Source organism: Hesperophylax consimilis, chromosome 19 (assembly GCF_061612785.1).
Source record: "Hesperophylax consimilis isolate HC1 chromosome 19, BYU_Hcon_1.0, whole genome shotgun sequence".
Taxonomy (NCBI): domain Eukaryota; kingdom Metazoa; phylum Arthropoda; class Insecta; order Trichoptera; family Limnephilidae; genus Hesperophylax; species Hesperophylax consimilis.
Window position 1 is genome coordinate 26,630,786 of NC_142854.1, and position 498,333 is coordinate 27,129,118.

General features: G+C 35.6%; 3 protein-coding genes, 2 long non-coding RNA genes and 1 other non-coding gene across 8 annotated transcripts; 4 read left to right on the forward strand and 2 right to left on the reverse strand.

Annotated features, from left to right (window-relative positions):
• Window positions 1-25,532: 25,532 nt before the first annotated feature.
• LOC149415048 (uncharacterized) lies at window positions 25,533-26,834 on the forward strand. The gene is made up of 3 exons (XR_016303925.1): window positions 25,533-25,593; window positions 25,682-25,790; window positions 26,310-26,834. It is a non-coding gene; the product is annotated as an uncharacterized LOC149415048 (long non-coding RNA).
• A 90,540-nt stretch (window positions 26,835-117,374) lies between these two features.
• LOC149415049 (U4 spliceosomal RNA) lies at window positions 117,375-117,512 on the forward strand. The gene has a single exon (XR_016303963.1). It is a non-coding gene; the product is annotated as a U4 spliceosomal RNA (small nuclear RNA).
• Window positions 117,513-165,010: 47,498 nt separating this feature from the next.
• LOC149415050 (uncharacterized) lies at window positions 165,011-197,298 on the reverse strand. The gene is made up of 6 exons (XM_089642930.1): window positions 197,096-197,298; window positions 195,219-196,854; window positions 179,767-180,001; window positions 174,745-175,010; window positions 169,899-170,082; window positions 165,011-168,728 (listed from the first exon to the last, which is right to left on the reverse strand). The coding sequence occupies exons 1-6, from the start codon at window positions 197,159-197,161 to the stop codon at window positions 167,327-167,329; spliced, it is 3,789 nt and encodes a 1,262-aa protein (XP_089499056.1). The 5' UTR covers window positions 197,162-197,298; the 3' UTR covers window positions 165,011-167,326.
• Window positions 197,299-199,472: 2,174 nt separating this feature from the next.
• Cip4 (formin-binding protein 1-like Cip4) lies at window positions 199,473-487,204 on the forward strand. Of its 3 annotated transcripts, XM_089643468.1 has the most exons (16): window positions 199,473-199,643; window positions 438,733-438,848; window positions 439,981-440,031; window positions 447,655-447,799; window positions 448,158-448,319; window positions 450,631-450,777; window positions 456,275-456,412; window positions 457,307-457,561; window positions 460,592-460,618; window positions 462,174-462,272; window positions 467,762-467,855; window positions 472,271-472,406; window positions 476,114-476,218; window positions 478,414-478,664; window positions 480,793-480,952; window positions 481,636-487,204. In XM_089643468.1, exons 1-15 carry the CDS (start codon window positions 199,620-199,622, stop codon window positions 480,945-480,947), a joined length of 1,905 nt encoding a protein of 634 aa, XP_089499594.1. In that variant the 5' UTR covers window positions 199,473-199,619; the 3' UTR covers window positions 480,948-480,952; window positions 481,636-487,204. The 3 variants fall into 3 exon arrangements, with proteins under 3 accessions (XP_089499594.1, XP_089499595.1, XP_089499596.1); XM_089643469.1 differs by lacking the exon at window positions 460,592-460,618; XM_089643470.1 differs by lacking the exon at window positions 460,592-460,618 and having other exon boundaries at window positions 462,198-462,272.
• On the forward strand, window positions 337,929-340,571 carry LOC149415052 (uncharacterized). The gene is made up of 7 exons (XM_089643346.1): window positions 337,929-338,027; window positions 338,251-338,458; window positions 338,542-338,724; window positions 338,842-339,022; window positions 339,190-339,348; window positions 339,545-339,609; window positions 340,165-340,571. The coding sequence occupies exons 1-7, from the start codon at window positions 338,023-338,025 to the stop codon at window positions 340,423-340,425; spliced, it is 1,062 nt and encodes a 353-aa protein (XP_089499472.1). The 5' UTR covers window positions 337,929-338,022; the 3' UTR covers window positions 340,426-340,571.
• Window positions 343,124-344,185, reverse strand: LOC149415053 (uncharacterized). Its single transcript, XR_016303918.1, has 3 exons — window positions 343,909-344,185; window positions 343,449-343,678; window positions 343,124-343,258 (listed from the first exon to the last, which is right to left on the reverse strand). It is a non-coding gene; the product is annotated as an uncharacterized LOC149415053 (long non-coding RNA).
• Window positions 487,205-498,333: the final 11,129 nt, after the last annotated feature.

Below are 498,333 nucleotides of genomic sequence, written 5' to 3' on the forward strand. Positions count from 1 at the left end.
GGGCACCCCTGCTTAGTCACGAAACGTAGTAAATGCATTAAAGTTTCATTTTTATTTAATCAAGTTAAAAATTTCCATTATTAAATGATTAGTTTGCTGCTATTTTCTTTTTTTAGCTTGGATTTGACGCATGGTTTGCGAAAGGTCTATTTCAATATAAATACGCGTGACCCGATTGACCCTTTTTTTTGATTTTATGGATTCTTTCGTAATCCTCTAACTAGCTAGGGCTTATAACAATACCCTTCATGTTTCTAACTAACTAGTACTGCGGCTCATTTGGCCTTATTACTATCACCATCTGATGGTTGTATTTAATTAACTGATTTTATGTTACATTAATAAGTTTTATGAGGAAAAATTCTTAACTGGATAAAAAACCTCATAAAAATGACAAGAAAAAGAAAAACAAGTTCTGAACTTTTTACTCTGCTTTGCCATTATGATTTACTGAATTTAAGTATTTCATTTTTGGGCTGCGTCCTTTTCGCTTCGGTGGTCCTGCATATCTACCTTTGGGAGAGAAATCCTGTGGGAGAAAAGACATTTTGTTATATTAAAAAGGATACTATTTCTTCGCCGTCGCTGTCATTTTTTCTCATGGAGCTTTACGGTGAGGTGTCCTTGAGAAGCTCCATTAGGATGATCAGTTTTTCTGCTTTGGATCAGCAGGAGGCCAGTTGTTCGCGTACCCTGATGAGGCCGTGCAGTAAAGTAATTATGTCCTCGTCATCAGAGGAATTTCCGGCGTTTGGCGCTTGGCGTTGTTCCGGTGCGGCTCTTCGTGGTTCCTGCGTTTCCGGAGCCTGTTGAGGGTGGTTGCTTCGGCCCGCTACGGCTGCCCAGGACCAGCCGTCTACTCAGGCCGCGGGTCTCTGTGCCCGGGGCTCTGCCTCTTTGCGCCTCTGGGCGTTGGATTGCTCCTGTCTGCGCTGGAGAGCAGCTACGTATGCCACCCTGTTGGGGCATTTACCGTAGTTTGCGGGATGGGCTCTGCCGCAATTGCAGCAGACTGCCGGCTCTTCTCTGTTGGTTTTCAGGGACTCTGGTGTGGCGTGACGTCCTTCGCATTTGACGCAGCGGGCTACCTGGGCGCAATTTCTGGACTCATGTCCGAAATTTTGGCATCTGTGGCACTGTGTGCCGTGTTGGAGGTGGTTGCTCCGGTATTTCCTCATAGTAATCCTGCAATGGCACAGGTAGACCACTGCGGCTCTCAGGTGGCCCATGTTTGTTTCCTGGCCAAAGTGGGCCAGGTAAAGCGGGTATTCTGTTCCCGGGGTGGTCATCACGATCACAGTCCTTGCCGGGAAGCCTTTGTTCTCAAGGTCTTCCATTATGCCACCTGGTGACAACTTCGGGAGTCCCCTGATGACGGTCTTCTTTAGTTTTTCCGCTTCTGTGGTGAAGGTGTGGAAAGGCTTCTCCTTTCCACACAGGGCTGTTGTAAGTTTTTTGTGGGCTTCTACTGAGCTCACCACAACGCTGATTTTTCCTCCTTTAGTATACCGGAAGTTGAAGTGGGCACTTCCAACGTGCCTCTGCACTTCTTCCGTGATGACGCCGTGCGTCATTGACCCTACGGTCATGATTATGGGTGGGACTCGTGAACTCTTCCTGAGAGTGGTTGTGGCCGCCTGTTCTCGGCTGGTGGACGCCACTGGTCCTGGTGGCGTCGGGCGTTTCTTCATTGTGGCGACGAGATTTCTTGAAGCGGTTCGCTTACCTTATGTAAGGGTTCGTATTTATTTTCATGAACCACACGAAAAACGGGCTTTGGAGGGGAATGGGGGCGCTTTGAAGCCGTAGCCCTCGTCCATTCAGCTTCCATTGGTGATGAGGCTCTTGGTGATGAGGCTCATGGTGATCCGGCGCTGGTGCCTGGCTGCGGTCCATACACGAATTCTGGCTGATGCGTCACTGCATTTAGTCTGTAGCCAGTGGCTCCCTCCGGGAATTCCATAGGCAGGATCTTGCTGCGCTTGAAAGTTGAAGTACCTCTTGGTGTGCGGTAAAGCATTTTGAATTATTGATTCTGTAAAAGAACGAGAAAAATAATTATTTTTGAGTATTTTTGCAAGATTGACTTGAGAAAGGCAATTGGGGCGACGTGAGTATTTTTGCGAAGATTGCCTTGAAATGGGCAGTTAGGGCGCGTGCGCATGCTCCATCCCGCCGCACAGTGGGCTGAAAATCGCCTTTCATAGACATAGAGACTTGAATTTTCAAGGGTATTTTTTTTGGCTAGAAATGGATTCTGCTGATCATTACTATGCTATAAAATTTCGTACGAAGCAGTTGCGTGTACAAATGAAGGAGTTTTCATTTTTTTAAAGTAAAATTTGTATGGCACTGACATTAAAAATGAGGCTATCTCTGGAATCATAAGGTTGGCCATTCTATCCTTACACACAGATATACAACTATTTTTTTTTTTTTTTTTTATATACTTCGTATTGTGGCGAAACTTGCGATATTTTTTTTTTAAATCCTCAAAGTTGAAAAAAACACTTTTGAATGTTGATGATTCATTTTAAATTTTATAGCATAGTAATGATCGGCAGAATCCATTTCTAGCCAAAAAAAATACCCTTGAAAATTCAAGTCTCTATGTCTATGAAAGGCGATTTTCAGCACACCGTGCGGCGGGATTTCTCCGGCAGGCTGTAAGGTGTTGGGGGCTGGCTGTGTGAACACAAGCCAGACGGAAGCAGTTTTGTGGCTATATTACAAGCCACGAAAAATCCTCAAACTGCGCAAAATCCACAAACTACGCAATCTCCTTCTGTCTATCAATCTATCTTGTTTTTTATCAGAACATATTGCGTGCTGACACATAGATCTATTTTTCAACAAAGCGTTGCCGCCGACTTCGTCCGAAGTCGTGAATCCATTTACGGTTAGGTCATGGATAAGGAACATATTGAAGAGTGATACATTTTTTTATAAAAAGATATGTAATTTGACATTTTCAGGGCCAAAAGTATTAACCGTAAAATGTCATATTCTTTATTTATTTTCACGTGAAACAGCACAAGGGTTCCAATTGATCCCTACCGTCTCCAGCTAGAGAGACTATAGTTTACATTGTAATTTTTATAAATAATATTGTTATTATTTTTACAGAAATTTGGCTTTTTTAACGACAACCTATAGAGATAAAGACGTAGTAATAACAAAATGATTATTACCAATCCTTGCACATAAAATTGCAACCATTTTATGTACCCATTTTAACTACGTCTACGTTTTTTCACTACGTCGTGTAATCTTTTCTTAAAGAAAGACAAACATTCCCGGGTTACGAATAACCTGACAATATTTGAAAATCTCCTACTACCACCACAGTAAGCAGTAAGTTGTGATGGAGGACTTAGCCAGCCAGTAATATTTTGAATCGAGCCGCTATCAATAACACGCCTTACGTAGATGGCGATAAGTAGTTTCTTTCTAGAAGTAGTTGAGTTGGCAACACTGAAACCACTCTCGCTATGCTATATATGCAAATTAGGTTCGCAGAGCTGACCGCTAAAAATGGAATATAAAATTGGAATATTCCGTACGTCGCGCGTCGGCCGGGTGACGTCATCAGGTGGCTATGCATAAATAAACCTCTCTCGCTATATGTAAATAGGTCACGGCCGGCAGGTGATCATGGTCCCACATGGTCCCGCCATGTGGTAGCACTGTCATGCATCGGGTCAATGGTCGCGCGTGTTTATATTCCTTTCGCAAACAATGCGTCAAATCCAAGCTAAAAAATAAAACTAAATTGCAGCAAACAATCATTTAATAATTAAAATTTTGAACTTGATTATAAAAATGAAATTTTAATTCATTTACTTTTCGTGACTAAGCAGGGGTGCCCGGGTTCATGGGGTGAGATTTGTCTCAAGTCATTTTATAAGAGAAATTTTGAACATTGATTGAATCAAATTTTATTTTAATGTATCTTTTTCCATCTCTCATCATGGCTAAAGTCATTTCAAGCACCGATTCCAACCAACAATGTTTTAGTATATGTTCTAAATACTAAATAATAAATACTAAATCAACATTTTACTCAATGGAACTTAATTGGTCTAGAACATATGAATGTTTATTGTTATAATTTTTTACTGTACGACTGTTTGCTTCCTAAATAAAAAGAAATAAAAAATGAAATAAAATGTTCGTCAATCAACAGGAGCCATTATGTCTGTACATCAGAGCACTCATCAGAGAATTATTACAATTATGTGTACCGCCACCCCGGGAACTATTTATTAGATAACCAATACCCCTACCATAGGTCACCGTACTTTTTTATATTAATTTCACTCAATCTTTTTATAAAGTCTATCACCCAGAAAAATAATTGAAATTAAAATAATTGATTCTTGAGTTTTATTTGGGGCCGGAAATCGAAGTCTAACCTCTTAGTTTGTGGCGCGATATATTCTCTTAGCTCTCATTGGTTAATAGGATCAGGCGATGATTAATGTGCATTGTGCATATATTATCTAACACTACTAGAACATTTGTTTACGCACCTCTTCAGAGTTCTCAACACTCCTGTTGAAGCAAATTAATTATGATACGTTATCTGCTAGCAATCCGAAGGTGTCGGCCATGAATTCAGAGGTTGAGGGTTCAAATTACGGCGTGCGCAAGTAAATTTTATTTGATAAGTTTGTATAATTTCACAATATTTATTAGTTTAAAATAATACGCCGGCAATGCAATGCTGGTTACACGTCACTTAGTTACATCTACATTACATCACAGTGTTTTTTTCTTGATTGAACGAATGAATTGGAAGTGGAAATTAACCCATTTACTGACATCCGATCGAGATGTAAATCGACAAATAACATTTTTTGGTTGATGTTTTTCACACTTTCCAAATCCTCACAGTTGCAGTAAGAATCAATATTATCGGAATCACAATTAAGCTAGTGTATGGTGTGATAGGTTGGGTTAGGTTAGGTTAGGTTAGGTTAGGTGTGGTGGGTTGTCCTTTTATGGTTGTGCTGAATTTTATATATTTAGTTTTTGTTTTTTTAAGCTTGCGCATGTTTGTGCTCGCAAAACTCGAAAAGTAGTCGACCGGAATCGCTGAAATTTTCAAAGTTTGTTCTTATTAGTGCCAGGAGTGTTTAGATAATAGTTTGAATGGTATAAGAAGTCGGGGACGCTCGAAGAATAATTAACACAATATCTGTACACCGGAATGAGACACGGAGTGGAATTAAGGTCGATGTAATGTAGTATTTTAACAGTAACATTGTGGTATACAGCAGTGAATGATGGAAGAAGTCGGAAACGCCTGAGAAAGACATAAACAATAGTAAATAAATAGTGTAAAGGAGTAAAATTAATATATAATCTAAATTCATAAACGTAAGTATACAAGGTTATGTTATTGCACCATCGCGTACCCAAGACACAGAATCGCGTACACAGAACTTTATAATGAACTTTTAAATTTGATGAATTGTTAAAATTCTCTGAAACTTGCTGTCACTAGTTCATGGAATAGTTTATGTAGTTTTTATGTTCGACCAATTTGGGTAGGGGACATGGGTACCGCCGCCCCAGGAACCATTTATTGGATAATCAACACCCTGCCATAGGTCACCCCGAGTAGATAACTAGGTTTGGTGACTTAGCAGGGGTGCCCGGGTTCATGGGGTGAGGATTGTATAGGTCTTGCTGGCGGATGTGTAAAAAAACCCTCATAACAATCAACATCAATCTATAAATGGATAATAATTTACAAGAATTGGGAGGATTGAGGTGGGATTGGGTGCGAATTTGATTAATCTGAAAGTATGTTGCCTGTTATATGCTGATGATGCGGTGCTGATTGCTAATAGTATAGATGATCTACAGTCTCTCGTGTCTAGGATGAACGAAGTATGCATGAAGAATGAGTTAATGATGAATATAAGTAAGTCTAAAGTAATGGTGTTTGAAAGAGAGAGTACGTAAACAATTTGTAATATAGTTATGAATGAGGAATACTTGGAGCAGGTGGATGAGTTTGTGTATTTAAGAAGTATGTTCTAGAGAGATGGGAAGGCTGACGGAGATATTGAAAGAAGGGTAAATGCAGGTAACTCCGATAATGGAGGACTGAACGCAGTTGGCGCTAACAAAAAAAATGTTCAAAGAAGAGAAGCTTTCAGTCCACAATGGAGTGCTGGTACTTACCCTGATGCATGGCAGTGAGGCATGGAACAGGCAGACGAATGAGTTCCCTGAGGCGTATGTGTGGTAAAACCATGTGTGATCGTGTGAGAAATGTTGAGATCCGCAAATAGTGTAAGGCTGATGTAAACGTAATGAGTAACATCAAGAAAGGGACGCTTAGATGGTTTGGGCATGTAGAGCGAATGAGCGAAGAAAGGAGTGTAAGGAGAATATACAATTCAAATGCGAATGGTAGCAGAAGTCGGGGACGCCCGAGGAAGACATGACACGACCAAGTGAATCAGATACTTGAGTCGGGTCATGTCAAGAGTCAGAATAATAGAAGAGTATGTATGAGACGATGCATGAATGTGAATGAGGCAAGAAGTGTGTGGTGTGACCGAGATGTTTGGCGGTCCGTCCTCTCAAGTGCAACAATTTCGTCATATTCGCTCGAGATAAATAACAACTAGAAACACACACACAGGAACACCCATGTACACTGTTTTTAATGGTGTAAGAGTAAAAACAACCCATTCCTAAGCCTGGCGCCCAGCGCGGGGAGCGGGGAGTACCGACGGACGGATTTCAGGCCAGTTTTCAATAGTAAACAGTTATTTTACTTGTTGATAATTTAATGTTTTGGTTTCGAGCATCATTAGTTCTCCGACTGTAAAGATAAGATAGAGTTTTTTTTATATTAGTATTTTTGTGACCTAAATACTTTTTAATACATTTTTTAACATCCAATAAAGCTGAAACTCGGCAGATAGATTCGTTGTCGATGAATTGGCGGCAATCACATTTACACACGCGGACATATTTGCTTTTAACAGAAATTGAATGACATTACGGCAGTTAATATAAGAAATAAGTGTTAATTGGGATTTGGCTCGGTTGTCAGTGCGTTTGACTTCAGTCCTTAGAGAGGACGATTCAATCCATAGTCAAACAAAAATTAATCATTTTTAAATACACCTATTAGTAAAAAAATAGATGAGTATTATATATAGTAAAAGAACTTTTTTTTTACGGGTTGATTTTTTTATCTCAAAATACTTGTGAATTGATAGGTTTATTCCTTATTTTGCTAATTAATGATTTATTTCTTGTAGATAAAATGCTTTACATTTGCATTTATGGTCTAATAATGAGTTTTTATAGGACAATCATGAAACATAAGTAGTAAACACAAAAACAAATAACCAAATGTAAGCAAGCTCAGTAAAATCGATAACTTGCATTTTATGATAGGGGACTATTTTATACGACATATAAAGAAATTGAAACAGATTTTACTCAAATCGAAAAAATTGTTATTTTGGTTCTATGTGATTCTCTACATTAACTGGTTTCCCGCTTATACTACGAATTTTCCCGACACCGTGTACACGGTTAATTTAAAAGTGAATGTAAATTTATAAGTTATATTGTAATAAAGTTTATGTATGTATATATATATTTTAAACGCCCAAAGGTCTTTTACAGGCAGTACATCTTTTTATGAAAAGTTACCATAAATATAGAATACCTAAAATATTTATAACAAAATATAAGTAACGATATGAGACTATATTTTATATTCCTTTATAAATAATACTAATAATAATATTCACTAAGTGTGTAAGTTACTAATGATTTAAATTAAAAAAATATGTTTACTTGATACAGTGGCGTAACTGTAGGGTGGCAGGTCTGGCAAAATGCCACTTCGCGGCGGCCAGACTCAGAAGTCAGATATAACCTAACATTTTTAACAAAATTTAGTAAATTATAAATTTTATATAAGTACATAAAATCAACTAAAGGCCATATAGGTTATGGGTTATTCACAAATCGGGCATCTAAAGAAATACAAAATGTTTGGATGGAAGGTTATGACGGCTGGAAACATATTGTAGACGCCATAGAAAGACTCGAGACATCTAACATTCATCTGGATTCTTGTTTAACGTATCAACAATGGCGGCTTCATGGAACACTAGATGAAGAGCAAGAATTCATGATCAGTACTCTTTAGACCCCTTTATGTTACTCTGACACTTTCAACGTGTCATTTAGCCTTTTGTGGCCACAGAGTTCCCGAGGAAACTTTTTGAGTGTTGTTTTAGCAAAACACGATCCGATTTTACAAGAGTTGTTAAGTTGAGTTGTTAATCAAAGGACCAGATAAAATACTTAAGTTCAAAAATACATAATGAGCTCATTTCTGTTCTGGTTCTAAAAATAGAAAATGCACACATAAATGAAATAAATGCCACACCCTTTTACTCTTTCATATTCGATACAACTCAAGATATTTCAAAAACAGATCAAATGTGTTTACTTTACCGTTATTGTATGATCGAGAAAGACGAAGTCGAGGACGCCCGAGGAAGACATGGCACGACCAAGTGAGTCGGGCCATGTCAAGAGTCAGAACAATAGAAGAGTATGTATGAGACGATGTATGAATGTGAATGAGGCAAGGAGTGTGTGCCAAGACCGATTTTTTGGCGGTCCATCCTCTCAGCCTACCCCTGCGGGGAAACGGCGTGATGGTTAGTTAGTTAGTTAGAGAAAGACGAAAATGGAATCCCAAAGGCGCTTGCCATTAACCCTCCCCTCTAAGGCTGCCTTTACACTTGTAAGTTTTTTTCTGTATGTTGCTCACGTAAGCGACTTACGACAAATTTACCAATGTAAACGGCACCATAAGTCACGTACCGTAATTTATACCAAGTTACAGAAGTTTTTTTTACGTAAGTTTTTGACAGGTCTAATCAAAACAGATTGATAAGTTGAGACGCTTACCGTAAGTTTTGACGTCACTGTCGGGATGGTAAAACAGAAATCTGCAACCGATTCAGTCTTTCTGGGACTTGTTTACTTGTCGCCATGAACATCTTTATGAAATAAACACTGCAATAATCTATGGAGACTAACATTATTGTAAATGTGTGATATGATACCCAACCTTTTTCTTCTGCGGGCCACATTCATAATATGTTTGTAAAGCTACGCGGGCCGCAACATTATACTGGTCTGTGTTGCCAACGGATCTTGGCCTAATATAGCCCAATTTCAGTTGCAGTAATTCTAATGAACTCACTTAAATTCTGCCCACATATTCCCCACAAATATTCTTCGTGAGCTTGATTCCCCCTTATTATTCTAAATCCTTGGGGGGGGGGGGGTTTCGATACTAGTATGACAAAAAATATCATGAAACCCACCACCCCCGTTTTTTTGGCAACATTGTGAATGTGACGCATTTAACTTTGAAGCTGTCAAAAAATGTATGTGTTTCCACGAGCAAAATTATTTGCGCGCATATTTGTCTAGATCTAGCGTGTGTAGTAGCAACACTCTTATACCAGATATGATGTTGACATGACAACGACTATCCTCTTCGGGTTTCGATTTCTGTTCGTCAAAGTCGCAATTAATCTCAAATTAACGTGATATAGAATTCCAGATTTTGTAAACCATGTTCCTGATATTAAATGTATTGAGGGCCGCACAAAATAGCTTGGCAGGTTGAGTATGACTGCTGTAGATCTCATCTATACTATTAGCAATCAGCACCGCATCATCAGCATACAACAGGCAACATACGATTACTCATATTCGCGCCCAATCCCACCTCAATCCTCCCAATTCTTGTAAATCCATTTATAGATTACGCAGAAAAGTTCCTGATTTCAAACAAAGCTGTTTTTATCAATGTTTTAAATTGTATCACCGCGGTAAATAAAAACCTGAAAGATGGGTTTATTTTTGGCTAAGAGTTTCATGAGATAAATGACGACATTTCGACTGGAAGCGGCATAACATACTTTATAAAAAAGTTCGGCTGTCTAATATTTGTAACTGTTCTTATAAATTAAAAAAGATCATTAAACATGTATATAAAATTTAAAAACACAAAATCGAGTTCTACAAATTGATAACAATCAACAATTGAATGACTTTTCAAATACCTAAAATAACTAGACGTTACAAAAAACAAAAACAACATTTGGACGAAAAATGTATATAGAGGTAATAGTTTATATTCTCAAGGTTATGTAAGCTGGATATTATTTAAGGCGATGCCAAACATAGTAATGCAAAATCGTGTGTTTTTGGTTTGAAAATTTGGTCGCCTAGAAATGTTTCAGATGCTTTAATTAAATACATCGAGTAGAATACATCTTGGCCTTTGAAATAATCTAGTATTTTTTAGATAAGTCTTTTTATAAGCCCAGAAAAAAATAATGTATAAGGCATATAAAAACTGCTTTAAAGTTCAAAATCTCCTACTTACGAACCCATTTTCGGTTATGATTTTATTGTATAATGTGGAAAATTAAGTTATTTATAAAATGATCGAATTTTTTTTAAATATTTATGCCTGAACTTTTTTCTTGCATAAATCAAAACAGGTGGATGGTGTTAAGCGGGAATTTAAACCTTATCGCCATCTACGTAAGGTGTGTTCTATTGATAACGGCTCAATTTGAAATATTACACGACGTAGTGCATCGCCTTAAACAGAATAAATAAAAATTTCAATAGAAAAATAAAAATAACCATGAAAATAGCAGCACAATAATAAAACAATGTAGGTATATTTTATATTTCAATGTGCTTGTAGCTGTATATATTATATAGCTACGTAATCCGAGTGTACGTACACTTATAATATAATATACAAACTGTAGGACAGGAAGTAGGATACACTTTCGACCTAAAACACAATTCACATAATAAAACTAGAAAATTGGGAAAAACTATTACAAACGGAATGTCCCTCAGAACTATACTATACTTTGAAAAATATATTTGATAATATTTATACGTCCTCGAAGAAAGAAATATCATTTGAAAATAATATTAGGCACAGCAATCCATGGGTTACTGAAGAAATTAAGAACATGATTAAAAAAAGAGATTATCTTTACCGAAAATGTAAGAATAGCCCAAATAACCCAATATTTCGTTTAGAATATACTCGATATAGAAACAAAACAAACAAACATATTAATATTACTAAAAACTCATTCCACAAAATAGTAATAAATAGCTTAAACGGAAACCCGAGGAAAACTCTGGGACCAAATAAACAACCGAATAGGAAAACCTAAACAAAATCTAGATAAAATAATCCTTCAACATATGGGAAATCAAGGAGACACAACATTTTTATGCATTAAATTTGCTACAACATTCGTAAATGAAATAAAAGACATAAGACACAATTGTACTACAAAATTCTTAGATCGTAACATGTATACAACTCCTGCTATTATGTAAATGAGATTTAGACCTGTAACAGAAAAAGATGTAAAAAAATAATTAATGATATGGATGTTAAAAAGTCAGAAGGCAACGACCAAATAAGAATTAAAGACCTGAAGTTAATTGCTGATAATATAATTCCAGTCCTTACTAAATTAATTAACCTCTATGTAAGTAAAAGCATAATGCCTGACGAACTTAAAACATCCATCATCAGACCTATTTATAAATCAGGAAATCACAAAGATTTCACAAACATCGACCAATTGCGATTCTCTCGTGTATTGATAAAATTATTGAAAGAGTTATCTTTAACCAAATACATTTTTTTATAGAAAAAAAAAACAGAATCATAAATCCCATACAGTACGGATTTCAAAAATAAAAAAGTACTACACAATTACTTTCTAATTTCACTGACCATATAAATTGTCATTTAAATGAAAAATATTACGTTGGTCTAATTTTTATAGACTTTAAAAAGGCCTTTGACACATTGGACCATCAAACATTACTAAAGGCAATGGAAGAATGTGGTATTAGAGGTCCTTTAAATAAAATGTTTAAAAATTATCTGTTAAATAGAAAAATTAAAGTTGAAATTGAAATTTTCAGTGACCTCGGAGTAGCAACAGGGTCGATATCGGGACCTACGTGTTATATAATGCAAGTAAACAGTTTACCTTACGTAATAAAACTTTGTAAATGTTACATGTTTGCAGATGATACTTGCATCATATGTGCTGACAGAAATCTACAGAAAATTGAGGAATTTTTACAAACAGACCTAAATAACATAATTAAATGGTCCACGACAATGGAATTATTATTAACGCAAAAAAAAAACCAAATATATGCTTATACACTCTCCATATGCAAGTTGTCAGGATAAAGAACCTGTGCAGTATACAGACAGGGGAACTATGTATATACCACCCGGTTGGGCGGCGTTGTGAGGCGGAATAAAGTAGGGGCTGTAGGAAGGGATTTGTTAATGCGGGCCTTGAAGAGGCTCGGATTATAGGAGGGAGAAAAAACAGATGCCGGTAGCTCGTTCCACATACGAGCCGACTTACACAAAAACGAGTCGTAAAAACGGCCCATTCTCATGAAGCCAACGTCAACCGTGAACGGGTGTTCAGTTCGTGTCCGTCGAGTTTCGCGCACGTGCACCGGTGCATCAGGAATCAATGCTGCTAGCTCCTTGGAGCAGGCTCCATTGAAATACCTGTAGAACAGACACAGCATGCCTACATTGCGTCTATGCATTAGAGAAGGCAATCAGTCTGTTAACAACGGATTGTCAATCAGACGGATCGCTCTCCTTTGCACAAATTCAAGCAGGTTTATTAAGTATTTTAGGGCACCAGCCCAAAGGTGGCTGATTCGGTAAAGTTACGTCCGGCAACGCGCAAGCAGTTTCGTCGCACTCACAATGTTTGCGGGGGGTTTTTTAATCAATCTACGTCGTAAAGCGGGCAATTTTTATCATGTTCGCGCGCAAAATTCCGTTTCATGTAAAATAGCTATAACTTCTGAACTATTGATCAAATTTAAATAAAATTTTCAGTATTTTACCTTATTTGAAATTTTTTATTATGATCTGGTCACAAATTTTTATATTTTTGAAGAAACAATTACGATATATAAGTTTAAATTTTAAAAAAATTGAAAAAACTGCACTTTTGTCGTATTGTCTATTTAGTCATTTTATGCACATTCAACAAAGTATATATATTTTTTTTTAAATACACACCACTAAACACTAATATTGTTTGAAAGTATGAAATCGTTGGAAACAATTCCCTTCATGTAAAGGTACATCATAGAATTTACACATGTACCGGGTTTCGCTAAGTATTTTGTGTACCGCGCACACACGACATCGCTTTCGCAGATTCTTATTTTTACCAGGGCCTTCAATCTTTTCCAATATATGTTTTGAGTCACCGAACCTCGGTAGTGTGCAGTCGTGTTTACCAGTGCTCTGTGTTTGACGGCTTACTTTGACGGCGGCGCGGCGTACAGATAAGATTTATTTATTGTTACCTTTTCGTATTCATTATTTTTGTTTGTGTTATTGGTTTGCGACGAAGTTGCGTGTATTATTTCTATCATTTATTATTTCTAAAATAATTATTATTGTTTAATTTTTTTTAAATTTGTTGAAATGGAGGAAGATGAAAATCGACCTCCGGACCCTGAGCCCATTTCTAATATTGTAGACGACTACGATACTGATGATACCCAGACTTCTGTAACCCTTCCTTCACGAAAACGACGTCCTCCGCTTTGCCTTGATGTACCTCCTAAAATTAAATCTCTTTCACAATCAAACGAAGCCCCAATCTCTCATGGAAGTTATAATGATACAATTCCTCCAGAAGCAAAAGCCATTGAGCTTATGTATTCTATTTCATCTTCAGCTCCATTTATTGTCAATGTCCAAAGGACTGAACAGGGGAAAATAATTCATCCCCTGGATTTTGGTAAATTTATTTTTAGCTCAAAACTCAATATTCTCGGTATTATAAATGGATAAATAAAACCGGAAGGTCGATACAAACTATCCATAGAATTTAAATCAGCCACATTAGCTAATGATTTTGTTAAAAAAATAGGTTCTCTTTCAAATAATAAATTTAAATCTTTCATACCTACATTCAATTTAACCAGAATGGGCAGAGTAAGAGGTATCCCAACCGATCTATCAGAAACAGAAATAGTAGATGCTCTTAATGACTCTCAATTAACTCCAAAAGTTTTAAAAGCACGTCGTTTGAATTTCAAGGATACTTCCACCGGCACCACTATATGGAAACCTTCACAATCCGTTGTTATTACTTTCGAAGGTCAAACATTACCATCCCGTGTATTTATTTATTATAACGCTCTTCCCGTTGAAATATACAGATTCCCGACTATCCAATGTTTCAACTGTTGCCGTTTTGGCCATTCAAAACCTATTTGTCGTTCCCCTCCTCGTTGTTTCCATTGCGGAGAGGATCATCCCTTTGAACAGTGTCAAAATACAACGAATAACCCTATTTGTATTAATTGTAAGGGCAACCATACTGCTGTTAGTGTGGCCTGTCCAGAGTTATCTAGACAGAGAAATATCAAACAGTCAATGGCTGCAGACAATATTTCTTACTTTCAGGCCTCTAAATTATTCGCTCCTACAAAAAAATCTTTTGCAGAGATAACGTCTAACGCTTCTCTCTTTCATTTTTCTCCCCCTAAATCCCCTCTATCATCTTCCCACAAAGAAACAATTTTCAAACCGATAAAATCTAATCCAAAATTTATTCCTTCTTTCGATAAAAAACTACATAATGAACTTTTACTTAACCCGAATGGGAATAATAAATCCCAGGCTCCCAATGGGACTGCCTTAAAAAACTGTTCCACTTCCGATATCTTCCCTAAAGTCACGATTGAAAATTCTTCTTTTATTCAAACTTTAATTACCCTATTAATTACGATCCTTTCAAATAACAATAAAGTACCGTCCAACGCTGCCGATTATATGAAATCTTTACTCTCTAGCCTTCCCGATGTATCCGCAACTGAGCAAAATACTTCAATGGAATAGTAGAAGTCTATTCGCCAGCAAAATTGATCTTGTACAGTTACTTGATGAACATAATATTTCAGTTGCTGCCATCTCCGAAACGTGGTTAAAACCCTCATACCAATTTAATATTCCTGGATATCATTGTCTAAGACATGAAAGACTGGATGGCAAAGGTGGCACTGCTCTTATTATACATAATTCTATCCCTTTTAAACAAATTATTTTCCACACTCTCTCCAATAATTTTCAGATAGTAGCTGCTGTTATATCTGATATTACATTTGTAATGATCTGCCCTTTCTACTTCAAACTTTTCCTTCTCTTCTTTCTACGATAATTTTCCTTAAGTCCCGTAGGTAACTTTTCCATAAGGCTTTGGTTATATATATATCCGGGGTAGGAAGGTCCTCCCTGCCGTCTTTTCTTTATTACACACCCCTTCAAGTGTGTACATCCTAGTTTGTCTACGTGACGTACGACCTTGAACGTACTCATTTCACGTGACGGTTCAGTATAAAAAGGCTTCACCGAACGTTGTGTTGGGTTTTTGTTTCTCGGTTTAGAAACCTAGTTATTTATGTATGTGTGGTATCCCTTGGTTCTTTTGAGATAGAGTGAGTTGAATCCATTACCGCTGTGTTTTAAAACCATTTTATAAACCTTATCTTCTAAGTCGCCTGCTCCCCCCCCCACTAGCTACTCGATTCTACCTATCGTAGGGTAATGTGAATATAATAAAGTGTTAGATTTTATATATGTGATATACATACGATAAGTTTATGGTGTTAGTTGTCGGCGCCATCCATGTATATATTTTGGGAGGGGAAGGAGAGGAAAGGAAATGAATTTTTTTCAAGCTAAGATTGACTCCTCCTCTTACCAAACAAAACTGATGGATGATAATTTGAGCAAGGCGATCGATATCTGCGTGTCTGGATATCACAACCGGCCGGGTCTCCCCTTGTTCCAAATCGGCAACCTTCACGCCAGAATAAAGAAAACCAGGTCTCATCACCAATTTCAGAATTGCCCCAATCTCAAACACCTCCAGGAAAATCTACTTTACTGAGTGTAGAAGGGGAAAACCATGACATCCCTTGTCACGAATCTAGTCGCGAAAATGTGACACGCAAGGTCCTAAGTTACGTGCCACCTCCAGAAAACGTTGTAACTCCCACGCCGTCGGGGATTTACATCCCTTTCTAGGTCAATACATAGATAACACACGACGATCTTGTCGACATTTAGCCCGCTTTTTAACGATAGGTTGTGTGCCTACCCATTCAGCCAATTATCATGTGAGATATATGTAAGGTCTATTCGAAATGCCAAATTTAGGATGAGGACTGTCTGTATTTTAATATTCGGTTCTAGTAATTATTTTATGAGGTTACTAGCATCCTCGTGTATTAGGTATGGGTAACTCCTACTGAATACCTATCCTCTCAGGTAGGTATAAACGGATAATTGGTTTGATTTTTGCATTTAATTTAAAGAGGCTGCCTACCTCTCGAAAGGTACCTGTTGAGAAAAGTTGTTCGGTTGGTAGTTTTATTTCGGAGATTACCATCTCCCTCTTTCGACTTTAGATTTGTTTTTGTGCATCCCAATTCGTAACTTAGAAAGTCAAACAATAGATGAAAAGTATTAAATTAGAAAGTCAAATAACAGAAGAAAAGTTTTCATTTTGTTCCGTCTGGTTGCATCCGATCGCTTTCAATTTGGGACGGCATACGCTAGCAAAACTTCCCCCTTTGACTGACTGTACCTGCGTCTTGTCCTATATATGAAAAGGTCGTTGACTCGTCTCTCGCTCACAGCTGATTGACGGTTCGCCTAGCACATCCCTGTTAATGATAACATTATTTGGGCGGCAGGTGTCGTAAACTTAGTTCCTGTACCTCGGTTGTATCCGTCTTTTAAAAAGGTCCTCTGAAATTTAATAAATAATATAAAAAACTCACCCAGTTAGGCACCTCTCATTCTCAGCGTGAAGCTTACCTGGTTACACTATATAGCTAAATCACTTTAATTTTCGACCTCCTCCCTACGCTTATAAAAGGGTAATTAAATATTCCTGTAAATAAAATTGTACCTCCCTAATCTGTTAGGATTCGAACCCACAGTTAATAATCTATTTGATTCTCTGGTTTTCGGTCTCCGTGGATAGAATGCCATCTCGCCAAATCAATAACTTAGCCCGATTAAACACTTCCTGCCTTTAAGTACATTCACTCTGTTTTAAAAACGCAATCAATATTTTTATTATTTTCATGTTTTTAAGACAAGCAATCTAGTTCGAACTGTATACGAAATCACGTTTAAATCAACACAACTTTATAACACAATCGCGATTGCACAACACCTGGCGCCCCTGAGGTGGGTTTTTACAAAACGGCGCTCTACAAATTATCCAATTATTATTATTGTCATTATTATTAATTGTTTTCCCACTGAGTCGAACTACTTTCACTTCACACAAACACCGGATCAATAATCTTTCACTTTAATTCAATATTCCACAATATTCTCTAATACCATTTGAATTCAATAATTAACTGTAATTTCAAACAACACTTCTGATTTGTATCCATTCCTCAGGGCTGTCAATGCACCCAAGTTCAAAACTCGACTGTCCCTCCGGTCTCTCCTTTCCCGTGGGAATCTGTTTACTCCAGGCCTGTCTGTCAATAAATCTTCCGTCGTTGTCTAAACAAAAAATTTTTTTGAGCAAGTTCGTTTATTATTTATCGTTTATTTTTGTGGATATTCAAAACATCACAGCCTCCCTTTAGTTCTAAGCCCAGCGGGTAATCTCGCTTCCACGTGTTAGTCGATGGGATTAGAAATAACTATAGGTAATTTACGTTTCTCGAATACCTCTGTATTTATTTTTTATTTTTATTTTAAATTTTTTTTTTAATTCTTCCAAAATGTTGAGCGCCCCTGTTCTTCGTTTCTAACCTAGCATCTGTTTATTTTTTGGTTCCCGTGATTATCGGCTCGTTCTACTTGGTGAGTTTTTTTTTTCGCCCTCGGCTGTTTCAAGTGGTTCTATGTCTCTATAGGTAGAAATTCAATATGTCATGTCACACTTGTTTATTTTCGAATTTTAAACTCCGAGTTTTGTTTATTACATAACAGTACTTGACTTAACTTTGTGTTTTTTCATCTCAATGCGTTATTTGTATTATGTTCGAGTGTTATTTATTTTCATGTTGATTTATTTTGTCCTCGGCGGTGATCCGATGGTTTTTTGTCCGTCTGTGTTATTTATGACTTAAACATTCTCTGCCTTTTAGATCTGGAATAAACAATAATTGTTTACAGTTATTCTAATTCTTGTGTTATAATTAATCCGATTTCGATGTTTGTTTATCCTTTGGCTTCGTTGTTTATGAACATTTTAGATGTTTTTTGTCGTCACAATGAATTCAATGTTTTCCGGGTCTGTCTGTTTATTCTATTTTGCCTTTGAAGTACGATGTCTCTGTTATCATTTTTGACGATAGGTACCATTTCTTTTGCTGTTAGTGTGAATTAATAAGGTTTATGAAATCCATTTTTTCCTCAACAACAGTAATGAACTCAAGCCAGCTTTTAAATCTATCTCTCCTGGTTTGCGGCATCAGATGTAATGATCTGCCCTTTCTACTTCAAACTTTTCCTTCTCTTCTTTCTACGATAATTTTCCTTAAGTCCCGTAGGTAACTTTTCCATAAGGCTTTGGTTATATATATATCCGGGGTAGGAAGGTCCTCCCTGCCGTCTTTTCTTTATTACACACCCCTTCAAGTGTGTACATCCTAGTTTGTCTACGTGACGTACGACCTTGAACGTACTCATTTCACGTGACGGTTCAGTATAAAAAGGCTTCACCGAACGTTGTGTTGGGTTTTTGTTTCTCGGTTTAGAAACCTAGTTATTTATGTATGTGTGGTATCCCTTGGTTCTTTTGAGATAGAGTGAGTTGAATCCATTACCGCTGTGTTTTAAAACCATTTTATAAACCTTATCTTCTAAGTCGCCTGCTCCCCCCCCACTAGCTACTCGATTCTACCTATCGTAGGGTAATGTGAATATAATAAAGTGTTAGATTTTATATATGTGATATACATACGATAAGTTTATGGTGTTAGTTGTCGGCGCCATCCATGTATATATTTTAGGAGGGGAAGGAGAGGAAAGGAAATGAATTTTTTTCAAGCTAAGATTGACTCCTCCTCTTACCAAACAAAACTGATGGATGATAATTTGAGCAAGGCGATCGATATCTGCGTGTCTGGATATCACAACCGGCCGGGTCTCCCCTTGTTCCAAATCGGCAACCTTCACGCCAGAATAAAGAAAACCAGGTCTCATCACCAATTTCAGAATTGCCCCAATCTCAAACACCTCCAGGAAAATCTACTTTACTGAGTGTAGAAGGGGAAAACCATGACATCCCTTGTCACGAATCTAGTCGCGAAAATGTGACACGCAAGGTCCTAAGTTACGTGCCACCTCCAGAAAATGTTGTAACTCCCACGCCGTCGGGGATTTACATCCCTTTCTAGGTCAATACATAGATAACACACGACGATCTTGTCGACATTTAGCCCGCTTTTTAACGATAGGTTGTGTGCCTACCCATTCAGCCAATTATCATGTGAGATATATGTAAGGTCTACTCGAAATGCCAAATTTAGGATGAGGACTGTCTGTATTTTAATATTCGGTTCTAGTAATTATTTTATGAGGTTACTAGCATCCTCGTGTATTAGGTATGGGTAACTCCTACTGAATACCTATCCTCTCAGGTAGGTATAAACGGATAATTGGTTTGATTTTTGCATTTAATTTAAAGAGGCTGCCTACCTCTCGAAAGGTACCTGTTGAGAAAAGTTGTTCGGTTGGTAGTTTTATTTCGGAGATTACCATCTCCCTCTTTCGACTTTAGATTTGTTTTTGTGCATCCCAATTCGTAACTTAGAAAGTCAAACAATAGATGAAAAGTATTAAATTAGAAAGTCAAATAACAGAAGAAAAGTTTTCATTTTGTTCCGTCTGGTTGCATCCGATCGCTTTCGATTTGGGACGGCATACGCTAGCAAAACTTCCCCCTTTGACTGACTGTACCTGCGTCTTGTCCTATATATGAAAAGGTCGTTGACTCGTCTCTCGCTCACAGCTGATTGACGGTTCGCCTAGCACATCCCTGTTAATGATAACATTATTTGGGCGGCAGGTGTCGTAAACTTAGTTCCTGTACCTCGGTTGTATCCGTCTTTTAAAAAGGTCCTCTGAAATTTAATAAATAATATAAAAAACTCACCCAGTTAGGCACCTCTCATTCTCAGCGTGAAGCTTACCTGGTTACACTATATAGCTAAATCACTTTAATTTTCGACCTCCTCCCTACGCTTATAAAAGGGTAATTAAATATTCATGTAAATAAAATTGTACCTCCCTAATCTGTTAGGATTCGAACCCACAGTTAATAATCTATTTGATTCTCTGGTTTTCGGTCTCCGTGGATAGAATGCCATCTCGCCAAATCAATAACTTAGCCCGATTAAACACTTCCTGCCTTTAAGTACATTCACTCTGTTTTAAAAACGCAATCAATATTTTTATTATTTTCATGTTTTTAAGACAAGCAATCTAGTTCGAACTGTATACGAAATCACGTTTAAATCAACACAACTTTATAACACAATCGCGATTGCACAACACCTGGCGCCCCTGAGGTGGGTTTTTACAAAACGGCGCTCTACAAATTATCCAATTATTATTATTGTCATTATTATTAATTGTTTTCCCACTGAGTCGAACCACTTTCACTTCACACAAACACCGGATCAATAATCTTTCACTTTAATTCAATATTCCACAATATTCTCTAATACCATTTGAATTCAATAATTAACTGTAATTTCAAACAACACTTCTGATTTGTATCCATTCCTCGGGGCTGTCAATGCACCCAAGTTCAAAACTCGACTGTCCCTCCGGTCTCTCCTTTCCCGTGGGAATCTGTTTACTCCAGGCCTGTCTGTCAATAAATCTTCCGTCGTTGTCTAAACAAAAAAATTTTTTTGAGCACGTTCGTTTATTATTTATCGTTTATTTTTGTGGATATTCAAAACATCACACATTACTATCAATATATATCCCTCCCTCTACAATTTTTGTTGAAAACGAATGGTCAACATTTATATCCCAGATTCGTCCCCCATATATGATACTTGGGGACTTCAATGCTCATTCTCCTTCTTGGGGCAGTGAGTTAACAAACCGTTCTGGCCATAATCTATTAGATTTTATGGATACCTATAATTTATGTATACTAAATGATGGATCTCCAACTCGTTTCACTGCACCTCAACATCGGAAAAGTGCAGTCGATTTATCTCTTTGCTCATCTTCGGTGATTCCCATATGTTCTTGGAACATTCTTAAAGATCCCCTTTCCAGTGACCATTTTCCTATAATAATTACCTTCCACCATCTATCTTCCACGCATTCCTTTTCGATAAACAATAGTTTTAAATTTAAAACGAAAGACGCGAATTGGAGAAATTTTTCTTCAGAATTAGACTCCATTGTTCAAGAATCCAAGTCTTCCCTTGTTAACACTAGTTTACAATGTGAATTATTTCCTAACATGATAATAAAAGCTGCAGAAAAAACACTTAAAAAACGTAATATTAACATTAAGATAAAACATTCCACCCCATGGTGGGATGAAGAATGCACTAGTGTCGTTAAATCCAGAAGAGAAGCAATTTCCATTTTCCGTAAATGTATGTCTTTCGAAAATTAGCTTTCTGTGAAACGCGCCCAGGCAGAAGCGAAACGCGTTTTGAAAAACAAAAAGCGGTCTGGATGGCGAAAATTCTGTGAACGCTTGTCTCCTGAATCTCCCCAGTCATCCGTATGGTCCAATTTAAAAAAATTCGGTTCGTCATATACTCCGCAGCGTTCTAAACATATTCCAGAAGAAATTATTATAGGTTTTGCTGATAAGATATCTCCTCCGTCAGTTGCCAGATGTGAGGAAATGCCTTCCTTTATTTCTTATCCATCTCACTCTAGCTGGCTGGACTCTCCTTTCTGAATAAGTGAATTAAATCGAGTAATCAATTCCCTTCCAGACTCTTCTCCTGGCCCTGATGGAATCTTATATAGTTTCATTAAAGCATTCTCAGACATGTCGGTTGAATATTTTTTATCCCTAATTAATTACATGTTCGAAACGGGATTTATTCCGGAAGTCTGGAAAGTTCAAAAAATCCTTCCGATTTTAAAACCTGGCAAAAATCCATCTGAAATCTCATCCTATCGTCCTATTGCTCTTTCGTCATGTTTAATGAAAGTAGCAGAACACTTGATAAAGAACAGATTGGAATGGTTTGTTGAAAATCACAGAATTATCTCTCCTAATCAATATGGCTTCCGGAAAAAGAAATCAACCATAGATAATTTAAGTGTGTTAACAACAGACATCCGTATATCTCAGTCCCTTAATTCTTGCACTCTGGCCACATTTCTTGATCTTTCGTCAGCTTACGACGATGTATTAATTAACATTTTGAAAGAAAAATTAATTAAAATAAAAATTCCCTTAAAACTAGTTCAATTTATTATTAATTTACTAACAGACAGATCCATTATTATCCACTTTTCTTCAAAAACTATAAATCGCAAACTATGGAAGGGGTTACCTCAGGGGTCCGTAATCAGTCCATTATTATTTAATATATATATAAGTGATTTAGACAATGTAATTCCTTCATCTATCAAGCGACTTTATTTTGCTGATGATTTCCTTATATATTTATCACACAAAAATCTATCGCGCGCTGCGAAGGAATTGAATTTGGTTTTACATAATATTAAAGTTTGGTTGTTGACAAATGGGATGAATTTAGCTACGTCTAAAACCAAAGTAGTGGCTTTTACGCGCAAAAGAAAAATACCCCCCTTTTCTGTCTGCTTTGATAATGTCCCTCTTCAAATCGTTAAGCAAATTAAATTTCTTGGACTACTTTTGGATCATAAACTTTCCTGGCTCCCGCATATTCAGAACGTTTCGGCTAAGTGTGAAAAGGGGCTAAATATTATGCGAGCTGTTTCCAGAGTGTGGTGGGGATCTCATCCTACTACTCTTAAATTAATGTATGGTGCTCTAGTGCGAAGCCATTTGGATTATGGAACATTTCTTTTTGATCCTCTTCCTAAATATTTGGACAAAAAACTTGAAAGAATTCAGTCCAAAGCGCTCAGAATAATTATTGGAGCGATGAAATCTTCTCCAATTAATTCTCTCCAGGTAGAATGTGTTGATCCCCCCTTAATTTTAAGGAGACAATTCCTAGCTGATAAATATATTTTTAAATCTTTTTCTATATCGCGTCACCCTTTAGAACAAAGCCTTGATTATTTGTTCAATTACTTAAATAACGAAAAAAGATCGACAGATAAAAATCGACTTCATCTCCTTCTAAAAAGTTTTCTTTCATTCAAATCTCTGTCTTCTTCCCTCCAAAATCTACAAAAAGATCCTATCCTTCCTATTTTCACCATCCCATTTGACTCTATCAATTATATCCCCAACGTTATAACTTCAGACTTCCGATATTTTAACCTCATCTAATCAAAATGTTGAGGAAAAATTTAAAAACATTACATCTTCTAAGTTTCCAGAATTTTCTCTCATTTACACAGATGGTTCTAAGTCTGATAACAAAGATTGTGGAGCTGCGGTACACATTCCCGAATTCGATTTAGATTTGTCTTATAAATTGCCTAAAGAAATTTCCATATTTACTGCAGAATGCTTCGCAATTGAACAAGCTTTGAGCCAAATCCAGCTTTTCAATATTCGACGAGCCTTACTGTGCACTGACTCACTAAGCGCAGTGTTGAAAATTTCCTCAAATATCCATAAACCAGAAGACTATATTATTTATAATATCAGAAACACCCTTAAATCTTTAAATGAATTAAATTTCGAGACAATATTGGTTTGGGTCCCTGGCCATTTGGGAATTGAGGGTAACGAGAAAGCCGATTCTCTAGCTAAACTTGGAACAATTTCTGGCTCTAATCCTTTAGATTTTAGAATTCCTATCTCTGACGTCATCCCAATTCTTAAATCCAACATGATCCGCTCCTGGGAAGAAAATTGGACCAATACGAAAACCCGAACTGGTGCTTTTTATGCTGGAATACAAAATCATATTCCAAGTAAACCTTGGTTCCACGGCAAGAAAAAATCCAAAAGATTTATATCCTGTATCTCGAGAATGAGAATTGGTCATTGCTCCATTGCATCCCATTTGTTTAAAATCCGGGTCCTAGATAGTCCACTCTGCCAGTGCGGCATGGAAAATGAGACTCTTGATCACGTTTTCTTTAATTGTAAAAATCATTAATCCTTCAAAGGCATTTATCGTTTACTTATAAAAATCACCCACCAATCTCCCCTTAGTATTCCTTATTTACTTTCTCTCAACAATTCTCACATTTTCTCAGTTCTATACAAGTTCATAGACTTGAATGACTTCAATATTTGAGATTTCCTATTCCCGTATAGATTTCCCATAAAATTATAACCATCTCCCTTAACTTTAACGGCACATAGCACTCTCTTTAGGGTGAATTGCCTAATACAAAAAAAAAAAAATATATATATATATATATATGTTTTCGCATATCCATCGATAGTCTTCCTGGAGGATCAGATTTTGAAGATTTTTTTCGGATACCAGATGTTGATGGTGTTGGTTCCGGGTCTTGACTATTATCTGACGAAATCTGATCAGCTACCCAGTGCTCTGCGATTTCCTTAAAAAATTGTTTATATTTTATTTTCCTTTCTTTTACGGAGTTGTACACAACAAATGAGTTGAATAATGCACAATTTATTATATACATCGCTAGCCTTTTTGTCCATTTAGTGGTTTTTCGTAAAATAGAATAATACGAAAGATATTGGTCTGCTAGGTCAATGCCTTTCATATATTTATTGTAATCGATTATCATTACCATAGTCCATTTTATAGGGTATTTTTTATGAAAAAATATCCCTTTATTATGTAACAAATAAATTTTCGAGCACAGCACACAAATACTTTGTACGAAATTTTTAAAGCGGAATGTAGACAGAAAAGAAAATAGAGAACGTCTTGAACGAAACAATATCGCTTTAACAATGAAGAAATATAAAGATTTAAAAAAAAAACGAAATATTTATCTTACAGTTATTTTATTTAAAGTGCATGTTTTATGACCACAGTCGGCCGGTCACCCGACTCACGGGCTTTTTCACCAAACCCTTATAAAGTTTATCATAACTATATGTCACATAAAATTATGCATACGATAAAGTTGCTCATAAACCTAGGTGCGTTTCACCACAGAAAACAAGGTCCCACGCAGCTATTAGACGAATCTCTCTGGCAACAGCGCTTTAATAATGTCTAATGCAACGCCTGTCTTTAAAATGCGATTGTTTCTATGGAATTGCAAACGTCAAAACGGTAAACAGACGTGGTTTATTTATGCAGACGGCATTTCTGCCCAATTCATTCTTGGTAAGTACAATAGTTTTTGGTATTGTTAATTATTATGCGATCTTACTAGAGATTTGAGTCGAATTAAAAGATTTGTCTTATTTTTCAGGATGAATAAACGAGATCGAAGCATTAATTTTACGAAAGACGAGTGACAGTGTAAACAAACTACTTGAATATAGCGACGCGGTGATGTCCTTAGGAGATAACGGCATCAGGTATTATAATATTACAAATGAGGATGTTCAAAGTCACACAATGTCACGCACTGATTCTTTTGAATTATTGTTCTTCCTGTTAATCCCTAAAGCCTTGCAACGTGCATCTCGAACTGTCAGAATTCAGATTCCATATAAATTCGCTATTTTTTAATATATTTCAAAATAAAATACTGTTCTTGAATGTGGATTAAAGACTCTCAGTTTTGTGCAGTACAAATCGACTTATGCACTTAAAAATATAAAATTTTTGAACTCAAACATTGATACACTTACAAATGGTTTTTTCATCATGAAAACTGTAATTACTACTTTACACGAAACAAAAAATCTATTTAATTAGACAAAGATGTTATAAAAGTTATTGTCCCTTAACTTTTTTTAATTTAATATGAAAATTTGCAAACTTCGACAAATATTTATCAAACGCTAAATGTTTTTTCATAGAATTATTTGAATTCTTTCGGGAGCGTTTATAGTAAATTACTAAAAACGCACTATTGTCTCTTATACTTCCAGATAACCCGAATGCCATTGCAGAAGAGGTACTCATGGAGGTGTTCTTCATAGAAGAAGATAAAGACGAAGCATTCCTCGATAACCGTCCACTTCCAGGGCTATTTTTGGATACGCAGTCTCCGATCCAGAAGCCCCCGCCTCAGACCTTATGCCGTGGGATAGTTGGACCATCCCCCTGCTTCGCACGCCTCGATGATCAAGCAGCCGCAGCCGGTGTCTGCTGTGAGGTGGCCACTGCCTCAAATAAGCCGCCGTCTCGTTAAACAGAATTCCCCAGACTCCAGAGGGTCCTGATACTTGAACACAATTGAGGAAATAGGAGGAAGATGATAAGAGGCAATTGAAACTGAAAAGCACAATTAAAAATTGCAATAATAAATTAATGTTTTTTTAATTCCATTCCCTTTTAACAAATATATATTTTTAATACATAATTATTTACAAATATAGAACTTAAATTATAATAGATTATTAAACAATAAACATTATTCAATGATCTCGTGACTGGATCCAAGCTACCTCTCCTGGAAGCAGTTGTATCTAATAATTAAATTGGCATAGCAGATTACTTGCGTGTTCATGCAGAACACACCATTTCTGTTGAGGCGTACTTCAGCATTTTTTCACCTGAAATAAGAGAAAGTAATTTCAGTAATCAACATTATTATTTCAGTGCAATGGCAATGCCATCAGGCGACAACACTGTGCTTGTCACTAGCCCGATGAGTCTTGTGAATGAAGTTGGCTAGCGCTTTCATCATTTTAATAGTCTTCATTGATTCTAATGACTATTTATCACTATAGTATGTACTACTGTAGTATGTTATTGAAGTAGCAAAGATTCTTACTTGGTGACATTGCGATTTGCAACATGTTTGCAGGATAGCCTTTATGAACTGATCCAAATTATAAATAAACCTCTTTTGGGAGCCATGTCCTAAGGGAAGTGAACGTACACTGGACGGAGGTGTACAATAGCCTCCTAGCACTTCTTTTTGGTGCAGCATTAATCCTGAAAACAATTATATTATGGTGTATCTATGTACAATGCTTGTAGCAGGATATAATAATATATTATGTGGGCACACAAAATAACATTACACACAGTAACTAACGTCACTGGGTACATACACTGTTATTATTTGAGTACAGCTATTTCGTTATGTATTTGTATTAAAATAACATACCTGGTGGTGGTTCTCCGAGACATTTTGTCGATGATTCGGTTATGGATTACATAACAGCATGTTTCATCAGTCGAAAGCGCGAAATGAAATCTACATCATTCAAGACTTCCAAATTTTTTTCATAAGCTTATATTGTCACTTACTGTTCACTCTTGGTATTCGCATTATTGACGCCCGCGACCCGTCATATGCTTCTGCATCTTCAATTCTGGCAAAATCCTCAATTAAATCCACATTAAAGTAAAATAATGTAAACTTCACAGCTGTCAAAAGTATCAAGTGTCAAGTCAAAACGTACTGAAAGGCAATAGGTAGAAAACTCGGCTAATATATCCGACATATAACCACTATTAGCTGCTTCAAGTACCCTATAGTGAAGAGGGACTTTATCTTACATATAGGCGTTTTTGAGCGTTGGTGAAATCGAAATAATACTTTATCCTATGCATAGTGCTTCTGACAGTTTATGAGCAGGATGGTGAAATACCCCGTCAATTCCACGAATTGCCAGGTACCTAGTACACGTGTCACGAGAGCTGACGCATTTAACGACGCATAATTTTTACTTCACAGAGTAACCAACATCATACGTTACTCGTAATATATTGTTACTCTAAGTGTACCTACAACGCATTTTGGCGTCTCCCGCGCTTTACCAATAGTGTACAAATACGAAAAACGCTTTGGGCCAGCTTTCCGCGTAAAGAATTTAGATTTGGGCGACACCCACAAAATAAACAATATTTAGTGTTAAAAGAATCCGACAGAGGTGTCTGAATTCGTATTAGGAATAATTTTGGGGATTATTTAATATTTTAAATAACGAAATTAAATTACCGACATCTATTGCAATTTTAGAAAAACAGAACCATTTTTAGTTAGCACCGAGCAAATTACAACGAAGTCGAAATGAAGATGGTTCTCAAAATATGGGTTTTATTACGGATTTAATTAATTTTTTTTTTTTTTTAATTTTACAAAAAACATTTACGAAAGTTATTTGTATAGGTATACAAATTACTTTACTTTACTAAAATACTATTATCACTTTTATAAAAGTAATTTATAACTTTTATAAAATCAATAAATATATTTTTACATCAATAAGGTTTTTCTTATATGGTTATCTTTATAGGGTGTCCGGGGGTAAAGTGCTCAAACTTCAGGAGGTTATTCCAAATGCTAGAAGAAGTAAAAAAGAAATGGAAATTATTCGAATTTCCAAATTTTTTCCTCAAAAATGTATTTTCCGTAGAAGAAATTGTTTTTTTTTTCTATACAAAAAATTAAACTTTTTTACTCGAAAACTATCTTAAAACGTTGGAATTCCAAAAAAAGTTCTCTTTCTTTTTTACTTGTACTATCAATTAGAATCACCTCCCGAAGTTTGTGCACTTTACCCCCGACATCTTGTATAATATGCGCAATATAATATTTATACACGTGTAATATCTACTTTTGTACATTTATATAAATTATATACACGTTTACATTTTTATGCGCATCAAATTTATTATATTATAAAGATAGATAGAAGGATCCTTAGTGCTTCCTGAGGACTTACAAATCAGAAGACTTTTTTGTAATTATTTATTTATTCATTTAAACAATTCAATAATTATAAAGAGTAATAAAACATGTAAGCAACATAAAATTACATTAAAAAATGTGAAAGGGGCTCTATTTATTTACATTTTTATGAAATTACTACTTTTAATAGTTTAAGCTTTCAGTGAACTTTCAATTTTATTTTTAACTTCTCTAAATATTATTTGTTTAAATTGTCAAATATAATTTAATCACAAACACAAGATTCACTCAAAATGAAAGATTGGTGGTTCCGAAATGTTCCCATAAATACGGTGAAAGAACCCTAAACATGCTTCGAGCGAAATGCGGATCTGGAAACCTTATCGTCAATCTGAGCAAAACATACCATGAACGTCAATATAGCAACAGCCTTTGTTCTGCTGCAGTTTCATTAAATGCCGAGAGATCCGTTTACAGTCTCCAAAAAGCAACACTGGGGCACAACCCTAGAAGCAAAGCTAAATGATTGGAATACAGAAAGATAAAAACACACCATTGTCAAAAACATCTTGGCCGTAAATTATTAAATAAAATTAGATTTATTCGGGAAGGCAAGCATTACGGTGATCGATGTTAAAAATCTAACATAGCCATAGAATAACTCCAGTATCTTTAAGAAACCTTTCTCTTAAAGCTCAGAAAAAAACTTTCCATGACAGTTAGATATACCACTCTACAACAAGACCGCGTACGGTAAAACTGTAAAAAAAAATAAAGTAATAAATAACAAAATAAATATTTCACAACACAATAATTTCATCGAAAATCTTAAATCCGTTTCACCTTTCTACATTTTCTATATTCTCCTTAAGAGTATAATCCTTAGATAATGCCTTTTCAGATTATTCGTGGAAGCTAGAAAAAAATAAAATCATTGATTATAACTGCACTTCAAGTGACCTTTTAAATAACAGTAAAGGGCTCAAATGATTTTATCATTACGTCCGTGCCTTTGCATCTTTACAAGACTTGGGCAAAACATTCTGTAGCGGAGTATAGATTTCACATCTGAAACATAATTAAAGAGTTTATTGAAAATAGAACACCAAGGTACGGTTAGTCAAAAAACGTACAATAAAGTTAATTCTGGGAAGAAATTGTACAGTTGACATTCAGGACAGGTTCACTCCCTCCTCCTCAAAAAAGACCCTCTATACAGCATTCTCAAAGATGACACAGGCTCTGAGAGAAATTTTTTTCTTCAGGGCCTCCTTCCGACATAAAAAAATAACATCACTGAACTAAATTAAATTCCCCACAGTTTCAGAACTTTCAATAGCTTCTTTCGCTCGCATGTTTATTATTTTTCTGGATTCCACGTTCGAGTATTGTTATTTGAAACAGATGGCCCATATATTATTATTACATATTATATTATATTTCGGACATCGTTGCAGTGTGAATCATTAGAGCAGATGTAAAGTGACGTGTGTATTTGTGTACGTAGAAAGTTAATTCACAAATAGGTAAATCACGATCGTGTAGGTATTCCTCAACAAGAAAACTAAATTAATAAAAATTTACCCCGTAATTTCTAATGCATTGGAATTAGTTTTATTTCCCAAAGTACCTATTCTGAAAAAATAAATTAATAAATTTTTACTACACAATACATAAATAAAAATATGAATTATTAATTTTTATAGTAAATTATCGTTTATAATAAATATAAGCTTATAAATCAAATATTGTATTATTTTCTTCTCACCTATTAGATAGGATATAATTTTATGAGATATCATTTTTTCTTTGAAATACGGGATGTCTTTTGTGTATTTCCCATCTTTGAAAAAACAATAATTATTAACTGATAAACTTTACACGCTTAAAAATTATCTTTATAGATTCAAATATTTGCACGTAATCGCATCTCTGTAGATCATAAAACGTTGAACGACACGTCTGCCCCCAAAGCCCTCGAGTCGGCGAATGAAGTATTCAAAGAAAGATAGGTTAATCTTCAAGTCAGAGCGAGCGGGCAGTAATAAATATGATTTAAAAGCAATAGGCGTAAGCGACAGTTGTGAAAATGTTTGATAAATCACGGCGTATTTCAAAAATAGCAAAAATCACTTTTGGGGTCTATTGAGTAGCATTAAAAGAAGCATTGTGATTTTTTTCATACATATAACTTGTAAAATAACAGAAATAAACGTGTTAATAATATTTTTCGGAGCATACTTTGCGATTTATTTCTATCGAGGGAATTTCAAATAATTACCGTTTCGGCTTTTGGAACAAATAGATACTATCTTAAAGAATAACATATATTTTTTTAAGAGCTTAAAAACTTCAAACTTTTAAGGAAAATATGTCGGAAATTGGATGAAATTCGAATAGTGGGCCCTTAAGCGTCTCCCACTCTCTACCAACAGTACGCAAAATACGCTTTTAAGCGTCTCCCGCAAACAATGTGTTAAATAACTAACTATTATATTAAATATGTCTAACAAACAATTGATCGCGATTCTCAACGATTACTACGTGCAAATAACATCTATGAAAACTAAAAATATCGATCAAACACGAATAATTCGTCAGTTATCCGACGAAGTTACTTCTCAAAATAATACGATTTCGCGGCTCCTTGCGAGTATTGAAGTATTTCGGAGTACCGACATTACCGACGCTAGTAATTAGGTAATCACGACGCGATCTAAAACAAAAAAGAACGCAAGTGAGAATCGTGATGCTGTCTTGCTTCAACCCGAAGTAAGTAGCGGTCAGCCTGTTCCATCCAACGGTAGTGCAGTTTCGGCCCCCGTTCCCCCCGGCCCCGTGCCTGCCCCCGAGCCGGCTAGGGCTCCCGCCGGCGCGGCGCCGGAGCAAACAGCGACAACGCTACGGGCGAAGAGCGAGCCCCGCACACCCGCCCGCCCCTGTCCTACAGTTCAGCACTGAAGAATAAAAACAAAGTTCTCGTCACGGGAACCAACGACACGAGCGCTATTAAGGTAATACCGAAACAGAGATTCTTGATAGTTTCGCGACTAGATCCTGGTACAACTAAGGAGGAAGTGATTGCCCACATCAAAACGAATGCGGATTTAAACTGCAATGCCGAAAAATTCATGGCTTTCTCGAAAGAATACTCCACTTTTAAAATCGGAGTTAACGAGCCGAACATAGATTCACTACTAAAAGAAGAACTATGGCCCCGAGGAGTGGTTGTCCGTCATTTTAGATATTATAACAAACGCATTTCAGGTCAAGAAAACACGAAAAAGCCGACCGAATCAAAATGACTGCTACTATACCAGAACGTGCGAGGACTCAGGTCAAAGATGAATCAATTTTTGGAAAATGTTCTTAACCAAGAACATAAATTCATCGTGATTACGGAGTCTTGGCTAAACGATTCGATATTTAACGCGCAAATTTTTGACAGCAGATACACAGTTTTCCGAAAAGACAGAAGCACTCAACAAACACGAGGTGGTGGACTACTGCTCGCTTTACTAAACGAAGAAAACATGCGAGCCGAACGACTTTCCCATCTGGAAACGGGAGATGAAAATTTATGGGTCAAAGTCACGATTCAAGCCTTATGTTTATTTATTTGTTCTGTTTATATCCCACCCAGTTCAAAAACGCATATTTACACGAATTTTTTAGAAACTTTAATTAGTAACTTAACTTACCTTGTTGATAAAAAAATTTTAGTGATTGGTGATTTTAATATCAATTCTTCACAAAATCCACGTGCAGTGAACAAGGAACTTTTATACGTTATGGAACTTGTTTCAATTGAAGCAGTTTAATACAGTACTTAACTCATGTAATCGTACTTTGGATCTAGTATTAAGTAACTTTAGTATGTTTACAAAAAAATCCGATTTCTGTCTTGTTCAAGAAGATAATTATCACCCGACACTTGTGTCAGAAATTAGTCTTGATCATGACAGACCGTTGAAAAGTCGTTGTTTACATTCAGAAAATAACTTTCGTGGTTGGAATTTTCGCAAAGGAGACTTTGAGAAGCTTAATAGTTAATTAACTCCCTTCCAGCTAACTTGGATATTTTCCATATGTCCTACAACGACTTTAAGCGCGAAATATTGTATTTGTTTGAACTGTATACTTATGTATAATTTTTTTTTCCATATTTGTTTACCGCTTTTGCATATGTTTTAACTGTATACTTGTGTATAAAATTTTCTTCCATAATTTGTTTACCGCTTTTGCAATGTATTGGTTTTTGTACTGTTTTTGCAAATAAATAAATAATTCAATAGTTGGGCGGACTTGAGACTTGTACAGGGTCAGCAGCTGGTCACTGTTGAAGAATCTCCTAGCCCTGTACAAGACGCCCAACTTCTTGGAGGCCTGATTTACTCGGGCTTCTATAGATCCCCGATACTTGAGCCGGTCTGATATAGTAACTCCAAGCATTTCAATGGAGTCTTTATTGGGGAGAGTGCTCCCATCAAATCGCACCAGACAGTCATTGATCTCCCTCTTTGCCGAAATCAGACACGATTGGGTTTTTGAGACGTTGAAACTGACCAAGTTGGCCTTACCCCAGGCACGAACCATCTCGAGGTGGTGATTATTTTTTTGCTTCAAAACTTCCCGAGCTATTCGGACATCATAGGTGGAAGGGGGCCTGTCAAAAAGATAACCCTCGTGAACGGAGCTGTCATCAGCGTAGCAGTGAATTGGTGCACATTCAACGAGATCGTTGATGTGCAATAAAAACAGCGTCGGAGACAGCACAGATCCCTGTGGCACCCCCGCATTGATTTGATGCGGTGAGGAAGAAGAGCCGTCAACCACGGTTTGAATTGTTCTTCCCCTCAGAAAGTCCGCAATCCAACTATTCAGGGTTGGGTGGATCCCATACGATGGTAACTTCCCGATAAGCGCCCGGTGCCAGACTCTGTCAAAGGCTTTGGAGATATCCAACCCAACGGATTGAGTTTCACCAAAACGCTCCATGAACCGCCCCGAAATATACGTCACATATCCGAGTAGATCGCCACACGGTCGGTTTCGACGAAATCCATATTGCCGATCGCTTAGGATATTGTTATTCTCGAGATAAGTGAGCAATTTGTTGCTAACCACCCTTTCTAATACCTTCGAGAGTATGGAAGTGATGGCTATGGGGCGGTAGTTAGAAGGGTCGGAGCGGTCCCCCTTTTTTGGGATTGGGTGGACGATTGCCTTTTTCCAAAGATCTGGCACCTTTTCACCTTTGAGAGAGAGCCTAAATAATTTCGCGAGCACTGGAGTCATTTCTGCAGAACACCTCTTGAGGACCAAGGCAGGTATTCCGTCCGGCCCACTGGCTTTGTCGACTTTCAGCTCGTTCAAGACTCGGAGAACCTCTCTGTTCCGGATCTTCGGTTCCTCCATTTGAAAACCGCAGTGCGGAATGGAAGGGGGAGTCTCTCCGTTATCTTGAAGAGTTGAGTTTTCCGCGAAAATTTTGCCTAATAATTCAGCTTTCTCGCGGGCCGAGTTAGCCAGCCGACCATCAGGCTTGGTCAGAGGTGGGAAAGTGGTTCTGCAGAAATTTCTTCCGATCGAGCTAGCGAGTGACCAGAAAGCACGGCTACCAGTGGGGCATATAAACTGCATATAAAAAGTCATTCATACGATGGTTTACACACAAAAAACCAATCTCTGCCATGTAAATGCCCAAACATAGAAAAAGTGTAACAATATAATGTACGAACAGATAAAATGTAAATAATCAATTTTCGGAAAATTAATAAATAAAATTACTGAATGAATATTTGAATTATTTTTCCTCAATTAACTGAAAGCTTAGGACGGATTGTTTCGGAAAATTTGAACAATTCATCAAATCTCAACATTCATTTTCAAGTGCTGTGAAAGATTTTTCAAGTTCTGTTTTTATTTCAGTTCTTTCAAGCTACTAGCCTATAATGATATAATAACAGAACTTGAATAGGACTTTCACAGAACCCGAAAACGAACGTTGAAGTTTGATGAATTGTTCAAATTCTCCGAAACAACCCATCCTTATTCTCTGTTTATCTATTTTATGCTTTGCTTTGATTGTTTTTCCTTTTGGTAATACATTAAGTAACTATTATTTTTTATAGGTTTTCCTCTTTGGTTTAAGGCGATGCCATACGCAGTAATGTAAAATCATGTGTTTTTGGTTTGAAAATTTGGTCGCCTAGAAATGTTTAAGATGCTTTAATTAAATACTGCGAGTAAAATACATCTTGGCCTTTGAAATAATCAAGTATTTTTAAGATAAGTTTTTTTTTTTTTTTGTAATTATTTTTTATTTTTAATAATTGTTTACATGGTACATAATTCATTTTACATCTTGGGTTTTTTTACTACTCTTCCATTGAAAACATTTGCTTGTGTATGGAAGGGGAGTGTACATAAATGTTGTTGTTAGTTAGTACTTAAATAATTCATTGTACATAAATGTATGTTTGCTTTTATAAGCCCAGAAAAAAATAATGTATAAGGCCTATGAAAACTGCTTTAAAGTTCAAAATCTCTTACTTACGAACCCATTTTCGGTTATGACTTTATTGTATAATGTGGCAAATTGAGTTATTTATTAAATGATCGAAAAAAAATATTTATACCTGAACATCCACAAAATAAAATAAAAGTCACTATTCGGCCATGTTTTTTTGTTGCATAAATCAAAACAGGCTGATGGTGTTAAGCGGGAATTTAAACCTTATCGCCATCTACGTAAGGGTTGTTATTGATAGCGGCTCAATTTAAAATATTCCACGACGTAGTGCATCGCCTTAAATTCTTTTGAGTTCCAAGAAGTACCTCTTTTGCAATGTTTTATTTTGTTCTATTATTTTACCATCCTCAAAGTGTACTTCTTAGCAGTGGCGGCTCGTGACTTTTGGGTGTACTTGAGTGCTAATATTAAATAAAATGGCATTATTGTAGCCTCAATAATGCCATTTTTGTAATATAAGTATTCTGATACATACAATAGTCACAAGCCGCCACTGGTTCTTAGTATGTTTTGGAATATATATGACAAACCGTCATTCCCAAAAATACGTAAAAGTGTTGTTGTTACTAGTTATTGTATAAGTGTTTACTTGTCCACCCGTTAGGTCCACCCAAACGCCAAACTGACCGGCCAAGTGAAATAACCGTAATGTTATTATTTTCCCAACTCAATAGAATTTACCTGCATATTATCCAACCCGCCCCCGGGCCAGGTATTCGTTTCAATTCAGTTGCCCTGAAAGCATTAAACCTAATTATGATTCGCAACAATTTTCTGCGCGGAAGTTGCCGGGTATTATAGCATCTATACCAGGTGATCACTTCTGAGAATGCGTCTCCACCACTGAAGAGACACAAAGATAGAATTGTATTGTGGACGTGTCGGTGTGCCCAATGTGTGGTCAATTTTATCTTACTTAAGGAGGAATAAATCCAATGTAGAAATCGTTCGCACAGTGGCACACAAAACATACACACCACTCGCATAAGTTTCATTGGTTCAGTCGCTTTTATAGTCCGTGCAGTTTGGTCGTAGATCGGCGACATCAAGCTTCCATACCATATATAACTTTGTATCTATCGATACAAGTAACAAGCTTCTTACTTCCGTGCTGTAGTTATGGGTGTGCCTTTGTGCCCATACCCGAAGTATAGTCAATTTTATCTTAATTGTGGAGTAAATTTTATTTGATTCATTTGTGTTATTTTACAATTTACTCGTTTAAAATAATATATAGTATATTTACGGCACGTTCCAGAATGGAAGATACTCTCAGTATCGCCCTTTTGTAAAACCACCGTTCAGAGTTGAAACGTTTCTTGAAATGGCTTTGGTCACCATGTTTGGTGACCAGCACAGAATAGCCAGGTACCCCACCTTCCTCTCCTCCATCTCCTTCCCCTACACCTCCTTCCCCTACACTTCCTTCCCCTACACCTCCTTCCCCTACATCCCCACAACGTACCTCAATTGGGGATGCCGTAGTCTCATAGCATTTGGGACATTTGTGCGGTTCCACATTAAAAAATCAAACTTTTATAGAAATATCGAAATTGCTTCTCGAACCAGTAATCAATTTCATTAGCTTGTCTTGGGCATAGAAGTCGAAAGGTCTTATTATAAATTAACTCAGTTTAGTTTCAAATCAGTACTGATCGCACTTCTATCAATTTTTAATTCAGTGTTCTCCACTCTGGCCGCGTTTATTTTAGTTTTCCGTTTGGTTCTGGGAACTTCATTCAAATAATGATACAAAATAAGTTGTATTCATTCCCATAATAACGGGACTGAGTTTTACCCGAACGACTTATGTATTGTGTATGGTTATTATATCATTATATTATTTCTGTTACCAACTTATTGAATTATTTTTACTTGTATAATGTTTTTAATTTGTCGTCAAGAACGTTATCTAACAATTCTAATGCATTATTTTTTATTGATTAATGATTTTAATTTGTAGTCAAGAACGTTATCTAACAATTCTAATGCATTATTTATTATTGATTAATGATTTTAATTTGTAGTCAAGAACGTTATCTAACAATTTTAATGCATTATTTTTTTTTGCCAAGAAACACCATAATTTGTTTCAACTAACTGCCTGAGGACTGGACTAATAATACACATAAAGAATACTAAACGCACTATTCGGCGTCTTATGTTTTTTTAAATTAAAAACTTTTAGTTTCCATAGCTATAAATATAGACTTAATATTTATGTTCAAAATTGTAAATGGTAGTATAGACAGTCCTGATTTAATTAACCTCATTGAATTTCATATACCCACGAGAGCTACTCGTTCTAAAATTTTGTTTAAATGCAACAATATCAGGACTGAGTACCTATTCCAAACACTCGCTTGTACCTAGGTTGCACGAAGTTAGTAATAGATACGCAGATGTGGCAGTTATATTTAACTGCACGCAAGGTAGGTACAAGAGGGCTATGCTATCAAATCTTTTCAATCAATATTAATTTAATCTAATTCTACCTTATTTGCACTATAGAAACTTATGTACTTGTATCTCTTGTTTACTTACTTACCTACTTACTCTCTAATGTCATTTCACAATCAAATGCCACATATATTTGTAATTCTTTTTTTTTAAATATTCTACGTTTTTAACCGTGACATGTTATCATTGTTTATGGTATATTTATACCGTTGATATTAAATAAATAGCTCATGATCTAAAGTAGCGTTGACCTAGATTTTGTCTGACAGGCAAAGCTTTGCAAATTTCACTACACCAGAGCTCACCGTTCAAGAGTTTTTGTTGATTCAGGATACGATTTTCTACTTTATAGTTCCATGCATAACAGCATTATTCAACGAATTTGGTTTGTTTAGTGATATAGTACAATATTTTTGATTTGTCACCAATAACATTATAACTGACAGTAACACATATTATTAATAATATTTGTATTGTTTTCCAAAACAGCCTCTGTCGTGCATTAATAATTTATTTATAACACGTTATAACGACTTTATGAATTCTTAAAAAAATTGCAAAGAATTTTTCCTTTGCGCCATTGTTACCAATTACTATCGTTCCTATTGTTTTCTTCGCTTAATTTTCGTTGCTTGTCATACTACTTCACCTACTTACTATAAAAAAAGGCACTTGATTTATATCACCTTATTTATTTATTTATCACGATCTCAATAAAACGGTTATTCGCCAAAATATTATTGTTTATCCCTACATCCCAAGTTACAAGTAAAGATCACTCTTTATTTGTAGATCTCGTTTTCATCTACTAGTCCCAGATAGAGGTCGTACTAGACGTCATCGTTATAGTATCTTCTGTAATTTTCGTTTTGATATAAGACGTGCGAGAAGGAAGAGGAAGATCGTTGATGACGCACGTACGAGCCCTCGTTGGGACTCGTTTAAAGTTAGTATTGCAATGAGTTTAAATCAAATGGAACATTATTCTTCTTTTACGGGCATTTAATTCAAATAAAATATGCGAAGATCGGTAGGTACCTACCTTACTTGTGTGTGTGGTCCTGTTTATTTTCTTTAGTATATATGTATATTATGACTATACAAAGTATGCGTATCCTACCTATTTGCTCATCTCCCAAAATGCTGATGGGTCGCGAATACCGGTGAAAAAAAAGAGTCGCGTCCAGTGCAATTATTTTTAAATTACCCCGGTGGGTTGAATGCACGAGGTTGGACTGCATTTCGCCCGATTTTTGAAGTGAAACTTCTTTAGGCGCGTAATGGATTTTCGGGGACGGAGTAAAACCGAGTCAGGATCGACACGAAAATGCGGGTACCCCCACCACCGCTCACCGTTCACTGTCCCTCTCTCACCATATGCGCTTGTTGAGGTGGGGGAGCCGCTCACGAACGTTCTCTCTCTTCTCTTCTTTCCTCTCTCTCAGACACCAGCGAACTGCGCCACGCCAAGCATCAGCTGCTTGGTTAGTATACTGCGTCGTGAGTGTAATACGAGTGAAATACGTAATTGATTGTGGTTCATACGGTTTGGTACAGAATTTCAGTGTTAAAAATGAGTAGTGACGAGATAGAGGTGATGAACACATCAGTGGCACAAGAGGAAATATCCTATCAAATCCATGCTTCGTCGTTGAATTATTTAACCTCTAATTTTCAAACTAACCTAAGAGAGAAAATAGAGATGATGAAATGAAAATAGAGAGAGAGGAATACTAGAAGTTTCACTTCTGTCTTGCGTAGGCTTGACACACCCACTTTTTTTTGCCCCGGCACGTACAATGTACATAAACGCATTCCGCCGATAGGTCTGTTGTTGCATCTCTGTCTTTATCAATGGCAAGATATGTGGCAGAAAGAGAGGTTACAATGTAGCTCTCATTAGCAACAACTGTAGCACCAATTGAAGTGAACCTGTACACTCATTGGTGACCGGATAATTCAACACAGTGACAATTGAACACACCTTTGAAAATAAAGTCATAAAAAGTGATGAAATATAAACTAGGTCTGTTGTTGCATCTCTGTCTTTATCAAAAGCACGATATATGGCAGAAAGAGAGGTTACAATGTAGCTCTCATTGGCAACAACTGTAGCACCATTGGAGCGAACCTGAACACTTATTTGTGACCGGATAATTCAACACAGTGACAATTGAACACACCTTTGAAAATAAAGTCATGAAAAGTGATGAAATAAAAACTAGATAAGTTACATAGGTTAGGTTTACAGGTTAGTTTCTTTTCATCGCTTTTAATGACTTTACATCACTTTTTAAAGGTTTACTAAATTGTCATTGTGTTAAGTTATCATGGAACCTATATACTGTTTATGTATGTAATTGTATTTTTTTCGTGGGCTGATTTATGGACTTATATTTTCGATAGTAGGATTATAATTTAGCATCTCTTATACAATAAGTCAGCAACCGCCACTGGTGTTAACTTGAATTCGTGCTCCAGTTTTATGTTGCGTGCGCAAGACTCCCTTGTTGTGCTTGCGTGCAGGAACCAGAATCTACAACCGACACTGTTTGAACGTCTTGATCAACTTTTTAATAACAAGTTGCTTGAAAATATAATTGTAGTGACGCTCTTTCCTCTCATCACGTTCATTTAACCCTTTCTACACTCTTGTCTCCAAGTCCTAGTCGATATACACAAAAGAAAAAATAATTTGTTTTGCCGACGACACCGTTATTTTATTTAATGAATGTGATTGGGTAACCAATTACAAAGAAGCTGAACATGGGCTTATACTTCTGCAAAAATGGCTTAAACAAAACTCACTTACACTAAATGTCAACAAAACGAAATACTTAACATTTTCTACAACGGCCAGAGGACAACCAGCTGAGGATTATGCTCTCAAAATACATGATTGTCAAGGAAAAAACTTAACGCAATCATGTCACTGCCCCATCATGACACACTCCAGAAACTTAAAATAAAAACGTACGCAATATACGAAATAAAAATGATCTATATAAAGTCTACTATGCTCTTTGCCAATCACGCTTAGAATATGGGATTATTGGATGGGGATCTGCCTCAAACCTTCACATGAAGCAGCTCGTTAAAACCCAACAAGTAATAATAAAAATAATCCTGAAAGTACCCAAAAGGACTCCATCAAAAGAAATTTAAAAAAAAATTAACGTGATCAGCATTATGAAACTGTACTCAATTTTAAAGAAAAATATGAGTACCTTGCTCAACAACACACCTTCACTAAAAGGACGAAATCCTCAAATCTACTAAACATTCCAAAATTAAATACATCTTTCGGCCAGAAAAACCACTATTTCCATGCTATAAAATTATATAATGCCCTTCCTATTGAAATTAAAAACACAATGGATATTGAAAAATTTTAAAAAGACATTAAGGCTAACTAAACATGAAGATGAGGAAATCATTAAATTTATGAAGTAACCCCAACGCAACCTACAGACAACAAACATAAATACTTTTTGCTTGATTTATTTTATATTTTGTGGGAACCAACAAATTAGAAGATGAGGAAATCATGATCAACACACATACAACAACCTACAGAATACCTAGTGAGGAGGACTGAGAACAAACTACATCACTTTATATCTTTATTTTACTTAATATTGTATCTTTTTTACTTTACTTTATATTGCCGTTAAATAAAAAAATAAAAAATCCGTTTTGACTATTTTTAGATAGTTAAATGCACATTATATTGCTAAAAAAATAAATAAAATCCGTTTTGACTATTTTTAGATAGTTAAAAGCACATTATATTGCTCTAGAGCTCATAATTTTAATTCCAGACAGAAAATGCTGGGCAAATTTAATAACGCCTGAGCTCACCATTGGATTTATCACTGCTTAGGGCAAACAGGATTTCTGTTTTCTTTTACAATATAGTAAAACAGTCAACTCTTGGTATGGTTTACTTGGTGATAGGTGTTATTTTTTTATCGAGCGTTCTTGCTTTCTGGCATCTCTAATAAAACATTATTTAAATTTATTAGTTGCCCTGATGACTGCCAACCTCCGATAGTAGAGGGAATTAGATGAATATGAAGTTTTAAACATTTAAACCATATTAGGGATTTAACCGGTCTTATTCTCAAATAATAATAATTCAGAGTCCCCAACGCTCAGTTAATCAATATTTTCCGTTTATCATAGCTTTAATCTTTATCATAGCTTTATCATCGGTTTAATTGTTGGCAGATGAATCATCTAAATGCGTTTAAGATTGACGATTGATTTTATTCATTCATTTCATTCATTTAACATATATATCCAGCTAACCATAAAACACACTAATATAATGGAACTTCCTTCTTCTTCTGGCGTTAGTAAGATTAGATTGTTAATATTAATTTTAGTTGTAAGTTGCTAAATATGTAAATACTCGTATATATGTCGTTAAGATAGTAGTTATAGGCCTTAGTCGTAAGTCACTAGATATAAGTCTTAGAGATAAGTCAGTAGTTCTAGTATTAACTATTTAAGAAATATATTTGTACAGCGCCCTTGAGGTGATTTCTCACGAAAACGGCGCTATATAAATTAGCCAAATATTATTATTATTATTAATATACATACCTTCGTCTTACAATAGATGTCAATTTTAACTGGTCAAATCACATTGAAAATGTATGTAATAGATTAAGATCCATATTAGGGAAATTTTACCAAATAAAAAAACTTTGTTAATAAAAATATATTATACTGTGTATATGTATAATGCATTAGCGGAATCAATTATAGGATACGGAGTAAATAGTTACGGATTAACGTATAAAACGTACTTAAATAAAATAGATCAATTACAAATCCGTTTCCTAAAATTGATATCAGGCAAAAAAAATACAATTATGTGAAGGCGATTATAAAAAAATGTTCTCTTTGTGTAATGTGCTCTCTATACATAGTAGGGTAGATTACCAACTAACGATAGATGAATTCTGGAACACAGAATACAAAAAACCTGTAAACCATAACTACCCTACTAGGCATAGAGAAGCACAAATATTTATTATTAAAATATCGCAAAATGTATACGGAGATAGAACAAAAATACATAAAATTCCGGAATTATTTAACGCAATACCTGAAGACATTAAAAATGAGACATCTTATTCAAAAATCAAAACGAAAATTAGATCGTTCTACCTCCGTCAAACGTGAAAATAAATAATATTGAGGATCAAAATATCAAGTTTAGATTAAATATATTATGAAAAGAAACGGCCGCTGTTCCCAATCCTAATAATCAAATTCTAAGCGAATCACCACTGCACTACGTAATTCCAACACACAATAATTGCTTAAGCAAGCCGCTCAGTCTAAGCCAGCCGGACAGCTGGATTAACCATTTAAGCAATATGTAAGGAAAAAACTAGTTACAAAAAGTGTCGACAGAGTGAAAAAATACCGCGAATGATCAAATGTCACTCTGACAATCGACAGTCGCGCTCCTTTCAGTTTTTTGTGTTGCATTTATCATTATCGTTTTAAAATGGATAGAGAAGTTTTAGACATTTTAGATATACTAGATATTGCGGAATGGGCCGAAGTAATCGATGAAAACATCGGGTTATACAGGCGGCGACAGGGTGTGGATGTCAATTACATCGAACTATTAAATGACAAAGAATTTTTTGACCGTTTCCGTATGACGAAAACGTGTTTTTTGTATATTTTGAACCTAATTGAGGAGAATTTAACTTATGCAAGCGAAAGGTAAGTTTTTATTTACGCAAGTGTCATTTTTGCGATCAATGTGCGAACTATTTTGCCCTTACCTCATGTCAGATCTGAAAACCTTTCTATTCTATCAATTTAATGTTATTATACCTTATTTCTTTTTAGAAACTCTCCAATTTTACCGTGCAATCAGTTGCTGATAGCATTACGCTTCTATGCGACGGGAAGTTTCCACATCACAAATGGAGACTTCTTCAAAATAAGTCCATCTGCCACCAGCAAGATAGTAAAAAAAGTGTCTTATGCCTTGGCAAGCTTGAGACCACTTTACATTAAATTGCCAGTAGGACAGGAGGTCGAAATTGTCAAGAGGGAGTTTTACGAAGTTGCAGGATTCCCTAATGTGATAGGTGCGATTGATTGCACTCACATCAAAATCCAATCCGTTGGTAAGTGCCAAACCAAATAAACCAATACATGTGTTGGTTGTGCCTGCATTGTTTTCTGTACAGTAACAAATAAGTATAAGTATGTATTGTGTTAACCATCTACTTTCTAAAACAGGCGGGTCAGAAGCTGAAACTTTCCGAAATCGGAAGGGATACTTTTCGTTAAATGTCCAAACAATATCAGACGCGAAGATGGGGATAAGAGACATAGTAGCCAAGTGGCCAGGAGCAACGCATGACTCGCTCATCTTCCAAGGTTGCCGCGCCAAAGCGGTCTTTGAGACCGGCCAATACCCAAATGGAGTACTCGTAGGAGACAGCGGATATCCATTAAAGGTATTAAATACACAACTTTAATGTTTTAATCAAATAAGATATTTGTATAACGTCAGTAAATTGTTCCGTTCCTTCTCACCTTTTTAAAATTCACGTCCTCGACCATCCAGATTGTAAATTCTGTGCTTTAGACGTGGGAACTTTAGATCACATATTTTTTGGTTGTCGCTCTCTAAATAAATATACTCTGTTCTACCAAGCGTAATCTAAAATTCCCCCCCCCCCCATTCAACATCTCATCTATTCTAAAGTCTGAACTCGAATCCAATCTTCCATACGATTCTGAATTATGCACATTTAAATAAAATTAATATATTCATATTCACCTTTCCTTTCTCTGTAATTTTAAATGATAGCCTATAACAATCCTTGAAAGGTGAAGCCAGAAATATAAAAAAAAAATTATTAAAAATATGTACTGGGTTCAGTGTTTATATAGTTTTAATGACTTTTAAACATAACATAACTTGAAAAATCAGCAAGGAACGTACGTTATAATCTCTTTTCATAATTTAACTATTGCAAAAAGTTATTTGGCAATGTGGTATGTAAGAAAAATTTAATTAATTACTTTTAAACAAGAGACATTTGCATAACATAACTTTTAAAATATTGTGTTCAGTGTTTACATAGTATGTAATGACTTTCAAACAAGATCTTCCTAAATACATAACTTGAAAAATCAGCAAGGAACGTACGTTATAATCTCTTTTCATAATTTAACTATTGCAAAAAGTTATTTCGCAATGTGGTATGTAAGAAAAATTTAATTAATGACTTTTAAACAAGAGACATTTGCATAACATAACTTTTAAAATATTGTGTTCAGTGTTTACATAGTATGTAATGATTTTCAAACAAGATCTTCCTAAAAACTTGAAAAATCAGTAAGGAATGTACGTAATCTCCGCGTTCACAGATGGCGCTAATTTAATTATTATTACAAAAATGTTATTGGGTAATGTTAAATGTAAGAATAAGTTTAAAAACATACAAAGTTATATAAAATTATTAAATGAAGAATGCACATTTCAACGCGCATCGTTCGCAGATGCTCCAGTTGCTCGATTTTAAGGACATTCTGAAAAAGAAAACAGTATAATATTATTACAAAAATATTAATGTTTTATTTCAGACATATCTCATGACACCATACAGGAATCCTGAAACACCTGTCCAACAAAACTATAATGAAAGACACATTAAAACCAGAAACGTTGTGGAAAGACAATACGGATTATTGAAAAGGAGGTTTCCTGTCTTATCGAACGGCCTGCGACTAAACCTCAACACCACAATGGCAGTGATAGTCGCATGTGGAGTTCTGCATAACATATGCATCAATCGTGGGGAGGAACATCCACAAGATTGGATCAATGGCGTTGACGATGTTCCAAACAATGTCGCAGAATTGAACAATGCGGGGAACGTTGCAAATTTAAAAAGAGACGTGATTGCAAATAATATGTACAATGTATGAGCACTACTCGTAGTTGGTATGTTTTTGAACCTGCGATCCAAAATGTGTGTTACTTGCAATTTCTTGTTTTTTCTATTTATGAAAATAAATAAGTATTTCTTTAGAGTAGATAATAAGTTTGATGAATATTTAAATAAAAATAATAAGTAAACAAAACAATTACCACTTCTTAATTTCTTTAGGGTGATCTCTTTGGTGTCCCTCTCCAACCTTACAACGGCAAGTTGCTCTTTTAATATATCATGGCGAATTGCCCATTCCGCTGCCTTCGCGAGTCTCTCCTCTTGTATCATCTCCAAAACAAGTTTTTCTTGGGCGGCTTTGGTAGAAATTATTTCTGTTGTCATTTCTGACTGGACCTTTGCCTTCGCCCCCATGTCTTGCATGTCCTTAATCCTCGTTCCTTCCGCTTCAAGCTTGGCGGCTGCTATTTTATGCAAATCAGCGAGAAGAGAGTCCTTCGATGATTTCTTCAAACACAGCCGCCTCTTGAACGCCTTCCTAGGAACTGAAGGGGGGACGGTTAGTGAGGACGTAACTGGAGTGGGGGGAATTTCAGATGGCAGTGGGGAGACAGCTGGTGCCGACATCACAGGATGAATGGCCTGACTCTGAACGGTTAATGGAGGGACAGTTTGAACCGACATCTCGGGAAATGTGAAAATCGGATTTTCTTCCTAAACAAAAGATAAGAAGAATATCAACAAAATTCAAATATAACTGACATATTTATTTATAAAGAAACAAACAGTACATTGATCACATTGGTGAGAAAATTTACAGATATTAATAATATTTCATGGTTGGTACCTATGATATGTTTCTCTGTAGTGTCTTATTTATGGTATGTATATTTATTAATTATTGGGTGATGTGCGTAATGGGTAGGTGTGTGTGTTGTATGTGTGAGTATGTTTGTAGATGTGAGAAGTGGTGATGTGGGAAGTGATGATGTATGCACATTGAACTGTTTATATTATTGACATTATGCTCTTTTTAAATTTGGGCAGTGAATCGGAGAAAATGTCGATGTTAGAGTTTAGGCAAATATTATTTAACGTTTTGTAATTCAGCGTGTGGAATAGTTCTGTGTGGCGCGTATGTCTTAAGGGTATATCAAAATGAATTAGGGAAAGAAGTTAAGTACAGTCGATGTTATTATTTAAAATTCTGTGTATATGTTTCCTTTTGTTGAAAAGTTTGAAATGTACATTCAAAGTTATTGTTGAATTTGATGGTAAGATATTTTTTTTTTTTTTTTTTAAATATAGTATTATATATATTATCCAGTCAGTAAAAATTAAATAAAATTACCAATATCCAGTCCTCAGTCTCTACTGATTCCAGTTGATGCTGTCCTACGAGTACCGCGTTAGAGTTGGCTGCGTTGGTAGTTGGCTCGCTCACATCATTTGAATCAAACCTTTCAAAATACAATAGAAGGACTTGAGAGTAAAATCATATAATATTTAGCAAGCAAGAAGTAACATACACAATCCAACTACAATGTACAATGCATGATAAGCTTTCAGATTCCACTACGTAATACTACAAAACTAACTAACTAGTAACTAACCATCAGGCCGTTTCTCCGCAGGGGTAGGTACAGTGGACACTGGACAGACCGCCAAACAACTCGCTCACACCACACACTCTTTGCCTCATTCATACATACTCTTCTATTATTCTGACTCTTGACATAGCCCGTCTCAAGTAACTGATACACTTGATCGTGCCATGTCTTCCTCGGACGTCCCCGACTTCTTCTACTATTCACATTTGCATCAAATATTCTTCTTACACTACTTTCTTCATTCTTCACTCGACATGCCCAAACCATCTTTATACTACAAGTTGGGATTTATTCCTGTGCAGAAATTCTGGTACTAACCACCACATCTGATTATTACTGAGGCAGTTCATTTATGTATAATACTATATAAGTAATTTTTAATATTCTTATGTAACGGCCAATAAAAGAGGCTTAAAAAGAAAAAAAAATTAAACTTACTGGTTTTCCAGGCCGGAAGAACTTATGCCAATTGCTGCTTCGACCTTTAATAATACAGGGTCCTCAACATCTTGGCTGGGCCCTCCCCCAGTACCAAATATGTGGCAACGGATGCTGGCCCTCTGTGTTCTGGCTTCCCTTTTTAAATTGTCCCAAGCCTTTTTGAGAGCAACGAGCGATCTGCAATGATTTAAAAGATTAGAAGAAATAATTTGGCCTCATTCCCTTCAAGCATCGTCTCATACACAGCTTGGTTATTCTGACTTTTGACATGGCCCGTCTCAAGTATCTGGTTCACTTGATCGTGCCATGTCTTCTTCGGGCATCCCCGACTTCTACCATTCACATTCGCGTCATAATATATGTCTCATTCGCTCTAATACGAAACAGAATTGAGCTAGGAAAACCCGAGATACGAAACAGAATTGAGGGACAAAATGAAGCTTGTTAATTTCATCTGAATTTGAAGAAGACACAATATTATATAAGCGCCCTTGAGGTGATTTCTCACGAAAATGGCGCTATATAAATTAGCCAAATATTATTAAGATAAATCACATACCGTTGAGATGAGCTCCCGCTGTTAAACTGGACTAAAACGTTGTTCCAAGCGGCATCCTTTACTCTCGTATTCAACAAATAACTCGGACCGCCCGTTGATTTCGATAAAAGTGCCGGCGACGATGTAATGAGCTCTACCAGCCTCATCTTATCATTTTGTGTGAAGTTCTTCGCACGCTTTGCTTTGATCTCCATTTTAAGATTTGTTTGTGTTTGTTTTGCTGTCGCACGGAAAAAAAAAACTTACGTCGATCTGCCAAATCAAATGGGAAGTCCCGATTGTGGCATCACGTTCAAAGTGTCACTTTATTTTTAATATATTATATACGTTAGTTTAAAAAATATGATATACCAGTTTAAGGATAACGGTATTTAAAAGAAGTAATGTGTATTAATAAGAGCTACAATAATTAACTCTTTAATATTAATTAAACAAAGAAAGTTTTTAATTTGATGTCATTTTATTGTCTATGCTAATGTTCGGTAGTGTGTGGGGCTACTCAAGATTTTCAAAGATAAAATGATTGGGAACAACGCAAATCGAACGTTCCCTGCAAAATGCTTAAAAATCGCTTGGCTGAGCAAAAACAAAGATTTGAACTTAGATAACGATTAAAAAGTTGGGAACAGCGGCCGTAAGAGATTTCTTACAATTAAACTAATTGATCAGTTTTGTAGGATTTAAGTAAGACCGAATATTGTATAAATAAAATAAAAAATAAAACTGAATAAACACATTAAAAAAAATATAATAATTTCAACGAATTCATAATGATAGACTTACGGCCGCTGTTCCCAACTTTTTAATCGTTATCTAAGTTCAAATCTTTGTTTTTGCTCAGCCAAGCGATTTTTAAGCATTTTGCAGGGAACGTTCGATTTGCGTTGTTCCCAATCATTTTATCTTTGAAAATCTTGAGTAGCCCCACACACTACCGAACATTAGCATAGACAATAAAATGACATCAAATTAAAAACTTTCTTTGTTTAATTAATATTAAAGAGTTAATTATTGTAGCTCTTATTAATACACATTACTTCTTTTAAATACCGTTATCCTTAAACTGGTATATCATATTTTTTAAACTAACGTATATAATATATTAAAAATAAAGTGACACTTTGAACGTGATGCCACAATCGGGACTTCCCATTTGATTTGGCAGATCGACGTAAGTTTTTTTTTTCCGTGCGACAGCAAAACAAACACAAACAAATCTTAAAATGGAGATCAAAGCAAAGCGTGCGAAGAACTTCACACAAAATGATAAGATGAGGCTGGTAGAGCTCATTACATCGTCGCCGGCACTTTTATCGAAATCAACGGGCGGTCCGAGTTATTTGTTGAATACGAGAGTAAAGGATGCCGCTTGGAACAACGTTTTAGTCCAGTTTAACAGCGGGAGCTCATCTCAACGGTATGTGATTTATCTTAATAATATTTGGCTAATTTATATAGCGCCATTTTCGTGAGAAATCACCTCAAGGGCGCTTATATAATATTGTGTCTTCTTCAAATTCAGATGAAATTAACAAGCTTCATTTTGTCCCTCAATTCTGTTTCGTATCTCGGGTTTTCCTAGCTCAATTCTGTTTCGTATTAGAGCGAATGAGACATATATTATGACGCGAATGTGAATGGTAGAAGTCGGGGATGCCCGAAGAAGACATGGCACGATCAAGTGAACCAGATACTTGAGACGGGCCATGTCAAAAGTCAGAATAACCAAGCTGTGTATGAGACGATGCTTGAAGGGAATGAGGCCAAATTATTTCTTCTAATCTTTTAAATCATTGCAGATCGCTCGTTGCTCTCAAAAAGGCTTGGGACAATTTAAAAAGGGAAGCCAGAACACAGAGGGCCAGCATCCGTTGCCACATATTTGGTACTGGGGGAGGGCCCAGCCAAGATGTTGAGGACCCTGTATTATTAAAGGTCGAAGCAGCAATTGGCATAAGTTCTTCCGGCCTGGAAAACCAGTAAGTTTAATTTTTTTTTCTTTTTAAGCCTCTTTTATTGGCCGTTACATAAGAATATTAAAAATTACTTATATAGTATTATACATAAATGAACTGCCTCAGTAATAATCAGATGTGGTGGTTAGTACCAGAATTTCTGCACAGGAATAAATCCCAACTTGTAGTATAAAGATGGTTTGGGCATGTCGAGTGAAGAATGAAGAAAGTAGTGTAAGAAGAATATTTGATGCAAATGTGAATAGTAGAAGAAGTCGGGGACGTCCGAGGAAGACATGGCACGATCAAGTGTATCAGTTACTTGAGACGGGCTATGTCAAGAGTCAGAATAATAGAAGAGTATGTATGAATGAGGCAAAGAGTGTGTGGTGTGAGCGAGTTGTTTGGCGGTCTGTCCAGTGTCCACTGTACCTACCCCTGCGGAGAAACGGCCTGATGGTTAGTTACTAGTTAGTTAGTTTTGTAGTATTACGTAGTGGAATCTGAAAGCTTATCATGCATTGTACATTGTAGTTGGATTGTGTATGTTACTTCTTGCTTGCTAAATATTATATGATTTTACTCTCAAGTCCTTCTATTGTATTTTGAAAGGTTTGATTCAAATGATGTGAGCGAGCCAACTACCAACGCAGCCAACTCTAACGCGGTACTCGTAGGACAGCATCAACTGGAATCAGTAGAGACTGAGGACTGGATATTGGTAATTTTATTTAATTTTTACTGACTGGATAATATATATAATACTATATTTAAAAAAAAAAAAAAAAAATATCTTACCATCAAATTCAACAATAACTTTGAATGTACATTTCAAACTTTTCAACAAAAGGAAACATATACACAGAATTTTAAATAATAACATCGACTGTACTTAACTTCTTTCCCTAATTCATTTTGATATACCCTTAAGACATACGCGCCACACAGAACTATTCCACACGCTGAATTACAAAACGTTAAATAATATTTGCCTAAACTCTAACATCGACATTTTCTCCGATTCACTGCCCAAATTTAAAAAGAGCATAATGTCAATAATATAAACAGTTCAATGTGCATACATCATCACTTCCCACATCACCACTTCTCACATCTACAAACATACTCACACATACAACACACACACCTACCCATTACGCACATCACCCAATAATTAATAAATATACATACCATAAATAAGACACTACAGAGAAACATATCATAGGTACCAACCATGAAATATTATTAATATCTGTAAATTTTCTCACCAATGTGATCAATGTACTGTTTGTTTCTTTATAAATAAATATGTCAGTTATATTTGAATTTTGTTGATATTCTTCTTATCTTTTGTTTAGGAAGAAAATCCGATTTTCACATTTCCCGAGATGTCGGTTCAAACTGTCCCTCCATTAACCGTTCAGAGTCAGGCCATTCATCCTGTGATGTCGGCACCAGCTGTCTCCCCACTGCCATCTGAAATTCCCCCCACTCCAGTTACGTCCTCACTAACCGTCCCCCCTTCAGTTCCTAGGAAGGCGTTCAAGAGGCGGCTGTGTTTGAAGAAATCATCGAAGGACTCTCTTCTCGCTGATTTGCATAAAATAGCAGCCGCCAAGCTTGAAGCGGAAGGAACGAGGATTAAGGACATGCAAGACATGGGGGCGAAGGCAAAGGTCCAGTCAGAAATGACAACAGAAATAATTTCTACCAAAGCCGCCCAAGAAAAACTTGTTTTGGAGATGATACAAGAGGAGAGACTCGCGAAGGCAGCGGAATGGGCAATTCGCCATGATATATTAAAAGAGCAACTTGCCGTTGTAAGGTTGGAGAGGGACACCAAAGAGATCACCCTAAAGAAATTAAGAAGTGGTAATTGTTTTGTTTACTTATTATTTTTATTTAAATATTCATCAAACTTATTATCTACTCTAAAGAAATACTTATTTATTTTCATAAATAGAAAAAACAAGAAATTGCAAGTAACACACATTTTGGATCGCAGGTTCAAAAACATACCAACTACGAGTAGTGCTCATACATTGTACATATTATTTGCAATCACGTCTCTTTTTAAATTTGCAACGTTCCCCGCATTGTTCAATTCTGCGACATTGTTTGGAACATCGTCAACGCCATTGATCCAATCTTGTGGATGTTCCTCCCCACGATTGATGCATATGTTATGCAGAACTCCACATGCGACTATCACTGCCATTGTGGTGTTGAGGTTTAGTCGCAGGCCGTTCGATAAGACAGGAAACCTCCTTTTCAATAATCCGTATTGTCTTTCCACAACGTTTCTGGTTTTAATGTGTCTTTCATTATAGTTTTGTTGGACAGGTGTTTCAGGATTCCTGTATGGTGTCATGAGATATGTCTGAAATAAAACATTAATATTTTTGTAATAATATTATACTGTTTTCTTTTTCAGAATGTCCTTAAAATCGAGCAACTGGAGCATCTGCGAACGATGCGCGTTGAAATGTGCATTCTTCATTTAATAATTTTATATAACTTTGTATGTTTTTAAACTTATTCTTACATTTAACATTACCCAATAACATTTTTGTAATAATAATTAAATTAGCGCCATCTGTGAACGCGGAGATTACGTACATTCCTTACTGATTTTTCAAGTTTTTAGGAAGATCTTGTTTGAAAATCATTACATACTATGTAAACACTGAACACAATATTTTAAAAGTTATGTTATGCAAATGTCTCTTGTTTAAAAGTCATTAATTAAATTTTTCTTACATACCACATTGCGAAATAACTTTTTGCAATAGTTAAATTATGAAAAGAGATTATAACGTACGTTCCTTGCTGATTTTTCAAGTTATGTATTTAGGAAGATCTTGTTTGAAAGTCATTACATACTATGTAAACACTGAACACAATATTTTAAAAGTTATGTTATGCAAATGTCTCTTGTTTAAAAGTAATTAATTAAATTTTTCTTACATACCACATTGCCAAATAACTTTTTGCAATAGTTAAATTATGAAAAGAGATTATAACGTACGTTCCTTGCTGATTTTTCAAGTTATGTTATGTTTAAAAGTCATTAAAACTATATAAACACTGAACCCAGTACATATTTTTAATAATTTTTTTTTTATATTTCTGGCTTCACCTTTCAAGGATTGTTATAGGCTATCATTTAAAATTACAGAGAAAGGAAAGGTGAATATGAATATATTAATTTTATTTAAATGTGCATAATTCAGAATCGTATGGAAGATTGGATTCGAGTTCAGACTTTAGAATAGATGAGATGTTGAATGGGGGGGGGGGGAATTTTAGATTACGCTTGGTAGAACAGAGTATATTTATTTAGAGAGCGACAACCAAAAAATATGTGATCTAAAGTTCCCACGTCTAAAGCACAGAATTTACAATCTGGATGGTCGAGGACGTGAATTTTAAAAAGGTGAGAAGGAACGGAACAATTTACTGACGTTATACAAATATCTTATTTGATTAAAACATTAAAGTTGTGTATTTAATACCTTTAATGGATATCCGCTGTCTCCTACGAGTACTCCATTTGGGTATTGGCCGGTCTCAAAGACCGCTTTGGCGCGGCAACCTTGGAAGATGAGCGAGTCATGCGTTGCTCCTGGCCACTTGGCTACTATGTCTCTTATCCCCATCTTCGCGTCTGATATTGTTTGGACATTTAACGAAAAGTATCCCTTCCGATTTCGGAAAGTTTCAGCTTCTGACCCGCCTGTTTTAGAAAGTAGATGGTTAACACAATACATACTTATACTTATTTGTTACTGTACAGAAAACAATGCAGGCACAACCAACACATGTATTGGTTTATTTGGTTTGGCACTTACCAACGGATTGGATTTTGATGTGAGTGCAATCAATCGCACCTATCACATTAGGGAATCCTGCAACTTCGTAAAACTCCCTCTTGACAATTTCGACCTCCTGTCCTACTGGCAATTTAATGTAAAGTGGTCTCAAGCTTGCCAAGGCATAAGACACTTTTTTTACTATCTTGCTGGTGGCAGATGGACTTATTTTGAAGAAGTCTCCATTTGTGATGTGGAAACTTCCCGTCGCATAGAAGCGTAATGCTATCAGCAACTGATTGCACGGTAAAATTGGAGAGTTTCTAAAAAGAAATAAGGTATAATAACATTAAATTGATAGAATAGAAAGGTTTTCAGATCTGACATGAGGTAAGGGCAAAATAGTTCGCACATTGATCGCAAAAATGACACTTGCGTAAATAAAAACTTACCTTTCGCTTGCATAAGTTAAATTCTCCTCAATTAGGTTCAAAATATACAAAAAACACGTTTTCGTCATACGGAAACGGTCAAAAAATTCTTTGTCATTTAATAGTTCGATGTAATTGACATCCACACCCTGTCGCCGCCTGTATAACCCGATGTTTTCATCGATTACTTCGGCCCATTCCGCAATATCTAGTATATCTAAAATGTCTAAAACTTCTCTATCCATTTTAAAACGATAATGATAAATGCAACACAAAAAACTGAAAGGAGCGCGACTGTCGATTGTCAGAGTGACATTTGATCATTCGCGGTATTTTTTCACTCTGTCGACACTTTTTGTAACTAGTTTTTTCCTTACATATTGCTTAAATGGTTAATCCAGCTGTCCGGCTGGCTTAGACTGAGCGGCTTGCTTAAGCAATTATTGTGTGTTGGAATTACGTAGTGCAGTGGTGATTCGCTTAGAATTTGATTATTAGGATTGGGAACAGCGGCCGTTTTACAGTCCCATCTTAAGGCGAAGCTAATCTTTATAACGAATTGGTGAACATTATGAATACCAAAAAATATGCTTTAGATAAATTGGAGGTGTTCCTATCGTTTCGCTTGAGTAGAATACAAATACAATAATAAATTACTCAATACAAAATACAAATGAAAACGCGTGTATGAACGCGTAAAGAAAAGAAAACAGTTTTAAAAATACCGTTTTATAGCTAAGATTATCTGTGACAGTTTCACTTGATTAACTTTTTTGCTTTCTTATAAAATTATTTACAAAATAATTAAAAACCAGTTTTGTGCTTGAAATCGAACGTTTCCAGACTCCGTTTGTCAAGCGATTTTAATGCCTATTACCTACAATATAAGTAATACAAAGAATATACACTTTTTTGGTTTGTAGCTTCCTCTTAAATACGTCCCCCTTTCACCGTTCCATCCCCCCCGCCAATCCCATAATCCAATCGAATTAAGTAATATATTATGTTCAACCATTGTGTTGTAATATTATGTTAGTATATATTTTGCCATGAGGAAGGAAATGTTGTTCCGAAACCGGTCGGTTATATTAAAAAAATAATATGTAGTGGTTCTAAAGTTCATTTATTTATGATGTTATAGCTACTTCCAAAAGATTTTTAATAAATTAGAAATACTTATTTTTCTCCGTGCACCATCAACATGTCGGGCTGGAACGGGAGATGTCAATTGAGTAAGACCCTTTGACCTCTCCAGCCGGACTCTCTAGACCCATCGCCTTGCGCCGCAGTGGAGGGGATGGATTCATACGTCCGTCACTCCTGGACATACTAACCACAGAATCCGACCCCAGAACTTCACTTTCCTCAAAAATATCCTCCACACAGCATCCAAAAAGAAGATGAAACTACTGCGTAGATATTGGATTCACACAGCGAAGAGAGATCATAATTTCCCCAAAGCAAACAGAGCCATGCTATAGAAGGACCTTTTTCATTGGTTTCTTTTGTGTCATTGGTCAACAAAATCAAATCTACCATCTAGAAGACCCAAAATCTGTCAACTTAACCTTTAAGTTATTATCCTTTTTCCAACCTAGATTTCATTTCTTCATTTAAGAGTTCTGACAGGAATATATTCTTACGAGTTCTTAAAAACCATGAAAACCATGTGTTTTCAGTACTGAATTAATGCAAATCTTAGAAGGGAAAATTAAACCACTTCCCAACATCCGATCGAGCTGCAACTTGGCAGATAGACTCATTGTCGATGACAATGCATTCTATAAACTTTTGGTGGCAATCACGTACACACACGTGGACATATACGCACTTGGATGACATTACAGCAGACAATATACGAAATAAATGTCGGTCCTAACCAATTAGGATTTGACTCATTTGTTATCTGGTTCCTAGGAGGAATCAAAAAAGTAAGAAGAAAAAAATACTTTTAAAAGACATTTTGAAATATGCATTTTTTTATATTATATAAAAAATGATTTTGATTCATGTCAATAAAAATATAAACCTTATTTTTTTTTAATTTCGCCTGATTGTGTTTTTTTATGCAATCTAGTTTTCAGTGGCTGGAAATTCTGTTGTTTTTATTTCGGAATTAATACTCAAATACAACAAGAAAATGCTTAACTACAGCATCTGTAAGAATCTATTTTTACGTATGACAATGCATTCTTATCTTATTCAAAATAAAATATTGAGATATATAAATAAACGTGACTCGCAGTCCCAATCAGCTGGACGATTTAGCTGACTAAATTCGTGCCAAAACCACGATTGACCGAAATTGCGTACAAGTCGAGTGAACATAACATTATAAAAACAATAAATTGAATAAGTCGAAGCAGATATAGCTCTGAGACATGCTGATAACTATAGAGTGGGGCAGTTTGTCTAATTAGATTTGTTGTTCTGCTTGCTGAAATAAATTCTGTTCATATTTAGCGATTGATGCTTTAAATATGTCAACAACAATCTTAATTCGGGAGGCGGGTACGGGTGCCGCGCCCCGGGAACCATTTATTGAATAACCAAAACCTCTGCCATAGGTAACCCCAAGCGGATCGCCACGTTTGGTTCATGGGGGGAGGTTTCAGATGGGGAGAGACCTTATGACTTCTACAGCAGGTCTGTCAGAACATCGCCTTGCACAGCAGTAGGAGGGATAGATTCATACATCCGTCACTCCTGGACACACAGCATCCCCAAAGATGACATAGACCCTGAGAGTGATTATGTATCTCATGGCCTTCTGTGCAGAGCTATATACAATCCAAATAGAAATAAAATTAATAATATTTATGGTGATTTGTTTTTGGGATATTAAGCAAAACACATTATTACACATCTGCCCTGATGATGGACACTGTAATGATCTTCCCTTTCTAACTTTCCCTTCTCTTCTTTTTACGATAAATTTTCTTTAAGTCCCATAGGTAACTTTTCCATAAGGCTTTGGTTATGTATATATCATATGACATTATACTAGTCCAAGAAACGTGGCTACTGCCAACCGAGATTGAATTTTTGTCCAATATTCACCCGCATTTCAATAGCTTGGGCACCTCTGCCGTCAATATAGCTAACGGTCCCCTACTAGGTAGACCGTACGGCGGAGTTGGGATAATTTACAAGCAAAATTTAAGGGTTACCACAATCCCGATGGACAATTGTCGTATGGCCGGAATCGAGGTGAGTCTGAATACTGAAAACTTAACCATCTTCACGATCTATATGCCGACTTGCTTAACTGACAACTTTGAGGAGTTTACCAACTGCCTGGCCTCCTTACAAACGCTCATTGACGACAAAGATTATATCAATTCAATTATTATCGGAGACTTCAACGCTAATCCTGACTCACTCTTTGGAATAGAGCTAAAATCTTTTTGTCAAGAATTCGAATACATTTGTGCCGACACACAAATTTTACCTGAGAATTCTTACACATACGTCAGTGACGCGCATAGTACTACCAGGTGGTTAGACCACTGTCTAGTTACGAAAAATATTTATAAACAAATTATCGAGATGAAAATACATTACGATGTTGATTGGACTGACCACCGACCCCTCGAACTAACTTTTAATACGAATGGAATAGTAACATCGGAAGTATTTTCATCTATATTAAGGGATCCAGCATTATGGAATCCGAAAAATGTACGTGATATTGGAATTTATAACTCATGTTCGCAAACTTATCTAGCTAAAATCAAGCCAAAAAATACATTTCGTGAGGACGTTGGCAACCCTGAACGTGCCAAAATAAAACACCTCTACGGATGTATAGTACAAGCATTACGATACAGTGCCACTCATATATTTAGAAATACTACTACACCAAAATATAAGCAAATTTGCGGATGGAATGAATTTGTTGCAGACAAATACGAAAAATCAAGACAAGCGATGCTCACCTGGATTGATAATGGGAGACCGCACATTGGTCCCATCGCGGAGGATAGAAGGACAAAGCGTGCCGCCTTCAAAACAGCTCTAAAACAATGCCAAAAGAATTCGACACAACTCCAGATGGATAAAATAGCAGCGGACTTAGATAATCGGGACTTCAAATCATTTTGGAATAAGTCTAATAAAATGTTGAACATGCGTTCCAAAGTCTCGTGTAACATAAACGGAGAAACAAATCCTGAAGTAATTGCCAATATTTTCAAAAAACATTTCGCGACTACCACGCCGACCATCTCCTCAAACGTAACGCATTTGAACGCCTATGATGACATTGACCCTATAGTTACTGCAAACATGGTGAAAACCGCCATCAAAAACATGAAATCCGGAACATCAGCAGGACATGACGGCTTAAGTACCGAACACGTCAAACATGCAGGGGTAGCGATTCTAAAACTACTGGCAACATTGTTCACCGATATTATAAAGAGTGGTTATCTACCCAAAGACATGACAAAGACAATCATAATACCGATAGTAAAATCTAAGCTGACAGACATAACTTTACAGGAAAATTACAGACCGATATCCATCGCCACCGTCACCGCCAGCATATTTGAACGAGTTCTCTTAGATCAAGTCAGACCCCAATTGAAAACGAAAGATAATCGGATGGGTTTCAAAACTGAATGCTCCACAGACTCAGCCATATTCTGCGTAAAACGGACGCTGGAATACTACAGGAAGAGAAAAACAACAACTTACGCATGCTTTCTGGACCTTAGTAAGGCCTTCGACAGAGTCTACCATCCATTATTATGGACCAAACTAAAAGAAAGAGGCCTACCATGGAAAGTAGTACGAATTCTCGACACATGGCACCGTCAACAAGAAAACATAGTTAAATGGAAAGATGGTTTCTCAGAACCCTTTTTCTTAAAGAGTGGGGTCAGACAAGGAGGTTGTTTGTCCCCAGTACTGTTCAACATATATATGGATGAATTAACTCACAGGTTAAATAACGCTGGGGTAGGCTGCCATATTGGAGGAGAATGTATCAACAACGTGAGCTACGCAGACGATATGGTGCTGATGGCACCGTCAATAAGGGGACTGAGAATTCTCTTGAAGATCTGCGAAGAATATGCCCTCGAAACTAACATGTTATATAACACGAAAAAACAGCACTGCTGGTCGTCAAATACAGAGAAGGACCAAAAAATATTCCCCCAGCATTTTTAAATGGAGAAACTCTCATAATAGTAGAAACAACGAAATATTTAGGGCATATCATCACCAACAACTTAACGGATGACGACGACATCGACAGGCAGAGGCGAGCACTGAGCATAAAAAGTAACATGCTTAGTAGAAGATTTAGACTCTGCAGCCCGAAGGTGAAAAGGACGCTATTCTTAGCTTTCTGCACTACCTTGTATACGTGCGAGCTGTGGGCCAATTTCAAAAAGCGTACCATGGAAAGGCTTCGGATTCAATATAATAATGCTTACCGCATAATGTTCGGACTTCCAAGGTACTGCAGTGCCTCCTCGATGTTCATGGAGGGGAGAGTTCCAGCCTTTGCAGCCCTAATGAGAACCAGGATAGCAGGAATGAGAGGAAGGATCAACAACTCCAGAAACGTCCTCATCATCGAAACCCGCCAGACCTCAGGACCGAGCATCGAAAAACATTGGAGAAAAATATTGGCCCCCATAATTATCGCTCCGATATACCAATAAGCTTCCTATGATATCACTCTTCACTCTATATATTTCCTTTCACTTTTTCTAATGTTTTTTTTTTTTTATCATACTTACATTTCATATTTTATTTTATTTGTACCTACTTATCTCTGTATATAACATTGTAGTTATATTTTATGGAATGTGTGGGATTGCACTCACCTCCCCACATTCTGGAATAAACAATTATTATTATTATATCTGGGGTAGGAATATCCTCCCTGCCGTCTTTTCAAGTCTTTGCTCCTCTCTTTATTACACACCCCTTCAAGTGTGTACATCCTAGTTTGTCTACGTGACGTACGACCTTGAACGTACTCATCTCACGTGACGGTTCAGTATAAAAAGGCTTCACCGAACGTTGTGTTGGTTTTTTTGTTTCTCGGTATAGAAACCTAGTTAACTATGTATGAGTGGTATCCCTCGGTTCTTTTGAGATAGAGTGAGTTGAATCCATTACCGCTGTGTTTTAAAGCTATTTCATAAACCCTATTTTCTAAGTCGCCTGCTCCCCAGCTAGCTACGTGATTCTATCTATCGTAGGGTAATGTGAATATAACAAGGTGTTAGATTTTATATGTGTGGTAAACATACGATGAATTTATGGTGTTAGTTGTCGGCACCATCCATGTATATATTTTGGGAGGGGAAGGAGAGGAAGGGAAATGAATTTTTTCAAGCTAAGATTGGCTCCTCCTCTTTACCAAACAAAACCGATGGATGATAATTTGAACAAAGCGATCGATATCTGCGTGTCTGGATATCACAACCGGACGGGTCTCCCCTTGTTCCAAATCGGCAACCGTCACGCCAGAATAAAGAAAACCAGGTCTCCTTACCAATTTCAGAATTGCCCCAACCTCATGCACCTCCAGGAAAATCTACTTTACTGAGTGTAGAAGGGGAAAACCATGACATCCCTTGTCACGAATCTAGTCGCGAAAATGTGACACGTAAGGTCCTAAGTTACGTGCCACCTCTAGAAAACGCTGTAAATCCCTCGTCGTCGGGGATTTACATCCCTTTCTAGGTCAATAACATAGATAACACACGACGATCTTGTCGACATTTAGCCCGCTTCTATCGATAGGTTATGTGCCTACCCATTCAGCCAATTATCATGTGAAATATATGCAAGGTTTACTCGAAATGCCAAATTTAGGATAAGGACTGTCTGTATTTTAATATTTGGTTCCAGTAATTATTTTATGAGGATACTAGCATCCTCGTGTATTAGGTATGGGTAACTTCTATTGAATACCTATCCTCTCAGGTAGGTATAAACGGACAATTGGTTTGATTTTTTGCATTTAATTTAAAGAGGCTGCCTACCTCTCGAAAGGTACCTGTTGAGAAAAGTTGTTCGGTTGGTAGTTTTGGTCGACTGACTGTACACCGCGCCTCAGCGTACATATGAAAAGGTCATTGGCCCGTCTCCCTTCTTCAGCTGATTGACAGTTCGCCTAGTACATTCCTTTTAATGATAACATTATTTGGGCGGCAGGTGTCGTAAACTTAGTTCCTGTACCTCGGTTGTATCCGTCTTAAGGGTCCTCTGGAATTTAATAAATAATATTAAAAAAACTCACCCAGTTAGTCATCTCTCATTCTCAGCGTGAAGCTTACCTGGTTACACTATATAGCTAAATCGGTTTAATTTTCGATCTCCTCCCTATCGGCTTCTTTCCTCATTTTAGCGAAATCCTTGCAATTTGTTCAATTTTGGTCCCCTCCCTACGCCTTAAAAAGGGTAATTAAATAATTCTGTAAATAAAATTGTACCTCCCTAATCACTGTCAGGATTCGAACCCGAGCTTATGATTTGTTTGATTCTCTGGTTTTCGGTCTCCGTGGATAGGATGCCATCTCGCCAAATCAATTCCTCTCTAGCCCGATTAAAAACTTCCTACCTTTAAGGCGAATATAAACGCCAAACATATTTGGGTTTCTACCCCTTCCAACAGAATATAAAATGTGCACATTTTTTGGTCTTATTTGAACGAGACAAGTAATTGCAGTAGCTGCGTACTATTTACCTGCAATACGTAGGAAGCACCCGACCAGGCCTCCTCGTTTGCCAATGCTTCCGTATTCCTACTTATACCTTTTTAACCGGTGGACGATTACTATCAATCTTATTTTGACAACAGCGGCAGAGCTATGACTGCCGGATGGACTCAAACTGTGGGGATATTAGTGATTAATATAATAATTACGTTTAATAATAACTGTATATTTTTTTATTGATTTTATTTGTATGCATTATTAATACATATAAACTATTTGTTAATAATACGTTACATTGAAATGTCACTTACATATATTATTTTTAAAAAAATTAAATACTTTTATCAAATTTATGTTGCTAATATATTTTTTAAATTCAATTTAAAAATAATTTTTGAAGAACAATCAAATTACCAAACAAATATCCAGTATTAGAAATTATCAAGGAACAATTCTTAAGTTCTTTTTTCTAAAAATAGTGCATGAGTATATAATTCTACATGCATGTTAATTGTAGCAACTATTAAATATTTAATGTAATATCAACTTGTGATAGTACTCCCTCTCTAATCACGATAATTTCTCAACTAGGGAGGTATTATTACCACTAATTAGAACATATTAGCTATACATGTATTTAAAAAAATGTACTTATACCTGCTTTTATTATAATGTAAAAAAATTGGAAAAAAAAATACTTATATTGTGAATTTATGTAGCATATTCATAAACCTAAAATTTCTCAAATGATATAACATTTTCAATATCAATAGAGTTGAAATCAGTAACTATTGTTGATGACACATCGTCTGTAATTATGCCATTTTGTAACTCCATTGATGATGATTGCGTTATAGGCGTAACTTCTACAACATCACACGGATCTGGTATTTTTTCTGAATATGTTAATTTACGCGTTGTTGTAGGTTGAGAGAGTGTTTTTTTTAGTTTGTCATTGATTGCATCGACCATCAAAGGAGGATTCCCAATTGGCATATTCCTGTTATTTCTTGGATCAATAATCACAAAATATCACACAAAACTCCCTCACCGTTTGAGAACTAATAATACTCGTAACCAAAATAATGCTGACAAGAAAAAACCGTCGAAAAAACTGTCACAGACAGACTTCCGTTCCGTGCCACGTTCCGCGGACTTCTGTACAGATCCTAGAATGTTTGCGTCTTATATCACCACGAATAGAGGCGACAATTGCTTGACCAGCGGAGTCTGGATATATTTGACGTAAGCGCCAAAGTGAGTTTTATTTATTTGTTGAATATTTTTATATGAATGAAAAAAAGTTAGTCAATAATAATTATAAAAAATAATCTTAGCCATAAAACGGTATTTTTTTAAAGGTGTTTCTTATATGAGTTCTTAGTTACCTCAAGAACAAACAAAATTATTAGTGGTTTACGTTTATATTTTTTGTAACGCAACCAATAATTTTATTTTAATTCCGATCAATAATAAAGAAAGAAAAAGCTTCAATTTATGCAGAATATATTTTTTGGTATTCATAATGTATACCGATTCGTAGCAAAGATTAATCTAAATAGTGATTTAGCATTTACCTTCCTCTTAAATACGTTCACTCTGTTTTAAAACGCAATCATTATTATTATTATTTTCATGTTTTTAAGACAAGTAATTTAGTTTGAACTACATATTTACGAAATCACGTTTAATTTAACACATTTTATATTATAATCGCGATCGCCCAACTCTTAGCGCCCCTGGGGTGATTTTTCACAAAACGGCGCTCTACAAATTATCCAATTATTCCTATTCTCACTGAGTACAACCCCTTCCACTTCACACAAACACCGGTTCAATAATATTTCACTTTAATTCAATATTCCAGAATACTTTTAACACCATCTGAATTCACTAATTAACTGTAATCTCACGCATCACTTCTGATTTGTATTAATTTCTCGGAGCTGTCAACGTGCCCAAGTTCAAAAACCGACTGTCTGTAATCTCTTCTTTTTCTCCCTTCCCGTGGGAACATGTTTACTCCAAGGCCCGCCTGTCAATAAATCTCATGTTCTTATTCCAAACAAAAGAATTTTTTTGGAGCACGTTCGTTTCGTTTTATCGTTTGTTTATTTATGTGAGTATCCAAAACATCACAACACTGCAATGCTGTCCGAAACGTTGGCTAAAGAAGGAGGTAGCACAACACGGCATAATACCCCAAAAACAAATCACTATAATACTTTTGGCCGTGAAAATCTCTAATCATACAAAATTAATAATACTCCCCATTTGAGATTCAAATATTTATTTATTATTATTATTCAACTATGTGCTTAATATTAAATACAAATTAAACTCGATACAAACTTGAACTTAAAAAAATAACAATTCTCTAAGTTTTTAACATTAATTTATAATTTCACAAGAAATCAGAATAAATAATTACACATGTTTTTATACGTTTAAAAACTCAGTGTAAACTCCTCAACAGATAATAATTTTATTTTATGTTTTTAATTTTAGTTATAAGTTTTTATGGGTTTTCATGTCCGGTTAACGTTCAATCGACAACGGCTGAAACTTCAATGAAAATTCATATTGTCAAGGGCTACCTTTTGGTCCCAGTTTCTTTTGGAGTCTGCGCATTACCATATGCAGGTAAAATGATAACTCCTCTGAAAACTGTTTTTGAAATGTGATGAAATACGAAAAAAAACATATTTTAAATGCAAATATAAATTTAAATGGCTCACTTTACATTTTTGGTAACAAAACTTATTGATAACTCAAAAATACACTTATTTTATTTGAAAAATGTATTACAAACGTTATCGTCAGGTCACTTGCTTGTCGTACCAAAAAAAAATTATAATTCATAATTTTTTTACAAATTACAAATTTTTGGTGTCATAAAAGTAGACATTTTATTTATTCTATGGTTAACTTCTAGATTTCAATATAAAGCGTGGTATTTTCTGTGGTCAGCTTCTAGATTTCAATATAAAGCGTGGTATTTTCTGTGGTCAGCTTCTAGATTTCAATATAAAGCGTGGTATTTTCTGTGGTTAACTTCTAAATTTCAATTTAAACCGTGGTATTTTCTGTGGTTAACTTCTAGATTTCAATATAAAGCGTGGTATTTTCTGTGGTCAACTTCTAGATTTCAATATAAAGCGTGGTATTTTCTGTGGTTAACTTCTAGATTTCAATATAGCGTGGTATTTTCTGTGGTTAACTTCTAGATTTCAATATAAAGCGTGGTATTTTCTGTGGTTAACTTCTAGATTTCAATATAGCGTGGTATTTTCTGTGGTTAACTTCTAGATTTCAATATAAAGCGTGGTATTTTATGTGGTTAAATTCTAGATTTCAATATAAAGCGTGGTATTTTCTGTGGTTAACTTCTAGATTTCAATATAAAGCGTGGTATTTTCTGTGGTCAACTTCTAGATTTCAATATAAAGCGTGGTATTTTCTGTGGTCAATTTCTAGATTTCAATATAAAGCGTGGTATTTTCTGTGGTTAACTTCTAGATTTCAATATAGCGTGGTATTTTCTGTGGTTAACTTCTAGATTTCAATATAAAGCGTGGTATTTTCTGTGGTTAACTTCTAGATTTCAATATAAAGCGTGGTATTTTCTGTGGTTAACTTCTAGATTTCAATATAAAGCGTGGTATTTTCTGTGGTCAACTTCTAGATTTCAATATAAAGCGTGGTATTTTCTGTGGTTAACTTCTAGATTTCAATATAGCGTGGTATTTTCTGTGGTTAACTTCTAGATTTCAATATAAAGCGTGGTATTGTCTGTGGTTAACTTCTAGATTTCAATATAAAGCGTGATATTTTCTGTGGTTAACTTCTAGATTTCAATATAAAGCGTGGTATTTTCTCTTTCTAACACCATTTAGATTATATTTCTTACCAAAAAGAGGGGAGTAAGGGAGACACAACGATTTCCGTGTGACAATATGGGTTGTTCCAAAAATGGATTTCATGGAATTTCGGAATGCTTGCGTTGTATCTAAAATGAGCTACATATTTGTTATTTTTGAAGTTATCGTAAAAATAAATACCATATTAGAAACTACATAAAATTATTCTTGAGATTTTTGTATCTCTAAATAGTATCAGCACATATCAGCAAATAGTATCAGCATACAACAAATCGGCAAAGGAATGCAAGAGAATCATTAATAGGTCAAAATTCGAACACGACCTGCAGATCAGCAAAAAGCTGGCTGCCTGCCCGCATGGCAGCAGAGCATTCTGGTCCCTTGCGGGCTCAATTGGTCGGAATTTTTGCAAACCCAGTTTGCCACCTCTTACCAGACCTGACGGCTCACTAGCAAACACCGCCACCGAAAAGGCTAACTTATTAGGGAAAATGTTTGCGGAAAACTCGACCCTCGATGACGGAGGTGCTGTTCCGCCGTCGGTTCCTCACTGCGGCTTCTATATGAAAAAGCTGAGGATCCGGCATCGGGATGTACTCCACGTTATACGGGGGCTCGATGTTTACAAAGCTAGTGGACCTGATGGAATACCTGCCCTGGTATTGCAGAGGTGTGCTGCGGAAATAGTTCCAGTTTTGACAAAGCTCTTCAAAATGTCCCTGAAGTGTGGCACTGTGCCCTCTGGTTGGAAAAAAGCGGTCATTCACCCTATTCCCAAGAAAGGTGACCGCTCCAACCCGGCCAACTACCGCCCCATAGCGATCATATCCAGTTCTGTCCAAAGTGATGGAACGTGTGATCAACGACAAACTGCTCACATACCTCGAGAAAAACAAAATTATCAACGACCGTCAATACGGATTCCGGCGGAACCGCTCGTGCGGTGATCTTCTCGCGTATGTGTCGCATGTTTGGGGGCGGTGCCTGGAACGTCACGGTGAGACCCAAACGGTCGCACTAGACATATCCAAGGCCTTTGACCGGGTCTGGCACCGAGGACTTGTCAACAAATTGCCTTCTTACGGACTTCCCGCATCCCTGTGTACGTGGATTGCTGACTTTTTAAGGGATAGGTCGATTCAGGCAGTTGCTGACGGTTTCACCTCATCCTCACACTCTATAAATGCTGGCGTCCCACAGGGATCGGTTCTGTCTCCGACTTGTTTTTGTTGCACATCAATGACCTTTTGACATGTGCACCGATTCATTGTTACGCGGATGACAGTACAGTTCATGATAGCTTTTTGTTTGACAAGCCCCCAAATGGCACACAAACTCCAACGGCTCGGAGGGCTTTGAAGCAGAGAATGGACGGTTATCGCGAGAGTATTTCCTCCTGGGGTAAAAATAATCTCGTCGAATTTAATGTTTCAAAGACCCAATCCTGTCTGATTACGTCTAAAAGGGATCCAAATGATAATCTAGTCTCCTTCAACGGAAGCAATCTTCCGAACAGGCCTTCCATTGATATGCTTGGTGTAACTATAAGTGACCAGCTCAGGTACGGGGGCTCCATCGAAGCCGGAGTAAAGTTGGCCTCTCAGAAGCTGGGCGTACTGTACAGGGCCAGCAGATACTTTAATAGTACACAACTGCTGACCCTGTACAAATCGCAAGTGCGCCCTACTGTCGAATTTGGCAGCCATCTCTGGTCTGGAGCCCCTAAATACCTGAAAAAACCCTTGACTCTGTGCAAAAACGGGCGGTCCGTTTGATAGATTCCCCAATCTTAACAAACGGACTGCAATCTTTAGAGCACAGGCGTCAGGTAGGTATGCTGTCCTTGTTCTATCGGTATTACAATGGAAGATGCTCTGAGGAACTAGCGTCATTGATCCCTTCGGCACCGGTGCGTAGTCGGGATACACGTCAAACGCGCGCCCAACATTTGTACACGGTTGACATTTGTCACATGAGAACGGGTCGCTTCTACGATTCGTTCTTAAGTTCAACAGCTCGGCTGTGGAACGAGCTGCCGGCCTCTGTGTTTCCTCCCTCCTACAACATGGGACTCTTCAAGACCCATGTTCACTCCTTCCTCTCCATAAAAGGACCCTCCACACAGCATCCCCAAAGATGACATAGGCCCTGAGGGAAATTATTTTCTTCAGGGCCTCCTGTATAATACGATAATTGTTTATCATTTCTGAGCACAAACTGTCTCCTGTTTTATATTTGGTTTTAGTTTTAATGTTCTTGTTCTGTCTTGTCCTGCTATTATTGTTATTCTGTTCGAAATTCATTTCTGAGCACAAACTGTTTTATATTATGTTTTAGTTTTAATATTCTTGTTTTGTCCTGTCCTGTTTTTAAGTTTGTTATAGTTAAGAACTTGAAGTGAAATGACACTAATTGCGCTATATAAATGCCATGCTTTTTATTTTATTTATTTGGGAAAATCAACATATTATTTACATATATAAGAATAAACTAAATAATAAAGATAAAATCCAATAACAGATTTTCACTTAAAATTATAATAATAATAAAAAATATTTAAAAATATTTTTAAAAAACTAAGGGTTCTGTGCCCGTGGCCTGAGAGATTTACAAAAAATACAATATTGTAAATAATAAATAAAAAATAATAGAAGATGTAAGAACACAAATAAATAAAAATTTAAAGTTAACTGATATACTAATAACCAGCTAAATTTTAAAAATTTAAAGTTAACTGATATACTAATAACTAATAATTTCAAAAATTTAATGTTAACTGATATACTAATAACCAGCTAAAATTCAAAACATAATGTATTGTAAAATTTCAACACAGCAGCAATCAATAAAAGCACTACACAATAGCAATAATAACAATATAATAAATGTATACCTACAACTAAATTGAACACATGAGTATAAATTGGAAGGTAAGTAACTGGAAAGGATTCAAAGTAACAACATGATAACTTCCAGTAGAATATTTAAAATTATTTACTGTTAGTTATTAGTTATTACATATCTTTTAAGGTTCTTAAATTACATGTGAATATGTCCATATCATTAAAATTCTTATTAAATATACTACAGGCTCTGAATATAAACGCATTTTGTCTTATATTAGTAGAACATTTATGGAGATGAAAAAGTGATTTTTCTCTAGTTCTAATGCTCGGGACTCTCAAATTAATTTCAGATAGAAGGGGAGAACAATCAATAAAGCCATTGATAATTTAATGGAGACATATTATATCTGCGGAGTCTCTTCTAGTTTTTAATGGCTTGAGTCCATAAATGTCCATCGAGCTGTATACGTCAAGGTTTGAATTTAATTTGAAATTTAAATGATTTTATCATTATTATTATTCACGCTCAGCATGACAGTATATTTGCTTGCATTTGTGCATTGTGTAACAGGTAATAAAGATGGTTGCTGGTTCACAGACCGCGTGTGCAGCTAACGTCAAAATCAGCTGTGGCAGAAATTGGTCGAGGTCAGACTCACTCACACTCGGAAACCAACAAATACAATCATATTATGAAACCTGTTACCAGTGTTGCCAACTTGGCGGATTTTCCGCCATATCTGGCGGATTGAGTGCAATCGAAGCGGAAGAATTTTGTTTCTAGCGGAATTCGAAATTCTGGCGGAATCGAATAGAGGCCGGAATTATTAATTACTGAAAAAATTATGAGTCCTTCGTTTCATTACTTTATCGCACTGGCAATTTCTTCAAGCAAACAATAGCGGCAATTGCACGTCCACTTCGGAGCGATGGTACCGCGTTCTGATGCAGACCGCAGCGCAGAAAAGTAAAGTTCGAAAGTAAAGTAACGGCTTACAGCGCAGACCAATGTGAGACTTTTTTGCGTGGCGGCCGGGAGCGGAGCTTCGTAACGTTGCTTGGAAGTTTACGTATAATGATCGCTATTTATTTATACGTAAATATAAACTTTTGGGGATTTCCTTTTCACAGGGACCTCGGGGAATTATTTCGTTATTGAGAATGATGTACTCTGTTGGCTCGTTTAGCTCTATACTAGAGGTGGGTCCTGTGAGTACTTTTCGTTCGAAATCGACTGAGGGTGGGGGGTTGAACGAGAAGAATTTCTGTGAAACGTAATTCCTCACAGTTCAGAGAGTTAATAAATTATTTGAATCGGAAACTGCAGACCCGTGCAAATTATTTGGTGACCCAAAAAATCTATTAAGTTTCTTAGTGCCAAAGGAAACATTGAACAGTTGACGATCAATATTGAAAGTAATCGATCCCAGACCACATTTGGGATACCAATTTGAATCCAAGGTGACATCGTTAAGGGAAAATAATATTGTGTCTGTAGCAGAGGAACAAACTTTACGTAAACGATGATGTGATTTTACAGTTAAATCAATAAAAAGAACTACGCAGAGACTTCCTGATAACTTTGAAATTTTGGAAAAAAATAATGTTTTCAGCGAAAGGAACACATTGAAAGTAAACAAAGAGTCTATGACGCCTTTACTGGTACTATTTAAATATCCATCTGATGAAATTTCTTTCATCGAAGACCAGTGGAAAATGATACATTTCACGAAATGGACAAAAATAAATAGCACAATCGAATTCTGGACTGAAGTCAAATCTTATGAACATGCTGCCAATGTTAATCACTTTAAGAAGTTATGTGATTTCGTACTTACAATGTTAGTATTACCACAGTCAAATGTAGATGTGAAAAGAATTTTTAGTATGATGAACATTGTAAAAAATAAATCTAGTAACAAAATGAAAACTGATATGGTCAATGCAATTTTGAATGTTCGATTGAATCAAACATGCGATACATATTAATTACCACATAGGTATTAAAAATGATAGGGACTGGGAAAATGTATAACAAGAAACGTGACCTAGATCAACCATCTACGTCTTCATTACAATTTGATGACCAACATGCGGATCTTATAAAAATGATAGGGACTGGGAAAATGTATAACAAGAAACGTGACCTAGATCAACCATCTACGTCTTCATTACAATTTGATGACCAACATGCGGATCTTATAAAAATTTATTAATTAGTGAAACTGTTTTAGATCATCAATAAAAACTGTGCAATGTTCGTGATTTTAGTGCTTAAATTCAGCGGAATATCTGGCGGAATCTAAGTAAGTTTTGACGGAATTTGGCTGATTTTTTTGTAGATTCTAGCGGAAATGTGGATTCCAAGTTGACAACACTGCCTGGGCTTCGGCTTCGCCGCCTGAGATCTGAGATGCTCATTCTGGCCGGCCACGGCGTGATTGGTTTATTTATGTGCCAGCGCCAGTTGCCGGTTCGGTCAGGGTCAGTGGGGTCAGTGAATTCCAGTCGATTCCAGTGAGTGGTTCATTTATGATCCCAGTGTCAGTGTAATTTGCAGATAAGTCTTGCAAGTTGTCTTCCGTCATGGCGAATAATAATTTAGTGACTGTTGTGGTTGTGTTTTGGTTTTTTCTGTACTTTTCTGGCTTTGAGGCAGCTCCCTCTTTAGAAAAAATATATAATCCAACAAAACGTTACATTCCCACCGAAAGCCTAGTTAGAAAGGCCACTGACAATCACATCTACGATCCGAATATGATTGTTACGTTTGATTGTAATGGTAGCTGCCCATGCATAAACCACGCTGAACAGTGCTATACTAGTAAATATAGGAATGACACTATGTATGTGACATCGAAAGACGCTGTAAACAAAGCTAATGGCGCAAGAACCAAGCACGAAATTGAAAATATTTCCTCTACGGAATGCGTTTGTCGTCATCCAAATAACAAACCAGTGGCCGAGGAGGACACTGCACATTTGACAGTGCACGAGAGTTCTAATGACAAATATGCAACGACAAATATCGATCAGACGGCACCGATCATCAGGATCGGATCAGGATCTGATCAGGATCGGATGCCAACACGATCGCCATCAGGATCGGATGGCACCGATATTAAAAGAGTATCATTAGAGTCAAGCTTCACTTATTGGCTTAGTTGGGCTTTAATTATTGTAATATGTGTATTATTGGTAATATGTGTATTATATGTGCGTTCTAAATGCTGCTTGACCGCACAGTGCCCATGAAGAGTCGTGGATACAGCGAAAATACAGGGCGCCAGCCTTCAGACACTCGAAGCTTCACCTGACACTGGCTAGACACCAGCCACTCTACTCCTAATGGCCCTGACTACTTCTCTCCGGATCTCCACCTTGAACTTCTCTGTGACTTCACTTCCCCCTGGACTCCCGCCTCTGGATACCCCGACTGTAAAATAAAATGTTAAATTTTTGGTAAAACAATATTTAATTTTTTTCCATATGAAGCAGACACTTTGTGATGTGACATTTGTGATGAATAAAATATGATTTATAAAGTGAGTGTGCGTCCAAAGCAAATAAAGTGTTTACGACGTGGGTTATAAGGAAAGAAGTGAGAAGTGCGTTGCAGAGCGACAGGTCCTACGAGCTCAGACGATGCTCGTTCTATTAGCCTTAACTTAAGGCGAAGCTTAATGCCAAATCACTATTTTGATTAATCTTTATAACGAATTGGTGTACGTTATGAATACCAAAAAATATGCTTTAGATAAATTGAAGGTTTTCCTATCGTTTCGCTTTAGTAGAATACAAATAAATAAATAAATTACTTAATAAAAAATATAAATGTAAACTACTTTAAAACATTTTGTGTTCATAATGTACACCGATTCGTTATAAAGATGAATCACAATAATGATTTGGCATTAAGCTTCGTCTTAACCTAATTTTTATATTTTTTTATTGAATAAATAGTTAATACATATCAACAAACAAGTCCTGCTAAGCCAATTGAATTGGCTTATCAACAGGTGCTTAAAGTTTAGTTACATATACATTTTTGTAAGTTATAATTTACATCTTATATCTACAGAATCAACAATTTTTTCATATAATTTTTCATACATAATAAAGTAAATATTTTTTTCCGATAGCCAATTTTTCACCATATATTTAACCTTATTCATAGACTTACATTGCTTTATAGTGTCAGGTAATAAATTAAATATCTTCAGTATGTTGTATTCAAACGTTCTCTGTCCGTATTTATTATAATTTCGGAACTATTAACCCGTCATTGCGCGTGAATCTAGTACTGTATTTATGTTCTAATTTTTCTTTATGCTGCGGGGTAAATATATACTGAATTATGATTTTTTTGCCATAGTATAGCCTTAACAGGTAAAAATTTGGCACTCTGAAACAGCAACGGTGTATTATGTCTCTGTTTAAAAATATTAGGGACGACTAGTCATTTTACAATTGCGTTTTGTACAACTTGGACTTGTTTCAGATTGGTTATACTAGTATTTCCCCATATGGTTAATCCATATCTTATAATAGATTCTGCCATTGACATATACATTATTTTAAGTGTTTCAATTGATAGGAAAAAAATTAATGTGTACATTCTGCCAGCAATTGATCTGAGTCTTTTGCAGGTTTTTTTAATATGTTTGTCCCATTTGAAAAAGCAATCTACTGTAACACCAAGATAGACATATTCCGTAACTAATTCTAAGCTTTGACATTTACAATTAGTCGGGATATTTTTATGTTGTTGTGAATTTTACAAATGTACTGGACTTACATCTGATGCAACATGTTGTTGAGACCAATACGTATTATTCTTTACAGAATTGAACCATTGTCATTTGTTCGTAAGAAAACATGGTTATTTGATAATATTATCTATACAAACACATTCTTCCGAACATATGACAGTTGCCTTTTATAATATTAATTATCTTCTAATCTCATAGATAAAAATTTAGATTTATGTGCTCACATTCATACTATTGCTATATGTACCTTTACAAAAGTTTTAAATATTCTGACTGTCCTAAAACAGGTAAACTCCTAGTTGGACAGCCAAAGATCACTGTATTATGTAATAAGTCATATTTTAAAAAAAATTAATATACCTATAAATAAATGTACCTTTTTTCCATAACACGGATATAAATAATTTTATAATATAGAGACATTAATCGTCGTTTCCTTTTGTTCAAAGATTGAAGTAATACTTCTGATCATACTTTATACATTGATATCATGTTCCTATATTATAAGACAAATTTATAGTTTATTTAAATATGTAATAAATAATACTTAGAATAATCTACTTTAAAATAACACAAACATTGACATCTCATGCTCCAAACACTGTTTGTAGATGCATTATTAAAAAATATATACAACTGGAAATAGATTCCTACTTTTTATTTTATAATTAGCTTATGCTTAATTTCATAATATGCACCGACAACATTATCGTCGATGCATTCCCATATAAAAAGGTTTAGATAAGTTAAATAATAAACACTTCTGTCAAATGTTGTAATACCATTTATTGTTTTTAAACATTAAGTATTAAATGCACTCTGTTTGCAACTTTTGGTTTTGAATATAGATAAAACACTCTTCACGTTTATGCATACTGAAGCACATCTTGTTAAATTCAAAAATAATTTACAGTACGAAAGCATATCATTCAACATTCAACAGATAATTTCTCGGATGAAACATTCCTTGAGTAGTTACAATAATTTTAGAATCAATACAACGCTTCTGTAAACATGTCATAATTTAATGCTATTTTGTACAATTTTTTTTTCATAGACGATGGATGGAAACATTTCAGTTCATTGAAGTAATAACGAACACTTGTAAACGGAATTGTGTACATCTGTGTAACTATATATTATGCCATAACCTTATGTGTATCTAGCTATACAAATGTATATTTACAAATGTTTGTAGCACAGAGCCATGTTCACGTTTAATAATAATAACTGTATTGTAAATGTTGAACAAACTATGAACAACACGTACATGCCTCTGTACTATAATACACCTAATAATGTACCAATAATATACTTTAATACATCTAATAATGTACTATATAGAACTAGATTCTATTACTAAATACGTTAGTTTTAGAAAACTTAGTTGAAAGTGAATCAAATATTCCACTATCAGTGACTTTTCACCACAACTATCATTGTCGATGCAGTAAATGCTCCAATGATAAGTTATTACTTTAAGTACCTATAAAGGCTACATTTTTAAAAAACATACAATTTTTCGATGCAGTAAATGCTCCAATAATAAAACATACAATTTGTCGATGCAGTAAATGCTCCAATAATAAAACATGCAATTTGTCGATGCAGTAAATGCTCCAATGATAAAACATACAGTTTGTAGATGCAGTACATGCTCTGAACATGTAATTATACCATTCACATTTTTTTAAAGGATTTATTATTTAAATAGCATAATTTTTTATTTATAAATAAAACACTCTTGTACTTTTAAATAATGTTATTATTAGTTATGTAAGAATTTGTTCATTCCAATGCGTTCACAAACATATAAATATATTATTCATAAAAATAACCTTACCATATACGGTATATCTTTCTGAACGCATAGGTTTATGATATTTTACGATATTTTACTAACGTCATGCAATTTATGTAACATTTTTTAGAACCCCTATTTTTTTTTCTTTTCTATATCGTTCACACTGGGGGGAAGGTATGTGGAGTCAAGAACTGGCAAATAACTTCAAATAATATTTTTTATATGGAAACATATTTTTGGGGATCGCCACCCGAAAACAGAGCTCTCGCCATTTTCGGTCAACGGCGGCCATTCCTGTTTCTCGAGTCCGACTTGGCAGTTGACAGTTCTTGGCTCCTAAAAAATCCTTCTGATAAAATTTCGTGTTATAGTGTAACGTATTTTTAATAAACATTAAATATCCATTATAGCCCCCATAGATGCAATTAAAATTATGAGAAATAATATTAGGATTAAATTGAAATCTGACATTAGATGATCTTATATGCATAACTTTGGTTTTTTTTAGCATTTATTAATAGTCCTGCATCATGTGACCATTTACAAAGTTGATTAAAGTCAATTTGCATGAGTTCAATTGCAATTTTTAGATCTTTATGTGATATGACCAATGCCGGTATCATCTGCGAATACAAAATGTTTAACAAAAGAGAAAAGTTTTTTCATTATTTTAGCATCAAACAAATAACCGACATACTTAAATTTAAATCATCACTAAAAACATTTCTTTTAAACAAATGTCACTACACCTTAAATGAATACCTTACATAAATTAAATACCTCTGTTGTTTAATTTTTAATTTACATACATTTTTTAACATGTAATTGTTGGGTTATGTAATATAATGTGTATTTGTTATTTTTTTAATGATAAACTAATGTTTAAAAGATAAGGTTTTACACATAGCATAAAGTAATTATAAGCAATAATTAGTCGCAATAATCAGTATGTAATAAACAGTCATTAGTTATATAATAAGCAATAATTGTTAATTGAGGTACTAGTACATATTGAATTACTTGGCGGGTTGGAAATAAGTCGATATAGCTCAGTGGTTTCAGAGTAACTGACCGGACATCAGAAATCACGGGTTCAATTCCCGTCGGCGGCATTTATTTTTAGTCAGGAGATATTTCCAATTTGTATTGATATTTCAGGCGACTAATTATTGATTATAATTATTTGTTATCCATTAAATATTAGTTTTTATCACAAGATAACCATGCTTGTGCATGTGATAATAATATTACTGTGATATTATGTAATAATCATCCATTCTCGAAGTATTTCGAATGAATTAATAATGCAGATTCATGTATCAAAATCTGCTGGATTGATATTCTTTCACATTCTTTCTTAAAATAATCCACATGAAAAATGTTCCACGACTTAAAATCTTGCGTTTTTTAGAACTCCAAAACACCTTTCCACAGTTCCATAGTGTGCATCGGTGTATCTTTTTTATTTTTCAATTACTGAATTGGGAATAGGCGTCAATAATAATATAGGTACAATAATATAATGTATTTAACTATATTACCACCTAGGATTCTTGCTGCAGAGTCTCCATCTTCTATATTCATGTCACCTATTCCTGTTCTTCATTTTACTTAACTTAACTTCACATTATTTTTGTAATATTTTTATTTTTCATATCAACATTTTTGTTTTTTATAATATTGTGTGTACTTAATGTAAAAATTGAGAAAAATAAAGGCATTGAAAAAAAATATATGTATATCTTATTGTGGAAATATAGAGTTTCGATGAAATCAATCCATCAGGAACTGAGGTATGGTAAGAACCTGAGGGATGGTTTTTTTCTATCCGATTAGTGGGTTGTCTATCGCAACTTATATGGCTAAAATACTAACTTTTTTTTAAATTTAATTATAAAAAAAAAAAAAAAAAATATCTGTAGTTTTATCCTTTTTTGTATATTTGGTTGCTATGTAGTTTTTTATTTGAGTCATGAATGTAATAGAGAATGGGAATGGATAGGTGGGGACTTGAACGCCCGAGACATGCTATGCTCGGGTTTGAATGCATAGGAAGTTTCGCATAGAAGGATTTGGCTAATTCTACCATGTGGGTTTTCAATGGGGGGATTTTCGTGCCTGAATTAATTATGCTATTTCAGACAAACCAAGGGCTTTTGGTGTATCTTCTAAAGGCAAGACCAAACCGCCGCGATCATTTAGCGTCCGCGGTGGCGTGCACGGTGAGCGTCCTGTGTGCGTGCAGGCCTGCGATTCTGGAGTTAAACGATCAATCGTTTTCGTATGCGCCGTCTTCGAGTGAAAAACTACTAGTCGTCGCGACTAACTTTTTCGAATGTTTCAATTTTACGTATTCTTGAGCACCGAACGGTCGAAGTTGGTAGAATAGATGATTATATTGGCACCCCTGTGAATATTGTCTATGTTCCTGATGTTTTTGGGATTTCTATGGTGTGTCAAACAGACAACAGTTATTCGTTATTCAAAACAGAAATGGCTGCGGGACATATTACAAATTGCCAAAAGCAACTCTTAATTGAGCTTGTAAGCTCCGATAAAGACTTAGTAAGTGGGAAATTTTCACCCACTTTTACATTTGCGGAATCCGCGCGGTAAAACAAAAATTGACAGCTAGACTAGATTTTGACAGCCAATTCCATAGAAACGCCAACAACCTACCACTCGCTGCCCTGTTTCTACTGGTTATACCCAGTAGTTGTCGTGTGGAATGACTTTTGACGTTTGGCGTCGAAGTATGTACCTTCGACCAATTTCGGGAATAGCAACGACGACCAACGTACGTACTTTCGACGGCGATTACGAGCGCCCTCGATTCAGGAATAGAGCCCCAGAACCGTTCACACCAAACTAGCGATCAGCTGGCGTCCGTGGCACTCGACGTTCGTGTCGGACGTCGGTTGTGTGGTAGGTATAGCTCGGAGCGGGAACCATAAATAATCATAATCATGTTTGGAGACGAATCTGAAGAGGAATTATTACTTCTAGCGGCTATTGCAGATGATGAAGATAGTAATGCACGGTATGATTGTGTCAGAATATTATATTTATTTATACTTAATATATGGGCAATTTTCAAATATTTTGTACAATATTTCGAATTATCTATTTTATAAAAATATCAACATATTAAGGGTATTTTTTACAGAAAACAATTCCTTGCATATTCTATGTTATTAAAATTACCAAGGGACCATACATTTTACGGTATTTTAAGAGAAATCTCAGTTTCTATGTGAGACGGCAGAAAATATTTGTCCAACGAGTGACCGACAGGAATAATCACTATGGACGTAGGTATGTCCTACTAGTTACTTTTAAGTAAATTTACACTGAGGGGGTTTTTCACCATCCTCCCAATAGCTTATCTACCCTAATAACGAATATTTTCGATTTACGATTTACGGTTTATTTATTTATTAAGTTGGAGTTTATAATTCGGTAATCGAACCTATGTATAGTGGCTATATATTGGATAAGTTGGCCGATTTTTTTAACCACTGAAAGTATTTTATTTTTATTTTAATAATATTCGTTATTAGAAATTTGAAACTGTGTCTGCACAATTTCAAATTTCATGCAAATCTTCCATGTTTTGTACAAATTTATTATGATAGGTATTTTAATTTATAAGAGGGTGTTGGTGGGTCAAGCCTTTGTTTTTTGTCTATAATGATGACTGCTTGACCCCGTGGTTTTATTTATTAGTCAATTTTGTAGATAAGATTACTGATTTTTATACAAGAGCAGATAAGATTTACAGTTTTACACAAGTTTTTAGAGATGATTTTGTTGCATAAATTCGAATATGCGCAGAGGTGAGTTTGTAAAGAAACTGCCTCTGCGTAAATTCAGATTTATGCAAATTAATTTAAGTCGGTGGAGGTACGTCCGGTACAGGTAAGATAAATAATTTCGACGGGTTGGTAGGATAAAATGAAACCCATAATGCAATTTTGTTAGAATTTATGTATATTTGAATAAACTATTTTTTAATGAATTTTAATTACAAGAGTTTCTTTCGATTTCAATATTTTAAATATCAGATTAATGGGGACAAAATTCTTAAGAATGGTTTACGCTTACATAAAACAAATTAATCGAACACATATATAATAATTACAACTTCTTTTGTACAAAATATAAACATAGGATAACAGAGGAATAAATACATTTATATGAAATATTTAATCTTTTATTTTATATCGATATTAATTAGATGAACCATTTAGTCTAGCAATTATAAAGATTTGATTAACAACATAAAAAATATATACCCTTCTTTATATTAACAAATTTGAAGACGGAATTCACTATTTTGATCTGGGGAAAATTCTTTTTCCATACATCTCGATATTAGTACTTTATTTTTTAGCACATTTTTATATCTAAATATAGAATGTTATTCATTTTTACAGTGATCATTATTTAGATAAAGAATGACAGTATTTTATTAAAAAAAAACTCGATTAAGAAAATAATTTCATCGGATATTACTGATGCAAGGTTCGGGACAAGTGAAATATGTCAAAGACAAATATTTTGAAAATTGCCCATATATATATTTTTTTTTTTAAAGAAAGACAAACATTCCTGGGTTACGAATAACCCAACAATGTTTGAAAATCTCCTACTACCACCACAGAAAGCCGAAAATGTTGCTTGTGTTGTGATGGAGGACTTAGCCAGCCGAGGAATCGAACACGCGACGCTCGGGTGAGACCCAAGCGCTATGCCCACTCAACCACTGACCGGTCTTTTATATTACAAAGGTATAGTGTTTTGTCCTCCACGCTAGGAGTTCGCCTGTTTTTAGTTAAAACATGTTTACGTCTGCTGTCTAATAATGAAAAGGGTAAAATGATTTATTTTTCAGGAAAAAGAATAGGATTTGGATCCATAACATAAATAAAACTAGAGAAACAGAGGGTGAATTCCATACCTTGAATCCGCAATTACTTCTAGATGAAGAGCATTTCTACACATATTATAGAATGACTATACAAAGTTTCAATGAACTTCTTGATATGATAAGGGATGGTATTAAGAAAGAGTACACCAATTATCGTTGCCCTATATCACCAGAAGAAAGACTTGCTATAACTTTGAGGTTAGTATGGGAACATATTTATTGATTTATTGATTATTTAATTGTGCACAGATTATTAAAAAAAACACTCATTTTCAATAATTAATTAGGGCTGAAGTGACTAAAATAAGTTGCAGTATTTTCATTTGAAACATCAGATAAAGGATTTGGAGACCGTTCACGGTGGTGTTCCATCTCTTGATCTGCCATCAACTCTGCCAATTTAAATTTTACCATCGTTTGTCTCGCAGGAGAAAATTTTTTGATGGTTTTTGCATACCCTAGGCAAATTAGATCTATATCATCGTATTTGTTAGCTGAGCGGTTGTTAAGGTAACTTATTACTCTATCTGTATGCGACTCACGATTCTCTGAATTACTTTGCCTGATCAATCTGTTGGGCCTGACAGTCGAACGAACAGAACCCCGATCAGTAAGCTGTGTATGTCCGTATGGTACTGAAGTTTCAGTCTCAAATGCATGTTCAATAGGCAAAACATCTAGGTTGTTGGATTCTTGAAGAGCGGTAGAATCTATTTGGTCAGATGGCTGGTCGAGGAATACGGCTTCAGAAGAATGGACTGATTCTTGTGGAGCGAGAAGTTCAACGTACCTGGCCTCGGAAGATGGTCCAAATAGTTCCTGTGGTGTAATCAAATCTTCGGAGTTATTTTGATGTGATACATTAGAATCAGTTGGGGTTAGTTGAAAATATGGCTTAAAAATAGTCATATATTATGCTTTGCCCACGGCCAAGCTCTGTATCTGTCTAGGCCCTAGGGTCTTAGCTTTTTGTCCTGTATGTTTTTTTTCTGACCTTAAATGTTTAGTGTAGCAGTCTTTGAGATTCTTCCACCTACTCTTAAGTGAAAACCTATTATTGGTTAAATAATTAACACTTAATACACCATACTTTGTAATTATTATAACTGTTGGTTTTCCAAATAAAATAAAATAAAATAAAATTATCGCCTAAAACAAAAAATATATATATTTTATATTATTGTAGAAAGCAATCACTTTGTGTTTAATGCAGTATTAATTTGTACCATGATGATGCTTAAGTAAAGCGAAACCGGTCGGTTCTTAAATTAATAAATATCGTGGTTTTAAAACAAAAAATTATTTTATTTTATATTATATATATTTTAACTTGGTACAGGTATCTAGCTACAGGAGATACTTATAAAACAATTGGGCACAGCTACAGAGTAGGATATTCTACCGTTACTGCAATCATAAAAGAAGTTTGCAAAGAGATATGGGTAAAACTTCGACCCATATATATGCCTGAACCAACAAAAGAATGCTGGGAAGCATCTGTGGAAAATTTAAATTCTCAATGGGATTTTCCAAATTGCATGGGTGCTATTGATGGAAAACACGTAACGATAAAATGCCCGAAAAATAGTGGATCAGATTACTTTTGTTATTTGAAAAAGTTTTCAATCGTTTTGTTAGCCATTGTGGATGCAAATTATAAATTTATTGCTATAGATGTTGGAGCATATGGTAAAAATAGTGACGGTCGTATTTTTTAGGAATCTGCTATCGGACGACGCTTAGAAGAAGGGACTATAAATGTTCCAGAAAATAGGCCACTGCCGCGAGGTCTCATAAGTTTTTGAGGTCGAATAGCAGAAATGTGCATTACGATAATTTATTTATTTATTTATTTTATTTATTTATTTATTTATTAGATACAAATAATTACATACATATTAAGGAAGCTTTGGCTGTCCAACTAGGAAATTTTCCCGTTTTAGGACAGCCAAATTGCCTGGTTTAGTTAACATTTGTACACGCTGCTGTTATGAATTATATTTCCATACTTTACATTAATAGTTACGCTAGTAATATAGTCTATATACATATATATTTATCAAAGTAATCAAAATAAAAACTTTTTCAGACAGATTTGTACACCCGAATATTAGTTTTTTTTATGAAAACACCTGATAAATTTTATCAAGGTACATGTAATAATATGCAATTAAGGAACACTGTATCAGGGTACATGATAACATATTGGATTAATTCAATTTATAGTTACAATATAAGAAAAATATTAGGTGGGTTTCTTAATTTGATCGCTGTTACTGTGCTGTGTATTAATTTACATAATCAAGGTACATATAATATAATATACATAATCAAGAAACATATAAACAAGGTACATGAAAACATATTGTATAAACATTATCAATCACAAAAATTATCATTCGCATTGTATAAATCAGATGCATGGTAGGAATTTTTTATTTAACTGCCAATAACAATGAATAAATGTGAGTACAGAACATTTTCGTTTATCTGTTGGTCATCATAAGTTCGCTTTCGACTCTTCCTAAGTCTAGAAGCCAATAATAAACTAATTTACGCAGAATGCTTATGCTTTTCGATTTCCATAAATCGGGTAAGAGGTTGAATAATTTTGGACCAAGGTAATAGAATTGTCTTTGGGCAAAGGATGTCATAGTAGTAGGTGGAACAACTGGATTCCTCCTTGAATGTCTAGTGTCGTGATAATGATCAATGGAAGGGTAGTGGTGACGTTGTTTTTGAGTGTGTAATATAATTTTTTTTATGTATAGTTGCCTGACATCAAGAACTCTTATCTCTTTGAATAATACATCACTGGGGTACCTAAATGGTTTTTTTAGGATGACCCTTAGCAGTGATTTCTGTGCTTTTGCTAAGGGATCCAGTATTGTTTTGGTACATCCGCCCCATCCCAAAGATGCATATTCAAGTAATGAGTTACACAGAGCATAATATAAACATTTAAGATCTTTTATGCAGAGAATATTTCTAATGCCCAGGAAAAGATGAGTAAGTTTTCTGACTTTTGTGGAAATTGAGTCTATATGTAGGTCCCATCTCAGAAATTTGTCTATCATAATTCCTAGATATTTTATACTATCTACGCATTCTAGGGTGTTACAATTACAAGTAGTTAGGTTATTGCAGTGGTGTATAATAATGTTTTGTGTTTCTTTCGGTTGTCCCGCTTGAGTTGCACTGAAGCGGATGAATTTTGTTTTCTCCGTGTTGAGTGTGAGTAGATTATTATCAATCCATTGTTTAACACTGTTTATACCAGCTTCTGCTTTACTGTGAACTTCATTCCAGTTTTTACCTTCAAATAACAAGACCGTATCGTCTGCAAAGGTAATAATGTGGTCAGCAAGGGAACTGTTACATAGCTCATTAATATATATATTAAACAAAATTGGCCCTAGAGTACTTCCCTGAGGTACACCAAATTTAATATTTGCTGAATCGCTTAGAGTATCATTAATGTTCACTCTTTGGCTTCTGTTTTCTAAATAACTAACCATCCACTTTAATAGTTGACCCTGTATTCCAACGCACTGTAGTTTTTTCAACAGAATTTTATGTGATATAGTGTCGAACGCTTTGGCTAGATCCAGGAATAGTGCAGTACATTTAATTCCTCCATCGATATTATTAGAGATGATTTTTGTCAGGTTAGCGATAGCGTTTTCTGTGCTTAAACCTGGTCGGAAGCCGTATTGTCTATTAGAAAGAATGTTATTATCTTCCAGATATGTGCTAAGGCGATTTTTTACAATTTTTTCAATAATTTTCGAGACCGAATTTAGCAAAGAAACTGGCCGGTAATTATGTACATGCGATTTGTCACCATTTTTGTGAAGCAATATAACTACTGAATGTTTTAAATGATTGGGGAATATTCCTGATTTAAGGCTTAGATTCGAAATGAACGCGATCGGTATTGCGATTGAGGATTTAATAAGTTTTAACAGATTTGATGAGACTTTATCAGGACCACAAGCATTTGATGACTTAAGATCGTCAATTATTTTCATGACTTCGTTTGTCGTTGTTTGTACATTGTCTATTTTATGACCGAAATTAGAGGTAGTAAACTTAGCGAGATCAATTTCAGTAGTATTAAGTTTATCAAGAATTTTTTTCGCAAGAGTGACTCCCACTGAAGTGAAATAATTATTGGCAAAATTTGCCATAATTTTTGGGTCTGAACAGTTTATATTATTAATGTACAACGATTTAATTTCAGAAGATTTATTAATTTTTGTTTTAGATATATTACGAAAAGTTTCCCACAGACGTTTTGGCGTACAGTTATTTTCGTAAATAATTTTTTTATAATAATTTTCTTTGGTCGATTTAATTAAATGTTTACATAAATTCCTATACTTTTTATAATGAGCTTGTACTAAAATATTTTCAGGACATCTTTTCGCCTTTTCGTGTAATTGATTCCTTCTGTGAATAGATTTGACAAGGCCAGGGGAGATCCAAGGTGTGAGTTTTACTTGATTATTTGTTATGTGTATGTGACTAGTGTGTTTAGATATATATGAATGTAAGTTTGTGATAAATTCATTCATTGCTGAGTCAGTATCAATTTGGTCTAGAACGTTTTGCCAGTTTTCTGATCGCAAGTCTTCGACTAAGTTATTGTAATTTGTTCGAGGGACATATTTAATTTTAGCATCAGTGGGAGGTTTGTTTTTAAGACAGAGAGCTGTGGTGTAGTGGTCTGAAATTGTAGTGTGAAAAACAAATGAGTTGATTAGGTTAACATTTTTAACATTGATATGGTCTAGGCAAGATTTACTCATGCCCTGTTCTCGAGTAGGGCTATTAATTGTCTGAATGAATCCATTTTCAGTAAGCAGGCATAAATAATCGTTATATTGACGATGGTATTCGGGAATAGTATTAATATTGAGATCGCCTATGATGATTTGACGTTCTATTTTTTTGAACTATTGATGATTGCTTGAAGTGAGCTCAAAAAAGTGTCGATGTTTTGGAAAGCGGGTGATCTGTAGATTGCAAAGATACATAAGTTGTTGTTCAAAACAATTTTCAGACAGTTTGCTTGTGATAATAAAATTTCATCTACTTGTGCTTGTATTCCGTCTCTGATGTAAACAACGATTCCACTTGATTTATTTAAACTTATGTTAGTGTGATATTCAGAGTAATTTTGTATAATTTTGGAGGTGTATTCTTTATTTATCCAACATTCCGACAAAATTATAACATCAAATGAGTAATTAAATTGATCAAGAAATAATAAAAAATCATCGATTTTTGAAATGCTTCTGATATTCTGATGAATGATTTTTAGGCTATATGAGCCCCAATTGTATTTGTTTAGATTATTTATATCATGAATAACATTTGTGTTATAATTTATATCGGAATCATTATAATTATCATATGGTAAACGAAACATATTTAGTATATTTTAAATAAGTGTAGTATTGCGTAACATAGTTATTATATTTTAGATTAACGTGGTGCTGTGATAAACTTTCGCATAATATAAGTTTTAATACAATATCTAATTTAGTTTTATTCACACCTAAAATAACTATGAAGCTGGTGATAATACAAGTTCCTAGCAGGTAGTGGAAAGCAATAGACTTGATGAAGCGGGAACAACGACTAAATATAATAGTAAACAAGCGAGACGAAATATACCTCGAGAGCGAAATTGGTACAATTTTATCACAGTGTTGACAATTTTGATTCATCGTAAATGAGAATAGCATTTGATCCCGCCTCTTTTCTAATATATATGTTCCCTCCTTTAACCCACGCGAATCGAAACATACGTTCCTTGGCATATTGGCGTGTCTTAAACCAGAGCTGCTTTGATCGAAAGGTCAGTTGTTCGGAAACGTAGATAGGCGAGCGAGGACCGGCAATTCCAATGTTCAATGTGTTAAGTTTGTCTTCGGTATTTTGTTGATTTTTATTGTAATTTTTCACATCCGCTAGCAGCTGATCTCTAGCTAGATTCGTCTTTAGTTTGATAACTATTTCTCTCTGATGATTCTGTTTATTATTTTTTTTAGCTGACCGATAGATAGAGTCGATATCTTTAGTTTGAATCGAGGATTTTGTAGTCTGGCAGATGTTGAACATTACGTCTTGTAAATTCTCCCCGTTGATTTCAGGAATGCCTCTTATTTCGGCATTATTTGCTTTGAGGGCACGCTCTTGAAATTCTAGACCATTCTCCAGGACCGTAATTCTGGCTTCCAAAACGGCGTTCTTCTTCGTGAGCTCATCATTCCGTTGCTCCATGTTACGAAATCTGGCAAGAAAGTCCTCATACTGCGCACTTATGAATTGGATATTTTCTAGAATTTTATTATTTTGGTCCAAAATATCATTTTGTTTTTTTTCCAAATTAGTCGTTTTATAAATGACTAACTCTTGCAGTTCTTCTAGATTAGTTGATGGTTGGTAGGTGGGCGTTGAAGCTTTGTTGGTCACTTTTTTTGATGGTTCCAATGTTGCGGTATCACTGGTGGTCTCCGTTAAAATAGTAGCACTTGAGGCGGCTGAGCGAGTATCCTTTTTGCACTGCTTGCACTTCTGTTGGGCACGCCTTTCTTGAGTAAATCGACGGTATGTATTCTCATTTATGCCTCCACAGGCTAAATGATAGGTGCCTTTACACGTCGCACACACAAATATTGAATCGTCTGAAAGGACGGCTTCTGGACATACTCTGCAGTGCATCTTGAATAGTATATTTACTTCCCGCCTTATAACGACACTACGATGATAATCGAATTAGGTATATTGGTTGAACTTTATAAATTATAAAATAAAAATAAAATCGCTTTTATTTTATTATTCTGGATTTGGTAAGATTCGATCCTAGGATCATCAAATGTCTGCACCAAATTCAGGTGACGCCTTAGACCACTGAACCAACCAAGGCTTGCGGCAAAGCGTGGTTTTAACGGCTTATAATATAACCGAGCACCTGTAAATTAAATAATTTACTGTTCTTTTCAATATTATGAGTTCACTTTTGTAATTTTATTATTTTTAAACACTATCACGGGACCAATAATTATGAACACTTTGATAATTAATTATATATCACCAACAGATTGAATTTCAAATTAAACTGGCAGATAATATGACAAATTCACTGTAAAATGACGCTGATCTGTCACCTCACTTCAATATTTGTTTTTTTTTAATCACTTATTTGAAGAATATTTCTTTGTTAATTAGATGTGACACTATAATCATCTGTGGTAAACACGGATAAAACTTATACTTTGTTTTATAAGCGTTTTAAACTTTATATTTTAATTGTTTTGTTCGGAGCGATTGATTTGCGTGTACGTTAGTTAGTAGGTAGATTTTTTTCTCACTAAAAAACTAAAATTTACTACCACCGTTGGATGAGAGCGCAAACGGTTTTCTCAATATGGAAAACAATAATCGTAGAAGTACAAACTATGCATTCAGTGTACGTGAACACTTTGTTAATTAAAAACTGTAAATTAAATCTAATATATGTCCTATAAAAATAAATATATTTTTTCTAAAACTTACCACTTAATCCTAATAATTCTCCTATTTCTTTCCAAACTTGATACTTCTTTCTATTATTTTTATATTCTGGATGTGAAGTGTCATAAAGTAAACGATGCTTGCTAATTTCGTTGATCATTCTCTCTGTATTTGTATCCGACATGATGAGAAATAGCACAAAGTCAGAGATAATAACGTTGCGTGCAGCGTGCAGATCCTGCAAGCAGCAACTGATACTGCACAGGACGCCGCGGCCAATCTGAGAACGCTTCGATGTGAACACGTTGCTACAAGTTCATACACAACATCTGATCGCCCGCCACCGTGCACGCCATCGCGGACGCAAAATGATCGCAGCGGTTTGGTCTTGCCTTAAGTGTTTTTTTTATTTTTATTTTATGGATTCTTTCGTAATCCTCTAACTAGCTAGGGCTTATAACAATACCCTTTCATGTTTCTAGCTGACTAGTACTGAGGCTCATTTGGCCTTATTACTATCACCATCTGATGGTTTTATTTACTTGACTGGTTTTATGTTACATTAATGAGTTTTATGAGGAAAAATTCTTAACTGGATAAAAAACCTCATACAAATGACAAGGAAAAGAAAAACAATAAGTTCTGAACTTTTTACTCTGTTTTACCTTTGTGATTTACTGAATGTAAATATTTCATTTTTTTATAATTTGGCTGCGTCCTTTTCGCTTCGGTGGTCCTGCATATCTACCTGCAGGGAGAAAAGCATTTGGGAGAAAAATAGTTTATGACATTAAAAGCAGTAGCGGCGTTAGGGTAGGGCGCGGTTGGGCGACCGCCCAGGGCGCCGGATTTAAAGGGGCGCCACAGGCGCCCGGCGCGCCCCTTTATATCCCTCGTTCTTTGAACGAGGCCTACTAACTACTTAACTACTTACTCGTAAATTCCCTAAATATAAGAAAAAAAGTGGGTGTGTCAAGCCTACGCAAGACAGAAGTGAAACTTCTAGTATTCCTCTCTCTCTATTTTCATTTCATCATCTCTATTTTCTCTCTTAGGTTAGTTTGAAAATTAGAGGTTAAATAATTCAACGACGAAGCATGGATTTGCTTTTTCTAATATTTTCTTATAGATGAATGACGTTCGATTAATGTATAGTTCCAAAAATTTTCAATTTATTCACAAGTATACAATATTACATAAATAACAATATTACAATTAAAAATTACAAAGAAATTACAATGACAATTTACCAATCATGTGCCATTTTCATTGTCAATTTCATGAATATCATTTCCTAATGTCGTGATAATTGGGTTATGGTAACTAAAGTGCGAGATATATACATGAGCACTTAAATCCTTAATGAATCGTGCAAAAACTGCATCGATTGTTGTCCCGTGTCGGGAGAGAACGTTCGTGAGCGGCTCCCCCACCTCAACAAGCGCATATGGTGAGAGAGGGACAGTGAACGGTGAGCGGTGGTGGGGGTACCCGCATTTTCGTGTCGATCCTGACTCGGTTTTACTCCGTCCCAGAAAATTCATTACGCGCCTAAAGAAGTTTCACTTCAAAATAAGATATTGAATGAAAAAGGCGTTAAAAACAAAAAAATAATGTGCGATGGCCGAGAATCGAACTCGGATCAACTGCTTGGAAGGCAACTATGCTGACCATTACACCACCAACGCCAGTTGTCGGGATGAGCTAAGAAGCATTTATATGTTACTTCAAAACTTTGAAAATTATTACATATTATCAAAATAAATAAATTAATTAAATAAATGTAATACAATTATCATAATATACGGATTAGATAATAATTTTAATCCAACACAATAACGCAAAGCGCGCTCTAGCGGAGTAATGTTTTATCACAGTGAGATAAGTGTTTTTATTATTTTGCAATATTATTTTCTTTTAAAAAATGTTCTGACCTACTAAAAAATAAGATATTGAATGAAAAAGGCGTTAAAAACAAAAAAATAATGTGCGATGGCCGAGAATCGAACTCGGATCAACTGCTTGGAAGGCAACTATGCTGACCATTACACCACCAACGCCAGTTGTCGGGATGAGCTAAGAAGCATTTATATGTTACTTCAAAACTTTGACTAGATCAAATGAACTTTAATCGGTGGTGGGGGTACCCGCATTTTCGTTTCGATCGTGACTCGGTTTTACTCCGTCCCCGAAAATTCATTACGCGCCTAAAGAAGTTTCACTTCAAAAATTAATGTGTACATTCTGCCAGCAATTGATCTGAGTCTTTTGCAGGTTTTTTTAATATGTTTGTCCCATTTGAAAAAGCAATCTACTGTAACACCAAGATAGACATATTCCGTAACTAATTCTAAGCTTTGACATTTACAATTAGTCGGGATATTTTTATGTTGTTGTGAATTTTACAAATGTACTGGACTTACATCTGATGCAACATGTTGTTGAGACCAATACGTATTATTCTTTACAGAATTGAACCATTGTCATTTGTTCGTAAGAAAACATGGTTATTTGATAATATTATCTATACAAACACATTCTTCCGAACATATGACAGTTGCCTTTTATAATATTAATTATCTTCTAATCTCATAGATAAAAATTTAGATTTATGTGCTCACATTCATACTATTGCTATATGTACCTTTACAAAAGTTTTAAATATTCTGACTGTCCTAAAACAGGTAAACTCCTAGTTGGACAGCCAAAGATCACTGTATTATGTAATAAGTCATATTTTTAAAAAAATTAATATACCTATAAATAAATGTACCTTTTTTCCATAACACGGATATAAATAATTTTATAATATAGAGACATTAATCGTCGTTTCCTTTTGTTCAAAGATTGAAGTAATACTTCTGATCATACTTTATACATTGATATCATGTTCCTATATTATAAGACAAATTTATAGTTTATTTAAATATGTAATAAATAATACTTAGAATAATCTACTTTAAAATAACACAAACATTGACATCTCATGCTCCAAACACTGTTTGTAGATGCATTATTAAAAAATATATACAACTGGAAATAGATTCCTACTTTTTATTTTATAATTAGCTTATGCTTAATTTCATAATATGCACCGACAACATTATCGTCGATGCATTCCCATATAAAAAGGTTTAGATAAGTTAAATAATAAACACTTCTGTCAAATGTTGTAATACCATTTATTGTTTTTAAACATTAAGTATTAAATGCACTCTGTTTGCAACTTTTGGTTTTGAATATAGATAAAACACTCTTCACGTTTATGCATACTGAAGCACATCTTGTTAAATTCAAAAATAATTTACAGTACGAAAGCATATCATTCAACATTCAACAGATAATTTCTCGGATGAAACATTCCTTGAGTAGTTACAATAATTTTAGAATCAATACAACGCTTCTGTAAACATGTCATAATTTAATGCTATTTTGTACAATTTTTTTTTCATAGACGATGGATGGACACATTTCAGTTCATTGAAGTAATAACGAACACTTGTAAACGGAATTGTGTACATCTGTGTAACTATATATTATGCCATAACCTTATGTGTATCTAGCTATACAAATGTATATTTACAAATGTTTGTAGCACAGAGCCATGTTCACGTTTAATAATAATAACTGTATTGTAAATGTTGAACAAACTATGAACAACACGTACATGCCTCTGTACTATAATACACCTAATAATGTACCAATAATATACTTTAATACATCTAATAATGTACTATATAGAACTAGATTCTATTACTAAATACGTTAGTTTTAGAAAACTTAGTTGAAAGTGAATCAAATATTCCACTATCAGTGACTTTTCACCACAACTATCATTGTCGATGCAGTAAATGCTCCAATGATAAGTTATTACTTTAAGTACCTATAAAGGCTACATTTTTAAAAAACATACAATTTTTCGATGCAGTAAATGCTCCAATAATAAAACATACAATTTGTCGATGCAGTAAATGCTCCAATAATAAAACATGCAATTTGTCGATGCAGTAAATGCTCCAATGATAAAACATACAGTTTGTAGATGCAGTACATGCTCTGAACATGTAATTATACCATTCACATTTTTTTAAAGGATTTATTATTTAAATAGCATAATTTTTTATTTATAAATAAAACACTCTTGTACTTTTAAATAATGTTATTATTAGTTATGTAAGAATTTGTTCATTCCAATGCGTTCACAAACATATAAATATATTATTCATAAAAATAACCTTACCATATACGGTATATCTTTCTGAACGCATAGGTTTATGATATTTTACGATATTTTACTAACGTCATGCAATTTATGTAACATTTTTTAGAACCCCTATTTTTTTTTCTTTTCTATATCGTTCACACTGGGGGGAAGGTATGTGGAGTCAAGAACTGGCAAATAACTTCAAATAATATTTTTTATATGGAAACATATTTTTGGGGATCGCCACCCGAAAACAGAGCTCTCGCCATTTTCGGTCAACGGCGGCCATTCCTGTTTCTCGAGTCCGACTTGGCAGTTGACAGTTCTTGGCTCCTAAAAAATCCTTCTGATAAAATTTCGTGTTATAGTGTAACGTATTTTTAATAAACATTAAATATCCATTATAGCCCCCATAGATGCAATTAAAATTATGAGAAATAATATTAGGATTAAATTTAAATCTGACATTAGATGATCTTATATGCATAAGTTTGGTTTTTTTTAGCATTTATTAATAGTCCTGCATCATGTGACCATTTACAAAGTTGATTAAAGTCAATTTGCATGAGTTCAATTGCAATTTTTAGATCTTTATGTGATATGACCAATGCCGGTATCATCTGCGAATACAAAATGTTTAACAAAAGAGAAAAGTTTTTTCATTATTTTAGCATCAAACAAATAACCGACATACTTAAATTTAAATCATCACTAAAAACATTTCTTTTAAACAAATGTCACTACACCTTAAATGAATACCTTACATAAATTAAATACCTCTGTTGTTTAATTTTTAATTTACATACATTTTTTAACATGTAATTGTTGGGTTATGTAATATAATGTGTATTTGTTATTTTTTTAATGATAAACTAATGTTTAAAAGATAAGGTTTTACACATAGCATAAAGTAATTATAAGCAATAATTAGTCGCAATAATCAGTATGTAATAAACAGTCATTAGTTATATAATAAGCAATAATTGTTAATTGAGGTACTAGTACATATTGAATTACTTGGCGGGTTGGAAATAAGTCGATATAGCTCAGTGGTTTCAGAGTAACTGACCGGACATCAGAAATCACGGGTTCAATTCCCGTCGGCGGCATTTATTTTTAGTCAGGAGATATTTCCAATTTGTATTGATATTTCAGGCGACTAATTATTGATTATAATTATTTGTTATCCATTAAATATTAGTTTTTATCACAAGATAACCATGCTTGTGCATCTGATAATAATATTACTGTGATATTATGTAATAATCATCCATTCTCGAAGTATTTCGAATGAATTAATAATGCAGATTCATGTATCAAAATCTGCTGGATTGATATTCTTTCACATTCTTTCTTAAAATAATCCACATGAAAAATGTTCCACGACTTAAAATCTTGCGTTTTTTAGAACTCCAAAACACCTTTCCACAGTTCCATAGTGTGCATCGGTGTATCTTTTTTATTTTTCAATTACTGAATTGGGAATAGGCGTCAATAATAATATAGGTACAATAATATAATGTATTTAACTATATTACCACCTAGGATTCTTGCTGCAGAGTCTCCATCTTCTATATTCATGTCACCTATTCCTGTTCTTCATTTTACTTAACTTAACTTCACATTATTTTTGTAATATTTTTATTTTTCATATCAACATTTTTGTTTTTTATAATATTGTGTGTACTTAATGTAAAAATTAAGAAAAATAAAGGCATTGAAAAAAAATATATGTATATCTTATTGTGGAAATATAGAGTTTCGATGAAATCAATCCCTCAGGAACTGAGGTATGGTAAGAACGTGAGGGATGGTTTTTTTCTATCCGATTAGTGGGTTGTCTATCGCAACTTATATGGCTAAAATACTAACTTTTTTTTAAATTTAATTATAAAAAAAAAAAATATATATATCTGTAGTTTTATCCTTTTTTGTATATTTGGTTGCTATGTAGTTTTTTATTTGAGTCATGAATGTAATAGAGAATGGGAATGGATAGGTGGGGACTTGAACGCCCGAGACATGCCATGCTCGGGTTTGAATGCATAGGAAGTTTCGCATAGAAGGATTTGGCTAATTCTACCATGTGGGTTTTCAATGGGGGGATTTTCGTGCCTGAATTAATTATGCTATTTCAGACAAACCAAGGGCTTTTGGTGTATCTTCTAAAGGCAAGACCAAACCGCCGCGATCATTTAGCGTCCGCGGTGGCGTGCACGGTGAGCGTCCTGTGTGCGTGCAGAACCGTTCACACCAAACTAGCGATCAGCTAGCGATCAGCTGGCGTCCGTGGCACTCGACGTTCGTGTCGGACGTCGGTTGTGTGGTAGGTATAGCTCGGAGCGGGAACCATAAATAATCATAATCATGTTTGGAGACGAATCTGAAGAGGAATTATTACTTCTAGCGGCTATTGCAGATGATGAAGATAGTAATGCACGGTATGATTGTGTCAGAATATTATATTTATTTATACTTAATATATGGGCAATTTTCAAATATTTTGTACAATATTTCGAATTATCTATTTTATAAAAATATCAACATATTAAGGGTATTTTTTACAGAAAACAATTCCTTGCATATTCTATGTTATTAAAATTACCAAGGGACCATACATTTTACGGTATTTTAAGAGAAATCTCAGTTTCTATGTGAGACGGCAGAAAATATTTGTCCAACGAGTGACCGACAGGAATAATCACTATGGACGTAGGTATGTCCTACTAGTTACTTTTAAGTAAATTTACACTGAGGGGGTTTTTCACCATCCTCCCAATAGCTTATCTACCCTAATAACGAATATTTTCGATTTACGATTTACGGTTTATTTATTTATTAAGTTGGAGTTTATAATTCGGTAATCGAACCTATGTATAGTGGCTATATATTGGATAAGTTGGCCGATTTTTTTAACCACTGAAAGTATTTTATTTTTATTTTAATAATATTCGTTATTAGGGTAGATAAGCTATTGGGAAGATGGTGATAAAGCCCCTGAAAAGTGTAAATTTACTTAAAAGACGGTTTGGTAATGTACAGGACGGCACTGTAGTCGCCGTCCGCACAGACGATATAGCGGGAGTGGCCGGCTGGCCGCTTCGACGCCTTGGAAGGAAAATCGGGAAGAAGGAGGGAGAATGTTGAAAAAAGGGAAAAATGGGGAAAAATATAGGGAAAGGAAAAAGTGGGGGGAAATGTGGGAAAAATGGGGAAAATATGAGGAAAGGGAAAATGGGGTAAAATGTGGGGGGAAATATAGGGAAAGGGAGAAATGGAGAAAATGTGGGAGATTATGGGAGAAAGGTATAAGGCAGGGGGAGGAAGGTAGGGGGAACCTGCGCCCTGACAAGGGACGCTTCGACTATTGTGAAATGTTTTCTTCTTGGTGAGCACCAGGGATCCGGGAGAAAGAAGAAGGCCAGGTTGAAGTGAAGATCCCAAGGCAGAAGAGGCTTGAAGGGGCAGTCAGGGCGGTCCAGAAGAGATGTTGATGGTTCGATGGTTGCTGGCTCTCTGCCGAATTGCGCAAGTTTTCTGCCTTTTAAAGGACCAACGGGCCCTGCGCTCCCTTTGTTAGCGAGAAATTCCGGGAATTATTTTTGGTATCCCGGAATTTTCACAGGGTAGAACGCCGTTGTTGCGCAACTCGGAAGGGGACGAATTTGACTGGGTCCCTGACTGTTTCTTTAATCCGCCTGCCCAAAGTTATAAAATGCCCGAAAAATAGTGGATCAGATTACTTTTGTTATTTGAAAAAGTTTTCAATCGTTTTGTTAGCCATTGTGGATGCAAATTATAAATTTATTGCTATAGATGTTGGAGCATATGGTAAAAATAGTGACGGTCGTATTTTTTAGGAATCTGCTATCGGACGACGCTTAGAAGAAGGAACTATAAATGTTCCAGAAAATAGGCCACTGCCGCGAGGTCATACACGTATACCATGTGTACTTATTGGAGATGAAGCTTTTGGATTAAGCTCAAGTCTGATGCGTCCATTTCCATACAGGCAATCAAGAGATAACCCGAGATTATCTAATTACAATTATGTAAAGCAAGGCGTGTGGTGGAAAATGCTTTCGGCATATTGGCTCAAAAATGGCGATTTTTTTTTAGACCCTCGGAGGCAAAACCATCTACTATTACTTCGATAGTAAAAGCTTCATGTGTGTTTTGAGGTCGAATAGCAGAAATGTGCATTACGATAATTTACTACCACCGTTGGATGAGAGCGTAAACGGTTTTCTCAATATGGAAAACAATAATCGTAGAAGTACAAACTATGCATTCAGTGTACGTGAACACTTTGTTAATTACTTTAATTCGTAAAAAAATTGTTTTTTTTTTCTGTATTTGTATAATAAAACTGTAAATTAAATCTAATATATGTCCTATAAAAATAAATATATTTTTTCTAAAACTTACCACTTAATCCTAATAATTCTCCTATTTCTTTCCAAACTTGATACTTCTTTCTATTATTTTTATATTCTGGATGTGAAGTGTCATAAAGTAAACGATGCTTGCTAATTTCGTTGATCATTCTCTCTGTATTTGTATCCGACATGATGAGAAATAGCACAAAGTCAGAGATAATAACGTTGCGTGCAGCGTGCAGATCCTGCAAGCAGCAACTGATACTGCACAGGACGCCGCGGCCAATCTGAGAACGCTTCGATGTGAACACGTTGCTACAAGTTCATACACAACATCTGATCGCCCGCCACCGTGCACGCCATCGCGGACGCAAAATGATCGCAGCGGTTTGGTCTTGCCTTAAGTGTTTTTTTTATTTTTATTTTATGGATTCTTTCGTAATCCTCTAACTAGCTAGGGCTTATAACAATACCCTTTCATGTTTCTAGCTGACTAGTACTGAGGCTCATTTGGCCTTATTACTATCACCATCTGATGGTTTTATTTACTTGACTGGTTTTATGTTACATTAATGAGTTTTATGAGGAAAAATTCTTAACTGGATAAAAAACCTCATACAAATGACAAGGAAAAGAAAAACAATAAGTTCTGAACTTTTTACTCTGTTTTACCTTTGTGATTTACTGAATGTAAATATTTCATTTTTTTATAATTTGGCTGCGTCCTTTTCGCTTCGGTGGTCCTGCATATCTACCTGCAGGGAGAAAAGCATTTGGGAGAAAAATAGTTTATGACATTAAAAGCAGTAGCGGCGTTAGGGTAGGGCGCGGTTGGGCGACCGCCCAGGGCGCCGGATTTAAAGGGGCGCCACAGGCGCCCGGCGCGCCCCTTTATATCCCTCGTTCTTTGAACGAGGCCTACTAACTACTTAACTACTTACTCGTAAATTCCCTAAATATAAGAAAAAAAGTGGGTGTGTCAAGCCTACGCAAGACAGAAGTGAAACTTCTAGTATTCCTCTCTCTCTATTTTCATTTCATCATCTCTATTTTCTCTCTTAGGTTAGTTTGAAAATTAGAGGTTAAATAATTCAACGACGAAGCATGGATTTGCTTTTTCTAATATTTTCTTATAGATGAATGACGTTCGATTAATGTATAGTTCCAAAAATTTTCAATTTATTCACAAGTATACAATATTACATAAATAACAATATTACCATTAAAAATTACAAAGAAATTACAATGACAATTTACCAATCATGTGCCATTTTCATTGTCAATTTCATGAATATCATTTCCTAATGTCGTGATAATTGGGTTATGGTAACTAAAGTGCGAGATATATACATGAGCACTTAAATCCTTAATGAATCGTGCAAAAACTGCATCGATTGTTGTCCCGTGTCGGGAGAGAACGTTCGTGAGCGGCTCCCCCACCTCAACAAGCGCATATGGTGAGAGAGGGACAGTGAACGGTGAGCGGTGGTGGGGGTACCCGCATTTTCGTGTCGATCCTGACTCGGTTTTACTCCGTCCCAGAAAATTCATTACGCGCCTAAAGAAGTTTCACTTCAAAATAAGATATTGAATGAAAAAGGCGTTAAAAACAAAAAAATAATGTGCGATGGCCGAGAATCGAACTCGGATCAACTGCTTGGAAGGCAACTATGCTGACCATTACACCACCAACGCCAGTTGTCGGGATGAGCTAAGAAGCATTTATATGTTACTTCAAAACTTTGAAAATTATTACATATTATCAAAATAAATAAATTAATTAAATAAATGTAATACAATTATCATAATATACGGATTAGATAATAATTTTAATCCAACACAATAACGCAAAGCGCGCTCTAGCGGAGTAATGTTTTATCACAGTGAGATAAGTGTTTTTATTATTTTGCAATATTATTTTCTTTTAAAAAATGTTCTGACCTACTAAAAAATAAGATATTGAATGAAAAAGGCGTTAAAAACAAAAAAATAATGTGCGATGGCCGAGAATCGAACTCGGATCAACTGCTTGGAAGGCAACTATGCTGACCATTACACCACCAACGCCAGTTGTCGGGATGAGCTAAGAAGCATTTATATGTTACTTCAAAACTTTGACTAGATCAAATGAACTTTAATCGGTGGTGGGGGTACCCGCATTTTCGTTTCGATCGTGACTCGGTTTTACTCCGTCCCCGAAAATTCATTACGCGCCTAAAGAAGTTTCACTTCAAAAATTGTTATGGTTGCAACGCTAGAATCTAGAATGGAACATTCGATTGCACCGCATGCAGTTCATTTTACCGGGAATCCCCAACCAATTGGCAACCATAAAGAAAAACAATAAAAAACATTATCCATCTCTTTTTGATATTTCATTTTTATTCAAAAAGAGCTGGCGGCGTTGGCGCTTCAAAATAATACAATATCAATGGAAATTAGCCTTCCTTATTGTTATATTTTATTTGGAACATTATAATTAGTTAAAATGAATAAAAGTTTTACCTTCATGTTAAATAATGATCCTAGCCAAAAGGCTAAGACCCTTCTATAACCAATAGTCGGAAAGCCGAGCTTATACTAAGCTTTTGAAAACGTCCGCACGCGAACTGCAAACTTAAGTAGCGCCATCTAGGAACAGCGATATGTGTTATAATTTTTCATACGATTTTGAAACACGATTTTTTTTTCCGTTCAATACTGCGAAACTAAACCATTTTTAACGTTTCTACGATTAAATAGTCAAATTATAAATAATAAAGGTTGCAATGAATGTGTGAATTCCGATATTGTTATATTGTATAGCGGTAAGTACACACACACTTAACAGCAACTGTACCGTGCGCCGTTGCAGGCCACCGTGCAGAAAAGTCTCACAATGAACTGAGCTGTAAACCGTTACCTTACTTTCGAACTTTACTTTTCTGCGCGGCGGCCTAGTGAACGAACGATCAACACGGCTCAGTCGACCCTTTGAACGATGCGCGAACCGCGGGTCACTCGGTTCACGGGTCAAAGTGTCAAAGGATTCCCGGCACACCCGCTCACTCGTTTGCAGTGTTCGCACAGGTCCGTGAACGACTCACTTCTAGTTTCTAGTTGGCGTTATTATTGACGAAGCGGAAATAAATTCAGCTCATTCTCATTCTTTGCATAAGTGGACGCACTTAAAACAGTTATTCCAATTATTCTTAAATCAAACAAACGCAGTAATCAGACGTTCCACGCTACGTTGCGATGCGTTGCGTTGATATTATAGCTGACTGTACTCCAGACATTAGTCATGTAGAACAACTTTCACTGACAATACGATTTGTTGATTTATCATCAGATGACGATAAAGTATCAGTAAAAGAGCATTTCATAGAATTTATACCTGTAAATGAGTCGACTGGTGAAAAACTGACTGAAGTTATTGTTGGTGTTTTAAATAAACACGGACTGGAATTGAACGACTGTAGGAGTCAGGGTTATGACAACGGAGCGAATATGAAAGGGAAAAATATTGGGGTTCAAAGGAGGATTCTGGACATAAATCCCTTAGCTGTTTATGTACCTTGTGGTTGTCATAGCTACAATCTCGTACTATGCGATGCCGCTAAGTCATCCGTAAAATCAGTCACTTTTTTTGGGGTACTTCAGAGGTTGTTCACATTGTTTTCAGCTTCTGTTCATCGATGGAAAATTCTAACCGATCATTTGGGATTATATACTATAAAAAAACTCAGTGACACACGTTGGGAAGCAAGAATAAACAGTGTTAAAGCAGTCCGTTATCAAATTATTGCCATCCATGACGCTTTAATTACTTTGGCTATTGAAACTCAGAAAACTGATGTTCAAGTCTCTCATGAGGCTACTACTCTAGCCAAACAGTTAAAAGATTTCAGCTTCATAGTTTCGTTGGTTGTTTGGTATGACATACTTTTTCAAATTAATGTCGTTAGTAAATCTCTACAATCAACAGATATGGATATCAGTAAATGTACAGAAATGTTGAAAAAATGCTGCACTTTCTTGGAAGAATATAGAAATACTGGCTTTAAAAGCGCCATTTTAACTGCAAAGGGATTGGTTGAAGAACTAGAAATTGAACCTGTGCTTAGAGCCACAACAAGAATTCGATTTGTTAAGCGTCAAGCTGGTAAAACTGCCCACGACGAGCCTATAACTTCTCCAGAAAAAAAATTTGAGGTTGAATTTTTCAACTCTCTCTTGGACACTACATTAATTACAGTTAATGAAAGATTTGAACAGTTAAATGAGTACTCGGAATCTTGGTCTTTTTTGTACAATATAAAACAGATTCCGGAAAAACCCGACCTTGTCAAACTCTGTGGTAATCTCCAATTGAAATTAACTGTAGACTCTAAATCTGATATAGATGGTTGTATGTTGTGTGATGAACTCGTAAGCCTGAAATCTTTTTTGCCTAATCAGAATGTGGTTACCCCTGCTTATGTTTTAAATTTTATCAAAGATCGCAACCTACAAGAACTGTATCCAAATGTGTGGATAGTATTGCGTATATTATTGACTATACCTGTAACGGTTGCTAGTGGGGAGAGGAGTTTTTCTAAGCTTAAGCTGATTAAAACCTATCTGCGATCGACAATATCACAATCTAGATTGACAAACTTGGCAACTTTGTCAATCGAAAATGAAATTGCTGAAAATATCGATTTTGATAACCTTATAAAAGAGTTCGCCGATAGAAAGGCTAGAAAAATGAAGTTTTTTTGAATAAATAGTTTTTTTTAATAAACGGTTATTCCATTATACCCATTGCCTTTTTTCGTATGGAATTGAATTGCAGTTAGGGGGCGCCGTAAAAATCTCGCCCAGGGCGCTGATAGTACTAAAACCGGCCCTGATTAAAAGGATACATTATTAATAATCTTCTTTATCTTCTTCTTCGCTGTTGCGTTCGCTGTCATCATTCTCATGGAATTTAATGATGAGGTGTTTGTTTGGGCATCCTATGTTTGTAGTTGAAAGCGAGATCCGTTGGCGAGTTGTTATTACCCAGCCCGGATTTAGAGTTAGTTGTAAAATCGTGATGCGAGTTGGTATGCGTGCTCCTGTAGTGTGGGTATATCTTCTCGTTCGTGTAGATTTGTGTATCGTGGTGTGTTATGGGCGATCTTTATGCATTTGTTTGTGCAATATTTATGCAAGTATTTTTATATGTTGTGTGGAGCTATGTTACTCCATACCGGTAAAGCGTACGTAAGCGCTGGGTGAATTAGGCTGAGGTACAGATGTATTTTCTTTCTCTTTGCTAGCGACCTCTTTCTGTTGAATATTGGGCTTATCGATCCTATTGCTTGCTGAGTCTTTGCTTTCGCTATGTCGATGTGAGCTTTCCAACTTAGTCGCGAGTCCATCGTGAGTCCCAGGAACTTAACTTCGGATTTCCAATCTAGTTGTTTTCCACCCATGAGAATTTTTGCTTGTGGAGTTTTTGTACGTATGGTAAGTTGGGTGTGTGGAGTGCATTCCATTTTGTTTGTGCTCATTTATCATATGGCGGGTTTGTTAGTTAGATTTATCTGTAATCTGTACAGAAGCTACTGCGTGTGTTAACTATGACGAGTGGGCAGCTGCTTTTTCATGAAATACTGTCTTCTTAAGGCGGGTCTCTAGCGAAAATATTACACAAACACGAAACATTTGGGCAGAACAATAATGTTTTTTTTCCGTGGCTGATGGAAAACAAAAAACGTATGGAGTAATTCATTTATGGAGAAAATTTCATTCAATTGAGAAAAATGACGGTTCCATATATATTTTAATTAAATTCTTCTTCCTTTCAGAGAGGTTGATAAAGCTCAGTAGGAAATAGTCATGTTGAGAGAAAACCGTTCAGAATTGAAACGTTGCTGGAAAGGATTTAGCTAGATGACCAGATCTGAATATGTGGGTACCTGCCATAATATTTTTCATCCCCATCTCCTTCCTACCGTCTTGCCCCACAACAGGTGAGGGTGGCAGTCTCACTGCCCCGGACAGTTGGGACTCTTGGGCAGTATTCACTTTTAATTTTTTTTTAGTTTATTTTTATTTATTATTATTACATTTATTACATACAAGATATACAAATATAAAAGGAAGCTTTGACTGTCCAACTAGGAAGTTTCCCGTTTTAGGACAGTCATAATAGCTATATAATTTTGAAATTTCTAAGAAATATGAAATACAAACATAAATATATATATATAATGTTTTGTTAGTCCTCCGCACCAGGAGATAGATCCTGAGGCGAAACAGGTTTAGGACAGAATTTACAGCGACTTGGTTTAAGTTCGTGGTTTGGGTGGGTTTTTTTCAGTAACTTCTATGACCATGTTTATTTATTGTTTTCAAGTTTAATTTATCCATTATATAATGTTATATCTTTTATTTACTCAATAATATTGTTATTCAATTTATAAAAACAGTTTAATTATAAACAAGTTCTGCTGTGTAATTATTATTACGTGTGACAGCTGTTTCGCCCTCTGAGGGGCATTATCAAACTGTGGCATTACCACTTACAGACGATGTATTTATCTAGATAGCAATAAAAACATTTTTTATTGCTTTTATTTTTAATTATCTACTGATTTCCCTTACCAATTTCTGAGTAAAATGGTTACAATTGTTAATGGTTATTACTTATTAATCTTTTAAAAGTTATAACCATTAACAATTTTAACAAATTTCTAAGTAAAATGGTTACAATTTTTGATGGTTATTACTCTTTTAAAAGTATCCCTAATTTAATGTCTCGTTTTAGTTTGACTAAAAAAAAAAGATTAAAAAAAATTGACGACGATTTTTTAAAACACTGGTTAGCTCTTTATCGGATAATTCCTTAAGGCGAAAAAAGACGCCAAAAATATCAGTTATGGGCGTGAACGCGCTTTAAGTGGGCGGAGCCATATACCGAACCATTTCGTATTAAGAGGAAACCCGGGCGCTGAGAAATTTAAACAATAGGTATTTTAAAAATCACTTGCTATTTCACTCTGCTCAGCGAGCGCGCTATCGATGTGTAGGTACCCACCCAACTAAGAGTGTGTGTGTGCATGTTACGCTCGCCTATTATTATAACTCCCGCCCGCATCTCCCGTCTTCCGTCCTTCGTCATGTGTCATGTATCTTTCCGTCTTATTTCTCCGTTTTTGTCTCGGCGCGCCGATTATACGCCGCGGCGTATAATCTCGGCGAAATGGATTTTGATAGGATTTTCACTATCATTTAAAGATTTTCTTCCGAAAGGTTTACACACGTAATTTATAAATATGTATTATATTTATAAAAAGTAGAGGAAATTCATTGTGTAATCAAGTGATTTAAAATATTTTTTCGGTCGCTTAAATTGCTAACGCTGGCTAAACCTTGTGAGATACATCAAAATAATGTACTACTAATTAATTGTATTGCTCTTACTTACTTGACCGGTCAGTGGCTGAGTGGGCATCGCGTTTGGGTCCCACCCGGGCGTCCCATGTTCGATTCCTCGGCTGGCTAAGTTCTCCATCACAACACAAGCAATACCTTCCGCTTAGTGTGGTGGTAGTAGGAGTTTTTCAAATGTTAGGTTATTCGTAACCAGGGAATGTTTGTGTTTCTTTTAAAAATTAAAAAAAATATTACAACCCATATAGGAACACCTACTAAAATATGTAGGTGCGTACATTTGAACTGCCTCCGTGGTTGAAGGGTAAGGCTCTTGGCTATGAATCCGCAGTTCACGGCGAGCGCAAGTAAATTTTATTAAATTAATTTGTGTCTTTTTGCTAAATTAATTAATTAAAAATAATATAAAATACTTGTGTGGACAGATAGTTATCTTTTTTGTTTATCAAAACTTAACTAAACCATTCAAGTTGTTTGAGACAGGGAAAAGTATTAAAATAAAATATTTATTTTTTATTTTAGTAAAATTCCTGAAATCAACAGGTTTTAATTCCCTTGCGATGTTTATTTGGCCAAAATGACCAATTTTTACCACATAAACATCGCAAGTGACCAATTTTCGATATAATATTGCAATTTTTTGTTCACTATTTTGTTTTACGAATCTTATTATTGTGTTTTGTTAATAGAGCCAACGCCAATGCCATTCGTTGAAATTTTGAAAATGACATGAAAGCCATAACACCCTTGCCAATCACCACACTGCAAATCGGATGGTGTGGAGGAAACCTCCATATTTTTCCACTCTACCTCCAGACATGTCGGGGTTCTGAAAATCGGTACATGAGTAAAAATGAACTAGTATTTAAATATCCATGTAACTCGAAAATAATAGAAAATGTCATGACTAAACGGCGCAACTTTTCCTAGTGTGTTTTGTTATAACAGATCACCACGCAAATGGCATCTTTTTAAAAATATATATTTGAAAAAAAAATCTTTATTCATTGTAAGTTGAGGATTTTGTGACTTTCATGCTAGGTACATGTCCGTGTTACGACCAAATTCTGTATCGGGTTGCTACAGGGTTTTGTTATAATACTCGTCCAAATAAGTCGCGTCTCAACTTGAGCGCGCACATACAATAGTCAGGTGGCTTCTTGCTGCTAACTCATCTCAGTCGCGTCGCGACTTGAGCGTGCGTTTAGACTGGTCTCCCGATCCGGCCTGCCACGCAACTGGCGGACCGATGCATATATCGCCAAGATCCGGACAATCCTCACCCCCATGAACCCGGGCACCCCTGCTCAAGTCACCAAACGTAGCGAATCACTTGGGGTGACCTATGACAGAGGTTATCCAATAAATGGTTCCCGGGGCGGCGGTATCCATAACCACCTCCCAAATTTAAAATTATTATAGTACTTGACCTATACAAATTGAATTTGGTCCAATTTTAGTAATATCGACAAGTATAGTATACTCGAAATAAGTCACTAAACCAAAAAAAAACTAATAAAATATATCAATAACTCGGGAAAAGACAACACTAGTGCACCGACACAATTCGAAATACTACGCTACATCACTTTGCTGTATATTTATTTGTCGAAATAGAAGTTAAATAACAATATATATTATAGGTTATTGAAGAATTATAATATTATGCTAGTTACCCAAAAGTTATTTTTTTTTAAATTATCCATTTGAGTGTTTTGTATCCATATTGGCAATACGGAACGAAATCACCTCGGAGTCGGTCAGGCCGTAACGGATGTTTTTTTTACAGATATTATTTTAAGTAAACATATGAAATTTTTTTATTTTATGTAACACCTCACAAGAGTGTCCCTGCCTGTGCAGTGTACAGACAGGGGAACTATGTCAACACCCGGTTGGGCGGCGTTGTGAGGCGGAATAAGGTAGGGGCTGTAGGAAGGGATTTGTTAATGCGGGCCTTGAAGAGGTTCGGATTATAAAACCGGATTATAGGAGGGAGGAAAAACAGATGCCAGTAGCTCGTTCCACATACGAGCCGACTTACACAAAAACGAGTCGTAAAAACGGCCCGTTCTCATGAAGCCAACGTCAACCGTGAACGGGTGTTCAGTTCGTATCCGTGTTGTTTGTGACTTGTACAGGGTCAGCAGCTGGTCACTGTTGAAGAATCTCCTAGCCCTTTACAAGACGCCCAACTTCTTGGAGGCCTGATTTACTCGGGCTTCTATGGATCCCCGATACTTGAGCCGGTCTGATATAGTAACTCCAAGCATTTCAATGGAGTCTTTATTGGGGAGAGTGCTCCCATCAAATTGCACCATACATTGATATGCTTGGTGTAACTATAAGTGACCAGCTCAGGTACGGGGGCTCCATCGAAGCCAGAGTAAAGTTGGCCTCTCAGAAGCTGGGCGTACTGTACAGGGCCCGCAGATACTTTAATAGTACACAACTGCTCACCCTGTACAAATCGCAAGTGCGCTCTACTGTCGAATTTGGCAGCCATATCTGGTCTGGAGCCCCAAAATACCTGAAAAAAACCCTTGACTCTGTGCAGAAACGGGCGGTCCGTTTGATAGATTCCCCAATCTTAACAAGCGGACTGCAATCTTTAGAGCACAGGCGTCAGGTAGGTATGCTGTCCTTGTTCTATCGGTATTACAATGGAAGATGCTCTGAGGAACTAGCGTCATTGATCCCTTCGGCACCGGTGCGTAGTCGGGATACACGCCAAACGCGCGCCCAACATTTGTACACAGTTGACACTTGTCACATGAGAACGGGTCGCTTCTACGATTCGTTCTTAAGTTCAACAGCTCGGCTGTGGAACGAACTGCCGGCCTCTGTGTTTCCTCCCTCCTACAACATGGGACTCTTCAAGACCCATGTTCACTCCTTCCACTACACAAAAAGACCCTCCACACAGCATCCCTAAAGATGACATAGGCCCTGAGGGAAATTATTTTCTTCAGGGCCTCCTGTGTGGAGTAAATATAAAAAAAAAATATAAAAAAAAAGACAGTCATTGATCTTCCTCTTTGCCGAAATCAGACACGCTTGGGTTTTTGAGACGTTGAAACTGACCAAGTTGGCCTTACCCCAGGCACGAACCATCTCGAGGTGGTGGTCAATTAAAGTAAGAATATCGGAATACTTCACCAAACAAACACAAAAGTGACCAAACGGAAAAAATAATAAAAAAACACAACACTAGAATATCGATTTATGACTACGTGACATCACTTCGCAAAAATACATACGTATTTATCTAAACCCTATCCCCCCGACCATTACTTCCCGAATACTGAGCGAAAGGGACACATGCAGCTCGGGCTACAAATACCTAAATGAAATCTTCCAAATCGAGGTTTTGTATTCCCCATTTTTCTCCTCCAAAAGTTAACCGATTTTCAATTTTTACCTACTACATAAGAAGAAACTATTCTATGTCGGACCTTTTTGCTTTTTTTCAAAATATATTGTCTAGTTTGTAGACTGAACGTCTTTTGACTGCGTTAAATCAGGCAATTTTATTGATTTTTGGAAGGTCATAACTTCTATAAGAAGCAATTTATCAAAAAAAAACAAAACGTACCGACACGCAAGTCGCCGATATCTATTTTATGTTAAAAAAATATTTGCTCTAGGGTTAAAATCCAGAAAGAAAAATGGGGACTACGTTTGTATGGAAAAATCAACGCCCGGTTATGTCTTAAGTTTCATTTGCGCGCCGCGCCGGACCAAATATTGTAGTGTTTGGCAATTCATGGTATCTACGTACAGTGAAAAAAATTGTAAGGGATCCCAAAAAAATTATAAATCACAAATACTTTATGGTTAATAAATATATATTTATTTGGTAGACACTTTTGATATAAGCTATGAAAGGTAAAAAAAAATCGCTTTTTTTTAATTATTAATGATTTTTTTTACTATTTTTTGCTAAAGCAATCCCGATGAGTTACAATACTCACTGTAGGACGGGAGGAACTTACAATACATAGGTGGGAGTTAATAGGTACAAAATTACATTGGTATTTTGATATCAAAATTACAAGTTTCACATACGAAAGAATACAAAAATATAATAATTTTACTAATAAAACTTTTACACAAAAAATCTTTTTTTGTGAAAATGCTCATATCACAAAATGTTATGTTTATTTTGGTTCCCCGTCTGGTGTAGATTCTCCAGTTTCCCGCTTGTACTACGTGTTTCCGGACGCCGTGTATAGGTACCTATAATATATACATAAATGGAAACAAGGAAGATAGGCCTTGAACCGTTGAATAGTCGATGAATAGTTTGTGTGTCTTGTCGCCAACATCGTTCACCTATACATTAATTCATACATACATACCAAACGTATAACCAGTGCAGCATGGACTAAGCTCGACGACAGTCGACACGCTTCCATGCCATATCTCCATTGCTTCTATTATAAACGGGTAAAATCATAAAAGTACATATAAAAAAGATAAAATATACATCAACGAAAACAAGGAAGCTAGAAGAAGATAGGTTGGCACGCTTCCGTGCCATATCTCAATGGTTTGTAATATCTGTGTGTAAAACCATGTAGGTGTAATGTAAATAATAATATTGCCGTAAGCTAGTAGGGATTGGCAGAGAGCGTAGTATACAGTTTTAAGAATTGAGGTGATAAGGATATTTCTTAGATTTCGAAAAGCACAAGAGATGCGGATGCGTGGGGTTAGACTGGCCAAGTGCCAAGTGCTTCCGTATAATAATAATAATATTTGGCTAATTTATATAGCGCCGTTTTCGTGAGAAATCACCTCAAGGGCGCTGATATATATAACAGCATAATAATAATAATAATATATGTATATGAGTGAAAGTTCAGTCAAGCGACGAACCGTGTATATAATTGATAAAAATAGCTCATCTTATGTACGTGGGCTTGGTTGTGAGTAGTTTATTTTCGCTAAGGTTATTATTAGCCGTCAGCCGACAGCTGACTAACGACGCGACGTGAGCACAGCTGATCCTTACCGAATACATTGTGTATAGTATTTGTTTGGAATTTTAGTGCATTTTCATTTTTTTATCAATGTCCACTTAAATACCAGTATTTTTTCAAAGTTCGTTTTCATAGTTAAATTAATTTTCCATGTTAGAATTATTTAAACCCGCCAAAAACCACAATCCGAGCGGTAAAAGGTAGATGGGTGGGTGACATCTGTTCACGGCAAACTAACTTTGACAAGTTATTATTTTTTAAAAACAATTTCAATAATCAAAAACAAAGAGAAATACTCTCGAAAAACGGGCGCAGTGCTAATAAAAAATCTATCTAAAAATGTATAACGTCACATTGTGTCGCAATGCGAAGAGGGCTCTGTGACTTTATTTTATAAAATGTAATTAGCTATCTGAATATAAAAAAAAATTATTAAAATAAAACTTTTTCAGTATGAATTATTTAATTAAGGCAAAATGTCATCGTAAATTACCATTGGTAATGTTTTTATAAATATAAATGACTTAGCTAGTGCTAAGATAACTTGTACCAGCTTGACACTTAAAACTATATTTTTTCATTCTGAAGGGATTTTTTAGCATCTATTCTTGGTCAGGTTTCTTCAAAAACTACGAAAATTCTTGGCAATTCATATTGTAATTAATCATCACAATTAACTCTGCCTTCACCATGTCCACTGACATCTGTCCCTTCGCTGCCACCGCCCGGCCTGACCCGGAGATATCGATGTTAAACCCGTGGCCCGGACATGCACCGTGCAAACCCGGAGAGGTGGCAGCCCTACATAGAAAGCGTGCATTCACGGCCTCTTAGAGCCGAATAAGTAGGAGAATTCTTGGCAATTCATATTGTAATTAATCATCACAATTAACTCTGCCTTCACCATGTCCACTGACATCTGTCCCTTCGCTGCCACCGCCCGGCCTGACCCGGAGATATCGATGTTAAACCCGTGGCCCGGACATGCACCGTGCAAACCCGGAGAGGTGGCAGCCCTACATAGAAAGCGTGCATTCACGGCCTCTTAGAGCCGAATAAGTAGGAGAATTCTTGGCAATTCATATTGTAATTAATCATCACAATTAACTCTGCCTTCACCATGTCCACTGACATCTGTCCCTTCGCTGCCACCGCCCGGCCTGACCCGGAGATATCGATGTTAAACCCGTGGCCCGGACATGCACCGTGCAAACCCGGAGAGGTGGCAGCCCTACATAGAAAGCGTGCATTCACGGCCTCTTAGAGCCGAATAAGTAGGAGAATTCTTAGATGTTCATTATATAGTCTTTAACAAAATAAATTGTTCATAAAAACATATCTCGACAGAAAAATGTATATATGATAGCTTAACGTGGCTACATTATCGATGTTTTGACGATTAATAACTTAGATTGTCGTTTGAATCTGACAATTCATGATTCTCCATACAACGATTGAGATCGCTAGTAAGGATATATCAAAACCAAAAGTTAGTAGTTAAAGTCATAAGATTTGTAGAGAGGTACTTAAATACTTTCTCACTTCATTTTAAACCATATATTTAGTGTAACATATTGTTTTATTTCAAATGACAAATTACACAATTGTTTCGTAGGAAGCAGTTAAAGGCCCGAACAAACCGCCGCGATCAAAGCGCGTCCGCGATCCCGTGCACGGTGGCGGGCGATCAGATGTTGTGTATGAACTTGTAGCAACGTGTTCACATCGAAGCGTTCTCTGATTGGCCGCGGCATCCTGTGCAGTATCAGTTGCTGCTTGCAGGATCTGCACGCTGCACGCAACGTTATTATCTCTGACTTTGTGCTATTTCTCATCATGTCGGATACAAATACAGAGAGAATGATCAACGAAATTAGCAAGCATCGTTTACTTTATGACACTTCACATCCAGAATATAAAAATAATAGAAAGAAGTATCAAGTTTGGAAAGAAATAGGAGAATTATTGGGATTAAGTGGTAAGTTTTAGAAAAAATATAGAAGTAATAATTCTTCTTCAGATTCGTCTCCAAACATGATTATGATTATTTAAATGGTTCCCGCTCCGAGCTATACCTACCACACAACCGACACGAACGTACGAGTGCCACGGACGCCAGCTGATCGCTAGTTGATCGCTAGTTTGGTGTGAACGGTTCTACACGCGCACAGGACGCTCACCGTGCACGCCATCGCGGACGCTAAATGATCGCGGCGGTTTGGTCTTGCCTTTACTTTGCGATCAGTTGCGGCCAGCTAATATGTGCTCCCGAGCGCCGAACAGATTTCCGACATGGCTAATCACAATACGAAACTCGGTTCGGTTATAATAGCTCTTACAAAAGTTACCTACTTAAACTTTTCCTTATCTGTGGTGTGTATTTACTACACATTGCTTCTAATAACTTTAATAACTCTATAAATATAATCAATTCTTGGTTCAGATTTTAGGTATTCCTCCGTTACACATTTATGCTCTGAATTAAAAAAAAAAATTTTACATAGTTTACAAATTCAATTAAAAATCAGAGATTTTTGTTAACACATTGTAGTCGGGCGCTTCAAACAATAGACTCTAGCCTATAGCGGGTGTTTTTCGCGATTAGCGCATAAATATATCGCTTTCCCAAAATTGACACAATTTCTAAACCAAATAATATTTTCAATTGACATTTTCAAAGAAATCATATTATATGACATTTGATCATCAGAAATAAACTATAATTGCTTTGATTACATCATAATTTTACCACATTTCAAAGCTGAAAATAAAAACCTGATATTAATTCAGTAAATAGCATTCAATATTCAATATTTGAAAAATCCAAGTAAAAGATAACATGTTTATTCATATCATATTATAGTTATATAATAAATAATATAACACATTTGCCATTCCCGCAATTTCACAATCGCTGGATGTGTGAAATCTTATCGCGTAAATTGAACAGTGTCGCCTAAGGTCGAAGGCGCACACTCAATAACTCATATGTTTAATTGCTTCTTGTCAAAAAAGAGTCTTTTGCGGTTGTCTCGCCTAATTGAAGAGCCCATTCCACTTATGAATCATAGTATTTCACGGTAATAACAAACCCGAATAATGCCGCTTCCCGACACAATGTGTTAATAATCGGAAACACATACACCAATACAATCAACCGTGTGTGTGATACTGCTACGCGAAGAGCGTGCGAGGAAATGACGCTATTGATGGTCGCCAGTCCAATGTCCATACGCCAGCCTGCGCCAGCCCGTACGAGGCCCGCGTGGTTGTCAGTGTCAGTGTCAGTAGATCTTAGCCCTCTGTCAAGCGCAGACATGTCTTATTATTTTTCCGTCATGATTTGTACTACAATAATGAGTTTGTTTGTGATGGGCTTTGAGGCAGCTCCGTTAGAAAAAATGTGTGATCCAATAAAACGTTACATTGATACCGGAAGCCTCGTTGAAAACGCTACTACTTATCAAGTATTTGATCCAGTGAACACTGCTGTGTTTCATTGTAAAGATAGCTGCGCATGCCAAAACCACGGAGAAAAATCATTTCCACTGAAGATTGTCACTAATACTACATATGTGACATCTAGAGACGCTGTACACAAAACTGATAGCACAATTACCCTGCATAAAATAACCACTCGTGACCATGCTGATTGCGTCTGCCGACAGGTACGAGATAAACCAGTGCCCGAGGAAGTCACAGCACATTTAACTGTACTCGAGAGTACGACATATATGACAAATATCGATCTATCATCGACATCGGAGTACATCGATATGCCAAGAGGATCATCGGAGCCAACTGTTTTGGTTCATGTTTGTGATTTAAAATGTGTATTATTATTGGTAATGTGTATATGTGTATTATTGGTAATATGTATAGTATTGGCAATATATTCATGTGTATTAGCTCGAAGAGTTAGAAGTGTCAATACAGGGTTAGGGTCGACTAGAAGAGCACAAGGAGTAGAGCAGTTCTCCCTTAAATACATAGTAGCGGACGTCACAGCCACCACCGATACTGCGCGCCAGCCTTCACCTGACACTCTCTAAACACCAGCCGCTCTACTCCTGATCGCCCTGACTACTTCTCTCCGGATCTCCACCTTCTTCTCTGTGACTTCACTTCCCCCTGGACTCCCGCCTCTTCCCGCCACAAATACTGGAAACCCCGACCAATTTTTTATTTATTTCAAGTGCTTCATAATTGTGGAGGCGTAGACCTATCATGTTTATATGTAATACATCTATACCTGAAGGCTTATCAAATGAGTGATCTTTATCTATTAAATGTGTTGCAAATTCCGAAAAACCTATGTTGTTTAAGCATCTCAAGTGCTCAACTACGCGCGTTTGAACATTTCTTGCAGTTTTACCAATGTAAAATGCATCGCAATCATTACATTTAAGTTTATAGATGCCAGAATGGCTTAAATTATTTTCTTTTGGTTTAAAGTTTTTTCAAAATATTCAGTACACAGTAGAAATAGGTACTAATTATAGTTTAAATTTTCTAGACCTATCCCTTTCCATTATTCATAATAAACTCAATTTTTCAATTATTTCTCGTGTTTGAGTTGAGGAGTGGCGTTATTATTTGTATTTATTTATTTATTTCACGCCTATTGAGGCTTTTACATACATATATATAAAAAATATTTACGAAATTATACACGAAAATAGTGCAGGAAACGAATATTTAAAACAATAATTGCAGAAAAATAAATATAAAGTCAAAATATCACTGAACTTGATCTACAAATCATGCAGGCACAAAACATAAAAAATCCAAAATATGTTTTCTGTTTCATTTGACAAAATTATTATGTGTTAGTCAAATCAAATTAAATACCTTTATTAAAATATTCCACTACTTATGAAAAAAACGTCAATAGGGTATGCTTATATATTCAAATTGATGTACTAAATATGTCAACAATAATATATAAAACAAGCTGATTAGTATAATAAGGAAAGTTAATTACAAACTTAACCAAATAAAAATAACTTAAATAATATAATATACATAATCTATTATTTTTATTCGTATCCCACCTTATTTTTATTTGCATCTTTATTTTTACAAGATTCAATCTACCTAATATTATATATTCAGAATTGGTTATTTATGAAGGGAAGGAACTATTTTAAAGAATGCCTGACATCATGATATGAATTTAAATTACTCTTTGCAAATAACACCGAATCCTTAAAATTTCACAACTTTACTCCACTTCAAACACGTAGATTAATATCTGATCAAATATTTTTATACAAAATTCTGAATAACGGCCTGGACTCTCCTGAACTCGTAAATTATTTAAGAATTCACATACCTACAAGGCCAACCAGACAAAACCATTTTTTTCATTTACCCGCGTGCAGAACCAACCTTAGAAAAAATTCTCCAATCCCCCGTATATGCGCGCAATATAACACGCAATTTAACAATATCGATATTCTTAATAATACTCTTGTGAAATACCGAAACGAAGTCAAGCGCACGACCACAAATATTAATTAAATTAATGCACAGTTATAGAAAAGGTACAACATGAGCGTCTCCTGTCCCCATCCCATCTTCCTCTGCCTCTTGCCCTTTCCTATTCCTTCTTCCTTCTAATAATAAATAGATGGTCTCAAAGTCCTTCTTTATATGATTTTTATTTTTTTTGTTAATTTCATTTTCAGTTAATGGTTATAACCAATTACAATCTTGTATTATATCACATTAACCAACATTAGCATAAGAAACTATTTTGGCTTACCTCATATGTAACGTCTTGTATAACTAATCCTGTAAAAAATTTCTGTTTGTTTCTTACAATAAATAAATAAATAAATCATTAAATTAAGTTCATTTGCTTTATTATTCTTTTCTTTTCATTTAAATTCTGTTTAAATTTATTTTTAAAATTATTAATTAATTTATCTTTATTTTCAGTTAAAGTATTACCTATTTCATAAATACATATTTCACAAAATAATATATTAACAAATGAATCATGTATTGCATTTATATAATTATTCACAAATTTCGACTACCATAATACGGACATGTGTCTAGTGTGGTAGTCGAAAAGCATTTACAAAACTGTGTTCAAATATATTCTTATGAATAAAGAAATAGTTATTAAACTTAGAAAACATAAGAATTAAAAAATGTACTAACAAATAATAGAAGGTTGTAAATTGTTCAAATCAAAATATTGCATGAAATGTACTTAGTAAAAATGCAACAACAATAAACGCATATTGGGAAGCTCATAAAATAACAAGAGGATATTAAAAAAATATATATAAAGCGTTTTTTTTAAATATTATATTTTTTTAATTAATTATCATTACATTCATAATACGATTCAATCAATAAAATTATAGATGGGTTCATATAATTAATTATGTGAAAAATGTATCCAATGAAATTAAAACTTGTGATTACTGTTGGGTTTATCTAAAAGTTGTTTGATTTGTGATATGAAAGTTTTATAATTTTTTTCAGTTTTTATTTTTACCGGAAAGGCATCAAACAATTTAATACCTTGATAAGTATAATCGGTTACTTATTTTTGTAGAAATTGTTGAATTGAAATGGACTTTATGAATTTGTAACCGTGCATTCATAATGATTGGATTATTTGTATAGCGCCAAGAATTATGTTATTTGTTTTTGAACAAAATAACAAACCCAAAAACAAATAACATCAAAGTTTAATAGTTTTATAATTAGAATTATGTAAGTGTTTATTTTCTTTTCCAATCCATTTCTTTAACAAGTAGTGTGTGTTTTTTATTGTCTTAATTTGTTTGTTACCTTAATATTAAATAAAGATGTTTTGTGACGAAAAAAAAAGTTTTAATTTATAATTATATGTATAATCACTGGAGCGACCACGCGAAATAAATAATTTTGCCACGATTGCTCGAGATATCCAGACGATCATTTTTTTTAAATTTTTCGCCAATATTAAAAAAAGCATAACTTAGAATTTTTACATCAAGTCATAAAAACTTGTTATGGTGCTATATAGCCAATGAGTTAACCTGTATTTTACCGTTTGTTTCATTTTTGTAGGATTTATAGAAAAAATATTAAAAAATCGTAAAGTTTATAATCGCGCGAATCCAGCGTGTTTGTTATTTTTAAACTGCCGGGACAGCTATTTTTTCGAGTCAACATTGAATATTTAAAATTTTTGTATGTTTTCTGTGGTTTACTTGATAATTAAAGATACATATCTATGGAAAAAAAGACTTTTTTATTTATTATTCTTTATTTTGGCTCTCACCCATTTGGGTTTATCTTGGCCATACACAATTAATATACGGTAACATAAATAAACCAAACATAATATATAATAAACATAACGTAACATACTTAGCATAAACGGTACAGAGCTGGTAACAGTAGGTTATCACAAAATTATAAAAATAGGAACCTGTGTACAATATAAGTGGGCGCTTTTCGTTATTTAACCAAAGATTTTACTAAAATTAGTAGCGTTTTTTTTAAACAGAACCATAAAAGTGGCAATCTTATAAACAAACACAGCATAATGAGAGTAAACAAATGTGATTATAAAACATTAAGATAAGCATAACACAAAAATACCATGAACATAACATAAACATATCATAACATACACATAACATATCACAAACATAAACATAACACAAGTAAAACATAACTTAACAAAAACAATACAGAGCTGGTAATACCCTCGTAAAAAATCCCTCTAGAAACATTTAAGATTTTAGTAATACGTACATCAGAAATAATTAAAATGTGAGAGTCGGGGCAATTCCTGCTATCAGGGTATTGTGACACCTTAAACCAAGATTTGATGTACCTAATATAGTTATTTTTAATTTAATTTGTTTGATACTGGGTGGGGGTTTGTTACATAACTTTACAGCTAAAAATCCAGAGCTTCTTCGTCCGAAGGTGGTATCACATGTTTGTTGTTTATTAGATGATGAACCAGAATATATTTATGGGTATTAACAGAAAATATTTGTCATAAAAAATAAAATATTTAAATGTCCATAAGAAACTCGTAAATGTATGCGACGGTTATTATTAAAATTGACACATAAGGAGAAGCTTAATAATAATAAATAATAATAATAATTGTTTATTCCAGAATGTGGGGAGGTGAGTGCAATCCCACACATTCCACTTACGATATCGCCACTTTGCGCAGTGGCGATATCGTAACCAATGAGGTTTATCCGAGGTGCGATTATTGCTAGTTGAAAACTTTGTTTATTCCAGAATGTGGGGAGGTGAGTGCAATCCCACACATTCCATAAAATATAACTACAATGTTATATACAGAGATAAGTAGGTACAAATAAAATAAAATATGAAATGTAAGTATGATAAAACATAAGAAAAAGTAAAAGGAAATATATAGAGTGGAGAGTGATAACATAAAACATTTACATTTCTTGGAAGCTTATTGGTATATCGGAGCGATAATTATGGGGGCCAGTATTTTTCTCCAATGTTTTTCGATGCTCAATCCTGAGGTCTGGCGGTTTTCGATGATGAGGACGTTTCTGGAGTTGTTGATCCTTCCTCTCGTTCCTGCTACCCTGGTTCTCATTAGGGCTGCAATGCCGGGAACTCTCCCCTCCATGAACATCGAGGAGGTACTGCAGTACCTTGGAAGTCCGAACATTATGCGGTAAGCATTATTATATTGAATCCGAAGCCTTTCCATGGTACGCTTTTTGAAATTGGCCCACAGCTCGCAAGTATACAAGGTAGTGCAGAAAGCTAAGAATAGCGTCCTTTTCACCTTCGGGCTGCAGAGTCTAAATCTTCTACTAAGCATGTTACTTTTTATGCTCAGTGCTCGCCTCTGCCTGTCGATGTCGTCGTCATCCGTTAAGTTGTTGGTGATGATACGCCCTAAATATTTCGTTGTTTCTACTATTATGAGAGTTTCTCCATTTAAAAATGCTGGGGGAATATTTTTTGGTCCTTCTCTGTATTTGACGACCAGCAGTGCTGTTTTTTCGTGTTATATAACATGTTAGTTTCGAGGGCATATTCTTCGCAGATCTTCAAGAGAATTCTCAGTCCCCTTATTGATGGTGCCATCAGCACCATATTATCGTCTGCGTAGCTCACGTTGTTGATGCATTCTCCTCCAATATGGCAGCCTACCCCAGCGTTATTTAACCTGTGAGTTAATTCATCCATATATATGTTGAACAGTACTGGGGACAAACAACCTCCTTGTCTGACCCCACTCTTTAAGAAAAAGGGTTCTGAGAAACCATCTTTCCATTTAACTATGTTTTCTTGTTGACGGTGCCATGTGTCGAGAATTCGTACTACTTTCCATGGTAGGCCTCTTTCTTTTAGTTTGGTCCATAATAATGGATGGTAGACTCTGTCGAAGGCCTTACTAAGGTCCAGAAAGCATGCGTAAGTTGTTGTTTTTCTCTTCCTGTAGTATTCCAGCGTCCGTTTTACGCAGAATATGGCTGAGTCTGTGGAGCATTCAGTTTTGAAACCCATCCGATTATCTTTCGTTTTCAATTGGGGTCCGACTTGATCTAAGAGAACTCGTTCAAATATGCTGGCGGTGACGGTGGCGATGGATATCGGTCTGTAATTTTCCTGTAAAGTTATGTCTGTCAGCTTAGATTTTACTATCGGTATTATGATTGTCTTTGTCATGTCTTTGGGTAGATAACCACTCTTTATAATATCGGTGAACAATGTTGCCAGTAGTTTTAGAATCGCTACCCCTGCATGTTTGACGTGTTCGGTACTTAAGCCGTCATGTCCTGCTGATGTTCCGGATTTCATGTTTTTGATGGCGGTTTTCACCATGTTTGCAGTAACTATAGGGTCAATGTCATCATAGGCGTTCAAATGCGTTACGTTTGAGGAGATGGTCGGCGTGGTAGTCGCGAAATGTTTTTTGAAAATATTGGCAATTACTTCAGGATTTGTTTCTCCGTTTATGTTACACGAGACTTTGGAACGCATGTTCAACATTTTATTAGACTTATTCCAAAATGATTTGAAGTCCCGATTATCTAAGTCCGCTGCTATTTTATCCATCTGGAGTTGTGTCGAATTCTTTTGGCATTGTTTTAGAGCTGTTTTGAAGGCGGCACGCTTTGTCCTTCTATCCTCCGCGATGGGACCAATGTGCGGTCTCCCATTATCAATCCAGGTGAGCATCGCTTGTCTTGATTTTTCGTATTTGTCTGCAACAAATTCATTCCATCCGCAAATTTGCTTATATTTTGGTGTAGTAGTATTTCTAAATATATGAGTGGCACTGTATCGTAATGCTTGTACTATACATCCGTAGAGGTGTTTTATTTTGGCACGTTCAGGGTTGCCACCGTCCTCACGAAATGTATTTTTTGGCTTGATTTTAGCTAGATAAGTTTGCGAACATGAGTTATAAATTCCAATATCACGTACATTTTTCGGATTCCATAATGCTGGATCCCTTAAAATAGATGAAAATACTTCCGATGCATAGACATATGAATATTAGTAGACCTGCCCTAAGTGATTAAAAGCGTATTATCCCCACTCCCCATACCGGTTCCATTGGAGCCGGCTGGGCTCGCGTATGGCCTCAAGTGAAATTTGAAAACGTGACGTCATCATTCTTGTGCGAACTATGGTCGAGGCATCATCGGTTCATTTTACGAAATAACACGGCAAAATGTTGACTTGTGATATGAAAACTTGTAAAAATAGATGTGAAAAAGAGAATAAACCCAATTGTCGTATTACATTCCATAAGTAAGCATTATTTTACTTTATTTTAAGCTTATTCACACCGTATTATATGGATCAGTTTTAGAAACATATACTATCACATCACAATGTAGCGATTCTCAAGTGTGCTCATCGTTGTTTACTGGGGTAAGTAAATTATGAAACATTTGTAAAAGTGTCTAAACTAAATACTCTGAAACTAACTACGACTCTGCAAACAGAAGAAATTTACTTTGCCGAATTTGGACTTCGCAAATTAGTTCATAACGTGGCGAGTAATTTGCGCTCCCATGTAAAAATGTCTATTCATCCAAAAGCAGATTTTACTTTTAAGAACTAAATGGTGATATTATAATGCGAGATGCCTATTTACTGTCAGATTGATTTATTGACGAATCACAGTCAGCTTAACCCCCTTCGTTCTTCAACAGTTGATTTTACCCCTCGCCATTATCTTCTCGTCTATTAATTTCTATGTCTGTGTTCCGATGTTACTATCCCATTCGTATTTAAAGTTAGTTCGAGGGGTCGGTGGTCAGTCCAATCAACATCGTAATGTATTTTCATCTCGATAATTTGTTTATAAATATTTTTCGTAACTAGACAGTGGTCTAACCACCTGGTAGTACTATGCGCGTCACTGACGTATGTGTAAGAATTCTCAGGTAAAATTTGTGTGTCGGCACAAATGTATTCGAATTCTTGACAAAAAGATTTTAGCTCTATTCCAAAGAGTGAGTCAGGATTAGCGTTGAAGTCTCCGATAATAATTGAATTGATATAATCTTTGTCGTCAATGAGCGTTTGTAAGGAGGCCAGGCAGTTGGTAAACTCCTCAAAGTTGTCAGTTAAGCAAGTCGGCATATAGATCGTGAAGATGGTTAAGTTTTCAGTATTCAGACTCACCTCGATTCCGGCCATACGACAATTGTCCATCGGGATTGTGGTAACCCTTAAATTTTGCTTGTAAATTATCCCAACTCCGCCGTACGGTCTACCTAGTATGGGACCGTTAGCTATATTGACGGCAGAGGTGCCCAAGCTATTGAAATGCGGGTGAATATTGGACAAAAATTCAATCTCGGTTGGCAGTAGCCACGTTTCTTGGACTAGTATAATGTCATATGATATATACATAACCAAAGCCTTATGGAAAAGTTACCTATGGGACTTAAAGAAAATTTATCGTAAAAAGAAGAGAAGGGAAAGTTAGAAAGGGAAGATCATTACAGTGTCCATCATCAGGGCAGATGTGTAATAATGTGTTTTGCTTAATATCCCAAAAACAAATCACCATAAATATTATTAATTTTATTTCTATTTGGATTGTATATAGCTCTGCACAGAAGGCCATGAGATACATAATCACTCTCAGGGTCTATGTCATCTTTGGGGATGCTGTGTGTCCAGGAGTGACGGATGTATGAATCTATCCCTCCTACTGCTGTGCAAGGCGATGTTCTGACAGACCTGCTGTAGAAGTCATAAGGTCTCTCCCCATCTGAAACCTCACCCCATGAACCCGGGCACCCCTGCTAGATCACCAAACGTGGCGATCCGCTTGGGGTTACCTATGGCAGAGGTTTTGGTTATTCAATAAATGGTTCCCGGGGCGCGGCACCCGTACCCGCCTCCCGAATTAAGATTGTTGTTGACATATTTAAAGCATCAATCACTAAATATGAACAGAATTTATTTCAGCAAGCAGAACAACAAATCTAATTAGACAAACTGCCCCACTCTATAGTTATCAGCATGTCTCAGAGCTATATCTGCTTCGACTTATTCAATTTATTGTTTTTATAATGTTATGTTCACTCGACTTGTACGCAATTTCGGTCAATCGTGGTTTTGGCACGAATTTAGTCAGCTAAATCGTCCAGCTGATTGGGACTGCGAGTCACGTTTATTTATATATCTCAATATTTTATTTTGAATAAGATAAGAATGCATTGTCATACGTAAAAATAGATTGTTACAGATGCTGTAGTTAAGCATTTTCTTGTTGTATTTGAGTATTAATTCCGAAATAAAAACAACAGAATTTCCAGCCACTGAAAACTAGATTGCATAAAAAAACACAATCAGGCGAAATGAAAAAAAAATAAGGTTTATATTATTATTGACATGAATCAAAATCATTTTTTATATAATATAAAAAAATGCATATTTCAAAATGTCTTTTAAAAGTATTTTTTTCTTCTTACTTTTTTGATTCCTCCTAGGAACCAGATAACAAATGAGTCAAATCCACAGACATAGGAATTAATAGACGAGAAGATAAAGGCGAGGGGTAAAATCAACTGTTGAAGAACGAAGGGAGTGAAGATGACTGTGATTCGTCAATAAATCAATCTGACAGTAAATAGGCATCTCGCATTATAATATCACCATTTACTTCTTAAAAGTAAAATCTGCTTTGAATGAATAGACATTTTTACATGGGAGCGCAAATTACTCGCCACGTTATGAACAAATTTGCGAAGTCCAAATTCGGCAAAGTAAGGCAGCTTCTATATTCAGAGTCATAGTTAGTTCAGAGTATTTAGTTAAGACACTTTTATAAATGTTCATAATTTACTTCCCAGCAACCAACCAGCTTTGTGTTTCGCGTCCAGACGTTTCTCGATGTGATAGTAACAACTGATTCATATTATACGATGTGAATATGCTTAAAATAAAATAAAATAATGCTTATATATGGAATTTAATACGACAATTGGGTTTATTCTCTTTTTTCGCATCTATTTTTACCAGTTTTCATAGTACAAGTAAACATTTTGCCGTGTTATTTCGTAAAATGAACCGATGATGCCTGGACCATAGTTCGCACAAGAATGATGACGTCACGTTTTCAAATATCACTTGAGGCCGTACGCGAGCCCAGCCGGCTCAATGGAACCGGTATGGGGAGTGGGGATAATACGCTTTTAATCACTTAGGGCAGGTCTACTAATATTCATATGTCTATGGTCAAATCCTAATTGGTTAGGACCGACATTTATTTCGTATATTGTCTGCTGTAATGTCATCCAAGTGCGTATATGTCCATGTGTGTGTACGTGATTGCCACCAAAAGTTTATAGAATGCATTGTCATCGACAATGAGTCTATCTGCCAAGTTGCAGCTCGATCGGATGTTGGGAAGTGGTTTAATTTTCACTTCTAAGATTTGCATTAATTCAGTACTGAAAACACATGGTTTTCATGGTTTTTAAGAACTCGTAAGAATATAATTCCTGTCAGAACTCTTAAATGAAGAAGTGAAACCTAGGTTGGAAAAAGGATAATAACTTAAAGGTTAAGTTGCCAGATTTTGGGTCTTCTAGATGGTAGATTGTAGATTTGATTTTGTTGACCAATGACACAAAATAAACCAATGAAAAAGGTCCTTCTATCTATAGCATGGCTCTGTTTGCTTTGGGGAAATAGTGATCTCTCTTCGCTGTGTGAATCCAATATCTACGCAGTAGTTTCATCTTCTTTTTGGATGCTGTGTGGAGGATATTTTTGAGGAAAGTGAAGTTCTGGGGTCGGATTCTGTGGTTAGTATGTCCAGGAGTGACGGACGTATGAATCCATCCCCTCCACTGCGGCGCAAGGCGATGGGTCTAGAGAGTCCGGCTGGAGAGGTCAAAGGGTCTTACTCAATTGACATCTCCCGTTCCAGCCCGACATGTTGATGGTGCACGGAGAAAAATAAGTATTTCTAATTTATTAAAAATCTTTTGGAAGTAGCTATAACATCATAAATAAATGAACTTTAGAACCACTACATATTATTTTTTTTAATATAACCGACCGGTTTCGGAACAACATTTCCTTCCTCATGGCAAAATATATACTAACATAACATTACAACACAATGGTTGAACATAATATATTACTTAATTCGATTGGATTATGGGATTGGCGGGGGGGGATGGAACGTGAAAGGGGGACGTATTTAAGAGGAAGCTACAAACCAAAAAAGTGTATATTCTTTGTATAACTTATATTGTAGGTAATAGGCATTCAAATCGCTTGACAAACGGAGTCTAGAAACGTTCGATTTCAAGCACAAAACTGGTTTTTATTTATTTTGTAAATAATTTTATAAGAAAGCAAAAAAGTTAATCAAGTGAAACTGTCACAGATAATCTTAGCTATGAAACGGTATTTTTAAAACTGTTTTCTTTTCTTTACGCGTTTATACACGCGTTTTCATTTGTATTTTGTATTGAGTAATTTATTATTTTATTTGTATTCTACTCAAGCGAAACGATAGGAACACCTCCAATTTATCTAAAGCATATTTTTTGGTATTCATAATGTTCACCGATTCGTTATAAAGATTAGCTTCGCCTTAAGATGGGACTGTAAGTCTATCATTATGAATTCGTTGAAATTATTATTTTTTTTTATGTGTTTATTCAGTTTTTTATTTATTTATACAATATTTGGTCTTACTTAAATCCTACAAAACTGATCAATCAGTTTAATTGTAAGAAATCTCTTACTTCGTATTTATTAGCTTATAATAATATATTTAATCTCAACTTGATATCTTGATCCTCAATATTATTTATTTTCATGTTTCACGGAGGTAGAACGATCTAATTTTCGTTTTGATTTTTGAATAAGATCTCTCATTTTTAATATCTTCAAGTAATGCGTTAAATAATTCCGGAATTTGATGTATTTTTGTTCTATCTCCGTATACATTTTGCGATATTTTAATAATAAATATTTGTGCTTCTCTATGCCTAGTAGGGTAGTTATGGTTTACAGGTTTTTTGTATTCTGTGTTCCAGAATTCATCTATCGTTAGTTGGTAATCTACCCTACTATGTATAGAGAGCACATTACACAAAGAGAACATTTTTTTATAATCGTCTTCACATAATTTTATTTTTTTTTGCCTGATATCAATTTTAGGAAACGGATTTGTAATTGATCTATTTTATTTAAGTACGTTTTATACGTTAATCCGTAACTATTTACTCCGTATCGTATAATTGATTCCGCTAATGCATTATACATATACACAGAATAATATATTTTTATTAACAAATTTTTTTTATTTGGTAAAATTTCCCTAATATGGATCTTAATCTATTACACACATTTTCAATGTGATTTGACCAGTTAAAATTGACATCTTTTGTAAGACCAAGGTATGTATATTGTTACACTTTTTCTATGTTTGGGCATTTACATGGCAGAGATTGGTTTTTTGTGTGTAAACAATCGTATGAATGACTTTTTATATGCAGTTTATATGCCCCACTGGTAGCCGTGCTTTCTGGTCACTCGCTAGCTCGATCGGAAGATTTTTCTGCAGAACCACTTTCCCACCTCTGACCAAGCCTGATGGTCGGCTGGCTAATTCGACCCGCGAGAAAGCTGAATTATTAGGCAAAATTTTCGCAGAAAACTCAACTCTTCAAGATAACGGAGAGACTCCCCCTTCCATTCCGCACTGCGGTTTTCAAATGGAGGAACCGAAGATCCGGAACAGAGAGGTTCTCCGAGTCTTGAATGAGCTGAAAGTCGAAAAAGCCAGTGGGCCGGACGGAATACCTGCCTTTGTCCTCAAGAGGTGTTCTGCAGAAATGACTCCAGTGCTCGCGAAATTATTTAGGCTCTCTCTCAAAGGTGGAAAGGTGCCAGATCTTTGGAAAAAGGCAATCGTCCACCCAATCCCAAAAAAGGGGGACCGCTCCGACCCTTCTACCTACCGCCCCATAGCCATCACTTCCATACTCTCGAAGGTATTAGAAAGGGTGGTTAGCAACAAATTGCTCACATATCTCGAGAATAAAAATATCCTAAGCGATCGGCAATATGGATTTCGTCGAAACCGACCGTGTGGCGATCTACTCGGATATGTGACGCATATTTCGGGGCGGTTCATGGAGCGTTTTGGTGAAACTCAATCCGTTGGGTTGGATATCTCCAAAGCCTTTGACAGAGTCTGGCACCGGGCGCTTATCGGGAAGTTACCATCGTATGGGATCCACCCAACCCTGCATAGTTGGATTGCGGACTTTCTGAGGGGAAGAACAATTCAAACCGTGGTTGACGGCTCTTCTTCCTCACCGCACCAAATCAATGCGGGGGTGCCACAAGGATCTGTGCTGTCTCCGACGCTGTTTTTATTGCACATCAACGATCTCGTTAAATGTGCACCAATTCACTGCTACGCTGATGACAGCTCCGTTCACGAGGGTTATCTTTTTGACAGGCCCCCTTCCACCTATGATGTCCGAATAGCTCGGGAAGTTTTGAAGCAAAAAATTAACCACCACCTCGAGATGGTTCGTGCCTGGGGTAAGGCCAACTTGGTCAGTTTCAAAGTCTCAAAAACCCAAGCGTGTCTGATTTCGGCAAAGAGGGAGATCAATGACTGTCTGGTGCGATTTGATGGGAGCACTCTCCCCAATAAAGACTCCATTGAAATGCTTGGAGTTACTATATCAGACCGGCTCAAGTATCGGGGATCTATAGAAGCCCGAGTAAATCAGGCCTCCAAGAAGTTGGGCGTCTTGTACAGGGCTAGGAGATTCTTCAACAGTGACCAGCTGCTGACCCTGTACAAGTCTCAAGTCCGCCCAAATATTGAATTATTTATTTATTTGCAAAAACAGTACAAAAACCAATACATTGCAAAAGCGGTAAACAAATTATGGAAGAAAATTTTATACATAAATATACAGTTAAAACATATGCAAAAGCGGTAAACAAATATGGAAAAAAAATTATACATAAGTATACAGTTAAAACAAATACAATATTTCGCGCTTAAAGTCGTTGTAGGACATATGGAAAATATCCAAGTTAGCTGGAAGGGAGTTAATTAACCTAGTGAGTCTTCCCAGGGGCATCACCATTGGTAAGTTAGTTCTGGACCTGGGAAGAATTAAAAGCCTGTGTTGGCGGCCTCTCGTGAAATTATCCGGGACATAAAGTCCTATTTTTGACAGAATGTCTGGAATTGATAGTAAACCATTCAGAAGCTTGTAAGCCATCAACAATAATGCGACGTCCCGTCTGGGGAACTAAGGCTGCAGATACTCAGCATTCCCGAGATAAATGCTGTTGGAAACATCCATGGGTAAATACCAAACTCTCTCATATAGAGGTATCGTAAATTTTTTTTTTGTATTTTCTCGACCATTAGTACGTAGACAGTGTCCTCTGGCCCCCATACCTGAGATCCACTCTCGAGAATGCTACGCACTAAGCTAAAGTAAAGCAGCCTAATGACTGGAAGGTTTGTCAGTTCCTTTGAATTGTGTATGACAAAACCTAACATTCTTGTAGCTGATTTACAGATCTTTTCAATGTGAGCATGAAATGTTAAGCGAGCGTCATACACAATTCCTAAGTCCTTATAAGTCACCGTATGCTTCAGTGATGTATCTTTAATTTTGTAATTAAAATATACGATCTTTTGTGACCTCGTAGAACACATAACTGAGCATTTTTGGAAGTTGAAACCGAGTTTGCTGTCAATACTCCAGTCAATAATTGCATTTATATCTTCCTGGAGCTTTTTACAGTCTTCTAATGATCTTATTCTTACGAACAGTTTAATATCATCTGTAAAAAGTAAAAAACGGACGAATTTGATTTTTCCCCGAATATTATTTATAAAAATTAGAAACAATAAGCGTCCTAAATTGGAACCCTGCGGCACACCAGAGTTTGTAGGATACGCGTTAGAGTTAAAACCACCATAGGAAACGAATTGTTCCCTTTCTTTTAAATAGTTAGCAAAGAGTTTTATTAAGTTTTCGGAAAAACGAATTTCTTCAAGCCCTACTTAAAAGCACTAAGTGATCAACCTTATCGAAAGCTTTCGCAAAGTCATGGTATGACGTGTCAACTTGCTCATTATTATCGAGCGCTCTCGCCACGTAATCATTAGGTATATGCCATCAAGTTTGTAGTGGTTGATCGGCCACGTCGAAATCCGTGTTGTTGTTCGATCAAGAATGATTCAACCTTGGCATATACATATTTATGAATAATTATTTCGAATAACTTGGCAGGTGCGGAAAGAATCGCTATAGGACGGTAATTGGTTGACTGACACTTGTCACCATCTTTATGTAGTGGGGTAACTTTTGACAGCTTCCACAGTTTAGGAAAAATTCCGTTTTTAATCGTAAGATTAAATATATGTAGAAGTGGATTAGACAGTGGTTCAGAACAACCCTTAATGACGAAGGGTGGAATGAAATCAGGGCCAAATGATGATTTTGATTTCAATTTTATTATTGCTAAACTGAAATCCATGTTACTAACGTTTTCTATAGATATGTTTTGGGCTTTTGTCAATCCAATCTGTCCTGGTACGTAAGAATCAAAATCAGCTTTTTCTGGATTATAGACAGATTGGAAATATTTTGCGAAAGCTTCCGGTACGTCAGTTCCTTTGTAAGTACAATCATTCAGAATAATATGATTTAAGAGGCCTCTGTCATTTTTCTTGTCAGAAACATATTTCCAAAATGACTTTGGATCGTGTTTAACATTATTCTCTACCTCCACAATATATTTTTTGTGTGCTATTGAAATGCTACGTTTAATTGTTGTACGATAGGATTTGAATAACTCGTGTTCACTATCCAAACCTGATGGTTTCCACCGTCGATGGTATACTTCTTCTTTATGTCCCCAATAATCTCACGCGAAAACCATCTAGGATAGTTTTCATTTCGAGGCGCTTTTTTTCTTAGAAAACATTTGTCAAAATACGCGTATAGGGTATCGTAGAAGTACTTAACTGCTTCGTCAACATCAGAGATCTCCAAGATAGCCAGCCAATTGTGGTCACGCAATTGGCTGTACAGCTTCTCAAAGTCTCCTTTGCGGAAATTCCAACCACGAAAGTTATTTTCTGAATGTAAACAACGACTTTTCAACGGTCTGTCATGATCAAGACTAATTTCCGACACAAGTGTCGGGTGATAATTATCTTCTTGAACAAGACAGAAATCGGATTTTTTGTAAACATACTATAGTTACTTAATACTAGATCCAAAGTACGATTACATGAGTTAAGTACTATATTAAACTGCTTCAATTGAAAAAAGTTCCATAACATATAAAAGTTCCGTGTTCACTGCACGTGGATTTTGTGAAGAATTGATATTAAAATCACCAATCACTAAAATTTTTTATCAACAAGGTAAGTTAAGTTACTAATTAAAGTTTCGAAAAAATTCGTGTAAATATGCGTTTTTGAACTGGGTGGGATATAAACAGAACAAATAAATAAACATAAGCCTTGAATCGTGACTTTGACCCATAAATTTTCATCTCCCGTTTCCAGATGGGAAAGTCGTTCGGCTCGCATGTTTTCTTCGTTTAGTAAAGCGAGCAGTAGTCCACCACCTCGTGTTTGTTGAGTGCTTCTGTCTTTTCGGAAAACTGTGTATCTGCTGTCAAAAATTTGCGCGTTAAATATCGAATCGTTTAGCCAAGACTCCGTAATCACGATGAATTTATGTTCTTGGTTAAGAACATTTTCTAAAAATTGATTCATCTTTGACCTGAGTCCTCGCACGTTCTGGTATAGTAGCAGTCATTTTGATTCGGTCGGCTTTTTCGCGTTTTCTTGACCTGAAATGCGTTTGTTATAATATCTAAAATGACGGACAACCACTCCTCGGGGCCATAGTTCTTCTTTTAGTAGTGAATCTATGTTCTGCTCGTTAACTCCGATTTTAAAAGTGGAGTATTCTTTCGAGAAAGCCATGCATTTTTCGGCATTGCAGTTTAAATCCGCATTCGTTTTGATGTGGGCAATCACTTCCTCCTTAGTTGTGCCAGGATCTAGTCGCGAAACTATCAAGAATCTCTGTTTCGGTATTACCTTAATAGCGCTCGTGTCGTTGGTTCCCGTGACGAGAACTTTGTTTTTATTCTTCAGTGCTGAACTGTTGGACAGGGGCGGGCGGGTGTGCGGGGCTCGCTCTTCGCCCGTAGCGTTGTCGCTGTTTGCTCCGGGGCGCCGGCGGGAGCCCTAGCCGGCTCGGGGGCAGGCACGGGGCCGGGGGGAACGGGGGCCGTCTTACTTCGGGTTGAAGCAAGACAACATCACGATTCTCACTTGCGTTCTTTTTTGTTTTAGATCGCGTCATGATTACCTTATCACTAGCGTCGGTAATGTCGGTACTCCGAAATACTTCAATACTCGCAAGTAGCCGCGAAATCGTATTATTTTGAGAAGTAACTTCGTCGGATAACTGACGAATTATTCGTGTTTGATCGATATTTTTAGTTTTCATAGATGTTATTTGCACGTAGCAATCGTTGAGAATCGCGATCAATTGTTTGTTAGACATATTTAATATAATAGTTAGTTATTTAAGTGAGTGCGACGAAACTGCGTGCGCGTTGTCGGACGTAACTTTACCGAATCAGCCACCTTTGGGCTGGTGCCCTAAAATACTTAATAAACCTGCTTGAATTTGTGCAAAGGAGAGCGATCCGTCTGATTGACAATCCGTTGTTAACAGACTGATTGCCTTCTCTACTGCATAGACGCAATGTAGGCATGCTGTGTCTGTTCTACAGGTATTTCAATGGAGCCTGGTCCAAGGAGCTATCAGCATTGATTCCTGATGCACCGGTGCACGTGCGCGAAACTCGACGGACACGAACTGAACACTCGTTCACGGTTGACGTTGGCTTCATGAGAACGGGCCGTTTTTACGACTCGTTTTTGTGTAAGTCGGCTCGTATGTGGAACGAGCTACCGGCATCTGTTTTTCCTCCCTCCTATAATCCGAGCCTCTTCAAGGCCCGCATTAACAAATCCCTTCCTACAGCCCCTACCTTATTCCGCCTCACAACGCCGCCCAACCGAGTGGTATATACATAGTTCCCCTGTCTGTATACTGCACAGGCAGGGACGCTCTTGTGAGGTGTCACATAAAAAAAAAAGTTCTTTATCCTGACAACTTGCATATGGAGAGTGTATAAGCATATATTTTGTTTTTTTTGCGTTAATAATAATTCCATTGTCGTGGACCATTTAATTATGTTATTTAGGTCTGTTTGTAAAAATTCCTCAATTTTCTGTAGATTTCTGTCAGCACATATGATGCAAGTATCATCTGCAAACATGTAACATTTACAACGTTTTATTACGTAAGGTAAACTGTTTACTTGCATTATATAACACGTAGGTCCCGATATCGACGCTGTTGCTACTCCAGTGTCACTGAAAATTTCAATTTCTACTTTAATTTTTCTATTTAACAGATAATTTTTAAACATTTTATTTAAAGGACCTCTAATACCACATTCTTCCATTGCCTTTAATGTTTGATGGTCCAATGTTCAAAGGCCTTTTTAAAGTCTATAAAAATTAGACCAACGTAATATTTTTCATTTAAATGACAATTTATATGGTCAGTGAAATTAGAAAGTAATTGTGTAGTACTTTTTTATTTTTGAAATCCGTACTGTATGGGATTTATGATTCTGTTTTTTTCTATAAAAAAATGTATTTGGTTAAAGATAACTCTTTCAATAATTTTATCAATACACGAGGGAATCGCAATTGGTCGATGTTTGTGAAATCTTTGTGATTTCCTTATTTATAAATAGGTCTGATGATGGATGTTTTAAGTTCGTCAGGCATGATGCTTTTACTTACATAAAGGATAATTAATTTAGTAAGGACTGGAATTATATTATCAGCAATTAACTTCAGGTCTTTAATTCTTATTTGGTCGTTGCCTTCTGACTTTTTAACATCCATATCATTAATTATTTTTTTTACACCTTTTTCTGTTACAGGTCTAAATCTCATTGACATAATAGCAGGAGTTGTATACATGTTACGATCTAAGAATTTTGTAGTACAATTGTGTCTTATGTCGTTTATTTCATTTACGAATGTTGTAGCAAATTTAATGCATAAAAATGTTGTGTCTCCTTGATTTCCCATATGTTGAAGGATTATTTTATCTAGATTTTGTTTAGGTTTTCCTATTAGGTTGTTTATTTCGTCCCAGAGTTTTCCTCGGGTTTCCGTTTAAGCTATTTATTACATTTTTGTGGAATGCGTTTTTAGTAATATTAATATGTTTGTTTGTTTTGTTTCTATATCGAGTATATTCTAAACGAAATATTGGGTTATTTAGGCTATTCTTACATTTTCGGTAAAGATAATCTCTTTTTTTAATCATTTTCTTAAAATTCTTCAGTAACCCATGGATTGCTGTGCCTAATATTATTTTCAAATGATATTTCTTTCTTCGAGGACGTATAAATATTATCAAATATATTTTTCAAAGTATAGTACAGTTCTGAGGGACATTCCGTTTGTAATAGTTTTTCCCAATTTTCTAGTTTTATTATGTGAATTGTGTTTTAGGTCGAAAGTGTATCCTACTCACTATCCTACAGTTTGTATATTTTTAAGTGTACGTACACTCGGATTACGTAGCTATATAATATATACAGCTACAAGCACATTGAAATATGTATAAGATATAATACATTGTTTTATTATTGTGCTGCTATTTTCATGGTTATTTTTATTTTTCTATTGAAATTTTTATTTATTCTGTTTAAGGCGATGCACTAAGTCGTGTAATATTTCAAATTGAGCCGTTATCAATAACACACCTTACGTAGATGGCGATAAGCCATCCACCTGTTTTGATTTATGCAAGAAAAAAGTTCAGGCATAAATATTTTTAAAAAATTTCGATCATTTTATAAATAACCTATTTTCCACATTATACAATAAAATCATAACCGAAAATGGGTTCGTAAGTGGGAGATTTTGAACTTTAAAGCAGTTTTTATATGCCTTATACATTATTTTTTTCTGGGCTTATAAAAAGACTTATCTGAAAAATACTAGATTATTTCAAATGCCAAGATGTATTCTAATCGATGTATTTAATTAAAGCATCTGAAACATTTCTAGGCGACCAAATTTTCAAACCAAAAACACATGATTTTGCATTACCATGTTTGGCATCGCCTTAAATAATATCCAGCTTACATACCTTGAGAATATAAATTATTACCTCTGTATACATTTTTCGTCCAAATGTTGTTTTTGTTTGTTGTAACGTCTAGTTATTTTGGGTCTTTGAAAAGTCATTCAATTGTTGATTGTTATCAATTTGTAGAACTCGATTTTGTGTTTTTAAATTTTATATACATATTTAATGATCTTTTTTTAATTTATAAGAACAGTTACAAATATTAGACAGTCGAACTTTTTTATAAAGTATGTTATGCCGCTTCCAGTCGAAATGTCGTCATTTATCTCATGAAACTCTTAGCCAAAAATAAACCCATCTTTCAGGTATATATTTACCGCGGTGATACAATTTAAAACATTGATAAAAACAGCTTTGTTTGAAATCCGGAACTTTTCTGCGTAATCTATAAATGGATTTACAAGAATTGGGAGGATTGAGGTGGGATTGGGCGCGAATATGAGTAATCGTATGTTGCCTGTTGTATGCTGATGATGCGGTGCTGATTGCTAATAGTATAGATGAGATCTACAGCAGTCATACTCAACCTGCCAAGCTATTTTGTGCGGCCCTCAATACATTTAATATCAGGAACATGGTTTACAAAATCTGGCATTCTATATCACGTTAATTTGAGATTAATTGTGACTTTGACGTACAGACATTGAAACCCGAAGAGGATAGTCGTTGTCATGTCAACATCATATCTGGTATAAGAGTGTTGCTACTACACACGCTAGATCTAGACAAATATGCGCGCAAATAATTTTGCTCGTGGAAACACATACATTTTTGACAGCTTCAAATTAAATGCGTCACATTCACAATGTTGCCAAAAAAACGGGGGTGGTGGGTTTCATGATATTTTTTGTCATACTAGTATCAAACCCCCCCCCCCCCAAGGATTTAGAATAATAAGGGGGAATCAAGCTCACGAAGAATATTTGTGGGGAATATGTGGGCAGAATTTAAGTGAGTTCATTAGAATTACTGCAACTGAAATTCGGCTACATTATGCCAAGATCCGTTGGCAACACAGACCAGTATAGTGTTGCGGCCCGCGTAGCTTTACAAACATATTATGAATGTGTCCCGCAGAAGAAAAAGGTTGGGTATCATATCACACATTTACACAGGCATTTTTTAAACATGACATTGTGTTAATGAGAAATAATGTTAGTCTCCATAGATTATTGCAGTGTTTATTTCATAAAGATGTTCATGGCGACAAGTAAACAAGTCCCATAAAGACCGAATCGGTTGCAGATTTCTGTTTTACCATCCCGACAGTGACGTCAAAACTTACGGTAAGCGTCTCAACTTATCAATCTGTTTTGATTAGACCTGTCAAAAACTTACGTAAAAAAAACTTCTGTAACTTGGTATAAATTACGGTACGTGACTTATGGTGCCGTTTACATTGGTAAATGTGTCGTAAGTCGCTTACGTGAGCAACATACAGAAAAAAACTTACAAGTGTAAAGGCAGCCTTAGAGGGAGGGTTAATGGCAAGCGCCTTTGGGATTCCATTTTCGTCTTTCTCTAACTAACTAACTAACCATCACGCCGTTTCCCCGCAGGGGTAGGCTGAGAGGATGGACCGCCAAAAAATCGGTCTTGGCACACACTCCTTGCCTCATTCACATTCATACATCGTCTCATACATACTCTTCTATTGTTCTGACTCTTGACATGGCCCGACTCACTTGGTCGTGCCATGTCTTCCTCGGGCGTCCCCGACTTCGTCTTTCTCGATCATACAATAACGGTAAAGTAAACACATTTGATCTGTTTTTGAAATATCTTGAGTTGTATCGAATATGAAAGAGTAAAAGGGTGCGGCATTTATTTCGTTTATGTGTGCATTTTCTATTTTTAGAACTAGAACAGAAATGAGCTCATTATGTATTTTTGAACTTAAGTATTTTATCTGGTCCTTTGATTTACTTAACAACTCTTGTAAAATCGGATCGTGTTTTGCTAAAACAACACTCAAAAAGTTTCCTCGGGAACTCTGTGGCCACAAAAGGCTAAATTACACGTTGAAAGTGTCAGAGTAACATAAAGGGGTCTAGAGAGTACTGATCATGAATTCTTGCTCTTCATCTAGTGTTCCATGAAGCCGCCATTGTTGATACGTTAAACAAGAATCCAGATGAATTTTAGATGTCTCGAGTCTTTCTATGGCGTCTACAATATGTTTCCAGTCGTCATAACCTTCCATCCAAACATTTTGTAGTTCTTTAGATGCCCGATTTGCGAATAACCCATAACCTATATGCCCTTTAGTTGATTTTATGTACTTATATAAAATTTATAATTTACTAAATTTTGTTAAAAATGTTAGGTTACTTCTGACTTCTGAGTCTGGTCGTCTATATATATAGTCTATATACATACATAAACTTTATTACAATATAACTTATAAATTTACATTCACTTTTAAATTAACCGTGTACACGGTGTCCGGAAAATTCGTAGTATAAGCGGGAAACCAGTTAATGTAGAGAATCACAGAGAACCAAAATAACAAGTTTTTCGATTTGAGTAAAATCTGTTTGAATTTCTTTATATGTCGTATAAAATAGTCCCCTATCATAAAATGCAAGTTATCGATTTTACTGAGCTTGCTTACATTTGGTTATTTGTTTTTGTGTTTACTACTTATGTTTCATGATTGTCCTATAAAAACTCATTATTAGACCATAAATGCAAATGTAAAGCATTTTATCTACAAGAAATAAATAATTAATTAGCAAAATAAAGAATAAACCTAACGATTCACAAGTATTTTAAAATACAAAAATCAACCCGTAAAAAAAAAGTTCTTTTACCATATATAATACTCATCTATTTTTTTACTAATAGGTGTATTTAAAAATGATTAATTTTTGTTTGACTATGGATTGAATCGTCCTCTCTAAGGACTGAAGTCAAACGCGCTGACAACCGAGCCAAATCCCAATTTGGTAGGATCAACCGCAATGTCATTCAATTTCTGTTAAAAGCAAATATGTCCGCGTGTGTAAATGTGATTGCCGCCAATTCATCGACAACGAATCTATCTGCCGAGTTTCAGCTTTATTGGATGTTAAAAAATGTATTAAAAAGTATTTAGGTCACAAAAATACTAATATAAAAAAAACTCTATCTTATCTTTTCAGTCGGAGAACTAATGATGCTCGAAACCAAAACATTAAATTATCAACAAGGAAAATAACTGTTTACTATTGAAAACTGGCCTGAAATCCGTCCGTCGGTACTCCCCGCTCCCCGCGCTGGGCGCCAGGCTTAGGAATGGGTTGTTTTTACTCTTACACCATTAAAAACAGTGTACATGGGTGTTCCTGTGTGTGTGTTTCTAGTTGTTATTTATCTCGAGCGAATATGACGAAATTGTTGCACTTGAGAGGACGGACCGCCAAACATCTCGGTCACACCACACACTTCTTGCCTCATTCACATTCATGCATCGTCTCATACATACTCTTCTATTATTCTGACTCTTGACATGACCCGACTCAAGTATCTGATTCACTTGGTCGTGTCATGTCTTCCTCGGGCGTCCCCGACTTCTGCTACCATTCGCATTTGCATCGTATATTCTCCTTACACTCCTTTCTTCGCTCATTCGCTCTACATGCCCAAACCATCTAAGCGTCCCTTTCTTGGTGTTACTCATTACTTTTACATCAGCCTTGCACTCTTTGCGGATCTCAACATTTCTCACACGATCACACATGGTTTTACCACACATTCGCTTCAGGGAACTCATTCGTCTGCCTGTTCCATGCCTCACTGCCATGCATCAGGGTAGGTACCAGCACTCCATTGTGGACTGCTAGCTTTGCTTCTTTGGACAATTTTTAGTTAGCGCCAACTGCGTTCAGTCCTCCATGAATGGAGTTACCTGCATTTCCCCTTGTTTCAATATCTCTGTCAGCCTTCCCATCTCTCTAGAACATATCGTCGGCTTGGCGGCAAATTCCACTTTTTTCATAAAATGACTTAAGTATGAGGTCTTATGTAAAAAAGTCGTCCTCTTTCGACTGGCATACTCCATTAAGTCGTATATTTAATCGTTTTCGATTTAATTATGTTTTTAAATTCACACTAAGTCATAAATCCGATATTATTGGCAAGCAAAACACATTAAATCAGACATTATACACTAGACGAAGAGCTCCATCTAACAAAACCGACGACGTTAGATTTTTAAAAGTGAAGCAACATATCGAAAGCTTTCCTTCAGTAGAGAGCCACTATACACGGAAATTCACAAAGAGGCAATATTTAGATTCCAAAGTAACCATTGCAAAAATGCATGCGCTGTATGAAGGGAAGTGTACAGAAGACGGTGATGACAATCCTGTTAGTCTTATAACTTACCGAAGAATATTCTGCCAGAATTATAACTTGTCCTTCTTCAAACCAAAGAAAGATCAATGCGTCACCTGTCAGTATACAACAAGGCCGGTGCCCCAGAAAAGGAAACCCTTGAAGATAACTATCAACAACACCAAAACCGAAAATCTGCATCCATGAAAGCCAAAGACGAAGATAAGAAAAGAACTATTGAGGATTCTACTTTCATGTCTATAACATGTGACTTGCAAAGTGTTTTGCAATTACCTTGCTCCCAAGTGAGCTTACTTTATTATTTGCGGAAGTTAAATTTGTATAATTTTACAATCTATGAAGCGGCACCTCCAAATAATGGTCTCTGTTACCTTTGGACAGAAAATAACGGGGAAAAGGGTAGTTGTGAAATTGGAACGTGCATGGCCCTTTATTTAAAACAACTCCAATATCGGTATGACTATTCCAGTGACTACAAGAGGATTTCCGTTGCCTCCCTTTCACGACCAATCAGAAATAAAATAACACGTGCACAGATCGAAGAGCAAAGCAATGTTATTATACCAAAGCTTTATACAAAGCCCATTCCAATATCAGTCGCAAAAAAGAATGACCTGTTAAAACTATGTATGACCAATATTATTCCACCAGCCTTACATAACTGGTATGAAAATATACCATGTTTAAGTAGCATCAAAAATGTAGCTCCCGAGCCCAGCTTTTCTGATTCCGATCCTGAAGATGAGTAGAGTGTACCGTACCTACATGTCTTCACGTATACGCATCCCTTAAAAGAATTTTTTATTATTATAAAATATTATTAATGTGTCTTTCAGTAAACACCAATAATGATTGGTAATTATTATTATTTTTATTTGTAATAAATGTTAAAATTTGTATTGCATTCTTGGTTTTCATATTTATTTCTACTAAATATTACAAACATTGCTTATTTTTACATTGATTAATGTTTTTATAATCTTTTTTTATTTCATCTAAACACACCCATTGTTTATTTCTGATATTCGTCATAATATCTATTATGTGATTATTATTATCATTAATATTTCTTTTGTAGCTTTGAATATCTGAATTTCAGTAGGTACCAACAATAATTTGTAATTATTATTATGTTAATAAAAAAACTACCTAAAAAAACTTTTGTCTTATTTAGAAATTATTATAAGAAATAATAATTGGTATTTAATAATTAAATATTATAATTAAAATAATCTTAAAGCTATTTTGTAGCATTACAGTCAACAATTTGACAATAATCTTAACAAGCAAAGCACACTAAGTCATTATTGACCGGTAAAAACCACTAAGTCCGGCTCATTTTTTTGTAAATCTTTAATTAAAGGTTGCTGTTATTGCTTTCAACTAATATTGTGTATTGATAAGGTACTTAAGGGTTCAATCTAAATTATAAAATATTAAAAATATGTATTTTAGACATATTCATCCACTTATAGCCTTTCCAAAATCGCTAAATATTAAAATGCAATTATCTCAGGATTGTGTTTTAGTGACTTAGTGGCCTTTGCCAGTAGGCCGACGAAAATATGTACTTCCTAAATACACAAACTCATCCACCTGTTCCAAGTATTCCTCATTCACAACTATATTGTACACTGTTTCCGTACTCTCTCTTTCAAACACCATGACTTTAGACGGCAAGTAATGCTTATTTGAACACTTTACACAATGATAATTAATAATTTAATAGGGTACGTACTCGTACGTTATTGATTGTTATAAAATGTGAATTGTGTTTTAGGTCGAAAGTGGATCCCACTAACTGTCCTACAGTTTGTATATTATATTATAAGTGTACGTACACTCGGATTACGTAGCTATATAATATATACAGCTACAAGCACATTGAAATATAAAATATAATACATTGTTTTATTATTGTGCTGCTATTTTCATGGTTATTTTTATTTTTCTATTGAAATTTTTATTTATTCAGTCTAAATAATATCCAGCTTACATAACCTTGAGAATATAAATTATTACCTCTATATACATTGTTCGTCCAAATGTTGTTTTTGTTTGTTGTAACGTCTAGTTATTTTGGGTATTTGAAAAGTCATTCAATTGTTGATTGTTATCAATTTGTAGAACTCGATTTTGTGTTTTTAGATTTTATATACATATTTAATGATATTTTTTTAATTTATTAGAACAGTTACAAATATTACAGCCGAACTTTTTATTTATTTATTTCACATATACGGCACAACATGTGCCATTCACATACTAATTTACAGAGAATAGTACAGCAACATAAGGAATGCAACAATATTAATGTAAGTATAATGGTATAATCAGTAGATTGTGGTGATATTTGTCTATTGGGAGTATAGATTCAATAGATGCGGATACTTTAACAAATAAAGAATTGTAAGTATGGTTAAAAGTATGAAAAAAGAGATATAAATATAATATAAGTAGCAATCTAAGTATAGTCATATGTCAAAGTAAGAAATTCTATGTAATAATATACAAAAAAGTAGTATAAGGAAGAATGAAGTGCTTATAAAATGTCTAAAAGGCATTGAGTTTGTAAAAAATAAAATAAAAGATATTAGAAAGGTATATACTATTAGAAAATGAAAGGAATAAAATATATGCTATTATAATATGAAAAGTAAAGGAAAGTAATAAATTACGTAAATCTACCGGGAGAATCGCGTGTATAATAATAATGTGCGACACTGCTTGACAGTTCGATAAAGTTTTACGTATAAACAGCGGCGTAGCTACCTAGGGGCTACGCGGGGCAGTGCCCCGGGGCCCTCAAGCTCAGGGGGCCCTCGAATCTTTACCAGAAATCTCGATCGAACTGAACTTTTGGAAATTTCTCCAATTTTCAAAATAAATATGACAGGTTGCAACTTGCAACCCCACTTTAATTATGACAACTCAGTTGAGAGAAATTCAAAAGTTATGCCTAGGGAATTCCCCTAAATTCTTTCTGTAGGTTGGCAGTGTTGTCAATTTGACGGATAGTGATATGTGCGTCATTCCCCAACGACACTTGTAGCGTATTAAAATATGGATAAAAAGAAGAAACCCAGTGGTGCATTTAAACGCAAACAACGCCAAGAAAGAGAAGATAGTAAACAAAAATTGCCCAAAATTGACAAGATTTTTAGTCAGCGTTCTGCAAGTACATCTGTCCAAAATATTTCTATTGGTAGTGACTCAAATAATGTAGTAACTGCAGTGTTGGTTGAGAAGCCTACTGAAGAAGATTCGACAATTATTGCAGTTGGAGATACCTCCGCCGCCGATCATGTGAACGTGGATGATGTTTGCATGATACACATAAGAGCGGTGGGTTTGGAGGAACCACAGACCTCAAATCTTCTTATGACTTGGGAAACTTCACGAACAAAATATTAAGTGATAACGAAAAACGTCAAATTCTTGATGTGGGGCCTTTACAGCCTTCGGGACCTTTTCCAACAGACATCAACCAGAACAATAGGTGTTTTTCAAAATCGTACTACTTTTCGTGTTCTAAATATGGGCCAGTTAATCGTTTTTGGTTGTGTTATTCCAAAATACTAGACGCTGCCTATTGTCAACCCTGCTGCTTATTTGCTTCACAAAGGAATAATGTTTGGTGTACGGGAATTCGAGATTGGAAGCATTTATCAGAAAGAATTAAACAACACAGTTGTTCGAGTGGTCATTCGGAAGCATGTGCTGTGTATGAATTTTGGAAAAAAAACGATACTAATACTATCGACAAGGAACTTGAAAATTAAATTCGCAAAGAAGCATCATTTGTTCTTCAAAGGTTATGTGATATCATACTTACCCTAGCAAAGAGTTCTTTGGCTTTGAGAGGACATCAAGAAGACTTAAGTCCGGAAGGATACCATCTGTCTGTATCTGTCCTTTGTAGAGCTTGTCGCCCGATATGATCACATTTTGCGGCAAGTTTTGGATATGCCCAAAGGTAATAATAATTATTTCTAAGTTTTTTATCGTTTTATTTTGTTTATTAACTGTTTAACTTAACTTGACTTTTTTGAAATTGTGTTTTTTTTATGTTTTTAGGATCTACAAGATATCTGAGTGCAACAATTCAAAATGAAATGATTGAGAGCTTGGGGACCAAACTCGAAACCCATCTACTAGAACAAATTAGAGCGTCACCGTTTTTTGCCATCATAATGGATACGACTAAATAGAGGGTCAATACGATATCTGCAATAAAACTTCGTTATTTTGATATTTTCAAAGCATTATCAGAAATAGTTCTAAAGAGTCCTAATAAAGATGAGCGTAGTGAAGCAGAGAGTATTAAAACAAAAATGCTAAATTTCGAGTTCGTGTTGCTTTGCGAATTCATGCACAGTGTATTGAACGACATCAATTATGCATCCAAAACTTTACAAAAATGCGACATCAATTTGGGCGAGGCGAGTAAAGTTTTAGCAGAGACCAAAGCAAAGTTGCAAATTTATAGAAATGATTTCGAATTATTCAAGTGCAAAGCCTGTGAAACTGCAAGAAAATATGGTATTGATACACATTTTCAAGAAAAAAGGCAAAGAAAAGTTAAAAAAACATTTTGACGAATTAGCTGCTGATCACCGATTTCCAAACCGAGAAAAATATTTAAAATTGAGATTTTCAATAATGTACTAGACACAGTAATATCTCAATTAGATACACGTTTTATTGGTATGAGTGCAGTCTGTCATATATTCGATTTTCTAACACCAACATTTTTATTACATCTTGATGAAGCAACTTTATTACAAAAGTGTGACGAATTCCAAAGAAAATATTCAGATATAATAAGCCCTAGTTTTTCACTTCAATTTATTAATATTTACCATCTAGTAAGTTTTTAGATTCTCACGGCCAAAAGCATTTTTGTTGTTTGTTTTTGGGGTGTTATGCCGTGTTGCGCTAACTCCTTCTTTAGCCGACGTTTCGGACAGCGTTGCAGTGTCCATCATCAGGGCAGATCCGGTAGATCCGAAGATGTGTTACCATCTAGTTTTACCTCAACTAACTCAAGCATGGACTGTTCACCAATTATGTAAGGAAATAATAAGCAAATATGGAGTGCTAGAATGCGACCTAACGGAAGTATTTACAGCAATGTTTTTATTCTTTATAATTCCTGTTACTTCTGCAGCAGCTGAAAGGTCATTTAGCAAATTAAAAATAATAAAAAATAATTTAAGAAATAAGATGGGCCAAACACATTTATCGCTAATAGCAATTGAAAACAAACCCACATCAAGCCTGGATTTAAACGAAGTCATTGATACTTTTGCGAAAACTAAAGCTAGGAAAAAATTGTAAATATAATTGTTATTTAGTCAGTTGGTAGGCCCGACCTTTATATAATAAACCCTTGAATCTTCTCTATTTCGTTTTATTAGCCAAATCTACACCGAGTATTAATTGTAATTTATGTTGTTACTGTTTAATATTTTTATTACCTGCCCTGCAGTCTGCAGTGTACAAAAAAGAGCTTAAGTAGCTCAGCATTTTTAAAGTGTTTGTATATTTCATATTTGTATTTGATAAAACCTAATCAGTTTACATAGCAGTGAGGCCCAATTTTTTAATTTGACCCGGGGCCCTTGGTTACCTAGCTACGCCACTGCGTATAAAGTATGTTATGCCTTCTAACATCTTTGGTTATGTCGCTTCCAGTCGAAATGTCGTCATTTATCTCATGAAACTCTTAGCTAAAAATAAACCGTTTACACATCGTTCAGGTATTTATTTACCGCGGTGAAACAATTTAAAACATTGATAAAAACAGCTTTGTTTGAAATCTTTCTGCGTAATGTCACCATGGTTATTCAATCTATAAATGGATAATAATTATTTACAAGAATTGGGAGGATTGACGTGGGATTGTGCGCGAATTTGAGTAATCTGAAAGTATGTTGCCTGTTGTATGCTGATGATGCGGTGCTGATTGCTTATAGTATAGATGATCTACAGTCTCTCGTGTCTAGGATGAACGAAGTATGAAGATTGAGTTAATGATGAATGTAAGTAAGTGTAAAGTAATGGTGTTTGAAAGAGAGAGTACGAAAACAGTGAGCAATATAATTGTGAATGAGGAATACTTGGAGCAGGTGGATGAGTTTGTGTATTTAGGAAGTATGTTCTAGAGAGATGGGAAGGCTGACAGAGATATTGAAAGAAGGCAAATGCTGGTAACTCCATTAATGGAGGACTGAACGCAGTTGGCGCTAACAAAAAATTGTCCAAAGAAGCGAATTTAGCAGTCCACAATGGAGTGGTAATACCTACCCTGATGTATGGAGTGGGGCATGGAACTGGCAAAGAAAGGATGAAAGTAGATTGAATGCTGTTGAAATGAAATCCCTGAGGCTTATGTGTGGTAAAATCATGTATGATCGAGTGAGGAATGGGGAGATCCGCAAGGAGTGCAAGGCTGATGTAAGCGTAATGAGTAAGATCAAGAAAGGGACGCCTAGATGGTTTGGGTATGTAGAGCGAATGAGCGAAGAAAGGAGTGTAAGGAGGATATATGATGCAAATTCGTATGGTAGCAGAAGTCGGGGACGCCCGAGGAAGACATGGCACGACCAAGTGAATCAGATACTCGAGTCGGGCCATGTCAAGGGTCAGAATCAGAATAATAGAAGAGTATGTATGAGACGATGTATGAATGTGAATGAGGCAATAAGTGTCTGTCAAGACCTAGTTGTTTGGCTGGCCGTCCTCTTTGCCTACCCCTGCGGGAAACGACGAGATGGTTAGTTAGTTAGTTAAAAATAGCTGTATTTTTTGAGTTTACAGTAATACCGCAGAGAGGAATTTCCCCAGCCATTGTAAAAAAGGACTACTTATTCGTAAGCAAATTTAATTTTCGAAGATTAAAATACAAATTGAACAGGGTAACGAAATCACAATGGTGGTGAAGTCAACCACTCTTTAATATTACACATTTTAAATGATAACAATGACAAAATGTAGTTATCTAATTCAAAAGACTACTAGAATTGGTAAGAGATTACATTTTTTGATTTAGCTCTACACAGGAGGCCCTGAGGAAAATAATACCGTCTTTTGGGATGGTGTTTTGAGGGTTTTTTTTACTAGACCTGGACAGACAGACCTGGACAATCCTCACCCCATGAACCCGGGCACCCCTGCTAAGTCACCAAACCTAGTTATCTACTCGGGGTGACCTATGGCTGGGTGTTGATTATCCAATAAATGGTTCCCGGAGCGGCGGTACAAATGTCCCCTACCCAACTTGTTCGAACATAAAAACTACATAAACTATTCCATGAACCTAGTGACAGCAAGTTTCAGAGAATTTTAACAATTCATCAAATTTAAAAGTTCATTATCAAGTTCTGTGTACGCGATTCTGTGTCTTGGGTACGCGATGATGCAATAACATTACCTTGTATACTTACGTTTATGAATTTAGATTATATATTAATTTTACTCCGTTACACTATTTATTTACTATTGTTTATGTCTTTCTCAGGCGTTTCCGACTTCTTCCATCATTCACTGCTGTATACCACAATGTTACTGTTAAAATACTACATTACATCTACTTTAATTCGACTCTGTATCTCATTCCAGTGCAGAAATAATGCGTTAAGTCTTCCTTGGGCGTCCCCGACTTCTTATACCATTCAAACTATTATCTAAACACTCCTGGCACTAATAAGAACAAACTTTGAAATTTTCAGCGATTCCGGTCGACTACTTTTCGAGTTTTGCGAGCACAAACATGCGCAAGCTTAAAAAAACAAAAACTAAATATATAAAATTCAGCTCAACCATAAAAGGACAACCCATCACACCTAACCTAACCTCACCTAACCTAACCCAACCTATCACACCATACAGAAGCTTAATTGTAATTCCGATAATATTGATTCTTACTGCAACTGTGAGGATTTGGAATGTGTGAAAAACATCAACCAAAAAATGTTATTTGTCGATTTACATCTCGATCGGATGTCAGTAAGTGGGTTAATTTCCACTTCCAATTCATTCGTTCAATCAAGAAAACAACACTGTGATGTAATGTAGATGTAACTAAGTGACGTGTAACCAGCATTGCATTGCCGACGTATTATTTTAAACTAATAAATATTGTGAAATTATACAAACTTATCAAATAAAATTTACTAGCGCACGCCGTAATTTGAACCCTCAACCTCCGAATTCATAGCCGACACCTTCGGATTGCTAGCAGATAACGTATCATAATTAATTTGCTTCAACAGGAGTGTTGAGAACTCTGAAGAGGTGCGTATGTAAAACGGACTCCTCGCATAATAATATGAGGTAGTATACTAATGTTCTAGTACTTTCATCATCGCCTGATCCTATTAACCAATGAGAGCTAAGATAATATATCGCGCCACAAACTAAGAGGTTAGACTTCGATTTCCGGCCCCAAATAAAACTCAAGAATCAATTTTTTTTTTTCAATTATTTTTCTGGGTTTTATAATAAGATTGAGTGAAATTAATATAAAAAAAGTACGGTGACCTATGGTAGGGGTATTGGTTATCTAATAAATAGTTCCCGGGGCGGCGGTACACATAATTGTAATAATTCTCTGATGAGGGCTCTGATATACAGACATTATGGCTCCTGTTGATTGACGAACATTTTATTTCATTTTTTATTTCTTTTTATTTAGGAAGCAAACAGTCGTACAGTAAAAAATTATAACAATAAACATTCATAATATGTTCTAGACCAATTAAGTTCCATGGAGTTAAATGTTGATTTAGTATTTATTATTTAGTATTTAGAACATATACTAAAACATCGTTGGTTGGAATCGGTGCTTGAAATGACTTTAGCCATGATGAGAGATGGTAAAAGATACATTAAAATAAAATTTGATTCAATCAATGTTCAAAATTTCTCTTATAAAATGACTTGAGACAAATCTCACCCCATGAACTCGGGCACCCCTGCTTAGTCACGAAACGTAGTAAATGCATTAAAGTTTCATTTTTATTTAATCATGTTCAAAATTTCCATTATTAAATGATTCGTTTGCTGCAATTTAGTTTTATTTTTTAGCTTGGATTTGATGCATGGCCATTGACCCGGTGGTTCCAAGCACGCCGACTGCAGTGCTACCGCGTGGCTGGACTCTGATTACGTGCCGGCCTTGACTGAATAAGAACGGTCAGCTCTGCGAGTGCGAACCTAATTTGTATATAGCGAGAGTGGTTTATGTGTGCAATGTGCATATAGCCACCAGATGACATCACCCGGACAGACGCGCGACGTCCGCGGAGTCGACGTAAAGTGAATATTCCATTTCTTAAGTAACATGTTTTATGAGAAGTGTGCAAAGTTAGAAAACATATTTTATTTTAAATTAATATAAAAAGTGCATGATATTTGATCAGAATTAGCAACCGAACGTTCAGAATTTTCCTTGAAAATTATTTCATTACGAATATCCTAAAAATATTTTGAAAATCTTCTACCACCAAGATAAAAAAATGTTTCTTGTGTCGTAATGGAGCCAGCTGAAGAATTAAACTCAAGCAATGCCGACTTAGCCATTGACCGGTAAAATAACGAATGTTTTTTATCGTTTTATTTTCTAGAGAGACAAATTACCGCGTTACGAATAACATGACAGCTTTGATGCTTCCGATTTTTTTGTCCGGGTTAAATCTTCCCCATAGGAAAAACTAAACCCTTCCACTCACTTTTCCACAAATGATCATCTAGTCAACCTAATCAACTAATCAATCTAATCAACACTATGCAAGTGCATTTTATAAGCAAAATAAATACAAAACAATACAAGAACAACACGTCAACTCACCAGAGATCAAATGGGAAAATAATTCAGCGACTCCAGATATTTTCATATCAGAGGGTTCGGCTCGGTAGAACTTCTAACAGGGCCTATAAATCCTACTGATCCCTCAACATAAATATTTAAAAAATCTTTCGTTATCCTACATGTACTCAAAATGACCGACTTTTGCATCTTTATATATAAATTTTTTGATAGATCTAATACGCCTAAATTTTGAATGAGAGTGCTAGGTATAATACCAGTAGCCGAAATAACGAATGGTAATATTTTTATAGTCTGAGAATGCCAAATTCTTTTTATTTCATTTCCTAAATCTGTGTATTTTCTTATTTTTTCATTGACAGATTTTTTAATATTACAGGAATTTACTATTATTATTATTATTTTTTTATTTATTTATTTAAGGAAAAAACACAGATACAGACAGTAATTAAAAGGTAATTTTGTAAAACAATAACTTGAAAATTCGCCTGCATCCTAACTATTTCTCACACATTGACTGGTAGATAACAATTTTAAATATTTTTTTACATGTAAATAAGGAAAAAGTATAAAAGAAAATTATTTTGTATATAGATAATGCTCAGTGTCAAATAAAAGTGCACAAATATTTTTGAAGTGAAACTTCTTTAGGCGCGTAATGGATTTTCGGGGACGGAGTAAAACCGAGTCAGGATCGACACGAAAATGCGGGTACCCCCACCACCGCTCACCGTTCACTGTCCCTCTCTCACCATATGCGCTTGTTGAGGTGGGGGAGCCGCTCACGAACGTTCTCTCTCTTCTCTTCTTTCCTCTCTCTCAGACACCAGCGAACTGCGCCACGCCAAGCATCAGCTGCTTGGTTAGTATACTGCGTCGTGAGTGTAATACGAGTGAAATACGTAATTGATTGTGGTTCATACGGTTTGGTACAGAATTTCAGTGTTAAAAATGAGTAGTGACGAGATAGAGGTGATGAACACATCATTGTCATTGTAATTTCTTTGTAATTTTTAATTGTAATATTGTTATTTATGTAATATTGTATACTTGTGAATAAATTGAAAATTTTTGGAACTATACATTAATCGAACGTCATTCATCTATAAGAAAATATTAGAAAAAGCAAATCCATGCTTCGTCGTTGAATTATTTAACCTCTAATTTTCAAACTAACCTAAGAGAGAAAATAGAGATGATGAAATGAAAATAGAGAGAGAGGAATACTAGAAGTTTCACTTCTGTCTTGCGTAGGCTTGACACACCCACTTTTTTTTTATTCAAGTTTAGAGATAAATCATAAAAAGTACTTAAAGAGTATGGTGAATGAAGTAGGTACACATTTTCTTTTTTTTTTATAGGAAAACAGACTTCAATTTCCTAACAAAAGTACTATATGTATTAAAATAGAAAATAAAACATTTTTTAACTTATTTCCACTTTTTTATTTTACCACTACCGGTTTCATCCTATTATGGACATCTTCAGGCTGGCAATTGAAATTCTTTTGTTACAGAATTTATACAAAATTAGGTACACAATGTCAAGGTAGGTACATATTATTGGGTTATTAAATTACAATGGTTCTTTAAGGTTAATATGTCATAAATAAGAAATAATAATATAACAATGGTCACTATAGCAGAATAATCGATAATTTAGTAAATAAAATAATGAATTTTCCTGCATACCACGCAGGACAATCCGGAAGAGAAGAATCAAACCGTACAAAAGAACACCTCCTTAGTTTAGCAAATCATAAAGTTGGGGGGGGATTATGATCTATTGAACATAATTTTGCATCTACCAGAAAACGAAAATTATTTCTATCAAGATAGAGATGTCAAAACTCTTAACGTTTGTAACAAAGGATCAGAAGATTACATAATTAAATTACATAACTGTTATTTAAGGTAAATAAGTCATGAATAACAAGATGTTCAATAATCATCAATACATACATCGCAAATTACTTAGAATAAAATTTTACCTCAGAGTCTAAGGTAACATTATTAAAATTAATTACAATGGATATATTAATGGTGACTGAGCACCATGTTCCAACTGTTTATTCATGACATATTTACGATCAATTTTCTTCGTTAGGCGATTAATTTCTAGTAATTCTAATTTGTCTAATTTCTGTCCCTTTTCACAAACGTGAAGAACCTTGACATCTCTATCCTTGTCAAAAGTATGTTGGTTCTCTAGCAAATGCAAGGCTAAGTTAAAAAATGTTTTATTTTCTATTTTAATAATATATAATTCCACCAAGTATAACAGTATAATAAATAAAGTCATAATATATGTATCTAAAAATATGTCGGAATCCTTCAGGTTTTGGTTTTAATTATACAATTCGCACATTCTTCTGATTGGATCCCTGACACCAGCATTTGTGCGCATTCGGCTAATATGGAATAAGTCGTCAAATGGGATGTGCAAGGTGCTTTTATGAGTGGAAGGGGGTGCATGGACCAGATCTTCTCATTGCGTATGCTCACTGAGAAGTTTCTGGCAAAAAACAAGAAACTTTTCTGTGCCTTTGTAGATCTACAAAAAGCATATGACCGAGTCGACAGGAAAAAGCTATGGAAGGTGTTGTCCAAGTATGGAGTGAATGCGAATCTGACTCAGGCAATTGCGTCTCTGCATGAGGGAAGCGTTGCATGTGTTAGGGTGAACGGCGGTTTTACGGGGTGGTTTGATATCACAAAAGGGGTTAAACAAGGCTGCGTAATGTCACCGTGGTTATTCAATCTATTCATGGATAATTGTATGCAAGAATTGAAAGAGGTGGGATTGGGCGTGAATTTGAGTAATTTGAAAGTATGTTGCCTGTTGTATGCTGATGATGCGGTGCTGATTGCTAATAGTATAGATGATCTACAGTCTCTCGTGTCTAGGATGAACCAAGTATGCATGAAGAATGAGTTAATGATGAATGTAAGTACGTCTAAAGTAATGGTATTTGAAAGAGAGAGTACGAAAACAGTGTGCAATATAGTTGTGAATGAGGAATACTTGGAGCAGGTGGATGAGTTTGTGTATTTAGGAAGTATGTTCTAAAGAGATGGGAAGGCTGACAGAGATATTGAAAGAAGGGTAAATGCTGGTATTTCCGTTAATGGAGGACTGAACGCAGTTGACGCTAACAAAAAATTGTCCAAAGAAGCGAAGTTAGCAGTCCACAACGGAGTGCTGGTACCTACCTTGATGTATGGAAGTGAGACATGGAACTGGCAAAGAAAGGATGAAATTAGATTAAATGCTGTTGAAATGAGATCCCTGAGGCGTATGTGTGGTAAAAAAAAGTTTGATCGTGTGAGGAATGTGGAGATCCGCAAAGAGTGCAAGGCTGATGTAAGCGTAGTGAGTGAGATTAAGAAAGAGACGCTTAGATGGTTTGGGCATATAGAGCGAATGAGCGAAGATAGGAGTGTAAGAAGAATATATGATGCAAATGCGAATAGTAGCAGAAGTCGGGGACGCCCGAGGAAGACATGGCATGATCGAATGAATCAGATACTTGAGTCGGGCCATGTCAAGAGTCAGAATAATAGAAGAGTATGTATGAGACGATGTATGAATGTGAATGAGACAAGAAGTGTGTGCCAAGACCGAGTTGTTTGGCGGTCCGTCCTCTCTGCCTACCCCTGCGGGGAAACGGCGTGATGGTTAGTTAGTTAGTAAGCCTCGTCGTTCTGGGTGGTATTTTAAAGTTTATTAGATTGAGTAAGCCAGGACAGTCGATAAAGTTGTTACAGATTTTGTACAAGGTCATTAGGTCAAGGTAAGTTCGCCGGTTAGTAAGAGTGGAGACGTTATATTTCGAGAGCATATTTGTGTATCCCCGTTTAGGTGCGCTCATTTTGTTGTTGAGGTAACGCAGAAATTTCTTCTGGATACTTTCAATATTTTCTTTATAGATATAGTAAAGTGGAGTCCATATGGAGGTGCAGTATTCAAGTTGAGAACGGACCAGTGTATAGTATTTGAACAGTATTTGGTGAAAAAATTTTAGGTTCGTGTAGTCTTTCATTAGTAAATTACAAAATTTTATATCTGAAGATACATAATTATTAATTTTATCAGAAGATACTGTTTCATTATATAAAATCAGTCTAGCCATTTTTAATTTAATTTAATTTAGTATAGTTAGATCCTACTCTACGTAAAAAAATAATTGTCGGTTCAACCAAAACATTTTATTTGCTCATTCTTCAGTAGATGATCGTGCGCAATGGGCGACGAAGAAATGAAGCTCTTGTTGCCATGTGGTACTTATTAAAAAGAAGGAATAAAGTAAAAAGAAAATTTTGGGCACACCCAATCATAGCTGAAAGATTATCTGTAGGAACTTTCCAAGTGTTAATTGGTGAGTTGAGAAGTGATAAACTAAAGTTCTTTAATTATTTTAGAATGTCTATGGGTTATAGGGCAGAATGGTGATTTGCTGGAAAACGGCTCTCTAAAACGTCTTAATACTACCTTTCGTATGTCATTCTCAGACTTCATATTCTTTGTTACCAATTAATGGACTATTATTTTTCAGTCTGCCTATTTTTTTTGTAGTTGTTGTAGGCATTCGACCATAAAAAATAAAAACATTGATACACCATACAACCCACTTTTAAAACTTGGATGTATGATTATCGCGTTAATAACGGCTTTACACTATATTTTTAATTTAAAATATGTATATAATACACACATCTGTAGAAGTACGGCCTTTTATTATCGTTATGCTATCTGTGGATATTAACAATTAAATAAATACTTCATCTTGCACCAAATTTTCAACGCATTTCACAGTTTTTTACTTATTCCGGGATGGAAGCCCCCGGTGATGGCGGTGAAACTATAGGCTAGACTTGTGAATAAAAAATATAAAATTAAGAAATTTACCAAATAAATCCACCTTCGATTTTCTCGAAAACGAAAGCTCAAATAAAAAAAGTCATAACCCAAAATTGACAATAAATGAAAGGTTATTCACAAGTTATCCCTTTATTGAACAACTTTTTTTAAAACGATACGCCCTTAATGGTTTTATTTATGTATTCTATATTCATTTTGATGAACAGAAAAAAAACTTTTTTTTGCTTAGCTTTTTTGAAATTTTCGATTTTCCAGCGGGTTTTTTTCTGACCATTTAAAAAAATTATATAAAATTATTGTTTTCATTACAAAACGACAGGTTGGTAAGGAAAAATGTACTTTTATTTATTTGCGTTACAGGGGAATAACTGCTTTGATAATTTTATAGAGAAACTGACCAGGACGCGATTTTCGTAAATTTACTCAACATGTGAGAACTTTGGGCGGTTGGTTCGATTCAAGACCTCTGTGCGTTACCTCAGAATGATTACAACCCAAGGGCTTATAACTTGTAAACATAAAGAAATATAAACCTTAATGTTGCAGGTCTCAAAACTATCCGTTTTTAGCTTATGACCTATAAAGGGTTTTACCGTTTATACCACGAGTTTCCGAACACCGTGGAAAACAAACTATATGTATCGGAAATGTTCCTCAACACTAATGACAACAGCAAGTGAATGATGAAACATTTATAAAAAATGTCAAATTAAATGCTTTACCAAAATAGTAGGTTCTGCAAATAAGTCATACTTTTTTACTAAGTTGTTTGTTTTACTTAATATTTCACATTCATATTATACGTTCATTGCTTTGCGACAAACGCACATGTGACGTTATATTTTAACAAGTTCATTAATGTACAACTACCGCCCTCTAGTGACAAAAAAATGAAGACATTTTGACAGTTTGCGAAATTTCGCTATCATATAACAAGCGCTGTATCAAAATACAAAATTGAGAGAGAATTCTTCGACCAGTGGTATTAAATTTTCGGGATTTCTTTCCCTATCCATTATTATTGTTTTAATTGATTTACTTAACAAAATAACCGAATACAAGCACGCAGCGTGCCTGCTTCCTTGCTACTGGGAGCGGGCGGGGAGGGGTCGGGTGTGGCGGGGGCTCTGCCGGAACGACTAGGCGACAAGTGTGAACAGCTCCATACAAAAATTAGCGAGACAAAAAGGAACAACGGACAACGAAAAAAAAACGAAAACGGACGCGCTGCGCTGGCGATCCATCCGACAAAAAATGCCGGATCCATTTTCAAATCGTGTCGGACAAGTTTAGTGTGAACAGCTCCATACATCCACTACAGCCGCTAGGGCATCCGATTTAAAACGGAAGTGGGAACGGGCCCTGAGAGGTTAACTTGTCTGTATTGTAGGTTAACTTGTCACTCACTCAACAACAGTAAACTAAACCACTCACGAATTATTTCTGTCCACAAAATATTTAACTTGTAATTTGGAAATTTCTAAATATACTCGGGTTACGGCTTCGCGCACAAATTGTTGTCTTGTTTGTAATAAAACTGATGATTACAAATCACAATGTTTAATCTTCCTTCCGAAAATTGAGTTAATTTCCACTTCAATGATTATTTTGGGAGGAAAACTCATAGCGCACTGGGTGCAGCAAAACAGACATTGAAAAATGTATGGAAATTAAAATAAATATGAATCCGGACGAGCAATATTCTATCACTTTTATTCTTCTAGACACAAATAGACCTATGTACCCATTCGTGTCACGTGAAAAATTTATTCGAATGAAACGAAGAAATGAAAAGTTGTTTGAAATAGTGACCATAGACTGATCTTTAATCGTTGCGGACGCAAACAACATTTTTCCTTGTAGGTAATGTTATGTATTCTGAGCAGAAATTGGTACTTAAGTCTTTAGGCGATCAACAGCGGTGTAAATCTACAGAGCCGCCGCACGCTCAAATTCCAAGAATTAAATATTATAATTTGGGGATTTAACGATATTGCGAATTTCTGAACATGTTGGCATCGTCCCTAATCTCTTTGAAGACAGACCAGGTGGCGGTAAAATACCAATTGCGAAGACATCCGCAATGGTGACAAAAAATATTGTTAGTATATATTACCCGCTTTTTAAAACTATAATGTACAGCATTTAGTAAATTTTGTTTATTATTTTACGTGTAACTATCAGAACGCGCCAGTTTTTCTTTCACCGTATCTACTTTAAATTGGAGCATCCACCAACAGTGCCAGCACGATGGCTCCAGGCGGTTGGGGGGTATTGTAATCGACGGGTTCCATGATAACTCAACACAGTGACAGGTTCGTAACATTATTGTACATTTTATAAATTCTGTTTAGTTTCGCCAAAAATGTGTATATTCTTGGTATGCCTAAATTTGTTTTGTTTTTATTGTTTCGTTACAATAAAAGCATGTTAAAAACGAGATGGCAGTACGGAAAATGGAAATTACTTCTCTTCTGGTTCGCGGTATGAAGTTGAAAACCCAAATCACATACTTTACACGCAGATTTTTTCTAAATTCGATACACTATCAGCTGAGCCAGACGCATCTGTCATAATTCTTTTTTCAAATCACTTGGGGTGACCTATGGCAGATATATTAAATAAGTCATTATTACTTTCCTTCATTCGGAAATATACGCCAGATGTGTTAAAACCGCATTTCGAATAAATTAAAAAATCTTTCGTTAGATGGATTTCAATATTGATATCTTTCGCACTATCGCGTTTTAACCCTTGAGACATTGTTGATTTGCACGGATCGAAGCTTCTCGAACCTAATAAAATTAAATAAAAATTTTGGAATGATAAAAAAATTAAAAACAGGGGCTGCTCCAAACAACTCTTTAAGATGATCGACAACTATCTTACAATCTGACAACTATATCAACCTCGTCAACACCAAATATAAATAAAAGTGATTGGTTAGTGAAAGTTATGAAAAATTGTAGAAAAACGTAGATAAACCCTATTTTTGTTCTCACACGATCATACATCTTTTTACCACATAAAATAAAAGTTAACACACTATTCCTGTGCCATTGTGTTCCAGTGTAAAAGTTGTGAATCTGTTCATTTATTTGTGTCCTCAACAATAAAATAAAAGCCCGAAGTTTTAATAACAAATAATAATAACTTTACTTAAATTCAATATAATATTATTGTTACACCAAAGGCAGGTAACCTGCATTTCCGCACGCCTTGTGACCGTAGTAGGTACTGATACCTACTCACTACTACCTGTAAGTGAACTTGATTCCAGACAGTAATCAGGGGAGTTCAACCTACTATTAATTTTTAATTTTTATTAACCTAAATCCGAACTTATCGTGGATGCGCAGACATACATATCCCTTGCACAAGATGCCATCAATGCACTAACAAATATTGTGATGGATCCCAATAACAAATTTACCAAGGAGCATATTGCCAAAATAATGCCCAAAACTAATAATATCCAAGGGTCCATAGGCCAAATGGCTGCAAGAATGGCTACCCTAGAAGGCGAATTATCTGTGTACAAAAATATTCCTCCTGCTGTTACCACTACTAATTTGCAAACAAATAACATCTGCGATAGTATTGCTGAGATGAATGATCAAAATTTAAGGGAAAAAAATATTATAATATGTAACTTCCCCGAAAGCAAAGCAATAACCCAGACTGATATTATGAAAGACGACACTACCAGCATAAAAAAAAATCATTTTCGACCTGGACAACTCTACCAATTCTCTTGACCTGAAAGTTTACAGAATCGGGAAAAGGGATACTAATAAACCGAGGGGTGTAAAAGTCGAGTTCCCTGAGTCTAAATGGCCGAAAATCCTACTTGGCAAAAAACACTCGCTGAAGAATAACATCCGCATGTACCCTGATCAATCAGTTGCTCAAAGGAACTATCTAAATAATTTACGAATCGAACTAAAAAATAGGCAATCATCGGGTGAGCAAGACATTACAATCAAGTACATTGATAATCACCCAACAATTATAAAATTATATCCAAAAAACTGACCCACAAACTAATAATATATTATCAAAATGTAAGAGGACTGAGAACGAAACTTCAAGAACTAAAATGTACATTACCAACAATGAATTACGAAATTTATGCTCTTACTGAAACATGGCTAAATGCTGGCATAAACGATCAAGGACTGGAGTTTTTAGATCATTTCATTTACAGAAACGACAGATGTCAAAGTTCCAGCAATAAAACAAGAGGTGGCGGCGTACTATTGTCAGTATCAACCAAACTGAATTCGAAGAAACTGAAATGCCTTCACAAACATCTTCAACAAGTGTTTATAATGATTTCCTTAAAAAATGAAAAACTTATAATCGGTGGCACATATATACCACCATCCTCCGGCCTGCAAACATATAAGGAACACCACCTTGAAGTTGAAACTATGCGAAGAAAATTTCCTGATGCTACATTTATTCTGATGGGTGACTACAACCTCCCAAATATTGTATGGGACATTGAGAACATCGCGTCCTCGAGTCCAGACAACATCAATCATAGCTCCCATGAAATTATAGAAATGTCGAACTTTTTAAATCTGCATCAGAAAAATCATGTGTACAACATCAATTCTCGTCTTCTCGATCTTGTCTTTACAAATTCTTCTACTGTTAATGTGTATGCCTCTGATGAAATGATTCTTCCATTCGATAAATACCACCCCCCTCTAATAATCAATTACCTCAATACTTATGTTAAGGTAATTGACCCCACGATTGTCAAGCGAAATTTTGAAAAAGCAGATTACCCAAAGATTATAGAATTTTTATTTACTTATAATTGGGCTTATGATCTCACTTGTAAAAGCTCAAGTTTAAATGAGGCCTTAGAATACTTTTACAATGTAATTTATCAAACAATCGATAGATTTGTACCCCTACAAAAATATTACACTTCTAAATTCCCTAAATGGTTCGATTCTGAACTAATTAATCTAACGTACGATAAAAAAATTGCCCACAAACGTTATAAAATAAATAGAACGCTAGATAATTATATCGCATTCTCCATTCTGCGTAAAGATTGTACTAGGAAATCGAAAGTATGTTACAAGAAATACACCAACAATGTTGAAAATTCTATTTTAACAAATATTAATAAATTTTGGAATTACGCTAACTCCTTTCGGAAAAATAACTCTAACTTTCCCGGTACAATGTTTTATGGGAAAAAAGTGGGTCATGACAAAAACGATATTGTAAATTTATTTGCAGATTTCTCCAAGAGTGTATATGTTGAAGACAATGACAACATATTATCTGATAAACCCCAATTTACCGAAAGCTCACTCAACTTGCATAACATGATGTTGTGACTTTTATCAAACAGCTGGTTACCAGGTCGAATTCGGGGCCAGATATGATTCCCTCAATATTACTTAAAAACTGTATTCATGTTCTAGCTCTTCCTATTACTATAATTTTCAATTTATCCTTATCTACAGGTTGTTTTCCTGAAATTTGAAAAAGTAGCTTTATAACACCTATTTTTAAAAAAGGAGATAAATGTCAAATTGAAAATTATAGACCCATATGTATTATGTCATCACTACCTAAACTTTTAGAAAAGATTATATTAAGTAAAATCATGCATCAAATTAAACCAATTATATCAACATTTCAACATGGTTTTATGCCAGACAGATCTACGTCATCTAACTTATTGCTTTACGAAAATTTTATTTCTAATGCACTGTCTAAGGGTCTTCAAGTTGATACAATTTATACTGACTTTAGCAAAGCCTTTGATACTGTTTCTCATCGCATTTTAATTGAAAAATTAGAACACTTGGGAATAAGCGGCAACTTTCTCGAATGGCTTAGAAGTTACTTATCATACAGAAAATTATCTGTAAAAATTACCTCCACAATTCTTACATTTTTTTTGCCTTAAGTGGGGTCCCCCAAGGTTCCCACCTAGGACCAATTCTTTTCCTACTATTTATTAATGACATTTCACTAATATTCGATAATATTCACTTTCTTCTATTCGCCGACGTTCTAAAGATTTTTAAATCGATCGGTAATTCTTCTGATTGGTTTAACTCTACAAATGAACTTAAATAAACTTTATGAATGGTGCATCGTAAACAAATTACATCTTAATATCAACAAATGCCAAACGATCAGTTTCCATAGATCTAAAACCCCTTTATTATTCGACTACTCAATTAACAATTCCAATCTAAAAAGAGTCTTTGAATTCAATGACCTTGGAGTTATCTTTGACTCCAAATTACGCTTCTTGAATCACATTAATAGCATTACCAGTAAGGGATTACAAATGCTTGGATTTATTCTCAGAATCGCTAAAGACTTTAATAACATAAAAACTATAAAATTACTATACACGTCTCTGGTTAGAAGTCAGGTTGAATACAATGCAACCATTTGGTGTCCTCATTTCAACTCTCATTGTTTACAAATTGAAAAAATTCAAAATAATTTTTTACGTTTTATTAATTTCAAAATTGGTATTCCTATTATTGAAATCAATTATGTCAATTTACGCAGTAAACTTAACTTGTCAAAATTATCTGAAAGGCGAAAAATATTTGATCTTCTTTTATTATATAAAATTGTTCATTCAAGGTTAGACTGCCCTGACACTATAAACTTGCTATCTTTACATATACATACCTCCAAAATATACTAGACGGAATATTTTATTCTACAACAATAACTTTGCTACGAATTCTGTGTTAGAAAGAATACATAGGTTGGGCAATGAACTAAGTGATGTCGCTGACATATTTAATTTAAACTTCAATACATTTAAAGCCAAATTAGTCCACCACTTTTTAAATGTAAATAATGTATGAGAAATCATTATATTTTATTTCGATTTTCTATTGTTTGTTTTATACTGTTGCTAAAAATGAAATTTGTAATTTTGATGTACTTAAAAAGCCCAATAGGGCGTCAATAAATAAATAAATATTAATTTTCTCCTATTCCGCTTCACTCTTAATACGCAATATTTCGCTTTCAAATAAATGGATTTAGCTTTATTAATTCAAAACATGATTTATTATGTCGGGGGAGACCGAAATATACGCACTTTTAATTTTAATTTCGTTTAGTCACTTACGCGATGTGTCAATTAGTATGCGGCGCCGCCGAAAGCGACTATGTTCATATCAAGAGTTGGATTATATTCATAATAATATCGTAATTCATACCTACACAATATTTCATAGACACTGCTGCCAACCAAAAAAAATTTAGTATTGCCATATAAAATAAATAATATTATCGTGTATAATTAATCCAAATTAATTATGTAAGTCAATGTATTATTTATAACAAACAATCAACATATAATTAAATAAAATCACCCGTATAACAAACAAATAGAATAAAATGTGATTAAACGTATTCCGTTTAGGTAGTTTAGGTTAGGTTAGGTTAGAACATGGAAAATAGGTATTAGAATTAAATCACAAACCAATCTATACAAACCTAGCGTAGCCCACATGATATGTCCCTAGGTATATACATGACTTGAATTCACAGAAAGACCAAAGCGAACACGTGCTCCAGCATTTGTCTCTGTGATTTTACACGCAGATGGAGGCGGCAGTTCAGATTTTATTAGACCTAAATATTTTGTCAATAGTTCACCGGTCCCTCAATAAAAAAATAGAAAGCTAACTTGGAAATACACCCATTAGTCGGCAGATTTATCTCTAGACCCTCATTAAGTAATAATTCTGAAATGGGAACGTTAAGCCAGCGACTCGGCAATAAAACAAACCTTCGCCCAAGGCTTGGCTATATTGTAATTGTTTGAAAGCTTTGTACAAATGTCATTTTAGCATCTTTTAAAATAATAATAACGACTACGGTGAGAATGTCGATGCCAGCGCCACGGACTCAACCAACGTACCGAAGTGGTGTAAAGCGGAACCACTTTAGTTCCAGCACCCCACGACAAGGCGCGCGACGGTCGCTGGATTGCGCAGCTGAAGACAGTCCCGAGTCAAACAGTACACAGTACCCAGTCAGAGAGTGATCATCTCGGCCGCCCCTTGGGGCGGTCACCAAGGAAGCTGCCCTCTCAGCAGTTCTCATCTCGCCTCAACAGCTGAAGACAGATTCCGCAACCAACAGTTGATTTTTTTTTGGCACCCGACAGTCATCATCTCGCCTCCCCTTGGGGCGGCCGCCGAGGCGCCTCCGCCCAGAAGGCTGCCCTCTCGGCGGTCACGATCTCGCCTAGTTCTCGACAGTTCACATTTCCGCACTCGACAGCCATCATCTTGGGAGTCATCATCCTGCTCTCCCCCTTGGAGCGGCGCCGAGGCAGCTGCCGACCAGGGAACTGCCCTAGCAGAAGTTACCGTCTCGCCTCCGCCGAGAAACTTCCTGCTCTCCCCCTTTGGAGCGGCACCGAGGCTCTTCCGACCAGGGAGCTGCCCTAGCAGAAGTTACCGTCTCGCCTCCGCCGAGAAACTTTCTGCTCTCCCCCTTTGGAGCGGCACCGAGGCTCTTCCGACCAGGGAGCTGCCCTAGCAGAAGTTACCGTCTCGCCTCCGCCGAGAAACTTCCTGCTCTCCCCCTTTGGAGCGGCGCTGAGGATATACCTACGAGGAAGCTGCCCTCTCAGGAATCGCTGCCTGCCGACTCCGCCCTTCGGATCCAACCCAAGTTGCCGCTTGTGTGATGTCGGTGATAAGTGCGAACGTAGAGATCCGCGGTTCACGATAAGAACTATAATTTACGCCTAGATTAAGACTAACCCTTCTTTATACATTTTTTTAAAATAAATTTTAAGAGTGTTTTGTAACTAAGTAACTTCTTTTTTTTTTATTCGTTCCTCCTTTTCTTTTACATGAATAATATTAATTATTAACTTCCCTGAAGTAGAGTTGTAACACACATACTATTTGAAAACTGGGATGTAACTCTAAAGGGGACGCGAGCAGGCGTTATTAAAGGGGCATTTTTTTGCTATAGAAAATCACAGTTAGATTAGGTTAGGTTATATATATTAATTTAATATTTTCAAGATTTTATTTTCTTTAACTGAATTAGTTCGTAGGTAGGTACTGTACCTAACCCGCGCACTGGCTAGGTAAATAACTAGTTGTGGTATTTCCGGCAAATGTCACATTATTTTGTTTCTTTGAAATCTCGTGTGACATATCGCGTAAGTGACTTAATAAACGAAATTAAAATTAAAAGTGCGTATATTTCCGTCTCCCCCGACATAATAAATCATGTTTTGAATTAATAAAGCTAAATCTATTTATTTGAAAGTGAAATATTGCGTATTAAGAGTGAGGCGGAATTCGTAACCTTTACCGAGAGAAGAGAGCGCGAGAAACCAAGGTGGCCACCCTCAGGATATTTCCCAACTTCCCTTTCTGTGAGTTGATGCGATGTGCCTGCAGTTGGTTTTTTTTGACGCTTGTTACAAGGCAGGTGTCCTGACGCAGGTTTAATAAGGAAAAGCAGTCCATTTTTCCAAGTTTTAATTTTTCAATGTCCGCTAAAACGCAGAACCTTGTAACGCCACAAGAAGCTTACTTTTGTCTCAACAGGGTCAATTCAATACTAAACTGAGACGGACTCATAATGTACACATGTAGTTGTTCTATTTCCTTTTGTATTACGGTGAGATATATGATTTAAGCACTGTTAGAAAGAGACACACCATACCTCGTATTTGCATCTAAAAACATTCCATACACTTCCAAATAATTATAATATATTCCAACAATTCATCGAACATCAAATGTTTGCCGATGTTTGTGAACTTTGTTATAATTATTTTTATATGAAAAAAAAAAATTTAAGTGAAAATAACATAGACATATGAATATTAGTAGACCTGCCCTAAGTGATTAAAAGCGTATTATCCCCAATCCCCATACCGGTTCCATTGGAGCCGGCTGTGCTCGCGTATGGCCTCAAGTGAAATTTGAAAACGTGACGTCATCATTCTTGTGCGAACTATGGTCGAGGCATCATCGGTTCATTTTACGAAATAACACGGCAAAATGTTGACTTGTACTAAGAAAACTTGTAAAAATAGATGTGAAAAAGAGAATAAACCCAATTGTCGTATTACATTCCATATATAAGCATTATTTTACTTTATTTTAATCATATTCACATCGTATAATATGAATCAGTTGTTACTATCACATCGAGAAACGTCTGGATGCGAAACACAAAGCTGGTTGGTTGCTGGGAAGTAAATTATGAACATTTATAAAAGTGTCTTAACTAAATACTTAAACGAAATATTCGACTCTGAAAATAGAACCGAATTTTTTTGCCGAATTTGGACTTCGCAAATTTGTTCATAACGTGGCGAGTAATTTGCGCTCCCATGTAAAAATGTCTATTCATTCAAAAGCAGATTTTACTTTTAAGAAGTAAATGGTGATATTATAATGCGAGATGCCTATTTACTGTCAGATTGATTTATTGACGAATCACAGTCAGCCTTACTCCCTTCGTTCTTCAACAGTTGATTTTACCCCTCGCCATTATCTTCTCGTCTATTAATTCCTATGTCTGTGGAAAATAACCTTTATAATAAGTCTGGGTAATTAAATGTGTGTTTTTTTTTCATTCAAAGTGGAATTTCTAAAGTTTACAAGGAAAAACAAAAGGTAAAAGACAAAACAATTTCACCTTTTTTGAAATCAGAATTTTAATATTCGTAATTAGATTTGTCCGTTTGTAATATTAAAATCTGAAAGAGTCTTTCATCTGGTTTCAAAACCAGTAATTCATTTTGGTTTACATTCAAAGCCAGTATTTCATTTTGGTGTACATTCAAAACCAGTAATTCATTTTGGTTTACATTCAAAAACAGCGTATCTATTAGATCGACAAATTTCAGAAAAAAAACATCAAATTTTTCGTACGATACCAGAATTTAAAAGCTGCTAAGACCTGCGGTATGACTGTGCCAACCAAACAGAGATAGTATTTATATTATGTTTATTTATAAATTCTACATTCAATTATATGTAAAAAAAACTTATATATTCAGAATTGGCATTTGTTAACCGATATGAATACATATTTGTTTTATTAGAACAAGTTTTCTTTAACTTTGTTATGCTCATCAATGTAATATATGTACAGGGTTTTCCAATAAGAGGTGTTATTTTGATATTCAAAGAAACTTTTCCCGTAAAAGATCAATGGTTTCGTTGCTTGTGTGGCACATAGCGCCGTCTTGTTGAAAGTAAACGTTGTCCAGATCAATACCATCCAATTCCGGCTATAAAAAATCATTAATCATCTCTCGATAGCAATTCATTCACCGTAACTGTTGCTCCAGCCTCATTTTCGAAAAAGTAAGCTCCAATGACTCCCCCGGACCATAAACCGCACCAAACAGTCACACGTTGAGGATAGTGAGGCATTTCAACAGTAACTCTTGGGTTTTCCGAGCCCCAGATGCTACAATTTTGCTTGTTGACGAAGCCACCGAGGTGGAAATGGGCCTCATCACTCAAGATGATATGCATTTGATTCACTCAAGTGAATTTTAATAATTTCAATGCGTTGTTGAAGCGTGTATCGTTCCATTTTATTAATGGCGTAGTTTCTACTTGTCAAATGTTAAAAAATGACAGCTTCAAAAGTAACATACCGAAATAGCGGGCTATTCAAAATAATACCTCTTATTGGAAAACCCTGTATTATTTAAGAAGAAGATAATACTAACAAATCTAAACGGAACATAGAAAATAAAAAGAAAACGGACACAGCTAGAAATCAAACCCAGATTTCTTGTCTTGCCCGGACAACGTCTCAACCACTCAACCAAGTTAAAGAAAAGTTCAATATGTATCCCATATAAATAAAAATCATGTTTATCTAAGACACTCTCTAGGTTACAAACCAATTTCATTGGAATTTCCGATCATTCAAACGTAGCTGCCAAAAATATAGGAAAAAATTAGTTGCAAGATAATATTGTTAATTCTGAATTTTAAATATGAGATCGACAAATATGACGTTTAACCGTTTGAGTGCCAAAAAATTCATACATTTGCTTGTGAAATGCCACCAAAAAAACATTATTTTTTATGAAACTATATATTTTTTTAAAACCCCATAAACTCTTTGAATTTTCAAGGATTTCGATAAACCAAAATATGATATTGGTTTAGAATCACGCGGAGGAGGATCCCGAAGTCCAGGCGTTTCGAAAAAATGAGAATTTTCAGTAGAAAAATTGGTTCCGGGAGGTACATTTGAAAATGAGTAATTTCCGGTGTTACTCTCCATTTCTTGGTCACGATCCGAAGAATTACTGGAAATTCGCATCCTGCGGTTGGGAAACACATGTATGACATCACTCTCATCAGAGCTACTCTTACTCCAACTTGAATTAGAGGAGTGGAAATCGTCGCTCCCGCTGTCAGACATTTCAGAGGACGCCCTCGACGTTATATTTTTTCAATTAACTAAAATAAAAAAAATAATAAATGAATCTGAAATTTAAACGGTTTACTACGATCTTACAACTATTAAGATAATATTAGAATAATATTTACCAACGCCGCAGCACCACACCCGACGTACGCGCAAATCAGAACACGACTGACGCAATCGACGGAAATCGACGATCGGCAATCTTCGTTAAAACACGAATCGACGAAAGTCGACGATTGGCAATCAAACGGTTAATAACTAGGTCCCAATAGTCAAGCGGTTAAGACGCTGTCCCGTTAAGAGAAGATATCTTGGGTTCGATTCCTAGTTGTGACTGTTACCTTTTTATTTTTTCTGTCTTGCTCTGTTTCATGTTTTGTTTAGATTTATTAATAGTATCTCCTTCAATGACATAATATTTTTCTCTGGAGTTCCTTATTGTACCTTCAAATATTTATTGTGGGGAAATGATAACGATGCAAGAAGAAAAATTATTTTTGTATGATTAAATTATTTTAATACAAAAGAAGTGTTTACAATATTTTATCTACAAAATAAAAGTTTTTTTTCACAAGTAGGTACATAACGCGTGATGACAAATTTCATACAAAAAATATGACAATACATATAAATGAGCCCTTTTGTGAAAAAACAGCGTTATCAAAATGATGCCGTTTTTGGACAAATCCATTGAAACTCTATGGTCATACCAAAAATCGTTTTAAAATTTCAACCAAAGATGGCAGTAGAAGGCCTAGAGTGATGGATGGTAGCGCACGGTTTGTGCGTGCGCGTGCGCACGGAATATTTGTCATTATTTGTGCAGTGAAGCCGAACAACGCTGATTGGCAGAAAAATGTATTGCAGTTTTATTCTATCACTTATGAGAATAATTCTGATAAACTCTGCAGAAAATTGAGACGGAATAAACCGATTTTATCGAAACACAACGGTAACGGTCCGTTTGATAGATTCCCATCTCCTAACAAATGGATTGGATCACAGGCGTCAGGTAGGTATGCTGTCCTTGTTCTACCGGTATTACAATAGAAGATGCTCTGAGGAATTGATAATTGATCCCTTTAGCACTGGCGCACAGTCAGGAAACACGCCAAACGCGCGCCCAACGTGAGAATGGGTCGTTATGGACTGTGGAAAAGGCTAATGGTTACTCCTTTCTCTCCTCAAAGCATCCCCAAAGATGACATAGGCCCTGAGGGAAATTATTTACCTCAGGGCCTCCGGTGTTGAGTTAATATAAAAACTAAAATTGAAAAATGGCATTATTTCTTATTTCTTTTACGTTTATCATACTCAAAACTTGTGAATAAATTGATAAAAATTCATAAAATATGATGACTGCTAATTGAAACACCTTATTACATAGAAATTAATTTGACTTTCAGTGTATATACATATAATGTTCACCACAAGTAAAGTAGAATAACAGCTGATATCTCAGAACACATAACGCTGTTTTTACGCATAAGGGCTCAACTGTGCGTAAGCCACCTGTTAGCGTTGTACAATTATTCCGCTAGATGAAGGTTAACAGAATATACACGCATAAGACATACCATGGATTTTATATAAAATAAGAGAGTAAAATAAATAGATATATGAATACATGGCTACCCAAAATGCAGGTATTTAATATCTCTATAAATAAAAGGATTGTTAAAAAGAAACAAAGTCAAGCCAAGTGGTCCAGAAGATCCACATCAGATCCAGACTTGAATATCCCTGACTTGTCTTCTTTGTGTAATCCAATCCTTTGTCCTCAATGACATTACAAACTTATAGAAACGTTGTAGATATCTCAAAAATGAAGTAAAGCGAAAGATATGATGTCATAGGTCACCCCGAGTGGTTTGGTGAGCAGGGGTGCCCAGGGTTTGTGGAGTGAGGTTTGTCTAGGTCTCTGCGGCGGATACGTGGTGTGCCGGATCGACAGAGATCTCCAGCCGGACTCTTGACCCATCGCCTTGGATGGATTCGAACGTCCGCCACTCCTAGACACATTGACCCAACTATTGCTATAAAAAGTCCCAAAATGCCTTCGTATGTGATGAGAAAGTGTCTCCACGAGACGGTAAACACAAGGAAAAGCCAAGGAATAAAATTTCATTGACCCGCAAATTACTTATTACTATAAATAATATAATTCCAGTGAAACTCAGTTAAGAAGTTCCCGCTTAAGATGTTTCACTTGTAGGAATATTTGTTTTTCATTCCCTTGAAATTCCATACAAAAAACGGCAAAAACACACACGAAATTTTCCCAAATAAGATGTTTTAGCTAAAATTGCTTCCGCCTAAAAAGTTTTAAAAGTTCGTCGGTGAATCCATCACAAACGAAAACTAGTGGCGATATATACCTGAAAATGTCTGTCATAGTGCATCCCACTTAAGGCGATGCACTACGTCGTGTAACATTTGAATCGAGCCGCCAACAATAACACTGCTTATGTAAATGACGATAAGGTTTAAATTCCCGCGCAACACCATCCGCCTGTTTTTGATTTATGCAAGAAAAAAACATGGCCAAACGGTGGCTTTTATTTTATTTTGCGGATTTTACGGCACAAATATTTAAATGTTTTACGATCATTTTATAAAAAACTTAATCTGTCACATTATACAATTATTTAATTACTCGTTACTTGTAACATTTTGTGTTAATTTTGAGAGACATTTAACGTGTCTATAAGTTTGTTATGTCATTGCTTGTCCTCTGTCAAAATTCATTTGCAAAAAACATCATAATTTCTAACACTACAACACGCAAACAATGTTGCAATAATCTTTCAAGGTAATAAATAATTTAGGTACATAAGTCATTACAAAAGTAGATTATGCCGCCCCTGTAATTTCATGTTCAAAAATGTCAATTTCCCCTTCATAGATACCCTGGTCATCTTCACTACCCTTCACTTGGCTATTCTTGGTAGTTTCTTCCTCACACAAAGTGTCATCAGCTTCCTGGTCTTGGACTGCGTTACTCTGCTGACCGTTTGGGATTATATCAGAGTCAGACCAGGATTCATTGACGACTCCTTTGGTAACGGCTGCGACTTCTTCACCATTAGCTACTGTTTTATAAACATCATCAGTGCCTTCAGAGTCTTTTTCATCGTAAAACAAAGCCAGCGATTCACTATCTGTTTCTAAATCGCTGTCTGCGTCATTTTGACTAACGGCATGTACTTCATCACCGATGTCAGAATATTCCGAACACCTCACTTGTAGAAGATTGTTAATATCGTTGGACTGAACTAGGGTGTTGTTTCCATCGTCTTCATCGTCAATGGTTTCAGCATCTTTCGAGGATTTGGTAACATCCGGATCGTTGTGATTTTGTAATGATTGAACATGGCCTATTTTGATTTGGTTGGGTTCATTGCTTAAGCTGCAACTGTCGTTACATTCATTTTCAATCACTTGTAAACTATCTTTGGTACACAAATCACCTTGGCAATCATCAGTCTTTTCATTGTCTACGAGGTTTTGAACTTCATCCATGGCGTTATCATCAACATGATTTGAAAGGTCTTCTCTTGCAGGCTTGCTCGTAGCATCAGACACATCATTACTGTCTTCAACCTCCATTACGACATCATTAGAGTCGGTAGCAGCGATGCTTTTAAATCTATCATCTTCCAAGGAGTCTTTATTGCTGGCAAATCTACTACACGAAGAGCTGCCATCTTCAATGAGATTGATCCCGGACATAGCGGAGGTCGGTCTGATGGACTCGAGTCTTTTGAAATCCCTGTCGCTCTCGGAACGCTTTCTCTTCTTCTCCGGCTCGTGTTCACTTTTCAAGCTGTTTTGAGAATCGGATGAACTCAATTCAATGAAGGACATACTACTGCTATCGTTTGAGTCTTCTCTGAACTTTCTTTTTCTGGGTTGTTCTTCTTTGCTAAGCTGTTTTTCTAATTGTAAATCTCCGACTATGTTAGTATTCCCTTCACTCTCATTCTTGGCTTCTTTGTCAGGTTCTTTCATATCCTTATCTCCACTTTTAGCGATAGTGTCTTTATTTTCATCTTGTGAACTCAAACTCCCCTCCTCGCCCTCGCCCTTGGCATCTTTGGGTGAGGTGGTACTGCTGGCTTCTACTTCATCACCCTTCGTGTCACACGTTTCCTCTTCTTCTTCTGAATCTCCGGAAGAACCTTCAGATTTGTCAGCATCATTGTCGGGAACATCTTCAGCCACCAGCTTGAGGTTGTATTGCTTTTCGGCGAATCTAGAAAAGAAACACAATTTATTAGCAACACGTAAATCAGTCTTTCGCAACGGGTTGTGTGTGGTGTCCTTAATGTTAAATGGAATATACTTTAAAATATACACGTTCAAAGATGGCGTTAATTTAATTATTTTGGGAAAAAAAAAATTTTTGCAATGCTAAAATATTGAGATCAATTGTTTTTTTGCGTCTTTACATATGGAATATGAATGTGAATAAATTGTTTTTTTTCCATATAAAAAACTCATTTATTTATTTTTCACATTCACATTTATTTTTATTTAGGAAACAAACAGTCGTACATTTAAGCATAAACAGTAATTATTCATATGTTCTATTCTATCAGTAAAGTTCCATTAAGTTTAGTTATTGATTTAGTATTTGTACCTACACAATATATTTATAAATGACAAAAAAAACAAACATTATAAGGAATTACAAAATGTTATAAAACAAGTAAAAACAGTTAGTAGTAATACAGTTTTCTCATGATTGTAATACATATTCACACGATGGTAGGGTTATTTCACAAGTTATCAGTTTAGTGAAAATGTGTACATCTCTAGAGGAATTGTGAGTTTTACAGATACGTCCTATTAAAGAGTTTGATCTGGTGTTGTGTTCAGGGCAACGAAATGCAATTTTTTCTAACAGATATGATGAATCAACAAGATTGTTCACGACTTTGTATAAGAATAGGGCATCAGAAAATGATGCGTTCATGTAAAGCGGTGGGTAAAAACCGATGATCACTAAAGCGATATGATAGGTGTTTAATAAATTTGTATTGGATATTTTTAATAGAATCAATGTATGTTTGATATTGAGAATTCCAAATGACTGAGGCGAAGTCGAGTTACAAATACAAATAGAACATTGTATGGTTGATTCCATCCAATGTTAGGATCGATCTAATAGATATTGAAAAAAAGTTAAGGCTGAGGTCAAATGAGTGGAATTTTATTGAGCTCCACAATTACAGGCAGAGGAAGGGTGATATTAGGCTGAATGCTGTAGAAATGAGATCACTGATAAGGATATGTAGCAAAACCGTGTATGATCATGTGAGAAATGATCAAGTAAACTAAATACTTGGTTCGGGCCATGTCAAGAGTCAGAATAACAGAAGTATATATGTAAATAGGTATTGAGGGGGTCCGATTGACTCACTTGTTAAGCACCTCCATCTCCCTGTGCTTGGACAGTTCCCGGTTCTTGGCCAGCTTGGCTGCCAGCTCCGGGTCATGCTCAGCGGGGTCCGAGTGCATCCCGAGACGCCAGCTCAGGTCCTCGTACTCCTGGGCGCGGCGCCGCTGCTGCAGTAAGGTGCCAATCTCCAGGAACGCCTCGCGCGCTGGAATTATAAATGTTACGTAAACAAAAGATCTTATACTATAGTATTAGGATTTATTAAGAATACAATATTAAAAAATCGTAAACTTTATAAACGCGTGAATTCAGTTTCTTTGAAATTGCCGTACATGGTTCATTCTGGTCAACATTGAATATTTTCTACTTCTGTATATTGTGTATGACGTACTTGATAATCAAAGATACAAGCTCCTAAGAAGCTATATAAGAAGACTTCATTTTTAATCGTTAACAGCTGTTAGAAAGTTTTGAATGAAAAAATATGTTATAGAATTTGGGTTGGTGAAATGTCAAAATCTAAAGAACTAAATTACGATATTTAATACACTTACTATATTAGAGAAATTCGTTCACTGTATACTATTATCGAGAGGAATAATCTCGATCCGTCCTTTATTTAGTTTAATAAATCGTTTTACATAGACAACGTACTTCACATTTAAAACACATGACGTGGGGATTTCACCGCTTTGCTAAGAAAAAAAGCTACTATTTTTTTAATCACGTGAATACGATACATAGACAGGTAATTCAATTGCAAATACACTGGTATATAAATATTTAGTAACAATTGTATTAAACAAACACAAACAACATTTTAATAGTCCCGCATTGGAAAACAAACATCTGTTTTGACATCATGATTCTAGATTGTTCTAGAATATCCCATTAAGTATTCACGCTTTGGAATTGAGACATCTATCGATAAAACAGGAAAGTATTACACCAGCTTTCGGGTAGTGAGAACTGTTTACGGCGGGAATGTTTGAAATAATTCAAATAAATGTTTGTCAAAAGGGAAAGAAATATGGCATTTTTTGACAAGCGATCATTCAAGACGTTTTGCAAAACTTGGCATAATATGACAAAATCACTCGAGTGGTTATGCTATGTGAGCTGATGTTTTTAAACTGTACTAATTAACTACACTTTAGCAGTGCATATTTTAACAAGTTCACAGCAGAACAGGTTTTTGTTTCTTCTTCATTTCCTTCATTAACTTTGTACTAATGTAATATTCTTTTCTCTTGTTAACTTTTATAATCTTATATTTTTTCTTTTCTTTCTCCTTTCTATATTGTACTATGACTGAATGGCAATTGTGCTGTTAATTCCAAATAAATAAATAAAATTCTGACAGACACACCCATATAAATGTAGAGGTTGGATTGAGAAGAGGTAACCAGGAGAATTACGGGGAGAACAGAGCGGTTTACTGAAAATGCTAGATATATCTACAACAGGACAAATGACTAGAATCATTGTTACTACAATGTCATCGTGTCGATGTAGGTACTGTATACAATAGTGCCTGTGTGCGTGGCACTGCAGTATCCTCCTTGAAAATCTAGACCAGTCATACTCAACCTGCGGCCCGCCAAGCTATTTTGTGCGGCCCTCAATACATTTAATATCAGGAACATGATTTACAAAATCTGGCATTCTATATCACGTTAATTTGAGATTAATTGCGACTTTGACGTACAGACATTGAAACCGAAGAGGATAGTCGTTGTCGTGTCAACATCAGATCTGGTATAAGAGTGTTGCTACTGCACACGCTAGATCTGTCTCCAAAAAACAAAGATTTGACTGACAAATATGCGAGCAAATAATTTTGCTCGTAGCAACACATAAATTTTTGGGTAACCGGATAAATCATCACAAAGATAATTCATCACATCTTTAAAAAGTTATATAAAGTCATGGAAAGTGATGAAACAAAAACTTTATTAACTAGGTTATGTAGGTTAGGTTAAAAAAAATAATTTTTTTCATCGTTTCTAATGACTTCATATCACTTTTTAAAAAGGGTGTTGAATTGTCACTGTGTTGAGTTATCATGGAACCAAATTTTTGACAGCTCCAAAGTTAAATGCGTCACAGCACAGTGTTGTGGCTTTATTTCAAGTAAACATTACGCGGAACACGGGTACGATAGATTTTTATGCTGTCTTATAAAATATTGTTTTGTTATAATTTAAGCTATACTTATAAGTGATATGTGCTATTATTATTCTGTTTTGGTTATATTTTTATAAATCTCAAATGGTTTTCCAAAAAAACGGGGGTGGTGGGTTTTATGATATTTTTTGTCATACCAGTATAGTGTTGCGGCCCGCGTAGCTTTACAAACATATGAATGTGGCCCGCAGAAGAAAAAGGTTGAGTATCATTTATCTAGACAGTTTACACGTAGTTCCTGTGAGCACTTAGGCCATAGTCCCATTGTGCTATCTCTCATTTTACCTCATTCCTTTAACAACAACCCAGTCCCTTTAATAAAGTTCACCAGGGTTGTTATTGGGTATGTGGCTATGTCTTCTAGTTCTACTGTATGTCTCCGCAGGTATCTGAGCCTAGTTCCCACCAGGGCAGGACATTGGCACCAAAGGTGAATTGGAATCTCTTCATCCTCTTCACATTTCCTGCATCTGTTGGTGTTTTCCACTCCCAATATCTGCATGTGTCTCCTGAGATGGCAGTGTCCCGTTAGTAGTCTTACCAGTTCCCTCAGCGAGTTTCTGTCCATATCGAGTAGTTTCTTGGTTCGTCTAGGGTCTGGTCCTTTTATGAGTACTTTGGATTGTCTCATTCCAGGTGCCCTCTCCCATTCTTTGCGGTGCTGGGATTTGACCCACCTATCAATATGTAATTTTGTGTGGCAAGCTGCTACTCCTACGGCCGCCTCGGATCCTACAAGTGGTGCTTTCGCCCCTTTCCTTGCTAGTTCGTCAGCCCGCTCGTTGCCCTCAATACCTTTATGTCCTGGTACCCAGATTAGGGTTATTTTATTGATGGTAGCGAGTTCTGTAAGAACAGTCTCATCAATATCAAGGATAATGCTGTGCTGTTTTTACTTATAATTGCTTATTATTTTTTTAAATGATAAACTAATGTTTATAAGACAAGGTTTTTATGCATAGCACAAAGTATAACAAATTATTATAAGCATTAATTACTCGTAAAAATAAATGCCGCTGACGGGAATTGAACCCGCACCTTCTGATACGCAGTCAGGTAGCTCAGGGGTCCAGAGCACCTGATCGGACATCAGAAGGTGCGGGTTCAATTCCCGCTGGCGGCATTTATTTTTACTCGGGAGATCTTTTCAATTTGTCAAGGATATTTCAGGCGAGTAATTAATGCTTATAATAATACTTTACCAAAACATGCAAACACCTCAGCACATGTTCTCTTAATGAGGTGTATTCTTTGTATAACTAATACTTATTATGTAAACGGTAAGTAAGAAAGAGAACAGAAATGAATAAATATTATTTTTAGGGATTTTCTGATTTAAAGTGCTTCTAAGTTATCAGCCTTGCATTCTTTGCAAATCTCAACATTTCTCACACTTACGCCTTAGGGATCTTATTCCTACAGCATTCAGTCTACTTTCATCCTTTCTCTACCAGTTCCATGTCTCATGAGGATAGGTACCAGTACTCCATTGTGGACTGCTTCTGTTAGCGCCATCCGTGTTCAGTCCTACATTAATGTAGTTTCCTTAATTTTCTTAGCTACCATTAGCTCCACACAGGAGGCCATGGCCTCGTGGCCTACATCATCTTTGGGGATGCTGAGGGAAGCTCTCGGAAGGAAGGGTATGAGAGGTGGGTAGGGATCAGGGGGACAGTGTGTCCAGGAGTGATAGTGCCAGTGCAAGGCGATGGGTCGTTATAGTCCTGCTGGATAGGTCACAAGGACTCCATCATCAAGGAACTAGCGTCATTGATCCCTTTGTCACCGGTTCATAGTCGGCAGACATGCCAAATGCATATGTGCAAGGTTGACATTTGTCACAATGGGTCGCTTCTACGACTCAATCGTTCTCGAGTTCAATAGCTCAGCTGTAGGACACGCTTGCCTCTGTGTTTCCTCCCTCCTACAGCATGGATCTTTTCAGGACTCATGTTCACTCCTTCCTTTCCTCACAGCATCCCCAAAGGAAATATTTTCCTCAGGGCCTCCTGCGTGGAGTTAATTTAAAAATATATATACAGGGTGTATCGGCACGTACCCGACAAACTTTAACCAGCTATTCCTTAGCATATTTGGAGTAAAAATCTTATGTGCACTTTGCTGTCCGGTAACGTTTTTTTTTTAATAAAAAATTTACTATTCACATTTTCACCACATGTCACCACTGTTTTATCCTTTGTCAAAGTTTGAAAACCCATCTGGCAAATATTTTATTCGAATTCCGTTGAATAATGCACGTGTGTACCTATATTGGCGCACTTTTACAATCACAACGAAATGGCACGGCACCATTCGTCTCATTTTTAACTATTATTATTTAGTGTGTGCGAAAGAGCGAAGACGCTTTTTGACATACTTGCTTATAACAGCTGTTGAACACGAAACGCAATGCCAATGACAGTGATGTAGTGTGGAAATTTTAAATTTTTTTGTTTTTAATTGAAAAAAAAATGCTACCGGACAGCAAAGTGTCCATAACATTTTTTACTCCAAATGTGCTAAGGAATAGCTGGTTAAAGTTTGTCGGGTTAGTGCCGATACACCCTGTATATATATTGCATACTGTTTTTGTGTTTGTCTCTCTCTTTCGAACACCATGACATGGCCTTAGTGCTTACAGGAACTTTGTAAACTGTCTCCGTATCAATAAAATAAATACCTTCACTTTGGAGCATGTCGGGCCGCATGTCCAGCCCCTGCTCTTTAGCGCAGTGCTCCACGCAGTTGAACACGTCCAAGTAGTCGGGGAACCAGTGTGGCTTAGCGGCGGCGGCTGCCTTGACGGCTGCGCTGAGTCGCGGCAGGCGGCCCCCGCACAGCGACAGGCGGGACAGGCCGCGCACGCTGGCCGCCTGGCGGGCCTCGTTACGCTCCCCGGTCAGCACGCAAAGCTTGTTGTAGATGCGCACGAGTCGTAACTTGTATCTGGAATAAGATTATACATTTTTTCAGATGTGTCTCATACATACTCTTCTATTATTCTGACTCTTGATATAACCCGACTCAAGTATCTGATTCATTTGACCATGCCATGTCTTCCTCGGGCGTCTCCAACTTCTTTTTACATTCACATTTGCGACATATATTCTCCTTACACTCCTTTCTTCATTCATTTGCTCTAAATGACCAAACCATCTGAGCGTCTCTTTCTTAATCTTACTCATTATGCTTACATCCTTGCCTTGCCTAGCCTTGCATTCTTTACGGATCTCCATATTTCTCACATGATCATGAATGGTTTTACCACACATACGCCTCAGGGATTTCATTTCTACAGCATTCAGTCTACTTTCATACTTCCTCTGCCAGTTCCATGCCTCACTATCATACATCAGGGTAGGTACCAGCACTCCATTGTGGACTGCTATATCAGTCTCCCTGTCTCTTGTTAAGGCGATGCCATACGTAGTAATGCAAAATCATGTGTTTTTGGTTTGAAAATTTGGTCGCCTAGAAATGTTTCAGATGCTTTAATTAAATACTGTGAGTAGAATACATCCTGGCCTTTGAAATAATCGAGTATTTTTTAGATAAGTCTTTTTATAAGCCCAGAAAAAAATAATGTAAAGGCCTATGAAAACTGCTTTAAAGTTCAAAATCTCCTGCTTACGAACCCATTTTCGGTTATGATTTTATTGTATAATGTGGCAAATTAAGTTATTTATAAGATGATTGAAAAAAAAAATATTTATGCCTGAACATCCACAAAATAAAATAAAAGGCACTTTTTGGCCATATTTTTTTCATGCATAAATCAAAACAGGCGGATGGTGTTAAGCGGGAATTGAAACCTTATCGCCATCTACGTAATGGTTGTTATTGATAGCGGCTCAATTTAAAATATTACACGACGTAGTGCATCGCTTTAACACAAATTCACAAACTCATTCACCTGCTCCAAGTATTCATATTTGACAGATTGATTTGATAATACTTGTAAAAGGTACCGATACAAAAAGTAAATAAAAATCATTATTAGGAGATTGTTAGTAATTTTCCACTATTAATTATTGTATTACTTATTTACTGTATTTTTTTATCACAAAAAATACATAAATATTATCTGTCAAAGCTACTGCGGTGAAGATAAGAAAATAACTAAAGCCTGATTCAAAAAACATATAAATTAAAAACAGACAGAATTTATATAAGATTGCTTTTGCTTTGTTCAATAATCCGATTATCCAAAACTTGATAGTAATCTAATAAACAATCCAATTTCAAGAATAAAAATCTAGCTGAACATATTCAGATAACATTAAATAAATACAGACTTCATAACACGGGCAATTGGGCAAAATCGTTGGTAAATAAATAGAGACTTCATAACACGGGCAATTGGGCAAAATCATTGGTAAATAAATACAGACTTCATAACACGGGCAATTGGGCAAAATCATTGGTAAATAAATACAGACTTCATAACACGGGCAATTGGGCAAAATCGTTGGTAAATAAATACAGACTTCATAACACGGGCAATTGGGCAAAATCGTTGGTAAATAAATACAGACTTCATAACACGGGCAATTGGGCAAAATCGTTGGTAAATAAATACAGACTTCATAACACGGGCAATTGGGCAAAATCGTTGGTAAATAAATACAGACTTCATAACACGGGCAATTGGGCAAAATCGTTGGTAAATAAATACAGACTTCATAACACGGGCAATTGGGCAAAATCGTTGGTAAATAAATACAGACTTCATAACACGGGCAATTGGGCAAAATCGTTGGTAAATAAATACAGACTTCATAACACGGGCAATTGGGCAAAATCGTTGGTAAATAAATACAGACTTCATAACACGGGCAATTGGGCAAAATCGTTGGTAAATAAATACAGACTTCATAACACGGGCAATTGGGCAAAATCGTTGGTAAATAAATACAGACTTCATAACACGGGCAATTGGGCAAATTCCGCTTCAAAAATTTGCAATCATTCACGAAAACAAAAGTGAAATTCAAATAGAATTATTTAAAAAGGTAAATAAATTATTATTAAATTACAAATCATGTATTGATTTCACTTGGCCCAAATCAGTTAGCGATAAGATTTATTACACGTTCTACACATCTTTTCGATAAAACATCCTTGCAAATGAAAGACCAAGATAAAAAGATAAGGAAGACTTGTATCTCCTTTTTTGCATACATACGTTATTATAATTGGGATCTTTACAAAGAGATTATAATGTACACAATCTATCAAGTCGAACTTGGTTGTAACGATCACGGCAATAGCGAGTTAACGACAAAAATGCGCAATTACAAAACAATATTTTAGTTCAGGATTATCTTCATATAATTGTTGGCTGTTAGAACGAGGTCGATTCACTGATATACCGTGCAAATAATTATGTCAACACAATTCTGAATACTTGAATGGGTCGTTGGGTCAGGAAAAAAAAACGAATAATTAGGAATTATTCTCGAAGTAGTAACAAACAAAGGGGCAGCATAGCGCGGCGGTTAGCTACCCAGCGCACAACGGTGCCTGGCGAGAATTTCCTATCCCGTTAGAGACGGATTCATTTTTTTATGGCAATACCCTTGTAAGATTGTCGGGAATGTGGAACATTGCTATCCATCAGGCATTATGTAAAATTGAGAAAATCTGCGAAAGTCATACCAAATTTGTTCCTTTTTTACGTCTTCTTTTGTATAACAAATTGTACCGAGATTTATTGGTGTAAAATTTCTGAAAGGTGTGTAAACATATAACTCATGTGTTGCACAATATTAAATAAGGGAATCTGAAATTAAAGAATAGTGTGGATGCTAAGAACAAAATTTATTGAGGTTATTTATCAAAGTACTTTATCATCTATTAAATTACATTATTATCAAGGTAAATAGCAAGAGACTCTACATTTATTATTAAAATCAGGGCATGTTCAGATCGTTAAACTAAATCTGACTAGTGATGCGAATTTACAATTCTAATATGCTAATCTGTGGATACTAAAAATTAAAGGATAAGTTTCACATCTCAAATATTAAACTTGGTTTGATTACATAGGGCGCCAGGTCTTCCCAATCATCTTGTGAAGAACAAATTTATAAATTAAAGTAAATCATGTTGTGAAATCTAAATTAGCATGATGACAATCGCTCACGTGTTTAATGGCGCAAACCTCTCTGGAATCCGTTCCGTGACGCACGTCTTGACCGTTGTCCAATCTCCCTAGAACTCTCTCATGTCTATGATTATGTACTCGGCCGTCGCTGTGTTCACAATTGCACGCTTCTTATGTTAATCAGTTCTTGCAAGCGCTTGACAACGGGGCGAGTAGTTTCAAATCGTTACAAAATCATTGTCAATTTTATTTTAAAAACCAATAAATATGTTTATGAAGGTACCTAGTTACGAGTACCTACATCTCTGCACGGGGTAAATTTATGACAGTGATGCACAACTTTTTCAGCAGAGTGGCCTGTTTTTCAAACAGCCCGCGACCTACAAGTGGATTCGTTTTTGTTTTCGTTGACAGCGAAATTCAAGATTTAGTTCCATATAGAACATGCAACATAAATTAACCAAAATTGTAAAAAAATGTTCTCAGCCAGGTTTTTCAAGAATTACCCCAAACATTTGATTTTTCTCTATAGCCAAGTGGGCTGTATGAAATTGACCTGCAAGCCGCAAGAATCGGGACGCCGCGGTAAATACGCACAAGCTAGTAATAACAAGACAATTTAGTGATATTTTTCTTGGAAGCCTTGAACCAGGTGATGATAGTTATAATGCGTTGATTGTTTTGAGGAGGAAATTAAGAAGCATGAAAGCGAAATCTTAAAAAAAATCATTGATTATAAATTTGGTTAATAAAAGCGTATTTTCTAATTTATTTAAATATCTTGATAGTAGAGTAGGTAGGTAATTAAGACTTTAAAAAAAACCTACTAGAGATATAACGAGTAATAGCGACAAGGACAATTTAGTCGGTCCACTCGTGCTCGTTATAACCAAGTTTGACAATATACAATATATGTCGGTAAAGGTAGGTAGAGAACAATAATGTTGATGTAAATATCAGAGTAGTTGAGATGCGGATCTGCACTCGACGCCATGCCAGGCTTAGTGATGTTGTGGACGACTAGTCGTGAAGATCGTGGATCTTCCAATATTCCGCCAGGCCAGTGGAGATGAATGGTGGCAAAATGTAGTTGTAGCAATGAGGTGGGTGCTCGACATCGTGCAGGCCGAGGCTTGGCGATGTCGTTGACTGAATGAGAGTGAATTTGAAGAGTTCATACTCATAGTAGATTGAGGCCGGAGACGCAAATCGAACTCGGACGGCCTCGGATTGTAGCTCAGTTGGTGCGGCCGAGAGTGAATGAGTAATAGCACTAGACCGACTGACTAGCACAGCTTGTGGCGTTTATATAGGAGCCGTGCCTTGCAGAACGATCCCAACGGTTCTGGAAGCTGTGGAAAGGCTGGTGTGTTCTTGCCGCCAATCTTGAAAAATCCAGGCTGCGCTGTGGCAGTTCATACTAAAAATAGCATGTCGCTTCATATATATACATAGGTTGTCCGGGGGGTAAAGTCCATAAAGTTGACTGGTCGGTGGCTGAGTTGACATCGCGTTTGAGTCGCGGATACCCTATAAAAAGACGAGTTACTAAAAAGTACTAAAATTATTTAAAAAAATCTTTATATATATATTTACCTGTCACCCAGCATATAGGCAGAATTTTCTTCTTCATTATCTTCGATTTCCCTCTCATCGAGCTTCTTGATGGCTTTGCTCAGTTTCCTCATAGCCCTCTCCAGCTTGTGTATGCGCTGGTTCAGTACGCTGTCTTCTTCCTCATCCTGAGACTCACCACCTTCGGATTCTGTACTCCTAGTGCCCGCATCTTGCAGATCCCGCACCCTCGAGTTCTTAATGCCGGGAGACTTGTCTGAAACATCAAATTGTACTCACTGAAAACGTATCATTATTATTTTATTTAAAAGAAAGACAAACACTACCGAGTTAGGAATAAGACCCTTCGTCCACAGGGACACACAAATATCTGATACTTATGTCGCAAACAACTTGTTGGGCACAATCCGTACATGTCTCTACTGAAATCAAGAGACTCGCGTCGCCACTAACCATTGTTGAATTCTCGAAACGTCAAACTAGAATGCTTTCATAACCTCACTCACAATCAAATAGTTGTCGGAGCTGCCATTTTTATATCTCGTCATTCTTTGTTAACTGTGTTTTGTTCCTAGCATTTATATAAAGCACATGCATTTTTTCAAAATGCCTGACACAAGTGATGCCATGTTTAAAGTTTTGAAGACAGAGTATCAATGTCCTCGCCCGTCTGTTCGCGGGAGACTGGCGTCAAGAGTTTACAAAATGTCGACAACTTGTGACTGTGTACCAACTTCCGCGCACATATAAACGGTAGTCGCCAAGATACTCGAGTATCGGATACTTGAGGACGTTTACGTGACAATATTTGATTTCCTCGCACTTCCGTTGATATAACAGGAAAACGTTGATTGCGCAATGATGGACCACTGACGGCATCCGTGATCGAGGGGTAATGTGGGGATAAGGAGTCGTCTTTCCAATGCTGCTGAAACGAGATGATGCGCATACCAAGTGATGCGTTAGGTAGTAGCGAGTGATAACGTGTGACAGGCAGACAGCAAAATGACATCCACATTTTTACTTTAATTAAGCCCAGGAATCGCTGGTTAAAGTCTGTAGGGTACGACCTGATACGCCCTGTATACTAGGGCAGAGTGAATGAGGCCAAAAAAAAAATCTTTGAATGTTGTCAACCCAGTATGACTAAATATTACTATGGATGTATATTTAAACAGCTATCATAATATTACTATGAAATATAACAAAAATTACACCACAAAGTAATTTTACAACTATTGAAGAATAAATAAAAATTTACATATGTATTTGTAATAGGCATTTACTTTGTAAATGCCTTTGTGGCTCATCATAATTTACAATAAAAATATATAAATTTGTTTTAGACATGTGGACATTTTAATTACACTCTACCGGTTTCGGAAGCACCCTTCCTTCGTCAGGAGAATATTAAAACTGTTTTAAAAAACCATTTCTCTAAACTACTTATGGTAGATTATATGCAAGTATTATTATCTTAATGACAGTACAGGTTAGGATTGTTGTAAACGGATGTGGTGCCATCTCTTATTTTCAAGAAGAACTGCGGATTTTTATTTTATAAACATGTAAACAAATTATTGTCTGGCACGGCGGTACAATATACAAAAACATAATTTTACAAAATCAAGTTATTACAAAAATAGAATCAGCTAGCGCACAGCGAAATTTTGCATCAGCGATCAAGAAGTTAAGATCTTCAGGTGGCAGAGGACCTGAATTGATTTTTGAAAAATTAAAATAAATTTTATTTTCCATTTAAACTTTATTATCTACATTATAAAAAATACAAAGAATAAGGAAGTTGAGTCCATTTCTTTTTTTTTTTTTTATCAATGTTCGCATTCAAACTTAAATAATTTTTTTTTTTTTTTTTAATTTTGTTTTACGAATATGTATCTTTAGAAATCCATTTCATATAATAATAACAACAAATACCTACATATATTTGACAATAGATGGGAGCTATTTTTTTCTGTCTCTATCTCTATTATTAGTTTCTCCGGGAATGCAGCTGGTTTTCAGCAGTGCCTTATTATATGGTAAACAAAAGATGAAATATTTGAAAGCCATCACCACATTATAATATATATTTATTTATTTACACATATTATAATGAGTAGAGAATAATAAGGAAGTTGAGTGAAAAATATTTATATAAAAGGTATATAAAAATATACCTGGTAAATGTCGGATGGGTAGAATTCGCAATGATTATTATACTGTAAAAATGTATTATATTTATCGTAACGTACAAATGAACACAATTAATAATTTGATACACTTACTTGGAAGCTTTAACTCAACGACCGGCTGTGATTTGGCCCAAATAAACGTTTGGCCTATACACCTCTCTCATCTAAACCGACCATCTCTCATGTAATAGAAAGAGATGCACCATGGGTGATCCGTTGTACGTACAAGTCACGACACATGTGATGTCAGAATTCTTTCGACCAATCGTGGAGCGTATTCAGTTTATTGCTATTGAATGCTTTTTCAAGAACGTTTAACTAATTCTAAGAATAATAATATAGAAATATATTTATATATTTAGAATCGATATTTTTTGATCTACATGAACATATTTTTTATAAGTAAAAATATTTTTCACTCAACTTCCTTATTACAAAAATCTAGCAAGATTTTTTTAATCATCTTAGCCTTCAGTCATATCATCCCCTGCGATATGGATCTATGAAGAGAAAAACTGTGATTTTGTATATCATAGATAAATGTATCTATCACATGCTATACTTACTTCCTCAAACAGCCAAAGTAATTTCAGTAACCAGTTTCATCTCTCTCTCAACAGCATGTGTGTAACAGAGGAATTTAACAATTTTGATATTTATATTTTCACTTAATTTTGTCACCGTATTTTGCTGTGAATAGCGGCTTGAATAATTTTTCTATTATCTAGTCAATCAAATAATCATAACAGTCGTTGGCTTCCAGGGTTAATTTCAGAGTCAGAAACATTTTTACTTTCCCCTTTGTATTTTATCGCGCTTTAAGAATTCTTCATAGGGTTAAACGTAACGTTCGTTCTAATCTACTTGTTAATGTAATTATTTTATTAAAATACACTTTTGCTTCAAAATATTAAAATGAATTGTTTGTTTGCACAAATACGAGGCATATCCAGAAAGTAAGTGTACTGAGGCTCTCACGACCGAATGAATTTTATTTTCGATATGTTGGCTACACTTACGTGTAGCCTGACTCTTCCCCTCCGCTACGAGACCTGTTCAAGGTCAGTAAGTTGAGAAGTGTCAACGCGACAACACGTTTCATGAAAAATGTCAATCCAATCTCCCGCCAAATGCGAAATACGCGGCGTCATCCGTTATCTCGTTTGGAAGGAAAAACCTCCGTTTGAGGTTTATAATGAGGTTAAAACTGCATATGGTGATAAAGCTATGAATTGTACGAGTGTGTACAAGTGGTATCACGAGTTTAAAAACGGTTCTCACCTCTTCACCCTCCACCAAAAAGTTCAAAACCACAATTTCAGCCAAGAAAATCGTGGCATCCGTGTTTTGGGACTGTCAAGGCATAATTTTGATTGAATATCTGCCTCAAGTGGAGACCATCAACTCTGCAAGATACTGTGAGACCCTAAAAAAATTGCGGAAGGCGATTCATAACAAGAGGAGAGGCATGCTGACAAAGGGAGTCAGCCTGCTGCACGACAATGCCAGACCACACACGGCCAACGCCACGAAGGAACTGCTTGCTTCGTTTAAATGAGATATCCTGAACCACTCCGCGCATTCCCTTAACCTAGCACCTTCAGATTATTATCTCTTTACCTCCCTGAAGCTGTACATGGGTGGAAAAAGGTTTTCAACCGACGAGGAGGTAAAGGAGGAGGTGGAGAAGTGGACGAAGGGGTTGGCGGGAAACTTCTTCGAGGAAGGCATCAAAAATTGATACCCCGCTTCACCACCTGCATTGAGAGGAATGGCGACTATGTCTAAAAATAGCTTACATATGTACTACGGTAATCATGTAATTTTTTTGTTTCAATATAAAGATTTGTAACCTACAAAAATTCAGTACACTTACTTTCTGGATACGCCTCGTACATAACGACGGTCCTGAACAAAAATTAGTAGTTTTGCATTAGAACTGTTTAACCTCTCCAGCGTTTGAGGGTCATATATGACCGGGCGTCCATATTTTACAAAAGTATTTTTATATTTTTTTCTATAATGCGAAAACACTTTTTTTTTTCGACGTTAGAGAGAGAAATAATAATTCTTTCCAGTTTTCTTAATGCTGGAATCCATTAATAAAATCGTAAAATTAGCCTAAATTAATAATTCATATTTCGCACCGCTATCGTAATAATCGATTTAACTTTTTTTTTATGAACGAGAAAAAAGTGAAGGTACAGTTTTCTTACAAATTCTCCAAACAAAACACAGCGAATGTGTTTTCGAAATTACGAGTTCTCGCAATTTTTTTATGATTGGAGTAAAAAAATTAAGTAAAAATGTGGTTAGTGTTTTTGAAAACATTTTTCACATTTGATATTAAAATTTTATTATTTAGAAATAGATATGTTTATTTTAAATGCATAAATCAGAAAGATAAGTTTATGTAGTTTCTAAAACAGTATTTGTTTTTACGGAAAATTAAAAAATAAGATTTATATAGCGCATTTTTTTTTATTTTTTTTTTTATAGTGAATACCTCACAAGAGTCCCAACTGCTCCCGTCTGGAGCCAGTGAGACTATGGCATCCCCAATTGGGGGATGTTGTGAGGCTGAAGGTAAGTGGGGAAGGGAAAGAGGAAGTTGGGGAAGTACCTGGCTATTCAGATCTAGTCACTAAACACGGCTAAAGCCATTTGGAGCAACGTTTCAATTCTGAATGGTGGTCTTACACCAGGGCGATACTGGTAGTATCTTCCACTCTGGAACGTGCCGCAAATATACTATATATTATTTTAATTAATTAATTGTGAAATAACACAAATTAATCAAATAAAATTTATTTGCGCACGCCGGGTTCGAATCCGCGACCTTCGGAATGGCAGTCCAATGCGTTACCACTGGACTATGCCGGCCGTCATATGTACTGGCACAAACAAACCTTTTGCGCCGGTCTCATTTCAATGGCAGAAAAGACGGAACTATTCAATGTTTTTATATGAATAATATATACCAATCTCTTTGTAAAGGTCCCAACTATACGTACATAATTATCGAATTGTAATGCAAGTCTTCTTTTTATATTTATCTTCGTGCCTTTTGTTTACAACGGTATTTCAACAAAACGATAATATATTATTTAGATAACATATTTTGTTCACACTCAACTCCTAAGTAACAAGCGAGCGTGAGATGTCAGACGTATTTAAAGAAAGCAGGTACGGGCAAAAACCGATAGGCGGACTGTAATAAACATATTACAAGGTTAACTTGTTGCATTTCAAATAATATTCGATTTTCGTTTAGTGATTTTATAGCTTGGGTATGCTGAGTTACCACATAGAAATTTTTATTAACCTCTCATACAAAGACTTTTATTTACTATGTGTTCCTTTGCGAACTGTCAAAACGTGATAATTTTTGTGTTATTTACGAGTTTTACTAAAAGCTTCATAACTCACGTTTTGGGAAACGTAGCCTCATTCTAAAAAATGTTTTGGAAAGATTATGAAATTCACTATCGCATTGTGTTGTAATACGTAAATATTTGCGTTTTTAAATATACATTTTATGAAAACGTCAAAAATATCTAAAAATCGCTTACCATTATTTCAAAGCTGTGAAAAATGTACTTTTTTCTGAGTATCATAAAGAAATAACACTTTATATATTGAAGAAATATAATTAGAAACTATTAGTCACCTCAAAATATTAACCGTCCAAACTAAAATATTTTTAATAAATTATTTAGAAACGCAATAAATTATAAACGAACAAGATGACAGATCCAATCGCCTTAGATAATGCACCTCTACTTTCCATAGATATTCTTGAATACAGACGCGTAGCGTTATTCATTATCGATACTCTGTTTTTTAAATCATGGCAATCCGTATACTAGTGATAGAAATAAATCGATTTTTGTAAAATCTCGCGCGTTTACGTGAAAAGACGTTCTAATGTCTTGACCGCTATTATCATATTTACGTCTTTTGACGTTCTAATGTTCTGAGTGGTTAAAATATTTTAATTATTTTCGAAGATAAAGTGATTTAAAACAAAGTAAAGAAATTCGTGCGGGACCTTTATTTTCGCCCAGAGAAGGCGCAGCGCAAAAAATACACGCCAGAAATGTGTAAACATCGAATGCGTAGATTACATACAACATATGACGCGTTTACCCTTAATGCTAATTCTATAAGATGTTGTTTCATCCCTCGATGGTTAATATCATAATTTTGGAAAGTCCAAGGAAAGAGTATTTTCATGTTTTGGACAAATTTTTACATGAACGTCTCGTTTTTATGCTGAACCATATTGGCGCGTACACTTATGTACGTAACTTAAGCACGCTCAATCATACTTTACGAAGGGAACATTATTGCCACAATTTGTATGTATTCTATTTGCACAGGTTAGCCAACGAGATTGTACCAGCTTTCCTGGTTGCTTACTAGCCAAATCGATTTCAGAGGTATTTTTGATCAGTGTTTAGAAATTTCGCATCAATCTTCGGTAACACTGTTTCAATCTTCTCAAATCTGACCGCAGGTAAGTTTTCACAGTGCAGTAACATCTTAACTGACTCCTGGCAATGTTTGGGAACTTCACGTCCTGCAGTCCAAAGTATTGAAAAGATGAAAAGCCAGTAGCAAGATTTTTCTAATCGATGCGTCATCTGCTTTGTTTGTAGTTTTGACGTGGAGGATGCGGAGTTATCAGATGAAAGTGCAGTATGAAAATCTGTATCATGTTTGCTGTCTGACAAGCTTATGCTATCATTTGACGTCTCTGCAGTCCATATATAGATACTAATCTTGTGAGAGGCTTACAGGTAGAAGAAAAATATTTTTCTCGATCAGTCTAAGCCTAATAGCTGAGCTAATACACATTTTGCAGATACCCCTAGTTCGTGCAAGAATTCCAGCTCCTTGGGTATTTTATTAAACATTTACACAGAGAGATGTCAGAGGTTTATTGTTGCATCTTCATAAAACTCAGTTTTCCATTTAGTTTTTGTACTGGTTTGTCTATTTACAATTTGTTGTTGAGATCTAGCAGGAATTGCGATATTTAGAGCCCAGGCGTCACGTAGATATGCTGTCCTTGTTCTACCATTATTATAATGGAAGATGCTCCAAGGAACTAGTGCATAACTAGTTAGGAACTAGTTTGGCACCGGTGCATAGTCGGGAAACACGCCAAAAGCGCGCCTTACATATGTACACGGTTGACGTTTGTCACATGAGTTCTTGAGTTCAACGGCGCACCTGTGGAACGATTTGCTGGCTTCTGTATTTCCTCCCTCCTACAACATGGGTATCTTCCAAGAACCATGATCACTACTTCCTTTCCTCAAAAAGACCCTCAACACACCATCCTCAAAGATGAAATAGGCCATAGGAAAATAATTTCCCTTAGGGTGTGTAGTTGGTGTAAACAAAAAAAAAATAGACGCATTTTTTTATTTATTAACAGAGTGGTAACAAATAATACATCTAGATAGTAGTAAGTAAGAACATCAGTAGGTGTACAGCAGACAGAGGGTTAATATTTAAAAAATTGCATAATTATAACAAAGTATATATACAGACCGTCCAATGACGGTGTACAACAGTATTTTTTTTCAAATGATCTGCAAATGGGTAAGTATATAGTATATGTTCGAAGCTGTTAATTAAAACCTGCCTAATTGAGAATAACTCGTGTTTAAGGAGGGAGTGTCGTCTTGAGTTTTTAACATTAAATAACTTTAGGAATACTACCTTACATTATAAACTTAAACTAAAATTGCGAATAATAAATTGCTTAAACTGCGACGAAATTCACGCTGCGCCAACACAACCGACGAATTGTATCGCAAAAAAATGGAAACAGTTATTCCGCGTTCTTGCGGAGTAAACCGATTCATGTCTTGTCGATTTATATTCTGCGTTTGTTTACTTCACAAATGTCAAAACCGAATTGACATTTGGCACCATTTGCAAAAGTTATAGCGTTTTCCAATAGGGTGATTACTTTTGCCCCACCTTGTATAAGCGAGTATGTTTGTCGTTATTTTGAATTTGATTTTGGTGAACAATACCAGCGCAAATGAGTTGGCAGTATACTTTCAAGGTGACAATTAACTTGACTTGGATTTGATGACAACATAGAAAAACCTAGCTAAATGTTTCTAGTTATAATATTATCATGTTGAGATAGAGAATGAAATACATTAATTTGGTATTGCGTGAATAATATTATACAAGCGTTAACACTTTCAGAGTTTAACAAATGATTATAAGCAATTGAAAATATCTCCCGAGTAAAAATAAATGCCGCCGCCGGGAATTGAACCCGTACCTTCTGATGTCTGGTCAGGTGCTCTGGACCACTGAGCTACGTCGGCTTATTTCCAACACGTCAAATAATTCTATATGTACTAGTACTTCAATCAACAATTACTGCTTATTATATTTTTTTCACCTGTAAAATAAAATAAAGTTGGTTGTTTACAGGTGAAAAAAAATATACATATTTATAATATTGGATTTGCATTTTCCACTCTTACTCTGCTCATTGTATTATTGGATTTGCATCCTCCACCTCTGCTGTATCCAATATTTATTTTCTCTTTAGATATTAGAAATTTCCTAAGTTGTCCACTTATTTCAATTATTTAGTAACTAAGGTTATTTGTGCTTTTGGTTTAAACATTTTCACTGATTTTTTTGGATTTTCGCCCATGATTTTTTTTTAATTCTATCATTTTGGGTTTGTTATTTGATTATATTATTTCTTCTTCCGATAAGTCGATTGGTACATAGTCGAGTTCCTGATAAATATTTTTAGGATTTTTTTCTCTAATTCTTTTGCGGTTATATTATTATGTTTGAAGACTGTATTTTTTTATTTCTTCTGAGAGTTTTTTGCATGATTTTTTTTAAGGGCAGGAGATGATTAATTTTTTATTAATGCCCGTTAATTAATGCAACGGCAATTGTGATGTTTTAATTTTTTTAACAAACATATCTTGAATGTCTTCGTATGTTGTGTTTGTTTGTTCGCTTGTAATTATTAACGAGTATTTGGCTTTAGGTATATGTATTGCTGAGGTAGCTTTATTATATATTGTATTAGATGATTCCTTCTTTTCCTCTAAAAAAACTCTCAATTTTTTTCCGTATATATTTCTCTATTTGATATGAGTTTCTTTTGTAGTTCAATTATTGTTTCTTGTAGTAGTAGTTTTTCCTTGCACCATATCTGATATATCGACGGCCGGCGTGGTCTAGTGGTATACGCTTTTGACTACAGATCCGAAGGTCGCGGGTTCGAACCCGGCGTGCGCAAATAAATTTTATTTGATTAATTTGTGTTATTTCACAATTAATTAATTAAAAATAATATATAGTATATTTGCGGCACGTTCCAGAGTGGAAGATACTCTCAGTATCGCCCTGGTGTAAGACCACCATTCAGAATTGAAACGTTGCTTGAAATGGCTTTAGCCGTGTTTGGTGACCAGATCTGAATAGCCAGGTACTTCCCCACCTTCCTCTTCCCCATCTCCCTCCCCTCCCCAATACCCTCAGCCTCACAACATACCCCAATTGGGGATGCCATAGTCTCACTGGCTCCAGACGGGAGCAGTTGGGACTCTTGTGCGGTAATACTGTAAAAAAAAAAAAAAAAAAATATCTCTTCGACATATAACCTGTGATATAATTATACGTTGCTTCGCCACTTTGATAGATAAACATTTTTTAATTTCCGTTTTTATTGAATCAATTAATCCTTACATGTTTCGGTCCATAAAGTGTTATTATTTTTGCAGGCTGCCTGGAAAGTGAACGTCAATCAGCCTGCTATGTTTGCAACAACAATATATTTAACTGTATTTAGTGGTTACTATGTTTATCGCAATTTCTTGGCGTGTGAGCAACACGGCGACAGAAACGAGACTGACACTGACAAATTTCATAGACACCTTTCACAATAGGACCTTGTCCATTGAATAGCAACAGCAAGCAGAGGCGGTTCTTTAGTACGTGCATTTCTGTATTGCACTGCTCGTGTTCAGTATTCACTTAACAACTAACAGCGAACTCCGTGCCCCAGTCATCGATGTACAAAAGTACGCTCCAGTTGTATTTCCGCCAGGTCAATATTTGAGCTATCTCCTAGTACAAGACTACCGCGCAAGAGCAAGTTCTTTACATACCCCGTTATGTAAAGAACCATGTTTTACCATACTAATGAAACAACATCGGGCGATATCGAGACAGCCGGACCGTGTATAGCAGGGTACTCATCTAGCCGTGTAACGTAACTGATACTGTATCAAGTAAGTACGTAGGCGCGAGCCTACTGCGAGCCGCTCGCGGGTGGAGCGCAGTGTGATCGCAGCGAGCCGCCGACGGCGGATTCACTGCGATCACACTGCGAGCACTAAAGGCGGATCCGGGAGCTCGTAGCTGGATACGCGGTTACCGTGGACGAGCCGTACCCACTTGCAGATTGATACAGTATCAGTTACGTTACACGGTGCTACACTCTTGGTGAGTACCCTGCTTAACAAATCACGTGTTAGAGCAGTGCAAATATATAAATCATTCCGTGCATTGTCGAAGTGCTTTGATGGAGAGTGAATTTTGCATCACTTTGATTTAATCCAATGCATCTGGAATGCATTCGTTTAGAAATACTAATGTTCACACATTGGAACTCGTGCGCGGTGAATTCAATCGGTTTCCCTATATTTTCAACGATAAATTGCGTGTCCTTTACTCTGAAGAAGATTTTGCGAACGCTGACATAGCAGTATTATTTAATCAATTATTTTACAAATATAACTTAGTAGATAGAATGAATCTACCTAAATTACACACTAGGTACATTTTAAAAGTGAAATGCACTGCTGGCAATTTTAGTCACGGGCCGCTTGTAAATCCACAAATAATGCTTTATTATATCAGAGTAAGTTGGTAACAGATAACACATTGTCTTTTCATTTTTCTGGGCCACCAAAAACAATGCACGAAGAATCCTTTCTTGTCACAATCAAGTTCCCGCGGTTATTTATTTATTTATTTATTTATTTATTGTAAGAAACAAACAGCATTTTTTTACAGGATTAGTTATACAAGAGGTTACATATGAGGTAAGCCAAAATAGTTTCTTATGCTAATGTTGGTTAATGTGATATAATACAAGATTGTAATTTGTTATAACCATTAACTGAAAATGAAAATGAAATTAACAAAAAAAAAAATAAAAATAAAAATCATTTAAATATATTAGAAGGAAGAAGGAATAGGAAAGGGCAAGAGGCAGAGGAAGATGGGATGGGGACAGGAGACGCTCATGTTGTACCTTTTCTATAACTGTACATTAATTTAATTAATATTTGTGGTCGTGCGCTTGACTTCGTTTCGGTATTTCACAAGAGTATTATTAAGAATATCGATATTATTAAATTGCGTGTTATATTGCGCGCATATACGGGGGATTGGAGAATTTTTTCTAAGGTTGGTTCTGCACGCGGGCAAATGAAAAAAATGGTTTTGTCTGGTTGGCCTTGTAGGTATGTGAATTCTTAAATAATTTACGAGTTCAGGAGAGTCCAGGCCGTTATTCAGAATTTTGTATAAAAATATTTGATCAGATATTAATCTACGTGTTTGAAGTGGAGTAAAGTTGTGAAATTTTAAGGATTCGGTGTTATTTGCAAAGAGTAATTTAAATTTATAATTTATGTGTTTAAAAAATTTATTTTGCACACTTTCGATTCTGTCAATATGGCATTGGTAGAACGGTGCCCAAATTAGTGTGCAGTATTCTAAGTGGGGGCGGATATACGTGGTGTAAAGGGAATACATGGTTTTAATATTGCGAAAAGGTTTAGATATACGAATTATAAATCCCAACATTTTATTGGCTTTGTTGATTACTTCGTTAATGTGTTTGATAAAATTTAGTTTTACATCCAGTACTACCCCAAGGTCACGGATTGATTCTATTTCATTGATATGTGTATCATGAAAGTTATAATTAAAATAAATTTTATTTTTGTTGCGCGTAAAAGATAATTTGTTGCACTTAGAAATGTTTATGATTAATTTGTTTAATTTACAGTATGCGAAAAGACGATTTAGGTCTTCTTGAAGTTTTATGCAGTCATTGATAGATTTGATTACTAAGTATATTTTTTTGTCATCTGCATATGCAAGGTAGTTAGCATGTAAAAAACATTTATAAATATCAAATATATATACATTAAACAGTAATGGTCCCAGATGGGAACCCTGCGGTACGCCAGAGGGCACAGTTAAGAAACTAGACTTAGTTCCCTCAACTGATACGCACTGTAGTCTTTTCTGCAGATATGAAGTTAGCCATCTAAGTAAGTCGCCATGGATTCCTAATTGGTGTAATTTTTTAATGAGGATAGAGTGGTTAACTTTATCGAAAGCTTTCGAGTAATCTGTGTAGATAACATCTACTTGGTTTCCATTATCCATATTGCTTGTTAAGTATTCAGTAAAGTTGACTAAGTTTGTTATTACTGACCTTTTTTGTAAAAAACCATGTTGTTGATTTTGTATGCTGCGGACAATAGTTATATAAATTTGATCGTACACAATACGCTCAAAGAGTTTACTAAATACTGTGAGTATTGAGATTGGGCGATAGTTTGCAATGTTACTTTTTGAACCAGTTTTATGGATGGGGATTATAATGGCTTCTTTGAATTTTGTAGGAAATATTCCTTTTTTTAAAGACATGTTAAATAAGTTAGTTAAAGGAAATGCAAGATTTTTGGCACATTTTGAGATAAAAAATGGCGAGATACCATCACTACCCGCACCCTTTGTAACATCCAATTCATTCAAGTATTTATTGACCAATGAGTTGCTTATTTGTACGTCCCCGATCGGGTTATTATTATTAACGCAGGTAGAATTATCTATATTACTGGGATCATCCGTGCCCTCATCGCTTACGTAAGTAGATTGGAAGTGTTTACAGAACAGTTGGCACACTTGATGAGCACCGGTGCCTGACTCGTCTTTTAGGTTCATGATTTGTGGTATGCCATTTGTCCTATTTTTGTTCTTAGCGTAATTCCAGAGACTTTTATTGTTAGTTGGAATACTAGACTCAACTGAATTTATATATTGGGTGTAACAATGTTTCTGTAAGTGTTTTTGTTGTATTCGTTTGATAGAGAACTCTATGTAATCAACTGGATTATTATTTGATTTCCATTTTTTGTGTAGTCTTTGTTTCTCATTTATGATTTTGATTAGGGGAGGTGAGTACCAGTTGGGAAATTTTTTCTTTTTGATGAAACGTTTGGGGACAAACTGGTTAATGGTGTTATTTAAAATGTCATAAAAAGTATAAATTGCTTCGTCAACGTCAGCATTATCGTGAGTAAAAGACCAGTCTGTTTTAGACAGGTGTTGGTTTATTAAATCATAATCAGCTTTATCATACCGACAAATTTCTTTTGGTGGAGCATTGATAGTTGGAAGTGTGTCTAATTGTAGTATGATTTTGAGCGATGGATGGTGTAAATCCTCTTTGACAAGAGGGTTGTATGCTTGAGATACAAGGCATTCCTCATTACAGATAACTAAATCTAGTATACGTTTATTGGCATTTTTGATGGAATTGTATTGGTTCAGTTCAGAGTAATGGATTGTGTCAGTAAGTAAGGAAGTAATTGAATTTAAATTTTCAGGTGTTAAGTGTGAATTATTATCTTGTGGTTTCCATGTTATGGTGGGCATATTAAAGTCTCCAATTACGAAAATAATATCATCTGGGTTTTGATCTTTGACGTTAGCAAGCAAACAAAGGAATGAACTGAGAGCATTTTCATATCCATGTCCCTGTGGTAAGTATAGACAAGAAACATGAATGGTACGTTTTGAAGTATAGTTAGACGGGGGAATAGTTACCCAAATGCATTCAGCATTACAGACCAAGTCTTCGCGAGGGTATGCGTTAAGATTGTTATGAGTTATGATCATGACTCCACCGCCTCGACGAGAATCTGATTGGGTATTAATGCTATTAATTGTAATGTTATTTGTCCTATCCCGTCTAAAAATACTGTAAAATTCAGTTGGTGCCAGTTCCGGATCTAAAATAGAATCAATAAGCCAAGACTCAGATATACCGAAAATGAAGCAATCGTCATTCAAAAGAATATTATTGTGAAAAATCTCAGTTTTAGTACGTAGTCCTCTACAGTTTTGGTATATAATATTTAACATTTTAATTTAGTTGAGTAATAGTTGGGTACAATTTGGTTATAATATATGAGTATAACTGAAGAGTAGTGTATTATGAATGACATGTACGATATTAAATTGATAGAATAATGTACAAAAGTGAGCATCAAGTACAGGAGGAGGAGTTATATAAGATATGGGTTTTTGTGACTGATTGACTGCATCTGTGGAATCACAAGATAGTGTCAAAGGAAAGGTGGGAGAGCGGAGGAGTTAGATGGGTGAATATAAAATGTATTTGCGATTGAAAACTCGGCAAACAGAGGTGCTTAACTACTTGCAATATCAGAAAATACCAATATTTTAATTTAAAACCACAGCATCAGGTTAGATGACTCGAAATGGAAAATAATGCATATTAATATTTATGTCAATAAAATTAAAACCGATTGTTCACTTGGCGCCCATTTTTATAGATGTGAAAGTTATAAGTCCTCAGGCCTCAGGCAGATTCTATCAGAGGGTCGGAGAATTGCCCCTTTGCAATAAAATTCAAATAAATGGAATATCCGTGAATGTATCGGAAAAACTGAAAACTTTATTTGAAAGGAGATAAAATACCCTTTCAAATTTTATTATTAGGAATAAACATATATTATTTGAAATATTCAAATTTTGAATGCAAACATAAAAAAATAATTAAAATTTCACACAAGCAAAATTAATAATGAAAAATATATAAAAACACACTTATTTTATTAGATTTATGGTAATGCCACCTCACGTTACTGTAGTTTCATATAAAAATAGTCAATAAGTCTCATATAAGTTTTTTTCAAATTGCGGTCGTAACCTGTGATTTCATAAAGGTGCACATTTGAATGATTCAGTGGTCAACCAATATAAAGGGTGGTGTTTTCTCTTTCTAACACCGTTTAGATCTATTTCTCACCACAACAGTAAAGTAGAGAACACCATATATATTTTGTATGCTTTTCAATGTACATACTAAGAAGGTGGGTACACTACTGTATACCGAAGGATTAAGGAATTAAATTGTAAAAAAATAAAATGTAAACTTACGGTCGTCTTGCAAATTCTTCTTGTTTTTCACTCTCCTCACTTTGAGTTCATCGACCACGTCTTTGATGTAAAGAAACAGGCAATCGGGATTGTCCGATATCTCTTCGACTTTCCCCTGAACGAATTTGCAGAAGCTCTTGGACTCGGTGAAGCTCGGCTGGACAGATAAGTAATAAGCCTTTACCTTCTTATCGATGATCTTCTTCATATCGTCAGAACTGTCCAATTTAAAACACAAATCGATAAGCCTCTGATACGTTTCGTTTATCTGGCGTTCAGTTTCTACTACGGGTGTCGGGGCAATCCTTTTTATCGGAGACTTTTTAATGAATTCCTCGACTTCTAAAACGTCTTCCAAACGGATGTTTACTTTGATGTCTACTTCTTTAACAATGGGAGTGGGTTTTTCTTCTACGATCATGCTGCTTAAAGCCGTGTCGGGGATAAAAACAATGATATCTTTTTTCGGCGAAGGAATTGGGAAATCGACGTCTTTACCATTGAATGTTTTCGTTTCCTCTGTAATTTCTTCTTTTATCACCGTAATTTTTTCCGTTACCGTTGCAACTTCTTCAAGAACTTTTTCCTTGACGGGTGAATCTAATATTTCAATGAAACTTTCCAGATTTTTCTTTATTTTCTCATTGTGTATTTCTTTGGAGCTAGTTTTAGATTCTTTTGATTCATATTTTCTGGGGGTGTAGAATGAAAGATTTGCCTTTAGAGGGTCAGATTCAACAGCCAATTCCACCTCTTCAGTCACATCCAAACTTTTAGGCTCCTCTTGAAGGGTTAAAGTTTCTTGATCATTAGAATCATCTTCCAATTCATTATCAATTGTCTCTCCATTTGTGAGCGTTAACTCATAAGTTTTTTCTTCATTTTCTTTAACGGATTCTTTGGGTGGAACTTCAATGACGAATGAAGAATTTTCTTTGGTGTCATCTCCGGCTAACTCTTCCGTTCCTGCGGAGTCGAACTCTATAGGAATCTGAGCACCGACAAGGGCGGTATTCCCACCAAGGTCTTCTTCATCATCATCTAATTCGACGGTCTCCATGACTTTAGGAGGCTGTGGTTTCTTTTTCACCAGCGGGTTTTTAACAATAACATTTTGCATCAATGGCTTTTGTGTCGGCATCTTGTTAGTGGATGTACGCGTTACTGTTATTCCAGCAGGCAGGGTATTAATGACATTTTGAGCGGCGGGTTTCTGTAAGCTTCTAGCATTGAGAATGAATGGGAGATTTGTCTTATTCATAGGGTTGATGTTTCCTTGTGGACGTATGGGGACATTGGCCCTTTTGGTTATTTGGTTAACAGCCCGTATCGGTTGGAGGAGCGAGCCCATTGGATTTTTCACAGAAATATTGCACGGGAATGTGTTGGGATTTTGTGCGGGGCGGATTTTTACCGGGGCATGACCTCCTCGTATTCCAGAGACAATGTTTCTAACCTTCTTTCTTAATTCATCACTGAATGGGTTTGACAATGTTTGAATATTTGGGGTAGAGGTAGCTTTAGCAATGTGGATAGGTATACTGAGTGGAGTTCCCTTTGAAGGCATTTTCTGGGATACTAATTTTTGGGGTACTTGTTGTGGACCACTCAATGTTTTTTTGGCTGGTATTTTCAACTGAAAATTAAATAAAAAATACTTAAATGCATATCAAACGTACGTTATGTTATATTCTATATGTTAGAGTGGAAAAATACAAGAATAAACTTGCAAGCCTATGGAAAAGATACAATATACATTATAAAAGAAAATGCATTACTTAATATAACAGTCGTTTAAACACAAAACGTTCTCTGTAGCTTTTACTATAGTAATATTTCAAGAGCTCACTAATCATAATCATCATTTGCAAAGATACCTTCGGTTTTTTTTGCACTGGCGGGCTTTCTTCATCCGATGAATCCAGCGTAATAACGTCGGACATTTTAAAGCCACGTTCAATTAATTCCAACAGCAAAACAATAATAGACACTAACAAATTCGCCGCAGGCAAATTAACGGAATATATTCTAGCGAAAACGAAAAATTAAATTATTGACAGGAGACAATTGCAAAGTTTACAAAGCAATCTGAATACAGAAACGCACCATAGAGGCCAATTTCTAGAAAACAAAAGCCAATAGACATGGACGACGTTCCGTTCCTGCTACTTTGAACCGGTGACTGCTGTCGCTGGATCGCCCGATAGTTTTTAAGGAGGAACCAGTTATTTTTGGAACTGGTTTACCAAAAAACATACAACTTTTTTTTAGTTTTGTGAACGCCGTAAACCTCTTTTTCTGCTATCGGGAACTGGTTCCAAAAGTAACTGGATAAAGAGCCGGTTTCATTTCGGTCTCCGGTACCTGGAACAGCAGTTACAACCCTTTTCAAATATCGCATCTCTAAAAGCCACGCAGTGGGCTAGGCACGCACGACAATAATAACTTCGCAGGCGGCCAGAAGATGAACCAGTTTGTTTCAGTGAGATATCGATCAAGTGAGTGGTTTATTTTTTATGATATGAACTAAAGAAGTCATGTTTGCTATCGACTGTCAAATATTTTCTGTTCGATTTTTGAAAATGAAAAAACCTGTCAAAAGTGATGCACGGTACATTAGTTTCAAGATTTTAACTTTCATAGTCATAAACACCTACTGCCTATAAAACGTTACGATAAAATTCCAGAACATTTAATATGATAGAAATATTAGGAATCATACCGTCTATGTGATTTTAACACCCAATAATTTTTAAATTTGAATGCCATTTTTAAAGATAATTTTTTCTTATAATTTGAGGGACGTTGAGACTTGAATACTAATAATGTGTTCAATTTTAAGTTTTACCAGTTCATGCATGATGTTCTGAAATTGGCCAATGATTTATTTCAGTGTTTTCTTCAATAAATTGTGTTCAAGAGTAACATTGATGTAACTCTATGGACATTAAGTCAACAAGTTTTTTTCCTCCTTCATGTAATCCGGGCCGCTTCAAGATCCACATTTAAATTTACGGCCTCTACCTTAACCCGCCTCATGACGCTGCCAAACAGGTTTATGATATATTTCCCCGTCATTACACTGTGCAGACAGGGACACACTCGTGAGGTTTAACACTAAAAATACAACAAGTCTGACCTATCTTTGCAGAAAATAGAGTAAGTACATATTGGTTTTTGGGTAATTATTTACCTAACCGCCTCACTTTTAGGAAGAGATTATAGGAATTACAGTAAAAGTGTGGCGGTTAGGTAAATATTTACCCTTTTTCAATATTCTTACCAAGGTGTGCAGTGGCCAAAAAAAGGTTTTTTTCTTCTTAATTATATCTACTTAACTATTACTTTTAAAACATATATATCCCTAGATGCCATTTTTGCTAAATACACAGTTCCCAATTTATTAGAACGATCACTAAATGAATATTTTGCTTTGATGGAAAATAGATCATTATGGTAAATCGCAATATCGTGGTGAAATTTCACACAACTGCGCTATAGAAATACAATTTTATTAAATGAGTTATTGAACGTTACGTTCCCGTTTTTTAGATGGTGGCGGTGAATTGTTCAAGCTTTTTTTAATGTGAAATCGCAGAGTTTATTCGGATCTTTCTTCTTTGCATTTTTTCTCTCGATAGTATGATACCTACCCGCCTGAAAAAAGTTTGTAGAGAATTCTTATTAAGGTAGTGACGTTTCTTTTGAAAAAATGTAGAAATCCTTATTTGAAATATATTTTTTATAAAAATAATCAACAAAGACGGGTTCTTTCAGAGAATTTTTGTTTTTTAACTTAATTAATTTTTTAATTAAGTTAAAAAAGTTAATTCTTTAACCACTTTATTTGTTTAAAAACAACCAATTTAATTAGTTAAAACTGAGCGTTGATTGTTGAAATGGTGCCACGAAATAAGTTTATTATGTTCGAAGTGATATTTTTGCGTAAAATGTACGTATATAAGTACTTCCAAATCTTATGATTTCATAGGAAATTTTGGTTTTGATTTATTAATAAGATAAAGATAGAAACACACTTGTTGGACGCGAGGTCTGCTGATTTAATAATGTTTAAAATAACAACAAGTTCCGTGAACTTTTATACTAGTTTTTAATAGATATAATATTCAGAACACAATATTTAAAATGTCGATGAGTAAGTACTATGCTTTTATTTGAGTAAGGAACATTTCGGAGTGTGTAAACACCAAAAATTGCGACAAGTTCACGAACTTCACATCGATTAGTCAGTCAATCGGCCATGTTTGTCGGAGCGAGTGGTGTTTGATGCGTTATCGTTGTTAACTACGAAAAATAAATAAATGCAGTTTCTGTGCGATTAAATGTGTGTGCCATTGTGATTTGTGATTAGTGCTGAAGTAAAGTGATAAACCTCTCAAAATGAGTTGGGGAACCGAGCTATGGGTGAGTGAAATCAATTTATTGTTTTTTTTTCCTAGTCATATCTGCAATCGGGTCGGTTAGAATGTTGCTCGGCATTACGGTCGCTACGCCTTTTTGACTCCTTTTATGTGTGCGCACAATCTGAAGGAAACCTGTGCTGTACGAACCCTCAGGCTGTATAACTGGTATGAAATAACTGCGTTGGAATGCACGGAATACGTGTCGTCTGCATATAGTTCTAATACTTACTTCCTTTTATTATTATTATTAGCTAAATCGCTATTATTTGTTTTCTGTTGAATGGGAAATAAAACTAGGTAAATACGTACAAAAATATTACGTCCCACGCTATTATTTATCCAATATTCTTACAACTAACTGTCATAATGATATTGTTTACGACGCTTTGTTGCCATTCTTCATAATATTAGAATGCAAATATAATTATTATATTGGCCTGCCGAAGAGTTCCACCGTTGTATTTTTTATAAGAAATGTGAAAATATTAGTGGTATATAGTTTTTAGTACAGGTTGATCTGCTTGAGACATTTATCTTTGCAGTCAGTGACATCGATAAGTTGGCAGCTTTCAAATTATTAATATAAGTGTGTCATGCTTTGCCAAGATGTTTTTTTTGACAATTTGGCGGTTACACTTCCTGTGTGTGTCACCCTTATATTGGTGTAAAAAATGCACCCTTAAATTTTACGATAAGTATGTTCTTGTAATGATGACAGGTGCACTTTTGTCAATTTGTAATATTATGATATCCCTGAGGCGTACTTGTGTTGAAACCATGTTACAAATAATGTAAGGATCTGGAAAGAATCTACGTCTGATTAAAGCGCAATGAATAACATTAAGAGAGGGACGCTTGGATGATTTGGACATTGAGCGAATGAACGAAGAGAGGAATTTTTGGAGAATATCGACACAAAAGAAGTCGGGACGCTAGAAAAATACATGGCACGATCATGGAAGTCAAATACTTGAATCGGGTCATGTCGAGAGCCAGAATAATAGAATAGGGTAAATATACAGAAAAGTGGAACCCTGTTAGTTAGGCACATTTTATTTTAAAAACACTTTGTATTAGTTAGATAACAATGAGGGAAACAAGTATTTCAATAATTGAAAATGGAAAATAATACATTTTACGAAAAAAAACTAACCTCAAAACGTTCTCATCAACAACAATGGCCGCCAAGTGAAAAATCTATTTTAATTTAAACGAAATAACTATAATTTATTATCTTCCATTTCCGGAAACTGAAATACTTCTCAATAGTATTATTAAATTAAATAAAACAAAATATTTGTTTTTTTTTCAAAAGTGCGAAAACCGTGTTCTGTATATTTATCCTCTTCTAATGTGACTCTTGTGACTTGAAACGTGTCAAATATTTGATTCACTCGATCGTGCCATGTCATTTTCTGGCGTCCCCGACTTCTGCCTTTAATTTTTGTGTTATTAAATAATTATTCTCCTTGGCGAATCTTTTCTAGATCACTATTTTGATAAATCTTTACAACGAATTGGTGTACATTATGAATACCAAAAAATATGCTTTAGATAAATTGAAGGTTTTCCTATCGTTTCGCTTGAGTAGAATACAAATAAAATAATAAATTACTCAATAAAAAATATAAATGTAAACTACTAAGAACAATATTTTTTCAATAGAAATGTATGAACGCGTAAAGTAAACAACTTTTAAAAAATACAGTATTATAGCTAAGATTATTTGTGACAGTTTCACTTGATTATCTTTTTTGCTTTCTTATAAAATTATTTACAAAATAAATAAAAACCAGTTTTGTGCTTGAAATAGAACGTTTCTAGACTCCGTTTGTCAAGTGATTTTAATGCCTATTACCAAGAATATACACATTTTTGGCTTGTAGCTTCATTCCTTTCTTATTTGTAACATGGTTTTAACGCAAGTACGCCTCAGGGATCTCATATTATAAATGAACCTAGAAGAGTATCGAATGAACTAAAAAAATTTTGCTAAGACAGAGTTGTGTTATAGTCCATACTCTCAGCATACCCCTGCGGTAACGGCTCGATAGTTAGTTGTTTTATTATATTGATACATGATTCAAACTTTATATATTTCCGGTCTAATAAATTCTCGTGCCGACCGAATTTTGTACAAAGTTCATTCGATAAGTTAACTAATGGTTTGTTTTTTTTTTTATTATTATTTGTGTAGTAACAACTGTGTCGTAAAAACTTGCTGTCTTAACAGCGGACTTATAAACCTCACTGTAAATAACATGAAACGGGTACAAAAAGCAAGAGTTAACGGTTCCAACTGTTCTCTACCAATTGATCCGTTGCCCACACAGATCTATCTTACAGACAGACAGAAATTAGTATGTTTAATGATTAGGACTTACCTCAAACCTTCCAAGAAATGTGTAACAGTCACAACTACCTTAGAAAGTGTCTGCATGTAATATTATTTTTCTATTGTGTATAGTTAACTGGGTACCTACTTACGTGACTATGGTTCAGTATTTCAAAAAAATTTAGTACAGGTATTAGTCAAGATTTTTACCAGAGAACAACTTGATGAACGTAAATATAGCCATCTCTCATAGCGAGCAGAGCAATTGAAATTCCGGAGCCATAATATTGCTTTGTAGTTTTGTTGTACCTATCACTTGAAAACACATAACATGACGTCATTTTACTGCAAGTAAATTTTGCAGAGAACAATAATTCCACCCACCGACAAGGAACACAAGACAAAATGTAACATTCTTCTGCAATACATACACAACCATCAGACACACTTATCAACCAATAGGATGCATGATCTAGGCAACAAGTTCTGGGGTACTATTTATATATTGACTTAATTTAACGTTTTGTTGTTGTTGAGTTAACGCTTTGTTGAATCGTACAAATTATATGTATAGCGTTGGTAATGTAGTTTTAGTGATTTGTCTTATATGTAGTATTATTTTATGTTACTGTTACATGATTTACTAACATTGTTTCATGGTTTAGATTCTTTGTGTATAATTTTCGATAGCTCACTAGGTATATTATGTTCTTAAAATTCACGTAAAGGGCCAGGTTGGATGTAAAACTTAATAATAGGTAATATTGTTAACGTAATGGTACGTATACATTTGAACAATTACAATTTGAAACTTTCCAATCTTATTTTAAAACTTGCGTCATCGTAAGTTTTGTTGTGATAATTTGAAACCAGTAGAACTATGACATCCACGATTGGGAAATGATATCTGAGAAGTACTCAGCTATCAGTTCTGGTCACTCAACATAGCTAAAATCATATCAAGCAATGTTTTCTTTCTAAATGATCTTTTGCATACATTCCCCTTGTGGGTGTTAAGTCTCCGCATTCCGAATTTCTACAGATTTACGACATATTTCTCTTGAACACTTTAATGTTTAAATTTATAAAATGTACATGTTGTTTTTGAAGGTAATATCTGTACATTTGTAGAGCTGAAATGGTAATTATATAAAATTCCCTCGAAAGAAAAAAATCGCAAAGTAGGTATGCTACAAAAATTATTAAGGCGATGCCATATGTAGTAATGTAAAATCATGTGTTTTTGGTTTGAAAATTTGGTCGCCTAGAAATGTTTCAGATGCTTTAATTAAATACTGCGAGTAGAATACATCTTGGCCTTTGAAATAATCGAGTATTTTTTAGATAAGTCTTTTTATAAACCCAGAAAAAAAATAATGTATAAGACCCATGAAAACTGCTTTAAAGATCAAAATCTCCTACTTACGAACCCATTTTCGGTTATGATTTTATTGTATAATGTGGCAAATTAAGTTATTTATAAAATGATCGAAAAAAATTTAAATATTTATGCCTGAACATTAACAAAATAAAATAAAAGGCACTTTTTGGCCATGTTTTTTTCTTGCATAAATCAAAACAGGCGGATGGTGTTAAGCGGGAATTTAAACCTCATTGCCATCGACGTAAGGGTTGTTATTGATTGCGACTCAATTTAAAATATTACACGACGTAATGCATCGCCTTAAAAACATCTTTTATTTTGTTATTTGACATGTTATAGGTATTTAAAAAAAATCACAGTGTATCTTTAAATGCAACTCTAGCTTTTGTCAAAAGATTTTTTGCTCTATTTTAAACTAGTCGTGTTTTATTAAATACTTCAATTTTCGTTTAATTATTGACGTTTTTAATAATAGCGCACACACGCATCTTCTTTTTGAACGCTTACTACGGAGCCTTAAATATGCCCGGACCTGACCGGTGAGATAATAATGTCGTTTTACGTATTAAAAGTATTTTATGAGCTGGGTGGTAAAAATTTAAATTTTATGTAATTATTAAAACGTGCATTTAAAATTCCAATGAATAAATTATTTATGTCTTACCAGAAATAAGCATAGAAAAACTTCAATAATAATTCCTACCTAACGCTGAATAATGTAATTGTTTTTTTGGTAGAGAATTTAGTTTTCTGAGCAGGTGTCCCAAGGGTAGGTCGAAGGGGACTCAGGTACCATTAAAGGGATAATCTCGTATATACCTAGGTTTATTGTGAAACCGGCCGGTTGTTGGAAACCTAGTTAAAGCAATTTAAAAATAAATAATAAAAAGTAGGGATGATGTTATTCAATGCCGGCTTGTAATTTAGGTGGTAGTCGCTGTCTTGAATCATCTTTCCCGATCAATGGTCGAGCATATTTCTTCCAAGATTCAAACGAATAGAACATAGAAAACTAGCCGATTCGAACGCATTCGAATTTTTTGAATTTTTCTTTAGTAAATAATCCTTACCTTTATTTCTCACCGCTAGATGCTGCCCCCCGTAAAAATTTAATTGAAACGGCAAAATTTATTAAAAAAAATTGTTGAAGATTAATAAAACTGTAATTAAGGTTTTACTGTGATGTTGGAATGGCGGAATAATAGTCGAAAGTCTGTAATTAAAACAGTATATCATCTCGGAAGACAGCTGGTAATGAAGAGAGACCGAACATACATTATATACATACTTAGAGTTGTTGTTTCGATTTAATGGAGTCTCTCTCATACAAGCCTTCATTCGCACGTTAATTACAAAACTTATGTAATTCAAGCGCAGTGAACCCGTGAAAAATCATGGTATATTATAATTATAGGATTTGTGAAACTTTATAATTTGCAAACGTTTATCTGAAAAATAAATGTTTGCCTCAGAATCATTGACAATTTTAGAGACCATCAAAAATTAACCTTTCGAATGAACACCGTTAGTAACCTTGAAAAAATTGTACAACTTTTAATAATTTAAACATAAGAAATACACATTATGCACTTTTAAGTAATTATTTTGGTACCTACTCTATCGCTCGTCTGACTTGTTCGCACGATCAGTTCCAATTTTGAAGTTCAATTTGAAATTTTGAGTTCATTGAACCAGATTTCAATGCAGAATCTCAACCGAAATGTATACTTTCAATAATATGTTTACCGGGAATAAATAATTCGGTGTCTTGACTTTTGTACAGTTCCATCACTATTCAAAGGCTCTGCAGCTCACGATGGGCTGAAAATAGTTGCATTCTAGACAGAAAAAGCTGTACAAATTTCATGACGCATTTAATTCGAGATTTACAAATTCTAACAATGTTTAGTTATCATAGAAAGCACAGCGTCTATTCTCAGTAGGGATCAATTGAATTCTTTGAAGTTAATTCTTATAAACACGAACCTTCAACAATAATAGTTTATTGAACACGAGTAAATAAATAAATAATAGTTTTTAATGTCTGCATTGAGTTCTGATTACACACAGATCAATAGATAGAGTTCCTATTGAAATACAGGTTCGCCTTTTAACCGGAATTTTTAATGTAGTGTCTAATCTAGTTTGTTAAACCTTTCAAATCAAATGTTGTTTTAATGCAACATTCGATAGCTCTGTAAGAATGTAATGCAACCTGCCGTTTCTTTCTAAAATAACATACAGGGTTTTCCAATAAGAGGTGTCATTTTGATATTCAATCGTAAAAGATCAATGTTTTCGTTGCTTGTGTGGCACGTAGCGCCGTTTTGTTGAAAGTAAACGTTGTCCAGATCAATACCATCCAATTCCGGCCATAAAAAATCATTAATCATCTCTCGATAGCAATTCATTCACCGTAACTGTTGCTCCGACTCCAAATGACTCCACCGGACCATAAACCGCACCAAACAGTCACACGTTGAGGATAGAGAGGATTTTCAACAATAACTCTTCGCCATTAATAAAAATGGAACGATATTAGTAAAAATGGAACGATACACGCTTCAACAACGCATTGAAATTATTAAAATTCACTTGAGTGAATCAAATGCAAATCATCTTGAGTGGTGAGTCCCATTTCCACCTCGGTAGCTTCGTCAACAAGCAAAATTGTCGCATCTGGGGCTCGGAAAACCCAAGAGTTATTGTTGAAAAGCCTCTCTATCCTCAACGTTTGACTGTTTGGTGCGGTTTATGGTCCGGCGGAGTCATTGGACTTTATTTTTTTCGAAAATGAGGCTGGAGCAAAGTTACGGTGAATGGATTGCGCTATCGAGAGATGATTCACGATTTTTTATAGCCGGAATTGGATGGTATTGATCTGGACAACGTTTACTTTCAACAAGATGGCGCTACGTGCCACACAAGCAACGAAACCACTGATCTTTTACGATTGAATATCAAAATAACACCTCTTATTGGAAAACCCTGTACAAGTTGTTATTAAAATAGTTTCAGCCGGCCTACGGCGGGTGATTTCCATTTCACACTGGCATTACAAGGGTTAATTAACCCTAGATAACTAAACTGTTTTCATTGTTTCATTGTATCTACATTTTCGTCGAGTGGACTACGCAATAAAACTTGTTACATGGCACAAAAGTAAGGTTTATAATGAACAAATTAAGTACAAATTAATATCAGTCTACACAGTGACCACACATGTCAACATTATGTGGACCACAAATAGCCTTTCTACATCTGGTGCAACGGTGTTTGTTCATCTTCCGGGCCTTGGATGGACACAGGTAGCAAATTTTACGCACGTTTGACGTAGATGGAACCGGAGCTTCTATTGTAGAAGTTTCGCCAACATTAACAATAAATATAAGAATATATGTACCTAAAAAATAAATAAAAATTGTTATAACTAAAGTTTCGTCCAGCGGACGAGGAGATGGTCATAGGGCATGTCCTAGTATGCGTGTGGCCGCAATCGCGTCACATGCTGCACTGTTTACTCAAATTAGGAAGGTAATGAAAGAGTCAAGGTCGGGGAGCGGGGGGAAGTAGGTGATTTCGAATTTCGCCGAGTAGCGCGTCGTCGCCGCGACGAGCGATTAGTTATCTAGGGTTAAGGATTCAATACGTAGAATTTATTTTATTATCTTTTATATTCGTGATAAGTATTTCAGTGAAAGTCGGCTCTGGCATTTGAATAAGTCGACCATGAAAAAGAAAACAAGTAATCATATGTTAAGGTTGTCTTGTAATAGCATCGCGTAGAATGTATAATTTGATGAATTAAGCAGGTCGACGAAACAAACGATGGAAAGTGTTATATTTTACGGACCTGTATACCATAGACCATAATAAGAATTTTGGCCAGCATCTTACCCTTCGATGGTTTGGAAATGCATTCAAAGAACGAACATCATGAATACGTCATGTATTACCAATAAAAGGGCTTCGTGACTGTTCAAAAAAATGTTACCGGACAGCAAAGTGGCCATAACATTTTTTACTCCAAATGTGCTAAGGAATATCTGGTTAAAGTTTGTCGGGTACGTGCTGATACACCCTGTATAACTATTTACAATAGCTCAGTTTGTTGAGCAGCGCCCCGACAAGGCGATGGTCCTGGGTTCAAGTCCTGGATGCGACCGTATTCTGTTTCAAATTTTCGTTTAAAAATCGCTTCCATTCTCTTCAATAAATAAATGGTTAGTTAGAGTTTCGTGCCCATTATTCATTAACATGTATCCGACCAACCTGCCAATTTAACTTTAAGGTCGTCACTCTTACAGTGTCAATAGTCAACACCCCACCAAGACGTAATTTGGACACATAGATAAGTAGATGTAAATTATGTCCGGCATGCATTTATTATTGTATGTAGCAAGCTTGTCACTGATCTACTTTCTCTGCTGATCTGATCCAAGAATATGTATTATGTTCTGCTCAACCCACTTGTAAACGCATTCATACTATTGGCACGGTCGTAATATAGTCAGTAGTGTACCTAGTACTACAGTGGGGCCGCATTTTGAATGTTTTGGGGGGCAATAACTTCGGTGTTGTGTCTCTGTGTAACTCCAGTTCTGAACTGGGAACTGGGACTACCTTCAGTCTCACAACACACCCAATTGGGGATGCCATAGTCTCACTAGCTCCAGACGGTTGGAAACAGATGGCAACTCTAATAGAGACGATAAAAATGAATATTTAACGATTTGTAAAACTTTTAAAAATCATATTGCATTTCTAACAAACCAGTTTTAAATGTAGCACGGTTGGATTAACGACAATTTTCATTTGAAACGTTGAAGATTGGAGGGGTTACTGACTGTAACCCATTCGACCCTGTTATCTTCCGCTTGTTGGCGGAGACAGTACAGAATGTACACCAGGCTTAATGGGTTATTTATGTCATCATCATTACAATACTCAGGCGGACAGCTAAGAACTGGCAACAATAATAATTGTGGCGAAGCCAATTGATGTCCCACACAAAAGTAATTAGTCTAAACAATAAAAGGAAAAGAGTAGGGCAAACTAGACTATGATTGCCCGCTCTCACTTTGATTGTCCTTTTCTCACTAACTTATGTAAATATTACAATGAAATCTTTAAAATCTAATCTATTAGTTCAACATGAAACGACAAACTCTCATATCAGCAGATATATAGAAAGAGTCAATTTTTTTTCAATTTTGAAGACATCTTTATAATCTATATAAATAAATATGTAAAATTTCATTTCAATAATAGTGGCATATATGAATTAAAATGTGACCACGCCGATTGAAACGCTACTTATATCGAACAGACGTTAAGGCACAGACATAGGAATTAATAGACGAGAAGATAATGGCGAGGGGTAAAATCAACTGTTGAAGAAGGGTGAAGAAGGGGGTGAAGGGGGTGAAGCTGACTGTGATTCGTCAATAAATCAATCTGACAGTAAATAGGCATCTCGCATTATAATATCACCATTTACTTCTTAAAAGTAAAATCTGCTTTTGAATGAATAGACATTTTTACATGGGAGCGCAAATTACTCGCCACGTTATGAACAAATTTGCGAAGTCCAAATTCGGCAAAAAAATTCTGTTCCATTTTCAGAGTCGAATATTTCGTTTAAGTATTTAGTTAAGACACTTTTATAAATGTTCATAATTTACTTCCCAGCAACCAACCAGCTTTGTGTTTCGCGTCCAGACGTTTCTCGATGTGATAGTATATGTTTCTACAACTGATCTATATTATACGATGTGAATATGCTTAAAATAAAGTAAAATAATGGTTATATATGGAATGTAATACGACAATTGGGTTTATTCTCTTTTTCACATCTATTTTTACAAGTTTTCATAGCACAAGTCAACATTTTGCCGTGTTATTTCGTAAAATGAACCGATGATGCCTCGACCATAGTTCGCACAAGAATGATGACGTCACGTTTTCAAATTTCACTTGAGGCCATACGCGAGCACAGCCGGCTCCAATGGAACCGGTATGGGGAGTGGGGATAATACGCTTTTAATCACTTAGGGCAGGTCTACTAATATTCATATGTCTATGCGTTAAGGGCTTTCTCAACTAGATTCAAAGAACATATAAGATGTTATAATAATAAAAGCACTTTTCAAAATTCGCAGAGCAATCTCTTAGTGAATAATCACATCCCGCTTGACAACAATGAACTTTACATATAGAAAGAAAGGGCCTTAGAGTAAATTTACTTGAACAATTAGAAATCAATAAAAGAACCAATGACCCTAATTATTACATTACTTAATAAAGTAAGAAAATTATTTATTCCCCGCTTCTAAGTATGTTCACGAAACCTAAACAATATAACACATTAAATAAATTAATAGCTGCTACATCATTATTAAACGTTAATGTGGGGAAAACAGACTTCAAAATATCGTCACCTTAAAGCAATAGTGGGATATCTTCTAAAAATACACTTTTGAGATAAGTATGCAGTTCGATGTAAAATTTTGAGCTCTACATGATGCATTACTGGGATATTTTGTAAAAAAAAAATTGCCAGTGTTACAAGTAAAATCTCAGTATTGAAATGTTCGGTCACTCAGAGCAACACTGAGATATTGATGTTGTCCCACTGTTGCTTTCAAAAGGTCGTTTAAAATACTGAAATAAATTTATTGTCTCACTGTAGCTCTATGGTTTTCAACAAGTTGGGTGATCTTGGAAGAGAAACATAAATAAACTGAAGGTGAATACTGGTCAGGAGTATGTAGCAAAGTCAGGAAAAATACGCAGAGCAAAACAAATTAAGCCTGTACTGTGTACTAATTGTAAATACAAATGTTCTGAATCTGTTTTGGAAGTTGATCGATTAAAATATTTCAATATTTATGATTCCATGAATGCTAGCTAATAGTGGTTATTATTTTGAGAGAGATGGACATAACATACGTATGTGTAAGATTTTTTTATGGCAACCTTAGATATAAGCAATAATACCATAAGCACTGCATTAAAAAAGAAAACAGACAGCTTCCTGCAAAAGGATGATTTAGTTGATGGTGTTATGAATCACATCAACAGCTTTAGTAGAGTGGAATCGCACTATTATCGTGCAGGATCATCTCGGATCTCCAAATATCCAAAAGATGTACAATTTGTACAAATAGAAGTGTGTCTCGGTAGGTCTATCTCTATGTTACACACTCTACATACAATTCAATACCAAATTCAATATATATTTTTTTTAACCAAAAAAGAAGCTTTGTGGATTTTGTGTATAATACAACTATAGTACTGCAAATGAGATATTAGAAAAAATAATAATATTCTGAACACATTCAGAATGTAAAGCTATCTCGACAAGAAAAAGATAAAAACATTACCAAGACCACTGATGATACTGTAGTTGCCATTTATGACTTTCAAGCTGTTATGCCGTTGCCAAATGGCAATATATCTATTTTTTTATAAGAGCAAGTTAAACGTTATAACTTCTGTATTTACAATACCAAACACGACAGGGCCATTGTTACATGCGGCATGAGGGTGTAGCTAAAAGATGCGCAATTGAATTATCTACCTGCGTGTACACATTTTTAAAAGACCTTTGCCAAGGGAAACGGGAAGTGATCTTTTATTCTGATAACTGTGTGGCACAGAATAAAAACAATTTTATTTATTTTCTATGTACATGCATGCACTATGAACACTTGATTTTCAAATCATTACCCATATATACCTAATTGTTGGGCACTCAGAGAACAAAGGAGACTCCATTAATTATTGCATCGACAGAGAAAAGGTCAGGATTTTAAATCAAGGCCTAATATTTATTCCAACGGAGTTAGCGATGATCATAAAGTGTTCCAAGAAGAATGAACCTCGTTATAAGTTAACAGAAATGGAAACAACGGACTTCATTGACTGGAAGAAGGTATGTGAGAATACTGGAAAAATTTTCTCAATAAACATGGACAAAAATAAATGTATTTGGAATAAAGTAAAGATTTTACAGATCACTAAAGACGAATCGTTAGTTATCAAATACAAAAGCACCTACACCGAGGATCCATTTAATCAGAGCATTAACGTGAGAGAGCGACTAAAGAATGTTCGGAATGAGAATAGTATAATTCTAGGACCAGCTTATACAGTTCCACCGAATAAAAATCGTGATTTCTTATTTGTTTGCCAAAGTGGTGTTATACCAAAAAAACCTCATAATTTGTTTTGAATTAATTAATACTGCTAATACAGACTGCGATGTACAAGAAAAAAATAACGATGAAGGTTCATTGTAGGTTTCCAGGGAATCAACACATATTTGTTTTATTTTTTTGTTCTTAAAGTTTTCTGTAAAAAAAATTACATACCTTTATTCTAAAGGTTTTCTGTTATTTTTGATACATACCTACTTTTTATTCTTGGTTTTCTGTTAATTTTGTTACATACTTTTATCCTTAAGGTTTTTCTGTTATTTTTGTTACATACATTATATAACGCTTCTCATAAATAAATTTATAAGCACAAATATATATTTTTTTCATTTTTATTCCACCTTACTATCGTCAATTGTCGTATTGACAAACCATAGGAGTAGGTGGGTGTGTACTGTTGAAAATGTATTTATGATTATAAACATCATGGAAAAACATGCAGAAATAAGAATTATTAATTATTTTAAGCAATTATTAATTATTTAAAGCAATTACTAGCCTGAAACAGTCGTACACATTGAAAAAATCTCCCGAGGAACAATTATTAATTCATTTATCCATCTAAACTTGTAATATTATTACTATGCTACACTGAGATAATTTGAGATGATTACCAAACACTCCACGCAACAGTGAGATATTTCCAGATTTACGTATACTTTGTCAAAATTAGTATGAAAAAATAAATTATTTTTCTATTATTACAATTTTGTGTTGATGTTAAATAATTTACCTCTCTTATACTATATCATTAATCTGCAAGATTAGTTAATTTGATGCTGCTAGAGCTCACGAAAACCTAAAAGTCCTATTATCTCAGAACAGCATTTTTCAAGATATCCCACTATTGCTTTAAGGTGACGATATGAAGAACATGAAATGAAATATATGAATATGAAATCTATCCCCAATCTAATCCCCACAGGATATGAAATCTATTGTCACAATTATTTTATCAGTAAATCGGTTTAACCAGTAATAAATCATTTTAAATTGGGAGGGGGTAAAATAGAATCATATAAATAAGTCGTCTAAACGTGGATAAAACCACAGTTTGAAAATGGCCTTGAAAGCCGAAACAGCTGTAACAATAACAAAAACCAAAAAATACTTGCAGAACTTACTAATTATATTATTAAATTTGATTTTAATTAAATTTAAAAAAATGTAAATATTCGTTTGTTAACTGAATATTTATTTCATATAGAATTTAAAAGATTACAGTTTATGAGTAAACTTTAGATCCAGCTATCTATCTATATAAATAAAAATGTAAATGTTCGTTTGTTCAACATCTTAAATCTCCAAAAGTTCATAACCGATATCGCTGAAAATTTCAAAGTTTATTCTTATTAGTGCCTGGAGTGTTTAGAGAGTGATTTTAATGGTAGAAGAATTCGGAGACGCCCGAGGAAGAGAGGCATTTGTTGCGATATATTTTATATTCTCATACAAATAAAAATAAAGACAATATTAATAGTTACCATAATTCATTTTCCATGTAATTTAATTGTATGCTTTACATTACCTACTTCACAAGGTGTTAACTGTTCCGAGGTAGGTGACAGGTATGTATACTAAAATCTATTTCCATGCCATGTTATTGCCAGATTTAGGAAATGTTAAATTTAGATAAATATTGATATGAAAAGAAGGAGGGAAACTGTACATATTTAGACATGGTTTAATAAGACGACGATTAGATTAATGTGAAGAGAAATAATAAAAATATGAAGTGAAAATGAAATGCAGTACTATAAGCAATGAAAATAACAAGTTCTATTTCTTAAGGTCTCCAATTATTGATAATAACACAAAAGAAATAAGTGTGTACCATCTTATGGTTGTTTTATTCAAATGGATGAAGCCCCAGTTTTAAACAGAGTTTTTCAAAATCTAACGTAAACAGTGACCTTCCTCTTGTTTTAAAGGTCAAATGTGTAAAATCGCACCAATCTCGGAATAAAACTGTAGATTTGTAAACTAATCAAATCCACGCCGTGTCCCAGCTTCTGCCACGGGGCCTCCATTCACATCTCCTTTATATAAATAGATAGATGTCTAGAAGATTAGAGGTCTATATAGAGTTTCAGTATGCAAAATTTTATCCGTCGATATTAATAATTTTTTTTATCTAATCACTGAAGTAGGCAATTACTATCATAATTGTGATTATTACTATGAACAAATGGGCAATAACTGTACATTGAGCTGTATTTTTTTGTTCAATTACTTAATCCTTCAGAACATTTATCACATTTGTTCAGTTTGCAATGTTTTCTTGTGTATTTGAAATGCACTATATAATCTTATTTTTTAATTTTCCGTAAAAAAAATACCGTTTTAGAAACTAGATATAACTAGGAATTATCTTTCCGATGTATGCATTTTAAATAATAAAATTTTAATATAAACGTGAAAAATATAGTAAAATACTGAACATTTGAAAAAAAACCTAACTGTCCACTGTTGTTGCTAACCACATTTTTACTTAATTTTTACTCCAGCATAGAAAAATTGAAAGAACTCCATATTTCGAAAACAAATTCGTTTCGCTTGGGGAATTTGTAAGAAAACTGCAACTTCACTTTTATCTCGTTCATATAAAAAATAAATAAGAAATAATTTTTAAGTCAAACCGATTGTTACGATAGCAGCGCAAAATATAAATGATTAATTTTAGCTAATTTTAGGATTTTTTTTAATGGATTTAAGCAAACTGGAAAGAATTATTATTTCTCTTTCTAACTTCAAAAAAATATCTATTTACATATGATAGAAAAAAAAAGATAAAAATACTTTTATAAAGTATGGACGCCCGGTCATATATGCTGGAGGGGTTATGGTGATATAATCGATAGACGGTTTTGATAGGTAATTTATTAAATATTATGCAACTGTTTATTGTTTAGTAATGTGGTGGGTAGCAAACCTATACCTATTCAAAGTTAAAATTTTCTTAACCCTTTCATCCCCAGTGTTAATTCAAATTAACACGAACTTTTTGATTTTTTTTTTACCGTAACGGTAGCGATTTAGAAAAGCCATGTTTTTTTTTCTTGTAGCTTGTAATCTTTTCTATGCCGTCTATTTTTTCCGCTCTGTTGAAATCCTTATTCCCGCCACAACAACGATAAATATTTTGACATCTGCTGATGTGAGTTTCATCGAATTTCTGCCATTATTGATTACTTCATTCAAGGTGAGATATCAATATTTTCTACTCGAATTACAAATATTTTAACGCATAAAGATGTGTTCTATAATAATAACATCAGTTCAATTCACTGTTCACAGTCATTTGCCAGAATATTGTAAATGAATTTCAATGTTCATTCAAATTAACACTGATAGTGACGGAAATGTTTTCGACTAGTATGGCGAATTTTCAAAGATTATTATCCTAGATTATTTATTTATTTCTAAATGAATTTTAGTTAAAATGTTATTTGTTTTATTTATACCTTAGAGATCACTACATTGTAAATGTGCATTTTTGACATGAAACAGTTATTTGTGTTATGTTTATTTTAGCTTACTATTTGAAAAATACCCTCTGACGTCCAATGTTAAGCCAAATTAACATAGAATAATTTCTAAAAAAAAAATTAAATACCAAAAAATTTCAAATAATTTTCTGAGGTATTATCAAGCAATACATATTTAATGGTAACCGGATAAATCATCACAATGATAATTCATCACATCTTTAAAAAGTTATATGAAGTCATGGAAAGTAATGAAACAAAAACTTTATTAAGGTTAAACGCAACGCTCGTTGTATTCTACGTGTTCACAGATGGCGTTAATTAATTAATTTTGTTTAAATACGCTTTTGCAAGGTATTGCTTTACAATATTAAGACAAATCATTTGTTTGCGCCCGTATATACGCAATATGAATATGAATCAATAGTTTTGTCCGTTTAAAGACTTAATTCTTTCGAGAAAGGCACACAAATACAATATTTTACCGATGATTCAATCCAATATTGTATTTGTATGCCTTTCTCGATAGAATTGAGTTTTTATATGGACATAACTATTTATTCATATTCATATTGCGTATATGAGGGCGCAAACAAATAATTTGTCTTAATTGTAAAGCAATACCTTGCAAAAGCGTATTGAAACAAAATTAATTAATTAACGCCATCTGTGAACACGTAGAATACAACGAGCGTTGCGTTTAACCTTAACTGGGTTCTGTAGGTTACGTTAAAAAAAATATTTCATCGTTTCTAATGACTTTATATCACATTATAAAAGTGTGTTAATTGTCACTGTGTTGAGTTATCATGGAACCGTATTTTATATATGTGAAAACAATAATGCGGGTGTGAAAGGGTTAAGTGGGCAATCATTACCTATTTTACCCTACTACGTTTGTTCTATTATTAGGTCGGTTTTATACTAACGGTTGTAAAGGGTTAAGTTTGTTCATTTCATATTATTTGTGCCATTTCGTAGTATTAGATTTTTAAGTGGTGTCTGACCAAACACCTGGTCGGAAGAACAGCTAATTATTGTTGACTTGAAATGCACACGTAAATGAATTTTTATTTTTAGCAATTGCTTCAACGCTTTATTTTTAAATTTCTTGTTGGTAGGGAAGCGGTGCTGACACTGCGCGAGTATGAGAAAGGAAGAATAGTATGTATGAGTGTGTGCCAAGACCGTGTTGTTTAGCAGTCCGTCCTCTCTGCCTACCCCTGCGGGAATACGGAGTGATGGTCAATTAGTTGTGTATGTCACCCTGCTCTGCTTTGAGTGGCTTTGAAATTTAATTTGATTAATTTGGGCTATTTCACAATTTATTCATTTATCATAGTACCAGCTGTACCCCGCCACGCGTTGCTGCGGCTCAGTATGTTTGTGCAGATAGAAAAACAAAAGCGTTTTTGTTTTTACGTCCAACAGATGGCGCTGATTTTTTTTTCTTCAAAAAAGTATCCTTGTCGAACTGAATACGCTGTTTTTCAAAAAACATGTTTTTACCTGTCACAGGTGACATCTTTATGGTATATGTATATTAAAACACTCGAGTATTTAAATGCAACTTTGTGTCAAAATATCAAAACAATCGGTGGGGAAGTTTCGGAGATTTTAGATTTTGAACAAACGAACATTAACATTTTTATTTATAGATAGATAGATTGTATGTATATTTGCTGTACGTTCCATAGTGGTAAGTACTTTCAGTATCGCCCTGGTCGAAGACAAACGTCGGGAATCAAAACGTTGCTTGAAATGGTTTTGGCCGTGTTTAGTTACCATATCTGAATAGCCAGTAAATTCCTCGTCTTATTCCCCTCACCATCACCTTTTAAGCCTCGCAACATTCCCCAATAATTGGGGATGCCATATTTTCATTTCTTATGCCCGATTAACATATTATAAGAAATCTTAACAGTAATTTAATTGCTTTATCTGATTACGGTATGCATGAGACTTGACAGACACTAGTTGTAGGAGGGAGGAAACACAGAGGCCGGCAAATCGTTCGACAGCTGAGCTGTTGAACTCAAGAACGAGTCGTAGAAGCGACCCGTTCTCATGTGACAAATGTCAACCGTGTAGATAATATTTAGGGCACACAATACATTATTTACCGATAATGTACCGGTTCCGAAGGGATCAATGACGCTAGTTCCCAGGAGCATCTTCCACTGTAATACCGATTGAACATGGATATCTCACCTACCTGACGCCTGTGCTTTAAAGATACCAATCAGTTTGTTACGATCTATCAAACGTAACGTCCGTTTCTGCAGTAACTTAACACATCTGCCCTGACGATGGACACTGGAACGCTGTCCGAAACGTTGGCTAAAGAAGGAGGAAGCGCAACACGGCATAATAAACCAAAAATTAAGAGGAAGCTGCAAGCCAAAAATGTGTATATTCTTGGTATACCTTATATTGTAGGTAATAGGCATTAAACTCGCTTGACAAATGGAGTCTAGAAACGTTCGATTTCAAGCAAAAAACTAGTTTTTATTTATTTTGAAAATAATTTTATAAGAAAGCAAAAAAGTTAATCAATTGAAACTGTCACAGATAATCTTAGATATAATACTGTATCTTTTAAAAGTTGTTTCCTTTACGCGTTCACACATTTCTATTGAAATAATGTTTTTTTAGTAGTTTACATTTATATTTTTTATTGAGTAATTTATTTTTTAATTTGTATTCTACTTAAGCGAAACGATAGGAAAACCTTCAATTTATCTAAAGCATATTTTTTGGTATTTATAATGCACACAAATTCGTTATAAAGATTAATCAAAATAGTGATTTAGCATTAAGCTTCGCCATAATCACGACAGTATCTCTAGTTATTTGTGTGGAATTCTAATTTTAAAAAGTCCACGCACCACAATTATAACTTCAGAACCAAACTAGTCAGATTTGGAATAATAATAAATTTGCTCGGCCCCTCTCTCATTAGAAGCAGAATTTCTCTTGTCTTATTATTTGTAGTCAGGGGATTCCTATTGGACGGGAGCCAGACCAACTGACCCTGCACGGTCAACAACACAACACAACACGACACTGGGGAATACGCAGAGATAATAAGTATATCGGAGTGGTAGATACCATCTCTCAGTATCGCCCTAGTGAAATACCACCATTCAGAATTGAAACGTTACTTTTAAAGAAAGACAAACAGACAAAAATCTACTACTACCAGCACAGTAAGCAGTACGTTGTGATAGAGGACTTAGCTAGCCAAGGAATTGAACACACTACGCCTGGGTGAGACCCAAACGCGATGTCAACTCAGCCACCGATCGGTAACATACATTTGGAAGGCGAGTTTGTGTACACGGACAAATCGTACTGTTATTAAATATTAGTCGATTTAATAGGAATCTCTTTAAATCAGGATTGCACGCCTTTAACGAATGAATTGATAGGTTTCCTAATAAACTTAAACACGAATACTATTGCGATGTCTAAATACGTGTTCATAAAAAATATAATATTTTTCCATTTTTCTCGGTGTTCTGCCGCCCTGAGAACCTTTTTTATATTTCAACCCGTTAACGCTACGTTTGTTGACTTAACGTGGGTGCCTGGGTTCATGGGGTGAGGTTTCTCCAGATCTTGGCGGCGAACAACTGAGTGCGGGCCTGATCTGGAGAGGCCGGTTGACGGAGACCCTTCGACCTCTCCAACTGGATTCTCTCGACCTATCGCTTTGCATCGCAGTGGCAAGGATGGATTCATACGTCAGTCACTCCTGGACACACTGACCCCCAGATATCTACTCACCCCTCAAACGTTATCCTTCCCAGAACCTCAACTCCTTATTTACGTCTTTGAAGGAAGTTATTTTCTTCAGGTCCTCCTGTGGGGAGTTTATGTTTTAAAAAGCGTGCGTCGTTCAATATGTGTACCATTTTACGAAATAACGAATTGAAAAGACAACTCGTTCTGATGTTGTCGACAAAAACTACTATTTATTTCGCTGTTATAATAATAATAATAGTAAGTGTTTTTTTTTTAACATATAGAAATAATGATATCCTCAGTGGGATATCCCGTGCTGAAGATTTCATTTACATATTATGTATAATTTAATTATAAGAAAATTAATATTACAACAATGTTACATATGAATTTAATTATGAATATATATCATGTAGTATAATTTTTTTTTTTTAATAATTTTAAAATAACTAAGATAGTGTTTTTTGGTATAGTTCAGTTGATTCTGTTTTAATCTGTGTTTGATATCAGTATGTTTTCTATTTCAGATCTCCCTATATTAAGTATCCAGCTTTTTATTTGAGATTTAAAAGTTAAAATGTTGAGGTTTTTGAGTGAGAGTGGTATTTTACTGTAGAGTTTAATACTATGATATATGAATCTTTTTTGCCCAAAAGTTGTATTAGTAGTTATTTGTTGGATAAGTTTTTGACCATGAGATCTAGTGTTTCTATTGTACGTGTTTGTTGTTATTTCTTGGATTTTGTACTTATGAATGTAAATGAGTATAGTTTTAGAATATAGTTGTTTAATTGACATGATGTTAAGATTGGTGAAGATTTCGTCAGTGCTAGTTCTTACAGGAACTGTCAGTATAATTTTCATTATGGCTTTTTGAGTTTTAATTAGTGGATTTCAATCCTCTTAAGGTTCTCACGGACGCGCAGGGGATCAATGCTGCCAATTCCTACAGAGATTATCTTGTCTTAGAGTAAAATTCGCTTTGGAAATGGCTTCAAGAAGCTAAGTCCCTGCTATTATTTTTTTTTTAATAAAGCTGATTAATTTAAACATTATTAATGTATTGGTACCAGAAATTCACTCCTGTGTATTTTCGTCTTTTACACGTAGAAAATGATCCTGTTAAAAAGGGATAGCATGCTAATTTCCTGATAAAATATTTGTCACTCAGAATATATCGAGAACACGTGTTCTTTTCCTGATAAATATGACGGAATGCGTCGATATCAGTATATCAATATTTGTATGGTCCGCCGTTCTCACAAAACGTTCGCTTTTAACTGATACATTGTTACGAACTCTATCAATTCATTCGTTAAAGGCCTGCAGTCCCGTTTTTAATAGTTTTTTGACCAGATTTTTAACAAATAACAAGTAAATTATTCAGGTCGAATTATTCGTTTTCTTAACAATGTATCAGTGACCGGTCGGTGGCTGAGTTGACATCGAGTTTGGGTCCCACCCTGGCGTAGTGTGTTCAATTCCTTGGCTGGCTAAGTCCTCCATCACAACACAAGATGAGATTTTCGTAACCCGGTAATGTTTGTTTTTCTTTAAAAAAAAATAACGAATTATTTACGAGGACGGCGGAACAAGTGTTCATACAAATATTAATAAATAACCTTTATAAAAATCTCAAACGAACACTATTATAAAAGTGCATTAATGTGAGGGTTTTTATTAGTTTCTTCTAATGTTAATTAAGTCAATTCTATTTTTATTTTAAAAACATTACAAAATTGTTAATTTAAATGGACAATTAACTAACTAACCATCACGCTGTTTCCCCGCAGGGGTAGGCAGAAAGGACGGACCGCCAAACAACTCGGTCACACCACACACTCCATGCCTCATTCACATTCATACATCGTCTCATACATACTCCTCTATTATTCTGACTCTTGACATGGCGCGACTCAAGTATCTGATTCACTTGGTCGTGCCATGTCTTCCTCGGGCGTCCCCGACTTCTGATACCATTCACATTTGCATCGTATATTCTCCTTACACTCCTTTCTTCACTCATTCGTTCCACATGCCCAAACCATCTAAGCATCCTTTCTTGATGTTACTCATTACGCTTACATCAAGTTTGCACTCTTTGCGGATCTCCACATTCCTCACACGATCATACATGATTTTATCACATATACGCCTCAGGGATCTCATTTCAACAGCACTCAATCTACTTTCATTCTTTCTTTGCCAGTTCCATGCCTCACTTCCATACATCAGGGTAGGTACCAGCACTCCATTGTGGACTGCTAACTTCGCTTCTTTAGACAATTTTTCGTTAGCGCCAACTGCGCTCAGTCCTCCATTAATTGAGTTACCTGCATTTACCCTTCTTTCAATATCTCTGTCAGCCTTCCCATCTCTCTAGAACATACTTCCTAAATACACAAACTCATCCACCTGCTCCAAGTATTCCTCATTCCCAACTATATTGCACACTTTTTTCGTACTCTCTCTTTCAAACACCATTACTTTAGATATAAAAAGTGGGTATCAACGCCAAACTCGCTCATGTAAAGAAATATTATACATTTCTTCTGAACTCTCTCCAACATGCATGAACACTTGACCTGGTGTGTACCTCAAATTACCGGCCCATTTTCAAGTCTACTCCTTACTAAGTAATTGATTATAGTTATGGGAACCCTGCTATCATCACCACAAGTACTGACAGGGATACAAAAAAGAATCTGACACTACAGTTTGTTTTTCTAATAAACAAAGTCAGCCGACTTCGTGACGGCAACTACTTCCTATCATCGCAAGCGATTGCTGGAAGATTGCCAGAAACTGGATTGCAAATCATTGCGTAGCCAGAGAAAAAGTCGCTCACGACAAACTGTCTGTCTTGCGCAAGACTTTTACGCACTCCAATAATTTACTCTTACGTTTGTCGGCTTGACCCAATGAGCTAACGGTGACATGTTTTGTTTGTTGCCACATCGGATCATTTTGGCAACAAACACCTATTAACGAACTGAGCCCTCATCAGATTAGTGGAAACACTCACCAGGCGTTTTATTTACTGAGTCCATTCGTATTATTAATGTTGTCTGAATTATTTTATTTTATTTGAAGCGGAGACAGTTTCCGCGAGCTGTCTTTCATATCATTCCTTCAACAGTAACCCGGTCCCCTTCAAAAAGTTCATCAGGGTTGTCATTGTATTCTTGGCTGTCTCCTGGTTCCACAATGTGTCTTCCCAGCATTTGAGCCTTGTTCCCATCAGTGCGGGTGAATCATCCCATGGGTGGGTGAATTGAAGTCTCTTCATCCTCTTCACATTTCCTGCATCTAATGGTGTTTTCCACCCCCAACAGCTGCATGTATATCACCTCAGGGGTGCGCTATACAGTTGATGCAGGTATTACAAAAAATATAAATATTACAAAAAGAAAGTGAAGTTAAGTTAACTAAAATGAAGTACAGGAACAGGTGACACGAAGATAGAAGATAGAGACTCTGCAGCAAGAATCCTAGGTGGTGAAGAAACTGGACCAGCTGCTGCTGCAGCGATAGAGTCCACCGCGTCGCCAGCACGAGGTTCGTCATCCGTCCAGGTATGTGTCTGCTGCTAATAAAGCGCTGACACAATATCCTCACATAGATACCAAACCTTGGCAGCACAGCTGTGACGTTAGTAGTCCTACCAGTTCCCTCAATGAGTTTTCTGTCTGGATTAATAATTTATTTTATTTTATTTGGTTTTACGCCCAGCCGGGCTTTTACATGCATTTAGAATATAAATTATACAACAAAAAATAAAGCTGAAAAATATAAACTAATATTAGTAAAACATGTAATAGTAACATAAATTATTATAGAAACTAGAACAACACTACATATAAGACAAATCACTAAAACTACATTACCGACGCTACTCTAATTTGTAGGATTCAACAAAGTGCTGGTATAATAGATAAAGCTTAATTCTATAAATGGAATCAATACTACCCCCATACTTGTTGCCCAGTGAGTGTGTCTGATACTCGGTTGTGTATGTATTGCAAATGAATGTTACATTTTATCTTGTATTCCTATTCGGCACATGAATTTAATAGTGGCAACGATGGCAGGACTGTAAATTAAGTTGGTAATGACTCTGTGTAACACAACCAGGTCTGACATAATTCTCCTGATAGACAGTGTTATTAGATGCAATTGATTAATCAAACGGACATAATTAATTGAAATTCTGAGCTTAAAATTTACGTACCTAAGAAATAATCATCACTTCATGCTAAAGATTGCCCTAATGGTAGCCAATCTCAGATGGGAGAGGGAAGATGTGTATTTAGAAATGAAAATAAAGAGGTTGGTTTTTTATGTTATGTTTAAAATTTTAAACTTCCGATTTTATGTCCGGGTTAAATCTTCCCCATAGGAAAAACTAAACCCTTCCACACACTTTTCCACAAATGATCAACTAGTCAATCAACATTATGCAAGTGCATTATGTAAGTAAAATAAATACAAAACAATACAAGAACAACACGTCAACTCACCAGAGATCAAATGGGAAAATAATTCACCGACTCCAGATATTTTCATATCAGAGGGTTCGGCTCGGTAGAACTCCTAACAGGGACTATAAATCCTACTGATCCCTCAACATAAATTTTTAAAAAATCTTTCGTTATCATACATGTATTCAAAATGACCGACTTTTGCATCTTTATATATAAATTTTTTGATAGATCTAATACGCCTAAATTTTTAATGAGAGAGCTAGGTATAATGCCAGTAGCCGAAATAACGAATGGTAATATTTTTATAGTCTGAGAATGCCAAATTCTTTTTATTTCATTTCCTAAATCTTTGTATTTTCTTATTTTTAACAGATTTTTTAATATTACAGGAATTTGGAATAGCGACATCAATGATATAAGTTTTTTTAAAATTTTGTCATGTAAAACTACATCGGGTCTATTATGACTAATCGTTCGGTCTGTTAGTATAGTTTTATCATAATATATTTAATTATTTTTATTGTTATTATAGCGATCATTTAAACATTGTACATAGAAAATATGATAGTGAATATATGTAAAGTATATTGTATTTCTTAGTCCTCCTCACAAGGGTGACCTTAGTTGAGGCGGAATAAATTTATTCTTTCTGTTTATTAGTTTTCCATGTCGTTTACTAATTTTCAATAATTTCTACGTATTTCAGTCAATATCTTTGTTTTAACATGGCATCAAAGGAAGATAACGCCCGTATAAATACTTGACAAGAATTATTTAATTCGACCTGACTAAGACGATGTTGTTTTCACTTTTCGATCAATGAAAAATTATACGCCTTATATAAATGCACGCCTTTTTACACTGCCAGATATGCCCGGCATCTAAGTGCGGATAATACCAACCAACTATACAACGGTTCATACTGCATACACAACCAAGACTTAACTAGGTACATAGATGTAAGCTGTACACAATATTGAATTCGATAAACCGTATAATTTGTACTGTGTAACGTTTTTTTCTCCGGTACTCGGTCAAAACCCGGTCAAACTAGTCTTAAAAATGCCAATTGGAGTCGAATGATACAGTTTTGTTATTATGCCACGGTTCTCGGCAACCAATTGCCAATAATTACTGTTTAGAAGTGCTGTTGAAATCGTAGAAAATTCCATGTTATTTATTTTGTAACGCCGCTTTTTTCTCGCCACACTCGTGACCGACTTGATGGCGTATTATTACAACAAATTGCATTCGTAATAGAAACACCGGCCCTGAACACTTGAACTATTGTTTAGTGTACGGATATCAACAAGAAAAAATTATCCCTCCGTTGACATTTATCTTCCTATTTATTGTTATTTTTAATTAGTTTCAATGGCAATGTATGTAATACTTGATGTAGGCATAAAGTATAAATTCAATTTTTTTCGATAATAACGATAAGGCTCCTGTATTATAATTTATTCGAAAATAGCGATAAGACTCTTGTATAATTTATTCGATATTGACGATAAGACTTTTGTATAATTTATTCGATAATAACGATAAGACTCCTGTATAATTTATTCGATAATAACGATATAGTCCAAGCGATGACCGTAAAAATCCCATCCCATAGGCCACATGAACCAAATTAGTACTGGGCTTTAACCCCAAATAAGATCCTATGGGATGGGATTTTTACGGTCATCGCTTGGACTAATAAGAGTCCTGTATAATTTATTCGATAATAACGATAAGACTCCTTTATAATTTATTCGATAATAACGATAAGACTTCTGTATAATTTATGTCTGCGTCAGTGCGATCTACCGTTATATTAGGTTATCTGAAAACAGTAATACCTATTATTTTTTATTACCTTTATAAGAGTAAAAAACAAATAAATGTTGCTCATTATGTCTAACCGATTACTAAGATTTCTAGGTTTGTACATTTTAGGCTAGATTCCCACATAAACTTTTCGCTCTCACACTTTCTTATGCATTTTAAAATCTCTCTAAAACGGCCATCAATGCTTTACTTCACCTTCAAATAAATCAAAAAATATAGTTAATGAAATACAAAACATATAATTAATATTTACGTAATGTTTCCCACGTTAGCGGATGCAGAAATTCGGAGATAAATAAATTATATCGGAAGATGATAATGTTAATCGCTTTATTTTGTCTTTACACGTCTTATTTAATTTTGATTTCGTTTTCGTGAATAAATGCAAATCTTTAAAGTAGAACTCGTCAGATGGACTCGATGTCGATGCATTCTAACAACGTTTGGTGGCATTCACGCACACACACACGCGGACTTCTATGAAGTACACGCATTTCTATGAAATTCGATGTCATTACAGAAGTTAATATACACAATAAATGTCGGTCTTCTCAATAAAAAGTTCAATCATCCGGAAAACCATTTTTTTGTATATTTTTAAAAGACATATTTACGGGTTGATTTTATTACAATAACTCCACACAGGAGGCCCCAAATAAAATAATTTCCCTCCTGGCCTATTTCATCTTTGTGAGTGCTGTGTAGGGGGTGTTTTTGAAGAAAGAAAATAGTGAACCTAGGTCTTGAAGACACCGATGTTGTTGAGATTAGCAATTCATTCCACAGCTGAGCTGTTGAACAAAAGACCCGTGCTCATATGAAAAATGTCAACTCCGGTGCCGAAGAGGTCAATGACGCTAGCTCTTCAGAACATCTTCCATTGTAATACCGATAGAACAAGGGCAGCATGACGCCTGTGCTCTAAAGATTGCAATCAGTTTGTTAAGATAGGGGAATACAAACGAACCGCCCGTTTTGCAGTCATTGATATTTTCATATTATTTTGATCATATTATTACTCTTATTATTTTGGGGTGAATTTCAATATTCCAGACCAGAGGTGGCTATCTTTCCCGCAAAAGTCGGAACGTCTGGCAACGCTGGTCACAATCATCATCTACCTAATCGTGATTGTTGAAATCCGCATGAGACGTCAGTTGTCTATGATTGTCAAGTAGGTACAGCAGCACCTCGTTCATCTAAGCCTCTGCATAACGGCTTAACCTAAATACTGGCCTTTTTAACTTACGGCGCTGCTAGCCAACACACACTGTACGGTTATTTATTTATTTATTAATTTTCGGGATATCGACAGTTTACATTTATTTCAGTTTGTTCATAAGTATTATGTAGCCAAAATAAAACCAATTATGGATTTCCTCCTTGTGACTTTACCTCTACTGAGACAGCATAATAGGACAGCAAGGAATATGAATTCAAAAATGTATGCAAAACAAAAGATTATATAAAACAAAACATTTATAGCCATGGAGAGAGGTTGTAGATATAAATCAAATCATAATAGAAATATAAATATAAACAATAGAGACATAAAATTATTCACAAACCATCAGAAAAATATATTTTTATCAACCTCTTGTATTTGGTAAGTTCGCAACTGAAAATATCCACCTTGGATAATACACTAGTGTAATTATTGCATAGTCTGTTCAGGCAAGTATTCTGCTTAGAGTTCGTTTTGCATTGATCCATTATTTATAAAATACTAGTATTTTTTTAATCTCGACAACAGCTCCACCTATCGAGTCCAAAACTATCCTGAATTTCAGGCTGGAACCAATCAGCTTGAAATATATTATAATATTTCATTGAATCGGTATAATAAATGTCTTGGCTACCTACTTACCTACAGTGGTAGTGATGTGACAAACTTAACAATAGTGATGTGACAGTATATATTATGTTCTTTAATTTATCTCCGCGATCATCGAGTTATTGAACTGAATAAACTTTGTATATATACCATCTGAAGTATCGGGCGTTAAGGAGAGTTTTTAGAAATCAGATGTAGACAGTAATAATTTTCCTCTTATTTTGAACGTTGTGTGTGAAAAATTTCATCAAGGACTATCAAAATTCTGCTTTAAGGTGTGAGTAGTTTTTTTTTTAAATCTCGTGTAGACAGTGGACCTTCCTCACGTTTTGGAGTTCAAATGTGCAAATTCCATCAATCTCTGATTAATACTGTAGATTTGTATAAAAAACAAAGACACGCCGCCCGCCACTCTTCTTTCTATACAGGGTGTATCGGCACGTACCCGACAAACTTTAACCAGCTATTCCTTAGCACATTTGGAGTAAAAAATGTTATGGGCACTTTGCTGTCCGGTAACATTTTTTTTTAATAAAAAATTTACTATTCATATTTTCACCACATGTCACCACTGTTTTATCCTTTGTCAAAGTTTGAAAACCCACCTGGCAATATTTTATTCGAGTTTCGTTGAATAATATACGTACATACCTACATTTGCGCGCTTTTACGATCACAACGAAATGGCATGGCACCATTCGTCTCATTTTTAGCTATTATTATTTAGTGTGTATGAAAGAGCGAACACGCCTTTTGACACACTTGCTAATAACAGCTGTTGAACACGAGAAACAATAACAGTGACGGAGTGTGGATTTTTTTATCATTTTTTGTTTTTAATTGAAAAAAAATGTTACCGGACAGCAAAGTGCCCGTAACATTTTTTACTCCAAATGTGCTAAGGAAAAGCTGGTTAATGTTTGTCGGGTATGTGCCGATACACCCTGTATATTGGAAAGATTACAAGTCGGGAGAAGTCCGTGACGGTGGACGACATGGTCGAATCAAATGAATCAGATACTCGAGTCGGCCCATCTCAAGAGTCAGAATAATAGAAGATTATGTATGAATGTGAATGAGAAAACAAAGACAAGACAAAGTTTTTTTGGCGGTCCGTCCTCTCTGCCTACCCTTGTAGCGGTAGGAACCGTCCGCTTACATAGTATGACTTCTAGACACGCGTTGGCATTGGATTACAGCTGTCACTCGGAGGATTCAAAAATTGAGCTGCGCGTTGAGTTCCAGAGAAGTCGTCAGTTGGTTTTCGAGGCCGGTGGGGAACACACCTGAGGGCGAGCTGCTTGATTGTCGGGAGATTATTCACGCACGTGAGACATTTTAATAATCCTTATGAAATAGACACATAATTTATAGATATCACCATGTTTATAAATTTGTTTAGAATAGTTTCTAGACTGGCGCTCATTGGTGATGTCTTATTTTAAGATGTTAGTTAATATAATTTTACAAGTAAATGTCGTGGCCAAGTTCATATTACGTCTCTGCTTTCAAGTAGCCAACCACCCCTGTTTTCTAAATGTGAGTCCTTGCTCTTGTATTTAAAGTTTTAAATTAAATATACAACATATTATTATATATCAGTTGATATTCCGAGTATTCATTTCAATTCCCATGATTGCTGCAAGCTATGGTGGATCACATTACCAGAATACGGTAAGATTAACATATGCGGTTACAATCTACGTTACACCCTAGCCGAAAAACGGCGTGATGGGTAGTTAGTTAGTTACTTAGGATCACAATGTATTTGCGAGCATTAATTCTCCATTAACCGAGGCGTTACTGTAACTCGTATCAAGTGCGGCCGGTATTATTCTGGAAGTTAAAATAATGACGACCATAATAAGTAACAGTCTGTCGGCCAATTCAACAACTAACCTATATCTACTTGTTTGCCATTTAGGCATGCGTTCACAGTCACTTGGCAAGTAGAAGTATGAAGTGGATGATAATCTCAGTATCGTTCTGGTGTAAGACCACCATTCAGAATTGAAACGTTGCGTGAAATGGCTTAAGCCGTGTTTGGTGGCCAGATCTGTACAGCCTGGTACTTGCCGTCTCATTCCCCTACTCGATACCTGATGCCATTGTACAGGGTGGCGCAGATGGATCGATGAACGCGCTCTGTTCCCTGGCCGTTTGATTTCCCGTAATGGAGATCTCCATTGGCCCCCTCGCTCACCGGACCTCACGGTATGTGACTTCTTCTTATGGGGCTATTTAAAAGCAAGGGTGTACATGAACAAACCCCGGACCATTCAGGAGTTGAAGGCAGCAATTCACAACGAAATCACATTAATTCCTGGTGATGTGCTTGAGCGGGCAATGCGGAACGTTAAGGACCGACTCCAAGAATGCGTCGCTCGAGAAGGAGGGCATTTGATGGATGTAATTTTTAAAAACTAACTTTACTATTTTTTTGTTAATAAACTTCCATTGTAACTACACGTTTTGCACTTTATTTCAATCCAATACCTTTAAAATTGACAGTTTGACAAGTATTTTAAAACCACCCGATCCATCTGCGCCACCCTGTATGACTGGTTCCGGACTGTTGGGTGCAGTTTGGACCCTTGTGCGATGTTCCCTTTTAAAAAAAGGTGGTTAGTAGTCGCTAGACAAGTAGATATGATTCTATCGACTTGGAAGTGGTTGTAATTATTTTATGAAAAAACACTTTTTACAAGTTATGCTTTAAACTATCAAGACGCATTATTTGTTTGCGCCCGTACATACGCAATATGTAATATTTAAATATACGAGGCGTATCCAGAAAGTAAGTGTACTGAATTTTTGAAGTTTACAAATCTTTTTATTAAAACAAAAAAAATACATGATTACCGTAGTACATATGTAAGCTATTTTTAGACATAGTCGCCATTCCTCTCAATGCAGGTGGTGAAGCGGGGTATCAATTTTTGATGCCTTCCTCGAAGAAGTTTCCCGCCAACCCCTTCGTCCACTTCTCCACCTCCTCCTTTACCTCCTCGTCGGTTGAAAACCTTTTTCCACCCATGTACAGCTTCAGGGAGGTAAAGAAATTAATTAGTTTTTGTGTTTGTCGATGCGTTGATATATTCCTCAAATATTATCTGGTTGGCGGGAAAGCATGTTGCGTGTATATTTGAGAGTCGAAACGCGAGCCGAAAAAGAACGAAGTAACCGCAAGCGGCGTTTCGCGCCATTCGCTTTTGCTTCGTTCCTTTCCCATACTTCGAGGCTCGGCTAGCGTTTCGCCTCGCAAATGTATTCGCTCCATTATAACGTACACAAACAAAACATTATTGAAATCAGTTAAAATGGTGTTGAATTTTTATTAAAATATAAAAAGTACACCGTAATTCTTTTAGTTATGAAATTTCGGAAAAATCTACGGTAAAAAGTCGGTTTGTTTATTCACTTTACTAACTATCACGCCGTTCCCCCGCAGGCGTAGGCAGAGAGGATGCCCAAAAACTCTGTCTTGACACACACTCCTTGCGTCATTCACATTCATACATATTCCGACTCTTGACATAATCCGAGTCAAGTATCTGATTCACTTGATTGTGCCATGTCTGCCTCGGGCGTCCTCTACTTCTTCTACCATTCATATTTGCATAATATCTATATATTTATTTTATGTCATATATTCTTCTCACACTCCTTTCTTTGTTGATTTGCTCTACATGCCCAAACCATCTGCGCGTCCCTTTCTTAATCTTACTCATTACGCTTACATCAGACTTGCATTTTTTACGGATCTTTAGGGATCTCTCACTATAGACATTCAATAAGATCATCGATATAATGATTTTACAAAAAAACGTTTTAGGTTTGGACCCATTGGTGAGCCCTGAGGTAAGCCGGCATCCGATCTGCAACGCGACACCTCCCAACGGTCGTCTGTACTGACACAGGCTCGTTGACCGTTGCCGTAATAACTGTCGTGTCGCTATCGGGTTGCGAGATTGTCATTACACCTACCCACCCACCTTCTACTGCATTCTGCATTTCTGGTACCGTCACGCGAAATAATTCACTTTCATGAATGCATTCCTGATAAAACAAATAACAGGTTAGCTACTCTTTTTACTTAGCTGGAGTTGTTAACTTATTTTAAACACCGAAATACGTTTTTTGTTCCGGGACAATACCCACTCGAGCGATTTGTGTCTACTAGCTGACGTGTACCCAGCGTTGTTCGAGGTTGTGAATGATTTGGAGTAAGGTTTTGAGGTTTTGAATTCTAGGATAAGCATCGACTTTTCTCTCTACTTTCTGTTTATATAATCTGGATGTATTATGCTTCCAGTAATTCTTGGTACGGTTCACAAATGCATACGTACCCTTATATGTATAAAATTACGGGGAAAAAATGAGACAAAATTGAAAATATCTCCCGAGTAAAAATAAATGCCGCCGACGGGAATTGAACCCGCACCTTCTGATGTCCGGTCAGGTGCTCTGAGGCCACTGAGCTACGTCGACTTATTTCCAACACATATTTACTAGTACTTCAATCAACAATTACTGCTTATTACATTTTTTCACCTGTAAACTACCAACTTTAATTTTGTAGGAAAAGGCTTTGTTAGTGCTAAATTTCCCACTAGATGGCGTCGAGACATGTTATATCTACACTTGTTGGTGAAATATTTTGACTTGTCAAATATATTTTTATTTATTTATTATCCTTTGTGCTATGCATAAAAAACTTTGTTTTATAAACATTTATTTATCATTAAAAAAAATCATAATTTGATAATAGTTTGCATAGTCGTTAGTAATAATATGGAGCATTGTAGAAATATGTTATATTTGTACATCGTTCTTGATGTGAATTTTCTCAAAAACGGCTCTTTAAAAATTATCAAAATATTATTAACATCCTCCTCCCAGTGCGGAGTTGATTATTGATTAGTTGTAAATTAAACATAATCATTGTTCATTAATTAGAAGCACTAAATTCCGCTGTAGTCTAAAATGACCTCCTCCTACAAGAGCAAGAAGTGATTTCTCAATGACTCACAATTTGGCAACTCCCGACTTCTGACATAACAGAGCTAAGCGTACTTTCTATCAGATTCCAAAATAATCCACAAACGAGCACTCTAAAGTTATTCGGTTCTATTTTATGTCGTTTTTAAAGTTTTTCTTGATTTGTAATCATTAACCCTTTGTACTCCAAATAATTAAATTTAATAATATGAGGAAAAATTACGATATTCTTAGAAAATTAGAATAAAATGTTTTTTGATCAGGCTGTAAATAAATGATGTAGTTATGTTAAATATATTCATTATCATATAATATTGTTAATAAAGATAAATTGCATATCCTAATCTTAATAATTTTTTAACGTTTGATATTTTAGAAAGCAGTCGCCCAAATGCATACGTGGCTTGTTAGGAAACGTGTCACAGTACTCACTGGTTTCCCGTCTGCCACCTTTTACTGTCATTTTCGTGCAGACCACACAGTCCCACTTGGGACCTTTTCTTAAAATATGAAGTTTTCCATTGAGCCTGGTTCCATATTGCCCAGTAAAAATATTCAAATAAAATGAATGCCTAGTTATTGTTATGTATGTTAAACAGAACAAAAAGCACAACCAATCGTAAGTGGGTACTGTATACAAATGATTAGAATCATAATATGTATACCTGTAAAAGGATCATTTTATTTTTTAAACAATAAAATGTATACCCATTGTTTATGTCGCCGCTGCGGCGCCATCGGAGTTGTTAGAATGTTTCCTATGTCGCCGTGGCGGCGACAACGGAGTACAAGGAGTTAAACGTTTCTATTCGCTTTATATCTGGGAGATGCGCACCCGGGAATGTTTTCCGACCTGATATACATTCCCCAGTGTCTGCAATTTAAAAAAAATAATTATTATGAAAGTTATTCTGAATTATGATCTACTTTTTGATGAAAATGTATTTTATTTCAAAAAATATAAAATTGTAAATATTAAATAAAATGAAAATAACATAGTATATAAGAACACTAATAAATGACAATATATATTAAAATTTAAATGATTGACAATTTTTTTTGATGGCTTTAATGCGCTTTACATAAATATTGCATGATGCACTTATTGGCTGGCCGCAAATATCAACATTTTGACGGCTGTATCTTCGGTATTTTCCAAAAGTTCTGCATGCACTCATTAATATATTGTTGTTTTTTTTTTACAAATATTTCTAGCTTTCACTGTTCAAGGGTGTTCTAGGCCGTCGTTTCAAATCATTTATTTATTGAACACCCGTATGGCTTTTGCAGACGCAACAGACTGAATGCTGTAGAAATGAGATCCCTGAGGCGTATGTGTGGCAAAACAATCAATCAATCAACAAATTAGCATTAAACATAAATAAATGCCAGTTCATTCATTTTTCAAAAATAAGTAATCCTATTTTTTTTCAATATTCATTAAATGATGAAAATTTTATTTGTGTTTATAAAATTATTGATCTAGACATTATGTTCGACAGTAAACTCACCTTTGTATGTCATATTAATAATATTATCAACAAGGCCCTAAAGACTCTTGGCTTTGTTTTGAGAGCTGCAAAAGATTTCAATAATTTAGGTACATTTATTATGTTATATAAAACCCTTGTCAGATGCCAACTTGAGTATAACTCTACGTTATGGTCTCCATTTTTCAATATTCATTCAGATAACATTGAAAACATTCAACGGAAGTTTCTAAGGTTTATAAATTATAAATAGCATATTCCTACACAAAACATAAATTACAATTACCTCTTGGATAAAATGTCTCTATTGAAACTTTCATAAAGAAGAATAAGCACAGATTTAATACTGTTACAAAGAATACTACATTTTAAAATTGATTGTCCCGAATTACTTCAATGTATCAATATCCATGTTCCCAAAAAATCATGCCGACATTTCTTACCTTTTTACTTCAATAACACCAGGACACTAGCTTACCAAAATTCTCCGATTCCGAGACTTCACAATCTCAGAAACAAATATTCTGATCTGGGTGATATATTTAATTTGAAAACTAATCAGTATAAATGTTGTATATTCTATCACTTTTATTCTTCTAGACACAAATAGACCTATGTACCCATATAACTTCTCCGCTTCTACTATTTTGTTTTGTTGAATCTTTTAAATTCAATTATATGCGTGAGGATTCATTTTTGCCATTATGTTTACATTCTTCTTTATTGTATTAATTTTTAAGTGTTTACTCCGATACAAAATGCTCGTATTTTTTTTTAAAGAAAAGCCCACTAGGGCGTGTAATAAATAAATAAAACCGTGTATGATCGCGTGAGAATTGTGGAGATCCGCAAAGAGTGCAAGCGTAATGAGTATAAGTCAAGAAAGGGACGCCTAGAGCGAATGAGCGAACACAGGAGTGCAATGAGAATATACGTTAGTTAATTGATACAGTTAAAATAACACAGAAAATTAATACCTAAGTACATAAAATAAATATCACTTGATCATTAGTCACAATATATCGATCAACTACATTTTGCACATCGATAGTCTTAACTCTGCTTTGTCTGTAATGGTTTACATTTTACCAAATGAAACTGTTCTGTTTAAAGTCATAAAATGTATTAAGGCGATGCACTACGTCGTGTAATATTTTAAATTGAGCCGCTATCAATAACAACCCTTACGTAGATGGCGATAATGTTTAAATTCTTGCTTAACACCATCCGCCTGTTTTGATTTATGCAAGAAAAAAAACATGGCCAAAAAGTGCCTTTTATTTTATTTTGTGGATGTTCAGGCATAAATTTTATAAAAACTTAATTTGCCACATTATACAATAAAATCATAACCGAAAATGGGTTCGTAAGTAGGAGATTTTGAAGTTTAAAGCAGTTTTCATAGGCCTTTACATTATTTTTTTCTGGGCTTATAAAATAATTTATCTAAAAAATACTCGATTATATCAAAGGCCAAGATGTATTCTACTTGCAGTATTTAATTAGAGCATCTGAAACATTTCTAGGCGACCAAATTTTCAAACCAAAAACACATGATTTTGCATCACTACGTATGGCATCGCCTTAAAGCGAACTTATATTGGAATATTGTTGAGCTAAATATATCTACAACATCGGAGTATAATGTTTCCCAAATGTTGGATTCGTCTCACAGTCGCGTAATACTGCGAAGTTGTAGAAGAATTGCTACAATAGGTACTGTCTTGTAACTGCCCTGTCAGGAACATGGAACGAAATTAAATGTAGGAACTCAGGGGTATTCAATAACGAATTAATCATTTTAAATTTTAAATAATTCTTCGTTCGGATAATTGTAATAAATTTATTGAATAATGAAGGTAGCCGTAATCTAGGCATTCTCTAGGAATATCTATTATAAAATTTACATATCTTAATAATTTATTTTGGATTCTTGCCATGGTGGGTGAATGAACTTCATAATTTGAATATCAAACTCTAAATTTTGGAGAGAGAGAAAGTTAATTTATGTATTCATTTTGTTTAAATAGTCTAATTAAAAATTCCTTCAATAATCCCGATGTCGGGAATATTCCCCAAAAATAAATTCCCCGCCCACTACGCATTCGTCATATTTATTTATCTATTTATTTAAACGCCATGGTACACAGGAGAATATTAGTAATAAATTACAGAACAAGTAATGTGTATATAACAGAGAATATTTTATTTCAACAGAATATTAATATGTATAAAAAAATTAACTTGTTAACATGTTTAATCTAGCAAAATATTATAATAGAGTAATTAGTAGTGAGTTTATTTTTACCTTCAAAATTAATTCTACTTGGCATAGCTGGGCAAGTATCGCAATTTGGCTTTAATAATTCAGGACTGTCAGCGATTTTATGATACTTTTGGATAAGAAATAATATTTTTTAATATAATATTATATATATTATGATAGCTAACACTATAAGATATCTGGAGTAAATACGGATTTTACGGATTGGGACGATTTTTAAATTTATTGAAACTAATTCTTGTAGAAGTTATCAATTATTTAAAAGAGTTGATTATTCAATTTTAAAGCTGTTGTTTGGTTTGTGTCTGTGCGTTTGATCTCGAGCAAATTCCACTGTGGATTATCGCAGTCCGCCATGCGCCGTGCGCCGGTGTAAGTGCGGTGCAGATTGCCGTTCACCCGAGCCGGTGAGATTTCCCTTGCATAACTCGAAGCATGTGAAATGTAATTCACGATTTGGTAAAAATGCGGCGTAAATTGCTCCGGCACAGAGGTGCGCAACTTTTTTAAAATGTAAAAAAAAAATTGATTGAAGAAGATACGTAAAATATCTAATATCTACCACTCATAACAAGAAACATAAATATGGTAACCAGACAACTCAAAGTGGCAATCCAGCACACTTTTTAAAAGTAATGTAAGTCATGGAAAGTGATGAAAAAGTTGTTCGGTTAGGTTTACAGGCCAGGTTTTTTACCATCACTTTTAATGACTTTATACCACTTTTCAAAGGGGTTTCCGGAAACTTTTTATCGTTACTCGTTATCTATCATATCATAATAGAACAAAATAAAATATATTTTTTAATTTAAATTATAATATCCTGCGTTTTTTCACGGGTCTGTGCTAGAATATATTATACACGGTGTCCGGAAACTCGTAGTACAAGCGGGAAACTGGAGAATCTACACCACATGGGGAACCCAAATAAACATAAAGTTTTTTGATTTGAGCATTTTCACAAAAAAAAAAAACCAAAAAAATATATTTTTCGGCTATTTTAGGGTTAAAGTTTTTTCTGGTGTTTAGGGTTGAACAACAGATGTTTTAACCCTGCAAAGCAGAAATATTTTATGATTACACCGGATTAAATGAAGGGTTATTTCAAAATAATGCTTCAAATCCGAGTTTCTTCATTTGTTTTACTTTCAAATGGTTTTAATTAGTTGGGTACTTTTATCTTCAGTAATAATTTATAAGAATTTGATTAAAAAAAAAAAAAAAAAAATCAACTTCTAACTCGATTTACTCGATAACGAAAGCTCAAATCAAAAAAAAATATACTACAAAATATACTACAAAATCGACTCCAAATGTGATGTAGATTCACCAGTTTCCCGCTTGTACTACGAGTTTCCGGACAACCTGTATAATGATATCGATTTCGCCGGTCGCTAATTTTCTTGATTTTTGAAGTTGTTTTTATTATTTATTGAGTTAGTTTATACAACATTTGAATATAAACTTAATATAAAGAAGCTAATATTTCATTTTGTAACTTTAAATATTTTTACAATAAACATAACGTTTCTTTTTAAATGCATTCATTCTTCAGACTTTCAGGCATACATCTTTAGTCCTTTGTACATTAGGCAGTTCTGTGATTTTGATTTTTTCATATGTGGCAATCTAATTCCACTTACATATCTGGTTTCGTAATTATGAACATCTCTATTAAAATTTCATCCTTAAAATATTTTGGCGTTTGGTTGTTCATGACTTTATGCACGAAAATTAACACATTAAATAACAGTCTCTTTTTATTGGAATCCAATTTAGCTGCTCTCTCATTTGATTAATGCTTGCGTAATTACCTTTTCCCAGTAAACATCTCATAGATCTATTCAATATAACATCTATTTTGTTCAAATTTCCTTCATTGGCTAAATATAACACAGTAGAGCAATAATCTAAATGTGGAGCAACTATAGTTTTATAAATGAGCTCTGAAGTGTAAGTGCAACGTGTAGCGTGTCTGATTTCGGCAGAACAATCAGAGGGAGATCAATGAGTGACTGTCTGGTGCAATGTTTTGAATGCACTCTCCCCAATAAAGTCTCCATTGAAATGCTTGGAGTAAGTATATCAGATGGCTCAATTGTCGGGGCTCTATAGAAGCACAAGTAAATCTGGCTTCCAAGAAACTGGACGTCTTGTATAGGACTAGCAGATTCTTTAATAGTGACCAGCTGCTAACCCACAAAATGTCAGCCCAACAATTGAATTTTGCAGTCACTTCTGGGCAGGAGCCCCACAATACTTGATAAACCTACTTGATTCTGTGCAAAGGAGTGCGGTCCGTTTGATTGACAATCCATTGTTAACAGACCGCCATCTCTAATGCTCAGACACAAAGTGGGCATGCTGGGTATGTTGTGCAGGTATTTTAATGGAGCCTGGTCTAAGGAGCTAGCAGTATTAATCCCCGGTGCATGTGCGTGAAACTCTATGTACACGAGCGGAACGCCCGTTCACAGTTGATATTGGCTTCATGAAAACAGGCCGACTCGATTCTGTATAAGATGGCTCGTGTGTTGAACGAGTTACTGGCATCTAGTTTTCTTCCTTGCGGACCTCTTAAAGATCCTACAACCCTACCCAAGTCGCAATAATACACAATCGGGGGCCGCTTTTCTATATGAAGGTATCAAAAAAGTCAACTTTCTTAGAAGATTAAGAAATAAACTAAATGGGAACTCTACAGAGCTCATTTATAACTATGATTGCTCCACATTTAGATTATTGCTCTACTATGTTATATTTGGCCAATGAAGGAAATTTGAACGAACTAGATGTTATACAGAATAGAGCTATGAGATGTTTACTGGGAAAATGCAAATACGCAAGCATTAATCAAATGATAGAGCAGCTAAATTTGATTCCAATAAAAAAGAGACTGTTATTTAATGTGTTAATTTTTGTGCATAAAGTCATGAACAACCAAATGCCAAAATATTTTAAGGATGAAATTGTTTTTAATGGAGATGTTCATAATTACGAAACCGGAAATGTAAATAGAATTAGATTGCCACATATGAAGAAATCAAAATCACATAACTGCCTAATGTACAAAGGACTAATGATGAAATGCCCGAAAGTCTGAAGAATGAATGTATTTAAAAAAAAATGTTATGTTTATTGTAAAAATATTTAAAGTTACAAAATTAAATATTATCTTGTTTATATTAGTTTACATTCAAATTTTGTATAAACTAACTCAATAAACAGTAAAAAAATATTTGTAAAACTTAGTTACAAGAGCGCCCCTGCCTGTACAGTGTGAAGGCAGGGGCGCTCTTGTGAGGTGTCACATAAAAATAGAAAGGAAATGGCTCGCGTGCCGTGGGTTTCGCGCTCCACCCTAACCGCGTACCTCTGGAATGATTGCGTTGACTTTACATAATATAATATATTTACCGGTAGACAAGGCGAAGTGTGTGAAATGGTTAAGAGTTGCGGCTCACTACGGTAATTGGGGGAATAATTGTAATCAAGTATCTAGCAATAAATGGATTTAAATAAATCTCTTTTGACACAATAATATACATTCTTTATTTAACCCTTGGTTGTTGTAAGTTGTGGGTTAATACATCTTATGGACGTTTTACACGATGCTTATTTTTATCTGGTTTCCATACGGATTCGAGATGTAAAAAGGACGTGTTCTATTTGATTTTATGATAACTCAACCCAATGACAATTCAACACATATTTAAAAAGTGATTTAAAGTCATTAAAAGCGATGAAAAAAACTAACCTATATAACCTAGTTTTTGTTTCATCACTTTTCATGACTTTATATCAATTTTTGAAGGTGGTATCCTGTGGGAGTTATCCGGTTACTGTTCTACTTTGATACTGATTTTCGTATAGATTAAGATGGCGGACATTTTTTGACATCTAGCCATCTTAGTTGGAAGTGGTTCTAACTGACATATGTTTCAAAAATGACCTTTAAATGCAGAATATTTTAAAAACATTGGCTGAAGTACCCGGAGTTTTGTGAGCTCTTGAGAGTTTTTCGAAATCAGACTTACAGTAAACAGTAACTTTCCCCTTGTTTGGAAAATCAAGTTTGCAAAATTTCATCGTAGATTGTATACAATCAAATCCACTTTTCATTAAATAAATAGACCAATAACAACACGCATGTATTACTAACAAAGCAAATTGACGCAACTATATGCACCTCCCTTTAACACATGTTCCTGCATTCCTCCACCCAATTACCTGTGCCTGTCTGACAGTGAGTACCTACATTCAGTGACATTGCAACATATTATTTATACATTACCAATGCATTTAAAATCGAGTCTATTGCGGAAGCTCTAACACGATATTAGATCCATTAATTAAAGCTCAAAAATTGATAATGCGGACTATTTACAAAGTACACTATATTCACCCCACGAAGGACTTATTTAACGACTTCAAAGTACTCAACATAAAATCCTTATACGTCAAAAACATATCCTCCTACTATAAATTCAAACATACGAAAAAAAATATTTTTGAATCGACCCATAATACAAGATATTCCAACAAATCGAATTATACTATTCCCCCAATAAAAACCTCAATAGCACAAAGACAATTTAACTTTCTTGCTCCAAAAATATTCAATAATTTAACGTTAGAAATAAAATCAATAGCCAAATACGACAGTTTCAGGAAAGCGCTCGGGGATTTTTTGATGTGTGATTGTTATAGTGTTAGTAGCCTATTCCAAGTACTCAGATAGAGGTGTATATATTGTTTATATGCGTGAGGATGCGTCATATGGGTGTATGTATACATGTGCTGTTATATGTATATAGGTATGTCTGCTGCTATATACACATGTGTGCTTGCATGCACACATATTAAAAATTATATATATAATTATGTACATTTTTACAATCTAATGCTAATTTACTTCTTTCTCCTTTCTAATTTCTATCTTCTACTTTTTATTACAATTTTTCCAAAATTTTAGCTTCATCTATAGTTACTAATTTCATATGTTTACACTAGATTTCATATTTCATACAAATTAATTACACTCAATTGGTCACCATGAAACAGGCAGCCGCCTAGTATGGTGATTCATTATATCTACTTTATATAAATTTCATAATAATGTAACATGTATTAAATAAATAAATAAATAAAAAAAGCTTATACAGTGATGACCAAGCAGAGAAACCCTCACGTCCATAAAACCAAGGGTAAGTCAGAATCCTTTCCAATTGTAGCCAAAACTACCCCAATAAAACCACAAGGTGATTGGCGTACAATATTGCGATTCCACTCTAGTTCTACGGGGGAGTTTTTACATTGTTTTTTGGGCTAATAATTAACACTTCAATTCTTTCTATAATGCATCACCAATTACCGTTACCACAATTTAAATACTTAAGACCTTTCGATGCGGTTAATGATATGCAAATTATATTCATTTTATAGTGCATTACTCACGTACTCGCGATAATTAGCAAGCTTATGTTTTGTTTTTCTTTTAATAACAGGTTTATCAACGCCGGGGCTATCTATCTACCGGACTAACTACTTTCAATTCCGCTTTCGTTCATTAGACTTTGGCACTTGGGCAGGTAAATACTAAACACGTCACTAGTCATAAAAACGCATTCTCTAATCCTGAAAATGTAAACAACAAAAGTAATATTGGTTACCTCCGCGATTAGAAAATACAGGGTGCGCCAGAGAAACTTACTTATTTGAAAAAATTCCCGACCGTTGAGTTGGGCAGGTAGAGGGACGGGAGGGGGCGCATCTGGAGGGGGACTTCCCCAAGTTTGTTTCCCATTCTCGTCAGTTGCCATTATGCTGTGGTCTAGAGAGCAGCGGGGCTTCGCCGTCGAGAGCTTCTTTTGTAACGGTCGAATGCAGCTCGTTACAGGAGCATGATCGAGGAATTTTTTATTCCAAGCCTCGAAGAAATGAACGTTAGAGACGTGTGGTTTCAGCAGGATGGAGCCACAGCACACACAGCACGAAACTCAATGAATTTGCTGCGACAACATTTCCCCAACCGCTTCATCTCTCTCCAAGGCGATCTCCCATGGCCGGCGCGCTCTCCGGATTTGACTCCATGTGATTTTTTTTATGGGGTTATTTGAAATCCTTTGTTTATGTCGATCGACCACGGACCATAGATCACCTGAAGAACAACATTCGCGATGCTATTGCCAATATTCCGATTGATATGCTGAGAAGAGTGGACGAGAACTTCAAAAAACGACTTAACCAGTGTATGCGCGATGAGGGTCGCCATTTAAAAGATGTAATTTTTAAGACAGTATGAAAAAAAACTTGGTACACTGCATTTTCAAATAAAAAAAGAATTACAACAATAACTACAGTGCTTTTGTTTTTATTGAACTTTCAAATAAGTAAGTTTCTCTGGCGCACCCTGTAGAAACGAGGGAGATGAGCCATGCCATAAACTGCTATTATCCTCGGGATTATTTGTTCGGTTTTGTGAACAAACAGATATTACCCGTATAGTCAATTTGTTTGCTTTTGGGAACAGCTCATATGGTCTCATGGAAATCGTTGTATCTCCCCTACCTTCATAGTTAGATATATGAAATAAATGGTGTTTGAAAGAAGAAAAACACACCAAGGTTTGTATTTGAATATCGCAGTTAATCCCAGAATAGTTCAAATGTACTACACCTCTTTGAAACCAAAGGTTTTGATCGCAATTTGAGAAAAGTTTATGAAACTTTGTGTATTTTTTGTAAATTATTTTTATTTAATATTTTTTTTTTATTCAGTGAATTTTATGAATTACAATTTTTGTGTACTTAATAACTCCCACACTAGGCTAATGCCCGTGTTGTGGTAGTCATAATGCTATAAATTACAATAAAACCATATGAAACAATAAATAAATGAGGTGACAGTAAATGATTATCATACATTTGTCCAACAAAATGTGTATTTTTCTATACAATTGTAATGTAAACATTTTTTGTAAATTAATTTTATATAAAACGACAAAAAAAATATAGGTGACAGTAATGTTTATATTACATTTGTCTAACAAAATGTGTATTTTTATAGACAAATGTAATATAAAAATTTTTGTAAATTATTTTTATATGAAACGACAATAAATAATTAGGTGACAGTAATGTTTATATTACATTTTTGTGTAACAAAAAGTGTATTTTTTGCTATCGGTAAGATTAATTCACTGTTTAGACGAAAAAACGTACGATGAGTCATTCAAAAAACTTATTTATATTTGATTTCAAAATTGTAATACTTTAAATTATATTTTTTACTTTAGCGTATTTCATCACCTTCCAGTTATTAGTTTTCGGATACTTTCAGAAATATCCCATATTTGGATTTTATTTAGATGCGGAAACACACAAATTATCCGACTTTTCTTAAAGCCTCTACCAGCCTCGCCAAATGCCGATCCGGTAGGACCGACATTTATTTCGTATATTAACTGCTTTAATGTCATCTAATTTCAGCGAAATACGTATATGTCCACATGTGGATGCGTGATTGCTACTTGTTGATAGAGTGCATTGTCAACAACGAGTCATTCTGCCGAGTTTCAGCTCAATTAAATTAATTTCGCAGTTTAGCGGGTATAAATAATAAATAAAAAAAAATAAAAAATTCATGAGTGCTTAAAAAAAAAAAAAAATCTGATGTCGGGAAGTGACTTAATTTCGAAATCCGAGATTCTATTTCATTCAAAAAACAACATCAAAATTCAAATCGATGTATTTAAAAAATATATCATAAATATAACATGAATATATCAGGGTTATCCATGAAAAAATATAATAGTTTTCTGTGATACATATTGGATTTATTGTTGTTTTTTGATCTTGTAATTATAGCGCAACTCTACATCATTAATTTATTTGACAAATTAAACTCTTGAGTCATTTCAGCGATGTTGTTTTCAGTCCCCTTTATACAGCGGGTAAAATAGGTTTTCCAAGTTCCCTCCGAGTACACTCCAAGCGCGCTTTTCCAAGAGAGCGCTGAACGCACTTGAAAAGGGTTGGACTCGGGACTTGAGAGAAGGAGGTTCTCGTAACAAAATAAAGCTGGCCTTATACGAAACTTATTTCCATACCGGTCCCAATATGGAAAACATATCGGAACCCGTATAAATAATCATTGTGAAAATATCTGTTAAAAAAAGTACCCAAATACGCGCAAAGTTCCCAATACCGAATAGAAACAATTTTTCCTTCCTCCCACCATCCCAACACTATAGACTAGTGTAACACTTTTGTCTTGTATATTCACAAAAAAAAAAGTTACATCAGTGAAAACCTCTAATTCGTTTAATAATTTTACATATTCACTACACATTGTAACTAACAAACTAACCACCACGCCGTTTCCCCGCAGGTGTAAGCAGAGAGGACAGACCGCCAAACAACTCGGTCTTGGCACACGCTCCTTGCCTCATTCACATTCATACATCGTCTCATACATACTCTTCTATTATTCTGACTCTTGACATGGCCCCACTCGAGTATCCGATTCACTTGATCGTGCCATGTCTTCCTCGGGCGTCCCCGACTTCTGCAACCATTCGCATTTGCATCATATATCCTCCTTACACTACTACACATTGTAATAATACACTTTGACGATCACTAATAAAAAATGTATAACCTTTTGAACAATGTTTTAAAATACGTATATACAGTAGTAAACACGTAATACTTCCATACAATACAGTTACCTAAAACAATGACAGATGTCAAATCACCTTTAGGTGATTTTTCACGAAAACGGCGCCATATAAATTAGCCAAATATTTCAGAAATTTGGTAGACGGTTTTGGGTACAGCCGCCCCGGAAAACATTTATTGAATAACCAACACCTGTGCCATAGGTCTACCCCGAGACGTTTGGTGACTTGCGGTTGGGTTCATTGCTTGAGGTGTGTTCAGGTCTGCCAATAAGCTGCGTGGCGGGGTAGATCGGGAGAGGCTCGTTGAGGAAAACCCTTCGACCTCTCCAGCTGATCTCTTTCGACCCCACTGCAGTGGGATGGATTCACACGTCCGTCACTCCTGTACACATTGATCCCCAGATTCCTACCCACCCGTCATAACTTTTTCCTTCCCAAACATCCTCTCATTCCTTTCCTTAAAAATACTCTTTAAAGAATGATTATACAGGGTTTTCCAATAAGAGGTGTTATATTTGAATAGTCCGCTATTTCGGTAGATGTTACTTTTGAAGCTGTCATTTTTACAAGTAGAAACTACGCCATTAATAAAAATGGAACGATACACGCTTCAACAACGCATTGAAATTATTAAAATTCACTTGAGTGAATCAAATGAAAATCATCTTGAGGGATGAGGCCCATTTCCACCTCGGTGGCTTCGTCAACAAGCAAAATTGTCGCATCTGGGGCTCGGAAAACCCAATAGTTATTGCTAAAAAGCCTCTCTATCCTCAACGTGTGACTGTTGCGGTTTATGGTCCGGCGGAGTCATTGGACCTTATTTTTTCGAAAATGAGGCTGGAGCAACAGTAATGGTGAATGGATTGCGCTATCGAGAGATGATTAATGATTTTTTTGGCCGGAATTGGATGGTATTGATCTGGACAACGTTTACTTTCAACAAGACGGCGCACACACAAGCAACGAAACCATTGATCTTTTACGATTGAATATCAAAATAACACCTCTTATTGTAAAACCCTGTTTGGAGTCAATGTAAAAAAATAAACTGTTCTCCTTATAACTAGAGGAATATCGGTATCAAAATAAAGCAAGGTCTATTTTTCATACCGAAATCTCATGGAAAGACGGTCTGTATAGAAAAAAATTTGTATTCTAAAGCTCTCGTATGTCTCTAGCCTTGTGCGGGACTTAATACGAAGAAGTACGTAATATATTATATTATACAGCCGTGTATTTGAAGCCCCTGCCATTTTTAATGAAGCGTTATTCTCCAGCACGTTGCTTGTTATCGTTTGACACCTCCTTTCTCCTTGACTCACTTGAAAACCCCTGAACTTCCCTTAATTATATTTTACAAATGGCATATAAAACCTTACTGGTATACCCTGTTCTAAGGTCACATTTGATTAAAAAAATACTAGGTGACATTTACCCGGCGTGGCTGGGGGTTATTCTAAGAGCTAGACATACACCATGTCAGATTTTTCTGTAGACCTTTTTAAGAAATACAATTCCCTAGTACATTATTTTGATATATTATCTCATACAGTTTAGCCAGCATTAGCAAAGTAAACTCCCGAAAATATATTTTATGACTTGATTGCAAAACATCTGTTTTCTATAACTATAATGCACGTTTTATACATTTGGCTTATATCATAATTCCTTGTGGAAGCTCTGTTTCGATACAATCCTTATTTACTTACTGCGCATGTACTTATTTACTTCTAAAATAACTTTTGGTTATATATCATTATGTTACTTATTATTATTATTATCTACTTAATTATCGTATTAATATTTACTTTAATTATTGTCCAGCTAAATTATTTACTTACTTACTTTTTATTATAATATTATCTACTTACCTATCGGTTATTATTTACCTATTTTTATTTAGTTATTTTTATTTTTTCTTATAATCTATTATTCATACTATCCATGTTGTAATTGTTAGTATGGTTACCCTATGCTTGTGCCTGATAAGCCAGCACAGGTACCTTGTACTTTAGTTAACAGAAGAATATTATTGTTGCCAACTTACTTACTAATGCTTCTTTTGTTGACATTTTGTTTTTATTTTTTCATACATTTGTTACTAAAATTTTGTTTTATTTTTGTCTACCGGTCTCGAAACGTCCGTGTCATAAACTTTTCTTTTTTGGTTTAAATTTAATTTAATGTTGTTATTATTTTAAATTTACATATATGTATTTTTTTAAATGATATTATTGTAAAGCTGCACATCTTGATACAGGAATGCCCTAGTGAGATGGGCAGAGCATGCTTTTTATGTAAAAACTGTTTTTTGAATGAAATAAATAAATAAATAAATAAAAATACAAATAAACCTTCCGAAAAAAATTCTCTAAACCATATGAAAACCTTATCAAAATCCGTTACGTATTTTAGAAGAACTAAGCTCACAGACAGATGCGGATGGCGACATTGTTTTGTACTATTTAGAGAAGAACAAAAATTATGCACGCAATGACGTACGTCATAGTAAATATAAGTCACTGGTGAAGTCCGAAAGTCTGAAATCAGGTGTAGACAGTGATCTTCTTCCGGTTTTGAATGTCAAGTGTGTAAAATTTCATCAATCTCGGCATATAACTGTAGATTTGTATTATAATCAAATCCACGCCTCCCGCTACAGTCGTTCGAAGGCCCCCGGCGTTCTCCGGACTTTTTACAGAGATTTTAGAAATAAAATGTAGACAGTGACCTTCCTCTCGTTTTCAAGGTCATGTGTGCAAAATTGGATCAATCTCGGAATATAACTGTAGATTTGTATAAAACACAAATCCACGCCGCCCGTCCGCTACATGCATTCTACTTTATATTTAGAGATTGACATATAAGGCAGATGTAATACAGGGTTTTCCAATAAGAGGTGTTATTTTGATATTCAATCGTAAAAGATCAATGGTTTCGTTGCTTGTGTGGCACGTAGCGCCGTCTTGTTGAAAGTAAACGTTGACCAGATCAATACCATCCAATTTCGGCCATAAAAAATCATTAATCATCTCTCGATAGCGCAATCCATTCACCGTAACTGTTGCTCTAGCCTCATTTTCGAAAAAGTTAGTTCCAATGACTCCGCCGGACCATAAACTGCACCAAACAGTCACACGTTAAGGATAGAGAGGCTTTTCAACAATAACTCTTGGGTTTTCCGAGCCCGGGTGCGACAATTTTGCTTGTTGAAGAAGCCACCGAGGTGGAAATGGGCCTCATCACTCAAGATGATTTGCAATTTTAATAATTTCAATGCGTTGTTGAAGCGTGTATCGTTCCATTTTTATTAATGGCGTAGTTTCTACTTGTCAAATGTCAAAAAATGACAGCTTCAAAATTAACATCTACCGAAATAGCGGGCTGTTCAAAATAACACCTCTTATTGGAAAACCCTGTAGAAAAGTTTTTAGTTTTCATGACGTAAATTTACATGAGAATGACTGGCACACAAAAATGAATAGGTTTCCATGAATCGTTTCATATGGAATTTATTTCAAGTCTTTACGTTATCATCCTGTTCTATTTGTGGTCTGCGATGCATTGGAAATCCACAGAAATAGTCAGCCGTTGCGGTCGACATTCTTTGTAATAATAATACAAGAACCTTTATTGTATGTCCGATTCTCACCTTAAACTCTGCTTTTAAGTGGGACGTGGGTATTCTTTCTCCCACCCATTGATATTTTATATTATTATTCACAATCAACTAGATCCGGTTATGGAAAATCCTCTAATAAAATATCAATTGGTTTTGGAAAGTGCGTCACACACCTTTACAGTTGTCTTCGTTGATCTGATGGTATTTCAGTATGGGGAGTAGCAGCAGACACTCACCTCAAATCCCTTAAAATTAATCATAAATCAATAATTCGAATTATGTTTAGAAAGCCTTATCAACATCCGACAGAACCGCTAATGATTTAAAATAACTTATTAGACATAAATAAACTGTTCATAAAGAAGATCATCTACAAAAACTGCATAAAAAAATTACCACATCACATAACTCACTCGCAGAACACGAGAGCAATTACACACAAACAATTACAAGTACCGTATATCAAATCAAATTTCGCTAAAAGACATGAATCTTACCTGACTCCTCACATATTCAACATGTTCCTAACCCAAACTAAAACTTACGTCTTGCCAAATAATTTGAATTGGGTGTTCAAAAGATTTGTAAACTGGTAGATGGTAAAACAAAGAACAGATATTAGAAATATTCTAAACATCTAATGCATTTTACAAACCATACTGCACACAAATTCTAACAAAATTACAAAATTTTACAATTAATTATACTACGAAATACTCATTTCATATTTTTATACATAATTTTTCAACACATATAGTACTACACTTGGTAGATGGTAAAACAAAGAACAGATATTAGAAATATTCTAAACATCTAATGCATTTTACAAACCATACTGCACACAAATTCTAACAAAATTACAAAATTTTACAATTAATTATAATACGAAATACTCATTTCATATTTTTATACATAATTTTTCAACACATATAGTACTACACTTATTTTTCTATTTTTATATCACTCATTTTTTTACTACTATTTTTCTTATTATTTTTATTTTACTATTTTTTACTAAACGTTTGGTTTATATATAAATTGTTAATTACCAGCCTCAGAACAGACTTTGTCTAGTGAGGAGGGTAATGAAAAAAAAATCTGTACAGAACCAACCTTAAATAAACGCCCGGGTTGCCGGCACTGAAACTGAACTGATCCTAAACATACGATGGTATGTAACTAGCTTTTCCCCGAGAGAATCATTTCTTCGGAATAGAATAATTTTTATTGGATATCTTCAAAAGTAGTAACGGGATACTTTTTAAATACATCTATTTAAATTTAATTTTTGTTTTCTCTAATGAATGAATGCAAATCTTGGAATTATAAATTAACCCACTTCCCGACTTTCGATCGAGTTGAAACTCGGCAGATTCCCTCGTTGTCCATGACAATGCATTCTATCAACTTTTGGTGGTAATCACATACACGCACGCGGACATATATGCAATTCTCTGAAATCGGACGATATTACGGCAGTTAATGTACGAAATATATGTCGGTCCTACCCGATCGGCATTTGGCGGCGTTGGTAGACTTATCGACTCTAGTTCCTGGGAAGGATGGTTCAATCCGCAGTCAAACCATTTTTTTGTAAAGTTTTAAAATAGATATATTATAGTAAAAAACGGGTTGTTTTTTTTTTAAATGCAGATCGATTCCCGAATAGTTTTTCTAGAATTATTAAATTATAGAGTATGTAAAAAATAACGCACAAAAACTCTCGTTGGAAGGATGTGCATTATCCACCTCTTGATGCGGGAGGGTTGAGATTGTAATAATAATAATAATAATATCTTTATTTAGGAAAGTTTACACATTACAACTATACATACATATTATGGTGTACATTGATTTGAAACTTTTATATTTAAGGTTATAAAATTAACAAAAATGAAGAACTATTAATACAAACATAATATTGTGAAGGTAAAAAGAAAATAAAAGTACAGTTGAGGTTTCTCAAATACCGCCTCACTAGGCTAGCCTGTGTTGAGGCAGAATTTTTCGTGTTAGTTCCTAATACCTTTGAAGATACTTATACTTGTAAAGATGTATTTGCTCAATAATGTGGTGACTTCAATAACTGCGAATTTGGGTGAATGCACCGGTGAAGGCCCTATTCATATTTGATCCAAATTTTTACATTATCTTTGAAATTTTTTGTGAATCACATTGTTTTATGTTTATGTTTTTTTCATTTTTTTACATTTTTTATATTTATATTGTGTGTTTGAGTCTTTATTTATAAGCTCAGTTTGATTGGTCGAAGCGGTCGCGCGAAGCTCAAGCTCCCCCGTCCATCAATATACCCCTAAAATTCATTCAATGGAAGATAGTAAAACTCCACTAGTTTTCTTTGTAGTCATTCACATGCATCGACAGTGCAGTGTTGAAGGGCTGTTAAAAAAAAGGGATTTATTTTATCTTATTCGGTACATCATCATGCATCATGTCCTGAAGACGACATCGGCAGCGATACATTGATGAAGGCGATTTTTTTTGTTGTTTTAGGACGCATTTTGGCAAATCTCGACAATTTCCTCCAAAATTCAATCCTCGAGTTCTTCCGAGATTTGACGTCGATGTTTAAAAACATTTCCCTTCAGGTTCACACACAGGAAGATGTCGCAAATTGAAGCAGGAAGACCCACTGGGTGGCTGCGAAACAGCAGCAATTTTCAAGAAACGTGCGGACGGCGAAGCCCCGGTGTTCGGACCAAACCATGATAATGACTGAAAACGGCACGACCCTCCCTATAAATGAGACCCCTCCCAGGTTTCTTCCCCCGCCGCACGGGATGTACCGGCCCTTGCTGAAAGAAGCTCCCGATGGGTCGTTACGTGACAAGTGTGCGTATTTTGCCATACAAATTACAAAGGGGAGGTAAACAAGGCATGACGCCCCTCGATGAAAGTATCGGAATCTTGCCTATTTATAATATTATTATTCTCCTTCAAGCTCTGTTTGATAACATTTAGTCTGTTTGTTTGTCCTGAAATGAGACTTTATTTGGGTATCCCATATTTAGTATTGATAAACAGTTGTAGTTTCAATATCGCTCAACAGATGTCGGTAGAGTGTGCGGATTTAAGTTATTATGATTTAGTTTATGCAGTTTTAAATACTTCCTTAGGTGGCAGTAGTAACGCCACATGACAGAGACAACATGTCGGATATACCCAAATGGTTACGAGTACAGCCGATGCTAGCCGATCTCCAGGCTGGCAGCTCAGTACGAGTTTCTTCCTTCAAAAGAATAACTCTTCTATGGAACAGACGTAGGATAATAAATTTAATATACTCGTTGTCTTAGACGAACCAGTATTTATTGTAATCGATCATCGAGTGAATTCCTATTTAAAAAAAGATTAAACAGTACACTACACTAAATATTCATTATGCAGTATCTTGTGATTAAAAGAATTCACTGACACTGATAGTAGATTTATTTATGATAATAGTAATTTTATGAATTATGTCAGACCTGGTTGTGTTACACTGAGTCACTAACTTAAAACAGCCCTGCCATTAAATTAAATCCCACTATTAAATTCCATCTACCGACTAGGAACACAAGACAAAATTTAACATTCTTCTGTAATACATACACAACCAACTATCAGACACACTCACTAACCAATAGTATGCATGATCTCGGCAACACGTTTGAGCGTACTATGGTATATTTAATGACACCATTTATTGATTCCTACAAATTATAGTAGCGTTGATAATGTAGTTTTAGTGATTTGTCTTATATGTAGTATTGTTCTAGTTTATATATATTTTTATGTTACTTTTATGTTTTTACTAATATTTTTTCATGTTTAGTTTTATTTTTCAAAATTATTTTTCATCATATTTTTTTTGCATATAAATTAATCTATTTAAATAAAAATATAAATGTTCTTTTGTTCAAAATCTTAAATCTCCGATAGTTCTTCACAGATTGCTTTGAAATTTTGACAGAAAGTTGCATTCGACTACGCCTGTGTTTTTATATACCTATATTATGTATATGTCACCTGTGAGAGGTAAAAACATGCTTTTTTTTACTTCGTAATCTGTTGAACAAACTTTTTTTTTTTTAAACAACTCCATCTATAGGACTTAAAAGCAACAGGCGCTACACACAGACCAAGCCACAGCTGGTCGAAAAAAAGTATATGTTTTTTAAATGTATAAGTATTTAGTATGGATTTTCGTGCAGTTTATGATGGTGAGCATATCTAATCTGTCATTGTTTTACGTATCTACATTATGTGGAAATGTGCCATGTTTATTGCATTTGATATTCAAAATATTGATAAAAGATAATAACCGGTTTTTATTGCTGATTGTGGACGTGCAATATTACTGCTCGGTATTGTGAATTTCACGTATATTTTTGGTGATTTATTGACCGCAAAGGCAAATAACAGATATGCTTTCACGTGATGTTTGATTATGTTCAAGGTGTTGCAATTTATTTAATTTTGGAGGAGGGTATGGGTACCGCCGCCTGGGGCACCATTTATTGGATGATTAACACCTCTGCTATAGGTCCGCAGGAGTGCCCGGGTTCGTGGGGTGAGCTTTGTCCATGCCTTGGTGGTGAATGCGTCTCTTCACCAACTGCAGAGGTCGGACCCTCTGTGAACTTTCATACATCACTCCTGGACTCACTAACCCCTAGATTCTTACCCACCCCTCATACATTTTTCTTCCCTCTCCGTCCTTCACCTAAAAGACCCTCCTCACAGCATCCCCGAAGATGACATAGGTCCTGAGGGAAATTATTTTCCTCAGTGCCTCCTGTGTGGAGTTAACGTAAAAAAAGCGAAGCTTTTGTTTTTTATTCGTACATGTCAAAACTTTGTTTTTAAGGCGATGCCATACGTAGTAATGCAAAATCATGTGTTTTTGGTTTGAAAATTTGGTCGCCTAGAAATGTTTCAGATGCTTTAATTAAATACTGTGAGTAGAATATATCTTGGCCTTTAAAATAATCGAGTATTTTTTAGATAAGTCTTTTTATAAGCCCAGAAAAAAATAATGTAAAGGCCTATGAAAACTGCTTTAATGTTCAAAATCTCATACTTAAGAACCCATTTTCGGTTATGATTTTATTGTATGTGGCAAAATCGAAAAAAGATTAAATATTTATGCCTGAACATCCACAAAATAAAAATAAAAGGCACTTTTTGGCCATGTTTTTTTCTTGCATAAATCAAAACAGGCGGATGGTGTTAAGCGGTAATTTAAACCTTATCGCCATCTACGTAAGGGTTGTTATTGATAGCGGCTCAATTTAAAATATTACACGACGTAGTGCACCGCCTTAAACTCCCACGCTAAAATACCCGGCTGAAATTTTGACTTCAATGCGAACAGCGCTTCACTTAGTAGTATGCTTGTTACTAATGGCGTTTTAATTATTTCCTTTAGAACTCGAATATCTTTCGATCCCACAAGCGTGCTTTAATGGCGTGTATTTGTGACCTTTCTTATAATATTTTTTATAAAACCTTTGATCTTCCACGTGTTAGATCAACTTCCCATCAGTCCAGACCCAAACACAATATCATCCAAGCAAAAATAACCAACGCAAACAGTAGCCGACGTTTCAACCTAAACCGCCTCAACCATGGCCAGGACAATCCTTGGATGGTAACAAGTACGGTCCTATATATTTATTTATTCATATATACGCCTAAAAAGGCTTTTACATAGAAGTGATACATGATGCAGTGTACATAGGAGAATATGTATTATACAGGAGATATTGACAGTAAATAGATGTAATCCATTTTAAAGAAGGTACAAAATACACACTTGTTAAATTGTGATTACAAGTATAATGAGAAAATATTTAAAAATATGAAGCAATATTAGTAAAACGTAAGAGTAACATAAAGTAAAAAAGAAAATACAACAACACTACATATAAGACAAATCATTTCAACTAATTTACCAACGCTACTCTAATTTGTAGGATTCAACAAAGTGTTGGTGTAGATCAGGGGTGCTCAAACTTGAACTGCTGGCGATCTACCTCAATATTATTAGATTCCTATCGATCGACTCTGAGAGGCTGCCAGTATGTGTGATGCAGGATTGTCGTCCATTTAGGTAGGGTGTATCGTGGCGCAGGTATAAGTGCATATATATATATATAGGGACGTTGCATAATTGCATGGCCACGAATCCACATAGAATTTGGAGTAACGACAGAAATTAGTTCGCAATATGCATTTTTTTTAGTCAAGGTAGGTGGAGGTCTGCACTAAAAAGTCCATGAAAAAACTTATATTTATTCAAAATCGCAAGTTTATTGGTTCTTACAAAAAACAAACGAGTTCTAGTTTCTAAACTTAACTAAATAATGACTTTGGATGTTGAAGCGTGGCACTGCATGTCCTCAGCATACTTTTCATACGATGGTACGTAATTACCGAGTGCTAATCGCAAGCACGATGACATATGTTCGTCAGTTAGTGGATTGCGATATTTTGAATTCTACAAACTACAAATAAATAATAAAAAAAGAAGACATGAAAAATGGGAAATTTTTCTCGAGATCGACTCAAAAAGCACTCGCGATCGACCGGTCGATCGCGATCGACCGTTTGAGCACCCCTGGTGTAGATTATGCTTAATTCTATATATGGAGTCAATAAATAAATCAATAGCACCCCCATACTTGTTGCCCAGATCGTGCATCCTATTGGTCAGTGAGTGTGTCTGATAGTTGGTCGAGTATGTATTACAGAAGAATGTTATATTTTGTCTTGTATTCCTAGTCGGCACATGTAGTTTAATAGTGGCAAGGATGGCAGGACTATCAATTAAGTTGTCAATGACTCTGTGTAACACAACCAGGTCTGAAATAATTCTCCTGTCAGACAGTGTTATTAGATGCAATTGATTCATCAAACTGACATAATTAATGTAATCAATAGGAATTCAATATTATTTGCCTGTACGAAATATAAATAAATAATATTAACTTATGTTTATTCTAGCATCGCGTTAATTAATCAAATGCTTTGTACATATAGTTTTGTATTGGTGATCGACGAACCGGTGGATTCAATCTGTTAGACATACATTGATAATAAGATAGATCATTGTAGAAATGTATTTTTTTTGTACAGCGCTCCTGAGATAATTTTTTACAAAAACGGCGCATCATCAACATATTATTTGTGCTAATTATCCATCAAACCTTCTATTAATACTGGGTGTACTAAAAAACAACTGACAATGGTCGTATTATTAGAATATAACCGCCACTTAGCGCCACAACCCTTGGGCCACGATATATGTTTAAATATTTTATAACGACAAAAGATTAGGTAGATTCACCAGTTTTACGCTTGTAACTCTAGTTTGCGTACACCGTGTACACTACTTCATTAAAATGTTTTAGGAGGAGCTTACACAGGGAGTATCAGCACGTATCCGAAGGATTTTAACCAACGATTCTTGAGCATATAATTTAGATGTCATTTTGCTGTCCGTTTGATTATATTTTTTTCAATTAAAAACAAATAAAAATTAATTAAATTATGTGTCGATGACTGAGTTGTTGGATACAGCCCAGCGGTTCACGTGATACGCACTCCATCTCGTTCCAGCAGCACGGTAACAGGAAAAAGAGAGAGAGAGAGAGAGAGAGTGCGTGTCACGCTATCCCGTCGCGCGTGTAGCAGCGTGATAGAAACATATTTTTTTATTTGTTTTTAAATTGAAAAAAAATCATCGGATAAAACACCGTTTAGTTCTGCTATTCAATATTTTATAGGCATGAAAAAATCTCAGATTATTGCTCTATTTCAAACGAGTCGTTTTTTATTAAATATTTTCACCATATTCGCTTAATTATTATCGTTTTTTTATGTAAGCGCGTTCTCTCTAACATTCATAATAACACATCTCCCTTTCAAACTATCTTCGAACGCTTACTACGGGGCCTTAACCCTTTCACACCCGCATTATTGTTTCCACATATATAAAATATGTAATGCTTGATAATACCTCAGAAAATTTTTGGTATTTAATTTTTTTTTTTTTTGAAATTTTTCTATGTTAATTTAGATTAACATTGGGCGTCAGAGGGTATTTTTTAAATAGTAACCTAAAATAAACATAACACAAAAGTAATACAAATAACTGTTTCATGTCAAAAATGCATATTTACAATGTAATGATAATCTCTAAGGTACAAAAAATAACATTTTAAATAAAATTCATTGAGAAATAAAGAAATAATCTAGGATAATAAATCTTTAAAAATTCTCCATACTAGTAGAAAACATGTCCGTCACTACCAGTGTTAATTTGAATGAACATTGAAATTCATTTACAATATTCTGGCAAATGATTGGAACAGTGAATTGAACTGATGTTATTATTATAGAACACATCTTAATGCGTTAAAATATTTGTTATTCGAGTATAAAATATTGATATCTCACGTTGAATTAAGTAATCAATGAGGGCAGAAATTCGATGAAACTCACATCAGCAGATGTCAAAATATTTATCGTTGTTGTGGCGGGAATAAGGATTTCAACCGAGTGGAAAAAATAAACGGCACAGAAAAGACTACAAGCTATAAGAAAACGAAAACATGTCTTTTCTAAATCGCTACCGTTACGGTAAAAAAATTCACAAAGTTCATGTTAATTTGAATTAACATTGGGGCTGAAAGGGTTAAGCGGGAATCTCAATCTTATTGCCATCTGCTTAAGGAGTGCGTCATTTCGCTCGATTCGAATGCCTTAACTATGAAAAATCCAACTCAGACTCTACCTAAAGACAAAAAAGTTATGCCTCAAAAACGAATCCAAATGTGGTGTAGATTCAAACAGTTTCCCGCTTGCATCACACTACGTATATCTTACGTAAATAGCATTACGACTTGATTCAGTGTCCTGGCCTGTTTTGAGGCGGTTTTGGTTCAACAGACCCAAACCATTCAGATGTCGAAATTATTCTAAACTCTTTGATTTCTCTATCAAGTTTACCTTCGATCAAGTTTATCTATCGTTCGCGGTTTGAGTTGATCTTGTTCTACTTGTTGGCTACTGGGAAACCACTTAGCGGGTTCTACTAGCTATTAGTGGTAGACGGTCTCCGCGGTCGAGTGGTAAGGCTCCCGACTCAACCTGGTTCAACCTGGGAGCAAGTAAATTTTATTTAAATAATTTTTTTTATTGCACAATTTCATATTCATTCAAAATAATACAGGGTGTATCGGCACGTACCCGACAAACTTTTACCAGCTATTCCTTAGCACATTTGGAGTAAAAAATGTTATCGGCACTTTGCTGTCCGGTAACATTTTTTTTTTAATAAAAAATTTACTATTCATATTTTCACCACATGTCACCAATGTTTTATCCTTTGTCAAAGTTTGAAAACCCATCTGGCAATATTTTGTTCGAGTTTCGTTGAATAATGTACGTACGTACCTACGTTGGCGCGCTTTTACAATCACAACGAAATGGCACGGCACCATTCGTCTCATTTTTAGCTATTATTGTTTAGTGTGTACGAAAGAGCGAGGACACTTTTTGACACACTTGCTAATAACAGCTGTTGAACACAGGAAACAATGCAAATGACAGTGACGGAGTGTGGATTTTTTTTATTTATTTTTTGTTTTAAATGGAAAAAAAATGTTACCGGACAGCAAAGCGCCCATAACATTTTTTACTCCAAATGTGCTGAGGAATAGCTGGTTAAAGTTTTTTGGGTACTTGCCGATACACCCTGTATATATTATATTTGCGGCACGTTCCCGAGTTAACGATACTTTCAGTATTGCCCTGGTGAAAGGTCTAATTTAAGCGTTGCTTGAAATGGCGTTAGCCTTGTTTGTTGAACAGATCTGAATATCCAGGTACACCTTCCTTTTCCCCTCTCCTTCTGTCTCACAACATGCCCCAATAATTGAGGATGCCTTGGTCTCACTGGCTGCAAACGGTGAGAGTAGTTGGGACTCTTGCGCGTTACTCACATACAACCTTTATTTGCCGCGTAGTAAGGTCCTTTTTAAAGAGCTTAGCTTAGAGCAAGGCTGCCCAACCTTTTTAGCAGTTGGGCGAAATTGACGATTTTGAATCACTGGCGGGCCACTGAATACCTGACGGTTCCTATTTCCATGGGGGGGGGGGGTTGTTAGAGAATTTCTATAAAACATAATTCCCCACAAAAAAAATCAAAATGAGTGCTCCCCACAAAATATTTGAAATCCATGGGGGGGGGGGGGGGGGGGGGGTTGTTACGGAACTTCGCTGAGAAAAAATTCCGAACATCATATGTGATACCCCACAGCAATTTTTCGAATTCCATGGGGGGGGGGGGGGGTGGCTACAGGATTCCCTTTCGACGCAAAAAATATTATGTCGAAAACCGGTGTATTTTTGTTTCAAGAGTAAGTTCAACAGGTTAGATTTTTTCGTCGCTGATTCTCGTTCTGAGTAGCCTAAATAGCGATAAATCGCCGTCGTTGGCAACACTGGTGACCGCGCGCAAGCTGCATTGTTTGTTTTACCGCGGGCCCGCGACACTTTTTCAAATTGGCGGATTGGCGGGTTTTTTGAAAATGTTTCACGCGGGCCACTTATAATTCGTTCGCGGGCCACATTGTGGCCCGCGGGCCTGGGGTTGGGCAGCCTTGCCTTAGAGTAATAATATGTATTACTCTAAGGTTTTTACTTGGGTTAATTTTTTTTTTTTAAATATTTTTGTTTTGTTGGCTTGTGGTAGGTCAACATTTCTATTATTAGTAGGTTTTTTTTGTAAATCTTGTCGCGTGTTTTAGTAAAATGCTGTCTTTATATGACAGTACCAACATGCATAACTCGATCTGTGTGTATCTATGATCGTCAGATGTTTCAGTTTTTTCCTTATCTTTCCTTATCGTGGACTACCCGCAGCCTTTTCGAATCCATTTAAGGATATCTCAACAGCCGGCGTTACCTTCCTAGTCGAAAGCATCGAGCCAGATTCACAGAAATACTGATAATAATTCCCCTTTAAGCGTTTGTAATGCTCACGAGCAAACGGGAGACTGTTTGCAGTGTTCCCACCTTCCTTTGAATTTGTACTTTAATTTGCGGTCCAGTGGTTTTACCTGCCGTGTTCTTAGAGAGGCGCCTCCTCGCCAGTCGGCTAAACCGGATGCTGTCTGCATATTTATACATGTACAAGTGTATACATATATTTATATATGGCAAATTCGATACGAGAAACCGGTTTGTGGCCAGATAGCGCGCCGATCACCAAACCGCCCGCGCCGCTGGGAACAACAAAAGTATTGATTTATTTATTGATTGGTTCTAAAAACGTCTTCACGAAATGACACTCGATACTTGTAAGCAAATAATTGATTCATTTAATTATCAAAAATACTAATTTTATTTGTTTGTCTGTCTGTAACACTGCTTCAATGGACTCTAGAACTCTGATTTGAATTTAAGTATCATAAAACATTATTTTTAATAATTATAATAACGTTATTCTATGCTTGAAATGTGTATTTCTTTTGTTTGATTGGTCTATGCCACTCGCTTCAGAACTGTTTTCTTCAATGCGAGCAATTTTCCGAAGAATTCTTTCATGATTTCAAATTCCCGATGCTCGGAACACGACTGTCAAATTTCCAGTTGTCTGAACGTTTCACAGAATTAGAGCAATTCAACAATTTTTATTTTCAAGTTCTGTAAAGGATCTATTCAAGTTCTGTTATTATATCATTATCAACCAGTATATCCACGAATTAAGTAGGCGACACATTGCTCTATACGCATCATGGTTTGTCCTATTTCAGCGTATGCCAGGGCTTCCCAAACTTTTTTCAACTGTGACGCCCTTGGGAAGTTGCCATATTTTTGCGACGCCCCCCCCCCCAGTGACTAAAAAATCTAAGCCCCCCGCCGCTCATTTGTACCAAGCGTAGTATTTTGAAGCCCCCTCTGAACGGGTCACGTAGTATGGGTACGTTACCTAATAACAATTTGTCAGAAAAACTCCAAATAGTATCTAAATTTTTTATTAGAAAATAAAGAACACAACATAAAAACAAAAATGGAAGCAAACAAAAAAGATAAAAAGGCAATTTTTTTCTTTGGTATTAATGAGAAGGATGTTCTTTCTTTTCTGAGCATAGTTTCTCAAAACGAGGTTGAAGTTTCGAAATCGCCACTCTCGTCTCTGCCTCTAATTTTATTTTTGATCTGTACTTATTCTTAATTACTGCAACTGCAGAGAAACCTGTCTCACACAAGTATGATGTCGCAAACGGTAATAAAACCCTTAACGCTGCAGTGCTGATGGAACGATATTCTCGCTATAAAGATTGCCTCACGACGCCCCTGGGATGATCCCGCGGCGCCCCGGGGCGTCGCGACTCACAGTTAGGGAAGCCCTGGCGTATGCAACATAGCGTGGTCTGTCACAGGCTTTATGCTTATGTGTTTATTGTATTACGTTTAGTTTGTTTATTTTTTGTTTTTTCTTGTTTGCTCTACTTAAACCCCCCTTTTTCTATATTTGTAACGTTTTGTTTGTGAAATTTATAATTTTTAAATAAAAATACCAATGTAAAATTGTACCTATTAACTCCCTCCTATGTGTTGTAAGTTCCTCCCGTCCTAAAATGAGTTTTTTAACTAATTAGGATTGCTCTAGCAAGAAATAAAATTTTAAAAATATATATATATACACATATATTTAATTTTTTATTTGACTTTATTTGGGAAACAAACACTACGGTACATATTTACTGGGTTGCATAAATTTCCGATTTTTTTATTTTTCATTCGATTAAGTAATAATTGTTTTGGTCAAGCTACTTTTGTCCAAGGGTCATTGTGCTTTTAGGTGCAGATTTTTTTTCACTTGACCCTCTAACCGAAATTTCGTACACGCCCATTATCTATCTATGTGAATAAAAATTTAAATGTTTGTTTGTTCAAAATCTTAAATCTCCGAGAGTTTTTCACCGATTGCTTTGAAATTTTGACACAACTTTGCATTCGAATACGCGTGTGTTTTTATATACCTATTTTGTATAGATGACACTTGTAACATGCTTTTTATGAAAAACAGCAACTGCTGGACTTAAAAGCGACACGCGCTATTGTTTCTCTATCTGCACAGACAGACAGTCAAAGCAACGCGTGGCGGGGTACAGCTAGTGTCAAATAAATTAATGAACACTTTCAGCTTCACAAACTCTAATACAGTTATAATATCACGTGATTATTCGTGGTTCTGCGCTAGGAATATAAACATTAACATATTTAACTATAAAATAAATAAACGTGCTACTTAAGTCTTTTGAGAGATGAGACACGTGTATGAGAGAGACGGTTTGGAAGCGAGATAACTGTAAGTATATGAGTATGCGTGTTTGTCCAGAATCTCTTCATTATCGCCTGTCATTCGAGATAATGTACATATTGTGTTATTTACAATCTATTGAGTATTAAGGAGGAAACACATTATTAAAACGCGACGCGACGCCACGTCTCGACACCCGATATGCACCGTGCACATTACCAACACGCGACGCCACGACATACTAGCAATTTCTGAATACAGTTAGCTAACAGCAGTGGAAGTGAATGGTTTTTTACTATGGATTTAATAAATAACGAGTCAGATGAAGACTTTGAAGAAGATTTGATGCAACTTATGGGTACATATATGATACTTAAACGACTCAAGAAAAAGAGAATAACTAGGCGTTACTGGGTTCATGAAATAAATCAAAAGAGAATTATGTGTGGTGAATATCATACTCTGTATCCAGACTCACGATTACTTATTAAGATAGTGAAAGATTTCATATGTATTTTCGGGTTACTAAAACACAATTTGAAGAAATACACGAATTTATTCAAAGTGACACACACAAGAAAGACACGACATTTCTTCCCATGCATTATTTATCACAGTATGATCCCTGTATATAGCTAAACTCATGTCATATAGAACAGGATATCGTTTTACCAACTCAATTAATTGTTCGTCGGTCATTTCGCTAAATAAATGCAAAAATAATATTAAATTGGCATAAATTCCGTATATGCTCTGTGACAGTTCTCGAACGACTGACGCGTAGCGTCGGGTGTTGTCTAGAAACATACTGCGCAGGCCGCGTCGGGTGGCGTGTTTACCCCCACCATGGGCAACACACCGACCTGGCACGTCTGGATCGGGTGGCGTGTGCGCGCATGGGGTCGCGTCGGATGTTCATAGTGTGATTCTGGTCTATAGAAAACAATACATTTGATTCGACTCAACACGCATCGCGTTTCATCGGGTCGCGTCGGGTTTTAATAGTGTGTTTCCACCTTTATTCCGGCATCCCAATATCACAGTAAAACCATCGTAAAAAAGGCAAAGACATTTACTATAAGTTTGTTATTTTTATGTCGCAGTAGTCATTTAATAATCGCACATTATTTAGCATACACGTTAACTCAACTATATGCATCTCCCTTTAACGAATGTTACTGCATTCCACCACCCAATTACCTGTCTCTGTCTGTCAGTGTGGAGCACCTACATTTAGTGACATTGCAACCATTTATTTATACATTACCAGTCTATGCAGTAAACATGTTCAGTGCGTTTAATTCAAGGCTATTCGGAAGCTTTTTTTATTTTTTACATTTACTCCACACAGGAGGCCCTGAAGAAAATAATTTCCCTCAGGGCCAGTGTCATCTTTGGGGATGCTGTGTGGAGGGTATTTTTGTGGAGAGGAAGGAGTGAACATGGGTCTTGAAGAGTCCCATGTTGTAGGAGGGAGGAAACACAGAGGCCGGCAGTTCGTTCCAAAGCTGAGCAGTTGAACTTAAGAACGAATCGTAGAAGCGACCCGTTCTCATGTGACAAATGTCAACCGTGTACAAATGTTGGGCGCGCGTTTGGCGTGTATCCCGACTACGCACCGGTGCCGAAGGGATCAATGACGCTAGTTCCTCTGAGCATCTTCCATTGTAATACCGATAGAACAAGGACAGCATACCTACCTGACGCCTGTGTTCTAAAGATTGCAGTCCGTTTGTTAAGATTGGGGAATCTATCAAACGGACCGCCCGTTTTTGCACAGAGTCAAGGGATTTTTTCAGGTATTTAGGGGCTCCGGTGATATATCCGGTGGCTTCAGTGATAACCAGCAGTGTCCCTCAATGCCATAATACGAGTCAGAATCCGTTTCCAATTCTAACTGTTAACCACAGCCACCCCAATAGTCGTGTCAAATATAATATACAGTCCACAATTAAACCACACTGATTCGCATACAATATTCGCGACTTTATTGTTTGGTCCTTCGAGCCAATTTTTTTTCTGTATGTATTTACCTTTTTTTTGTTTTTGTTTCAGGTAAGCATCACATTCACTTTATGTCCGCTAAACAAGTTTTATCAGCAAACCCTCTGGGGTAAGTGTATTTTATTTTGTTGTTGATGCAAATGTGAATGGTAGCAGAAGTCGGGGACGCCCGAGGAAGGCAAGTGAATCAGATACCTGAGTCGGGCCATGTCAAGAGTCAGAATAATAGAAGAGTATGTATGAGACGATTTATGAATGTGAATAAGGTAAGAAGTATATGCCAAGACCGAGTTGTTTGGCGGTCCGTCCTCCCTGCCTACCCCTGCGGGGAAACGGCGTGATGGTTAGTTAGTTAGTTTAGATTTCTAAGTGCTCCAACAGCCTGGAGCCAGTGATACTGTGGCATGTTGCGAGGCTGAAGGTAGTGGGGGGGGAGGAAATGGAGAAAAGGAAGGTGGGAAAGTACCTTGCTAGTCAGATTTGGTCACCAGACACAGCTAAAGCCGTTTCAAGTAAAGTTTCAACCCACAGAGAAAAATGAGTATTTCTAATTTATTAAAAATCTTCAATTTTTTTGGTAGTACGGTTAAAGACGGGATTGTAGGCCTCAACGAATGAATTAACGGGTTCCCTGATCACGATGAACACGTTTTCATAAACATACGTATATTCTCGCATTTCGTCCTGATATATAGCCAAATACACGTGTTCCGATATCTAATATTCGTAATTTACTAAAAGTTTATCAAGAAAACTGTTAATTCACTCGTTAAAGGCCCGCAATCCCGCATTTAACCGGATTTACAATAATCTTAAGAGAGAAAACAAAACAAGATATTTTATAAAACGTACCCGCCGGCGCTGGGATTTGAACCTACGACCTTCGGATCGCTAGTCATGAGCCTTACCTCTGGACCACGGAGCCCGTCAATAATACAAATAATTTATGCCGTCACTTTCTAGACAAATTCAATCTGGGTGTGTCCTATACTTGCAAAACCAGTTGATTGATTGACTCGGCATACAAATATCTGTTTGTCATATTCGTTAATGCCTTTATAATTATTAATACTATTGTACCTGCTGCTACAGTGTTTAAATGCCAACTGTGTATAATGACGAACTGACAATGATCTCGGAAGACCTTTGTCCCATTTTCTTAAATACGAGATTGACGGCTCTGCAAGTGAAAAGTATTTAAATTTCCCACAGCTGTTAGATCTTCAGCTGTACATTGGTACAAATTTAATGGGTATCTTTAATGATTATCATGAGAATGTCCGAATTTTAACTATGACTTAACGGATTTCTGAGGTTGTCATTGGAATTTAAACAATGACAGTTGGCCCTTTAGGAGAATTAGCCAATACTTAACCCTTTCATTTTTTAAACAGTGAGGTAAAATAAACATAGCAAAAAAGTAATACAAATAACTGTTTCATGTCAAAAATGCACATTTAAAATGTGGTACAAACAAATAACATTTTAACTAAAATTCATTCAGAAATAAAAAAAATAATCTAGGATATTAAATCTTTACAAATTCGCCACACTAGTCGAAAACATGTCCGTCACTACCAGTGTTAATTTGAATGAACATTGAAATTCATTTACAATATTCTGGCAAATGACTATGAACAGTGAATTGAACTGATGTTATTATTATAGAACACATCTTAAATGCGTTAAAATATTTGTAATTTGAGTAGAAAATATTGATATCTCACCTTGAATGAAGTAATCAATGACGGCAGAAATTCGTTGAAACTCACAATCAGCAGATGTCAAAATATTTATCGTTTTTGTGGCGGGAATAAGGATTTCAACAAAGCGGAAAAAATAGACGCCACAGAAATGATTACAAGATCTATATCTTCTACTTCTGCATATTGGTTGGTTAAGGTGTTGAATTGTGTATGCGCGGCATAAGGGAGTTTATAAACTAATTGGTATTGACATTCTTGTTGCAGTGAAAGATAGTTTTAATTCGTGTGACTATATTAGGAACATGCAATGAAATCAGTTGCAATAAATGCAGGACTGTCCATAAGGGAATGAATGATTTTATAAAGAAAAATTACATCGTTTACCAAACTTTTGTGCAAAGCTAGAAGGTGTATTAGAATTTAACCTCTAGAGTTGCTGTAGATGGTCATTCTTTCGTCTCGTCCAATTGTACGTAAAATGCCAAATTTTAACAGTATAGACTTCGCTTATTCATCGAGCTATGAGGAATGTCGATGATATTAATTGATAAAGTATGATATATTCAATCTAAAACAATCTGTTAAGAATACGAGGGAACAGTTCCAATGTGAGAACTGAGAGTTAGTTCATCGTAATTTCATAAATAATGCACTTACTAAAATAAATACTATTTACAATTACGCTCCTGTTCCTCGCATGCAGTACAATGCTGACTGTGGGAGAGTTTATCGAAAATCAATCCGTAAATTAAACCAGCGTAGAAATAACAGCGGTCGTTGACATTTTGAAACTTCGGTTTTTCAGAAGAAACACGTCCTTCAATTAAAATCATGAACAAAACGTGTAATATTGGTCACCATCTATGCTGACTACATATAAACGGATTATGTGCTAAACTCGTCATAACAACCATTGGAGGATATAGAGCAAATGATATACCGGCCCTTATCTACATACATAATAACTATTCCTGCGCTGCACCTCTGTTTTAGAGAGTTCTAATCTAATGGGCCATGTAAGACTGTTTCTTATCATAAGATAAGTAATTCCTATGTCAATCTGTGCGGACGGATCGATAACCTGATCAACATGGCCTATAATCGTTCAACTTTCCCTTGCATTCTTGTCGAATGTTGTGGATGTGGACCGAAGACGCCCAGACTGAGATGCCCCGAGCTGGATCGCCGGATCCGCCCAAATAACTTGCCAATGGTAGGTAATCTGAAATTGTTGAATCAGCCGTTGGCGCTAGTGAGCTGGCGGTCATGCTAGCTGTCAATCATTGTTTATTTAAACAATTTGTTCCATCAGATAATGTGATGTCTCTGGAATCTGTTTTAATCGAAAACACAGTCTAATATGAGCAAAGCCATATTTTAATAGTAATATAAATAAAGTAAATAAGCACGATTACACCACATAGTAAATTGATGACAAAATTTAGTAAACTCACCTTTCTCGCCTTCATTCCCTAAAAAAGACCTACTACATTGCATCCCCAAGGATAATATGGGCTCTGAGAGGAATTATTTTCCCCCGGGCCTCCTGTGTTAAATATCTAGTGATATTTCAATTACTCCTCCTTTATCCAATGTATCCGACATTCGATGGTCAATTACGAGAGATGGGAAGGCTGACAAGAGATATTTAAAGAAGGGTAAATGCAGGTAACTCTATTCTTAGAAAACTGAACACGGTTGGCGCTAACAAAATGTGTAAAAGAAGCTGTAAACTGTCCAAAGAAGCGAAGCTAGCAGTCCACAATGGAGTGCTGGTACATACCCTGTTGTACGCCAGGGAGGCATTGAACTGGCAGAGAAAAAATGAAAGTAGACTCAGATGGTTTGGGCATGAGGAACGAAGATAGGAGTGTAAGGATAATATATGACGCAAATGTGAATCGTAGAAGAAGTGGGGACGCCTGAGGAAAACATGGCATGAACAAGTGAATTCGATACTTGATCGTGCCATCTTAAAAGTCAGAATAATATAAGATTATGTATGTGCAAATATAGGGTTGTTTGACGGTCCGTCCTCTCTGGCTACTCCTGCGCAAACAGCGTGATGGTTAGTTAGTTCAGACCATAGACATATGAATATTAGTAGACCTGCCCTAAGTGATTAAAAGCGTATTATCCCCACTCCCCATACCGGTTCCATTGGAGCCGGCTGGGCTCGCGTATGGCCTCAAGTGAAATTTGAAAACGTGACATCATCATTCTTGTGCGAACTATGGTCGAGGCATCATCGGTTCATTTTACGAAATAACACGGCAAAATGTTGACTTGTACTATGAAAACTTGTAAAAATAGATGTGAAAAAGAGAATAAACCCAATTGTCGTATTACATTCCATATATAAGCATTATTTTACTTTATTTTAAGCATATTCACATCGTATAATATGAATCAGTTGTTACTATCACATCGAGAAACGTCTGGACGCGAAACACAAAGCTGATTGGTTGCTGGGAAGTAAATTATGAACATTTATAAAAGTGTCTTAACTAAATACTTAAACGAAATATTCGACTCTGAAAATAGAACCGAATTTTTTTGCCGAATTTGGACTTCGCAAATTTGTTCATAACGTGGCGAGTAATTTGCGCTCCCATGTAAAAATGTCAATTCATTCAAAAGCAGATTTTACTTTTAAGAAGTAAATGGTGATATTATAATGCGAGATGCCTATTTACTGTCAGATTGATTTATTGACGAATCACAGTCAGCTTCACTCCCTTCGTTCTTCAACAGTTGATTTTACCCCTCGCCATTATCTTCTCGTCTATTAATTCCTATGTCTGTGGTTCAGACAGTCTTGCAGTCTCACATCTGCCCTGATGATGGACACTGCTAAGCTATCTGAAATGTTTTCTAAAGGAGGCGTAAGCTCACCATTTAGATATCAAATGACTTGATAATAATAACGATTATAATTTCAACTTGTGTTGAGCAATATTGAGCCATCATTACCGGATTGCATCGAGATTCTGTGATACGATTTGATGAGAATTATTAATAATTTGTCTGCCAGCGCGTGAGTCGATGATATCTCAGTTGTTATGGAAGTTGTATTGACCGAGCTTCAAATCACCAACTGCACTGTACGAAACCGGTTTCTATTAGCACTTTCTCAGATATTCTCAAACACGTCACCAGAAACGTGTTTCGTGAACAGTCCGTCTGCATGCCTCTGAATCACTGACGAACAAATTGATATGAATAATTGTCAATGATGCGGGAGGATTCTGTAGATTTGATTTGGTACACTAGATCAGCGGTATACAATAAGAACAAAATTTAGCCCATTAGCGGAGGACTTCACTTAAAATGGCTACGATACTTCATTTTGTTTTTACATTTCACGTTATTTTGTTTTACCTTTATGTAAATAGCACTTTATTTCAGAAAGCTGATAAATAACACAACAGCCTTACTTAAAAAACGCGGTGTATGACTCATGGCGTTTGTTTGGTTAAAACGGTTTTAAAGCAGGCTCAATGCCGGCTTTACCAAACCAACGTTGAACGGTCGTGTAAGAATCTAATTAGTAAGACAGTTACAGTTTCAACCCGTTGCAAACGATAATTCGATTCTGTGACTTACACAAAACAGTGACTACGCCCAACGTAATATTATAAAATACCCCCACAGAATATGAAATCTATTACAATTATTTTATCAGTAAATCGGTTTAACCGGTAATAAATCATTTTAAATTGGGAGGTGGTAAAATAGAATCATATAAATAAGTCGTCTAAACGTGGTTAAACCGCGGTTTGAAAATGGCCTTGAAAGCCGAAACAGCTGTAACAATAACAAAAAAATACTTGCAGAACTTAATAATTATAATATTAAATTTGATTTCAATTAAAATAATAATGTACGTACATTCTAGCATCAGGTTCATTGGTCAAATGCATCGTACATATAGTTTTGTATTAGTGATCGACGAGCCGTTGGATGAAATCTGTTATGCCATGTATACGTGCGCCAGCCGAACTGCCAAGCTGAACCTCAACTTATGGGAAAGGAACGAAGTAACCGCAAATGGCGCGAAACGCCGCTTACAGTTGCTTCGTTCCTTTCTCGTAATTCGTTGCTCAGCCCGCGTTTCGGTTCTCAAATATATACGTACCATTAGCCATAAGTTGATGGTGGTTTGACTAGTCTGTAGTCACAGCGGGGCTCCCAAGGTTTGTTATCTATGTGAGGATACTGTGTCAGCACTTAATTAGCAGCAGACACATACCTGGACGGATGACGAACCTCGTGTTGGCACTGTTGGTGGACGCGGTGCACTCTTTCGCTGCAGCAGCTGGTCCAGTTTCCTCACCACCTAGGATTCTTGCCGCAGAGTCTCCATCCTCTATCTTCGTCGAATGTCACAGCGGTGCTGCCAAGGTCTGGTATCTATGAGAGGATATTGTGTCAGCGCTTTATTAGCAGCAGACACATACCAGGGGCTCTATTCCTGAATCGAGGGCGCTCGTAATCGCCGTCGAAAGTACGTACGTTGGTCGTCGTTGCTATTCCCGAAATTGGTCGAAGGTACATACTTTGACGCCAAACGTCAAAAGTCATTCCACACAACAACTACTGGGTATAACCAGTAGAAACAGGGCAGCGAGTGGTAGGTTGTTGGCGTTTCTATGGAATTGGCTGTCAAAATCTAGTCCAGCTGTCAATTTTTGTTTTACCACGCGGATTCCGCAAATGTAAAAGTGGGTGAAAATTTCCCACTTACTAAGTCTTTATCGGAGCTTACAAGCTCAATTAAAGAGTTGCTTTTGGCAATTTGTAATATGTCCCGCAGCCATTTCTGTTTTGAATAACGAATAACTGTTGTCTGTTTGACAGTCACACCATAGAAATCCCAAAAACATCAGGAACATAGACAATATTCACAGGGGTGCCAATATAATCATCTTTTCTACCAACTTCGACCGTTCGACGCTCAAGAATACGTAAAATTGAAACATTCGAAAAAGTTAGTCGCGACGACTAGTAGTTTTTCACTCGAAGACGGCGCATACGAAAACGATTGATCGTTTAACTCCAGAATCGCAGGCCCGGACGGATGACGAACCTCGTGCTGGCACTGTTGGTGGACGCGGTGGACTCTCTCGCTGAAACAGCTGGTCCAGTTTCCTCACCACCTAGGATTCTTGCTGCAGATTCTCCATCTTCGTGTCACCTGTTTCTGTACTTCATTTTATTTAACTTAATTTCTATTTATTTTTGTAATATTTATATTTTTTTGTAATACCTGCATCAACTGTAAAGCTCCCCTGAGGTGATATCTCACAAAAGCGGCGCTATACAAATCATCCAATAAATTGGTAATAAGATTTAAGTTGTGTTGCGCCCTTGAGGTGATTTTTCACAAAAAATGGCACTATACAAATCATTAAAATATTATCATTATTAAAACATAAAAGCTTTGAAACGTTTACTTTAGAAATTGGAAGTGATTCTGTTCCTATGATAATTCGGATGCGGTTTTGCCTACTACTATTGTATACCACAATATTACTGTTAAAAACTACATTACATAGACTTTAATTCAACTCTGTATCTCTTTCCGGTGCAGAGATATTGCGTTAAGTATTCCTCAGGCTTCCTCGACTTATTCTACCATTCAAACCACTCTCTTAACCCTCCTCGCACTAATAAGAACAAACTTTGTAATTTTCAGCTATATCGGTCGAATATTTTTCGAGTTTTGCAAGCACAAACATAATGTTTACAACAGTCGCTTACGCATGGTAATTATAATCGGTTAACATTAGAGCGCTCCCTCTAAAATTCGTATTTACATAAACATCTTCTTTTCAAACCATCTTCAGTCATCTTCTTCTTTTGAACGCTTACTACGGAGCCTTAATTCCCCCAGCACTTGAAGTTGAATTACTGACAGTTTCGACAGTGTGACATACATACGAGTACATACACTTTCAGTTTTTGCCCCACTGCCTTTGAGTCTTTGACAGCAGTTGTTACTTGTGTTGAATATTTTATTTGGCTATTCGATTTTAGCAAGTTTTCAGGTCGCCACGATTAGAAGTCACAATATATTTTTCGGCTTATAGTAAGGCGATCCGCCTCGACTGTAACCTTCGGAATCGGATGAAAACTCGCAGATGGCTAGATAAAGTTGAATTTCCCCGTGGTCGAGGGATAAGGCTCTCGACTAGCAGTTCGAAGGTCGCGGGTTCAAAACCTAGCGTGCGCAACTTAATTTTATTTGATGAATTTTCGTTATTTCACAATTTATTAATTTAAAATAAATCTCAGTATAGCCATGATGTAAGACCACCATTCAGTATTGAAACGTTGATCTTTGACCAGATCTGAATAGCCAGATTCTCCCCCGCCTTCCTCTTCCTATCTCCTTCCGCTCCCCACTACCTTCAGCCCCAAAACATACCCTAATTGGGGATGCCATAGTATCCACTGGTATCAGACAGTTGCGAGCGGTTGGGACTTTATGTATCGGTGTTTTCATATTCTAAAGAACTTGATTTGCATTTATACAATAAAACTCTATCAGGAAAGGGGTTCGTAAGTAGAAGATTTTGCACTTAATTACATTTTTATAGGCCTCATTTGCTTTTTTTCTACGCTTATTGGTGCTTATCCGTTTTATGAAGAACATGACTAAATCAATAAATATTACGATCGGTATCAGCACTCCATAGCACTAAATATTATTTGCACATACACTGCGTACAGGTGCTGCTGCGTGTTCCGAAGCGTTAAGGGTTACGTCCTTGGTTTTAGCGTAGCGCTGTTTAGGGAACAATGGCACGGCCAGACCAGCGGGACAGATCAGCGCACAGTGGGAGAAATATCGATTCTAACAGATACTAAGTCAGAATACATTAAATTGTTAATTTGAATGCGATTTTATTAGATTGTTTTGTAATTCATTATTAAACTTTGTTTGCGTTATGTTACTTTGTTAATGTGTCCACTTTTCACTTAATTACGGATAAAATTTTGCAAAACTTTTTTCGTTTTTGGCTACTAATGGCATTAAACTGACATGGTTCCTTTAAAAAAAATCATAAAAAGTTAAATAGCACAAACGAGAAGTTCGTTTATCTTATATGTATATTTTTTTTTTCAAAAGAAAGACAAACATTCCCGGGTTACGAATAACCTGACAATATTTGAAAATCTCCTATTACCACCACAGTAAGCCGAAAATGTTGCTTGTGTTGTGATGGAGGACTTAGCCTGCCTAGGAATTGAACATACTACTCGACTCCCCTGAATTAACTTCTTTGATAAACTACCATGTTCCCTGTAGACCCACTAGACTCGAAGTCACTTTATTATTGCAACAATACTGGAACTAACGCAGAACAAAATTCAATAATCCATCGCTTGCACAGATTAGGCAATGAATATTCCAACATCGATCACGCTGATTGTCTATTATCATATAAAAGATGCATAAAACAAAAATTGTCGAGTAATACCATACCATCATAATGATTATGTACTTCAGATTAAAAACTACTAGTACTCGATAGGTAGAAGCTGATATCAGTGCATTATATATCATAGTCATCATAGGTACTATGTAAAACTTTATCGGACTGTCAAGCGGTGTCGCACATTATTATTATACACGCGATTCTCCCGGTAGATTTACGTAATTTATTACTTTTGTTTCCTTTTCATATTATAATAGTATATATTTTATTCCTTTCATTTTCTAATAGTATATACCTTTCTAATATCTGTATTTTATTTTTTACAAACTCTTAATGCCTTTTAGACATTTTATAAGCACTTCATTCTTCCTTATACTACTTTATTGTATATTATTACATATAATTTCTTACTTTGACTTATTACTATACTACAGATTGCTACTTATATTATATTTATATCTCTTTGTTTTTTCATACTTTTAACCTTACTTACTATTTACTGATTATACCATTATACTTACATTTATATTGTTGCATTCCTTATGTTGCTGTACTATTCTCTGTTAAATTAGTATGTGAATGGCACATGTTGTGCCGTATATCTGAAATAAATAAATACTACGCCTGGGTGGGACCCAAACGCGATGTCAACTCGGCCACCGACCGGTGAAAAATACATGATTTTGCATTACTTCGTAGTATCGCCTTGGTAATCGCAGATCTAATAGAGTGAGTTTTACAAAAATACCAAGAGCTTTCAAAGACCCGAAGATGAGAAACTGGGATTCAGAATTCAAAAATATATTTATCGCACAAAAATACAGAGTACAAAGGGTTTAGCTTATAGGTTGCATCCTATTTCTTCCAGCTAACCCAACAAATACACATTATATTACATAACCCAACAATCACATGAACATGTAAATAATATGTATGTAAATAATAAATAAAAAAATGAGGTATTTAATTTATGTAAAGTATTCATTTAAGGTGTAGTGACATTTGTTTAGTGCTGCCTTGTTGAATGCTGCCTGCTAATTAAATAATAATAATTAGTATTCTTAGAATTAGTTTTTCACCCACAGTGCGGCGGGGAGACCTATATATACCTGTACCACCCATAAGTAGACCTGTATGTGTTCTCTTCTCCAGCCGCCATGCCTGGAGGGTGCACTGACCTTTATTATTTGTTCCTTCGTCCGATTCGCGTTTTGGCACCGCAATAATAATGTCTTAAACAATCAAACCACGTAAGGTTCGAGGAATTTTTGACGGTTGAAAACATTTTGTGAGGATTTTTTTTTTTTTTTTTTTTTTTATTGAAAATTTTTTTGATAAATATATATACAGGTACATACATAATAACAAAAAATAAAAGAGAGTAACAAAAAAATCCCACAAAGGCGAGGCCTGTGCGTGGGCATTATTATTTGTATGTGGATATTTAAAACAGTGGTTTAAATAAAAATAAAATATTGTACATGGTGATTGATTTTACCGTAATTTCAGTTACTTTTTACTAAAATTCCAAAAATATTTAAGTGCTCAATGAATATTAATTGGTACAACAAGTATTAATTGATACAACAAACACATAGCAGACTTTATTATATATCTACTCTTAAAGCTAATTAGTTGTAAGTATAATTAATGGCTTTGTTAATAACTTATAAGAAAAAAATATCTATTTTGGCTGTTTTGAGCCAAGTTTTGATATATTTTTTATATGAATGAAGATTTTGACGAGTGGTCTCTTTAAGGGTTGAACATACTGAATTATAGATTTTTGGAGCAATAAAACTAATGTGTCTCTGGGCCTGTCTAGTTTTACAGTGGGGTACAACATACTCACAGGCGCCACATCTTCGACTGGAACGATTAGAGTTTTTAATAAAATTGTTTGGGTGCTTGTAGATAAATTTAAGACATTGAAAACTATAGGTTTGTCTAAGGTCCAAAATATCGGTTTCCCTAAACAATTGTTTGGAGGGATAAGATTTACTTTTCTGGTACATAATCTTAATTATTAATTTTTGGGATTCCTTCGGTGTTCAGTGCTTTCGCTTTTTTCGTTTACTGTGCACACATGCAAACGCATTTTGTGATATTGATTTACAGCTGTCTTAAGAATAAACACTCTTTTTTACTGTATAAAACACCTCTAAGATTGTTATGAACTCCCATTACCAAGCTTCTGTCCCGTGCATGAGCCGGTACTGACCACACAATATTCCCAACTGCTTTTAAGGCGATACTTAATGCTAAATCACTACTTTGATCAATCTTTATAACGAATTGGCGTACATTATGAATACCAAAAAATATGCATAAGATAAATTGAAGGTTTTTCTAACGTTTCGCTTAAGTAGAATACAAATAAAAAAATAAATTACTCAGTAAAAAATATAAATGTAAACTACAAAAAAAAATTTTTTTTCGATAGAAATGTATGAACGCGTAAAGGAAACAACTTTAAAAAAATACAGTATTATAGCTAAGATTATCTGTGACAGTTTCACTTGATTAACTTGTTTGCCTTCTTATAAAATTATTTACAAAATAAATAACAACCAGTTTTGTGCTTGAAATCGTACGTTTCTAGACTCCGTTTGTCAAGCGATTTTAATACCTATTACCTACAATATAAGGTATACCAAGAATATACACTTTTTTGGCTTGTAGCTTCCTCTTGACCGCCTGTAGCCGGTGAGACGATCTATGATATCCCCAATAGGGGTATTTTGTGAGGCTGAAGTTAATGGGGGGGGGGAAGAAGATTGGTGTTCAGTATCGTCCGGGTGAATGGGTAAGACCACCAGTATTGAAATTTCGCTTGAAATGGCTTTAGCCATGGTTGGTTACCATATCTGAATAGCCAGATTTCTCTTCCCCCCCTCACTACCTTCAGCCTTGCAACACACCGGGATGCCATTGTCTCAATCGCTTCAGACGGTTTTTGATTGAAAATATAGAGATACAATAAAATGGTCGTTAATATCAATAGGGACGGTTGGGCTAAGCTTAATGTCCGAAAGTTCTTGGAAGACCCAAAACTCATCGAGCACGCATACTTAGGCAATTGAAATTTACAAAAATAACCTCTAATTTTAGTACAAAAACGACGCGCGAGGATAAGCTTAATATTTCTTGGTATCCGGTACTTGACGGCTAGATCAAAACTTAACGCCGAAAACCACATTAATTTCTCTAATTATTATACTAAAGTACCGCTCCTAAGATTGATAACGGTATCTCTTCTACATACATAAACACACATCTTACCTGTGACACTGTAACGCTCTCTGAAAAAATGGCTAAAGGTGGAGAAAGCGATACACGTCATAGTAACTCAAAAAATAATCACGATAATGGAGTGGTTGTGGTTGGCTGTATAGTAATGCTGGGAATACGGACATCATAACATATATTTATAGTTGGAAGTTTTTCATCTTGGAAAACACTTCGCAGAATTTTAGCGAAGCGAACAAAAAACCTTCGCAGACGTGAAGCTTTTTTTTGGTGTTTTTCCGTTATTAATATTTGAGTGTTTCTTATTCTGAACCTAAAAAGTAACACGAAGTTTTTTTACTATTTTTTTTATATTATTACTCCACACAGGCAATTTATCCTGTGTCGTTTTGGGGATGCTGTGGGGAGCCACCATACCAAGGCATCTTGCCCTTTTAATTATGTATCATTGATGTTTTGTGTTTAATAGGACCGTCCTGACTCAGGAGAGGCGTGCTACAAGTGCGACCACACAAGGAATTTAAGGCGACACAGAACGGGGGTTTGGTGGAGGCTCACATTTTAAATAATTCCGACGAATTCGTGACAGTGATATATATTTTTTAAACCGATACCCACGGATGTACGTTATTTATATTTAAGATTAATCAAAACGGTTCCTTACCATTCAAATATTTTACTAGCGGTAAGCACCAGATTTTATTTTTCTAGACGATGAATTAGTAATACGTTTATCAGAACTAATTAAAATAAACCCTGCGGAAAGATTAATTTTCTATGCCTGGTAGAGCAAATTCGACCGTAGGCACGTCCAATATGCCGGGCCGCGCGCCGAATGTATTTGTAGACGTCTTCTTCACTTATGTCGTTATGATTCCCACGTTATTTTCTGGCATTATGTCGCCTTATGATATTAATAGGTCACAATTGATTTCGTTTGCCCTTTTGACTGCTAAACAAATATTATTAGTTGGTAATCAACTTCCTCGAACGCGGTTTATGGACAATAGGTTGGACTAATCTATATTTTGATATAATCGCCTTTTAAACATCATTGTTGACATTGACTCTTGTAATATATTTTTCCTCGTGATAACAAATGACCACTAAATATAAACCTAGTAATGTATGTGACGGACCACGCTATACTCTCATGGCTTGGCCTATCGTTTCCCCAATGGGAATGTATAGCGAGCGATATGCTGAACTAGACATAGCGCAAGTGTGTCAGCCCCGTAGTACATTAATCACTCGCCCAAGTCTCTATCAATATAGAAAGAAGAAAGAAAAGAAAAAATATAAATAAAAATACAAGACAAAGGAAAAAAGAATAAACTTAGTAAAATAATTGAAGAAGAAACAATAACAAAAATCCTGTTACACAGTGATAAAAAATATTCTTTTAAAGTCTTTGAATTTTTGGATATGATGTTATAGAGTGTGTAGGCAATATAGTTATAAGAGTTTTTTTCCCAATTTTTGTAGAGGATTGCGGATTTTATTGTTACTCCGAGTATAAAATATGCACTGCTAAAATTATTACAGGTTTATAATTCAATGGACGCATATTAAAACATCAGCTAACGTAGCATAAATGTCCATGTCTAATAATGTGTTATTTCTTTGTTTCAGGTAAGCATCTACAACTATAGTACTTATCAACGGATCATTATAGAGTGGTAGATACTCTCAGTATCGCCCTGAATAAGACCACCATTAAGAATCGAAACTTTGTCTAAATGGCGTGTTTGGTGACCAGTTCTGAATAGTCAGGTATTTACCAACCTTCCTCTTTTTCATATATTTCCTTTCCCGTAGCATGCTAGATCGGGAGAGGCTGGTTTGGGGAGACCCTTGACCTCTCCAACTGATATCTCGACCCATCGCCTTGCGCCGTAGTTGGAGAGATATATTTATATGTCCACACTCCTGGAAACACTGAGCCCTAGATTCCTTCCAATCCTCATACCTTTATTTATTTTTTATTGGATAATAATTTTTCTGGTACATACATTGGTATAATTTTACAATAAAAAAAAAAAAAAAAAAAAAAAAAAAAAAAAAAAAAAACAAGGAAACACTTTTTCTATATAAACAGTTAAAAAGTAAAGAATAATAAATTTAGCAGATTAACCAAAAAAATCCCTCATAGGCATCGCCAGTTCGTGGGTATATTTGTGTTTATTAACAGTTAAAATTTTACTCACATACATTCATTATCTGTGTAGAAGATTAGAAAATAAAATTGAAAAAAAAATCGGTGTTCACTGAATTACAATTCAAAAGACATGATTGAAAAATATAAAAAATAAAATTAAAAATGTTAAGTTACATCAGGTCAGATGTAACTTAACCTTTTTACCTTCCCAGAACTTCTTCTCCTTACTTTCCTTTAAAAAGACCCTCCACCCTGCATCCCAAAAGATGACATAGCCCCAGTGGCCCTGAAGGAAATTATTTTCCTCAGGGCCTCGCCGTTTGGGGTAAATGTGAATGTAAATGTGACCGGTCGGTGGTCGAGTTGACATCGCGTTTATGTCCCACCCAGGCGTAGTGTGTTCAATTCCTCGGCTGGCTAAGTCCTCCATCACAACACAAGCAACATTTTCCGCTTACTGTGGTGGTAGTAGGAGATTTTCAAATATTGTCAGGTTATTCGTAACCCGGGAATGTTTGTCTTTCTTTAAAAAAAAAAAGGAAAAGAAATCTAAATAGTTAGATACTTTCCCACCTTCCTCTTCCCTCTCCACTATCACTATTGTGGATGCCATGGTCTCACTGGCTCCAGCTCCAGCAGTTGGGAGTAGTCGGGACTCGTGTGCTGTATTCACATAACAAATAAATAAAGTATTATAATATTCCGTATATTTTTACGGGTCTGCGCTAGTAATGATATAATTTTCTCTGTAAATCAACAACATCCATTTTTTCAATTGTTTCTGGCTCACACCCTTCAATAGTGTTCTTGACCATCATTTCTAATTATGGAAAATTAGAGTTGAATCCAGAACCCTTCAATAGTGTTCTTGACCATCATTTCTAATTATGGAAAATTAGAGTGGAAACCAGAACCCTTCAATAGTGTTCTTGACCATCATTTCTAATTATGGACAATTAGAGTTGAATCCAGAACCCTTCAATAGTGTTCTTGACCATCATTTCTAATTATGGAAAATTAGAGTTGAATCCAGACTTACAAGAGGCGAGATGTTGTATGGAGCAGAGGCGATTTTAGATAAGGCTTGATAGAAGAGACGATATTTGTTTAGAGAGGAACAACAACAAAAATATGTTTGAAGAAAATAGAAAATATGTTGCCGAAGATACCACTTCTAGACCACAGAGTTGTAATTAACAGATTTTTTTAACTGTACGTAAAGATACGGAAGTCAATACACGCAATACATGTCTTGTCATTATAGTGAATTGAAATGTGCTCGTTTTACGAAAAGCAACATAAGGCACACGTAATCAATAATATTTTTATGATTAACGCAATCTTGACCTCATTCTGGAAATACAACTTTACCGAGAAGTTGATTGATGTAATGCCTTGGAATTTTTGATTCTGGCAATTAACTCAATGTGGGCCACTTTAAAATTAAATGTCTGACCATCTATACACGTAGAAAAATGACTATTGCTAATTTATTATGATTATCTTCAAATAATTGGTAATTACGTTTGCAAACTGGATTGCAGGCATTATGATGAATTAACAGGTTTCCTGATAAATTTTTAGTAAATTACAATTTTATAACACCATGATGTCGGAATACGTGTTCATGAAAATCCTAATATTTTTGCATTACAACGATAATTCTTTGTATCGTCATCGGCAAATCGATAAAACATTCTGACATTGATGTTTTATTAACAAGTCCTGTTAAACCACAAAACTCGGAATAACAATAAAATCCGTATTCCTCTACAAAAATTGGGAAAAAGACTCTTAACTATATTGCCTACACACTCTATAACATCATATCAAAAAAAATCAAAGTACGATTTTAAAAGAATATTTTTTAAACTCGAAAATACGTAATTCTTGTCGTTTTATATTTTGTCTTGTTTCTTTCTCTCTCCTTTCCTATCCCCTGCATTTGTAATCGAGCATAATCTATTTTTACCAATGTATTAGTGGGTTTAACTTCTTGTAAATTTCTACCTTAGCTTTGTGCTTATGTGTATATCTCTATATGTTTCCTTTTTTGTTCTACTTAACTTCCCTTTTTCTATTTTTTTACTGTTTCGTATGTGAAACTTATAAGTTTGATATCAAAATACCAATGTAAAATTGTACCTATTAACTCCCACCTATGTATTGTAAGTTCCTCTCAACCCCCAATGAGTTTTGTAACTCATCGGGATTGTTCTAGCAAGAAACAAAATTAATAAAAAAATAAAGTAAAAAATTAATAAATAATTAAAAAAATATATTTTATTAATTATAATAATTAAGACTTTTGAATAAACTTTTTTAAGGATTTTTTTCTTAGATTGTCGTTAATTACCCCCCCTAAAATTTTGCGGTATGGTCGTGGAACACTGTATAGTAGAACTCAACAGAGATCCGCCATAATCATAAGCCATCTCAAGATTATGACGCACATAAGCCATCGCAACACAAGGACGTGAATTGAATCAGATTACCAAAAAGGACCAAGCCGATACCTAAAACAGTTTATTCCGCAACAGGGATGAAATATTATAAAGCGCTGCGGAAACTATAAAGTCTTTACCAATTGGTAGATTAAATATGGATTGTAGAAGCCGCATTAAGCAAGAGAAAATGTATTAGTAATTATGTAAGTTATAATAAATTATTCATTTGTATATTTAAATGTACAAATAATGTCCTTCCATTTTAATTTAGTTTACTTTTCCAAAACAAATTCGGGTGTTCCGCAAGACTCAGTGTTGAGACCTTCACTATTTTATTTTGCATATGAATTTGAATGATATTGAAGCAGTCTATTGACATTCTGTTTATACATTTAACAGTAAATAACAAAAATATTTCATGACGAAAATTCATACTGGTTTACCTCTTATTTTTACCAAAATTAATTACCTACAATGAACAAAAAAATACTAAATTTCGTAAAAAAATGATTTTTAAGCACTTAAGTTTTTTAAAGCAGTTTTTATTGGATATTATGTTTTATTTCTGACCTTGAAAGGCACTGCCAAAGAGAAATACAGCCTCAACATCTATTCAGTATCATTTTAGTCTTATTGTAACAGCTGTTTTCCGTACAGGTCGTGCAGAAATATGAGTCATCGGGCCATGGTAATTAGAGAGGAATTTCGCCTGCCAGACGGAATGTTACACGCTGCTAAAATTAGTTGATCATTTTAACGAGCCCATGTTAAAAAGAGCAACAGAGATGTTTTCGACTAGCGCGCTAAACAAATAGAAAAAAAATTACATTCTTAGAATAATTTGTTGGAGATTGTTTATGATTAGTCTAAAGTAAAGGTATTCCGAGCTCTGATGTAATTTTCTTGAAAACCTGTTAACAGATCTTTATATTCATTTTATCTCATATTTCGTGTGAATTGTCGACGGAATTGCTGTCATGTTTACGTGTATTGTAAGGAGTAACGATCTGCTTGGTCGAGGGGTAATTTCCTCGACTACGAATTAGGAGTTCGCGGTTTCCAATCCCGGCGTGCGCAAGTGTATTAAATTGTGTTGTTTCACGTTTACCAACGCCAACGGTACTACGGTCCAGTTCAATACGCGTCGATTGGTCACGTTAGCGATAGTAATAATGATATTTGAATGATTTATATAGTGCCGTTTTTGTGCAAAATCACCACAAGGCGCTGTGATATCTAATAATTGACCGTATATTCAAATGAACTTTTGAATTGTACATTTTTCTTTATTCCTTCATTCTATATTTGTAACCTTGCAGATATATTAAAAAATATATGACGTAATGATTTCGATCGAATTAGAATTAATTACTGTACAATATTTCTCTCCATCTCCCACACCGTTACCTGAGCATGAGTCACTGCTTTAAACGATGATGAGCAGTAGTGTTAGTTGAAAAATAATAATATGTATTGATTAAAAAAATATATATTAAATCAATTTTAATAATGTGAATCAGTGTGCCTCACGGTTGAATTAGGCATCCACCTCTAGTCTGGAGCCCCAAAATCACTGAAAAAAAAACCTCGACTTCCTCGGCCAATTTTATAGATTCTCCTATCTTAACCTTCCAGCGGGCGCGTTGAAAAATTTCCCTTGAGCGGGCGTTTGTCGTAAATTTTACGTCATCGAGTTTTCTCCATGTAAGTGGTGTTTTCTTTATACAAATGTTAGGGAATTTCTTTAAGGTTATAAAAAATTATAATAGGCGGTACTTTAAAAAAAAAATTTGACTTTCTTAAAAAAAAAACGAAGCAACACTCTAAACGTGTTAGTATTTCAAAACAAAATATTTTATCGACTTATTCAGACAATAATATCGACAATAATATCGACTTATTATTTGATGCTGAGGAATGTAAGAAAAAAGTAAGAGTTGGAGTGAAAGAACGAAAGAAACGCCTGGAAGAGGAAGAAGGAATGAAAATGACAAACCATTTCCAAGAAAACATTAAGTTGTTTTGGAAGGAAGTCAAAAGGTCCCGGTGTGGCCCTGAAACCGGAAGCATGAAAGTAATAAAATCGAAAGATGGAAAAATGTTGACGAATGAGGAAAAAATAAAAGAGAGATGGATGAAGTATTTCGAGGAAGTCTTTGAAAGCGAAGTGAGTGACAGTGATTCTAGCGGCGAATCAGATATGAACGATGATGGACTGAATGTTACCGAAATTAGCATGGATGAGATAGAAAGATCAATTAAGTGTATGAAGAATGGTAAGGCTGTCGGTTTCGACAATATTGCTGCTGAATATTTTAAAGGAGGTAGCCGTATAATTCTCACATGGTTGTGCAATCTTTTTAACCAATGTTTAAAGGAAGGTTACACGCCTTTAGATTGGAGAAGAGCAGTGATCATGCCATTATACAAAGGTAAAGGGTCACGTATGGAATGTGGGAATCATAGGGCTATTAGCCTGCTAAGTTCAGTTGGCAAGCTGTATGGTAGAATTTTGATTGAAAGGGTAAGAAAGGAAACAAAGGATAAAATATGGGATGTGCAAGGTGCTTTTATGAGTGGAAGGGGGTGCATGGACCAGATCTTCTCATTGCGTATGCTCACCGAGAAGTTTCTGGCAAAAAACCAGAAACTTTTCTGTGCCTTTGTAGATCTACAAAAAGCATACGACCGAGTCGACAGGAAAAAGCTATGGAAGGTGTTGTCCAAGTATGGAGTGAATGCGAATCTGACTCAGGCAATTGCGTCTCTATATGAGGGAAGCGTTGCATGTGTTAGGGTGAACGGTGGTTTTACGGGGTGGTTTGATATCACAAAAGGTGTTAAACAAGGCTGCGTAATGTCACCGTGGTTATTCAATCTATACATGGATAATTGTATGCAAGAATTGAAAGATGTGGGATTGGGCGCGAATTTGAGTAATCTGAAAGTATGTTGCCTGTTGTATGCTGATGATGCGGTGCTGATTGCTAATAGTATGGATGATCTGCAGTCTCTCGTGTCTAGGATGAACGAAGTATGCGTGAAGAATGAGTTAATGATGAATGTAAGTAAGTCTAAAGTAATGGTGTTTGAAAGAGAAAGTACGAAAACAGTGTGTAATATAGCTGTGAATGAGGAATACTTGGAGCAGGTGGATGAATTTGTGTATTTAGGAAGCATGTTTACGAGTGATGGGAAGGCTGACAGAGATATTGAAAGAAGAGTAAATGCAGGTAACTCCATTAATGGAGGACTGAACGCAGTTGGCGCTAACAAAAAATTGTCCAAAGAAGCGAAGTTAGCAGTCCACAATGGAGTGCTGGTACCTACCCTGATGTATGGAAGTGAGGCATGGAACTGGCAAAGAAAGGATGAAAGTAGATTGAATGCTGTTGAAATGAGATCCCTGAGGCGTATGTGTGGTAAAACCATGTATGATCGTGTGAGGAATGTGGATATCCGCAAAGAGTGCAAGGCTGATGTAAGCGTAATGAGTAAGATCAAGAAAGGGACGCTTAGATGGTTTGGGCATGTAGAGCGAATGAGCGAAGATAGGAGTGTAAGGAGAATATACGATGCAAATGCGAATGGTAGCAGAAGTCGGGGACGCCCGAGGAAGACATGGCATGACCAAGTGAATCAGATACTTGAGTCGGGCCATGTCAAGAGTCAGAACAATAGAAGAGTATGTATGAGACGATGTATGAATGTGAATGAGGCAAGGAGTGTGTGCCAAGACCGAGTTGTTTGGCGGTCCGTCCTCTCTGCCTACCCCTGCGGGGAAACGGCGTGATGGTTAGTTAGTTAGTTAGACTTATTCAGTCAGAATCAATATTCTCACCCTTACAATTGTTACAAACCACCTCAACTGAAGAATGGTTCTTGCATGTAAAGGTCTGGCAACGGCAACACTTCATTGATGCTGAGGATCTTTTCTTATCCAGTGCACATAACCGACAAACACCGCGCTTTGGAAAGCTTCTGTTTTCTTCTTCTGTTATCGGTTCAACTGTCCAACCGTAATTAACTTTGATAAAAGCACTTATATCTTGCGGTAAATGTTTGACATTTGATTTGACTCTAGCATAGCTTTTAGAAGTTTATTCCAAGTCTTCAAGACCCATGTTCACTCCTTCCTCTCCAAAAAAAGACCCTCCACACAGCATCCCCAAAGATGACATAGGCCCCGAGGGAAATTATTTTCTTCAGGGCCTCCTGTGTGGAGTAAATATAAAAAAAAAAAAAAAAAAAAAAAAAAAATAGCTCGAAGCTCGATGCTTACGAATAAGTGGTAAGAGTGGGGGAAGCGATATGGCGCGTCTGTTGTAAATTTTACGCCAGCGCGCCCGCTGGAAGGTTAACAAATGAGTTGCAATCTTTAGAGCACAGGCGTCAAATGAGAATGGTGTCCTTGTCCTACCGGTATTTCAATGAATAAAGCTCTGGGAAAACGGGCATCCTAGAACATTTTTTTTTAAATGTGAAACCGCACAATAGTCCCAACTACTCCCAACCGTCAGAAGCCAGTGAGACTATGTCATCCCCAATTGGGGTATGTTGTGAGGCTGGAGGTAGGGTGGAGGGAAAGAGGACGGTTGGGAAGTACCTGGCTATTCGGATCTGGCCACCAAACACGACCAAAGCCGTTTCAAGCAACGTTTTGATCCTGAACAGTGGTCTTACAACAAGACGATACTGAGTGTATTTTCCGATCTGGAACGTTCCGCAAATATACTGTTGATTATTTTAAATGAGTAAATTGTGAAATAACACAAATGAATCAAATAAAATTTCCTTGCACGATGGGATTTGAACCCGCGAACTCTAGCTTACTCCTCGTGTTGCCTAGAAATTATTCCAGACAACGAACGAATCGATACATCCAGACTAGACGTTGTGGGGTCAAACTACATGGAAATAAGTAATCAAAAAATAATTTTAATGTTTTCACAGAAATATGAATAATTAACCGAATGCAGTCTAGGGTCTTTTTTTATTTATTTATTAATTTTATTTTAGTAATTTGTACATTAAAGTTTACAAATGACTAATTAATTTTTACATTTTAATATTCTATGTTTTTTCTTGTTTTATGTGGCTTCTACACAACATCTTGAATTTTTCAATTGGTGCAGTCTTTAGGTTTTCCGGCAGCGCGTTATAGTATTTCATCCCTTTATAGAATATACTGTTCTGTGTATTCGCCTTGTCCTTTTTTGGTAGCCTGATTTCATTGCACGTCCTAGTTTTATGTTTGTGTATGTCCTTGTTGTATACAATTTTATTTGAAAAATATTTCGGTAGCAGGTTGTTTACTATTTTGTGAACAAATATCATCGTGTTCAAGGTCAACATCTGTTTCACCGTTAGCCAATTTAGTTCGTTTAACATTTTATTTACTTTTGAATATCTATTTCGTCTGAGTATTATTCTCATTGCCCTATTTTGGAGAATTTGAAATTTATTTTGTACATTCGAACCAAGAGTTTGATAATATTTGCAATCTTATCCAGAGTGGAAGGTACTATCAGTATCGCCTATTCAGAATTGAAACGTTGCTTGAAATGCCTTTGGCCGTGTTTGGTGACCAGATCTGAATAGCACATACCCCAATTGGGGATGCCATAGTCTCACTGGCTGCAGATGGTTGGGACTCTTTTGCGGTTGCACACCATAAAAAAAATGCCTTTGGCCGTGTTTGTTGACCACATCTGAATAGCCTTGTAACCCTCCACGTTCCTCTTCCCCGTCTCCTTCTCCCCTCTACCTTCAGTCTCACAACATACCCCAATTGGGGAGGCCATGGTCTCACTGGCTCCAGATAGTTGGGAGCAGTTGGGACTCTTTTGCGGTTGCACATAATTTTTTTTAAACGGGTTTCAGATTTCATTGAACCAGAGTTGCACAGGACACGCACACACAACCGCAATTAGTATTTTTGATATGATTTTTATTCACCGATTAAATTTAACATATGGTTTCCAATATAATATGATATATTTCCCACTGTATATCGCGTGCCATAAAGCCGCGAGTGTAGCATTCTGTAAAATTATTATTATTTTATCGTCTTTTCATCTCCCTTCCCGCCCAGAGATGTATGGAGAAATTTGGCGCCAGCCAACTTCACTCTTTCACCGCATTACTTGTTGGTAACCTCTGCCAGCGGTCGCACAAGTCGTTATTCGTTCACAATACGGCGGGCCTTGGTTTATTAACCCTGGCTCGTCGCTTTTTTAATGTTTTACTATCTGCTATAAGCAATTTTATCAGTGTCTCAATTATTGGTAAAAGTGACCTTAAATGTACGCATAGCCTATTAGGGAAGAGGACGGTTTGAAGTACCTACCACAGCTAACCATCCTGCCGTTTCCCCGCGAGAATAGGCAGAGAGAATGGACTGCCAAACAGCTCGGTCTCGACACACACTTCTTGTTTCATTCACACATCATCTCATACATACCCTTCTGTGATTCTTACGGCCGTTGTTCCCAACATTTCGAACGATCAATCTTAGGGTCCGATCAGCCAAGTGATTTGTTCAGTAACGTTCGATTCGCCTGTTTCCAAAAATCTTTACTATTGGATTAACTTATTTGAATATTTTATTTACTGTAATATTTTATTGCCCACTTTCATAGGCAATAAAATGACGTCAAAGTAAAATCTTTCAATGCTTAATTAATATTGACGAATTAATTATTGTTTTTTTTTTATCAATGCATATATTTTTTTAAATACTGTTATACATAAACCGATATTTAATATTTTTTTAAAACAAGCGTATGAAGTATGTTAAAAATAAAGTGTTAGCTTGACTCTAATACCGCCGTGCCTTGGCGTCGTAAATATTTTTCACTCTGTCGACACTTTTTATAACTAGTCATTTACTAAGCAAGCTTAATCCAATAGTTTCGCTCCCTTAAATTTGTTGATCGCTCAGTTGTCACCTTTCCGTTGGAAAGAGCATAATTGTGCGTTTGAGCAGTGTTTAGCCATAATTTCGTCACAACAGTTGATCAGTAGGATTGGGAACAACGGCCGTTAATCTTGGTTCTAATTGATCGTGCCATATCTTTCTACCATTCACGTCATATTATACTCCTTTCTTCGTTCATTCGTTCCACATTCCCAAATTTAACTCTATTTACTCATTAAGCTTAATCAGCCTTGCATTCTTTTCGAATCTCCACATTTTTCACATGATCGTACATGGCTTTACCATACATATACTTCATCAATCTCATTTCTACAGATTTCAGTCCACTTTCATCCTTCGTCTGCCAGATCCATACCTCACTACCATACATCAGTGTAGGTACCAGCTCCCCACTGTGGACTGCTAGCTTCTCTGAAATTTGATGCCTTTACAGCAGGTTCTACAGTTCTACCCAATCAGGATTCGGTACACTTGTTAGGACGATTGACTCCAATCCCTGGGAAGAAAGATTCAATCCTTCAGTCAAATCTGTCACGGGAGTTAAACATTTGAACACCTGCAGATGCAGAACCTTGTATAGTGTGCACACTGTATTCCAGGCGATCCCACTCGAGCGACGCTTTGTTATTTCGTTTCCAAGCCATGAATCATGTATCCATTCATACAAAAGTTTATTAATTCACAGTAATGAATTTGTAAACACCGGCACCGGGATGAATGCGTCTGGTACTGTTTCCAATCCAGCCAGTCGGTACATCCGCCCCTCTCAACGGGTAAAAACGTAAACACACTGCAAGCAATCTCTCTCCACAAAACACTCTAACTCAACTAAACCGTTCACCGCCGGCTATTTCTGTGCTCCTGGCTTCTGGTCCATATTATGGTCACCGCATGAACTTCAAAAATTTAGTACAGCGTCACGTGCGGCCATAGGTGTACTATAAATTAGATAAGACATTGTGCGAAAAAAGTGACTGCACTTTGATGGAGGTCGGTACGTCCACCAATTTAGTCGATCGAGTCGAATGCCTCTAGGCCGTGTGTTGCGCTGCCTTGCACTACTGAAAAAACAACATTTGAAGAATTAAAATAGCTGCTAAAAACACAGAGCTATACAATTAGAGGCACTATTGCGTATTTATATCTCGTGTAAACGTGTTCCACTAGCGATAATCGGTGCGCAATCGTAGACTGTTGTAGCTTCCGGTCGTTCGGCGATAGAGCGTTGGAGGCCAAATCGGGCTAATTGGACGGACAAAAGTGTAACCTACACGTCTCATTTTTTGCCTAAAGTTAGAAGATCCCAACACACAACTACTGGCATGACGTTCTGCAAGGTTTGCCAAATATCGGTATGGTCCTTGAGTATCGTTCGAAAGTCGCCCCCGCACCACGCATCTACCTTCCCCCAAAAAATTGTACCCCTTTCGTCGTGGTTAACTTTTTGATTATCATGCATTGTTGCGCTTCTTCCTTCGTCGGCCAAAATTTCGGACAGCGTTACAGTGTCTATCATCGAGGCAGTTTTTACAATGCATTTTGATTTTTTAGACGAGTTTATCATTCGCAAACGATATAGTATTTCTACCAATTAGTAATTTAAAATTTAATGTAAAATAAACAGTATGGGACCTAATATCCCGCGAGCAACACAACAGGAAAACCCCAAACTTAATCACGATAAAAGCATATTTAAAATAGTACGGAACATAATTAACTAAAACCGCGTAAATTCGTAATCGTGACAATAAATTGATCTCTAAATAGTATTAAACAATGTCACTATCCGCGTCTGTCTGTTTTTGCGCTTAGTTCCTCTAAACTATGCAACGGAGTTTGATAAGGTTTTCACTATGATTTAGAGAATTTCTTCCGGAAGGTTTGTGTATATAATACATGGATATTATATTTATTGAAAGTAGAGAAAAGTCCGGGTACACGTCAGCTAGTATAATATAAAACAAGGTCATGAATGTATGGCATTGCACAACCGATGTAAGTATAAATACGGATGTCTGTTGATTTATAAGAGAATATATCAATATACATTCAACACTCGCAGTAAATTCACTGTCTTAAGCAGTCCAATATATTACGCAAATTGCTGAATTTCACTTTCTCAAAAACATGTTACTTTATCGCAGAAAACCATATTTTTTGTTATAACCTTTCTCTGGAAACATATTTCGCAAAGTTGTCGTCTCTCTGGCTGCCAAACGGCTCTGTTATTGGCGATGGTGTTCTTATATTAATATCAGATGGTACTACGTCTTGCAAATTTGCCATTTTCTTATCTTTTTGCTGCGCCAAATACGATACCCAGAAAGTAAAGTTTTATGGTCCAAAACTGCAGCATCCTTACGACCTATTCGTAAAACTCATTAAGGCGATGCACTACGTCGTGTAATATTTTAAATTGAGCAGCTATCAATAACAGCCCTTACGTAGATGGCGATAAGGTTTAAATTCCCGCTTAACACCATCCGCCTGTTTTGATTTATGCAAGAAAAAAACATGGCCAAAAAGTGCCTTTTATTTTATTTTGTTATATAAATAAATATATATATTATATATATTATATAAATATTTAAATTTTTTTCGATCATTTTATAAATAACTTAATTTGCCACATTATACAATAAAATCCTAACCGAAAATGGGTTCGTAAGTAGGAGATTTTGAACTTGAAAGCAGTTTTCATATACCTTAACATTATTTTTTTCTGGGCTTATAAAAAGACTTATCTAAAAAATACGCGATTATTTCAAAGGCCAAGATGTATTCTACTCGCAGTATTTAATTAAAGCATCTGAAACATTTCTAGGCGACCAAATTTTCAAACCAAAAACACATGATTTTGCATTACTACGTATGGCATCGCCTTAAATAAACTTTATGAAAGGATTTGGAGAACTGGGTGATTCATTCGAGCGCGACAGGAAAACAGTTTGCAGTAAGGTTCAAATACTTCCGAAACCACTTGCTGATATCAGATGACTAATTTCACTTCCTGGGCATTCACTCATATCAGTAATGTAATTACACTCGATCTAATAATAATAATAATCTGAAAGCTGGACATTATTATCTTTAAATATTATAATCCATGAACTACACTGCAGTATATGGCCATTTAAGGCGTAGTAATGGAAAATAATAGGAAATTTTTGTTTGAAATTTTGATCGCTTGTATATAAATAATAAGCTGAGGTGTACCCGGCTTTGCACGGGAACTTATAAATGGTTCGGGGTAAAGTTTTTACGACTTGATTACAAAACATCGATTATTTTCTACTTTCCATAAATATTATATGTAGGTATTACATATATAAACCTTTCGGAAGAAATTCTACAAATAATAGTAAAAACTATCGAAATCCGTTGCGTAGTTTAGAAGAACTAAGCGCACAAACCGACAGACGCCTAGAGCGACTTTGTGTTATATTATTTATTAAGGCGATGCCATACGTAGTAATGCAAAATCATGTGTTTTTGGTTTGAAAATTTGGTCGCCTAGAAATGTTTCAGATGCTTTAATTAAATACTGCGAGTAAAATACATCTTGGTCTTTAAAATAATCGAGTATTTTTTATACATATAAGTCTTTTTATAAGCCCAGAAAAAAATAATGTAAAGGCCTATGAAAACTGCTTTATAGTTCAAAATCTCCTACTTACGAACCCATTTTCGGTTATGATTTTATTGTATAATTTGGCAAATTAAGTTATTTATAAAATGATCGAAAAACATTTAAATATTTATGCCTGAACATCCACAAAATAAAATAAAATTCACTTTTCGGCCATGTTTTTTTCTTGCATAAATCAAAACAGGCGGATGGTGTTAAGCGGAAATTTAAACCTTATCGCCATCTACGTAAGGGTTGTTATTGAAAGCGGCTCAATTTAAAATATTACACGACGTAGTGCATCGCCTTAAATGCAAATGACGCTGCAAGTCGAAAATGCTGTGTAAATTTCATAATGCCCAAACTCACTTTTCGCTAGTATTGTGAGATGTAATGCTTCATTTTTAAATGTGTCTACCAGGGCAGCAGCATACTGGTAATAGTGCAGGTCTGAAGTCCTGTTTCAGACCTGCCCTGGTATACGGGCAGACTAGTGCAGGTAAGTCCTGTCAACTGTGTTTATTACCTGCTATTTGCATGCAGCCGAAAACTCGTCCAGGTAGGCGTTGCCCACGTGGGCGGGTCACCCGACTGACAATACCTGTACAACAGACATAATAAATATAATAATATACTGACCTGTTCTTGGTAATGCTGGTATATAGGCCTGTCAGTTGCAGGGCCGCATTTATCAGCGGGCTATCGAGGCTGCAACCTGTGGGCCGGGAGCACAAGGGGGGCTTACATAAAATGTAAGATGACAAATAATAATGTCATGTTTTGCATACTAAATAAACTAAATCAGTACAACAACTCAAAATGGTTGCAAAAGCTAAGCTATTTTCAAGTTAAGTTATACGTAACTACTTGAAGTACCCGGCGATGCCCGGGATTGTTTCGAAATTTCATGAAGACAGTGACCTTCCTCTTGTTTTTGAGAGTCAAGTGTGGAAAATTTCGTTAATCTCGGAATAAAACCTCCCGTCCGCCACAGGGCACAATCTGTTTCTCTAAATAGTATAAAATAAAGTCGCTATCCGTCTGTCTGTTTGTGCGCTTAGTTCTTCTAAACTACGCAACGGATTTTGATAGGGTTTTCACTATCATTTAGATGATTTCTTCCGGAAGGTTTATATATGTATATATAATACATTTACTCCAAATCATTCACAACCCGAGCAACACCGGGTACACGTCAGCTAGTTATATATATATATATAAATAGAAGATAGATGACTACAATTTCTTATTAAAATAAAATTCATTTTTGCGTATTTGGGAACCTTTGGGAAATTTTATCTTTTTTTAGTACAGCTGTTATGAATCTTAACTAATTTTTAATAAACATAGTTGCTATAAATCTCAACGTTATCTTTTTTTAAATATAGTTGAATATAGCAATGTCAATATATCGCGTTGAATACCTTAATGATCTTTAATTCTTTTCATTTTTGTTTCATCATTTCGTCAACTTAATTTAAAATTTTCTTCTATTTAATGATAAATGTTGATCGTCTTACTAAATAGATTCTTACACTCTTACAACTTACAGTTAATCGTGGGTGCGGTAAAGCCGGCCTTGAGCCTGGTTTAATACCGTTATAACCAATCAAACGCCATGCTAATAAGTCAAGTTTTCACTGTTCTGACCTTAGGTGCCGCTTACTATTTACACCACTTTTGGAGGTTATTTTTTTAGAAAATTTCACTGAAATGCGATACCCTTGGTGGGGATCGCACCCCAGTTTTACCCTCGCGTATCTATCATATCCTAAGTACGGCCCTGGTCAGTTGCTATAGCCTGAAACAAGCCAGTGTTGGTCCGTTTGTTTCAAGTGGCTGTTTTGCAACTAACAATCCTTGGTCAGAAGTCGCTTTGAGATTTTAGTAATACGTTCATCAGAAATAATTTAAATAAACCCCACAGAAAGATCGATTTTCTAGGCCTGCTAGGGCAAAGTCGACCGTAAGTCCGTCCATTGCGCCGATATTGTTTTTACACGACTTCATCTCTTAATTCGTTAAGATTCCTATTTTATTTTAGAGATTTGATAGGGCAAATTCAACCGCAGGTCTGTCCAACACACCAGGGCCGCGCGTCATGTCAAGAGTCAGAATAATAGAAGATAAAAATATGATACGATGTATGAATGTGAATGAGGCAAGAAGTGAAAAATGCACGGAGAGAAATCATTTTTTCCCTCACGATAAATTAATAGGCTTTACTAATAAAAAATTAAGAATGTTTTATCCCAAATTATTATAAGCAGTAATTATTAGCCTGAAACACAATGATAAATTGAAAAAATCTAAAACTAAAATAAATACCGCCGACGGGAATTGAACCCGCAACTTCTGATTGCCGGTCAGCTGCACGGAACCACTGTGCTACGTCGTTTGCTATGTTTTATCGATTTGCCTCGATAATAAATCAGGACGATACAAAGAATTTTCGTTGCAATGCAAACATATTCGGATTTTCATGAACACGTGTTCCAACATATTTTATTTATTTATTTAACGCCCAGAGGGCTTTTACATGGTTGGTAGTATAATTTTAATTTGACAGATATTTTGAAACTAAATTACATTTGATAAAAGCTATGCAACAAGTCATACAAACACAATAAACAAAAACAGAAAATTACAGCTATTTGTAGGTTTACATGATGTGTTTAGGAGTATTGTTGAAATAAATGTTTTAAATGATCCACAAAACTTGCCAAGTTGGTATTGAATATGTCATTTATAATACACTGATAATATATTCGTTGATTGACTAAAAGTTTGTCAGGAAACTTTGTTAATTTTTTTTTACCCGGAATTACCAATAGATTCTTAATAAATTAGCAGTGAATTGAATAAATTTGGGAGGAACTATTATTCGATAGCCAACACCTTCTGCCATGGGTCACCCCAAGTGCTTCGCTACGTTTTGGTGATTTAGCAGGGGCACCCGGGTTCATCTGTTCAGGATGGATCCACTTGCCGACCGATCGGGAGAGACTGGTCTGGGGAGACCCTTTGACCTTTCCAACTGGTCTCTCGACCCATCACCTTGAGCCGCGGCGGGAGGAATAGATTCATACGTCGGTCACTTCTGGACATACTGATCCCTAGATTCCTACCCATCCCTCATACCTTTTACCTTCCCTAAACTTCCTCTCCTTTCTTTCCTCAAAAATATCCCTCACACAGCATCCCCGAAGATGGTATAAATAAAAAATTTAAAAAAATTAAAAAAAAAAGTAAAGAAGTACATTAAGTAAAAAGTGGAAATACACGATTTATCACAGACATAGGAATTAATAGACGAGAAGATAATGGCGAGGGGTAAAATCAACTGTTGAAGAACGAAGGGCGTAAGGCTGACTGTGATTCGTCAATAAATCAATCTGACAGTAAATAGGCATCTCGCATTATAATATCACCATTTACTTCTTAAAAGTAAAATCTGCTTTTGAATGAATAGACATTTTTACATGGGAGCGCAAATTACTCGCCACGTTATGAACAAATTTGCGAAGTCCAAATTCGGCAAAGTAAGGCAGCTTCTATTTTCAGAGTCGTAGTTAGTTTCAGAGTATTTAGTTAAGACACTTTTACAAATGTTTCATAATTTACTTACCCCAGTAAACAACGATGAGCACACTTGAGAATCGCTACATTGTGATGTGATAGTATATGTTTCTAAAACTGATCCATATAATACGGTGTGAATAAGCTTAAAATAAAGTAAAATAATGCTTACTTATGGAATGTAATACGACAGTTGGGTTTATTCTCTTTTTCACATCTATTTTTACAAGTTTTCATAGTACAAGTCAACATTTTGCCGTGTTATTTCGTAAAATGAACCGATGATGCCTCGACCATAGTTCGCACAAGAATGATGACGTCACGTTTTCAAATTTCAATTGAGGCCATACGCGAGCACAGCCGGTTCCAATGGAACCGGTATGGGGAGTGGGGATAATACGCTTTTAATCACTTAGGGCAGGTCTACTAATATTCATATGTCTATGCGATTTATAGATGTGGGAATTTTTTTCTTCCTTTTTTTAATTTCCGGTTGAACTCCCTGTGAGTCCACGAACCGCCACTGTATGTAGTAATAACACAAACCAAGTCTGTTTAGGCATTCTCTGCTTGCTGAGGTCATGCTCCCAATTCAAGCACCGCGCAATTACCGGAACTCTCTGCCCACGACTTTGGGCCCCGCAAGATTACGGGCTCTCGTCATGTTTTTATCACTCCGCCAGCTTTCGTTATGATATCAAAATTTCACTCGTCTATTTTTAATTGTGATCAAATCGTATAATCCACGCGGTCGTCTTGTGTTTTAAACATAGGTGCATTGTAGATAGATGAGACAATGCAGGAAAACCGTGGCTACCATAGAATTTCAAATTTATAGACTTAAAACGAACACGGAATACTGTATGAGACGACCTACTGCTATTATTATATTTTTATTTTTTATTTAGTAAAAGATTATACATTATTTAAGAAATGTTTTGACTGCCCAACTAGGAGGATTCCCGTTTTAGGACAGTCAAATTAGGATGAGTATTAACATTTTGATAAGTTGTTTGATAAGTATAGTATTAAAATAATAATAAAATTATAGGTATATGTACTTTTAACTGGTGCCTTAGCCTAATAACATATTTTTTTATAAATATGAATAACAAAGGACCTATTAGGTTGTCCTTCTTAAACTAATGTGTTGCTACGTTCGCTATCTCGCTTTTTCTGATGGCGCTGAAAATATATAAGGACCATTAGGTTGTCTTTCTTAAACTAATGTGTTGCTACGTTCGCTATCTCGCTTTTTTTGATGGTGCTGAAAATCTATAAGGACCATTAGGTTGTCTTTCTTAAACTAATGTGTTGCTACGTTCGCTATCTCGCTTTTTTTGATGGTGCTGAAAATCTATAAGGACCATTAGGTTGTCTTTCTTAAACTAATGTGTTGCTACCATAGACATATGAATATTAGTAGACCTGCCCTAAGTGATTAAAAGCGTATTATCCCCACTCCCCATACCGGTTCCATTGGAGCCGGCTGTGCTCGCGTATGGCCTCAAGTGAAATTTGAAAACGTGACGTCATCATTCTTGTGCGAACTATGGTCGAGGCATCATCGGTTCATTTTACGAAATAACACGGCAAAATGTTGACTTGTACTATGAAAACTTGTAAAAATAGATGTGAAAAAGAGAATAAACCCAATTGTCGTATTACATTCCATATATAAGCATTATTTTACTTTATTTTAAGCATATTCACATCGTATAATATGAATCAGTTGTTACTATCACATCGAGAAACGTCTGGACGCGAAACACAAAGCTGGTTGGTTGCTGGGAAGTAAATTATGAACATTTATAAAAGTGTCTTAATTAAATACTTAAACGAAATATTCGACTGTGAAAATAGAACCGATTTTTTTTGCCGAATTTGGACTTCGCAAATTTGTTCATAACGTGGCGAGTAATTTGCGCTCCCATGTAAAAATGTCTATTCATTCAAAAGCAGATTTTACTTTTAAGAAGTAAATGGTGATATTATAATGCGAGATGCCTATTTACTGTCAGATTGAGTTATTGACGAATCACAGTCAGCTTCACTCCCTTCGTTCTTCAACAGTTGATTTTACCCCTCGCCATTATCTTCTCGTCTATTAATTCCTATGTCTGTGGTTGCTACGTTCGCTATCTCGCTTTTTCTGATGGCGCTGAAAATATATAAGGACCTATTAGGTTGTCTTTCTTAAACTAATATGTTGCTACGTTCGCTATCTCGCTTTTTCTGATGGCGCTGAAAATCTATAAGGACCATTAGGTTGTCCTTCTTAAACTAATGTGTTGCTACGTTCGCTATCTCGCTTTTTCTGATGGCGCTGAAAATCTATAAGGACCATTAGGTTGTCCTTCTTAAACTAATGTGTTGCTACGTTCGCTATCTCGCTTTTTCTGATGGTGCTGAAAATCTTCGAGAAGCACTTTTTTAATGCAATTTACTTAGAGGTAGAATATGACCTTACGCGACGCGGGCAAGTTTATTTCTAAAATAACGAAATCGAAAGCAATACAATTGACTTGGTTTTTGTTTTCTACAGCGCGTCTATATAATGTTAGTGTATGCCGCAAGGCTTCGCTATTTATTTATTAACGGACATCGTCCAAATTACAAAATAATAACACGAATAAAGTAAAATGAAAAATACAGGAGTAGACAAAGGTACATGAAAGCAAAGACATATGGTAGATATAATATAAGAAAATAAAGTGACAAGTCGAATCAAGTCAAGAATACGCCGTGGGTCAGGACCACAGGACACTTAGGGTTGGTTTTTTCATTTACCGAGAATGCTAAATGCAATGCTAATTGTAAAAGTAAACAGTAAAAGTCATAGAAATGAGTTTTTTCATTTGACATTTACCGTTTACTTTTACCTACAATCTTACAGGCCAGCAATGGTACTGTAAACTGCTAAAGTAAAGGTAACCAAAATGGCCGCCGTTGTCTAATGTCACTTTGACAGTTCAGAGCAGTTCAGAGATAAGAGGTTATTAGATATGGTATTTGCTATTATATTATCATTATCATCATTATGTTCGCGACAAGTGACAGTTCGTCAAGTTCTGACCATGAACCCATAATTAATTATATGACACGACGTGCCATTTGTGACATTTGTTGTGTGTGTGTTGCCACATGAAAAAATATATGAACAGTTCCCGATACGAAAATGTGGGAATTGGATTAGTTATCATGCTGTCATCCCTGTTTACCTTTACTTTTGCAGTTGGCGTCGTGAAAAAACTCATTTTGCCGTAAATGTCAAGCTGGCTCTACACTCGCGCGCGAAGTCGCGCCGTGAATTCACGCCGTGAATATACGCCGCGATCCGCGCGTGAACTGTGTCCATCCACACTCGCAAAACTTTAGTCTTGTTCGCCGCAAACCCTTTGTCGCGGGCCAAAAAACCGACAAAAATCGGGGAATGGCGCGAAGCGCGAATGCGAAGATTGCGAAGGCGTGAACAAGATCCACACTCGTGTTTCGCGGCCTTCGCGGCCGTTCGCGCCGCGAGTGTAGAGCGCGCATCAACTGCACTGCTAAAGTAACTGCAAACTGTACTGCTAAAAGTAACGGTAAACGAAAAAACCCACCCTTATAATATTCCGTCACTTGTTTAGCGACTGGCAAAAATCATTCAGACTTATTCCAAAGAAGTTAAGGTTTTGACTTGAGTTGACCAGTCTACAGATTCTGGACAGTAATAATAATAATAATTGGATGACTTGTATAGCGCCATTTTTGTGCAAAATCACCTCATGTGCGCTGTACAAACTTATAATACATTTCTACAGTGTTATTACTTATGTTATTACTTAACTATTTATGGAGAAAATATACAGTACAATACTTACCTGGTAGATCACTTGAGATTAACACTTAATTAACATTATCTAATTGTTTATTGGCGAAATTTAGATACAGGATTTACGATTTAATTGAAAAATTGAATATAACTGGACTTTCTCTTAGGAATGGTATATTTAATCTAAGGGTACGACAGCTTAAAAAGGTAAGTTTTTAGTTTAGACCTGAATTCTGTTGGACTTGTTATGGATCGTTTCGGAGGGAGTTTATTCCAAGCCTTCGGCCCAGATACTCCGAAAGCGCGATCACCAAACTTAGTATTTGGCTTGCGCTTAGGTTCCATCAATCTGCCTACAGCTGAATGGTGAATAATATCCATAATTTGTCGAATGATGGTTGAGGAAGAGCAGTTCATTATTTCTGAGTCTTTGCGAGGGGATATTGAAGGGAATGAGTTGCAGTAGAGTAGGTGAATCAATAATACCATTTATAATTTTGAAGAAGCAAATGAGGTCATTTCTTTCCCGACGGACTTCCAAAGGAGAGAGGTTTAGAGTTAGTTCAATTTCATCATATGAGTATTTTCCTTTATCTTATCCTAGCCTCCTAGCAATCCATTGCTATTGCTAATGTCTTTCTCGGACGTCTCCGACTTCTTCCATCATTCACTACTGTATACCAAAATGTCACTATTTTTTAATGATAAACTAATGTTTTTATAAGACAAGGTTTTATGCATAGCACAAAGGATAACAAATAATTATAAGCAATAATTAGTCGCCTGAAATATTAATACAAACTTAAAATATATCCCGAGTAAAAATATAATTATTTGTTATCCTTTATGCTATGCATAAAACCTTGTCTTAAGTAATAATAATATTTGGCAAGTCAAAAATATTTCACCAATAAATGTAGATATAATATGTCTCGACGCCATCTAGTGAGAAATTTAGCACTAACAAAGCCTTTCATACAAAAATAAAGTTGGTTGTTTACAGGTGAAAAAATATAATTAGCGGTAATTGTTGATTGAGGTACTAGTACCTACTGAATTATTTGGCGGTTTGGAAATAAGCCGACATAGCTCAGTGTTTACAGAGCACCTGACCGGACATCAGAAGGCACGGGTTCAATTCCCGTTGGCGGCATTTATTTTTACTCGGGAGATATTTTCAATTTGTATTAATATTTCAGGCGACTAGTTAAGTATTCCTCGGGCGTCCCTTACTTCTTTTAACATTCAAACCACTATCTAAACACTCCTGACACTAATAAGAACAAACTTTGAAATTTTCAGCGATATCGGTCGACTGCTTTTCGAGTTTTGCGAGTACATACACATGCAGACTGAATTTTATATACTTAGGACGGGTTGTTTCGGAGAATTTGAACAATTCATCAAATTTCAACGTTCATTTTCAAGTTCTGTGAAAGATTTATTCAAGTTCTGTTTTTATTTCAGTTTTGTCAAGCATCTTGCCTATAATGATTTAAAAACAGAACTTGAATAGGACTTTCACAGAACCCGTAAATGAACGTTGAAATTTGATGAATTGTTCAAATTCTCCGAAACAACCCGTCCTAAGATATGCCACCAGTGAATATTGATAATTATTCGTAGCCCAATAACTTGCGTATTTTTTTATCGAATTCTTTAATAATAGCATATCTATTTAATTCTTTATCAGCTTGTTTATTCTAGTTCTTATCTCGTTTATTGGGTATAAATTAATTTTGTCGTGTTTTCTCAAAGATATTAGAAGAACGAGATATGCTATGTTGGCCGCCGGACCGTAGCCGGAGTACTACCTAATTAGGGTACTTTGAACGGTATCGGGACGTGTACGCACAGAAATCTGTTCTATGTATTAGTGCGGATACCTTAGCGCAAGCGAAGGTGTGCAGTAGTATTGGTGAACAAAACCGGCGACACTCGGCAAAACAATTCCACTCAGTACGAACTGCGCATAGCACATCTCGTTCTTCTAATATCTTTGTGTTTTCTCAACTTTTGTCCTGTGATAATGAATGAATGACCTATAAAATCAATCCATCATTCTTGTTTAAGGTACCAACGTTAATGTCGGTGATTCATTCCAAATTGTCGCATGTGTCTTTTACTTCTATCATTGTTGCTTTGGTCGAATTGTACTTATTGTAGAGCACACCCGTGAAAACAACAAAAGTCTGAATTTTTGACAAATCAGTTCCAATTTTGTAAATGACAATTAAAATATCATGTTATATGTACTTTATGACTTGTCTGAATTCTTTTCATTATTAATTCTAATTTTGAAAATGACAACTAAAATAATCGACAGTTAAAATATCATATTTTAGGTAGGTACTCTTAACCGTTTGGAGCCAGTGTGACTTTGGCTTTCCCAATTGGGGAAAATTCTGGGGCTGAAGGTAGTGGGGAGGGGAAGACTAAGGTGGGGGCGTATCTGGCTATCCAGGTCTGTTCACCAAACACAGCTAAAGCCATTTCAAGCAAAGTTTCAATTCTTAATGGTGGTTTTACACCAGGGCGATACTGAGAGTATCTTCCACTCTAAAACATGTCGCAAGTATACTATATATTATTTTAAATGAATACATTGTGAAATTAAACAAATTAACATAATTATTATGAAGCATGGCCAGTTTTAATTCAGGTCTGAAAGGGTTAATTGGAGATGTCATATCTCACTGGTTCTAGACGGTTAGGAGTAGTTGGTACTTTTGTGCGGCATTGTGTGCATTAAAAAAATATATGTTAATATATATATGCATGTACATTTATATTTTTTGTTAAAGTATGACAAACTTTTCCGGTTTACGAATAACCTGACAATATTTTAAAATCTCCTACTACCACCACAGCGGAAATGTTGCTTATGTCGTGGTGTAGGACTTAGCCAGACGAAGAATTGAACGTACGACGTCTGGATGGGACCCAAACGCGATGCCTACTCAGCCACTGACCGGTTAATACAACCATCGTTGATTGATTCGTCTCCACCTGCTTATTGTTTACGAGTGGTTTTATTTATAACCATCGATGAATTATTGTCCAATTAGTCACAGAAAGTATGAATTATTGTTCAGACTTCCTTGTGTAAGGTTACATCATTGGATTTCCCATTACTAAAAAATGTAAGTTATTTTGTTCACATTTTCCTTTTCTGTAAAACCTTTAGTGTATACAAGAGGTTGTGGTTTAGTTTTCTGTTGACCTACATTAAATTCATATTTATTTGCATTTCGTCTTTCTGTAAATTTGTTTATAATTTATGTTTTAAGGTAGTGGCCGTTTTAAAGCATTATCCCACTTTAGACGGCTGAAAAATTAGGTATTTTAGGGAATTTTTTGTGTGGTTCCTGTAAACGATATTAATTTAAATCTTTTTGGGCTTCATAAAATATCTTTTGAAATATATGAAAATTTTTATTTTATTTATTTTACATAATTTATTTATACCTGATAGCAGCATCCGCACAGCCCCTAAAAAAAGCTATGTCATTTTCGTTGATGTTATTTCTGAGTAGATTTATCTTAAACACAAAAAGCAAAAAGATTTGTGTTCTCGTCGGTCGGTGGCTACTATCCGAACTAGAATTAAGATTTGTTGTTGAAAAATAAGCCTATTTTAAAAAGCACCTAAAATATAAATTTAAATGTAATTGTAGTTCCAGCACTAGGCAGGCATTTGGCGATTGTGTAATTAAAATTTCGTAATAATCGGTTCAGTAGTTCCGGAGAAAAATCAATCAAGTAAGAAAAGATGTGGTTTCGAGAAAAAAGCGTTAAAATTTTTTATTGTGAAAAATCTATCAGCTAATCAATACACGATGCCTTCCGCTTGTTTAAACAGCTCATTTTCTTCAAGTCTGGCATCTATTCGGTTCGTTCTGGCTGTTTGCGTATATAAAACAATTGAAAACAATATATTTTGCATTTGCCAATCAATAATAGAATATGGAATTATTGCTTGGGGAGGAGCAACAAACCCGGCTATCAATTACATAGAAACCGCACAGAAAACGATCTTAAAGGTAATACTAAAAAAACATAGACTGACTGATACAGACCAAATATTCAACACCTGTGACGTACTAGATATACGCCAATTATACGTTAAAACACTACTAAACTACATTTTTGACAAAAAAATAAATTTCAACATACACAAAATAACACTAACAGACTAGTTAGACAAGCGTACAAAGAAAACATAAAAATTCCGACAGTAAATTCAAGCTTTGGACAAAGCCACTACCAATACCATGCTATAAAAGCTTTCAATAGTAAATTGAGTAAAATAAAAATAAATTCACACACAAAATTACAAAATGGATTAAAGAACAAAAAAGACAATATTACCAAAATGTCATAGCATAAAATAAAAATATAACCTACACGTAACACACAAAACCAATATAAACACACATCACTCACAAACACACAAGATTATTTTCAATATATTATTTTTTTTAATTTTAAATATATTATTATGTATTTTTAATTTTAAATGTATTATTTTCTCTTCAAATGTATTATGTAGATTATATTTTCATATTATAAAATGAAGGCCTCAGCACGGGCAAGCCACCCAGTGAGGCCTACATTACTGGAAAACTTAAAATGTAAAAAATATTGTACCAAATAAAAAAAATAAAAATAAATAAGGGAAGGGGCAAAGCAGCTAGGCTAACGTGTTACCTGCTCGCTCAAGTAAAAGCACGCAGGAGAGCGCCCTCAAATAAACTCGAAAAAATAATACTTAGGACGCTTTGATCTTTATGAAATTTATACGCAATATTTTTGAATTGGTCTATTTTCGAAATCCATCAAAAAATAGTTTTTTTTTTTAAAACTTGTTAAAGTGGGATGATACCTTAATGATTTTATCGAATGTGATATCGTCGTGTTGATTTTCACTTTCTTTTTAGTATTTTTTTTTCAATATTATGGTACCTAGCTACTGCCTGAAGAAATTTTGAGAAAAAAACAACGAGATACATTTCTTTGGACAAATATTATAATTCTACATGAAATGAATTTCAAAAAATGTTACCTAAAATATATGATGTTTCTATTTTTGACAATGACGTGATGGAATTCCATTATAATTAAGTATTTTTACCTTTTTTCCACTTATTCAGTATTATTTAATACTTCATTTTTTTATTGTTTGTTTGTGCGTTTAGTTCTTCTAAACTACGCAATGGATTGTGAAAAGGTTTTCACTATCATTCACAGAATTGCTTCCGGAAGGTTTGTATATATATATATACCTAAGAGAGAAGTCGATGTTTTGTAATCAAGTCGTAAAAAACATATTTTTCGGTCGCTTTATTGCTAACGTTGTTAACAGACCGATTGCCTTCTCTGATGCATAGACGCAATGTAGGCATGCTGTGTCTGTTCTACAGGTATTTCAATGGAGCCTGCTCCAAGGAGCTAGCAGCATTGATTCCTGATGCACCGGTGCACGTGCGCGAAACTCGACGGACACGAACTGAACACCCGTTCACGGTTGACGTTGGCTTCATGAGAACGGGCCGTTTTTACGACTCGTTTTTGTGTAAGTCGGCTCGTATGTGGAACGAGCTACCGGCATCTGTTTTTCCTCCCTCCTATAATCCGAGCCTCTTCAAGGCCCGCATTAACAAATCCCTTCCTACAGCCCCTACCTTACTCCGCCTCACAACGCCGCCCAACCGGGTGGTGACATAGTTCCCCTGTCTGTGCACTGCACAGGCAGGGACACTCTTGTGAGGTGTCACATAAAAAAAAAAATTAAAAAAAAACGCTGGCTAAAACCTTATGAGATACATCAAAATAATGTACTACGGAATTGTATATCTTTAAAAGGCCTACAGAAAAGTCCTCAATGATATATGTCCATCTCCTAAGGATAACTCACAGCAAAGCCGGGTACACGTCAGCTAGTTATAATATATTTATTTTTTAAATTCCCTTAATAATAAATAAAATTTCGACTCCCTAAGTTGAAAAGTCTAAGTCTGCCCCATAGGACCGGGCCGGTACAGGCGTGGGTAGAACGGTTGAACCCCCCACGCCTGCATTGTTTAGTGTTATTGTCGGTCCCGAAATTAATTTAGGTGTGCAGGTAGAAATATGGAGATCGCCGCAGGCGAAAATAATGAGATTCTTACCTTGCGTGCCATCTATTATTATAATATAATTATACAGGGTGTATCGTCAAGTACCCGACACACTTTAACCAGCTATTCCTTAGCACATTTGGAGTAAAAAATGTTATGGGCGCTTTGCTGTCCGCTAACATTCTTTTTCCATTAAAAACAAAAAATAAATAACAAATCCACACTCCGTCACTGTCATATGCATTGTTTCTCGTGTTCAACAGCTGTTATTAGCAAGTGTGTCAAAAAGTGTCCTCGCTCTTTCGTACACACTAAATAATAATAGTTAAAAATGAGACGAATGGTGCCATGCCATTTCGTTGTGATTGTAAAAGCGCGCCAACGTAGGTACGTACGTACATTATTCAACGAAACTCGAACAAAATATTGTCAGACGGGTTTTCAAACTTTGACAAAGGCTAAAACATTGGTGACATGTGGCGAAAATATGAATAATCATTTTTTTATTTAAAAAAAATGTTACCAGACAGCAAAGTGCACATAACATTTTTTACTCCAAATGTGCCAAGGAATAACTGGTTAAAGTTTGTCGGGTACCTGCCGATACACCCTGTATAACCTGGGATACTTACAGAACATCCCAAGTTTAAATACGTCTTCTGGCCAGGAAAAAACCACAAATTCCATGTGCTACAAAATTATATAATGCCCTTACAAATGAAATTAAAAATACCTTGGATTTGATCGGTCTGCGGCTGAGTTTGCATCGCGTTTGGCTAAGTCCTCCAACACCATGCAAGCAACATTTTCCGCTTACTGTGGTGGTAGTAGGATATATTCAAATATTGTCAGGTTATTTATAATCCGGGAATGTTTTTCTTAGAAAGAGATAAAGAAGTTTAAAAACAACATCAAAATATGGCTATGTAAAAATGAAGATGAGGAAATCAATAAAATGATGAAGTAACACTGACACAACGAACATGAAGATGAGGAAATAACACTAGCGCAACTAACAATTCAGCACACATGAAGATGAGGAAATAATTCAAATTTTGAAGTAACACTAAGGACGGGTTGTTTCGGAGAATTTGAACAATTCATCAAATTTCAACGTTCATTTTCGGGTTCTGTGAAAGACTTATTCAAGTTCTTTTTGTATATCATTGTAGGCTAGTTGCTTGACAAAACTGAAATTAAAACAGAACTTGAAAAAATCTTTCACAGAACTTGAAAATGAACGTTGAAATTTGATGAATTGTTCAGATTCTCCGAAACAACCCGTCCTAACACATAACAATTCAACGAACATGAAAATGAGGACATCATTAAAATTATGAAGTTTCACTACCACAACTAACAATGCAACGAACATGAAAATGAGGAAATAATGATGTAACACCAACACAATTACCTCGGAACAGGAACAGATACTTTTTTTAATTTAATTTAAAAATATGAATATCACAATAATAATTTATGGACTGGCATATTAGTTATTCTTCATCCTCGCTAGATTATTATGACGAACTTAGCATATAATCCGTTTAGCCGTAAGCATAAATGATATCACCATTATTTTAAGTTTTGTTTATGATTTTAATAAAGGAAATAAATTCAATTCTTTGCCAATCCTAACTTTTGTCACGATGCGCGATGTTTCAAAGTGTCATGTTTTTACGCCAGTTTAATTTATGTACCAGTTGATTTTCTCTCATAAAATCAGCATGGGAGCTACATGGGAGGAACTTACTTGTAAATGGTATCTATTTTGCAGGAGGCAATGCACTATTCATGAAATTATGACGTACATGCCAACGGTTGAAAACAAACAGTATCTTCACATTAGAACTTTTACTTTTTTTTTATCCCTCATATAATCCTAGATTGTTTTAGATTGAGTACCATCCGTTATTAAGGCCATGTACCACGCCGTGTAACGTGTGGAATCGGGCTGCTAACAATAATACTCCTTATGTAGATAAGGTTTAAATTTCAGCTTAACACCAAACTTATCTCTCTCTCTCTCTCTCTCTCTCTCTCTCTCTCTCTCTCTCTCTCTCTCTCTCTCTCTCTTCTCTCTCGCTCTCTCTGTATCTCTCTCGTTCTCTCTGTATCTCTCTCTCGCTCTCTTTGTATCTCTCTCTCGCTCTCTCTGTATCTCTCTCTCGCTCTCTCTGTATCTCTCTCTCGCTCTCTCTGTATCTCTCTCTCGCTCTCTCTGTATCTCTCTCTCGCTCTCTCTGTATCTCTAACTCTCTGCACTCTTCATCTCTATTTGCACTATCCCAGTACCAGTCTCGCCGTTGTCTCTCCCCGCACCGTGACGTCACGCTCCAGTTATGTGCGGACGCTCCGGCCTCTCGGGCCAATAATAAAACCATAACGTGACGCCACAACACACACTTCATATTATTAATAATGATTACTTAACATTTCATTGATTTTTTACTGTATACGCGTTGGGCTGCTATATAACTCCTGATCCTTACAATCTTTACGTTTCGCGTAGTCAGAATTTCGTCGAATAATAATTTGTGCGTCATGAGTAAAATAAATTCGCCTTACCTCAAAATGGTATCGCGAAAATTGCGACTCCATTGTATACTTTGACATGAATTAAAAATGCTTTGAAAGACCTGGAGAAGGAAGACATGATCATTTTCAACGTCTGGAATAGTATTCCTGACTCTTTGCGACTCGCATTTGCTGTTATTTCCCTTTTTGGTTCTACATATTCATGCGAACAATCTTTTTCAAGCATGAACTTTATCAAGAGTAAACTGAGAAGTCGTTTTATTGATGAGAACCTGGAATCATGCCTAAAATTAAAAACGACAACATACAAACCTGGCTTGAATCTTTCCAAGGAGATGCAAGGACATTGTTCGCATTAAGTGTTTGTCAGTTATTGTCATGATTTAAATTTATTTATACCTTACTTTCATATTATTGTTTATCAACGAATTAATCTTTACTAAGTGTGAAATCAAGTTTTATTCAGTGTACCCGTAATTTAATGAAGGTCTAAAATTATAATAACGATTTACTAAATTAAAAAACAGATTTGGCTCTCAGAACTTTTTTTAATCGTTGTAATGTACATATTTGGCTCTTTGGCCAATAAGTTTGCCGACCACTGTACTAGTGGATCGAACCTCTCGTTGTTTGAGTGGAATGACTTCGTCGCGAATCGAGGCTCTGCTTGTTCACTGGACCCAGTTCTTATTGTAACAATAATTCCGGTCTTGGTGATAGTTTTAGGATGGGTACATTTGGTAGGTAGGACAATTGCAGGATTTAAAACTGAGATTACCTATCCATCAAGTCTTTGCGAATACATACATACCTGCCTACTCCAATATATTATGTTCTACGCGGTCGACTCCAGTCCCTGGGGAGGAAGGTTCAATCCTCAGTCATTTTTTAAAATTTATATTTGCTATTAGCCTGCCCAAGAGATGGCTCAACTGCACGGAGAAAATGAGTACTGTTGATTTTTTAATTCTGTTAAAAAGGTGTATATCGGAACACGTGTTCACACTAATTAACTAACCATAACGCCGTTTCTCAGCAGGGGTAGGCAGAGAGGACGGACCGCCAAACAACTCAGTCTTGGCACACACTCTTCGCCTCATTCACATTCATACATACTCTTCTATTATTCTGACTCTTGACATGGCCCGACTCAAGTATCTGATTCTCTTGATTGTCTTCCTTGGGCGTCCCTGACTTCTGCTACCATTCACATTCGCGTTATATATTCCCCTTACACTCCATTCTTCACTCATTCGCTCTACATGCCCAAACCTTCTAAGCGTCCCTTTCTTAAACTTACTCATTACGCTTACATCAGCGTTGCACTTTTCACAGCTGCGCCTATCCCGCTATTATGTAATGAAAGTAGTGCAAAAATATTAGTATTTAATCTATCAATTCATTCGTTAAAGGCCTGTGTAGTCCAGTTTTCAACAGGAATAGGAATATTTTAAAGAAATTCTTAATGAATTAGCAATTTTTCATATCAGTAAGTTATTCCATGTAAATCTACAATAGATGTGTTATAGAAAAAAATGTTTACCAGGGACTTCAGCTAGTTGGAAATAAATATGACTTGCTTCCTTCCCCGATGCAGTTTTGTGGTTGCACGTCAATGCACTCAGCCGGTCCAATCATTTCAATCATTTCTAGGAAAGATTTGATAACCGCCGCAATTCGACCGCACCGGACGGCGAATATATATACAAGTCGGATTAATTAGTATTGTCACAAGTTTTAGCCAACGCGATGGCTGGCAGTTCAGCGAATTCATTACGACAACTCTCTTTGTGGACATGAGGAAAATGTAGCGGATTCGCGCTTTGCTATAATGTGTAATTCCTTTGAAATAGCGTCAAATTCTCCTGCTAGGGACTGGAGTGACAGCAACAATCCAATTTGTAAGGCGGGTATCGGTACTGCCGCCCCCGGAACCGTTCATTGGATAACCAACACATCTGCCATAGATCACCTCAAGTGGAGTGCCCGGGTTTATATATATTCAGAGGTATTGAAAGCAGGGTAAATGCAGGAAACTCCATTAATGGAGGATTGAGCCAGTCCACGATGGAGTTCTGGTACATACCATGATGTAGTGAGGCATGGAACTGGCAGAGGAAGGACGAAAGCAGAGTGAATGATGTAGAACTGAGATCCGTGTGGTAAAACCATGTATGATCGTGTGAGAAATGTGTTAGAAGAAGACATGACATGGCACGATCAGTGAACCAGATACTTGAGTCAGGTCATGTCAGGTTTCGGAATAACAGAAGCGTATCTATGAAACAATATACCTGTGAATGCGGCAAGCAGTATGTGCCAAAACCGAGTTGTTTTCCCGGACTCTCTCTGACCGAGGGCTCCTGGACACACAAGTCCCAGAATCTCTCAGGTTTTTCCTCTCCAGAAGTTCCTCTCCTTTATTTACTTAAAAAACCTTCCACACAGCATCTATAAAGGTGACACGGACGACCCTGAGGGAAATTATTATTTTTTTGATCAAGAAACTTTCGGTTAATAGGTTAGTATAATTTATTTGGTCTCTCTCTGTTCCAAGCTTCCAGTGCATCGAAATGATTCAGTATTTTTTTACATTACTATTTACACCATAAATCAACTACCGTTGATGTTATCAATTTCTAATTTAATACGTTTCTTTATTTCAGGTAAGGATACATTTCTTAATTTATAATTAAGGATGCTGCAAGGAAGCAACCATCGTCTCCAATTATGTCCAGGAGAGGGTGAGTGATTTTGTTGAACTTTTTTTTATTTCTTGGAGGATTTGTGTTTCTTTATAAAAATTACTAATTTATTTCAAAGTGTCCATTGTTCATAAAGGCACTGTCGGCTTTCTTTTAACCCCTCAATCCTAGACAAAACAATATATCATTGAAGACGAAGTTAATTCTAATAAATTCGAAACATAAAACCAGAACAAGACAACACAGAAAAATAAAAAGATAACGGTCACAACTAGGAATCGAACCCAGGATCTCTTGTCTTACCGGGAGATGCGTCTTAACCACTCGACCATTGGGACCTATTTAATTAACGTCATATTTTAACGCCGGCAACCCGGGCGTCTATTGATAATGTATATAATTGCAAATGCAAGTACGTTACCCGCCCCACTAAATGGTGTCCGTTCTGAGAATATTTCAAATACATCTGTTTGAATTTCACATTTGTTTTCGAAACTAACCCACTTCCGGATATCCAATCGAGCTGAAACTCAGCAGATAGACTCGTTATCGATGACAATGCATTGTATATGGTGGCAATCACGCGCACACACGCGGATACATAAATTCGATGGCATTACAGCAGTTAATAATATCCAATCGGAATTTTGCTAGCTTGCTAGAGTTGTCGACTCCGGTTCCTTGGTATGAAGGTTCAATCCTCTGTCAAACCAAAAAACTAAGACAGAAAGTATTGTAGTAAATATGTATACTTGTTTTTACGGGTTGATTTTTTTAAAGCTACCTGCATTAGGTCCAAGGTAGTGAGTCTAGCTGTGAGGCTGGTCAGTTAGGACGTCTCATTTGGTGACAGATGTAGCAATGTATGGTTCGAATTTAAGTAAACTTTCTGAATAGGAAAAAGTTCAAATACCACAATGAAAACCACCTGCATTAGGACCAAGGTAGTAAGGCTGGTCAGTTAGGACGTGTCATTTTGTGACAGATATAGCACTGTGTGGTTCGAATTTAAGTAAACTTTCTGAATAGGAGAAAGTTCAAATACCACAATGAAAACCACCTGCATTAGGACCAAGGTAGTGAGGCTGGTCAGTTAGGACGTGTCATTTGGTGACAGATATAGCACTGTGTGGTTCGAATTTAAGTAAACTTTCTGAATAGGAGAAACCTCAAATGCCACAATGAAAACCAAAAAAATACATCAAAGTACCTGTAATGTCTGTGATTACTTCCATAAATATAATGAGTACGGGGTCTTCAAGAATTGCTTGATTACGCTTTCGATTGCAGTGTGAGCATTTAAAAAAATACATATATCAAAGGACTTCTACTTATTACAAACTGCACCAAATAACAGCATTGTAGTATGTATCTATTATGTATTATCTTCCATCCTTCTCTCAATCCGAACCGTCTAGCATCACTCAATGCAAAGAGATCCAATTTACAATGTTCACATTTGTATCAAGGGATTCCTTGCTGAATTCACTGGCCATCGTTGTCTATATTCACCCGACCGTTGAAGCGTTCACTTCTTCATAATACTATTATTCCACTTGGCGGCCTGGTGTCTGACGTAGCGGCTTAGTGACTTATTTAATACCCTGTAACAGGGAAGGCGAATCTATGACACATGTCCATCAATGTATGAACTAATAGATAAGGTGTGTCACATTATTTTTTAAAACGCATGCAACTTTTGTCGTCCACCTTGTTTTTAATTTTTTGTTGGGGATGCTGCGCTCAGCTTTTGAGAGGCTAAATTGACTTTGATGGAGTCCCCGTGCATGAGCTGCTCTATTATTGCTTCCGTTCAAGAAGACTAGATTAGTCCCTTTTTTCGGTCTGTATTGTATTGGGACTATCATTAACCCAAACGACAGTTGATGACCAAGAGACACTGGACTCATACGTACATTTATACTCAATATTTAATATTCAATATTACCCATCGATTTATATATTAGGCATGACCAATTACCACTCCCTAGAGACACGTAGAGGTATTGCTTTGCTTAAATATTTTTTTCAACTAATAAACGGTCTCTTATCTAACAATGAGATACTGGCCCAATTAAATTTTTTTGTACCAGAGTCTCACTCTCGAGGACGTCGTAACAATCTTCTATATAGTAGAGCAAGCCGCACTAATTTATTTATGAACTCACCTGTGGGGAGAGCTACGTGCTTTTTGAATGCGGTAGATAAAAAAATAGATTTATTTTTGTGTCCTATAGCGCATTTGCGAGATTTTTGGCATTGCATATACACTGCATAAATGGTACAATTATAACGTCTTAGGCTATATTACCTGTAATTGTTATAAATAAATGTACAAATTATATAAATAAAATAAATAAATATACAAACAGTCAGTCGTATGTTCGTTACAGTTATTTAATAAATGAATAAGAATTGGTTCACCATCCCTCCCCTATGGAAAATTACAATTCATTTCCACGGTAATATGATTAATGTGCGGTTGTCTAATCCTAAGACTTGAAACTAATTCCTCACATTTGAGGGTAGTGGTCGTTCTGGACCTAGACTTGCCTGTAAAAGACGATTTGGTTTTGCGGCGACAAAGACACTTCGTTGATCGGCCATCTATTATTGGCTTTGGTTATAGATGTATATAATTAGAAACGACACAGCTAGACTCATAACTTTGGTTGACGGATCGTCGCGTCTTGGGGTTACTGTCAAAAGATGGTTACTCTGAATTTTACCCCTCCTCTCAATTTGGGAGGCGGGTTTAAATCAGCCCCGGTAACCATTTATTGGATATCCACCAACTTGATGTTTGATGATTTAGCAGGGGTGGCCGGGTTCATCGGGTGAGGTGTGCTCAGGAAGCGCCTGCCCGCCAGCTGCGTGGCATGCCAGATCGGGAGAGGCTGGTTTGGGGAGATACTTTCACACCTCCAACTGGTCTCTCGACTCATCGTCTTGCAGTTAGAGGGATATATTCGTCACTCCTGGACATACTGATCCCTAGATTCCTACCCAACCCTCATACCTTTTACCTTCCCGGGATTTCATCTCCTTGACAGAGACATGTGTGGAGTTAATGTAAAAAAAAGTTATTTAGAGTTAAGGATGATTTAAGTACTTGTATGAAAATCTGTATCTGGAATAAGTTTCCATAATTTTTCTATCATTATTAGACAATAAATGTATTGTGAAAGTATTTAAAAGTCAGATATTCTATGCACAAGTCAAAATCAAAAGTGTTTGAGAATTAAGACTGCCACAATCTATATATCTTATATTATATCAACAAACAGATTTACAGTTTTATTCCGAGTTTGATGAAATTTTGCACAATTGACTTTCAACACAGGAGGATGGTCACTGATAAACCATCCCCACCCCATTTTCCCACCCCTTAAAGCGGAATTTTGATATTTGTTTTGACGTTCAAAATAAGAAGAAAATTACTGTCTACATCTGATTTCGAAAATCCCGAACAACACTAGTGTAATATGTTGTACGCCTGCATAGTTTACGATTGATTTCTGAACTTATTGCATTTTTTCTAAGCCATCTGTGATATATTTTTGTTGTTTGTTTTTGGGGTGTTATGCCGTGTTGCGCTAACTCCTTCTTTAGCCGACGTTTCGGACAGCGTTGCAGTGTCCATCATCAGGGCAGATCCGGTAGATCCGAAGATGTGTGATAACACCCCAAAAACAAACAACAAAAATGCTTTTGGCCGTGAGAATCTAAAAACTTATCTGTGATATAACTCACGTTTTGAAAGAAATTGTTTTGTATCAATTCTTTGCTTAAATTTTCACATTTGCTAGTTTATCCGCAATTTTTATACGCAATTTTCAATATAGATCAATATAACATAAGTTTTTTATTCGATCATAACCTGCAAACTCATCTACTGTACGCCACCCCTTGTTTTAAGAAACAAATGATTACAAAGAAGCTTGATTTACGACCAACTCCAAATCTCCAGAGATCAGAGCTTCGATTCTCGACGAAGTCATTCCACCCGAACAACGGGTGGTTCGACCCACTCGTTGTTCGAGTGGAATGACTTTTGACGTTTGGCGTATGTAAGTATGTACCTTCAATGAGAATCAAAAATAAGAACGTCGACCAATGTATGTTAGTTTCGAAAGCGATTGCAAGCGGCCTGTTTTGGAGAAAAAATTCCCAGAGCCAAGGGATCGTCCAGTGTTCACCGTTAAAATTATGCATTTATTTAATAATCCCAATAATCCACAAATAGACAAGTCAGTGCGTAGGTACAGTGTTATAGTGTTCACCTACTATGGTTTCTTAATCCCATTAGCACCTGGGAATCTGCCTTGAGTTAATGACCCCAATATATGCCAGGATTATTGGATCAAATAATAATAACACCAACAATTCTTTCAACACATATGCGTAGTTAATGTGTTGCCCTTCACACCTCTCGTAGCCCTGTTGAAATGTGATTTCTCACTTTATATGGCTCGATCCGCTAATTAGCTATTCCCTAGAAGCGAAATCTATACATATTTGAAAGAGAACTCAAGTCGCCAGTTTACATAAGACCATTATGAGCGTTTTACACGATGATTTTTTTTCGTCCCGTTTCCATAAATTCGTCACCTTTTTTGATAAGAGATTTTTAATGTTTTTTTTATTGAGAAAAATATTGAGGCCCTGAAGAAGCTACGGTTGTAGCGAAACGATCGACAGTATTATTAAAAAATAAAAGTGGCATTTACTAGAGGTGAGGCGTATTTATCGTACCCAGTAAAAGTACCGGGTATTTTTATGCCAAAATGCTCACAAGTATTTTATAATGGGACTAAATATTTTTAATAGGTACTTTTATCAGGTATTTTTGATGGATACTTTTTATTATGTGGGGAATTTTTCGACAGGGAATTCCGTAGCTACTCCCCCCATGGATTTTTGAAAAATTGAAAATTATTGTGGGGAATCACATATGAATGTTTGTTTTCTAACAACCCCCCCTCCCCATGGATTTCGAATAATTAAGGGGGGGATCAAGAGCTTACGCACAAAATTTGTGGGGAATATGTGGGTAGAATTTATGCAGTTTAGAAATTACTTTTTCTAAATCAATCCTCAGGTCGGTATTAAATACTTTTGAGTATTTTGTCACCGGTATTTTTACCAGGTATTTCTTTGTACCGGTACTCATTGTACCCAATAACGAAAAGTACTCATAGGACCCACCTCTAGTATTTACTAAGCTATTTTTTTATTTTGAAATAATTTTTTTGTTGTTTTTAATGTGTAAAATATCACCGGACATTAAAATGACATCAACGTTTCTTACTTCAAATAGGCTTAGGAATCGCTGGTTAAAATCCTTCAGGTGTTAGCAACTTTGAAGCCTATGAAACCTGCTAGAATTATCGGCATGCGCACTGTGAACTAAAGTGGCGCCATCTCACCGAAGAGTTTAAGAAACATTGGTGAGCGCTGTTCGTGATTCGTAGAAATTTCAATACTACAGTCTATATCCATGCTCTGCGCGTATAGATAATTAATGTTCCCAGGTGACGTTTTTCGATGAGCGACAAGGAATTCGCTCGTACCGCGTGACTTATGACACGTGATACGAAGAACGAAAATTCGAGCCGGTTGAATACCTTTATAGTATTACATTTCTTGCTGTTATTCGATTTGATTTTCGATGGTTTATTATTATTTTTAGATTGACCGACATTTTGGAAGTGCGTTGATCCAACGCTCTTTGGCGCTAATTGGTGACTTATGCCTAATGAATGTTAATGGTACGATTCAGTAGAGACCTGTATACAATGATAATATAGTAGGGTATTTACCTGGAGAACCGAGCATTAGCGACTACCCAAGTGGTTAGCCTTCAAAACTTGACAATTCTCCGCCATTCTCTGCTGTTATTAGCTATTATTAGTATACAGAAATCCTCAGTACTCAGTATTCACTACATTCCTATCTCAGAACTAACACCGAGTGACTACGATTTTGGAACGGAAACTCACGCAGACACGTGAAAATCTCAGGATTGTCTGAATTGTAGATATATCCAATTTTGAAAACTTTATATTTTTAATTATTTTATTATTATCACCGTCTGGAGCCAGTGAGACTATGGCATCCCCAATTAGGGTATGTTGTAAGACTGAATAATGGGGGGAGGGGAAGGGGTAGGTTGGGTACTACCCGGCTATTCAGATCTGGTCACCAAACACGACTAAAGCCACTTGAAGCAACGTTTCGATTCTGAACGGTGGTCTTACACCAGGGCGATACTAAGAGTATCTTCCACACTGGAACGTGCCTCAAGTATATTATATATTATTTTAAAATAATAAATTAAAAGCCTTACCCCTTGGCTACCGAGGCCGTCAAATATTTTTTTGCTAAAATATTTTATCAATGGGTGGTCGCAAACATCTGATTCCAATTTGGAACACTGAAATTTAAATAAAATTAGAGTTATAGTGATATTTATCTTTGGGGTATTATGCCGTGTTGCGCTACCTACTTCTGCAGCTAACGGTGTCAGCGTGATAATGCTCTCGTTGGCTAAAGAAGGAGTTAGCGCAACACGGCATAATTCCCCAAAAATAAATCACTACATTACCTTTGCGGTGAAAATCGAAAATCATATCAAAATTTGAGTAACTTTGAGTTTTTGAACTAGATTTCACCTACGACATCGCTTTTCTGAATTCAAAACACAACTGATTCTAATTTTGAAAATGACACTTAAATTTAAAGCAAATATTTCGAACTAGATTTCACGCAGGAATATTTTTTCCTTCAATTTTAGATTCAAATGTGAGTTCTGTTTGACTGATTTTTTTATAGAATAATAAAATTATTGAGTACCTAAAAGAATTTTTTAAATTAAAATGGAGTTTTAGATAAAAATAAATAAATTTTATTTGTTTAATTGACCAAATCTGAATAGCCGGGTACTTTCCCACCTTCCTCTGCCCCATCTCCTTCCCCTCCCCACTACCTCCAGTCTCACAACATACTCCAATTGGGGAGGTCATAGTCTCACTGGCTCCAGGCTGTTGGGAGCAGTTGGGGCTCTTGTACGATATTCACAACTAACAACAACAAAAATACGTTGTAATTGATTCTTCATCTTCGTGAAATCATTGATGTTTAGATGCAAAACTTCAAAAACGTTCTCTGGATTAAAAATTCAAAAAGATAATGAATTATTTTCCTGGTGAAATAATTCAATAGAATAACATTTCTATTCACGGCCTATTGTCAATCAGCTGTGGTTCACTGACAGTAGATCAGCTGATTTTCCACGGTACGTCACGCGAACGTCAAATATATACGCACCACGTGGAGGGCGCCCAACTGTCATCTGTCAAATGGTCGACAAGTAAACACGACCCATCTAGGGTTGCCAAATGGTCCAGATAAAAAAACCGAACATTTTTTATCAAAGGGTCCTCCTTTTGATTTTTATTGGTATATTTTGTCGAAAATCAAAGGGTCCTTTGATAATCATAAACCCCTTTGATTTTGGCCAAAACAAAACAAAAAATTTCTGAGGGTGAACACAACGAAACACTGAGCAAACATTAAAACTTATTGTTATGTACAGACTTGGTGGTACTGTGAGGATCTCAATAATTATACGCGTGTGCGGATAGAATGTTTATTAACACTTTAGAACGGATTGTCTACTACTATCTTCTTAGCTGTCGGTTGGGAAAAGAGAGCGAGCAGATGCATCCATCATCTTTTATACGTCGATCTGTCATCTCGCTCTTACACATTCAAAAAGCAGGCGTACCACCTAAAACCTTTCTTACACTTATATTTATTATTACTATTGGTAAGTGTGATGTATGGTAATAAGTTGGGTATTCAAGCGATAGATGGCACTAGTCATAAAGCTTACTCCAGAGTCCGACAGATGTCGCTAGAGTGTAACAATTGCCTGTGGGGTATCATTGTCAGACTTCAAGCTTTTAGAAACAGAGAATTACCAACCCTCGGGTAATGAACAGTGTACCTAAATTCAGACTTATTTATTGTAACGTAAAAATACACGCAATTATTGTAAAGAACCTTTTACGTTATCAAGAGTTCCCAACACACTAAATTTGCAACAGTAAGCAAATAATCACTTTTTAACTGCTACTGCTTTTAATAATCGTTTATGGCCTGAAATTGTATCTTTAAATTCAGTGCAACTGACATTTAAATTGAAGAAAACACATAATTCGCTTTTTACGGTATTCACATCTAGTAGATTTCTTTCGTCAGTCCACACATTACCCATTACACTAAAAACTCTTTCTACGAAGGCATTGGAGACGGAAACAGATATTGTACCATTTTCAACAGAATTGAGCAAGTCTTGCTACCTACCACCCACCATAATCTCTCACGGCTTTTGCTCTGTAAATTATCTCTTGAGTGAAGTATATATGTCGCGTATTTTCAAAAAAACCGGACATTCTATTGTCCGGACAGCCGTTCAAAAAAAACCGTATTGTCCGGTCCTAAACCGGACATCTGGCAACCCTAGAACCATTACCAGAGACGGGACGTGTCGGTCCTAGAACGAAACTACGCTTTTGACACGTGTTGACTTAATTTATTACCTTCAATGTTTTGTCAGATTATATCGCGTGGCGTCGTCAAAATACGTCCTTTTCTCGTTTGACAATTCTGCCGAATTTGAAACACAACCTTTTTTTATTTGTTGTGCAGGTAGGTGAGTTTTTAATTTTTGTTTATTTGTTGTGTATTGTTGGACTAACTAACTAAATAACTAACCGTTTACAGATTTTAGAATAGCACGAATTTGAAACTGTTAAATGGAAGTATGTCGAAACATAATTTTCGCTGTCTTCCTTGTAGCAGTTGATTTGACGTAGGTTTTAATAATTATTATTATTTGTTGTATCCATCCATTCTTCCTCTCAATCTGAAATCAATATTGTTTTCCACGTCATTTCTCTTACCTTATATTTTAATTATTACAAGCTTGGAGTGAGTAACTTGATTGAATAATTAAAATTCCCGAAGCACAACAACACGGCGTGGGTTGGGTGAGGGGCCAAGAAGAGGGCGGCGCGTTACCCTCGTCTCATCACGAATAATATCGAGTGGCAACAAACAACGAACCCATTACCCAACATTTAATAATGCCTACGGGTTATCACGGACACACAGACACACTAATATATTCATTCTATAAAAAAAATTCTATAAAGAAACAGAAGCCTATACCTCCACTTCGGCTAACCCCAATTGGCGCCGAGTCACGCATAGAAAAAAAAGACGACCAGTACTTCATGGTACCGCGACTGAGCATAAAGGCCTCATAGCCGTTGAAAGGCGCAAGTATATTCATGCCTGGCAATTCGATGTCAACACTACGGTCGAGGATATTGTAAATTTCCTTCTCAATATAAACAAAGAAATTGTTTACGATGTTGTCAAATTGACAGCCAAAGCTGACTACGCCTCTTTCCGGATTGGAGTCCCGGAATCGAAGCTTTCATTTTTTATGGACCCGAACATATGGCCAAATCATGTTGCATTCAATGAGTGGTTTTTTCGGAGAAACGTTGCAACCAATGATAAAACGAAACACTCTAAGAGTGAGAAGTAATTCTAACCTCTCTATCTATTACCAAAACGTTCGAGGGCTAAATACGAAATTGGCAGTATTTAAAAACAACCTATTTGCTCGAGATAGCTTAGATTTAATAGCAATCACTGAATCGTGGCTGAAACCAAGTGTGCATAATTCAGAGCTATTTCCAGAAAATTATGTTGTCTTTCGTCGTGACCGCCTCACACGAGCGGGGGGTGTCGTCCTGGCTGTTCGTGCTGATTCTGTAACCCATGCTGAGAGGATTTCTTCAATGGACCTCCCCGACACTGAATCCCTGTGGGTGAAGCTATCCTTGAAATCTTCAACTGTTTTCGTATGTGTGATATATGTGCCACCTCGTTCTTCAACTTCGTTATACTACAACATGTTCGAAAAAATAGAAAGTAATTATAATCTTCTCAGTGACAAAAATATCTTAATATTAGGTGATTTGAACCTCCCTTCCTGTAACTCCAATATTGTGAACATGTTTAACTATTTTAAATGTTTCTACGGTTTGCAAGAATATAACTTGATATGTAATGATTATAATAACACTCTGGACATAGTTTTATGTAATGCCAAGGATCTTATAAAGTGTGTTGAGAAATGTCATGACCCTATTACAAACGAGGACAAGCACCACCCTGCTTTGTCTATAAGTATTAGTGAAACTCACACAGGTGTTGCAAATTCATGTCTAAACCCAAGTCCAATAGAAGTTCCCTCCTATCATGGAGCTAGAACCATAAACGCATGGAGATTCAACAAAGGAAATTTCCACTTATTATATGAATTGCTTTCTGAATGCTCATGGCAACCGGTCTGCCAAAGTTCAACAGATATAAATGCATTATGTACAAATTTTTACAATTCAATTTACAATATATTCGACAAGTGTATACCCATTTCCACACCTCGCACTACGGCACACAGAGTATATCCTAAGTGGTACACCAATAGTATTATTTCAAATATTAAAATTAAACATATTTTTCATAAGCGATGGAAAAAAACACGTCACAACTTGGACTATGCTAGTTTTTCAGCCTATCGCTCCATCGTAAAACATGAAATCAGTGAAGCTTTTAAAAATCATTTAACTTCAATGGAAGAAAAATTATCTATCGATCCCAAACAGTTTTGGAAGTACATTAAGGATCTAAAAAAATCCAACAACTCATTTAAGTCTATGATTCTTGACGGAGAGGAATTGACTACTGATGATAAAATCGCAAATAGTTTTGCGACCTTTTTTTCATCTGTTTACAAAAATGTCCAACCAACTCTCAATATTGACTCTACCCTTCACACTGTACAGATTGGGCCCTCATTCGACCTGGTCAGTATTTCAGAAAAAGATATTAAGGAGGCACTCTCAAATTTAAAGAAACCTCACTCCATCGGTCCTGACAATATTCCAACATTTATACTAAAGGGTTGTTCCGACCTTTTAATACCACCATTATGTCATCTCTTCAATGTTTGCCTAAAAAACGGGATTCTCCCAGACATCTGGAGATTAACTAAAATAACCCCTATCTACAAGAAGGGAGATAAACGCGATATCCGGAATTATCGACCAGTTGCCGTTCTATGTTCCATCATGAAAATATTCGAGAAAATTCTACATAAATATATACTTAATCACGTTAATCCAATTCTTGATGACCGTCAATATGGTTTTAGACCCCAGATGTCAGTAACATCAAACCTCTTATGCATCTCAGATTTCTTATCACAAACTCTCGACAATCGGGGACAGGTGGATGTTGCTTATTTCGACCTGGAAAAAGCATTCGACAAGGTTGACATCGACATTCTTCTAAATAAGCTAGCTTCATTTGGTTTTTCCAAAAGACTACTCTGTTTTTTTGCTTCATATTTTCGAAATCGTAGACAGTTTGTTTATTATAAGGGTTCCAGTTCTTTGGAATTCACAGTTTTTTCTGGAGTTCCTCAGGGGTCTATCCTTGGACCACTTCTGTTTCTGATTTTTATCAACGATATTGGTTCAGTCATCACACATTCGCTGTATTTACTATTTGCAGATGACTTGAAACTATATCGTTCAATAAAAAACCATCTTGACTGTATTCTCCTTCAACGTGACATTGACTGCGTCTCAAACTGGGCCAAAATAAATGGCTTGAACTTCAGTACACCCAAGTGCAATATCGTCTCGTATACAAGATCAAAGAAACCGCATTTATTTGAATATACAATCAATGAAATTATTCTCCAACACCTAAATCAAATCAAAGATCTAGGAGTTATTTACGACAGCAAACTAACCTTTCACCAACACATCGATGATTTAATAAGCAGAGGATACAGGCTTCTCGGCTTCGTAATTAGAAACTCATATCCGTTTCGTAACACAAAAACACTGACGTTATTATATAACACACTAGTCCTAAGTGTACTTGAATCAAACTCGATCATCTGGGCTCCACATGAATTAACATACACTTTACGCATTGAAAGAGTCCATAAAATTTTTTTAAGGTTTTTATTCTCGCGGCTCTATGGACGTTACCCTTGGCTTTACCCATCGATTTATATATTAGGCATGACCAATTACCACTCCCTAGAGACACGTAGAGGTATTGCTTTGCTTAAATATTTTTTCCAACTAATAAACGGTCACTTATCTAATAATGAGATACTGGCCCAATTAAATTTTTTTGTACCAGAGTCTCACTCTCGAGGACGTCATCACAATCTTCTATATAGTAGAGCAAGCCGCACTAATTTATTAATGAACTCACCTGTGGGGAGAGCTACGTGCTTTTTGAATGCGGTAGATAAGAAATTAGATTTATTTTTTGTGTCCTATAGCGCATTTACGAGATTTTTGGCATTGCATATACACTGCATAAATGGTACAATTATAACGTCTTAGGCTTTATTACCTGTAATTGTTATAAATAAATGTACAAATTATATATATAAATAAATATATAAATAAATAAATTCTGGGTGAGCTAGGCATCCACAAAAGGCTAATCGAGCCTTTGGAACAACGGGGTTATATCTGAAAATGGAAACTGAGAAATTAAGGTTCAAAGTTTGAGTCTCAAATAATATACATACTTACAATTCACAGTAAAAATCTCTTTTAAATTCTTCGTATTCCTGTTAAAAGCGGGATTGTAGGCAAATATGATTTAAGATTTTCACGGCCAAAAGTATTTTTGCTATTTGTTTTTGGGGTGCTATGCCGTGTTGCGCTAACTCCTTCTTTAGCCAACGTTTCGGACAGCGTTACAGTGTCCATTATCAGGGCAGATGTGTCCATCATCACACATCTGCCCTGATGATGGACTCTGTAACGTTGTCCGAAACGTCACACATCTGCCCTGATGATGGACACTGTAACGTTGTCCGAAACGTTGACTAAAGAAGGAGTTAGCGCAACACGGCATAGCACCCCAAAAACCAATAACAAAAAGGGATTTTAGGCCATTAACGAATGAATTGATAGGTATCCTAAAAAACTTTAAAAAATAAAATACACGATGTCCGAACACGTGTTCATAAAAGTCCTCACCTTTTTGCATTTCGTCTTGATTATATTATTAAGACCAACGCAGGTGGATAAAACGTGTTCCGATATTATTACCAAATTTACCAATACTTTATCAGGAATCAGGAAGCGGCTTGCAGTCCCGTTTTTAACAGGATGGCTAATAATTTGAAGAAATTTTCAATAAATCAGCATTACTCATTTTTCTCCGTGTTGAAATTTATGAAAAGGTTAATGCAGAACGTATTTTAATTGAATTATGTTTAAGAACATTCTAAGCGAAAAAAATGTGGCATTCATCCAAACAAATAAGCGGGGAAAAAACAGAAGGAACCTTATCGTGATTTATTTTTGGGATATTGTGCCGTGTTGTCATTTCCATGGCTAAATATTAGGTTTTTATTCCAGGATGTCCCGTATAATTATACATATTGATATGATAGTATTTTTTTAAGAAATACCATAATTATGATGCAATGAATTTTAAGAGATACTAGTAAACCAATGAAACTAAATAAAAATTGATCATTTCGTCAGCGGGTCGCGATCGACCCGGGTCGTGTAAAAAGATCGATCGACCCAGCTCTAGCTAGAACCTTTGGGTTGTCCTGGATGCCCTTAGGAAACGCATCCACTCATGTCGATCTAATTAATTTAAATCATTTCCCTCATGATTTAGGCAACAAATTTTTTTTTTTTTTTTTTTCATGATATGAAAAAAATAATATAAAAAAAGCGTGAGGTGTTCGTTTACCGCCCACCGCTAGCTGTAGTTATTAATGTTGGTATGTCATGCGTGTTTGTTGTACTACGTAATAATGTCCCACGCGTGTGCTAACATTGCTAATGCCAAGGTGAAGTGTCGAACCCTGGACTTGGTACGATATATAATCAAGGCTTGGCAGATTCTACAAGTCTTGGAGGCTGCAATGGGAAAGAACAAATGACAGCAAAGACCATAACCAAATGGGTTCTGATTTCTACTGGTAGTGGTATTTTTTTTTTTTACACATGAGGCCTTAAAAGAATTTGCCTCGGGGCCTATCTGTCTCAACTTTGTTGATGCTGTGTGAAGGGTTTTTTTGACGAGAGAAAGGAGAGAAGGAACACTGTAGGAGGGAGGAAACAGAGGCCGGAAAATAATGCAACAGCTTCTGAACTCAAGAACTAGTGTACAATAATGTTGGGTGCTAGTTTGGCGTGTTTCTCGACTATGTACCGGTGCCGAAGGAATCTATGACGCTAATTCCTTGGAGCACCTTCCATTGAAATACTGGTAGAAAATTGATAGCATTCCTACTACACGCTAAACTAAAGTCTAAATGATACAATGCAAAAGGTTTTGTGAATAATTATTCTAAAGAAGATTCTATAATCAATATCGAGAATCGTTTTGTCGAATTATGTATTTGCCAGGGTGAGATTTGACCTCTTCCACGAGTGTTGTCTACTGGTTTTCTGAACCTTGCCATTTTTTCTCAAATTTGCTGGCCATCATATCTGTAAGAAAAGTGTCACAAGTCTTTTACGGGAGATATATTTAACGAGTTAGAATAGCTGTCCGGTATCTCTTTATTATCACTTGCCATCTGAGATAATACATAGTGTTAATTAAATATAGTATATTGACTAACATTCCGCTATCCCAATATCACCGCAAAGCCATAATGTAAGGGCAAAGACATTACACTATCGTGCTCCGATCTTCTTCCAAGCAGGCAGAAAAGTTTTAGATAGAAAATAATTTTTTCAGGGCCTCCTGTGTGGAATAAAAAATATCTTGGTGCATTCTTTATGACGCCAGAGCTCTCGGTTCGAGGGTTTAAAAAACTTACTCTACGTTTTACTCAAATTACCTTCTCCCTACATTTTCAAAATTCAAAATTTTAAAAAAATATTTATAGCACAAAAGGAGTACAAAGGGTTTATAGGTTACATCCTATTTCTTCCAGCTAACCCAATATTATGTTTCTTATACTCTTCTCAGATGTGTTGCAATTGGTATAACTTACGATCCGTTCTAAGCATTGAGATATATATAAATAGAGTCTATTCCTTGCAACGTCAGTGTGAAATATTGTTTCCTTGCGGGAAGTAGGAAGGGGTGTGGCGGCTGTCGATCTCGCCCGAACTCAACGAACGAGTCGATGGTGACTGGCGCGACAATACTTCAGTTTGCATTTCGACATTTTGAAGTTATCGCTTGTAACCGCCTGATTGATGCCCGTGATATCTCACATCGGACAATGATCCGATATGCGTGGCCCATACTTCGAACGCCAAAGCTGGCTCTATCTATACAGGGTGTATCGGCAAGTACCCGACAAACTTTAACCAGCTATTCCTCAGCACATTTGGAGTAAAAAATGTTATGGGCACTTTGCTGTGGGGTAACATTTGTACAACACCCTGTATATAAATTGAGTCTACATCCCTTGCAACGTCAGTGTGAAATATTGTTTCCTTGCAGGAAGTAGGAAGGGGGTGTGGCGGCTGTCGATCTCGCCCGAACGCGAAAGAACTCAACGAATGAGTCGATGGTGACCGGCGCGACTCGTACAATATCTCAGCGTCCATTTCGGCATTTTGAAGTTATCGCTTGTAACCGCCTGATGCCCGTGATATCTCACATCGGACAATGATCTGATATGGGTGACCCATACTTCGAACGCCAAAGCTGGCTCTATCTAAATATCTCGATGGTTCTAAGTATAATAGCTCTTGAAACATCTCGAAATAGAGCGTCGGATCAAATGGAGCGTAACAACAATACAACACAACATTACCATTGTAACCACATGAATAAATCTAACAGTATACATTAAATTACCGGACCGAAGACGGAGGCTGATTACGATTACGATTATCCAAGAAGTATTGTTACGTGTGTAATCGCCTCGTTGGCTGGCGCGAATGTTGGTGCTGTGGCGCTGCAAAATGACCTCCTCTCGCTAATAGTGCATTGTGTCATTCGGGCGCTGCTGCGTGAGGAAACAAATCAGATTAAATCTTTTTTTGTTTTTTTTAATGAGTTTTATTATTCACAATGTACATTTGTTACTTATAAATTGTATTAATTAGCGACCGGTTTCGACACGTTCGTGTCATTAACTAGCTATTTTAAAACTAAATTTTGTAAGTGCAGAAATATGGAGTTTTATTTAGTTTGATTCTTTGGTGGGAGGGGATTTGAGGGAGGGGGAGGGGGTTGAGAAGGAAACGGAGGGAGGAGTCAACATAACGGGGAACATTGTCAATAGAGGTGATTTGCAAGGTGCGATTATTTTATTAACTATATTAATTATTATTTTTTTGATAAATTAATGTTTTTAAAGACAAGATTTTATTTATGCATAGCACAAAGGATAACAATTATTTTTATAAGCAATAATTGTTCGCCTGAAACACTCCACATTGAAAAAATCTCCTGATAAAAAATACATGTTATTAATGTTAGAATGAATGAAGAACATTCTAACATTAATAAATATTTTAATTTGTGCGCATTAGAAACATTAGAAATCAACAAAAAAATTAATTCAAACATTAATATAGTTAATAAAATAATCGCACCTTGCAAATCACCTCTATTGACAATGTTCCCCGTTATGTTGACTCCACCCTCCGTTTCCTTCTCAACCCCCTCCCCCTCCCTCAAATCCCCTCCCACCAAAGAATCAAACTAAATAAAACCCCATATTTCTGCACTTAAAAAATTTAGTTTTAAAATAGCTAGTTAATGACACGAACGTGTCGAAACCGGTCGCTAATTAATAAAATTTATAAGTAACAATTAATGTACATTGTGAATAATAAAACTCATTAAAAAAAAAAAAAAAAAAATGTCTAGAAATTGTTACATAGTGAATGCCAAAGAAATACAAAAAACAGATAAAATCTATTCGAGAATTTTAAAATCATGTATCGCCAAATGCAATATCGTCAATTTACTGCCAGAAGTAATTAAGACTCAGTATGTGAATACGAACGTTAGAGGGAGCGCTCTAATATTTTAAAAAATACGATAATAAATATGCGAAAATGGTGAAAATATTTAATTAACCACGACTCGTTTGAAATAAAGCAAAAATCTCTTGACAAATTCTTAAGTCGCATAAGATACACTGAATTTTTTCGTACCTATAACATATTATGTAACAGAATAAAGAGTGTTTTTAATAATTTTCGGAGCTTACTTTGCGATTTTTTTCTATCTACGGAATATCATTTAATTACCGTTTCGGCATAACAAATTTATCTTCAAAAAGAGCATATATCTTTTAGGAAGTGTTGAAGAGAGATATGTTATAAATCGGTAGTCATCCGGAATGCGGGGGTTAAGGCCATGGACCACGTCGTGTAACATTTGGAATTGGACCGCTAACAATAGCACTCCTTATGTAGATGGCGATAAGGTTTAAATTCCAGCTAAACACCAGCCGCCTGTTTTGATTTATACAAACGTCGCCAAAAAGTGAGTTTTATTTTTATTTTACGCTGGCAAGGAACCTAAAAAAGTTCTAAAGAACTTAATTTGCCCCTCTGAAAAAAAAATTCATTGGTTATTTTATTCCTCAGGTAAATAAGTACTACGTGTAAAAATGTTTTCATATCCATACAGGTATTTGCCATACATAATTATTGAAAAATATTTTTTTCTCGTTCTACCGGTATTACAATGGAAGATGCTCCGAGTCCTGAAACATTATTCTGTAATTGTATTTTTGAGCATCTAATAAATAAATAAAAATAAAATAAATATTAAAATCATAGACAATACGTGTGATATTGCTAATAAGCTTCCGACCTATATAGGATTTTGTTCCAAGCCGTGCTAAGCTCGACACTGCAACCAAGCCTAGCTTGAAATCAATTGATTTATCTGGCCATAGGGATGTTGACGTAACATGATGGTACTACAGGGTTTTCCAATAAGAGGTGTTATTTTGAATAGCCCGCTATTTCGGTAGATGTTACTTTTGAAGCTGTCATTTTTTGACATTTGACAAGTAGAAACTACGCCACTAATAAAAATGGAACGAAACACGCTTCAACAACGCATTGAAATTATTAAAATTCACTTGAGTGAATCAAATGCAAATCATCTTGAGTGATGAGGCCCATTTCCACCTCGGTGGCTTCGTCAACAAGCAAAATTGTCGCATCTGGGACTCGGAAAACCCAAGAGTTATCGTTGAAAAGCCTCTCTATCCTCAACGTGTGACTGTTTGGTGCGGTTTATGGTCCGGCGAAGTCATCAGACCTTACTTTTTCGAAAATGAGGCTGGAGCAACAGTTACGGTGAATGGATTGCGCTATCGAGAGATGATTAATGATTTTTTATGGCCGGAATTGGATGGTATTGATCTGGACAACGTTTACTTTCAACGTTTACAACAACGTGCCACACAAGCAACGAAACCATTGATCTTTTACGATTGAATATCAAAATAACACCTCTTATCGGAAAACCCTGTACATAAGGCATGTCCAAATCATCTCTTATTATTAAAGTTATCGAGTACGAATTCCTTTGTAATATGTTATGAAGAACGTTATCCACGCACTATTATTAACAAATTCTGTTCGGATCTCGGTCACATCTAAAACTGTTCACGCCGATTAAATTCCGACGTTTGGAAAAAAAATAACCGTAAATATTGTTGTTTAAACCAGAAAGAGAAGAGATAATAATCAATCGATCACCATCTCGTAAACAACGGCGATGGATGATGGCGCTCTTCGATAATATTGAGATCAAAACGGGTGTAAGAAATATTGGTCGTGATGCGAAAAATGTGTATTGTGGAATTTTGACGTTTTAAAAAGCGGTTACCCAAATAAGACAAAAATATTATTATCCACAGTGTCCGGAAACTCGCGGTACAAGCCTGCAACTGGTGAATCTGCATCACATACAGATCCCAAAAAAAAACATTTTCGTTTTCTATCTGAGCATGTCGATTTTTATAAATTTATTTTTTATTTATTTTCTTTTATTCGGCATCTTCTTGGAGCAGCTTCGACTTTGACTAATGTGTTTTGCAAAATCAAACATCTTCAGTAATTAAATTCTTTTTTGAAACAACTTCTATTTGTACCGTCGCCCCGGGAACTATTTATTGGATAACCAACACCTCTGCCATAGGTCAACCCAAGTTGTTCGCTACGTTTGGTGACTTATCAGGGGGTGCCCGGGTTCATGGGGGGTTTGTCTAGGTTTTGGCGGCGGATGCATCTCCCAACTGCTGCGTGGCGGGTCGGATCGAGAGGCACTGGTTGGGAAAGGCCTTTCTCCAGCAGAAATCTCCCGACCCATCGTCTTGCACCCAATGGGAGGGATGAATTCGTACGTCCGTCAGTCCACGACACATCAACCCCAGATTTTTTTTTATTTTTTATTATTGATACATTTTTTTTACAATATTTTATATTTCAATTTAGTAATGTTGGCCTCACTGGGTTGTTTACCCGTGCTGAGGCCCCCATGTTATAATTTAAGAATTTATACATTTAAAAAAAAATAAAAGAAAAGAAAAACAACATTAAAATAAAGATAAATTTAAAATAAAAAATAAAGATTAAAAATTAAAATATAATTATAACACTAAAAGAAAAATATCAAAAGAGAATGTAAATCGGCATTTATAATGATATATGTGTTTGTGTGTGTTGTGTGTTTTATTTTTTTTTTTGTGTTGCGTGTATATGTTTTATTCTTTTATGTTATAGTATTTTGGTAATAATGTCTTTTTGTTCTTTAATCCATTTTTTTATTTTGTGTTTGAATTTATTTTTATTTTCCTCAATTTTTGTTTCAAGTGGAAGACTGTTGAATGCTTTAATAGCGTGGTATTTATGGTGTCTTTGTCCAAAGGTAGTGTTTACCGTCGGAGTTTTTATGTTTTCTTTGTACGCTTGTCTGACCGGTCTATTAGTGATATTTTGTGTTTGTTGGGGTTTGTTTTTTTGGTCGAAAATGTAGTTTAGTAGTGTTTTAACATATAATTGGCGTATATCAAGTACGTCACAGCTTTTAAATATTTGGTCTGTGTCGGTTAGTTTATGTTTTTTGAGTATTACCTTTAATATCGTTTTCTGTGCGATTTCTATTTGAGCGATAGCTGCGTTTGTCGCTCCTCCCCAAGCAATTATTCCATATTCTATTATTGATTGGCATAGTGCATAATATATTGTTTTCAATTGTTTTATTTTATATATGTTTCTTATGTTTAGGAAAATGTGTATTGTTCTGAGGAGTCTATTTGTGATTTGTTTGATGTGATGTGTCCATCTAAGATTATGGTCAATTAGGATTCCTAGATACTTTATTTGTTCTGTTTTTTCTAGAGGGGGGCAATCGCAGATGTTGGTGTTTATGCATTCGTGTATTTTTATGGTGTTTGTATTGTTTTTTGGCTGTCCTGTGTTAGTTATGCTGTACGTTGTGAATTTTGTTTTCGATATGTTTAGTGTGAGTGTATTTGAGTCCAACCATTTTTTCACTTGCGTGATTCCTAGATTCGCTATGTTATAAACCTTATTCCAATCCTTAGATTTAAATAATAAAACTGTGTCGTCTGCGTAACTAATTATTTTTCCATCTATTTCCATGCTGCAAAGTTCATTTATGTAAATTATGAAAAGAACGGGCCCTAGTATGCTTCCTTGTGGAACTCCGTGTGTAATCGGCAGTGGTTTGCTAGTATAGTTATTAATTTTGACTTGTTGTGTTCTGTCGCTCATGTAGCTTTTTAATAGTTGTAGTTCTTTGTCTTTGATACCCATATTTTCTAATTTTTTAAAAAGTGTTTTGTGGGATATTGAATCAAAGGCTTTAGCCAAATCTAAATATATCGCTATGCATTTAAACCCTTGATCTAAGTTGCTATGTATATAATCTATTGTACTTGCTAAAGCTTCTTTTGTGCTTCTTTTTTCTCTAAATCCATATTGTTTGTCCGAGATTAATTTGTTTTCTTCCAGGTATTTTATTATTTGGTTTTTTAATAGTCTTTCGAAAATCTTTGATAGAGAGTTTAACAAAGTAATTGGTCTATAGTTAGTTATTTCCATTTTATCTCCGGATTTATACAGATTCCTATCAAACTCTCCTTTATTCCCAGCACTCCCTCGCTTACCTTTCCTTAAACACACCCTACACCCAGCATCCCCTGAGAACTCCTCCTGTATAGAACACGTTAGGTTAGGTAAGAGAGGAGATCGTGAAGCAAGAAAAAATACATTATCAATTTAAAAAAATCATTATTCTTGTTCTACTCTTTCTGTGTAAACTCTACCTAGCCAATAACAACCTGCCAAGACTAATAATGACTTAGTTATGATTTTCTTCGGTTATAAAAATATACTGATTGCCTTTAACTTCAAATAACGTGAACAGCAGCAAGGCATACTACTTCTGTGCGTTTTTATGTCAAAATCGTGCACCAAATATTCTAATTATTAATCTAGTTCTATTACGTACATAATCATGTTAATAATAATACGTGGGTATTATGTAGGAATTAAAGTAATTATTGGCCTTCTCATTCTTTCGTTATTTTTCAATTAAATCAAATCTAAAACCGCCCCCGTGCTTCTTGTACCCAAATAGCAGTGGCGTACTTTGCTAAATGACCAAAGGTAAGTTTAACTAACGAACCAATCATGTATGATCGTGTGAAAAATATGGATTCGCAAATAATATTAAGTTTGCTCGAAGCTTACATTTGAATTATTTCTGATGAACGTATTACTAAAAACTCAAATAATTCTAGAGGGATCTCTACGGATTGAAGTTATTTATATTTAAAATTAATAAAAACAGTACCTTACAATTAAAATATAAATTTTTTATTATTCTTTATTTTGGCTTTCACTCATTAGGGGTGATCTTGCCATACACAATTAACATTTTTCTTATTAATAAATACAACAAATTACAGAATAAAATTGATTACACATCATAAACATAACATAACGTAACATAAATTAACCAAACGAAACATAACATAACATACTTAACATAAACGGTACCGAGCTGGTAACAGTAAAATTATAAAAATAGGAACCTGTGTACAATATAAGTGGGCGCTTTTCGTTATTTAACCAAAGATTTTTCTAAAATTAGAAGCGTTTTTTTTTAAACAGAACTATGAAATTGGCAATCTTATAAACAAACACAGCATATGGGAGTAAACAAATGTGATTATAAAACAAAGATAAACATAACACAAACATACCATGAACATAACATAAACATATCATAACATAACATGACCATAACATATCATAAACATAAACCTACCATAAGCATAACATAGGTATAACATATTTTGTAAAACAGTATAATTTTTTTTTTTCAATTATAAAACATCGAGGGATCCTTCTAAAAACATTTGAGATTTTAGTAACACGTTCATCAGAAATAATTCAAATAAACCCCACGGAAAGATCGATTTTCTAGTACTGCTAGGCCAATTTAGACCGTAGGTACCTCCATTACGCCTGGCCGCGCGGCGGATATGTTTTTACGCGACTTCCTCACTTATGTGGTTAAGATTCCCACTTTATTTTAGAGAATTGCCAAGGAAAATTCAACCGTATCTCTGTTCAATACACGAGGGCCGCGCGACGCATATTTTTGTGCACTCAGAAGATCAAATCAGCAGATTTACATTATGGATACGAAAAAATATTCGTTTGGATAGTGGGGTACTACATAGACATATGAATATTAGTAGACCTGCCCTAAGTGATTAAAAGCGTATTATCCCCACTCCCCATACCGGTTCCATTGGAGCCGGCTGGGCTCGCGTATGGCCTCAAGTGAAATTTGAAAACGTGACGTCATCATTCTTGTGCGAACTATGGTCGAGGCATCATCGGTTCATTTTACGAAATAACACGGCAAAATGTTGACTTGTACTATGAAAACTTGTAAAAATAGATGTGAAAAAGAGAATAAACCCAACTGTCGTATTACATTCCATAAGTAAGCATTATTTTACTTTATTTTAAGCTTATTCACACCGTATTATATGGATCAGTTTTAGAAACATATACTATCACATCACAATGTAGCGATTCTCAAGTGTGCTCATCGTTGTTTACTGGGGTAAGTAAATTATGAAACATTTGTAAAAGTGTCTTAACTAAATACTCTGAAACTAACTACGACTCTGAAAATAGAAGCTGCCTTACTTTGCCGAATTTGGACTTCGCAAATTAGTTCATAACGTGGCGAGTAATTTGCGCTCCCATGTAAAAATGTCTATTCATTCAAAAGCAGATTTTACTTTTAAGAACTAAATGGTGATATTATAATGCGAGATGCCTATTTACTGTCAGATTGATTTATTGACGAATCGCAGTCAGCCTTACCCCCTTCGTTCTTCAACAGTTGATTTTACCCCTCGCCATTATCTTCTCGTCTATTAATTCCTATGTCTGTGGGTTACTACTTTAATAATATAAGCGTGAACTACTAAAAAATTATATTTTCATTAGAAATGTATGAACGCATGCAAGTAAGAAACAGCTTTTAAAATATGCAATTTTATTGCTAAGATTTGACCAAAAAATTCAATCTTTTGACTCGATTTACTCGAAAACTAAATATGAAATCAAAAAAAATTATGTCACAAAATCGATTCCAAATGATGAGATTCACCTGTTTTCAGTTTTACTGCGAGTTTCTGGACACCGTGTTTGTGTCGTACAGGCATATAAATATTATTTAAAAATCCTTAAAAATATTTGCACACCTATCTTCCCAAATCTTCTATATAAATAAAAATTTTAATGTTCGTTTCTACAAAATATTGAATCTCCGAAAATTCTTCACCGATTACTTTGAAATTTTGATACAACATTGCATTCAAATTACGTTTGTATATACATACATTTTATAGATGTCACCTGTGACAGGTTAACACATGCTTTTTTTAAAAACAGTGTTGAATGCAATTTTTTCGTTATCTGTACAGACAGGCTAGTAATAAATAAAAAAAAATCCTTAAGAGGAAGTTACAAGCCAAAAATGTGTATATTCCTGGTATACCTTATATAGTAGGTAATAGGCATTAAAATCGCTTGACAAACGGAGTCAGAAACGTTCGATTTCAAGCACAAAACTGGTTTTTATTTATTTTGTAAATAATTTTATAAGAAAGCAAAAAAGTTAATCAAGTGAAACTGTCACAGATAATCTTAGCTATAATACTGTATTTTTTTAAAGTTATGTTATAGTATGTATTCTACTCAAGCGAAACGATAGGAAAACCTTCAATTTATCTAAAGCATATTATTTGGTATTCATAATGTACACCAATTCGTTATAAAGATTAACCAAAATAGTGAGTTAGCATTAAGGCGATGTCATACGTAGTAATTCAAAATCATGTGTTTTTGGTTTGAAAATTTGGTCGCATAGAAATGTTTCAGATGCTTTAAATAAATACCGCGAGTATAATACATCTTGGCTTTTGAAATAATCGAGTTTTTTTTTTACATAAGTCTTTTTATAAGCCCAGAAAAAAACTAATTTATAAGGCCTATGAAAACTGCTTTAAAGATCAAAATCTCCTACTTACGAACCCATTTTCGGTTATGATTTTATTGTATAATGTGGCAAATTAAGTTATTTATAAAATGATCGAAAAAAAATTAAATATTTATGCCTGAACATCCACAAAATAAAATAAAAGGCACTTTTTGGCCATGTTTTTTTCTTGCATAAATCAAAACAGGTGGATGGTGCTAAGCGGGAATTTAAACCGTATCGCCATCTACGTAAGGGTTGTTATTGAAAGCGGCTCAATTTTAAATATTACACAACGTAGTGCATCGCCTTAAGGCGAATATAAACGCCAAACATATTTGGGTTTCTACCCCTTCCAACAGAATATAAAATGTGCACATTTTTTGTTACTTTTCTGCACGAGACAAGTAATTGCAGTAGCCGCGTACTATGTACCTGCTATACGTAGGAAGCGCCCGACCAGGCCTCCCCGTTCGCCAAGGCTTCCGTATACCTACTAATACCTTTTTAACTGGTGGACGATTACTATCAATCTTATTTTGACAACAGCGGCAGAGCTATAGCTGCCGGATGGACTCAAACTGTGGGGATATTAGTGATTAATATAATAATTAATATTTTTTATTTTTTAATAACTGTATATTTTTTATTGATTTTTATTATTTGTATGCATTATTAAAACATATAAAATATTTGTTAATAATACGTTACATTGAAATGTCACTTACATATATTATTTAAAAAAAAAAATTAAATTCACTTTTATCAAATTTATGTTGCTAATATATTTTTTAAATTCAATTTACAAATAATTTTTGAAGAACAATCAAATTACCAAACAAATATCCAGTATTAGAAATTATCAAGGAACAATTCTTAAGTTCTTTTTTCTAAAAATAGTGCATGAGTATATAATTCTACATGCATGTTAATTGTAGCAACTACTAAATATATAATCTAATATCAACTTGTGATAGTACTCCCTCTCTAATCACGATCATTTCTCAACTAGGGAGGTATTATTACCACTAATTAGAACATATTAGCTTTACATGCATTTAAAAAAAATGTACTTATACCTGCTTTTATTATAATGTAAAAAAATTGGAAAAACAAAAAATACTTATATTGTGAATTTATATAGCATATTCATAAACCTAAAATTTCTCAAATGATATAACATTCTCAATATCAATAGAGTTGAAATCAGGAACAATTGTTGATGACACATCGTCTGTAATTATGCCATTTTGTAACTCCATTGATGATGATTGCGTTATAGGCGTAATTTCTACAACATCACACGGATCTGGTATTTTTTCTGAATATGTTAATTTACGCTTTGTTGGAGGTTGAGAGAGTGTTTTTTTTTAGTTTGTCATTGATTGCATCGACTATAAAAGGAGGATTCCTAATTGGCATATTCCTGTTCTTTCTTGGATCAATAATTTCAGGAAGTAAGCAATGTAAATAAAATCGGTCCAATTTGGGTTCCATTTTTATTTTCCAGAAATCGTCGTCTTTATAAATATATTCAGTTTTTAAAGGATATTTCCGTCCACTCCATACAACAAATAAACAGACATTTTTTTCCGTAATGCGAAGTTGCCCTTGAACCTGAAAATACCAATCATGATTTGTATTTATGCTCATACTTCCATCTTTGTTTGTCCTACAAAAAGTAACTTTCTTCTCTTGAATAGCTCTTTCTAAGCCAAGTTTGAAGGACGTTAAAGGACATTTTACTTCTACTAGCATATCGCCGCTAAGACCGTCCGGAGAAGCTCCTAGAAATGGAAATTCCTTGTCAATAAATAGCCCACACGGTTGAATTTCAATATCGTGTTCAACGCTAGCCTGATGTAAAGCTTCTTTCTCATATTTTCTTCCGTGACTTATTGAATATACATGAGAGATATTGACTTTGTACAGCAACGATTTTACAAGAGCTGCACAGCTTATATTGTCTCTTCTACGTACAACTTTTCCAAATGAAGATGCTGTGATCATTTTACGTAGCAACTCCATCCATTCACTGCAGTTACTCTGTAAAATTGTTTCCCGTTCTATTTTATTCCTATCTTTTTGTTTTTCTCTCAACTCATCCAAAAGTATTTCTTTCTCCGCCTCGAAAATAGATTCAGGAATATCTGGTTTTATGCAGAACTCTCCATACTCAGCATCTTTTCGATTCATGTGTCGCTGAATTCGATTTTTCTTACGAAAATATCGCAAAGTAAGACGACATTTTTTGTTTTATTCCCCATCTTCAATAAATTATGGACCTGTAAAAACGCATTATTAGTCAACATAAATGCAAACGGAAAGCATTTTTCCGTAAGAAGTAAGTCATTAATTTTGTGAAATAATGAATAAAACTATACATTCAAAAGTATTTTGAGATAAAAAAGTACAATATTTGGGCCATGAATAATAACAATATAATAACAAAACTCCCTCACCGTTTGAGAACTAATAATACTCGTAACCAGAGTGTATATTATTACTCTAAACTCGTAACCAAAATAATGCCGACAAGAAAAAACTGTCGAAAAAACTGTCACCAACCGACTTCCGTTCCGTGCCACGTTCCGCGGACTTCTGTACAGATGCTAGAATGTTTGCGTCTTATATCACCATGAATAGAGGCGACAATTGCTTAACCAGTGGAGTCTGGCTAAATTTGACGTAAGCGCCAAAGTGAGTTTTATTTATTTGTTGAATATTTTTATATGAATGAAAAAAAGTTAGTCAATAATAATTATAAAAAATAATCTTAGCCATAAAACGGTATTTTTTTAAAGGTGTTTCTTATATGAGTTCTTAGTTACCTCAAGAAAAAACAAAATTATCAGTGGTTTACGTTTATATTTTTTGTAACGCAACCAATAATTTTATTCCAATTCCGATCAATAATAAAGAAAGAAAAAGCTTCAATTTATGCATAATATATTTTTTGGCATTCATAGTGTATACCGATTCGTAGCAAAGATTAATCTAAATAGTGATTTAGCATTTACCTTCGCCTTAAGCTTCGCCTTAATCCGTTTTTATGTAGGAAACGAGGGCGATTCACGTTCTTTTGGACTTTGCCTATGGCTAGCGTTCGCTAACGATAGCCGTCGGCTGTAAGGAAAGGATTTTTTTAGCCTGTAAGGTCAACCTTAAACACATGTGCGACCGTTAAGCGATTCACGATCCTTACAGGCTTGGTTTCGGAGAGACCTAGTAAAAAAATCCTGAGCAAGAGTGGTTAAGAGATGTTAAGAGATTGCTTGAAAACAAAGATATATCGAATATAATCTATTGACGCAAGGTTTATAAACAAAACTTCTTAAAACATTCACTTTATATTATAATGCATTTTAACCACATCTTATTTTATTTTTAAACATCATAATAAAGCCGTTTATCTAAGATTTACGTTTTGTATATAGGTACCCTACGTAGCTATATAGTTAGAACTTTGTTATCAATTCACTCCGCGCCAGATTACCGCCATCTTAGCCGCCATTGCATATTTACGTCAAGTCTCAACAGTCAACAACAAGCAAACAAGTTAGTTTGAGCATTCAGTAATAGCGGCACAGTTAGTCTTGTTGATATTTTTCATAAAAAATTGGAATGAGGTAAGTTAATATTCTATGTAATGTAATTAAAAGCATATAAATGACTCAAAACGGAATTGACAACGATTTTATCGGTCTACAAAAGATAAATTGAGGTTAGAAATTTTTAAAACTCAAGTATAAGGCTAGACAGTTATTGTATTATTATTTTTTAGCTTTTGTGTTTAGAACCTAAGAAAAGTGTGTACTTAATTAAATAATATGTCGTTGCATTATCTTTCAGTTTATCCGTAAATAAAATTATACGGTCCGCGCGTACTTCGGCGGCGCAGTATATGATGATGGCAGATGCCATGATTTTAGAGCCAGCATTTGCAGCCAACAAATTTGTAGGAAAAAATGGAAAGGACGCTCTAGCTGCATTTTGGTTAAACCTTACCATAACATTAAATAATGCTGGTCCACAAAAAACAACAACACAATGGCAAAAAGTAAGATTCTATCAATGCAGAATAGTACTTGTCAATTTTGTAGTGTATTTGATTTGTGTACTGTAATGTAATATTCGTTTCAGGTGTGGACCGCATTAAAGTCCAATGTGAGGTCAAAGGTATCCAAAATGCGGAGAGAGAACCTGCAGACTGGGAATGTATCGGCCGGATGTTCACTGACTGCGTTAGAGGAGAAGGTCCTAAGTCTGATGGGCAATTTGATTGTCGACGGACTCAGTGTGCCCGACAACCTTCCGACTGACGACGTAAGTATTTTATTCATTTGTAAAGGCCCTTAGCCCCACTTGTTTTGCTAGTTTACATAATGTGTGAATAAAGAAATTTCATACGATACTTTGTTGACATGTTCATTTCTTTAACAGAGATCTCTTCTCGCACTGATGGAGGATGACGCTGATGGTACTGGTGGTGTGCGGGGAGAGTTTTTGAACCCCGTGGCCTCCCCTCCTACCTCGCCGACCTCTCCTCGCGCAGTGGACAACTCCATGCATTTCCCAGACTGTAATCCCCATGCATCAACCCAGAGTCCTCGATTGGTAGCAGGTAATTCTTTATACAATGTCAAGTAAAATCACGCCCATAACATGAATTAGATATACATATGAATAGTTTAATTCATTTATATACACATAAATTCTATTTTACAAAATTCAAATGATCAAATATTAAAATTATTACAGACATCAACTACATTGAGTTAAATGTTTCAGAAATTGTGGTAGAGATACCCAACATTAGTGGTGATGCGCAGGAAGAGTTGGTGGCTAGCCCTTTACCTCCGACCACTCCTCGCACAGTGGACCGACCTCCCCTTCCCCCCCCACATGCATCAACGCAGCGACCGAGGAGGAGAACTCGAAATGTAGCAGGTAATTAATACCTATAATAACAACAAATATGTTCACATCCATCGAATGTAAGTACACAGCATATGATTGTGTACATGGAGTAGATAAAAATATCAAAAGTTTTATTCATTTATGTACATATAAATTCTGTTTTATAGAAATTGAAAGATCAAGTGTTAAAATTACGTCAATTATATTGAGTTATTCAATTTTTCAGATCAAAATGAGACCAGAGCAGCTGCTTTTCAGAAACTGATGGATCAGCAGAATTGTGTCATATCGGTGAGGAAAACTGACTTAACTTTTTTTTTTAAAGTATATTTTTATTTAGTTATAAAATGTGTGTACATCAATCTAGTATATTAATTAACCTTATTCTAAAACTACTATTTTTCTTTTTTTCACTTACATACTTACTAAAATTTGGACTTCACAACATTTAGACATAACCCACGAAAAACTGCAGGACTTCTAGCTTCCTTAACATTTACCGGGAGTTCATTGAACATTTTAAAATGTTTATAATAAATATTGTTTAATGTTCCCGATAAATTAGTGTTAGGAAGCCTAAAGTCTTTACAGCTTCGATACGACCTACGATAGCTATGGACTGTACTATTTATCTTACACTATTCGTCATATAGTCTGGCAACATTTTATTTTTTTAACTTATAAATAAATACCAGAGAATTATATACTAAACATTGCCAAACACTAAGGATGTTGAGTTGGCGTTATTATGTTGACTTGGCATTACTATTGCATATTATGTGTGGCCTTCTTATTCCTATTTAGTAAATTGATTACATTTCAAGTTTGAATAATTTTTTTTTACAGAAACTCGCAGATGCACAAACGAGGTCAACCACGACGGTGGAGAATTTTTTAATGGGGATTGAGGCGAGAATAATGGAAGAGAAGATAAGAAAAAGGGAATGGCAAGAGATGATGAGAGAAAGAGACAGGGAATGGCAAGAGAGGATGAGAGAAAGAGACAGGGAATGGCAAGAGAGGATGAGAGAAAGAGACAGGGAAGAGAGAGCACAACAGTTCATGCAGCTTACATTATTATTAAAGAGACTAGTAGAGAAGAAGTAAGTAGAAAGACACAAACATTTTTAGCTGTTTTTGTAAAGGTCGTTTTTCAGTCTCACTCTTAACTCTTTATTTATTATTTTAAATAATTGATAACATATCATAAAGTGTTAATTTTGTTATGATAACAAATGTTTTATTATCTTCCTTTTTACGTAATAAGTAAATATAATGATATCCTTACTGGAATCTCCCGTGCTGAGGATTTCTGTGTATATATTATTATGTAATGTTTTTGTAGTGCAATTGTGTTGTTTTTATTTTCTACTTCTGATCTCTATGTTTTCTTTTCATTCGAGTTATGTATATTATGTATTTGTGTAATTTTTTGTAAAGGTGGGTTTTCAGTCTTACTCTTAACTGTATAATTGTTTTAAATAATTGATAACATATCATAAAATGTTAATGTTATAATAACAAATGTTTTATTATCTTCCTTTTTAAGTAATAAGTAGAGATAATGATATCCTTACTGAAATCTCCCGTGCTGAGGATATTATGTAACGTTTTTTTAGTACAATTGAGTTGTTTTTGTTTTCTACTTCTGATCTCTCTATGTTTTCTTTTTATTTGAGATTATGTATTTGTATAATGTTGTGTAAATACATATAAAATAAAAACAATATAAAAATAAAAAGTGGTGTTTAATTTATGTAAGGTATTTATTTTTTTTAAATTTGTGGGCATCTAGCCACTATTATATTTACAATTCTTCTGTAACTACTCATGGTGCTCTACTGAAGAGGACACATGGGTGACTCTTCGCATCCCGGTACAATTGGATTTACTAGCATTCATCTTTGTCGTGACAAACGTTAACGGCATACAAGTGCTTCCACCAAAAACGAGGTGAACGGAGCGGACCGAGTACATAATGCATACAATGGTTGATAATAGATACAATAGTTGTTTTGATATAATGGTTTTGTATTAGGGCAATTCACCCCAAATAGAGTGCTTTGTAGATGCAATTGGTGGTAATATTGATTTTAAATAGTTTATATTTTTTTTAAAACTATAGTTACATTGAAGAAACAAACTTGTTTACAAATAATACAGAAAATGAGAGTAAACAAACAAAGACAATTCTCGAAGAGTGTCTAACCTAAACAGTACATAGCTGGTATTTAATTTTGAATATCTCAAATTTATGAAATAATAACATGTATAACAATTTATGAAATAATAATTGTAAACGTTCTTAGTCATTTAAAAAAAAATAATATTATGAAAGATAGTTTTTTCTTTTTAAACAAAATTGTGGTTACGTGAAATAAGCAAACTTACATTAACAATGCAGCAAAAGAGGGAAGGCACATACACATGATTAAAAAGAGTTCTAACGTAAATGACACTTGTATGAAAAGAATGTATTTTGTCATGATTTAAATTTGAGAAATCAGCGCTGTTAATGTGTAAAGTGAGAAGTGATTATCTGATTTCTGACACGTCTTCCTTCAGCAAGACGTGTCCTCGGAAGTTCGTGGTCTTCTGCAATGGGTAATGGGTTATCTATTTCAGGCATTACCTGATCTATCTCAAGGTCCATTCTACTCATCCTCCGCAGATTGTGCAATACGACACACGAGTTGATGATGTGGCACGCTCGTACAGGTTCGTACATTAAAATACGCTGGGCCGATAGACATCTCCAAGTCCCTTTTAAAACACCAAAACATCTTTCCACAGCTGACCGAGCTTTGCAGTGTGCGTCCGTATATCGCTTTTCACTTTCAATGGCTGAATTGGGAATAGGTGTCATCAACCATGGTTCTAAAGGGTAGCCCGAATCTCCTGTTAAGTACAAATTTATTGAAATGAATAATATAAGTTGTGTTGTTTTAATCAATATCTATGAATAGAATATAATGTTTTCTATTATATGTCGAGAGAATACAATATAAATTGTTATGTACTTGCTTCTATTGAAAAATCATCAATAAAAACACAAAATGTGGGTTTTGTAATTTAAGTATTGTCAATAAAACAATTATTTTTACCTAAGAGCCATGTTTTTCTTTCTCCTCTTTCATGCCAGAGCTCCATGATTCGTCGAGCTGGACAATTGGCCCAAATCTGGCTATCGTGCCGCGTACCAGGATATCGTGCATTTACATCTAAAATGACCAAGTTTGGATCACAAATCTGAAATATTAATTTTTTATTATAATATCATATAGGACTTTCTTGTGCATATTAAATTACACAAAGAATGATCCAAATCACGAGCTCACCATTTGCACATTTAAGGAGTGATATCCATGATGATTAAAATAGACGTTTTCCTGTTCTGCAGGAGCAATGATGGAAATGTGAGTGCAGTCAATGGCTCCTATACATCCAGGGAAAGGATTGTCTAAATTTTTATAAAATTAGCGACCGGTTTCGACACGTCCGTGTCATTAACTAGCTATTTTAAAACTTATAAGTTAAGAACTTATAAGTTATAGCTATTTTAAAACTTATAACTCATAAGTTAATGACACGGACGTGTCGAAACCGGTCGCTAATTTTATAAAAATTTATACGTAACAAATGTACATTGTGAATTAATAAAACTCATTAAAAACAAAAAATGTCTAGAAATTGTTACATAGTGAATGCCAAAGAAATACAAAAAAGGATTGTCTGCCTGATGAAAGATTTGCCTGACTTTTTGCCTATCTGCGGCAGTCGTCGGAAATTTAACCCATTGCTTTTGTAATGTTTGGCTGATAGCCGATGAAACATTTGATATGCATCGGCTAACAGACGACTGACTTACTGCCAAGCCGTACTCGTGGCCTATACCTCGCTGATAAGACCCCACCGCGTAGAACCTTACGGCAGTAAGTACCTGTGTAAGATTCAACCATTAATACCGTACCTTCTTTTTCATACATTATAATATACATATTCATGTTAATTAAATGTAGCACCCACCTTTTTTGTGTATTAGGTACAGACTGTGTGTCCATTTACAATACACATTTAACATAAACTACAAAATATTATATACCTAACATAGATTAATTAAATTAAATTACCTGCGATTGAACAGACAATCCATGCATTCTTTTCGGTTGTAGGGTGGGGGATAAAGATTCTATGAGGAAATAGCCAATTTCCTTTGAAATTCTGAATAAATTTATAAATTCTGTGTTCCCTATTTCCATCGGATTTTGCGCATCTCGCAGAATCCTAAATGGAATTCGTGCCCAATTTTCTTCATTCAAATGTACGATTTCCATGGCTAAAAATCCTGCAGCCATTTTATCTGCAAATTATTATGATTATTATTTATCAGAAAATCCTCAATGGTAAATTATTATAGGTATATCGCACATAAAAAGTGAAGTTTATTGTATTTATCATATTTCTGACATATCGGTATTTTGGCAGGTTGCATACCTACTTTGAAACATCACAATTACGTTAATTCGAATCATTTAATAGCGTTTATAAGCGACAATTAACTCAAAAATCATGTTTACAGTCAATACTTACGATAATATTAAGTTTTCTCGTGTTAAAACCACTTAAATATGGAAAACTAAATAAAAAAACGTATCACAGTAAAACAAATCCTTTGTCAAATGACAGCCGCGGTCAGCCATTGACATCTCAAAGACAGGTCCCGAGCTCTCCTTACGGTGCGTTGGCCAACGCTAGCGTTATGTTTCAAAATGTAAGGAATATGCCGGTTATCGACTGTCACTGGGAGAACGAGAATCGCATTTCACGAAATATTCGAAGGTAAGGATAAATTTGAAGGCGAGGTTACTTTTGGTGTCCTTAAAAAGAACGTGAATCGCCCTCCTGACCCCTGTATTTTTATCAAACGCGTGGTCTGTTTCAATGAGATGGTTGGCAAATTATCTTATTTTTTTCTTCTTTTATGGTTTGTTTTATGGTTGGAACAGCTTCTCAGCCTATATTGACTGCACGCCTCTGCTGCAGAGGTATAGGAGGACTGATGGAGATGATTGGCCGTGTGTTGTTTGGGTGTCGAAATCTCGTTTTGTTTTCATTTGTGGACCTTCAGCGCGAATCGTGATGCTATTTGAATCTACCCACGACGCATTCCACTTTTGATTTATCACCATTTGCTATTGCCTGATTCGACCATCATTAAAACTGTTAAATAATAGTCCCTTGGGCCCGTGTCTTATTCAAATTTAATTGATAATAAAGGTTTTTTTACAAGTACCCCCCACAAGAATCACGACTGCTCCCAACCGTCTGGAGCCAGTGAGAATATGGCATCCCCAATTGGGTCACGCTCTGAGGCTGATGGTAATGGTAAGAGATTGGGAAGAGGAAGGTAGGGATTCCAAGTACTAACCTGGCTACTACATATCTGGTAACCAAACACGACTTAAGAGGAAGCTACAAACCAAACATGTGTATATTCTTTGTATACCTTATATTCAGAGATGTGCTTTATTTCAAATAAATCCATTTCAAATGGAAATGCAAAATGCAAAATGGGTATTTTCACAGACATAAGAATATATAGACTAGAAATTAAAGGTGAGGGGTAAAATCAACTGTTGAAGAACGAAGGGGGTAAAGCTGACTGTGATTCGTCAATAAATCAATCTGACAGTATATAGGCATCTCGCATTTTGATATCACCATTTAGTTCTTAAAAGTAAAATCTGCTTTTGAATGAATAGACATTTTTACATGTGAGCGCAAATTACTCGCCACGTTATGAACAAATTTGCGAAGTCCAAATTTGGCAAAAAAATTTCTTCTATTTTCAGAGTCGAATATTTTGTTTACGTATTTAGTTAAGACACTTTTATAAGTGTTCATAATTTACTTCCCAGTAACAACGATGCGCACACTTGAGAATCGCTACATTCGACCAATGTTGGCTCGATGTGATAGTATATGTTTCTACAACTGATTCATATTATACGATGTGAATAAGCTTAAAATGATGCTTACATATGGAATGTAATACGACAATTGGGTTTATTCTCTTTTTCACATCTATTTTTACAAGTTTTCATATCACAAGCCACTATTTTGCCGTGTTATTTCATAAAATGCCTCGACCATAGCTCGACGCTAGTTCGAACAAGAATGATGACGTCACATTCTCAAGATTCACGGGAAGCCATACGCGAGCCCAGCCGGCTCCAATGGAACCGGTATGGGGAGTGGGGAATAATACGCTTTTAATCACTTAGGGCAGGTCTACTAATATTCATATGTCTATGGGTATTTTGCATTTTAAATGCTTTTCTAAAAACCATTTTGCATTTTGCATTTTAAATGCTTTTCTCAACGCATTTTCCATTTTAAATGCTTTTTTGCAACATTCTTCCTACTATCTCCACTAATCTTTTTTTTCATAAACCCCAAATATCAGTCGGTCCTCAACCTCGCTATGAGAGATAATTTACATTTGTCAAGTTGCTCCCTGGTAGGAGCCCTGGCAATTGAGTGATACCATTACAAAAAATACTGAACATGGGGCCATGACGCTGTAATATTAAATGTTAGATAGCAGTTTCTATGTTTTTACGTTAACAATATTAGTCCCGCGCAAATTTTTTGTGGTTTCATAATCTGTAGTCGTGGTGTTTTTGGATTTACCATCATGTAATATGTTTGTTCTACATTGATGTCCATTATTAAATGACAAAATTGTTTAAAAATTCTATAATTCTTTTAATTGTTTGACCTGAGAAACCATTTTGCATTTTCAATGCATTTTGAAAATAGGTATTTTGCATTTTGCATTTGAAATGCTTTTCTAAAAACCATTTTGCATTTTGCATTTTCAAATGGAAAAGTTTTGACCCATTTCCATTTTACATTTCAAATGGTTTTGGGTACCCATTTTGCACATCTCTGCTTATATTGTAGGTAGTAGGCATTAAAATCGCTCGACAAACGGAGTCTAGAAAGTTCGATTTCAAGCACAAAACTGGTTTGTATGTATTTTGTAAATAATTTTATAAGAAAGCAAAACAGTTAATGAAGTGAAACTGTCACAGATAATCTTAGCTATAATACTGTATTTTTTTAAAGTTGTTTCCTTTACGCGTTAATAGATTTATATGGAAAAAAAATTGTAGTTTACATTTATATTTTTTACTGAGCATATTATTTTTTTATTTGTACTCTACTCAAGCGAAGCGATACGAAAACCTTCAATTTATCTAGAGCATATTTTTTGGTATTCATAATGTACACCAATTCGTTATAAAGATTAATAATCAAAATAGTGATTTAGCATTAAGCTTCGCCTTAGGTCATTTCAAGCAACGTTTAGATTCTGAATGCTGGTCTCTCACCAAGGCGATACTGAAACCTCGTAACCTATAGATATATAATATATCTTTGTATATTATAATATGTAATGCATAAATGAAACGCACATAGTCGATGCAAAATGTTAATTCATACATATGCAAAGTATAGGTGTTTGATATGACAATGTTCGTGAAGCCTTTTGTACTTCTTGTTTTTGATCAATGTATTTTAATTGCCTTGATTATCTGATAGTGTTATATTTATATTGTCCCTTATTAAAGTTCTCACAAGAGATTATCGATTTTCGTACTATTATATATATAATTTTTCTTTTTGTCTTTGTATTTTTATATTTTACTACCCATTATACAGGGTTTTCAAATAAGAGGTGTTATTTTAATATTCAATCGTAAAAGATCAATGGTTTCGTTAATTGTGTGGCACGTAGCGCCGTCTTGTTGAAAGTAAACGTTGCCCAGATCAATACCATCCAATTCCGGCCATAAAAAATCATTAATCATCTCTCGATAGCGATCCATTCACCGTAACTGTTGCTCCAGCCTCATTTTCGAAAAAGTAAGGTCCAATGACTCCGCCGGAACATAAACCGCACAAAACAGTCACACGTTGAGGATAGAGAGGCTTTTCAACAATAACTCTTGGGTTTTCCGAGCCCCAGATGCGACAATTTTGCTTGTAGACAAAGCCACCGAGGTGGAAATGGGCCTCATCACTCAAGATGATTTGCATTTGATTCACTCAAGTGAATTTTAATAATTTCAATGCGTTGTTGAAGCGTGTTTCGTTCCATTTGTATTAATGGCGTAGTTTCTACTTGTCAAATGTCAAAAAATGACAGCTTCAAAAGTAACATCTACCGAAATAACGGGCTATTCAAAATAACACCTCTTATTGGAAAACCCTGTACTTTGTAATTGTCACTTACCTATGTTTAATGGCACATGTAGTGCCGTATAGTTTTCTTAATAAATAAATATATTTTTTTTTTCACGAATTAATGGTGAAATAAATCAAATTAATCAAATAAAATTTAGTTTCCCACGTTGGGTTTTCAACCCGCGACCTCCATAATAATAATAATATTTTATTCCAGAATTTGGGGAGGTTAGTGCAATCCCACACGTCCCATATAGATACATTTTATTTTCTATTTTTTATAACAGATATAATAAATTAACAAATAAGGACAACTATGCATGGTGTGGTCTTGAATGCGCTTGGGCCCAGCGCTCACTCAGGAGTGGCGCCTGGTGCTGGTAGGCTGCGGTCACCAACGTGTTGGCTGAGGCCATTAGCCGCATCCTGGCTCCAGTGACCCGGTGTCTCATCAGGCCGGCAAATCCATTCAGTCCTAGTTCCGTGAACATTGTCAATGTGCTGCTGTATCTTCGGTATCCAAATATGATTCTACAGGCATCATTATATTGAATTCGGAGTCGTTCCGTCGAGCAAGTTCGGTAGTGACACCATGTCTCACACGTATACAGGCCAGTACAGAATGATTTGAACAGTATTTTTTAACGGTATTGCTGCATTTGCAAAATCTGCGGGCAATCATATTAGACACTATGCTTAGGCTTCTCCTTTGTCGTTCGATATCGCCATTGTCCGATAGGTCTTCATTAATAATGTGCCCCAAGTATTTCACGTTCGAACATGTATTTATTAGCGAAAGATTCACTCAACCATGGAGGCCGTCATGTGTCTATTTGATCGTCTACTAATCTACTATGAGTGGACAATTATTAGGCGTTCCGTCTTACGCAACTATTTGCGATCATTTTTCTGAAATACCTACTTTTTACAAGATATGAATTTATATACGGCTCTCAATCGAGGAGAATCTCGATAATCTTTTAAACAATCGATTGGTTTCATCTCTTTGTCACGACTTCCGCGCATTCGCCATGTTTTTTTTGTCACTGATGTAATCAAGAATTTTATGCCAATTTATTTATTTAGTATTTGCACATCTGTCAATTTTGGTTCGTAACTACCATTAAATTTATTTGTAAATTATATTTAATTAGATTATGGGAAAACGTGCGAGGTAAATTATCCTGTTTGTGTTTTACCAGTATTTCAATGAAAGATGCTCCGAGGAACTAGTGTCATTGATCTTTTCGGCGCTTTCTTACCAGAAGTCTCCTTACATTCCCTTAAATGGCTCTCCACATAGCATCCCCTAAGATGACATAGCCTCCCGTGTGGGGTAATTGAAAATAACTCTAAATGATAATAATGGTTGGATTATTTCTATAGCCGTAGTCGTAACCACGTTCAAGATATCACACGGTTAAACAAGTGTTTTAGCGGTTCCATGATAAATCAACACATCGACAACTCGACACACCTTTAAAAGGTGATATTAAGTCATTAGAAACGACGAAAAAATTTTTTAAACCTAACCTAACCTAACCCACTTAACCCAGTTAATAAAGTTTTTGTTTCATCACTTTCCATGACTTAATATAACTTTTTAAAGATGTGATGAATTATCATTTTGATGATTTATCCGGTCACCATTTATGGCACATTCTACAGTAGAAGGGATACTCTCAAGTTTCGATAAACAACATGCTGATTTTTAATTATTTTTTTTTATAAATAATATATCTGGTACATACATTGGTATAATTTTACAATAAAGGAAACTTTTTTTTTTATATAAACAGTTAAAAAGTAAAGAATAATAAATTTAGCAGATTAAACAAAAAAATCCCACATAGGCATCGCCAGTTCGTAGGTATACTTGTGTTTATTAACAGTTAAAATTTTACTCGAATTGAAATGTTGCTTGAAATTGTTACCAGATCTGAATAGCGAGGTACTTACCACCTTCCTCTCCCCATCTCCTTCCCCTCCCACTGCCTCCAAGATTCACAACATCATTACTTGTTGCCTATAGTTAGAATGCTAATATTTACTCCAGTAATCTACTTATGTGTAGTTGCAGCAATGACGAAATTCATCATCAATCATGGCTTACTTTCAATGTAAACACCGAATACATAATACACACTAGAATTGTTGCCTTCCATGTAGATTTGAATGGAAACCAATATCTCCACTGACTTGGTAACTTTTGATTCTATCCCTTTTAGCACGCGCTCTGTCAAATTAAAATATCTTAATACTGACAAAACACTATTTGAAATTTGATCTCTATTTAAAATTTAATCATAAAATAGTCTGTCTTTTGATTTACAAAACATGCCCACAGTGCATTTCTTGTAATGTAAGCAAGTCCAAAGATTTGAAAGAAAGACTACAAAACCACTAAGCAATTTTCTGGGAAGGAAAAATTTACGAAGGATGGGTAGGAAACTGGGGGTCAGTGTGTCCACAAGTGACGGACATATGAATCCATCCCTCCCACTATTATGCAAGGCGATGAGTCGAGAGAGGTAAAAGTCTTAAATCAGTCTCAAATCCGGCCTGCCACGCAGAAGGTGGGCAGACGCATTCGCCGCCAAAACCTAGACAAACCTCATCTCGTGATCCCGGACACTTCTGCCAAGCCACTGGCAGAGGTGTTGGTTGGTTGAAGTGTATAGTTGTGAGTAATGTCATTGGTGGTGAACGATTAGGAAAAACTGACAAGGACAGAGGAAGAAGAAGAGTTGGTGGATGCAGGAAACTCCAATAATGGAGGACTTGTTGGACGCTGTTGTCGCTAATAAAAATTTGTCCAATGAAGCACGACTAACAGTCCAAAATGGATTGCAGATACCAACTCTAATGTATAGAAGTGAGGCATGGAAACTGGCAGAGTATGGATGAATTGCTGTAGTAATGAGATCCCTATCTGATTAAACCATCTATATTGCTGAATAATGTTTTTTTGGGCTAACATCATTTATAATTTGTGTTTTTTGCAGGTAAGGATACGCTTCTTTATCTAATTAATGACGCAACATCGTGGCATCGTGGTCAGTTTCCAGAAAATCAGAGAGAGAGAGGGTGAGCAAGTTGTTGTTTTTCAAAAAACCTTTAAAAAATGTTACTTATCTTTTTACTTGTACTTGCGCTTATCGGACACTTCGTGATGTTTTAAAAATTTACAATTACAAACATAAAGCTGCTGTAAATAGGTCGACAAACTCAAGCGAAAATTGTCACAACGATTTGTCAAAAATAATAATTATCTTCACCTACGCAAATTACACAGTGCCTAGTAAATGTGACAGCACAGCCGAAATCAAATTGATCTCCCGCTCATTATGTCGAAACGTGTGACAATCATTCCAAACGTAATCGTGGTCCTTGGTCATTAAACCCACTGATGGTCCAATTCCTATTATGTTATATTTTGTCATATAAGTGTTCAAATTGGCTTTTTTATCTTCTCAGTTCTGAGACAAGTCCCACGGAAATAACACCATCAACGCCTATTTTGGCATTCAATCCTTTGACACACTTCCAACGGCAGGTTTTTGCAATCTGCTTTTATAAATTAAATGGGATAATCTTAAAGATATTCAATCAACAATATGTAGACAGGGTTTAATAATATTATTTTGTTTGAGACTCGTTTATTGTTTTTAATCTGTCTATCCAACGATATTTATTTATTGTTATCATTTGTGTTACATTACCTAATTCATATGAACCAAACCTATCAATTTGATTGTCCTGAAACAGGAAACATTCCCAGTTGGACAGTCACAGATTCATTTTTCTGTAATTGTATATTTTAGTATCTTATAAATAAATAAATAAATAAATCTATCTACATAAATAAAAATGTAAATGTTAGTTTGTTCAAATTCTTAAATCTCCGAAAGTTCTTCAAGGATTGCTTTGAAATTTTGACACAACTTGCATTCGAATACGTGTGTGTTTTTCTAAACCTGTATTATATAGAATTCATCTGTGTACTATGCGTCCCGGAAAACACTGTTCTGAGGCAGTCAACTCTTAGATCAGCAACATCATCAGCTGTAGGCAGATGATGGAACCTAAGCGCAAGCCAAATACTATGTTTGGTGATCACGCTTTCGGAGTATCTGGGCCGAAGGCTTGGAATAAACTCCCTCCGGAACTAAGATCCATAACAAGTCCAAGAGAAATCACGACTAAATTAAAAACTTACCTTTTTAAGCTGTCATACCCTTAATTTAAATTTACCATTCTTGAGAGAAAGTCCAGTCATATCTAATTATGTCCTAAATCCTGTATCTAAATTTCGCTAATAAACAATTAGTTAATGTTAATTCAGTGTTAATCTCAAGTGACCTACCAGGTAAGTATTTTACTGTATATTATCTCAATATATAGCTAGTAAAAACATAGTAGAAATGTATTATATACTTGTACAGCGCCCTTGAGGTGTTTTTTCACAAAAACGTCGCTATAAAAATCATCCAATTATGTCACCTGTGACAGGTAAACGCATGTTATTTTCTAAAACATCTGTTGAACATAAAAGCAACACGCGCTATTGTTCTCTATCTGCACAGACAGATAGAGCCACAGGAATGCGTGGCGGGGTACAGCTAGTGATTTGATAAAAATAAAGTTTTATTATCGTTTAGACGCGACGACCTAATACTTGTGCCGCTGAAAAAATATTCGAGATTGCCCATTGTTTACTTGTTTAGATACGTAATATTATGTTCGCCAAAACACTTGACACGATTGTTCTGCACATGTTATTATGAGGGTATTGTTTAATATTTCCGTCTCGTTGTGCTTATCGACACCTTTGTTTCTATTTCAGAGTGTCGTATCATTATAGCCTTTTATCACCCTTTATCGTATCTTGCAATTATCTGTGCACTTGTGAAAATATAAAATAATCTCAAAGTCAACCGTTTTTTTGGTATCATGGCGAATGAATTCAATGCTTTCAACCACTTTGTGCAGGCATAAAATATATTATTTCTAAAACAATTTCAAAAAACAACTTAAGGCGATGCACTACGTCGTGTAATATTTTAAATCGAGCCGCTATCAATAACACCCCTTACGTAGATGGCGATAAGGTTTAAATTATCGCTTAACACCATCCGCCTGTTTTGATTTATGCAAGAAAAAACATGGCCAAAAAGTGCCTTTTATTTTATTTTGTGGATGTTCAGGCATAAATATTTAATTTTTTTCCGATCATTTTATAAATAACTTAATTTTCCACACTATACAATAAAAATATAACCGAAAATGGGTTCGTAAGTAGGAGACTTTGGACTTTAAAGCAGTTTTCATAGGCTTTATACATTATTTTTTTCTGGGCTTATTAAAAGACTTATCTAAAAAATACTCGATTATTTCAAAGGCCAAGATGTATTCTACTCGCAGTAGGTATTTAATTAAAGCATCTGAAATATTTCTAGGCGACCAAATTTTCAAACCAAAAACACATGTTTTTGCATTACTACGTATGGCATCGCCTTAATAGTGAAATATTTGTTTCCATGACAACTCAGAACGGTGGCAATTCTGAACAACGCCAAACGCGCGCCTGAAACAGGAAAACGGGTCGTTTCGACTCGTTCTTGAGTTCAACAGCTCGTCTGCTCGTCTAACAGAGAGGTAGTCAATCGAATTTATGAATTTATTGGCATTGAGTGCAGTTGTGAACTCTACACAAATGCGGAATCTTCCCTCCGATCTGATACAACCTGGGGAAATGCCAAGTGCTTTTTCCCTATAAATTTACCGAAGTCAAGGGGATGCAGGGAGTGGCCTTGTGTGTTGTTTTGCACATACACGATGAAGGGGGCTTTTACTAAAGTCGGGTACAGTGTAACGAGTGTAGGAGCGACAGTCTCTACAGGAACTGTGACCTGATAAGATTCCGCTAGATTCGGAAAGACGCTTACTTTTCTTTTTTTGGGAGTAGAGAAACCCGACATATCTACCTCTCTAGCTATATCGTTTTCAAAATCAATAGGGTCTGGGTCTGGCAGCTTCTTCCCCATGGCAAAGGCCATTAGGGCAAAAAGGAAACGATATTAATAGAAAAACACTTACTGGACTTGGTCAGCAGTAAAAGCACTCAAAGAGGACAAATAATTTTAGTTTTAACCTACAAAAGGCTATAAAATTAGATTTTTTCGTATTCGAACGAAAAAAAGCAACCGATTTCTTCAACTGTCTACTTATCTCAATGATAGATATTATTATTTGCCGGGGTCTGTCTTTCCTCCCTCCTACAGCATAGATCTCTTCAAGACCAAAAAGATCTTGCACACCACAAAATCCTTGAAGGTGGTATAGGCCATTAGAGGAATTAGTTTCCCAGAGCCTTCTGTGTGGATTTAAATCTTCTAAGTACTTGTATTGTCAATGTATTTATGCGAAGACTCGATGTCATATTTTTGCAAGTTGACTTATTTATGATTTATTAGAAGGCGAGACTTGACGATTACACTAAACGATTTATTATTTATGTTCGTCACTCCACATTTTTTCATAATGTATGTGTTGTGTTGTGTTGATGCAGTGGCGGTTTGTTGGCTCTCTCATCGGGAATTCAATCGGAGATAAAGGAAGAAAAACATTCCCTCAGAAATATGAAAAAAAACCCACGATGGTCTTTTCCACATTATACTACATGTTTTTAAAAACACATAAAAATGAAAATAGGTAATTCTTGTCGTGTTGTATTTTGTCTCGTTTCTTTCTCTCTCCTTTCCCATCCCCTGTATTTGTAATCGAGCATAATCTATTTTATTTCTATTTTTATTTTTGTTCTGTTTCGTTTGTGAAACCTATTAACTCCCACCTATGTATTGTAAGTTCCTCTCGTCCTACAGTGAGTTTTATAACTCATCGGGATTGCTCTAGCAAGAAATAAAAATAATAAAATATGTATATTATATATTTCCCTTGCTCTGAGGAATTTCTTCACACCATTGCTCCAGAAGTTAGCGACCTTGCAACAATCTTTGGCCGAAGAATAATGTCTTAGGTACAAAAAAATCAACCCGTAAAAAGTTTAGTTTTACTGTAATACATATATTTTTTTTAAAAGATTATTTAATTTTTTTTTCTTTCGGTTTGACTGAGGATTAAACCTTCCTCCCCAGGGACTGAAGTCAATCGCGCAAACAACTGGCCCAAATTCCAATTGGGCAGGACCGACATAAATTTTTGTGTGTCAACTGCTGTCATGTCATCTAATTTCAGAGAAATGCGTAAATATCCGCATGTGTGTGCGTGATTGCCATCAAAAGTTGTTAGAATGCATTGTCATCAACAACTAGTCTATCTGCCTCGTTGCCCGACATCGATCAGATGTCGGGCAACGAGGAAAAGAAAACAACCTTATCAGGCACAAGAGCTCCTCTTTTCTGATAAGGTATACATGACCAATTATGAACCTAAATATTATATTTTGCAAAATATACATGTATTAATGTAACCCATATGATCTATATTAAAATAATAATAAAAAAAACTTGCAAGTTTCCATATCATTAATTTCATTCAAGAAATCAAAATCGAAATTCAAAATTAGTATTTCAAAATAGTTTTAAATACAAAAATCACATTTTTTGTAAGAAACTAACAATTTTTTAACCTTCTTCAACAATTCACTTATTTAATAACAACAAAACACTCATCTCATTAGTGCTGCGCACTCAGCAGCCAGTAGATTCCCATGGCTTGCAGTTCTACCGCTCTAGCGCTACTAGTATGCTTACTATGAACCTAAGAAATATAACAGACGGTTCCATAGGTGCGCATATTCATAACGCACCTATGAGAAATGGGATTCATTTTGGACTCGCTCTTGGGCAGCACGAGTATCATTCGAATGGATTTTTTTAGTACGGAATTTGAATAGCGCGCTGTTTAAAAGTTTAGTAAAATTATAATACAAGTTTCTCTTATTTCCTTATATTTTTATGGGAGTTTATTGCACAAACGCACTTAAGAGAAAACCGCCACTGGTGCCATATGATTCAGAATGCATTTAATCACAGAATGTCACTGAGCAAACATGCTGGTTTCGTTTTCACCGTGATAAGAAACTATGACTTGACTGTTTATGTCCGCCTAACGCAGCGTAATAATAATAATAATTTTGGTACTGTTATTTTTTTTTAATAATTCTCCTTTATTTATTTACTACCACAAACCCGTGAAAAATCATGGGATATTATAATTGTAGGACTGATAGCTAAAAACCGTAGACCCTTAAAAAATCACGAAACCTGACATTAATGTTCAACATTATGTCAAAAAATTTAAACAAAAGAAGTACACATCAAAAATATAGATAGGTACTCTATCGTTTGTCTGAATTCTTGATAAATCAGCTCTAATGACTGTTCAGTGGCTGAGTTGGCATTACGTTTGGGTACCACCCAGGCGTAGTGTGTTCAAGTCCTCCATCACAACACAAGCAAAATTTTCCGCTTACTGTGGCGGTAGTAGGAGATATTTTAATATTGTCAGGTTATTCGAAAAAATAAATAAATTTTAAAATCACATTTAAAGTAATTGTTTTTTCAAATATTGAATTTCAGGTAGGTACTTACTAATGACTCTTAAATTCTAAACAATTCATAGTTACAATCACAGACCACATCCGAAATTAGTATTTTTGATGTTACATAATAACAATTTTAGTTTTTTTGAATACCATTAACTGAATGAGTATGTAGAACAATAAACTAGAAGACGAATGCAATGAGAATATATATAGCGAATTCGAAGGATATAAAGAGTCAGGGACGCCCGAGGAAGACATGGCACGGACAAGTAAACCAAATACTTGAATCATGCACATGTCAAGAGTCAGAATAACACAAACATATTTATGAGACGATGTATGAATGTGACTAAAGCGAAGGTTGTGCGCCTAGATCGAGTTGTTTGGCGGTCCGTCCTTTCTGCCCAACCTTGCAGAGAATCGGATAATGGTTACTTAGTTAGTCTGTCTGTTACTTAAATACCGTAGTAGTGTAGTGGTCAGATTAGGTTAGGTTAGTAAAATAGTAAAGTCGCTATGCGCGCATTATTTGGGCGTGGCATTTACGTTTTATATTTTGGGGTGACACACTACGCTATAATCTTACTCAGGAGAGGGAATCAGATCGATCGGGGAACTGCCGCTGAATATCATTTTTTTTGTATGGGATCTGTCACTTTGACAGATGACAACTGCGTAATAACGGCGCTCCGTAAATTGTTCGACGGGTCGCATATTTTTCAAATAGCGCATATCGTCGCCACGCCCACACTTATAACACATCGTCTTTTTGGGTGGGACGGGTCTGTATGCGATTGTATGGCGAGCAATATGGAGTTATGTAAAATCCTTTAAACTTATAGCGTAATCTGTCACCCCCTTAACGCGTAGGTCTTTACGGGTCAGCACAAAAATTGCGGCATTTCTTCCATCCGTGTTCACACGGTAAATTTGCTTCACTTCTTTCGTTTAGCATCCGCTCCGTATTCACTTCCCTTTCTTTATCTTATCCGTCATGCTTTTTTCGTCTTTGTGTACTCGACGGTTCATTGAAGATTACTGACGCTGATAAAACTGTGAAAGCAGTTATGCAATGAATTCCAAGAAATGTTCCAGTATTTAACATACTTGGTTTGCAACACTGTAACTTCTCGACTATCGCTTTGTGTGGGCGAATTCCACCGTATTATGATCGCTTTTACCTGTTTTGCAGCAGATTCAAAATGACGAGGCTCCAATTAACATTTTTTTGCTTTTTAAACCTTCGTAATGGGGTATTTCTCAAACGTGTGGCATTTATCAATTTATTTTTGTGGCTTTTATAGTTGCGCAAAATATTTTGAATTTTAATACATGATATATGAATAATTAATTATTCACGCCGTCCTGGCCCGCTCGAACATGAACGAACACATCGTTTGACTATTAAATCGCTGTAGAAAATTAATTCGTCGACAGAAAATATAATTACTGTCGTAATTTTTTTAAACAACGAAAATACCTATTTATATAGTTGATATTATTGACTGGGCCATAGACATATGAATATTAGTAGACCTGCCCTAAGTGATTAAAAGCGTATTATCCCCACTCCCCATACCGGTTCCATTGGAGCCGGCTGTGCTCGCGTATGGCCTCAAGTGAAATTTGAAAACGTGACGTCATCATTCTTGTGCGAACTATGGTCGAGGCATCATCGGTTCATTTTACGAAATAACACGGCAAAATGTTGACTTGTGCTATGAAAACTTGTAAAAATAGATGTGAAAAGGAGAATAAACCCAATTATCGTATTACATTCCATATATAAGCATTATTTTACTTTATTTTAAGCATATTCACATCGTATAATATGAATCAGTTGTTACTATCACATCGAGAAACGTCTGGACGCGAAACACAAAGCTGGTTGATTGCTGGGAAGTAAATTATGAACATTTATAAAAGTGTCTTAACTAAATACTTAAACGAAATATTCGACTCTCAAAATAGAACCGAATTTTTTTGCCGAATTTGGACTTCGCAAATTTGTTCATACCGTGGCGAGTAATTTGCGCTCCCATGTAAAAATGTCTATTCATTCAAAAGCAGATTTTACTTTTAAGAAGTAAATGGTGATATAATAATGCGAGATGCCTATTTACTGTCAGATTGATTTATTGACGAATCACAGTCAGCTTCACTCCCTTCGTTCTTCAACAGTTGATTTTACCCCTCGCCATTATCTTCTCATCTATTAATTCCTATGTCTGTGGACTGGGCGCATTTCTTCTGTCTGTAAATTTGTTCGTACGTTCCGTTTCCGGTTCAAGCTGGTGACCGTCTCATGGTTCATTTGGACTTTAGTATTCGCATTTTTTTCACATTATTATTGTACCTGTACCAGCCTAAAGAAAGTTTTTAGGCGAAATTTATGCTAAATCACTATTTTGATTAATCTTTATAACGAATTGGTTTACATTTTGAATACCAAAAAATATGCTTTAGATAAATTGAAGGTTTTCCTATCGTTTCGCTTGAATAGAATACAAATAAAATAATAAATTACTCAGTAAACAATATAAAACTACTGTAAACTACGAAAAAAATATTTTTCAATAGAAATGTACGAACGCATAAAGGAAACAACTTTAAAAAATACACTATTATAGCTAAGATTATCTGTGACACTTTCACTTGATCAACCTTTTTGCTTTCTTATAAAATTATTTACCAAATAAATAAAACTACTTATGTGCTTGAAACCGAACGTTTCTAGACTACGTTTGCCAAGCGATTTTAATGCCTATTACCTACAATTTTTATTTTTTATTTATTAAAAGTATACAATACAGAATATAGTATATTATATAAAGCATTGTACTCCCAGGAGTTAATAAACTCATTGCGGGAATGATACGCATTACATGAAACATATAGCTGTATGTATTAAATGGACATATGATGGGACATACACAACATTATTATTTCAGATAGTCATTAATAAGATGAAGTTTGAGCATGTTAGTTTGGGTCTTTTTACATTGACTTGCACATTTGATCTCGTTGGGTAGTTGATTATATTTTGTGTGAGCTATGTATTCTAGGGATCTTAGTCCATATTTTGTTGATTTGATTTTTGGTATATGTAGTTTGTTGTGATTTCTTGTGTTGTGTTGGTGTACGTCGTAATTGTAATAGAGTGTAGTGTTGGAATGTGCCGAGTGTTGAATTACTTGTAATATAGTTTTCGTTATTTCAAAAGTGGGAATGGTATTAAAAGGAAGTATTTGGGTGTTTCTGTAGATGTCTTTGACATGTGTGTCCCAAGGTAAACTGAAAATATTTCGCAGGGCTCTATTTTGGACGACTTGGACTTCTGAAATCATTTTTTTTGTAGCAAATCCCCAGATTCCGGCGAGATATATTAGATGTGAGTGAATCATAGCATGGTAAATCGATTTTAATAGAGAGGGAGAAAGTAACCCGCGAAGTCTATATAAAACACCAGTTATAGGAGTAATTTTGGATAGAACATGTTTAAATTGGTGATTCCATGTGAGTTGTAAATCAATGAAAAGGCCAAGATATTTTGTAACATCAGCCCTTTCAAGGCGGTTATTATCAAGACTTATATTAAGACTTACATTTTTTTTTATTTGCAAACAGTATGTAATGTGTTTTTTTTTAATGTTTAGGCAAATATAAGGTATACCAAGAATATACACATTTTTGGCTTGTAGCTTTCCTCTTAAAAATGAATTGTCATTGTGTAACCTAGGAAATGTTGTGATTAATTTAAGAATATGGAGGATGATAATCTAAATAAAAGATTCATATTTACGGAATATAATTTATTGTAAAACAAAACAAAGCAAGAGACTCAATGAATAATTTAAATATAAATAATCTCAGGATGCGACTAACCTCGAAGATGCGTTAGTAGGTCGGTATTATTACGTAAAAATAATTAACATGGTGATTGAAAGTTATGCTAAATTGTAGGTAGTAAAATGAATTATAATTTTAAATATCATTACTATAAATATTAAGGGCGCCAGTTCCATATAACGATAGAACAAAATTTATGAAATTATAGTAAACCAATATTGCAAACTGTAAGAGAACTAAAGATTGAATATTTGAAATGAATATTGAAATGCATAATGATAAACTAAAAAACTTCCCGATTTCGTGTTGACCGCCATCCGCGAAGAGTCCTTTCTTCCCCGTACGTGTGATCGCTGGATCCGCCACCCGAATACTCAAGACGAAGCTCCTTTTGTTCTGTCAGCCAAACACCGAACCTTCTCTCATGGTGTCGCCAGTTGTCGGACATCCACACCAAATTATATAAATCAACGGGTACTTAATTTATCCCGTTAAAATTGAGATAGAGATGTATCTTTGGGCAAAATTATATTATTTGGTTTATATTTTAGTATCTACTTACAAATCGATTTCAAAGGAATTTTTGGTTTTGATTTATTAAATAAGTATGAATATGTTATGAGAAAGTCGGAACACGTGTTCATATAAATTATAATATTTTCGTATCTCGTCCATTGTATTTATTCGGACAAGGCCACCTGCGTTAATACGTGTTCAGAAATATTCATTTTACATTTTTACAGTATTTTTATTTTTAAAAGCCGTAATCATTTTTCTCTGTGTACTGTTCACAGAACTACGAGTACTACTGTGTATAGTAATGTGTTTTTGGCCCGCCACAAGTGGTTCTTTATTTAAACACACTACAACTTTACAAGCTTGTAAAGAATGTAACGATGTTGAGTTGTTTTACCATCAAGGAATCTATTTTTGGTTTGCATATAATGGGCGCACAGACCTAATAAAAATAATGGTGAACCAAGGCAAGAGTAGGCATCTGATTGTTTGGTAATTACATCCCTTTGTTTGTTAACCCCCAGTGTGCCATGAAATCTACCGTGGATTTCTGACGTTTGTACCCGTCGTGTGCCGGCAAATCCATCGTGGATTTGCTAGTATACGAGTAGCTCACCGCACTTGCCTCGATTTTATTGGTATTTTGAACCCTAAAAAATGCTCCTAGCATACTAAAATATGTTTTATTCGCTTGGCAAGGAAATAGTGCATCTTAATATTATTCTAACTTGTCGTTTCGTCACTTGCAAGTATGTTTATTTTATAACCCAAAAAGCGCGTCGCATTATTCGTGTCAAATAGTTTTATTTTCAAAAGTCATAGTAATGTATTTATTTACAGGAAAGTCTCGTAAGACTTATTCTTAATGTAAAGAACGCTCACTTAGCTGGAAAATATAATAAACTCAAACAAACCGCCAAACAACGTGGTCTTGGCACACACTCCTTGCCTCAATCACATTCATACACCGTCACATACATACTCTTCTTCTTCTAACACAGCAAACTTATTATGTGACACCATTTTAATTGACATTAATAAAATACTTCGTTTTTACCACTTTTATTGTTTATTACCAACATGTTTCATGAGCTCATTTCACGCTCATTTCTGAAGTGAGAAGTGAGCGTTGCTCATGAAACATGTTGGTAATAAACAATACAAGTGGTAAAAACGAAGTATTTTATTAATTTCAATTTCATAATCTTCTGTTATTCTGACTCTTTGCATGTCCCGACTGAAGTATTTGGTTCACTTGATCGTGCCGTGTCTTTTTCGGGCGTCCCCGACTTCTTATACCATTCACATTCGCGTCATAATATATTCTCCTTACACTCCTTTCTTAGTTCATTCGCTCTACATACCCAAACCTGCCTTAATCTTACTCATTACGCTTACACCAGGCTTGCATTATTTGCAAATCTCCGCATTTCTCACACGATCGTGCATGGGTTTACCACACATAGGCCTCAGGGTTCTCATGTCCACAGCATTCAGTCTAATCTAATTATGTAAAAAATCAGTCTGCTCATGTTTGTTCTAGCAAAACTCGAAAAGTAGTCAACCGATATCTCTGAAAATTTAAAAGTTTTTTCTTATTAGTTTCAGGAGTGTTTAGAGAGGTTTGAATGGTAGAAAAAGCCGGGGACGCCCGCAATATCTCTTTACTTAATGCAACATCTCTTCACCGGAATGAGATGAAGAGTTGAATTAAAGTCGATGTAATGTAGTTTTTTTTAGCTGGCACACTGAGGGTTAAGGAGTGCCAGCGATATTTTATTGTATTGTGTTCGTAATAGCAGTGAGTGACGAATGCGTAGGAGATTTAACTGTGGGAAACGTTGTTTACAATGCAAGCTGATAGCTACGATATTGTGTGCGCTCACTAGAAGTGCAGATAAGATTAGATAAGCCTGTGAAGCGCAAGAAGGGCTGCAACGAACCAGTGGCGGCTCGCGACAGTCTCATCGGACGTTCAATTTAAGCACCTATTCAGACCTGGTCACCGAACACGTCTAAAGCCATTTCAACAACGTTACAGTTCACTAAGGCGACACTGAAAGTATCTAACACTTTGCCAATGGTTCCATGATAACTCAACACAGTGACTATTCAACACACCTTTAAAAAGTGATATAAAGTCATTAAAAACGATAAAAAAAAAAAAAAATTAAACCTAACCTAACCTACTTAACCCAGTTAATAAAGTTTTTGTTTGATCACTTTCCATGACTTTGTATAACTTTTTAAAGATGTGATGATTTATCCGGTCACCCTGCCAATATAAGTCAATTGCCATGTTTTTGTTACCCCGGTTATGCCGGAGAACAGATCATTTTTATTCGGTTATTACATATTATTTATAACAATTGATATACGCTAGGTGAATATTTTTATCTAGGTTTTTTTTCTATTCGACCCCTCCTATCTCGAGAGCGCTCCAATCTTTACAGTGTAAAGTAGGGTAACCATATTGCCACCCAGTTAGGCAGCGTTGTGAGATGGTTCAAGGTAGGTGGGAAGGGATTTATTACAGCGGGTTATATGAAGCAGGACAAACAGATGCCGGTAGCTCATTCCATGCACAAGCCGACTTACATAAAAAAACGAGTCGAAGAAACAACCCGTTCTCGTGAAGCCAATATCAACTACGAACGGGTGTTCCGATCGTGACTGTCGAGTTTCACGCACGTGCCCACGGTACACAGAGGATCAATGCTCCATTGACATACCTGTAGTACAGACTCAGTATTCCTACATTACGGCTTTGTATTACAGATGGCAATTGATCTGTCAGACAGACCGCCTTCCTTTAATAATAATAATTTATTTTTATTTTTTTATATTAACTCCACACAGGAGGCCCTGAAGAAAATAATTTCCCTCAGGGCCTATGTCATCTTTGGGGATGCTGTGTGGAGGGTCTTTTTGTGGAGAGGAAGGAGTGAACATGGGTCTTGAAGAGTCCCATGTTGTAGGAGGGAGGTAACACAGAGGCCGGCAGTTCGTTCCACAGCCGAGCTGTTGAACTTAAGAACGAATCGTAGAAGCGACCCGTTCTCATGTGACAAATGTCAACCGTGTACAAATGTTGGGCGCGCGTTTGGCGTGTATCCCGACTGCGCACCGGTGCCGAAGGGATCAATGACGCTAGTTCCTCAGAGCATCTTCCATTGTAATACCGATAGAACAAGGACAGCATACCTACCTGACGCCTGTGCTCTAAAGATTGCAGTCCGTTTGTCAAGATTGGGGAATCTATCAAACGGACCGCCCGTTTTTGCACAGAGTCAAGGGTTTTTTTCAGGTATTTAGGGGCTCCGGACCAGAGATGGCTGCCAAATTCGACAGTAGGGCGCACTTGCGATTTGTACAGGGTCAGCAGTTAGTATCTGCGGGCCCTGTACAGTACGCCCAGCTTCTGAGAGGCCAACTTTACTCTGGCTTCGATGGAGCCCCCATACCTGAGCTGGTCACTTATAGTTACACCAAGCATATCAATGGAAGGCCTGTTCGGAAGATTGCTTCCGTTGAAGGAGACTAGATTATCATTTGGATCCCTTTTAGACGTAATCTGACAGGATTGGGCCTTTGAAACAATAAATTCGACGAGATTAAATATATTAAATATAATATTTGTATGATTTTTATAGCGCCGTTTTTGTGCAAAATCACCTCAAGGGCGCTGTACAAATATATAATACATTTCTACAATGATCTATGTTATTACTAACTCTATGTGGAGAAAACTTAATTAACATTAACTAATTCTTTATTAGCTAAATACGGATACAGGATTTAGGACACAATTGGAAAATTGGATATAATTGGACTTTCTCTCAGGAATGGTATATTTAATTTTAGGGTATGACAGCTTAAAAATGTTAGTTTTTAGTTTAGACCTGAATTCTGTTGGACTTGTTGTGGATCTTAGTTCCCGAGGAAGTTTATTCCAAGCCTTCAGATACTCCGAAAACGCGATCACCAAACTTAGTATTTGGCTTGCGCTTAGGTTCTATCAGTCTGCCTACAGCTGATGATGTTGCTGATCTAAGCGTTGACTGCCTCAGACCCATAGACATATGAATATTAGTAGACCTGCCCTAAGTGATTAAAAGCGTATTATCCCCACTCCCCATACCGGTTCCATTGGAGCCGGCTGGGCTCGCGTATGGCCTCAAGTGAAATTTGAAAACGTGACGTCATCATTCTTGTGCGAACTATGGTCGAGGCATCATCGGTTCATTTTACGAAATAACACGGCAAAATGTTGACTTGTGATATGAAAACTTGTAAAAATAGATGTGAAAAAGAGAATAAACCCAATTGTCGTATTACATTCCATAAGTAAGCATTATTTTACTTTATTTTAAGCTTATTCACACCGTATTATATGGATCAGTTTTAGAAACATATACTATCACATCACAATGTAGCGATTCTCAAGTGTGCTCATCGTTGTTTACTGGGGTAAGTAAATTATGAAACATTTGTAAAAGTGTCTTAACTAAATACTCTGAAACTAACTACGACTCTGCAAACAGAAGAAATTTACTTTGCCGAATTTGGACTTCGCAAATTAGTTCATAACGTGGCGAGTAATTTGCGCTCCCATGTAAAAATGTCTATTCATTCAAAAGCAGATTTTACTTTTAAGAACTAAATGGTGATATTATAATGCGAGATGCCTATATACTGTCAGATTGATTTATTGACGAATCACAGTCAGCTTTACCCCCTTCGTTCTTCAACAGTTGATTTTACCCCTCGCCATTATCTTCTCGTCTATTAATTCCTATGTCTGTGCTCAGACCAGTGTTTTCCGGGACGCATAGTTCACAGATGTAAATATCGAGTTTGCACATAATTTAGTTGGTTTATCAAGTGTTTTGGGGCTCCATTCTAGAGGTGGCTTCCAATTTCAATAGTTGGACGTACTTGAGATTTGCACAGGGTTAGCAGCTGGCCACTATTGAAGAATCTACTAGCCCTACACAAGACGACCCATTTCTTTGAAGCTAGATTTACTCGGGCTTCTATGGTTGTCTTACTAGATTCACTACATACGTATTCAAGTAATTCGTCATCTTGCTTTAGTATTCATTCGTCAGTAATAAAAAATCTGATCTTTGACCTTATCACATTTAAACAATAATTGTTATTATGTCACTACCAGTCTCTTCGCGCTCTGCTTTGTTCAATTGCTCTAATAATAATTGTAAAATTACCGTTCTGCTACTTTCAATAAATAATGAATGACTTTATTATTTGATGTAGTGTGGTAGATCCACCAATCATTATTAGGCTTTGTGCTGTCGATATGCAAATGAACAATAATATTACTGACTAACTGTACCCGCTACGCGTTGTTATGGCTCAGTCTGTCTGTGCAGAAAAACAATAGCGCATTTTGATTATACGTCCAATAGACGGCACTGTTTTTCAAAAAAAGAATGTTTTTACTTATCACAGATGACTTCAATATAATATAAAAACAAACGCGTATTCGAATGCAAAGTTGTGTCAAAATTTCAAAGCAATCGGTGAAGAAATTTCGCAGATTTAAGATTTTGAACAAACGAACATTTACATTTTTTTATTATTATTTTTTTTAAGAAAGACAAACATTCCCGGGTTACGAATAACCTGACAATATATGAATCTCTTACTACCACCACAGTGAGCAGTACGTTGTGGTGGAGGACTTAGCCAGCCGAGGAATTGAACACACTACGCCTGGGTGGGACCCAAACGCGATGCCAACTCAGCCACCGACCTCTCATTACATAGATTGTTTAATTCCTAGTTTGCCAAAAGATCCACCGTGGATTTGCTACAGGGTTTTCCAATAAGAGGTGTTATTTTGAATAGCCCGCTATTTCGGTAGATGTTACTTTTGAAGCTGTCATTTTTTGACATTTGACAAGTAGAAACTACGCCATTAATAAAAATGGAACGATACACGCTTCAACAACGCATTGAAATTATTAAAATTCACTTGAGTGAATCAAATGCAAATCATCTTGGGTGATGAGGCCCATTTCCACCTCGGTGGCTTCGTCAACAAGCAAAATTGTCGCATCTGGGGCTCGGAAAACCCAAGAGTTATTGTTGAAAAGCCTCTCTATCCTCAACGTGTGACTGTTTGGTGCGGTTTATGGTCCGGCGGAGTCATTGGACCTTACTTTTTCGAAAATGAGGCTGGAGCAACAGTTACGGTGAATGGATCGCTATCGAGAGATGATAAATGATTTTTTATGGCCGGAATTGGATGGTATTGATTTGGACAACGTTTACTTTCAACAAGACGGCGCTACGTGCCACACAAGCAACGAAACCATTGATCTTTTACGATTGAATATCAAAATAACACCTCTTATTGGAAAACCCTGTAGTAGCTCACCGCATTTGCCTCGATTGTATGGCATTTTGAACCTTAAAAAATGCTCGTAGCATGATAACATATATTTCATTCGCTTAGCAAGGAAATAATGCATCTTAATATTATTCTAGCTTGTCGTTTGGTCACTTGCAAACATGTTTATTTTATCTGTGGAAAAGCGCGTCGCTCAATTCCACGCCAAACATCATAATTCATAGTACTGTATTTCATTATCATTAACAGGAATATATGTACATACATATTTTATTACATTAACCTTACGCAGAAGACCTTGAGGAAAATAATTTTCATTCAGTCATCTTTGGGGATGCTGTGTGAAGGGTATTTTTAGGAAAAGAAGGAGAGGTGGCAGTTTTGGAAAGGGAAAAGTTCTGAAGGGTGGGGGTATCTGGGGGGTGGTCAGTGTCCAAGAGATGCAGCGATGTTCCGATAGAATCCTGCTGGAAAGAACATGAGGTCTCCCAATCCGGCCTGCCACGTTAGTGGGCAGATGCATCCGCCGCCAAGACAAGACTCACCCCGTGAACCCGAGCACACCTGCTAAGCTACCAAACGTAGCGAACAACTTGGGATGACCTATGGCAGAGGTGTTAGTTATCCACGACGCACATACGTAGATTTTAATGATTTAGACGGCCAAAAGTATTTTTTTTAAAATCAATATAATGGTAAGGTATCTATTTAATTGGCGAGTCAACAGTTCTATGTACAATATAACATCCTCTCCCCCCTCCTTGGAAGCGCGGGAGTCGACTTTGATCAGTCGGAATTCGATAGTGAACAAGTGTGTACGTGTCGGGTTTCGACGCTCTCCTAAACTTATAACTTTCCAAACGTGCATTATTCATTTCAAGCTAATATTTCCGTTTTAACTGTGATGGATTGCGATAATACAGGTAAGAACAATTTGTTTTCGTTACAGAAAAATTTAATTAACATTCTCTGTCATTCATTTTTAAAACGACAAACATCACTCTGTCAAAAAAATTTTTTTTTTAATATATTTAAATTCGAGTGCCTTTTTAGTGTACTTATGAGTCCGTCCCTGTATTAATTTTCATTATACTATATAGTGCATATATGTAACTAACTAATTCCATAAGAAATAGCCGCGCAAAATCGCGCTTTTTTGAGCTAAGCCCTTTTGAAAGTCTCTTTGTCAAATATAGGAAATATTGAGTGTGCGATATTTTGTATTAAAATTGTTTTTTTATTTGTTTCAGGTCTACCTACTACCTCGGGTACTAAAGTAGTGACTCGTCAATACATATTTGACCAACTACAGAGTCAAAATTTACCAACTTTAAATGAAAAACTTGACTATTATGAGAATTTTCTCCTTATGCGCTATGGGCACAACAAAGAGGCTAAAGAAGACTTTAAAAAAAGATTTTCTTATGTAAAATCACAAATTAAGCAACGATGGGTAAAGGCAAATAAACACCAAGATGTTTTCCTGAAAATAAACCAATCATGGTTAGAGGGAACATTCGAGATTCCCATTGAATCAGCCTCCTCGCAAGGTCGACCACCCAAGTCTTTTGGAGAACTAAGTGAGCGTAGTAAAAGAAGAAAAACGGAAGAAATAAGGGCCTCCGCAGGTGATGAAGTTATTGTTCACGCTGCTACATCTGTGTTGCAGACAACGGGACATAGGACCGCCTCGAAAGTGCTTAAAGATATTACGAACTCCCCAACACGGGCTAGTAAATATAGAAAAGCCTACAGTAGAGTTACCAACAACGATGAGGTACCTCAATTGATGCCTCTGCAAGCACTTAAGATGTTCGTTGAAGCTGATTTTACGAGACGACAGTATGAGATAGTAAGGGCAACAAATCCACAACATTTTCCTTGCTATGATCTTGTTTTGAAAGCAAAACAAGAGTGCTATCCGCCGAAAGAATCCCTAAGAATTACGGCTACTTGCACGGAAAGTAATCTACAGTGCCTAATGGATCTAACCGTAACACGATTATCAAAATACCTAGAAGATGTGATAATCCAGCTTAACGAGCAAGAAAGGAAGTCGTTAATGATAATCTGCAAATGGGGTTGTGACGGTTCTCAGCAATCCAAATTTAAACAAATTTACGATAATGAGACTGATTCCGATGCCAAAATTTTTATGAGTTCCTTTGTGCCTTTGCGCATTGTTTGTGGAAAAGAAGGCAGTAAAATTGTTTGGTAGAATCCAACTCCTTCTTCGTCAAGGTTTTGCCGTCCGATTCGATTCCGATTTGTAAAAGAAACAACGGACATAACTAAAGAAGAGATAAAATATGTGCAGGAGTCCTTTAAGCAACTAAACAAAACAGTTGTTACGTTGAATGAAGAGGAGTTTTCGTTCGGGCACCAACTCAAAATGACTATGATTGACGGAAAGGTGTGTAACGCAGCCACAGACACAAAGTCAACATCCCAGTGCTACATCTGTGGAGCTACTTCGAAAACCTTTAATGATCTATCGAAGAAAAATAGTGTAAACCCTCAAGCTTTGGAATTCGGCTTGTCAGTATTACACGCCCGGATCCGCATTTTAGAAAGCATTATACACCTTTCGTATAAACTGCCAGTAAAAAAATACAGGGAAAGAAAAACCGAAGAAGACAAGGCATTAGAAGCCCAAAAGAAGTTGGAAATTCAGGAGAGGTTTCGAAATGAAACCGGTTTGCTTATCGACATGCCAAAGGCCAACTTTGGCAACACCAATGATGGCAACACAAGCTGGAGGTTTTTTGAAAACCCCGAATTGGCTTCAGCCATCACAGGTATTAACTTTGAACTGATTTACAGATTCAAGGTTATTTGAGAAACTATTTCTGGTGGCCATAAAATTGATGCTGAAAAATATGATAAGTATGCGTACGACACAGCAAAATTGTACGTAGAACAGTATGGTTGGCACCCAATGACGCCAACTATGCACAAGATATTGGTACATGGAAGCCAAATCATAAAAAGTTCGGGGATCCTTCCAATTGGACAGCTATCGGAAGAAGCTGCAGAAGCCCGGAACAAGCATTTCCAATCGTACCGGCTAAACTTTGCCAGAAAGTTTTCTAGGGAAGAATGTAACTTAGATGTATATTATAGGCTTTTGTTAAGTTCAGATACCTTCATTAGTTGCTTGAGACAAATAAGAAAACCTTCACGTAACGCATTTCTACCTGAAACGGTTAAACTTTTATTACCTGGTGACCCAAACACAGAGTCAGTAGAGACATCTGGACCTGAAGATACCGATTTTTAATGTAATTTTATATTTAAAGAAAACTTGTTAAATTCTGTTTCCATTCATTTGTATTTTTTAGTGAATTTAGCTCTGTTATATATTACTGTTCTTTGTAACCTGACAAATATATGTATGTTTTTATAAATATATACCTTTTCTTTATTTTAATTGAACTTAGAACTAAAATAACCCCAAAAATAATTTTGGCCGCCTAAATCATTAAAATCTATCTATGTGCGACGGTATAATTTACAAAAAACATCATCGTGTAAAAACAAGTTATTTCGAAAATAGTGTCGTCCGGCGTTTGAGCACAAAAAAATGAATTTCAAATTCTAGCAATAATCTATGTTATGTAGGTTGATTTTAAAATCATAATAAATAAACAGTTTGCTGCATTTTCTGCTTTCTGTTTATCGTATGCATTCCTACCCGCAGAAGTTGCATATTTATTGTATCTAGTCCATGTCACCGCCACCATCACCATCTCCATCATCAACAATCATCGCTCGGAATATAGATACACTCTGAGTGATTATACCTTTACACTTGCGCTTACACGCATCATGATCACGTGGAAAACAAACACACAAACAACTCACTGTACAAAATATGTAGATTTAGAAATTCAGCACAGCCAGCCGCCGCACAAGCGTTCCGATTTCTAATTTAGGTGGCCACAAATATTATTGGCGAAATAATTCTTGAAAATTAAAGATTTTTGAAATCGGAATTGGAAAAAAAGTGCCAAACAGTCGAGATAAAACGGCCTCCGTTGTCGAGGGGTAAGGCTCTCGACTAGCAAGCTGAATGTTGCGGGTTCAAATTCCAGCGGGCGCAAGTAAATTTTATTTGATATGTGATATTGAATTTGTGTTATTTCACAAATTACTCAGCAAAAATAATATAATATATAGTCTGTTTGCGGCACGCTCCAGAGTGAAAGACACTCTCAGTATCGCCTTGGTGTAAGATAACCATTCAGAATTGAAACGTTGATTACTAATAATATTTGGATGATTTGTTTAGCGCTGTTTTTGTGCAAAATCACCGATTGAAATGGTTTGTCCGTGTTTGGTGACCAGATCTGAATAGCCAGGTACTCCCCCATCTTCCTCTTTCTCACCTCCTTCTCCCCACTACGTTCAGCCTCAAAACATACCCCAATTGGGGATGCCATAATCCCACTGGCTCCAGACGGTTGGGAGCAGTTGGGACTCTTGTGCGGTTTTACATTAAAAAACAGGACTTCGCCACGCTCAGTCGATTTTACACGGTGTCCTGAAACTCGTAGTACAAGCGGGAAACATTGAATCTACATCACACGGATAACCGCTGATAACAGCTGATATATTCCCTGAACGATTTTTTTTTCAAATTTGACTTAAGAGGAAGCTTCTAGAATCGTTCGATTTCAAGGACAAAACTGGTTTTTATTTATTTTGTAAATAATTTTATAATAAAGCAAAAAAGTTAATCAAGTGAAACTGTCACAGATAATCTTAGATATAATACTGTATTTTTTTAAGTTGTTTCCTTTACGCGTTCATACATTTCTATTGCAATAATATTTTTTTTAGTATTTTACATTTTTTATTGAATAATTTATTATTTATTTGTATTCTACTCAAGCGAAACGATAGGAAAACTTTCAATTTATCTAAAGCATATTTTTTGGTATTCGTAATGTACACCAATTCGTAATAAAGAGTAATCAAAATAGTGATTTAGGATTAAGCTTCGCCTTAAATAATTTACTCGAAAACGAAAAATCAAATCTAGAAAAAGTTATATCGATTGTGGGTGCTACGAATTGCTAACAACTGGGTTACTTTATATTGATGATTTTACAAATCATTATACATTTTAATGAATGAATTTTGGTGAATATTGACATATATACCTAGTATGTTTATTTTTGAAATTTTCCACCTAAGTTGCAAAGCCGGCATTTCTGATTACGTACGTTTGTCAACCTTTCTATCCAAATGGTATAAAGATTTGACTGTTGTCAATCGTATTTTTGTCCGTTTAATGTTGAAATTCGCACCTCTGTGCGCTGTCCCGTACAGTCACTCGTTTCTGTTCGGTTGACCTCGAATATATTCGGTCACTGCTTGGAAAATGTGTACCAGAATTTTTTGAAGTCGGTTTGTTTTTATAAATTAATGAATGTGGACCTTGAATGAAATCAAAACATAAGCATCATATGAATTTAATTGATGGTATTTAGCGGCTCGTGACCTACTGAAGAACTGGCTTAATGGAATATTGTAAATATTATAGCTATTACTCATACCTTCATTGAAATTATATACTCTCTAAAACACCTCAGATGATTGGTTTGAATTTAATGTTTTGGCGTTTTTATTTAATTATTTTGAGCATCAACGACTGTCCAGACTTAGTGAAATACGGATTGTTGTGAAGTTGATTAAGTTTTAAAGGGAGGAGGTGCGGAAGAGAAAGGTTTGAAAATACTTATCCGGCTATTTATACAGGGTGGGGCAGAAGTAATGACCTGGCTTTAAGAAAGTTTCAACCCTTTCAGCCCCAGTGTTAATTCAAATTAACATGAACTTTGTGAATTTTTTTAACATCAAGGTAGCGATTTAGAAAAGTCATTTTTTCCTTTTCTTATAGCTTGTAGTCTTTTCTGTGGCGTCTATTTTTTCTGCTCGGTTGAAATTCTTATTACCTCCACAACAACGATAAATATTTTGAAATCTGCTGATTGTGAGTTTCATCGAATTTCTGCCGTCATTGATTACTTAATTTAAGTTGAGATATCAATATTTTCTACTCGAATTACAAATATTTTAACGCATTAAGATGTGTTCTATAATAATAACATCAGTTCAATTCACTGATCACAGTCATTTTCCCAGAATATTGTAAATGAATTTCAATGTTCATTCAAATTAACACTGGTAGTGACGGACATATTTTCTACTAGTATGGTGAATTTTTAAAGATTTATTATCATAGATTATTTCTTTATTTCTGAATGAATTTTAGTTAAAATGTTATTTATTTGTACCTTAGAGATTATCACCACATTGTAAATGTGCATTTTTGACATGAAGCAGTTATTTGTATTACTTTTGTGTTATGTTTATTTTACGTTATTAGTTAAAAAATACCCTCTGACGCCCAATGTTAATCAAAATTAACATAGAAAAATTTCTAAAAAAAAAAAAAATCAAATACCAAAAATTTTCAAATAATTTTCTGAAGTATTATCAAGCATTGCATATTTTATATATGTGGAAACAATAATGTGGGTGTGAAAGGGTTAATACCACTTTAGCAAGATGGCGGCCTTCAGCAGCTATACATGTAGTCTATTTCTGAAGTGTTGGACCACTTTTCTGCACATTTCAAGGGGTATGGCGAATATTTCCTCGATAATTCGGGTCTTCAGCTCTTCTAAAGTGTGGGGTGCGATGTTTAAAAACTTTCTCCTTCAAATAACTCTGCAGAAAAAAGTCGCACATGCTCAAATCTAAAAAATAATAAAGTTGAGCAGGGAACATTTGTCTCAATTTGGCCATAGAGATCCGAGCTGTGTGTGATGTAGCCCCATCTTGTTGGAACCAGAGATCTCCCAGATTAGATTAGTTTGTTGCTGCAAGAAGAGCAGCCCAAAACTTCAGAAATTTACTACATCAATGTATAGCTGCTGAAGGCCGCCATCATGCTGAAGTGGTATTCAAAACTTGTGAAAAAATGGCTTTATATATGCAAAGCTGGGTCTTTACTTTCGCGCCACCCTGTATTTGGTTAATAAAAAAGTATTTATTAGAAATTAAAAGATTACAGTTTGGACTAGTGTGCCAACTAAAATGCCGAGCGGCCCGCCGCACAGTGGGCTGAAAATCGCCTTTCATAGACATAGAGACTTGAATTTTCAAGGGTTTTTTTTATAGAAACGGATTCTGCTGATCATTACTATGCTATAAAATTTCGTATGAAGCAATTGCGTATACAAATGAAGGAGTTATCATTTTTTTAAGAAAAATTTGTAGCCAAAAAAAATACCCTTGAAAATTCAAGTCTCTATGTTTATGAAAGGCGATTTTCAGCCCACTGTGCGCCGTGCCCTGGCCGACACTATTTTCGTAATATCTTACTTATTTTGCAAAACAATGTTTTTGTAAACTACACCGTCTTCCCAGATAATGTGTTAATATATTTATAAAAATCTTTCACACATTTCTCAAATGATCGTACATGGTTTTAGCACCCATCCGCCTCGGGGTTCTCAAATCTACCCATAATCTATCTATATGCCTCAGTGCGCCATACATCAGGGTAGGCCATACCAGCTATACATTAACCGCCACCCCGCGAATCATTTTTTTGGATAAACAACACCTCTGCCATAGGTCACCCCAAGTGGCAAGCTTAGTTTGGTGACTTAGTAGGGGTGCCCGGGTACACGGGGTTAGGTTTAACCAGGTCTTGGCGACGGGTGCGTATGACCTATTATTGCGTGGCGGGCCGGATTGGTAGAGGCTGCCTATGGGAGACCCTTTGACCTCTCCAGCCGGACTCTCTTAACCCAAACCCCTTCATCGCAGTGCAAGGGATGGATTCATATAAACGCACCACTATTGGACACACTAACCCCAAGATTCCTACCCACACCTGCTACCTTTTTACTTCACAGAATCTCCTCTCCTTGACTCTATATGGCATCCCAGGTCCTTCTGTATGGAGGTTCCATGAAACATTATTTAGAATTTGAAAAGTATTTGTCAAGGACTTCTTTTACCATCAAACCACTCTCTAAACACTCCTAACACTAATCACAACTCCCACTTTGAACTAACACTAAGGGGGTATTTCACTATCTCTGATTATGTTCTGACTAAGCACTAATCCGCGGATTAGTCATTTTTTCGTTTTCACTATATCTGAATAACGCTAACGCTCGGGTTAAAGTTCGATTTGACTAATCAGTGCTCGAACCTCACGTTAGGCGCTATTCCTCGAATCAAAGATGGCGTCAAAACATTCCGAGTTTGACAGCGGAGAAGTGAGTCGAATTTTGTTGAATGAATTTGAATGCTTGTATGATCCATCCTGAATTATTTGATTGTGTTCAAAATAAGAAACAATGTATTAATTCGACACGAATCTATCTAAAATGACCTGATAATCAACATAACATAACCAAAAAATGCACACTTTGCGGTGTGCGGACTGTGATGACGCATGACAGCCGTGGCAGTAGATGGAGTAACTGCAAAATTTTTGCGATGTTGCCAGACTATTTCGAGTGTTATCTATCCGGAAGCTCGGAAACAATGGTGAAACGGTCGCCGTTGAATAACGAAGTTATTCTGATCTTTAAAGCCAGCCAACGGATAGCTATTCAGATATTTAGCCCGACATAGTGAAATACCCCCCATCTCTCACTTTGAAATTTTCAACATTATCGGTCGACTACTTTTCGAGTTTTGCGAGCACAAACATAAGCAGGCTATATTAACATATTTTTAAATAAAATGTAAAAAAGTGAAGTGAAAATAACTTTTATAATACCTTTTATAGTTAAATATGTTTATTAGATTTGTGTAAAGTGTTAGTTACAGTTCACACAATGAAAACCATTAGTAAGTGACTGTAAAAATCTGATCTAAATTCTAATACAGGGTTTTCCAATAAGAGGTGTTATTTTGATATTCAATCGTAAAAGATCAATGGTTTCGTTGCTTGTGCGGCACGTAGCGCCGTCTTGTTGAAAGAAAACGTTGTCCAGATCAATACCATCCAATTCCGGCCATAAAAAATCATTAATCATCTCTCGATAGCGATCCATTCACCGTAACTGTTGCTCCAGCCTCATTTTCGAAAAAAGTAAGGTCCAATGACTCCGCCGGACCATAAACCGCACCAAACAGTCACACGCTGAGGATAGAGAGGCTTTTTAACAATAACTCTTGGGTTTTCCGAGCCCCAGATGCGACAATTTTGCTTTTTGACAAAGCCACCGAGGTGGAAATGGGCCTCATCACTCAAGGTGATTTGCATTTGATTCACTCAAGTGAATTTAATATCAATGCGTTGTTGAAGCGTGTATCTTTCCATTTTTATTAATGGCGTAGTTTCTACTTGTCAAATGTCAAAAAATGACAGCTTCAAAGGTAACATCTACCGAAATAACGGGCTATTCAAAATAACACCTCTTATTGGAAAACCCTGTATTTAAGATTGCAATATCATTTCATAATTCTAACATCTGAAGGAGTCTTTCATCTGCTTTCAAAAACAGTATTTTCAAGTCAATATCAAGCGGAAATATTTGATGGCATGGTATTATTACCTCCCTAAAAGTGGACATTCACAATAAGTGTGCTTTAAGCTTAAACCATCGATATTTTATAAATAAAATATATTTGATAAATTATAAATGACTCAAAGAGTTTCGACTTTCGACACGAAGATGAGAAAGCACGACATGGGATTAATGGCCTTGGCGCCATGTGGCAAACATTCAGGAAGGACGAAAACGGAGTTTGCTAAATAAAATGAGTCTGTTATTGTCGGCAAATACAAAAAATCTGAAGCAAGCGAACTCCGCGAGATATACTGTAATGTATTTTAATTAGACTAATATTCAGTTTTACTTTGTGTAGTGAAGCGAGTGCGTCTTCAATCATATAAACGTGGGTCTTTGGGATTTCAAGTTGCTTTATTTACGATAAGATATACATTGGTACTGTTTGAAGGACTGACGTTTTGTTCTAGTGAGTCTATAATCTGCTGCTCGGCACGATCAGCTAGGTCCGGAAATGGTTGGAACCATTCTGATGTGCGCTCGCACATCGTGTGTTGCCAGTTGATATGAACGGATCTCGAGCAGAAAATAGGAAATAAATTGGATATACCTAATTATAGTTATTTATTTTTAACATATTGTTGTATACCGTTATTGAACGTTTGGTATTTATTATTTAATGTAAAACCACTGTCTGCCGTGTACACAATAACATAGTTGGTTGATCAATATCAGATAGCTCGCAATAAGGTCATCGACAATTCACACCTCGTAGCTACTCTTTCTAGGGCTGTCTCACCTTCGCAATTTATTATTTACCTTGTTACAAGGCTGTCCAACCAGTCGTAACTCTGATCGATGAGCAAGCCAGCCGTGGAACACTACCGGCTGGCTAATTGACCCTTCGAAATACAAAGATCAACTACTGGAACCCGTGATACAACAGTTTCCTGCAGTGTACATTATACCCAATGTTTGAGTTTATTTCCTAATGTAGATGATGGGTTCTGATTAGCGAACGGGATGCGTGTGATTACCATTTCCGTGTCGAATTTTAAATTAAGTGTCGGGATATCATCTTGGTACAGACTTTATTGTTCTTAAACAATATTTTGAGGTCAATGTCTAAAATTTTTGTACACTGCGTTCAAATCTGCTTCAAAATTAAAACCAATATCTTTGAAATACGTGCATATTCCCGCTGTTTTACGTCTTGAATGCTTCAAAATGAATACAAATAAAACGAAGTCAATTGACTGAATTGATAAAATATGTATCCATAAAATGATTCACGGTCATCTCGATACTACATCATGTTTCAGCAATATTGAAATATCTATATACAGGGTTTTCCAATAAGAGGTGTTATTTTGATATTCAATCGTAAAAGATCAATGGTTTCGTTGCTTGTGTGGCACGTAGCGCCGTCTTATTGAAAGTAAACGTTCTCCAGATCAATACCATCCAATTCCGGCCATAAAAATCATTAATCATCTCTCGATAGCGACCCATTCACCGTAACTGTTGCTCCAGCCTCCTTTTCGAAAAAGTAAGGTCCAATGACTCCGCCGGACCATAAACCGCACCAAACAGTCACACGTTGAGGATAGAGAGGCTTTTCAACAATAACTCTTGGGTTTTCCGAGCCCCAGATGCGACAATTTTGCTTGTTGACGAAGCCACCGAGGTGGAAATGGGCCTCATCACTCAAGATGATTTGCAATTGATTCATTCAAGTGAATTTTAATAATTTCAATGCGTTGTTGAAGCGTGTATCGTTCCATTTTTATTAATGGCGTAGTTTCTTCTTGTCAAATGTCAAAAAATGACGGCCTCAAAAGTAACATCTACCGAAATAGCGGGCTATTCAAAATAACACCTCTTATTGGAAAACCCTATATATATCTATATATAAAAATTTAAATGTTCGTTTGTTCAAAATCTTAAATCTCATAGAGTTCTTCACTGATTGCTTTGAAATTTTGACACAAAGTTGTATTCGAATACGCGTGTTTTTTTATATACCTATATTATATAGATGCCAAAATGTAAGATGAAAAACAGTGCCATCTGTTGGACGCAAAAGCAACACGCGCTATTGTTTCTCTATCTGCACAAACGTACTGAGCCACAGCAACGCGTGGCGGGGTACAACTATTATTGAAATAAATGTTCCCAATTCTTATTGTTTAAGACGCATTATCATGTTTCACCTGAATACATTTATAAAATAATATTATCTACTGATAGATCCCAAATGTGTCCACTATTATAATAAAATAAGGTGTGCTGAATTAGACACTTTCGTCGATAATTTACACAATATACAGATTCAGAAAAAAATGTCTTGGTATTGTTAAAAAATATAATTATAAATGCAATTGTTGAGCTAATTATATTGGATAGCCCTGATATACAATTATTAATATTGATTCACTTTCAAGTTCCTACTGTTAAATTAAAGTTCCATATGTATTATTGTGACAATTATTATACATTTTTCGACTACGATTCGATTATTAATAGATTACACACCATTGTCAACTCTTATGCTATGTTAGCTGATGTTTTTAATATGTGTCTATTGAAGAATAAAGCTGAATTAATTAAACATTCTAGCAGTGCATATTTGAACGAGGTCAATCATTCGTCTCTCTTTTCTCTCTCTCTCTTTTCTTGGTACGATTTTATCTACTTATCATTTGTATAATAACTGAGTTTTTTTAACTGGTTTGTTCTTGTATGTAAGTGAGAACATCTGTAAAAACCCAGTAAATTATAATATGTTGAAAATCAGTATGTATCTCTCTTTCAAATTATTATACAAGTTTTGTCTTATTTTATTAGATTTTTATGGAATGCAAAAATGCGCCTTAGAGAAAACCGTTACTGCTTTTCACCACGGTCGTCTCCATATTCTCTATATATTAGTCCCAGTGAGAGGTCGTACGTACGCCATCGACGATCGTCCTCTTCTTTTTCACACGCCAGGCCTGAATACGAAAAAGGCTAAAGATACTAGGCCGTTGACGTCACTTACGACCTATCTCTGGGGATTCTTTAATGTAATGCCTTGACAACACAACAATCCGCAATAATAATAATAACAGTTCCGAATCGTTTACCGTCATTTGCATGCAAATCGGCGATTTGTTCTCGCTGTCGACCATTTTCTGTTTCCCTGATTCATGGCTATGCTGAATTTATTTTTTCTCGTGACTGTATCAATTCAAAAATTTAAATGAACCAATAATTATTTCACTTTACGTCCGTATTATTTTTGCTTTTTGTCATTACTTATATATATGTATATTTTCTATTACCTAAATAAGTGGTTTAACTTATTTTAAATTTAAAAAAAATGAATTACTAATATCACAAAAGGTGTTAAACAAGGCTGCGTAATGTCACCGTGGTTATTCAATCTATACATGGATAATTGTATGCAAGAATTGAAAGAGGTGGGATTGGGCGTGAATTTGAGTAATCTGAAAGTATGTTGCCTGCGGTGCTGATTGCTAACAGAATGGAAGATCTACAGTCTCTCGTGTCTAGGATGAACCAAGTATGTATGAAGAATGAGCTAATGATGAATGTAAGTAAGTCTATAGTAATGGTGTTTGAAATAGAGAGTACGAAAACAGTGTGCAATATAGTTGTGAATGAGGAATACTTGGAGCAGGTGGATGAGGTTGTGTATTTAGGAAGTATGTTCTAGAGAGATGGGAAGGCTGACAGAGATATCGAAAGAAGGGTAAATGCAGGTAACTCCATTAATAGAGGACGGAACCCAGTTGGCGCTAGCGAAAAATTGCCAAAGAGGCGAAGATAGCAGTCCGCAATGGAGTGCTGGTACCTACCCTGATGTATGGCCGTGAGACATGGAACTGGCAGAGGAAGGATGAAAGTAGACTGAATGCTGTAGAAATGAGATCCATGAGGCGTATGTGTGATAAAACTATGTATGAAATGTGAAGATCCGCAAAGAGTGCAAGGCTGATGTAAGCGTAATGAGTAAGATTAAGAAAGGGATCCTTAGATGGTTTGGGCATGCAGAGCGAATGAACGAAGAAAGAAGAGAACATATGACGCAAGTGTGAATGGTAGCAGAAGTCGGGGACGCCCAAGGAAGACATGGCACGATCAAGTGAATCAGATACTCGAGTCGGACCTAGTCAAGAGTCAGAATAATATAAGAGTTTGTGTGAATGTAAATGAGGCAAGGAGTGTGTGGTGTGACCGAATTGTTTGGCGGTCCGTCCTCTCTGCCTACCCCTGCGGTGAAACGGCGTGATGGTTAGTTAGTTAGTCTTATTGTGAAATCAGATATGAGCAGAATGCTGCATTGCTATGGAGAATTTATTATTCTCGTGACTGTATAAAGTCAAAAAGTTAACTAATGTACATAATGTAATGATTTATAACAGTTAAAGTTTCTCGTTATTAACTTTTTAATTTCAAAAAAATATATATTTTATTTTTGAAGATATCTATTCATTAGTATTGTATATGTAAACCTCCCTGAAGAAATTCTCTAAATGATCATGAAAACCCTATCAAAATCCGTTCAGTAATTTAGAAGAACTAAGCGCACAAACAGACAGACGCGGATAGCGACTTTATTTTATACTATTTAGAGATTTATCATTAACTCAAAAATTGTCAAAGTGGCATCAAAAATTGTCAAAAATCGATTTCTTTAATAGCCTAGGTATATATATTTTATAATTTGAAACACAAAAATAAAGTAGCATACATCTGTGCTAGATATTTTCTACATCTTTTGATTGATGAAATAATAATTCAGTTTGGTTGGGTATTTTATGTTCAAATTCAAATTCGTAAGATCCCTTCATGTAATTTTTCAATGTCGGAAGTATCAATATCCATTCGAAGTTCAACAAACTATACATAATTTCACTTTTCAATTAAACCGACGATCTCCGGTCGTGCATTAAATTACATTCCTGAGCGACAGAACTGTTATGATAATTAAATACGGTAGACGACTCACCTACCATACAAATACGTGAGAGTATAAGGTGTTAGATGAGGTGTACAAATTCCGCCACGTACGGCAGTCGGCGATTGTAGGATTGGCACGCTTCTACGTGACCAGCTGTGCCGGAGAAGTGACAATAACCGATTTCGTGACACTTGATCCCCCAACAGTTGTACCCCCCGGACAGTTGGTCCCTCGGACAATTTTTTTTAAAACCCCTAAAGTATGACATTTTGAAATTTACGTCTCATATTATGAGAACTGCCAGAACGAGAAGGCAGATTGCGTTGAAAATATGTTTACATTACATTCGATTCATGAGAGTATGTATGAGACGATGTATGAATGTGAATGAGGCAAGGAGTGTGTGGTGTGACCGAGGTGTTTGGCGGTCCGTCCTCTCTGCCTACCCATGCGGAGAAACTGCGTGATGGTTAGTTACTTAATTACATACATTCGATTTCATATAAATTCGCTAATACTGTTCTTAAATAAAGACTGAATGCTGTAGAAATGAGATCCCTGAGGCGTGTACGTGGTAAAACCATGTATGATCGTGATTGAGAAATGTGAAGATCCCCGAAGAATGCAAGGCTGATCTAAGCGTGATGAGTAAGATTAAGAAAGGGACGCTTAGATCGTTTGGGCATGTAGAGTGATTTAACGAAGGAAGTAGTGCAAGGAGAATATATGTCGCAAATGTGAATGATAGAAGAAGTCAGGTACGCCTGAGATAAACATGGCATGATCAGGTGAGTCAAATACTTGAGTTGAAGAGTAGGTATTAAACGATGTATAAATGTGAATGAGGCAAAGAGTGTGTGCCAAGACAGAGTTGTTTAGCGGTCCGTCCCCTCTGCCTACCCCTGCGTGAAAACAGCGTTAGGGTTAGTTAGTTATTAAAATTTTGAACGCAAACAAAGTTTTTAATGTAGCTTATCAATGATTTTTATCGTGTGAACTGTGATTACTACTTTTAAGGATTTAAAAAAATATGTATTAAATTAGACAAATTAAAACTTTCTTTCAACATAAAAATATTCCAAACGTTGACATATTTTTATCAAATGCTTTAAAATGTTGTTTCATAGATTTGTTTTTAATATTTCGGGAGCGTTTACGGTATTTTTTTAATGCAAACTGAACGCGCGTTATTCTCTTTTTCTAAAACTATTTAAAATCATATTTCTCACTAACGTAATACAACATAACTCTCTCTCCTAAAAAGACTCAACGGTTGTTGTGAAGCATATCTCCCTAAATTGCCGAACGGATTTACCTAACACTAAGTCATCTTTGGTGATGCTGTTTGGAGGGTCTCTTTGAGGAAAGGAAGGAGTGAACCTGGTTCTTGAAGAGACCCAGTTTCTTCTTTATTCGTATTGTGGGGTCAGAGGGGAATGTCTAGGACAGTGAGCCTGTCTAGGGACTCAGGCGTCGCCCTGTGGTACTCATCAGTCCCGCCGGGGAATGAATGCAGTGGGTATTTGTTGACCACATGTTGGGTGATCTGCACCTCACAGCATTCACACATTGCACAAGTATCTTGAAAGGATGCATGTAGAATTTATTTAATATTTCATCCCCCGGCTGAAATGTAATTTAATCTTAATTATATCTAATTTGTTTTTTTCTTTCGTTACAGGTAAGGACGCATTTCTAATCTTCCTTTCGTCGACAGGAAACAAAGATGCAATACAATGAGTAAGGAATTCCATATTAAAAAAATCTAACGAAGTCAATATTGGTGAGAAAATCACAATGTTTAAGGATCATAATTTTCTATGTTTTTTTTTATTCATTTTGAGTTTGGATGTTTCAAATTCCAATATATTTGATGTATAAGTTCTTGATTTTAACTATTGTAGCTGCTGATAGGCCACAGTATGCAATCATTTTGTCGCCTGCTATTTACTTCCTGCGATAATGTCTGGCGGATTAAATTTATCCAATTTTTAAGAAGAAACTTTTCCAAAACGACCGTTCGTTGAATCTCTTGAGCGGGCAGTGCGCTGAGATTCTTTAAAGAACTACATTTATCTCTAACAACTGTCAGATGCATTCAGGTCTGCTGGATACATTTTAATTGATTTTGGTTCGTTTTTGGTACGAAATGAATCCTGTAAGTTGAAATTCTCAAAGCAAGCACAATTGTAACAACCTAGAATCCTATTTGAAACAGAAGTTAGAGATGCTAAAGAAATGGGTTTAATCAATCACAGTAACTATCCATTAAACAATGCCAAAGCCAAACATACCTATTGCCGAGCATTTAATTGAAATCGGCCAATACTTTGTATTTGTACCTTAAGTGCTGGGAATACCTTTTTTTTTTATTTTTTATAGTGAATACCTCACAAGAGTCCCAACTGCTCCCGTCTGGAGCCAGTGAGACTATGGCATCCCCAATTGGGGGATGTTGTGAGGCTGAAGGTAAGTGGGGAAGGGAAAGAGGAAGGTGGGGAAGTACCTGGCTATTCAGATCTAGTCACTAAACACGGCTAAAGCCATTTGGAGCAACGTTTCAATTCTGAATGGTGGTCTTACACCAGGGCGATACTGGTAGTATCTTCCACTCTGGAACGTACCGCAAATATACTATATATTATTTTAATTAATTAATTGTGAAATAACACAAATTAATCAAATAAAATTGATTTGCGCACGCCGGGTTCGAACCCGCGACCTTCGGAATGGCAGTCCAATGCGTTACCACTGGACTATGCCGGCCGTCTAAAACGCATCTAACGCTTCTGATTACGGAGGCAATTAAAATCTACAAAAAAACTCCATAAATATTAACGCTGTCCGAAATTTTGTCGAAAGAAGGAGTAGTGCATCAGGGCAGGATAACCCAAAAAATAATCACTACAATACTGTTGGCCGTGAAAATCTCAAGTCATGTCATAGATAAAGCCATTTTCATTTCTAAGAGTGTCTATCACTGATAGCAAGAAACATAAATACCACGTTTTAAGTTTTTAATTTTCAAATATATAGTTGATATCTTATTATTTTTATTATTGACTATTTGATAGTAAAATTAAAATGAATATCACTTTATTTCCTATTTACCGATGAAGTCATTTACCTTAATCTCCTAGTTTACCATCCCATTTTCAAGAAATTACTGTTATCTTGTAACACAAATATAGCGAGTTTGCTTTTTGATTTGTTACTCGCTGTGTCTATCTTTATGCATGGTGACCGGGTATGTCATCAATATGACAATTCAACACCCACAAACTAGGTTAAATAGGCTATATAGGTAACTATTAAACCTAGTTTTTATTTCATCACTTTTAATGACTATACAGGGTGTATCGGCACGTACCCGACAAACTTTAACCAGCTATTCCTTAGCATATTTGGAGTAAAAAATCTTATATGCACTTTGCTGTCCGGTAACGTTTTTAAAAAAAAAATATTACTCAATTTTCACCACATGTCACCACTGTTTTATCCTTTGTCAAAGTTTGAAAACCCATCTGGCATTATTTTATTCGAATTCCGTTGAATAATGCACGTGTGTACCTATATTGGCGCACTTTTACAATCACAACGAAATGGCACGGCACCATCCGTCTCATTTTTAACTATTATTATTTAGTGTGTGCGAAAGAGCGAAGACGCTTTTCGACATACTTGCTTATAACAGCTGTTGAACCCGAAAAGCAATGCCAATGACAGTGATGTAGTGTGGAAATTTTAATTTTTTTTGTTTTTAATTGAAAAAAAAAATGCTACCGGACAGCAAAGTGCCCATAACATTTTTTACTCCAAATGTGCTAAGGAATAGCTGGTTAAAGTTTGTCGGGTTAGTGCCGATACACCCTGTATATCACTTTTTAAAGGTGTGTTGAATTTTCATTTTAATGAAATATTATGGAACCCTTTATGCACAGTGTCCGGAAACTAGTGATAAATTTTGGGTTCTATATGTAATGCAGATTCATCAGTTTCCTGGTTGAGTTTCTTGACACCGCAGGTATTTAGACAAGTCATTTTGATTGAAGATAATGATAGTAATTTTTAAATAGAAGTATGAGATGGATAATAATGACGGAATGTAATTAGACATCAAAGCTCAATTGGTAGAAACGCCAGTTCCAGTTAGACTAGAGGATCTGGGTTCGACTCCCAGTTGAGGCCGTTACCTTTTTATTCTCTGTATCTTTAACTTCATTCAACATTTTTCTGTGTTAAAGACAAGAAAGAACAGTTTACAAACATTTTCCGTTAATTAATGATTCTGACGTTGAATACAAGCTTTGCACTAAGACACCACAAATAACAGGCAATAAAATAAATCAACTCGATATAAAAAGCGAGGGAAACAAAAACATAAAAAAAGATATTAACGTATAATAATAAAAGATATATTTATTATATATAACAATACAAATGCAGCAAACAACTCAGCAATTACCCGCGCAATCACAACATACACCCATTACGAAAAATTACTACATTTAGACATCTTTCATGATTCCTTTCTAACATACAAAACTAACTTATTAAATTTCTTAGCATGACATATTTCAAAAATATTTTCACATCATTTTTCAAAACTCCTATGTATTAGTAGTCATTTACAGTTCGTGAGCTTATTATAATTCTTGTTTTCAATTCATTTATTATTATCTATCCACACACTTCCTTCCTTTTATAACAATCTCAGGCGAAATTACGTAATGATATTTTATGGACATACGTAATATGTACTACAACTATGTAATAACTAAAAATATCTAACTGTATCTTATTGTACTGTGTATGTCTTAACAAATAAATAAATAGAAATAAATAAATATTTATAATGCACAACGCCGTTACAATAAATACATCATATGAGGTACAACCGTACCTCATATAAGGTACTACATTACAGATATGCAGGGTGTTAAGGGACGTACTTCACTTATTTTAACCAGTGATTCCTGACATTATTTGGAGTCAAAAATGTAAGTGAAATTTTTGAATCCGGTGACATTTTTAATGTTTTTTTCACAGACATAGGAATTAATAGACGAGAAGATAATGGCGAGGGGTAAAATCAACTGTTGAAGAACGAAGGGAGTGAAGCTGACTGTGATTCGTCAATAAATCAATCTGACAGTAAATAGGCATCTCGCATTATAATATCACCATTTACTTCTTAAAAGTAAAATCTGCTTTTGAATGAATAGACATTTTTACATGGGAGCGCAAATTACTCGCCACGGTATGAACAAATTTGCGAAGTCCAAATTCGGCAAAAAAATTCGGTTCTATTTTGAGAGTCGAATATTTCGTTTAAGTATTTAGTTAAGACACTTTTATAAATGTTCATAATTTACTTCCCAGCAACCAACCAGCTTTGTGTTTCGCGTCCAGACGTTTCTCGATGTGATAGTAACAACTGATTCATATTATACGATGTGAATATGCTTAAAATAAAGTAAAATAATGCTTATATATGGAATGTAATACGACAATTGGGTTTATTCTCTTTTTCACATCTATTTTTACAAGTTTTCATAGTACAAGTCAACATTTTGCCGTGTTATTTCGTAAAATGAACTGATGATGCCTCGACCATAGTTCGCACAAGAATGATGACGTCACGTTTTCAAATTAACCGGTATGGGGAGTGGGGATAATACGCTTTTAATCACTTAGGGCAGGTCTAATAATATTCATATGTCTATGGTTTTTTTTTTAACTTATAAAAAAGCAAAAGGTATTGGAATTTTCTTCATTACCGCCCATTGATTTATTTTAGTCTATGTTACCGCCTTAATTATTGGATTTAATTTTCAATTTATTATTTCATTTATTATTATCCTTTCATTAAATATTATTTAATTGTAAAATGGCGGCTTCAGGGCGGAAAAGCACCCACTAATGTTTTAAAAGGTAATAAGAAATAGGATAGTTTTGGACCCGATAGGAGAGGAGACGCTGTTGTCGAGAAAATTGTTTTTTTTTTCAACGAAATTCTTTTTTTTTTCAGAATAGAACGGTGCCGGTTGCATTTTTACTTATTTTCTATCAGACTGAACAATAATCGCAATCTGTTGAAATGATCGATATCGAATGAAACGTCAACACAATATCTATGATGCACGTGACTTGCGCATGTATTCTACGCATGTCAAATGCATAAAATATCCGCTACCAGATAAAAGGCGGTCTGTGGCAGGACATCATCTTCTTTTTTTTCTTCTTAACACTAGATTCATAACCATTCGTCCCACAGACCGCTCAAAACGTAAATTTGTTTCTAGTGTCTCGAGTGAAAGAGATAGAATGATGACCTCTCAAGTACCTTCCTAGATCGCTTGTTCATTAGTAACGGGGGTGCGTTTGCCTTGCAGTGAAGTTTCGTGGACAAGTTATAGACCTTTGAACGTCTGAGAGACGAATGTTTATGAATAGTGTAACTTTTGACGAGACTGCAAGTTATTTTGAAAACATTGTTTTTGATGAGTTCTGGTTATACAGAGTAAAAGTAAGTATATGATATTATTCTATATGAGTTATTATTTATACTTGCATCTTATTTTATCATTCAAAATGTATTATTGTGTGTATTTTACATCAAATCTTTATTTTATTTTAGAATGGATGATCGGCAAATTGAAAACCATTTGAATCGTTTATCTGATTCTGGTGATGATGATTTTACCAGTCAGCAAAATGACGTAGAAATCAGTGATGTCGAAGATCATGTTGAATTAGATGAAATGGTCCCGACAGATTCCGACAGTGATAACGACATGGTTACGTAAAAGACACGAAATGCTTACTTTGAAGAGATGCCTAATAAGGAAAATGGCCGAAGTTTTAGATGAAATGCCTACCATTGCCACACCTGGTCTAAGTGGTACTAAAAAAAGGTTTGTGGTTATTGTGATTATAAAAAACGGCATATGACAAGGTTCCAATGCAAGCAATGCAAAAAGTATATGTGCATGGACCACTGCGGCCTCATGTGTGTGGAATGTAGCAATGAAATTTTATTTTAACTCGTTTATAATTTTTTTTGTTACCTAATTAAACATATTAAAGAGTGCCATACTTAATTTATTTATTTTATTTACAAGTACCCCAAAACTCGTCACTTAAATTTAGTCGTCTGTGAGACGAATGTTTATGAATAATGTTCCTCTTAGATAAGGTTATGAATCTAGGGTTAATGAATAATCATGTCTATATTCAATGTTCAAGCATAATTTAGTTTCTGAATGGTGCTCTCTCATTCCATATTACACCAATAATAAATTGTCAAGTCTTCTCGTCTCTTTGCTTTCATATTATTTTGATCGCTCGCTTCCCAATTCCTTATGCACGACGTCTCTTGCTCAGCGTGACCAGAATGTGTAGTGACAATGGTAAAAATCTCAACCAACTGTCTATACTAACTTTCTCAATAGCGCCGGAATATATAAGTCACCGATGGGGATCGTCTCATGAATACTGCATTAGTTGAAAGTGAGATTTATCTAGGTATTTATTTATTTATTTCGAGACATACAAAAGTAACGCTTCAAAATAATCCCTAATTTCCCGTATAACACTCAATTTCATAATGTAGACATTCTTAAGGCGAAGCTTAATGTCAAATCACTATTTTGATTAATCTTTATAGCGAATTGGTGTACATTATGAATACCAAAAAATATGCTTTAGATAAATTAAAGGTTTTCCTATCGTTTCGTTTGAGTAAAATACAAATAAAATAATATATTACTCAATAAAAAAATATAAATGTTAACTACTAAATAAAATATTTTTTCAATAGAAATGTATAAACCCGTTAAAGAAATAACTTTTTAAAAATACGGTATTACAGTTTAGATCAGGGGTGCTCAAACTTGAACTGCTGGCGATCTACCTCAATATTATTAGATTCCGATCGATCGACTCTGAGAGGCTGCAAGTATGTGTGATGCAGGATTGTCGTCTATGTAGGTAGGGTGTATTGTGGCGCAGGTATAAGTGTATATATATATAGGGACGTTGCATAATTGCATGGCCACGAATCCACATAGAATTTGGAGGAACGACAGAAATTAGTTTGCAATATGCATTTTTTTAGTCAAGGTAGGTGGAGGTCTGCACTAAAAAGTCAATAAAAAAACTTATATTTATTCAAAATTGCAAGTTTATTGGTTCTTACAAAAAACAAACGAGTTCTAGTTTCTAAACTCAAGTAAATAATGACTTTGGATGTTGAAGCGTGGCACTGCATGTCCTCAGCATACTTTTCATACGATGGTACGTAATTAGCGAGTGCTTATCGCAAGCACGATGACATATGTTCGTCAGTTAGTCGATTGCGATATTTTGAATTCTACAAACTACAAATAAATAATAAAAAAGAAGACATGAAAAATGGGAAATTTTTATCGAGATCGACTCAAAAAGCACTCGCGATCGACCGTTTGAGCACCCCTGGTTCAGATTATCTGTGACAGTTTCACTCGATTAACTTTTTATCGTTCTTATAAAATTATTTACAAAATAAATAAAAACCAGTTTTTTGCTTGAAATCGAACGTTTCTAGACTCCGTTTGTCAAGCGATTGATATGCCTACAATATAAGGTATACTAAGAATATACACATTTTTGGCTTGCAGCTTCCTCTTAACGTCCGTCTCTACGCTCAACAAAAGTTCTCCACACAGGAGGGCATTAGGAAAATAGTTTCCCTCAGGGCCTATGTCATCTTTCGGGATTCTGTGTAGAGGGTCTTTTTTAAGAAAAGGAAGGAGAGGAAGTTCTAGGTAGGAAAAAATTATAAGGGGTGGGTAGGAATCTAGGGATCAGTTTGTCCAGGAGTTACGAACATACGAATGTATCCCTTCCGCTGCGGCGGATTGCGATGGTTCGAGAGACCTGTCGGGAGAGGTCTCCTTAAACCAGCCTCTCCCGATCTGGCACGCCACGCAACTGGTGGCTGGCGCATCCTGAACACACCTCACCCGATGAACCCGGGCACCCCTGCTTAATTACCAAACGTAGAGAACCACTTGGGGTGACCTAGGGCATGTAGCAAGCTTTTACGTCAAAAGTTAGCAATGTACAGCCTAAGTTTAAGATCTGCTTAATGACCTTCAAAGCATTATAAGGAATTGCGCCAGCCTATATATAGAAGACTGTTAGGAATTTCCTGGAGAGACCATATTACAAATGAGGAGGTTCTCCAAAGAATCGAAGGAGGAAGGCACCTGCTCAGGACCTTGTCCGAAAGGCGTGCAAGATGGATCGGCCATGTTATACGACAAGAAGGCCTCTTGCATGTCATAATGGAGGGTATGACCGAGGGGACCAACTCTAGGTAGTACGAGAGTACCTGGAGGACCTGCTGGTGGACGTGCGCTGCTCATCATATGCACAAGTCAAAAGAGCCGCACAAGATAGGGAAGAATGGAAGAGGAGATTAGATGAAATTGCTGCAAACCAATCCCAGGATTGAAACCAGAGAGAGAGATATATCGGAACTATGTATCCGACAAAACTTACGCAATAGACAGCTTACTCTAAGGTCAGCAGATCTAGATGCTAGTAATCGTCTAATTGAACTTTCTAGGTCAAATCGAGCGGTATACTATGATCGTTATTTAGTGTAACAGGCCCTCTCATCTGGAATAGACTTCCCTCAGCTCTTACTAATCTCCAGAATTTGGCTGAATTTATACGGGCTTTAAAAACAAAATTATTTAAAAAATCTTATCATTTATAAATTTTAACTTCATTTCAATATTTTGTAGTAAGCCATATTCTAAAACTTCCGGTAATTGTTTGGTTTCGGTTGTCTCCTTATTGTACCTTTTTTAAAGTGTCTGCTCAGAAAATTCTCATTTCTGAGCACAAACTGCCTCCTGTATTATATTATGTTTTAGTTTTAATATTCGTGTTTTGTCCTGGCCTGCTGTTATTGTTATTCTAAGTTTTGTCATCACTTTGTATAAACAGTGTATTTAGTGTTATAATATTAGATCTGTATTGGGTAAGGCACACTGTAGGAATAATTTTAAGAACCACTAATACTGAATTACCATTTTTTTAAAGTTTGTTATACGAGTAGTTAAGCGCACTTGAAGTGAAATGACACTAAACTGCGCTATATAAATGCCATGTTATTATTATTACAGCCATGAGTAAAAATGTACGTAATGACGGCAATACGGTATACCGCGCAAACGGCTTACGCGCACTTTAATTTGTTTTACACCCGATATTTTGAATTTCTACCGACTTATATAACACACTTTCCTTGAACGCTTTTAGTTTTGAAATATATGTTATTTTTGAAGATAATCTCTATTCAGATGTCGAGTAAAGTAGTAAATATACGAATGATTAATGGAGGACTGAACGCAGTTGGTGGCGCTAACAAAAAATTGTCCAAAGAAGCGAAGTTAGCAGCCCACAATTGAGTGCTGCTACCTACCCTGATGTAAGGACGTGAGGCATGGAGCTGGCAAAGAAAGGATGAAAGTAGATTGAATGCTGTTGAAATGAGATCCCTGAGGCGTATGTGTGTAAAACCATGTTTGATCGTGTGAGGAATGTGGAGATCCGCAAAGAGTGCAAGGCTGATGTAAGCGTAATGAGTAAGATCATGTAGAGCGAATGAGCGAAGAAAGGAGTGTAACGAGAATATACGATGCAAATGTGAATGGTAGCAGAAGCCCGAGGAAGATATGGCACGACCAAGTGAATCAGATACTTGAGTCGGGCCATGTCAAGAGTCAGAACAATAGAAGAGTATGTATGAGACGATGTATGAATGTGAATGAGGCAAGGAGTGTGTGCCAAGACCGAGTTGTTTGGCAGTCCATCCTCTCTGAGAAGAGTGTGATTAGTTAGTTAATTAAGAACTTTTTCTCAGACATCAAACAATAATACGTGACGTATCCAAATGAACCAGGGTTACCTTCGAGTTATATTATGACTAATGATAACAGGTGATGAAAACCAATCCTTTGTAAATGATTCAATCGTTTCAAAGAGCAGTAGCTGTCATTATAATTGTCGTGCTTTGTTCCAAGTAGGTATGTAATATCACCATTCTCCAATGACTCATTACATCACCGGAGAAACAAACGGATGGACCATCTGATCGACAGGTATTATATTACAGGGTATCTATGGCTACTAAATTCACCTCACTGAGTAGTGGAAAGTATTCGAAAAATTGCGAACAACATTGGCCTTATACACGGTGTACGGAAACTCAGTAGTGAAAAACCAAAAAACCTAAGATAACCTTTTCTGAGATTCTGAAACTTATGGTACTTGCAGAATTAGTTTAACCCTTCAGGTTTTAAAATAATTTTACCAACAAGTCCCAACGACATGGTGAAATTTCACGGAATTTCGGAATGCTCCCGAGATATCTAAAATGTGCTACAGGGTTTTCCAATAAGAGGTGTTATTTTGATATTCAATAGTAAAAGATCAATGGTTTCGTTGCTTGTGTGGCACGTAGCGCCGTCTTGTTGAAAGTAAACGTTGTCCAGATCAATACCATCCAATTCCGGCCATAAAAAAATCATTAATCATCTCTCGATAGCGCAATCCATTCACCGTAACTGTTGCTCCAGCCTCATTTTCGAAAAAGTAAATAAAGCAATGACTCCGCCGGACCATAAACCGCACCAAACAGTCACACGCTGAGGATAGAGAGGCTTTTCAACAATAACTCTTGGGTTTTCCGAGCCCCAGATGCGACAATTTTGCTTGTTGACGAAGCCACCGAGGTGGAAATGAGCCTCCTCAAGATGATTAGCAATTTAATAATTTCAATGCGTTGTTGAAGCGTGTATCGTTCCATTTTTATTAATGGCGTAGTTTCTACTTGTCAAATGTCAAAAAATGACAGCTTCAAAAGTAACATCTACCGAAATAGTGGGCTATTCAAAATAACACCTCTCATTGGAAAACCCTATATATATATTTCTTATTTTTTAAGTTGTCGTTAAAATAAGTACCATTTTAGAAACTAGATAAAATTATCTTTACAATTTTGTCTATAAAATAAACACCGATCTTATAAAAAGTTATAAAAAAATGTTTTTTTAATATCAAACACGAAAATTTTAACAAAAAAACTTTTTCACAGGCTCTAATGGAAAATGATGTTTGTTGCTTGTAATGTCTTCCGAGGCCTGGATGGGCTAATAGTGATTGTATGTTGAGTTTATTTTAAATCAACGTCTTTACAAGTCAATCGCTCTATTCGTCTATATGTATGTTACCGTATGACGCTAGATATATAGTAGATACTAAATATCGGATTAACGGATTAAAAGCGCGCTGATAAACGCGCATCATCGAATATACGAAGGTTTATGATGGCTTTTGACAAGCGAATTTTTCTGTAGGCTTGCAAAATATGAACGTGATAATAAGAAATGCACACATTCTTATAATATTATGATTGCTAGAAGTTCATCATAATCTCATTAATTACCTGTATTTTGTTTCCGTGTAATATTCAGCGTGTAATCAATGTAATGACGTCTGCCGTTCGTCCATAAGCGACATAATGAGCTGCAGTTAAATCTGTCTGTATCTGTGGGCATTAAGCGCAGCGTTGCATTTATACAAACCTGTCGTGAACGCTGCACTTAGAATACTGCGCCGTGTAGTTGTAGTGAATGCATTTGCGTGCATGAATGAAACGTCATTAAATAATTCCTCCGTTGCATGCTTCAAATCTTGTAGTGTTTATAGCATGCAAATATACCGCATTGTTTCGTCTTCAAAAAAATACATATTCAAAATAATACTGTCCTTCAAAGCAGTTTTTTGTATTTTTCTCTCATCCCAAATGCATACTGATTGCTGACTTAATCATTCTTGACCTCTTTAAAGCAATTAGATGCAATAATTGAACGAAGCTGACCTCTGACAATATTTTTGTAGTAGTTGCGTGCTGTTGGACCTTTTTAATTATTCTCTTTTTTTAACATAGGTCCACACAGGAGGCCTTGAGGAAAATAATTTCTCTCCGGGCTTATGTCATCTTGGATGCTGTTTGGAAGTTTTGTTAAGTAAAGGAAGTTCTAGGAATGAATAAGGTAGGAGAGATGGGTAGGAATCTGGGTTCAGTTTGTCCAGGAGTGACGTATGAATCCATCTCTCCCACAAAAGGTCTCTTATAGCCGAATATCCAATTAAAACTTTATCAAAGGTACTGGATTACTGTCAAAGAAGCGATAGCAAAATGGGAGATAGCACAATGGGCTGAGTTCTTGTGAACATCCACGTTTTATCAAAATTGAATGAACCAATGTATTTAACCACTGTAACGCGTGCATTGTCTACACGTCAGTTGTGTTGTACATCTTGGAACCATCTTTCTCTGAATACGCAATCGTCAGTTCCTCCCATTCAGTGTTTTTTCTATCGTGTGTTTTGCTTCGATGACCACGCCAAGAGTTCCTACGGTAAATACAATTACCTCGCTTTGAATATTTTCACCAAAGATAACATTGCAAATTTTTTCGCTGAAATGCATTAAATTTATCTGAAATTCTCCATAAATTCGTGTTTCTGCTTTCTTAATTTGATTTATCGTTTTAGAACTTAATCCTTGTTATAATATGGTTTGTAGGCTATTATATTAATGTTCAGGATTATTATAATGATACTCTGATTGATATGCTTTATTGGCAACCGAATACGGATTCGTGTTTACTACATGGGTTTTTATACTATTATAATATCTCTTCGCTCTAAAACTTACTGATAATTTATGAAATACTGTTATTTTATAAAAAAAACTGATTCACGAATGAGTTCCTAACAAAGTATCAGTCAAAAGCAAATGTTTTGCGACGACGGCGGAACACGTGTTCATACAAATACTGATATTGATACCGACATACTTATAGTATTCCGTCATGACGTTAATTAGGAAAAGAACACGTGTTCTCGATATATTCTGAATGACTAATATTTTTTCAGTCAATTCGCATGCTGTCACTTTTTAACGGGATCCTTTTTCTCCGTGATTATTATTGATCGCCTGTAATTATTAAATAAAAAAACCTTTTATCTTAATATTTGCTTAATTTTGTCGGCTAAGATCAGCAACATCATCAGCTGTAGGCAGACTGATAGAACCTAAGCGCAAGTCAAATACTAAGTTTGGTGATCGCGCTTTTGGAGTATCTGGGCCGAAGGCTTGGAATAAACTCCCTCCGGAACCAAGATCCATAACAAGTCCAACAGAATTCAGGTCTAAATTAAAAACTTACATTTTTAAGCTGTCATACCGTTAAATTAAATATACCATTACTGAGGGAAAGTTCAATCATATCCTATTTTCCAATTATGTCCTAAATCTTGTATCTAAATTTCGCTAATAAACAATTAGTTAATGTTAATTTATTTCAAGTGACCTACCAGGTAAGTATTATACTGTATATTATCTCCATGTATAGTTAGTAATAATATAGATCATTTTAGAAATGAATTATATGTTTGTACAGCGCAATTGAGGTGATTTTGCACAAAAACCGCGCTATACAAATCATCCAAATATTATTATTATTATTAAGATGTATTTCTCATTTTTTAGCCATTTATATCTTAAATCTTTGACTGAATCATATTTTACGTGGTAATGCAATAGCAATAATACACAACTGGTGACACTGTACAATTCGCAAGCGCGCCCCACTTTTGAATTTGGCGGCCACCTCTGGTCTGATAATATAATACAAATTCTGCGTAAACTTTCTCCGATAAAAACATTAAATTTCTCCCCACAGACAAGGTTATCCAATCAAATGTCGTATTGCGCATTGTATCGACAGGTATATTTACCTAACGGACTTCAAAGGGGGTGCGGAGAGAGACGGGCTAAAGAACAAAAGGGACAGATATATTACAGGAAATGTATAACAGAGTAGAGTGCGTATTGCGAGGGGAGAGGTCACCCCAATGTTTCTAGTTTGTACCTACAGTGAGTCACAATATTTTGGGTGGGAACGGGGAGGTATAATGTCGCAAAATCACAAAAAGCAGGAAATTTACTAAAATTTTTGGCCCTCGCAAAGTATAGCGCAGGGTTTTCGATATTTTAACACAATACAATAGAGTGAAGAAGATAATACTGATAAATCTAAACGGAACTTGAAACAAAACAAGACACAGAAAATAAAAAAAGGTAACGGTCGTAACTGGGACACGATCCCAGGATTTCTGTCTAACCATTAAGCTGTTTCTAATTCTCAATTTATGACTTCTGTAAGATAGCTTAGTGGTTAAAGCGTGGTTTCGGTAAGACGGAGATCCTGGGATCGTTCCTCAGTTGCGTCCGTTACCTTTTTTTTTTATTAATTACATCTATTTGAATTTAGATTTTGTTTTTTTGATTGGATGAATGAATTAATGAAATGGAATCTTGGAACTGGGAATCAACCCACTTCCCGACATCTGATCGAGACTCGTTCTCGATGACAATGCATTTTATCAACTTTGGTGATATTCGTGCACACACGCATTTTTCTGAAATTGGATGATGTTATATTTCGAAATTTACAGCAATTACATAATTAAAATGGAATAATTGTTTGGGGAGGAGCAACAAACGCAGCTATCGCTCAAATAGAAATCGCACAGAAAACGATATTAAAGGTAATACTCAAAAAACATAAACTAACCGACACAGACCAAATATTTAAAAGCTGTGACATACTTGATATACGCCAATTATATGTTAAAACTCTACTAAACTACATTTTCGACCAAAAAAACAATCCCCAACAAACACAAAATATCACTAATAGACCGGTCAGAAAAGCGTATAAAAAAAACATAAAAACTCCGACGGTAAACACTACCTTTGGACAAAGACACCATAAATACCACGCAATTAAAGCATTCAACAGTCTTCCACTTGAAACAAAAATTGAGGAAAATAAAAATAAATTCAAACACAAAATAAAAAAATGGATTAAAGAACAAAAAAGACAATATTTCCAAAATTCTATAACATAAGAGAATAAAACATATACACGCAACACAAAAAATGTATAAGGCAAGCGGCACGCACAAGCACATCATTGTAAATGCCGATTTCCATTCTCTTCTAATGTTTTTATTTTGGTGTGAGAATTGGATTTTGATTTCTAATCTTTATTTTTGATGTAAATTTATCTTTATTTTAATGTTGTTTTTTGTTTAAATGTATAAATTCGCATATTTTAAAATGGGGGCCTCAGCACGGGTGAACAACCCAGTGAGGCCAACGTTGCTGAATTGAAATGTAAAGTACTGTAGAGTAATGTATCAATAAATAAATAAATGTCGGTAATATTTAAATAGTATTTGGCTTAGGTGTTAGCGGTGTTGACTCCAAACCTTGGGGAGGAAGGTTCAATACTCAGTCAAACACATTTTAAAAGTTCACAGCAATTTAAGAGCCAGTTTCTGCGGAGGAAAGCTCTATCCAATAATCCTTATATATATATCTGATTTAATTTGAATGTATATATATATTTTTTTAGATTGGCTACTTACCGGTCCAAGAGATGGAGCAACTAGGTCAAAAATTGAAAAAAAATTGTATTGTTTTTTCGCGGGTTGATTTCTGTCTCTTTAAGTGTTATGTTTTATTTAGATTTGTTAATATTATCATATTCTTCCAGAGATGTGCTTTATTTCAAATATATCCATTTCAAATGGAAATGCAAAATGCAAAATGGGTATTTTCCATTTTGCATTTTAAATGCTTTTCTAAAAACCATTTTGCATTTTGCATTTTAAATGCTTTTCTCAATGCATTTTCCATTTTAAATGCTTTTTTGCAACATTCTTCCTACTATCTCCACTCATCTTTTTTCCATAAGCCCCAAATATCAGTCGGTCCTAAACCTCGCTATGAGAGATAATTTACATTTGTCAAGTTGCTCCCTGGTAGGAGCCCTGGCAATTGAGTGATACCATTACAAAAAATACTGATTCAAATACTGAACATGGGGCCATGACGCTGTAATATTAAATGTTAGATAGCAGTTTCTATGTTTTTACGTTGGCAACATTAGTCCCGCGCAAATTTTTTGTGGTTTCATAATCTGTAGTCGTGGTGTTTTTGGATTTATCATCATGTAATATGTTTGTTCTACATTGATATCCATTATTAAATGACAAAATTGTTTAAAAATTCTATAATTATTTTATTGTTTGACCTGAGAAACCATTTTGCATTTTCAATGCATTTTGAAAATAGGTATTTTGCATTTTGCATTTGAAATGCTTTTCTAAAAACCATTTTGCATTTTGCATTTTCAAATGGAAAAATTTTGACCCATTTCCATTTTGCATTTAAAATGGTTTTGAGTACCCATTTTGCACATCTCTGTATTCTTCAATGATTGAACATTACACTGATGGATGTATAACCCACAAAAGTTATTCCAATAAATTTTTGAAAATAAATCTCATCAAAATGTAACCACGAACTGTAACAATTTTTTTGTTTGGAGAGTCTTCAACAACTCCTCAGGCATTATTCTGAACGTATCCAAAAATGAAACTGTTTTTGAAATGTGATGAAACACGCTTTCAAATTTTATTATTAGAAATAAACATGTTTTTTGAAATGTTAAAATTTTTAAGGCAACATAAAAAATAAAAATAAAATATTTACTTATTGTGTTTTGTAACAAAAATTACTGATAGCAAAAAAATAAATATAAAATACATTTATTTTATTGGACAAATGATATTATAAACGTAATAAATATCACCTCACTTTATTGTTGTTTTACATAAAAAAATAATTAATAAACAAATCACGAAGTTTCGTGAGTATTTTTCAAATTGCGGTCGGAACCTTTGGTATCATAAAGGTGCACATTTTAATTCTGCTGTGGTTACCTTCTAGATTTGAATATAAAGCTTGGTGTTTTCTCTTTCTAATACCGTTTAGATCATATTTCTCACGACAACAGTAAGGGAGATGCAACGGTTTATGTGAGATCATATGAGTTGTTCCCAAAAGTGAACAAATTAGCCTGTAGGGTTAAAACATGACATAATAATAATAATAATAATTGGATAATTTGTAGAGCGCCGTTTTTGTGAAAAATCACCTCAAGGGCGCTGTACAATGCAGCAAGTTAGCAAACCATATTTTGCAAAGGTTGTTTTGCAGCGTAAATCATTAAGGTGAAATTACTACCGGAGTCGATTCACTCAATCTTGTGTAGAAGAGAAATGGAAGGGTTTGGCAATGATTCAAGTCGGGATTTATTTCCCATCTAAAGGGAGGGAGGCTTTAATAAATCTGATAAAAACACTTTCCACTCTTGAGAAAGATGGATTGGAGTTGGTAGCGGAGGGTTGCTTAGGTCATATTGTCGTAATCGAAATATCAATTTTCGGGATGATCGAACATTGACAAATAATAACAACAAACCTCAAGGGCACTTAGCCTAAGAAGGCTATAAAATAACTCGAATTAAATTAAAAAGGTTTTGGTTGTGTCTCTCGCTTCAGCAGCTGGTCTAGTTTCTTCACCACCTAGGATTCTTGCTGCAGATTCTCCATCTTCGTGTCACCTGTTCCTGTACTTCATTTTATTTAACTTAATTTCAATATATTTTTGTAATATTTATATTTTTTTGTAATACCTGCATCAACTGTAAAGCGCCCCTGGGGTGAAATCTCACAAAAGCGGCGCTATACAAATTGTCCAACATTATTATTACATTTAAATTTCATTTGTAACAGATGCCGGTAGTTCGTTCCACATACGAGCCGTTTACACAAAAACGAGTCAAAGAAGAGGCCCATTCTCATGAAGCTAACATCAACTTTGAACGGGTGCTCCGCTCATGTACGTCGGATTTCACGCATTGGCACCGGTGCATCCAGATAAATTCTGCTAGCTCCTTATAGCAGGCTCCATCAAAATACCCGTAGAACAGACTCAGCACCACCACAGACCACATTGCGTCTGTGCATCATGAGATGGCAATCGGTCTGCTAACGATGGATTGTCAATCAGACGGACCGCCCTTCTTTGCACACAATCAAGTATTGTGGGGCTCCAGCCCAGAGGTGGCTCCCAAATTCAGTTTTGGGCGTACTAGAGATTTGTATAGGGTAACCTAGTTACTTTTGAAGAATCTTTTAACCCTGTTCACGACGCATCATTATCACATTTAATAATATTCAATGTCGGGAGATTGTGAAATGTTTCGGACATTTTGTGTAGCAGTACAGACATTGCAGTTTTGAAGAGCCGGTACATCCCGTGTGCTGGGGGTAGGAACCTGGGAGGGGACTTATTGTGTCGGGAGGGTCGTGCCGTTTTCAGTCGTTACCATGGTTTGGTCAGGACAACACTGAGGCTTCGTCATCCGCACGTTTCTTGAGAAAGGCAGTTCTTTCGTCACCACCCAGCGAGCCTTCCGGCTGCAGTTTGCGAATTCTTCCTGTGATCGAATTCTGGAGGAAATCCCCATATTCCCGTCGAGATATGCCAAAATGCTGAAAAGGCCGAAAACTTTAGAAATCACCTTCATCAATGTATGCTTGGGAGCATCATCTTTCTGATGTCATCTTAAGGACTAGATGCATAAAATGGCATGATGTACCGAATAAAATAAAATAAATCCCATTTTTAAAGCCACCAAAACTGCACTGTCTGTTTTGCCGCTACATGTAGACAGAGAAATTGGCCACTATTGCATATTTATATTCTATAAGTGACTTTGTACAACTTTGATTTGTGAGTAATCCACTTGATTTAATGATTAAATCACTTTCTGAGTTATTTAAGTAATCGATTCTTAAAATAATGGAACTAGTTCATGCCAGTTTGGACTCTTTGGAAAAAATTCCGCATTCATCGAATTGGTTCTGAATTAATTTTGAGTGTTGCTGTTGATTCTCCTGGTTTATCTTTGGTAAGATCCTATCATCAAAAATGCACATCAATTGCATGTTTGTTACTTCAAAGCAGAAAAATGCTTTGACGATAAACGCCAATTTGACGCTTCGATGAACCCGCGTTGGGTACAATCAATACTCGCTTAGAAAGGTCTTCACTACAAAACATAACAAGAATTGTGTAGCTGGGCGGGAAATAACAAACAAGCAGATAAACAACTGGATTAGAGTTCTACTGTCCCGCTTCCGTTAAACAGTAGTTTATGAATCATCGATACGTATTGCATTGGGTTTGCTTGCACGCTATTTGATGGCTTATTGTGTGCTGCACTGTATAGACTATAGACAAATGAACGGACACAGTGGGCTGCGAAAATTGAGGAACTGCAAACATTACTAAAGAGGCATAAGCCGTGTTTGTTGACCAAATCTGAATAGACATTTGCATTTTAATAACATTATTTTATTCTTCAGTCTTTATGGACTATAAGCCACTGAATACAATTAATAATTTTATAAATATAATATGTACATATGGGCTATATCAGCACGTACCTGAAGGATTTTGCCCTGAGAATTGTTTTTTTTATGTGAAACCGCACAGGAGTCCCAACTGTCTGGAGCTAGTGAGACTACGGCATCCCCACGGGGGAAGAAGAAGGTGGGGAAGTACCTGGCTATTCAGATTTGGTCACCAAACACGACTAAAGCCATTTCAAACAACGTTTCAATTCTGAATGGTGGTCTTATACCAGAGTCATACTGAAAGTATCTTCCACTCTGGAACGTGCCGAAATGATACTGTATATTATTTTTAATTAATTAATTGTGAAATAACACAAATTCAAAAAATTACGGAACATTTTGTCAGCTAGGGATTTAAAGAGAGTTTACTATGCTTTATGCCACTCCAAATTGGAATATGGAATAATATGATGGGGCTCAGCAGTATCAAAACATATAAAACAGCTGAAGGTAACTCAGAATTGCATCATAAAGACCATACTAAAGGTTCCCATAAGGACGTCAACAACAGAAATTTTTAAACAATTTGACGTTCCAAGCATACAGAAAATCTATGCCAAAAACATTTTGGTACAACACCTCAAAAATAATTCTCAGGAAAACACCTCACATACTCATAAAACCAGAGCCAAACAAACAGAGATACTAACTATACCCAAGTGTAACTCTACCTTTGGACAAAGAAGCTCTGAATTTTTAGCAGTAAAGGTATATAACAAACTCCCACTTAGTATCAAACAAATCAAAACAAAAAACAACTGCATTAAGAACATTAAATCTTGGCTTAAGGAATTACCGGAAAAAGAACTTACTAGCATATTTAAAACATCGTCGTAGAAGTTTCTGGAAACCCTTACCCAAAACATGGAGTCATACCATAGAAGTCGCTGAATAACTTATCCAAAACCTAGTCCCCCTCAGCACAGGATCTCCTAGTGAGGAGGACTATGAATATAATCAACATCTATTTTTTATATATATATTCTTATAAAAATTTAAAAAAAATGTATAATATAGCTACTAAATAAAAAAAAAATTAAAAAAAATCAAATAAAATTTACTTGCGCGCGCCGGGATTTGAACCCGCGACCCCTGACTTGCTAGTCGAGAGCCTTAACCCCTCGTCTGTACAGTGCTGCTGGAACGAAACGGAGTGCGTATCACGTGACCCGCTAGGCTGATCCAGTGGCCAGGCGTGATGGAATTGTTTTATATTAGTTAAAAAAATATATATCGTCTGACTGCAAAATGAAATATACATTTTTTCCTCCAAATATGCTCGGGAATCGCTGGATAAAATCCTTTGGGCACTTGCTGATTTTGTATTTCTTTTATTGTTCTTCAAAGTATTATCCCGTTAAACTGCAATTATAAGCACTTTGTCATCAGAATGAACTTGTTAAGTAGGTATGTATACATAATATTAATACTAATTAAAAATGTAAATTTTATTATTATTGACACACATAATCAATTTATATTATAAAAGAAAGTGTACAATGTGCGTACCCTCTATCCCCTATCCATGTAGAAGATTCCCGTTTTTACCTGCTTTTCCGGCTGGAAGTTTCGCTCTCTAGAAATTTCTAGAACAGTCCAGAACATTCGAGAGCATTCTACAACATCCCGGAAAATTCTGGAATGTTGTAAAAAGGTTCGGGAATAGTCTGGAGCGTTCGGGAACATCCCAGATCATAAAAACGAGATTACAGGCCGTTGTCTGATAATCTTTTAGTAAATTCGTAATCGTGACAACATTGGTATCTATAAATAGTATAAAATAAAGTCGCTATCCGCGTCTGTCTGTTTGTGTGCTTACTTCTTCTAAACTATGCAACGGAGTTTGATAGAGTTTTCACTATCATAAAGAATTTCTTCCGTAACTTTTATATACATAATATATGGATATTATATTTATTGAAAGTCGAACAACGCCGGGTAAACGTGGGCTAGTCTAACATAAAACCTAAAGAATAACAACTATTGATTTATAGTGATTACTCGTATAAAGTATCTCTACTTAGAAGCCATGTTTTTAGAATATATCTAAATCTATTTAGTAATTAGCAATTCTTTTTATTGCTTGGTAACCTGCTGAATATTTTGGGCACGTTATATTCTAGGGTTTGCTGTCCGTATTTATTGTTGTTATCTTTTGAACAAGCATGCCTTCATTCTTTGTGAACCTAGTGTTGTGTTCATGTTTTACTTTCCTCTTATACTCAGAGTCAGATATATTATGCTGAATCAATATTTTGTCCCATAGTACAGTGGATATAGATCAGAGGTTCCCAAAGTGGTGGACCCCCATTTACCTTAAGTCAACATTTAGGAGTTCCGTAAATGACACAATACACCTAACACAAATAACACAGTTTACGTAATACTAATAATAGACTGAGAAATTACTTATTTGATATTTGTATTTTTATATTTCGTAAAGTTGTTAATTGAGGTATATAAATAGAGTCTACGTTCCTTTTCTCGTCAGAATTAATATATTGCAGCAAAACATTGCACATCGGAAGCCGCGAATTTTCCTAGATTCCCAACTTGTTTTTGAAAAACGTCCAGGGTAATACTGACGTTCAACATTTAAATGTACTTCACACAGACTTCAAAACTAAGTTTGAGGACATTTTGACCAAGGAAATGGAACGTCGAAGAATCGGAAATCATGTGACAAGAAGAAATGACCGGAATAAGCACTGACAAAGAACTTAAGGGGCAGTTCTGTAGGGCCAGCTACAGAAAGAAATTCCCGTTGCTTCATTTTCATTTGGTGTAATACTTCACAAGGGTGCCCCTGTCTGCACAATGTAAATACAGAGGAACTATACCTCCACCCGTTTGTTGGACAGGCAATGGAAGGGAATCTTTTTACGAAAAAATAAACGATTATCAAATGGGACGTTAATAGTTTAAAGAAAATTCAATATTCGGCAGTCTACTACGGTAAAAAAAAATTTGGCAAGTGGTCTACGGGGCAAAAAAGTTTGTGAACCTCTTTTATAGATGGATGACGCGAATGTGCAGATAATGCAGCCTAATGTTATGCGCCGACTGTTAGACAATGATGCATTATGAATACGGTCTATTATTGCATTATCTATGGTCATGGGATAATACAGCCCGCAGCGTCTTCTTCTCAACGAGGCCACATCTTCAACTTTGTTTTGTTACCATTTGAGTCATCGCCTTTTCTCTCCAATTGTCCGCGGTAATGGTTAAAAGTAAACGGAAATAATAAGTTATGATTCAGGGTCAGCCTAATTATTATTGTTCAAGAAGTTATTATACCTACTTCCTTGATGAGTCCTGTTACTTATTGCCTTTAATAGACGATTTGGAAAATGATGAGGTGCAGCAGTGCATTTCGCAATATATATCATAACTGATCAACCCAACAGAAACTCGTATGAATTTTTTTTTATACAGGGTGTATCGGCACGTACCCGACAAACTTTAACCAGCTATTCCTTAGCATATTTGGAGTAAAAAAAATTATGTGCACTTTGCTGTCCGGTAACGTTTTTTTTAATAAAAAATTTAGTATTCATATTTTCACCACATGTCACCACTGTTTTATCCTTTGTCAACGTTTGAAAACCCATCTGGCAATATTTTATTCGAATTCCGTTGAATAATGTACGTGTGTACCTATATTGGCGCGCTTTTACAATCACAACGAAATGGCACGGCACCATTCGTCTCATTTTTAACTATTATTATTTAGTGTGTGCGAAAGAGCGTAGACGCTTTTCGACATACTTGCTTATAACAGCTGTTGATCACGAAAAGCAATGCCAATGACAGTGATGGAGTGTGGAAATTTTTATTTTTTTTGTTTTTAATTGAAAAAAAAAATGCTACCGGACAGCAAAGTGCACATAACATTTTTTACTCCAAATGTGCTAAGGAATAGCTGGTTAAAGTTTGTCGGGTAAGTGCCGATACACCCTGTATATGAATACTGCACAAGAGTCTGGAGCCAGTGATACTATGGCATCCCCAATTGGGTACGTTGTGAGGCTGAAGATATTGGGGAGGGGAATGATATGGGGAAAAGGATGGTGGGTAAGTACCTGACTATTCAGATCTTGTCATCAAATGCGGCTAAAGTCTTATTATTTGTTTAATGATAAACTAATGTTTATAAGGCATGGTTTTATGCATAGCACAAAGGATAATAAATTATTATAAGCAATAATTAGTCGCCTGAAATTCAATACAAATTGAAAATATCTCCCAAGTAAAATTAAATGCCGTTCCTACAAAAATAAAGTTAGTTGTTTACAGGTGAAAAAAATTAAATAAGCAGTAATTTTTTATTGAAGTACTAGAATATATTGAATTGTTCGGCGTGCTGGAAATAAACCGACGTAGCTCAGTTGTCCAGAGCACCTGACCGAACATCAGAAGGTGCGGGGGTTCAATTCCCGTCGGCGGAATTTATTTTTAGGCGGCTAAACCCAGAAAAATGACTAATATTGAATGTTGCTAATTTATTAAAAAATCTCTTCAAATTATTCGTAATCTAGTTAATTGATTGCAGGCCCTTAACGAAGGAATTGATAGGTTTCCTAATAAACTTTTTGTAAAATTCCAATGTATTATCACGACGTAGGAACACGTGTTCATAAAAAATTCTAATATATCCGCATTTCTTCACTGTATATTATCAAGGCAAATGCGTTTGCATGAATACGTGTTCCGATATATTATGAATTTAAAAACGTTTGTCAGGAAACGGCTTGCCAATAATTTAAAAAAAATATCAATACTCAATTTTCTCCGTGCGGTGCCTAATTTTAGTCGCGATGTTTTTTTACGTTTACGTGAGCCCGTTATTGAGCGTATGTTATTAGTCGATGTCAACTGTCAAATGTAATTATTGTCGTGAGAAATAAAGACTTTTATCGTGTCGTTGTTGGCTTTCAAGCGAGAGTCCTTGAAGAGCCCTTGCTGACTGCTGACTGCACCACGCGGCCTTGCATCACTTTACATTTGCACGGTGAATGGAATAGTTACTAGTTAGGTACTTCCTTACTGATTGACAGCGAGATGCAGTAAAGGCAGCAGTATGCATATCTCCTAGACCACAAGCTCTCAAACTTATTTTGACTACCGCCCAGTTTGATGTTTAAAAAAAATTTAGTGCCGCCTATATTTTGTCACTAACCTTTGCGTCATTACCATCTGTTGCGTATCTTGATCATTATACATGCATTATAATATGGATAAATAGGGTGCCCATATCAATTCAATTAAATTCTATTTCAATTTTAAATTCAAATGTATTACATAATTACTTTAACTGATTTTAAGTCCATAGATTGTATGAGAACCCTCTATATTTCATTAGTCAGAAGTCAATTGGAGTATAATTCACCTATTTGGTCCCCTTTATATAAAGTTCACTCCAATAATATAGAAAGAGTTCAGCACAATTTTTTTAAGTACGTAAATTTTAAGCTTGGAATTCCTATTGATTACATTAATTATGTCAGTTTGATGAATCAATTGCATCTAATAACACTGTCTGACAGGAGAATTATTTCAGACCTGGTTGTGTTATACAGAGTCATTAACAACTTAATTGATAATCCTGCCATCCTTGCCACTATTAAACTACATGTGCCGACTAGGAATACAAGACAAAATATAACATTCTTCTGTAATACATACTCGACCAACTATCAGACACACTCACTGACCAATGGGATGCATGATCTGGGCAACAAGTATGGGGTTGCTATTGATTTATTTATTGACTCCATATATAGAATTAAGCATAATCTACACCAACACTTTGTTGAATCCTACAAATTAGAGTAGCGTTGGTTTTAATGATTTGTCTTATATGTAGTGTTGTTGTAATTTCTACTTTATGTTACTCTTACGTTTTACTTATATTGCTACATATTTTTTAATATTTTCTCATTATACTTGTAATCACAATTTAACAAGTGTGTATTTTGTACCTTCTTTAAAATGGATTACATCTATTTACTGTCAATATCTCCTGTATAATACATATTCTCCTATGTACACTGAATCATGTATCACTTCTATGTAAAAGCCTTTTTAGGCGTATATATAAATAAATAAATAAATAAGCAATGTATCAACTTTACCAGCATCAATAGAGCTTGCCTTTTAAAGGCAGCTTCACCTTCAGCTAAATATGTCGATATCCGAATTGATTCTGTTTAACAGCAAGACTGCTCTCCCCACCGGCATGACCTGCAGGCAAGTTAGTCCTGCAGGCTGGGAGAAAAAACAGTCTATGCTGTCGGTGACGGAGATAACCATCAGGAACATAGAGACTAATACTCTTCATGATAGTCGGATTTTCAAACCATCCACGAATCAGTTTGAAAAAGTGTGATACAATATGCACATCTCTTCTGACCTGTAGATGGTTCACACCGAGCATGCCCAAGAGAAAGTCAGTAGGATAGAGCCACGGGTAGTAACCATACTCCTCTAGGTAGAGGAACCTCAGAATCCAATCCTATTTCTGATATCGAATTCTCACTGAGCAAGTTAGAACAAGTAAGACAATCATGTCATCAGGGTTGTAAATATAGCGTTATTTAATAACAAAATTGTTAGAACTTGATTGCCATGAACACGGCACGAACTGAAGGTGGATAGTCCGATAAAGTTTTCCATACAAACTTTGATGATTTAATTCCATTATTTGTGTTTTACTTCATTTAAAAACTAACTAACAAAGTGGCGAATACCTAGTTTTATCATAAGGAAGTAAAACAAAATATTATCATTTAATTTAGCTAGATTCCGACGGATTTTTATATATAGAATTTGTCTGCCGCCGCCTTTCTAGATTTCCTTAATGCCCCGTAATTTTCTTTGAGCCTTCTACTGACCCCCTGAAAACCTAGAAGGAGGAATTATCGTCCACTTTGAGAAAGACTGTCCTAGACGGTAATGCGCGCTGTACACCGCACATTGCAAAAGTCACTTCTTCGTGGGAACGATTTGCCGTCGATAATAATAGGTATGAGTATATTCAATGGTGGATCTAATGATATAGGCGAGTTGCCTAGCGACTAATGTACTAGTATTTTACATACTTTGCATCTTGAGCTGATGCATAATACCGCGCAAGAGATTCAGATCTGGTCAACAAACGCGGCTAAAGCCGTTTCATGCAACGTTTCAATTCTGAATTGCGGTCTTACACCAGGGCGATAAGAATCTACCACGTGCCGTAATAATTATACTATGTACGAAATAACACATACTTGCGCACGCCGGGGTTCGAAACCGCGACCTCCAACTTGCTGGTCTTACCCCTCGACCGCGGAGGCCAAAGTCTAAAGAAACTGTATATACAAAACCTAACTGTACCTTTTAATTCTAAATCCTAGCAGCCATTGGCCACGAAATAATGAACAGACATTGCGCAGTAACAACTATGTATCTACTAACAACGGTATGGCTGTTTCAATAATATACAAAGTGATGGAAAACATGAAAGTTAGAAAAGGTAACAGACGAGGAAACTAAATATATCTAGCTCGGCAATGCAACATCGCGAGAAACACCGTAATACTATTTTAGGCCTGGTATATCAGTCGGTTCGTATCCTAGCTATGTGCGACGTTCCTCGCTCAAATTTAAGCGGGCTAAATCGGCCGCTCAATCCTAATAGTTCCCTTTTTAGACGCCGAGGCACTAGCATTAACAAACCGTCAAATGTGACGTTTTCGTGTATATTTGCATACTTCCATATCACCGAAATTTACGTAAATTGCCTAATTTTTTCAGTGTGGACTGTGGACTAATATACAAGTATTTATCAAGCAATGAGGGATGTTGATGTTATCAATAGATAATAATCAATCTAAATTAGGCTAATAATCTATAAAAGTTATTATAAGAGGGCTTTTGCAACGTTTGGACAGTGTATTCGGCGGTTTGTTTGTCGTAATTTCATGAATAGTGCATTGACTCCAGCAAAACAAATACTATTTAAAATTAGTATCCTCGCGTATAGCACCATGCTGATTGAAGTGGGGAACTTTCAACTCGTAAATTGAACCCGCTTAAAACATTTGACATTTTAAAGCTCTCGATCTCTCGATGACAGTAGAGAGCATAGATATAAAACTCACGCAGACAGTTATTTGGTTTTACGCACTAAGCTCGACATTCCAACCAAGCCGAGCTTATAATAAACTGCGGGCTTGATATATGAGACTAGCTACACGGAATTCTGTACTTTGCCGGATTATGAGCAATTATAACCTTTATGTGTCTCGTTAAAAGTGGGAGTATAAAGATCCGACGCCAAGTTTTTTGACAGTAAGCCTGACATCACATGAGCGCTTTTTGATTTTTTTAAATTTACGCTTTTAAAAGCGCGCTATCAGTTTGACGTTTGTAATTTTGAGAATACGCGACGGAAACGTTTTCATCACGAGTTTTTCAACCAAACTTCCACCAAGTCGACAGTTGTTTTAGCTAGTTAGCTCGGTCTGTAATGAATCTATTTGTTTTTATTTTTTTACGTTAACTATGGCCTATATCATCTTTGTAGATGCTGTGTGGAAGGTTTTTTGTGGAAAGGAAGAAGGGAACCGAGTCTTGAAGATAACCATGTTGTAGGAGGGAGGAAACATAGAGGCGGGCAAGTCGTAGAGACGACCCAGTCTCATGTGGCAGATGTTAACAAATTTTGGGCTCGCGTTTGACGTGTGCCGAAGGGATTGATGACGCTATGGTTCCTCTGAGCATCTTTCATTGAAATAACTGTTTGTACTCAGATTGCAATCCGTTTATCAAGTAAGGGGACCGCCCGTTTATTTACAGTCGAGGGTTTTTTCAAGTATTTTGAGACTCCAAACCAGATTCCTGTAAATTGATTTTCCACTTCCCTTGCCTTAAAAATCCTAATTCTTTCCCCCGGTTTCCCCTTCTCTCCAGCAATAAAGTTCCGCGACCTTCCTCAAGGATTAAGTACCCTCCACCTCCCCCTAGTCAACCCTCCCCCTTCCCACGGTATCGACCTCCCCCCCCGCCTCTCCCGGTGCAGACCGATGACGCACAGCATCCCTAATACCACAATGACGTCACGGGAATTTTCCTGTGCAAACTAATTAAATTTTATTTTGTTTATTTATTTTGTTTATTTAGGAAAACCAACAGAATTTTTACATCTTTTAAATAATTAACTTATAAAAAATACAAATAATATCTAATGATAGGTTTTCACTTAAAAAATTAATTATAATAATAAACTAAGGGTCCAGTACCCGTGGGCAAAAAATATTTACAGAAAATACAAAATACTAAATAAAGTAAACATAACATCGGATATAAGAACACAAGTAAATTACAAAATAACAATTTTATCCTCACACAACACCAATAATCACCAATATATGTATATACCTACAACTAAACTGAACAGATGTTTATAAAATGAGTCACTTGTAACTGGACAGGGTTCATATCAACAACATGATAACTTGCAGTATGTTATTAATTATTATTTAATAATAGCTAACGTATCTTTTTTAAATGTTCCTAAACTACACGAAAATATGTCAATATAATTAAAATTCTTATTGTATAGGGTACAAGCTCTGAAAATAAAAGCGTTTTGTCTGAGATTAATAGAGCATTTTTGAAGATGAAAAAGTGACTTATCTCTAGTTCTATGTACCTATTTATCTAATTAAGTTGTATTTCTTTGTTTCAGGTAAGCCTCATAAAATATTATACGTCCTAAACTGTATTAGTCGATGCATCTTTTGTGGTGAGTTCTTTATTTTATTATTTTTACAAGAGTCCCGACTGCGCCCAAACTACAAGAACCAATGAGTCTTTGGTATCCCCAATTGTGGTATGTTGTGAGGCTGAAGTTAACGGGGAACTGACGGAGAAAGGAAAGAGGAAGGTTGGGAAGTATCTGGCTATTCACCAAACACGGCTAAAGTCATTTCGAACAACGTTTTGGTGAAATGGTGGTCTTTCACCTGGGCAATAAGAATCTACCACGTGCCGCAAAATTTTTATTTATTTTTATTTTTTTATTTTTTATTTATTTATTTATTTATTCAAAAAACAGTCACCGTCTATCTCAACGCCGGGTACACGTCAGCTAGTATTGTGCTAAAATGTCTGCTTGTGCGCTCAGTTCTTCCTAACTACGCAACGGATTATGATAGGGTTTTCACTTTAATTTAGAGAATTACTACCGGAAGGTTTATTTATATACATATAATAAATGCATATTGTATTTATAGAAATTAGAGAAAATTCGAGGAACTCCGGCTACACGTCAGTTTTATCTAATCAACCAATATCACTCAATGATTGATGATCCAAGTCAAAATTAAGACGTTAAGACTGAAAAAGATGCCGTTTTTAGGACTTCGAAATGTACGTGACTTTTATCATTTGATTAGGCGAAACATATTTTATTACAACGTATCATATGTGAAGCTATTAATATGAATGTATCACATAAAAGTATGCTCAAGTTGCATCTGTTGAACGTGATTTTATTTCGTAATTCTGACACGTCAGAATTTGTCAAGTGAATAAAAATATAAATATCTTCTCCGAGTGTTAAGTGCTAAGTGGAAATGCCTAATAAATACTATTGCATAGGAAGTATGTAGCTTAATGCGTAGCATTTTGAAGTGATGCAAAATCATGTGTTTTGGTTTGAAAATTTAACCGCTTAGAAATATTTTAGAGGCTTTAATTAAATAATGCGAGTAAAATACATCCTTTGCCTTTGAAATAATCGGGAATTTTTTCGATAAGTCTTTTTATAAGCCCAGATAAAAATAAAGTAAAAAAGGCCTGTAAAACTGCTTTAAAGTTCAAAATCTCCTACTTATGAACCCCTTTTCGTTTATGATTTTATTGTATAATGTGACAAATTAAGTTCTTTAGAAAATTTTCGTGAAATATTTAAATGTTTGTGTCTGAACTTCGCAAAATTAAGTAAAACACACTTTTTTGCGATGTTTTTTTTTTCCTTGTATAAATCAAAACCGGCGCGGCGGATTAAGGCCCCGTAGTAAGCGTTCAAATATGGTTTGAAAGGGAGATATGTAAATACGAATGTTGGAGGGAGCGCGCTAATGTTGAAAAAACGATAGTAATTAAGCGAAAATGGTGAAAATATATAATAAAACACGACTCGTTTGAAATAGAGCAAAAAAATGGTTTAGTTGCGTTTAAAGATACACTGTGTATTTTTTCATAACTATGACATTAAATAACAGAACATATTGTGTTTTTAATAATTTTCCGAGCTTACGCTTTGCGATTTTTTTTATCTATACAGGGAATTTCATATAATTACCGTTTCGACATAACAAATGTATTGATATTATCTTAAAAAATAACTCTTTTTTTAACTTTAAGATAAAGAGAAATATGTTATACATCGATAGAAATTGGGAATGCGATTCGATTTGGGGTCGATTTTTGCTGCTTTTTGCTAGACCCTGCAGACACGGGACACGGAACCTGTGAAAGCTAGTTTCGACTACTAAACTTCAATTTACTAAGAAATTAAGGATGGCTGTCGAAATTGTGTATTTTGACATAAAATTCGAGTCCATCTCCCCCTCTAACCTCCCCATCACAAATTTTGAACAAAATGAGTTAAGAACTCAAGTTGGCCACTGACATTTTGAATTTAGGTTCGAGTTTATTTCCCACCCTTCCTCCTTCCCTATACCAATTTCAGCCAAAATCAAAGAAAAAACCGTTCTTAATTAGAACATACTTTTACATAGTGTAACATTTTATGAAAACTTTAACAGTTCTCTTCAAAAATTATAGATGGCGCCACTTCTGTCGGCATGCGGAGCGGGTGTGTACGGCACACATCAACGTAATAATACTATCGGATAGATATGCTATTTTTTTCTTCATATTTTATCATTTCAATATGTAGCATAGGTCTAAACTTCAGTTTTTTTTATATCCATATATTCTTTTGCAATAATATTATGATATAAGTGCAAAAAACTACCTCAATAACAATAAATCTTGTTTATCCTACAGCGCTCTCTTTTCAAACAACCACCAGCACCCCTATTTTTCTAGGCTTTAATATCACTATTTCTTTTCATTAATATCGCCGCTCAAGGGTCGTAAAATACTAGCAAAGCATCATAATACAACAAACTACCTATACAGGGTGTATCGGCACGTACCCGACAAACTCTAACCAGCTATTCCTTAGCATATTTGGAGTAAAAAATCTTATTTGCACTTTGCTGTCCGGTAACGTTTTTTTTTTAATAAAAATTGTATTATTCATATTTTCACCACATGTCTCCACTGTTTTATCCTTTGACAAAGTTTGATAACCCATCTGGCAAATATTTTATTCGAATTCCGTTGAATAATGCACGTGTGTACCTATATTGGCGCACGTTTACAGTCACAACGAAATAGCACGGCACCATTCGTCTCATTTTTAACTATTATTATTTAGTGTGTGCGAAAGAGCGAAGACGCTTTTTGACACACTTGCTTATAACAGCTGTTTAACACGAAACGCAATGCCAATGACAGTGATGTAGTGTGGAAATTTTAATTTTTTTTGTTTTTAATTGAAAAAAAAATGCTACCGGACAGCAAAGTGCCCATAACATTTTTTACTCCAAATGTGCTAAGGAATAGCTGGTTAAAGTTTGTCGGGTTAGTGCCGATACACCCTGTATATAACATAGTGGATGTACTGAAAGCACTAAACTACCCCCCTCCCCCACCTGATCTGCCCGGGGCGACCTTGGGGGCGGGTCGAGGACAAAGGGTCTGTGACGTCACCGGAGGGAGGTAACGGGAGGGAGTTTATTGTGACTCACCGTAGGATTTCACCTTGAGTATTGCTCTCAAATAGAGGACATATGATTCTAAATATTTTTTATTGTGCAAATAGCTGATGTCCCCGTCGTCAATTGAGCTTTAAGTAGAGTTTTTCTAAATCAAATGTAAACGGATTAATTGTCCTGTTATTTTGAATGGCTTAAGGGGCGGAAAAGGGGGATGTGGGTGGTTTTTATAATTATTATATATATATTCTCCACATTTCTCACTCGATCATACTTGGTTTTACCACATATACGCTTCTGGAATCTGATTTGTACAGCGTTCAGTCTATTTTCATCCTTCCTCTGCCAGTTCCATGTCTCACTGCCATGCATTAGGGTAGGTACCAGCACCACATTGCGGACTGCTAGTTTCGCATTATAAATTACTCAATAAAAAATATAAATGTAAACTACTAAAAAAAATATTTTTTCAATAGAAATGTATGAACGCGCAAAGGAAACCACTTTTAAAAAAATACAGTACTATAGCTAAGATTATCTGTGACAGATTCCCTTGATTAACTTTTTGCTTTCTTATAAAATTATTTACAAATTAAATAAAAACCAGTTTTGTGCTTGAAATCGAACGTTTCTAGACTCCGTTTGTCAAGCGATTTTAATGCCTATTACCTACAATATAAGGTATACGAAGAATATACACTTTTTTGGCTTGTAGCTTCCTCTTAATGGAGTTTCTTGCATTTGCCCTTCTATAACATCTCTATCCGCTTTTCAATCTTTCGTAAACATACTTCCCAAATTGAATTACATAAATTTTAATCAATAAATTTTATTTAAATAATCAAATACAATTAAATGCATTAAAAATATTTAATATTTAGCAATATCCTTTCTCCCCCTTAACATTAAGAAAATAGATACTATACAAAATTAAATTATTCGTAATATAATACAACGAACTGTCAAAATGTCACGTGTCGCTTCTGTCTCCCCAGTTCCATTAATAATTCAGCATTGAAGCCTCGTTCGCAAGGGAGTAAAATGATCGGCGCCAGGCTTTTTGGCGCGGACGTTTCTACACGGCCAAGCCCAATTTTACAGAGGGGTATTTTTTACAAAGCCGGGATACCGTTAAAAATTGTGAATGTTTTAAAAATATTTTGTATGATTATCTTGAAATGTGAAATTTTAGTATTTTCATAAATAATTATTTACATGACTTTAAGTACGCTCCAAAATTGTCAAATTTATCAACTAGCAAATGAATAATTAAAGAATAAGAATATGAACTCATTTGGGACTACTATTTTTTACAATAACATTACACAGGAGGCCCTGTGGAAAATTATTTCCCAATTTCGTCATCCTTTGGGATGTTTTCTGGAAGGTATAAGTTTTAAGAAAAGGAAGTATAAGGGTTGGATAGGAATCTAGGAATCAGTTTGTCCAGGAGTGAGGAGTATCTCTTGTTATAATTACATATTTTCTATGTGATAACTGTTAATTTTATAAATATGCTATTTAATACATATTGTATAGGTATAATTTTATTTTAATGAACTGTATGATTTGTAGAAGCATTAATGTAACACAGGCTTGTTCTAAGTGAGTTTAAAAATTCTAACGTAAAAAAGATACAATGTAAAGAAACAATCAACAATAATAAATACTGAAAGAATCCAGTACAGATTGTGCTGGATGGTGTTTAAATCCATCAATGAAATAGCCCCACCCTACATCTCTAAACCATGCGTCCCTGAAAACACTGGTCTGTGGCAGTCAACTCTTAGATCAGCAACTATAAAAAAGCCCTAATTGGGCGTGTACAAACAAATAAATAAATAAATAAAACATCAGCAGCTGTAGGCAGACTGATGGAACCTAAGCGCAAGCCAAATACTAAGTTTGGTGATCGCGCTTTCGGAGCATCTGGGTCGAAGGCTTGGAATAAACTCCCCCGGAACTAAGATGCATAACAAGCCCGACAGAATTCAGGTCTAAACTAAAAACTTACCCTTTAAACCTGTAATACCCTTAAATTAAATATACCTGCTTTAGGGTAGCATTCTTGTATTGCCTATGATACATCCTTAGCATACTTTTCTTATTATATTTACATTATTTGAAATCTGTTTCATGCCGAAGGACGACTCACATTTAGGACGATAAATTCTAATCAAATCCTTGTATTGTTGTACTGCCAAACGTTAAATTAGCTTTTCCTCTCCTAAACACTCATTAAAGAATTCAAATACGTATTATGATAATAAATACCGGAATTAATAATGCCGTTTCCAATTATTTATGTTCTAATTATGTCCTCTGCGTGCGAACTGTATCTAAGTTGCTCTTACGAACAATAAACAGTGTTAATCTCAAGTGACCTCCCAGGTAAGTATGGTCTTGTATGTTATATGCCTGTACACAATATAAATACATAATAAAATATGTACATTCTACCGCAGCATCACTTTCATTAATCAAATGCATAGTACATATAGTTTTGTATTGTTTATCAACAAACCGGTGAATGCGATAAGTTGATGCTAGTTTGACTGTCTATTGTTTGTAATAAGAAAGATCGTTGTAGACATATACTATACATTTGTACAGCACCCTTGCGGTGATTTTTTAATTAATTTATTTATCGTTTTATCGGAAAATCATTTATCGTTTAAATTGTTATTATATATACATGAAAATTCGATCGATTCTTTAAAACAGTGAAATTGCTGCAATCATTTACTCTTCTTTTGAATAAACACCACGCTACGCCTATGTTTTGTGTATAGGATTTTAACAAATTTAAAAAAAAAATTCAGTTAGAATTATTTAAAAAACAATTTTTTTAAAATAAATTTAAGATAAATCAAATTTAATAATGTTATAGTAATTATTAAGTTCTGCAAGTATTTCTGTTATTTTTACAGTTTTTAATGTGACAGCTGTTTCGGCTTTTGAGGCCATTATCAAACTGTCAGTTAACTATAACAGTTGACAGTAACTGTCACATTAAAAACTGTAAAAATAACAGAAATACTTGCAGAACTTAATAATTACTATAACATTATTAAATTTGATTTATTTTAAATTTATTTAAAAAATTAAATGGAGTTCTACGAATTAAACACCAAAACAATAAATAAAAAAACAAATGTTCAGAGGATATGGCGACTTGATTTTGGTTGCTGGCAGTTAAGTGGAAATTTCAGATTCGTAGCATCATGATGGAAATTATGATGGGAGTTAAAAATGCGTTCACCCCGTTCTGATAAAAGACCCCTAGTGTGAATGAGGCCTGGTGGCACTACCACACACAAAGCTGACGTAGCCTCTTCAAATATTGTTATTACTTATTACTGTGAGTCGGCGGCCTTCCCCGTGACGTCACCGTCGCACTATACATACCCACATCTTCGGGTGTACAGTGTACACTTGTTAGGGTACGTATACATTTGCAAACCGTACCACGAATTACGGGAAAGGAACGAATTAACTGCAAGCGGCGTTTCGCGCAATTTGCGGTTGCTTCGTTTCTTTCCAATAAGTTGAGGTTCAGTTCGGCTCGCAGATTTATACGTAGCGTAGTTATTGAGACACGCGAAGTGAAATGCCAATGTCAATATGAAATCATGAACCTAAAGACCGAGAAATTTGCCAACAATCGAAGCCGCGGGGTTGAGGAGGAAAATGTATGGAAAAATCCAAAAAAAATTAATAGCGTATCCAATCCCTCTCCGAATCAAATACTCAAAAAAAAAATCATGTGCCGTTATAGCTGTATTAACAACACAAAATTAAAAAATAAGAGTTCATTATGCACCACTTTGCATACAAATCAGTTCAAAGGTAGTCATACAAGATGGCTACCAGGCAATTTCCCCTCACCCTAGATTTGGCTTCAATGCCATACATACAAAATCGCACTACTGCTCTGTCCAGGGTATAGATTCTCCAATCCAGGCCGCTCGCAATCGCCGTCGAAACTACATAGATTGGTCGACATTCTCATTCTTGACTCTCTCTCTTCGAAGTTACATACTTCCATACGGAAAACGTCAAAAGACGTTCCACTCGAACAACGAGTGTACCGAGCCACTCGTTGTTCAAGTGAAATGACTTTTGACGTTTGGCGTATGTAATTATTAGAGACCGGATTATATGCAACAAAAATAGCCCAAAATATGCATGCAAATATGCAATAAAAATAGCTAAAATATGCACGAAAATCCATATAAAGGGTCAAAATATGCAACATGAAATAATACAGGAAGTCGTATTTTTACATATTTTTATTTTATTTTAGTAAGCTATTAGTTCTCAAGGATAACAATTATATTTTCGAAAATATCAATTATAAAATGTATTTAACAATAAAATTTAGAATTTACCTTTAAAAACGTATATGACTAAGTACTGTTCTAAATGTTCTGTAGACAAATTGTGTCTACGATCGCTAAATATATTTTTGTAAGCGGAAAAGGAACGTTCTACGTCTACTGATGTGGCTGGACAGAATTTAAATTTGGGTGCGATTTTTGAACTTATTGTTCCGGGCAAAATTTCACCTGCCCCGTTGATGAAGTTATCAATTTGGCACAAAGGTTCAAACCCTAGGTTATTATTCAATATGTTTTCAAATTTTTTTTTGAGTTTACTCGGGAATAGCTGTGGCAACGAGGAATTCATAGGGCGAATTTCCTTCATAACCTGAATAGATGCATTCAACGCCAATCCACGAGTTTCAAGCGTTTTTATACTTACAGGTATGTAGGCGAAATGAGTGGTAATCATAGCTAGGTTTTTTTTAATACTGGCGTCGTCAAACGATTCTTTGCACTGGAAAACTGCCAAAGCCTCTGCACTATCGAAGTCATTGATAACACCCTTGATGGCTTCAAAATGTTCATGGTAAAACATCGCAGCTTCGATCCATGTACCCCAACGTGTTATTACTGGCTCAGGAGGTAAAGGGATATTTGGCAGTTTTTCTTTGTAGGCCTTTATACGAGCAGACGCCTTAAGAAACACTTTCTTTGCTGATGAAATCAGGTTATTTACATTCGCAAACGTGGGTCTCACTTCTTCGGCGAGTCTGTGAATTCCGTGAGCAAAACACGTCACATGAATCAAATTGGGATAAAATACTTGGAGGGCTTTGCCTGCTTTGATCATATAGGGGGCAGCATCTGAGAGCAACACATACACATTTTCATCCGCAGAAGATTCAGGAAATATTTTTTTTATACCCTCATTCACAAATCTGGCGATCGTAGAATGATTTGCCTTTTTAAGTTCTCTGCAGGCCGTCAGCAAGCGTAAATATGCAAGATCTCAAATTATTTGCTAAAATATGCAACTACCGCTGAAAAGGGTCTAAATATGCATTTGCATATGCAAATATGCAAATGCATATAATCCGGTCTCTAGTAATTATGAACCTTCGACGAGACTCAAGAATAAGAATTCGGCGATTGCGAGCGGTCTGGATTGGAGAATCGATACCCAGGGCTCTTTAGGTGCTTGCATAAAATGACACATCGTACGTACATTATTAATTTATTGATAAATTCATCAACATCAGTCGATTTATCTATCTTAGTTCTCAATTTATTATTTATATACACAGAATTCCAAACACTTCATTAATTAATTGTGTAGATTCGCAGAATTCCAAACCCCTTCTAACGCCATTACTTGCTTAACCTATCAGTTTCCGTACACCTTGTAGTCAGCTAAGTGTACATCTCTATATGGAGAACAATAGAAGAGCTATACAATCAGCTCGAATTGCGAAATCTCTTTCAATCCCATATCATTATGACCTACAGATTTCTCATTGTGTGGGCGCCGATTTTAAGATCGATCACCGTTTTGTAACCGCTAAAAACTATGTCAGAATTTGCAAACAAAAGTATTATTTTTATATATTTTTCAATGACTCATAAATTCTTTTTGCGTTGCATTCCTTTTTAATACTTAGTCACCGGTGACGATTTTCGCTTTAGTAACAGTTAAACTGGTTCCATGATAACTCAACACAGTGACAATTCAACACACCTTTAAAAAGTGATATAAAGTCAATAGAAACGATGAAAAAAAATTTAAACCTAACCTAACCTACTTAACCCAGTTAATAAAGTTTTTGTTTCATCACTTTCCATGACTTTATATAACTTTTTAAAGATGTGATGCATTATCATTTTGATGATTTATCCGGTCACCGTTAAACTACATATGATCGTGTGTTTTCTTCTTTCGATGGTAGCAGAAGTCGGGGGCGCCCGAGGAAGACATGGCACGATCAAGTGAATCAGATACTTGAGTCGGGCCGTGTCAAGAGTCAGAATAATAGAATAGTATGTATGAGACGATGTATGAATTGTGAATGAGGCAAGAAGTGTGTGTCAAGACTGAGTTGTTTGGCGGTCCGTCCTCTCTGCCTAACCCTGCGGAGAAACGACGTGATGGTTAGTTAGATAGTCAATATATCAATATCCGAAGTGATTCTATTTAAGGCCCCGTAGTAAGCGTTCAAAGATGGTTTGAAAGGGATATATGTAAATAGGAATGTTATAGGGAGCGCGCAAATATTGAAAAAAACGATAATAATTAAGCGAAAATGGTGAAAATATTTAATAAAACACGACTCAATTGAAATAGAGCAAAAATCTCTCGACAAATGCTTTAGTTGCATTTAAAGATACACTGTGATTTTTTTCTAGCGAATTTCATATAATTACCGTTTCGGCATTACATTGTAGATATTATCTGCAAAAATAACATCATTTTTTTTGGAACGTAAAAACTTTAAGAGTTAACGAGAAATTCAACTGCAGGTCTCTCCATTACACCGTTTTACATAAAATATTTTAATGATAATGTCCTGTTTTTATTAATCTTAAATATAAATAACTTACATCCGTAGGAACCCTCTAGAAACATTTGAGATTTTAGTAATACGTTCATCAGAAATAATTAAAATGCAAGCGTCGAGCAAACCCCCGGTATTAGTATTATGGACTAAATCGGCCCCTCGCGCCTTGATACGCCGCAGAATAGTTACGCCGAGGCGCTAGCAGTAAAACATGTCAAATCTGACGTCTATGTAAATAATTAAATACTTCCTTCCCATCGAAATTGATGTAAATTGCCTGATTTTATCAGTACTGACTATTGTATTCATCGAGCGATGAGGATTATGATGTTACTAATTGATAATCAATCTTAAATAGTCTGGTAATGTATTAAAAGAGGGATTCTCAACATCAGGCTAGTTATCATCTAGCAAAAAAAAAAACAATTTAAATTAGTATCAATGCTGGTGAGAGGTGCGCCGAGACGAAACGCCAATATTTTGGCCCGGTAGATAGAAAGGTACGTAGAATCAGAATAGTGTTCGTATGAAATATTTTAAAGGAATTACCTGTCCATAGGTGCGTTCTGGATTCTGCTCCTATAAACGAATTTTGGCAGGAGCGGCATTGGTGTATTTACGAGTAAGTGGTGCGCTGTTCAATATTATGTTCCGTGTTTATCTTTCCTACTGTTTTAGAGTTCTCTGCACGTAGTACCTACGCTCCTTAGAGAAAACCGAAATTGCTCCTAACCAATGAATTGTATTAAAATATTATAGGAAGGCCCCGGTGGTGTGTCTCTGGACCCGGCTACCAGGTTCCAGTTTGGCAGACGTGGGCGACGGATGCTGCGGCAAAGACTTATCGCTAGGAAGCGAAGATAACACTCTAACGTCACTAAACTGTACAGTGTACGTTGCACTTACACCACCTACGTGCACATAAACTTCTGCTGTCTTTACTGTCCAACAAGCAACTGCATTATTATGTGTATATTAGTCCTGGGCACAGACATAGGAATTAATAGACGAGAAGATAATGGCGAGGGGTAAAATCAACTGTTGAAGAACGAAGGGAGTGAAGCTGACTGTGATTTGTCAATAAATCAATCTGACAGTAAATAGACATCTCGCATTATAATATCACCATTTACTTCTTAAAAGTAAAATCTGCTTTTGAATGAATAGACATTTTTACATGGGAGCGCAAATTACTCGCCACGTTATGAACAAATTTGCGAAGTCCAAATTCGGCAAAAAAATCGGTTCTATTTTCAGAGTCGAATATTTCGTTTAAGTATTTAGTTAAGACACTTTTATAAATGTTCATAATTTACTTCCCAGCAACCAACCAGCTTTGTGTTTCGCGTCCAGACGTTTCTCGATGTGCTAGTAACAACTGATTCATATTATACGATGTGAATATGCTTAAAATAAAGTAAAATAATGCTTATATATGGAATGTAATACGACAATTGGGTTTATTCTCTTTTTCACATCTATTTTTACAAGTTTTCATAGTACAAGTCAACATTTTGCCGTGTTATTTCGTAAAATGAACCGATGATGCCTCGACCATAGTTCGCACAAGAATGATGACGTCACGTTTTCAAATTTCACTTGAGGCCATACGCGAGCCCAGCCGGCTCCAACGGAACCGGTATGGGGAGTGGGGAATAATACGCTTTTAATCACTTAGGGCAGGTCTACTAATATTCATATGTCTATTGTCCTGGGAGATACCTGAAATGAGATCACTACTTTGTAGTTTTTATAGGAAATCTTTGCTGAAAGGCATGTTATGGATATGATTTGAGATTTTCGCGGCTAATCGGACGATCTCCAAAAGGATATTAGAATGTAAACTCGGCCAACCTGACAAATCGGCAATTGCCGAGCATTTATTTGAAATCTGAATTGTTCTGAAGTCCTGGGGAGACCTGAAACGTGTATATCATGCCTAATTAATTACTAAGGCAATTGAAATTCATAAAATGCTGTCCAAAACGTTGGCTAAAGAAGGAGGTAGCGTATTATAGATATTACTTACCGCATAGGCGTGTAGAGCGGGAAAAGGAAGAAAGGACAATATAATATGACGCGAATTTGAATGGTAGAAGCAGTCGGGGACGTCCGAGGAAGACATGGCACAGTCAAGTGAACCAAATGCATAATGTTAAATCACCTCCCGAAATAATATCTCATTCGGTAATCTGAAAGTATGTTGCCTGTTGTATGCTGATGATGCGGTACTTATTTCTAACAGAATGGAAGATCTACAGTCTCTCGTGTCTAGGATGAACCAACTTTGTATGAAGAACGAGTTAATTATGAATTTAATTAAGTTTAAAGTCATGGTGTTTGAAAGAAAGAGTACTAAAACAGTGTGCAATATGGTTGTGAATGATGAATACTTGGAGCAGGTGGATGAGTTTGTGTATTTGGGAAGTATGTTCTAGAGAGATGGGAAGGCTGATAGAGATATTGAAAGAAGGGTTAATGCAGGTAACTCCATTATTGGAGGAATTGAGGTTGGCGCTAACAGAATGTTGTCCAAATAAGACAAGCTAGCAGTCCACAATGGAGTGCTGATGCCATCCCTTATGTATGACAGTGACGCATGAAACTCCCAGAGTTGATGAATTAAAGTAGAATGTATGTCTGTAAAACGATGAATGATCGTGTGACCAATGTGGAGATTCGCAAATAATGATGTGCTGATGTCAGGTTAATGAGTAAGATTAAGAAAGGGACGCTTAAATGATTTGAATTTTAATGAACTAGAATATATGACGCGAATGTGAATGGTATAAGCAGTCGGGCACGAGCAAGTGAACCATATACTTGAATCAGGCCAAGATTCAAAATAATAGAATGGTATATATGCGTGAAGTATGAATGTGAATGAAGCAAGGAGTGTGTGAAAGACCATGTTGTGTGGCGGTCTATCTTCTCTGCCTACCCATGTGGGGAGACGGTGTGATTTAAATATGTATTTTTTTTTTGTTATGTGATTAGTCCCAATTGCTCCCAACCATCTTTAGCCAGTGAGACTATGGCATCCCCAATATCTGGGGTATGTTGTGAGGCTGGGTGGGGAGGTGATGGGGAAGAGGAAGGTGGGGTAAATAATACGATGTACTCGTAATTATGAGTCTTATACTTTTCATTATTTGCAAGCACGGTAAACAATCCTAAAAAAAAAAATGCACTAACGACAAAAGAGACTCAAATATGCACTATGCATATGCAAATGCATATAATCCGATGTCAACATTATATCACGTTCGTCGAAAAGGATAGAAAACGAATGGCCGGCGAGCGGTGCACGCTGAATACCTGATATGTCGGACAAACAGTGATATAAATATATAAAAATCAATCGAGGGTATAATATGGAGAAAAAAATTACATCAACTCCACGCGGGGGAGGCTTCGAGGAAAATAATTTCCTTTGGGGCCTATCTTTCGGGGTGCTGTGTGGTGAGTCTTTTTAAAGACATGAAGGGGTGAACACTGAATAGACCCATGTTGTAAGAGGGAGGAAACACCACAGCCGAGCTGGTGAACTCAAGAACGAATCAGTAGAAACTAACCTTTCTCATGTGACAAATGTTTGGTGTGTTTCTGACTATGCGCCGGTGCCGAAAAGATCAATGACGCTGGTTTATATGAGCATCTTCCATTGACATACCGCTAGAACAAGAACAGCTTTCCCATCTGACGTCTGTGCTTTAAGTTTGCAATCCGTTTCAACGGAGCGCCCGTTTTTGCAGTCAAGGGTTATTGTCAAGTTTTTTAGTATCGTAGAAGTAATCGAAGATAATGTTGGTAATTCAAAAATTTAAGTATGAGATTGATAAAAATGACTTAATGTAAATAGGTGGCAATAGTTCAATTCGTACAGTGCCTGTCCCAGGTTAACCTGGGCTCGAGTCCCAGCTGTGACCGTTACCTACCTTTTTATTTTCCGTTTCTCTTTCATATTTTCATTGACTTGTCGATATTATCTTCAGAAACTTAATATTTTATATTTATATGTTAAACAATCTGACGTGTACCCGGCATTACTCGGGATTGTGGATGATTTGGAGTAAAGTTTTGAGTTTGTGAATTCTAGGATAAACATCGACTTATCTCTACTTTCTATAAATATAATATGCATGTGTTATATACATAAAGCTTCCGGAAGAAATTCTCTAAATGATGGTGAAAACCCTATCAAAATCCGTTGCGTAGTTTAGAAGAACTAAGCGCATAAACACACATACGCGGATAGCGACTTTATTTTGCACTATTTAGAGATTATTTGGTCCTAAAATGGCACCACTCTAAGTTGTGTACAATGTAAACTGTGATTGCTTGTCTTGGATGCGCGATTTATTATCCCAAATTGAGCCCTTCGTTACCAACCTCATCATTGAAATAAAATTCATTAGGGGAGTTAGATTTTTTGAGATGTAATTTTGGACTCAATTTCCGTCAAGTCTTGCGGTAACGGACATTGTATAAATGCGTATTTTAGCCTATATTTTATTGGGTTCAAATATTAAATCTTCTGAACCTACCGTGCCAAAGATACAAACATCTCAAAATGTATTAAATTATTATAAGCAATAAATTTATTAATTTCAATTTGTATTTGATATTACAGGTGACTAATTATTGCTTATAATAATTTAGTATCCTTTGTGCTATGCATAAAAACCTTGAGATTTGAATACTTATCCTTCGTGGAAGCGTTAGCTTGTGGTTGGAAGAGGAGCGTACAGTACATCATTGTAGTTATGTATTTTTTTTTTCATGAGATACAGCTACTATATAAACATTGAAAAGTTGAAAGGTTCGCAAGTTTTCAATTTCAGTTTTATCAATATTATGATTTATGGAGTTACAATAGTTTTACTCTAAGTCATTTTTTTTCAGGAAACTGCCATTCTAGCATATTATATTTCATTGCAAACCAAGCACTTAGCTCGCACATCGTTTCGCCCACAGAATTAAAGATTCTAGCAGTACATCGTACAGTCCCAACCTGTACACAATATACACATGCTTCATAATGTATTTTGATTATATTATATGGATTTATGTACATAATTCATTTTTGCAAACAGCCGGCAAACTGGTTTGCCGGTCCAAGAAGAACAAGTCCCAAAATGCCAAGACCAGTCTCAAGGCACTAAGTTAAAATGCGTTTTCATTACACCAACTTGGAAAATTACTAATATATATTATTTTTGATGTAATTTTGCACCTTTTGCTGGGTGATTTTGAAGTATTATATCGTCTGCCGATCTTGTTGGATTTTAAAATTTTACAGGGTTTCTAATTTTCATTAATGATGACTTTTTAAGAATTAAGCCGTGCCAAGTATGCGTGTTCATGGATATAATTAATCTGGCGTAAACGTTTTGAATACTTTTATTATATATAATAGATAAATATAAGGTGATACATATTACGCAATTTTAAATACACTGTCTCTGCTTTCCTGATTAAATATGTTTTGGCAATCCTAGCGATGATATGCAGTTCCCATTTCAAGTTTTTTGATATGGTAATGCGTTTTGCTATAACGTTTGTATGCAAGCTTAGTTTTCCAATAAGTAGGACAGTGCATTTTTCAACATTCAGTTTTAGAAGCCAATCCTTTGTCCGTTGATATATTTCATTTAAGTCGTTTTGCAGTTGGTCGTGATGTGTAAGTGGGTTGGCAAAGAATTTCGTATCATCTGTGAAACAGCTGTAATCTGATTTTATTATGGTATGCAGATCTGTGATGTACAAAATAAACAGAACTGGACCCAGAAGTGATCCTTGAGGGACACCCCTGGTTACATTTCGCTCAGTCGACAATTGATTGCCAATTCGAACTTATTTAATTCGTATTTTAGTCTTTTTTTATCAATGTTTTATTAAATATAAAACGACATAAACAGGCAACATTTCCACATAATATAATTACGTATAACAATGATTGGATAAAATATGATGTAAAATAATGTGTTTTATATATATGTATATTCCACTTTATCAGCTCCTTTGGACACACCGTTTACATCCAATCCTTTTAAATGCAATCTCCAAATAAGGCTGTGTTCACTGTTCGCCCAGGCGGCCAGATTTCGCGGAGGCTGTTTGTCTGGTTTCGTACATAGCTGACTGCTACTGCCAGCTACGAGCCAATCCGAGACTGACGTCACCCGTAGAGAACTTATTGACACGCTGTCGGCTTGTAGCGTTGTCCGAACGGTCTTAGTGGTCGAGGGGTATTAATGCTCTCGACCACGAAGACGAAATGGCTTGAAATGGTTTAGCCGTGTTCATTGACCGGGTGTGAATAACCAGGTACTTCCCCACCTTCCTCTATCCCATCTCTTTCCTTTCCGCACTACCTTCAGAAGCACAACATACCCCGATCGGGGATGCCATAGTCTCACTGGCTCCAGGCGGTTGGGAGCAGTTGGGACTCTTCATCTAACCATCACGCCGTTTCACACAGGATAGACCGCCAAACAACTCAATGTTGGCACACACTCTTTGCTTCATTCGCATTTATACATCATTGTCTCATACACATTCTTAGAATCGAGTTTTTTATTCACTTGATCGTGCCAAATCTTACTAGGGCGTCTCCGACTTGTTCTACAATTCATATTCGCGTCATAATATACAGGGTGTATCGGCACGTACCCGACAAACTTTAACCAGCTATTCCTTAGCACATTTGGAGTAAAAAATGTTATGGGCACTTTGCTGTCCGGTTTATTATTCATATTTTCACCACATGTCACCAATGTTTTATCCTATGTCAAAGTTTGAAAACAGTCTGGCAATATTTTGTTCGAGTTTCGTTGAATAATGTACGTACGTACCTACGTTGGCGCGCTTTTACAATCACAACGAAATGGCACGGCACCATTCGTCTCTAACTATTATTATTTAGTGTGTACGAAAGAGCGAGGACACTTTTTGACGCACTTGCTAATAACAGCTGTTGAACGCGAGAAACAAGGCAAATGACAGTGACGGAGTGTGGAGTTTTTATTTATTTTTTTGTTTTTAATGGAAAAAAAATGTTACCGGACAGCAAAGCGCCCATAACATTTTTTACTCCAAATGTGCTGAGGAATAGCTGGTTAAAGTTTGTCGGGTACTTGCCGATACACCCTGTATAGAATGTAACAGTACGTACCCGAAAAACTTTAATCTATGATTCCTGAGCTTATTTGTAGTAATAAAATATGTGGATGACATTTTGGTCTCCTCTAGATTGGATAAGGTTTTCAGACTAATTTCTTTTCATCATTTTTCGAAAGGGTTGTCATGGAACCGACCAAACCATAGAATAAAGAACACGAGAAATGTTTGTGGACGTTTTTCGTGATCCAAATTTATGTCCAGTTTGACGTGGGGACAGCTCTTACCGGTAGCAAGCGGCGAACTGTCTTTCGCAGTCATAGTAGAGCAAATGAGACAGACCAGCCAGTTCGATAAATCACCCAAACCGTCCCGACAGATCCCCGAACGACGTGAAAAAGAGTCAATTTACACTAATATTGAATATGGTAAATCCCTACTTGTCAATGAAAAGTTACACCATTGCTTTTCCCATCTTTCCAGAACGTCTTGTACAGCATCTTACCATGCATGTAGTCATTTTGCAGTTATCGCTTTAGACCCATCATTGCTAGTGCTCGAAGCCAACTGAAAGCCTGTGATATCTCAAAGAGGTCAATTATTAACCGATGTTTATAGCCCATATTTCGAACGCTAATGTTAGCTCTATCTATATACCTCAATGTCTTCATTAGACACCCGGGTTCTCCAAGTGCTATACATTGCGTTGGTTAGGAGTAGGCTTGAGAGTGGGTCGGTGGTTTGGAGCCCACATCAGGTGAAGTATTCCCTTATGTTGGAGAGAGTGCAGAAGAAATTTCTGAGATTCCTCTACCTGAGGGAGTATGGCTACTACCCGTGGCTCTATCCTACTGACTTTCTCTTGGGCATGCTCGGTATGAACCATCTACGGGTCAGAAGATATGTGCATATTGTATCACACTTCTTCAAACTGATTCGTGGATGGTTAGTAAATCCGACTATCATGGAGAGTATTAGTCTCTATGTTCCTGATGGTTATCTCCGTCACCGACAGCATAGACTGTTTTATCTCCCGGCCTGCAGGACCAACTTGCCAATGGTCATGCCGGTGGGGAGAGCAGTCTTGCTGTTGAACAGAATTAATTCGGATATCGACATATTTAGCATCGGTGAAGCTGCCTTTAAAAGGCAAGCTCTATTGATGCTGGTATAGTTTATACACCGTTTACTTATTATGTAATACCATTTTACAAATGTACTTAAAAACGAAATAAAATGTAATTTTGTAATGTTTTTAAAGGAATAAACTAATTGAATTGAAAAATTGAATTGAATTGAATTGAATTGAATTGAAATTGAATTGAATTGAATTAGTTTGTTGCTTGACCTTAAAAATTAACTACCAGTACTTCTGGCACAAACTATCAATAGCAACAGTTGGCATTCAAGAATTACTAGAAGAAAAGTACCAACCACACATTTACAGTTTTGCTTTCAACTCGGCTATATTATTTATAGTATGACGAATTGATGTCCGTTATTATCAAAAGTAATGGTATTTTTAATCCGGCTTTTCGTCATTAATGCAAATGAGGTCTCATGAGTTTCTGAGCGTGTTTAGTGTGTCACCTTTGCCGTACTTGATAGACGTTGTCTGCTTGACCAATTGATGCATTGGATAAATAAGAACGCAAGAAATGCGATGCGGGCGTGTTTCGTGATCCAAAAGTCTGATCATTCTTTGCTTAAATTTCAAAATTTCAGTTCGTTTCGATCAAATCGATGGCGATTTACGATGTCGGGAAAGTGTGAGAGATACAAAGCGCGTGCTAAATAGGTTAGAACCGAAAGGAACTAATGCTTTTTTGCATACCGATCTCCACATGGAGACTATATCAGGACCAGAGATGTACTTTATTTCAAATAAATCCATTTCAAATGGAAATGCAAAATGCAAAATGGGTATTTTCCATTTTGCATTTTAAATGCTTTTCTAAAAACCATTTTGCATTTTAAATGCTTTTATCAATGCATTTTCCATTTTAAATGCTTTTTTGCAACATTCTTCCTACTATCTCCACTCATCTTTTTTTCATAAGCCCCAAATATCAGTCGGTCCTCAACCTCGCTATGAGAGATAATTTACATCTGTCGAGTTGCTCCCTGGTAGAAGCCCTGGCAATTGAGTGATACCATTACAAAAAATACTGATTCAAATACTGAACATGGGGCCATGACGCTGTAATATTAAATGTTAGATAGCAGTTTCTATGTTTTTACGTTGGCAACATTTGTCCCGCGCAAATTTTTTGTCGTAGTCGTGGAATTTTTGATTTACCATCATCTAATATGTTTGTTCTACATTGATGTCCATTATTAAATGACAAAACTGTTTAAAAATTCTATAATTATTTTAATCGTTTGACCTGAGAAACCATTTTGCATTTTCAATGCATTTTGAAAATAGGTATTTTGAATTTGAAATGCTTTTCTAAAAACCATTTTGCATTTTCAAATGGAAAAGTTTTTGCCCATTTCCATTTTGCATTTCAAATGGTTTTGGGTACCCATTTTGCACATCTCTGATCAGGACCCGTATGTTTTTTTTTTGGTTTTACACGATCATTATTTTTATACTTCATACTGATAGTTGCCATTAGAGAAGAAATAATATTTTGGAACGGTACTAAATCGTCAAAAATGGCAACACCTTGAACTATACCATAGATCACAAGAAATCATCTGTCTTTTGTCTTTGCCGTTGCTGTCAAATAAATCAACAAAATTTCACGCGAAATTCGCAATATCCGATAATATTACACGTTCACAATTTGTAATTTATTTATTTACTGACGGACCATGTCCAATTACACCACATTACATATTAGACGAAGTTAATTCAAGGAGAAATGTCGCAATACAGGATAATTAAAAAAATACTGCTTACAGAAATAGGGCACATGAACAATAAATATAATGTCAACAATATGTTATTATAAACGTGCAACATTTCCACATAATATACAATAATGACAGACGACAGATGTCAGATAGTGTCCGCCATCTTAACTCTGCGAATATCGGTGTCAAAGTATAACACGTCCTTTTTTACACGTCCGTATATGAACGAAATACGACCCATATGAGAACTGGACGAAAAAAGCATCGATCGTGTAAAACGGCCGTGGTCAGTGGTAACATCGGTTTCCATTAAAATGTAGATGAAAAGCATTTCTAGTGTGTATTATTTATTCACTGTTGGGATGGTACGTGATTTGCATCTGATCGTTTTTAGTAGGTTTGTCACAAGTCACAATACACAAAATAAACAACTGGTCAAATATTGTATGCGGTCAATTCAAATATTATACGTCGCCGTGTTATTCGTAATGGCATAAGGGGAATTAGCTTTATCAAAACCCAGCATGTTTTTATTTTATTTTATAACTAGTTGAAGTCCCCGGCGTTGCTAGGGCTTTTATATTTTTATAAATTTCATGTAGACATTAGACCGTGACCCTCCTCTTGTTTTGAAGATCAAGTGTGCAATATTTCATCAATTTGGAAATAAAAATAATCAATCGTTGTTATTATGGCTATTAAAAGAGGTATTAGTAGAAGTTCTTATATTCCATTACATTGCTTTCGAACGTATACATACAATTCAATTACTGTGAACATACTGGATTATAACTCATGTATTCTTGTAACATACACAAACTTATCTCTTAAAACTTCATCCAGTAAACATCAACTAATTTTAAACTATAATTTTATGTCCGGGTTAAATCTTCCCCACAGGAAAAACTAAACCCTTCCACACACTTTTCCACAAATGATCATCTAGTCAATCAACATTATGCAAGTGCATTATATAAGCAAAATAAATACAAAACAATACAAGAACAACACGTTAACTCACCAGAGATCAAATGGGAAAATAATTCACCGACTCGAGATATTTTCATATCAGAGGGTTCGGCTCGGTAGAACTTCTAACAGGGCCTATAAATCCTACTGATCCTTCAACATAAATATTTAAAAAATCTTTCGTTATCCTACATGTATTTAAAATGACCGACTTTTGCATCTTTATATATTATTATTATTTTTATTTTATTTATTTCATTTTTTCTATTAACTAATATATTTTAACTTATTTGCTGTTTATTCTAATTTATTTTTACTTATTTGCTGTTTGCAATCTACATACTCAAATTTGCTGTTGTGGTGAGAAATATGATCTAAACAGTGTTAGAATGAGAAAATACCACGCTTTATATTCAAATCTAGAAGTTAACCATATAAGAATTAAAGTGCACCTTTATCCAAGCCGAAGGTTTCGACCGCAAATTGAAAAAAAAACTTATAAGACTCTTTTTTTAATTATTGTATATGTTTTTTTTATTTATTTCGGAAACGTTCAGAAATATTCCATTTTTTGGATTTTATTGTAAAGCGGAAATACTCTGACCTTCTGACAGAATATGCCTGAGGCCTGAGGAGTTAAATGACTTCTGACGCACAAGTTTACTTTTTTCTTTTTGATTGTCAATAATAATGAATAGTACATAATTATTATACTTTGACCGATAACTTTAAACTACATCCCTGTTTGTTGCATTATGATTCTAGTCACACGACTGTTCCTAATATGGAGTTGGTTATTTTTATGCGACATTATTGTACGAATTGGGTTAGTCGTGTGTCTTTTAGGAATATCATTATTTTCGATGCTTTATGAAGCTATTATACGAAGAAAAATGAGTGTTGCTAATTTATTAAGAATCTCTTCAAATTATGGTAATCCGGTTAAAACGGGATTGAAAGCCTTTAACGAATGAATTTACAGGTTTCCCGATAAACTTGTTCAACACGCACCTTCTAAGCTTGTTCTTGAACACGTGTTCCGACATTGTGATAATATATTCGTCATTTATTAAAAGTTTAACAATTTTTCGTGTGTCTCAATAATCCATACATAAAAATTCAGCCTGTGTATTGTGTGTGATTGTGCTCGCAAAACTCGAAAAGTAATCGACCGATATCGCTAAAAATTTCAACGTTTGTTCTTATTAGTGCCAGGAGTGTTTAGAAAGTGGTTCGAATGGCAGAAGAAGTCGGGGACGCCTGAGGAATACGTAACAAAGTAATGACCAGGTATTTTGGAAAGTAAAAATTACCGCATGAAAATATCCGGTACTTTTACTGGGTATGATAAATACGCCTCTCCTCTAGTCCATCAGTAGTTTCCATGTGGGGATCGGTATGAAAAAATGCATCGTGTAGAACGCCCATTTACTCTGAGAGTTCAGATATTTTTTGGGCAATTGAATGCTTGTCGCTGTCGTTAATAGTGTTCGTCTTCTCCGTTTTGTAACAGTTGCGAGTGGAATGTACAGACCAGTAAGAGTAGGTACTATCAGTAGCCCCTTGGCTGGTGTGTCCGCTAGAGGCTAGGTACAGGACATAGCATCACGCTCCACTACGCGACTACACGTCATGCAATTCTTCATAATAATATTCTTCGTACGGACAATAACGATTATTTTAATAATGTGCCGACATTATAATGCATTAATATTGATGAATGTCATTTTATCAGTTCGAGAAAATCGCGTACGCATTGTGTTTTAATTTATTGTGAGTAGAAATGCAGTCACTAGCGTCGGGCATAATCGTGGGTAATATTTATTTAGAAAATTATGATCGATCATCACTGCATAAATCGCCCTATGAAATACCAGAATCCGAATGGAAACAATGTTTGAAGTGGCTTTAGCCGTGTCTGGTGATCAGATTTGAATAGTTCCCAGCTTTCCTCTTCCCCATCTCCTTCCTCCCCCCAATACTTTCAGCCTTATAACATACCCCAATAAGGTATTTTCACTGTGTTTTTTTATCGAAAAAAATCACGATAATGGAGGTATTTTTATTTTGTTTTTACGTAGACGAATATATTTTATACAGGGTTTTTCAATAAGAGATGTTATTTTGAACAGCCTGCTATTTCGGTAGATGTTACTTTTGAAGCTGTCATTTTTTGACATTTGACAAGTAGAAACTACGCCATTAATAAAAATGGAACGATACACGCTTCAACAACGCATTAAAATTCACTTGAGTGAATCAAATGCAAATCATCTTGAGTGATGAGGCCAATTTCCACCTCGGTGGCTTCGTCAACAAGCAAAATTGTCGCATCTGGGGCTCGGAAAACCCAAGAGTTATTGTTGAAAAGCCTCTCTATCCTCAACGTGTGACTGTTTGGTACGGTTTATGGTCCGGCGGAGTCATTGGACCTTACTTTTTCGAAAATGAGGCTGGAGCAACAGTTAAGGTGAATGGATTGCGCTATCGAGAGATGATTAATGATTTTTTATGGACGGAATTGGATAGTATTGATTTGGACAACGTTTACTTTCAACCAGACGGCGCTACGTGCCACACAAGCAACGAAACCATTGATCTTTTACGATTGAATATCAAAATAACACCTCTTATTGGAAAATCCCGCATAATGATTTAAAATGTACTATTTTCGATTTGCTGCCAAAACGATATATTCGTGAATAAAGAAAAGTGTTATATATTATAAAATTTAATCGAAGTCCAAGTGTCCCAACTGCCCAGTGAGACTATGCCATCCCCAATATTGGTTTATTTTGTGAGGCTGAAGGTAGTGTGGAGGGGAAGATGTGAAAGACAAAGGTAGGGAAGTAGGTACCTGGCTTTTCAGATCTGGTTACGAAAAACGTCTAAAGGCATTTAAAGCAACTTTTCGATTCTGAATTATTGTTTTTCTCCAGACCGAAACTAAGAGTATCCATCGCTCTGGAACTTGCCGCAAATATGCTATATATTATTTTGAATGAATATAAACAAAATTTACTTGCGAACTCTGGACTCTACGATTCGTAGTTAAGGATCAACGACGTGGTTGAATGCATCTGTACAATGTCTTATCGGCAGTTGGCTAACGTCAATGCAACCTTCAGCCTGCAGATGTAACAAACTGTGCTTGTGATATTCAGCCTATTACCCACATGATGTGATTTTGTACCTTTACAGTGACGCATTCCGGGTGCATGTTACGATTGCACTCCGAGCATTATTTGCTGGGCAAGCGATAAGGGCATTTCCGTGTACAAGTTATTATATTTGTATTGATTCATAATGTCATTTGAAAACAAATAAAGTTCTGAAGCGTCAGTCTGCCCTCCAAACTGGCGACAAAAATTCTCCTCTACGTTAACATAAATACATTTTTCTGTCGATTTGCATGTTTTAATATTTTATTTATATTCGCTAAACGGATAACTAAAATTGACAGAGAGAACAGACTGCCAAAAAACTCGGCCTTGGCACACACTCCTTGCTTCATTCAAATTCATACATACTCTTGTCTTATTCCGACTCAAGTATTTGGTCCACTTCATCGTGCCATGTCTTCCTCGGGCGTCCCCCGACTTCTACTGTTCACATTCGCTCTACATGCCCAAACCACCTAAGCGTCCCTTTATTAATCTTACTCATTAAGCTTACATCAACCTTGCATTCTTTCCGGATTTTCCAAATCTCCACACGGAGAAAAATGACTGTTACTAATTTATTGAGAATCTTTTCAAATTATTGCAGGCCTTACGAATGAATCAACAGGTTTCCTGATAAACTTTTAGTACTTTACGAATATATTATCATGATATCAATGAAACACGTGTTCTCTTATTATGAAATTGAACAAATTCTAAACCTTTCTCCTTTAGAAGACCGTCGGAAAAAATCTCATCTCATTTGTTTCTTTAAAATTATCAACAATTTGATTGACTCACCTACGAGTACATCACTAGAACTTATCTCATTCAATATACCTTCTCGTAGACTCAGAAATAGAGAACTGCTCTTCCTCAATCAACACTCGACTAATTATGCTTATAAATCACCATTGTCCAGAATATGTAGAATGGTCAACTCAAGACCTTGATTTTTTTGGTATAAGTCAGGATGTTTTTTATCGGTCACTATGCAATTGAGGATATTTTGTATCGCTTTATTTTTAGCAAGATCTTGAATTGACTTGACACTTCTATTTCATTTGTATTTTGTTATGTTTTCCCTGTTTGTCTCTGCTTTTATATACCATCCTTTACTCTTGCATTGTGCATTGTCCCAAATCTCGTGTCGCTTTGTAATATATTGGACGTGAGTCCGTTAATTAATTAATAAATAAATATCTGAATATTTTTGCACTACAAACGAAATTCTTTTTATCGACAATATCGTCATGATATATTTATCAAGGCAAATCGATAAAACATTCTGTAATTGATATTTTATAGATAATGCCTGTTAATTATCGAGGGCAAAAATCTATTTCTCTTCGTGCACATTTCTCACACGATCATACACGGTTTTATCACAAATACCCCTCATTCCTACAGCATCTCTATCTCTATAAATCTAAAATAAAATCGATATCCGCGTCTGTCTGTTTGTGCGCTTAGTTCTTCTAAACTACGCAACGGATTTTGGTAGGGTTTTCATTATCATTTAGAGAATTTCTTCCGGAAGGTTTATTTATATAATACATGCATATTATATGTATAGAAAGTAGGGAAAATTCGAGCCACTCCGGGTACGCGTCAGATAGTTAGGTCTTAAATTAACCTAACCCAACTTTTCGCGGCTGACTGATTTAGAATTCGCAAAACTTCTACGAGATTTTCTAGCCATTGTGGAGGTCCATTAAATCCTAGTAACTATTTAATTTTGAATCCATATAAGTGGTTAACTTTTGAGCAATGCTCTTGGAAGGGTCCAAGAAACCTTACATAATAACCTTGTATGCCTGCGAACATGACATATAGTGTGCTTAGGGGGTATTTCACTATCTCTGATTATGTTCTGACTAAGCACTAATCCGCGGATTAGTCATTCTTTCGTTTTCACTATATCTGAATAACGCTAACGCTCGGGTTAAAGTTCGATTTGACTAATCAGTGCTCGAACTTCACGTTAGGCGCTATTCCTCGAATCAAAGATGGCGTCAAAACATTCCGAGTTTGACAGCTGAGAAGTGAGACGAATTTTGTTGAATGAATTTGAATGCTTGTATGATCCATCCTGAATTATTTGATTGTGTTCAAAATAAGAAACAATGTATTAATTCGACACGAATCTATCTAAAATGACCTGATAATCAACATAACATAACCAAATGCACACTTCGCGATGTGCGGACTGTGACGCATGACAGCCGTGGCAGTAGATGGAGAAACTGCAAACATTTTGCGATGTTTTATTTTATTTTTTTATTTTTTTTATTTTAGCGACTATATAAAATAATTGTTACATACAAAATATAATGGTGAAATTAAGTATAAAATATTGTATTTCTTAGTCCTCCTCACTAGGGGGTCCTGTGCCGAGGCGGACTAAAGTTATTTAAATATGGTTTATTTGTCTTCTATGTCGTTTTTAGTGTTTTCTATGTCGTTTTTAGTGTCTTCTATATCGTTTTTAGTGTTTTCATTAGGGTTTTTTCATTGACCTCTTTCAGCCATATTTTTATTAATGATTTGTATTCATTAGGATTTTTTATTAGTTTTATGTCTTGGGGAAGGATGTTATGGAGTTTTGTTGCAAAGTATGTATAGTTTCTTTGTCCGAATGTGGTTTTATAACTTGGAATATTTTTTATATCATTTTTGTTCGATCTAGTGTTATGCATACACAGTCTAGTAGAGGATTTGTTATTTTTGAAGAGCTTCAATAATATATTTTTGGCATATATTTGCTGTACATTTGGTACGTCAAAGGAATTGAATATTTCAATTGAAGGCGTTCTAATTGGTACTATTTCGTTGTTGCCAGACTATTTCGAGTGTTATCTATCCGGAAGTTCGAAACAATGGTGAAACGGTCGCCGTTGAATAACGAAGTTATTCTGATCTTTAAATCCAGCCAACGGATAGCTAGTCAGATATTTAGCCCGACATAGTGAAATACCCCCTTAGTATGCTTAAGTAATGTAAGCATTTGACTAATGAATCCTTTTGTCTCTTTCCAGGACCAGTACGAGAACCTGTCTCTGCACACACAGAAGGGCATCGACTTCCTCGAGAAATACAGCCACTTCATAAAGGATCGCTGCGCCATCGAGACGGAGTACGCGGGCAAGTTGAGGTGAGTCATTACCCCTTCATTCAACTGTTACTTTTCCTTCACTTTACCTTCACTATCGCTTCATTTCTCCCTTCACTTTCCATCCTGTCAATTCTCCTGCACGTCCCCTCCCTCCACTCACCCTTCACGTTGCCTTCACTGCCCCTTCACCTCCCCTTCATTCCAGCTTTACGTCCCCTTCACGTCGCCTTTTTCACCACCCCTTCACTATCCCTTCACTATTCCTTGACTCAATTTTCACGTGTCCTTCAGTTACCTGTCTCGTCGCCTTCACTCCCCCTTAACGTCTACTTCGCTTTCCTTCCACTCCAGCTTTACGTCCGCTTCCCCATCTCCTTCGCTCCCTCTGTTCATTCCAGGTTCACGAACCTTCACTCTCCCTTCACGTTGCCTTCGCTTCCCTTCACGTTACCTTCACTTCCCTTCACTTCCCTTCAATTCCCTTCACGTCCCTTCCGATTCCCCTGCACTTCTCATTCACATTCCCACTTACCCTTCATCTGCCGGAAATGCCACTCTGGTAGGGGAAGTTTTCAAAAACCGTTATTAAACTACTTACCGATTCAAATAGAAGTCTTATCGGAATCAAGATTTTTCTTATTAGAATTACAATCTTACGATGTTATTTGTTTATCTAGCACGATTTTCGTCTACTTACCATGTTGTTATCAACGGTTCCATGATAACTCAACACAGTGACAATTAAACACACCTTTAAAAAGTGATATAAAGTCATTAGAAACGATGAAAAAAAATTTAAACCTAACCTAACCTAACCTAACCTAACCTACTTAACCCAGTTAATAAAGTTTTTGTTTCATCACTTTCCATGACTTTATATAACTTTTTAAAGATGTGATGATTTATCCGGTCACCATTATCAACAGACCCCTTTTAAAATTTATCATACTCTTACATATTGTTTGTCAACTTTGTCTACTTATTTTGTCTACTTACTTTGTCTACTTACTTTGTCTACTATCTAACTTTTATTCAAAAATCTCTATTTTGAAGATATCTTTTATTAACACTTTCACTACCTAATCACTTTGAATGTGAAATTCTTGTAGATAAAAAAATCTTAAATAATACATTGTGTATTGACTGTATGTGTTGCTTGTTTTAATTTCAGGAGACTTGTAAAAAATTACCAACCGAAGAAAAAAGAAGAAGATGAGTATCAGTGAGTATCGATTATTTGAAACTTCTTCCTCTTCTCTTTTAATTAATATAATTACTGGCTAAAAGCAAGTGTACATTAATTTCACTAATAATAGTTGACTATTCCCTTTTTGTCAATACATGGTTGTATATCAGACCAGACGTATTATTTAGTATCTACCCTACACAGGTACTGTACAGTGTACACAGGGGAGTTTATGAAGTATGGATTAGCACTTGTGCTTAATTAAAACATCAACCAATACACATACTTCATGTTCATACAACAATACGAATATACACATTACTAACGTGTTTGAATCAGCTCCTGCTAAAATATTAAAAAAATAACGAATTTAAATAGATCCTGATCATAAGTAATACGTTACTCTAGTGCTAATTTAGTAACAGTGCAGTGAAAGTAGTGCATCACTCCACATACGTGTTGTGTCAACTCAAAACCTAAGTTTATTAAAAATAATCCGCCATTACCGCTATTAGGTACCTAATTCCACCGAGCGCGACTTACTACTCTAGTGTGACTGTGTGCGTGTCCGTACTAGCCGCTCAGCGCAAGTACTCACTCCTTCCCGCCGATACAAGTCAGGGCAGCTAAACCTATCTCGCCAGCTACTTTATCATGGACTCCTGCGATACATATGCATTCATCACATTAGCAAACAATATTATACGTGATTTAAATACGACCATCATGGATCCCACTAATAAATTTACTAAAGAACAAATGGGTAAATTAACGCCTCAACTCTCAGTGCTACTAGGCAATATTAGTTTGGTTTCCACAAAAGTTGGTTTTCTTGAAGGTGAATTGAATGCCTACAGGAACATTTCACCTAATCATTCCAAAAATTTATCAACTACCAACATCGAAACGGAACAACTAACAGGAATTTGCGAAACTTTGAATGAAATGGACGAGAGAAAATCGCGATCTAAAAATGTAATAATGTTCAATGTTCCTGAAAGCTCGGGTAATTCTCAAACTGCAACAATGAGTGAAGATCTGAATAATGTCAAGAATATTCTTAACAATGTTGATAATGTAGATACCTCGCTAATTAAAGTGTATCGATTGGGTAAGAAGGACACTAATAAAACACGCCCCATCAAGGTCGAACTGTCCGATAAATATCAAACCAGAACTGTTCTACAGAAAAAAGGAATACCGTATGGAAATGTAATTATCAAGACCAAGAACGACTTAACAATGCTTCAACGGCAAGAAGTACAAAACTTGTGGAAGGAGCTGGAAGATCGAAAAAGCAAGGGAGAAAATAATTTAATTATCAAATATATCAACAATAGACCCAAAATTATAATAAATATACCAAAAAACTTATAACCGCGCCACGTTACATCTTCTACCAGAACGTCAGGGGACTTCGGACTAAACTCAGTGACTTTAGAACTAATGCACCCACCATCACACAGGACATCATCATACTCTCTGAGACCTGGCTGGAACCATCGATATACTCAGCGGAGCTCGGTCTACCTAACCACAGTATCTACCGAGTTGACCGAAATCGGAACACCAGCTCCAAATCAAGAGGAGGAGGCGTCCTGATAGCAGTAAATAAAAAAATTTCATCGAAATTATTAAAAAACAAAAACAATGATGTTGAGCAAATTTTTGTAATGTTAAACGATAAATCCAAAAAAACTATCATCGGATGTGTATATATTCCACCAAATTCTAATATAATAATGTATAAAAATCACTGTGAAGATGTCGAGCTACTCAAATCTAACCACCCTAATCACAATATTATAATTTGCGGTGATTATAACCTACCTAATTGTAAATTTAATGATTTGGATTACTTACCATTAACGGCGTGCGAGAGAGAAATCTTAGACATGTCGAACTATTTAGGTCTATTTCAATGTAACAATGTGCTAAATTGTAGTAATCGGACACTTGATTTAATTTTTTCTACTGATGAGGGTATAAAAGTCTATGAGTCAGCCGAATCCTTTGACCCAATTGATAGTCACCACCCTCCACTTACAATACTAGTACCTATTACAATAGAGTGTGACCCTCTAATTAAAAATTGTAGTCGTAATTTCATTAATGCTAATTACCAGGACATTAATCATGCACTTAACAAAGTAAATTGGTCTGTTCTCAAGGAAAGTGATCTCAACTATAGCGTAGAACTATTTTACTCTCAACTGAATAGTATCATTTCCGACACAATTCCTCTAATTCATCATAAAGTACGAAAGTATCCGATATGGTTCAGCAAAGAATTAATTCAGTTAATTGTTATTAAAAAAGAAACACATAAAAAATATAAAGAACACAGAACAATTCCCAACTATACGGCATTCAACAATATTAGAAGAGATTGCAAAAAAATGACAAAAAGATGTTATAAAAATTACATTAATTCGGTTGAGAACACGATACTTCATGATGTAAAATACTTTTGGAAATACACAAAATCAATGAAAAACAATGATGCTGGTATTTCTGGTAATATACGTTACAGACAAAATAGCTCCAGTAAAATTTATGAAATTGTTAACATGTTTGCTGATTACTTTAAGGACGTGTATGAACCTGATATTCCAGATGACTTAATTCCTTACTTCAATTCGGATATAAATTTACACTTATCGCAAATACACATTGATATTGAAGACATTATAGTCTGTATTAAATCACTTGAACCCAAAACGAGCTCGGGACCTGATAAGATTCCTTCCATCTTACTTAAGAATTGTGTCCAAAGTTTATCTGTTCCGCTTAATATACTGTTCAACAAGTCACTCTCCACAGGACACTTTCCACAAATATGGAAACTTAGCTACCTAACTCCTGTATTTAAAAGTGGTGATAAATCCTTTGTTGAAAATTATCGGCCTATCTGTATTCAATCGTCTATACCTAAACTTTTTGAGAAATTGATTCTTAAGAAAATCAGCTTCTTTGTAAACTCTTGTATCGCAACTTGTCAACACGGCTTTATCTCCGGCAGATCAACTTTGACTAACCTAACATTATATGAAAATTTTATTTCCAATGCACTTGCCAACAAACAACAAGTTGATTCTATATATACCGACTTCAGTAAGGCGTTTGATAAGGTCTGTCATAAAATCCTCATTAATAAACTTTTGAAACTCGGCATTAATGGAAACCTTTTATCTTGGTTTAAGAGTTACCTACTTAGGCGTCAGTTAACTGTCTGTATTAATGATCACTTATCCTACATGTTCGAAGCTACCAGTGGCGTACCCCAGGGTTCGCATCTTGGTCCTTTACTTTTTAATTTATTCATTAACGACGTAACAAACATATTCACCCGTGTTCTCATTCTAATGTTCGCTGATGATATGAAGATATATAGAATTATTGACAATATCGAGGACTGTCTAACACTTCAATCTAATATTAATAGCTTTTACGATTGGTGTCTTAAAAACAAATTAACTCTTAATGTAAAAAAATGTCAACTTATGAGATTCCACAGAAAAAAAAACCCATTTTTGTTCACCTACTTTCTCAATAATCACACCTTATTATCTGTGGATGAAATAAGAGACCTTGGTATAACATTTGACACTAAATTAACATTCATTAAACACATTAATAATATAACCAGTAAAGCAATGCAAATGTTAGGATTTGTCTTACGGATTTCAAAGGATTTTAAAAATTTAAAAACTGTCAAATTACTTTACACTTCACTTGTTAGAAGCCAACTAGAATTTAACACCACCATTTGGAGTCCTTACTACAGTGTACATGAGAATTCCCTTGAGCGAGTCCAACATAAATTTTTACGTTATATTAATTTTAAATTGGGAATATTCGTCGAAAACATTAATTACCCCTCTCTGTTACAATTATTGGGACTCGATACATTAAAAGAAAGAAGAATTTGTTTTGACCTATTTTATTTATTTAAAATCGTTACCAACCTGTTGAACTCCCCTGAACTTCTTTCGTTAATATGTTTCCATGTACCTAGTCGATCAGTTCGTTTCAAATTACCCTATCATTGCAACAATACAGGATCTAACGCTGAACTCAATTCCATAATAAATCGCCTACATGTACTTGGTAATAAATATGTTTTGGATGAATCTATAAACATTACTAGCTTAACCTCATACAAACACTATTTAATTAAAACTGTATGTCAGCGCTTCTCAGATTGATTATAATCAAATATAGTTTTAAAGTATTAATTTATCCGGGATTTATTTATATGAATTGTTTATATATTTATATATATATATATAAATATATAAACAATTGTTGTATTGTATTTATAATAACTATTTCTATTGTTCTCTTTTATGTATTTTATATTTATATTTTTTTTATCTATGTATATTCTGTATTAATATGTATAACAAATGTTATTTTTTTGTAAAAGCCGCTATAATCGGCGTTAATAAATAATAAATAAATAAATACTCATGCAACTTTGTGTATATAATAATAATAGCCTTGAGCGTAGACTCGTGGATTGGTGAGGGTTTTATTACAGACAGTTGACGGGACCCACCGCTAACCCGCCCTGTTATTATAAGTATCAAATGGTTACTCCTTCAAGGGGCACTACAACGACTCTAAATTTTTAAAATTAAACGAAACTGCATCTATCTATCTATAAACAACTGATGTTACTAATTCCGTGATGAAATTTTATCAGAAAACACACAGTAAGTGTGAACAAAATCATCAATATTCTATCATTTTAAAAGGAAACGTAACTATGATCAAAATTTGCCTGTGTTCGAGCAGACCAACCACCCCCTACAAAATTTGCCTGTGTTCGAGCAGACCAACCACCCCCTTAAGGAGGAGATTGATGACAAAAAAAAATTCTTTAACTAATTGAGTTAATAAAACCCAGCAGTATAACATTATCCTAATAACAAAATAAAAACAAATCGAAAACGAAAAGAAAAAACACATAAGTCTAAATGAAAAAGAAAGACTAGTTTCCGGACACTGTGAACATTTTCTCATACAGTTTTATATTACCATGAGCTTTGATCACCAACTTATATTTAATATAATGATAGTGGTTTTGTAATTCCGCCTGTAATTACTAGAGTCAGTAGTATAGACTCAGACCGTCTGGCACCTTTCAGTTCAGAGGCACTTCATAAAAATGTACTAAATTAAGCAATTAATGAGTTTTTTGTGTTTTTGTTTTCTGTGTTATTTTCTCTTAAGATGCTTACTAGAAATTAAAATACTTGGTAAAATTTTGTATTTGACTACATTCTAGGGTCTGTCAATCTGAATCAATTATGTATACATTAGAGATAATTGTTTTCATTACACATTTTTGACCTCTATAGTTAGACTTATTAATCATTTCCGTAATTTGATAATGATTGTAGCTGTTATTTAAATATTATGAGACAAAGAAACTTTTTATCTAAATATTTTTTGTTATTATTATTATTTTTAATTAAATGTGAATACCACACAAGATTCAAAACTGTCCAGGGACAGTGGGACTATGGCGTCCAAATTGGGATATGTTGTGAGACTGAAGGGAGTGGGGATGGGAAAAAGATTGGGAAGATGAAGGTTGGGAAGTATCAAACATGGCTAAAGCCTAGCACAAACGAAATCTTCACCAATCTTAACATCATGTCAATTAAACAACTATATTCTAAAACTATGCTCATTTACATTCATAAGTACAAAACCCAAGAAATAACAACAAACACGTACAATAGAAACACTAGATCTAATGGTCAAAAACTTATCCAACAAATAACTACTAATACAACTCTTGGGCAAAAAAGCTTCTTATATCATAGTATTAAAACTCTACAATAAAATACCACTCTCACTCAAAAACCTCAACATTATAACATTTAAATCTCAAATAAAAAGCTGGATAATTAACATAGGGAGATCTGAAATAGAAAATTTACTGAGATCAAACACAGACTAAAACAGAATCAACTGAACTATACCAAAAAACACTATCTTATTTATTTTAAAATTATTTAAAAAAAAAAAAAATTATACTACATGATATATGTTCATAATTAAATTCATATGTAACTTTGATTTAATATTAATTTTCTTATAATTAAATTATACATAATATGTAAATGAAATCCTGAGCACGGGAGATCCCAGTGAGGATATCATTATATCTATTTGTTACAAAAAAAAAGATAATAAAACACTTTTTATTATTATTTCAAGCAACATTTCGACTGCGAGTGGTGTTTCACTAGGGCGATACTGATACTGTCTTTTTAAAATAAACTCCACAGTAGGCCCCGATGAAAATTATTTGGATGAGGGTCTCAAAAAGTATGAGGGTTGGGTTGGGTTGGGTTAGGTTAGGTTAGGTTAGGTTAGGTTAGGTTAGGTTAGGTTAGGTTAGGTTAGGTTAGGTTAGGTTAGGTTAGGTTAGGTTAGGTTAGGTTAGGTTAGGTTAGGTTAGGTTAGGTTAGGTTAGGTTAGGTTAGGTTAGGGCAGAAATCTGGGGGTCTGTGTGTCCAGAGGTGACGAACATATGAATCCATCCCTCCCACTGCGTTGCAAGGCGATACGTCGAGAGGTCAAAGGGTCTCACTCAACCCGCCTCTCCATGTCAATACCATATTTGATATCACAAAAGGTGTTAAACAAGGCTGCGTAATGTCACCGTGGTTATTCAATCTATACATGGATAATTGTATGCAAGAATCGAAGGAGGTGGGATTGGGCGCGAATTTGAGTAATCTGAAATTACTGTTGTCTGTAGTATGCTGATGATGCGGTGCTGATTGCTAACAGTGTGGAAGATCTAAAGTCTCGTGTCTAGGATGAAGGAAGTATGTATGAAGAATGAGTTAATGATGAATGTAAGTAAGTCAAGTAATGGTGTTTGAAAGAGAGAGTACGAAAACAGTGTTATATACTACAGAGTGAATGAGGAATACTTGGAGCAGGTGGATGAGATTGTCCATTTAGGAAGTATGTTTACGAGAGATGGGAAGGCTGACAGAGATATTGTAAGAAGGGTGAACGCAGGTAACTGAGATCTTGCCTGCCATGCCGCCAACAGACCTCTCACCCTGTGAACTCGGGTACCCCAGCTAAGTCACCAATCAAAGTGAACCACGTGGGGTGACATATTACCTCCCGAATTGAAAACCACTGACTTTAGGCAGTTGGGACTCTTGTTTTTGTGCGGTATTCACATAAAGAAGTGAAGTTTTCAATCTGCATTATTATTATTATTCATTTATAAAGCGGTGAGGGCTTACGGATAGTTCCTGTGAGCACTCTTGCACCGGGCCCATTCTATCTTCTATTTCACCTCATTCCTTTTAACAGTCACCCGGTCCCTTTGTTAAAGTTCACCAGGGTTGTCATTGTATATGTGGCTATGTCTTCTGGTTTTGCAATGTGTCTTCCCAGGCATCTGAGCCTTGTTCCCATCAGGGCGGGACATTGGAACCATAGTTGAATTGGAGTCTCTTCATCCTCTTCACATTTTCTTCATCTAGTGGTGTTTTCCACTGCCTAACGTTGCGTGTGTCTCCTGAGGTGGCAGTGTCCCGTTAGTAGTCCTAAATCTGTATTAGTAATAACTGGTATCTTTAGAATAAACAGTCTACTGATTAGTTTGTGATTTAGGTACACCCCCTGCAAGGCGTTTCGGCTGATGATGAACGAGATCAACGATCTGGCAGGCCAACACGAGGTGGTGGCGGAGAACTTGCAGGCCAGCGTGGTGCGGGACCTCGCCCTACTCACCAAGGAAATAAAGGAGGAGAGAAAGGTACTAGGACTATGTACATACATGTTAGGGTTCTATGCCAAACGACATTGGAGAATAGAGCAAACAAACAAATCTAACTCCTAACAAACATGCCCAGTTTGGCGATCGATGACTATTCATGTTACAATTATTTGTAAGTGCCTGTGGTACACTTTTAAATGCAAACACGAGGTGTGGTATTGCCTCTTTCTAACACTGCTTAAATCACATATCTCACCGTAATACAAAAGGAGATAAAAGAAGGAGATGAGTCAATCTCAGTCAAAAGGTCTATCGATGTACTGTGTACTAAAAGGTAAAGAAAATCCAAAAGGTTAATACCCTGTGTCCAATCTTTAACCAATTTGTTTAATTCCAGAAACAACTGAACGAGGGAGCCAAGATGTCCACTACGCTGCAGGCGCAAGAGATATCCCTGGAGCGAGCGCGGAGAAATTATGAGAAGGCCTTTCGAGAGGCGGAGCGGGCGCTAGACCACTACCAAAGGGCTGACGCAGACCTCAACCTAAGCCGGGCGGAGGTACCAATCTATAGTTTCACCAATATTAACTCTACGTGTCCACCACGTTGTGTCGGGTGGTGACAGGGTTGCCAATTCCTGAGGAATTCCCCACATTACGGGGAATTCAACCGATAGGGTATTTTGTGGTGAGAACCTTAGTGAAGGGATTCTACAATATGAGAACTGATGTAACTAATACCCACAAGTGAGAATGTACTGTAATTTCGTTTTCTTTCGCAGCAAATTTTTCAAACTAATTTCTCTAGGAAGAATTTTGATTGAAAGGGTAAGAAAGGAAGCAATGGATAAAATATGGGATGTGCAAGGAGCTTTTATGAGTGGAATGGGGTGCATGGATGACCAGATCTTCTCATTGCGTATACTCACTGAGAAGTTTCTGGCAAAAATCCAGAAATTTTTCTGTGCCTTTGTAGATCTTCAAAAAGCATACAACCGAGTTGATAGGAATAAGCTATGGAAGGTGTTGTCCAAGTATGGAGTGAATACGAATCTGACTCAGGCAATTGCGTCTCTGCATGAGGGAAGCGTTGCATGTGTTTGGGTGAACGGTGGTTTTACGGGGTGGTTTGATATCACTAAAGGGGTTAAACAAGGCTGCGTAATGTCACCATGGTTATTCAATCTTTACATGGATTGTATGATTGAATTGTATGCAAGAATTGAAAGAGGTGGGATTGGGCGTGAATTTGAGTATTTTGAAATTACTGTTGCCTGTTGTATGCTGATGATGCGGTGCTGATTGCTAACAGTATGGAAGATCTACAGACTTTACATGGATTATGCAAGAATTGAAAGAGGTGGGATTGGGCGCGAATTTGAGTAATCTGAAAGTATGTTGCGTGTTGTATGCTGATTATGCGGTGCTTATTGCTAACAAAACGGAAGATCTACAGTCTCTCGTGTCTAGGATGATGGAAGTATGTATGAAGAATAGTTAATGATGAATGTAAGTAAGTCAAATAATGGTGTTTGAAAGAGAGAATACGAAAACAGTGTGCAATATAGATGTGAATAAGGAATACTTGGAGCAAGTAGATGAGTCTATTTAGGAAGTATGTTAACGAGAGGTGCTAAGGCTGAAGAAGAAGGGTAAATGGAGGTAACTCCATTAATGGAGGACTAAACGCAGTTGGCCCTAACAAAATTTTTTCCAAAGAAGCGAAGTTAGCAGTCCACAATGGAGTGCTAGTACCTACCCTGATGTATGGAAGTGAGGCATGGAACTGGCAAATAAAGGATGAAAGTAGACTGAATGCTGTTGAAATGAGATCCCTGAGGCGTTTGTGTGATAAAACCATGTATGATTGTGTGAGAAATGTGGAGATCCGCAAAGAATGCGAAATGCGCCAAGAAAGGAGTGTAAGGAGAATATATAAGGCAAATGGTAGCAGAAGTCGGGGATGCCCGAGGAAAACATGGCACCATCAAGTGAATCAGATACTCGAGTCGGGCCATGTCAAGAGTTAGAATAATAGAAGAGTATGTATGAGACGATGTATGAATGTGAATGAGGCAAGAAGTGGCGGTCCGTCCTCTCTGCCTACCCCTGGGGGGAAACGACGTGATGGTTAGTTAGTTAGTTTAGTTCTCTTTTTTAAGCTCGAATGTAATAGAAAATCTGAAAATGACTAATTAATAAAAAAATAAATGCTAATTTCAATAGAATTTTGCTTCATTTTGGAGATTGGGAACATTGAGACATTTGGGAACTTGTGAGGTTTTTTTTTTTTTTTTTAATTATTATTTTTTTTTTTTTATTTGGTACAACATTTTTTACATTTTAAGTTTTCCAGTAATGTAGGCCTCACTGGGTGGATTGCCCGTGCTGAGGCCTTCATTTTATAATATGAAAATATAATATACATTTGAACATCTATTGTGAGAATTTTAGAACATATGCATTGGCAACCCTGGGCCAACGGTCTCCCGGGATGACATATTGACTTCCGAAGTCGGTCTCAATTGAAGGGAATTATATATTTATGGCGTTATAAATAATAAAATAAAATAACAATACATTTAATAAAATACAGTAAAAAAAAATTTATATGAAATTATGCAAATGTCTCGTGCCGGCCATCAGGTGGGACTCCATCCAGGCAACCATGGCCGTGACTCTTGGATTGGCGTAGTCTGCGCCATAAGCTTCCCAAGTTGTGGCGGAGAAGTGCTCTGAAAGAGTGCACTCTTCTCTCGCAGAACGTTTCCGTAGTGTTACAGTATCTCGGTAGGCGATAAGCATTTTTGTGGGTGATTTTTAGCAGTGTAATCTACCCACTGTTATATACAAGATATGAATGGATTCCAGGTGGAGAAGCAGAGGATCAACATGGCGCAGAAGTCGCAGATGTGCGAAGACACCAAAACGGAGTACGCCAATCAACTGCAGAAGACCAATGACCTGAGGAGGTCGCACTTTAACCTATCTCTGCCAGAGGTCTTTCGCCAGTTACAGGTCTGTCCTCATGTCTTGCCTTACTCCATCAAGTGTTTTTAATCAATCATGTGTGTAACACTAAGGACGGGTTGTTTCGGAGTATTTGAACAATTCATCAAATTTCAACGTTCATTTTCAAGTTCTGTGAAAGATTTTTTCAAGTTCTGTTTTTATTTCAGTTTTGTCAAGCAACTAGCCTATAATAATATAATAACAGAACTTGAATTGGACTTTCACAGATCCCAGAAATTAACGTTGAAATTTGATGAATTGTTCAAATTTTCCGAAACAACCCGTCCTTAGTATTACAGTGAAATCTCCATCGATCGTTCATTGAATAATGGTTTTCCCACATGTGTCGTTTATTTCTTCCAGCCCAGAATTAATTTCGTACAAAACTCGCAAAAATAGATCACATCGATAGTTCTCTATGCATCGTTTTATCGAATAAATGCGATATAGACTATTGAAATGCTTGGAGTAAATATATCAGACCGGCTCAAGTATAGGGGTTCTATAGAAACCCGAGTAAATCTGGCTTCCAACCAGAGGCGGTTCCTTGGTACCAGAGATGTGCAAAATGGGTACCCAAAACCATTTGAAATGCAAAATGGAAATGGGTCAAAACTTTTCCATTTGAAAATGCAAAATGCAAAATGGTTTTTAGAAAAGCATTTCAAATGCAAAATGCAAAATACCTATTTTCGAAATGCATTGAAAATGCAAAATGGTTTCTCAGTTCAAACAATTAAAATAATTATAGAATTTTTAAATAATTTTGTCATTTAATAATGGACATCAATGTAGAACAAACATATTACATGATGGTAAATCCAAAAACACCACGACTACAGATTATGAAACCACAAAAAATTTGCGCGGGACTAATGTTGCCAACGTAAAAACATAGAAACTGCTATCTAACATTTAATATTACAGCGTCATGGCCCCGTGTTCAGTATTTTTTGTAATGGTATCACTCAATTGCCAGGGCTCCTACCAGGGAGCAACTTGACAAATGTAAATTATCTCTCATAGCGAGGTTGAGGACCGACTGATATTTGGGACTTATGAAAAAAAGATGAGTGGAGATAGTAGGAAGAATGTTGCAAAAAAGCATTTAAAATGGAAAATGCATTGAGAAAAGCATTTAAAATGCAAAATGCAAAATGGTTTTTAGAAAAGCATTTAAAATGCAAAATGAAAAATACCCATTTTGCATTTTGCATTTCCATTTGAAATGGATTTATTTGAAATAAAGCACATCTCTGCTTGGTACGTGCATTTGTGCATTGCACTGCTTGTCTTCAATCTCCACATAACAAATTACAACGGCATCTGTGTCCCAGTGATCGATGTAAGAAGTTCGTAATTCCCGTCAGGTCATTATTTGAGCTATCTTCTAGTAAAAAAATCCCGCGCAAGAGCAAGCGGTCGTGCATACCCCGATATGCACAGAACCAACTTTTACCATACTACTAAAACAGCATCGGGCGGTAACGAGACAGCCCGAAGTAGCCGAAACGGTGACATGAGCGAGACAGATTACACTCTTAACGTCAAATTACGTGTTAGAGCAGTGCAGATACATAACCCATTCCGTGCATTATCGAAGTGCTTTGACGGCGAGTGAATTTCGCATCACTTTGATCATGTGTAATCCAATGCGTTTGGAATGGATTCGCTTAGAAATACTAATGTTCAATGTTAACGCAACAACATTAACACATTGGAACTCGTTCGTGGTGAAATCAAACGGTTTCGCTATATTTTCAACGATGAATTGAGTGTCCTTTATTTTCGAGATAATTTTGTATTATTTAATCAGTTATTTTACAAATAAAACTTAGAAGATAGAATGAATTGCAGTAGGTGTTCCCATTTATTAATTTGCTCCACCTAAATTACAGACTAGGTACATTTTAAAAGTGAAATGCACTGCTGGTAATTACAGTCACGGGCCGCGTCTGCTTCCAACAAATTGAGTGTCTTGTATAGGGCTAGCAGTTTCTTCATTAGTAACCAGATGCTAACCCTATACGAAGCTCAAGTATGCCCAACAATTGAATTTGGGCTGGAGCCCCACAATACTTGATTCTGTGCAAAGGAGGGCGGTCCGTCTGATTGGCAATCCATTGTTAACACACCGACTGCCGTCTCTAATGCACAGACGCAATGTGGGCATGCTGAGTCTGTTCTACAGGTATTTTAATGGAGTCTCCTCGATCTCCAGTGCACCGGTACACATGCGTGAAACTCGACGTACACGAACGTAACACCCGTTCACAGTTGATGTTGGTTTCGTGAGAATGGGCCGCTTAATAATAATAATATATGGATGATTTTTATAGCACCATTTTTGTGCAAAATCACCTCAAGGGCGCTGTACAAGTATATAATACATTTCTATTATGATCTATGTTATTACTAACTATATATGGAGATAATATACAGTACAATACTTACCTGATAGGTCACTTGAGATTAATACTTAATTGACATTAACTAATTGTTTATTAGTGATATTTAGATTCAGGATTTAGGACATAATTGGATATAACTGGACTTTCTCTCAGTAATGGTATATTTAATTTAAGGGTACGACAGCTTAAAAAGTTTTTAGTTTAGACCTGAATTCTGTTGGACTTGTTGTGGATCTTAGTTCTGGAGGGAGTTTATTCCAAGCCTTCGGCCCAGATACTACGAAAGCGCGATCACCAAACTTAGTATTTGAACTTTGACTTGTTTTTGTGTAAGACGGCCTATACAATGTACAGACAGGGGCGCTCTTGTGAGTCACATAAAAAAAAACAATATACAATAACACAATACTTAGGAACCTGAAAATTTTGTGTTATTTTTTGCAAAATTTGTATTATTTTTTACGTATTTCATATTTTTTTGCAACAAATTGCAAATTTTTTTTCAAAAATGCGTTGACCTGACTGGACATCAGAAGGTGCAGGTTCAATTCCCGTCAGCGGCATTTATTTTTACTCGGGAGATATTTTCAATTTGTATGGATATTTCAGGCGATTAATGATTGCTTATAATAATTTGTTAATAATAATAATATTTGGACGATGTGTATAACGACAATTTTACAAATATATAATTTATTTCCACAATGCTCTATCTTGTTACTAAGTATAGACTAGACAAACTGTTATCAACTTATGGTTAACAGATTGCAACCACTGGTTCGTTGATCGTCGATAATACAAAACTATATATTTATTTATTTATACATACTCCTAAAAAGGCTTTTACATAAAAGTGATACATGATGCAGTGTACATAGGGGAGAATATCTGTATTATACAAGAGATACTGACAGTAAATAGATGTAATCCATTGTAAAGTAGGTACTAAATACACAATTGTAAAATAATAAGAAAATATTAAGAAATAATTCAAAAAAACTACATATGAAGCAATATTAGTAAAACGTAAGAGTAACATAAAGTAAAAAAGAAATTACAACAACACTACGTATAAGACAAAACATGAAAACTAATTTACCAACTCTACTCTAATTTGTAGGATTCGACAAAGTGTTGGTATAGATTATGCTTGGTTCTATAAATGGAGTCAATAAATAAATAAATCAGTAGCACCCCCATACTTGTTGCCCAGATCATGCATCCTATTGGTCATTGAGTGTGTCTGATAGTTGGTCATGTATGTATTGCAGAAGAATGTTATATTTTGTCTTGTATTCCTAGTCGGCACATGGAATTTAATAGTGGCAACGATGGCAGGACTATCAATTAAGTTGTTAATGTCTCTGTGTAACACAACCAGGTCTGAAATAATTCTTCTATCAGACAGTGTTATTGGATGCAATTGATTCATCAAACTGACATAATTAATGAAATTTACGTACTTAAGAAATTTGTATTGAACTCTTTCTATATTATTGGAGTGAACTTTATATAAAGGGGACCAAATAGGTGAATTATACTCCAATTGACTTCTGACTAATGAATTATAGTGGGTTCTCATACAATCTATGGACTTAAAATCAGTTGAAGTTCTGCAAAGGACGCCAAGCATCTTTAAAGCCTTAAATATAATGCATTTGACCAATGAACGTGATGCTGCATTAGAATGTATATATATTATTATTTATTTATATTCTGTACAGGCATCTTTAGAATGATGATGCAAATTTCTTAACAAGATCTGGGTTCGAGTCCCAGTTGCGACTGTCATTCTTCTATTTTCAGTGTCTTATTCTATTTTTATTTTTTTACATAAGTTTACCTCAAGGCCTATAGTATGTCATCTTTGGGGTTGCTCTGTGTTGGATTTATTTTTGAGGAAATGAAGGACAAGGTTCTGGGAAGGAAAAGTTTTCAGGGGTCGGTAGGAATTTGGAGGTCGGTGTGTCTAGGATTGACATGAATGAATCCATCCCTTTCACTGCAGTGCAAGGCGATGGGTCGAGAGAGTCCATTTGGAGAGGTGAAAGGGTCGCCCTCAACTGGTCTGTCTCCGTCCAGCCTGCCGCGCAGCTGGTGATGTGGCAGACACATCACCGCGTGAAATCGGGCATACCTGCTAAATCTCCTAACATACCGAATCACTTGGGGTTACCTATAGCAGAGGTGTTGGTAATCCAATAAATGGTTTCCAGTACAGCGGCACCCATCCTGCCTCCCAAATTAATGTTATTTTCATTGATTAACTATTATATCGTATATCCGGTGACCAGAGATGTGCAAAATGGGTACCCAAAACCATTTGAAATGCAAAATGGAAATGGGTCAAAACTTTTCTATTTGAAAATGCAAAATGGTTTTTAGAAAAGCATTTTAAATGCAAAATGCAAAATACCTATTTTCAAAATGCAAAATGGTTTCTCAGGTCAAACAATTAAAATAATTATAGATTTTTTAAACAATTTTGTCATTTAATAATGGACATCAATGTAGAACAAACATATTACATGATGGTAAATCCATGTAAAAACACCACTACTACAGATTATGAAACCACAAAAAAATTGCGCGGGACTAATGTTGTCAACGTAAAAACATAGAAACTGCTATCTAACATTTAATATTACAGCGTCATGGCCCCATATTCACTATTTGAATCAGTATTTTTTGTAATGGTATCACTCAATTGCCAGGGCTCCTACCAGGGAGCAACTTGACAAATGTAAATTATCTCTCACCGATTGTCGGTTGAGGACCGACTGATATTTGGGGTTTATTGAAAAAGATGATTGGAGATAGTAGGAAGAATGTTGCAAAAAAGCATTTAAAATGGAAAATGCATTGAGAAAAGCATTTAAAATGCAAAATGGTTTTTAGAAAACCATTTAAAATTCAAAATGGAAAATACCCATTTTGCATTTTGCATTTCCATTTGAAATGTATTTATTTGAAATAAAGCACATCTCTGCCAGTGACAAGGAAGAGACATTGAACGCGCTTATATATTTATATTGATGTGTTTCTCTCATTGACTATACACATTGGCTATAATGGCGAATGTATGTTTTCAGGAACTAGACGAAAAGCGGATAAAGAACATCAAAAACTTCATCCACAGCTCCGTGGAGATTGAGAGAAACGTGTTCCCCATCATCGCCACTTGCCTCGATGGCATCGTCAGGGCCGGAGATCTCATCAACGAGAAAGAGGTATCGTTTTCAATAATATGTAATCATAAAGAAGCCAAGCTGGCAGTCCACAACGGAGTGCTGGTACCTACTCTGATGTATGGTAGTGAGGCATGGAACTGGCAGAAGAAAGGTGATATTAGACTGAATTCTGTAGGAATGAGATTTATGTGTGCTAAAACTGTATGAATTTGTGAGAAATGTGGAGATTCTCAAAGAATGCAAGGCAGATTGTAAGCTTAATGAATATTATTAATATTATATTAGATGGTTTGTGCGTGTAGAGCCAATGAATGAAGAAAGAAGAATATATAATGCATAGAAAAAGTCAGCCCGAGGATATATCAGAATAACAGAAGAGTAAGGATATATCAGAATAACAGTGGAGCAAGGATTGTGTGCTAAGACCGAGTAGTTTGTCGGTCCATCCTCTCTGCCTACCCAAACACGCTGACAAAGCTGTATTCCAGATTCCATAGTTTAAATCTTTTTTTTATTAGCTGTTTGACGGAGTTCCGTATAGTTCAAAAAACTCCGCAGCCGCCAAATGGCGAGTGCATCAATTTAACTTTTAATGCTCAGTGTAAATCTGGCAACTGTCGAGTCGTGTTGTTTTTAAGCTGGTCCTGTTCTTGAATGCATCAAAAAATTTTGTCCGCGGGCAGTTTTTGACTACCTAAACTAGTTTTAAAATTATGTCATGTTGAATTTAGGTGACAGAGCTTTCCTCGTTTACATATCGGAGTTTTCCAAACCTTCACAGTCCAATTTTACATGATTTTTACCACTAATAGGGAGAGCCGTAAGGTTTTATGGGGATATGATAGGAAGGATGGTGTGATTTGATGGAAAACAGCCATCAAAAAGATTTTATTTTAGTTTATTTGATCTGTTCATTTTGCTTTGTCCATGTAGGATACGATGATGGTGATCGAGCGCTACAAATCTGGCTTCCTCCCTCCCGGCGATCACCCCTTCGAGGACCTCTCCAAGACGGGCGGGGCGGGCGCAGCTGGCATGGGCGGCGGTCCGGCCCGCGACACTCCAGACGGACGCGGGCCCGACCCCACCGCCCCGCGCCGCTCCAACCCCATGACGGCGCGTGGCACCGTCGGCGCGGGCAAGCTCAAGAAGCGCGTCGGCCTCTTTGGCATTTTCAGCAGCAATAAGGTAAGGAAGATGCGGATTGTTGACTGTTGATCAAATAGGGTTAGTTTAACCTTATCTAATGTGGCTAGTTCGGCACTCTAGGGGCTAATTTGACACTATTTAATAAGGTTAATTTGACACTATTTAATGGGGTTAGTTTAACCTTATCTAATGCGGATAGTTTGGCACTATAATACGTGTTAATTTGACAGTTTTTAATAAGGCTAATTTGACACTATTCAATGGGGCTAGTCTAACCTTATCTAATGGGGCCAATTTGACCTTATCTAAAGGGGCTGATTTGACCTTATCTAATGGGACTAATTTGGCAATACTAAAGGGGATAGTTTGACACATTCAGCAGCAATAAGGTGGGGAAGCTGCCGATTGCGGAGGTAGTTGGACACAATCTAATGGGACTAATTTAACGTTATATAATGGGAGCTAGTTTGAACTTATCTAATGGGAGCTAGTTTGACCTTATCTAATGGGGCTAGTTTGACCTTATCTAATGGGGCTAGTTTAGTATTCTATCATAGAGCTAATTTGACACTTTACAATGTAGGATCATTATTAGTCAAATGATGAGACCTGACCTGAGATTAATTAATTGTATGTTAATATTTTCACCTTTAATAAAATTTAATTAGACTGGTTCAGGATTTTAAAACAATGTACATGATATAATGATAATTCACGCTTTTTAATAATGTTTCAAACCGGGGCTAAATCCTAAATGGACTCATTTCACAAAAGTAAAATGGTGTTGGTTCATACATAGTAATTTTAATGTTAATAAATACTGTTATCAATCAGAAGCAAAATGTAAATGGTCTGTTATCATATATTGCATATTGAAGTACACATTAGTAGATTGTGATATTTGATAAATATATTGATAATTATTTTTATAAATTTTTGTATAAAATATAATCCGATTTGTTGATTGCACGGTAATAATTATCTTTCTCTGATTTTCCTTTCTGATATTTTCGATATATCCAATGTATTATTGTAATTAGTCAGAATTTCTTAAATAAATTACATAATAATATCAAATGGGATGTATTCCTAGCAACATTTGACACAACTAAATTATGTCTTAAATTTCCTAAAAGTTACAGAAATGCAGTGAAAAATCAATCTCTGTCTTTTGTTTTTGCAGCATCCTATTGAAATAATGAATGTGACAAAACGATGGATATTGGAATATATAAAAAAAACTGCATTTTTTACTTAAATGTTAATATTTTTGACGGATACATATTCCACATATAAAATTAAATATTAATGCATTTTCAGTGGGTTGTTTTTCCAATTCTTTGACAATTTTTGATCTTTCTTGAAGAGTATCCACTTTTTAAGGTTGAAACGCTCGTAATGAAAGTAAGAAGCTAATCGCACGCGCGCCCCGCTGTGATTAATGTCTAACGACAACTAATATCAGAAGCGGCCGCCGGCAGCGATCGATCGAGTAAAATTGTTCAAAAACCGAATGCTGACGATTAATGCAGTAAAACGATGCACGGTGGAACGATCGATGCAATATGTTTTGCGAGTTTTGTTTAAAATGAATGCGGGAATAGAATCAATAAATGACACGTGCGGTAAAACGATTATTAAAGTCTAACATCTGTAACATGTTGTGGACATTCTTTAGTTGTGTTAAAATATTGCTTCCCATTTATTTTTGTATCTAATTGAACTAACCCATAAATTTAAATATAATTCTAATCATATGGCATTTAATTAACATTGTTCTTTTTTCTGTCGGTGTCTTTCCATATTCCTTTCTATTCACTAAACTCTCATTCCACATAATCTTCATTCCTTCTCACTCTACAAATCCTTATTGCAACCTACCCTTTATTCCACTTTCCCCCTTTTCACCCTTTATTCACTTACCCTTATTCCACTCTCCCTTTATTCCACTTTCCCCTTTTTCCACCCTTTATTCCACTTACCTTTATTCCACTTTCCCCCTTTTCCACCCTATATTCACTTACCCTTATTCCAATCTCTCTTTATTCCACTTACCCCTTTTTCCACCCCTTATTCCACTCTCCCTTTATTCCACTTACCCTTTTATTCCACTAACCCTTATTCCTCTAATCCTATATTCCATTTTCCCTCATTCCACTTTCCCTTTATTCCACTTACCTATTATTCCACTTACTCTTTATTCCACTTACCCTTATTCCACTTTCCCTTTACTCCACTTACTCTTTTATTCCACTAACCCTTCATTCCGCTTATCTTTTATTCCCCTCTAACCCTGTATTCCGATTTTCCTTATTCCACTTTCCCTTTATTCCGCTTACTCTTTAATCCACTTTCCCTTTATTCCACTTACCTATTATTCCATTCTCTCTTTATTCCACTTATCTTTTATTCCATTCTCTTTATTCCACTTATGTTTTATTCCCCTTACCCCCATTTCTCCTTACCAAATGTCCCCATTCACTCGGGGTTGGATCAACGTATGCTGCTCTGTACAATAATTACAAATAAACCACAATTTATATCAAAAATGTAAGTAGAGTTTGATAATAGATTTATTGCCTTTTTATTATTTTTGTTTTCTGTTTCTTTTGCATGGGTGAGTTTTTTTTAAAAATATTTTATTATTATCACTGAAAAAAAAATAATACTATTTTGACACTTTCTTTAAAAATTTCAAAAATGTAATACAATATTGAAATCACAGCTAATTTACTTTTATTTTTTTATTACTTTCAGATTCAATTAATTTTCTTTTTATATTATGTGATTAAAAATACAATTCTTTCCTAAAATATATATATCATTTAAGTTATCAAATGAAATGTTACAATTCAACTTGCAAAGTACTTGTATAATGTACAAGACTCAAATATGAAATAATAAATTAAATAATATATTTTTTTTAATTAGTTGGCATGCGAAATGTGGCTTTGACGAAACAATTATTTTTTGCCGCCTCTTATGTTGTGTCTGTATATAAAACATTAATTTGTATTTCCACACGCTTTCCGAAAACGCTAACCAAATTGTCGTACGGACCGACAGAAGCTAATTGAGGCGTGCAACTCAATAAAGGTATGTCTTGCTTTAGCGCTTCATGGCTGTCTATAACCAACCCGTATTATGTTAATAACTATAATAGTAGAATATAATATTACGTAGGATTATAAAAACTTATTCCTAATATCTGTCATAAATTCGTAAATACTGCTGTGGCGAATAAAAGGTTTTTTTTTCAATAAGGTTGTTCAATTGGCAGAAATTGCAATTAGCCGATAAGCCCCTGTCTTTAACACTTAGGGGCCAAATCCCTGCATTTGGAGTGTTGAAAAATTGTGTCCATGCACGGTTGAAGCACTGCAATTGCAGTGTTAACCTTATATATTAATTGTGCCTTTAGTTTCTTGTTGCTTGTCGGCTCCTAAGAGTTAAGCTATAATTCTGTTAATTCAAGTTCATTCACATGTAAAATATTAACAAAAGTTCCATCTTCCATGCAATAGATGGAACTTTATTTTAAATACAGAATTTAGGAACATACTATTAATTTTAACTAAGCCCTGAATATATTAATAAGTAATATGGGTGTAAAAAAAATTACTGTGTTTATTTAACAATATAAAGGATAGGCCAGAAAGAGGAGTGGATTTATTAAAAAACAATATTAATTAAAAGTACAGAAAAAGTATATATTTGCATTGATAGACACCTGAATAATTTATTAAAAAAAAAAACATCGTCTAGATATGTACCACCATCACAAAGCAAAGCAGAACCTCAAATTTGTAAAACATTGCGCTTGGAATTGTGCTTATTTCTTCCCGAATATTGGACTTTAACTGGGAAAATGTGGTTGAATTCTTGCAGTAAACTGGACTTTTAATTTGTCCCCAGAGAAATAAGTCAGGGGAAGTCGGGTCTGAACTCCAGGGGGGCCACGGTATATCCTCTCGGCGCCACATGAGCTTTACCGTGCAAACATCTCATATACAACTGTCAATGACACACTCTATGTACGAATATGTCCTGCTGATATAAGGTTCAAATTCCTGCAGTTGCCGGAAGAAAACTTTCTTACATTGTTGTGTAACCATCAGAATTAACGGTTGTATGACCATGTCTTACTGTCATAGGCTTCAAATTCTTGCATTTGAAACGAACTTTCTGACATAAACGCCAAACAGCAGTGCACGAATCGCCATTTTTGCAAAAGGTCTTTATATAATACGCAGGCTGCGCACTTGTGAAACGCTCCATCGCGACTGTATTTCCAAGAACCGAGCTACCGATCTCCACCACCCGCGCACCGCTCCCACACACCGTTCGGACGCAATGGTGTTTTAAAATCGCATGTCTTTCTGGCCTACCCTGCATAAATTATGTGCAATATGTAGCGTTATGCTTTTGTCTGTCCAGCATTTTTCTATTGCTTGATTCGTAATATATGATATGAAGTAAAGCAAAAAATCAGCCATTTAAATTTGTACCTAAATTTAAATGGTGTTGAAAATATGATATGTATGCCTTTGCATCTTATTAGTACACAATTATTAGCTAGTCATTGTATACTGCTTAATGACTTAGTCTAATTGAAGACATTATCTGATGCAAATGATTGACTTGATTTCAGAACAATATCTCTATGGACGGAAAGGAGGACTATGGAGATTTGCCACCAAACCAGCGGCGGAAAAAGCTGGCTGCTAAAGTTTTGGAACTCAAAAAACAAGTAAGCTCTTGCTGTTATTATTGTATAAATTATATAGTGTATTTAGGAATTTTAACAATGTGAGCTGTAGGAGTAAGACTGTTTGTCGTTTAACTCCATTTTAAACTGAAGAATACATTCTGTTATTGAGTATGTTACGCTGATGACACCGTCAACATTTCCGATGCTTAGAGAAATGACAACACAACAGTCTTCCCAACATGCCTTCCATCGATATGCTCGGTGTAACTCTGAGTGGCCAGCTCAGGCACGAGGTCTCCATCGAAGCCAGAGTCAAGTTAACGGCCCTCGCTACTAAATGTTTCTAGCGCGAATTCGAATATCTAACTCGCTGCACCTGGCAGCTGGCCGGTGCGTTCCATTCAATACAAGACACGCACAGAGCAAAACAAATTATTATTAATTAAAGATATTGTGATTATGAAAATTATGTTAAAATATATTTTAGAATGTAATGCAATATTACAATAGCTTGATTCATGGAGGAGGTTCTCAGTAACAACATTTAATATAACTTTTTATTTGGATTTTTTTTTTGATAAATACAATTATAAAGAGTTACAAAAGGCTTCCCTTTGTTCCAGACTGGTTTCGCAGTGCGGCGGGGCACTGTTAATACTAAATTGTATAGTTTAATTTGAGGTCACGGGTTCAAAAGCCGGCGAGGACAAAACAAATTTAATTTAATTTATATAAGTATGTCATATTATAGAATTAAAATAAATTTTATATAGTTACATATAATGAATCTGTACCTCGTTCAAAAGTGGAAGATACGTTCAGTATCACCCTGGTGAGAGACCATAATTCAGGATTGAAAGTTGCTTGAGAACGGCGTAGATATGTTTAGTGACTAGATCTGAATAGCCTGGAACTTTCCAACCCCCCATCCTCCCTATCTCTAAAAATGTAGACCACATACATAAGGAATATAAATGAAATTTCTTTTGAGGACACTTCAATGAAAATGTTATTGATCTTCTTAAAAATTCTTACATGTTTTGGTTTTAGCTGAAACCAATTTTACTTTACTTCTTTTCGGTATTATGCACTTTGAATTACTCAGGATTTATAATAGGCATGCAGCGATTATGTCCAGGATCAATTAATTCGGGTAGCATGCAAAATTTTTAAAAGCGATTCAGCTGTTCAACCATATTAGTCTGCCGAAATTCGTCATCCCGTAAAATTTTTTCGATTTTTATCCGAGTTCAGTCCATACAACAAACATACAAATAGATTTTTTGTTACATGTAATTGGCCCTGAACCTGGTAAAACCAATCGTGAGATGTATTTACCAGAATTTCTCCATTTTTGCTAACATAATTTTTTTGGATTTTACTGCTTCTTATATGAGCATGCTGCGTGCTGCGAAAGGACATTTAATTTCAATCACGGTGTATTCAGAAGAAATTCCATCTGGTGTCGCACCCATATACGGATACTCTTCATGTATGAAAAGACCACACTTTTCTATGGTAATGCTTTCTAGTTCCGCAAGCTCCTTCAGGACATTGTATTCATGTTTGACTTTGACTTTGGACAATACCCTCAACACTACATCACTTGTTCCTGTATTCTCTCTGAAACCAAACTGATTGCTAGAGAGTATATTATATGTTTCTAAGAATGATACCAATCTCGACATAGCTAATCTCTCTATTACTTTTGAAAGAGTATTGAGTAAGAATATAGGTCTGTAATTATTAACATCTAGACGATCTCCATATTTAAAAAGGGGAATTACTTACAATGAGAAGGGAACATCCCACTCTCGAAGCTAATACAGTGTTTTCCAATAAGAGGTGTTATTTTGAATAGCCCGCTATTTCGGTAGATGTTACTTTTGAAGCTGTCATTTTTTGACATTTGACAAGTAGAAACAACGCCATTAATAAAATGGAACGATACACGCTTCAACAACGCATTGAACTTATTAAAATTCACTTGAGTGAATCAAATGCAAATCATTTTGAGTGATGAGGCCCATTTCCACCTCGGTGGCTTCGTCAACAAGCAAAATCGTCGCATCTGAGGCTCGAAAAACCCAAGAGTTATTGTTAAAAAGCCTCTTTACACTCAACGTGTGACTGTTTGGTGCGGTTTATGGTCCGGCGGAGTCATTGGACCTTACTTTTTTGAAAATGAGGCTGGAGCAACAGAATGGACAACAGTGAATGGACTGCGCTACCGAAAAAAAATGAATGATGTTTTATGGCCGGAATCGGATGGTATTAATCTGGACAACGTTTACTTTCAACAAGACGGCGCTACGTGCCACACAAGCAACGAAACCATTGATATTTTACGATTAAATATCAAAATTTCACCTCTTATTGGAAAACTCCTGTATTTACAAGGTGAGATATGAGACAAGCTAATTCGGATACATGCATTTTATACACCATAACACTTAAAGAATCAATACCGCACGAGAAAGACATTTTTAAATCATTTATCACATTTGTGACTTCAGAAATGCTAGTTGGTTTAAAATAAAAATTGTCCCCTGTAACGTGAAGTTCAGATTTAAAATCATTCACCAGACACATCTCAATAGTTTTATTAGCACTGCACAAATTACTAGCGAAGCTTGGACCAATGTCACTGAAGAAGTAATTTATATGATTAGTAATTATATTTGGACTCTCTTCTATTGAAGTAATAATACTTTTAATTTTCAATTTTTTAAGGTAGTTTGTTTCTTTAGTTGTTTAGTGACTGGATCTGAATAGCCAAGAACTTTCCAACCCTCTTTTTCCCTATTTCTAAAAATGTGGACTACATACATTAGGAATATAAATGAAATTTCTTCTGAAGACACTTCAATGAAATAAAATGTTATTGATTTCTTCGAAACAATTCCTTTTTACATGTTTTGGTTTTAGCTGAAACCAATTTTACTTTGTTTCTTTTCGCTATTATGCACTTTTCTAAATACTCAGGATTTCTAATAGGCATGCAGCGATTATGTCGAGGATCAATTAATTCGGGTAGCATGCAAAAATTGTAAAAGCGTTTCTTGACATTATCAAGCTCGAAGTCATATTGGGTACGTAATTAGTGTCGCCAGTATCCCGTTTGCAAAAGTATGCCCGTTCCTTGCATAGTGAGTGGTCTCCAAATACATGTTTTGGACCATTCAATATATTCAAATAAAACTGTTTTATTTTTCCTAATTCATAGTCTTCCGGTACGTTATTGCACAACGTACAGCCGTTCTCAGGCGTAAAATACGGCTTGACACAATCTTCCTCAATGCTAAGGGATACTTCTAACAGTGATTTAAGTTTTTTGCAATAATTTCGAAGTAAGTGATTTCGGCATTCGATCTTTTCGACTGAAACATTTTTATACGATGTGCTTCTTTTATTTTATTGTAAGTGCTGGAATATTTTATATACTTTTATATTTTAAAAACATCAAAATGTTTATTACTATATTTATTAGAAACCCGAAAAAAAGTTAACAATAAATTAATTCTTAATAATATAAAATTGTTTATTACCTATAAACCCGAAAAAATGTTAACAATATATTAATTCTTAATAATATTAAATTGTTTATTACCTAGAAACCCAAAAAAATGTTAACAATAAATTGATTCTTAATAATACTATTTGACACTACACAGCTTCGACGGAAACGCACAGATGAAACATAAAAAAGGCGACACACTATTATAGTCCCTACGCGCAACGCATAGAGTGGAATATTGTTGAAACGTCTCATGGAAGTGTAATGATTACGCGGAATTATGAACTTTGAAAAAATATTGACACGACGGACCGTAGAAAGCGTGCATTCACGGCCACCTCATAGAGCCGAATGAGTAGGAGAATTCTTATATGTTCATTATATATTATTTAACGAAAATAAATTGTTAGTAAAAACATATATCTCGACAGAAAAATGTATTTACGATAGCCAAGCGTGGCTACATTATCGATATTTTGATGACTAATAACTTAGATTGTCGTTTGAATCTGACAATTCATGATTCTTCATACAACGATTGAGATCGCTAGTAAGGAAGGCCCTTAACCTCACAAAAATTAGGCGCACTGTACATTAGACATGGGCAGATTTATTCATAGTAGTGAATCGATTCAGTCTGATTCTCCTTTGAATTGATTCGTTCCTTTTATTCACCAAAAAAACAGGTTATTTAGTGTAAATCTCACCTGCTGTGAACCTTCACAAAGCCATGCTCTATAAATTTACTTTCCGACTTTATGTCCAGGTTAAATCTTCCCTATGGGTAAAACTAAACCCTTCCACACACTTTTCCACAAATGATCATCTAGTCAATCAACATTATGCAAGTGCATTATATTAGCAAAATAAATACAAAACAATACAAGAACACAACACGTCAAATCACCAGAGATCAAATGGGAAAATAATTCACTGACTCCAGATATTTTCATATCAGAGGGTTCGGCTCTGTAGAACTTCTAATTGGACCTATAAATACTAGTGATCCCTCAACATAAATATTTAAATAATCATTTTATTTTATAAGCAATAATTATTAGCCTGAAACACTCATCCACATTGAAAAATCTCCTGATAAAAGATACATGACGCCAACGGGACATGAATTTAAATAATCTTTTGTAATCCTACATGTATTTAAAATGACTGAATTTTGCATTTTTATGTATAAATTTTTTGATAGATTGAATACGCCTAAACTTTGAATGAGAGAGCTAGGTATAATGCCAGTAGCCGAAATAACAAATGGTAATATTTTTATAGTCTGAGAATGCCAAATTCTTTTTATCTCATTAAAAATTATCAACCAGACATTCATAAAAGTAGCCCTAAATTTTTATTGTTCTTCTGAAAGACTGTATTCAAAACGATGGGCTACGGGTGAATGTAATTTATTAATACAGTGGTACCTCGACATACGAGTGCCCCAACATACGAGTTTTTCGAGATACGAGCCGGCGAGCGAGTGATTTTTTGCTTTGAGTTACGAGCGAAATTCGAGATACGAGTTCGGTTTAGCAGGTCGGCCGGTAGCGCGCGTGCGCGGCCACACGAAACCCGGTATGTCAGTAGAGGAAGAGATTGTCTCTGGGGAAATCCATGGGTCTAGAGGTGGAAGAGAGAGACGTGAACGAACTCGTCGAGTAGCAAATCCAGGAACTGACGACTGAGGAGATACAAGAGTTACAGTCACAGCAGCATGCGGATGTTATGCAAGAAATTGGTTTCGAGGAGTCAGAAGAGGAGGAGGTTATTTCTACAAGTGAGATAAAGGAGATCTTAGGAATGTGGGAGAGAGTTTCACAGTTCGTGGAAAAGAAACACTCTGAAAATCATCTGAGTGAAGTGGTATCTAATCATCTTCTCGATCCCTTCGGCACATGTCAAACATTTGCTTAAATGTTTAAATTTGTCACACGACCTGTTGGTTTTTCCCCACTTGTGCAGGTAGCAAGAAGTAGTAATTGACACTGGATGTTTTTATTTCCAGGTTAATCAGGAACAATTGGCCATGGACGGTCTTATGAAGATGAAGGGCGTGTACGAAGCTAACGCTGCCCTCGGGGATCCCATGACTGTAGAAGGTAACACATATTATAGTGCTAAATATTATATTATTCAATTTTTTTTTGTTATTTGTTTTTGGGGTGTTATGCCGTGTTGCGCTAACTCCTTCTTTCGCCAACGTTTCGGACAGCATTGCAGTGTCCATCATCAGGGCAGATGTGTTATCATATATCACCTTTTAACGGTGTGTTGAATTGTCATTTTGAGGAGTTATCATGGAACCGTAGGAAGGGATTTATTAATGCGGGTCTTGGAGAAGCCCGGATTATATAAAGGAGGAAAAACAGATGCCGGTAACTCGTTCCACATACTAGCCCTCCACCAGTGCATCGGGGATCAATGCTGCTAGCTCCTTAGTGCAGGCTCCATTAAAATACACGTAGAACGGACTCAGCATGCCCACATTGCGTCTGTGCATTAGAGATGGCAATCAGTCTGTTAACAATGTTAACCTTCAAAATAAGATAAGAAAAAATTGTTCTTGAATAATCTATTATCAATAAAATTAATGTATTTGACTTTTTCTGAATGGCTGTTAGATCATGTGGCTTTAACCTGTTGTATGCCCGGAAATTCCAAGCTTTTTTGAAAAAAACCGCGCGCAAATTACTCTCCTGCCTTTTGGTCAAACATCCGTTTAAAAACAAAGAAATTGTTTATTTTGCGATTGTTTTCTGTTTATCAGATAATGTATCTTATTATTCATATATATTACATGATAATATTGTTACAAGTTTTCCCAGAATAGCTAACTTTAACAAAAAAAATGTGTAAAAATTTTCCCATTCGGCAAACAAATGTAAAAAAAATATATTCATAAGAAAATTAACTGATTTTTTTATTTCTACACAAACCTGAATAGACACCCCTCGTGAAAAAAAATAATCCAAAGGTTTTTTCGAAGAAGTAATGCCATTGACACTTCTTTGAAAATGTAAAATATTTTCATTTATTCAAAAAAAAAATCAAACGTCAAGTGTCCACTTAAAATTTTTTTGTGTCGTATTTTATAAGTATATGATAACAATTCTTCCAGATTTCGGTAGTTTATACAACTGTTGTTACTAATAATATTATTTTGTACAAGAAACCTGTAAATAAATAATGCTAATAATAAAACTATTCATTAGGACGTAAAAATTTTGACATTTCTTACGAAGTAAATTCTCATCACTTTTCTTGGGTGAAATATTACAAAATCGACTCCAAATGTGATGTAGATTCACCAGTTTCCCGCTTGTACTACGAGTTTCCGGACACCCTGTATCAGTATATGATAACAATTCTTCCAGATTTCGGTAGTTTATACAACTTTTGTTAATAATAATATTATTTTGTACAAGAAACCTGTAAATAAATAATGCTAAAAATATAATTATTCATTATGACGTAAAAATTTTGACATTTCTATGATAATCTTACGAAATTAATTTTCATCACTTTTCTTGGGTGAAATATTATAAAAATTACATCAAAATAATGTAGATAAAACTATCTTTCTGATGATACCTCAAATCTATTATGTCCACAATCAATTTATATCAAAAATAATGAAAGAAGTAAGAGTTTACCTTAGAAGAATTCGCGATCTTTTTGCATTGCTCTGAATTCGGTTGCGGACAATGGCGGCCAGCCCATGTATACAGATGTGTTTGAAAGAACAGGGTGACAAAAAAATCATGACTCGGGGAATAAAAATAAAATTTTCTAATATTTTTTTTATTAATATTTATTTATTTATTTAAATGCGTTTTTTAAATTCAGATACTGTGTGGTTCAAAAATAAATAAGAAAAAAATTTCATCATATTTATTTCAGTTTTAGAACAGGTACATGAAACACGTTTTTTTAATCTTTGGTCGAGAGACTGCGAAAAAAATCATTTTTCACATACATAAATTTATTATTATAATATTCAAATTTTTAGACACTGTTTCTGTCCTCCTCAAAAGTGGAAGATACAATGAATGGAAACGAAAATTCAAACAATTCAAAGATGCACAATGCACTTGTTTCAGTAAACATTTTTATTCAAATAATGCACAAATACACCCATTCAATAAATAATTAAAACCATAAATAACAACAACCAGTACCAAATTACAATCACAGATAACAAAATCCAAGTAACAAATGATAACACACATTCAACAAATAACCAAAACCATAAACAACAACACATAAGAAGACGTCATATGGAGATGTAGCGACTGTCGGAGGGAACACGTCGGGTGATGGGCCAGGCTGTAGGACAGCATAATGCTCACGCTGACCCGTGAAGGTGGAGAAATCCTCGGACCAGGTGAAGGTCTGCTCCTCTGGATTCTCCTCCTCCCCCTCCTCCAAAGGCTCCAACTCATCCTCCATCCATAACATCCATTTCCACCATTGACGGAAGTTCTACATCACCGGCGAGGGATTCATCCTCGCTATCAGTGAATCCGTAGAACTCCGCAACGACGTGGTCGGTTTCCTATAGACAGAAAGAAAAGAAAAAAAATCAATACGCGTATAAATATTTTATACCTAAACAAAAAAAAAGTTTGTTAGTACTTTTTTGCACACCCTATATAACTGATCTAATTTTGTGATATTTATTACCATTTTTATAAATAAAAAATAATATTTCTAATAAATATTATTAGAAATAAATATTTCTAATAAATCATGTATTTTGTAAGAACCCTGTAGCTCCCATACAAAATTTGAATTTGTAAAAATCGTTCATATTTGCGCGCGCAGATCGAAGTGCGTTTTACGCAGGCGCGGATATGATTTCAAGATGGCCTCTCACACATACATATAAACAGTTCACGTGTATTTGTGCAGGTTTCCGATGTCTCGTATTTATTTAATTAAAAAATATTAACTAAATATTGACGAAACTAGGGCTTTTATACACAATCTCAATAGTTTTCTTTACATAATAATGTACAATCCTTATAAGATTAGGCAATATTTACGTGAATATTGATGGAGAAACGTCAAAAAATTTCTCGGACACTTTTTTAGCGCGGAGGACATTAGAATATTATTTTTTGTAAAATATTAACTAAATATGGACAAATCAAAGGCTGTGATATATGTTCTCAATTGATTTATCTGCAAAATGAGATACGAAACAAAGCAAATCACACAATATATGATGGAACATAGCTAGAAATAAAACGAACATTTTTATCACGAAAACATGGCGTATACTTTGACGTAATATTTTGTCGGTTATTTTGAGTTTTCGTATTTTAAATTTACCGAAACACATGCCGTGAACAATAAACTATGTATAAAAAAAACATTACTTACGTTTTATTGATAAATTACTTCGTTTTGGCACTTTAAAATAGAACCGCGATGTTTCACTTTGACCTGCTTTGACCGTTATTTTTGGTTGAGTTGGCATCCCACAGAAAAATTTAAAATTAGATGTGGAAGAAGCTTCAAGTGTTTCTGAAATATGATGCGTAAAGAACGAGAATAGCTCAAGCGATTAAGACCTTGTTCTCCATACAAATTCTTTGTACATTAGGGTTAAAATCGCATATAAATTTTTTTTTTTTTTTTTTTTTTTAAATTTGTATGGGCCGCGCATATGCGGGCCCGGCATACGAGGTGTTAAGACCTATTACGTAGATACATCTTCTTTGTCTTATGGAACAGAATACAATACATTTAGAGAAAATGCTGCGCGGCTAGCTAACTAACCATCACGCCGTTTCCCCGAAGGACGGACCGCCAAATAACTCGGTCTTGGCACACACTTCTTGCCTCATTCACATTCATACATACTCTTCTATTATTCTGACTCTTGACATGGCCCGACTCAAGTATTTGATTCACTTGATCGTGCCATGTCTTCCTCGGGCGTCCCCGACTTCTGCTACCATTCTCATTCGCTCTACATGTCCAAACCATCTAAGCGTCCCTTTCTTAATCTTACTCATTACGCTTACATTAGCCTTGCACTCTCTGCGGATTTCCACATTTCACACCCGATTATATATGGTTTTACCGCACATATACATCGGGATATCATTTTAACAGTATTCAGTCTACTTAAATCCTTTCTCTGCCAGTTCCATGCCTCACTTCCATACATCAGGAATAATCATTTTTTAATGAAGTTGTCTCTAAAATCAATCAAAATAATATTTCATAATTTAAAACATAAATAAATAAAACAGGTCAAATCTATACTATTTGTTATTTGTTAATTTGGCGTGAAATCCAAAATTACGCTTTATATGAAAAAGGCAGCGCAACCGTTCAAATCTCTAGTCTGTTATTACGCGGGGGATACATTCTACAGAATACTGCATAAAAAAAATACATCTTAAGAATGCGTGATATTTCAAAATAGTGTAAAACCGAATTAATTGTAGTAGAAACAGCCAGCAGATGGGATTTGGGATGTGATATATAATATTGTTTACAGGCCAGCTGAACGAATGCGGCCACAAGTTGGAGAAGCTGCGCACGGAGCTCACACGGTACACGGCGTGGCTGGAGGCCGCGACGGGAGAGGCCGCGCCACCACACGGGCACACGGGCCTCAATGGAGGAGGGCACAGGTACTGTTTACAGTGTACACCCATCTTTATCTCTCTATTCAGCGCCACATTCATTTTCTACTGTTCCTATAGTCCTCAAATCATGTTGTATAGCCACAATCATCGTCTTGGTACCAGTTGAAGTATTCCCTCATGTTGGAGAGAGTTCAGAAGAAATTTCTTGATTACATGGAGCATGGCTACTACTCGTGGCTCTATCCTACCGACTTTCTCGTGGATATGCTCAGAATGAACCATCTACAGGGATATTACAGAAGGGATGTACACATTGCAACACATTTCTTCAGACTGATATATGGATGATTCCATATACAGGGTATCCTGGGTCAAAGTGCAGTAACTTTGGGAGGTGATTCTACATGATGGTAGGAGCAAAAAAGATAAATAACTTTTCCGCTTTCTTCCGAAATTCCAACTTTTTTTTTTTCATACAAAAAGACATACCTTCTAAAAATCCTTAGTGGAGGTACACACTTACCCGATAAATTCGCTGTGTGCTTGTCGAGCGCGAGACTGGTGACGTTGTTTATTATTTGCCAGTTACGCGTAAACCGACAGTTCGAAGTTATAACAATGCGCTTCTAAATCGTCTGTTTTATGATGTTTTAACCACTCAGAACATTAGAACGTCAAAAGACGTAAATATGATAATAGCGGTCAAGACATTAGAACGTCTTTTCACGTAAACGCGTGAGATTTTACAAAAATCGATTTATTTCCATCTCTAGTATACGGATTGCCATGATTTAAAAAACAGAGTATCGATAATGAATAACGCTACGCGTCTGTATTCAAGAATATCTATGGAACGTAGAGGTGCATTATCTAAGCCGATTGGATCTGTCATCTTGTTCGTTCATAATTTATTGCGTTTCTAAATAATTTATTAAAAATATTTTATTTTGGACGGTTAATATTTTGAGGTGACTAATAGTTTTTAATTATATTTCTTCAATATATAAAGTGTTATTTCTTTATGATACTCAGAAAAAAGTACATTTTTCACGGCGATGGTCAGCGATTTTTACATATTTTTGACGTTTTCATAAAATGTATATTTAGAAACGCAAATATTTACTTATAACAACACAATACGATAGTGAATTTCATAATCTTTCCAAAAAAATTTTTAGAATGAGGCTACGTTTCCCAAAACGTGAGTTATAAAGCTTTTAGCAAAATTCACGTTTTGACAGTTCTCAAAGGAACACACAGTAAATAAAAGTCTTTGTCTGAGAGGTTAACTAATGTTATCGCTTTTTTACTAATTTAACAGATTTTCAAAATGTCCACCTTCAGCTTGCATGCAAGTATGTAAACGTAAAGTGATATTATTTACAACTCGTACGTTGTTGCGTATTTCATCTGCGGCTTCGTGAATATTGTATGTGAGGCATTGGTTTATAATATTTATTTAAAGTAAACAAATCACAGCTGTTCTGTTAGCAGCTGTAAAGCGCGGGAAGGGGGGGGGGGGAGGGGGGTAGCGGGTGTTCTAGGATCGGCTGGTCCATTTCAAATGATCCAAAAGCAATAGTAATGCAGTACACACACGCCGGCGCAATTTTTCGTTTGTAGCTGAAAAGTACATCTAAAAGTTGAAATTTCAAAAAAAGTTATTTGTCTTTTTTACTTCTACCATCATGTAGAATCACCTCCCGAAGTTACTGCACTTTCACCCCGGACACCCTGTATATATAAGCCACTAGTAAGTCACTAGCTATGAAACATAGTTATAAGCCAAAAGTCTAAGGATGGGTTGTTTCAGAAAATTTCAACAATTCATCAAATTTCAACATTCATTTTCAGGTTCCGTTCAGTCCTATTCAACTTATGTTGTATATCATTATAGGTCAGTTACTTGATAGAACTGAAATAATAACAGAACCTGAAAAGAACTTTCACAGAACTTGGAAATTAACTTGAAATTTGAAGAATTGTTCTAATTCTCTAAAACAACCTGTCCTAGGTGATAGGAATAGATGAAATGCATAAATTAAGTTGTTAACCCGTCATATCCCGGAACCGCCATATGTGAGTGCGGCACATTCTATACAAATTAAAAAAAAATATATATATATTTATGTGCGATTTTGACCCTTATGTATAAAGAATTTGTATGAAGAACAAGGTCACAATCGCTTGGGCTATTCTCGTTCTTTACGCAGCAAATACCGGAGTGACTTCTAGCTTTTCAGATTTTTTACAAAGAATTTTTCTGTGGAATGCCAACGAAATATTTGCCGCGTTTTACAACCATCAAAGTGTCAAAGCGTCTTCTTTCATTATTTTTGATATAAATTGATTGTGGAAATAATAGATTTGAGGTATCATCAGAAAGATAGTTTTATCTACATTATTTTGATGTAATTTTTATAATATTTCACCCAAGAAAAGTGATGAAAATTAATTTCGTAAGATTATCATAGAAATGTCAAAATTTTTACGTCATAATGAATAATTATATTTTTAGCATTATTTATTTACAGGTTTCTTGTACAAAATAATATTATTATTAACAAAAGTTGTATAAACTACCGAAATCTGGAAGAATTGTTATCATATACTGATACAGGGTGTCCGGAAACTCGTAGTACAAGCGGGAAACTGGTGAATCTACATCACATTTGGAGTCGATTTTGTAGTATATTTTTTTTTTATTTGAGCTTTCGTTATCGAGTAAATCGAGTTTGAAGTTGATTTTTTTTTTTGTTTTTTTTTTTTTTTTTTTAATCAAATTCTTATAAATTATTACTGAAGATCAAAGTACCCAACTAATTAAAACTATTTGAAAGTAAAACAAATGAAGAAACTCGGATTTGAAGCATTATTTTGAAATCACCCTTCATTTAACCCGGTGTAATCATAAAATTATTTCTGCTCTGCAGGGTTAAAACATCTGTTATTCAACCCTAAACACCAGAAAAAACTTTAACCCTAAAATAGCCGAAAAATATTTTTTTTTGTTTTTTTTTTTTTTTGATAATGCTCATATCAAAAAACTTTATGTTTTTTTGGGTTCCCCATGTGGTGTAGATTCTCCAGTTTCCCGCTTGTACTACGAGTTTCCGGACACCGTGTATAATGCGACCCAAAAAAAATTTAAGTGGACACTTGACGTTTGATTTTGGAATTTGAGCTTTTGAACTTTTTCGTGTGAATTTCCTGGTACATCACAGGTTAAGCGCCCTTGAGGTGATTTTTGTATATATTACAAGCAATAATTATTAGCCTGAAACACCCATATAAATTGAAAAAAAGTAAATAGTCTTGTGGCAGTGCACCTGACCGGCAATCAGAAGGCTGTGGGTTCAATTCCCGTTGGCGGCATTTATTTTTTTGTGAAAGATTTTTTTCAATTTATATGTATGTTATCCTTTGTGCTTTGAATAAAAAACCTTGTCTTGTAAACATATGTTAATCTTAAAAAAAAAAATTATAAAAGTATCTACCTATTATATATGTTTTTACCAGATAATTATTTAATTCTATATTTAAAATGTGTATATATATTTTTTTAAATTTTCTTATGATTAATCTTGGCAAGTAAAGTTATATTTCATGATTTTTCAAGTGTCTGCGTTTTTTAATCAACATGAAACTTTCAATCCTACGTTATTATAATATCCCGTGATTTTCCACAGGCCTGCGCTAGTTGTATAATATTCTTATATTGTGTAATATATGTATTTTGTATTGAATCGCAGACATTCCATTGGCAGCAACGAAGAGTCGCTGTCCAGATCAGCCAGTGACAGCAGCGTGGGGCAAGCCAAGCATTCCGCTCCACACACCCCACAACCTCACCATGGGTACGTCACCCACTCACTCACTCACTCACTTACTCACTCACTCACTCACTCACAGAATGCCTCTCCCCTTTCCTTTCGATCTCAACAAACTTACCTCTGGCATTCAATCAAACCCATTAGTTTTCTTATAAGGTGGTTATTTATTTAGAATTATTTACATACATGATAGTTATTGACAGTCATAGTACAATATAGAAAGAAAAAAGAAAAGAAAACAATTGCAAGATTACGTAACTAAACAATAATATACATTTGTGCAAAGTTAGTAAAAGAAATTAACCTTTTCTTATCTGTGGTGTGTATTTACTATACATTGCTTCTAATAACTTAAATAACTCTATAAATACAATAAATTCTGGGTTCAGATTTTAGGTATTCCTCTGTTACACATTTATGCACAGAATTAAAAAATAATATTTTACATAGTTTTCAAATTCAATTAAAAATCGGAAACAAATACACCAATACAATCAACCGTGTGATACTGCTCAGCAAAGAGTGTGCGAGGAAATGACACGCTATTGATGTCCCGCTTTAGTTCGCTATGCGGGAACATGAGAAATCCACACGTCTGCAGTTGTATTTCGATTTAGACCTTCGATACCTACAACCCCATAGCTGTGTGTGTGCCAGCCGCCAGCCAGTCGGTCGCGGACCGTCGTTAGATATAGACCCCTCGCACGTTTTTTTAGCATCTGCCGATGATTTTTAATGTTTTCAGCAATTAAATGACAATTATTATCACTTTTGATATAAAGTATAATAAAAATAAGCGATTAGCTATGAATATTCATATTTTTCCGATATTAAATCGCTTATTTTGAGATGTGTATTGACTACACAGCACCGGAACGTGTGGATTTTTTTAGCACAGTATAGGGAAAGGTTAAGAAGAAACGAAAACAAAACACCTCATTAAAATATGCACTGCTAAAATTTTTAATTAGTACAGCTTTATATTTCAATAGAGGCATATTGAAAACATCAGTTAACATAGCATAAGAGTTACCGATGGGTGTAATCTATTTATAACAAAATTATCTGTCATTGATACAAGCAAATACCCTAGAATAATAATAATACGCCCAACTCCAGTAAAATATTGGCAGTATTTATCTAACATCGGCTGCTAGAGGAATTAGTGTAGCATGCTGACATTCGTTTCAGACAATGGCGGCAAATAAAAATTTATATAATACTTGATGGCGGTGGTAGGTTTACAAACTGTTAGTACAAACCTAATAGCAGCTTTAATTTTTTTATGTAGAGAATTTTTACCTAATATTCATTTTTATAATTTTCGATTTTTATAATTTATCAACGTAAAAGAAATAAGATATTTCACATAAAATCCATTAAAATGCTTGAAATAAACCAAAATTTCGCAGAAAAAAATGTGGCTTTTTCTTTATTCTCTTGACATCTGTTAAAATATTCAAGAAAAATTATATTTTTTCATCTAAATAATATGTGAACAAATCATAATGGTAATTTAAAAATGTTTTAATCGAACCCTGTAAGGTCTGACCTCATTTATTGAGTCGTGTACTGGTTATAGATAATTTCAACTGCTTTATATCCAAAGAAGCGAAATTGGCTTCTCACGGCAACCTTTTGTTATAACAGTACCACTGGTAGCAGAAGTCGGGGACTCCCGAGGAAGACATGACACAAGCAAGTGAATCAGATACTTGAGTCAGGCCATGTCAAGAGTCAGAATAATAGAAGAGTATGTATGAGACGATGTATGAATGTGAATGAGGCAAGGAGTGTGCTAAGACCGAGTTGTTTGGCGGTCCGTCCTCTCTGCCTACCCCTGCGGAGAAACGGCGAGACGGTTAGTTAGTTAGTTAGTTAGTAACACCGATTTACAGTTTTTTTTTTTTTTTTTTTTTTTTAAAAGAAAGACAAACATTCCCGGGTTACGAATAACCCAACAATGTTTGAAAATCTCCTACTACCATCACAGAAAGCCGAAAATGTTGCTTGTGTTGTGATGGAGGACTAAGCCAGCCGAGGAATCGAACACGCGACGCTCGGGTGAGACCCAAGCGCTATGCCCACTCAACCACTGACCGGTCAACCGGACAGAGAAATAGTTACACTATTTCTCTGTCCTCCATTTCTCAACTTGTCGCTACACACCTTCATGATATTTACCATAGTTCATGACATTGTGATTGCTTCCATTCCAGGTCGGGCGGTAGTCCGGAATCCGGGCTGGGCACGTCGCACAACAGCCTGGGCGGGGGCGGCGGCGGGGGCTCCAACGGCGCCGTGGGCCCCCCCGGCCCGGGTTCGGGCCCCCACGGCAGCGAGGGGCCGGGCTCCTCGGCCGGGGACCGCGAGGAAGGGCCCCAAGATGTGGACGGGGACGACGGGGAGTTCTACGAGGCAGAACCTTTGCAGCCCCTTGGAACCTGCAAGGCACTCTATCCGTTTGAAGGTAAAAAACGAACATTCACCATACCTTTTTATCGAATAAGACTACTAAAAACACAACTATTATTATTAGTACTTTAAAATGGGATGACTTTGAAACTATAAAACTTTTTATATAATAACTAATGGACCTCGCAATGCTTCGCTATTGCTAATGTCTTTCTCAGGCGTCTCCGACTTCTCCTACCACTTAAACCACTCCCCAAACACTCCTGGCACTAATAACAACAGACTTTAAAATTATCAGCGATATCAGTCGACAACTTTTCGAGTTTTTGTTTGTGAGCAAAAACATATTTTTATGAGCGCAAACATATGCCATCTGAATTTTTATATATTAAGGCCATGCCGTACGTAGTAATGCAAAATCATGTGTTTTTGGTTTGAAAATTTGGTCGCCTAGAAATGTTTCAGATGCTTTAATTAAATACTGCGAGTAGAATACATCTTGGCCTTTGAAATAATCGAGTATTTTTTAGATAAGTCTTTTTATAAGCCCAGAAAAAAATAATGTAAAGGCCTATGAAAACTGCTTTAAAGTTCAAAATATCCTACTTACGAACCCATTTTCGGTTATGATTTTATTGTATAATGTGGCAAATTAAGATATTTATAAAATGATCGAAAAAAAAAAAATATTTATGCCTGAACATCCACAAAATAAAATAAAAGGCACTTTTTGGCCATTTTTGTTTCTTGCATAAATCAAAACAGGCGGATGGTGTTAAGCGGGAATTCAAACCTTATCGCCATTTACGTAAGGGGTATTATTGATAGCGGCTCGATTTAAAATATTACACGACGTAGTGCATCGCCTTAAGATTTGTGTGAGAAAATTGTATGTCATATTTATTGCACTATTTAAACTATCGAAATATATGTAAAAACAAATTGTATTTTGTGTTTTGGGAAGTCAATAAGCTAAAAACAGTGATATGCCAATTCCAAAATGACCGAATGTTCAAGTAGTGGTACAGAGTTTATCAGCACGTACCCGAAGAATTTTAACCAGCGATTCCTGAGCATAATTGGAGTTAAAAATGTAGATGTCATTTTACTGTCTGATGATTTTTTTTTTTCAATTAAAAATAAAATATTTTCTAAAACACATCGCAACGTATCACATAGCGAATATCTAGTCTGTTACAGTGCTGCTGGAACGAGAGGGAGTGCTTAACACATGACCCTCTAGGCTGTACCCAACTTCGAAGTAGTGACGTGTGATGAAGTTTTTTTTAAATCCAAGTACTGTTACACCCTGTATAGGTGATTGTAATGAAAATCTTCTGACAAATTGTTTTTATATTTATTACCAATGGCCCTTATTAATTTCCCAGTAAATTGTCAGAAATTATTAATAGTTATTACCCTGTAAGATTCCCTTTTTAGTGTTGTTGAGTTTTGTTTAAATTTGACTGAAGGTCGTTAAAATTGTGTTTCCAAATTAAGGCGATGCACTACGTCGTGTAGTATTTTAAATTGAGCCGCTATCAATAACAACCCTTACGTAGATGGCGATAAGGTTTAAATTCCCGCTTAACACCATCCGACTGTTTTGATTTATGCATGAAAAAAACATGGCCAAAAAGTGCCTTTTATTTTATTTTGTGGATGTTCAGGCATAAATATTTAATTTTTTTACGATCATTTTATAAATAACTTAATTTGCCATATTATACAATAAAATCACAACTGAAAATGGGTTCGTAAGTAGGAGATTTTGATCTTTAAAGCAGTTTTCATAGGCCTTATACATTATTTTTTTCTGGGCTTATAAAAAGACCTATCTAAAAAATACTCGATTATTTCAAAGGCCAAGATGTATTCTACTTGCAGTATTTAATTAAAGCATCTGAAACATTTCTAGGCGGCCATATTTCAAACCAAAAACACATGATATTGCATTACTACGTATGGCATCGCCTTAATATAGAAATAATATTAATAGATCATCTGTATGTGGCTCCTTCACCACAGTTTGATAATGCTTTCCGAAGCGAAACAGCTGTCACATGTAATAATAATTACACCATAGAAATAAACTTTTTTTTTAAAAATTGAATAATAATAATTTTGTCTATTTTATAAAATTTATATCATATTTTTATTAATCTGTGTGGTGTTTCTTTCAGCCACATCCGAAGGCTCCATGGGCATGCGGGAAGGCGAGGAACTGCTCCTAGTGGAGCTGGACCAGGGTGACGGGTGGACGCGTGTTCGCCGGACCGACCTGCGACAGGAGGGCTTTGTTCCCACTACCTACATACAGTGCACCATCTTCACATAGTCGGCGTAAGTACCGCACAATCAAACACTCCGTCGTAAGATACTGACTAATTTTACTCACTCTCTGATCAACCAAATCTGTAACAGATTGGTTATTTGATTTTATCACCAAACGGCGCTATGTAAACTTGATCATTTATGAAGTTTTTAAAGTAACTAACTATCAAGCCTTTTGTCTCAGGGGTAGGCAGAGAGGATGAACCGTCAAACAACTCTATACAACCTTTATTCGCTTCTCTTTTGACAAGCCCCAACACAAGTATTTGGTTTGTGTTATTTCTTCCCCGGCCATCCCCGATTTCTCCTACCATTCACATCATATATCCCTTGCACTCCATTCTTCGTTCATTCCCTCTACCAGCCCAAACCAACTAAGCTTCCATTTCTTAATCTTAGTCATCAGCTTTGCATTCTTTTCGAATGTGCATTTCTCACATGATTTTACCACACCTATGCCTCAGGAATCTCTTTTCTACAGCATTCAGTCTATTTTTGTCTTTCCTCAGCCAGTTTTATGCCCCACTGCCATACATGAGGGTAAATACCATTACTCTGTAGTGGACTGCTAGCTTCGCTTATTTGGATAGTTTCCTGCATTTACCCTTCTTTCAATATCTCTATCAGCCTTTCCATCTCTCGTAAACATACTTCCCAAATACGGTACTAAATACTGTTATTGATTCTTCCAGAACCGACAGTTGGCCGCCCTGCCATGTGCTGTGAACAGACCGGAGAAAACTGTTTTGCCATCAATTTGCGACAAACCGGAGACGCCTCCAAACCTCGTCCAAACTTCTTCAAAACCCAACATGTGATGTGCCGCGCCGTGAGCGTGCTGTGTATATAATTTAAAGTGTATATTTTATTATAATTCTATAATAAACTGACTCATATGAATTGACTTCACCGGAGCAATTATTATTATTTATTAAGTTTTTATCGACGGACGATGAAGATACAAAGGCTACAACTGTAACCGGTCATGTTTTTCGGACAAAGTGTTAATATTTTTTTCATCCAATAACATGAATCAAATGGAATTTTATTGTGTTAAGTGCAATTTATGAATGCTCAATGTATCTACATATTATAATGTTGTAAAGCTTTCGCTTTTGAATGTAAACTGTTTATTTATATAAGAAAAACAATTTTATGTTCTTTACTTTATTCCGTGTCCTTTGTAATGTTAAACTTGTTCATCTATCTAATCCTTCCAAATTATTTTACTTGTTGAAACGAAATACACGAGGGTCCCCGTGCTGGGGATGGAAAAGCACCGTCGCACCGCGGAATGCAATAGGAATGGAAACTTCGGATATGCCGACATACCTTTATTTCTATTCTTCCGCGTTTTTTTTCCACGTGGACTGTAAATCCGCAGGCCGCTGTTTCAAATCCGGCTCGAAGGACCAATATTGGGGACAGGAAAACGCGGAAAAATAGAAAAAAAGGTAAGTCGGCATATCCGAAGTTTCCATTCCTATTGTTTCCGCGGTGCGACGGTGCTTTTCCATCCCCAACACCCCGGGATGTCAAATCTGTAAAATACATTATAGTTTTTCCTTCATATAGCGTATGCACGGGGGTGGGAACAATCTAGGATTCTAATGAGAAAGGATATTGCCATCACGCTTTGTAGACCGAGAGATAATCATTCGAGCGATAGCTACCCAAATTTGGGTATTTCGAACATCCCACGATAATAATAATTGGATAATTTATGTAGCACCGTTTAATAGACTGGAGAATTTAGGACTCTTTACGAATGGACAATTTTTATGAAACGACCTTAAAATTCTTTTTACAAAGTTATATACAATGTCGCAGTCTGCGAAGTTGAAAGATTTCTGACTTTATGGATAAGACTAATGTTTTTTATCGTGAAGTCTGCGTGTATACGCGTTTTTAATTGTTTTTTTTTAATTGTCTGTGACGGCAGTAGACCATAGACAATGTACAGAAATAGTAATATTCAGTATTACTCCAAATAAGTACAAGGCCGGGCAATTTTAGTAAGCAACATACAGAATTAATGCATAAAATATGGGATAAACAGTGGATTTATTGGCTTTAAACCACTGTAAGCCGTTTATACGTTATGTTTCCGCATTACGTAAAATTCGGAGGTCGATCGAATCCAAAACCGAACACCTGAAAAACTTCATCGCTCGAGCGGTTAAATCAAAAAGACAGTGTTAAAAAGGAAGTCTTACCTATCTGTATTTTGTTTCATAGAGAAGATTTATATACAAACAACTGAAAAATGTCTATCTACTAAATAAATTGAAGTGTATTATATCCTACCTATCATTATGTAGTTATTTTCTTTCTACGAATGAACGATTTTGTAATTTTTAGTGAAATGTGTTTTAATTTACATTGACGTATTGCTTTCCCTATATAAAATGGACAAAATAACTAACTGTATTGTGTAATTCTTGTTCTGGTGACCTCTCCTATCGGAGGCTGGCTAACATCAGAGCAAACTATTATATTGTAGCTAATTACACAAATAATATTTAAAATAGTGAATTAGTTAAAGTAACAAAATTGTATAATTCAAACGTTTATACATGCCATTTAACTGTTAAACATTATTACTATTATAAGTTATTATTATTATTATTATTAATGTATATAGCTAAAGCCACAGCATTTCTGTCAAGTGATTATTGCCAATGATGGCATAAATTGTATTAACTATAAAATAATGTACAGCGATATATTATTGAAAATAAATTTAATTTGTTTTAACATCTGTGACTGCTTTGTAAATAAATAAATAAATAATTAATTGATTTGTTAAGATTTTAGCCAGAAGTAGACCTTATTTTGTACTTACAGTGTTGTATTGAATTAAAGCAATCCTATATAAAGCATACGTAGCTAAGTTCTATTTTTACTAAGGGCGTCAATTAATTTTTTATAAAACATGTCGTTCTTATTTCTCTACGCTTCTACGGTGTTCAAATTGATTCAAGTGCGCTTAAAAATATATAGTCTTACACTGGCCTCAATATGCATTCTTCGTTATGTAACTATTTGCATGTTGTACGTGTCATGTACATGAAACTTCACAGAAACTCAAGGCTAACGTGTGATCATTTGTATCCTGCGTCTTTTGGTAATGGTCTGCATACTCCACTTGTCTGAGGTTGAGGAATCGATTCAATACGATTCTATCCATCATATATAAACTTGTCTTATAGTCTGTAGGTTGTAGAATCGATTCAAAATTATTCGATCCATCATAGATAATCATGACATTTAGTCGGGTGGATGCGGAATCGATTCGATACCTTTTGATCCGTCATACATAAACTGGACTTTTAGTCTGGAGATTGCGGAATCGATTGAATAGTATTCGATCCGTCGTAGATAATCATGACATTTAGTCGGGTGGATGCGGAATCGATTCGATACCTTTTGATCCGTCATACATAAACTGGACTTTTAGTCTGGAGATTGCGGAATCGATTCAATAGTATTCGATCCGTCATAGATAATCATGACATTTAGTCGGGTGGATGTGGAATCGATTCGATACCTTTTGATCCGTCATACATAAACTGGACTTTTAGTCTGTGGGTTGTGGAATCAATTCAATACCATTTGATCCTTCATACATAAAAATGACATTTGTCGGGTGGATGCGGAATCGATTCGATACCTTTTGATCCGTCATACATAAACTGGACTTTTAGTCTGTGGGTTGTGGAATCGATTCAATACCATTTGATCCTTCATAAATAAAGATGAATTTTAAGTCAGGAGGATGCGGAATCGATTCAATGCCATTTCATCTGTCATAGATAAACATGACTTTTAGTCGGAAGATTGTGAAATCGATTCAATACCATTTGATCCGTCATAAATAAACATGGCTTTTAAGTCAGGAGGATGCGGAATCGATTCAATGCCATTTCATCTGTCATTTTATTTGGGAGCTTATGCAATCGATTCAATACTTTTCTCTCCATCATAGATAAACATGACTTTTAGTCGGGAGGTTGTGGAATCAATTCAATTCTATTCGATCCGTAATAGATAACTTGAATTTTAATTCGGGAGGTTGTGGAATTGATTCAATACCATTCGATCCGTCATAGATAAAAAGTTTCCGAGCTTGTATTATTATTATAATTGTGTATTATTACAGACACTCAGTATTGATGTCAATTTGATGAAATGTCTTTATGTCTCACTGTTATAAACTTGTAAATAACTTCTTATACAGAAATAAAATACAGTTGAAAATAAAAACTGCAATCTTATGCTTGGCTGAATCGGTGCGTGTCCGCATAGAACCTATGTGGGGATCGGCCAAACGGGGCAATACAAAAAGGTTTTAGTTCGGGTTAGAAGAGGCATACACAAAGTGATTGTGGATATCTCAATACGCTCGCATAAAACCCACAATTTTATTTTCAATTGTATTTTGCAAGAGTTTCCAGAAAATCAATGATTCTTTTAAAAAGTCACTTTTCAAAAACATCGACTTTTAATATTTTTTCTTCATATTTTTAACTGTCGCAACTTTTGTGTAAAAAAATATAACATTTTGAATGCATTTTTCGTTGCTGTCAAAACTTCCATTAGAATTTATTTTCGTTATTATTTAATTTTTGAATTAATTTATTTTTAAATTACCTGCTGGGCAGGATGATTTCGATAAGAAAAGTCGCAACTTTTGGTACCTACCTATTCTACATGTCGAAATTAAAAATCCAATTTATTACATAATATTATATTGTATTTATATTCATTATTATTTTGTCAGGTTATTTAAAAATTGCTTAGTTACTCTCCAATGAATGATTATTGTTTAAAATACATACATACAGACCTCTCCATTGTAATCTGAACTTTGTGTAAGTCATAATTTAACTCTATAAAATAAATTAGAACTTAAAACTTCACAATGTGTGAAGACGTGATCAAATATTAATAATTAATATTATCTTAATTTAATTAGAGTGGAGTCCAAATTGGAGCAATATCCAGCTTTGAATTAGAAGAACCTTCATCTACCCCTTCACCTGCCGGTAGCAGTCCAATACATCCTAGCAGAACAACTGTACTTATATCAGTTTGCTCCACAGTCTTCCGTCATTCTTTGCCTGAACTATTAGTTTGTCTATTATTAATATTATTGACTTGGTAGTCCCGAGTCGATTGTGAACTACCTGGTCACTTTGACCCAATCACGAACCACCTGATTGATCTGGTTACTTTTCCGAAAAACATTCAATCATTTGATCGATGAGCTGTCCGCTCAGTCAGCATCTCTGATGGACGTGGCGAGTGACTATAGATGCATACATTTTGTAGATCAGGCGTTTTGAACATCATTCTCACGACAGAAATAAAAGAGATGATAAGTTTGCATTTAGTGATCATATTAGCAATTAGCTTACCGATAAACCTTCCTGTCACCGGTAACTGATTCTAAAATTTTACCATTTATGTCACTAGAAAGATTCGAAACGCCGGTCTACAAAATTTATGTAATATGGTCTATGTCAAAAGTTAACACGGTTCGAGAGGTCGTGCATCGATCTATCTACGGCATTTTGGCATGTGTAAAAGTACCCAATCACTTTGCAAGTGAGTCGTGTTCGACCCAGGACTAATTTGGAGACAGTCTGCACAAATCCTGTATGCACTCAATCATCATTCTATCTTCCGTGTTTCACCTAATTCCTTTGGGACAGTATCCCAATGCCCAGTAACGTTCACAATGTCTTCTGATTCCACAACATTGTATTCAACGCTTCAGGTATCTAAGGCCCTTTTCTTCTGCAGGGATATGCAAGTATCCGATACTCAATGATTCAACCGCCATACATCTGCACGGAGGTTCGTCCAACAATGCTTTTAACCACTTGACATTAGAACGTCAAAAGACGTAAATATGATAATAGCGGTCAAGACATTAGAACGTCTTTTCACGTAAACGCGCGAGATTTTACAAAAATCGATTTATTTCCATCACTAGTATAAGGATTGCCATGATTTAAAAAACAGAGTATCGATAATGAATAACGCTACGCGTCTGTATTCAAGAATATCTATGGAACGTAGAGGTGCATTATCTAAGCCGATTGGATCTGTCATCTTGTTCGTTCATGATTTATTGCGTTTCTAAATAATTTATTAAAAATATTTTAGTTTGGACGGTTAATATTTTAAGTTGACTAATAGTTTTTAATTATATTTCTTCAATATATAAAGTGTTATTTCTTTATGATAATGAAATAATGGTAAGCGATTCTTAAATATTTTTGACGTTTTCATAAAATGTATATTTAGAAACGCAAATATTTACTTATAACAACACAATACGATAGTGAATTTCATAATCTTTCCAAAACATTTTTTAGAATGAGGCTACGTTTCCCAAAACGTGAGTTATGAAGCTTTTAGCAAAACTCGTAAATAACACAAAAATTATCACGTTTTGACAGTTCTCAAAGGAACACATAGTAAATAAATGTCTTTGTCTGAGAGGTTAATCAATGCTACGAACAAAACAGTCTACAAAGAATGACGGGATATAAAAATGATAGCTGCAGCAATTGTTAGGTTATGAAAGCATTCTAATTTTGACGTTCAGAGAATTCAACAATGATTGGTGGTGATTTCAATATTAAAATGTACGCGGCAATTGCTTTGCGTCATGAGTATCGAATACTTGCGTATAATACTTGAATATAATCTTCCTGCGAATCAGTGTTTCTGCTTCACATTTCCTACAGCTGTAGGTGACTGTCCTACAGCTCTCTCAGTGGGTTTTTATCCATATTTAATAGTAATTATACATTATATTACACAACGCAGACACCCAGAATTTCGCAATAGATTGGGTTATACATATAGGGCATAAATACTTACCATGGTTGTTTGAAAGAAATTTCAGTGCAAATCTTAATTTTCTTTCTGTTTTGGACTCTAATCAAAGTAAATAATTACATAATGATGACAACAGTTATAAAAACGAATTTGTTATAATTTAGTTAATCGACTAAACACAATGTTGGTTTTTGTGTCCAAACTGTTGCTACATCTGGATAATATGTATTAATTCATAGATACAGTGTAATATGTCTTGTAATACAATTCAGATGTGTTACTTTCCCAGTGGATAGCTCGTTCCACGCCATATGTCTTAATGTTAAGTTGTCCTTGAGGTTATAAAGTTTTATCTAGTGCGATACAAAAATTGTATATAATTATCTTATAATATAAAAATATGTAACCTCTGTGCTAAAATCATATACGAAAAATGTAAACTGTTTTGTTTTTATTTTCATATTAAAATTATTTCTTTTACACCTTTTGTTTCATTTATTATTTTCTTTATTGTTTGTTTATTACGATTCATCTATTCTATGTTCGTATTCGTCATTTTCAACATGCTAAAAATCAAACTAATTAATGCATCCTCTGTTCATAATATGCATTTACAGTAAATTCAAAAAAATTCCCTGTAAAAATGTTTGTATGAAATCAACGATGCCCGCATGCAGCAAAAATGTTGATAATGTTGCGCGATGTCTCGATGCGTTGACTCTGCGCAAGGGTCTGCATATTATTTGTAGCCAGTAAACTGTCGGTTTTGCTCAGCTCGCTATTGAAACGGTCTTTCAAAAAAACTACAAGTCACGGTTCTTTTACAGCTAGTACTGAACAAGTATTCAACTTGTATCACTTTTATAACCAAAATATCTTTCAGCGTTATCTGTGTTGTATTTCCGTAGTAGATACTTGTGTGACGAAGTTCTAACGTCAAGTTTTTAAAGCTTTAATTTATTTTACAAGGTTCTATCATCACTTTTAACCTTTTCCAATTGCCAATTTGTTTAAATCTGACTGGTGATTGTTTTTACGAGGCGCACTGTAGTTCATTACGTTCAGAGATGTGCTTTATTTCAAATAAATCCATTTCAAATGGAAATGCAAAATGCAAAATGGGTATTTTACATTTTGCAACATTCTTCCTACTATCTCCACTCATCTTTTTTTCATAAGCCCCAAATATCAGTCGGTCCTCAACCTCGCTATGAGAGATAATTTACATTTGTCAAGTTGCTCCCTGGTAGGAGCCCTGGCAATTGAGTGATACCATTACAAAAAATACTGAACATGGGGCCATGACGCTGTAATATTAAATGTTAGATAGCAGTTTCTATGATTTTACGTTGGCAACATTAGTCCCGCGAAAATTTTTTGTGGTTTCATAATCTGTAGTCGTGGTGTTTTTGGATTTACCATCATGTAATATGTTTGTTCTACATTGAGGTCCATTATTAAATGACAAAATTGTTTAAAAATTCTATAATTATTTTAATTGTTTGACCTGAGAAACCATTTTGCACTTTCAATGCATTTTGAAAATAGGTATTTTGCATTTTGCATTTGAAATGCTTTTCTAAAAACCATTTTGCATTTTGCATTTTCAAATGGAAAAGTTTTGACCCATTTCCATTTTGCATTTCAAATGGTTTTGGGTACCCATTTTGCACATCTCTGATTACGTTACTTGGATAGAGTTCTAACCTCGCCTTACCATTTCATCTGATAACGATTTTTGGTAATCTATTTAACATTTTATGATTTTGAGGTGTCTTGTGAAGAATATTTTAAAGGATTCATATTTACCTTACACTAGATTCAAACTCAAAATCAGAAATCTGTAAATAGATTATGAGAAATGGTCTTTGCAAACTTTGACATCTCATATCTCAGAACAAGGTAAAGTGGAGTTTGAACCCTGTCCAACAATCTCTAGTCAACTGTCTTAGAGGATACCGGTCCAACTGAGAAGACAGAATGTCTCTGGAGTGGTTGGTTCAAATCAAAGATATTAGAAGAACGAGATATGCTATGTTGTCCGTCGGACCGTAGGCGGAGTACTACCTAATTAGGGTACTTTGAACGGTATCGGGACGTGTACACACAGAAATCTGTTCTATGTATTAGTGCGGATACCTTAGCGTAAGCGAAGGTGTGCAGTAGTATTGGTGAACAAAACCGGCGACACTGGGCAAAACAATTCCACACAGTACGAACTGCTCATAGCACATCTCGTTCTTCTAATATCTTTGGTTCAAATCAATAATAATGATACATAGTAGAAGTTTTTCATATATTCATAATATTGGAATTTTTGTCGATTTTTTTTTAAGAATTTTAATGCAATTGATTTTTGACTTATTATGAACACCACGCGTTGCTGTCGCTCAGTCTGTCTGTGCAGATAGAGAAACAATAATGGGTTTTGCCATTACGTCCAACAGATGGCACTGTTTTACAAAAAAAAAACATATTTGTCTAACAGATGGCGCTGTTTTTTTAAAAAAGCATGTTTTTACCTGTCACAGGTGACATCCATATAATATAGGTATATAAAAACACGGTTATTCGAATGCAACATTGTGTCCAAATTTCAAAGCAATCGGTGAAGAACGTTTGGAGATTTATGATTTTGAACAAACAAACATTAACATTTTTATTTATTTAGATAATAATTTTCTTAACATATTATTTTTAAATGTTTAATTTCTCGCCTAGCTTTATTTCAGCATTGTTAGCAAGGTCAGATGCTTCTCCTAAACATATCTTGTGTTTGTGCTATTAAATTTTAAGTAGCTGAATGTCATTTGTACTTAAAATAATTTCCCAATGTATATTAATGATGTGCTCCATTTGTAGCTTAATGACTGTCTTAACAACAAACAACAGAGTTTTCCAATAAGTGGTGTTATTTTGAATAGCCCGCTATTTCGGTAGATGTTACTTTTAAAGCTGTCATTTTTGACATTTGACAAGTAGAAACTACGCCATTAATAAAAATGGAACGATACACGCTTCAACAACGCATTGAAATTATTAAAATTCACTTGAGTGAATCAAATGCAAATTATCTTGAGTGATGAGGCCCATTTCCACCTCGGTGGCTTCGTCAACAAGCAAAATTGTCGCATCTGGGGCTCGGAAAACCCAAGAGTTATTGTTGAAAAGCCTCTCTATCCTCAACGTGTGACTGTTTGGTGCGGTTTATGGTCCGGCGGAGTCATTGGACCTTACTTTTTCGAAAATGAGGCTGGAGCAACAGTTACGGTGAATGGATTGCGCTATCGAGAGATGATTAATGATTTTTTATTGTCGGAGTTGGATGGTATTGATCTGGACAACGTTTACTTTCAACAAGACGGCGCTACGTGCCACACAAGCAATGAAACCATTGATCTTTTACGATTGAATATCAAAATAACACATCTTATTGGAAAACCTTGTATAATAACTTGATCCGCTTTTTAAAGCTATATAACAATAAAGATTATTTTTGTTTTCTTAATTTTGTCGTACCTTTGTATTTATTTTTCAAGTATTATGTCAAAATGTTTATAATAAAGGAACCTTTTTTCTATGTAATAACTGTTTTATTTTCTTCCAATAAATGCTGATACAACCGTGCAGAATCAAAACATTAATGTTAGCAAATTAATAATAAAAAACTCTTCATTCCTGTGTGCCAATTTATCAAAAAAGTCACTTTTTATACCTTTGACAATCCAGTTCCTGTTGGCCTGTTTACATGAAGAGTTCACTTTAAACTCTCAGGCTTCTGGCACATTCTGTCGGAAGGTTGGAGTGAAAATGCGTATTTCTGAATGTATCCGAAAACTAAAAACTGTTTTTGAAAGGTGATGAAATAGGCTTTATAATTTTATTATTAGAAATACGCATAAAAATGTTGAAATATTAAATTATGAATGCATGTATGTATACAGGGTGTATCGGCACGTACTAGACAAACTCTAACCAGCTATTCCTTGGCACATTTGGAGTAAAAAATGTTATGGGCACTTTGCTGTCCGGTAACATTTTTTTTTCAATTAAAAAGAAAAAAAATATTAATTTCTACACTCCGTCACTGTCATTGGCATTGTTTCTCGTGTTCAACAGCTGTTATTAGCAAGTATGTCAAAAAGCGTCTTCACTCTTTCGTACACACTTAATAATAATAGTTAAAAATGAGACAAATAATGCCGTGCCATTTCGTTGTGATTGTAAAAGCGCGCCAATGTAGGTATGTATGTATTCAACGAAACTCAAGTAAAATATTGCCAGACGGGTTTTCAAACTTTGACAAAGGATAAAACAGTGGTGAAAATATGAATAGTAAAAAAAAAACGTTACCGAACAGCAAAGTGGCCATAACATTTTTTACTCCATATATGCTCAGGAATTACTGGTAAAAATTTGTCGGGTATATACAGGGTGTATCGGCACTAACCCGACAAACTTTAACCAGCTATTCCTTAGCACATTTGGAGTAAAAAATGTTATGGGCACTTTGCTGTCCGGTAGCATTTTTTTTGTTATAAGCAAGTATGTCAAAAAGCGTCTTCGCTCTTTCGCACACACTAAATAATAATAGTTAAAAATGAAACGAATGGTGCCGTGCCATTTCGTTGTGATTCTAAAAGTGCGCCAATATAGGTACACACGTGCATTATTCAACGGAATTCGAATAAAATATTTGCCAGATGGGTTTTCAAACTTTGACAAAGGATAAAACAGTGGTGACATGTGGTGAAAATATGAATAGTAAATTTTTTATTAAAAAAAAACGTTACCGGACAGCAAAGTGCACATAAGATTTTTTACTCCAAATATGCTAAGGAATAGCTGGTTAAAGTTTGTCGGGTACGTGCCGATACACCCTGTATATATAATTTTTTTTTATAATAGGCTCATTTTACGTTTTATGTAAACAAAATTACATATAATGAAAAAAAAATTCTAACATGTTATTACAAACATTGTTGTCACATCACTTTTTCATAAGAAAATAATTTTTGTGGATTCACAAACTTTCAAATTGCTGTCCTTTGGTTTCCTCTTTCTAACACTGTTTAAATCATATTTCTCACATTGACAGTAAGGGAGATACAACAATTTATATGAGAGCATACAAACTGTTCCCAAAGGTGAACAAAATAGCTTGAAGGGTTAAGATCCCTGGGTGAATGTCTTCCATATTGAGTGGTTGCCTGAGGGTTAAAGATCAGGCTTAAAGCTCAATATGAAAGGTGTCCTTGCGGCAGTGTGCCGTGTAGTTAATACATAGTCCTGCTAAGATCCCTGGGTGAATATCTTCCATATTGAGTGGTTGCCTGGGGGTTAAAGATCAGGATTAAAGCTCAATATGAAAGCTGTCCTTGCGGCAGTGTGCCGTGTAGTTAATACATAGTCCTGCTAAGATCCCTGGGTGAATGTCTTCCATATTGAGTGGTTGCCTGAGGGTTAAAGATCAGGCTCAAAGCTCAATATGAAAGCTGTCCTTGCGGCAGTGTGCCGTGTAGTTAATACATAGTCCTGCTAAGATCCCTGGATGAATGTCTTCCATATTGAGTGGTTGCCTGGGGGTTAAAGATCAGGCTTAAAGCTCAATATGAAAGCTGTCCTTGCGGCAGTGTGCCGTGTAGTTAATACATAGTCCTGCTAAGATCCCTGGGTGAATGTCTTCCATATTGAGTGGTTGCCTGGGGGTTAAAGATCAGGCTTAAAGCTCAATATGAAAGCTGTCCTTGCGGCAGTGTGCCGTGTAGTTTTTTTTTTTTTTGGTTTTAGGCATTTCACCCTGAAAAGAGTGCTTTGTGCCGGTAACAGTTAAAAATAACAATTTAATCATTGGACTCATTTAGATCGCTAAAACAAATTAAATGTTGAATTCATTCAGGTTAATAAACTTACATAAAGCTGTATGAACACGAGAATTGTTAAGAGATAAAAGGTATGAAATGTTAAGGGGGGACTGGTGTGTGATTTTAATAAGACGGCGGTATATGTTCTTGAAAGATGAATGATTTTTACAGTTAAAGAAAACGTGGTCGAGGGTTTCCTCTTCCACACCGCACTGGCAGACCGGATCATCCAAAACTCTAATTCTAGCCAAGTGGGATGCAATTGAACAGTGACCAATTCTCATTCTCGAAATACATGAAATGAATCGTTTTGACAGTTTTTTACCGTGAAACCATGGCTTAGCAGGGATATGGTTTTGAATTCCAGCATAGAAAGATCCAGTTATTATTTTGGAGACTGCCCAATTTTCTTCCCAGGCACGAGTCATGTTGGATTTAAGAATCGGGAAGACATCGGAGATAGGGATTCTAAAATTTAGTGGGATAGTTCCGGAATCTGAACCAGATTTGGCGAGAGAATCGGCCATCTCATTACCCTCTATACCCAAATGGGCAGGGACCCAGGCCAATATCGTCTCAAACCCAGATTCACTTAGAGAATTGAGGAGATTTTTAATTTTACATATAATATTGTCTTCCGGATAACATAGAATATTTGACATAATTTTAGTTAGAGCACTTAGCGAATCAGTACATAGTAAGGCTCGATGAATGTTGAGAACCTGGATTTGATTTAGCGCTTGTTCAATTGCAAAGCATTCAGCTGTAAATATGGAAACTTCTTTCGGTAATTTATAAGTGAGATTGATGTTGAATTCTGGACTATATATCGATGCTCCACATCTTTTATTTTCAAATTTGGAACCATCAGTGTAAAGGATGGAAAATCCAGGGAATTTTGAAGCCACAATGCTTTTAAAACAGTCATCCACATTATGAAATTTATTTGGGGAAGATAAAATATTCTTCCGAAAGTCTGATGTTATTGTGTTCGGCATAAAAGTGATTGCCTTAAATGGAATATTGTATATAGGAAGATTGGAAACTTCTTGAAGATATTGGAGGGAAGATGACAAAGAATTATAGAGATGAAAACTTTTAATTAGGAGAGGAAAACATTTTTTTTCACTCAATCTTTTGTTAGACTTCAAATTAACACTTAGCAGATTAAGACTTTGTTTAATAGGATGATGTGATAACGATAAAGCCTTGAAAATATATTTATTGGCAAGGAATTGCCTTCTGAAATATAATGGAGGCTCCCCACATTCCACCTGAAGCGCATTAATTGGAGAAGACTTCATAGCTCCAATAATCATTCTGAGGGCTTTTGATTGAATTCTTTCCATTTTCTTATCTAAATATTTAGGGAGGGGGTCAAAAAGGAATGTGCCGTAATCCAAGTGGCTCCGAACTAGGGAATTATACATTAATTTAAGAGTGGTAGGATGAGATCCCCACCATACTCTGGAAACTGCTCGCATCATATTAAGTCCCTTTTCGCACTTTGTAGAAATTATCTGAATGTGTGGAAGCCAGGAAAGTTTATGGTTCAAAAGAAGACCAAGGAATTTGATTTGAGTAGCGGTTTGTAGAGGCACATTATCAAAAGAGATTGAGAAGTGGGGAATTTTTCTTTTGCGCGTGAAAGCTACGACCCTTGTTTTAGATGCCGCCAGATTCATCCCATTTATTGACAACCAGCTTTTAATATATTGTAAAGCCAAATTCATTTCCTTAGCTGCAAGAATAATATTTTTATGTAACAAATATATAAGGATATCATCCGCAAAGTAAAGTCGCTTGATAGAAAAAGGAATTACTGAGTCTAGGTCGCTAATATAAATATTAAACAACAGAGGACTGATAACAGAACCCTGGGGTAAACCTCTCCATAGTTTGCGCCTTAAGCATTTAGAGGAAGACTCAATAATAATGGACCTATCTGTGAGCAAATTAATAATAAATTGGACTAGTTTCGGGGGGATTTGTTTTTTAATTAGCTTTTCTTTCAAAACATTCAGTAAAACATCATCGTAAGCTGATGAAAGGTCAAGGAATGTGGCCAATGTATAAGAATTTAGGGATTGAGAAACTCGGATATCAGTTGTGAACAAACTTAAATTATCCATTGTAGATTTCTTTTTCCGAAAACCATACTGATTTGGTGAGATAATATCTTGACTTTCAACAAACCACTCTAGTCTGTTTTTTATCAAACGCTCCGCTACTTTCATCAAACACGATGAAAGAGCAATAGGCCGATAAGACGAAATTTCTGATGGATTTTTTCCAGGTTTTAAAATGGGAATGATTTTTTGAGTTTTCCAAACATCCGGAATTAGTCCTGTTTCAAACATATTATTAATAAGAGATAAGAAATATTCAACCGCCATATCAGAAAATGATTTAATGAAACTATAAAATATTCCATCGGGACCCGGAGCAGAGTCAGAAAGGGCTCTTATCACTCGTTTCATCTCATCAATGGAGAAAGGAGCATCTAGCCAGTTAGAGTGAGATGGATACGGCTTAATAGAAGGCATTTCTTCACATCCGGCAACTGATGGGGGGGCTATTTTATCCGCAAATCCTATAAGAATTTCTTCTGATATATGTTTGATTCTCGGCGGAGAATACGATGATCCGAATTTTTTTAAGCTAGACCAAACTGAAGACTGGGGAGTTTCCGGAGACAGGTTCTCACAGAACTTCCGCCATCCAGCGCGCTTCTTATTTTTCAAAATTCGTTTGGTTTCTGCCTGGGCTTTTTTAACTGATAAAAAATTTTCTAGTGACATACACTTACGAAAAGAGGAAATTGCTATTTTTAGAGAGTTGACGGAGCGAGTGCATTCCTCGTCCCACCACGGAGTAGAGTGTTTTATTTTAATGTTCGCCTTGCGTTTCGGGATGGATTTTTCTGCTGCATTTATAACCATAGAAGGAAACGTCTCACATTGTATTCTGATGTCTCCCGGGGACGATTTTGTTAAATTAATAAGGTTATCTAGTTCAGAAGAGAAAGTGCTCCAATTCGCATCTTTCGTTCTAAATTTGAGATTATTTTTAACTGGGGGGGAATAAGTGTTAAATTGATGGTGGAAGCGGATTATAATTGGGAAATGATCACTAGATAGGGGATCGTTTAGGATGTCCCAAGAGCATTTAGATGCTAACGAATACGAACAAAGAGATATATCAACAGCACTTTTCCGTTGATGAGGGGGGGTGAATCTGGTTGGAGATCCGTCATTTAAAAAACATAGGTTATGGGAATCAATAAAATCTAAAAGATTGCGGCCAGAACGATTTGTTATTTCGCTACCCCAAGAAGGGGAATGTGCATTAAAATCTCCAAGGATCATATAAGGGGAACAAATCTGGCTTAAGATTGGTGCCCATTCATTTTCAATAAAAGTCGTAGAGGGAGGAATATATATTGACAATATTGTGATATCAGATAAGACAGCTGCTATTATCTGGATATCGTCGGAGGGAGTATGAATATTAATTTCTTTAAAAGGGATAGAATTTTGGATTATCAGAGCCGAGCCGCCTTTACCATCCGGTCTGTCGTGTCTGAGACAATAATAACCTGGAATTCTTAAGTGAAAGGAGGGTTTTAACCACGTTTCAGAAATGGCGGCTACTGAAACGTCGTGTTCGTCGAGTAATTGAATTAGGTCAGATTTGTTAGCGAAGAGGCTTCTACTGTTCCACTGAAGGATTTTGTTCAGTTTCGAAGCCATTGGGGAGGCAGGATAATAAAGATTTAATGTAATCGGCAGCTTTGGACGGTACAGTATTGTTGTTTGTAAGGATAGAAATTAAAAGGGTAATTAAAGTGTGTATAAAAGAATTATTATTCATTATTTCGGGGGGAGCAGGAGGGGAAGAATTACCATTAATAGCACACCCATTGGGCGTCTGGGATTTGGCATTCCCATTCGGGCTGGCCAAAATATTATTCAATTGTTTTTTATCAAGGTAAGGTGTATATTTTGGGTTGGGTTTGACTGGCTTGAGAATGGTTTCTCTGTGAGAACATGACGTTGAATTCAAAAAGGTGGTTGTTTGGAAAGGAGCTGAGGACGATGTCATCTCTGCGAATGATTTTTTCGCAGGAGAGATTAACTTTGAGGCCTGGAAGTACGAAATGTTGTCGGTAGCCATTTTATGTTTTATGTTCTTCTGTCTTGTTAATTCCGGACAGGCTAGACTGACCGCGGTATGTGCACCCGAACAGTTAATGCAAATGGGATCATTGGAAGATTTCGGACATTGATCGAATGGGTGAGCTTCTCCGCAATAGTAACAACGTGGGGGGGAGCGGCATACGGATTTCGAATGTCCGAACCGGCAGCAGTTGAAACATTGAATTGTTGGAAATTTATAAACTTGGACGGGAAGCGAGGTATAGTAAATTAACACACGAGACGGTAGGGATTGTCCCTCAAATGTAACAACAACAGACTGGGAAGGTTTCCAGATCGTGTTTCCGTCAGTAGAATCCTTGTAGTTCAGTCGACGTACTTTTAATACTTTCGGGGTTCCGTGAGAATTATTCAAAGCATCAACAATTTCAGCCTCTGGGATCTCCGCGGGAATTCCTCGCACAAGACCCATTCTCGAAAGGTTAAATGTAGGGATGAACGATTTATATTTATG

Excerpts from the sequence above, each read along its gene's own strand:
- Cip4 (XM_089643468.1), top strand. The coding sequence starts at position 199,620 with ATGAGTTGGGGAACCGAGCTATGG. Across the intron at positions 462,273-467,761 it reads TTTTGGAACTCAAAAAACAA|GTTAATCAGGAACAATTGGC; the intron begins GTAAGCTCTTGC and ends TTTTATTTCCAG. Across the intron at positions 476,219-478,413 it reads ACCCCACAACCTCACCATGG|GTCGGGCGGTAGTCCGGAAT; the intron begins GTACGTCACCCA and ends CTTCCATTCCAG.
- LOC149415050 (XM_089642930.1), bottom strand. The coding sequence starts at position 197,161 with ATGTCCGACGTTATTACGCTGGATTCATCGGATGAAGAAAGCCCGCCA. Across the intron at positions 196,855-197,095 it reads CAGTGCAAAAAAAACCGAAG|TTGAAAATACCAGCCAAAAA; the intron begins GTATCTTTGCAA and ends TTTAATTTTCAG. Across the intron at positions 168,729-169,898 it reads GAGATGGAGGTGCTTAACAA|ATTCGCCGAAAAGCAATACA; the intron begins GTGAGTCAATCG and ends TTTCTTTTCTAG.
- LOC149415052 (XM_089643346.1), top strand. Across the intron at positions 338,459-338,541 it reads CAACAACACAATGGCAAAAA|GTGTGGACCGCATTAAAGTC; the intron begins GTAAGATTCTAT and ends TATTCGTTTCAG. Across the intron at positions 339,023-339,189 it reads GAGTCCTCGATTGGTAGCAG|AAATTGTGGTAGAGATACCC; the intron begins GTAATTCTTTAT and ends TAAATGTTTCAG.